Here is a 509,170-nt window from a genome sequence, read left to right on the forward strand (position 1 = left end):
GTGGGTTTGGCATTCGGCTGCCGAGTCCAAGCTCACGAGGTCGAATCCCGCGCCACGGCGGCCACATTGCAATTGAGGTAAAATGCAAAACGCACCTGCTGTCCGGTATTCCGGGAGTCAAAAAAAAAAACAGATCTACGCTACCTTACCTTAGAATACCTCAGTAATTTGCGATTCGCTGATACATTGCCTTGCTAAGTAACTCAGGGGAAAATTGCAAAGCATGATAAATTACTTAGACAGGCAGAGCAGAATGATAGGTCTAAAAATTAATATGCAGAAAGCTAAAGCAATGTTCAACAGGCCCGGAAGGAAACTTTAGCTTAACATCGGTAGCCAGGCGATGGAAGTGTTATATTACTGTAAGTACATCTACTTTGGGCAGTTGTGACCGCACATCCCGACCACGACAGTGAAATAACTAGAACTAGGAGGATTAGAATGGGGTGCAGCGAATTTTGCAGGCACTCTGAAATTATGAATGGAAGTTTACCAGTATACCTCAAGGGAAAATTATTTAACAGCTGTATCTTATCGGTACTCACCTAAGGGGCAGAAACGTGGAGCCTAACGAAAAGGGTTCAACTTTATAAATTGGGACAACGCAGCGAGCTATGGAAAGAAAAAAGAAAGGTGTAGCATTAAAGGACAGGAAGATAACAGAGTAGGTCCTGGAAAAAATGCAGGTAATGATATCCTAGTCGAAATCAAGAGGAAGAAATGGGTATGGACAGGGCATGTAATGCAAAGGCAAGATAACCGCTGGTCCTTAACGGTAACGGAGTGAATTCTACGAGGAGGCAAGCGTAGCAGAGGGCGGAAGAAGATTAGGTGGGCGGATGAGATTAAGAAGTTTGCAGGCATAGGGTGGGCGCAGCTCGCAAAAAGACAGGGTTAATTGGAGAGACATGGGAGAGGCATTTGTCCTGCAGTGGGCGAAGTCAGGCTGATGATGATGAGTACTGGCGGGAGAGGAGCAGGCGAGAATGCGTATTGCTTTGAGTAAACAGTATCGCTAGTTGTATGAACAGCCCTACGCCAGCGGGACGAAATTTCAGTTTCGTCGCGCGTATAGCCGCAAACAAGCAATGCCGTGGACAGGCGTAGATTCGTCTCGGTCGCGTAGCACGGGGTTGTCTCCCGATTGTTCACTCCGCGAACGGGGTGACTGTCGTATGCTCTGCAGTCAGCGCTGGATTAAGGGGGGTGGGGGGTAGGGGGGGAGGCTAAGGGGGCTGCAGCCCAGGGCCTCAGTTAGGACAGTAGGAGAAGGGGCCTATTTATTCTAACCTGCTTAGTATATGGAGCCATGGGCAACGGAACTTCGAGCGACATGTATGTAAGGAGAAAACCAGAACGAGCAGGCGACCCCCCCCCCCCCCCCCCCCCCCCCCGCCTAATGTAACAACATGCGTTTATCCTGATCATTTGGGGAGAGCTTGTCGAGCTGCAAAAACGGGAATCACACGCCACCCCGGCGGGGCCCTCTTTCTTACGAAGCGAGGTGTGTTTGCTTGGAAGAGTTTTCGTGGTATCCTGTCAGTCCGTCTGTCCAGTGCTGTCTGGAGAGGAGGGGCAAGGGGGAAACACCTAAAACATGTAATGTGGGATGAGGACCTAAATCTCCCTTGCCCCTCGTCACCACCAGGCCACCCTCCACCTCTCAAATAGTTCCGCCGCTGTCGTTCTCAAAGAAAGGATGTGTTGCAGTACCCAACAGTGCCTCCCATTAGCATTTTCTTTACCGTGATGGTAATTTGGGCGGAGGAGGATGAGTCCGATAGCAGACGATGAGTCTGATGGCAGAGTCTAGGCAGGAAAGGGAAGAAGACGTCACACGTGCTTTTCTCCGCGTGCCGTGGGGCCTGGAATGTTCACTGTTCGAGCTAGGGTTGTGGAAGAGTGAAGGAGAAGTTGGGGAGCTGGACACAAAGGCCTGTCTCCGGGGCCCATTCCTGCCTAGTGGCGACGCACCCTCGTGCGTGCTCGACTGAAAAAGTAGGTCAGACTGGCCGCCGAACTTTCCAGAAAGAAGTAGAAAAAGTTGACTCAGAGGCGATGGAGGGCGCGTATCTTCGCCCGCGCTAGGAGTCGCCCTCTCCCCTTCGTTCTCGCGCTCGGCGTCGACGGGGCGAAAGAAAAATCGAGAACCTCCCAGAACAGACGATTGCTCCTAGCCAATAGGAAGACGAGACCGGAACTGGAGAAGGAGTGAGCTTGTATGGAGAAGGAGGGAATCTGTACAAGGAACTCTATGCATATGTGAACGCCTGATTTGGCGCTAGTAACAGACAGACGCGGCGCGCGTCTATGAAAGCAAGTTGATCGCGGGCTGCGATTCAGCCCCGAGCCGCCGGTTAAGCTTGCATAAGCTCGCCCGTGAGGAGCTCCCGGGGGACGCACCACTCTCGGCCAACCACGGACCATCCAGGCAGCGTGCGCCAGTCATCGGGACGGCCACCGTTGGACACCTGCGGTCGCGTCGGACTGACGAAGTGCCCGGTGCGGTGAACAATTAGCATCCATTCATGCGAAAATGGTCGGTCGGAAGCATCAGTGGTGCGTCTAAACGAAAGGCGCAGTTAGATCTAAAGAGAAGAGCGTGAAAAGAAGCTGCTAAATATGACAAAGTACCTACTGTATGCAGCTTCCGCGAAGCAGTATGAGACCCGCCGCGGTGGCTCAGTGGTTAGGGTGCTCGGCTACTGATCCGGAGTTCCCGGATTCGAACTCGACCGCGGCGGCTCCATTTTTATGGAGGAAAAACGCTAAGGCGCCCGTGTGCTGTGCGATGTCAGTGCACGTTAAAGATCCCCAGGTGGTCGAAATTATTCCGGAGCCCTCCACTACGGCACCTAATTCTTCCTTTCTTCTTTCACTCCCTCTCTTATCCCTTCCCTTACGGCGCGGTTTAGGTGTCCAACGATATATGAGACAGATACTGCGCCATTTCCTTTCCCCCAAAAATCAATTATAAGCAGTATGATCGCTCTACCCAGAGTCAGTGTCAAACTCCCAATAGTGCCGACTGTGCTTCTGTGGAGGACTTGCCAACTCCATCACCACGGTTTCCTGGCAAGAAACAAGCTTTGACTCATCTTGGTTGTCTGGATCCTGTACGTGAAAACGGTTCCAACCTCGGTCGTCCATATTTCTGAGCAACCGACTCTAACCGAGCCCTGTCCTGTTCCCGAGTCAGCAACGTCTATGCTACTCGGCCGGGCCCCTGCCACAGATCTCCAGGTGTCCAGTCCGCCACGTCCGATTTCTACTATTGCTGATCAACAGGTGCGAAACCTCCCCGATGAGCCTCCTTCTACTGACGAGCGCCAGGAAACAACACGTCCAGGAACCAACTCACTTGTTTCCTGTTAGTTTGGCTTCAAATAATCATGTTCCCACCCACAAAGTCTGCCTCGAGAGGACGAATGAGACGGCTTCTCGTTGCGGCAACAGAGAAGTACAGACACCCCAGCAGCAAGAGGTACGTTGCGAGATTCTCCGAAGTGACCCTGCTAAGTGGCCGGACGTTATTACTGACAGCTTTCGGAGTGTGTGCCTTGAGAAAGGGCCATTATATTTTCAAAATCGGGCCGAAAATTTTCCGTCTTCCGAAAGGCAATACAAGACCCAGAAACGCTATATGTCACCTCATCTTTTCGTGCGAAAGGCTGTAAATGGGGAGGCGCACGAGCGACACTGGTTAATGTACTCGGAGTACAAAGCTTCCGTTTACTGTTTCATGTCCAAACTATTTTCGATTTCAAGCAACCCCAGTGCCTTCACCACGCACGGCTTTTCTGATTGGAAAAGAGCAGAAGAAAAGGTTTGCGCACATGAAAATAGCGTCGAGCACCGGAACTGCGTGGCAGCATGGCTCGCCCGCTCTAACTCGAGCAGCCCAATTGACAAGGAGCTGGTTAAGCATCTTGTCACTGAGAACGCTTACTGGACAGAGGTGTTGAAGCACGTAGTCATTGTGGTTAAGCTTCTAGCTGAGCGCAACCTAGCATTTAGGGGCAGTGAGATTTTTGGTTCACCGAGAAATGGCAATTATATGGGAGTGCTTGAGGCCATTGCCAAGTTTGATCCCCTTCTAGAGGAGCACATCAAACGCTGCGGGAACAAAAGAAAAGGTCACCCATCATATCTGTCAAAAACCATTCGTGAATTTATCGAGTATATGGCAAAGGCTGTCAAGGGACGTCTCGTTGACAAAGTGATATGTGCAAAATACTTCTTTAATTGTTGATTCGACTCCAGACCTTACTCACGTTGATCAGCTGTCAGTTGTTTTACGATACTATTTAAATGGGAAAGTGTACGAACGCTTTCTTGGATTTGTTCCAATCGAATCGCATACCGGCTTGTATCTTTTCGATACCGTGATGTCCCTCTTGACGACCAATGGCATCTCAATTGATGATTGTAGAGGCCAAGCTTAAGATAATGCAAATAATATGTCAGGAAAATACAAAGAACTGCAAGCTCAATTCAAACACCTGAACGAATTGGCAGTCTACGTCTCGTGTGCTGGTCATTCACTGAACTTGGTGAGCGTAGCCATGAGGCAGTCAAATTTTTCACTGTAATTCAGAGACTGTATGTGTTCTTTGCTGCCTCACCTAAGCTATGGAGGTATCTTTTGGACAGCACGGGCGGAACTGGCCAGCAGCTTGTTTTGAAAAGTCTCTCAGAGACCAGGTGGTCAAGACACCCTGAATCATGCAAGGCCATTCTGAAAAATTTCAATGCGCTCTTGTGTTGCCTTGAAGCTATATCAAAAAACGAGGAAGAAAATAGTGACACTAGGAATGAAGCGCTCTCTCTCTTTAAGAAAATGACAAAACTAGAGACTGCATTCATGGCAATTTTCTGGAGTGAAATCTTGGAGCGCTTTGACAAAATGAGCGTAGCAGTTCAGAAACCAGGCCTAGACATTTCAACTGCTGTAGTACTGCTGAGCTCTGTAGAAGGCTTTGTTAATTCTTTGCGACCTCTCTTTGATACCTTCGAAGAGAGAGCACACATGCTAAGTACCAATCAATGTTGTCAGGATGAGGGCAAACGCATCGTTTTGAGTAAGCAGCCGGACGGAAAAAGCGATAGTGCGCTACAAGGTAGAAAAGTTTATCCTAGATACCTACAATGTTGTACTTGACAGTCTAGGCTCTGCTTTGCGAGTGCTAAAGGCTGCCTTTACTGAACTCTGCGAAAAGTTAGGATTCTTAAAATTGCTGACAAAAGTTGGGAGTGAGGCCTCTCTAGCACAGCAGGCTAAGCTGGTGAAAACCTATAAAAATGATTTGGAGCCAGCATTTTCCGCTGAAGTCGTTCAGTTTGCAAACTTTCTGCACAACTCTGTGTGCCAGGACACTAGTCCCCTCGGAATAATGAAGTTGCTGCACGAAAGCTATCATGTCCATTGAAAGTGACCTCCTCCGCGATCTATCCTTCGAACAGACTATATCTGATTTTGCCAAAGCGAAGGCGCGAAAGATGCCATTTTATAAGAGGTCTGTTTGCGCTATACATGAATAGTTCCAATAAATTCGTTGTTGCCTCCCAGCCTCCACGTTGCCAATGAAACGCTGAGCAGTGTAATTCAAGATATGCAAATCTTCGTTGTTCGTCTCGTTTGTTCTTGTGATATTTAGCGTGGTTATAAAGAACTGTATTTTTGTTGTTCTTGATAGTGCCACGTTTATTTGGTGTCGTCCTTGCTTGCCTTACCTTTAACAAAAATATTTTCAAATAATGTTTTGTAATTACAGTTCATAATTTTCATCTGTATTCTAGTGCATTTTTATGGTGTTTGTATTGCCTTAAGGATTGTGTATATCTGTTGCATATTTATAGAGTAACGTGTGTATGAATTACTGCAGTCTGATGCTTGAATTTTAATAAAGAATGTTTTTGATACAACCATGCGTCTCCTCACGGGATTAAACTTAGTGATGCAAACAAAGCCTAGCTTCAGAAGGATCGACATCTGAGCTGTGTTGTCTTTTCTACATTCTTGTTCGTCTTGAGTGCACTAAACTTTTCCTTAAAGCCTAGCTTTTGCTGAAAACGGAATGCAGATTAATCACAAAGCGAACATACGTGTTGGTGTTTACAACAGCATGCGTTTCAAGCAAGCTTTGTTGTTTTGCTTACAATAATAATAATCCCGTTGATTGCACATCGCTTTTAATTTGTACGCGGAATTAAAATGAAACATGGCATATTTCCAGTAGTGCAGCAGGCGACAGGGGGGGAAGTCAGTATAGGGAAAGGGGGCCTGCATGCGCAATAGCCCAGGGCCGCCATTTTTCTTATAAGATCCGGCCTTGTCTGCAGTCTAGCTACGTTGTCACACACGGCATGGCCAAGCAGGCACCGACAGCGTTCATGAGAAACCGTGCTCCTCGCAGGTATAGATATTCCATCACTATCCCAGATTTTAAGTTTGAACACATTTTGATTTCGTATTTCCGTCATGCAACACCGTGCCGCCATAGGCCCCACTAACCCTAATTCTAATTATGGCAATGAGGTTTACTGAGTTACTTAGCACAGACAAGAACTTTAACGGAGTAAGGTGCGATCTCACTTCTGTACCCGTCAAAGACTGGCTGGGAGTCTTTTTAGTGTCATATCGTAGGTGGACCAGATGACTGATCATTGCTTAGTGTGGTGCGTGATGCAGTTTTTTTGACATACAATTTGAATGACAACTTTATCCCAAAAGGAAAGCGGGCAGCGGGGGAGGGAGAAAGGCTCTAGCTGAGTGGGTAGGCCTCTGCTACCACCTGGACCCAATCTAGGATCTTGTCCTGGAGAACAGGTGCTGGGCTGCGCAGGGCAGCCTCCCACTGCACCTTTGAATATTGACGGATTTTGGCGGGGAATGATGAACACAGCCTCACATGATGTGGTCGAGGTTGGCTCGGGCCGGGCAGAAATTACAAGCTGAGGAGGGATGGACAGCTGGGTGGATGAGGTGGCGGAAGGTACGAGTGGGAAAAGCGACGCCACAGAATCTCGCGATACCGAGAGGTTTTGCAGTGGGCACAGGGGTATACAAGGCGACTGAGGCGGCAATGGTGGAAAATGTCATGAAAGAGGCGGCGGTCCCGCGCAGCAAGCGGGACCACGTGACTGAACGCGGACTCCATGGCCGACGACCGGAGAGTGAAACTTCGGGCGCAGGCGTGAGCCACCTCATTGCCAGCTAGGCCCACGTGTGCGGAGGTCCAAAGGGCGATAGAGTGGGTTGGAGGGTGTTTTAAGAGGAGGGACAAGGCTGGACTGGATATCCGACCTGCGCCGAAATTGTGGATGGCTGGTTTAGAATCGCTGACAATGGTGATAATATCGGGAGCGGTCAGAGCAAGAGCGAGGGCCGCCTACTCTGGAGAGGAGGCGTGTACAGAGGCAGCCATTTTAAGGAGGCCGCTGGAATCAATGGCGGAAAGGGCATAGGACAGGCCGGAGGGATATTTAGCCGCATCGACATGCACACCCCTGGCAGTGGAAAAGCATTTTTGAAGGGCTTCCGCCCGTTTTTGGCCTACAATAAAAATAAAATAGGTTTTCACGTAGTTAAACAAAGTAGATGTGCTAAAACATGTGTTTGGACTCATTGGCTCATAGTTTTGCTCTTAAGGGTCGTTGCTGGTTTGCACATCTGGCGACGATATTGGCTCACGTTAAGCTCTTACCGAGGTTGAGCGGATCTCATCTGTTCGCCCTGAAGATGGAAGTTGATGAAGACGACGATGTGCAATGCACAGCACGTGTGTGCTGCAGCTCATAGTGTAGTTGAACGCAAGGCGTGTTCTGCTGCGGCGATAGTGTAGTGCTCTCGTGCAGTGGCCAGCGAAGCTGATAATCAGTTCGTGCCGCCGCGAGGTCGAATCCTAGTCGCGGCAATATTTCATTTATTCAAGGTCAAGGCTTCAGCGATGGCCCAGCTTTTGCAACTTCGGTCGTAAAGCAGAGCTCTCGCTCTCACAAGTGCGCCGCCGCCGAGGCCGTACAACCAGCATTGTTGAAACTGCCAGTCTCTCGCGCTGCTTTGGATGTCGTCTCATCCAAGTCTGTCTAAACCCACGAGCACAAGGCCACCTGCACGAGCAGGCCCAAATTCGAACGCATGGCCGCTTTGGACGGCACACATCGCTACCGCATTTAATTAGCATGTTCATTTTAACAGCGAGAGTTGTTACTGCTGAGACTACCGAAATCGCGTCGTTGTCAGGCATCCGCAGAGAGTCGGGCGAGGCTAGGGAAGGCGGGCCGAAGTGAATGGGAGCAAGCGGCGTGGAGAGGAAAGACGCGCCCAGTGCAAGGGCTAGGGTAAGTGTCCAAGAGTGCTGAAGCGAGCATAAAAACAGTGAACCTGCTCGTGCTCACCTTGTACCTGTCCTCTTTAGTGACAGCACATGGCACAGGTGCGACGGGGAAGCGTGAGATACAATATCCTGCTGCTGTGCAAGCGTTTGAGTAGCTCAAGGCCAAGAAAGCGGCAGCGCCGCAGAATGCAAGGCTAATAAGCGTGAAGACATGACAGTGTTTAACAAAGTTGTCTTCTGGGCTTGTACTAGGACTGTGCAGGCGGGCTGTTCACTGAAAACATTTCTCAATAAACATAGTTGCAAGTAGCACTTGTCCTGTCCACTGTTGTAGTCCTTTGCCTTTACTTCCGTTCCCAAAATTCAACATAGCAATGAGTGTCACTGAAGCTGAGATAAAGCAGCTTCACTGTCAAGATCCCAGCTGAACCAAAGCATCTCAGAGAAGCCATAGCTGAAGGAGCTCTGTGGGTCTGCACTGACATTGCAGCATTTCCATCACCTTGCAATTTTACGCTACAAGATTTGTATCAGACTGCAGACTTCGCTATGTTCCAGCTGTGCACCAACAGACACTGAATTTCATGGTACACTGCCAGAACCGTGGTGCCAATTTTTTTTGTCCCTATTTACCGGAGCTTCCCCTGGCACGTGATCGCAGGCTGGTGTAGAACCCCTAACTTGCATGCTTCTCCCAATTTTTTTACATGACTACTTGTATTGGGATAGAATATGCCATTAATAACTTAACTGCACAAACAGCTGGTGTCCTCACAAAAGAAGAGGGGGTCAGAGCACACGTGAGCATGTCGTCAAGCACGGTAGAATGGACTAGGCCCTATAAGGAAAGTACTCGTTTCGATGGCCTTCCGGACTGCACTGCAGCTGCCTAAAATGTCAAGTTTGAGTTTTTTGGAATCGTATAATAGGCAATGAGAACTGATCGAGCTTTTTCTTACTTCTTGCTGCTGCTCCATTGGTGCTTTCCATGCATTTTTTTTTGTTATTCGTTGCTGCATTCATGCTTCTTTTGCCTATGCTTTCTGGTAGTGTGTTGTCAGTGCCTGACATTCTTTTTTTGGCAATTCCTTTCCTGTAATAGACCATAAGTGAAGGGTACAGTATATATATATATAAAAAAAGATATATCCAGGTCCTGAAAAATACCACAGCCATTTCTAACATTAACACAAAAGTTACAGCTCAAGACAAAGCATGCTTAGGGCCGCTAAAGCACTGAAGCACTTCAAGGACTAGTAGTACAAGCAAAAACAAATACAGTAAAAGCTCGTTAATTCAAACTCGAAGGGGACTGGAAAGTTGTTCGAATTATCGAATGGGTGCTAGAATAAGCGGTCATTGCGCCCAACCGCACGATAGAATCCGAAGCAGTCACATCTAGACTCATCATCGCGAGCTAAGCGCTACTACGCGCTTGTGGCGGGCGATTACGAGATTTAAATTCATGCGGTCCTAATGGCAAATGAAATAAATTGATTGGACAGTTATGCGCCAGAAACAAGCACAGGAATGCATTCGCATGCGCAGCGAGCATCAGTGCTGCAATATAGAATGCTATTTATGCTCCAAAACATGTTTATTTACGGGGAAGGGTTGTGAAATTAAAAGTAATCAGCAATGAGCATTTGCTTGCGTTTCTTCTGTAGAGACTCCATCAGAATCACCTGCAGCTTGCCTAAGAGGTCCAGCGCAATGTCCGAGTTCTCATTGCAGCGGCAGAGAAGTAGTGCGCTGCAACAGCGAGCACGACGCCACTTCATATGCACTTGGCGGTGGCATAGGCTCGTCGCCGCATTCGGACTCATCTCTGTTGGCTGTGTTCACCGCTCGCGAGCCCTGTGGCATCTGCTGACAGCATGCTGCCTCAATTATATCGGCGTCACTCGATGGCGCCAACTTCTCCACACTGCTGCCCAAGTAACTCGCAGCAACAAGAAGCATGACGCCAGCGCCCGAACCGCCATATTGCATTGTGTACATCACGTGATCGCGACCCAGCAACCGCGGCAGAATGAAAATCTGGAATGGCTTGTGCCGAAGCATCGGCGGCGCGGGCGAGTGCTCTGGCAGTGAAAACGTGCTTCGGCATGCACCGGAGCGCGGCTCCGCCAGCATCATGGCTCGTCTTTTTTTCTCTTCCATTGTTTTACATCTCTAGTAAACTTGCAGAGCATTGTACTCGCTATGGGTCAGCTTCTATCTACGAGGAGCGGTGTCAGCCAGGTGCTCCTAGTTCGAATGAACCATAGCGGATGCCGACCTGTTCAAATTAACCGCAAGTTCGAATTAACAAGCTTTTACTGTATACGACTATTAACAGACAGGCTAAGATTTTTCAGCACAGAAATGACTTCGCATCCAACCAAGATATGCAATGCACATTTGCCGGCTTCAGTTGCTCAGCACTTTCTAAGTATTTTTAAGCCTACCCAAGGCAATGAGTTCTGCTGCACTTCAGACTGATTAGGCGCGTCAGATGATACACTTTTTGTCTCCTGGACCTATTAACCAAATTGAAGGTCCACCAGGAAGCACAACTGCACACTTGAAGAACATATTGGTGCACATTTTCATGTACGTGTTTATTCACTTCGTCAAGCAGCTTTCTTTTGCTGCACTCAGATACGGAACACAAACAAGTGTCTCATCTCAAGTGACTTTACCAACAGAACTTTGTCTTACGGTGTATAAACAGGGGTTCGGTAAAAACGGTTCACGACGTCCGCACCTCCCCCTTCGTCGAGGCATCACCGTGGTTTATGTACAAGTCCTTACGAGTCATTAAATACAAGTTCAAGGCAGGGAGAGGGGTAGAAAGAACATGGAGACGCTGGGGTGGGCGGGTTGCTCGGTGAGTTGACAACGGGCACGACAAGTGGACAACAGAACATTTGACGCGCACTTCTTGCTCTTTCGTTTACTTGCACCAGGGTCCCATGACACAGTCTCGAAGAAACAAAAGAACAGTGGCACTGAGTCCTCCTTTCTGGGAACTTCTCCCAATTAACACACGGAAGCTCGCCCAGAACAAAGCAGGCAGGGTGCTGACTTAGTGGCAGTGTTGGCAGAGATCATGGCATCTAGCCAGAAGACTCGCAACACTGGGTTCGGCGAGTGCTCGAACAGCTGCAACATGTTCCGCAATGCAAACATCGGCAAACGCACAAGTGGGATGCAGCGGATTCCATGGGGGCGGAAGGTGTGAAGGAGAGGGTGTGATGCAGAAAAGAATCAGGCAACCTTAAAGTGATAGGAATGTGATGCAGATCGGGTGGTGGTTGAACGGGAGTGCCCCCCTAGAGGCAGGGCGCTGAACCTACTCTCAGCCTTCTCGCAGCCTGATTAAACCACTGCCGCATTTCACTAACAAGACACGGTACAGTTGTGTGGACCTGCAATATCTGTGCTAATTCCATGCACAAATTGCGCCCCAGTTCCATCACCCCCTACCCCCGTCTTGGCAGAGTGACAAGTGGCATTCCCAAAGCCATGGCTACAGTTCACCACTAGTGGAAGGAACAAGAACATGGAACTGCATCCTTATGCATGAGAGGCGAAGAGGCAAATGCCAGAATAACGGGAGCGCCCTGCTCCAGTGGTGTAATGTCGGAAAACAACTTTGGTTTAACTACGTGCTCAAGCAACAACAGGAAACGCTCTCAATGAAAGTACAAAATTAAAACAGCCCACCCAGTGCCCCTAAATCAACAGGGGCCACACACCACTAAAAAAAAAAAATGCCCACAGCAACACACACACACATGCACACTTGGTTGTGATTTTTTTACCAGAATAGGGTGCACTGCAGGAGAACTTGCACCTGCTCACCGAGAACAGCATTAACTCTAGCACTACATACAATGCGAAAACAAACAAAATTAAAACTAGCAACACAAACAATACAACTGTTTAGAAAATCTGTGTCCACTGAGTTCCATTACTTTGATACTGGGCAAAAAATAAAAGTTCAGCAGGGCCAGGTTTACTGCCCCGACCTTGCCCCGTCTGTTGGACTAACACAAAACAGACAGCCGACCAGCGTAAAACACCACGCTCAGGATCCAACTCGTGTGATCAAAAAACTAATTTGCATAGGTTGACAGGACACTCACTCCTAAGAGTCACTCGAACAGGCAATCCCTTCTCTCCACACCATGCAGGTGGTGCACAGTGTTTGATGTGACAGGAGGTATTGCAAGAAACAAAAGATAAACGTTGTGCAAATCGGGGATGCCTAACCATAAGCACTTGTTTCCGCTGTTACTCGATGCTGACCACTATTGGCTGCTCGTGCTAAGGCAGACGCACGTGTTAGCTGGTAAAAGAATGAGAGAGGAAAATATAACATTTGCTTCAAATGAAAAAATGCACAGTGAAAGAGAGTAAATAAAACAAACTGAGAAGAAACGCTCGCAACTTAGGCAAAAAAAAAGAGGATTGGAGAACATCGAAGTGCATGCAGAGGGCGCACAAAGTTTTAAGCTTCCCCGGACTGCCAATCTGCACACACACCAGGGAAAGCAAGGCTTATCCAACAATGCCACAGTGAGGAGGACAACTCTGAAAGCTTGGTCTGGTCATGACACCAAACCTTCTCGCATCCGCCGAAGAGGACCACTTGGCCAGTCAAGAGAAGCTGGTCGGTCGGCAAGACACACCCCTGCACTGCAAAGTGGCGGCCCCCAATTCACTTCTTGCCCCACGGTAGGCACAAACGCACACACAGACCCGTCAAGCACTGCACAGTGTGCAACGCCACCTCCACAGATACGCACTCCACTTGCAGGCACAACAACGGCGACAACCTTGCTGCAGGCAGAACTTTGCAGACACTGACAGCATGGCGACACGTGCGAGGACTGCCGAGAGGCAAGGATGCTCTACTGCCTCCACCGACGCAGCACCATTGTCCCTTGGGTGGCGTGGAGAGATTCTGAGCTCGCCTTCCAGTGCAGAAATTGAAGTTGCCGGCTGAACATACCCGAGCCCTTGTACCCTCACTAAAGCATGCGCACCACCTGCCAGAAATGCAGCACCCACAGCCAGGGTTTCCTGCTTGGCCACACAGTGGGGTCCTGGTAGCACCTCCAGCACACCTACACTCTGAAGAAGTGAGGGTTCACCTCAGCTTCGAGGAATTTGGGAGTTCTGTTGGTGCAAAGTGCGACACACTGCACAGGCCCAGAAGCAAACCTGCAGGGGTTGTGTATTTTTGACTAAAGCTGTAATTTTTGGAGGCAGCTACCTGGAAGAACCTGCTGGCACTTTTTCAATACATAAGTAAACTAAATGCTGCTGCTGCTATTCCTGCAGGATAGTGCTACCTGCCCAAGTCAGTGCTGTGAAAAAGGCAACTCACAAAAAATCCCGCCAAAACTGTGCCCAAGTATTAAACACCCTGTTCTAGTTTTTAGGATACCCTGCGTTAACCTCAACTTTTGATTCAGGCAGGGTAACCTGGCTTGGTGAAAAGAAAAAAAAGGAGATAAAGTTAACATTAACCTCCATTGCCATGCTGTCAGGGCAGATGCTGAAGAGAGCACTGTGGAAGAGTTTGATCTAATTTTTTCGCCAGCCTCTTGCTGTGGCTAGTCCCAAAAAGGCTTTCTCAGTCATCTTATAAGCCACTAGCACAGCAACAATCTCCACACTGAAGGCGAGGGCATCCTCCGCACGCAGGCCACCCATGTTAAGCTGCAGCGGCTGTAGGTTCAAAGTGTCAAGCCAGGAACAACCGAAGAAGCAAATGCCATAGGCCACTCGAGGCAATGAGCAAGGCTGTCTTTCTTGTCACTTAGTCACTCAGTGCGACGGTGGTGCACCCTGAGAAGCCGTCCAAAGATGCGGTGCTTGGAAAGCAAAGGTCCAACGTGCGGGGCATGTCGTAAACTGCGGAGAAGACGGACATCTCCTGCCAGGAGTGCCTGATCGTGGTGACTCCCTCTAGTGGCGACCTTCACAAACTCAGCTGGGTTGAATGCTGCCGCTGACGCCACTGTTCCCGGGGGGACAGACAAGGATGACTGATGTTGGTGCAGTCACGAGCACAGTGGTGGGCACTGGCGGCTCTTCCACGCGGAGTGCTGCTGCCTCCTCTTCCTTTTCTTCCTCCTACAGCAGCCACAACAAAGCAAGGAAAGAAACTGTTTAGCCACCTTGAAAACACTGGGCTGGACATTGTAATGTTCTCTTGTTGCCGCACATGCCAGCATTTGTGCCTTGCATGCCCATTTGCTGGCTGGCCATTTGGCAAGTGCCCTAGTTAATGCCTCAAGGCAATGGCATCTGCTGAGCATGACTGAGTCTACAACACTGCTTGCAAGGGCTATGAGACCTGATAGCTGAGAGGGAGGAGGGATAGATGTATGAAACCAGAAAACATCAAGAACAAAAGGCAGAGGAGCTCTGAACGATGCACCACTCTCAAGAAATTGTTACTATACCAAACCTTGTTCGATGGGCAAACACTGCAGGCGCCCACTCAACAATTCAGCAGCACCACCCAAGCCTTTCTGTTTGCTACAAAGAAAAGCCACTATTTAGAATATTTTAAAAGAGCTTAAGGCAATAAAAAATTCCAAGACTGTGAGACTGTGGCTTTGAAGTAAAAGAAAAAGAATTGGGTGAAACAAAACAGATCTTCATGGGGAACACTATGCTGCACTCTTACGCTGCACGTATTCGTTCGCGGCATGATCTGCCTCAGCGTCACACTGTCTGGTATCGTGACACGAGGTGGTGTGGGCATGATGAAAGCATGACTGGTCCAGGGACAGTCTAGTACTATCGCTTGCAAGCGGAACGTGAGGAGTGGTGAAATTCGTGATTTTTTAAAGCCGGTTTTTCGCTGAAAGATTATTTTTTAAAGTTCATGGGTCTTGCAGAGTCAGAAAAATCGTTTGGTGACTACAATTGCAAAAAAAACTTTCAGCATAAAACACTGCACCACATCACTGAAAAAGAAGGAAAAACATGGCTTCACTGGATATCCTTTTCAGCAGTTTACAAGTGTGCTCAGTAGTAAAGTTCACAATGACGTTATCGTTTACTTAAGTCGTTATCTTCAAGAAAAGAGCTTAGAAATACAATGAAGCCTCATTAATTCAAACCTTGTTATATCAGAAATCCCAATAATTCAGACTGGCGACACGGTCTCGACCAATGCCCATGCAAGTCAGTGGTGCCATGCGCTCATTTTTACTTATGGGGCTTAACGTACCGAAACGGCTAAAGCTGTGAGGGACGCCGTAATGGAGGGCTCCAGAAATTTGACCACCTGGTGTTCCTTAACATGCACTGACATCACAGAGTACATGAGCCTCTAGCATTTTGCCCTGATCGAAATGCGACTGCCGAGGCCGGGTTCGAACCCACGTCCTTCGGGTCAGCAGCTGAGCACCGTAATCACTGAGCCACTATGGTGGCTGCCATGCGCTCTCAACTGGAGGTTGTGTCACAGTAAGAACAGCACAGCAAGCGATCATCCAAACACCCTGTTTCAGATGAAATATGACGTCAAAGAGGTGCACGGAACGGCAGGTGTGATGCGTTTGTTGGGCCATTGGCAAAAAATTGTGCAGCTGCATAGTTTCGGTTCCCCTTTCCCAAGTTTCACCGCAGACCGCGGCGATAGCAGTTGGCCATGCATCAGCCAGCCAGCTGCATACATTCTGCCTAGTTTTTGGCGGAAGGCAACTCTCGAGTCAACACACTTCCCCTGTTCCCGTCCCTGCATGGTTGTTTAGTTCTTCCCATGCACTGGAACTGCGCGCTTGTCACGCACTGCCTGCACAAGGTCATGAGACATAATACAGTCGAGCCCACACATAACGAACATGACCGTCACGCGGCATCCGTTCGTTATATCCCAAAGTTCGTAGTAAGTGGACCACAGCTTTAAAGACAGTTCCTTGTCAAAACACAAAATGTTTTCTTTGCAAAAAAGTCCGTGATGGACGTGTTATTGCAGCGCAGTCCCGATGAGGGAGGTTTCCAGTTTATTTAAAGCAGAAGCATGCTATCACCGAGGCCCTTGGCAGACAGGTTGCCTGAGGCTCTCTATGTAGCTCATTGCTACAGGTGCGCTTATGGGTGCTGGCTCTGAAGTTTCATCCTCATCTGATTCCTCCACGTCACTCTCGTCCTGCACTTCAGAAACGACGCCCTCGTCCGTGCACGGTTCCGCGGTGTCGGCGTAATCATCGACGGAAATAAAATCATTCCAACCAATGTCATGACCCCCCATGACGGAGTCGACGACACGCTGCCACAAATTGCTGCTGGGCTGGTCATCTTCCGAAGCATCAGGCTCGGCATCAGACACTGTGTCGACGAAGCCGGCCTTGCGGAAGCAGTTCCACTCACCAGCACCGCCCAGGCCGCTTTCATCATCTCTGCCGCTGAATACAATGGAAATGGGCACGGTGTTCCTGTCCGCCATCCCGAATCACAATAAGGGCCCGAGATTTGAACGAAGCCAATTAAACGACCGCACCGCAACAAGAGTGACAAAAGTACGCGATGGGGTAGACATGCAGCGTGCACAGGTGGCAATCTAGCCAATCAAGCTAAAGGTACATGCGCACAGCGCCAGCAAAGAGACCAATGAGGGGCGTCCGTGAGCGTCAGTGCAGCCACCTCTTGGCTCCCACGGAAGGCCTGCTTCACGAAACGAGGCCTCTGCAATCAGCACTGGCGGCAGCACGGTTGATCGCGGAGGCCACGCGCGGATTTGCAAGAGAGTGAGGAGATCGGAGCGGAGTTGTGAGGAGGGGCGGGAGGGCGATCTTGGAAGGTGCATCGGCTGGGAAAGGGTAGCTCGCTTGAGAGCGGCACGAAACAGGCCGTTCAGTTCGCCTGCGATGAGGCTTGGGAAAACATACCGCGCGCCGGGCGCACGAAGGGGTCGGAGGCAGGTTATCTCGCATCGCGGCGTCGGGTTTGCGCCGTCCGTTCGCTGTAACTGATCACCAGGGCTTAATGACGTTCGTTATATGTGTGATTTTGTGCCATTGAAACAATATATATTTTGATGGTTGCACAGGTCTCGTTCATTATAAGCGAAAGCTCGTCTTAAGTGGGGCCGTTATATGTGGGCTCGAATGTATTGTCATATCCTTGATGTCTTTTTTTTCATTCTGCCAGTGACACTAGCAATGGTAGCAGCAACCAGCAATGTGTTGTGGGCCTACGGATGAGCTTGACTATAAATCTGAAAAACCTGGTTGATGATCACATCTGTAGCTAGCACGCAATCACTGAAGGATGGCGAAACAAACCAAACATAAAATCACTCATATATAAATCATTTAGACCCAAATCAGAATATGCATCTGCCAAATGGAAACTGCATTAAGCATATTTAATCAGTGCTTTGGAAGCTGTTCAAAACCGTGCCACTCGATTCATTTGCTTTTCATACTCGTAAAACATAAGCATTTCATTTCTCAAAAGCAAAATCCAACTGCAGCCCCTTTCGTCACTGCACTGCGAGCCTCTCCCTTTGTCATGAATTCTTTCATTCTTCACTCAATCGGGCACTGTATATCACAGCCGCAGCCCGCATATTTCACAGCACTTGTCATCCGCTTCAAGTTGACCGCCCACCATCGCACACAACCACATTTTCTGCTTCATTCTCTTCTCGAGCAGCTACAGACTAGAATGGCCTAAATCACCATCGCTTCAACATATGCTTTTAGAGGATGTGTAAGCGATTGTTTTTAATTCTCAATAATCATTATTTGTTTGCATGTTTGTTTGTTTATTCAAATGTTATCCCACACCTCATGTAACACACCCATGAAATAGGCAGCCTTAAATGTAAATAAAATTAAACAGGCACCTGCTTGGGAATGCAGTGACCATTCCAGCAGCACAAGTGCCAAAATTACAAAAATTCGAGGCAAGTTTTTTTCTGCAAACTATATTTCTGAGAATACACACTGTGTTACGTTCGGAACCAAGGTACGAATATAATGAGATTTTTTTTTTTCCGCTGCTCATCAAGGTAGCTCTACAGCCAGGCTTGCGAGCCGCGGGGAGCAGCCTACTTTTCAACGACCTTGAGGCCATGGAGGCATCACTCCTGGCATGCAAGGGCAAGGTAGTGTGTGGCTACAAAAGCGGAAAGGAGAGAGTAAGAGCGACACAGGTTTTCAAGAGAATGGAGCGCGTGGTGTAAAGAGAAGACAGTGAAATGGTTGTGGGGAGTAAGAATGAGAAAAAACAACGACGAACCAACGTGCACTGTACATGTTGAGTGGCATATGAACCAAGGCACTCACACGTGGGAACCAAGGCACTCACAGAGAAAATGTTACTTATTTCGCACAAAACGCGACCACAGAATGGAAAAAGCCATTTCAGCAGCGAGAAGAGGTAATCAATGCGGTGTGGGTGCGAAAAATGAGATCGATGCAAGGGGACAGAATGCCGAAAAAAACTCCGGTCCATAACCAGGCACGGCATTCTTTCCGGCTTTCCGCAGTAGCGCCTCGCGGAAAGCCAACGACACGCGACCGCATGTTCCCTTCAACAGTGGACCATACTGTACACATGATATGGTGACTTGGGCATTGGTGGCGAGTCCAAACAAGGTCCGGAAAATCGAGCAGTCAGCTGCGGTGCGTCCCAAATTTCAGCTGCTCTTATACATTGACTGTATGGGCCATGTCGCAGTGCCGCGAAAAAGTCAGAATAAATCACGCATGCCGGAAAAATCAGGGGCCTGAATTTTCGGTTGTCGACTAGTTGCGCAAATTAATCCACCTATTTTAGCATAATAATCGCATGCCAAGCATTTCGGTAAAAATTTTCCTTTATTGTAGCAAGGTTCTATTGTAATTATCCATCAATGTAGCTCTTCCCCAACACCAGAGCTGTCACTCACACTGCACAACAAGCCGAGGTTTCCTGTCCTCTGTATTCGAGCTCTGTGGATGGTCAAGCCTCGACACAGAGAGCCAGAGGCATGCAAGCAGTGCTTATTGTGCAGCAAATGTGCAGCCAGTGCGCAAACCAAGAGACAGAGAGAGAGACAGATGGAGGGGGCACGCACCTTGCGCCAGCGTTGGGGGAAGTCACTTCCAGGGTTCTGCTGCATGTGCAGGTTGAGGATGAGGTCACGGATGGCTGCCCTCTTCTGCGCCACCTGCCCCTCCGGAAACCAGTTGCCCAGCTCTAGCCTCACCGGTTCCCCAGGGCTTGGCGGCTTCTGCATTTGCATATACATGCACAAGTCACAACGGAGGGAGAAGGAAATGAACGGGAGAGGGGGGCGACAAAACGGACAGGTAGGTCAGAAAACGATTCTGCTTGGCTACACCGCACCCAGGAAACAAACAGAAGGGAGGGACATAGGAGGAATAGAGGGCAGAGAAAAAATACCAGCTCTGGACATACGAAAGCATGCAGCACTATCACAACCTGTCACAAAAGTGTGACACCTGCAGGAGATGAAACACAGCAACTCTACAGCAGAAATGACGATCCCCAAGGCCACTGTCAGGTCATGGGGGTACAGTCAAACCCCGCTACAACGAAATTTTAGCCACAACAAAGTTCAATAATCCTTTGTTATAATGAAATCGCTTTATTCAAAATTTGTTCCAGTCCCGACCGAAACACATGCATTTTAAGCCGCTTTACTCGAAGCGTACGAACAGCCTGACCCGCTTAGAGCAAAGTGCAGTGTCAAATGCATGCATTGTCAAATTAATACCGCTGACGAATTAGTCTCATGCAGGCACAGAACAGGCCACAAAAGTACCAAACCTACGACCGATGACCTGCCTAGTAATGGGTACCAAGCCGGTCCCGAGTGCCCCCTGCTGTTTACAGCAGAGTGAACGAAGCTGTCAAATTTTATGGTGCAGTGCACCTAAACTGGTCACAATCGCATCGCTGGTGTCCCCCATGATAGAATCCACACAAAAATAATGTTTTCGCTGTGCTTTGCGGTGCCAGAAAACTATGCTCTCTTGGATGCCGAAAAGTGGCCAAAAGACTGTGGGCGGACTTGCGCCGTAGCATTCCCTGGGGTGCACTCGATAAGCAAGTTTCCCGCTCTATAGAGCACTTCTGGCGCTGAAACGTGCCAAAAAGCGCAAAAGTGTCCCTCCAATTATGAGGCCATTCACACTTGCGAGTAGCAAGCAAGCCGAGCTTTCGGCAACGACGCCGACCGCAGAAGCGCCGGGAAGCGAACTGAGCTGCTCCCTGGCTGCCGTAGTCGTTAAGCCTAACCGTTTCACATCGGCCAAAGGAGACAAAGCTCTCGAAACCGCACAAACGTTATTCCCGAGAGTTTTTACTTGCAAGCATGAACAATGGTGTTGTTGAGCTGCTACCTCGTCGCATGCCCTTTGCAGTGTTCGACGCGAGGAGCTACGTTAATTAACAAATCGGGAAGACGACTTTGGGGAAGCTGGTCTAGAAATTTGCTCACCACTCGCCATAATCGTCCTGCATCGCAATAAAACACCGCCCCTAGCTTCGTTGCACTTTCGGCGGTGCAAATTGACCGATAACTTGCCAAAAACATGAAAAATCCGAGCATCGCCAGCGGCGAGTCAGGCTGTCAGCATGGCAGGTCAATGCAACCACTGTGTTTCTGCAGCGATTTTCTTGAGCCAGTCACACTCGATTCGCATCATCTGGCTAGACAAATGGTCTAAACGCGTCAAATGGTCTAAATCGAATTTTGCTCCTAGACATTTGTCAAATGCACAGACGTGACGCTGCACGAACACCAACACTCGAACCGCAGAATTGGCACAGTGTCGTCGACAACGATGTGCCGAAAAACTCTCGCCGAAAATACGCATTTTGCAAACTTTACAGCTGCACAACTCGGGAAAAAATTGCCCAGTAATCATGCAAAGCCCCTACTGCAAAACCGTTCAGTTTTCACTACCGTGCTATGTACCCACAATGAGTGGCTAATCATTTTTTGAGCACAACAAACACAACCGCAGACTCGAGCCACAGCATCTGCGGCACTTTCCAGCACAATACTCTTGTAGTCTTGTGACTCCCCCCCCCCCAAAAAGGGGCCACTGCCTTCGAAATACCCCGAACTGCCCCCATAAAAGCAGCCGCTGCCCTCGCGATTCGAAACACCACGAAGGTTGAATGCATGAGTGGCGACTGCGGCCTCGTGCAATAGTTGGCCAGTTTAGAGCAGGGGATGCATGCGCCCGGTAAGAACTTGAAACAACCAAAGCTCACTGCCTTTTTTGCACCTCAATAAAGTTTTGCTTCACTGAAATACATGGTATTTTGACTTCCCCGCAGTTGCGGCGCAATTAAAGCTTGACTACTATAGATTTTCTCGGGTGGTCGCTTATATCGAATTACCGCCTATAATGAATTCTTTCGCCGTCCCACTGACTTAGTTATAAGGAGGGATTACTGTACGCCCGATTCCCCATCAGCAAGCCATACAAGGTGATGCAATCATTTCCCCCCAAAACAAACTATTTTCGGAGCGTGGATCCGCTGCAACTAAACTTTTACAAGTAAGCAGCCGATCTTCTTTTTTTTTGCGCGCCAAAATATGCTTTGCCGAAGACAGTTTGCACTTGGAGTAGCACTGCTCACATTCCTTGCGGAATCAGATATAATGAGCAGACACATGAGCATGAAGATGCGATCTGGTGCCTGCGATTGTTTTGCCAACAGCTCGGAGTCTCCGACCGCACACTTGCTATCCGCAACCATTGGTGAGAGGTGGCTTGCAGCTTTTCCGCTTGCTTTGTTGAATAAGGCGTAAAGGAAATCAACAGTGTGCATTTCAATGTAAAGTTGATGTGTGGACGATGACAGACGTTTTAAGATAAGCGGTGGCTAGTTCTAAGCACTTCACTGTGGCTTCAGTGGGGAGCACATTAGGCTTAGCAACACAGAGCAAGCGGGGCACAACAATCCGCTGTTGCCCAACGAAAGCTTGCCATCTCACTTCTGCGTTGCAGGCAAGCATTGTGCTAATGTTTTTTTTTTTTGTCAGTACTGGTTCGCTTGCAAAAGATAGATCGTAATCTCGTGAGCAACTTCCAGGCAACAGGCAAAACTTCCTGCAAACCCAGAACCTGAGCAACAGTGGTTCGGCAACCCTCAGCTAGTCGCATAGTGTGTCATCATGTATTATCGCCGTGTGCAATTAATGCTTAATGGAGCAGTACAGCTTGGACACCAGGTCTTTGTACAGTCGATCCCGGGTATATCGAACCCAGATGTATCTAATTATTGCCTGTATCGAACAGTTGAAAAATCCCCTTGGGAATCCCATGCAAAAGTATGGCGCTATTGTTCGCGTATATAGAACTCCCGTGCACCGGCGTATCGATGTATCGAACTCCGTGCTGAGCTGCGGCCCTGCAAGTGCACTTCTCCCACCATACCCCACCCCCGCAAGAGCGCTTCTCCCATCGCATCCCACTCCCGCAAGTGCGCTTCACCTCACGAAGTTCTCAAGATGTTCCCGCGAACTCACGCGCGCTGCCCCGCACTCTGAGAAAGGGGCGTGTGGGTAAAAGGCACGTGACAAGGAGCACTTGGAGTGCGATTGCGTGTGAAAGGAAGGCGAGAGGAAGAAACCACGCTGACCGCAGGCACCCGTTTCCTGTGTTTTGGTTGGCTGACACCACTGGCGCAGCGAGACGAACAAGGGCAGTGCCGCTTGGGCTTGTGGTAGTGCAGAGACGCAGAGCGGTGCGTCTTTCGATTCGCTTTGTTCCTTTTATTCATGTGGCCAACGCGAAGGCTTGAGACTCGTGTGGTGCAGTGCGTTTTTCTTTCCGCTTTTGGCACGTGTTCCGGAGCCATGGCCGCGAAAAAAACGCAAGAATTTGGATTTTTCAACAAAGGCAGACATCATTCAATGGGTGGAGGCTGACGAGAAAAAGTCGTCGGTCGCCGCGGCGTTCGGAATTCCTCGCAACACCCTGAGTACGATCCTCAAGAACAAAGCCGATGTTAAGCTGAAGGCAGTGCAGTCCAGTCGCCCTGGAGCGTGTTGTGTGCGCGTCCCAACCTTTGACAAGGTCAAGAAGACATTGTACGCCTGGTATTTGGAGACACGTGCCAAGAACATACCTGTTGATGGCCCAATGCTCATGGAGAAGGCCAAATGGTTTGCTGTGGCCTTCAGAGAAGAGAGCTTCACTGGTAGCACTGGTTGGCAGCAGCATTTAAGGGGGGACACGGGTCTTTCGGGCCGAAAAATCTCGAAAAAATCAGTTTTTAGAAAATGTTATTTTCGAAATCAGCAGCCATTTATCTACCTCTCTGTTAAATTTCTCGCCTCTAAGGTCAGTATTTTACTCACAATACCAATTTATATAATCCATGTCGCCCGAATTTGAGCTGAAATCGGCGCCGAAACAGCAGTATTTCGCAAAGCGTAGCTCCCGTTTTATGCGCGGCACCGCAGCCATCTTGGTCTCATTTGAAAAAGCCGCCTTTCGCCTTCAATTTCCCGCCACTACGGCTTCCGTTCGCCCATTGGTTGCCGAGAAAATAGCAAAAAAGAAAAGGTAGTATTCAAAATCCTATTGGCTGCCGCGGATCACGTGACAGCAGGTCGTCATCCGATTGGTGGAGCTGGCTGGCAGCGTCTGCTTGATGCGCCCGAGCCGCGGGGAGACGCGACTCTTTGTGCCGGACCGTGCAGTGCAAGAAACGCGCAGCGATGCCTGGTTCAGCGCGCAAGGTGCACTCAAGGCATAAATTCGGCAAGAAAAGGAGGAAGTCGCTGGTCGATAACCTCAAGAGACGCCCTGCTGTGCGCCCCGACAATGATGAAACTCCTGCGCTGAACGATCGTGTCGGCGAGGCCGCGCAGGTAGGCCTAACGCGCTCCACAGCACGGGAAGCTGTAAGCGGCAGTGCCCACATCCGCCGTGATACAGTGATGCTGGAGCCCTCAGATGTGCTCCAAAATAAGACGAAGACTGAACAAAAACTGCGAGAACTCGCCTCAACTCCATCAACGGAGCGGAAGTCTCGTTGTTTACGTGATGGCAGCGCGTCGGACTGTCTGCTCGACGAAGCAAGCTTCACGATCGTTTGTTTGGAATCGCTCAACAGTTTGTTGAAACTTGTGAAGTGTAAAACGTGTGGCGGCAATGACTTGAGCTTCGTTAAAGATGAGCGAGAATACGGCCTTGCCGTTAAACTTTCTCTTCAATGTGCGAGCTGTGGAGACGCATCGTCTGCATGGAGTTCGCCGCGGGTACGTGGCGATCAGAAGATCAACCCTTTTGTGGTGAATGTGCTCGCTGCTTGTGCAATGCAGAGCACTGGCAACCAGCAGACAGCTCTAAATGACATTTTTTCATCGCTGAACGTTTCGCACCGCGGTCTCCACAATAAAACGTGGCAAGACTATGTGAAAAAAAAGTTGACACCTGCAGCAGCTCGTGCAGCCGAAGAAGTTACACAAGAGTGTGCGCGGTCGGTTCGAGAACTTTATAATGAATTGGACCTTGGGAACCCCGGCAATATTGCAGTATCATACGACGGCACTTGGATGACACGCGGCCACACATCCCACATTGGTGTGGGAACCGTCATCGAACTGTTTACCGGGCTTGTGCTGGACTATGTTGTATTGTGCAACTTCTGTGCCGGCTGCGAGCGAGGCCCAAAAGAAGGTGACCCATCATACCAGTCCTGGAGGGCTGGGCACCTATGCCAAAAAAACTCAGAAAAAAAGGCTGGAGAGATGGAAGTTGAGGCAGCCCTTATTCTTTTTGAAAGGTCGTTGAAGAAGTGTGGCCTTCGCTATACCACAATGCTTTCGGGCGGTGATAGTCGGGCTTTTCTAGCTGTGCAAGAGGCAGATGTGTATGGATACATCAAAGTAAAAAAAAGAAGACTGCATAAACCACGTGCAGAAACGTATGGGAACAGCGTTGCGGACTTTGTTGTCCAAACACAAAGGTGCCGAAAACCTTGGAGGAAAAGGCAAACTGACAGGCAGCCTCATAACAAAGTTAAGCTCCTATTATGCCTGGGCTTTAAAATCCCATAATGGGGATGTAGAGGCTACGCAGAAGGCTGTGATAGCCACCTACCACCACATTACCTCTACTGATGAGGCATCAAACCATAGCTTCTGCCCATCGGGACTGGACTCTTGGTGCCAGCAAAATGCGGCAGCAGCCCGAGGCGAATCTGCTCCAAAGCATCGGTACAACATTCCACCCCATGTTGCTAAAGCATTGCTCCCTGTCTATGAGCGACTGTCGGATAGGAAGCTCTTAAAGCGGTGCCATAGGGGTAAAACCCTAAACAGTAATGAAAGCCTACACTCTTTGATATGGGCCTTGGCACCCAAAGAGCGCACGCATCATTGTTTACTGTTGAGGCTGCCGTGGCTGAGGCAGTAATGCGGTTCAACGCAGGCAGCAAAAGAATTTCTGCAGCAATATTACAGGAACTGGGCCTCAATACGAATGCTATGAGCGCAAAAAGAATGCGAGAGAAGGATGAGCGCCGAGAGCAAAAGTGCGCTCGAAAGCATTCCATTGCGGAAAATATTCAAGGAGTGCTCAAGAAGCGGCACCTGGATACTACTGGCAATCAAAAGGACTACATTCCTGGTGGCTACTAGCCATTTCCTATTGTAAATATATTACTGCACTTGTAAATATTTATTAAACTGTCCCCTGCTTGTTTTTGGGGCTTTTCTCAAAATGCATATGGTTGACTGCTAGCAGTCTTGAGGCCTTGATATCTCAGCAACCAAGTCACATAGAGCTGAAATTACGGTTGCAATGGAAAGCCTAATGTATGCTGTGTGAAATGTTGGGAGCAGATTTTTTCATTTTACCTTAAAAAAATAATTATTTTCGTTAATTTACCATTACTTGGTACACACATTTTTTACACTGAAATTCAGAAGGTTGTAAAATGAGTAATAATTGACATATCAAAAATTTGCTCTCAACATTTCATAATTCACTATTCTGGCTATCTAACCATGCCTTAAAATTAATTTTAGATGAAATCATTATTTTGCTATTTGGGCCTCAAACAATGGGCATTAATTGTTAATTATCTTGAAAACTATTTGGCCTACACTTAAAATAAATGCATATTTGAAATCAGCATAAAAATTTGAATAAGTCTATGCATTTTTATTAAGATTGGTCAAAAAACAACAAAAACAGCTTTAAGACCAGTGTCCCCCCTTAAGAGTCGCTACAGCATCGTCGGAAAGACCCTTTCGGTCGAAAGCGAGGCGACTAGCACAAGTCACATAGAGAAGTGGTTGTCCGAAGAGTGGCCAAATATTTCCGATAGCTTTTCACCGTCGCAAATATTCAATGCAGATGAAATGGCACTGTTTTGGCAAATGGTGCCAAACAAGACTCTGCCTCTAAGGGGCACTGCATGCCATGGTGGAAAGAACAGCAAAGAGTGCGTATCGATTTTGATTGCTGCAAATATGGATGGGTCATGCAAACTACGGCCGTTTGTTATCGAAAAAAGTAGGTCGCCACGCTGCTTTAAGGGGGGACGAGGGTCTTAAAACTAATTTTTTTATTTATGGCAAGAATCTTATGAAATTTTGCACACAGATGCGTTTTTCTCTTCCGATTCCAAAAATGTAATCATAATTGAGCTAGTGGTCTTAGCTCAAAAGTTACCGTACAAAGTCTACAGCGTAATTAGGTAATTTCTTACGGAGTATTAATGAACTTTCCCATTGAGTTTTGTTGCTTTTAATTACATGAATTAATAACCAGAGAGTTCCCATACCCGATGACATTCTTCGTTTTTCCCTGAAGGCATGTCATCCTGATATATTATGTCAAGAGTAAAAGGTCGCAGTATTTGACACTGCAACTTGTTAAAATAGTCGTAAACTGCCATTTATGCGTGGTCTAAACAAAAAAAGTAAGAATGTCATCGGGTACCTTATTTCTCTCCGAAGAAAATGGTACCGAAGTTATTCTTGTGAGACAAAATGAAGTTATCAAAATCCTGCGTAAGGCTGAAAAGATTGACCAAAAATATGAAACTGAGAAAAATGCATTTGAAGTTTGACCATATGTTATAAGATGAATGGTCGGTAGCTTCACTGTGATATTTCCCACCAAAAATGACACGTTCTTCAAATTTCCAAATCTGTCTTCGGATTCTAAATATGTCAACTAAGACCGAAGATATCACAGACAAACTGATGTCTGGATAGCATATGCTAGTAGGAATTCAGCAAAATTTGTGGACTTGAAATATAACCAAGACAGTGGCAATACTTTATTACTGTCTTGCCAGTTATAGCATGAGGGCTGCAAAAGCTTGGTAACTGAACAATTCTCGTCCATGATGACGGTGATTTGCACCTGTTCCGAGCTGTATTCTGGAGTGTTTCTTGTTGGTAGTCTACATCTGTCCGGGGCTATAGTTTGGAGACCTGTTTCCTTTGTGCTTCCTAGAGAGCCTTTTTTTTGTCTGCATTATTGCTTAAAAAAGCTGTCGTTGACTTGTTCAGCCTTCCTTGGTCCTTTTCAAGGCTGCGCCGAAGGAGGTTGCAGCCTGGAGTGTAGCCGAGGCCCAAAGACACGCTCTCATTGGTTTTCCTCCTGCCTTGATTAAATACTGCAACAGCTTCAGCAACTGCTCTAGTCACGCTGAGTAAAGATGCATGATTATTTTTGGATGCTTGTGTCCAGATCACAGAGTGCAGGCACTCGCTCGAATTTTGTGTCTTGCCATCGGCACACCTCTCCAGCAAGGCATCATCGCTAAGTCGAACAAACACTGGCTCCAGTGCTGTGCGAACAGAGTCTGGCAAAGCGTCTTTGTGAGCAGGAGCCTCTTCACCATTAGCAATAGCACGATTGTATTTGCACCATGAGCTTCGGCCATCTGGACACAAGCTATGGTCGGGGGCACTGTCGAAGCGTGGCTTGGACTGCCTTCTTCATTTCTGGCACATCATGCGTATGGCTACGAAGGGCGTACCCATAGTAGTTCGTGATTTTTAAAATTTTTTCTTGGGTCAGCTTCCCTCTGCCCCCGAGTGCTTCGCCCTGTGCCTTTTTCCTGTCAACTAAGCTTCGTAGTGCAGTGCCCATGCGCTTGTGCACATGGTTAAGGCAGTCCTTTTTTTCAATGGGGACAAACCCATACACGTTTTCTTCCTTCAAGGCATGGAATGTGCGGCTGTCTCCGTCACAAAGCACTGTTGTGTAGCACAGCCCATGTTTGGAGAGTGAGCGCTTAAACATCATAAGGGCTGCCTCCACTTCCATTCGCCCTGCATTGCAGTCAATGTTCTTTTGGCACTCGTGCTCCGAGACCCAGTCTTCATATCCTTCATCGGAAGGTTTGGGACCGATGGCGCAACAGAGACAGAAGTTAGATAGAACGACGTGGTCAATCACCAAACCAGTGTACATTTCAATGATGCAGCCCACTCCAATATGTGATGACCGCCCTCTGGTTATCCACGTGCCATCAAAGATAACGTCAATGTTTCTTGGCTCCAGCGAAAGGTCTTTGTAAACATCCTTGATAATACTCACACTAGCAGCTTCAGAGGCTGCTGCAGTGCCCTCACAGACCTCGACCACTTTTCTTAGATGAGTTTGAAACGTTTTGTGGCGGAGACCTCTGTGTGAAAGGTTCATTCCAGCACAAAAATCTGAGAGGGCCGTGACTCCTTTTCCGATGCTCTGGATGCTTTTCAAGGCCCTGATATTCACCTCAAAAGGTGTCATCTTAGCAGGTCCTTCAGTTCTCGGTGATGAAAAACGCGCCACACGATAGTCGCACACCGAGCACGTCACCTCCAGTTTCACTGCTAGTCCGAACTGCTTGTCGGACTTGTTCAAATCGCGCGTAGCCAGCCCGCACTTGCCACACTTCACCGCCGCAAAAAGGTCCTTCAGCACTGCCATGTCCACCACGATAAAGTTGGTGCCCGATTCTGCTTCCGAGTGCACCAGGTCCACTTCAAGAAGATCGAATTTCCACTGCGTTGCCGACTTTGCATCCATGCCGCGCTTTATCATATCTGCGTGTTCCGTACGCGCGGCGATCTCCTCCGCCGTGTAATGCTTCGTGTCGTGTCGACAAGAACTGCTGGGTCCTGGATCAGATTCTGGAGCAAGTTGACCAAGCGTTGGGGAGGGCGACGCTAGCTGAGGCTCCGAACAATCCTCACTTGGCATGATCGAACGTCGGACAGGCGATGAGGCAGGCGACGCTCGTTGTGGCAGTGAACAATCCTCATTCGGCACAGTCAAACGTCAAGCAGGCGATGAGGCAGGCGACGCTCGCTGTGGCTGCGAACTCTCGTCCGGCACGGTCGAACGTCCCGACGTCGACCCGCGCTTCGTGTTGGGCGGGCGACGCTTTACCCTCCCGTACGCAGTACACGTCTTCAAACGTGCGTCTCCCGGCATCAGTTACTTTGTACTGACAAAGTAGGCAACGTAAGAAAGAAGAAACCGCAAAAAAGGCCACGAGAAACTTTGCTAAGCGAGCACTGCGCAAAAAGAGACGCGGACAGACGCTCAAAGCGAAAACCACGACGCGCAAAAAAAAAAGAGAAAAAAAATGGCGCGCCGGTCGCGTCAGCCAATGGTAGGCCTCGGACGGGAGGCTCGCCTCACCCGCGCACCCTCCAGCCAATTAGCGGCCCAGAAAGGGCCTTCACAAAACCGGCTAGGGCGGTCGTTCTCCTTGACCGACGCCATTTTGAGATGCCGCAAAATGCGCACAAAGAAACAAGCTTCAAAACGAGCCCAAGATGGCGCCCATCGGCCGGATGGCTCGACCGCGGCACGCGCGGGAAGTTCGAACAAATTTTGCCCGTTTCGGGGCACTTCGTGGCTCCCGTTATGTTTTGAAAGTCGATTTTACCGTATTTCCCGATCGAATTCAGCGTTAATATTTTCAGGGCAGGTGCTTGAAGGTACAAACATTTCGAAAATGCATTTTTCTCAAAACCGACTTTTTGGCCAATTTTGGTCATTCTAAGACCCGCGTCCCCCCTTAAGAACACAAAAGGCCTCCCGGTTCGATACGCGTCCAATAAGAAAGCTTGGATGACACGCGATTTTTCGTTGAGTGGCTACAGGCGTGGGATGCCGAACTGGAGAAGTCTGGCCACAAAGTTTGTCTTCTTGACAATTGTTCGGCCCATCATGCCATCTGCCCATTAAAGCAGATCACCGTCAAGTTTCTCCCGCCAAGCACAACGGCAAAACTTCAGCCTCTCGGCCAAGGCATCGTGAAAGCGTTAAAAGGTTGGGTACAAACGACGACTGGTGCAGAGGCTCCTAATCAACCTTCGATTAGGAATCGAACTCAAGGTGGACCTCCTCAGAGCCAATCAAATGCTGGCTGGTGCTTGGAATGACGTGAAGAAAAGCACAATTGTGAACTGCAGACGACAGATGTCTTGACAGTGAAGACGATGACGCTGGATGCCTGGACAGCGAATTTCGCGAGCTCTCGGCATTCCCGGGCACCATCCTAGGCAGCGTTACAGCACGCGATTTCGTCAGCGCTGACGACAGCGTGCAAGCTGTAGCGGATCGCGCCGATGCGGAGATTGTGGCTGACATCATGGGTGACAAGGACGCAGACTCGAGCAGAGGCGAAGGTTCTGACGAAGAGGACCAACCACCATGCACTGCAGCTGAACTTGCATCAGCTTTCAATGTCATTCGCCGCTGTTGTGGCACAATGGAAGGAGCTGGCCTTTTTCATTTGGACACTGTCAACAAGCTTGAGGACAGCTTAATGAACTTGAGGGTGCAGAAGAAAAAGCAAGCAAAAGTCAAAATTTTTTTCTTCCGAAATAAAGTGCTCTGGTCATCGTGCTGTTTTTTTTTTACGCGCCTTGAAGGCACAGATCGGTAAGTTCCCGTTAGTCACGACATCGGGAAACTGCCTTGAGATGCGTGGAGTTGTTAGAGAAGCTTTTGACATGCATAATTTATATTTCGAATTATCAATATATCGAACTATTTCGCGATCCCCTTCGAGTTCGATATATCCGGGTTCGACTGTATTCACAAAGCAGTCTCTGGCAAAGTGTCATGTGCAACTGAATGCAGAGTTGATGCCGGTTCACGAAGCCCTGAGTCTACCCATCACTTGCTCTGAACTCCGCAGGTGGTATAGCCATGCAGTGTGCAACAGCATGGGCCTTGACCTGGAGTGTTTACCTTGACACATCATCACTGTCCTTCTTTGATGGTACAATGTACTCCAGCAGTTTATCCTCGAATTTTCAATACTGGCAATGCTTTTTGTGGAATGTCTTCACAGTTTTGTTTGCTGCGAGAGGTCACTTTTCAGGTCGCACAACTGGCACCCACACTTGTCGTTGATGACCAAGTTGGGGTTGATTCATTTCTTTCCACGGAATTCTGCAAATGCTGAATTCATGCATATGCAAGCCATGCGGTAAGTTTCCAAGCAACGTGAAACTGGGTCCCTCTTTGGTAACATTGTTATTTCCCAGTTGCTGGCTGCCAAGTTCGATGGTGTAGTCCTAACAGGAATATGTACGGCTGCTACAGGATTTTTCGTCTGAAAGCTGAAACGTGCTCTTGGAGCTTTAAATCTGACCCTGCTTGTTCAGAGGTGCAAAGACAACCAATTCGGCCACTATGGTGGGGGGGTTCAAACGCTCTCACCTCAAGGAAACTCTCAACGTACTGCAGCAGGTAGACGCCACAGTCACTGAAGTTGCCCTGCTGGGGCGTACGTGGTGTGTAGCCGTGCATGTTGGCAGCGCAGAAGGTCAGCTCAGTGCGCTTCTTGGCCCTCCACTCCTCCGTCAGGTACCTGCAGAAGTGGCATCATTCGCATTCCTACCTCACCAAAAGCAACCTTCGACAGTTTCATTCAGTTCAACACCATTTGACATAGTCAGACAGCACATGTGCACAACTGATCCTGGATACAGTAGAATCTCAATGATACGAATGTCACTGGGTTGCAATGATATTCGTATGATCTGAAAGGAACAAAACTGTAGCCCTGCGCTTTTCGGTGGTTTTTTTGAAGAAAATTACCATTAGCTTTGAAGGAAAAGAAAAAAACTATTCGCACATGCCTATAAAATGGTGCTGGCATACTGCGTATTTCTTGAACAGCGGGCGATCAAAGTTCAGTGCGACTTGACCTCAATGTAAAGGACTGCACGTGCTGATTCACACCTTTGGAACAATATAACGTATGAATTAGGTGGTGTTTTTCAAGGAGAATTCATAGATAGCTGCGAAAAAACTTCAGGATTGCGCAACAAAAAACAAACTGATTTTTTTGACCCATCTTTAGCCACAAAGAGCCGTGTACACCCTTAATTAAACAGCATTACAGTATGCTACCTATCAATATGGTCATGGCAAATGCGCAACATGAAATCCATCGATTAAATGACACATGACTGACAACTAAGAATAACATGATGGGTAATGAAATCTAATCGATCCGGACTTCAATGGACTAAAAGAATGCCAGAATTATCCGAAGATCGAGGATCACTGTGTTTCGCTTTGCCTCAAAAGATTGACACAAACACAGCCACATTATTTCAGTCTCATTGAAACACTGCTTTAGCTCATTTCTGCACAGTGGTCGCTTGTGAGACACAGGGATGACTGCAGCACGGTGCCCATGCTGTGCACGATGATCTTTGAACGTGACTCTGATTGGCTAATGATGTGATGTGCTCCACCGCGCTTTTTCGAAATCCTTCACTTATCTCTGCTGGTGAAATAAAAATTATGCTCTTCTTGCAACAATCAGTTAATATGGGCTTCTGTACCGCACAGCATAACAACTGACAGGGATAGAGAAATTAAGTTCTGTCCTGTCCCTTTCCATCCCTGTGCCCTTTTGCGGTGTGTGGCTGGAGAATCGTGGCCTAATATATACACAGCAAAAGTTCATGGGGTGTTGGCATGCGGAAACTTTTTTTTCGGTGTCATCATGTGAGCCGATCTTCTCAAATGCCTGAAGTCAGGAGAGGATGGGCACGCTCCATCCACTGGCAATATCACGAGGCCATCCGATCGTGAGGCAGGAGCACAACAATTTTTTTCCCCCCCAAGACCATGCACCTAATAAACCTTTTGCTGCTAAGAGCACATGTATAAAGTGCCAGCCAGAAAGAGGAAAAGAGGAAATGGCAAAAAAGGGGTCACACTCACTCTCGAAGCGTTGCAATGATGCGGCCCTTGCCACAGAGGCCCCCCCGCAGAGAGTCCAGGATCAGAATGTAGGCCGTGCTGAAAGAAGAGAACATGGCCACCATTCGACAAAGCTTGATTCCTGGAAAGCATGGCAACAATGCCTCACTATTTCGGGACACCGCAACCACGGCAACAGCTTTTGACCGACTCTCATAGGGCGACTCCAGCGATTTTCGACCTCCATGCATTTTACTGAAACTCAAGGCAGGTTTTACGAAGTGTTCTGATCCTTTGTGTGAAATTTCGCAACTGGGCGGTGTTTCGTTTCAACTTAAAACAACTGTAATTTCTTCCGTTTTGCGGCCTCAATCGAGGCGATTTCTTTGGGCAACCTTGCATGTTTGATGTCACATGCTGCATGTCATAGACGTTCACTCCACATATGCTGAGGGAAAAAATTTCAAGCTTGTTTTTGGCCACTTCAGACAAATAATGATCAAACCCTCTCTTTCTGGGATAATCAACATGCACAAGAGGGGTTTCTGTGAAAGTATTCATGGCACCATATTTTGCTCTGTCGGGATGTCAAACTTTGGTTGAAAGCCCAGTTTCAGTTATCAGGTTTTTGACGTTTTTAATCATTTTCCTCATTATTTTTAAAAACTATTCATCAAAACTGAGACAGGAACATCCAAGAAATATAATGTGACAGTAAACTCAAAAGACACCTTTGCCATACCACGTACAGTTGAACCTCTTAAAGGGACTATGCAATAAATTAATTGAGATTACGTAAAGCAGACGAGAGATAGGCATTTCATCACTTGTCACACCAACGCAAGAATTCTTAAGCTAGCATCAATAACAACGAAGATATAGAAGATTAAAAGTTACGCTCCTCCTCTCACCCTCAACTCGTACATGTGGGGCATCAGACAAAAATAAAGAAAACAGCTCTGGGACTGGGCCCCGCCTTTGAATACGTCATCAGATGGCGTTCGCTTTGCAACTTCCGGTTGTCGCTCCTAGCACCCCAGCAGCAGCGTCGGCGGCGTGGCGGCATCTCTCCAGTCTCTCTTCGCCTTCCTGGATTGCGGCGCACGTCGGGTTGCTTTGCTTGTCGTCTGTCGTAGTTAGCAGTAATAAACCCAGACCTCGAGGCGCGACTGCTCGCTCTTACGGCCAAGATGGGCATCGAGCCCTATGCGTGCCCACGAAGAGCCGTGCGAGTGGCTCCGGAACTCCCGACAGAAGGAGGTGGCAGAGGGAAATTGAAGCCATATGCGTGAAGGCAATGCCCTGGCCCGCGCTTGCCCGCGAGGGTCGCGCGGCGGCACGAGCAGACGATTTTCACGGCTACCGGAAGTGTGCCCGTGACGTCGTGGCTCCATCGAATGGGAGCGTGTGGTGGCCTGGCGACGTCATGGGTAGTGTGACGTCTTTCTTCCACGATTTTAGTTCCAAAATCGGTCACTACGAGCACACCAATTGGCCCACGAATTTTAAAAAACATGTTTTTTTCATTTATAATAAATTGTCGGCTCAGTTCCAAAGACTTGGTGTGAATGCTCATTAGCATCATTTATAAACATATAAAACATTTACAAGCGACTTTGAATTCTTTGCATAGTCCCTTTAATAATGAAATGGTTTACAACTCGAACCTCGTTACAACGAAACGGTTTATAACTAGGGGTGTGCGAATATTCGAAATTTCGAATACGAATCGAATAGTTCCGCTATTCAGTTTGTACTCGATTCGAGAAATCAATATTCGGAGTTTTCCGCATACATCAAGATTGTGCGAATATTCGAACATTACCGAATATTCAAAAGTCTTCCGTCGGTCGGCCGCAATAGAATACAGCAGACTCCCTCAACGCAGTTCTGAAGAGATCACGATACCCGGACGAATCATCCGAAGATCGAGTAGAAATGCCAAGAAAACTATCAAAAGAAGACAGCAAGCAGAATCAGGCCAACAGCCGGATTGCCATGGGCGACAGCAGTTCCGAAACTGCGACTGCGTTGGCTATCGAATCCAAATCCAAATCCACAACGCAAGTGACTGAAATCGTCTTTGTTCAGGCGTTCAGGTGCCCTTGATTGAGCAGTTCATTTGCCCAGTTCGCGTAGTGGTACCGTTCTATCGCAGTTCGTGCACTGCTGCCCACCTGATTTGCACATGCACACATGTACAGTGAGGATGTGGGCTACCAGCGATAAGCCACCAAGCGAACCGGGGAAGAAATGCGGAAAGTCTCTCCTGTGAGACTATTACTCGAGGCTGTCGCCGTCATCAGTGCGATGTAACTCGTGCGAACGTGTTCTTCAAACACCGACCGGAACGACTACGATGCTTCAAAACTATCTTAAGCAGCATCCATAATTAATGCAAGACTACAAGACAAATGCCGCGAAAGCGATTTTGAAGAGTCAGCCAACGCTGCGTGATTTAGTTCGCACGCAGCATCCCCGACTGAAAGGAAAACAAATGCGCTTCATCTAAAAGTCACAGAGGTGATTGCTTTGGATATTTCAGCCATACAGTATTGTCGAAGACCGCGGCTTCAGAGTGCTTAGGAAAGAAGCGGTGCCGGGCTATACTCTGCCATTTCGCTACACCCCAGACTGTATTGAGGGATCGGTGGGCAGATATGGATACAGGGATGTCACCCAAGGACACAGTGTTGGAAAGTTTTGAGTGTTGGATGCTATCTCGGAGTTTCAGTAAGAGGTCTCCACTGGCTATTTTTGTAACCTTGTAGCCAAAGCCCAAGGCACTTGTCAAACTTTTTTCTACAATGAATGGGGAGATTATTCTAGCAGATTTGTCACTTTGCTCACTATGAATCACATGAAACTTGGGAAAACTGTTTCTTTTTTTTCATGAAATTTTTAGTTACCTCGGTCCACCCTCTCTTGTGAGGGCGATCAGTTGCTGAGAGAAGGTTAGCCATAGGATAAATGTGTTTTTCGGCTATGGTGCCAGCCACCCACCATGGAGCCCAACTTGGAGACGGGACAGGAACTTGCAAACAAGTCTTACCCACGCCAGCTGTACACCCCAACTCTAACCCAATACGACGCAACTCAGGGTGGTTGGCCACACAAGGTTAACCCTCGCCGCCAGGAAAAAAGGAAGAAACTAGAAGTGAGTAGGAGACAGGAGAGTTGTGAGAAAGGGGTAGGAAAGTGAAAGATAGAGGGGAGGATAGGAAAATGCGACTGCCGATGGTCTGGCCGGAGGTGCCGTCTACAGGAAGCTGGGGCCAAAGTGGTATGTTGCATCCGCCGAGGGGCCTTAAAGGTCCAAACGCTCGGCTCAACCACCAGGATCCCCTTTTCCCCGAACACGGCGTTGCCACGCACGGCGAGCTGCGGGTGCTCGGGTTCGTGGTGATGCACGGTTCACCATCATCCCCCTGCGGGGATGTCCCTGCGGATGCTCGGAAACCCGCGGTGTTGCCACTCACCGACGCCTGTAAGCTGCAGACGCCCCCATGCGGGGAGAAGTGCTTCATGTTGTTCAGGACGTGGAAACAAGGTGGAATAGTCAGTACCTCATGCTTTCAACGTTGCTTGAGCTCAAAGAAGCCAACACACTCGAGCTTGCTTCGTCCGACACTGCTGTTGATAGTTCGGACTCTTCAGAGTGGAGAAATGCAACCGAGTTTGTGGAGGCCCTAAAGCCATTACATGAGGCAACTGTAATTGCAAGTACTGAAAAGTATTCTTCACTTTCCTGCCAGATTCCAGTTATCTTTGGCATACTGCATGGCCTTGAATCTACTGATGGCAACCATAGCTTTGCCAAAAACCTTGCGAAGTCTGTCAAGGTTCGCTTTGCCGAGTATCTCTTTGATGAAGCTGCCAGTATGGCTATGTTCTTGGATCCATGACTCAAGGCAACAGTTCACGATGCATCTGGCCATTTGATGTGGCTGAAGGATCTTGTGGCAAGGGAAGGTCAGACAGTTGAAGTGATACCCAATGAAGACTCAGTCAAGGCGCCATCAACGTCATGCCCTTTGGTGGCATCCTGTGTGTGGAGTGCTTTCGATTCTGTGGTTATGAACAAGGAACAAATGCAGGCAGAAGCTGACCCTAACAAAGAAGTAGCAGCTTATGCAGAGGAGGTTCTACTGGAAAGGGGCAAAGAGCCTTGTGGATGATGTCAGTCTACTGGCCGCTTCAAGCACCCCATTTGAGCAAACTGTGCATGCGGTACCTGGCCGTACCTGCTACTTCTGTGCCAAGCGAAAGGGCGTTTTCAGCTGCAGGGGGAGTTGTGTCTGCATGTAGGAAACGTTTACTTGCCGAACATGTTGAGCTGCTGATCTTTCTGCATGACAATTTGCATTACTAGTTTTATTGCCCAAAAGTGTCATGTTGGGTTAAACAAATTTTGCCTGATCTGTTTAACCTTGCTGCCAGATGGGCAGAGTTGTTGTGCACATCATTTATTTGGTTGTCCTGCAGCAGTCCTGTGTCAACTTGGTTCATTTTTTGAGTGCAACTGTAATTTAGGCAGGACGAGATCACATGCTTGCTAATCAAAGGGTATACATGTCAGTGCAAGTCTAGTTCAATTCTGTTTGCAAATGCCATGTGCAATTCTGAAATAAACAAGAAGAACAATGCTTTTTTCCATTTTTTTTCTCACTAAGCAAGTATTCGATATTCGATTCAATATTCGAAGGCATTTTTTCTGCATATTCGTATTCGATTCATATTCGAGAAATTCAGTATTCGCACACCGCTATTTATAATGAAATAATGGCTATAACGAAAGGATGAGGATTCCCCTAGGAAGCTTGGTCAACACGAGCTATAACTATAACGAAGTAATCGCCAGGCGCCTTCAACTTCGTTATAACGAGGTTCAACCTTACTGTGTTACCATTACCAGTGTACCGGGGACATGGCAGAGCATGTGCGACTGTTACCGGAGGCAGCCATAGTACCAGAACGCACTTTTTCGTGATACTGTAATGCGCACCAGCTTACGCCCTCATTCAAGTAGAAATTCGCACTTACTGTCCATTCGGTCGCTTGACTGGCAACGAAACCTCGTACTTCCAATAACTGGACTGGCTGATTATCGAATTGAAGCTACTTCATCTCTGTGTGATGTCATATATGTGATGTGAAAAAAGGCACCGATGCCAAGCATAGTGCTGTGGCTTGACAGTGAGTAACCCCATGGTTTCACAGCAAGTAACCCCACGATTCACACTTCAACGAAGATTTGCAGACCCGCATGGCCAGCTAACATACAACTTGGACCGTGTCTTATTTACTTACTACACACTCAGGCGCTTTAGTTATCGCCATGTGTACTCGTTCGAATAACTTCAGAATGAGCAAATGCGCTCAGACAGCCAGCACTGGCACGGCCAGATGGCAGCACTTGTATGGCGAAAGTTGCCTTTGCAAGTGAACTAGCGTGCTTTACAAAAGGCTGAGAAGGAAGCATGGCACGAGAAGTACGTCATGATGATTAACTCCTGCAAAGATTGAAACGAAGCAAAATCCCCACAGTGAAAGGATATAACCTGCCATGACAACAATAAACTAAAATATGCAAGAAATCCTACCATGAAATTCTAGTCGACAGGTACAGTCTTCGTCTCCAGCTCAAAGATCTGTGCTCGAATCCCCTTTTCACGTGTTCTTTTTACTTTATATGCTGCCTTATTTTTTATTTTCCGCACTGCTATTCACTTTGCAACGCTAAAAAATGCCCATCCGATCTCTTTTTTCCTTCTTGTTGTGTAATTAGTGCTAGGTTAATCATATACAAACAGTACCAATGCTGTGGCAGCATATTTGCAGCAGTTCACCAAACAGCAGTGGCCGTGTTGCTAATAGGACTCCTGATACTGCGGTACCAGACTAAGGTGTGTTAAATGTCTTTTTGGGCGCGCTTTTACGGTATGTGGCGGCGCATGTGCAGTTGCGCTCCTGGTACACTGGTAACGGTAACATGGTACATGGCATGATAAACGTGTCTAATGTCCAAAAGAGCGAAAAGGAAGGAGGGCACACTCTGCTGATGAACAGATCTGCTAAACACTGCTAACCATAATCAATGCCCCTGCCTTACTAATCTCTTGCTATGGTGAAGACCATCCCAGAACCATGTTCCAAGCACAGCACCTTCAGCTGTGAGAAAAAAAGAAAAAGGCTTGCCAAGCTTCAATGTAATGTGCATGTGATGTGCAATATGACTGGTTTGTGAAATGCATCACTTCAATGTGTGTTCTGTGTGCACCGACCGGTGCGTGATGGTATTTCCGTGATGTGCATGACTTCTACGCGGCAAGTTCCTGATGTGCACGACAGATGTGTGGCAAGCACGACATCTACGTACCAGGTGAGTGATGTGTGCAATGACATGAGAACGACGTGATTAATGAGACGTTATCTCTTCAATGTGCCAGGAGAGCGATGCATGCAATGACAGGGCGTGCGTCACATTTGACTTCCATGTGCCAGGAGTGTGATGACAGGTGCATGTCGTGACGTGCGCAGCCATTCTTTGTAACGCCACATCCGCATGTAGATAAAAGAAAGGCGGCAAGGTTGTGAGAGTGGGTTATGGCCAAAGGGCTATTTCCTGTAGTGCCACCCCCCCATCCCCTGCAGAAGGAAAAGACAATGCTGTCATCAAGCAAAATTGGCATGAGTCAAATGCTGCTCACTCTGACTGGATCTCGGCCGAACCCTTGGACTGTTGTGGACTGCCAGTCTCCTCCAGATCCGTACCGTCATCCGGGTCTGACTCCAGCACGTTTTCTCCATCCTCGAGGTTGCCCTCTGCGCGACACAGCCAGCACAGAGAAGAGCTCAAGGCAAAAGTGGTGGCCGATGGCATTGTGAGGAAGGTGGCAGCAGAAATCACACTCATTAGCCCCCCTCCTCGCATCCTTTTTGTCACAGCATGCTAAGTGCACACCCAACTTAAGAAATGCCAACTTAATATGCTACAGTGCAAGCACAATATGTAGAAAAGAGCATGAAGAAGGAGCGCCTTGTTAAAGGCAAGCTAACACAAAGCATCACAGCTTTTACGACCATGATGCTACACAACAGGGTTATAGGAACTCGAATGAGCAGAAAGAATAAGTTTAAAAGCAAAGTTTTGCACAGAGTTATATCCGGGAACCAGAACAATTTCCCTTGCGAAAACAAACCCCACAGAACATGCAGGCAAGAGCAGCATTCAATTCACTTCCATTTCAAGCAGTGATGGGCACTGCAAAAAAAAGGTCTCCCAATATGACAAGCATGGGTGTAGGAGTGGGTAAAGGTGAGCAAAAATACAAATTCTTCAATATTTTGCGAATAGTTCCTGCTATGAGAAGAAGCGCGGCACCCATGGCAATGGTACCTGTGGCAACCACTTTCAACCTAGGCAATTTTCATCCATCACAACCAAGCAACTGCAAACATGAAGCACAGGAGATGAGAAAAAGGCGAACAACAGAAACCAATTCCCCAGAGACAGCCTCTGCAACTCCACCTCATATACTGCAGCCCAAGTGTGGCTTCACCTTTTGGCACAGTTTCATTTTGGTGGGGAGACTGCACTGTGACGAAACTAGTGCGTGAGGGCTATGTAGGTCACGTCTTTTTCAGAATGCGGAGTATAAGGCGGCACTTTGTTTCGAGGCGATGAAAGAAGTGCTGAAGGGATGGCCGACACTCGTAGCCCATGCTGTTACTTTTTACCTGTTTTGCAAGCTATCTTGTAGCATTCTGCCAGCAATGCGATGTGCTGTGCCGCTCTCACAGCAACTCTTATGTCAGTCCACATGTACTGGCCACACCATACAATGCCTCATGACAGCACTCAATACTGGGTCTGGCATATTTGGTGGGAGGAATTTCCTCTGTGCAACCTACTATCTTATTTGTGTTCAAATATTGTGCACAAAATAACATATCATGGTCTCTGTCACTTGAGAAATAATGTAACAATGGTAACTCTACTGCACGGGATGATGGAGAAAATATTGTTCTCTTTGGCCTTCATTTTGAGGAAAATGAGCTGCGACATGCCTAGCAAGATGAGTGGTTGATGCCGGCCAGAAATGCTGCTTGCCATACTCACCACTTGGCCCGTTTACCACTATAGTTGGCCCATTTTTCCAGAAGCAGAAGCCACAGAGGACAGCAGTAGGTATATACTCGCGTAATGAACTGAACTTACCTAACGAACCCGCCCCCCCCCACTTTTGTCAGCCAGAATTTACTTTTTTTTTTCGGCCTTCAGCTTTTTGTAGTGGGTTGCTAAGTTTTCGCAGACCTTGGCAGTGCGCCAAGATGTTGCCCACCACTGATAACATCGCCACTGGTTTGTTTATCTTTTTAGGAGAGCTCCTGCCAGAAAGGGGGGAGGGGGGAGGGGGGGCAGAGCAGACCTTGGCAGCGAGTCAAGATGCTGCCCACCCGGTAGCACCACCACTTGTTTATCTTTTGAGGAGAGCTCTTGCCAGAGTGGTGAGGGGAGGAGGGGGGAGAGCACAGCGTGCTTGGCGGACTTGGGAACTTGTCAAAGTGCCAAGACTTTGTGTGCTGTAAGCTTAACTTGGCAGAGCACGAAGTCTTTGTGTGCTGTAAGCTAAGGCATAGTCATTCGCATTACGCAGCACAGTGCTTTTTTAACCTTGTATTAAAAAACGTGCGCCTGACCTTCAGGGACGATGTTCAGCATGTTCGTGTTATCTCGATGGGATTGGCCAGCTCGCAGCAGCTACCACAAACTTGTCCAATCCTGGCAAAGTCAACGACACTAAACACCGGTGGCAGGAACGCGTCCGACTGTTTGTTGATGACGGAAGGAGTGAGGGAGCTACGATATGAAATATCAACCCTTGCAAAAAAATCTGTTGAAACTTTTTTTTCCCCGCTAAATGAACCCTCCCCCAAACTGATGTCAACTTGTCTGGAAAAAAAGTGAGTTCATTATGCGAGTATATACGGTTATTTCTGTCTTTCCCAGTGAAACACTACCGTAAAAACCCGCGTATTATACGAACCCGAATATAATAAGAGGTGAAATTTTAGAAGCGTGAAATTAAAAAAAAATTTATCTGCGTATAATACGAGTGAGGTAAGCCAGGTAAGCACGAAGACATTTATTGAAATCGGACACCGCACTTCAATCACTCTCATCTTCAACAGCGCTTTCTTCGGAGATTTCTTTGTCGGACAAATCATCCCACAGGCACTCATCTTCTGTGCCATCAAGGGCGTTCGATATGCCACACTTTTTGAAAGACCGACGCACAAGGTCCGCAGGAATGCTAGCCCACGCGTCCACAATCCACTTGCACAGCGTGGCTGGCGATGCCCGCTTCAGCCACCCAGTCGACGTCACTGCAGGCTCACCTGAGCGCATCCACTCTGCGTAGCACCGCTTGACCGCATCCTTGAAAGGTTTGTTTACGCAAACGTCAAGTGGCTGCAGCTGGGAAGTCATTCCGCCTGGGATGACTACAAGTACAGTGCCGCAATCGCATAACACTCTCTTGACCGAGTCGGCCAAATGGCAGCGCAACGCGTCCAGGACGAGGATCGACGGGAAGAACAATAGTGCACCGGGCCGCCTACACCACACAGACTTCACCCAGTCAAGGACAAGACCCTCATTCATCCAACCTTTCTCGTGGCATCTCACGATGACATTCATTGGCAGCTCCTCACCTTTCAGCATTGTTTTGTGTTTGAACACGACATAGGGCGGGAGCTTGTGGCCGTCTGCTGTGCACGATAGCATGACCATAACCCGCGTCTTCTCATTGCCGGTAGATCGGACGCAAATTTGTTTGGAACCCTTCTCGTGCACGGTGAGGGGTGATGGCATGTCCAGATAAACTGGCCTTTGGTCAGCGTTGCCTATTTACCCTAGCTGAAAGTTCTTGGACTTCTGCAACGAAATAATGTGGCGCTGAAAAGCCACCAGCAGCTTTTCAAATGATTCAGGCAGTTTTTGGGAAATCGACGTTCGTCGCCGTAACAAAAACCCAGCACGGCACATGTAGCGAGCAGTATATCGTGCTTGCTCGCTTTGAAGGCGGTGCTTGGAACACCTTTTTCTCTAGCAAGCTCCCTAGCTTTTACCTGCATGAGCTCCATCCACGCTCACAGCTAGATGTGCGGCTCGCTGTTCTCTTATGAACTCCGCTAGGGCCAGTTCAATTTCTGGGTATGACCCATCCTCCGGGCCACGAAAGCTTCTTCGCGTTCTGCTGCATGCGAAAAGTGCTTCCTTCTGTCGTCGCCATCCGCGGATGCTTCCCTCGGTGACGCCGAACTGCCTCCCGGCCGCACTGTTGCCGATGTTCTCGGCAACTAAAATAGTCTTTCTCTTGAAAGCAGCCGAATACTGTTTTCGTGGCCCTGACATCGTGCTTCTCCACGGCAGAAAAAAAAAAAAACCTTCCCTTCGCGAAGCGTGCGTACGCTGTCAGGAAGGCGACGCTAGCCCTAGCCATGCTGTCACGGGTAACGAAGCCAAGCCGTAGCCGCACATCAATAACAAAGCCAAGTCGTAGCCAAGCAGCAATAACAAAACCAAAACTTCGAGCAAAATTGAAATTTTTGTTCGGATCCGCAAATAATACGAGGCGGAAATTTGAGGCGCTAATAATAGGAAAAAAACCTCGTACTATACACGGGTTTTTACGGTAGTTACAGCTGAAGCTCCCAGTTTTCGGCAGTGAAAAATTTTGAATTCCGTGAACTGAGTACAAAGAACGTGCAATATTCTGCCAGAAGCCTCTCGTACATTAACGTATGGGGACTTCTGCGCTGCGGTGGCCACCATGCCGAGGCTTCTTGCCTCACTGCTTTGTATTTCGTACAGCACAGTTCTGTGTCAGTTAAATATTTTTTGTCTTGATGTTGACAAGTTGGCTTTTTCTCACAGCTTACGAATCTGGTGGGTGAGCTCACTGTGGGTATCTCTAAAAACAAAAAGAACAAAAATACTGTGCTGTATTTGTAGTTAGGTTGGAAATGTAACGTCAGGTGCTTTCTGAAGCAAATGATTTGGTTTACGGTTTATGGGGTTTAACGTCCCAAAGTGACTCACGTTATGAGGACGCCATAGTGAAGGGCTCCGGATATTTTCGACCACCTGGGGTTCTCTAAGGGGGGACCCTGGTCTTAGACCTATTTTCCTTATTTTTAGTCTAACCCTAATGAAACTGTATCAACTTGCTCAGTTTTTTTTACTGATTTCAAACACGAAATTGCTTTTTAATTGCTTTTTAAATTAGTTTGCTGGTTCATAAGATAATTAATTTTAACTAGTAATTTATTAGTACCTCGGTACGGAAAAAATGGCTCAATAAAATATAATTTTTAAGCCATGGCTACATAGTATGGTAAGTAAAGAGTGCAATAATCACAGCAGCTTTTTCATTTTACCCTCATTTATAATTTTACAGCACTAAGAATAGCAGCATTCAAAGTGTGAATATCATGCATACATAAACTTTGCAAAATTATAAATTCTAGAAGCGTGATTGAACAGCTGTGCTTCAGTTATTGCATACATTGTGCCTTCAGCTTCCCTTAGCAAACAGTACGATGTCTATCTGTCCTGGACGTTCAGATATTGACGTACTAAGACAGCCACATGTCCAAAATTTTCATGGTGTTAAATCGCCTGCTCCTGCACAAATTGAGCCCACACAGTGATCTCAATTTAATATTATGGTCAAAATACAAATTTCCTGGAGGAGAAAACTGGTAGAGTTGAAGAATAATAGCTATAGGCTCCAAAAATGTCATTTTTTTTAAATTAATTTTTGGATCATTTTTTGGTCCCAGAGACCAGTGTCCCCCCTTAAGGGGGGACACTGGTCTTAAAGCTATTTTCATTATTTCTATGCCAATAATAATGAAATTTAACTATATTGCCCAGTTTTTTGTGCTGATTTCAGATATGCCTTTCTTTCTTTTCTAAGCTAGTCATTACCCAAGTTACATCACATTAATTAGTCATTAATTAGAACCTCACTACAATGAAAATGGCTTGGCAAAAATTAATTTCTTAAACATGGCTACATAGCCTAATGAATAGAGAATGCAATGTTCAAGCCAGTTTTTCCATTTTATCCATGTGTGTAATTTAATGAAACTTTGAACATCAACGTTCAAAATGTGCTTGTCAAGCATTCAAAAGTTTGCAAAATCATTAATTTTTGAAGCCTGATAGGGGAATTCTGTCTTGAACATTGCAACCCCTGCACCTTAAGCTTCCTTTAGCAAAAAAAATTACATCTCTATCTGCTCTAGATGCAGAGATATCATTGTCCCAAAACAGCCGGGTGGCAAGAATTTGCAAATTGAGAAAAATGAGAAAAACCCAAATGGGCCACAATTTATTGAATATTCATGATGATATCTGCATATTTATATTTCCTGGGGGCTAATAAGCACCAGGCATGTAGTCTGACTGCTGCTTGTGGGTAGAGTGCCGCTTTTGCAGTGCCCGTTGCACACTTGCAGAAGAGGCCCGTTTGCGCATAGACTCGGTTGTTCGTCGCCTATCCTTCTCAGCCATCCTCTTCCGGTTACTTAGGCCAAGGTTAATGTCCAGCTCGCTGAGTATTTGGGAAGACGCTTGAAGACTGCCTGCATTGAAACGGACAACAGCCTCTGCAACAGCGGCTTGAACCGCAAATAATGATGCATGGCGCTCCTTTGGTGCCAGTGACCATATTAGCGAGTGCAAACTCTCGTTGCTGTTTTGAGTTTTTCCTCGCTGGCAACGCTCCAGCAGCTTTCGGTCTGCCAAGCGCCGATATATTGGCAATAGTGCCTTGCACACATGCAATGGCAAGCTATATCTGTGCTTCGGAGTGGGCTCTCCCTTTGCTGCGGCAGCATTTTGGCGGCACCATGAGCTTGGGCCTATTGGGCACAGGCTGTGATTTGACACATTATCATTTGATGTAACGTGGTGATACGTGGCCATCACTGCCTGCTGCATTGCTTCGACATCTCCGGTGTGAGACTTCAGAGCCCAGCTGTAGTATGCAGTCAACTTGTTCACAAGGTCGCCCGTGAGCTTGCCTTTGCCACTGAGGCTCTCTGTTCCCTCGCCTTTGTGCTTAGCAATCACATTGCGCAGGGCCGTGCCCATGCGCTTTTGCACATGGTTTGTGCAGTCCTCTTTCTGCACTTTTATAAAACCATACACATCAGCCTCCTGCAGTGCCAGAAATGTGCGGCTATCTCCATCACACAAAACTGTCGTGTATCGAAGGCCATGTTTCTCTAATGACCTTTGAAACATGACAAGTGCAGCCTGCACTTCCATCTCGCCAGATTTTTTTTCCGTGTTTTTCTGACACCTGTGGCTGCTCTTCCATGCCTCATACGATGGGTCACTTTCCGTAGGCCCGCGCTTGCACCCCGCAGAGAAGTTGCTGAACACAACATAGTCTAGTACAAGTCCAGTGAACAGCTCAATCACTGCGGCCACACCGATGTGCGATGAATGACCCCGGGTCATCCACGAACCGTCGAACGAGACAGCGATATTTCCAAGGTTGTCCAAGTGCAACTCTGTGTAGAGCTCGCGAACGGAACGGGCGCTGTCCATCATCACTTTTTCGGCTGCGCGTGTTGTCGCGGGCGTCAGCTTGTTTTTCATGTAACCTTGCCAGGTTTTACTGTGAAGCCCTCTATGGGAGATATTCATTATTGCAAAGACATCGTTCAGTGCGGTTTGCCGATTTCCCGTACTTTGCATTGCCCGTGCAGCAAGAATATTAACAGTAAATGGACTTATTTTTTGGCTTCCTTGAGCGCGCGGCGAACTCCACGCAGATGAAATCTCGCCGCAGTTCACGCACAAGAGAGCGAGCCTCACGGCTAAACCGTATTCACGATCACCTTTAGAAACGTCCACGTTTCCACCACACACCTTGCACTTGACGGCACTCAGCAGTTCGGTGAAAGATTCCAGATTCACAACAGTGAACGCAGTATCGTGTACACTGCCGTTGGCGTCTCGAAGCGGGCGATCGTCGCAGTTGCCGATGAAATCCTGTTTCCTCTGCGTTGCTGAAGTCGAATCGAGAGCTTGTAGCTTTTCTTTAGCTTTCGCTTCAATTTCGAGCAATTCCGAACGCTGTAGCATCCTGGTGTCGCAGCGTATGCGGCCGCTGTGCGTAGCTGTCGCCGAGCTCGTTAGGCTTACTTCGTCGTCCGCTAACGCCGCTTCACCGGCCGCTGGCTCTTGCGCATTTTCGGTGCTTTCCGATGATGCAGGACGTGAAGGAAGGTTATTGACTCGCTTATTTCTTTTCCTCTGACCGAACTTGTGCCGCAAGTGGAATTTAATCGGCGACATCGTTGTGCGTCAGTCTCGCTTCTTTCAACAAAATGGCGCCGGGGACGCGTCTGCCAGCGACCAGCAGCAAGCCTAGCAGACGAAGCATGCGAGAATCCGCCAATGGGAGAGCTCGTTTCAGTCACGTGCTCATATCAGCGAATCGGACCTCGCGCTTTTTTTGTTGTTTGTGCTTCTTTTTCTCCGCGGCCATTCAGGGCATGCAAGCACAAGCGGCGGGAAATTGAAGCGCAGAGAGTCTTCTTTCAAACGAGACCAAGATGGCTGCGATCGGCGCGCTGAGACGAGCGTTCCGCGGAGTAGAAAATGCACCGTTTTTATCGTCTGCTCATGCACAAAATCGGGTGACGCGGTGATTTACATTTCGTAATACGGCAGAAATATTGATTTCTGGGAGACAAAAATTTGTGAAACTGGAGATTAATAGTTGTAGATTCCGAAAATGCCAATTTCGAAAATTCGACTTTTTGGTCATTTTTTGGTCCCAAAGACCCGTGTCCCCCCTTAACACTGACATCGTACAGTACACGGGCCTCTAGAAATTCGCCTCCATTGAAATTTGACCTCCGTGGCCGGGATCGAGCCCGCATCTTTCGGATCGGCAGTCGAGCCCCATAACCACTGAGCCACCAAGGCGGATAATTTCTGAAGCCTATGATTTCAGGAAAAAGCTGTTTTGAAGCGAAAAGCTTCACTACGGTAGTCAACACTGCGCTTCGCACGAGCCGGCGTATGTCGGAGCACGAGTGACGTTTCGCATGGCGCAGGTGGCGGCTGGTGAGTTATGCGCATGCGCGAAAACGAGTGACGTCACGCACCACGCAGGTGGTCGCTCCTCGCCGCTGCCGCAGCCGTCGCCTGACCTTTCGGCGCAGCCGCGCGCTACTGCACATGTGCGTCATGTGCATGCGCAAGGAGGCTATATAATGCGCTTGCCAGAGAATAGGCGTGCGCACTCGACATCGAAGGGAAGGAGAGTGCGGCTGCTGCTAGACTACGCAGAAAAGCTGAGAAGCTAAATTCGTCCGATCCAGAAGTACTCGCTTGGGAGTTGGCTGCACAACAGCGAAGCCATAGAGACAGCCGCTTGTAATACTGTCACTTCTGTGTCTAACTCGTATGAGTAACCAAATCTACGCATATAGATAAACAATGTATACAATACCACGAGCATTACCATGACGTCAAACCAAGCATAATTGAAGATTTTCGCTTGTATATCCAGCCTTTACCAGAGCTAAGCCACTGCCTAACTTTATATTCGTGCCAATGTGGTAATACTGTTTCAACATGTGCGAGTATTGTGACTGATCCCATAAAATTATCAGAGCACTGCTGCCAGACCCAAAGAGCTTCATGTGCTAGGTTGCTTGAGTGGACTGAGGGAGTAAACAAGTCAAGACATCAGCAGAACTTCATTCATTAGCAGATTCTATGTTTCCAGATAATTCAAATGATTAAAAACCATGTTCATATCGTTCTATCTACCTACCGATCTCTACAAACACAATATCAAAAAAAAAAAAAGACTGTGGCCGCTATCACCAGCGAAGAGTGCTAAAATCTGAGTGTTTTTTTTGCTGATTTGTGGGGTCACATAAAACCAGCGGCCTTAGTTATAGTACTAGCTAGAATTCCTGATGAAAGAGCAATGGCCACGTGCTTCAAAATTTTAAGGGGGGATGAGGGTCTTGAAAACTTTTTTTTTATTTCTTAACATATCTTCCTGAAAATTGGCATGCAGATATATCTTTGAATGCTAATCCCAAATATATATTCAGATTTTATATATCTCATCTAGAAATGAAGATATGGCAAAATAATTTATGCCACTTAGGTCTTTTCTTACGGGCCATTATGGTGGTTTCTTAATTAAAAAAACTAGTTTTAAAGTAATGCTGTCATTCTTAAGGGCCCATTGCACATCCTAAAGCTAAAGAAATTTTTAAAAAGTCATCACATAGGTCATGAATGAATAACAAAGTAGGAAAGAAAAAAACAATGTGGGAGTAATTAGTTTAGATCTGACCTAATTGCTAGTCTATTGGGTTTAATGAAAATTGGAAAGCTTTAGGATGTAGCTGAGGTGTTGCTGAAAAAAATGATACCTACTTCAATAAAATCAGTCGATACAAACATTATGAAAAGTTCCGTAAGGCAAAGGCATTTGATTGAAAAAGCAAAGCTGAGAAAATTGCATTCAAAGTTTTGCTTACTCTGCCATTTTTGTTTACTGATCATATGGAAAAATTTAATGCTTTAGCATGCCGCCCAGTCATTGCTGAACACAATAACACCAAATTTACAGAAATCTGTTCATGTAAAGATTATGAAAACCTCTGTATTGCATTGGCACTTGACAAAAAAAAAGCTCCGAAAATCACTTGCTATTTTCTTTGAATCTGCCACACATTCACAAAAGTCCTGGGCTGTAGTCCTGGGTGCTGTCAGGCTTGTGCTTCTTGGCCATCCTCTTCTTCACATTTTCAGCATTGGTGTGACCCTTATCAGACCTGCACAGCCTCTGTTAATCTTTTTCAAGGCTCCTACCAATGAGGCAGCTCCCAGGCCTGTAACCAAGCTGTGCTGCAACAGCTCTGCTGGTTGTTGCCATTCCTTGGTTGAAGCGAGAAACTGCTTCTTGCGAGGTTAAAAACAGGACAGTGAGGAGTGTCTAATGCGAATGTTCAAATGTTCAAGCTTCAGCTTAGAGCGCACAACGTCTTGGCGCTCTGCCAAGTTCGCCGAGCGCCCCCCCCCCCCCCCCCCCCCCCAGCTCTCCTCAAAATATATATATATTAAAAACAAAAACAAATGACGTTATCAGCGGCGGCAGCGGCTTGGCGCGCTGCCAAGGTCCGCGCTGCGCGTGCTTGTCGAAGCGTTGAGCACGCGAGCTCGGTTCAGCCGCGTCCGTCGGCACGAAGCGGCGTGCGCAAACGCCGAAGTCGACGTTAGGCTTAGGTCAGCCGGCTCGGCCGCTTCCGACGACACGGAATTCGAAGCGGCTTGCAGCGTATCAAAAGTCGATATTTTCCACGGGCTTAGTCCAGGCACATCCACCGGCACTGCAGAGACTTGCGGTAACGCCGAAGTTGACGGCGATCGGCATTGTCCAGCCGCGTCCACCGGCGATGCTGGCGTTAACAGGGTTTGTTCAGCCGCGTCCACCGGCGAAGCTGTTGTTGGCGAGCTCAGTCCAGCCGCATCCACCGAGGGTACAGCAGCTTGCGGCATCACCGAAGCCGCAGTTCTCGACGATGCAGCGCTCTACTTATTCCATGCGCGTCTCTTTTTGCCGACTGTTTTTCGCGTGCTTGCTTTCAAGCGCGCGTCTCGGGCCATCGTGACACACGGAACAAAGACACCAGGCAGGCAAATACACGCAAAAGCACGAAATTCGGGGCTAAAAGAAGCGATTCAATAGCCAAAATGTCTACAATAACGATAAGGAAAACGGCAGAACGAAAAATACTAGGAAACAAAGAGGAGCGCGAAAAATGACAGGTGTGCAGGCGAAAGCAGACGACGGGAAGGAGCCGAACAACGCGGCCGCGGGGGGCAAAGCATGCGTCACGGCCAATCAGAGGGCTGCGCCTCGAGGAGCGCCCGTTTTACCCAATCGGCGGCCGTCTCGCGACGCTTTCCCCCTTGCGAACGGGTGCTGATAGCTCCGCTGTGCGAGGTTCTACAGCTTGCCGAGAGGCGCCAAATTGGAGAGCGGGAAACCAGCTTTCAAACGAGACCAAGATGGCGCCGATCGGTTCGCGTCGCGCGGAGCTACGGCAGCTTGAAAATGGGGCAAACCTTCGCGCTTGGCGTTCAATTTCGGCTCACCGACGTTTCTAAATTGCCGTTTTTTTCATACTTTGAGTTGGAATTCAGCTAAAATATTTTGTAGAGGCATAGTTGGGACATTAAAGACTTCAAAATCGCAATTTTTGAAAATTGCCATTTTTGACCATTTTTCGCGATTTCAAGACCCGCGTCCCCCCTTAAGTCCAGACCGACTTTGGCAGCCACTGTTGGTTCAAGCAAGTGACATTAAACTCTTCAGGCATGACTGGATGTGTGAATTCACATCCCTAAGTTTCATGTATATCCTGAAATAAATTTTAAGCAAGAACACAGCTGAAGTGGAATAAACCTCGCTCTGAAAAATGATTCACTGGCGGTGGCAGTGCAGATTTATCGCATTACATAGTTTGATCAGCTCAAAGAGAATTGGAATTGTGTAATAGCTTCCTTCGTATTGGCAGTTGTAGTTGTGGGATTCAGCTATATTATAAGGAAAACACTACTGCTGGCAATGTTTGCAAATAAACTCACAAGCATGCAAACAATAGGTGCCTGTTCGAACTATGTGCAGTTGTGTGCAAGCTCAACCGCAATCCTCAGTGTCTAGGTCACAGTGCCAACTCCTAACTGCACAGAAAAATAAAAGCCCACCAACAAGACAGAACAGCAGAGACGTGTGCACACAGGCCCCAAGAGGATGAAGTTCGTGGCTGTGGCCAGACGCATACCGGGGGTCTTGGGGCTGGCTGCAGGACTCTGGCTGTCGGCCAGCAGCGTGTGGTCCTCAGCAGGCGGCGCCACTTCCTTGGGTGGGCAGACACGAGCCACCGTGCCCGGGAAGCACAGCACCGCCAGGAACCAGTGGGCGTTCTGGTTGATGGGCACCACGATGAAGTCCTTGTCGAAGATGTCCACGTGGCGCGTCCACGTCCGCACGTTGCGATGCCGCCGTGCCGGCAGCCTGTCAGGCGAGCGTGGTGTCATATAAGAGGCACTGCCACTCTTGGCTATTTCTGTGGGTGCGGTGCTTTAAGGTACGAAACATCAGTGGGCAGTATCTGCTGGTTTCACGGAAGAGATCTGCACAGTCTCACTACCTGTTGACAAGGGAATCCTGCAGGTTAACCCCATGCATGCCAGATTATGTTTTATGCCACACTGGCTACTTAGGCTGCCTTCTGCATAGTTAGGTGGTCAATTAAGATCAAGGTCTTTCATTAAACAGCCCACTCTCTTCATAGCACTATAGGCAGCGGCTAATCGAAGAATTTCAAAACAGAGAAGCACGCAATGCAGGGAAAGTGTTTTGTTAGCATGGGACCACATCTTTTTTTTTTTTAGATGTGCACACTACCAAATATAATACTCAGTGCTTCAGCACAATAGTTACAGGTTGTTGTGTCATCACTGGTTACAAAAAATCTGTCAATCAGGAGCAAGTGCTCCATTCAAAGGCTAGACATGATCACCTCATTGACTTACTAGCTTAAGTGACACACTTCCACTGGCCCGAGGTGCAGTTTGTTTTGAGTCCACTCCCTCTGTTGTTTACGGTTTATACACAAGCGTACGTGTTAGAGGAGCTTGCCAAGTGTTCCCTGTTGCTCTTGCCAAATACCGAAGAAGTGGCACAGATTTAATTCCAATCAAGGTGAACTATGGAGGGCTCCCGACTATGACAGTAGATCATTAAAAAAAAACCAGGTTAACACAAACCTGTAAAAAGGATGCAAAATTTCAGGGTAAACGGGGTTTCAAAAAAAAAAAAGCAATACTCCATTTTTTAGTGCATTGACTATGCATTCCAACTTAAACATTCTATGCAGCTTATTTCCCAACGCAAACAAAGCACTTCATTTCAAGAAATGAGGTCCCGTGTACCAGCACGACACTGCAAAAAATGTGGTAGGAGTTTAACGAAGTTATATGCGTGATAATGAAGTAGACATGACAGGCTTTGCAGAGAAGGAGCAGCAAGTCAAGCTTACATAGAATAGTCCTGTAAAACGGTGATTATACACAGAGCCTCTCCCAGCTATTTCCTTCCTCAATGCGGCCTTACACAGGCCACAAGGGGCAAAGGTCAACACTCACGAAAGGCCTGCCTGCCCTGGTGCCCGTGGATGAAGCCGCTGGGTCAGGCGTGGGTAGAAGAAAGAGCTGAAGATATGCGTCCGTTGCCTGACATCCTCACTGAGCCGCTCTAGCAGAAGGTACCTGGGACATGGTGTGGGGTAGGGAGGAGGGCAGCAGCAGTGAGCGCCCCATCTGGCAAAGGCACATTTACGAACACAACGGTGCGCGGTTGGGAGCAGAACCAACACTCACTTGAGGTAGAAGTCGATGATGACATCATTGAGGAACTGGCCCTGCCGCAGGCAGCGGAGGTCGGCACTGTGGACGGTAATGCCACCCGTCTTGGGTGGGGGAGGGTACACTAGCAGCCTGCAGAGAATGCAAGGGGCAATGCGCCACACCCCGTCAACTGAATGCAGATGGGCAAAAATTAGGACACCACAGTCAACAGAAAAAGTGGCACACACTGTTGAGTGTTGACAATGGAGTTCTGCAAAGCACAATATGCACACAAAAACAAAAAACAAGAAATGGACACCAGTGCTGTGGAAGAGAGAGCACCAGCCTCTTCTCATATGTTCACATCCTTCAACATTCATGTCATTTCGCTGACTTTGCAGGCATTACAACCAAAAAAAGTTGGGCTTTGTAGGCTGCACACTTGCCAATTATACACCTGCTTTTGTTCACTTGAGGTGGGAAGCTGGTCTTAGAAAAAAATTTTTGTTAATGAAGTCACAATAACGAAATCTTCACGAAGCATGTATTTTTGCGTGCTGATTCTAAATATGCGATTTAATTTATATGTAAAACAAGTCCTTGTGCATTTATAATAGTGTTATGCAACTTTTTGACGAGAGCTTTCAATAAATTTTGCTGCAGGAAACTTGCTCGAACACATGCAATGGGCTTGTCTTGTCATCAAGGTATGCAATAAGGTTAAAATTATTATCCTGCTATCATAGAAACCAAGTTACAGGTTTTTGAATTTCCCACTTCACAAACTGGAAGAAAAACTTGTGTTTGTGATTATTTCAAAATCCTGTAACTCGCCTTCTACAACAGGCAGGATAATAATTCTACCCTTATTGCATAGCCTGGCGTCAAGAGAAACCAATGGCACACAATCTAACACGTTCCCTGCAGCAGAATTTCTTTCAAACTCTCGGCAAAAAGTTATATAACATATTGCATAAGTGCACTTATATAACATATTGCGTAAGTGCACAAGGACTTGTTCAACATAAAACTAAATTACACATTTGGAATCAACATGCAAAAATACGTGTTACCTGAAGATTTCGTAATTGTGACTTCATTAATATAAATTTATTTCTAAGACCCTCCTCCCCCCTTAACCCCACATGAGGGTGCCAGAATTGGACACAATTCAAGAACGCAGCGGCGAATGCCTCTCAAAGCAGGACCTCCAGCAAATGGTGTCGACTAGTTCTCACAACCTAGCAGTTCATCCCCAGAGTATGAAGTTGCCAGTGGTTGGCAGGCGCCTCCGTAAAATGAGATTAACTGCAATGTAGTGACAATCAGCTGCCACCATTCTCTAACGGGCCTCCTTTAAGGAGTATTTGAAGCTGCATTTTTGAGTTGTATCTGATTATAGTCAACATGAATATGTACTACTTCAGATATGCACCTTTGTCTGGAAGCCATCAACGAAACAGAACAAGAAGGGAAAGCCACACAAGTGCACTCACTTTACATTTGGTCCCGAGGAGCGTTCCTCTTGTGGTGACCCCTGCACAGATGAAGGCAAATTTGCTTCTGCAGTCTTTACAAAAGCTCAATCACGTACACTCAACTGAGGCTTTCTCGTGTTGGTACACATGCTAGGCTCACTCTAAGAATGATTGCACATTATCAGTTCTGATCAGAAAGAGGTTCTTTGGAGTGCCTTTTCGGTTCCCCGAGCCCCTGAATACCTAAGCGCATGCTTCAACCCTGCCTGCTCCTCCCTTTACCCACTTTATTTTAGAACTAATCGTACTGTAATTGGTCATGGCAGACTGTTTCACTGCATAGTCAGTCATTACTAATAAAATTTAGGCGTTGTTTGAGGGGCTTTTTTTTTTTTTGCATGCACGCTAGGCGTGCACCTCTTGAAGGCCACTGGGGTACCCAAAGCAAAAAAATTGAGGACCCCTATGCTGGAACGAATTCTGCACAAAGGTATTCCACAAGTAAGCAGCTTGCCATCACTATTACCACTTTCGCCATCAACCAGCTTCATTCCACTGCTGCACTGTGGCCATCTTTCCGACCGGTACACCATACTACAGCCCATACTTTAAACTTGCAACCATCCACACATGGTAGTTAGTCTCAATGATTTGCGTCCTGTACTATCGTGCTCAATATGAGCTGCAATGCACTAGCTTTGGGAGGAGCTCAGTTCACGAAGCAGTGCGAGCCCAGTGGTGCTGATGAATTTAGCTGTCGATACTAAGAACGAAGTATACTGAATGGTTGTGCAAGGTGGGTGCTCTGTATGAAGGCGCACTAATATACTGTAAATCCAGAACTTCAGTTGGCTCACTTTGAATGAATTGCAAGTAATAATGAGCGTGACAATACACCTAGAATGCAGTCTTCCCTGTGTACCTTTGCCTTGCAAGTTCACTTACAGGCCGGTTACAGTTATGCATCATCATCACACGCAACTCCTTGTATTATGGCAATCTTGTTTGTGCACATTTTCTCAGAGTGAAGAAGGGCTGGCAACTGCTGAAAAACAAGTGGATCAGCATGGGCAATGGACTTGGGGCAACCGAGGGTGAGGCTGGCTGTGAAAGGCAATACCCCAATGACACAAGCACTTTGGGCCATGCAGTGCGTAACAGCACTTGACCATGCAATGACCATGCAGCAGCAAAGCGGGAAGAACCAAGGAAGCACCGGGGCCACAGCAAGAAAAAACCAAGGCAGACAGGAGGGCAACGACAGGACGATGTGCCCTGTGCCCCGCAGCCAGTTTCAAATCAGCAGCACCCTGAGAAGGCGATCAGCTGTAGCTTCCAGCAGCAACTTTTCAGCAAACCTTCTGGTCTCATGCACTATGATTTCAGTCTGGTACATGACCAGAATGGCCAAGACTTCGCATTTTCCACTGGCGATGCCTTCAGCATGCAAGGCATTGCTTGGAGTGGGCAAGAATTTTCATTGGTTTCAAAGCGAGCAGCTTCATACATCCACCAGTGCTGGAATACTAACTGCGCCTTGCAGTTCTTGGACAATGTCTTTCTGTAAATCCATGCGAAACATTGTATACATTGTTGCACGCTACAATCCTTTGGGTTATAGGCAGTCCTAAAAATCTGTGAGCTCAAGGCCGCTGGTGCAGGGCTAACATTGTGCACACCAGGCCACAAGTGTGGTCAGTCTGTCTTTCTTTGCAGAGGGCGTACGCAAGCCTATGAAGCAGCCACACCTGGCGAGGTGCACGCGAGTGCAGAAGGAGGGGTGCCCCACCTGATCGGAGGAAGATACCACTGAGGTGACACAGCCCGCAGATGCGGCAACTGAGGAGCGGGTGGTTCGCGTCATGATGGTGGACCCTGGTACGGTATGGATCACCACGTGCGTGACAGCGGATGAACCGGATTGCGTCACTGGGGGAGCCGCCGATGTAACTGCTGCCTCACTCGACCTCTGCAGATGCATGCATCGAGGATGGAAAAATGTGTGGTGCGGCACTTGGAGAGTCACCAGTGTCATTTCGTGTCCTTCAAACAGCCCCACACTGAAAAAGTTCAGTACTCATCTATTACTCCGTTCAGATGCAGCTCATACCCTATCCTCGTGCTCTTCATCCTTGCTGACGAAAACTTGCGCCATCAACCTGAACTCCACTGCACTGACCATTGCAGGTTCTTCCGAATACACTACACTGTGCTGGAACGTGACCGTCATTCCTATCAGGGGTCACGTGCGTGAACTGCAGTGTTTTCTCTACCGATGCTAGGATCGAGTTGCCTTTTTTACACGTCACGCAGTAATCTAAAGCAGTCTTCAATGCATGACTTCCCACATTCGCACACCACACTCAGGGTCGTTTTTCAGCAGGCCAGCCACGCTCACCAGCAAAATTTGGCAATACTGCGCTTAACAATCTTAGGTCAGTTTCAAGGACTAGAGCACACAGTAAAATCTTGTTAATTCGGGCTTGAAGGGACCAGAAAAAAACATTCAAATCGTCCGAAAGGTTCGAATTATCGAATGAGCCCTAAAAAGATGATGGTCGATTTGAGAAGTTTGACCAAATGCTAATTAGGTGCAATAGCAGCTGTTTTTCCTTCGGTGCTGGTGCTCAGATCCAGTGTTCCCGGATGGCAATTGTTTGGATTGAGTTAGTCATTCTCTCCATTCATAGATCCCTGGGAGTCTTCCTACCATTCCTGTCGCAGTGGTGCAGCGGTCATGTTACGATGCGCCACCGACCTCCTATGGCAGGTGCTGCCATCGGTGAGACTTGGGTTGCTTAGGTTAGGGTGCGACCAAGGTTGCGCTTCACGACCAGCCTCTTACAATTAAATGAGCTGCCGCCCGACACGGTGGGCAGGTTCGGTTTATGGGGGTTTGACTTCCCAAAGCGACTCAGGCTATGAGAGACGCCGTAGTGAAGGGCTCCAGAAATTTCGACCACCTGGGGTTCTTTAACGTGCACTGACATCGCACAGTACACGGGCCTCTAGAATTTTGCCTACATCGAAATTAGACTGTCGCGGACAGGTTTGAACCCGCATCTTTCAGCAGACGAGCGCCATAACCACTGAGCCACTGTGGTGGCACTAGGTATGCGCGCGCACAGCACACACAGAGAGAGAGAGAGACCAACAGACAGAAAGACAAACAAAAACAAACAAACACACAACAGCTAAATGCGGGGAATGGCCACAATAAGTGCTCGCGCACTAAAACTGATAACTGCTTGCATCGTGGTAAATTTGCCCCGTGAAAGACGAGACAATGGTTGCCTTCACACTGCGATGCTGCAGCAGTGGAGCTCAACTGCTACCGTGTCACACCTTGCACAAGACGCAGCTTCGCCTGTGAGACTTCAGTGCACAAACAGTGGCAGAGCGTGACGAGCGCACAGTTTTTTGGTGCACTGGAAGAACCACGCGGACAGAAGTGAAGAAAACTCCCAACGGTGTCAAAGCGGTGGGTACAATAGCGATACAAGCCAAGGTCTATTTGTCCTCGGAATCACCTTAATGCGTGTAAAGGTATTCCCTCTCCATAGATTAGCTACTGGCCCAACTGTACCACCAAAGGACGAAAAAATGCTGAAGGGCAATAACACCTGAAGTGTCTACTGGTAACGCCTACGCATGAGGGACGTAGCAGCTGTGGCATTAACAGAGGCATGCGAATACAGTGAAAGCTTGTTAATTCGGAGGAGACGTGGCAAGGGAAAAAATGGTGTGCTCCCGACCGGATGACGAAGGTAAACGTTGTGAACCTTGGGAGTGGCAGGGGGGGGGGTCTTCTCTCTTTTTCTCTCCGTGTCAGTGGCGGCACGGCGGCGGCAACTACCTGTGTGGCCTCAGAGATTTCAACCTGACCTTCCCGCAGTGCTGACCTTGAAGCCTGCAGTAGCTTGCCGTGTTAGTTTTTGTTGTTGAGTGACGGATGAGACGACAAATCCTGAGATGCAGCGAATCAAGCGCATCGCAGAACTGGCAGTGTTTTCAGCGCTCAGAAACCATGGTTGTGCACAAAACTGCGACGTGCGCAAAAAAAAAAAAAGAATTGGAGCTTGCGCTGATGTTTACTGTGCGTGACTGTCTTGGTGTTGCTGTACCCTCTGCGTCACGTTCCGTGCTAATGGTTACAGCAGTCGCCTCAACCTCAAATTAAGCTTTTTGTCTGCCTACCATAATTACCACACCAAAACGCTTCAAGAGAAGATTGCTAAATAATTTACAATTCAATTTCTTCTTGATGCTGCTCCGGTTTTGGTTCCATCAACTGAGTGATGGCTGTTACGTGCTGGGAGTGTTTAGGTTATGTGGTGGACGAAAAAAAACTAATATAATCGTTTATATATAGCTTTAATTCACTAAAATGCTTAGATCAGTCTGCTTCAAAAGAAGGAATGACAGGAAACGATGTACCTGCATTTACATTGCAATTTTTTTCATGCCTCATGTGACCTTAACACTCCCAACACATCGCAGTCCTTATTACCAAAAACCATGCACCAACTAGCCCAGCAACAAGTTATCACTGAGTGTTCATGAAGGCGGGACTTTGACTGCGCGCGCGCAGCAGTGCCATCCTGAAGGAGGTATGCTGACCCGAAACAACAAGAAGCAAGCGTTCCAGAAATGTTATTTGCCCGAGACGAATACTGTGATGAACATTGCTCTGCTTTGATCAAAACGTGTCATTGTACAGTAAAACCTCATTAATACGTACCCGCACACCAAGTAGTCGCGGTTAAAATGTAGTTGCGAGAGTTCCCCCACTCAACTACCACTGAAACCCATGTACTGGCTGACCACTTAAGGCGTAGTGGCTAATCAAATGCCTACCGCTTAATGAGCACTTGCCGTCGCAATTTGGCAGGCGCCGTACTGTGACGCAAAACATTTTCCGCCTTTCGGAAAAGCATTATCAATGTGCGGACCACCGGTGATACAACACTGCGGTCATTTCGGCCATGTGCGGCGATGTCTATATCAATAAGGAGTCCATAAAGCATCGGCTGCTTCTGTGTTCTTGCGTGCAAACGCATTGCCACCACCCCATTGCAGTAACTATCACCGTCACCCCACTCTGCTCATGTGACCTCGTCATCTTGCGTTAACCTCTGCTCATGCTTGCTGCACGCAGTTGCGTTGTGATGTGTTGTGGGTCAGCAAAGCACGTGTGGTGGCATCCTTTGTTCCGAGCTGATGTTGTGCGAAGCGAGCGCAAAGCGGTTGTTGTTTTGTTTGTTTGTGTGTGTGTGTGAGCGCACGCATGTGTGTGTGTGTGTGTGTGTGTGTGTGCGTGCGTGCGTGTTAACGGCGGCGCTATGCCGAAGTCTACTCGACCGAAGTATCGCGTACTGACAATGAAAGAGAAGTTGGACGTCATTCATTCCAATGGAACAATGAAGAGTGCACTGTCACATGCGTGGGACTTGCCCTTAACAACAGGCTGCGGCATCTGGAATGCTCGGGAGAAGCTGAAGAGCGGGGCTGCATCGAATATAAAGATGTGTTGCTTGAGGGGATCTGCTTTTTCCGAAGTGGAAAAAGATTTGGTGCTATGGCTTAAAAAAGCTAGATCAGAAAACCTGCCGGTCAGCCGGCCCCTTCTAGCCGAAAAAGCGGGAGAATTTTCCTCCCAGCTGAACAGCAAAGATTTTTCTTGCAGTAACAGTTGGTTGCCTAGGTTCAAAACACACTACAATATAAGTTCAAGGGTGGTATGCGGACAGGCAGCACACGCAGACAAGGACGGTGCCGAAGAATGGCAAAATGGGCTACTGCAACAACAGTTAGCCAACTACGACGCGGAAGATGTCTTCAACTTAAATAGGGTCGGTACTTTTCTACCGACTTCTGCTCAACAGAACACTGGCATTCAAGGGGGAAAACTGCACCGGTGGCAAGCTTGCAAAAGAAAGAATACTGGTTGCTTTCACGGTCAACATGACAGGAAGCCAGAAGTTGCCAATTCTCGCGACTGGAAGGTACGCCAAACCAAGGAGCTTTAAAGGGGGTCAATTGCCCTCGGGAGTTATTTACAGGAGCAACCAAAAAGCATGGACGATTGGCAAGCTTTTTGAAGAATTCGTCCAGCTATTGGATCGGCATTTCATGGCAGAAAAAAGAAAAATCCTGCTAGTGCTTGACAATGCATCCTCTCATTTTGAGTTAGAAAACTTGGGTGCAATCAAGCTCCTCTTCTTGTCACCCAACACCACGGCACTTACGCAGCCTCTCGACCAAGGCATGGAAAGTGATGGAAAGCGGGAAGATGTACCTTATCGATCTCCTGGATGTGGTGCACCTCCTAGCGTTCTCGTGACAGCAGGTTGACCCGGTTACGGTACAGAATTGCTTTGCGCAGGCGAAATTCATAGTGCGCGCAAGCGATCTCGAAGTCAGCCATCCTGCCGATGACTGTGATGCCCTTTTAATGGAGGTGTTGGAATGACATGGCGGTGCGAAGACTGTCAACTTCAAAATGTTCTGCGAGGTTGGCAGCGAGGTTTCAACGTCTCCGAGCTGGTCAGACAGCGAGATTGTTGCCGCTGTTGCGTGCCACCCCAATGCGATGAGGGCATTTCTCGAGAACGAGGACAGCGGCGACGCCTTGGCAACAGAAGATTTCAGTCCTAATGTGGCGGAAGCTGCTCAAGCATTGACGGTTATGGGGATGCTCGCCGAGAAAATGGGCCTCACGGAAAAGCTTGCCCCCAGTCTCACCGATTTTGAGACCGCTGTTGTTGCCACGGCGGCAACTGAAAATGACGGGCTTGTGGTTGGCAGCAAACAAATAAAGCGCACGTACATATGTGTACCTGTGGGAAATTTACTGTGCCTGAATTTTTCTTCTTTCGGAATGTGAATAATGGCAAATTTGTACCAGTCGGTTAAGGTGTAATACCAGATAATGCGTACTTTTCCCGCGTCCCCGCCAACTACGTATTGACAGGGTTTTACGGTACCCCCTTCTGCCACATTGATCCAAGCAGTGCTAGCGCCACTAGGTACTATCAGGGACAGAAGTAACTGACTTCCCCTCACCCTCTTTAAATTCCGAGCTATGAAGCACTGCATGGCTCAGAACTTGAGAGTGGGATAGGGGGGGGGTCAGCTATTTTTCTTGCCGATAGTACTTTGCCCTAGCTCTGTTTAGTGCAGTCCTGGCACAATTTTCCACCAAAATACAATATTTCAGAGCAAGACGCTACAACCGGCACAGTGCATCCTTCAGTGGTGGCTGTGCAAGTGCCACAGTGCAGCTCAAGGTGGCCAAAGTAAGGCCATGGAAGGTACAGTGCCTACAGGAAACGAAAACACATTCCTTCGAGTTAACAAGTTCTGAGCCCAATGGACATCCAAGATTGATGGTGGCAGAGAGCCAGTCCACCATTTGCGAGGTACCATGCCCTCACAACCAGAGCTGAACTAACACTACAAGATTTTTTAGAAGATTTTTCTGACAAAATTGGGCTCACAAAATCTGCGGCTACACCAAGTCTGTGAATTAGCTTTCATTTTTAAGAAGCTTACCTCGAAATTTTAATGCAAGACAGGCAATGCTACATATCTGCTTCATTCCCTGCAATGAAATAGGCAGTGTACAGAGGCACCGGAAAAGCTTCGTACCTGCAAGGCAGGCGAGCAGTATCCCGCTGGCTGCATCAGCATCTGAAACAGAAAAGTACAGTGCAACACATAGAGCCAGAACTCAACATTCTCCAGGTCTGAAACTGGCTTCCGTGGAACCCATCAGGTTGGAATGCTTGTTAGGGTCCCCTGAGCACCTAACCCTGTGCATGCCTCAACCCCCACCTTTCCCTTACCCACTTTATTGCAGGACTAACCGCACTGTAATTGTTCACTGCAGGCTGTTTCGCTGCACAACCAATCATTAGTAATTCAATCTTGGCATTTCTTGAGATGCAGTGCGTGTGCATGCTTCTTTTTGCATGTGTGTCAGGCTGGAAGGATTGAAAGCCAAGGCATACGGGGCTCCTCAGCATTTTTCGAAAATCGGTGGGTTCCCCAAGGAGGGGTGTGCGAATATTCAAAATTTCCAACAAAAATCGAATGTGTTTGATATTCGATTCGAGAAATTAATACTCTAGACTATCCAAATATACGGCAGCAATCGAGTACAGCAATGACTCACATCAATACAACAGTTGCAAAACCACAGAACCTGGGCAAATTATCTGCAGATTGAATTTAAAAAAACGCAAAGACCTCCTCTCCGCTTCCCAATTTCTGATTTATTGCATGAAACAATATCATTCAGGCGCTGCTAGACTTAAATCTCGTGTGAAATGCCGCAAGTGGGGTTTCCCACATATCACATGTGATAAAACATAATACAACATTTTGGGCGAGTTGTTGTGTCCCCTTCTTGTTCTGTGCCGTCTTTGCGCTGTAATAATCAATGTGATAAAACAAGATGGCGGACCACCCACTTTGAAAAACCACAACACCAAAGAAGAATGTGGCTTTTTATTTGACCCTGGTTTTAAAGAGCGACCACAGTTGACATTTTGTGCCATGGTCCAGCGCCGTCGGCACTTCTATGTTGCAAGCGCAGCAGTCTATGCAGTTTTCACTTTGTAACATTGCAACACAAGGCACTACAACAGTTCATGCTCAAAAGCAGCGTAGAATAATAGGATACAGGAGAGAAGACATGGGACGAGTAGTGCACATCCATCGCCGCCACTTAGTTGTGCTCATGAACGCGGTACCAACAGCTGCTGAGAGAGACGAGAGCACCGGCGATGCGAGGTGACAAGTCCGTTTCCTACGGCGGTCATCACGCAACCATGCTAGCTATCCTGCAGCCTGGCCGCAGTGCCTCTGACTGGGACACTACATTTTTCGTTGTTTTTATCGTCCCACAATATTTTTGAGCCCCCCCCCCCCCCCCCCCCCCCCCCCCCACACACACACACACAGGCAGAGACACTTTATTTTTCGTTCTTTTTATAGTCCCACAATAACTTTTGTCCCATCACCCCCCCCCCCCCCCCCCCTCTCCACACCCCATGGCGGAGGTGGTGGTGGCTGCTGCCGCAGTCGAGCATCCACCGCAATCGCAAATTATTTCTCAGTGTTTTTGTAACTTGGAGTAATGCGGGTTTACTGCAAACATAACCAAGGTTACTTCATCTGCATTTATTTTATTTTTGTATCCGCTCTACTTGTCCTTTCAAGTTTTATGTGAGAACTGCATTTAAGGGGGGATGAGGGTCTTGAAAACTTTTTTTTTATTTCTTAACATATCTTTCTGAAAATTGGCATGCAGATATATCTTTGAATGCCAATCCCAAATATATATTCAGATTTTATATACCTCATTTAGAAATGAAGATATGGCAAAATAATTTATGCCACTTAAGTCTTTTCTTACGGGCCATTATGGTGATTTCTTAATTAAAAAAACTAGTTTTAAAGTAATGCTGTCATTTTTAAGGGCCCATTGCACATCCTAAAGCTAAAGAAATTTTTAAGAAGTTGTCACATAGGTCATGAATGAATAACAAATTAGAAAAAAAAAATGTGGGGGTAATTAGCTTACATCTGAGCTAATTGCTAGTCTATTGGGATTAATGAAAATTGGAAAGCTTTAGGATGTAGCTGAGGTGTTGCTGAAAAAAATGATACCTACTTCAATAAAATCAGTCGATGCAAACATTATGAAAAGTTCCATAAGGCAAAGGCATTTGATCGCATTTGTGCACCTCTTCCTCGTCCGTCGTCTATGTTCCCGCTGTATTTTTTCTTTTAAAATGTACGTAACCCAACTAGCCCAACTTTCCATCCTATTACGAAAAAGCAAAGCTGAGAAAATTGCATTCGAAGTTTTGCTTACTCTGCCATTTTTGTTTACTGATCATATGGAAAAATTTAATGCTTTAGCATGCAGCCCAGTCATTGCTGAACACAATAACACCAAATTTACAGAAATCTGTTCATGTAAAGATTGTGAAAACCTCTGTATTGCATTGGCACCTGACAAAAAAAAAAAGCTCAGAAAATCACTTGTTTTCTTTGAATCTGCCACACATTCACAAAAGTCCTGGGCAGTAGTCCTGGGTGCTGTCAGGCTTGTGCTTCTTGGCCATCCTCTTCACCTTTTCAGCATTGGTGTGACCCTTATCAGACCTGCGCAGCCTCTGTTTATCTTTTTCAAGGCTCCTACCAATGAGGCAGCTCCCAGGCCTGTAACCAAGCTGTGCTGCAACAGCTCTGCTGGTTGCTGCCATTCCTTGGTTGAAGCGAGAAACTGCTTCTTGCCAGGTTAAAAACAGGACAGTGAGGAGTGTCTAATGCGAATGTTCAAGCCTCAGCTTAGAGCGCACAACGTCTTGGCGCTCTGCCAAGTTCGCCGAGCACCCTCCCACACACACACAAACAAAATTGGTGAAAATCGTGTGAAACGAAGCCGGGAAAACCTGGTCGGCAGTGTCTAGGGCGGCGCAGAAAATGAAATTGAGAAAAATGCAAAAATGAAATGAAACATGTTGAAGCTATGTAAGCACATTACAGTTCTTTATTTTCTGAAACAAACAGCTTAGAAGGCCCCTGGTGAGTAGTCTGAATCACATTTTTGCCACTGCCGCCGCTTAGCAAGCTGCAAAAATGAGGTCTAGGGTGTACACTGTACTCCGAAGCAGTCTGTCTATCGCCACCAAATCTATGATCTTGTTGGTAACTCTGCAGGCACTGGCAGGCCGGTGCCTACATGCTCAGTCACTAGTGTCCGCATCATGCACTAGGTTGCAGAAATAGTTGCCAAACTGGCGATTTTATCATCGGCATGCTTCGCAATTCCTCGTGATCAGCACTGGGCAGAAATGTGTCTACTATGACCCGCTGCTGCCGATCTTGCCCAAGCCCGCGATTTGCTCCGTGCTGAAGGCAGACACCGGAGCTGGTAAAGAAGCGCTTATCACGATCGCCCAACAGCACTCCTGTGCCTCATTGTCGCCTCTTCCGCTCACTGCTCGTGAAGCAAAACCATCCTCCGGCTCTCCGCCATCCACTGCAGCCGCGATGTGCACCACCGTGCTCAGGACGAATGCCAGGGCGGCTGTCAAGGTCGCGTCGTCCAGCTGTTCACGCTCGTGCACTCCCGCTGCTGCTGGTTGACATCGCTAATGACGAATCTGTCTTCCGCTTGCTTCCTACAGTCCTTTTTTACGTTTATGCCCAAACTTATGCGCGCTGCGAACTTCCGATATGGTTTCACGCCGCGGTGGTCTTTATCAAAATGGCGTCGCAGAACGAGCATGGAGCGTCCAAAGAAATGCTGTCGGCCAACGAGGCGCTCAAATTTCGCCATGTGACGTCCAACAGACAATAGCATCGCCGCATTTTATATCTTGCTTTCTGTCTTTTTCTTGGCTACAAATTGCAGTGGACCTTTGGCACTGGCAGGAAAGAAAGCTGAGGAGCCGCTCTTTCAAACGAGACTAAAGTTTCCTCGCTGCGCCAGCTACTTATGACGCGACTAGCGACGCAAAACAGGCATTTTCAAACAGATTTTCGTGAGCTCTCTTATCAAGGTTTAATCTATGCGTGTCGATTTCTCGTAAACTACACGGCATTCAGCCATGAAATTTAGCAATAAGATGGAAAATGATGAGACATGTCCATCTATGACAAAATTGAAAATTCAAATTTTTCACTACTTTTTGGTCCCAAAGACCCGCGTTCCCTTTAACGGTGCACTAAAGAATCTGAACTTGTCTGTTTACCGCGGAAACTCTATCTACACGTTCAGGGCATTCTTAGAAACTTCTAATTATTGTCCTGTGCGGTCGATTTCTCTAATTAAATCGGATTAAACGTCCCGGCTGCCGCGTTTTCTTTTTTGAACTAAACGCGGTAGGTAGGAGGAGTCAACCAACATATCAGCCACTCCCGTGGCAGCTTGCCGCTCTGCCATCGGCGAAGTGATACGGGAATCAAAGAGTCCACGTGTAGTTTTCTTTCTGTGGGCCTAATTTGCAGCTATATTGTCTGTGACTGAAACTGTTCATTTACAGATACCTAAAAAACAAAATAAAACTGAAAGCGAAGCCAGCACTAGACTGGCTGAAATGCACTCCTTGCGTTGGTTGACGCCGCCTACCTACCGCGTTGAGTTAAAAAAAAGGCAGGAGCCGGGACGTTTAATCCGATTTAATTAGGGCAATCAGCCGCACAGGACAATAATTCGAAGTTTCTAAGAATGCCCGGAACGTGTAGATAGAGCTCCCACGGTAAAAAGAGGAGTTCAGATTCCTCTTTGGTGCACTTTTAACGAAAACTTGCACGTTAAGAAAAATTGCGCGCTTTTCTCCATTTGATTACACCCAGGTTTAACTGTACACAGACTCCATTATGGCAACAAATAAACCCAGTGTGTGATGTGACCTTGCGAGTGATGCAACCTAATCAGTGATGCCACCCTGTGAGTGATATGACCACGCTTGCAATGTGGCCCTTCTAGTTGAACCTGCGAGCGATGCGACCTTGCGAGTCATACAACCCTACGAATGACGCAAACCAATGATTGACGACACCTTGCCAGTGACGTGACCCTGTGAATAATGCGGCCCTGCAACTGGCACAACCCCGCAGGCGATGCACAACATGCAAGAAGGGAGTAGTGTACAAGTGTGATGCCCACCGCGGGTGACGGGGAAGACTTGATGAGGATCTCGTTTGCCTGCGTTTGTTTGATCTCCTGCAGCAAAGGGCCTGGAAACACTTGCCGCAGGAAAACCTTCTGATCCTCCGAGAATGGTGGCTCAGGCAGGAAGGTAATCCGCTTCTGGTTCTCCTCTGCATGTACATGAAAAAAAAAAGAAGCCGCTCTGAATGCAGCACTCAATCTACAGACCTCTTTTACCACACAGAAATGACCGCATGCTGCGATGCCATGAAAAGCAGAACGACAGAGGGAATCCTAGTGACCTGTATGAGATGTACTCGAGAAGTTGTGCCCAATTTGTTTAGCAGAACCCCTAAAGGTGGTGATGTTCTTTCTTACCTCTCGCGCGTATGATAATCTTAGTCCTGCTGATAAGTGGAGTGCAATCTTTGTCGCCATGCTTGCAGGTCTTACAATGCTTAGGCAGGGGCTGCCCTTTAGAAGCAGCTAAGGAATTGGCATGCTCTAATAATCTAATGTTGATGCAACGGCCAGTCTTGCAACGTACACCTTACCACAACTCAGTGGAATATGATAGATTACATTCGATCTACAGTGCACAAACTTGTTCCTGTGGTTAGTGCTGCACTCAATCTTCTTTTGCCTATCTGGTCTAACTAAATTGCACAAATGCGACAGCTTGCAAGGTGCCGAAAAAAGGACCTCTACGCCGAATTCCTTAATTGATTCTAGAGGGCAGCATCTGCCTAAGCATTGTAAGACCTGCAAGCATGGTGACAAAGATTGCACTTCTCTTTTCGGCAGGACTAAGATTATCGGACGCACGACGGATAAGAAAGAACATGAAGTTATCGAAGCCTTGGAAATCGCGAGATTAGGGCCTGACAAATGTGTTAGCGAGGCTTCCATACACCTGTACTGCAAGGAGTTGGAGTTTCTTGGATTGACGAGATGATTATGGCTTTTGTCTTTGTGGTTGGTGCGCGTGCGCTTTGTTGTCGAAGGAAGGAGGCGTTGGTGCAATAAACCAGTTGTTAGTCTGCGCTTGTCTGATGTGTTTCTTCTCCTTTGTCCGTCCTTTTTGCGCAGTTATTCATTGTTCCCATAATCTCTTGAATGATGCAGTGAATGAGTGCTGAATGCTTTTCGGACCTGAAGAGCTAATGATGAAGGATGCGCCAGAGGTTAAGTCAAATGCGCCAACACCAAGCAGTGCTAAAGAACGAGTTATTAATGTCGGCTCTTCCACTAACGATCGACACTCCCCAGAAGTGCCATCACAGCCTCCGTGATTGGAACAGCCACCCCTCCATTAACTATTGACACTCCCATGAGTGTGGTGTGCACAGTAAAAGTAAAAAATTAAAAATTCTTCCTAAGAATCGCATGAAATAACTGGATGCAACGCTTAAGGCCATAAAGCAAACAAACTTGTAACCTTGCCGTAGCGTCCCTGATAAATCGTTTGTCTTGCTTTTATTGGCAATGCCATGCTTTGGATTCGATTGTAAACCAAGCCCTCCCCCCAACTTCGAATTTTCAAATTAAAAAAAAAAAGAAAACAGGTGGACTTACATTCATGTAAACAAATTTCACATGAATAATGCAAAGTCAGCTTCGAGTATTCGGTATAAAAGCATAATTTGCTCCACGTGGGTTCGTTACAACCAGGTTTGACTGTAACCCACCAAGTGCGAGCCGGGCAACGCAGCCTGAAGGGACTGGTTCCGCACTGACACTGTACGTACCAGGACCGGCGGGGTCGAAGTAGCCCGGCAGCTTGCGGTTCATGCCGAGCTTGGCACGCACCTCTACCGAGCACTCCCGGCTGGTGGACACAAAGAGCACGGGCATGAAGCGAGTCAGGTGGCCCAGCACTTGCACAACATCCGTGTTGGAGAGGTGCACAAGCACTTCTGGACCCTCTGCAAAGTAGGGGCAGGATAAAATACAGTAAAAGCTCGTTAATATGAACTCAAAGGGGACCGGAAAATTGTTCGAATTATCGAATGGGCGCTAGAATGAGCGGTTATAGCGCTCGACCGCGCGGGCAGAACCCAAAGCAGCCACATCTAAACCCCTTATTGCGAGCTAGGCACTACTACGCATTTGTGGCAAGCATATTCTGAGAATTAAATTCACCCAGTCCTAGTGGCAAATGAAATAAATTGATCGCCCAGTTATGCACCAGAAACAGATAGTGGAATGCATTCGCGTGAGCAGCAAGCTTTAGTGCTAAAATATATGACGCTATTTATGCTCCAAAACATGTTTATTCACGGGGAAGGGTTGTCAAAATTAAAAGTGATCGGCGAAGTGTATTTGCTTGTGTTTCTTCTGCCAAGACTCCATCAGCATCATCTGCAGCTTGCCCAGAGCTCCTGCTCAACGTCAGAGTTCTCAGTGACAGAGATGTTGGCATACTGCAACATCGAGCGCCGACGCTACTTCAGGTGCACTTGGCGGTGGCATAGTCTCGTCACCGCCGTCGGACTCGTCACTGTCGGCAGTTCTCACCGCACGTGAGCCCTATGTTGTCTGCTGACAGCATGTAGCCTCAATCATACAGTAAAACCTCGTTAATTCGAACTCGAGGGGGACCGGAAAATTGTTCGAATTAAGCGGAATTTGAATTAACGAGCGGGCGCTAAAAAAAGCGGCCATCACGCCCGGCAGCACGGGCTGAAGCTAAAACAGGCATATCTGAGATCGTTATCTCTTACTACGCGCTACTACACATTTGCGGCGGGCGATTGCGCGAGTTAAAATCATAGAGCCCGACTGTCGAAGGAAATAAAGTTAATTTGTTTATGCGGTTGTAGCTAACATCAAAATGCATTCGCGTAAGCAGCAAGCTTAATGACTAAATATGACACTATAAGTCCGTTCGATTCACCTACACTACCTACACGAGTTCTCTTCGTGCAGCACTTCGCCATTCGTTTCACGAGTGTAGCCTAGCGCCCTCTACACGACGCCGTTCTTTTCACACAAGTGTAGATGTCGTGTAGTCCTAGCTCAGAAAAATTCTGCACTCTCTCGACTGGCAGTGCCGATTGCGTGCAGCCAGTGCAGCAGCAGACGACAGCGGGAGGAATATGTCAGCTTCAAACGACGGCAGCGTGTTTGGCGTCATCAACGGCGTAAACACATTATTGACGCCTATCGTTGGAGAAGACGGCCAACAACTGGGCTCAGAGAACGGATATATGTACGCTACACCAGGTAAGGCTTCGCTCGGTCAACAAAAGAGAAACACGTGCATGCGTTTCTTCATGCGCCGACGCCGTGCTTGCATGGTACTTGTTCTTTTTAGGCTTATTTTACTCATCTAGTTTGTTTCTTGCTTTTTTTTTCTCGTTCCCCGTAAATGAGCTCGGTACTAACCAAGTTCGTTGTTAGTTAGCTTGGCATGATTGCTATCCAGCGTTTTTAAATACGTTGGCTTTATCCAGCCGTGTGTGCGTCGCCACTTCTCCTTCGACATTTGACAGGTTTTATTCAAAGCTATGACCCAGATTTCAACTATCCTGCTTTATTTAGTGGTGGCTCCCAAAACATCAATATTTATTCTCTCGCACAGATGGCACAATCGTGTCAACGGTGTTGAGCGACGACACCGGTCACCAGGGAAACCACCCAGGTGATCGCCGAACGTCCACGCCGCCGCAGAGCAACGCGCCCCGAAGCAGCTCTCCTGAGCCTGAACGATGGTGCAGGAGCAGAACACTTTTTCTTATCGAGCGCTACGAACAGATGAAAGCGCTCATGGGAAAGAAGGGCGGCTTCCAGTAAGTTTTATTTCATTCCTACTGGTTCGAACGAATGCATGCTACCACGCTGAAGTTACGTTTGCAAACGTCTTTTCTTTTTTGAAGTGAGGGTACCGTAGCAAGGTAGTGTACTGTACTTGCGTCCAGGGTATAATAATTCAGAACAGCTTCATCTGGTAACTGATACACTGCATAATGTGCTGTCTGTTACATCTCATTTCGTTACATCGTGCAGCACGAAAAAAATGCTTTGGCAAGCCTTGGCGGACGCCATCAACGAAGAGTTTGGCTCCGACATAAGTCCTCTCCAGGTCGAAAATAAATGGAAAACCCTGGAGAGGGCTTACAAAAGGACAAAGGAAAGGAATTCCTCGTCCGGCCACTCACGCGTGACGTTCGAATTTGAAGAGTAAGTGCACATCACTGCTGTAATGGTCATTTACAAAAATATCAATTGTTATTTTGCCCATTTCAGAGAACTCGCTGGTGTTTTGGAGAAGCAGCACCACATTACACCTACCATTTTATTAGCACCTGGTAGAGTGATAGAGCCGAGAAACTGCAGGTGAGGTCTCAGTAGTTGTGCAGCTCACACCTTCCAAAATAAGGGTCAAAATATTTCCATGTTCTCGCACACTCTCGGAAACAAGTACTGGCGAGCAGTCCACGAGCCATGATGTGGACCAAATAGCGTCACCTCACCAGGATCCGAGCCCACCGCACGTGACGGAGGAAGTCCCACCACAGCGAGGACAGTCTTTCCCGAAATCGGGAAAACGGACAAAAGAAAAAATTAACGTTGAAACGCTCATTCAGCTACTTGCAGAAGCAAAGAAGGACAGAGCTGAAAGGGCGGAAAAAAAACTGGCTCTTTTAGAACGCCTTGTTGCCGCCGTGGAGGGGCAGGCTCCCAAAAGCAGCGAATAAACTTAATTTCTTTCTCATAAATGTTTATTGTTTGCATTGTAGTCATAAGAAACCGCGCAGAGACCTAGCTGGCGAGAGGCACACACTAGCACTGAGTTTGAGCGATAGCATTTCACATGCTTTCGCAGTTTCCAGCACAGTCAAAGATGAGGTCACCGTCTTCGCCATTATCGATCTCTTCTTGCTGGGGTAGGTGCTCTAGGTCTTCGAAGAAGTCCCTCTCTTCGTTGCACATGTTGTGAAGCACACATGCCGCCATTACGATCAGGCAGCATTGCTTAATGCTTGCGGCGTCCACAAGATACAGCCTTCTAAAGCGTTGCTTAAGCAGTCCAAATGAATTTTCGATCGCGACTCTTTGTTGCGAGTGCACCTCATTGAACTTCTTCTTCCACGAAGGAAAACTTCGCCCATTGTCCCGGTACGGGGTCAAAAGCCAAGGTATGCCGAATCACCAAGCAAGTATCCATTACTGCAATTCTGAGAACAGTCTTCAAAAATAGGACTTTCCCGAAGTACCCTAGCGTCATGGGCCGACCCTGGAAACCCAATGAACACATTAATGAACCTATTGCGATAGTCGCACACGCCCTGCAGTATGATCGACGGCCACTTTTTACGGTTGTAATATGATTGCGGCGACTCTGCGGGCCTGTTCTCGACGTGGCTGCTGTCCACGCAGCCGATTGTGTTGCGTGGTCCCTTGCCACCGGTTTTCGCCACGAAGGAAGCCTTGATGCGCTCCTGCTGACGCTGGTCAGGCCAGGCGATCACGGATGCACTAATGCTGTTCAAAAAGTCCAGCACTCTATTAACACAAGCACTCACCGACGAGACTGACATATCAAATCGGTCAGCCAGCGAATACATGCCATTCTGGTGCCCCAGGTAGCCTAGAGCGATAAGACAAGTCTTTTCGGCACTCACTTGCGGACGACCTCCGCTAGGGTGTGGAAAAAACTGCGACGCTTCGAAAGAACTTACAACAGTTTCAAAGGTGCTACGAGACAGGCGAAACAAACGCCTGAACTCAAAGTCATAATATCGCCCTACGACTTCTTCGCAGTAACGAGGCATGCGGTTCCTCTTCAGCCTCGCCAGCTTTGTCACTGCCACTGCAATAAGTTCCTCAAGTTCTTCTTCGTCACTGCTGTCGGAGTCTACAAGCTCCATAGCTGTTTGTATAACCGTTGACAGCAGGCCGCGGTCCATTTTCTTTTCCTTCGTAGCTCGGAGAACACAGCGCAAACAATAACACACGAGACAAGCACGCGCGTCGCAAACGATGCAGAAGGCTTGCACGACTTCTGCACTTTAGCATTCGTTTCTATTTGGCGCTAGTGTCGCGCTACGCCTGCACGTCTGAACTGGCGCTGCATGACTGTAGCACTTGCATGGCACTTGCTGTGCACTGCACGAACTAGTGTAGATCGTGCAGGCTAAATCGAACGGACCTTATGCTTCAAAAACATGTTTATTAACAGCAGATTGGCAAAGCATATCAAAGACAAAAGTAATCGGTGATGCGCATTTGTTTTCGTTTTCTTTGCCGTGACTCGACAAGCATCGTCTGCAACTTGCCCAACAGCTCCAACGCAGCGTCCGAATTATCATCGGCGGAGAAGTAGCGCGCAGCCAGATCGAGTGCTGACGCTGTTTCACATGCACTCGGGGGTGGCAATGGATCGTCGCCTCCGTCGGACTCGTCGTCGCTGTCAGCTGTGCTCGCCGCGCCCGAGTTGTGCGGCATCTGGTCACCGCAGGCCGCTTCAATAATCTCGGCATCGCTTAACGGCCCCGATGTCTCCACGCCGCTGTCAACGTCTACGAAGCTCTGGAAGTCAACACCCTCCGATAAAGCAGTGTAGGCAGGGTGCAGCGCGACGGTGTCATCACACTGAGCATCCAGCTCTGCCGTGCTGCAGGCTTCAGGGCCTTCAATGAAGCCGCACTTTCGGTAACAGTTCGCGACTGTGTCCGCCTTGACAGCATTCCCGATGTTGCCAGCATGTGGCAGGCTCCGAGGAGATTGACGTCGTACGATTTGCCGCTGTCCATACACACAAGAATCCGCTCTAGGAGGTGGCGCCTGTACAGTGTTTTGAGGTTTTTAATAACCCCAAGGTCCATAGGCTGCAGCACAGCCGTAGTGTTTTTCGGCAGAAATGCCAGACGGATCGCCTTCAGTCCGCTGATGTCGCAATGGGCTGAACAGTTGTCGACGAACAACAGAACATTCCTGTTCTGTGCCGCGAACTTCCTGTCGAGTGTGCGCAGCCAATCCGTGAAAATTGCTCGCGTCATCCACGACTTTCTGTTGAAAGTATAATCAACAGGGAGAGTTTTTAGCCCTTTAAAGCAGCGAGGCTTCGCTGCTTTGCCTATAACCAGCAAGCGGCACCGTTCCGTGCCAGTCGCGTTTGCGCACACCAACACCGTCACTCTTTCCTTGCTTCTCTTCCCGACTGAACACGTGTCGCCTTTGTAACTGACAGTCTTGGTCGGCAGCAACTTAAAATAAAGCGTGGTTTCATCTACATTGAACACATCACTGAGCGAGTAATCGGCAAGGTAGTCCTTTAGTTGACCTGAGATCCAATTTTGACACGTTTCTTCATCGACTGCGGCTGCCTCTCCACAAAGGCTTTTAAACGTAAGTCCGTGACGGGCCTTGAAACGCGACAACCAGACTTCCGACGCGCTGAAGTCACTTATGCCCATCTGGCTGGCGAAGTCCACTGCCTTTGCGGCAATCATTGGTCCACTTAGCGGAATGTTCCTGCTGCGAACGTCCTTAATCCATGCCATTACAGCATCCTCCATCTCTGGATGAGCCGATGTTCTTAGTCGTTTCCGCGAGGGCTCCATCTCCTTTTGATACGCATTGAAGATCGAGTCCTTGTTCTTGAGGTATGTGGACAGCGTGCTTTTCTTGACTGCAAACTTCTCTGCGATCGCTGTCTTTGTTAGGAGACCACGTTCGACCTCCTGTAATATCTCCACCTTCGTCTTCAAATCCTTTGCGGAGTACTTTCCCCGGTTTGCCATGATTGCCACAGTCGATGAGACGTCACCAGCGAGATACCAAACAAACAAGGAATATCACGCAACACAAACTTCGCTAGACACCGCGGCAACAAAGACTAGGCGCAAGAGGGGCCGGGTGCTGCGTGCAGGATGAAGGAAAGGAAAGAGTCTTCGCTTCCCGAGCTGCACAATAAAAGGGTACCGGAAGTCACGCGTTCTCGCAAGGGCTACTGGGAGAGTTTAGCCTACGGCGCAGCCAATAGAACGCTGGGCGCAGCGGCGTCGTCTGCTGCATGGGCAGGCGCGCTGGGACGGCGCCCAAGTAGAGGGAAGCGGGGGAATGGGGAGGGGAGGCCCGCTTGATTGAAATGTTTACTTCCATCAGAAAAAAAGCGCGGCTTCAAAAAAATGTGACGTAACCACCTCTCCCGAGTACTTCTTTCCTCCATGGTCGCGTGCGTCTCCAATGGTCACGACCGCCTCGGCGCAGCGGAAACCTGCAACGGCTTGCGCCGGAGCCACCGTGGCCGGAGCATAGGCGGCGCCCGCGGTAGGGTGGCTACCCGCGTGACCGCGCGTCAGCCAAAAATAGACAAGCCAATGCTTCGACGCTCCGGCAGCGAAAACCTGCTACGGCATGCACCGGAGGGTTGGTTAGGGCAACGAAATTCACGTCTCACCTCGTGCGTGCTGGCTTATTTTTTTTCTCATCATTCTGCATTTTTTTTAATTTTCAGCGCATTGTATTTGCTACGAGGTGACTTCTATATGCGAGGAGCAATGCCAGCCATCGGCGCCTAGTTCGAATTAACCGACGTGGATACCGGCATATTCGAATTATCGGGAGTTTTGACCCATTGAAATACACAGGGCTTTGCCGGGACCCGGCCATCAGTTCGAATTAACCGAAAGTTCGAATTAAGCGATTTCGAATTAACGAGGTTTTACTGTATCGGCATCACTCAAGGGCTCCAACGTCTCCACACTGCTGTCCACGCAGCTCGCGCTCACGGCACCAACAAAAGTCATCATCGCCCGAACCACCACACTACGTTGTTTACACCAGGTGACCGCGAGCCAGCGACCACGGCACAACGAACACCTGGAACAGCTCGCGCCGAAGCATCAGCGGCGTGGGAGAGAGCTCCAGCAGCGAAAACCTGCTACGGCATGCACCGGAACGCGGACTCCGTGAGCCTCGTGCACTCTACTTTTCTTTTCTTTTTGTTTGTTTTACATCTGTGGTAAATTTGGAGCATGCTTTACTCCCTATGGGTCAACTTCTGTCTATGAGGAGCGGTGTCAGCCAGTGGCTCCTGATTCGAATTAACCGCAGCGGATGCCGACTTGTTCGAATTATTGGGAGTTTTCCCCCATTGAAATACACAGGGCTGCGCCGGGACCCTGCAGTCAGTTCAAATTAACTGTAAGTTTGAAAACCAATTTTGAATTAACGAGCTTTTACTGTACCAGTCATGGTAGACACGTTTTGATGGAGTCAAAACGCTAAGGAAGACCATGTGCTCTGCGATGTCAGCGCATGTTAAAGAGACACCGAGCACAAATTGAAGCTGACCTGTATCGATAAGGAAATGTGTTCCAATAAAAAAGAGACCACTCTCACCAAAAACAATTTTCATAAGGCAGAAAAAGACTACAAGACAAAATACAGGCGCTACCATCACTGTCCAATTTTGCAAGTAAAATGTGTCAATGCACGCACCAACATTCTTGCATGGTTCTCCGAGGCTGCGCTACACTACCATTCACTTGAAACTGCTGGCAACCAGTCCTTTTAGGTGTAGACATCCCGAGTTTCAATCAAATGGCAGCAAAATCTTTACATTCAAATTACTCAGCCATAAATGCTGCTGGACAAACGTCAACACACTCAGAAACAACAAAAGTGTAATTTCCAACTGAGAACAACAAACAGATGGAGTTCTCCACAGGCTCTATTTAAGAGGGGACATGCGTCTTAAAACCATTTTCCTTTCTTTCAAACCAAAATTTAAAAAACTTCGCATGCTTATGCAGTCAGATTTTTTGAGCAGATTCCAAAAACGCGGTTATTTTTGTGTAGACGAGTAAAGGAATAAAAAAGCACCTGGCTGATGGACTACCTTCGGAAACAATGCCAGTGTTTTTTCTCTCGACAAAATCGTTACTGTGTTGCTGAGAAAACCGCAAAATGAATAAACACAACAGACGATGCCACCAACCATTTACCACTCCGATGTGATGAAGCAGTGTGCGTAATGTAGTACAATGCAATCAAAATATAAATAAAGTAGGAGGCAAAAAATAATTGGCAATTTTTTAGCTGTGCTGTGTAATGTGCTAAGCTCAGCGATAGCTGTCGTGTTTGATTCAGTGGTGCTCATTCTGCTTTGTGCTGTTACACCTGTGGCATGTCTCCCCCTCCCCCGTGACTTGCTCTCTGCTCCGCCGGTAGCGGCAGCAGTGCCCCAAGTGTGCCACTTGCCCCCACCCCAACAGTTTCCGTGGTAATTCTCCTCACCCCCACCTCACCTCCTTGCCAACCTTAGCTGGTATTACTCTTCTCGCCACTTGTACATAGCACTGTCTCAGCTGCTCTTCCCACATCTGTGGCACAAGCTGCGAATTATGAACATCAGTGCTTGCACAAGACAATCATCGAGAAGATGGCTGCCGCCACTGCTGCTGTAAAACTCACTCCGCTGGGCGACAGTAGTACAGCAACGGCTCATCAACGGTGGCGGCTGCAACTCCCAGCTTGTGGGAGGTCAAGAGCAATGATCAAATCTGGTACCCACCTCGGGGTGGTGGAATGGAGAATTCGAAGCCCCGGCTCGAGACAGTGACCCAGTGCTCGCTGGACGCCACCTTGTAGGAGCCCACACGGATGCTGCGGCAGCTGAAGCGCATTGTAGTGCTGGCCAGCGGTGCGCTTGGGCTGCAGCTGGCCCCAGTGCCAGAGCCCCGCAAGGCCTCGGACGACGTGGGCAACGTGAGCACCATCACTCCTCCGCGGCCAGAGCGCGGACTCTGAGGTGGGGTCTCCTGCACCTGCTGGCACATGCACACACCAACACACGAGTCAGGGTAGGAAGCGAAAAAAAAACATGCACAGGACGATTATCACTGTCTAATGCAAGACTCAGAGCCCCTGTTTGCGGTGGTGATGAATGTAATATAGCTTAGACATTATTATTTGTAGGCTTGTGCAAATATTCTAGAATTTCACGCAGGCACAGCCACTGTTTCCAGTTCGGTCAAGGCTACGAGAGACGTTGCAGTGGACGGCTCCAGAAATTTTGACCAACCAGGGTTCTTTAACATGCACTGACATCGCACATTACACGGGCCTCTAGAATTTTGCCTCCATCGAAACTCGACTGCTGCGGCCGGGACCAAACCCACATCTTTTGGGTCAGCAGCCGAGCACCATAACCACTAATTCACCGCGGCGACTCCACTGTTTCCATATTATGTGAAAGACCACACTATACATGTATAAAGCACCGCTTTAACCAGGCTGTAAGAACGTGCCTGTGTTGCCTGCGGGTAGTGTGTCCAACTCGCAACGTAAGAAGAGTCAGGGGTTCGATTCTCGACTAATTAGTCCAAACTTCTATTCAGCCTAATTCATTTACTTTATATACTTACATGTCCTAATGACATCTGTCATGTAGTAAACTTCTGATCACCAGTTTTCTCATGTTTTAAATCACTTTTTAAATCTGCCGCTTAATGTGTAACTAGGCCTGTGCGAATATTCGATAATTTCGAAAATTTGGCCGAATAGTAACATATTCTATTTGATTCGAAAGTATTCGAAATCTCGCAAGTGTTCATCTTAAGCGAATAACATTTCTAGAACTCTTGCTTCATGGGGTTTCTGTTCAGTGTACGTCCTCTGGAATGGCACCGCAGCGCGCATGCAACCAAAGCCCCGACTCTGTGCACCATGCCTGTGCTCCCGCGCGTATGCCGAAGCCAGTCTGCACATGAGCGTGGCAGCACATGTGAGCAGGTGCGAGTGCGGCTTCAAGCTAGCACAAGGTACATGCAGATAGGTGCCCCTTTCCGATGTCTGATGCAGGGTGGTGCCAGGAGTGCAGAGCCGGCGCGGACACCTCACAGGTACCCATGGTGCTTAAAAGCAGCAGCTCCACAATGGCACAATCGTAGATACCGTCAGGGGCGTAGCCAGGAGGGGGGGGGCTTATGGGGCTTCAGTTGCCCCCTGAAATTGTTTCCAACTGTCACGCACCGCTGAAGAAAACAACCACCAGCGCCGGAAGTAATTCTGGATTTTGTCACCTACAGTGTCTTTTTCAGACTAGAAAAGATACTTTGGCGCGAACATTGCTAACTCGGGTTGGATTTCGTGACACCGCCCATGCACCTGGAGTCATGTAACGCAAGGGGCCCCATCCTAGCACAAAGTTTCAAAGGCCTATCAGTGGCTCGCTGTTGCGACTAAAATTTCGGTGCAATTACTCGCAATACATGACGGTAAACAGCTGCTGCTGTGCAGCACACTGGAACGAAGGACAGCGTCACAGATTTTTACCTGGCTTTTGCATATGTACAAAAATGTAAAGGTTCTTGAACTACAAACATTCATTAAAATATTTGTCCTCTACTTGATAATATCATAACCTTTACGTTTTTCATATCAGTGTCATGCACTGCTTCGTGACATATTTTCTTTACTTATTAAATACGCAAAAACATGGAAGCATTGGTATCAGTTATGTCTGCCACGAGTAAACCATAAGGGGATACTTGGTATGACATGATTACGACACACAAAACCGAGCAGGGACAAGACACAGAATAGAAGCAAACAGGACAAGCTCGTCCTGTTTCCTTCTCTTCTGTGTCATGTCCCCTGCTCAGTTTTATGTTTTGTAATCATGTCTGCCACGATTTTTAAGACATACGAATACATTCTTTTATTTAAAAAAATACATATTTCACTTGTTTAGACAGTACACAGCGTAATCTAATACACAATGGCGTTGTCAATGGCAGTGGCAATGCAATTATTATTGTTGCGTTTGATCCTTCCACAAATTCTATGAGGAGGCCGCACTGCAACATGAGCCCCCCTCTGAACAAAATTTCTGGCCACGCCACTGCATACCATATAAATGCGTGCAAGGGTGATACTTTTTTTTCCTCCAGATTTGAGGGCCAACTTTCAGTGTGCAACCCATACCAGCGATGTGCGAAGATAAGTTTTTTGCTTTAAGTAGAAACACACCAATTAGGGAACAAGTGGCATTTATTCAATGTTCAATCGTCACTTGCGGAGCGTTCAGGCGGGATCCCTAGCTGGTGCTGCGCTCTGGTGCATGCTCATCCCACAAGAAGTCGCGCAGCATGTTCGCTGTCAACGCGCAGCCGTTGTTCCGCACTTCCATCACTTGGGAGAGCAGTTTTTCTTCCAGTTCGAGAAACTTTCGGGAACTAACACGATACCACAACTCCCGTGACTTTGATAGCCACAAAAAGCTGGAGCTGGTGATAATGATGGCAATATGGATAGCGAGAGCTTGCGGCAGAGGAAAAAGTTGACGACGATGATGATGATCCGCGGCCTCAGGCGCCATCTGTGGGTGGCACCTGAAAGCTCCTGTGCATGTGCATGGCCTCCACGATCAAGCGCACTGGTGCTCGCAGCCGGAGCTGATCGCAGAGGCCACGGCACGTGCATTTTGAAGGCTATTCCTGCGTGGAAAGTTTGAGTGAGGCCCTTGCATGGATATTTTTTTTAAATATTTCCTTGGGGAAAACAGGGTACGGCACATACACAAGTGTGGCCTTTACACACGTTTATATGGTAAGACAGGACAAATAGGCCCCACACTCCCCCATATTCATTGACCATGCTGTAGGTTGACTACCCCCCCTTTTGGCAGCCAATTTTGCAGAAAGTTGACACAGCTTCAATGAATATGTGACAAAGTTTCAATGCACTCCTTTCTTTTTTTCAGGTAACGGCCTTGTGTGTTAGAAAAATAAGATTTTGAGAATGTCTGCTGCGCCTTTCAACCTTTCAGTATTTGCAATATTCACTTAGAAATTATTTGAAAACAATAACGATTTGCTTCAAATTCACTTCGAACCAAAATACCACCATTCAAACGGGCTTACATGTAACGCAACTACCTGTTCGACCAATCCGTATTTTTCGTTCACAACAACAACGGACACCGCCAGATTTTCTGCAGAACAGGGCCCTTATATCTATTGCTTTAAAACAGCACAGCTACCATGTGTTCCGGATGACTAAGTGGTAAATCCAATAGCCAACTGTCCTACAGTTTCGGATCCTGGCATGACAAATGCTCCACATGCTAGCAGAAGAACCAATAATTTACATTCACACTCATTTGTAAAAGCAACTGCTAGTGTGAAAAGGCTGGGTACACGACATGCAGCTCGGATTTTCATTAACAGCGCAGATTTCTATGAAAATTGAAAAATTTTTTTGACACATGGGGCTCCACAAGCCACAGTAGGAACGAGCACTGGCCCAAGAAGCATAATACCAGCGGCTCAGCTGAGTGAGTGAGTGAATAAACTTTATTGCTCTAATAAACGAGTCTTGCTGCTCGTCCGAAGATTGCCGATGTCTTCCAGGCTGAGCGTGGTTGGCGCCCCTAGACCAAGGCACCACTGTCCCTGGCCATCCGGCATGCGTGGCTGACTAGGTCTCTTTGGACCTTGAGCTGGCTGCTGGTTAGCCGGTCCTCCCACTGCTCCGCATTTGGCTCTTTGTTACCTCGGAAAGCTACATTGTGTATGCATTCCCATGTGATATGATACAGCGTGGAGGTTGCCCCGCACCACGGACATGTATCCCTATACTGCTCCGGATACATCTTATGTAGAATGTCAAGGCTGTGGAATGTTCCTGTTTGGAGTCTTCTCCAACATGTCGCTTCATATTGTGTTAGCAGAGGATGTGGCTGGGGATATTTGCATCTTCTGCCTTTGATGAGGTTGAGGATAGCTGCGTACGTGAGCTCTACCGTTATCACCGGACCATCCGAGGCGTTTGACGCACCAACTCGGATAGTAAGCTCGCGAGCTAGCTTGTCCGCCTTCAGATTGCCTTCGACTCCGGCGTGTCCCGGTACCCAGTAGATCCTATGTTGTATCTTTTCGTTGGTTTGCTGCGTTTTCAAGAGAATCCTTAGTGCTTTCTTGTTGATTCTTCCTACCATGTAGCGTCTGCATGCTTCTTGGGAATCTGTTATGATTGTGAGAGATTTGTTGGTGCGATGACCTTCAGCTGCCGCTAGAGCTATGGCGATCTCCTCTGCCTCAGTTATCGTCCCATCTCTTGTGGATGCACCGCTGATGAGGCCATCCTTCTTTGTTGTGACAACCGATACCGCTGAATCTACCTCACACCCTCCTATTAGCTGAAATCGGTAGGTAGAGGCCCTTAATTTTGAATGGCCATGTTTGCAAAATGTCGATGTAGCTTCAATGAGTTCAGTATAACTTGAATGCACACTTTTTTTTTTCATGTACCGGCCTTGTGTGCCCAATTATTCGAAGAAATTTGACACTAACCTCAGACCAAAACCTGCTACTTGCAAATGCCTAATTATGTGACATCACCTCGTTAGTGTGATATGCCAACAATGATGCCACAGAACCAGGAAAAAGAGAGCTCAAAAGCTGTAAAAGAGCAAACCTCAGCCTGGTCAAGCAGTGAACTTAGCCATGGCAAAGTTTTTTTCCCTGGTTAAAACCACGACCGAAAACGTACTACCAGGCTTATTTCAAACGCAAACATGCATATGCTTTATTCGGTTGATGAATGTATGTTGTAAGCATGTAACCATTACCAACAGTAAAACACCACACTAGTTTGTGCCTTCTCAGAGCTGAAAGCAGAAGAGCAAACGACTGTACTTTGCTCACGGGCAGTTTATGTGATTCTAGCCTGGTGATATTTTCTGGTGCTCCCATGCTTCTACAGCTTGGAGGCTACTCTAGAAACCTCCACTTTTAATTCAATTAAAACCCCGAGTGGGGACCCCTTCTAAAATTATAGTCTGATACTGCAGTGCACAATGAGCTGTGCCACGTCACGCAGTCAAGACAAGAAAGGAAACACCATTGAGTAAGAATCGAAAATTCTTATATTGCACTGATACTTTCTATGCTAGCTTAGGGCGCAGACACCGCAACAGAAGCAGAAATCGATGGTCATTTGGAATTTTCGCACATTTTTCATGGCAATCAGTGGATAAGGAGAGAAACAAGTGTCCATGACACAATTCAGGCTTGAAGAGGGGATTACATGAATGGTCATTTACCGTGTTGGCTGTGTCGGGACCCTGTTCGAGTTAACTGGTTGGACTACAGAGGTGGCTCAATTTTCAGCTGACACGGTGCTGCAAACCTGATGTATCCAAACTTGACCACTGCTCTTTTGCACAACGGGAGTGTTGGAGTAATGCAAAAAGTTTGAATCAAGCGGCTTTAAAATGCATTCAAAATACAAATAGTGAATGAAAATTAAAAAATTTGTTTGAACTAAACAAAAGTGCAAATTACCCGAGTCTCAATTATCGGGAGCCCACTGTAGCCCATTATTGTTTCAGTATTATCAGCGTCAACGTCCAGCAATCCTTGGGCTTGAGGCTTACAGAAATCGCAAGCACTGACTGCGCAAACCAGTTTGCCTCAGTTTAGAAAGGGGAACTTGATCTTCGATAACAGCGTGCCTGAGATGACCATGCTACCACACTGTACAGCTCATAAATAGTCCATTTCTGCAACCCCACCCCGAGATTCCGTGACTGTCCAAAGCACTATGTTTGACAGCTTGAGAACCTGGAGTCCTTTCCAAAAGTGCTCCCTGGGTTCTGCCATACTGCTCGCTGGTCTATTGGGTTCACTTGACACAAGCACAGTGGAAGCAGTAGCACAAGATCCCTGCACCTGATCGGAACAGCTCGAAGAGCAGGTGTTCTGACATCTTCATTTAGTGCCTGATGGAGACATCTTTAAACCGCCACCGATGAAACTCGACTTTGTTCTCTTCCCGTATGCAGAATCTGCACTTCCGTCTTGAAATCTACCGCTGCACAAATGTACGTGTTACATAAATGAAACTGCTATTGAAATTCTTTTGCCTCTGCTCTTGCGTTGACAGCCCAACCTCCCACTCTACAGCAGTGAGCCCAATGTTGTCCCATCCTCCTTTTTTGCATCCAATGCCTGTTGTGGCACTCACCGTTAGGCACTGCACCTCAGCCGCTGCCGGCCGCAAGGCACCGTGGTTCTCCTTGGTCGACGTCTCGCATGACGCCGAGCGCTGAGGAGGGCACTCCTCAAGACTCCCCTCACCATCCGCCTCCTCATCAGACGAGATGGAGATGGTCAGGCACTCTGCACAGATGATCCGGTTGCCATCTCAATGACCCTGGACTGTGTCGCGTGCTCTGTCTACCCAATAGCCCCCCCCCCCCCCCTTCTAGACTTCCTTTCGCCGTCTTCCTGAGACTGCCTCAGTGAATTTCCGCACTAAAGCCAGCCTCAGTCACTTTCTACTATTTACTAGACATTTCAGTTTTGAAAAGCACTTTTCTAACTTTTCCTGGCTCCTGTAAGCCAACAGCAAAACTATACTAAACAGAAAGGAAAGCAAAAAAGGGTGTCCAAAGAAACTCAAAAGCAACCATTGGAATGCAGCAGAACACCACTGTCCTATCCCAAGTAGTCCACGATGTGGGGCCCCTGTGTGTTGTTCCACTTGGGCAAGCAGGCAAGCCCAAACTGGGCTTACCCCTGTTGGTGCCAAGTGTCCCATATCAGGTATGCAAGGGCTAACTGAGCCGAAATTTCTACATCCAGGCCACGTGGGTGCCTTGTGGTATTCTTCAGGGGCAGATGCCACAGAAGTGTGGGCTTTACGCAGGAAGAACGTGGGCTTGCCCAAATGGGGCTGCCCACTCAAAACCACTGCAGCTCCCACATGGGCCTTGGCAGCACTGAAAACCGGGTGTGCCCATATGATGCCCACATTAGTCGCTTGTTGGGTACTTGACAGGCCTGTGCAACAGAAATGCGGGTTCTGTGTGGAAAAAATCATGGCCAGCCCAAATGGGGTTGCTGATGCAATGCTGCAGTGGGCCCTGAATAAACAGCAGCAGAGCTGAACACATCGGTATGCTTCCACCCTATCGTGTACACTGTACATTCAATTATCTAATTTTTAATATATGTCCCCATAAGATTCTCTTAAAGGTTATTCACATATTAAATCTGAGCACATACGTTTATTTAATTACTGAAGATTACATGTTTATGAATTTCAAAATTCCGTAAATTGTGCAGCCAATGACAAGCCAATATACAGCAATTCCTGCACCACCTTACTAGGATGTGATGGACTACATGCGACACACAACACTCAAGCCAAAATACACAACTAGCCTGTTTGCAGCGCAACTTTTTTTTCATCTGACATTATGGGGGCAAAACTCAACATCGGCTTGGTGCGAGCAGCCCATATTTGTCAAGTCCTACAAAAAAATTTCAAGTGAGATGTTCAGATGGGGGTAACAGGCAAGCCTTATATTGGCAGTCTGGGTCTGGGTAGGTAGGCCCAGTAATACCCATTTCTGCTTCATGCAGGTAATATGTGGGCCAGCCCAAATTGGGCAGACCCATATCAGTCCGATTCAGCAATGCAGGTAGGCCCAAGAAAACACACTTCAGCTCTCTCTGGATAATAGGATTCTGCAGCTCCCCTGCAGGACCCACATCGGTCCCATTTGGCTCAGTAGGCAGGCCCAGTAATACCCATTCATGCTCCCTGCAGGGAATATGTGGGCCAGCCCAAATTGGGCTGCCCCTGCAGGACCCAGATCAGTCCGATTCAGCAATGCAGGTAGGCCCAAGCGTACACATACTCCAGCTCCCTGTAGGGAATATGTGGGGCTGCCCCCTACAGGACTTGCATCGGTCCCATTCGATAATGCTGTTAGGCCCAATATAACCCATTCTGGCTCCCTGCAGGAAATTTGTGGCCCAGCTTTGGGCTGCCCCTGCAGGACCCACACTGGTCCCGTTCTGCAATGCAGACAGTCCCAAAAATACACACTTCAGCTCCCTGCAGGGAATATGTGGGCAGCCACCTTCGGCTGGCCCCTACAGAACTGGCATCAGGCACATTTGGCAATCTGGGCCAAACAAGGGCAGCCGCAAGTAGGCTTCCCCTATGGGTCCAGAATGGGACCCACCAGGGTGGTTTGCAGGCAGCCCACAGAGGGCTCGCTCATCTGGGTACCAGTTTCAGAATCCACAAGGACCCCTCCTCATAGCCCATTTTATGCTACATGGGATCAAAAAATATCAGCATTCATGTTTCACAAACAAAATTGTATGAAAGCAACATTTAATGACAGCTTCTGTAACTCAATTCACCGTGTGACAAGTATTCACTCAAGTCACATTCTGCGATGATGAGACAATTAGCTCAAAATGGTTTGGTTTGGTTTATGGAGGTTTAACGTCCCAAAGCGACTCAGGCTATGAGAGACGCCGCAGTGAAGGGCTCCAGAAATTTCGACCACCAGGGGTTCTTTAACTTGCACTGACATCGCACAGTACACAATTAGCTCAAAATTAATATTCCACTCAGCAATAGGCAGTAGGGGATATGCGAGAGAAAGAAGCCACCTACAACAGGTAAAAAATCAAGGCTTCTTGAGGTACTGCACAGAGCCACAAGACTGATGAGTCCATCGCCACTGGCAACATTAGACCTCAGCCTCAATGTCACAGAAGAACAGGAGATGCTCGCCAGCATGATGCACCTCTGAACGCATTTGGTAAACCCTTTGACAGATGGAACCACCTAGTGAAGGGGTCCTGGTCCTTGCTTTTAAGACGTAAAATGTGGCATAAAAGTACCCTTGCCTGCAGAAATGCACTGACACCAAGAAAAGAAATAGGAACAAGAACAATGCTCGCTGGTAGTCACAGCAGTTGCACAAATTGAAACGACGCTTTTCTGACTTGATGGGGTTGCTGCTTTGAAATCGTCACCACAAGCTGTTTTTATGAAAATCATTGTGCATATCCACTTGTATGCCTTGTTTTCTATGTTGCCCCGAAGTTTCAGTGCTGAAACCCACCAGGAAGTACAGCAAAAAAGAATTGTACAATGCACCATGGTGGCACTGCATATCAGGGAAACGACTGAAAAGTCGTCTTTCTCAGTTTCAGTTTTCTGACTAAATGCATGTCTTGTGCAGCAGATTTCTTTGCAACTGTTTTCTCTGTTTAAACCACGTTTGCTTTGTTGCATTCAAAGAAACTTGCTCCTTGAAATGACATTCTTGGTTTTTCATTTTTGACGAATTGTAGCTTTTAAGTGTGACATCTTGTTTACAGTTTAGACATGTCTATGCCAACTGCTTTGTAAAAAATGAAAAAAAAAAAAAAATTGTGACAAGGGAAAAAAATCTAAGAATGTCATCATGCATAGCATGCATTCAGAAATGCAGTGAATGCTGACTCTGTCTTCTACCACATTTTTTCTAGTCTGCAGGTGTTTCACAAGGTGTAGAAGAGAAAAAAATCTGTATAAAAAAGTGTTCTCTAGACAACACATGAAATTTTGTGCACATACATTTAAAAGCATTACTAACATGCGAAAAAGTTTGATCAAAATGTATCAAAAGAAAAGAAAGTTAGTGTTAAAAGCCATGTTACCTTTAATGCTTCGCTTATTTGTGATAAAAGTGATTCACAAAACACTGCATGAGCCAAAAAGGCTAAAATAATCCATTCAACCCGTGAACATGCAAGTAGATCTTGGTCTCTGCCTTCATCACCAAGTCACTGCATTAAGTCCGCTGCCTATGCAAGCTCACTCATTGCACTTATGAAGCAGGCATGACAAATTTGCATTCTTCTAGCTTGAATGCTCAACCGAAAGGCCAGTGTGCACATATGTGCATACGCAAGACATACTTTGTTGCAAAATAGGCACGGGAAAAGTGTAGAGAATTCTTTTTTGACCTGACCATGCAGAGATGCTCTGTGAGTTCACTTGAGCGCAACCAAGACCCGTTAAGTGAACAATATGCGGCAATGAACACTGTGTGCAGAGGAAAAGTTTTCCTATTTGCCCAAAAAATGGCGAAAAGAAAATCAGTGGTGGCAAGATGGGAGATGAACAATGTGCTTATAAATCTTCCGAGGCCTTTCACTTATCTGCCAGTGCAAAAAAGCACTAGCAATACCATTCCCCCCTCTCAGCGACAACTGTAACAAACACTACCGACATCAGCCACTGTTGTGCTAGCTAGCTGCTGCATCAGTGTCATCAACTAAGCTAGGAAGACATTTGGAAGCGAAGGCGGCTTTTTACCAAGAGAAAAAGATTTAACCCTCTCAGGCACCATTTTCGGCTTGATCAAAAACAAACACTGGTACGTGCCTCATGGTGCATGCAAACCTTAAAAAGAAAGACAATTCATTAGTTTTTCAGTGCAGATTATCAACACATAATTTTTACATGGATGTGAAAATTTTTGTACAACTTGTCACAGCAGCTAGAAATAGTAAACATCGAAATGCCCGGATTTTCCAGGTAAACACCTGGGGAATTGCGGAACAATTTTCTCTTTTGAAGCAACACACAGATTCAAAATTAAGAAAAGTACCGTACTACCCAGCTCACTGTTTTATGATACATTACTTATTACATTTGCTATATGACACAAAAAACTAACCTTTTTGCGATATGAATGATGCTAAATTCACCAGAAACAAAGAAATCACTGCTATGTACAGAACTGTGTACAAAGCACCCTGAGCGGTCGGGTGAAAAACTTTCCCGAAAAGAAGAAAAAGAACCTTTGCACCTGCTTTGCATTGCACCTCAACTGTCTGCGTACTCTTGCGATCGAAGTAAAACCACTGGTTCAGAACAACAGTATTTAGCTCAACATACTAGGGAACAGCAATAAACACACACATCCATACACTGTTGGTTGAGAAAAGAAGGACCCACCAGGCTCTTTCCTGCCTCTCCGGTTGGCTGTCGCCACGGTGCACATAGGCTTGCTTGCCAGCTGCGTGGCGGCCACGGACAGCAGTGGCCGTGCCTGGCCATTGGTTGTTACGGCTTGCCGCACTGTCAGAAGCATGCTGTTGCTGCTGGTGATTGTAGGCGGCGGTTGCACCAGCTGCAGGGTGTTATTCCCGACCACGGTGGCAGCCATGGTGTGGGACCCGTAGAAGGTATGTTTGCTTATCTTGGCTTCAGTTGGCTGCAGCTGGCTACCAGTGCTGCCAGAGCCACCAGAGCCACCGCCCGATGTGCTGTCCAAGACGATACGCCGCTTGGCCCCATACGTCCTGTATGACATAGTCCCAAGGTGCTCTATAATGTTCCGTGCACCAGAGCAGGTGTTCTGAAACTGAGTTCCCTGGAGTGCCTTTTGGATTCCCCCAAGCAGCTAAATCGACGTGCGACTACAACTTCTGTACCTGTCCATTGCCCCCTCTTTTAAGAGCGTTAGCTCTTACTCATCACGTTTAGAGATTTCATGGGGTCTGCTACCACCCTTGATCACAGTGCCATCTGTGGTTTCCTACCACCCTGAGATCAAAGCAACATCTGTGGCTGCAACTAGAAAACAGCGCATCTCGCATTGAGACTTGTCGTGCCATCTACAATAGCATTGTAGAAACAACCACTTGGCGCGTGCCAATGATGACGGCACAGTCCAATACAGTGAAACTATGTGAGTATGACGTCAGGGGAACAAATGGCGGCATAGTTTCGGTTTCTCGAATCCAAGATGGGGGCCATTAAAATTAGTTGTGCCTTCTCATCCCCCCCCCCAAAATACCCTAAAACGGTTGGGAAAACTATCCCGTTACGGGACCGCTATACATGTATACATTCATTCGGCTATATATACTCCGACAACAGGCACCCATCCGGGAAAAGTTGTATACTGAATTTGGTAGGCAGATGAAACACTATGGGTAGTAGTATAGAAATAAAACCACAATTAAATAATAGGCAAACATTGTATACATGCAATTACTAACTGAACTGTTACCATATCGCACCGCAAGCCGAACTCTAGGCCCACCTTGACCCCCCAAATGAAGCAATTCCATATGGGACGTATCTTGAGGGGATGCAACTCGACAATGGGTAGACGTGCATCGTAATTTCTCTGATAGATGGCGCTAGGCGGCGATTGTTCCGCAAGGCGGTGTGCATGCACGCGTAGCCGAGCATGGTGGCAATTCACCCTGTTCCAAAGGGTATTGTGTTCCGCTTCTCAAAACGAGTGGCACGTTTTTCTTCGCTTTCTTCATCTAGTAAACCAAACAGCTAACGCTTGTTACTTCAATGTCTTCCAGACGGTGGTGGCCTTTTTTCACGGAGCCACGCAGCAAAAACACAACCACGCTGTAGCATCCCTGATATCTCGTTTGTCTCGCCCTTGGTTATAGTGCAATGTTTTTTGTTTCGATTGTAAGTCAACCCCCCCCCCCACTTCGGATTTTCAAATTTAAAAAACAGCTCGACTTACAATCAAGTAAATACGGTATTTGTGCACTTGCATTCAAAGGTGCATATCCTGGACCCCCCCCACAGACAAAAAATTATATGAAGGCCCGAAGGCACAAAAAAGCCCCAGTGAGGTTTTCTTTAAGCGAGCAAGCTGTGGGGGCTGCTTGGCCAGTTTTCAGCAGATGCTTTTCACACCTCAACCACCATTCTAGCCACCCTCGCTAAGCTACACTGCCATTAATTTCAAATGGCGGCAACCAGTCCTTCTCGGTGCGGACACCCCATTTGAATTTAGTGGGGGAAAATTTTTAAATTCAGTTTTCAGCCATGAATAAGCCTTTTGATGCCGCATAAACATCAGCACAGCCAAAGAGCCGGAGAATTAATTGTTACTGAGAGCAATAATTGGATGGAGTCATCCTACTCAGTGTCCCTTTAATTGAAATTTGGCATTTTCTGAGGGACTGCTCTTTTTGTGCATCCATGTTAAGGAAGAAGAGATACAAACCAAAACACATGGGGTTCGTCCGCGCCTTTTGCAAAAGCATTAGGGCTCCACAAGGCCAAAAAGGTTGAGAACCCCTGCCATAGAATTTTTGTACCGAGAATAATGGAGAGAAATCCGACACTGCTGCTTGTGGGAGCCAAATTTGTTGCAGCACTCATACAGTGAAAATGAGGTCTTCCATCACTAGCTGGATGATTCTGAAAAAATTCCTCCATGCAAACTACTTGCCAGTTCACCCACAAATATTGTGTGCAAAGTAGAATAACATGGTTTACTTTGCATGAAAAGTGACTTAACGCCAGCTGTTGCCTGGGTTGTCTCACAACCACCAAGAAATTGCTGCCAACTGCAACTCTTATTTACGGAGCAATCAACCATGCATAAAAGCCCATAACTTTCCATGGCAGAAAATTTCAAATTCAGAGAGCTAACAATAAAAGATCTGCAATATTCCGCACGGGATAACAAAGGCTTATGTTTTATGGGGGTTTAACGTCCAAAAGCAACTCAGGCTATGAGGAACACCGTAGTTTAGGGCTCCAGATAACATCGACCACCTGGGGTTCTATGACAGGCACTAACATCGCACAGCACACTGGCCTCTAGAATTTCGCCTCCATCGAAATTCGACCGCCGCGGCCGGGATCGAACCCCCGGTTTTCGGGTCAGCAGCCAAGTGCCATAGCCACTGAGCCACTACAGCAGCTTGAGGGATAACAAAGGATAGTTCAAAATGCGCCTCGAACTGTATTCAAAACCATGATATGCATATAGGGAGTCCCCCCCCCTCCCCCAAGTTCTTCATAGTAGCTAAAGAAAAGGTAGCTTCGCCACCAGACTTGAGAGCTGCTAAGAGACACCAGCTTTTCAATGACCTTGGGGTAAAGCATACAGCAGTTAAGGGGGGAGGGAGCCTGGTCTAGAGCAAAAAATGCTTACTTTTAGAGCTACCAACCTGACACTTTCCAGAATAATGTAGTTTTGCATGCCAATTTTAAATATGGAGTCAGATTTACTGTCTGGTGTATAGCTCACAATTTAAGCTAATTACCGTATTTGCTCACGTAAAACCTTCCCCAAAATTTGAAGAAAAAAAATGCATTTCAAAAGTGGCGGTGCGGGTTATCTGCGAATTTTTTCTTTGGGGAGGGGTCAGCTTCACGGCAATGTACAGCGGCCTCCCCCCGTGTAGTTCACCATTCCCACTGTCATCGACGCTTGTCAAGCCGATGAGGGGCCAATGAAAGGCATAGCCAAATCCACGTTCATAGTCTGCTTATTCTTCCCCACAACACTGGCCATGTTTTCTTCAGCCAGCATTGTTGAGCCTAGTGCCTTGCTGGCACGCCGGTCAATGCTCGTACTGAACTCCTTCCAAGGTCACTGCACTGATGCGGTGAAGGCGTGCCTCGCCGAGACCGGCACTGACCTCATTATACAGTCACCGACCGTTTTTTCGGACCCAAAGGGACCCGTAAAACAGTCCGAAAAACCTGTTAAGTACAGAAAAAGCCACTTTATTGAGATGAAATCAGCATAAAAATTTCACTGATTTTACCTCGCGACAAATTTCGCGACGATCTGCGCCTGTATTTGCACCAAAGTTATGCTTTCATTGTACACGCTAGACAGCAAGGTCACCGCATTTAGTTGGAATACAGTAGAACCCCGCTGTTACGTTCCTCACTGCTGCGTTTTCCCGGCTGTTACGTCGTTTTCGTCCGGTCCCGGCATAGCTCCCATAGGATCCAATGTATTGGGTACCCCGCTGATACGTTGTAGCTGTGATACGTCGCAACCTGGCACCCCGAACTCGGCCGGGCAACGCGCGCCAACCGCCATTTTGACGAGTCTTGGCCAGGCTTGGCTACGGAATTGGCTAAAAGACCATGGCCTCCGAGATCCCCCCTTGCACGCGCGTGGGTAATCTCGGAGGCCATAAAAAGCCGCACGCGAGTTGGAGAGATTGCCAATAGATGGCCACTGCCTCGTCAGCCGAAGCGAGTAAAACCTGCGGGCCCGCAGCAATCCAGTCTTTCTTGTTTGTGCGGTTCAACCCATCCGAGTCGTCCGTGTCCTTCCGTCAACAGCTAGGCTGACTACGCCTCGTCAGGCCTCGCTAATCCAGTCTTTCTTGTTTGTGCGGTTCAACCCATCCGAGTCGTCCGTGTCCTCCCGTCAACACCTACACTGCCTACGCCTCGTCGGGCCTCGCTAACACCGCGAGTTTGTCGTCCTTTGATGGCGTCGCGCAAGCGCAAGGCACTTTCCCTCGAAGAAAAGCTGGATGTTCTCAATGCAGTCGACAGGCAGCCAGCGCGGAGAAGAGTCGACATCGCCAAGGATCTTGGTCTGCCACCCTCGACGCTTAACAGCATCGTCTCGAAGCGTGCCGAGATACAAGGGAATGTCGCGCTCTTTGGCCCGAAAGCTAAGCAGGCTCGTGGCGCCAAGTATGGAAACCTCGACGAGTCACTTCTTAGTTGGTTTAAACAAGCTCGCGCTGCCGGTGTTAACTTCGACGGCAGCATTTCGCGCGAGAAAGCGATGGAAATAGCCGACCGACTGGGCATTAGTGACTTTGCGGCGTCAAATGGCTAGATCGACCGTTTCCGGAAGAGGCACGGCATCGCGTACAAGACGGTATCCGGGGAAGCAGCAAGTGTAAACTTGGAAACAGTCGACGATTGGAAGGCCACACTATCTGCCATAATTGAGGGGTATGAGCCTCGTGACATTTACAATGCCGACGAAACGGGTCTTTTCTTTTGGGTGCAGCCATCCAAGTCGTTAAGCCTGAAGGGCAAAGCATGCCACGGAGGCAAATGCAGCAAAGAACGATTGACGGTGCTCCTTTGCTGCAACATGGATGGCTCGGACAAGCTGAAGCCATGGGTAATCGGAAAATACCGAAACCCACGGTGCTTAAAGAACATTCGCCTGCTGCCACGTCACTATAGAAGCAACAGTCGTGCATGGATGACGGGTTCTTTGTTTGAAGAATTTCTTCGTTACTTCGACAACAAGATGGGCTCCCAGTGCAGGAGTGTTGTCCTTTTTCTGGACAATTGTGCTGTCCACCCGAGAGACCCGTCGTTTCTTCGGAACGTTAAGCTTGTTTTTTTTTTCCTGCAAACACTACAAGCCACTTGCAGCCGTTGGATGGCAGCGTCATAAAGAACTTAAAGCACTCATACAGGAAGTCCGTCGTAAAGCGCTGTCTGGCGCGTATTGATTGCGGACAGCAGCCTACGATCGTTTCAATACTGGACGCTATGCACTACGTCGCTTCAGCGTGGACTGCAGTGAGCGCGTCAACTGCACAGCCCGCTTCGCGCGGTGTGGCTTTCGCATGGACGGCGGAGAGGAAACTGCCACGGAAGCTGAAGAGACGGAAGCAGCCTCTCATGATCAAGAGCTGAGTGAAGCTTTGAATGCGCTGGGTGCCACGGGAGTCACGTATGACGACTACGTCGCCGTGGATGCTGCTGTCGTGACGTCCGAGTGTCAGAGTATCGCCGCGATCGTTGCAGACTCAGTCGCGAGTGAAGCCTCAGACTGTGATGACGACGTGGAGCACGAGCCGCATGATTCCGGGGAGTTGGCGGACCCGAGCTTTGGAGAAGCCGTCGCGGCTCTGGACCTCCTCCGCAGGTACGTCGCACCTCAAAGCGACGCTGAGAGCAATGCAGCTTTCCAGGCCATCGAGAAACGCGTGGTGTTTTCCAGCGAGCGGAAAAAACGGCAATCGACCATTCTCGATTTTTTAAAGACCTAAGCTCACTTGATGTCGAAATAGTTTCAAGGCAAAGCTGCACTGTTTTCATTAATTTTCGGACCTTTCCTCACTGTTGCGTTTTCCCGGCTGTTACGTTTTTTTTTTCGCGGTCCGGTGAAAAACGTATGAACGGGGTTCCACTGTACGTCCCATGCTTCTTTGACGGACCCGGCGGGGCCATGTTGTCCACAACCCAAGTGTGCACCATACCGCTCGTCAAACACACGCAAAGATAAGGCACTTTTCCTTCAAAGTGGCAGAACCGTCGGACGCAATCACAAACCGGTGAGCGGATGTAACTTCGTGAAGACTGAACGCCACTCGGTCGACGTGGTCAGAGGAACCCAAGTATCAGACCCGTCGCGGTGGCTCGGTGGTTAGGGCGCTCGACTACTGATCCGGAGTACCCGGGTCGGATCCCAACTGCGGTGGCCGTGGCCGCGTTTCGATGGAGGCAAAACGCTAAGGCGCCCGCCCGTGTGCTGTGCGATGTTAAAGATCCCAAGGAGGTTGAAATTATTCCAGAGCCCTCCATTACGGCACCTCTTCCTTCCTCCTCTGTCCCTCCTTTATTCCTTCCGGCCGAGATGTGAGATAGCTCCTGCACAATTTCCTTCCCCCAACAACCAATTTTCAATGTATGGGACAAGCAATAACTGCCCGCAACAATGCCGGCGACAAAAACAAGTTGACGGTGATGACAATCTGGCTGCCACCTCGAAGTGTCAGAGATCGTAGGGGCCTCTACTGGCAACAATGAGGTATCGAAAGTATGTCAAGCCAATCCAACCGCAGCGTAAATCCACCTCAATCCAAGATGGCACCTTTTGCGCCGGCGAAAAGCCGATAAGATGGCCAATTTTGGCCCGCAGGCGACTGAAGTTAGTCCGAAAAATCGAACTTTTGGACTTTTGATGTCCGAAATATCCGTTGCGAATATGTATGTGCTTCTATGGAGTGACTGACGGCGCCTCATCATCGATGTCCGAAATATCCTTCAAGTCCGAATTATTGGAGTCCGAATTCCTCGTCGGATACTGTAATACCTCGCAGCATGATGTCCATGTTACAGCCACTCGACCATGTGCCTGAACAAGCCATTCAAGGAACACGTGACGCGGCTGTATGCCCAGTGGATGGCCGATGGCCTTTACGCCCTCTCACCGACGGGACATGTGTGAAGGCCTGATATTCCATTCCTGTACCAGTGGATCGTGGATGCGTGGAAAGCGATACCGGCCGACTTGGTGCATAAAAGCTTTAAAAAATTTGCCACCAGTAACAGCTTGGAGGGTTCCGAGGACGACTATGTCTTTTAGAGTGGAGATGAAGCCTCGGATGGCAGCAGTGAGAGCAGCGATGATTGAGAATCGGATAAACAGTGACGTGGTGGCAGTCATTTGAATAAATGTTCTGAAAACGAAATGATCATTGAAGGCACATTCACACTTGGACATTCGGCGCCGAGAGCAAGCGAAATCCGCGGATGCCAAATGCCTCGTTCACGCTTCCCGGCCATCACATTGCCGCTCGTCCTCTGCTCACGGCGTACACAGACATGGCAAGGGTTAATCGATGCTGCCTACGTACCATAACCGTATGCACGCTTACGTATACTAAATTCTGTTATTTTGCCGGATGTTACGCTATTTCCAACATTCTCACTTTTAAAACGACGAGTTTAGCATAGTGGCGCCATCTAACATTTAGGAGGGGAACCATTGTTGTCAACAAACCAAAGCTCCTCTTAAGCCTAATAAAAGGAGCAGAATCATTGCTCTAAATAAAAAAATTAAGCAAATTTATCACTCATACGTTTTCTTGTGGGCAAGATGAGACGAAGCGAAATACCAGTGGCCAATTATGGCCAGTGAACGCACTGAAAAAGGCACTAACAACGATGAATCCAGTCCAAAGCGAAGCATCCTGCATCAAAGGGTGCCGCCATGTTTTTCGCCGCGGGAACTCAGCTGCGTACTCGCATTCCTATTGGCCGATGAGAATCGGCAGAATTTCTTCTGGCGGCAAAATTTCGTGCTGGACCAATCGAGCTTTTCGCTGGGTATTTCGGCGGAATCTCTGCCGCGGCAGCGGATTCCGCTTGCTCTCGCCACCAAATGTCCAAAGGTAAATGCGCCTTGAGTGTGAAGTTGTATCTTTCTAGCACTCATTTTTTTTTTTTTTTTCAGGTAAATGTGCGGGTTATACATGAGGTATTTTTTTTCATGGAGTTAAAGGTTAGGGGTGCGGGTTATACGCAAGTCAATACAGTACTGTCTTGATTGTTATGAAAACAATAGAAAAAGTACTGCTTCACAGAAATAGTTAAAACTTATATAGGCATGTCCCTGGAAGCCCCACAGCATCGCTCTTCTGCGTAATGGGCATGCATACACAGACTCTGAAAAACCACCGTGTCAGCAACTGACCTCTGCTTCACCCTGTCAGTGGCTGCTATCGGCCGGGAGCAGAAGTCGCACTTGCTAAGGTCGTGGCTGATCTGGCCACACCGGCTGCAGACAATGTACAGGCTGGCAGAGTTGCTCGTCTGGTTCTGTACCCCCAGCACCGCAACCTTTACAAAAAATGAGGAAGAAATGTGAGGCACAGCAAGGTTCACTACAACTATTTTTTATCACCTAGCTTGCATGTGAGAATCCTGCCAAGACACGAAGGGTGCTCACGAGGTACACACAAAACATGCACCGTCAGGGAAAGGCCAAGGACCAACGGAGAGATATCCTGATGTGCTACTGATGTTCGGGCCGCATCCTCGTATTCCAGTTTTGTCTGTCATGCTAATTTCACAGATCGGCAAAGCCCGGAAAGGAGAAAAGCAGCCAAATTATACACTTACTGCTTGTTCCTGAGAGGGTGTCAGTTTGCCAGGGGTACCGGAGCTTGCACCCCGAGCTGGTGACCTGCATTGCAAGTAATGTTTAAGAGCCACCATTCGATTATTATGACTGAAGCACTCAAGGAAAGGTGAGAATAGCAACTTCATCATGATCACCACAAAGCCCAAGGGTCAGAATCTAGCAGATGGCTCGTTTTTCATACAAGGCTCACCCCAAAACCAATGCCTTCCATTTGACGGTGCCCCTCGTGATAGCAGATGCTGGCAGTAATGCAGAGCTTGAACCTTCTCGCCATTATTCAGTAAGCCCTGCTGTCATACCATGGATGACAACACAGGACTGGTCGAATAGAATGGCATTCGACACTGCAAAGGCCAAGTTGCACAGTGGAATAATCAAACTCCTACATGCAAGAAATACAACTTCCAACCTATTTTTCAGACCTCTAGACGATCGCGCAAACATTTGAAAGAGGTCAACTTGTTTCAGCTTGTAGCAGCCAAGTCACTGAACTAAGTGGTTAACAGTTTGCTGCACATTTTGATGCTTTCGTGCAATTTATGTCACTTTGAATCTATCGTCCAACTTCTATAAAGCCCTTCTTGCACTGGCGGTAAAACTTCCCAAAGTGGCGCTGCGTTACTGGCTCTGTAGCCTCATAGCTCCGCAAAATGCCATCCACACTAAGCGTGTTTCCCCGTTGTGCTAGTCATGTGACACCAGCAACACGCTCCTGCTTAATCACTGTCGGTGAGCATAGACAACATTATGCACGATCTCTCTGCGACGTCTTCTTGCTGTTCTGCCATCGTTGCGGCCGGCAGCAGGTCAGTGACCTAATGTCACGGTCACCTCCTACTGGCTGTTCTCTTCTGCGGAAAGTGAGAAAAAGCTTCTGGACCAATCGTTCTGCGGGAGAAAAACCGGTCTGTGTGGGAAATGGCACATGGAAAACGTCCTTCCTGCGTTCCGCATTTTCCCGCCAATGTGACCTAGTGTGAGAATTCCAATTCCCCCATTTCTAGGAAACTATCTTGAGCAAAGCACCTTCTGGCCACACCTGCACAACTAAAAACACACAAAACAAAAGCAAACACACACACACAGACCTGTCAAGAATGATGACTGCTGCTGCAGGACTGGGGTGGCGGTGGTGGTGGTGGTGCTGCTGCTGCCTCGGGGAGGAGCAGCCAGTGTCCATAGCCCCTGGCTGGGCACGCCAGGCACCATGAGGCGCCGCAGCTGCCGACGCCCGCGAGCGACGCGCTTCTCTCACTGCGAAACCCAAGAAGGAGCAATCATGGCCACACAAAGAACCATCGAAAGGAAAACGCAAGCAGAAAGACACGCCGTTACAATTACAAAGCCTCTAGAGTCCTAAAACAAGGTGCTGGAAAAAGCACATGGGGGAAGAAGACAGATTCAACGAACTAGGCTCCCCAATGGACCCGAGCGGTGGCTGAACTAGAAATGGTCACACTGCCATTGTCTGTCACCTCGTAGCATACACTTCTTGCACTCGTATTTCAACCTGCAAGCCATCCAATGTGTTGACATGAATGCTAAGAGACTCAGACATGCCCTGACGCCGCATGGTGCTTTGCAAGCATAGCAAAGAAAGAGGTGCAAAACATATTGTGTGCAGCAAATGACATACACCCCAGTGCACCTATACAGCTACAAAGCAAACCTAGATAGCGTTCACAAAGCACTGCTGCTCAAGAAAGTTTTTCCTGGTTCGGATACTGAGCTCAAGCCCAATGCTACACGTGGGCAGTTTTCTCTACAATCTACGTCAACAAGCCTGCCTAGCACATGGCGCGGTGAGGCCAAAGTGACCAACTGACCAAAGTGACAAAATGTCCAAGTGCAGGAATATTGTTGGACCGACTCAGTATTTAGAGGAACCCCTTTGCTCGGGCAGCTCTGTTATGAAAGTTGAAAGGGTTCTGAAATGCAAGAGACCCGTTGCCATCCCATATTACCACCAGATCTCGCATCGCTTGAAAAAAAGTGGCTCAGAAAGGTGACGTGCCGGTGGTCTTCACCGCACCCCAAAAACTGGCCAGCCTATGCAATAAGGTGCAGGGAAGGCACAAGGAAGAATGTATTATCAAGCACGCAGACAGGTTTGTCCCGTGCAAAAGTGGGGTCGTTTACCGAATACCCCTGTCCTGTGGCAAAAGCTACATTGGACGAACTGGACGTTGTATAAACGTCAGACTTAAGAAGCACCATGCAGGAGTAGGCGCATTGGCGGGGGGAGGGCATGTGGCCGACCATTGTCACCACTGTCGTGGCACGCCTTGGTTCCGCGAGACCACAATCTCGAAAAAATTCACGTCTAAACTAAGTAGAGAAGTGTACGAGGACTACTGTATTAAGAAGGAATCTGGATCGTGTCCCAGCAAAACCTTGGTAAACTAGTCTGATAAAGAGTTTTCATATGTGGCTAGCATAATGTCCCATACACGCCTGCGCACCAGTGTTACGTGATATCATTTGTCAGGTTACAGGGTGACTGCGATGATTGTATAAATGTGATGCACCGTTGTAATAAACCAGCTGAAGTTCTGTGCTCTGTGCTGTTGGTTTCTTCCTTGTCCCTTGTCTTTTTGCACGGTTTCAAGATGCATTCTACTACTAGTCACCAACTAGCCTGCCTCTCTCTATTATACTTGTCAAAAGGTGTGTCAGATATTGATGTCGTAAAAAGCAGCGTCACCACCTATTCGTGCCCAATAGCAACTCCAAGCTTATGCACCTGAGGTGGATTACTGCCTTTAGCGCAAATCACTGGCAGCACTGCAGACACTGAAGGAGTTTTCCGATAACAGAATGAAATGAAGGCCTTTATGCCTCACGTATTCTACTGAGTTTCCTTGGGAAGACGAGTTAAATTCACACTTGGTACACAAATGCGTTGTCTCTTGGCGACTAGTTTCCGCCTATTCAGCTGCTGCTCCTTTTTGATACATCGTGATTAAATATTTCTGGCTCGCAGCTTCCCTCGGTCGACCAAAGGGGCACTCTATGTGTGTTTTTTTTTCCAAATTTCTAGGCCCCCCTTCATGACTCATCAACCAATATGCCAGTAAATGCTCAACAGTGTGCTTTTGCCTCTGTATAATATTCAATTACACATAAGGCTTAAGTTTTCACATCTAAAAAAACGTTACATTCCATCCCATCTATGCTTCCTTGCGATGCCCGAGGGCAGAGCACCGGCTGCGGAATGCTGCCTCAAACATGTACTGTTCTTGATGAGGCATAAACTGCACAGCCCTCGCATATTGGCTTCATCACACTACAAGAAGCACAACGAACCAAAATGCTGTTGCAAACCAAAGGCGCGAAAACAAAACTATGCTATACGAGTAGCAGTTCCACATGCTGACTCCGAGGCTTTCATTTGTTATTCGCTTCTTTCTTGTCCCCTCTGGCTTTAATACAAAGTTTCCAGATGAAAACTGCATGGGATGGAGGCAGTTACTGCGAACTAACGGCAGGATCGAGTGCAGCATGCGTGCTGCAGTTTTGCCTGTTCCGCTATTATACCAAGCCCCTTTTCGTGTGTGCCGCCTTATGGCTGCAATCAAGAGTGATACAAGCACAAGTGCTCGTTCGCCTTTTTCACCGACGCGTTCACTGTCACCTGTCGACTACGTCACGACCCAATGCTATGACTTGCCACATGAAGCTGGACCTCATTTTCTGACCTGCGAGTGCACACGGCCCTGCCAGTCGTACAGACTATCGACAACCGTTAAGCACTGGTTTTACACAACGCCTAATTTACTGCACATGGGCTTTTGCCGTGTGCTTGCAATCGACTGTATGAAGAAAACAGCAAGTATTTTCAAGAAATTTTTTCTGTAATTTTTTCTGGATTGCTTTTGCTAGCAAAAAAAAAAAAAGTGTTAACAAATCAGGTATTCAGGTTAATCAGAAGTGGATCAGGTGTCAGCAAAAAACAAGCGTCCTATATACACTATCTATAAATTTAACAATTTCAGTGCTATCTATGCCTTATGGCATCCTTGATAAACTTCCACCGGAGTTGCCCCAAAACCGGTGTGGTGCACAGGGGTCCACAGTAACGAAGCCCTGTGCACTTAGATGCAATCCATCAACGATAAACTGCACTAGTTTCATTTATCGAAGATACTACTAGAGTTTCAGCAAGCCTAACAGCTCACCTAAGGATTTCGCACACGATGACGATGCAGGAAGCCAAGCACAGATTTCCTTTCTAGGGACTCAAACTTGTTCTGAAGAACCATGCCGCCCCTCTACCTGCAAGAAAAATCAAAAATAAGGTCAGTGCAACATCAGTGAAACAAAGGCAGGGCAATTTTTAGGGCACACAGAACCCCGGTCCAGTTTTCACCCGAGATGAGACCTACTAGTCACATGGCTTTCCTTTTCCTTTGAGGAAGGCAAGCAATACACCAGACTCTTGGTAGCAGCCAGGGTGTCAGTTTGAAGCACTTTTCGTGACAAGTTTTCATTACGAGAAATTCAGTTCCAGTTAAAAGTGATGGTTAAGTAAAATGTTAAACAGGCTCATATGTGTATAGCTACACAGACAATTGTGCTAGCTGTAGATTCAATACATTTGCAGGTAACCATATTGGAAGGAGAGCCCAAAGGGTACAGTACTTCTAGGAGCGCATCCTCACGTGCAGAGTACAGTGCGTCAATGCCTCAAAACAGTAGTATGTCATCCAGTCTACCTAAGACATGTATAAAACGATTTCTGTTCATAGAAGACTCAGTCTACAACGATCACGTGGCAGGCATGTCAGGAATGGTCCCATGATAGTTTGCAGCTTTGAGGACTTCTGTTCGCTTTGGTTGCTGGCAGTTACTAGTGTTCTTCACCACTGGCCACTGACCAATGTCACCTAGCACTGTGGATCGTGGACACAAAAACCCAGAGAGTTGGCCCGTCTCTTCTTTTCCATACAAGTTACGTCATTCACTTGATCAGCAAGGCCTTCTGCATCCGGTCTTACAAAAAGATGATGTCCAATTGCCTACTTTGCCCCAAGCTGCACCTGACTTTAAGTAATACTTGGGACTAAATAAACTCTGCAAAAAAGCATGCTCAAACCTCTATGATGCTAACTTGTGACCCTACGCCAAAAATTGGTTTGGTTTTTGGGGAAAGGAAATGGCGCAGTATCTGTCTCACATAGACTCTGATGATTTTGAGGACAGGAAGGGTGCATATGAATGCATGGGGCAGTGGATGCCTTAGTCCCCCTTTGAGGTACATGGCAGTGGTGAGAGAAGTGGGCTGCATGCATTAGCGCTGACTAAGGGAAGGGATAAAGGAGGGAGTGAAACAAGAAAGGAAGAAAGAGGTGCTGTAGTGGAGGGCTCCAGGAATAATTTTCACAACCGGAAGAAATGAAACATTTAGCTTCCTGGGTGGACACATTGCACATGGCAATGTGTTGTGTTGGACAAACATTACTAATCACAGAGATGCATTAATAAAATGTAGAGTCAAGCCACCCCTACACAGGTACCCTTCATGTAGTCCTCTCCAATGTTTTTGCATTTTTCATCTTTATTTAGTGTGTTCACTTTTTTTTCTCAATTCTTCCAAAGTGACCTCATGCATTCTTTAGCTACAGAGTGTATATTTACATTTTATTTTTCAACAGAAACGACAGACTCAAAGTTGCCTGTGCATCTACACCCCCATCCTCCTACAGGGTTCATAGCCGCCGTGAAGATAAATTCAAGGGTTTTTAAGGACTTTCAAGGCCCTAACAAAGAATTCTCAAGGACTTGAAACAAGACTTTTTGAGATCATAGAAAAATACCACAACATGCTTTTAGCAAGGAAGCACATCTTTTACTGCACAAAAGCAAAAGTAGGCACATTTTCCACAATCAATAGCTAACTAGCTTCTTTTCTCAGACGTATTGCACACACCCACAAAAAGAGGCCCATTCTCAAACAGTGGACTCGTGACTAAGTCCCTGAAGCTTTCCCTTCAACTTGTCATGAATTTTTGCAAGCTCCAGTCTTTTCTTTAGCCATTTTTCTCAAACTGTAGGACTTCACAATGAAGGTGATGTCGCTTGTAGCTTCTGCCCGCTCACTGTAGTTGTCAGCACAAGCTGTTAAATCAGTAATTTTTGCCTCCAGCCTCCTCTGCTTCATCTTCATGCCGTGTTTTTCTTTTCAATGTGGCTTCTCTTTGATGCCCTTGACTGCTCGATCGCTTCTTATTTTTTATCCTCCAAGTAGGCTCGATAGCGGTTGTATGCGGCCAAGACAGATCTACGCAACTTCTTTGTTATTACAATGTTCAGGATGCCACCAGCCTTGCCTACTGCATCGTACGGTTCCCACTGAAGCCTCTTTCAACAGTTGCCTGCCCGCCTCTCAAGACTAGAAGAAGTCGTACAACTTTCCACAAGTGCTTACAGGATGAGTCAACCTTCAAGAGCTCAAGGTAGAACTCGTCTAGGCTAAAAGAGTGTTTGTCACACTGCCGCAGGTTGTGTTTCTTCTCTTGCAGAAGTTCTGTGTATTCGCCCAGGACCGAATCGCGCTCATGCTCACCCAATTGTCAAACTGCAATGAGCACGTCTAATACTCTCCTGAAGCCTGTGAGGCACTCATCTGGGCTGATAAGGAACTGTTTGCATTCCATCCTGAAGGCAAATACGTCCTTGGCACTCACCTTTGCGGCTTTGACCATTTCTTCAGCCGCATGCCCAATGTCAACTTTCTCTGCAGATACAGTTATTGGGGTTTACGAGATCCATTTTGAGCAAGCCAACAATTCCTGTGGAAGCTGACAGCACTGAGCACTTCATGAATCTCATGTGAAGTTTCCTCAAGAGACACTCCACATCTCTTTTTAAAAAAGAACATTAGTGGTTTGTCAATTTGGTATTCCGTGAGGAATGGTTTCAGAATCATCGTGATGCCGAGAGCAAAGTTCAGTTTGGCCAGCAGCAGTGGGTCCTGGCAAAATTCACAGAGCTGTGTGAATGACGCACACTTTGGCAAGTTCACCTCTTTCTTTTTTGCATATTCCACGTACCTTTTCACATCACCCCACAGCGCAATGGCACATTCGATCACAACAACATTTTCTACCCAACGATGAGCAAAAAAATTGAGAGGAAATGTCATTTGGCCTGTCACAGTAGAGAAGTCTTCCCTTCGCACTGGCGCATCATGAAAAATGGCACCGAGGCTAGAAAGAAGATTCTCTATGCCCCACTTGCTGGCAACAACACCCGCCCTGTAAGCGTTATGTATTGTATGCAGTACGCAAGTGCCTAGGTCCAAGCACTGAACTTGATGGTTCTGTTGCAAATATTCCTTGAAACACTTTTTTTTTTTTTTGAAAAACACTTTAGGTTCACATCGGGGCCATCCATAGACAGCTGGACAGCTTTCGCCAGCGGCAAATCTGCCAAGGCAACCGGAAGCTTCTCCTAAAGGTCTACAGCAGTCGAATGCCCCATAAACACTGACATATAATATCTCGTGGTTACACGCTCGGGCATAGTACTCCAGTACCACAAATGGATGTCCATCTGTTTTTTCTGTAGGCAGTCGCTCAAAGACTCATCAAAAAGAACGGTGTAGCCATCAGATTGCTTTAATTCGTGTTGCAGGCACGAGAGAAAAAATGGTTTCAGACCATGACGCACTATGTATGCAGATTTCCTTTCACCGCAGGAAAATGATGCAGCGATTTCTCTATCTGGGAACATTTTCTTGGACAATTCCCCTGTGTGTGATGACGAGTTGTAGGAAGTGTAATGTTACCATTTTCAGGGTCCATAGTATCTCCGCGTAGGTCACACACTCGTGCGCTTTGCACAGGCTGTTCACATCCGACGATGTTGATGGAGCCGGCTCGATGTGTTGCTCATAAGCAATTGCTGTTGCTGTCAAGTAGTCCTGCATGGTACTATGCGCTGTAGTCGCTTTCGTGTTCGCAATGTGTTGTTTTGCACTCTTCATATGACCTTTGAGGGCTGACCCACCCATTGCTGGTACATCGAAGGTTTTCCTGCATGTCTTGTACTTTGCCCGGTGGGAGTATGACGTATCCGGAGAAATTCACTACCTATAAGCAGCACTGTTTAACCAAGACTGCTAAAAATTGCGCTTTCCCAGCATATTGCAGCTACAAAAGATGCAACAGAGATTATTCGTGCGCCATGCTTTCCCACAACGAAGGTAGGCTGAGCTGCGGTCGTTGCCGACATTGTAACCAACTGTAACCACGCGACTGCGTTGTGGCTACAGAAACAGATTGGATGCTTTGGTTGGCTCGAGTACGTAGTTGCCAGGCGTTCAAGAGGCACCCGCTAAAAACCGGCTGAACAAAAGCCTATTAAAGAAATTCAAGTATATTTAAGGACTACAAAATAATTGAGGGTTTTCAAGGCCTTGAAAATGCTATTTTTAAATTCAAGGGTTTTCAAGGGTTTCAAGGACCACTATGAACCCTGTCGTAATTCCTAAACAGCGGCTGAGAGCCATCCCTTCACCATAATAAAAGGTTTTATTCGTTCATTTTATTCGTGCATCCTGTCTATGCTTTGCAACAACCAAGTTTAGTTATCTCAGTGCAGTGCATTCTAAGCACATGAGAAATATGAAAGGCTTGGGCTGTGGAACAATGGCTTCAATGTGAAATACTGTGGCCTTTTGCAGAAAAATACATGGATCGTTGAAAAGTTAGGTCATTTTGCCAGTGCATTCAGCAATGCACACAGTACTGCTGCTGTTTTCTGTTTAGTTTAAGAATTCCATGATTCCACAGAAAATCTAGGATTTAAGCATTTTTCACGGAATTTGGTCTGGCAGCCAAATTCTCTTTTTTTAATAAAATTGCAGGAACCACAGAACGATAGGAAATTGACAAATTTACCTTATCTGTAAGACTACAATGTGAGGGGAGTTTAAGACCATGAATATTTTCTTTAAAATATCATTAAGACTAACAAAATTCCAAACTATTCAGGCCAACCACAGCTGAAGGAGGTCGCGCTGCAGGTCAGCTTTATACCAGAGAAAAGGCTGGAGTTTGCAAGCGTGCCTGAACTTAGTCAAGATTTGCCAGTCCTAGCTGCTGAGTGGCAAGTCTACCCAAAACTGAAATCCAGTGACAGAAATCTTGCACGATTTCTTTTTAATCAAGACAAACAGGGTGAAGATTTCGATGTCTTGTCTGTCTGGTCTAGAATGGAAGTGACCCCCCAACACTCTCTTCCACTGCAGTTATTATGGAGACCTCGTATCAAACAAGCGCTATTCTTTGAGTGAAGACAGCATGAAACGTTACTTGACGCCAAGTTACAACAGCCACCTTCCATATTAGAAGATGGATCTGTGCAGTATGCAAGGCGTGTACCCAAAAAATAAATTTGCATATTTCTTTTAAGCATTTCATGCTTCCTGCGGAATTTCGCAGATTCTTAACTGCACAATCGCGGAATTTAGAATTTTCTACCGCAGAAAGTTGAGGGCCTTAATTTCCTGCCACTGAACACTAATTTAAATACAAGTAGCGATATAAGTGAGGGAGCTCCTTCAATTTTTCATTACTAACTTCGTTTTCATATGATTTGATGATGTGGCCCAACTATACAGAACGAATAAGCCGGCTTACGATGCTTGGCAACGTTACTCTGCTCGGGCCCAGAAATGGCGCACATACCACATGGTGACACAGCAGTAAAAACAGTCCTCGTGCAAGCATTATTAATGACACTATGGTGCTCCATTACAAAGGCCATCATTGGAACACAAGCCAGGCTACGCAGCACATGCACAACGCAGATTGGATGCACCCTGTCCAGAGAACAGACTTTTTTTCCTCTTTCCTCCACGTTTTACAACTGCAAGTGCAAAGTCGCAGCCTCGAATGCTAAAAAAAAAGACTGCACGCCTTCCCTTTTTTCCTGTTCAGGCACAATGCCCAACTTCCTCGGCTCAGGAACAGCGGCCGAGAAAAATCTATTGAAAGCTCCGGCTGTTTGGACACCTAGTTCTCAAAGCTCCTTCAAAGTTTTGCATACTTGCAAAGCTCAGTTGAGTCAAAATAAATTGGTCACCAGGGAAACAGTACTCAATGACACTCACATGTCCACAGGTACAACATTCGGAGCAGTACAGAAGCTCCTCATCAATCTCCCTGCTTCACCTTGTTCAAAAAAATTCCAGTAATGGTGACTCCACAATCTGAAGAATCAGCGGCATCATTCACAGAATCATTTTAAGTGCACCTGTTGTTATTGGCATTAATATAAATACTGTTGCCGCGCCAGCATTCACATCCTTTGCTTACAATGTGTTCGTAGTGAAAATAGTAGTGCACAAACAAAAAGATGTCAAAAGTAAGTAGCAGGAAATATTTGAAGTTTGTTATACTTAGCAACAAATTTTTCTGGCAATGGTGCGCTAGCTACAGAGCCAAAATGTGCCCTCTCTTCCTACACAGTGGAATATAGTTCCCACACGTAGCTATTAGTGGTCTCTGAAAACATAGTAAATTCTCAATATGCATTATTTATGGCATATTTCTAACACTGCAAACTTTCAATGTTGAAAGTCAAGAAAAAATGTTTTTTGATTACAACGAATTTGCTTGTCATGTCTAGTAACAAGAAGATTCCCTAGATGGCATCAGCTGCCTCAGCAATGATATGCAGTTCTGAGGTGAAAATATTGCCTACTGCTAGTAATGTCAGCTTCTAATAATGCGCTGCCATCACTGCTGGAATAGCCAGTGTCACTCAGAATGTAAAATTTGATTTCTCTATCAGTCATTAAATCAAATGATACAACCTTTTTGAAAATTGTGTGCAGAAAAAAACTTAAGAAATAAAAGCAAAAGAACAAACACAGCATTAATGTGCTTTGTTTGTTCCTCTTCTCACTCTTGTTATTTCCTACCTGTAATTTTTCAAGAAGTACACTAAAAAAAATGGATCATGCGAGGTTTGCTGTTGCATTCCTTTCCCAGCCTGAAGATGCAAACCACATATAAAAAATTTTAATAACTTCAAATAGTAGTGCACAAACAAAAAGATGTCAAAAGTAAGTAGCAGGAAATATTTGAAGTTTGTTATACTTAGCAACAAATTTTTCTGGCAATGGTGCGCTAGCTACAGAGCCAAAATGTGCCCTCTCTTCCTACACAGTGGAATATAGTTCCCACACGTAGCTATTAGTTGTCTCTGAAAACATTGTGAATTCTCAATATGCATTATTTATAGCGTATTTCAAACACTGCTAACTTTCAATGTTGAAAGTCAAGAAAAAATGTTTTTTGATTACAACGAATTTGCTTGTCATGTCTAGTAACAAGAAGATTCCCTAGATGGCACCAGCTGCCTCAGCAATGGTATGAAGGCACCACAGAGGCAGCAATGTGCCAGGCAGCACGCACATCACACTGGGCCACCGCAGTAGTTCAGTGGTTAAGGAGCACAGCTGCTGGTCTGAAAGACACGGGTTCGATTCTGGCCGTGGTGGTCGAATTTTGATGGAGGAGAAATTTTAGAGGCCCGTGTACTGTGTGATGTCAGTGCACGTTTCAAAGAACCCCAGGTGGTCAAAATTTCCGGAGTCCTTCACTACAGTGTCCCTCATAGCCTGGGTCGCTTTGGGACATTAAACCCCCAGAAACCTAAACCAAACACCCCACTGGCACTATCTGACGGAATTACAAATCCGGTATGAACACACTACCTTGTAGGTTTTACTTCATTGCAAAGAAAACTTGTAGCAGAGTATATAATTCCTCAAATATATAACGGTGACAGAGGATGTGCGGATTAATATCCTGAATAAAAGTCCTGACATCTTGCACATGCCATAAACGAATGCACCACATTTAGCCTGATCACAAAAAAGATTTTCTTGTTCCTGAAGAAGTACCGACTACCAATTACCATTTTCCATTGCTTTGATAAATAACAAAAAAAAATTCCCTGTAAAAATGTGAGTCTTACACTTTTTATTCAAGTCTGCTAATGGCTTTTAAGATTTCTCAGAAAAAGTGTTGAAAACAACTATTTGCCAAGAATGACCTTATTGTCTTGCCTGCAGCACTAATGGTACTGCAGTTTCCAATTTGTGCTCTATTTTATATAGGCTATGCAAATACTCTAGGCCATTCGCTTTAACCTGTCCCCCATTGCGCTACACGTCTCTGAATTACTTGTACTAAAGATAATGATTACAGGTGGGGTCTCTCTTTTTCAACCTCACACTACTGCCTGCCTGCACACCCGCCCGCTGAAGAGACCCTGCGATTACTTCGTTACAGCTGTAGCTTCGTTATAGCCAGTGTTGACAAAACTTCCAAGGTGAATCGTCATTCCTTTGTTATATCCATTATTTCATTATAATCAGGTTCGACTAATTTCCTTAGCAAGACTTTATGATTTATCTGTTCCCCTGTAACGCTGACATTTCACAGGCATGATTTTAGTTATGGATGCTTTTCTCGGCGTTGACAACCAGTAAATCCGAGCAATTTTAAACAATTACAATCGTAACACACCACCCTGGTACTGAAATAGACCATAAGTAAACATCTGAAAAACTGCATTTCTCACTCAGGTTTTAAACAGCAGCAGACAAGGGTAGGGGACTGAGGGGCTCGTTATGACATACATATGAACGAAGCCAACAGTCACCAAAACCAAGGAAAGCATAAGAGATGATTGCATTTTTTGGTAAACTTGTGTTCTGAGCGATGGAAAATTAAAAGTGTAATTACTTTTGGTTAAAAGATAACTTATTATAAAGTAGAAAAAAAAACACCCATATGCATAAAGAATCTGAAAGGGCCTTTAATTCAATACTTGTCATTCCTACTTAGATGCTCGCTAGTGGCAAAACAAGCATATCTGCATCTTAAAAGTACCTGAAACGCACCGTCAAACTTGTACTAATGATGAAACAAAATCGTAAATTGTTGTGTTAAGCATCCTGAAGCAACTCATGGGCTACAAGGGAACGCTGTAGAGGGGGGTTCCGATGATCAAACACTTGGTCAACAATGGCACAAGAATGGAAGCAATAACTCGCATTATAACTCGCAATGATCTTCTATGGTTACGTTCTTTAAACTTCACTGTTCCTGAGCCAACTAAAACACTGCTACTATTCCACGCCAAAGCTGTTCACTCAACTTTCCTTCCAAAACTACCATCTGCCCACTTCACCTAACATCACATTGACGGCCCTCTATTTTTACTGAGTATTAGGCTAGAATATGCGTAGCCTCAGCTAGAATAGCTCACCATCTCCCATCAAGGAAGCTGTCCAACCATGATTTATTTTGCAATGAGCCCCTGTCATACGCACACTTTCATCCAAGGCAGATAAATGCTACAAAAGAAACGAAATATTAAATTTTCAAGTGTCTCACTTCAGAACTTGCTCGCTGCCATGACTGAATCTTCTTATGGCACACATTCATTTTATTGCATTTAAAAAATTTGCTTACTAAAAAAATTATTTGTGTGTAATTTTTGCCGTGTTTACATACTGCATCCCTCGTGCTAGCATGCTTTCCTTTGCCAGACTGCAACATATGTTACGGGTTGTTCAATCTTTCCTTTTTCTTTTGCTGAAGCACACTTGCCATATTTCATAATACCTTCATTCATTTAAAGTGCAACTCAAAAATTTAAAGCATGCACAATACACCAACTGCCGCCTGTCAAAGAAATGCGAGGAGCATTGCTATAAAAGACACCAATGGATGCAGATTCCTGGTATGTATGCAACAGAATGTCACATTTTATGTGATATTCCGACACCTAAAATGACATTTTGTCAGATAAAACGAATTACATACCAACTAGACCCCCAAATGAACAAATGCTGCCACAAACACCTTAGCACATTCTGATGATATCAGTCGGCTACCCATCAGCTTGAAACTTCCTTTCAGCAAGTATTGGAACTGTGACAAACAAAAATGTACATTGGAAGTTCCGTTACATGCGTGGACAGGCTGTGTCAATTGGTTCCACCTATTTGTGTCATTGGGAGGGTGAAATAGGAAATCATACGCTTCGCAAATAAAGTTAAGAGCAATTTTTCGTTTGCTGTAATGTGAAATCTGTTTGTTAAATATCTCCTGCTCACGTGGAACCAATTCCTGTAGATATATTTTGTTCATTTGCATCGATACATATTCAAAAATTCAACCTCAGGCATAACTGGTACCATAACAAAATGTGCAGCAAGAACTTCTCAAAATGGGCAGAAATGGTTAAAAAAATAAACATAAAAACATAGTTCCATATGATGGACATATCAGGCACAGCATAACCGAATAAATGACTAACTCCAATTTTAATTTTGTGGGCAAAATTAGGTGGGACAATATTGTGCAGTGACACCCTGGTACTATTGATGGTAGAGATACCGATATATGCAATCTAGCTGCATACTACTTTCATGTTTTCTTCAAAAGGCCTCGATTTAAAATTTTATGAGTACTGATATGTACTCACCAATGTGCCTTCTGAGGAGAAAATCTCCAAAGGAATAGTGGAACAGCGCCAACCATTACATCATGCTGGTGTGCTTCCCTGTGTAAATATATATTACACACACCACTTTATGCCATTTCCTTTGTCACAAGGCTCATGCTTCACACTTTGAATAAATCACTCAACCGACTGTTCCTTCACAAGTAGTGGAGGTCCCTCCACAAACTGCCAGCACACTCCATGTGCAGCCACAACTTTAAATGTTTGTTGAGCATAGACTTATACCCCCCCCCATTGTCCCATTACACGAGGCAGTCATTGGATACTAACAACAGCTGTCAGGTATCTCATTTGCTTGGATAAGAAAGCTCCCCTACCAACTGCCTCCATGTAGGGAGTCAGACCCTTTTTTTTTTTTCTGTAAGCAATCCCATTACATCTTGTCACCCTCGAGGTCTTTGTGAGTGACCGCGGAAGATCGTCTGGTTGTTATGCTGGTTACTTTAAAGGGGCTCTAATAAAGTTGCAGTGTGGCTGGGAAGTTAAAGCACGCCTCTTGACGAATACTGTCCAGCAAGAAATTTTCTAACGCACTTTTTAGAGGCTGAGGAGCGCAGACGCTGGAAGGTCAGCGCTCCGCCGCCGGCCCCACCTGTGGAGGCGAAGCTTCGGGACCCGCTGGAGCTACCCGGCTAATTGACCGCGGCCTTGGTAGCTGCCTGACATCTGAAAGAATCTAACCAGTAGCCACCTCTCAACATGTATACGTAGATGCGAGTGATGGAGGAGGGTGCAAGCATGAAAATGTCGCCGGGAAGGACTCGTCAACTTTCGTGCATGATTGTGGGTCCTCTGCTGCATGTGGAAGTGTATTATTTGGCTCAGGTTTTCATAACAACAAAGTGGAGTGATTAAGCAAGTTGATGTGCTTTCCCCAGAAGGTGTTTCAGAGCCCCTTTAAGCACTGGTGCTAAGTGAGATGAAATGCATCTTAATTTGCCCCCCCCCCCCCCCCCCCCACCCCCCCGCCTCCACTCCTACCCCATTTCTCGTAAAGTCCCTAGAAAGGTGTAAGCGGAAAGAAATGAGTTTCATTTCATGTTCCAAGCTTATCGACACGAGAAGTCAGTGTTAAGAAAACAAGCTACTCTCACTTCTCGTTCCATGGCTCTGCTTTATCTGTCCAGATGCATGTTCTTTCAGCTGTGCACAGTAAACTAATCTTTGATAAAATGAGGGCCCATGGTATGAAGCAAAACTGTGAAGATAATGCAGCTATCAAGTCTTTACCTGATAGCTGTAAGAGTAAGAGGCCCTTTTCCAGAAGCCCTTGAGCATACCACTCACTGCTATCTGCACAAAGTAAGCTAAAGTTGTAGACACAAAATACAGCGCTTTTAGGAGGTGACAGTCACTCAGAACCTGATGCTCAGCACTGGAAGCGTCCAAAAGCAGGTTCCTATGTGTCAAACCTTTGATACATGATAGCTTGTGAGAAGAGACTGCTTCAAGGTGCCAGGTTTGATTTTGATACAGCAAGCATGGTCTACTGTCTCCATGCTGTTCTCTATTTTTTTTACCTCATTCTGAGCAAACAACTAACTTGCAAGGTAGCTAGTTGTATCAACCAACAATGAATCAGTAAGAAATATGGCCATTAAAAACTATGCATACTAAAACTTGCACGAAGGTTACATACACACACCATGGGCCCATTCCTTCAGTGTCATTCGAGACCTGCTTTTTTTCACCTCAGATAAAGTCCTGATCCAGACACTGAAGCCACCGACATACCACACCCCTTTCTTCCTCACTGGTTTCTTTCGGTGTCAGATTGTGCCCCGTCTGGGAGATTATCTGTGTAAGGCTCGCAAACTGCGTTTGTAGGGCAAACAGGATTCCATTACGTAAACAACATGCCAAATAGCATACTCCATTCTCACACATTATCTCATCACTGAGTACATCCTGACAGCACAAATTCTGAAGATGCCAATACATGCAAGCATAAAATGGGTCCTGAAACACCTGTAGCTTCAATGAGACTATAAAGCGTAAACTGTTCTTACACTGGCAGCCAGAATGGCAAAGGGCCAGGCATGACGCAGCACACCCATGCTGTGCCAATCATGCACTGGCATACTAGGCTTCACTTGTTTGCAAGCTCTTCATCAAAAACAAAGGTAAAGGCCTTTTTCGATGATCAGCTCACAATGTTCTTTCACAAAGACAGTGCCTAAAGCTGGTATTTTACTTCCAGTGGGACACCAAATGCCACAATGATGCAACAGAAGACATAAAAGATGATAGAGAGATGGAAAACACAGGAAATGGTTGGAAGGACAAATGTTGCACGAAGCCTTCATAACTATGCGCGAGAAAAATCACCAAAAAAATCACCAAAAGGTTATAAATGTCAAAAAAAGAGAAAGCAATTCTGGTACTGGCACGGCTACCCAATCTGCTGTTCCTCTCACACGTTTTTTATTCCTTTAAATTTAAGTTCATAGACTTGGTCTTTCAAGAATTTTTTTAGAGTGCCAACTATTCTTAGCTCTTTCCCCAGTTTCACACAGTGGTCAGGTCCCTAGCACATATTGAAAGGAAGACGAAGATGAAGTGTCAGATGTGCTTCATCATCACTGACTGCCTGGCACGAGTCTTGTTGGTGGCTTCTGCTCAATCTGCCTTAGCTGCTCCATGTGGTTGTGGTCTCTTCCCTATCAGTAAATCATCTCTTGGAATAGAACATTTTCAGTGCCTTAGCTCTTGTTAGCTCATTCCTCAGCTGCAGTGCTATCAGCAGCACAGATCTTGGCATTGTGCCAAGATGCTGGGCGCCAGCAGCCACACAGCCTGTTTATGCATTCAGTGAAGCTTCACTGAAGCACCAGCAGTGGTGGCTCATTCAGTAAGCTAGGCACTGTGCCAGGACACTGCTGTGGATGGCGCAACAGAGTGTGCATGATAAGAAGGCCTCCTAGACAGAGTGGAAGGGGCATGGTACACAAGGCACAAGGCGTCAGACACGTGTTGCAGTACATGTGCTCGAGCATTGCAGGAGAGCCTAGTAGTTCAAGCCAGAACACTAGAAAAATTCTTTGCTCTCACACCACAGCCAACACACTCAAGCTGTTGGTCCTATGAGTATTTGCTCTGTTTTTTTTCTCAACATACATGCAAAGACCTTCCACTTGAGTGCATCCTCATCCTTTACATGGCCAAGCATTAAGTTGTCAGTGTCTTGCCTTTCTACCTTATACAATGCTATTTAACATTTAACAGTGATAACTTTCTTCATAGATAACAGTTGGTATACTCCACTTAGTCACCTTCCTTATCTCTTTCCCTGATAAGAAAATGTGGACATCATCGACAAATGAAGACGTTTATTCTGTCCTTAAACAATGTGGAGAGAAAAATTTTCAAGGCTCACAGCCATACCATGAAGATAAGCCAGACAGCCAGCACAGCCTAACACCATTCCCCCACTCATTCCATGCTGAATGTTCCCTGGTAATAAATAAAGCAGTGAGCAAAGGCCCATTTGTTTCCTCCGTTTCATGCACAGCAGACTTCCAGAGCGCCTTTTTTTTCCTTTTTCTATTCCCATACATGTTAGACGTTAATACACACGCACCAGTCTACACTGGTGAAACCTAAGGCAAATCTAAATGCCAACGTACCCAGCTGGCCCTCTCCATGCAATTTACCATGAGGGGAGCAGAGATTACCTAGTATACATATGCCAGAATTTTCAAATGGTACCAGTAGTGCTGATTAACAACTTGGGGCCTGGTTAACTTTAGTAATTTCCTTTTCTTTTTATTTTGAAAGTTTGCCCAAGGGTCAGGATGAACCGCTTAACTCTCGGCAGTCCTTTATATGAAGAACTTGTGTTCAGGAGTTCATAATCACTGAGCAGAGGCGGATTTTGCGGGAACCCCTAAGGATGTGATGCCACCACTTCGAGGCTAGCCAAGTATGTCATATTTAGTGCAGTTTGAAAAATCGCTAGGTAACCCTGGGGGTTTGTTAACAATACTGCTTGCAGGGTGTCACCAGACCAAGTAGCTAAACTCACTCCAATCAATTTAGATACTGGCTAAAGTAGCTCAGAGCAAAACAGCAGTAATGATGATGAAACCAAAATACACTACAAGGTGTTTATTAAAGGAATGTTTCCTGACTTGTCTCACAAATGGCCGAAAATCGCTGGCTGCATCAACGACAGAGAACATAAATATTCGTGTGAAAAGGTAGGAATACATGTGCGTATGTGCATTCATCACCAGTGTTGGGTCTATCGGTAGTGGATTCAGTCACTGGCACAGATTCGACACCTTCCTTGGATCCAGCAGAGCAATTCTCCACAACACATCTATTTTTATATACAAAAAAAAAATGGGCGGAAGTGCTCTTTTACGGCTTTTTTTTCATCATCACCAATTTGTAACGACTCAAATGGACTTCCGCAAGAAAAACTGTCAAATGCACGACAAAGACCTGTCCCATATTCCTCCAATTAACCCTGCCGTGTGCCAGCTGTGGCTACCTTATCGCTGCAGACCTCTTAATCTCATCCAGCCAACTGGCTCTCTTACACCCCTGCTATGCTTTCCTTTTCTTGGAATCCATTCCATTACCCGGAGGGACCATTGGTAATCTTGCATTACATGCCTTATCCATGCCCATTTTTTCTCCTTGAATTCAGCTCAGATAACATGAACTCTCCTTTTTTTCGTAACCCACTGCTGCTCTCTCATCATCTCTTAACATTACACTTATCATAAAAAAAAAACTCCCTTCAATACACTTGAAATACCAGGGCTTTCAAGGACTTACAGAAATTCCAGGACTCTCAAGGCTTTCGAAAACGACTTTTTCATAGTCAAGGGTTCTCAAGGACTTGCGCAAACGATGAGCATCCTTCACCTCACAATGCACTGAGGCCTAATCAGCCACCACAAATCAAATTGTAGTCCAGTGCATGAAAGATAACGGTCTAGCCTAATCACTTTCCGGATTACTTCCAGTGCAAGATAAAAGCTTTCGCCAATGTTCTCCAAGTGGTGACTGTGGCTGCTCGTGCACCAGGCACAGTTACCCATCCTTGCAAATTTCGTAATCTTCATGTAACTTTAGGCTGGCCTCAGCTACATTTTCCCTCCTTTGGAACCCATTCTGTTACCCAAATAAACACATCCCCGCACAGGTTCATAACTTCCTTCTAATTTTTGGTAAAAATGTTTTAAACCCACCTTGTTCTGTAATCCTCATTGCTTTCTTTGTTTGATGACAAAGTTAAGTTGGCCTGTATCAACAGATTCCCTTTATAATGAAAGAGGCACTACTTCCCAGTGAAAATGGAGCTCTTATAAGCACAGTTAAAAAATGATACACAGGTGTCACCAACATCAGCAGCCTTTTGCAAGCAAACTGCGTTGTACTGAGACAGTTTCTTGTGTGAGGATCCCTGAGGCTAGCTTTCACTGCTATTCACTTCCAAATGGTGGTCATGGAGTTCTTCTCGGTCTTGACGGGAAAATCTTCAAACCCAATTATTGCAGAAATAAATGTCTTTTGCTCTCGGACAAACATGACATTGACAGAATGAACTACCGGATTGATTTCCACTAAGGGCAAAAAATTAAATGAAGCTGTTCTCAGTGTCAATCTTAAGATAACCATTATCATTTTCCTCTCCACAGTACACTGTGCTGTCCAAAGTTTAATTTCAAGACTTTTCTTCAGCCTGCACGTTTAAGTCCCATAAATGAGCACTGGTAAGTTACAATTGCCACACACTATTCTTCTGAGACACATCAGTAAGCTGCTGTTCACAGCTTAGGCGTGCATGCCAAATGGACTCCATCCCACGAAGGTATTACTCAAATGAAAATTCTCTAATATTTTTACTTTTCAATAAAGCCACTGAGCTCATCGTTTGAGATGGGTGACAAAATCAAAAGCGAATACAGGCTCTTGTTCATGAACGACCAAGTATATAAAGTGGGCCACATCTATTAAATTGCTCTCACGTCTCTAAAACAATTGCTTAACAGCCCAGTCTCACCGGAAGAGCCCGATGAATGGGTGAACTGTCATGGGTGAAGTAATTCTTGGACTGTTCTCTTTTGTATAGGCTTAAAAGTAGCACCATTTATGGACACAGGTAACTGTGCACACTATCCTTTGTTGCTATTCCACTGTTCTACCTTGGCCTCCTCACTCAGTTACTTTCAGTGTTGTTAAAAAGGAATATGCTATATAAAAGAGCCACTGCCCAATCCAATAATGGTAAGCCTGGATAATGGGTGTACACCCCCGGTAATATGACATTTTCTTTGAAGTAAGTGCGGGCTTATCTTACACCCATGTCCTTTCCTTGTCTACGTCAATTATGCGCACACTTATTTCAAAGCTCAGGCACAGACCAGCCAGTTAGAAAGTCTTACTTCAGAATTTGACATTGTTCTTGGAAAGTCTTACTTCAGCATAGGACATTGTTCTAAGGTCCGGCTGACACTTTATTCCAAAAGCTAAGGTGCAGTGCCTGAATCCACTGAAAAGGCACAGAACAGAACAAATGTGACATACCCTGTACCACAAAACCTACCTTAGTGTTAAAACAGCTTGTAACACAGCTATTTATAAAAGGGTCGAGGCAAGAGGTGGATGCCGAATAAGCTATAAGACAGTGACCTTTCAAGCAAAAAAATAAATAAATAAAAAATAAAGAAAGCCGCATCTCTACAGAATAAACTGACATTACAAATATTTATCCAATAGCTGAATGTTAGTGCAGGAGCAAGTGCACACTCTTTTGCGACACAAGAAAAAAATATCTGAAATCATCTTTCGGTGCTCTCTAACACTGGCAAGCTTACTTCATCACAAACCTAGAAATTTAACTCTTCTTTAAAGTCCTTCAATACAACACAAACGTCATGAAGGCCACTAGAAGGACAACGAAGTAGGAGAGCCAACACTCATTGCCAATTATGCTTGGTAGAATCCAGTATGCAAGAGTGTAATGAAATCCTTGGCTACCTTGAAACAAAGTGCACTGCAAAGTGAAAACAGGAAAAGCAAAAAAGCATCCATGCACAAATTCTGGTTTATACTAACACGTTGCACTGCTCCAGATATTTTTTTTCCTCTCGTTTAGCCACATACCAAGGTACTTCACATCGTCAATCACGGTGCCTTGTATTTCTAGTGGGTCTCCCCTCTCATCATTATAACCATTATCCCAGGTTACCCTCTACTGAAATGAAATGGTTCTAGCGTAATGGAGCCTCGCCTCATTTTTCTTCATCAGCTAGGGAATTCTAACTTATTGCCCTCCTCACTAAAGGTCTTAACTAGTTCCTGCAACCTATCTCACTTGTCTGCTAGCAGTACAATGTCATCCGCATACATCAGTCTGACCAGCAGTTGATTTGCCTTCCTGCATATAACTCACGTCAACTCCTCCTTTACTCTCTTTCGACCTTTTCCATTTGACTCATGTATATCAAGAAAAGCAAAAGTGATAGTGGACAGCCCTGTCTTAGCCCAGTTTTAATTTTAGCTGGTTTTATAGTTTCTCCACCACCTCACTGTCTTAATATGCATGTTGTAGAAACTCAACCAGATTTCCATCTGGACCACATCCCTTCAGCTGTCCACCAAGCTTTTCCTGATTCATATTTTCATATGCCCCCTTGAAGTCCAAAAATGCTATCCATAGAGGACTCCAACTTGCCTCAGCTATCTCTATACACTGAGCTATAATGAATAGATTGTTCTACAACCGGCTGTTCTTTCGGAACCCATTCTGCAGCTCTCCCAAGATCTCCTCACATTCTGCCCATTCTCATTTTCACCATCTGCAATGCTAGCCTGCTGAATTACACTGGACCCATAATGGCCAGCAATGCTAACAAAGAACATACAGTGGCACAGCCAGAGCAAGGTGACTCATTGGAACACCCAGCACAATCAAGCAAAGATGACCTAGCGATATGTCAGAACATTCTCACGATACACAATTATCTGCCTAAGTGCTCTATGTCCTCGCCCGAGGATGCAACACAACACTTCGTACTGCTGCCCCAAGATCGGGGAAGACATGAACTATGGTTGAACATGCGCCGCAGCTCAACAGAACAGGCGTTGGTGTCCGACACGCGTGAGAAATGAACTCGCCGGGAGAAACGACCGGCAGTCGTGCACATCGCCATCTTTGCGAGATGAATGCACTACATATCCAATGGTCTGAAATATGCAGAAATACGGAATTTTGTTGCATTTTTTTCAGCTCCAAGCTTTTCACGCAGCTCAGCTCAATGGAACCCATGCGAGCGCACGCGAGTGGCAGATTGCGCTGATCGGGTGAGCTCAAAGCATGAAGAAAAACGCAGCTGCAATTCAGCTTTCTCCGAGCGAGACCCTGGGCGCCGCCGTGGCTGAATGCAGTGTTTTAGGACCTCGTAAGCGCAATTTACAATCCCGTAATGCAATTAGGAAGTTGTGACGGCGGAATGCCGAGTACACACAGAACAAGCGTCCAGTCCGTAACTGGCTGCCGCAAATTCTTTTTTTCTTTCTACGAGTTCTTCCGACCATGCTTTAGAAAAGTTCGCTTTCTCCCGTAAAACGGTTGCTTTTCGCGGCTACACATAGCAAGCACAAGTGCAGCCGGCACCGTCTTGCTGCCCGTTGTGGTTCCCGCAACGTGGGGTGTTCACAGAGGCGACATCCAAAGTGCACAAATATAGCTTGCCAGCATCATCGAATTTCACCTCGTACCGCGCGGAATGCGGGCGCCGCGTACAACAAGGAAGGCCTGTAACGTACCGTGACTACGGAGAGCGCAGCGGGCCCTTATTGTGCAGATGGCAGACAGAGTTTCGATGCTGGCTGCTGTGACCGCAGCGACGATTTCGCCTGAACGTTAGAAGGGAGCCCAGGAATTAAGCCTAACAACAACCGCATTGTTTGCGTGCCGCAAAAATACGACAGGCACCGAGGACGGATCCAGCCTGCCTCGTCATTTCGGCCGACCGTCGGGCGACACACGCAGCTCGAACCGCGGTCCAAGATGGGTCTCCTCCGTGAACGCGGTCGTGGCGGAGCATGGCTTTCGAGCATCCACTACTGACAAATCCACTTCCGCGAGAGAAAAACCACTTACGACGGGCCTGCTCCGCTCAACTCCGGGTCCCAGCGACGTTTCGCAGCGTTGAGGCCGATTGCACGCCCGTAGAAAAGCTGTTACCGCGTCCCGGTGCACGCAAACATCCGCGGACGACACTTTTTTTTTTCGTCCCACTTCCACGATCTCACGGCGGAACAGTCATGATAACCCACTGGTGCCAAAATACAACAAACAGATGCCGGGGTTGTCCAGCAATCAGGTGGTTATGCAAATATAGGGCTAGCTGCGACTCTGGTCTTTTCAGCACTTGATGAGGGCTACCCGCAGCTTTGGGCCTCTCCGACTCTCCGAACACAACCGCGAAAAGAAGCACAATACGCCAGAAACGGAGCGAAGTGCGGACCTGCGGAGACGAGAAAGGCTCGTATCAAAGGTGTCGCCATCTATGCGCAATTTAAATTTTTGCTTGCGCTCGGTAGCGCGCCCCTCCGGGGTAGTTTTGAAAAGGAGGGAAACATGAAAACGTGCTCGTGAGCGGTGGGCGCGAGGATTTGAGCTTCGTTGGTGAGTGTCCGGCTGCTGTAGTGCCGAACTTGTTACGTAAGGGACGCTTGCTGTGGGCAACGATTTTGCTGCCCCCTCGACAAATGCTAGTTAATCGGCTTTGCCTGCCCTAGTGCCTCCTTCTAGCGGTCGACCGATTGAAATACTGGATATTGTTTTGTTGCGCTTTGCTTGAATTTGTTACTGCTAGTAAGTACACTATTTTCGCCTAGAGGAAGTCAAATGCCATCAGCCAGGATTTGATTGCAGCGCAGTCTTTGCTGTTTCTGCTTGGCTTGAGTTGGAAGCTGATCTCCAATTGGTTGCACTCCCAATTGGTTTCCTGGGTACCATTTGGAAGGTCCAGGTGGTTCCAATTAAGCGATCCATTAGGAAAGTAAGTGGAAACCAGTGATGTCCTTCACTGAGAGCTGCATATATATAGCTGTCTCTAAAACAGGACACTGATCGAACTAATTAGGTTCTTGTAAAACAGCTATTACTTAATCTCTTGAATTGTTTTCTTCATTTCCACCATCATCGCGTGCAAATAAGACAACTTCAAACGGTGCTGGCTTGTGTTCTGTGGATATATGTTGAGAACTTATGTTAGTATAGTGTCGGACTGTAGTGGTGGTGGTGGTGGAAACATTTATTGCCAAGCGATACAGAGGGGGGCAAACCCCCTAACATTGCACGAGTCAACCCTTAAGGGGCTGCCCTTGTACTGCAGTGTTCTACGTGTGTGATGCATGCTGGTTAGTCGCGCTTGATATTCATATAATTTCCATATAATTGTAATTTCAAGTCCCTTGTAGAAATGTTGGCAGAGGTCTCTCAGCATTCATGGAAGAAAAGCACCTATTGGTTCCAAATGGAATTCTAATTTTTTTTTTGGCTGGCCAGTTCATTCCATTTGGGTCGAATAAGTATGCCATCTGAGTTCAATTGGTGGACCATTTGGTCTGGTTGGGTGACAAATTTTTTCTGAATGCAAGCACCAGTTGGGCTCAATTGGTTGAGCCCAATGGGTGGCAAAAACACAATTTGTTTTCAACCATTTGATTTCAATTGGAAATTTTCCACTTGGACCCATTAATACTTTTTTTGACTAGGTACTTAATAAGTGTTTGGCATATTTGTCCCAAAGGCATGGGACACCTCGAAGCAAGATATGCCTCCACCCACATCCCCTCTCTCTTGCCCCGCCAGTCTGAGCGGTAAATCCAAGGCGGCGTAAATATGAGTGCAATAAAGGAATCAATCAATAATGTTTGACATCTGAGAGGTGCTTTCTCAGAAAAGGTCTCAGCTGACTGAATGAACAGCTGCTTCTCTTCTTCAAAATAGCTCCCTTGACGGAATGCAGACACACTTATAAAAAGAATTGCCATGTGGTGCAATGAGTGGGCATAGGAGCTGCCTAGGAAGAGGACCCAAGGGCAGAGGCAAGGGGCTTCTCGCATATGGCAAGGAAAACATTTAAACTCTTGAAAATTGCTCAACCCATCGTGTGAGTGCCTGAGGGCTGAGCATCTCATGAGGTCAGTGCTGTTTGGAATGCCAGTCACATTGGCCCCACATAAGCAATTTTATCATGTAAATGTTGGAGCAACATGGAAAGGCTGTGATGCAACCAGTTATGGAGCAGTCAGCACTATTGATTTGTGCTGAATCATTTCTCATTGACATGCTGTCACCTTGAGATACACTTATTTCTCGTGAAACATTCACTGGTGCAGGAAAAAACAAAAATGGAGGAAAGGAGTGCATATAACTGCTGCAGTTCCACCTTTTGCTACGTGAGGAAAGGACTGTGTGCTGCCCTATGTGTGTATAATCTGCAAAAAGTGATGTAAACTTCAGTTGCTTGTTTGTCCTTCTTCTCTTCTTCTGTGTGTGTTCTGCCTTGTGCACAGTTTTAAGTCATGGATGCATACCTACTTGCCCACCCTGCAACTCTGCTTAGTGTGTTTTGTTAAGCACTTTAGCAAAAATTGAACTCACAGAGAAACTGGCCTCTCATGAAAATAACTGCTGTGACTAATATGTTTAATTGGGCAGGATTGAAAGTGTTGTTCACTGCTGCCTGTGCCTCATGCAGAACCAACAGATGCCAATGTGGCCATTCTGTTTGACTGGGGCACTGGTGCACGCCCTCAGGCTGTGAGCTGCCAAATTCCTGCAGAGGCACCTTACATCCGGATATGTGGCCAGCCGGTGAGCCGAAGCCGCTTCTCGCGCAACCAGCTAAGCCGGCTGTTTTGGACCTCACAGTAATGTTTCTGTTTGTTGCTGGTGTTGGTGGTGGTGGGGCCGGTAGTGCTTTGTGCAGGCAGAGTGGTTGCCCTGCCTCATTGGAGTCCTCTTGCTCTACGTAGCTCATGATGCAATGCTGCTGATGATGTTTTGACGTGCCTTTTGTATTGTGCTGTCAGTTAGTGTTGTCTTGGATCAGGCTTAAAAAAAGACAAATAAAAACAGCAAGCTTTTGTGTATATAGCAGTTGAGAAATGCACTTACTAAGACGGTGTAAAGGCATCATTGACACTTTCAAAAGCTCGGATTCTGTCACATGCTGGCAGCAGATGGTAACGATAGGGACAGCCTTTCCTGCAAACATCTGCCTTTTACGCTGAAAGTTTTTGCTGCAAGGCATATATTTAAACACATTTTAAGCAACCATATTCAGGCAACATGTACTTAAAGTTCATAAAGCTGTTCAGTACTGTTATAAGTTCTAACAAACATGTCTGACTAGCATTGTTAAGCAAGTTCAGGAACTTTAGCCATTTAGCACCGAAGTTATGAAATAATCAAATGCGAGGTATTGCATGCATATGTAAAACCTAGGTTCATTAATTCTTTAACACAACTGTATTTTAAGAAATTATGATGTCTTGAATCTGTAGTGCAGGGCACTTGGCTCATTTATCTTTTATTCACTTCAATTCGCAAGTACATGCTCCAGCCCGCGTAAGCATTATCGCTTGTGTGCGTGGATGGGCAGCCGGGGTGTGAAGTACATGACTCAGCAGTGAATAAAATAGAAAAACAAAAAAGAGCTCGAACAGGACAGACTCAGAAATTGCTTCCACGATGCAATAAAATATAAACACAAAAACACAAAAGAGCTCGAACCAGACAGACTCAGAAATTGCTTCCGCGATGCGAGGCGAACACATGTACAGAAAACGTGAAGTACAAGGAAGCATTCCACCGTTGTCACTTTAATGCACGAAATGGCAACGCTGAGAACATGGAAAAATAGATTAAAAATTTGTCACTCAATTTGGCACGTCTCTGCTTATTTCATAAGTTCATCGCATTTCCCGCCATAACCACCTGAACACTGTTTACCCTGAACGTGCACATACCACCACATTCCAGCAATCATTTTTCTTAAAAACTGCCCGTGACTGGAATAACCTCTCCGCCGAAGTGGCCACCATCATGAATCATCGACTGTTCAAGACCACTATCGAGGAAGCCTATTCATCAACATAATTTTTGTCCATTTTTTATTAATGTATAATATTTTTTGCCGTGTTATCCCCACCCCTCATGTAATGTCCCGAAAGGGACCTTTGAGGGAAAAATAAATAAATAAATAAATTACTCTTCAACCACGATCGAAGAAACTTGTTAAGTTGTTTTAATCCATTAATGCTCGGGGCGGTTTGCATCTTATTAAAGTAATAAGGAACATAATGACTGCGGGTTTTTTTTCCATAATTATTGTAAATCTGTGGTATGACGTATTTTTTCGTACTTTAATGTTATCGATTTTCAACTAGTGCAAGTTATAACTGCTAGCTCATGTTCTACAGTTATGTTCCTCACTTTTCTTTTGCTCAGGTCAAAGAGTGTTGCGCTTCAGAAAGAGCCAAGTGTCCACAGGGGCTCACATGGTAAGTTTTTTTGTCCCTTTTGTACCAGAGTTGCTTGACGTAAGCTGTCAGTGGGTGTGCTCAAGGGAGGAATTTTAGTGCATGGTTAGACACTTATGCATACAAAATACAATAGTACGCTTAAAATTTAATTTCATGAAAACAAAAGTGATGTTCAGCATTCTAGGAAGGGAACAATGGTTTGCACTATAGATAGTGAGGTAGTGGAAGTTGTAAAGCAATACATACTGCAGTAGAATCTCAATGTTACGGTCACGGCTGATGTGAATTTTGGCATGATACAAATTTTTAAAATTGCCTGGCCAAAGTGCATTATGTACAATGGCCAGAATTTCAGATGTTCTAAATACCCTCCGGTGCTACTACGGATGATACAAATGCAGGAGGTGCAACCGCTTCCGGGAGCACTAAGTGCTGCCCTCACATCACCGAAGTCGTGATTGCTAGTCACGCGGTGCGCACTGTGAGCGCAGTGCGGTACATGACCTGTACAGTTAGCGTCTATTTGAATGTGGCCGCTTTCATGCCGTTCGATGAAAAGAAATAAATTTTTACTGATAAGACGATCCCTCATTCTCCCTGAAATGTGGTAGTGAATGATAATACAAAGACGAAAGAGGCATCCAATCTCGTGCATTTTTTTCATGCAATCTCGCTACTCGAAGCCTTCTGAACTTTTTCCCTGCGGAATACGGCGGACGTCAAGCACACCGACTGTAGGAGTTGGTGTTGCTGAGTGAAATACAGCACATATATATCAGAACAGCAAAGAATAATCCAATTATTTACAATATACCTAATATGCAATGTACACAATCCACTCTTTGTTCTAAAACAAAAGGCAACTTGTATTCACTAAAGGCCTGCGCCTGCTACAGTTTCACTTCCATAGGATCAATCAAGAAATTCAGGTGTGTTCAGCCATCGTGCGAAAATACGAATCCTTAGGGACACAAAACGGTCAACAAGTTTCTGGAAAATTTCTGAGTGCTGTGTGCACGAAACTTGTAGGAGGGCCACACTACTGATAAACATTCGTTTAGTGTCTTTATTGGTTTTTTGACACGACTAATATCCCTTGCTTCAGAAAAAAATTTATATGTCCTTTCGCACTGCTCAACAATTTTCAGAACTTATCAGCTTGCATAAGTTAAATTTTTACCACCTTGAACAAACTCTTTCAGCTGAATGAGTTTGTGTTGTTCTCCGGGCTCTTCCATGGTCAGCAGCTGCATGCAGACCAAACATTGTTCCACAGTAGACAGAATTGGCCAAACTAAGAATCCTGCTAAATGAGAAAGTATGTCGCCCTCGATAGAAGGCACTGGGTGCAGATCGACATCAATGACTTCCTTATTTTCGTCACACTAGCACTGCCTCACATGCTGAATTTCTGGTGAGAGAAGATCAACTAGATAGTCACTGTCGTCAATTTCACAGCCATATATATTTGGAACTTTGAGAAACTGGCTCACTGACACAATTTTAAGGGCATTTTTTAGATCATATACGAACTGGGCACAGGCGCCCGCATTCGGATTACGGAAAACAAATTCTTCAAGCAGTCTTGGACAAGCCTGCCAGTCAGGACAAATTTGTACCCACAGTCTTTCAGGAGGTAAAGGTGTAGCTTCAGCACATCTGTCGACATGATTACACCTGACTGGCAGGGCTTCCAGATTTTTCGCACACCAGTGCTGAGTTCTGAGACAACTTCTGACACAAGGTTCAAAACTGAACCTGCCCGCTCATACTTTTCTTTGTCAGTCATGCTTAAGGTGACCAACGGATAGTGAGCTGTCATTATCGTGTACACCTTGAATAAAAGTTCAAAAAACCAAGCAGTGGTTTCAGTTTTCGATGGTAACACTCCTTGATCTACAAGGTACCTAATTCCTGCAGGGGCTTCTCTGAATAGCTGCACAGCGATTCCGACCTTAATTTTTGTGAAGTGACCATCTGAAAAATGAATTTCTCCGAGGTTTGAAGCAACCTTGAGCTGGTCGTCGTGCTGATATTCAATCAAATTCTCAACATGCCCTATCAAAATTTCAGTGCTCGGAAAATTAAATCTTCACACAATCTTTTCACTAAGATGCATTACATTCTTCCTCACAAGATGTCCTTTAATATTCTGAAGTACATGAGCAGGGTTGGGCATAAATTAAAGCTCTCTTGCATAACAAGGGTGGGGAACACTGCACACAGTCACCGAGTTACGTGAGCTCGACAGACTTAAAGACCTCCACATGGCTCGGTTGGAGGCACCCATGTCACAGGTCACACAGAACATGCGAAGAGAGATCTCTGAGCAGAGTAGTACGAGATGAAACACAAAATCTCTCAACAGGTCACCGGAAACGTAAGCACCTGTAAAATGATAAGCTATCACTTGCTTCCAACGGCTGTTCATGCCCCCAGCCATGAACACAAGTGCATGATTAGCTGGTTGATCAGACTCTGGCAGAGTCATTGTTCTAAGAAAAATATCAGAACTGCGATCTAGCTCTAGCCCTTTTCTGATCTCCATTTCGTCCAGGAACAATATGCAGTCTTACTCAATATTGGCCATCATGGATATCTTGGTCTTCATTATTTCAAATCCTTCAGTGAGCAGGCCTGGTTGGAATGGAAGGTGCTGGAGCCTTCTGCAGTGTGTTCTCCTTGACGGCAGTGGATTGTCTTGCTCAAACAGAGCATCGCATCCTGTAGAGCCACAAGCAAACTTCAGCTGCAAAGCCTTCTTTACTGTCGGTGGAGTCCATGAACAGCCCTTTCTTTTGTGGTTCTGCAGAGCGACTTTCTGATCTTCGTTCAGGAAGCTGAGATTCGAGGTCAAGGTAGACATTTCTTTCTGAAGTCTGTTTGTAGTTCTAATTTCTCTTTCCAGCTTTTTCTTAGTCATGGAGCATTGTTCCCTCAAAATAGAGTTCTTATTTTGAAGGTCCTGTACTTGTTTCACGAGCTTAGTTGCGGACATAGAAAACACATCTGCTGTTCGTGCTGCACTGTCCCTTGCATCATCAGCATAAGTAGAGGTTAATGACTCGACGTTTCCGAGTCGAAATGTTTACTTTTGAGAAAGTATATATTTCCTTACACCTGAAGTCAAAAATCGCCAGCACAGCTGTGGATCTAAGCAGGCGCCGTCCATCCTGCCGATTGGTTTCATATTGTTCTTGGTCAAAATGAAGCTGAAATAAAGGAATGCATGGTAATACGAGGAACCAGAGCCTTTCATCAGTCAGATGTAAGGCTGGTGGCGTTACCAGCTTGACAAAAGGCAGTGAAACCCAGCAGCAGTTGTGATAAATATAAATAATCTTAGGGTATCATGACAAAACACATGCAATAGTAAATTCACAAACAGTATGTTCACTATTAACGTAGATATATGCACCACCTTGACACGCTCACAAAAAAAAAATATGAGGACTCCATCCCCTGTTTTGCTTCGTTCTCCAAGAAATTATATCCGACAAGTTGTCTTTGACGATTGCTAATTACAGTAATTACGAAGGTGCAACTTTTCAGTGTGCATCATGCCTCCGCCCCAACAAATATTGTTCTGAAATGGAAGCGTTTCGCATGCCTTACCTCGCATACCTTGGAGTTGTCTGTTGGCTTCCAGCCGTCTCGTTTGATCTGTGTTTCCCACTTTTTTCTGCACGCACTGTCTCGAGGAAAGCGAAGTAGCCACTGTCCTTTTTTTAGTGTGAGCGTGTTACATGGCAAGTACGCGCATTGCGCGTGCCGTGCTTCCGTGGAACACAGACGGACGCTCGGGATAGAAAAGCCTTTATTTGTACCGATCAGCGAGGTTATATAGACTGACGATTCGAGGATGAGGGGAGGAAGGAACGAGGGAAAGTGTAAGAGACATGCGCTTGGCATTCGCCACGGTGATAAGGCAGAGCGTTTACAACATTTTTCTTCCCTTAGTGATAAAGTCGCTGTATTGGCTTCTTTTGGCGCGTGGAACGTCGCAGTGACTGCAGCGTGCATGGTGGCTGCGCCGATGCAGTTTCTTCCTGCTGCTGCGGCGGCGGATGGCCTTTTTCATCTTGCGCTGCTGATGAATTCGCCGGTGATGTAGCCTCTGGAGGTGGCGTATCTGCTCGAGGGATCGCACGCTCCACTCCTTTGTCGTGCGAGACCGGCGATGGCATCTCTGCTTGCACAGCGTTGTCTTCCACAGGGTCATGATCCAGCGCATGTGGGGGAGTTGTGTGTCGAACACGCACCTGGTCGACGTGACGCCTGACCGGTCCGGCTGGTGTCTGTATGGTGACCATTCGTGACCCTCCAGTAGACGTGACTGTTCCAGGGAGCCATTTTTCTCCTGCGCCAAAGTTACGTGCATCCACTGCAGCTCCAGGTAGAGGTAGTGACCATTCATCTGGCTCCGAGACAGAATCGGGAGGGAAGCATGTGTCCAGACGAGACCGGAGACGAAACCAAGAAGCGCCCCTGAAGGAGACTTGCCCGAGCTGTTAGGCGTCCTTCTGTAATTAAAATGCAGTCTGGAAATGTGGGTATCTAATCTTTCGGTCCCCATCTTCTTGAGGCCATCGTTTATCGTTCTGACTGCTCTTTCAGCCATCCCATTAGACTGTGGGCGAAACACAGCCGTTCAAAGATGAGTTATATTATTATTTTTCATGAAGGTAGCGAATTCATGACTGGTGAACTGAGTTCCGTTGTCAGAGACCACAGTCCTTGGAATGCCAAACCTGCTGAATATCTCGCGCAAGCAATCCACTGTAGCAGTAGCTTGCTTCATAGGGACTGCCTTGATTCACTTGCTGTGCGCATCCACTGCAACGAGAATCTTGCTTTCCGCAAATGGCCCTGCGAAATCAACATGTATCCTGGACCACGGTTCTCGAGCAGTTGGCCAGCTCTCTGGTGGTGCTGCGGCTGGCATGGGCAAGTTTTGGGCGCAGTTCTGACATGTTCCTGCTATTCGTTCTATGTCGTGGTCCAATCCTGGCCACCAAAATGATGATCTGGCAACTGCTTTAATAGACCCCTGGTGTGTTTCGTGCAGTAGCTGCAAAACACGATGTCATGCTTCCTTCGGCACTATTATGTGGTGCCCCCGCTACACGAGCCCATGGGCCAAAGACAGGCCTTGTCTTTTATCGAAAAATGGAATAATACTCTCATCATCTATACATCTTGTGGTCGACGGCCAGCCATCCTTTGCCCACTGCGCAACCCATTTTAGTTGCAGGTCATTAGCAGTTAATTGCTTCAGTTCATCAACTGACACTGTTCTGTCTTCGAATCCTGCTAGCGCAAGAATGTAATCAGGGGGATCGTCTGATTTCAACTCTGTCATAGGTTGTGGCAGTCGACTCGGGGCGTCGGCATGCAGAAGTTGCTTACCCGGCGAGTACTGGAGCTTGTAACGGAAACCTCCAAGGAACAGAGACCAACGTTGTATGCGAGTGGCTGCCAGCGATGGGGTCGGTCGATCTGCCCTCAGCAATCCCAGGAGGGGCTGGTGGTAGGTAACAAGGGTGAACTCCCGACCTACGAGGAAATCCTGGAACTTTGTTATGCCAAATACAAGGGCAAGGGCTTCACGTTCGAGTTGAGAGTAATTCCTTTCAGCCTTTGTTAAGGTTCGCGAACGAAAGCCGATGGGCTTGTTCACTTTGCCATATGTGTGGAATAGCACGGCGCCAATCCCATGTTGCGACGCGTCACACTCCAGCTTGAGGTCTGCAGCCGGAGGAATGGGCAAGTACCCCTGCCCGACGAAGGCCTTCTTTAGCTTGCATAAATGCTGCCTTCTGCTCAGTTTCCCAAATCCATCATGTGTTCTTCTTTAGCAGCTTGTACAAAGGTGCAAGGATGGATGATAAATTCGGCATCAACTTTGCGTAAAATGTAATCATGCCCAAAAATGCACGCAGCTCCTGCACATTTTGCGGATAAGGAGCTTGCATGATTGCTTCCATATGCTGCTCTGTCAGATGTAAACCCTCACAGTCAATTCGGTGACCCAAGTAGGAAACCGACGCCTGGCGAAATTTACGTTTGTCCAGTCTGAGCCTAATGTCATCAATAACTCCATGCTCATCAATAACCCCGTGCTCCTGGAGACGCTGGAGCACAAGCCTTAATGTATCGGTGCCGCCATGTTTTTCCGATATCAGTAAATCATCGAGGTAAGCCTGGACACTCCTGATATGCCTTGCAATACAGTGTCGATTTTCCATTGAAAAATTGCAGGCGCAGAAGCTATACCAAAAGGCAAGCGGTTGTAGCAGAACAACCCCCGGTGCGTGTTGATAACGCACAGTTTCTTGGACTGGTCATCGAGAGGGATCTGATTATAGGCGTCACGCAGGTCGAGCGTGCTGAATTGCTTGCTGCCATTCAAAGACGCAAATATGTCACCAATAACAGGTAGCGGGCATTGCTCCAGCTCTCATGCAGGGTTTAGGGTTACTTTGAGATCTGTGCAGATTCGAACGGTGTCATCCTTTTTCAGTACCGGCACAATTGGTGTAGCCCACTCTGCGTGTGCTACAGGGGACAACACTCCGATGGTTTCAAGCATTTCAATTTCTTTGGATACCTTGTCGCGCCAAACAAATGGAAGAGAACGGGCCTTACAGAATTTTGGTGTGGCTCCTTCTTTAAGTTGCAGATGCACTGGTGGTCCGTCTATAATAGCAGTGGTCGCATCGAGCTTCCATACAGCTACACGCGTTTCCATTGTGTTCTGTGCTTCCGCACCATCCACACTCTAATACCGGCTCGTCGCAGGTCCGTCGCTGCGAGCTTATCTTCATTACGGCTGTCAAGTCCGAAGAAATCGCATTGGCGTCCTTTTCTGCTGCCTCAGAGCTAAGCGCTATTGCTTCGGCTTCCTTCAGGGTGAGGTCCGTTTTCGCCAGCAGCTACTTTTGCAGGGCACTTGACCTGATGCCGCATACTATCTTGTCGCAAAGCATTCTATCGAGCATGCTTCCGAAGTTGCAGCCACCCGCTATTTGGAGAATTTCAACAATGAATGTATGAACAGACTCACCTTCAAACTGGCGCCGGTTGAAAAAGCGGAAGCTCTCAGTTATATCATGGCGTTTTGGGTCAAAATACGCACTTAGGACTTCAATTACTTCTTTGTACTTCAGCGCATTAGGCTTCTTTGGTGCAACTTTCCCTGAAAGTACTTGTACTGTGCGTGTGCTCAGTGCAGAAATGAGCAACGCCCTCTTCATTGAAGCTTGGATTCCAGTTGCTTCAAAGGAGGCTTCAACTTTCGTAATATACGCCCTCCAATTGTCCCTGCGGTCGTCATACTCGGAAAGCTGCTGATGTGCCATGGCCGAAATGGTTGTGTCCAATGGCTCTGTCTTGACCGTCGTTTCAGGTTGGCTCTCGTCGTGGGTTCGCATTGAGCTCATCGCCACTGTTACATAGCAAGTACGTGCATTGCACGTGCCGTGCTTCCGTGGAACACAGACGGACGCTCGGGATAGAAAAGCTTTTATTTGTACCGATCAGCGAGGTTATATAGGCTGACCAGTCGAGGGTGAGGGGAGGAAGGAACGAGGGAAAGCGTGAGAGATATGCGCTTGGCGTTCGCCACAGTGATAAGGCAGAGCGCTTACAACAGGGCAGAGCACCCGGGAACACAACAGTTCGTCATAGCTTGATATGCGACTGCTTCATCACACGCACAACACGAGGTCACTTCAAGCAGCCGGATTGGTGGTGCCACGAACAGAGCAAGACCCCATCCGCTGAATCTTAAACAGACTTCTCCCCATTGTAAACAGCGTGGTGCCAAAGGGGTGCTGCCTGATGTTCGAAACTTTTCACTACCACCTTGGCTTCGCATGTTTCCAGCATTCCTCGCCGCCTTTCTCCTCCGGATTAGAGATGCCTCAGTACAAATCTACCCCACTTTGTCAGAAGTCACAAGTCGCATGTTCTTTCCACCACACCAGTAACACATGTGCCTATGAAGTCGCCAGGAAACCTGGAATTGCCCCGCAACTGTACAAATACCGGAGGGGGGGCTTTTGGTATATGGTCGCGCCCTCAGCTGAAATGCTCGCGCCAAGGGGAGGCGAGGGTTAAACCCTACAAGGTAACATGCCGAACGTTTTCTTCAGAACCTGACGAAAATATGTTTCCTAGTGCAACAGCTGTACTATTTAGGCACTCCAGCTGCTAAGCGAGTGTGTGAAGCTTTCGTCGCTACATATGTTGTTTCTTTTATCTTGATGCCATGAAGGCATTCCTAACCCCCCTCGCCCCTCCCCCCTCTCGCCCCATCTACTTCTTGGTGCCAGTTCACCCCGAATATCCCGGCGCCGTACCTACCTTAAGCGCTTCAATAAGCAAGAGAGCATGCGTGACGAATTACACTGTCGTCAAGAAGAGGCGCCTTATTTTGGTATCGCTTTTCAGTAAGTCTCTACTGGGGAAAATATGCTACTTTGGTTAGCGTTACGTGGCCACGAGATAAATAAAATTCGTCACGCATGCTTCTGGGTAGGCATGTCCTAGAGCCTACTTTTTTTCGTTCTCTCTCCTGATGAAAACAGCGGGGATGAGAGCTTGTCTGCCGTGTGTCTTTCTGCTCCATTTATATCAAACTTGGTTTTCCAACTAGCTCGGACCCATACCTAATGAGAGGTCTAGTGCCTTGGCCACCGACTGTGGAGTAAGGCGGCAAGCCAGCGTTTTTTGGCAACTGGAGCAGACAATTCCGTTGAAGCGAGAAAGGCGGCCTATGTTGCTCCGACTCCTCTTAGTTGAGTTTGCTGAGAATAGTGGCATTGAAATGAAGTCGCTATTTAGAGTTGATTTTGTCAGGTTTCTTTGTGAATCGGTCGCTTTTATTGTCTTTCCTTCATGCTTTGAACTGAAGGAAAAACTAACGTTTTTGTATACTTGGCAACTGAAATTTGTTGTTGCTATGTTGCCTTATCCAATTACAAATTTCACTCAACCGTTTATTTTTAATTCTTTTCAAGAAAAAACAACAAAAACGACAGATGTCTTGCTGAATAATCAGCAAGGTGTCGCATCGTACTATCAATCAACGTCTATTCAACACTATTCAGAGGGAAACTGACCATGTGCATAACGAACAAGCCTTTAGCAAACGAGAAAATATGAACGTATTGTTTCAGACATGTCCTCAGTTGTCCGCCCCAGAAGCGTGTGGCGACGGATCGTTTGGAAAAGAAATTTCTTATTACTGCTTGGAATCCTTTACATATGGTGGAGTAATAAGACAAAGTCATCCCAGTTAATGTTGGACAAGCGGGTGTTAACCATGCAAAAAATAGTTATGTTTGGCAGATCATCCTCCGCGTTGCTGGCTTACCTGAGAAACTTGGGATCTAGTAAACAGTTTTTACGTTTGAACAGCAAATGTAGCATAACCCAACAGCATTCGGCGACCCTGATACTGTAAATTATGACTACGAAGGAGGCGCCAATAACCGCAGGCTTTTTTTCAGTGTAGCCAGTGAGTGGGGAACGCAGCGGCCAGTCATAACTTTTCTATCGGCGTGCATTTGCAGCGACTGCATCATGTAAAATACATTCAAGACTGCCAGAACATTCCTGCCACGAGCGAAACAACCATGTAGCATCAGTTTGCATTTTATTCGCATCACTGCAGTCGCTAAGCAACTGCACAAAAACGACGCCACATGCATAGCGCGCAGTATACACGACCGGCGCGTGGGACCCAACATGCCGTTGCGAGGGGAAAACAGTGGCACGGGGTGCTACAAAGGGTGTCCTCACCCTGAAAGCGGAGGCGTGGCGAGCGGGCATCGAAGCATCCTAATATGCGGTCAAAAGTGCTACTTTTTCGAAGTGTGGATGTTCACGCCATGTGCTTTTTGAACTCATCGTAGGTGCTTCAAAACGCCCGGTAAGATTTAATTTTTGTTCCCCGTGTTCCTGTGTCTGTGTACTGTTTGTCGTTGGTTGGGTTTGTTTTTTTATGCAGCGTAACGTGATTTGTTCATGAAAATCTGATATTGCACATGGTTTTGTTAGCCTAGCATTGACACTATACAACCGGTACTTGTTTCAAAAAATGCAATGTATTCTTTTTTCTTTTTAGCAAATCGAAACCTTACTGCCAAAGAAGCTTTAGATTTATTCTTCAGCCTCCTAGACGGCTACATTAGTGATTGTTTCACAGATTCTTCGAGCGATGATTTCAATGTGCCCTCCTCGTCAGCCCTTGTTCCCGTAAAGACAGCAGAAAGCGATGAGATTGATGAGCCAGCACCCAAAATTCATAACAATATTTGAAAAAGGAAAAGACAAGGCAAGAAAATGCATGCTAAGGCAATTCAGAATGATGATGGATTGGATGAAATTGACGAAGGGGAGCCCCAGTCAACGGGCTGGATTGCAGGACTGCCGACCGACATTCCCGACGCCATTGCAGCGAAGCCATCCACATTTTCATCAAATCTTAGTCCACAAAGCAGCAGGTGTGATGCATTCACCGACATCGACAGCTCATCTAGCGGCAAAGCTTTTGTGCTGGAAGAAAGTCACGAGGAGAATTCAGCCAGCTAAAAATGGACGCAAAAGTGGCACCTTGGTGACTAGTGTCCCAGCTGAGATCAGAGTTCAAGGAAAAGACCACTTCCCGAGAACATCTGGAACGAGCAGGAGGTGCTGCTGGTGCTCCACAAAGCACTCCGAAGTCCGCACGAAGTTCCTGTGTGCAGCTTGATATGCGCCGTTAAGTATCGAGTTTTTCTCGCCATAGGTAGATAGTCAGTTTTTGTAAAAACCCGTCATCTTGTGATAGTGTCTCATGCTCAGAGGGACATGTGTTGTCCCACTTTGTTTTCTACCCTTTCACGTGCACTGGGACATATGCTGTCCCTCCTTTTGAAGTTTCTTAGAATCATGTCGAATATTGCCAGTTGCTTTAAACTCATCATTTTGAGTCGAATAAATTGTTTTTTCATTAAAAATATTATTGCTGTGCTTATCTTCTTGCGCCCTATAAAAGCCAGACGATAAAGGTGAACTTGCCCCGTTAATATGGACGACCTGAGCTGTGGACAGTTTTTCTGGGGACAAAATTTTATGAATATGTTTTTAATATGGAAATTCACTGTCCGGACGGTGGAGAGGGTGGGAATGCACAGAGTCTTTGGGGTCTGTGTATTTTTTTCCGGTTATATGAACAGTGGCTGAAAAAAAAGAAACAGAGCAGCCTGAGTGCAAGTTAAAGAATGGTGTGCTGCCCGTGGAACTGCATAGCACCTGATTCAGCTGGAGGCCTGAATGAGGCCTGCTTGGTTAGAAAGAACCAAAGCAGGTATGCCGTATTTATTGCACGCAGAAGAAATATGCAATCACGCGGCAGCTGAGGGTTAGCGTGAAAGGAGATCTGGCAGGCTTCTAGGTGGAGTGGGAGTGCTGAAATGAGGGGCTGCACTACAGAACAGCTGTTACATGTGGTCGTGATAAATTTTGGTGGGCACAGAAAAAGAACAGTGCTAAAAACCGTGGGGAAAACTTAAGTTATGTTTCTTCAACCTACAAGCGCCATACAATGTGTATTCCATGAAGCCGTTAAAACTTTTTGGTCAGAGTTACAACACACACTCACAAAGCGCAGCGAGAACAGAAAAAAGACGGGCACACAATTGGGACCGCACATACTGCTCTGGACGCGATTCCCACTTCAGTGTGCATCTTTTGTGCCACCCCCCCCCCCCCCTGTCGGGCGCGCGGCCTTATCACATTCGAACGTAGCCGGAAGAAACGGCCGCCGCGGTTTATGTGCGTGTACGCGCGGGCGGTTCGGCGCGCCCAACAAACAGCCGGCCAGCCGGCGCTTTGTGTTGCTATGTGTGTGCTTGCGGCTCAGCAGCAATGGAACCCCCCCCCCCCCCAAACAGCAGTTACGGGGGGCACCATCCGATAAGACCAAGGTCGGCGTGCCGCCTCCGTAACGATGGGAACCAGCTCAAGATGCCTTCCCAGAGAGCTGACCGAAGGGAGCAGCGGGGAAGCAAGGACGAGGGAGGGCAAGCTGGAAAGGAGGACCGGGAAGAGAGGAGAGACGACCAAAAAGGACGAGACAGACGGGTCGTGGATGCCGAGACGAGAAGTCGCATCCCAACGGCTGAGTGGTGTCACCGCAATTGTGAATAGAAGTCAATAAATTCGGCACATTATAATCTGAAGTCTTCATGTGGTCTGGCTGAATGGGGAGAAGAAGAGAAAGGAGTGAAGGGAGGAGAGGAACCTGCCTGGCTGGCGCAGGCGACAGGATCTCCCGACGGGAAGCGGACCGGCCATTGGACTCATCGATACGGCAACAAAGGGCCCAGCACTGAGCGACCATCTCGGGCATGGACCAGCAGGCCAAGCCATCTCCTACAGTGAATCAGGTTGGTGTCTTGTAGGTCCTCTGCTGGGCACTGTGACTGTTGTGTGAGCGGGGAGGACGGGAACAGACGGGTAGGAGGTAGGCAGATGGAGCTGGTTGCGAACGCCGAGGTAGCACGCGTCAGCGGAGGGACAGTGTTGTCTTTGGCAGATGAGATGGCGTTGTTGAAATTAAAATTGAAAATTTCAGAAGTAGAATTGGCGACTGAAATATTGCGGTACGAGAGAGAGGTCGGGGAGGCGGTGGACGGTGTAATACAAAAGGGGGTGCGTCCGGAGAATGAGGCGGGCGTCACGGAGCATTTCGAGGTAGGCCAGAGAGCGGTAAAGGCAGACCGCAGACTGGAAAGTTGGAGTGCTGACACTGAGGTTGCAGCTGTCGGACAGGAGGTAGGCCAGAGAGCGGAAACGGCAGACCACAGACTGGAAAGTTGGAGTGCTGACACAGCGACCGCGATCGAGAAACAGGAGGCAAGTGTCAACGGGTCAGAGGAGCGCTCTGACAATTTGAAGGAAGCTGAAGAAGACAAGTTTAGCAGTGGGAGTCTCTGCGCTGTGGCGAGCAGGCTAGCATCAGGGAAAGATTCGGTCATCGAGGATGTCAGACCTCCGGAGCGGTTGGAAGGGGCAACCGCAGTGTCAGTAGTGGTGACTGCACTGAATGAGGATAGCGGCAACAAAAAGGAGCGCGCAGATCAGACCGGTAGCGCTGGCGCTGAAATGGGGTACCGCAGGCATACAAATGCTCCAGAGCGCGAAGAGCCCAGGCGCGAGCAAACTGGCGGCGCTACGTCGAGGGAGACTGGCGAACGCGCGAGAGTGCGCGCTCATGATGCGATAGCAGGTGAAGCTTTGCTTGACAGTGTAGGCGAGATCGCGGGCCGACCGTGTCGGGAGTCGCAACAAGTGAAAACTACACAACTGGCAAATGAGCCTGAGTGGGCAAACCACCAGGGCGGCGGAAAGACTAAGCTATGCTTCACAGAAAGGTCCATGGGAAGAACGTGTGGTCGAAATTGTAACAAGTGTCAGATGGCGCCCTGTCAGAGGCCGTACGACAGGGGACGGCCAGTTGTACTAATCGTCAGGAGGTACGCGCCGTGGCAGATGATCAGTAAGGGCGATTGCATAGAACCGACTGACCGCCCTCCGCCGCAGGGGTTTAGAGCACACCGTGGTGTTCGAGATGGGAATTGTGCGCAGGAAATAGCGACGCCAACGCTGACAAGCTGCCGAGGCTTATAGCACCAGCTCCATTCATAAGGGGAGCGGGGTGAAAGGGGTAACGCTGTTCCCTAGTCCTTTGTTTCGTAGTGCCCGGGGGAGGATCGCGGGACACCAGCCGCGCGCGGTTGTGGTGTGAAGTGTGATGCGTTCCGTGGAGGCACGCATCAACGTAGTGTTCTATGCACATGCTCCTTTGCCATGGCAGGTTGAAACCTGCATGCCTGTTTTCTTTGGTTTCTCTGAAATTACAGGGTTCTCCAAGCAATGCTCACATTTCTCACGTTCAGCTTGCTTAATCTTTTGATATAACAGACATTACACGAGAACAGCCCAAAAAACTGAGAATGAAAGGGCGAAAGATGCAACTTTTTGCATTGAAATACACAGCAGACACCGATCTTCTGGGACATGCCGTTCAGCTTCTGGTGGCTTCACTAGTGCCCACTTTGGAAAGTGGGAATGCGGCATCCAGCCACCTAGCGGAGATCAGTGTGCGAGAGCATCTCTCACATAACTTGGCTGGCACGAAAATTCCGCTTTATCAGAAAACCATGGCAGAAAAAAATTTGGCACGCAAATGACGTCGTTACCCCTCCTATAAGTGTCACCGCTGCTGCCCAGGCAAGAGAGGGAAACGCTGCTCCTCGCACTGTGGAATGCGACTCTTCCCATCTGAGAAGGACAATTCGACTTCCATGATGAATGGAAGCAGGCAAAACAGGTTTGGGGGCGCACCCCTCCTTTTCCCTGGGGTGGCTGTACAATACCCCTCAGTCGGATAGCAGACCATGCTCAAGATGGGAGCGGGTGGCCCCCTCCACCTAAAGCCCCTCTATCTTCGCTTTACCTCCGCTGCATCTGTCCCACCTGACTTGCCACTGACTTGCCGCGGGCCACTGTTCCACCTGACTTGATGTGGTACATGTAAACAGTGGGGTGTTGCCTCTGCGAGATACACTAGAAAATACAATGCACTACTGTTGTATTCATGTAAGTGCTGCTAGAAATTACACAAAAGGGAAAGTCGCTGCCGCCAACGTCAGCTGGCCTTCAGCTTTCGGAGAGTAAGGTTCCGGTGCTATGAAGTCTTCATTGTCTGAAGTTGAATCGCTCACATCTACATCATCAGGCGAGACGGCAAAGCGTGGTCGGAGATAGCAGTTCACTGCCGACGAAGTATGAGACCAGCGTTCTTGTACAGAAATCTGCCTTCGGGTCTACGCTGCGCCACATCCATGCTCATCATAGGAGACATCATTCAGGACGCACGTTCAATAGCAACATTCATTGGCACGAATGTGTGCCAATCTCAGCTTTTCGCCTCTTAAATAGATGCGGTCACCATTTCTTGAGGCACCGCGGCAATTGACCTGGCATTTGAGAACATACCATACGTACACATGCAGTGCACGAAGTAAGGTACGTATCAACATACTACTCCAATCACAAGGCCATGGTACTGTTGATCAACTTGGACCTGCAGACCCCGTCGTCAGAGCCCATGGATGACTAGACATCCCCTGAGAGTATGGTGGAGTTCTGCTGTGAACCTTATAAAGAACTGTAATGTCAACACCATGGTGCTGCTCGGAAAACTCAGTGTCATCGTGCTGAAAAGTAGTGTCACCGAGAAAGAACACACAACTCAACGTGGGTGAAATACTGCTTTACGGAGAACTCTGCAAATAAAGCTCAGCTCAGAGATCGCAATATGGCCGCAGCTTGTCATCTTGTGTTGTCGCGACCTTATAAGTAGCAACGTTACACTCGGAAACATAACGCAGCAGCACTAAACTCAGCAACATTTCAGCGCAACACTAAACTCATCAACACAACAGCTACGCATACTCATTTTTTTCTTCACTTTCAACATTGAAAGTTGGTAGTTGTGTAAGAAATGTGCCTTAAATAACAAATACTGACAATGTACTGTGTTTTAGAACAAAGCTAATAAATGTAACTGGAGAGCATATTCTGCTGCATAGGAAGATAGGTCATGTTTCAGCTTTAGCTCACCCCCGCAAGGTAGGTTCTCCGCACCTTCATGTGAATGAGTGAGGAAGCGTCCTTGTGGGTGCAGGTAGGGAAGGCTCACGTGGCGCAGTGATCTGCATGGCCAGACCACGGTGCCGTGCACGCGTCTCATGTTGTGCGTTGCCTTCGGCGGATGGAAACAAGAACTGCACTGCAGAAGGAGTGGAATGGGGGAGAGAGACAGATGGTCATTACGTTCAGAGGCTGTGCTGCACGACTGGATAGCTGGGCGCCTTCAGTGGACTTGAAGCCGTTGGGGAAAAAAAAGATAGAAAAGCAAAAATAATGGGCACTGCGGAATGGTGAAAACAGGGACGGTGAGAAAAAGAAACTGGACCATTGATATAGTCAAGTAGGATAATGTGAGGTTTTTAATACCGTTACTTTTCAGCTCATTTCATATTGTAACGTGCTTCCACAGAACCTCGACGGAAGAAGCAGAAGATGAAGGACTGACCCGCGGAGAAAGAGGAAGAAAAAGAGAGAGCTGAAAGACGCTGCTAGGCTTCCTGCTTCCATCCTGCTTCGACCGGTCCCCTCTTTGAATAAACCCCGTGCGTGCAAAGTACGTAACAGGTTGGTGGAGGTGCTGGGTATCGACCACGGAGCATTCCATCTACCGAAGGAGCCGTAGACTCGCAGGCTTCCCACCACTGCCATCGGACATGCCTGGAGACGACAATGCTGAGCAACCCGGGCCATCCACAGCGAACAACTGGCCACATTATCGAGAGCCCCGCACATTTTTTGGAAAACCTGAAGAGGACGTTGACGAGTGGCTGAAACACTACGAGCGGGTGAGCAAATACAATCGATGGAACGCTGCTACTAAACTGGCTAACGTTGTGTTTTTCCTTGCCGCCACTGCCCTTGACTGGTTCGACAATCATGAGGATACACTGAGTTCATGGGCTACCTTTACGACGAGATAAAGAAAAATTTTGGGGATGAATCGGCAAAGAAGAAGCGTGCGGAACAGACATTGCTTCACCGCGCGCAAGTACCCGGAGAAACTTGCACGGCATACATCGAAGCCATCTTAAAGTTATGCAAGCTAGTTAACTCCAGAATGCTTGAAGAAGACAAAGTCGGCCACCTTCTAAAAGGAATTGCGGAAGATGTTTATAATTTCCTGATTAGCAAAGAGAGCCTGAGCACCACCGCTGACGTTATAGAACATTGCAGAACATTTGAAGCTCTTAAGCTGCGTCGAATCACCCCTAAATTCGGAAGATTGGCCAATGTCACCTCTATAGCCAGTGTTGAAGCCAGTCCTCCAAATTCTATGGCTGATATGATTCGAGAGATTGTGCGCGAGGAATTGTCCAGATCCCGGGATACCTTCTGCCACACACAATATCTGCGGCACAGTTCTGCACCGGAGGAAGATGTTGCCGCCCTGTCGACTCCGTGGGCTCCACCCAACGGCACTTTGCCCATGGACGATCGGAACATTGCCCAACGTTATCGCCACCAGCCGACAGAAAGGAGGCCCACCTACCCAGCACCTCCACCAGTGAGCAGCACGTGAAAAGAGATATGGAGACCCAAGTTAAGGCTATGATTAATCAGGCTCTTTCCCCAACCGAGCGTCGCACTCTAGTGGAACTCCTTCTGAAACACGTGTTCGTGTTCGACTTTGCCAAAGACGATTCAACACCACCGCCTACCAGTCGTATTCATCACACGATCAACACCGGCTCCGCACCTCCTATACGCCAGAAGCCCTATCGAGTCTCAGCCACTGAACGTAAGTTAATAGATGACCAAGTTCAAGAGATGCTAAAGCGAGGCATAATTCGAGAATCCTCCAGTCCTTGGGCGGCTCCAGTTATCCTTGTTAAGAAAAAAGATGGCACATGGAGGTTCTGTGTTGACTACCGTCGCTTAAATACGGCCACGAAGAAGGACGTCTACCCGCTTCCACGTATAGATGACGCAATTGATTGTCTGCACTCCGCTTCATACTTTTCTTCTATTGATTTGAGATCCGGCTACTGGCAAATCCCCGTGCACGCTGCAGATAGGGAAAAAACGGCATTCATTACACCAGACGGACTTTACGAGTTCAACGTTATGCCTTTCGGATTATGTAATGCACCTGCAACATTCGAGCGGTTCATGGATACAATCCTGCGTGGCCTCAAGTGGCAAATTTGTTTATGTTATCTGGACGACGTTGTAATTATTGGCAAAACATTTAGTGAGCACAACCGCCGTCTGGATATTGTGCTTGATTGCATGGAACGAGCTGGCCTTATCCTCAATTCCAAGAAATGTCATTTTGGGAACCGTGAAACAATTGTTCTTGGTCATTTAGTTGATAAAGAAGGTGTTCGACCAGATCCAAAGAAAATTGAAGCTGTCAAAAGTTTTACGGTGCCTCAATCAGTGAAAGAGCTGCAGAGTTTTTTAGGGCTCTGCTCGTACTTTCGACGCTTTATAGCTAGGTTTGCGGACATCGCTTACCCACTCACGTGTTTGCTGCATAAAGATGCACCGTTCAATTGGACCAGCGAATGTGACGCAGCTTTCCGGCATCTGAAATTTCTTTTGACCTCGGGCCCCATCCTACGCCACTTCTGCCCATCTGCACCAATTGAAGTGCACACTGATGCAAGTGGTATCGGTATCGGCGCTGTACTTATACAACGCCATGGTCACGATCAGCACGTGGTAGCATATGCCAGCCGTTCGTTGAGTAAGAGCGAAAGAAATTACACGGTTACTGAGCAAGAATGTCTCGCCGTTGTTTTCGCTGTACAGCGCTTCCGCTCCTATCTGTACGGGAATGCTTTCACCGTCGTGACCGACCACCACTCGCTTTGCTGGTTAGTGAGTCTTCGTGACCCCTGTGGCCGGCTTGCTCGATGGGCTTTGCGCCTACAAGAATTTAATTTCACTGTTGTGCATAAAAGCGGCCGTAAACACTCAGATGCCGATTGTCTTTCCCGTTTGCCGCTTCTAACGACTGAGGACGACGCAGACAACTTTGATGAATACTTGTCGTCACTTTCACAAGCCTTCCCCGATCTTCAAGTTTTTCGAACTGAGCAACGCAAGGACCAAACATTAACCTCTTTGTTTGATGCCGCTCAAGATTCTGTAAAGAATACTTTTTGCATTCGCGACGGTTTGCTTTATAAGAAGAATTTCGCTTCTGGAGGAGCACGCATGCTTCTTGTCGTACCCGAAAGCCTACGCATCACAGTTCTTGAAATGATGCACGACGACGCCACGTCTGGGCACTTGGGAGTGACACGCACACTCCACCGCACACAACAACGATTTTACTGGCCTAACATGCGTTCAACCATCCAGCACTATGTAGCCAGCTGTGTGCAATGCCAGCGCTTTAAGCTGCCGACTTCAAGTCCACCGGGCAAATTGCGGCCAATCACACCTCCAACAGCCCCGTTTGAGCAAGTTGGCATTGACCTCCTTGGACCTTTCCCACGATCCTCTAAAGGAAATCGATGGATTCTTGTGTGCGTAGACCACTTAACCCGTTATTGTGAGACAGCCGCGATACCAGTTGCTACTGCGTCTGAAGTATCTAACTTCTTACTTCGATTCGTCATTCTTCGGCACGGCCCTCCTGCAGTTCTCATTAGCGACCGTGGACGTCAATTTACAGCGGACGTTGTTGAAGAACTTCTCCGCCTCAGCAGCTGCAGTTTTCGCCACTCCACGCCATATCATCCCCAAACGAACGGTGTGGTAGAACGCACTAATCGTACGCTCACCACCATGCTTGCCATGTACGTCGCTGCAGATCATAAGGACTGGGATGGCGTACTCCCGTTCATCACTCATGCGTACAACACCGCGCAACATGAGACAACTGGCTACAGCCCCTTTTACCTGCTCTATGCTCGCTCGCCTCGCTGCGGCCTTGACACCATGCTACCATTTTTCATCCACGATGAACCTTCTCTTGCGACCACACTCTGCAGAGCTGAAGAAGCTCGCCAGCTTGCCCGCGTTCGAATTTTATCTTCGCAAGAGCGTTCCAAGAACCGCTACGACGTCCAACACCAAGAAGTTTCTTATGTTCCTGGTGACATTGTGTGGTTGTGGACCCCTCTACGCAAGCGTGGTCTGTGTCAGAAACTGCTATCCCACTACACTGGACCATTTGTTGTGTTGGAGTGCATAAGTGACGTTAATTACGTTATAGCACGACTAACTGCTAGTGGTCGACGGTCACGCCAATCTCAGGTGGTGCATGTAGCCCGCCTCAAGCGATTCCATCCCAGACGGTCTGTTTAACTCGCCCGACGGGCATCGTCTGCGAGGAGGGAAATTTAACGTGCTTCCACAGAACCTCGACGGAAGAAGCAGAAGATGAAGGACTGACCCGCGGAGAAAGAGGAAGAAAAAGAGAGAGCTGAAAGACGCTGCTAGGCTTCCTGCTTCCATCCTGCTTCGACCGGTCCCCTCTTTGAATAAACCCCGTGCGTGCAAAGTACGTAACAATATATAACGCTCTCTTTGCCATTATGTCATCACTGCAAGGCAATTTTATTCATTCTTCTTATGTAACAGACATTTTGGCACAACTAGCCGGCTCATATATCGTTTCTGGAGGACACTTCTGATAAGATGGACAAATTTTTATGGTCCCCTCAAGCTCATCTTAAAGGGAGACTGCTGTGTAATTGAATTTCTTTTCTGATGCTATTTTGGTTTCAGCTACCAAATGGTGGGTACGACGTCAAAGGTGTATTTAGGTCACGTGAGGCATGAAAAATACTCAATATAATCGCATCTACGTCATTTTAATTCATAGCAGAACTTGAACCAGCCTGCCTTGAGAACCGAAATGACAATAAACGATGTATCAGCAATAATATTGCAGCTTTTTTTCATTTTCATACCTTGCGTGACCTAAACCCCCCTTTGACGTCACATCCATTGTTTACGTGTTTAAACTTACCAAAACAGCTATTATTATTAATAGGGACTAATGTCTTAATGGACACTAATGTAAAATAGAAATTAATGTCTTGTACATCATTACAGAGATGAAAGCATGCAACTGATTAGGTGTCTATACTCTGTTAATTGATACTATTAAAACACAGTCATATATAGCCAAACATCAAAAGTCTGATTTCCTGTACTCTTGTGATCGGTCAGTGGAGTAATACAAGACCCCATGGACCATGGCCTATTGTTGCCAACTGCTGTTTCTTTATTTAGTAGTATCCTACTGTAAAAGTTTCGCAGTGTTGGGTAGAAATCAGGTTTAGCCTGATATTTAAGAAATCTGTTCGTGATGCAGGAACCAAGGAAAATTGGGTTTTACCTGATATATATGAAGGGCCTTATGCATAATCAATGCACAGTCTGTATCTTTCCAAATGAGTCCTGTGAACAAAGCCTTTTCTTCTCATGCCCTTTTTTTTTTCTTTGTGCAACACTGCCACTTCAGTGACAACCAACGGTTCCACATTGCGTTTAAGACATGGTGGACTGCCTTTCGGGCGGCTGACTTCATCACCTCGTCCCACTTGCTCAGAGATTAGCAGCAATTTTGCTCTTGCCCTGTGCACATTCTTTTTTCTTTTTGTCTTGGGAATTGCCATGTAACTTGAATGAAGCTAAAAAATTAAAAAGACGTAATGTTGCATGTAGCTGAAGCCAGCTACATGTTTTAGGCAGCTTTGCTGAGAATGTCAGAGTATTCTGTTTATTGTGCCATTTGAGTAACGAAGGTTAATAGTGCAACTTTTTAGTGCCTCATTTCAAACCATTGCAATTCTGAGTCGTATGATGAAGCCCTAGGATATCTCAGTAAGTTTAAGGAACCTGCAGAAAGTATGCGTGCAAGGTCTCCATTGCCACCTGTTGGCTCGAGGATCTTTTCGCCAGTGGCTCACTCTTGGGTCACACTGCATACAAGAAAATTTAAGGATGGCCCACCAAGGGAGCCACAAGAATTGCTGCTGCAATTAGTTAATTAGTCAGTGGAGGTGAGATATGATAAATACTGACTTGAGCGAAGTAGCTGTCTGTGACATGCAGTGTTTTTGTCAAGTGCACAGCATTCCACTCTTCATGTTATGCACACTGGATCTCAAGCACAAAGGAATAATAGTGCAACACGCAGCATGACATACTAGTTTTAGTGTTTAGCTTTGATGCTCAACATTCTACATTAACCCTGTTCACAAGCACGGTACAGTTACAAATGCATCACATCTTGTATACCTGTCTTCGGACACTGCTTCCAGGACCGAGATACAAACTCACTGCAAGCAGTCAAACACATACACAAAGCGAGGTGATGTTAGCGAGTGTCTTCACTACCATGAGGTGTGGCACTGGATGTAGCATTTCATGAAAGTGAGAAGTTTAGTTTATAGGATCCTTCATGAACACAATCCCTGCTGGTTTGACCTGTTCCCAAAAGGCAAAGCAAACAGAAGAGTCAGAGTTGAATCTGGAGTCACTGGCATAGTAATCGGAGTATGTTTGATGCATGGCATGCAGGTTTGGAGGTCTCATTCTGCAATCTGGGTGTTTTGGCCAGAACAGCCTGCGTGCTTTCTCTGTTGGACCTCTGCTGTTTCTCGTGCCAGTTTTTCCAGGTGAGCTTTTCTTGTTATTTACCAATCTGTGATTCTTCATTTTGTGTAGTTAGTATTGCTTTAGTTTCTGTAGCTTGAGCAAGTTCGCTGCCCAGGAATTAGTGCGCATGCTTGTTAGGGGCAGCATTTACTGAGTTGTGCCTTAATGTGGGCTAGTTGGTGCATTATTCCAAAAGTGTGATGTGGTACAAAAGAAGGACACATACACTGTGAGACACACATACAACACACAGAGTGCACTGGTCGCTTTGTGTGTTGTTTGTATACAGGGCACTATGTGTGTCATATGTATGTCTCTTACGGTGTCTGTGTTTTTTTTTCACCGCATCAAAGCTGTAGCTGGTTTTTCAGGCATGATGTGCTTTTCAGTGCCATAGTGAGGAGCTTTAAAGAGAAGAGCACTTCAGCGGTGCTAGCTGTATACCCCTACTACATACTGCTACTATGTCAGTTACAGCAGAACGTTTTAAGGCGTACTTTAAGCAGTAGTTTCGCTTAAGAGGTGGTCACATGAAATCCTGACTCAGCTTCCATTCAACCTCATGCATTTGGTGCCTGCTTTCAACGTAATGGCTTATCGTGAATGTCTTGGTTAGTGCGTACGTGTCATCATGTACAAGGCTGAAGGGGTCTCAAAGTAGCCATGAACTTCACCACGCACTGCAAGAAGGCTTCACCAGTGCTGCTAACGCACACACCACCGATACGGTGGCAAAACAGTGTAGCACGTGAAGAGCGCACTTGCAGCTGCTGTCAAGCCCAGAGAGAGAGCACTCTCCCATCCCATCGCTGAGCAGAGCTTTAGATCATTGTCTTGCTTCATTGAATCTCTGCATGTGTTGAAGTTGCTTCTTTTTGGCGGGGATATGAACTAAACCCCAGGCCCCCCAGAGATGATCTTAGCAAGAATCATAACGACGTTGTCGCTTTACTGAGAGAACTGAATAGTAAAATGGACAAAAATCACTCAGAAGTCCTGTCCAAGATTAGGGAAATAAAGGAAATGCAAATAAATCTCAAACAGCAGATGAGAAGTTTTGATTACCGGCTAACAGCTGTGGAAGCTAACATTGCTGCTTCACATTCCTACTCTGAAAATGATATTGCCCGTGCAGTATCGGACACTATTTAAACCAAAACGACCGCCCTTAGTAGACATTTAGATTAACTGGAATACAGATCAAGGCATGAAAAACTGCTGCTCTACAATTTTTCTGATCAACAGTCGGAATCATGGGTGGAATCGGAAAAAAAGTTTGCAAGCTATTTTATCATTAACCATGCAGCTAGGTGATGAAGCCCAGGCCCAAGCGCATAGGTTGGGCAAGTTTGTTCCAAACAAGTGTCATCCCGTCATAGCCAAGTTCTCGAGATTCAAAATCAAAGAAGCCATTTTTTCCAATAGGTCAAATCTAAAATCGTAAGGCGTCAGTGTTTGTGAAGACTGCTGTCCAGCTACTCGCACATCATGACAAAAACTGTATGACTTTGGTAAAGCCAGTGGTCAGCAGTTCTCAATTCGATACAACGAGTTGTTCATCAACAAAAAATGCTTTATCTACCTCCCCTCGACGGGCATTGTCTGTGAATGTGAATGTGATAATCCTAACGATATGTCTGTGCATGTCAACACTGCTGAACCTGCATCTCCTGAAAATTATTCACCTTTATCTTAGCAGTCAAACTGTGCCTGCGATTCTGCAAGTGAAATTTCTTTTCTTTTTTCAAATATTCGAAGTCTAGTGAACAAACGTAATGACCTGTGCTCCCTCATTGAGACTTAGCTCAACACAAAGATTTCTAACAACGAACTTTTCAACTGCGAAAAGTCTTTTAACATATATCGATGTATCGTGCTCTTAGATCTAGCGGAGGTGTCCTAATTGCGATTGCAGACCATATTCATATTGTATCCTCCTTAGAAATGGCTTGCACATGTATGCGCATTAACCACTGTGACATGGTTTTTCTGCACATGCTACCGCCCCCGTACTGCCCCTTCCTCATTTTGCATCGGTCTTCATGATGTATTAAATAATATCGTCGTCATATTCCCAAATTCACCTTTATTCCTGTTGGGTGATTTTAATTACCCTAAAATAAGTTGGTCCGTCCCCGTTTCGTTTGCCTCAGACCAGTCATCTGAAACCGCAGTATTTCTAAACATGCGCACTGATTTGAACTTCTCGCAAATCATAACGCAACCAACACGAACCACGCCAACTAGTTCCAATATTTTAGACCTGATTCTGACTACTTCCCCGATGTTGTTCATTCACTTACTTTTCTACCGTGTCTGGGTAACCACAGTATTATTCTATTCTCGTTTGCAGGAACCGCGAGTCGCTCCGCGCCAGCGTCAAGTTTATAAGAAATTACAAGACAGACTTTGCTTCGATAAAGAGAGAACTGTGAACATTTTTAAATGAATACCTACCAGATTTTTTTGCACATAAGTTTTGAAGAGAACTGGTCTTTGTTTAAAAAAGAAAAGTCAATTTGCTAACAGATAAATACATACCCCAACGTGTCATATCAGGCAGGCAGTGATCCCCGTGGTTCAGCATTTCCTTAAAACGGCTACTAAATAAAAAGGAAAGATTGTTTTGGAAGGCAAAATTTAGCAGTAGGCACAATGACTGGGTTGCCTATCAGATAGCTAACTCTCTATACAAAAGTGCAATGAAGAGCACTAAACAAGAATTCTTTCAAAAGACCGTGCCTTCTTTGCAGATTACAGATTCTAAAGACTTCTGGAACATTATTAGCAGCTCAAGATCCAACATGATGTCTTTATCCGATGAAAATGTCGTTGTTATTCCTAGTGAAAAATGTTGTGATGCACTTAATGAAGTATTTTCAAATATCTTTTCGCGGCTGCAGTCTGTTTTTCTGCCTGTTATCGATGACATGAATTTTCCTCCAATGGACACTGTACTTATTGACTCGGTCGTGTGCCGAACTTACTAAGAACTTAAAACTGTCTTCGTCCTCGGGCATAGACGGTATCAATTCAACGTTTTTTAAGAGTGCCGATGTGTACTCATCCATAATCCTCTTTAAACTGTTTACTCAACCTTTGAATTCTTCAGTGTTACCAAACGAATGAAAGGTGGCCAAGGTGGACCGTTATTCAAGTCCAGTGACGCATTTTCACCCACTGACTTTAGACCAATTTCCTTAACTAGCGTTCCATGCAAATCTTTGAACATACAATCTATTCCAACCTGGTTAATTTTCTTCAAAATAATTCATTCTTTACGCCACATCAGTATTGGGTTTCGCAAATCTTCTTCATGTGAGATATAGCTTATACCTTTCACTGATGACCCTCTTGTTGCCATAGACTCTGGATCCTACATTGACTGCATATATTTCTAGATTTCTCCAAAGCGTTTGAGCTTGTTAAACATCAATTACTTTGTTGAAGCTTAGCGGCTTAACATTGATCCCAACCTTTTAGCATGGATTGAAAATTTTCTTCTCAACAGAACACAGTTTGTATATCCTGATAACTCCGATTCTTCTCCTTCTCCAGTTTACTCCGGTGTACCCAGGGTTCTGTGCTGGGACCGTTACTTTTCCTTACCTACATTAATGATTTGCCTGACCCATTAACCCTTCTATTCGATTGTTCGCCGATGACTGCATATCGGCACATAATTTACAGAACGATTTCTTCTATCTTTGACTCTGCCTAACTTCAGTCTGACATCAACAATATATCCGACTGGTGTAACACCTGGAACATGCACCTTAACCCTAATAAGTGCAAAGCAATGTGAATGTTCAGGAACCCGTCTCCTGTTTCCACTGACCTCTTTGACTACCAGATCGATGGCCTTTCCCTAGAACACGTAACACTTTACAAATACCTAGGTGTTTACATAACCAATAATCTCTCCTGGCAAACACATAGTATAAAATTCATATGCAGCAATGCCAATCGCATGCTTGGATATTCAAGGTCAAATTTCACTATGGTACCGTCCTCCTTAAAACATTTATTCTATAAATCATTCGTACGCCCAAAACTTGAATATGCGTACTTGGTGTGGGGATCCTGGTCTCGAATGTCACACTCAAGCGTTGCAGTCAGTGCAAAATCGCTCTGCAAGATTCATACTTCGGTACTACTCTCGTTTATCCAGTGTATCGAATGTGAAAGCTACTTTGAACCTTCCACTTCTTTCCTTACGAAGAAAAGTGTCTCGCTTATCTCTCTTTCACAAAATTTATCATCACAATCGCCATCTTAAAGAGGCACTCCTCTCTGAACCTGAATGCATTTCATCCCGTAGAGACCACCCTCATAAAGTAGGCATCCCCTTTTGCCGCATAAACACATATTTTCTCTCATTTATTCGCAAGACAAGCAATGAATGGAACCACCTGCCCACCTCAATTGCCACAATGTACTGACTCTGCTTTCTTCAAATCTTCTCTCGGAGATTATGTTTATTCCCAGTAATCTGCATTTTACCGCATTATTGTAGTTGATTCCTATTTTTTCCCTCTATTTTTCTGTATTGCTACAATTCCTGCGTTATAATTATATATATATTTTTTTTTTCATGCATTCCACTCCCTTCTGTAATGATTGCAGAGGCCTTGAAGGTATTGAAATAAATTAATAATTCAATACCAGTTGCAAAACTTCACTTTAAAAAGTGGCACTAGAGTCAGCAAATTCCATGCGCTGACTACGACGCAAGCTACATCGGCGAAACCAAAAATTTCAAAGAAAGAATTCTGCAACATAAAAACGACGTTCGCAAATTTGCAAGAGAGCACAATCCAGTAGCCGAACATTCCGAGGACTCCGACCATAGAATCAACTTTGAAGAAACCCGCATCCTCGGAACCGAAACAAATTACCACAAGAGGCTCCTTCTGGAATCCTGGCATATCCAAACCACCCCGAACAATATCAACCGCACAAAAGGAAACCTGCCCCCAGTATATGCCCCCCTCCCCTCCCCTCCCCCCGCGCCTTTCACGACACAGCTGTCGTTCTTTTCACCCCCCCCCCCCCCCCTCCTCCCCTCCATAATTGAAAGACGCTAGCTACTGCCCTCAGTCACCCCTGATGGAGCCAAGTCGGCTTCGAACGTTGGGTTGAAGTTAAAATTTTGGTTGGAGATGTGCAGTTTATTATAAGTCTTCAAACCCAACCAGACAGGTAAATCTGTCAAAATGTTTAGTTGTCAATAGAGTCAGCTGCCACATTCCGGGTGCTTAAGGATGGTGGCACCATCTGGAAGTGCCAAATCAAAGCTGTTGCCATATGTCGCCACTGTCTTTCGAAAAGCCATTTTCTTTGCTTCTTTTATCTCTTAATTTATTCATTGGACTGCTATATCTATGGGTTATTCTCAGTGCATCTGTTTCACTGATTCTTTTGGCAGCCAGTTGTATGTTTATGAAAAATCTCGAAGTTTGCGTTTTGAACACAGCTTACATTATTCACGGCAAGCGGCACAGCAATCCGTAAACACCCAATTTCGATCACCTCAAACTGCCGTTTTATTGCGAAAGCGCTCCCACATTCACCAATCTTGTCACCGTATGTAAATACATATATACAATCTTGCGTCGTTGTTTAGCAACCCAGTTATTACCCGAGAAGAGCATCGCATCAGCTACGCGAGAGGTTGCTTGGGAAGAGCAATGTGGGTTGCTCAGTCCCAACCAGTTGATGAGATAGAAACAGCCACCCGCCAGTGCAGTAGCAACCGCTGCCCCACTGCGCTGCTAGTGGTGTGAATACTTGCCTCCATCTGTGAATGTTAAGTAGAGAATGAGCAGTTCTACATATATGGGCATTAACCACTAAATATATAACATCATACCCTTAAGGCAGAGCTTATTAAGTGCCCCCTCTAATTAAAGAATGAACACCTGCTTCGCATGCCTACTCGGTTTAACTACAGTAAACCCCTACCAATTTTTTTATGCATGGGCCCCGTGGGATGTTTTGCAGCTGGTAGTATCAAGGAGCACTGATCGCCAGGGGTGCCAGCATACCCTCCCCATGCCCAATGCCCTTCCACACAAACGCCGCTGTTCGAGCAGTCATGTTCTGAGATACACGGATGTGCATGGTGGCTTCACAGTTTAAGCTGGCCAGAGCAAGCTTTCATTTTGCTCCATGTGCCACAGCCACCATGGCTGCATTGCAGGCTGACTGGCGTCCTGCGTTGGGGCCCAGCACACCTTGTGTCGAGGCGAGGCGCCGAGTGTTGACCATCACCGGTGACACCTGTGAAGGATTCTTCGCAGAAGCCTTGCATCAGGAGGACAATGTGGGAACCTTCATCTTCTGCACTTTCTATATAGACAGTGCAGTAGTGACTTCTCCAGCATGGTCCGATAGTGACATTGTTGTCTGTGTCACTGGCATGGAGGAAAGAAGAATCAGTCGCTGGTGAAGTGATCCAGTGCAAGCGACATCATTGACGAAGCTGAAGGCAGCCCAGACCAGCTCCTCCTCTGTGTTTTCTGTGCCTGGGAGAATGCGCTCCTCGGGCCTCTGGGCACCCGCTTCGCTGCCACTCACAGTAGCCGCGTGAGGGCGCTGCATAAAGTGGTATCCGCTCAATCAGGCGCTTGGTCTCTGCTGGCCTGAACTGAATGAAGACACAGACAACACAACCTGCGGACAAATCTCTGTAACAAACAGACAGCTAGCACAGTGGAAGATAGTAGTGTGTAAGTGCTAGTGTGCTAATAGTGTACTAGATTGCCAATGTATGCATAAGTTTGTGCGGTTGTATGTGTGAATCAACGACACTGGAACGAAGTCGCATGCTCACATAGTGCACCTGTGTGTTCTTTTTCTGTTGTGTTCTTGGTTTTTTAGGTGTTATTATTAGTGTGTATGTGTGTGTGTATTGCCTGTTTGTTGGATGTTTGTTTTTATTTTTTCTTCACAAGGTTTGGACATTGTACATTGCATGGTACGCACCTGATACAAAGGGTGTGGCCATAAAATTGAATCCAGTCCGGGCAGCTGGTGCCAGACTGTCTGCGCAGTATGAAGCTTGCAATTCCCAGCTTGCATTCGTGTTTGATTACATTTGTGCTTTTCCCATGCTTTTGCAAGCCCGTGCTCCGCATGCAGTCTCTCCAGCTGCGCTGTCAGTGTGAAACTTGCATTCATGTTTGACTGCATTTGTTTTTCTCGGGCTTGCAAGCATGTATTTTGCATGCCTCAGTATGGCTTACTGTTGTGTACCATTGTGCAAATCGAATGAGAAAGACTTTTGGGTTGTTGTTCCACTAAATACCTGCAGCCTCCAGTGTACGAGAGAGATGGCTTGCCATAATTAGACAGGACAGTTGGTCGCCTAATGCAACTTCAAACTTTGCTAAAATATGCAGCCGCCACTTCAGAACTCAAGATTTATAGAGTGAAAGAGGTGGCAACTCAAAAAAGATGCAGTACCATCAGTCTTTGAAGACTACCCTTCACATTTGTAGCCCAACGTAACAGCTGAATAAAGTACAGCAAGCATCACTAAACTTAACTGTGCTGGGAATGCTTGCGCCAGTTGCAACGCTGCCTCGTGACTGCCACCGAGTGCAATGTTGACACCATCAGATCTCGAAGCTGAAGAATCGGAGCCCGTGGGCACTACAAGCGTCGCCTGCAAAATAACAGACCATCGTGCTGTAGATTTACAGTGCCAGAATGTATGTGTGCTCAAGGCTGACTAGACTGCATGCAATAAAAGTGTCCAGGTCGACAGCAAACCGATGTCTACTTTGCTCTCTAGAGAAAAAGCCAAATGGAAGAGGAAAGGCACCTGAGGACCTGCTGAAACTGAGATTACAGCACACCGTTGACAAGTGCAAGATGTAGCTGAAGAAATTGCGAGAGGATTTTTTGGAAGGAGCAGCAGAAAGAGAGGCTTCAGCTTTGTTCCTCATTAATCAAATTACCAATTTCAAGAAAAAAAGACCTACCTGGTCAGAAGAAACAACTCGATGCTCTGTGGTACTGAGGCATTTATCAACAAAAGCTTATAACATATTCGAGGGGAGACGCTTTTGAAGCTACCAGACTGAAAAACTAACCAGCTATGTTGGAACTACAAGTGGCGAGACTGGCTTCAGCAAACTGGTGGAACTGTGGCTGATATCTAAAGCCAAGAACTTGGACAAACCACATTCAAAGGTCTGTTCACTCATCGTGAACAAAATGAAAGTAAAGGAGAAGTTGCAATGCAACAAGCAATGCGACTGCTTTGTTAAGCGAGTGGATATTAGGATGGAAAATCAAAATGGTGACCTTGTCTTGGCCAGTTTGCTCCTGTGCTTTGTCATCAGTGGATTGATAACAACGTTTAAAATTCCAATAGCATACTATTTTACTATATGGCTAACACGGCCCCAACTCCAAAAGTTGCCGATTTTTGCCACACAAAAAGTGGAAACCTGTGGATTTAGAATTGCTCGCCTAGTAACATAAAGTGAACATAAATCGCATGAAACTACTTGGAAATGGCCTGCTGACCTACCGAATCGAACACCCCTGTGACGGCAACAAACTTCTCTTCATTAGCTTCAACCTGTGCCACGTGCTGAAGAACGCGAGGTCATAGTTCTTACCGCACTACCTTGGCCGGAAAGGTCAGATTTCTGCTGCACACGTAAAAGACCTCCACGAGCTACACAAGGGACATTCTCTAAAACCTGTTCGGTATCCGAGCAGAAAGCATGTCTATCCGAATGACATAAAAAAAAAAATATATGGTAAGATCCGCCCAGCTCAAGTCGATGTCACCACTGGCTTGAAACACCTCAGGGATCAGGCTGTGCACACTTGTGCCAAGTCATTTCCAGCCGCAGGTTCAACAATTACAATCATGAAGAACATTTATTGCTGGTTTATGCTTCATGATTTATGTAATTCAACACAGCACATACACCAGAATTTTTCAGATGCTCGTCAGTTCGACAATAGTGCTGATCCACGGCTGGAGTGGCTTGAGGTCACTTTTCCTATGTATTTAGAAAGGTAAAAAAAAGGTGTGGACGTGCCTGTGAATTCCTCACAAATGAAACATATGAAGCAATTCTCATAACTACCTATTCCACAGTGGCATGCGTGAAATATTTATTGACAGAAGAGAATTTTTTTTTTGCTCAGCCAAAAGTTCAACACGATCCAAATGAATCCCTGTTTTGAAACTTGCACATGTTATCTGGGTGCAGCAACATTTTGGGCGTTCAGGCTGCACTGTCAGGTCTCAAAAAGCTGCTAAAGCCCGGGGCAGCTGGGTCTAACACAGCGTCCAATATTGCCCACAAAGAAAGTGCTGCTATGTCAGGACCCACGCTCGCTGATACTGTTCTATCTGCCCAGCCAGCCTTTACTTCAACTTCAAAACATTCCACGATATCAGCTGTGCAAGCAGTGCAGAAGCTGTAAAGAGCAAAATTGGTATTGCAGACTGACTACGGCAGTTCTGCCACAGCACCTGCCATCTCTTCAGATCTCGGCCACCACCTATGTGGGTGACTACATCGCACAAGTTCTCGGTGAGCATATCGATGCGAGAACTGCATTTGTTAATGCGAAAGCATTTCTTGCCACACGAGTGGCGTGGACAGGATGTGTCGCCACGGGCTGTGGACTGGAAGTGTGGACAGAGCGTGTCCTCATGAACCGTCGATCATCCAGTAAGAGTGTAATTATGATTTGTAATGATTGAATTGAAATCTTAAATGACTGAATTGCTAAATAAATAAATTGCTTAATTAATAAGGCAAATAATTTTGCTAATTACACTGGGTAATTTGCATACTTAAAGAATTACTTGTAATCCCTCCAGTATTAAACTAAAAATATAGAAACTAATTGGCTAATAATCAACAAAACTAATTAACTAAGCAGTGAATTAATCTTATTGGTCAATTGACAAATTACATTACTAAGTAACAGAGGAGGCAACGGAACTCGAAATGCTTTTGCATTTCTGCACGTAAGGAGACTTAACTGTACCCTTAATTTTTTATGTATGAAGCCAATTAGCAACCAGACGCTCCTGCCTTTCACTAACAACCAACATCGAGGGGGGGTTGCTGCACCTGTCTGATCAACTTCTCTTCATTCTGGATTCTTTAAGAGCTTTGGTGACTGTGCCCTGCAAGAGGACCAGGCCTTGCAGAAGCCATTGACTATATTACTGGAATATGACGTCCCAGCTCTTTGTGCTTCAAAGTTGCTAAAGTGCAAGAACAATGACGGCTATGAGCACAGGCTTAAGCTAATGACCCTTATATCGGTTTGTTTCCTGAGGCCGCCCATCTGCAACTGGGTGCTTCATTTCACGTAAATACGCCAGGTAATGAAATTGTGAAACAAACGTGAGAAAGCAGGCAATTGTACTAAAGCAGGTTTAAGTTTATATCTGATTACCATACTCTATTTACTTGTGCAAGAGCCCGTTCACATAATGAGCCCACTCACCACTTTTGTAGCTGACAACTTATTTTTTTTTTAAGTGTTAGCTTTCCTTGGCATGTTCCTGTTTGACGCTGTCTACAGCGCAGACCTTGGCAGCGTGTCAAGACATTGCGCACCGATAGTATCATGGCGTGTTCACCTTTGGACAAGAGCTCCTGCGGGGACAGCGCACCTGGTGAACTTGGCACAGCGCCAAGACACGGTGCTTCTTTGACAGGAACACCGGCGGCGGTGCCTTGCTCGACGCGCTGCTGCGAGCCTGGTTGTGTCTGTATGCTTAGAAAGCCGATGACCACTCAAGCATCGGAGAGGAGCATAGCAGTTTAAACCATAATACTATAAAAACATCCTCTACACTGAAATGCTATAGATGAAGCAGGACCTTCAGACCCCCAAGCAACCCGACGAGCTCGATATTGGAACCGAAAAGGCCTAACCTCCTTCAAGCCGCAGCTAATGATTAAACATTCACATTACGCACTCATAACTGTCCTGTGAGCTTTTTAACCTCGCGTAAAAAGCGTGCATGTCACCTTCAGACCTGGTGTTCAGCAGGTTCGCTTTATCTTGCTACGACTGGCTGGCACAGTTGATTATCACAAAATGGTCGGTCACGCCATGATACAATAAAACATTGTTTGAAGCGTACGATCCTAAACACTGGCGACACGAACGTGGCTGACTGTGTATGTTTTTTGGTAATGGAGCTGATTGGCGGGCGAGCGAACATAAGATGTGAAATCTCAATTCTCGCAAAAAAATCATTGTAAACTTTTTGCTGCCAAGTAATGCACACTCCCCCCAAATTGGTATCAACTTTTCTGAGAAAAAAAGTGGATTCATTGCAACTGTACATACAGTGTTTAAATTTTTTGTCAGTTCAGCTGCTTTGAAGGAAAAAATTTCCATTTTTGTTGCCAGTGATTAGTGCCAATTTGAATTTCTGAATGTTCAGCGGCAGTCAAATATCGCGCCGACTTTCGATTAGCCCCAACACCTGGACCAATTATCTACAGATACAGTTTAAAGAGTACAAAGGTGCCCTCTATGCTTTCTTCTTTTATCAAGTGGACCAGTCTCATTTGGACGCTGCTAGGCTTTGAAAACAAGATGGCCGATTACCCACTGCAAACAGTCTGAATGTGAAAGCACACATATTTGTTTGATCATGGTTTCAAAGAGCAGCCACAGTTGACGCAACGTGCCATGCTCCAGCACCGCCAATGTCTCTACATGGTAAACGCAGCAGTCCCTGCAGTTTTCATTTTTGTAACGTGATACCACGTCACACAACAATAGTTCACGCTCAGAAATACTATAGCAAAAAATAACAGGACGCAGTGAAGAAGTCATGGGATGAATAGTGCACTCCCATTGCCACCACTTGGTTGCTGGTGTGAATCCGGTGCCGATAGCTGCAGGGAGAGCGATCAGCGAAGAGCACTGGTGATGCGAGGTGAAAAGTCTTTTTCCTAAGCCAACGGTGGCCGGGCAGCGTATTGCCAAACCATAACCTGTAGGTGCACTCAAGTAGACAATGCTCAGGATGCAATCACAGGATATGGTGTCACGCCAGCCCGCTTTAGCGCTGCCAAAAATTTGTGAAATGACACTGGAAAGGTTTCGCTTTCACATGGAACTCGATTTGGGCATCTCATTTGACTTTTCTTCGTGATCTGTGCCAGTGTCATGTCTACATAGGCGCGGCATTTTTCTGGGTGCTATGGCATACTAAGGCACACGCTGCTCTTTCATCCTGCCCGATCTCTAATAGGCGTAACCAAAATGGATAGAAGGTAGGGAGGTGACAAAAAGATAGGAAGAACAGTGGCAGAGTGTTATCTCTAAGTATAAAACAATCAAAAGCACACCACACATGCGTAGAAAACGATACAATAAAAAATAACGGCTCCCGTGCATGTGTGCTGTTAAATTTTTGCAAGAGCAAGAAGGAATATGAAAAAAAACAGCAAAATGTCAGCCAACCACAGGCCTTGCTTGCTTGCCCAAAAAATGGCACTTAGAAACACAGAAAAAGACTTTATTAGAAGTCAACTGACAGCCTGATACATTCTTTTTTGTTGTGCGGGGAAGAGCCATCCGGTTGCGGTGCACCGCCAAGGTCAGCCATGCCAGCCAGTGGGGAGGAGAGGGTTTGGGGCCCTGGTGTGGAGAGCGGATCACCATCTCCTTTTCGCTTGCGCGGCTGGACAAAAGAAATGAGGCGACAAAATTAACACAGGGCGCGATCAATTGAATGTTTCTTCTGCATGCAGCAAAATTTACAGAACCAACTAAGAGAGGAGCTCTTTAAATTGTAAAATAAATTTTGGACCCGAGTTCGTCATGTAAGATATCATGAAAGCAGCTCACTATAGGAAGCAGCATTTTTTTTTGTCTTCAATGCACTATCCCATGTAAGCATAATAAAAAATGCTGTGAACTTCAAAATCCAAAGCTGTGCTTGAGAGTGAGCTCTACAACCTCCAGTTTAATGGAGCATAGACATCAAAGTTTTGCTTTTATGTTTTCTTCTTTAAATTGAAACGTTAGACTTTAGTAAACGCGGCTCCCTCATGGTGTCTGCCATCGGCCACTACATAATTTATAATTGAATTTCTTCTTGACGCTGTTACAGTTCCGGTTTCATCAGCCCAACGATGGCTGTGATGTGTAGTTGGTGTTTAGGTCATGTGAACCATGAAGAAAAGAATGACAATATAATTCCTGATACATTGTTTTTTTCTCATTCCAAATTTTGAGGCAGGCAGGCTTAAGTGTTGTGGTGAATTAAAATCATGTATCGGCGATTATATGTTTTTTAATGAGTTACACGACCTTAACATCAACTACGTCACAGCCAGCGTTCAGCTGATGAAACCAAAACCGAAATAGCATGAGAGAAGAAATTCAATCATAAATTATTTAGTGGTCGTTGGCGAATACCACGTGATCAACCATGTATTCTAACAAGTAATGCATCACTCGAAAGAAGAAAACATGCAACTAAATTTAGGTGTCTATGGTCCTTTAAAGCTAGCCGTGTAGCTTTTAAGGTGTTTGCCCATCGTGCTAATATTCCAACACTTCGCAGTAGTCCATTAAAAGAAAAGGACAGCAAACAGCAGATGAAGGCCACAATACAAGTGCAGTTGACAGCCACAAAAAGCTACAGCTGGTGATACTGTTGCCGATATGGACAGCGGGAGTTCGTGGAGGAGGAAAAAAGTTGCTGATAATGATGAGCCGTGACCTCGTGTGCCGTCCGTGGGTGTCACCTGGAAGCTCCTGTGCGCATGCGTTTCGAAGACTATTTCCGCTTGGGTCGAAGAAAGGTTGGGTGTGGCCCTCACACGCGTTTATATGGTATTGCCCTCTACTTTTGGAATTAACAGTTCGGCAGAAAAAGGTCTTTGCTATAATGAAGATGCGAACCCATTATGAATTTCAGCGTGGTTGCCATCAACTACGGGTCCACGTGCAAAACGAGAGGATGTTTTCATACTAAAAGCTGCCTTACCATGACTTCAGAAAACTGGCTACAATAAGTGCACTTTCATTGGACCAGCCTTCTCAACACAAGTTTGATACACGTTTCGAGCACACAGTTTGTGAGCTCTAGTGAGTGTCGCATCACTTAAGAGAAAATAGGAAAAATTTCTCTCGGTTTAATTGCTCATTTGTTCAGGCTGAAATTTGAGCACTTGGTGGTCAGTTTTGTTTTATACTACATTGAGTGTAATCGCTCGCTTGTTCAGCCTTAAATTTCGCACAGAGGTGGCATTTAATAGTTTGTTTTATACTATGTTTCGTTGGTGTACTTATCCGATTCAGTCAACATGATTCGTTAAATCCCCATCGTCTGCAGCGACGACAAACCAAAACGATGAGCTTTAACAGCAATGGTACAGGTAGTGCCATCTTGTGCGTATGGTAGGAACGAGCACTCTATTGCTGGAGCCTTCAAAGTAGTGAGATGGTGCTACCACTACCGTTGCTGCGAAAGTTCCGTTCTTTTGGTTCACTGTTGCCGCAGACGAGGAACATTTCATGACTAATGCTGACCGAATCGGGAAAGTACTGCACTCAAGCCTAGTACAAATTTGAGCCCGAAAAAGAGAGTGGTTAAACTGACAATTTTTTTTTTATTTTCTCAGAGCAATGCAAGATGCAACTCTTAGGGACAAAATGAGCACATCGCTGTTTTTCGACATTGCGTCGCAATTAAAGTGCGCAGGTGAAACCTCCATCACAAGGCTGTGATCAGGCAAATATTAGACAATTACACTACATGAGCCGAGTAGCGAGCCCAGTGAGCTGCGAGCACATTAGTGACAGATGACACACTTTCAGCTTCAAGCCAAACATATCCACCCAATGGCTAAGCTTGCATATACAGTCAAACGTCAATATATCGAACAGTGCAGTGATCGCAAAATAAGGGAATCCCCTAAAATATTTGACCAACACTGCTCCCACTTCGAGTTATTGACCAATTCGCTCTCGCCTTACCATAAGCTTGCCGTCCCGGTTAGCTCAGTTGGTAGAGCGATTGATGCGGTGGTCCCAAGTTCGAACCCCGGACCAGGACAAATTTTTCTTTAACTGCAAAGTTTCTGAGAAAGCTGTATAGTTTTCCTTTGTAGCCATATGTGGCAGCGTTCGGGTGGATGTGAATGAGTAATTACTCCCTTATTAGAAATCTACTCCACCTTGGGGGATTCCCCTAAAATATTTGACCAACAATTGCAGTTTTCGCTTGAAGACTAAAGACAGTACATAACAGAAAACACGTTATGAAATAAAAGTAGCTGAAAAATACTTGAAAACATTTACAGTAAACCACCATAACTCGAAGTCATAAATGCAGAGAAACATTTCATGATCGAGTGCGGCAGCAGCCATGGAATGCCACTACGAGTGGGGTGCGGAGAGTGGGACAGGCGAGGGTGTAGGGGAAGTCGGTGGCACCAGAAGAGAGCACGTGTGGTTGTGTCACCGCTGCCTCTAGACCAGCCGCGAAGGCATCTGCTTCTTCATGACTGTATGTTCCTGCGCTTGGTCTGCCCACGTGGTTTGCCCCGGAAACTGACTCTTCGGCTGTCACCGGCGCTTTCCGTAGTCGCAGCTCCCGACGCGCGACTGATCGGCGCCGTAATCAGATGAGCAACCGCGTGGTGGCGATGGGCGTGCACTGCTCATCCCATGTCTCTTTTACTATGTCCTATTATTTTTTTTCTACTTTTGAGCATGAACTATTATAGCACCATGTAGATGCACTGACGGCGGTGGAGAACTGCATGCTGCATCAACTGCAATTGCTCGTAGTGAACGTAGACGCTCCTCTTATGTCGGTCAGTTCATGTGTGCCAATTTTTAAGTAATTCAGCACTAGCTAACAGATACAGTAATACCTCAGTTGTACGAACGTCAGTTTAAGGAATATTTCAGAATAACGAACTTTTCAAAAATCCCCGACGGTTTTCCTATGCATTCTATGCAAAAATGCTTCATTTGAACGAACTCAACCGGAGGACCCAGGCTTATTTTTGCTATCAGTTCAACGAAGTTTAATAATCTGCAGCACTGATGTAACCGATGGCATCCCCCCCACAAACCACCCCTCCGGCAGCACTGTAACTTCGCTGGTACTTACAGCACTGCCAAAGCAAAGCAGCTGCGCGGGAGACGAAAACATCACTGGTGCTTACAGCGCTTCAGAGGCAAAGCAGTGAAGCGGGAGCTGATGAGCAATGTGCCTTTTTCTTTCTCATCAGTTCCATTCAGCCATCTTAGTTTTGAGTAGCAACAGCAGTTTGTGTGCCCACATGCATAATGAGTGTGATGCAACGTAAGCGGTTGCCTATATCAGATAAGCCACCAGAACCCTTCAGCAGCCGGAAAAAGGTCAAAAGCAAGTGGACGTTGTGAAGGACTACAGTACTGCACCATCGACATTGTGAATGATAGTCAAGCAAAGACCGAAGATGGAAGGTGAAACTTTGTTGAGCCCCACAAGGAAACGACTGCATGGGATATTTCAAGGCAGTGCACGATACCGTTGCAGTATGGCTTCGCAACTTGCGATCTCAAAATAATTCTGTGTCTGGCCTGATGATACAGGGCAACACAAATAAGGCATCTGCTCAGCTTCTAGACGTTCGCGGCTTTAAAGCAAGCAGCGCCTGGCTTACCCGATTTCGGGACAGACATGCAATCGCTTGGAAGATGATTTGCGGTGGAAGTAAGGATGCTGACCACGAAGCGGCAAGAATGTGGAGAGAACAAAAACTATGGGATATCATAAGTGGATATATGCCTGACGACGTTTACAACGCTGAGACTGGTATGTTTTATCAGACTCTTCCCAAAAAGACAATGGCAAACAAAAATGATAGCTGCAAAGGGGAGAACATATAAAAGCTAAGAGTAACTGTGCTCTTTTGCTGCAACGCCAGTGGCAGACACAAGGTCAAGCCGCTAGTGGGAGGCAAATACGCGAAACTTCCTTGCTTTAAATGTGTCCCTTCCCTGCTATGCGCCTATAAAAATACTGTATGCGCCTATAAAAATACTGTATTTACACGATTGTAAGTCGACCTATCTTTATAGATTTCAAAATCCGAAGTGGGGAATGCGCCTATAGAAATACTGTATTTACACGATTGTAAGTCGACCTATTTTTCAAAATTTCAAAATCCGAAGTGGGGGGGGGGGGGGGGGGGGGTCGACTTACAATCGTAACAAAAACATGCCACTATAAGTAAAGGTGAGACAAACGAGATATCGGGCATGCTACAGAGTGTTTGCATTTTTGCTGTGCGGCTCCGTCGCATCGCTCTTGGTGCTGGCCTTGAGCAGCTGCTATGTCAACGCGCAGAACTGGCACCCCTGCCGCCGTGGACGGCGCCCAATGGCAGCTATCGATAAGCAGCAAACCGGCACCCCACACTCCCCACACGTAGCTGCAGACTGTGGCTGCTGATAAGCAGCGGTAGCCCGATAACGCAATCGCGTTCTACGGGAAGCTCAAGCGTCCAACACGTTTTCATTTTACTTTCTAATGCGCGCTCGGCGCTCAAGGAAGGGCTGCTGTTCCAATCGAGGCGGCACCCCCACTCGGAACGGCAACGGCACCGGGGAGTGTCAGTAGCCGACAGAAAAGCCAACGCTATTCACGCGTAGTTTCTCTTTGGCTTTGACGCACTTGAGTACTGCCGGCAGCATTTCACAAGTCTAATGTAGTGCTTCACCAGTCGTCATTTGTGCTCCGTGTCCAGGAAGCAACCAGCGCTCGTTCACAGCTACATTCAAGATGGCCGTCATCATTTACACCAAAGAAACGAACAACTGCGCGCCGGATCACAAGTTCGACATTCGCAACAGGTGATACAGGTGTGGCAGCGGCAGCAAGGAAAATTTTCAGCTGTTCCATGCGATGTCGTGATGTGGCTGTTTGCGACGTGCGGGATTTTGATGCACGCCGACGTTAGAACGACCTGGTGTGGGACCGCAGCAGCAATCATGACGACAGCACTAGTGCGGACGATGGCGCAATTGTGGACAAGTAGTCCAGTGACTAACACATTTTCGTTTCGGAAGGTGCCCACGTTCACGGCCGCGCACAGCAGCCGATATGGGCTGGCAATAAACGGCGGCCGCTGGATAATGCTATCGCGTTCAACTATTCAAGGCCAAGCTTAAACAACCTTGAAGTTTTGTTTTTTTTTCGAAAGTGTGATTGGGGTGGGGGGGGTCGGCTTACAATCGTGTAAATACGGCAACAAAAAAGCATAGATGACCAAGAATATTTTCAGTGAATAGCTCCTGAGTGTGATTGTAGAAATGAGGAAGGCAAAAAGAAGCATTCTTTTGATTAGTGACAATTGCTTGGCACACCTTGTCAATGTCCATTTTAAGCAATGTGTGTGCTGAGTACCTCCCGCCAAACTGCGTTGCTGTGCTTCAACCGCTCAATCTGGGCATCATTCGGAACTTGGAAAACAAGTACCGACGCCGTCGTGTTCAGCGTATTTTAATTAACACAAAGGTTTGAAACAATGTCTCCATCAATGTCAGGCAGGTGGATGAGATGGTGACGATCTTCTAGTGGGAAGTAACACTAGCTACTATTAGAAACCGCTGGCACAAATCTGACCTTTCCCCCCGTGCACTGAAAGCGAGCACAAGGAACAGCGTGACGAGGCGACCCCGGGATGTGGATGGAGATTTGTCACCAGCTGGATGTTGACAACACTTATATGTGTGAAGACTATGTGCAGTGTGATAGTGGGCTTATAATCTGTGCTGAGCTAACAGATCTGGAAATTCTTTCCAGTGTTCATCCCGAAGAAGAAGATTGTGATGAAGAAGAGACAATGGCAGAGGTAGATTCAAACCCTGCAACTCTAGCCAAGGCCTAGGACACCTTGGAAAGTTGAGAGACTCTGCATCTCATCACCAAGCTGTGTCAGTGGACATGCACCAAAACATACTCTCTGGACAGTTTTGTTACTTTTTGTGGTCTAAGAGTACCAGTTCAAATGAAAATAGATTTTTTTTCAAAGTCAGAAAAGCTGTATTGTAACTGTTATGCACTTTGTATATATCAATGTACAGAACTTCATAAATTGTATTTCACAATTTTGAGGGTATGCTGTTCTTTATGCCGTTGCATATTCTAGTGACTATTCAGTTTAGTCAACTTTCAGTGAAGTGAACTATTTTCTGTGGGTCCCATGAAATTCACTCAAGTGAGAGTTTACTGTAGTCGGCATAGCGAGTTTGGTATATCAATGTCAACTGTCGCAAAATCTTTATTGCATGAAGTTCTCAAATACACGTGCTTCAATGAGGGCGGCATTGGGGAATTGAGAAACTTCATAATATTGGCGAATTTGCTACATATAGGTTTCTCACACCCAGGTTTAACTGTACACAGAACTCCATTGCGGCAACAATGAGACCCAGTGTATGATGCGACCCAGTGAGAGATATGACCATGTGTCTACGTAGTGTGACCTTGCAAGTGGCCCACCCTCTTGGTGGTGCCACCTTGCGAGTGGTTCCACCCTAAATGTGCCATGACCATGCAAGTGACGTGACATTGTAAGTGATGCCGCCCTGTAAGCAATGTGGCCCTGCGAGTGACGCTACTCTAGGAGTGATGCAACCCCAGAAGTGAAATGATCCTGTGACTGATGAAACCTTGTCAATGATGAAACCCAGCAACTATCACTTCATGCACAACACGCAAGAAGCGAGTAGCGTACAAGGGTGGCAGCCACCAAGGGTGATGGGGAAGACATGATGAGGATCTCGTTGGCCTGCGTCTCGCTGATCTCCTCCAGCAGAGGGCCAGGAAACACTCGCCGCAGGAAAGCTTTCTGCTCTGCCGAGAATGGTGGTCCAGGCAGGAACGTAATCCGCTTCTGGGTCTCCTCTGTGTGTGCATGAAAAAAGAACGCACTCACAGTGCGGCATTCACTCTACAACCCCCCCTTGCATACGGAAATATTCCCTCATGCCACAATGCTATGCATAGTAGAGGCACAAATGCATTTGGTGGAACCCCCCAAGATGGTTTACAATTACAGTAAAAGGAGTAATTCTTCTTTTGGGTAGATGCTAAGCAGTAATTAATGCCTTATTCATACAGTTGTTCCACCAGGTTGAAGCTTCAACCTATCACTGAACTTTAATCGGAGTTTAGTGGCTTTACACGGTAGTGTGAACAGCTGCTGAACTCTTAATGGCAGTGAGCTTCAATAAATGCCAGTGACACCGACCAGTAAACATCACACAATGATAAAGCAGTCCCCAACTCAACCACATTGACTGACAAGGCGATTTTTTTTTCCAGCGTACGTGCTTTTCGTCTTTGATTGCTTTCCTTATTAAGAAATCTGAATGTTGCATTCATAACTACAGTTGAACCAGATTATATTGGATGTACTCAGACATTTTGAATTACTGCCTGTATAAAAAAAAACTAAAAAGGAATCCGTACAGAAGTACAGCAGTAAATATGACAGTACTGAACTGCTACGCACTGGAAAATGTGCCATGCAACTACTGTGGCAGAGAAGTAACACGTTACTGACTGGAATGCATGTCGATGGAGTGCCAATCTGCTCATTCTGCTCCTGGCTAAATGTTAGTCATGACCACCCGCCACAAAAGCTACAGGTTTGCGATGCAGATAGAAAAATAGAAGGATAGAAATGATATCCGACAGATCTGATTAAGAAGCGCCAAAACATGAAGGCATCTAACACTACCGATAAAATAGAACTAACGGAGCTATCAAAGTTAATAAATAAGCGCAAGGTAGCCGACATAAGGAAGTTTAATATGGAGAGAATCGAGCATGCTATAAAGAACGGAGGTAGCCTAAAAATAGTGAAGAGGAAACTAGGCATAGGTAAAAACCAGATGTATGCATTAAGAGACAAGCAGGGCAATGTCATTAGCAATATGGATAAGATAGTTAACGTAGCCGAAGAGTTCTACACAGACCTGTACAGTAGGCAATGTAATCAGAGCACTAATGAGAAAGACAGCAGTGCACAGCAATGTGTCATCCCGCCAGTAACGAAAGATGAAGTAAAGAAAGCCTTAGAAGCAATGAAAAGGGGAAAAGCAGCTGGGGAGGATCAGGTAACAGCAGATCTGTTGAAGGATGGAGGGGACATCGTGCTAGAAAAACTAGCCACCCTGTATACGCAATGCCTTATGACCTCAACTGTACCAGAAGCTTGGAAGAATGCAAACATTATCTTAATTCATAAGAAGGGAGACGCCAAGGACTTGAAAAATTACAGGCCGATCAGCTTACTATCCGTTGCCTACAAAGTATTTACTAAGGTAATCGCTAATAGAGTCAGGGCAACGTTAGACTTTAATCAACCAAATGATCAGGCAGGCTTTCGTAAAGGATATTCCACAATAGATCATATTCACACTATCAATCAGGTGATAGAGAAATGCGCAGAATATAACCAACCTCTATATATAGCTTTCATTGATTACGAGAAAGCATTCGACTCAGTGGAAACCTCAGCAGTCATACAGGCATTGCGTAATCAGGGGGTAGAAGAGCCTTATGTCAAAATACTGGAAGATATATATAGCAACTGCACAGCTACTATAGTCCTCCATAAAGTCAGCAATAAAATTCCAATAAGGAAGGGCGTCAGGCAAGGAGACACGATCTCGCCAATGCTGTTCACCGCATGTTTGCAGGAGGTATTTCGAAGCCTGAATTGGGAACAGTTGGGAATAAGAATAAATGGAGAATACCTAAATAATCTGCGATTTGCTGATGACATTGCCTTGCTGAGTCACTCAGGAGGTGAACTGCAAATCATGATCAACGAGTTAGACAGGCAGAGCAGATCGATGGGTCTAAAAATTAACATGCAGAAAACCAAGGTAATGTTCAACAGCCTAGCAAGGGAACAACAGTTCACAATTGGCAGCGAGAGCCTAGAAATTGTGCCGGAATACGTCTACTTAGGGCAGGTAGTGACAGCTGATCCAGATCATGAGAGGGAGATAACTAGAAGGATAAGAATGGGGCGGAGCGCATACGGCAAACTCTCGCAGATCATGAGTGGCAGTTTACCAATTTCCCTCAAGAGGAAAGTGTACGACAGCATAATCTTACCGGTACTCACCTACGGGGCAGAAACGTGGAGGCTAACGAAAAGAGTTCAGCTTAAGTTAAGGACAATGCAGCGAGCCATGGAAAGAAAAATGATAGGTGTAACGTTAAGAGATCGGAAGCGGGCAGAGTGGGTGAGGGAACAAACACGGGTTAATGACATCCTAGTCGAAATCAAGAGAAAGAAATGGGCTTGGGCAGGGCATGTAATGCGAAGGCAAGATAACCGCTGGTCCTTAAGGGTAACGGAGTGGGTTCCAAGAGAAAGTAAGCGTAGCAGGGGGCGGCAGAAGGTTAGGTGGGCGGATGAGATTAAGAAGTTTGCAGGCAAAGGGTGGATGCAGCTGGCAAAGGATAGGGTTAATTGGAGAGACATGGGAGAGGCCTTTGCCCTGCAGTGGGTGTAGTAAGGCTGATGATGATGATGATGATGATGAGATCCTGCTCATGCGCGCAATTCACATTGTTCATTTTCATGAGCAGTGCACTGCACTTCTTTGCACTGCACTGCACCCTGGCTGACCTACAAGTCTTACTGCATACACGGAGCAGCAACAAGGTTAAACTATGCACCTATTCGATCGTGCACCATGAGAGCAAAAGCTCTCCAAAAAGAATAGGCTCCTAGTTGCTTCAAAATAATATTAACGCTCACATTTGTGCAATTCATTGTTTACTTGGAACTCTGACCTACAGCGCCTCCTCTCAGGACTAGCCCTCACAAGTGAAACACAATTGCTGGCAGTTGGTGTCAGAAAAGTGATCAGTAAACAAAAAGTTCATGCAATCAAAACAGACAAGTAGTAAGCGAAAAAAGAAAGTATGCCTGCATCAATGACTATGCTGTACTTGGACAGCTGACACTGTCGTGTTAGAGCATTCCACATAGCATGGGAATGACATGAAACCTGAACAAAGATCGCATAGCTAATTCGCCAAGTGCAAGGCGAAAAACAGTCTAAAGAGACTATTCCTGTACTGGAGCTGTTCTTACCAGGCCCGCTGGGGTCGAAGTATTCGGGCTGCTGGCGATTCAAGCCGAGCTTGGTGCAGACCTCTACCGAGCACTCCTGGCTGGTGGACACGAAGAGCACAGGCATGGAGCACGACAGGTAACCCTGCACTTTCACGATGTCCGAACTGGGGAGGTCCACGCGCACGTCTGGACCCTCTGCAAAGTAGGGGCAACCTGGCAGGTCATTCTAGACCTGAACGCATGTTGCATTTATAATCAGGAGCGCACTTTGGTGGCTTGATGGCTGCAGCATTCAGCTGCCGAGCCCAAGGATGCAGGACCAAATACCAGCACTGGTAGCCACATTACAACGCTGCCAAAACACAAAGGAAGACCACGTGCTTTGCGGTGTCAGTGCATGTTAAAGAGACAGCAAAGTCAAACTGAAGCTTACCTGCATCGATAAGGAACCGTGTTCCAATAAAAACGGACCACTCTCACCAAAAACAGTTTTTATAATTCAGAATACAAACACACACAAACAAAAAAAAACAATATACAGGGTGCCACCATCACTGGCCAATTTCACAAGTAAAATGCGTGCGTTACTGTGAAACTACTGTGAAACCTTATTGATGCATTCCCAGTTCATGCTCCCAAATTCGCAGGCAATAAAAATTGCCCATAGAGGTATGCCATTGTTCTTCCGGTTAATATGTAGGCTCATAACCAGAGCTGAGCAAATGCCTTCATTTTTGCTTTTTCTTCCTCACCCTCACTTTTGAATCCATGTCCCTCTCTCACCCTCAGCCTCATTTTGAAAAGTTATCTGGCCCTCCCTCACCCTCACTAACAGTCGTTTTAAAATTCGAGTTATATTTTCTAGTAGGCAACTTCTGGCGATATTACTGAGTAATAAACATACAAGACAAGCTCTGAAGGCACTATTGGACGAGAGGCTATATGCTTATACTATTGTGTGTGTGCGTGTACGTATGTGTGAGCTGTTTGAGCTAATACGTGAGAAAAAACCGAGAGAGTTACGAGTTGAGCCTTAAAATATCACTTCTGGCACGCATTGCATGTATTCATGTGCCCTGCACTTATAACATCTCCTTGTTATCTATATTTATTTTGCTTATACTGCAATCCCTACTGGAGATTTGAGCAGGGTGGAATACAGATAAGTACAGATACAGATAACAATACTTAAAGGGGCCCCGAAACACATAACCAGTGCATTGTTATGCCTCTTGCTTGCATAGAATGAATTATAGTGATGCTATTAGCATCAGCCGTACCGTGTATACTCTGGTTTTTAATATTTTAATTAGCTTGCAAAAACAAATTCAGGGGGCTGACGGTGTCACCATACAGTGGCGGTTTTTAGCAGTGGATATGACATCACATGGTGGGAGCTTTATGATTGAACAAACAGTAAATATATTTCAAATTGGGTTAATAACTAGAGATACGTTTTGTCAAGTTGTTGTGTTTTATATCACATCAACAAAACCAACTTGTTTGCCTTAGATAAAAGTGCTGTAAAGCAAGTAAAACAAAAATACACCACCAGAGGCTCTGGCTACTTTTTGCATCGAAGAGCTTTGCGCTTCTTTGTAAACATCCTACGACCTAGCACACAACACTTATGGCTACTCTCAATGTATCTGAGAAGGGCTTTGCGGAATCGATCTGATCGAGCCATTGCACAACGTTCGTTTCGGTCCCGAGGAAGGATGCAAAGAAAAAAGCCGTTCGTTTCACATTTAGCAGTGCGCATCGTCAGCTTGTGGAGGATCACTGGGCGGCGGCGCCAGATGGCACGCTCCTTGCTCGCCGTAACCAACCAGCGCTCTAGAAGCGACGGGCAATGGTAGGCGGTAAGCAGTAGCGGTACGCGCTATGCTAAGTGTGTCTGACATCTTGTGCAGGCTGTCACACCGTCGCAGTATCTCGAGTTCGAGTTTAGATCCAGATAGGATCGCGTTCGGGACTATAAGTCAGGGAACGTCACTTATCAGTGTTCCCTTCTGCGCCACTGGTGTGATGATGAAGCATCGCTGGGTCAGCTAAGCATTCACATGGTTGTTGTAACCGTGCGAATGGCGCTGCCTGCCTTGGCAAGAACGAGTTACAGAGAACAGGCAACCATGGAGTGCAAACTTCCGGCACGTGCTCAGATAGGTTGTTTTGATTGGTCGCACTAAGTGTTGTCATTGGGAGAGTGAAATGGGAATGGGAAGCTGCGTGAAAATCGAGTTAAGGGCAGCATTTTGTTTGCTTGTATTCTGAAATTTCTTCATTGAATATTTTCCGTTTCTATGCATCGATTCTTGTAATTCTTTTTGATTCAGCATCTGTGTGACAAAGAATCCATCTGAAGTGTAACCGGCATCCGTTCAAGCAGTGTTTCGCAGCCCCTTTAAAACGGTTATTACGCATGGTAAATGGCGTTACTGTGCAGCTATGTCTTTGCCTAGTGGCGTAACGAGATGGAAAAGAAATTAATCTCATGAGATCTGTCTAATAGTGGCCTTTAATGAGTTTAGAAAGAAATTTTAGTCGTGACACGCAGTTTTTTTGCTTTAATGGTGTCAAGTCTGCTTTAGTTAAGAGTTCTGTCACTGACGTACATCCAAATATATTATAAATGAAGTGAGCTCCTTTTCGTTGCATTACTTCTATCTTGTTTAAGTTTTAGTGAGAGGGTCAGAAATAGTGCATGGGTCTAGCATCGGCAGAATTACGGTCTTGTATGCGAGTATTATCGGACAGAACAAGTAGAAAGTCTCAAGGCTCTCCTCAGAAAGAACAACTTGTGATTAACTTTGGCCATTACGTAGTCAATGTGCTCAGTCCAAGTGAGGTCATTAGTGATCAAGAATCCCAGATACTTATAATATATCTAGAAAACGTCGAGAAAAGTTTCGATAGGATGAATATATATGTTGCTTATCTAAAGCGGCGTCTGCAGCAATGTACAGCGTTGTGGTACGATATTTCATCTACTATCTGGCAATTTGTTTTGGCAGTAATTGATCCGCTAACAAAAGGAGGTCAAGCATTGATTGAAAATTGCTTTAAAATATGGTATTTTCTTCTACAATTTGCAATAAGTCGAAGACAAAAATAATGGCAAACGTAGCTTCACCTCGGGGGTCATGCTTTTTAACGGAAAAATTTGACCAGTCTACTTCAGGCAAATTAACATATCCTGACAGTATAATACCATTGTTGTGTTTAACATTCATGCACAAATACTCTTTGAGTTCGTCTAATACGGCAACGGTAGAGTTGGGGGGCCTGTACACTGCTCCAATAATTTATCCAACGTTTCCATAGTGTGTTGTGCAAGAAATGCACTCTACATTGGGTACATCAGGCATTGGTAAGATTCGCAGGGTTGATTTGAACCGAATGCTGACACCTCCACCTCTACCATCACGATCCTTTCGGTACAAACTGTACCCAGTGGTAACGAACTCACTGTCAAACACTGTATTGCTAAGCCAAATTTCTGTTAAAACCGATATTTCAGGGTCCTGCAAAAGCCGAAGGGCCTCCAACTCAGTTGTCTTGTTTATGACACTTCTGCAATAAACATTTAGTATCTTCAAGGTCTCAAGTGTCTTAGTCCGGAGTCAGTTTGTTTCTTTCTAAGCCTAAAGCGAGGAGCTGTTGTTTCATCCCAACCATACAGTATGCAATTAGCACTTAGCTTATCATAGATTAGCTTTAAAGCTTGGTGCTCTCTTTCCCCTCTTCTTCACAGCTTTCCCACTGCTGTTTCTGTGTTTCCCTAGCCCATTTATAAAAGTCCTAAGCTACTGATTTTGAGCGTTTTGGTGTTTTTATTTTGAGTTGATTTTGGTGATTTTGAGTTAATGGCATGATCATAATATTGACATTTTTTCACGGAAGTCGAGAAGTTTCAAAATGACTGGTCGTGCCTTGTTTATTTCCTTTTTACCCACACTGTGGCATCTTTGGACACCATTCACTGTTAGACCTAGTTGTTCCAGAAAAACACATCAATTACTTCCTTTTCCAGTTCCTCGCTAGTCTCCTTGCTAAGCTGTTTGATTCCATGAATGATTAGGTTATTTCTGCTGCTTCCGTTGTCTAAGTCATCTATCTGGTTCCCGCCCAGTTATCCGCCGATTGGTGAGTTTCAACGAGTGGAACGACGAGCGCAAGCTGCGCAACGTCTACTTTGCGCTGCAGGACTCGGCCAAGACGTGGTTTGAGAACCACGAAGCTTTTTTTACCACCTGGGAGGCTTTTCGTCGAGAGCTGCCAGCGACATTTACCAGCAGCAAAAGAAAAGAGAAAGCTGAAATCGCCCTGCGCTCGAGATCACAGCAGCCGAACAAGAGCGTCGTGATGTTCATAGAGGACCTGACACGACTGTTCAATCGCGCCGACCCTGCTATGCCCGAAGCCAAGAAGGTACGCCACTTAATGCATGGCGTAAAAGAGCAGCTGTTTGCTGGACTGGTCCATGACCAGCCAAGAACAGTGTCCGACTTCACCAAGGAGGCAACGGGTATCGAGCGCTCTCCGCAGGAATGGGGTGCGCACTACAGATGTCAGGCTACTGTAGCAGCCGCTGCACAGTACACGTCTACGTCGCTGCCCGCCGAGGAGCTCCGGGAGCCTGTAAGAAGCCTAGTGCGCGAGGAACTGGCAAAACTTCACTTTAAAGCTCCACAGGTCAGCGTCGCTGCCGTAACGGACGTGGTCTGCAAGAAATCCGGCAAGTTGTGCAGCCACTCCCAGCTCCACACCCATCGCCTTCCGTTATGACGTACAGCGAGGCGCTACGAAGTCCTGGGCCAGCGATGAAAGCCTTTTCCCCCATCGCTCCTGTGCCATATCTGCAGGAGTGAATCGCAACAGTACCCTCCGTGCCGCAGGAGTTCAGGCCCCCCTTGAGCAAAGCGCATGCTTTGCGTACGCCAAACAATCGGCTGCTCTGTTACCACTGCGGGGAGCCCGGCCACATCCTCCGCCACTGCCCTTACCGCAGAACTGGTTTAAGGGGTTTTCACCTGACACACCTCGACCACGCTACGGTGAAAGACCACGAGATATCGAACAGTACTTGGCTGATAACGTGCAATCTTCGACCTCGCAGCGACGCCAGTCCCTATCGCCATCCCCAAGGCGGTTCTTTTCGCCCGGCCGCCCGTCGTCCTCTGGCCAGTTCAGAGGTACGTCCCCACGTCGGGAAAACTGAAGACGGCGTCCTCCGGGGGTAGGGCTGCCGCTACTGGACCGAGTCAAGAGCCTCCACTCGATGATTCGCCGCGACGCTCCGACCGACGATGACGACCTGACCCAATGACCTCCACAACGCGCTGCGACCGACTGGTTTCCGCCAAAATTCCGGTATCCGTCGACAACCACAACGTTACCACAATCGTGGATACCGGCGCCGATTTTTCTGTAATGAGCAGACGGTTAGCTACGGCCTTGAGGAAGGTTCTGACCCCTTGGTCTGGGCCACAGATCCGGACAGCTGGTGGCCACATGGTAACTTCGATCGGTGTCTGCACTTTGCGAATCCAGATCCGCGGTGTTACTTTCCCTGGTTGCTTTGCTGTGTTACCCGAGTGCTCCAAAGACCTCATACTCGGTTTGGATTTCCTTCAGGAGTACGGTGCCGTTATTAACCTTCAAGAGCTAATCGTGTCGTTTTCCACCCAACTCCCTGTCGACGACGATACCGAGCCACGCCGGGTTAAGTTATACGTCTGTGAAGACCATGTGAAGACATAAGACGCAGCGATGGCGTAGAGGTAGAACATCCGCCTCGCGTGCATGAGGACGGGGTTCAAATCCTGGTGCCGCGCAATTCTCCACCGGGTTTAAAATAAAAAAAAAATCCGCGTGTCGATGGAATTGCATAACCAGGCCTGGAGTGCGGCCTGATCTCGGTAACCAGAACCGACAACGCACTCTCTCACCAAAGCAGGATTTGGCCACCCTGGTGTAGTACTTGGCCACAACCTTCTATGATCAAACCAATTAACCCTAGGCCCTCAGTCCCCAGCGGCTGCAGAGCAACTGACCACGGCGGCGGTCAGACCTGTGACGCAGCGGAGGGTGCTAAGAATCTCTGGCTCCGGACAGGCCGCCATTGGAATCTGAACCTGGCAACGTTTAACGCTAGAACTTTAGCTAGTGAGGCTAACCTAGCAGTGCTGTTTGAGGAACTAGCGGGAATTAAATGGGATGTGATAGGGCTTAGCGAAGTTAGGAGGACAGGTGAGGTGTATACAGTACTAAAGGACGGACACATGCTGTGCTATCGCGGGTTAGAGGATAGACGAGAACTAGGTGTGGGATTCCTCATTAATAAGGATATAGCTGGCAACGTAGAGGAGCTCTACAGTATTAACGAGAGGATAGCAGCTATAGTAATTAGGCTGAATAGGAGGTACAAGCTGAAAAGTGGTGCAGGCCTACGCACCCACATCCAGCCATGATGACCATACCGTTGAAAGTTTCTATGAGGACGTAAAATCGGCAATGAATAAAGTAAAATTGCAGTACACTGTACTGATGGGCGACTTCAATGCGAAGGTGGGCAAGAAGCAGGCTGACGACCACGCGGTAGGTGACTATGGGATAGGCTCTAGAAATAGCAGAGGAGAGTTATTAGTCGAATTCGCGGATAGAAATAATTTACGGATCATGAATACCTTCTTCCGCAAACGAGAAAACAGAAAGTGGACCTGGAAGAGCCCCAATGGTGAGATTAAAAATGAAATCGACTTCATACTATGCGCTAAACCTGGCATCATTCAGGATGTGGCCGTCCTCGGAAAGGTGCATTGTAGCAACCACAGAATGGTAAGGTCTAGAATTAGCTTAGACTTGAAGAAGGAACGGAAGGAGCTAGTGAAGACCATTAACGAGTTAGTCGTAAGAGGGGAAGCACAGGAGTTTAGGATAGTGCTGCAAAACAGATATTCGGCTTTAACTGAGGAAGAAGATCTTGATGTTCATTCAATGCACGATAATCTGACCTCAACGATGTTCATTCAATGCACGGTAATCTGACCTCAATAATTACGGAGTGCGCAGTAGAAGTAGGCGGTAGGACAGCTCGAAAGGATACCGGGAAGCTATCTCAGGTAACGAAAGATCTGATTAAGAAGCGCAAAAACATGAGGGCATCTAACCCTACCGATAGAATAGAACTAACGGAGCTATCAGAGTTAATAAATAAGCGCAAGGTAGCCGACATAAGAAAGTTTAATATGGAGAGAATCGAGCATGCTATAAAGAATGGAGGTAGCCTAAAAACAGTGAAGAGGAAACCAGGCATAGGTAAAAACCAGATGTATGCATTAAGAGACAAGCAGGGCAATGTCATTAGCAATATGGATAAGATAGTTAACGTAGCCGAAGAGTTCTACACTGACCTGTACAGTAGCCAATGTAATCAGAGCGTTAATGAGAAAGACAGCAGTGCACAGCAATGCATCATCCCGCCAGTAACGAAAGATGAAGTAAAGAAAGCCTTAGAAGCAATGAAAATGGGAAAAGCAGCTGGGGAGGATCAGGTAACAGCAGATCTGTTGAAGGATGGAGGAGACATCGTGCTAGAAAAACTAGCCACCCTGTATACGCAATGCCTTATGACCTCAACTGTACCAGAAGCTTGGAAGAATGCAAATATTACCTTAATTCATAAGAAGGGAGACGCCAAGGACTTGAAAAATTACAGGCCGATCAGCTTACTATCCGTTGCCTACAAAGTATTTACTAAGGTAATCGCTAATAGAGTCAGGGCAACGTTAGACTTTAATCAACCAAATGATCAGGCAGGCTTTCGTAAAGGATATTCTAAAATAGATCATATTCACACTATCAATCAGGTGATAGAGAAATGCGCAGAATATAACCAAACTCTATATATAGCTTTCATTGATTACGAGAAAGCATTCGACTCAGTGGAAACCTCAGCAGTCATACAGGCATTGCATAATCAGGGGGTAGAAGAGCCTTATGTCAAAATACTGGAAGATATATATAGCAACTGCACAGCTACTATAGCCCTCCATAAAGTCAGCAATAAAATTCCAATAAGGAAGGGCGTCCGGCAAGGAGACACGATCTCGCCAATGCTGTTCACCGCATGTTTACAGGAGGTATTTCGAGGCCTGAAATGGGAACAGTTGGGAATAAGAATAAATGGAGAATACCTAAATAATCTGCGATTTGCTGATGCCATTGCCTTGCTGAGTCACTCAGGAGGTGAACTGCAAATCATGATCAATGAGTTAGACAGGCAGAGCAGATCGATGGGTCTAAAAATTAACATGCAGAAAACCAAGGTAATGCTCAACAGCCTAGCAAGGGAACAACAGTTCACAACTGGCAGCGAGAGCCTAGAAATTGTGACGGAATACGTCTACTTAGGGCAGGTAGTGACAGCTGATCCGGATCATGAGAGGGAGATAACTAGAAGGATAAGAATGGGGTGGTGCGCATATGGCAAACTCTCGCAGATCATGAGTGGCAGTTTACCAATTTCCCTCAAGAGGAAAGTGTACAACAGCATAATCTTACCGGTACTCACCTACGGGGCAGAAACGTGGAGGCTAACGAAAAGAGTTCAGCTTAAGTTAAGGACAACGCAGCGAGCCATGTAAAGAAAAATGATAGGTGTAACGTTAAGAGATTGGAAGCGGGCAGAGTGGGTGAGGGAACAAACACGGGTTAATGACATCCTAGTCGAAATCAAGAGAAAGAAATGGGGTTGGGCAGGGCATGTAATGCAAAGGCAAGATAACTGCTGGTCCTTAAGGGTAACGGAGTGGATTCCAAGAGAAAGTAAGCGGAGCAGGGGGCGGCAGAAGGTTAGGTGGGCGGATGAGATTAAGAAGTTTGCAGGCAAAGGGTGGATGCAGCTGGCAAAGGATAGGGTTAATTGGAGAGACATGGGAGAGGCCTTTGCCCTGCAGTGGGTGTAGTAAGGCTGATGATGAAGACCATGTATTGATCCCGTCAAGAGCCAGCATGTTTGTTACCGTAAAGTGTGATAACAGCCCCAGCACTCGTGGCATCGCTGAAACCAACATCTCACTGCTCCTGGGTTGGCAAGTCTGTGTAGCTCACAGAATTATTGAATTGAAAAGTGGGCGAACCGAACTTTTGGTGACCAATTTTGGTTGTGAACCATGGGACAGCACGCGCTGTCCGAAATCCCGGCATCAGTTAAGGCACCGACTACTTCCATAAAAACCGACAATGAACCCGAACCTCCCATCTAATCAAAAAGGCTGCCTCAAATCTTTCCGCGACTGTTTTTCTTCAACCTCCAAGGTTAGGAAGACTTCACTCACAAAGCACCGCATTATAGTTGACGCAAACCAGCGACCGTTATGCTAGCCACCTTATCGGGTCTCTTCAAAGCAACGGGATGCCATTTGCCGACAAGTTCAAGAAATGCTCCAAGACGACGTGATACAGCTGTCGATGAGCCTGTGGGCATCACCTGTTGTTCTAGTGGCGAAGAAAGATGGAAACCTATGGTTCTGTGTTGATTACAGACATCTAAACAAAGTGACCAAGAAAGACGTTTGTCCTCTGCCACGCATTGATGACTCCCAGGACCAGCTACGCCACGCCACGTACTTCTCATCACTAGATTTAAGCAGTGGCTATTGGCAAATCGAGGTGGACGAATGTGACAGGGAAAAGACCGCCTTTATTACATCGGATGGTCAGTACGAATTCCGGGTGCTCCCTTTCAGCCTGTGCTCGGCTCCTGCCACCTTCAAGTGGATGATGGACACCGTGCTTGCCGATCTAAAATGGCAGTCCTGCCTCGTGTACCTGGATGACGTAGTCATCTTCTCCGCCACGTTCGAAGAGCACCTAAGGCGGCTTCGCGTTGTGTTTACAGCAATTCGTTCCGCCGGTCTTTCCCTCAAGCCCGAAAAGTGTCACTTCGCTTTCCAGGAGTTGAAGATTCTCGGCCACATCGTGAGCACTAAGGGGGTCAGGCCTGGCCCAAATAAGACAGCTGCCGTCGCTGCTTTTCCCATGCCAACCGATAAGCACAGTGTGCGCCACTTTCTGGGTCTCTGCGCCATTTATCGGCGTTTTGTGCCGAACTTCTCCCAGATCGCTGAGCCCCTCACCCGCCTCATGAAAGATGCCGAACTGTTCCTCTGGGGTCAGGACCAACAACAGGCCTTCGAAGACCTCCGCACTCGTCTCCAAAGTCTCCTTGGTCACTTCGATGAGTCAGCCGACACTGAACTGCATACCGACGCCAGCAACATCGGCCTTGGTGCGGTCCTTGTGCAGTGGCAGGATGGTATCGAACCCGCCATCGCATACGCAAGCCGCACCGTGTCACGCTCAGAGGCAAACTATTCCACTACTGAAAAAGAATGCCTGGTAATTCTGTGGGCAGTGACCAAATTTCGCCGGTATTTATACGGCCACCCTTTTACTGTCGTCAGTGATCACCATTCGCTTTGTTGGCTGGCAAACCTCAAAGATCCCTCGGGGTGGCTTGCACGCTGGAGCCTTAGCCTTTAAGAGTTTGATGTCACGATCGTTTATAAGTCCAGTAGGAAGCCAGTGATGCCGACTGCCTGTCAGGACAACCGAGCTGGTCCCAACGACGATTCTTTTTTTCTCGGCGCCATCTCCATGTCCATCCTCACTCAACACCAAAGGGACGACAGTGAACTACGGCCTCTCATTGAGTATCTTGAAGGAAGCGCAGCGTCGCCCCTGCGAATCTTCTCACGTGGACTGTTATCATTCTGTTTGCATGATGGCGTTCTGTACAAGAAAAAATGCAACCCGACGGAAGCTGCCTATCTGCTCGTCGTACCTGCAGGTGCGCCATGATCACCTATCTTCTGGTCACCTGGGTTTTTCCCGCACTTTGGCATGGATACGCCAAAAGTACTACTGGCCCAGGTTTGCTACAATTGTCCAGCGTTTCGTCAGAACTTGCCGCGAGTGCCAACGTCGCAAGACGCCGCCAACTAAGCCAGCCGGGCTACTGCACCCCATTGATCTGCCACAAGTCCCCTTCCACCAAGTCGGCATGGACTCACTCGGTCCATTTCCAGAGTCCTCGCCGGCTAACCGCTACATTGTGGTCACGACCGACTACCTCAGCCGGTACTGTGAAACTAAAGCTCTCCCTCGTGGTACCGCTGATAAAATTGCGAACTTTTTCGTTCAAAATATTGTGCTTCGTCACTGTGCACCCATCATCGTTGTAACTGACAGGGGAACGGCGTTCACCTCGGCCCTTACGCAGGAGGTTATTTTCAATGTATTAAATACCATGCTTAAAAAAAAGCTGTGGCAACGGTGTTGTGGCCTCAAGCAGCGGCCACCGGAATTGATTTTTTAGCACCGCCGCGGGTTCGTATCTCACTCCCCCAGCTTTAAAATTTATTTATTTCTTTAATGTCTTCCCCTGGTGCGATGCCGGCTTTCCGCTGCAGTGAGGCTATTAAGCTGTAGCTTAAAATATAACATCATTGAGGCCACTTGAAAATCTAATGGCTAGCTAAAATTCAGCATTTGGGCTGAATAATAGTAATCACTAACTCCCTGAGTCTCAGTGAGCGATTCGTGTAGTTGCCATTTTAGTGCTCTAGTGCTTCCAATCCGCTGAAAAGTTCTTGTCTGCCTGTCCGAAACCTGCTTCTAGCACGTGGACCACCTTGGTCACGTGACGTTGTGACGTCATCACAAGCTGCCTATCAGATTGTGAGCAAACTGCCCACCATGGCAGTTCAATTTTATGATTAGTTGCGAGTAGGCTTGTGCAAATATTCGAGTTTCAAATAGCTGAATGAATAATGCGCTATTCGATATTCACTTCGATTTGAACTTTGTGATTCGGTCATTTCCAAGTATTCGGCTCGAACGAATAGCCACACGCAGCGGGGAGAAGGTATTTTTGGACGTTTCGGTTTTGAATTCAGTAATACTGTCACGGGTCGTTCAGACGACAGGGGTCGAAGGCACGATGCGAAACCAGGACTACAGTAGCATGCACCAGAGACAGGCCAAGCGGTCGCGGCCGGGCTCACGAGCGAGTTCTGCTGAGCTTCTACCTCTTCACCGTCGATCGGCACACCACTGGTTGAAGATGACGCTAAGTGCAAAATGAGGGAATAATAATAACACACACGGCACTGCTCCCTTCCCGAAAGGCGCATCGTCCCGATGTGCAGAGAGGTAAAAATTAAGGCTGAAAAACGTGTACAGCGCGAAGAGTTAGGCCACGTGCTCCGAGCGGTCACAGTACGCTTTCAGGCGAGCTACGTGAACAACCTCGGAGGCAGGCGGGTGGCGGGACACCCGCGTTACGATCGGCAACACTTCATAATTTAACTTGCCTATACGGCGAATCACTTCGTACGGGCCAAAGTATCGTTTCAGCAGCTTCTCGCTAAGACCACGGCATCGAATTGGAGTCCACACCTACACTCAATTACCAGGATTGAACTGAACATCACGGTGGCCTTGGTTGTATCGGCGAGCATCGACTTACTGGTGGGCTTGGATGCGAAGGCTGGCCAACTGCCGGGCGTCTTCCGCAAGTTGAGCGACGAGTTGAGCATCGGCATGAGCGTAGACATCTGGCTGGTGGGGCAGCATAGCGTCGAGCATGGTAACGACTTCCCGGCCATGCACCAGGCGAAATGGTGAAAATCCGGTGGTTTCTTGAACTGCAGTGTTGTACGCAAAAGTTATGTACGGTAACACTTCGTCCCAGGTTCGGTGCTCGATGACGACATACATTGAGAGCATGTCAGCCAAGGTCTCGTTAAGGCGCTCGGTCAGCTCGTTTGTCTGCGGGTGGTATGCGGTAGTTTTGCGGTGGGCGGTGTGGCTTAAACTCAGTATCTGTGAGATAAGTTGTGACATAAATGTGGCACCACGATCAGTGATAAGGACCTCAGGGGCACCTTGTCGAAGAACGATGAACTCGACGAAAAACTTTGCCACATCCCAAGCCGTTGAAGAGGGCAGAGCGCGTGATTCGGCATGCCGTGTGAGGTAGTCCATCTCAACAATGATCCATCGGTTGCTCGATTGTTACTTTGGAAAAGGTACGAGTAGGTCCACACCGATCTGCTGGAACGTACTGAGCGGGGGAATGATGGGGTGAAGGTGTACCGCAGGCTTCACGGGTGGACACTCGCGGCAGGTCCTGGTGTAATGGCGGACGGTCTTGTGAAGTTGCGGCCAATAGTACTCGGAACGTATTCGCGCGAGCGTTCGACTGAACCCCAAGTGTCCCAAGGAGGGGTCATCATGAGACGCCTCTATAATTTCATCACGTAGATCAGTGGGCACAACTAAAAGCCATGATCTTGGGCCCAGGGCAAAGTTCTTCTTATAAAATACGTTGTCTCGAAAGCATAAATTACGTACTGCGCGTACAAAAGGACGAGGAACTACGCCTACTTGACCCTCCATATGTGAGATCATGTCGCGAAGGTCGGGGTCGAGTTGCTGCCGCGCCGCCATATCGTCGGTGCTTAGAGCTTCTAAGTAGATGTCAAAGTCGTCGTCCATATCACCAGGCGCGGATTCAACGGGAGCACGGGAAAGGCAGTCAGCATCAGTGTGTCTGCGACCAGACTTATAGACGATTGTAGCGTCGAATTCTTGCAGTCGAAGGGCCCACCACGCAAGTCGGCCTGCAGGGTCCCTTAGATTGGTCAGCCAGCACAGAGAGTGGTGGCCTGTTACCACCTGGAATGGGCGTCCATACATATAGGGCCTGAACTCAAATTACTGCGCCCAAATTACTGCGAGGCATTCTTTTTCGGTGGTCGAGTAATTGGTTTCTGCCTTCGACAAAACACGACTGGCGTATGCGATGACACGTTCGATGCCGTTCTGGTGCTGGATCAAGATGGCCCCGAGGCCCGTGCTACTAGCGTCAGTGTGTACCTCTGTCGTGGCGTCCTGATCAAAATGGCCTAGGACAGGCGAAGCCTGCAGGTGTCGTTTTAGATGGTCAAATGCAAGCTGCTTTTCACTAGACCACTGGAATGGGACGGACTACTTCGTGAGGCTGGTAAGCAGCGCGGCGATATCCGAAAAGTTAGGAACAAAGCGTCTGTAGTAAACGCAGAGGCCCAAGAACCTCCGCTCGACATTCTTGTCCAATGGTGTCAGGAAGGAAGTGACGGCAACTGTTTTATTGGGATCAGGACGGATGCCCTCATGACTGACGACATGACCCAGAAATTTCAGTTCGTCATAGGCAAACTGGCACTTCGTAGGCTTGAGGGTGAGGCCGGCATTTCTGATAGCCTGCAGGACTGCTCCTAAGCGAACAAGATGTTCTTGAAACATGCTGGAAAAAATGACCACATCATCAAGGTAGACAATGCATGTTTGCCATTTGAGGCCGGTGAGCACGGTGTCCATAACGCGCTGGAAGGTTGCTGGAGCAGTACAGAGTCCGAAGGGCATCACCTTGAACTCATACAGTCCATCCAGGGTGATGAAAGCCGTCTTTTCTCTGTCGCGCTCAACGACTTCTATCTGCCAATACCCACTTTTAAGGTCGATGGATGAAAAGTAATGGGCATAGCACAGGCGGTCAAGCGCGTCATCGATGCGCGGAAGTGGATATACGTCCTTCGTGACTCTGTTGAGGCGCCGGTAGTCAACACAAAAGCGAAGGGTGCCGTCTTTTTTCTTCACCAGCACCACCGCAGCAGCCCAAGGGCTGTGAGATGGTTGGGTAATGTCATCGGCCAACATTTCGCGCACTCGATGTTGTATGGTTTCATGTTTTTTTAAGGAAACCCGATAAGGTGACTGACGAACAGGATGGACATCGTCCTTGGTAATTATTCTGTGTTTTGCTATTGCCGTCTGGCGAACCCCGGCTGATGTAGAAAAGCATTCATGGAACTCACCGAGCAGAGCGAGGAGCTCCTCTATCTCCTGAGCAGAGAGTTGCGGGGCAATGCTCACACCTAAAGGAGGCACCGAGGATTGGGGAGGAGGCGGACAAGAAGGAGCCGTAGAGAGGGTCTCAGCATCGACAGGGGCGCTGAGGCTCTCGATGAGGCTGATTACTGTGCCCTTGGTGAGGTGCTGCGGAACGCCGCAAAAATTGGTGACGAGGACTTGGGTGCAGCCAGAGTGAAGCCGTGTGACACCTCTAGCAACACCAACACCCCTGTCAAGAAGTATCTGCACACTGTCTTCAAGAAGAACTTCGCCAGAGGCAACCGGTGCGGACTCGACCAGCAGAAACATACTCGAGTCAGGCGGCAAAGTGACGTGGTCCACTAAGATGCGCGGCTCGGAGCTCGGCGGGTTAAGGGAACGTCGACGAAGGGTGAGGCGGCAGTCGGCAAAGTCAATAACAGCGCCGAACTCGCTCAGAAAATCCATACCGAGAATAATATCTCTCGAGCAGCGCTGCAAGACGACAAAGGTAACGAGGCACGTGAGAACGTTAATCTCTACACGAGAAGTGCAGCGGCCGACTGGGGTGACGAGGTGGCCTGCGGCGGTTCGGATCTGTGGGCCATCCCACTGCGTGAGTACCTTGTGACGGCGGTGGGACAGCTCCCCACTCACAACGAAGTAGTCGGCGCCGGTGTCAGTGAGGGCCGTCGTGGCGTGGCCGTCGATAAGTACGCGAAGATTATTGTACACTGGGCAAGCAGAAGCGGTGAAAGCATCGGTGGATACGCCGTCATCGGTAGGTGAGGGGGAGCGGGACGTCGTACGTGGAGGCTCTTTTACAGATTCGTGGTCGGCAATGCTACCTCCAGGCGTCGCCGGGCTTAGTTTTCCCGACGACGAGAAAGGCTTCCGCGGCGGTCGCGAAGAGGGGAATCCAGCCATCGCAGCGGTGGCGAGCGAAATGCACGACGAGAAGGCTGCTCAGGTGGTGGGGAATGGCGCAAAAATTCCTCAATTTTACGAGGCTGCTCGCCGTACTTTGGGCGGGGCGCATCTCGCAAGAATCCGCAAAGACCGAGCTCCCGATAAGGGCAGCGGCAATAGAAATGACCAGCCTCCCCGCAGTGGAAACATAGCGGATGGTCATTGGCAGTACTCCACGCGTCGGCTTTGCTTGGTCCACGCTGTTGGAAACGAGGGGTGTCGGCAGACGCAGGAGACGATAGTGACTGTGGAGCAGGGGACAGGCGGCCGACCATTGGCGGCGGCGAGCGATGGACGACGGAGGCGTACGTCACGGCAGGCTGTTCAGGAGGAGGGTTGACAGGACAGCGAGGATAAAGAGAACGTTGCACTTCTTCTTGGATGACCTCTGTGAGGGGGGACGAAGATGTGCAATTGGTGGGTGGAGGATACTTCCGAAGTTCCTCCCTGACAACTTCGTGGACGACCTCATGTAGGTGCATGGCATCGATAGGGTAAGCCACCAGGTGGTCAACGAAAAGGATGGAAGTATTGGGAACTCCGGCAAGCTGACGATTATGATCGGCTCTGGCTGCCAGGGCATGCTCGATGTTAGTCGCGCTTCGGAGGTAAACTCGGCCACAGTTGTGAGAGGATCTCGAACGAGGCCGCCGAAAATGTCGGACTTGACGCCTTGCATAAGAAAGCGCACCTTCTTTTCCTCGGTGGCTTGGGGGTCTGCTCAGGCACTAATCCGCAACACATCTTCCACGAAACTGGTTTCATCGGAGCCTTGGAACCTGGTTTGCGGGAGGTCCTCTGCGAATTGCCGGCGATGCTGGTTTGCGAAAGTGTTTCGCAGCTGAGTCTTGCAGGTATCCCACGATGTAAGGGTGTGCTCATGGTTCTTGTACGAGTGACGGGCAGTGCCCTCAAGATAGAAATATAAGCTCTGCAGGCAATGTTCCGCAGTCCAGCCATTGTGGCGGGCCACGCGCTTATAGTGTTGAAGCCAATCGTCGATGTCTTCAGAGGCTTCGCCACGGAATGGGACAGCGGAACGAGGAGCGACGGGGAGGTAAACCACAGCAGGTTTGGGCGAAGAATCGGTCTGCTGGCCTTGGCTCACGGTGGATCGAGCCATGTGCAGTGCTGGCACGGACCTTGTGGTAATATGCGGCAAGAGGCCGAATTCGGGGCTGAGTCTTTGAAGTCGCCGGCTGGCACGGATCTCGTCCTCCTCAGCAGAGGGGCGGCGGCCCAGGCTGGAAATGGGACTCTGCGAAGCGGGAGGTAGGGGATGACGTCGCGTAAGATGGCACCTCCACCAGAATGTCACGGGTCATTCAGACGACGCGGGTCGAAGGCACGATGGGGAACCGGGACCACAGTAGCAGGCACTAGAGACAGGCCAAGCAGTCGCAGCCAGGCTCACGAGCGAGTTCTGCCGAGCTTCTACCTCTTCACTGTCGATCGGCACCCTGCTGGTTGAAGATGACATTAAGTGCAAATTGAGGGAATAATAATAACACACACGACAATATTTTCCCATCCAATCCAATCCAATTCAAACCAAGTCAGGAAAGCTCAGAACAAAGGCGTACAAAAACGCATCTCGGTGGCAGCGCGGTCGATTGCATTTAGTGGGCGACTCTATCTCTGGTGCGGCGGCATTTGATTAGACCGAGCCGCCTTGGACCACTCCAGAGAGCACCATGGAGGACATGTATGAAGCCAGCAATCCGATTTGTATGGAACTTTTTTATAAAGATTCCACCAGGAACCATAGCTCGATGTTTTAAATGCAAGGCAGTCCTGAAGACATCAACAGGTACGACAACAACCCTATCAAAGCATTTAAAGAGACACCTGGACTTGCACAAGGACTACCAAGAGAAGCGGGATGCACGTGAAAGGCCATCCAAGCTCAACGGGGCAAGCAAAGCAGGTGCTTAACAGCCATCCATAGCCGACAGTTTCAAGCTGAAAATGAAGGCGCCGGCCAGAAAAGCCAAACAGATAACAAAAATGATACCTCACTTCGTAGCTCATGGTATGCACCCATACAACATTGTCGAAGAACTGTGTTTCCTCGACATGATGAAGTTCGCTATGCCGGATTAAGCCATGCCGTCTCAGACAACATTCTGAAGAGCCATTATTCTTGACCTCTATGCATCAAGCAAAGAGAAGGTGAAAGAGAAGCTTGGGGACATTTTTGCAAGTGGAGTGGAGTCGCTCTCAACCACAACTGATGGTTGGGCATCGCGGGCAAATGACAGCTACGTTTGTGTAACTTGTCATGTCATGCACAGGGAGTTCGTGCAACACGTGCATGCATTGACTTGCACAGAGATGACAAACTCTCACACTGGAGAAAACCTGGAGCTATTTATCGTAGGTGTCATTGAGGAGTGGGAACTTCCAGCCCACAGTACTGTGCCGATCTTTGTCATTACAAATAATGGAAGGAACTTTACTTCAGCAGTTGCGCGGTTGTCCTGGAGTGGTGCGCAGTGTTTTGGACACACTCTTCAGTTGTGTGTCAGTGATGCCAACAGAGAAGTGTCAGGGTTTTTCTATGCTAAGGCCAGAGTGATTGTGGCTAGATACAAACGAAGTGCCAAGGCCCGAGGACGGCTTCAGCATTCAGAGAAACACGCAGCTGGACACTCTCGAGGTTATACAAGATGTCCCGATGCGATGGAACAGTGATCATGGCATGATGGCCAGGCTCGTGAAGCTCCGTACGGTCATCACAGTAGAACTTTCAGAATCTGACGCAGTTCCAAACTTGAACGCAATTGAGTGCAAGCTTATGAATGCAGCATTGCAAGTCTTGAAGCCACTTACTTGGTCATGGCACAACTGAACTGTCTGGGGACAGCTATCCCACGCTGTCTCAAGACATTCCCCTGTTGCAGTGCACCGAGGTGGTTCTAGCTGAACATGTTTCCGAAGGTGATGAGACAGCATTGCTTGCCTCAAGCATTTTGCGTAGCATCAAGACTCTGGAATGCGAAGCAAGAACACTGCGACAATAAGCCGCGCACCGGCTTCTCTGCAGTGCAACCGTACAAGGGGGCGAAGCCTTCGTAAACGAAGAAAAGAGTTAATTTTGTATGTGTTGCTAAGTTTCTTCCCTGTCAAGAACAATAGAAATGTGGACTAAATTCTGTGAGCATCAGGTCTTGTGCCCAGGAATGCTAATCAAGATTAATTACATTTTTCAAAATTGGGTGGTTGAGATCATACCTGCATGTTCTCGGATATGTTTTTTCCGCATCTTCTCTTAATAACATCTCACCAAGGTTTAATATGGTTCTGGGCACTCAAAACTTGTTTGCCTCTGCGACTACTGTTGGATGCTGTAGCTACTGTTAAAGCAGCAGAGGCGCTCTCACGAAAACAGAGTGGTAGTAGGATCAAAATGGCTTTTTTCACATGTCAAGTTGCTGTCATTCTTGCTCTGATAGAAAGCTGTCATTCCAAAGTGAATCAGCAAACGAATCGAAAAGCTACTAGACTGATGGATTACCTTCAGGAATGCTGCCTGCGAGTTTTATTCTCCAGAAAACAATCACCAAGTCACTGAAAAAAAATCACCAAATGGATGAACACATAATGACGGTTTACGGTTTATGGGGGTTTAACGTCCCAAAACGACTCCGGCTATGAGATTCGCCGTAGTGGAGGGCTCCGGAAATTTCGACCACCTGGGGTTCTTTAACGTGCACTGACGTCGCACAGCACACGGGCCTCTAAAATTTCGCCTCCATAGAAATTCGACCACCGCGGCCGGGATCGAACCCGCGTCTTTCGGGTCAGCAGCCGAGCGCCATAACCACTGAGCCACCGTGGCAGCTGAAGACATAATGACACCCTGCTGATTAGACGTCCCATTGTTGCACTGTTTGCGAAAAGATCTTGCCACCAACTGTTCACCACTCTGATGCGATGAAACAGTGAGTGAAACATATAGAAAAACTTTGCTGATATGTCTCCGGTTCATATGCGATGTCCCGGTTCGTACACTCAAAATCGCGGACACTAAAAATGTGCCGCTGAGTTACACTATAGTTGTTTCGGTTAATAGTCTAGAGGTATGAGAATATTCGAAAATTCGAATACGAACCAATTATGTTTGATATTCAATGCATATTCATCTTTGAGAAATTGATATTCGAGAATTTCTGAATATTTGAAAATTCCCGAATACTCACCATGGCGATCGTATACTACGCAGACTTTCATAAATTCGACCATGGCAAGACCACAATATCTGGGCAAATTAGCCGATGATCGAGTTAACAGTTCCAGGAAAACAATGCAGAGGCACTATTCCCTTCCTTATCAGTCATTTATCAAGCGAACCGATCGCATTCCTAGGCTTGACCTCGTGAGAAATTCCACAAGGGCTTTTCCATATATCACACATGCTGCGAACAAGATGGCCGACGGCCTGCTTCGAACAGTCGCAACGTGAAATCGCGCTTTTTTTTATCCTTCCGTAATGCGTTACATAATTAGTGCCCACATCCGAAGAATGCGTCCTGTCGCCTTCATAACTCTCCGAGCGTGACCTCCGCCATCCTCTTTTGTAAGCTAGGCTATGCGGGAAAGCCTACTTGTGGAATGTTGCGGGAGCCTCCTGAAGGGGTGCGAGAGTTGTCACAATAGGGCAAGCAATCCTGTAAAAATCTCACTTATTGCACGGTACATTGTAACCCGTGCACCTCTTTAGTGGGCTAAACGGCAGGCGTGACAACGATCGGAAGGCCCGTCGCTACGTCAAAAAGATAGCTTGGCTCTGTACTTTTGGTTTCTGAGCTTCGCCGCTATTCCGCGGCAACTGCACGTGTCTAGCCGCACATTCCCAGCACCGCGTGGCTTTCGGACGCTAATTGGCGCGTCGCAGGTTACTTCTTTTTGCCTTTCCTTTCCTTTCCTCGCCGTTCCGATGCCAGTGTGTGCTCCCCAGCCCCTCGCTTCCATTTGTGTTGTTCTTCCAGTACTCCAAAACAAGCGGCTCGTCGCGGGCTTACAGATGTTAGCGCGATGGAGCCGCCTCATAAGACCCTACTGCACCTATGCATTTACGGCAGGCTTTTTTTTTTTTCGAAGGGGGGGCACGTGTAATTTTATAAACCGAGGCCTTCGGATGAAACGGGCATTTCTTCCAGTCCCTTCAACTCCAAATGAATGAGGTTTTACTAGTCATCATGTAATTTTTTGTTGCCAGTCTTGTCATTTTATGGATGTTGTTTTTCATGTCCTCATTACAGTTTTGATACTGTTGTGCTGTCTAATCAAGTAGTATACATTTCTGTGCATGTCATGCTTTTTATACAGTACTGAGGCAGCCTAGTTTTGTTTATTTTAGTTGCAAAGACAATACACTATTTTGAAAAAAAAATATAAGGGCAACAGCAAATGTTTATTATTTTCTGAAATTTTTTTTGTACTCAACAGATATTTGATTCAATATTCGAAGGCATTTTTTCTTCGTATTGGTATTCGAAAATTTCAATATTCCCAATCGGCATTGAAACTTTGTTGGACGACCTGTGGATGTTTAGGACGTCCAAGGGATGTCCAAGAGAGTTCCAGTGCCCATTGGGTTCGCACACCCCTACTTAGTACATTCACAGATAACACGATTTCCCAGTTAATACATTTAAAATTTCGACAAACTGTGGTCATAAAATATGTTTACTGACCAACTGCACATGTGCAAACATAAGAGGGCTGAGCGTGGGGGCACGTGACATGAAAAGCTGGAATGCAGCAGCAGTTACCTGCTCAGATAGATTCTCTGCAGTGTTCATGTGCAAAGAGGCGAAGCATCACCACCACCATTAACAACAACAAAAAAAGTTGGGCTGAGGCTTAGCTAAAGTGTTAAGCCTGGATATCTCGAAACGAAAAGCATTTAACAAGGCGTGCCTCTCATGATTCTGGCGTTTCAGCCGCTTGTCTAGCCTTGCACTTTCCATATCTTCGCTGCTTTTGAGCCAACTCCCACGCAACCACTTCTGGGTCTTCTCCTCCTTCCATGGCGAAAGGTCAGACGACGGAGGCAGCACGCGGTGGCGACCATGGTTGCGGCAGCAGCGGCCACCTGCGCTCCACGTGACATTACTCGGTTTCACGCATGCGCAGCTGTGGCAAATCTGTAGTGTGGCTCACGCGAAGCACGGTGTTGACGAGCCTAGTGAAGCTATTCGCTTCAAAAAGAAACTGCACACTAGCATTCGAGACGGCTGTTTCTGCAGGGTGCGACATAAATAAAAGAAAAGCTGAGGTTCTTCGCGGTGCATAAGGGCAAGCGGGCGATGCACTTATATTACGAGTGGGCTGGGTCTAAGGAATGCAGTTTAAAGCAGTTAGACGCCATGGTGGCTTTTCCGCATCACTTCGGTGCAAAGGAAAGAAGCATTCGAAAATTACGAGGAAGGGATTTTGGTTACTTTTGTCATTACCGTCGACAGACCCGATGCGCTGCAAAGTCATCCGTGCTTAAAACAGTGCAAACGGGGACTGAATTCTGTGAGCACTAGAAAGGATCTGTTCAGAACTTGTGCCAAGAAACGTTAATCGACATTTTTATGAAGTGAAATCATCAATAAATGTCTTTGTACCTCATTCAACAGATATATTTTTCAAAATTAGGCTGTTTGGATCGTACTTTCTCCCGGATAAGTTTTTTACACAACTTTCTTAAAAACATATCAGTGAAGAGTTAATGTATTGCAAAGGGAGCATAGAAAAGATACAAAGCAAAAATAATTGTCAATGTTTAGCGCTGCTGCGTAATGTGCTAAGCTCAGAGATATCTGTTGCATTTGCTGACGTGGTGCTCATTCTGCTTCGTGCTGTTACACCTGCGGCATGCGTCTTCCCACCACCCGTATCTTCCTCAGTGCTGTTACCTACCCCACTGCCTGACGAGTAGCAGCAGTGACATGGCAAGTGCACCACTTGCCCTCTCCCTAATATTTGCTTTCATGGTGCTTCTCCTCACCCGTTCCCTCCCCTCGCTCGCTAACCTTAGTTGGTGTTACTCTCCCTCTTACTCATGTATACCATCGGTGGTGCTCCAGCAGCAAACTGTAAACATTGGAGCTAGAACGAAACTATCAACAAGGAGATGGCTGCCGCCACTTCTGCTGCAAGAATCACTCTGCTGTGTGACAGTTACAGCAATGGCTCATCATCGATAGTGACTTTAACTCCCAGCTTATGAGAGGGCCACAATCAAGAGCAATGATTGAATCTGGCACCCACCTTGGGCCGGTGGGATGGAGAACTCGAAGCCCTGGCTTGAGGCAGTGACCCAGTGGTTGTCGGACGCCACAGTGTAGGAGCCCACGCGGATTCTGCGGCAGCTGAAGTGTATCATAGTATTGTCCAGTGGTGTGCCCGGGCTGCAGCTGGCCTCAGTGCCAGGGCCCCGCGACGCCTTGGACAACGTGGGCAACGAGCATGCCGTGACTCCTCTCCGGTGAGGGCGGGGTCTCTGAGGTGCACATACCAATGCACGAGTCAGGGCAGAAAAAAAAAAAAAATCACGGGACGATTTCCACTGTGTAATGTGAGATCCGCTACTGCTGTTAGCAGCGGTGGTGAACATATTATTTATTCATTCTTATTTTCAGGCTTCTGCGAATATATGAGTATTTCAAATATCTGGTCGAATAGTAAAGTATTGATTATTCGATTCGATCTGAATGTTTGATGTTAAAAATCTCAAAGTATTTGTCCAAAGTGTATTATGTTTCTGGTACGCTAGCCTCGTGTAGTTTCAGTTCAATGAGCATCCCGCGAGATGGCAGGGACAGCAAAAGCAACAGCCACGTAATGACACAAGAACAACGAAGACCAGAAGTTACATTAGGTGCTGATTAAAGCAGATGAAATGGTGCAGATTCCATGCCTTCCATTCGCGAATTTCCTAATGACTATGCGACAAATCCAACTCTCAATAGTCCCATAGTTTCAGATCCTGGCATGACGCATGATCTGAAGGTTACTAGAACTGAAAGTTTGCTTTCGTTTTCCCTACCGGTCATCTGGAAAAGGGAACACCAGTGCAAGCGGGCTGGATATATGGCATGCAGATAGAATTTTCGTTAGCTACACAGGTTTGTGTGCAAATTGACAAATGCTTTGAAACATGAAGCTCCACATATAATAGCCGAAACAGGCACTGGCACGAGATGCATAACACCTGCATTTCAGCTGAACCTACCTCAGAACCCGCAAATAGGTTAGCTCCATGTTTAGGTTGAGTCTCTTGTTTTTGGATGGCCATTTTTGCAAAACATCTACGCAGCTTCAATGTGTTCGACACAGCTTCGATGCACTCTTTTTTCATGTACCAGCCTTGTGTGCCAAAAGTTCTGAATATTCGCTTCGAAATTATTCTACTAGTCACTTTAAATTAAAAAGGTGCTATTATTATTGCCTAATTATTGTCTTCTCTGGCAGATGCACATGATGTCACTTTGTTGGGACTGCTTACCGTAGCGCGTTGCCATGTTGTGCTACATTGACATCATGTATGACATGAATGTGCGAGCGAGATATGCTGACACTGATGCCACAGAACCAGGAAAAGTGCCCTTAACTGCTGCCACTGCAAAAAGCGAACCTAAACCTGGTCAAGCAATGAACTGGGTCAAGGCCAAGCTTTTTCCCTGGTTTAAACTACAGCAGAAGAGGTACTACTGGGCTTATTTCAAACACGAATAAACACACGCATTATTCGTTTCATAAATATATGTTGTAAGCATGTAACCATTACTAGTTCCACGGGGTTGAATGGCACGCAGGCAGCTAAGGCAATCGCCCACCACCATAAAACATGAATTACACTGGTTAGTGCTTCCTCAGAGATGGAAAAAGAAAAGCAAAAGACTACACAGTGGAATCTTGACGATACAGATCTCATGGAATCGTGAAAAAATTCGTATCATCCGAAATTTCATTTCATCCAAAACGAACTAAATCTGCATGCGGAAGCATGGGAACTGCATTCTGGCAGATTGTTTACACCTGACAGGATTATATATGGCCAAGCAACCACTGCTGACTACTCGTGGTGCGTATAACGTGACTGGCGATCACGACATTGGCGACATCTGTGCCGCACACCGCCGCTCGCTGCTTCCTGTGCATATGACGCGACTAGTGATTTCACAGTCTTCGATGTGCGGGCCACTGCTCACTGCCTGTGGTGTGTACCGCATGACTAGCGATTGTAGCGGTGGCAATGTGCAGGAGGCGTTTGTGCCAGAGGGTGCAGTCATGGCTCATATGCATTCGTAACATCTTCACATTGCACACAATGCACTCAGCCCAGAGAATTTTACAAATTCGTATCATCAAGATTCTACTGTGTAATGTTCACAGGCAGTTATTGTGTTTGATTCCAGCCTGGTGGTAGTCTTTCCTGTATTCTTCATAGGTTTCTACAGCATATGGGCTGCTCTAAAAACTTCCACTTTTACTTCAACTTGATCAGTAAACTATGTCAAAGGAGTACAACTTCAATTAGGGACTCACTCTGAAATTACAGTCTGCATCTGCAGTGTAGAATGGGCGGTACCATGCCTTGCATTCATAACAAATTATAGAACACAGTTCAATGTGCATCTAAAATTCATAGTTCACCTTTTTAAAGCCCAACACTTCAAAGGAAGCAGAAATCAATGGTCAAGAAAATTTTGGCACATTTTAAACAATAATCAATGGGTAAGGAGAAGGCAGGCTTGATAGAGGATACCTCGGCCGCCACTCGTTTACATGCCGAAACCGTTGCAGTGAGACAAAAAGTTTGAATTAAGCAAAGCTGCAGTACAAATTAAGTGCCCCTAAAATGCTTTCAAAGCACAGTAAAACCTTGTTAATACGTTCCAGTTTATACACTCAGAATCGTGGGCGATTCACAGGCAATCAGTGTGACTGGTATGGAGGGAAATGCGTTAGCATGTGCACTTCAATTTTGTGAGCACTTTGCGATGATGAACTGAGTTCATTGACGTCAATAATGATTTAACTCCTTTGTTATCCTGTACAGCAGTTCAAACCTCCCACCAATCTGTGTGGCTTGCTCCATGCTCGTCAGGTGGCACATCCTTGTTCATTCAAATTTTGTTGACAAGCATGGCCTGAGCCCGAAGGTAGGAAATGAGGGGGGTAGGACGCCAGACTCCGAAATTAAGTCCAGCAAGGCACTGACTGAGCTTGGCGCTTTCTTGCTGCCATTCCATGCGACTTGCTCCATGCTCGTCAGAGTGCGCTGCCTTGTGCTTCCTTTCGTAGGGTGGTGACACCTTCACCGTTTTGAAGCGCACTCTCAATTAGCCACACGAAATGTAAGCGTTCATTACTGGTTCCACATATTCAAGTCTTACTTCAGAATAAATTTAAGCACCTTTCTCTGGATTGAAGGGAACAGCGCCACCTCTGTGATTCAAATTGGCATCTCTAGATAAGAAAAGGGGTGTCTGCACCCTACCAAAGGAAGCTGTAACAAGGCACCCTACCTGGAAGTGATCGCACAAAACAAGCCATGCGTTCAAAAGTGGGCTTGCAAGTGCAGGTGGCCACGCGCTCCTGCATTTGGACAGACTACAGCATGAATGAAAGTTTATGAAGATGAAAGTATTCAAGGCATAGTGCAAGAGGCTGGCAGTTCAACACGCAAGAACGAAGGCTGCGACGATGGCCAAGTGGTCTAAAGCAGCCGCTGGCGCAGGTTTGAAACCCGTCCAATGCCATAAGTATTACCATTTATTTTTTGCTTAATCGGAGGCTGGTCACCGACAGAAGGCGACCGCTGGGTTTTCATTCATCTAAGCATTCTAATGCTAACCCTGTAACCAAAAATGTCATAGAGTTATGTTATTTTCCTTCCAGATATAACGTTGCCAGATGACACTATTTCCTAGCTATTACGTTTAAAATTTCAAAAAATTCTGGTCATATAATACTTTTAGCGACCAACTGCGCATGTGTAAACACTCGAAAAAGGCCAAATATGGCAGCACGTGGAAGAAATCTGGAATGCAGGAGCAGTCACCCGCGTGATGGCTTCCCTGCAGTGGCTTGGTTCAAAGGGGCAAAGCATAAAAAAAAAACTGGCAGGGTACATGACGAAAGCCAACAGTCACTGAAACCAACGAGAATAGGGTAATTTTTTTAAATTGTGGTGTTAAGCAATGGAAGACACATGGGGTAATTATTTTAAAGATAACTGATTAGAAAGCAGAAGAAAAAAACTACATGTTGCCGGTGGAATCCGAGCCCACGACCTCCGAATTTCGTGTCCGGTGCTGTACCAGCTGAGCTATGGCAATAGCTGTCCAATCTTCTGCTTTCAGGAGTGGTTATGTGTAGTGTAACCAAAGCTTGAGAGAATTCACCAATGCCACCATCGTCCATAGCAGTGGACGTAGTACTTCCAATAATGAACTCTAACACATCTCCAACCAAAACGTTTAACTTGAAACCCAATGTTTCGGAGCCGGCTCGACTCCTTCAACCTCCTCCCCCATGTCTTTCGCATCACAGCTTTCGTTCTTTTGACTCCTGTTCCCTCCATGCATGCTTGAAGACACCAGATACTGCCCCCAGTCACCCCTGAAGGAGCCAAGCCAGCTCCGAAGCATTGGACTTCAAATTAAAGGTTTTGGTTGGAGATATGTTAAGAGTTTACTATAAGACTTCCAACCTAACCAGACTTGCTTGTCAGTCAGAATGTTTAGTTTTCAGTAGTACGTCCTGTATTACTATGAGTGCCACGTAGGAATGTGATTGAGCGGCGAGAGCAGAAGCCGAGCGAGAACCCTCTTACACTGCCTATGGCATCAAGACTGCCAGAGTTGGCACAGCACCAGACACGAAATTCGAAGGTCATGGGTCCGGATTCCACCGGGGGCATGTGGTTGTTTTTTTTGCTTTCTAATCAATTAACATTAAAATAATTACCCTATTAGTCTCTCAATGATGAATTCCACGATTAAAAAAAATCCCCTACGTTCCTGGTTTTTGGTAATTGTTGGCTTCCGTCATGTTAGTCACAACGAGCCCCTCTTTTCCCTTCCCTCGTCTGCTCAAAAGTGGTAGGGGTTTAACATAGTTAAACCAAGTAGACGTGCGAAAGCATGTGTTCATTCTTCAATTGAAGGGAACACTTAAACCACCATAAGGGCATGACACGATAGCTTGAGCGGGTGGCTGTTTCTATCACAGTCACTGGTAAGGATTGTGCGACTCATGTTGCTCTTTCTGAGCAACCTCTCAAGACCAATCGTTAATTTAACTGCCACCTACCACGATGGTCAGTTTGCTCACAATCTGGTGGGCAGGTTGTGATGACACCACAAGGTTACGTGACAAAACAAGACAAGGCTCGGGTTGGTACGTCTGGAGTAGTACTTTCGCACTAAAAATTGCAATTAAAGACAAGCGGGCTGTTCCCATGAGGATGCGACATGAATGGGAAGAACACACTAGCTCCCTCAGTGTGCTCACAGCAAGGGGGCAAATCATCTGTGAACTACAAGGGTCCCCTTATATACGAGTAGGCTGAGTCTGGTGAACACAACACAAAAACACCCGCCTCTTTCCATGTGCTCATCACTGGTAAAAAAAAAAAAGGAAAGGTTCCCCTCCTGCCGCACATCTCCTATGAATCATGCAAACAAACTAGTGGCAACGATTGGCATGAACTGCTTGTCCCGCGAAATATTTGCTATGTACTGGTTTATTGTGCTGCTTTTGGACATTGCTCCTGTAGTGCCACTTGGTGTGACGTTGCAAAAGTGAAAGCTGCGAAGACTGCTGTGTTTGTCGTGCAGAGGCACTGATCACACAGAGGCGAGGCGCGTTGCGCCATTTTACTTCGCTCATTGCGATAGTAGACTCTCCTCTCATGGTGATTCGCGCTTATCGTATTAAAATTTGTTGTAATTCCATAAAATTTCAAATAACACAGCACTAGTTCATGGATTGTTGGCATGGCGACTTCGTTATACCAAGATATATAGACCACCGCAACAACATTTTTACACGGAATTTTCAAACACACATGTTTCAACAGTGGCGGTGTTGGGAAACGGCGCAACTCCGTAATAATGAGAAATTCACTACTTGGCGGTTCATTACATCCAGGCTTAAGTAGAACTCAATTATGGCAATAATGAGACCTGGTGTATTTGCAGCCCTGCGAGTTATGTGACCTTGTCAGTAATGCAACCCTGTGCATGATGCCACCCTGCGAGCAATGTGACCACGCAACTATGTAGTGTGACCCTGCAAGTGGTCAGCCCTGTTGGAGATGTTGCCTTTATCAAAAACGCTGCTGCCATGCAAGTGAGGTCCTACGAGTGACGCTACCCTGCAAGACGTTTCTCTGCGAGTGCAGCTATCCTGCAGACTACCCTGAAAGTGACGCTACAAGTGAAGTGAAACTGTGATTGATGACGCCTCTAAGTGATGGGACCCTACTACTATCACAACTCTGCATATGATGCACAACACACAAGAAGGGAGTAGTGTACAAGGGTGATGCCTACCGAGGGTGACGGGGAAGACTTGACGAGGATCTTGTTTGCCTCCGTTTGTTTGATCTCCTGCAGCAGAGGACCTGGAAACACATCCCGCAGAAAAACCTTCTGATCCTGCGAGAATGGTTCCTCAGGCAGGAAGGTAATCCACTTCTGGCTCTCCTCTGCGTGTACAATTAAAAAGAAGAAGCTCTCAATGCAGCACTCACTCTACAGACGTCTCTTACAACACAGAATTGCCGCCATGTTGCACTGCCATGTAAGGTAGAGCGACACAGGGAATACTAGTGACCTGTATTGGATGCACTTGTGGAGTTGTGTCTAAATTTGTTTAGCAGAAACCCCCAGGGTGGTGTACAATTATGTAAAAAAGTAATTTTAATAGCGTTAGCTCTTATTCATCACGTTTCTCTATTTCTTGGTGTCTGCTACCATCTCCCTTCTGCGCGAAATTTTCAAGTCCGACGAGTTCAGGATGGCGGCCCCCATAGTAAATCGATATAGCAACCCAATTAGTGATTGATTGGTGATGTCATTAGTATATCAAATTAGTGACTGATTGGTGACTCCGAGGAATTCAAGATGGCGGCCCCCATAGTAAACAGGTATTGCAACCCAATTGTTGATTGATTGCTGATGTCAATGTATATCGAACTGGTGACTGGTTGGTGAGGTCACTGAATTTGTGACGTCATAATTAACTAGTCACATGACTGTGTTTAATTGCTAACAACTCAGTAATTAATGAGGTCATCATAAAACGAATTAGATATTTGGAATCATCTAGATGAGTAGGACACGCTAGACACCAATATTATCTAATGAAGTAATATTTAGTTATGGTTAGGCTTAAAGTAATTGCTTATAATTAAATAACCGATGACGTCATGATCTAACTAATAGCATATTCGTTACGGGCTCGATGAGTAGAACATGTTAGACACCAATACTGCCTGATTAGGCTAATATTTAGTTGTGGTTGGTATTAACAAGGTGGCCGTGACGTCAGCACTCGGCAGCTCACAATTTCATACCTCATGGCGACCGGGCACCTACCGCCTTGAGGTAAGGAAAAATGGCCCTCCAAAGAGCTGCAAAACTTTTTCAGCCTAAATTGGTAGAAAATATCTGACCTCAAGGCGGTAGGGACCCGCTCACCATGAGGTAAGGAAAAGTAGCCTAATCACGTGGTAATACATCGCATGGACAATAGATTGCTCTACCAAACAGCGAACACTAGTTACTTCAACGTCTTCCAGACAGTGGCGGCATATTTCTTTCATTTGGGTAGATGCTAATGAGTAATTACTCCCTTTGTCATACAGTTATTGTTCCAGAGAAAGCTTCAGCTACTATTCAGCCCACGGCATTGAACATTAATCTCAGTTTTGTGGTGCTACACAGCGCTGTCAACACCTGGTGAACTCTTAATACTATCACAGAGCTTCAACAGATACCAGCAACACTGTCCAAACACCATCAGAGAATGACATATGAGCTGCCACATCAGCTGACAAGACAATTTTTTTCCAGCTTATTTCCTCTTTGATTACTTTTCTTCTCAGCCCTTTCCTCACCATGCCCACTGAGCATCGTTAAGCTGCTAACGATGACTCCACACACCGATTTCGAAATATTCCACATTGCTTACAGGCGCGCTGCACGTCTGGCTTGTATTCAAAGAACCGAAGTTTGATTTGCGATGTAGTTTTCTTTCTTCTTTCAAGCGGCATCTTTTTAACGCGCTGCTCATTGCCTACTAACTAAGCCTTCGCCACTCGACTTTAGAGCCTTCTGCGTTGCTTACAGGCACGCTGCATCATCTGGCTTGTAATTAGATAAAAAAAATATTGTTTTCAAAGTAGTTTTTTCTTTACCACAAGGCGGCATTTTATATTTAAATGTGCACTAAGACGCTGTAGCATCAAAGTAGCTTGGCAGCCTCCATATGCGTGACGCGCACTTTAAACTGTTGCAGCCTCAGTGCTCTGCCTTCTCTGTGATTAATTTTATCTACAACTCGAGCAGCAGTGAGCCTGAAGATGCTGTAAAAGCTCATTAATTCAAGCCCGCTTATTTTGAACTGACACTCAGGTCCCGGCACAGCCCTGTGTATTTCAATGGGGGGAAACTCCCGATAATTCAAACAAGTCGGCATCCGCTACGGTTAATTCGAACTAGGTGCCTCTGGCTGACACCGCAAGGTGACCCATAGCGAATACAACGCGCTACAAATTTACTAGAGATGTAAAACAATGGAAAAAAGAAAAAAGCCAAGCCCACGACGCTGCTGGAGCTCGCGCTCCAGTGCACGCCGAAGGAGATTTTCATTGCCCGAGCAGTCGCCCGCACTGCCAATGCTTTGGCACAAGCTGTTCAAGGTTTTCGTTGTGCCACGGTCTCTGGGACATGATCACACAGTGTGCACAGCGTAGTATGCCAGTTTCGACGATGACGGCTTTTTGTAGGTGCCGCGACCTACGTGGACAGGAGTGTGGAGACGTTGGAACCCTTGAGTGGCGTCGATATAATTGAGGCTGCATGCTATCAGCAGATGCCACACGGCTCACGTGCGGTAAGCACCGCCGACAGTGATGAGTCTGACTGCGGCGATGAGCCTAGGCCACTGCCAAGTACATGTATTGCATATGAAGTAACGTCAGCACTCGATGTTGTAGCACGCTACTTCTCTGGCAATGAGAACTCATAGACGTTGCCCTGGAGCTCTTGGGCAAGCTGGAAATGATGCTGATGGAGTCTCGCCAGAAGACATGCAAGCAAATGCACATCACTAAATACTTTTTGATTCTGACGACCCTTCCCCGTAAATAATCATGTTTTTGATCACAAATAGCGTCCTATATTCCAGCACTAAAGCTCGATGCTCATGCGAATGCATTCTAGTACTTGTTTCTGGCACATAACTGGCCAATAAATTTATTTAATTTGCCATTAGGACCACATGAATTTAATTCTCAGAATCGCACGCCACAAACGTGCAGCTGTGCCTAGCTCATGATAATGAGTCTATATGCGACCGCTTCGGATTCAGTCCGCATGGTGGGGTGCAATGACTGCTCATTCTAGCTCCCATTCAGTAATTCGAACTTTGCATAATTCGAAAAATTTTCAGGTCCCCTTCAGGTTCGAATTAGGAGCTTTTACTGCACTGCCTTTTCGTTGGGATTCAGTTGTTACATCGGCGACGATGGAAACCAGCCTCGCACAGAGGCGACCGCGTACCTGTGCCCAAATATATGGTTTCTAGTTTTTGTTTCGTAGCAAAAATACCATTCAAAATAGAAGTTTTTTTTTTTTTCACTGATAATGGCCAATAAAATAACGAACATTTTGGATATTTCAGACGATTTTGAACATGTTTTTATTTTTAGATACAAGTGTGTCTTTCCCAGTTTTGTTCATTTTTTTCCATAAAATCTTGCTTTTGCAAATAAAATTTTTTCTTCCAATGTGCAATTCATCATTCAAACTTGTATGCTTAAAAAGCACTTTTATTTAGCTCTGTTTTCGTGTATTGCATCAAATTTTAAATGTAATAATTTTGTTCAGAAAAAAAAAACTACTGAAACGGTCATTTTCCCCCTGTGAGGAAAGAGTTAAGAAAACTGAAAGCTGCAAACGTAACAACAGTTGAACCAGATTATAAAGGTCATACTCAGATATTCTGAATTAATGCTTGTATGATAAAACATAAAAAAAGTCCGTACAAAATACAGGAGTGAAGTATTCCAGTACTGAATTGTTGCATGCTGGAAAGCGTGTCACGCAATTACTGTGGCAGAGAAGTAATACATTGCTGATTTGAATGCATGAGGATGGAGTGTCATTCTGCTTATTGTGCTCCTGCCTAAATGTTAGTCATGACCACCCGTCACCAAAGGTACAGGTTTGAGAAGCAAAAAGTAGGAATTCAGAAAGAAAAATAGAAAGATAGAAACGATATCCGACAGATCTGCTCAAGTGTGCGATTCACAATGTTCGTTTTCATGAGCACTGCACTGCACTTCTTTACACTGCACTGCACCCTGGCTGACCTACAAGTCTTACCACATACGCGGAGCAGGAGCAAGGTAAAACTATGCACCTATTCAATCATGCACCATGAGAGCAAAAGCTGTCCAGAAAGAGTGGGCTCCTAGTTGCTTAAAAATAAGTTTAACACATGCATCTGTTCACTTCTTTGTTTACTTAGAACTCAGACCTACAATGCCTTTTCACAGGACTAACCCTCCCAAGCGAAACACAGTTGCTTGCAGGAAGTGCCAGAAAAGCAATCAGTAAATAAAAAAACTTTATGAAATGACAACAGGCGAGTACTGAACCAAGAAAAATAAAAAAGTATGCCTACATCAATGACTATGCTGTACTTGAACAGCTCGCACTGTCATGCTAGAGCATTCCACAAAGCATAGGAATGAAACGAAACCTGAACAGAGATAGCATAGCTAATTCACCATGTGCCAGGCGAATAACACAGTCTAAAGGGACCAGTCTTATACTGATGCTGTTCTTACCAGGCCCTCTGGGGTCGAAGTATTCGGGCTGCTGGCGATTCCAGCCGAGCTTGGTGCAGACCTCTACCGAGCACTCCTGGCTTGTGGACACGAAGAGCACGGGGAAGAAGCCCGACAGCTGGCCGAGCACTTTCACAATTTTTGAGTTGGGGAGGTGCACAAGCACATCTGGGCCCTCTGCAAAGTAGGGGCAACCTGACAGGTCACACCAGACCTGCCCACTTTGGTAGCTTAGTGGCTACAGCATTCAGCTGCCGAGCCCAAGGAGGGCAGGACCAAATACCAGCAGCGGTAGCCACATTTCGATGCAGCCAAAACACAAAGGAACACTACGTGCTATGCGAGGTCAGTGCATGTTAAAGAGACACCGTGGTCAAACTGAAGTTGACCTGTATCGTTAGGGTACCGTGTTCCAATCAAAAAGAAGACAGTTTTTATAAGCCAGAATACAAATGCACACAAGACAACAAAATACAGCCATCACCATCACTGGCCAATTTCTTAAGTAAAATGCGTGCGTTGACCCCATATTATTGCATGGATTACAGAGGCTGCACCACACTGCCATTCACATCAAACTGCTGGCAACCAGTCCTTTTAGGTGCAGATATCTTGAGTTTCAATCGAATGGCTATTGTCAAGAACGAGTTGTGCAGACATAAAGGACGAACACAAGAAAGACGATGTAGACGAAAAGAGCGCAGCACTCGTTCTTGAGAATAGCCATGCACCAACTCACCCACCAAGAATTTCTTCAACTGAATGGAAAGAAAATTTTTTACATTCAGTTTTCTGAGCCATAAATGCTGCTTTTGGACCGGACAAATGTCAATATACCCAGAAACAGCAATAGAACAATTTTTAATTGAGAACAACAAATAAATGCAGCTCTTTTCTGTCTGCCATTAAAGAACCTACAGGTGGTAAAAATTGATCTGGGGCCCTCTGCTATGCAGCTGTCTCTCATAGCCCATGTGCAGCTTTGGCATGTTATGTTTGTTATAGGTGGCAATAGAAGCATGCGAATATCTAAATTTAAATCAAACAACAATCTGTCAATTCGAAGAGTAGATATCCGAGTCTAGTGCTCAGATTCACGAACAAGTCACTTCGAAGATGGACACTTGCCGGGTTTTTAACAAGAGAGACCATGATGCTGCATTGATGTAACTGCACCAGGTAGTGCCACTGACATTATGCCATCTGCTTACGCCATCTGCCCTGTCTGCCTGCATAACTGGTCCCACTCATGTATCATCATTATCAGCTTGACTGTGCCCACAGCAGGGCAAAGGCCTGTCCCATGTCTCTTCAATTAAACCTGTCCTTTGCCAGCTGCGGCCTAGTATCCTCGCAAACTTCTTAATCTCATCCGCCCACCTAACTTTCTGCCGCCCTCTTCTACAATTGCCTTCTCTTGGAATTCACCCCGTTACTCTTAAGGACCAGCGATTATCTTGCCTTCATATTACATGCCCAGCTCAAACCCGTTTCTTCCTACTGATTTCGACTAGGTCGTCATTAACACGCATTTGATCCCTCACCCACTCTGCCCGCTTCCGGTCTCTTAACGTTGCTCTATATCACATTTCTTTCCACAGCTTGCTGCGTTTTCCTTAACATAAGCTGGACCTTTTTCATTAGCCACCACGGTTCTGCTTTATAGGTGAGTACTGGTAAAATACAGCTGTTGTATACTTTTCTCTTCAGGGATATAGGTAAACTGCCATTCATGATCTTAGAGAACCTGCCATATGCACTCCACCCCATTCTTATTCTCATAGTTATTTCCCTCTCATGATCCGGATCAATGGCCACTACCTACCCTAAGTAGGCATGGTCTCTTACCACTTCCAGCACCAACTGTGAACTGCTGTTCCATTGTGAAACTGTTGAAGATTAATTTGGTTTTCTTCATGTTAATTTTAAGACCTACCTTTCTGCTCTTCCTGTTTAACTCATTGGTCACGCCTTGCAGCTCATCTTCTGAATGACTTAGCAAGGCAATGTCGTCAACGAATCACAAATTACTTAGGTATTCTCCATTTACTTTTATCCCCAACTGTTCCCAATCCAGGCCTCAGAACACCTCCTGTAAACAGGCGGTGCGTAGCATTGGCAATATTGTGTCTCCCTACCTGACACCTTCCTTGCTAACTTTATGAAGAACTATGGTAGCTGTGCAGTTGTTATAGATATCTTCCAGTATTTTCACATAATACTCCTCTAAACCCTGATTCTGCAATGCCTGCATGACTGCTAAGGTTTCCACTGAGTCAAATGCTTTCTCGTAACCAATGAAAGCTATATATATAGGGGTTGGTTATATTCTGCACATTTCTCTGTCGCCTGATTGATAGTGCAAATATGATCTATTTTCAAGTATCCTTTACGAAAGTAAAGTCTCTGACCCCCTCCAAGTTCCAAACCATGCCTTGCTGCCATGACAATGGAAGAGCAGGAATGCAGCAGTAGACATCGGCAATAATAGCTTCTCTGCTGTGCCTCGATGCAAAGGGACGAAGTGCTAAGAAAGACGTGCATTCAGATACGAGCGGGCCCTTCCTGCGAGGACAATATGAAGAGGAGAAACATAGCTGCTTCATCGGAGTGTCTTGGAACAAGGAGGTCAAGCATCTGAGAACTACACAGGTGCGCTTACATACAAGCGGGACAACTCTAGAAAACACGGAGCAAGAACACTGCGACAATAAGCCATGCAGCAGCTTCTCCACAGTGTAGTTTTGCAAAGGGGCGAAGCATTTGTAAACAGAAAGAGACCGCTATCTTGTCATAGCCGCAAATGGACTGGATGTGCTGCGAGGTTTCTTCCCTGCCAAGAACAACACAAATGTGGACCGAATCCCGTGAGCACCAGAAAAGTAGCTGCACAGGCCATGTGCCCAGAAATGGTAAACGAGATTTTTATGAAGTGAACATTTCAATAAATGCCTTTTACTTCACTTTCAAGACCCTCATTAGAGGGTATACTACATAAGGGGCGGGGCACACAGAAATGAAAAACAGAATAAGTTTGTTTCTCATCCAACACTTACATTTTTCAAAATTGGCCTGTTGGCATCATAAGTTTTCTCAGATAATTACATTTTTCCTCCATTCTTCTAAAAATATATCAACAGCAGTTCTGTAGTTCTGGGCACCCAAGCCTTGTTTTCCTCTGCAACTTAGAGATAGGGCCCATTGTTGCACTCTTAGTCAACATATGATGCCACCTTTAGCACTCTGATGCGATGAAACAGTGAGTACAATGGAGCACAAAGGAAAGGGAGCATAGACAAGATACAAGGCAAAAATTATTGGCAATGTTCAGCTGTGCTGTGTAATGCTGTAAGCTCAGTGATAGCTGTCCCATTTGCTGATGTAGTGCTCATTCTGATTCGTGCTGTTACACCTGTGGCATGCGTCTCTCTCCAACCCATAACTTCACCAGTGCCGCTACCTATCACACTGCCTTGCCGGTAGAGGCAGTGGCACCCCAAGTACAACACTTGCCCCCTCCCTAATATTAGCTTTCATAGCGCTTCTCCTTGCCCCCTTCCCTCCCCTCCCTCGCTAACCTTAGTTGGTGTTACTCTCCCTCTTACTTGCAAATACCATTGGCAGTGCTCTTCCTCACCCACCTTCGGCACAAGCTGCGAACTGTAAACATTGGAGCTAGAACGAAAGTAATCAATGAGAAGATGGCTGTCGCCACTGCTGCTCCAAGAAGCACTCTGCTGTGTGACAGTTGCAGCAATGGCTCATCACCGATGGTGGTTGCAACTCCCAGCTTGTGAGAGGGCCACAATCAAGAGCAATGCTCAAATCTGGCACCCACCTTGAGGTGGAGGGATGGAGAACTCGAAGCCCTGGCTCGAGGCAGTGACCGAGCACTTGATGATCGCCTTGTAGGAGCCCACACGGATGCTTCGGCAGCTGAAATGCATTGTAGTGTTGGCCGGCAGTCTGCCCGGGCTGCAGCTGGCCCCAGTGCCCGAGCCTTCCGAGGCCTCAGACGACGTGGGTGACGAGAGCATCATTGCTCCTCTGCAGTCAAAGCCGGGACTCTGAGATGCGGTTTCCTGCACCTTGCTGGCGCACGCACATTCCAACACAGAAGTCAGTGCAGGAAAAAAACACAAACAACAAAAAAACAGCCACAGTTCGACTACCACTGCCTAATGCAAGATCAGCGAATGCTGTTAACAACGGTGGTGAATACATTATTGTTTATTCATTTTTATCTATAGGCTTATACGAATAGTCAAGAATTTTAAATATTTGGTCAAATAGTAAAGTATTCTGCAATATTCAATTTGATCTGAATGTTTGGTGTTTGAAAGCTCAAAGTATTTGTCTAAAGCGAATAATGTTTCTCGGACGTTAGCTCTGGGTAGTTTCAGTTCAAAGTGCATCCTGCGAGATGGCATCAAAGCGTGTGCACAGCTAAAAGCAGCAGCCACGTAACAACACAATAGCAATCAAGACCACAAGTTCGATTAAGTACCGATCAAAACAGAAAAAATGGTGGCAGCTTCCATGCATTCCATTCTCATGCGGCCTGATTGACTAGGCGGAAAATCCAACTGCCAATGATACTGAAGTTCCAGTTCCTGGCATGATGTGACATACCGCTACCTACGTACCGCTTGCCTATTGCTAATCTGGAAAATTGACCGTCACTTCAAGCAAGCTGAGTATACGGCACGCAGTTTGAATTTACATTAAATGCAAAGATTTGTATGCAAATTGAGAAATTGTTCTGACACGTCGAGGTCCACATATCATAGCCCGAATGGGCATTGGCACGAGATGCATAATACCTGTGGTTTAGCTGAACATACCTCGGACCCAGTGTTCGTACACAACATTTGGTTGAAAGTTCAAGGACATTTCAAGGATGCAAAAAGGCAGAAGTCAAGCAGTGTTAGTGTAATTTTATTTCCTCACAAAACTTAGGTAAGGAGCCCCATTTTCACACTTATTTCTCTTTCAAGAGCTATTATCTCCAGTTCTTTTTCTTTGGCTGTTCGACGGAAATTGTTAGCCTTGACAAGACAAGTTAGGTCATTTTTTGCTTTGGTGTCTTCCGAAAAGCGATCCACTGACTCCTGCAAGCACTTCAGAGTTTTTTCAAGCCTTGTCTTCTTCTTTTGCATGCTCTGTAGCTCTAGCTCGAGTTCTTTTCTCTTCAAGGTTACCTGCTGCACCACAGCTTGCTTCTTCTGTACGTCCATGTATAACGCATACCTATGCCTGGCTTGGCGCACTGATGACTTCAGTTCTTTCTACAATGCGACGTTCAGCAGCCCACCATGGGTTTTCACGGCCTCACAGATGACTCGTGAGATATACGAGAGCTCTGCCACATTTTCGACCGCGATGTGCTTGTTTGCACTGAAACCTTTTTCTACTGAAGCCTGCCCATGGCTAAGCAAGAGAAGGACCTTCAGTATTTCCCATAGCATCGAGAACGCTGGGTCATGCTTCAAAAGGCACACGAAGAGAATGTCAAGGAATTCATGGTCTCTTTCATAGTTTTGGAGTTCATGCCTTTTTTCCACCTTCTCAAGTGACGTGTAATTGGCAGCATCATGAACATCAATTCGCAGCAGTTTCGTGATGCTCGTGGCTTGTCAATACCGAGCACTTCACGAACCTTGCAAAGAGGCTCCTCAAGACAGTTTCAGGTTCTTTCGCTAAAAGAAATGTCTTTGGAGAACAGTCAAGAAAGGCTGCACAACCATTGCAATGTTAAGGGAAAAGTTGAGTTTCGCAAGTGCAAGCTGGTCCTTTAGAAAAGCACTGACGTTCTCATGCCAGCACGTCGCATACATTCCTGCTTTGTAAGCGTTATGCACTGTGTGCAAGCCACATGAACCAGTATCCAAGCACTTAACTTGAAAGTCATTCTTCATGTGCTGCTTCAACTTGTTGAAAAGACTCCAGCTGACATTTGGGCTGTTCATCGAGAGCTGCACAATCCTGCTCAGGGGAAAGGACGCGAGTGTTTCCGTCAAATTCTGTATAAGGTCGTCTGCTGTGCTGTGACCCATGAATGTCGAAGTCAGATATCTGGTTGTAACCTCACAGTTGTTCCACAATTTGACGTGAACACCAAGTTGTTTTCTTTGCAGGTATTCATTCAAGGTTTCATCAAAAAGCACAACAAAATTATTAGACATCTCCATCATTTGTTGTGCTTGCGAAGCGAAAAATGGGCGCAGACTGTGGCACGCAACGTATGAGCATTTTTCTCAGAGCAAGTGAAGCTTCTCGCGACCTCGCTATCCGGAAACATCTTTTGGAATAGCTGGGAAATGGATCCACTGGAGTTGTAGGAGTAGTGTCACGACACAACTTTCATCGTCCACAAAATCTCGGCTTTGATCATGGAATCATGCTTTCTGCAGTGTTCATCAAGTGTCGCAACCCGAGAGGAAGTTGCCATGCTTTCACGCTGACAAGCAGCCTCGGATGTTAGATTTGTAGCTTGCATGAAACTTGTGACGCATCAGCAACCCTCACTTGCTGCAGCTTTGGATCGGTATTTCGCGCCTTTCTGATGGCTCTTCAAGGCAGATTCCCCCATCGTTGCAATGTCGACCGTCTTCTGACATTCTGCGCACTTTACTCGACAAGGATCGCTTGGTTCCGGTCTCACCCAGTGACGACAGTCCGTATGTTGCAGCCACGCAGGCTGAAACTTGCACTTCCCGCCTGGCATCTTGTCCAAGCAGACAGACAACGCAAACGTGAACTTCACTGAAATGGCACACATGAGACTGACAGACGACCCGACTATAGTGCCTAAAAGAGCACTTTGTAATGTGGTGAGCGCGGGTGTCACGGTACCACCGAGAGTGATGCCTGCCACCGCCGGCCGCTTGGTGCGCTGCACTACGAGACTGTGCCGGACCATGCTGAGAGATGGGTGGACTTCAGGCGAGACACGACGCGAGTCTCCCCATTTGCCCGGCGATCTGCCTCTTTTATGTTCTTGTCCCAATCTGCGTTACGTTCGAGGTCTGCGGACGCGCTTGGTTTCTTTGAACTTTCTTTAGACTGACGAGTGCACACATTGACGAAAAACACCCACTCACAAGAAGAAAAGACTGCAACGAAAGCGGCAGCAAGGCACGAAATGAACTGCGCATTGCAATCGATGCATAGCAATCAACGCATTGCAAACGAGCGCGAGTCGAACGCCGCACGGTTTAGCATGGTGCCGACAGGCATCGCCGTCTGGTGGCCCGTGGCAGCAGGCATCACTGCCTATGCCACCGTCCTGCGTTGGAGATGCTCGGTGGACGGCACACTAGAGTATATTCTAGGCACTATACGGCAATCGACCGAGCGATATGCCTCGTATTGGATTGGATTCGGTTTCAATGCATATTAGTTGCTAGACGACGCAGGGGCTGCAGGATTTAATACCGAAACTTCCTGACGTTGCCCTTTAGTCAACAAAGTTTGTTTTCATGAACACGCGTAAGCGAAAGAGACTTTAAAATCAGTGTGACTTGCGGAGGTACGTCGTTAATTTTCTCTAGTGGAACAAATCCTATGGGATTTTCAAGGATTACAAGGAGCGCACAGGTATTCAAGTAGTTTCAAGGGCCCTTGAGCTTATATTGTCAATATCAGGCGGGGATATTCAACGATTTCAAGGGGCTGTGCGAACCCTGCTCGGACCCCAGATAAAGGTTGGCTCCACGTGTTGGTCGAGTCCCTGAATTTCGGATGGCCGTTTCTGTGGCACTTCGACACAGCTTCAGTGAGTTTAACACAGCTTCAATGCACTTTTTCTTTTTCATGTAATAGCCTCATGTGCCAGATCTATCTAAATATTCACTTCGAAATTATTTGAAGAAATTTACCATTCACTTTGAACCAAAAAACTGCTATTTTCTGAAGCCTAATCATTGTCTCCTCTGGCAGCCTGATAAGCCAACAATGGTACCACAGAACCAGGAAAAGAGCCCTTGCCACTGCAAAAACCAAACCTCAGTCTGATCAAAGAATGATCTGAGCCATGGCCAAGCTTTTTCCCTAGTTTAAACTGCAACAGAAGAGGTATTACCGAGCCGATTTCTAACCTCAACACACATGTGCTTTATTCGGTTAATTAATGTACATTGAAGCATATAACCATTACCAACAATTAAACATCAGTTATGTTCAGTTTAATGGCACACAGGCAGCTAAGGCCATCATGCACCATCATAAAACATGAATAATAGTGAATTTGCACAAGCCATAGAAACCAAACTAAAACAAACTACTCATTAGCATTAGGATTCTCCAATGGTTCATGGATTACCTAAGATCCCCAAATAAGGCGTTCAGACGCTCCAAATCTTCGACTTCGCCTGCTCAACTCTACACAAGTTGTCAAACTATCTGCATCTCATTATCTCCCCATTGGTCGGAAAAAGTGCAACGTACATACAGAATTCATACGATTCCACTGAAAAACTTAATGCCAATGTTCTCGAAGATGACGAAGTTTTGATGTACTTAGACATGAAGTTGCTTTTCACGATGCTCTCAAAACAGATCCAACTTTACCGGAAAGAACACCAATCCACATTCTGGACCTCAGCAGACTTCTGTCTGGCCAATACCTATTTCACGTTCCAGCGGAACATCTTTAAACAGGTCCATAGAACGGCTAAGCGGAGCTTCTATATCTATCATGGCAGCGAACTTGACGATGGAGTTTAGAGTCTCGCACTGTCTCCAGCTTCACACCATGCCCAAGGATCTTCCTTCGGTACATGGATGAATGCTTCTGCATCATCAAGAAAATGGCTTTGAGCGCATTTCTTTTATACCTGAGCAGTACAGAACTGGCCATGACGGTTCATGACGGAGGAAGAAGTCGACGGTCATCTGCCATCCTAGGCACCCTTGGTAAATGTGACGGTGACACAATTTCATCCAGTGTATTCAGGAAGGACATGCACACTAGCATGTACTTTAACTTCAGTTCTGTGCACCCAACCTGTCACAAGCAGTTCGTGGTTATGTCACTTGTAAGCCATGCAGAAAAACCCTGCTCAGCTCTGGAAAACTGAGTGGCTGATTTGGCTATTACACGCAGTTACCTTTTGTCTTCAGGCTATCCCAGTTCGTTTACCCAGACTGTCAAAAATAGCCTAGCTCATCCAGCACCACAAGAACCGCAACGACAGGTAAAAAGGATTCCTATACCATATGCCCCCGACATAAGCGAAACCAGACTGCATGCAATAAAAGTGTTCAGGTCGGCAGTAAATCGATGTCTACTTTGTTCACTAGAGAAAAAGCGGAATAAAAGATGAAAGGCACCTGAGGACCTGCTGATACTGAGATTACAGCACACCATTGACAAGTACAAGATGTAGCTGAAGAAATTGCGAGAGGATTCTTTGACTGCACACATTTCCTACACCAGAGAAGGAGCAGCAGAAAGAGAGGCTTCAGCTTTGTTCCTCATTAATCAAATTACCAATTTCAAGAAAAAAAGACCTACCTGGTCAGAAGAAACAACTCGATGCTGTGTGGTACTGAGGCATTTATCAACAAAAACTTGTAACATATTCGAGGAGAGACGCTTTTAAAGCTACCAGACTGAAAAACTAACCAGCTATATTGGAACTACAAGTGGCGAGACTGGCTTCAGCAAACTGGTGGAACTGTGGCTGATATCTAAAGCCAAGAACTTGGACAAACCACATTCAAAGGTCTGTTCACTCATCGTGAACGAAATGAAAGTAAAGGAGAAGTTGCAATGCAACAAGCAATGTGACTGCTTTGTTAAGCGAGTGGATATTAGGATGGAAAATCAAAATGGTGACCTTGTCTTGGCCAGTTTGCTCCTGTGCTTTGTCATCAGTGGATTGATAACAACGTTTAAAATTCCAATAGCATACTATTTTACTATATGGCTAATACGGCCCCAACTCCAAAAGTTGCCGATTTTTGCCACACAAAAAGTGGAAACCTGTGGATTTAGAATTGCTCGCCTAGTAACATACAGTGAACATGAATCGCATGAAACTACTTGGAAATGGCTTGCTGACCTACCGAATCGAACACCCCTGTGACGGCAACAAACTTCTCTTCATTAGCTTCAACCTGTGCCACGTGCTGAAGAATGCGAGGTCATAGTTCTTACCGCACAACCTTGGCCGGAAAGGTCAGATTTCTACTGCACACGTAAAAGACCTCCACGAGCTACACAAGGGACAGTCTCTAAAACCTGTTCGGTATCCGAGCAGAAAGCATGTCTATCCGAATGACATAAAAAAAAAATATATGGTAAGATCCGCCCAGCTCAAGTCGATGTCACCACTGGCTTGAAACACCTCAGGGATCAGGCTGTGCACACTTGTGCCAAGTCATTTCCAGCTGCACGTTCAACACTTACAATCGTGAAGAACATTTATTGCTGGTTTATTGCTTATAACTGTCCTGCGAGCTTTTTAACCTCGCGTAAAAAGCGTGCATCTGACCTTCAGACCTGCTGTTCAGCAGGTTCGCTTTATCTTGCTACGACTGGCTGGCACAGTTGATTATCACAAAATGGTCGGTCACGCCATGATACAATAAAACATTGTTTGAAGCGTACGATCCTAAACACTGGCGACACGAACGTGGCTGACTGTGTATGTTTTCTGGTAATGGAGCTGATTGGCGGACAAGCGAACATAAGATGTGAAATCTCAATTCTCGCAAAAAAATCATTGTAAACTTTTTGCTGCCAAGTAATGCACACTCCCCCCAAATTGGTATCAACTTTTCTGAGAAAAAAAGTGGATTCATTGCAACTGTACATACAGTGTTTAAATTTTTTGTCAGTTCAGCTGCTTTGAAGGAAAAAATTTCCATTTTTGTTGCCAGTGATTAGTGCCAATTTGAATTTCTGAATGTTCAGCGGCAGTCAAATATCGCGCCGACTTTCGATTAGCCCCAACACCTGGACCAATTATCTACAGATACAGTTTAAAGAGTACAAAGGTGCCCTCTATGCTTTCTTCTTTTATCAAGTGGACCAGTCTCATTTGGACGCTGCTAGGCTTTGAAAACAAGATGGCCGATTACCCACTGCAAACAGTCTGAATGTGAAAGCACACATATTTGTTTGATCATGGTTTCAAAGAGCAGCCACAGTTGACGCAACGTGCCATGCTCCAGCACCGCCAATGTCTCTACATGGTAAACGCAGCAGTCCCTGCAGTTTTCATTTTTGTAACGTGATACCACGTCACACAACAATAGTTCACGCTCAGAAATACTATAGCAAAAAATAACAGGACGCAGTGAAGAAGTCATGGGATGAATAGTGCACTCCCATTGCCACCACTTGGTTGCTGGTGTGAATCCGGTGCCGATAGCTGCAGGGAGAGCGATCAGCGAAGAGCACTGGTGATGCGAGGTGAAAAGTCCTTTTCCTAAGCCAACGGTGGCCGGGCAGCGTATTGCCAAACCATAACCTGTAGGTGCACTCAAGTAGACAACGCTCAGGATGCAATCACAGGATATGGTGTCACGCCAGCCCGCTTTAGCGCTGCCTAAAATTTGTGAAATGACACGGGAAAGGTTTCGCTTTCACATGGAACTCGATTTGGGCATCTCATTTGACTTTTCTTCGTGATCTGTGCCAGTGTCATGTCTACATAGGCGCGGCATTTTTCTGGGTGCTATGGCATACTAAGGCACACGCTGCTCTTTCATCCTGCCCGATCTCTAATAGGCGTAACCAAAATGGATAGAAGGTAGGGAGGTGACAAAAAGATAGGAAGAACAGTGGCAGAGTGTTATCTCTAAGTATAAAACAATCAAAAGCACACCACACATGCGTAGAAAACGATACAATAAAAAATAACGGCTCCCGTGCATGTGTGCTGTTAAATTTTTGCAAGAGCAAGAAGGAATATGAAAAAAAAACAGCAAAATGTCAGCCAACCACAGGCCTTGCTTGCTTGCCCAAAAAATGGCACTTAGAAACAAAGAAAAAGACTTTATTAGAAGTCAACTCACAGCCTGATACATTCTTTTTTGTTGTGCGGGGAAGAGCCATCCGGTTGCGGTGCACCGCCAAGGTCAGCCATGCCAGCCAGTGGGGAGGAGAGGGTTTGGGGCCCTGGTGTGGAGAGCGGATCACCATCTCCTTTTCGCTTGCGCGGCTGGACAAAAGAAATGAGGCGACAAAATTAACACAGGGCGCGATCAATTGAATGTTTCTTCTGCATGCAGCAAAATTTACAGAACCAACTAAGAGAGGAGCTCTTTAAATTGTAAAATAAATTTTGGACCCGAGTTCGTCATGTAAGATATCATGAAAGCAGCTCACTATAGGAAGCAGCATTTTTTTTTGTCTTCAATGCACTATCCCATGTAAGCATAATAAAAAATGCTGTGAACTTCAAAATCCAAAGCTGTGCTTGAGAGTGAGCTCTACAACCTCCAGTTTAATGGAGCATAGACATCAAAGTTTTGCTTTTATGTTTTCTTCTTTAAATTGAAACGTTAGACTTTAGTAAACGCGGCTCCCTCATGGTGTCTGCCATCGGCCACTACATAATTTGTAATTGAATTTCTTCTTGACGCTGTTACGGTTCCGGTTTCATCAGCCCAATGATGGCTGTGATGTGTAGTTGGTGTTTAGGTCATGTGAACCATGAAGAAAAGAATGACAATATAATTCCTGATACATTGTTTTTTTGTCATTCCAAATCTTGAGGCAGGCAGGCTTAAGTGTTGTGGTGAATTAAAAATATGTATCAGCGATTACATTTGTTTTTTAATGAGTTACATGACTTTAACATCAACTACATGTCACAGCCAGTGTTCAGCTGATGAAACCACAACCAAAATAGCATGAGAGAAGAAATTCAATCATAAATTATTTAGTGGTCGTAGGCGAATACCATGTGATCAACCATGTATTCTAACAAGTAATGCATCACTCGGAAGAAGAAAACATGCAACTAATTTTAGTTGTCTATGGTCCTTTAAAGCTAGCCATGTAGCTTTTAAGGTGTTTGCCCATCGTGCTAATATTCCAACACTTCGCAGTAGTCCATTAAAAAAAAGGACAGCAAACAGCACATGAAAGCCACAACACAAGTGCAGTTGACAGCCACAAAAAGCTAAAGCTGGTGATACTGTTGCCGATATGGATAGCAGGAGTTCGCGGAGGAGTAAAAAAGTTGCTGATTATGATGAGCCGTGCCCTTGTGCGTCATCCGTGGGTGTCACCTGGAAGCTTCTGTGCGCATGCATTTCGAAGACTATTCCCGCGTGGGTCAAAGAAAGGTTGGGTGTGGCCCTTACACGCTTTTATACGGTATTGCTTCCTATTTTTGAAATTAACAGTCTGGCAGAAAAAGGCCTTTGCTATAATGAACATGCGAACCTATTATGAACTTCAGTGTGGTTGCCATCGACTACGGGTCCACGTGCGAAACGGGAGGATGTTTTCATACTAAAAGCTGCCTTACCATGACTTCAGAAAACTGGCTACAATAAGTGCACTTTCATTGGACCAGCCTTCTCAACACAAGTTTGATACACGTTTCGAGCACACAGTTTGTGAGCTCTATTGAATGTCGTGTCACTTAAGAGAAAATAGGAAAAATTTCTCTCGGTTTAGTCGCTCATTTGTTCAGGCTGAAATTTGAGCACTTGGTGGTCAGTTTTGTTTTATACTACATTTGAGTGTAATCGCTCGCTTGTTCAGCCTTAAATTTCACACAGAGGTGGCATTTAATAGTTTGTTTTATACTATGTTTCGTTGGTGTACTTATCCGATTCAGTCAACATGATTCGTTAAATCCCCATCGTCTGCAGCGACGACAAACCAAAACGATGAGCTTTCACAGCAATGGTACAGGTAGCGCCATCTTGAGCGTATGGTAGGAACGAGCACTCTATTGCTGGAGCCTTCAAAGTAGTGAGATGGTGCTACCACTACCGTTGCTGCGAAAGTTCCGTTCTTTTGGTTCACTGTTGCCGCAGATGAGGAACATTTCATGACTAATGCTGACCGAATCGGGAAAGTACTGCACTCAAGCCTAGTACAAATTTGAGCCCGAAAAAGAGAGTGGTTAAGCTGACAATTTTTTTTTATTTTTTCAGAGCAATGCAAGATGCAACTCTTGGGGACAAAATGAGCACATCGCTGTTTTTCGACATTGCGTCGCAATTAAAGTGCGCAGGTGAAACCTCCATCACAAGGCTGTGATCAGGCAAATATTAGACAATTACACTACATGAGCCGAGTAGCGAGCCCAGTGAGCTGCGAGCACATTAGTGACAGATGACACACTTTCAGCTTCAAGCCAAACATATCCACCCAATGGCTAAGCTTGCATATACAGTCAAACGTCAATATATCGAACAGTGCAGTGATCGCAAAATAGGGGAATCCCCTAAAATATTTGACCAACACTGCTCCCACTTCGAGTTATTGACCAATTCGCTCTCGCCTTACCATAAGCTTGCCGTCCCGGTTAGCTCAGTTGGTAGAGCGATTGATGCGGTGGTCCCAAGTTCGAACCCCGGACCAGGACAAATTTTTCTTTAACTGCAAAGTTTCTTAGAAAGCTGTATAGTTTTCCTTTGTAGCCGTATGTGGCAGCGTTCGGGTGGATGTGAATGAGTAATTACTCCCTTATTAGAAATCTACTCCACCTTGGGGGATTCCCCTAAAATATTTGACCAACAATTGCAGTTTTCGCTTGAAGACTAAAGACAGTACATAACAGAAAACACGTTATGAAATAAAAGTAGCTGAAAAATACTTGAAAACATTTACAGTAAACCACCATAACTCGAAGTCATAAATGCAGAGAAACATTTCATGATCGAGTGCGGCAGCAGCCATGGAATGCCACTACGAGTGGGGTGCGGAGAGTGGGACAGGCGAGGGTGTAGGGGAAGTCGGTGGCACCAGAAGAGAGCACGTGTGGTTGTGTCACCGCTGCCTCTAGACCAGCCGCGAAGGCATCTGCTTCTTCATGACTGTATGTTCCTGCGCTTGGTCTGCCCACGTGGTTTCCCCCGAAAACTGACTCTTCGGCTGTCGCCGGCGCTTTCCGTAGTCGCAGCTCCCGACGCGCGACTGATCGGCGCCGTAATCAGATGAGCAACCGCGTGGTGGCGATGGGCGTGCACTGCTCATCCCATGTCTCTTTTACTATGTCCTATTATTTTTTTTCTACTTTTGAGCATGAACTATTATAGCACCATGTAGATGCACTGACGGCGGTGGAGAACTGCATGCTGCATCAACTGCAATTGCTCGTAGTGAACGTAGACGCTCCTCTTATGTCGGTCAGTTCATGTGTGCCAATTTTTAAGTAATTCAGCATTAGCTAACAGATACAGTAATACCTCAGTTGTACGAACGTCAGTTTAAGGAATATTTCAGAATAACGAACTTTTCAAAAATCCCCGACGGTTTTCCTATGCATTCTATGCAAAAATGCTTCATTTGAACGAACTCAACCGGAGGACCCAGGCTTATTTTTGCTATCAGTTCAACGAAGTTTAATAATCTGCAGCACTGATGTAACCGATGGCATCCCCCCCACAAACCACCCCTCCGGCAGCACTGTAACTTCGCTGGTACTTACAGCACTGCCAAAGCAAAGCAGCTGCGCGGGAGACGAAAACATCACTGGTGCTTACAGCGCTTCAGAGGCAAAGCAGTGAAGCGGGAGCTGATGAGCAATGTGCCTTTTTCTTTCTCATCAGTTCCATTCAGCCATCTTAGTTTTGAGTAGCAACAGCAGTTTGTGTGCCCACATGCATAATGAGTGTGATGCAACGTAAGCGGTTGCCTATATCAGATAAGCCACCAGAACCCTTCAGCAGCCGGAAAAAGGTCAAAAGCAAGTGGACGTTGTGAAGGACTACGGTACTGCACCATCGACATTGTGAATGATAGTCAAGCAAAGACCGAAGATGGAAGGTGAAACATTGTTGAGCCCCACAAGGAAACGACTGCATGGGATATTTCAAGGCAGTGCACGATACCATTGCAGTATGGCTTCGCAACTTGCGATCTCAAAATAATTCTGTGTCTGGCCTGATGATACAGGGCAACACAAATAAGGCATCTGCTCAGCTTCTAGACGTTCGCGGCTTTAAAGCAAGCAGCGCCTGGCTTACCCGATTTCGGGACAGACATGCAATCGCTTGGAAGATGATTTGCGGTGGAGGTAAGGATGCTGACCACGAAGCGGCAAGAATGTGGAGAGAACAAAAACTATGGGATATCATAAGTGGATATATGCCTGACGACGTTTACAACGCTGAGACTGGTATGTTTTATCAGACTCTTCCCAAAAAGACAATGGCAAACAAAAATGATAGCTGCAAAGGGGAGAACATATAAAAGCTAAGAGTAACTGTGCTCTTTTGCTGCAACGCCAGTGGCAGACACAAGGTCAAGCCGCTAGTGGGAGGCAAATACGCGAAACTTCCTTGCTTTAAATGTGTCCCTTGCCTGCTATGCGCCTATAAAAATACTGTATGTGCCTATAAAAATACTGTATTTACACGATTGTAAGTCGACCTATCTTTTTAGATTTCAAAATCCGAAGTGGGGAATGCGCCTATAGAAATACTGTATTTACACGATTGTAAGTCGACCTATTTTTCAAAATTTCAAAATCCGAAGTGGGGGGGGGGGGGGGGGGGGGGGAGGTCGACTTACAATCGTAACAAAAACATGCCACTATAAGTAAAGGTGAGACAAACGAGATATCGGGCATGCTACAGAGTGTTTGCATTTTTGCTGTGCGGCTCCGTCGCATCGCTCTTGGTGCTGGCCTTGAGCAGCTGCTATGTCAACGCGCAGAACTGGCACCCCTGCCGCCGTGGACAGCGCCCAATGGCAGCTATCGATAAGCAGCAAACCGGCACCCCACACTCCCCACACGTAGCTGCAGACTGTGGCTGCTGATAAGCAGCGGTAGCCCGATAACGCAATCGCGTTCTACGGGAAGCTCAAGCGTCCAACACGTTTTCATTTTACTTTCTAATGCGTGCTCGGCGCTCAAGGAAGGGCTGCTGTTCCAATCGAGGCGGCACCCCCACTCGGAATGGCAACGGCACCGGGGAGTGTCAGTAGCCGACAGAAAAGCCAACGCTATTCACGCGTAGTTTCTCTTTGGCTTTGACGCACTTGAGTACTGCCGGCAGCATTTCACAAGTCTAATGTAGTGCTTCACCAGTCGTCATTTGTGCTCCGTGTCCAGGAAGCAACCAGCGCTCGTTCACAGCTACATTCAAGATGGCCGTCATCATTTACACCAAAGAAACGAACAACGGCGCGCCGGATCACAAGTTCGACATTCGCAACAGGTGATACAGGTGTGGCAGCGGCAGCAAGGAAAATTTTCAGCTGTTCCATGCGATGTCGTGATGTGGCTGTTTGCGACGTGCGGGATTTTGATGCACGCCGACGTTAGAACGACATGGTGTGGGACCGCAGCAGCAATCATGACGACAGCACTAGTGCGGACGATGGCGCAATTGTGGACAAGTAGTCCAGTGACTAACACATTTTCGTTTCGGAAGGTGCCCACGTTCACGGCCGCGCACAGCAGCCGATATGGGCTGGCAATAAACGGCGGCCGCTGGATAATGCTATCGCGTTCAACTATTCAAGGCCAAGCTTAAACAACCTTGAAGTTTTTTTTTTTTTTTTTTCGAAAGTGTGATTGGGGTGGGGGGGGTCGGCTTACAATCGTGTAAATACGGCAACAAAAAAGCATAGATGACCAAGAATATTTTCAGTGAATAGCTCCTGAGTGTGATTGTAGAAATGAGGAAGGCAAAAAGAAGCATTCTTTTGATTAGTGACAATTGCTTGGCACACCTTGTCAATGTCCATTTTAAGCAATGTGTGTGCTGAGTACCTCCCGCCAAACTGCGTTGCTGTGCTTCAACCGCTCAATCTGGGCATCATTCGGAACTTGGAAAACAAGTACCGACGCCGTCGTGTTCAGCGTATTTTAATTAACACAAAGGTTTGAAACAATGTCTCCATCAATGTCAGGCAGGTGGATGAGATGGTGACGATCTTCTAGTGGGAAGTAACACTAGCTACTATTAGAAACCGCTGGCACAAATCTGACCTTTCCCCCCGTGCACTGAAAGCGAGCACAAGGAACAGCGTGACGAGGTGACCCCGGGATGTGGATGGAGATTTGTCACCAGCTGGATGTTGACAACACTTATATGTGTGAAGACTATGTGCAGTGTGATAGTGGGCTTATAATCTGTGCTGAGCTAACAGATCTGGAAATTCTTTCCAATGTTCATCCCGAAGAAGAAGATTGTGATGAAGAAGAGACAATGGCAGAGGTAGATTCAAACCCTGCAACTCTAGCCAAGGCCTAGGACACCTTGGAAAGTTGAGAGACTCTGCGTCTCATCACCAAGCTGTGTCAGTGGACATGCACCAAAACATACTCTCTGGACAGTTTTGTTACTTTTTGTGGTCTAAGAGTACCAGTTCAAATGAAAATAGATTTTTTTTCAAAGTCAGAAAAGCTGTATTGTAACTGTTATGCACTTTGTATATATCAATGTACAGAACTTCATAAATTGTATTTCACAATTTTGAGGGTATGCTGTTCTTTATGCCGTTGCATATTCTAGTGACTATTCAGTTTAGTCAACTTTCAGTGAAGTGAACTATTTTCTGTGGGTCCCATGAAATTCACTCAAGTGAGAGTTTACTGTAGTCGGCATAGCGAGTTTGGTATATCAATGTCAACTGTCGCAAAATCTTTATTGCATGAAGTTCTCAAATACACGTGCTTCAATGAGGGCGGCATTGGGGAATTGAGAAACTTCATAATATTGGCGAATTTGCTACATATAGGTTTCTCACACCCAGGTTTAACTGTACACAGAACTCCATTGCGGCAACAATGAGACCCATTGTATGATGCGACCCAGTGAGAGATATGACCATGTGTCTACGTAGTGTGACCTTGCAAGTGGCCCACCCTCTTGGTGGTGCCACCTTGCGAGTGGTTCCACCCTAAATGTGCCATGACCATGCAAGTGACGTGACATTGTAAGTGATGCCGCCCTGTAAGCAATGTGGCCCTGCGAGTGACGCTACTCTAGGAGTGATGCAACCCCAGAAGTGAAATGATCCTGTGACTGATGAAACCTTGTCAATGATGAAACCCAGCAACTATCACTTCATGCACAACACGCAAGAAGCGAGTAGCGTACAAGGGTGGCAGCCACCAAGGGTGATGGGGAAGACATGATGAGGATCTCGTTGGCCTGCGTCTCGCTGATCTCCTCCAGCAGAGGGCCAGGAAACACTCGCCGCAGGAAAGCTTTCTGCTCCGCCGAGAATGGTGGTCCAGGCAGGAACGTAATCCGCTTCTGGGTCTCCTCTGTGTGTGCATGAAAAAAGAACGCACTCACAGTGCGGCATTCACTCTACAACCCCCCCTTGCATACGGAAATATTCCCTCATGCCACAATGCTATGCATAGTAGAGGCACAAATGCATTTGGTGGAACCCCCCAAGATGGTTTACAATTCAGTAAAAGGAGTAATTGTTCTTTTGGGTAGATGCTAAGCAGTAATTAATGCCTTATTCATACAGTTGTTCCACCAGGTTGAAGCTTCAACCTATAACTGAACTTTAATCGGAGTTTAGTGGCTTTACACGGTAGTGTGAACAGCTGCTGAACTCTTAATGGCAGTGAGCTTCAATAAATGCCAGTGACACTGACCAGTAAACATCACACAATGATAAAGCAGTCCCCAACTCAACCACATTGACTGACAAGGCGATTTTTTTTTCCAGCGTACGTGCTTTTCGTCTTTGATTGCTTTCCTTATTAAGAAATCTGAATGTTGCATTCATAACTACAGTTGAACCAGATTATATTGGATGTACTCAGACATTTTGAATTACTGCCTGTATAAAAAAAAACTAAAAAGGAATCCGTACAGAAGTACAGCAGTAAATATGACAGTACTGAACTGCTACGCACTGGAAAATGTGCCATGCAACTACTGTGGCAGAGAAGTAACACGTTACTGACTGGAATGCATGTCGATGGAGTGCCAATCTGCTCATTCTGCTCCTGGCTAAATGTTAGTCATGACCACCCGCCACAAAAGCTACAGGTTTGCGATGCAGATAGAAAAATAGAAGGATAGAAATGATATCCGACAGATCTGATTAAGAAGCGCCAAAACATGAAGGCATCTAACACTACCGATAGAATAGAACTAACGGAGCTATCAAAGTTAATAAATAAGCGCAAGGTAGCCGACATAAGAAAGTTTAATATGGAGAGAATCGAGCATGCTATAAAGAATGGAGGTAGCCTAAAAATAGTGAAGAGGAAACTAGGCATAGGTAAAAACCAGATGTATGCATTAAGAGACAAGCAGGGCAATGTCATTAGCAATATGGATAAGATAGTTAACGTAGCCGAAGAGTTCTACACTGACCTGTACAGTAGCCAATGTAATCAGAGCGTTAATGAGAAAGGCAGCAGTGCACAGCAATGCGTCATCCCACCAGTAACGAAAGATGAAGTACAGAAAGCCTTAGAAGCAATGAAAAGGGGAAAAGCAGCTGGGGAGGATCAGGTAACAGCAGATCTGTTGAAGGATGGAGGGGACATCGTGCTAGAAAAACTAGCCACCCTGTATACGCAATGCCTTATGACCTCAACTGTACCAGAAGCTTGGAAGAATGCAAACATTATCTTAATTCATAAGAAGGGAGACGCCAAGGACTTGAAAAATTACAGGCCGATCAGCTTACTATCCGTTGCCTACAAAGTATTTACTAAGGTAATCGCTAATAGAGTCAGGGCAACGTTAGACTTTAATCAACCAAATGATCAGGCAGGCTTTCGTAAAGGATATTCCACAATAGATCATATTCACACTATCAATCAGGTGATAGAGAAATGCGCAGAATATAACCAACCTCTATATATAGCTTTCATTGATTACGAGAAAGCATTCGACTCAGTGGAAACCTCAGCAGTCATACAGGCATTGCGTAATCAGGGGGTAGAAGAGCCTTATGTCAAAATACTGGAAGATATATATAGCAACTGCACAGCTACTATAGTCCTCCATAAAGTCAGCAATAAAATTCCAATAAGGAAGGGCGTCAGGCAAGGAGACACGATCTCGCCAATGCTGTTCACCGCATGTTTGCAGGAGGTATTTCGAAGCCTGAATTGGGAACAGTTGGGAATAAGAATAAATGGAGAATACCTAAATAATCTGCGATTTGCTGATGACATTGCCTTGCTGAGTCACTCAGGAGGTGAACTGCAAATCATGATCAACGAGTTAGACAGGCAGAGCAGATCGATGGGTCTAAAAATTAACATGCAGAAAACCAAGGTAATGTTCAACAGCCTAGCAAGGGAACAACAGTTCACAATTGGCAGCGAGAGCCTAGAAATTGTGCCGGAATACGTCTACTTAGGGCAGGTAGTGACAGCTGATCCAGATCATGAGAGGGAGATAACTAGAAGGATAAGAATGGGCTGGAGCGCATATGGCAAATTCTCGCAGATCATGAGTGGCAGTTTACCAATTTCCCTCAAGAGGAAAGTGTACAACAGCATAATCTTACCGGTACTCACCTACGGGGCAGAAACGTGGAGGCTAACGAAAAGAGTTCAGCTTAAGTTAAGGACAACGCAGCGAGCCATGGAAAGAAAAATGATAGGTGTAACGTTAAGAGATCGGAAGCGGGCAGAGTGGGTGAGGGAACAAACACGGGTTAATGACATCCTAGTCGAAATCAAGAGAAAGAAATGGGCTTGGGCAGGGCATGTAATGCGAAGGCAAGATAACCGCTGGTCCTTAAGGGTAACGGAGTGGGTTCCAAGAGAAAGTAAGCGTAGCAGGGGGCGGCAGAAGGTTAGGTGGGCGGATGAGATTAAGAAGTTTGCAGGCAAAGGGTGGATGCAGCTGGCAAAGGATAGGGTTAATTGGAGAGACATGGGAGAGGCCTTTGCCCTGCAGTGGGTGTAGTAAGGCTGATGATGATGATGATGATGATGATGAGATCCTGCTCATGTGCGCAATTCACATTGTTCATTTTCATGAGCAGTGCACTGCACTTCTTTGCACTGCACTGCACCCTGGCTGACCTACAAGTCTTACTGCATACACGGAGCAGCAACAAGGTTAAACTATGCACCTATTCGATCGTGCACCATGAGAGCAAAAGCTCTCCAAAAAGAATAGGCTCCTAGTTGCTTCAAAATAATATTAACGCTCACATTTGTGCAATTCATTGTTTACTTGGAACTCTGACCTACAGCGCCTCCTCTCAGGACTAGCCCTCACAAGTGAAACACAATTGCTGGCAGTTGGTGTCAGAAAAGTGATCAGTAAACAAAAAGTTCATGCAATCAAAACAGACAAGTAGTAAGCGAAAAAAGAAAGTATGCCTGCATCAATGACTATGCTGTACTTGGACAGCTCACACTGTCGTGTTAGAGCATTCCACATAGCATGGGAATGACATGAAACCTGAACAAAGATCGCATAGCTAATTCGCCAAGTGCAAGGCGAAAAACAGTCTAAAGAGACTATTCCTGTACTGGAGCTGTTCTTACCAGGCCCGCTGGGGTCGAAGTATTCGGGCTGCTGGCGATTCAAGCCGAGCTTGGTGCAGACCTCTACCGAGCACTCCTGGCTGGTGGACACGAAGAGCACAGGCATGGAGCACGACAGGTAACCCTGCACTTTCACGATGTCCGAACTGGGGAGGTCCACGCGTACATCTGGACCCTCTGCAAAGTAGGGGCAACCTGGCAGGTCATTCTAGACCTGAACGCATGTTGCATTTATAATCAGGAGCGCACTTTGGTGGCTTGGTGGCTGCAGCATTCAGCTGCCGAGCCCAAGGATGCAGGACCAAATACCAGCACTGGTAGCCACATTACAACGCTGCCAAAACACAAAGGAAGACCACGTGCTTTGCGGTGTCAGTGCATGTTAAAGAGACAGCAAAGTCAAACTGAAGCTTACCTGCATCGATAAGGAACCGTGTTCCAATAAAAACGGACCACTCTCACCAAAAACAGTTTTTATAATTCAGAATACAAACACACAAACAAAAAAAAAACAATATACAGGGTGCCACCATCACTGGCCAATTTGACAAGTAAAATGCGTGCGTTACTGTGAAACTACTGTGAAACCTTATTGATGCATTCCCAGTTCATGCTCCCAAATTCGCAGGCAATAAAAATTGCCCATAGAGGTATGCCATTGTTCTTCCGGTTAATATGTAGGCTCATAACCAGAGCTGAGCAAATGCCTTCATTTTTGCTTTTCCTTCCTCACCCTCACTTTTATCCATGTCCCTCTCTCACCCTCAGCCTCATTTTGAAAAGTTATCTGGCCCTCCCTCACCCTCACTTCGAAAAATTTGCGGGTCCACCTTCGCCCTCGCCCTCACAATGTCGGCCCTCCCTCACCCTCACTAACAGTCGTTTTAAAATTCGAATTATATTTTCTAGTAGGCAACTTCTGGCGATATTACTGAGTAATAAACATACAAGACAAGCTCTGAAGGCACTATTGGACGAGAGGCTATATGCTTATACTATTGTGTGTGTGCGTGTACGTATGTGTGAGCTGTTTGAGCTAATACGTGAGAAAAAACCGAGAGAGTTACGAGTTGAGCCTTAAAATATCACTTCTGGCACGCATTGCATGTATTCATGTGCCCTGCACTTATAACATCTCCTTGTTATCTATATTTATTTTGCTTATACTGCAATCCCTACTGGAGATTTGAGCAGGGTGGAATACAGATAAGTACAGATACAGATAACAATACTTAAAGGGGCCCCGAAACACATAACCAGTGCATTGTTATGCCTCTTGCTTGCATAGAATGAATTATAGTGATGCTATTAGCATCAGCCATACCGTGTATACTCTGGTTTTTAATATTTTAATTAGCTTGCAAAAACAAATTCAGGGGGCTGACGGTGTCACCATACAGTGGCGGTTTTTAGCAGTGGATATGACATCACATGGTGGGAGCTTTATGATTGAACAAACAGTAAATATATTTCAAATTGGGTTAATAACTAGAGATACGTTTTGTCAAGTTGTTGTGTTTTATATTACATCAACAAAACCAACTTGTTTGCCTTAGATAAAAGTGCTGTAAAGCAAGTAAAACAAAAATACACCACCAGAGGGTCTGGCTACTTTTTGCATCGAAGAGCTTTGCGCTTCTTTGTAAACATCCTACGACCTAGCACACAACACTTATGGCTACTCTCTATGTATCTGAGAAGGGCTTTGCGGAATCGATCTGATCGAGCCATTGCACAACGTTCGTTTCGGTCCCGAGGAAGAATGCAAAGAAAAAAGCCGTTCGTTTCACATTTAGCAGTGCGCATCGTCAGCTTGTGGAGGATCACCGGGCGGCGGCGCCAGATGGCACGCTCCTTGCTCGCCGTAACCAACCAGCGCTCCAGAAGCGACGGGCAATGGTAGGCGGTAAGCAGTAGCGGTACGCGCTATGCTAAGTGTGTCTGACATCTTGTGCAGGCTGTCACACCGTCGCAGTATCTCGAGTTCGAGTTTAGATCCAGATAGGATCGCGTTCGGGGCTATAAGTCAGGGAACGTCACTTATCAGTGTTCCCTTCTGCGCCATTGGTGTGATGATGAAGCATCGCTGGGTCAGCTAAGCATTCACATGGTTGTTGTAACCGTGCGAATGGCGCTGGCTGCCTTGGCAAGAACGAGTTACAGAGAACAGGCAACCATGGAGTGCAAACTTCCGGCACGTGCTCAGATAGGTTGTTTTGATTGGTCGCACTAAGTGTTGTCATTGGGAGAGTGAAATGGGAATGGGAAGCTGCGTCAAAATCGAGTTAAGGGCAGCATTTTGTTTGCTTGCATTCTGAAATTTCTTCATTGAATATTTTCCGTTTCTATGCATCGATTCTTGTAATTCTTTTTGATTCAGTATCTGTGTGACAAAGAATCCATCTGAAGTGTAACCGGCATCCGTTCAAGCAGTGTTTCGCAGCCCCTTTAAAACGGTTATTACGCATGGTAAATGGCGTTACTGTGCGGCTATGTCTTTGCCTAGTGGCGTAACGAGATGGAAAAGAAATTAATCTCATGACATCTGTCTAATAGTGGCCGTTAATAAGTTGAGAAAAATTTTAGTCATGACACATGGTTTTTTGCGTTAATGGTGTCAAATCTGCTTTAGTTAAGAGTTCTGTCACTGACGTACATCCAAATATATTATAAATGAAGTGAGCTCCTTTTCGTTGCATTGTTTCTATCTTGTGTAAGTTTTAGTGAAAGGGTCCGAAATAATGCATGGGTATTCTAGTATCGGCAGAATTACGGTCTTGTATGCGAGTATTATCGGACAGAACAAGTAGAAAGTCTCAAGGCTCTCCTCAGAAAGAACAACTTGTGATTAACTTTGGCCATTACGTAGTCAATGTGCTCAGTCCAAGTGAGGTCATTAGTGATCAAGAATCCCAGATACTTATAATATATCTAAAAAACCTCGAGAAAAGTTTCGATAGGATGAATATTTACGTTTCTTATCTAAAGCGGCGTCTGCAGCAATGTACAGCGTTGTGGTCCGATATTTCATCTACTATCTGGCAATTTGTTTTGGCAGTAATTGATCTGCTAACAAAAGGAGGTCAAGCATTGATTGAAAATTGCTTTAAAATATGGTATTTTCTTCTACAATTTGCAATAAGTCGAGGACAGAAGTAATGGCAAACATAGCTTCACCTTGGGGGTCATGCTTTTTAACTGAATAATTTGACCAATCTACTTCAAGCAAATTAAAATATCCTGACAGTATAATACAATTGTTGGATTTAACATTCGTGCACAAATACTCTTTGAGTTCGTCTGATACGGCAACGGTAGAGTTGGGGGGCCTGTGCACTGCTCCAATAATTTATCCAACGTTTCCATAGTGTGTTGTGCAAAAAATGCACTCTACATTGGGTACATCACGCATTGGTAAGATTCGAAGGGATGATTTGAACCGAATGCTGACACCTCCACCTCTACCATCACGATCCTTTCGGTACAAACTGTACCCAGTGGTAACGAACTCACTGTCAAACACTGTATTGTTGAGCCAAATTTCTGTTAAAACCGATATTTCAGGGTCCTGCAAAAGCAGAAGGGCCTCCAACTCAGTTGTCTTGTTTATGACACTTCTGCAATAAACATTTAGTATCTTCAAGGTCTCAAGTGTCTTAGTCCGGAGTCAGTTTGTTTCTTTCTAAGCCTAAAGCGAGGAGCTCTTGTTTCATCCCAACCATACAGTACGCAATTAACACTTAGCTTATCATAGATTAGCTTTAAAGCTTGGTGCTCTCTTTCCCCTCTTCTTCACAGCTTTCCCACTGCTGTTTCTGTGTTTCCCTAGCCTGTTTAGAAAAGAACTAAGCTACTGATTTTGAGCATTTTGGCGTTTTTATTTTGAGTTGATTTTGGTGATTTTGAGTTAATGGCATGATCATAATATTGACATTTTTTCACAGAAGTCGAGAAGTTTCAAAATGACTGGTCGTGCCTTGTTTATTTCCTTTTTACCCACACTGTGGCATCTTTGGACACCATTCACTGTTAGACCAAGTTGTTCCAGAAAAACACCATCAATTACTTCCAGTTCCTCGCTAGTCTCCTCGCTGAGCTCTTTGATTCCATAAATGATTACGTTATTTCTCCTGCCTCCGTTGTCTAAGTCATCTATCTGGTTCCCGCCCAGTTATCCGCCGATTGGTGAGTTTCAACGAGTGGGACGGCGAGCGCAAGCTGCGCAACGTCTACTTTGCGCTGCAGGACTCGGCCAAAACGTGGTTTGAGAACCACGAAGCTTTTTTTACCACCTGGGAGGCTTTTCGATGTGAGCTGCCAGCGACATTTACCAGCAGCAAAAGAAAAGAGAAAGCTGAAATCGCCCTGCGCTTGAGATCACAGCAGCCGAACAAGAGCGTCGTGATGTTCATAGAGGACCTGACGCGACTGTTCAATCGGGCCGACCCTGCTATGCCCGAAGCCAAGAAGGTACGCCACTTAATGCATGGCGTAAAAGAGCAGCTGTTTGCTGGACTGGTCCATGACCAGCCAAGAACAGTGTCCGACTTCACCAAGGAGGCAACGGCTATCGAGCGCTCTCTGCAGGAACGGGGCGCGCACTACGGACGTCAGGCTACTGTAGCAGCTCCTTCCCAGTACATGCCTACGTCGCTGCCCGCCGAGGAGCTCCGGGAGCCTGTAAGAAGCCTAGTGCGCGAGGAACTAGCAAAACTTCACTTTGAAGCTCCACAGGTCAGCGTCGCTGCCGTAACGGATGTGGTCCGCAAGAAATCCGGCAAGTTGTGCAGCCACTCCCAGCTCCACACCCATCGCCTTCCGTTATGACGTACAGCGAGGCGCTATGAAGTCCTGGGCCAGCGATGCAAGCCTTTTCCCCCATTGCTCCTGTGCCTTATCTGCAGGAGTGAATCGCAACAGTACCCTCCGTGCCGCAGGAGTTCAGGCCCCCCGTGAGCAAAGCGCATGCTTTGCGTACGCCAAACAATCGGCTGCTCTGTTACCACTGCGGGGAGCCCGGCCACATCCTCCGCAACTGCCCTTACCGCAGAACTGGTTTAAGGGGGTTTTCACCTGACACACCTCGACCACGCTACGGTGAAAGACCACGAGATATCGAACAGTACGTGGCTGATAACGTGCAATCTTCGACCTCGCAGCGACGCCAGTGCCGATCGCCATCCCCAAGGCAATTCTCTTCGCCCGGCCCCCCGTCGTCCTCTGGCCAGTTCAGAGGTACGTCCCCACGTCGGGAAAACTGAAGACGGTCTCCAGCAGGGGTAGGGCTGCCGCTACTGGACCGAGTCAAGAGCCTCCACTCGATGATTCGCCGCGACGCTCCGACCGACGATGACGACCTGACCCAACGACCTCCACAACGCGCTGCGACTGACCGGTTTCCACCAAAATTCCGGTATCCGTCGACAACCACAACGTTACCACAATCGTGGATACCGGCGCCGATTTTTCTGTAATGAGCAGACGGTTAGCCACGGCCTTGAGGAAGGTTCTGACCCCTTGGTCTGGGCCACAGATCCGGACAGCTGGTGGCCACATGGTAACTTCAATCGGTGTCTGCACTTTGCGAATCCAGATCCGCGGTGTTACTTTCCCTGGTTGCTTTGCTGTGTTACCCGAGTGCTCCAAAGACCTCATACTCGGTTTGGATTTCCTTCAGGAGTACGGTGCCGTTATCAACCTTCAGGAGCTAATCGTGTCGTTTTCCACCCAAGGCCCTGTCGACGACGATACCGAGCCACACCGGGCTAAGTTATACGTCTGTGAAGACCATGTGAAGACATAAGACGCAGCGATGGCATAGAGGTAGAACATCTGCCTCGCGTGCATGAGGACCGGGGTTCAAATCCTGGTGCCGCGCAATTCTCCACCGGGTTTAAAATAAAAAAAAAATCCGCGTGTCGATGGAATTGCATAACCAGGCCTGGAGTGCGGCCTGATCTCGGTAACCAGAACTGACAACGCACTCTCTCACCAGAGCAGGATTTGGCCACCCTGGTGTAGTACTTGGCCACAACCTTCTATGATCAAACCAATTAACCCTCGGCCCTCAGTCCCCAGCGGCTGCAGAGCAACTGACCACGTCGGCGGTCAGACCTGTGACGCAGCGGAGGGTGCTAAGAATCTCTGGCTCCGGACAGGCCGCGATTGGAATCTGAACCTGGCAACGTTTAACGCTAGAACTTTAGCTAGTGAGGCTAACCCAGCAGTGCTGTTTAAGGAACTAGCGGGAATTAAATGGGATGTGATAGGGCTTAGCGAAGTTAGGAGGACAGGTGAGGCGTATACAGTACTAAAGGACGGACACATGCTGTGCTATCGCGGGTTAGAGGATAGACGAGAACTAGGTGTGGGATTCCTCATTAATAAGGATATAGCTGGCAATGTAGAGGAGCTCTACACTATTAACGAGAGGGTAGCAGCTATAGTAATGAGGCTGAATAGGAGGTACAAGCTGAAAAGTGGTGCAGGCCTACGCACCCACATCCAGCCATGATGACCATACCGTTGAAAGTTTCTATGAGGACGTAGAATCGGCAATGAATAAAGTAAAATTGCAGTACACTGTACTGATGAGCGACTTCAATGCGAAGGTGGGCAAGAAGCAGGCTGACGACCACGCGGTAGGTGACTATGGGATAGGCTCTAGAAATAGCAGGGGAGAGTTATTAGTCGAATTCGCGGATAGAAATAATTTACGGATCATGAATACCTTCTTCCGCAAACGAGAAAACAGAAAGTGGACCTGGAAGAGCCCCAATGGTGAGATTAAAAATGAAATTGACTTCATAATATGCGCTAAACCTGGCATCATTCAGGATGTGGCCGTCCTCGGAAAGGTGCATTGTAGCGAGCACAGAATGGTAAGGTTTAGAGTTACCTTAGACTTGAAGAGGGAACGGAAGAAGCTATTGAAGAAGAAGACCATTAACGAGCTAGCCGTAAGAGGGGAAGCACAGGAGTTTAGGATAGCTCTGCAAAACAGATATTCGGCTTTAACTGAGGAAGATGATCTTGATGTTCATTCAATGCACGATAATCTGACCTCAATAATTACGGAGTGCGCAGTAGAAGTAGGCGGTAGGACAGTTCGAAAGGATACCGGGAAGCTATCTCAGGTAACGAAAGATCTGATTAAGAAGCGCCAAAACATGAGGGTATCTAACCCTACCGATAGAATAGAACTAACGGAGCTATCAAAGTTAATAAATAAGCGCAAGGTAGCCGACATAAGAAAGTTTAATATGGAGAGAATCGAGCATGCTATAAAGAATGGAGGTAGCCTAAAAAGAGTGAAGAGGAAACTAGGCATAGGTAAAAACCAGATGTATGCATTAAGAGACAAGCAGGGCAATGTCATTAGCAATATGGATAAGATAGTTAACGTAGCCGAAGAGTTCTACACTGACCTGTACAGTAGCCAATGTAATCACAGCATTAATGAGAAAGGCAGCAGTGCACAGCAATGCATCATCCCGCCAGTAACAAAAGATGAAGTAAAGAAAGCCTTAGAAGCAATGAAAAGGGGAAAAACCGCTGGGGAGGATCAGGTAACAGCAGATCTGTTGAAGGATGGAGGAGACATCGTGCTAGAAAAACTAGCCACCCTGTATACGCAATGCCTTATGACCTCGACTGTACCAGAAGCTTGGAAGAATGCAAATATTACCTTAATTCATAAGAAGAGAGACGCCAAGGACTTGAAAAATTACAGGCCGATCAGCTTATTATCCGTTGCCTACAAAGTATTTACTAAGGTAATCGCTAATAGAATCAGGGAAACGTTAGACTTTAATCAACCAAGTGATCAGGCAGGCTTTCGTAAAGGATATTCCACATTAGATCATATTCACACTATCAATCAGGTGATAGAGAAATGTGCAGACTATAACTAACCTCTATATATAGCTTTCGTTGATTACGAGAAAGCATTCGACTCAGTGGAAACCTCAGCAGTCATACAGGCATTGCATAATCAGGGGGTAGAAGAGCCTTATGTCAAAATACTGGAAGATATATATAGCAGCTGCACAGCTACTATAGTCCTCCATAAAGTCAGCAATAAAATTCCAATAAGGAAGGGCGTCAGGCAAGGAGACACGATCTCGCCAATGCTGTTCACCGCATGTTTACAGGAGGTATTTCGAGGCCTGAATTGGGAACAGTTGGGAATAAGAATAAATGGAGAATACCTAAATAATCTGCGATTTGCTGATGACATTGCCTTGCTGAGTCACTCAGGAGGTGAACTGCAAATCATGGTCAATGAGTTAGACAGGCAGAGCAGATCGATGGGCCTAAAAATTAACATGCAGAAAACCAAAGTAATGTTCAACAGCCTAGCAAGGGAACAACAGTTCACAATTGGCAGCGAGAGCCTAGAAATTGTGACGGAATACGTCTACTTAGGGCAGGTAGTGACAGCTGATCCGGATCATGAGAGGGAGATAACTAGAAGGATAAGAATGGGGCGGAGCGCATACGGCAAACTCTCGCAGATCATGAGTGGCAGTTTACCAATTTCCCTCAAGAGGAAAGTGTACGACAGCATAATCTTACCGGTACTCACCTACGGGGCAGAAACGTGGAGGCTAACGAAAAGAGTTCAGCTTAAGTTAAGGACAATGCAGCGAGCCATGGAAAGAAAAATGATAGGTGTAACGTTAAGAGATCGGAAGCGGGCAGAGTGGGTGAGGGAACAAACACGAGTTAATGACATCCTCGTCGAAATCAAGAGAAAGAAATGGACTTGGGCAGGGCATGTAAAGCGAAGGCAAGATAACCGCTGGTCCTTAAGGGTAACGGAGTGGATTCCAAGAGAAAGTAAGCGGAGCAGGGGGCGGCAGAAGGTTAGGTGGGCGGATGAGATTAAGAAGTTTGCAGGCAAAGGGTGGATGCAGCTGGCAAAGGATAGGGTTAATTGGAGAGACATGGGAGAGGCCTTTGCCCTGCAGTGGGTGTAGTAAGGCTGATGATGAAGACCATGCATTGATCCCGTCAAGAGCCAGCATGTTTGTTACCGTAAAGTGTGATAACAGCCCCAGCACTCGTGGCATCGCTGAAACCAACATCTCACTGCTCCTGGGTTGGCAAGTCTGTGTAGCTCGCAGAATTATTGAATTGAAAAGTGGACGAACCAAACTTTTGGTGACCAATTTTGGTTGTGAACCGTGGGACAGCACGCGCTGTCCGAAATCCCGGCATCAGTTAAGGCACCGACTATACTTCCATAAAAACTGACATGAACGCGAACCTCCCATCTAATCAAAAACGCTGCCTTGAGAGCATTATCGAATCTTTCTGCGACTGTTTTTCCTCCTCCAAGGTTAGGCAGACTTCACTCACAAAGCACCGCATTATAGTTGACGCAAACCAGCGACTGTTATGCTAGCTACCTTATCGGGTCTCTTCGAAGCAACGGGATGCCATTTGCCGACAAGTTCAAGAAATGCTCCAAGACGACGTGATACAGCTGTCGACGAGCCTGTGGGCATCACCTGTTGTTCTAGTGGCGAAGAAAGATGGAAACCTATGGTTCTGTGTTGATTACAGACATCTAAACAAAGTGACAAGAAAGACGTTTGTCCTCTGCCACGCATTGATGACTCCCAGGACCAGCTATGCCACGCCACGTACTTCTCGTCACTAGATTTAAGCAGTGGCTATTGGCAAATCGAGGTGGACGAATTTGACAGGGAAAAGACCGCCTTTATTACATCGGATGGTCAGTACGAATTCCGGGTGCTTCCTTTCAGCCTGTGCTCGGCTCCTGTCACCTTCCAGTGGATGATGGACACCGTGCTTGCCGATCTAAAATGGCAGTCCTGCCTCGTGTACCTGGATGACGTAGTCATCTTCTCCGCCACGTTCGAAGAGCACCTAAGGCGGCTTCGCGTTGTGTTTACAGCAATTCGTTCGGCCGGTCTTTCCCTCAAGCCCGAAAAGTGTCACTTCGCTTTCCAGGAGTTGAAGTTTCTCGGCCTCATCGTGAGCACTAAGGGAGTCAGGCCTGGCCCAAATAAGACAGCTGCCGTCGCTGCTTTTCCCATGCCAACCAATAAGCGCAGTGTGCGCCGCTTTCTGGGCCTCTGCGCCATTTATCGGCGTTTTGTGCCGAAGTTCTCCCAGATCGCTGAGCCCCTCACCCGCCTCATGAAAGATGCCGAACCGTTCCTCTGGGGTCAGGAGCAACAACAGGCCTTCGAAGACCTCCGCACTCGTCTCCAAAGTCTCCTTGGTCACTTCGATGAGTCAGCCGACACTGAACTGCATACCGACGCCAGCAACATCGGCCTTGGTGCGGTCCTTGTGCAGTGGCAGGATGGTATCGAACCCGCCATCGCATACGCAAGCCTCACCGTGTCACGCTCAGAGGCAAACTGTTCCACTACTGAAAAAGAATGCCTGGTAATTCTGTGGGCAGTGACCAAATTTCGCCGGTATTTATACGGCCACCCTTTTACTGTCGTCAGTGATCACCATTCGCTTTGTTGGCTGGCAAACCTCAAAGATCCCTCGGGGTGGCTTGCACGCTGGAGCCTTCGCCTTTAAGAGTTTGATGTCACGATCGTTTATAAGTCCAGTAGGAAGCCAATGATGCCGACTGCCTGTCAGGACAACCGAGCTGGTCCCGACGACGATTCTGTTTTTCTCGGTGCCATCTCCACGTCCGTCCTCACTCAACACCAAAGGGACGACAGTGAACTACGGCCTCTCATTGAGTATCTTGAAGGAAGCGCAGCGTCGCCCCTGCGAATCTTCTCACGTGGACTGTTATCATTCTGTTTTCATGATGGCGTTCTGTACAAGAAAAAATACAACCCGACGGAAGCTGCCTATCTGCTCGTCGTACCTGCAGGTGCGGCATGATCACCTATCTTCTGGTCACCTGGGTTTTTCCCGCACTTTGGCATGGATACGCCAAAAGTACTACTGGCCCAAGTTTGCTACAATTGTCCAGCGTTACTTCAGAACTTGCCGCGAGTGCCAACGTCGCAAGACGCCACCAACTAAGCCAGCCGGACTACTGCAGCCCATTGATCTGCCACAAGTCCCCTTCCGCCAAGTCAGCATGGACTCACTCGGTCCATTTCCGGAGTCCTCGCCGGGTAACCGCCACATTGTGGTCGCCACCGACTACCTCAGCCAGTACTGTGAAACTAAAGCTCTCCCTCGTGGTACCGCTGATGAAAGTACGAACTTTTTCGTTCAAAATATTGTGCTTCGTCACGGTGCACCCATCATCGTTGTAACTGACAGGGGAACGGCGTTCACCTCGGCCCTTACGCAGGAGGTTATTTTCAATGTATTAAATACCATGCTTTAAAAAAAGCTGTGGCAACGGTGTTGTGGCCTCAAGCAGCGGCCAGCCGAATTGATTTTTTAGTGCCGCCGCGGGTTCGTATCTCGCTCCCCCAGCTGTAAATATTTATTTCTTTAATGTCTTCCCCTGGTGCGATGCCGGCTTTCCGCTGCAGTGAGGCTATTAAGCTGTAGCTTAAAATATAACATTATTGAGGCCACTTGAAAATCTAATGGCTAGCTAAAATTCAGCATTTGGGCTGAATAATAGTAATCACTAACTCCCTGAGTCTCAGTGAGCGATTCGTGTAGTTGCCATTTTAGTGCTCTAGTGCTTCCAATCCGCTGAAAAGTTCTTGTCTGCCTGTCCGAAACCTGCTTCTAGCACGTGGACCACCTTGGTCACGTGACGTTGTGACGTCATCACAAGCTGCCTATCAGATTGTGAGCAAACTGCCCACCATGGCAGTTCAATTTTATGATTAGTTGCGAGTAGGCTTGTGCAAATATTCGAGTTTCAAATAGCTGAATGAATAATGCGCTATTCGATATTCACTTCGATTTGAACTTTGTGATTCAGTCATTTCCAAGTATTCGGCTCAAACGAATAGCCACACGCAGCGGGGAGAAGGTATTTTTGGACGTTTCGGTTTTGAATTCAGTAATACTGTCACGGGTCGTTCAGACGACACGGGTCGAAGGCACGATGCAGAACCAGGACCACAGTAGCATGCACCAGAGACAGGCCAAGCGGTCGCGGCCGGGCTCACGAGCGAGTTCTGCTGAGCTTCTACCTCTTCACCATCGATCGGCACACCACTGGTTGAAGATGACGCTAAGTGCAAAATGAGGGAATAATAATAACACACACGGCACTGCTCCCTTCCTGAAAGGCGCATCATCCCGATGTGCAGAGAGGCAAAATTAAGGCTGAAAAACGTGTAGAGCGCGAAGAGTTAGGCCACGTGCTCCGAGCGGTCACAGTACGCTTTCAGGTGAGCTACGTGAACAACTTCGGAGGCAGGCGGGCGGCGGGACACCCGCATTACGATCGGCAACACTTCATAATTTAACTCGCCTATATGGCGAATCACTTCATACGGGCCAAAGTATCGTTTCAGCAGCTTCTCGCTAAGACCACGGCATCGAATTGGAGTCCACACCTACACTCAATTACCAGGATTGAACTGAACATCACGGTGGCCTTGGTTGTATGGGCGAGCATCGACTTGCTGGTGGGCTTGGATGCGAAGGCTGGCCAACTGTCGGGCTTCTTCCGCAAGTTCAGCGACGAGTTGAGCATCGGCGTGAGCGTAGACATCTGGCTGGTGGGGCAGCATAGCGCCGAGCATGGTAATGACTTCCCGGCCATGCACCAGGCGAAATGGCGAAAATCCGGTCGTTTCTTGAACTGCAGTGTTGTACGCAAAAGTTATGTACGGTAACACTTCGTCCCAGGTTCGGTGCTCGATGACGACATACATTGAGAGCATGTCAGCCAAGGTCTCGTTAAGACGCTCGGTCAGCTCGTTTGTCTGCGGGTGGTATGCGGTAGTTTTGCGGTGGGCGGTGTGGCTTAAACTCAGTATCTGTGAGATAAGTTGTGACATAAATGTGGCACCACGATCAGTGATAAGGACCTCAGGGGCACCTTGTCGAAGAACGATGAACTCGACGAAAAACTTTGCCACATCCCAAGCCGTTGAAGAGGGCAGAGCGCGTGATTCGGCATGCCGTGTGAGGTAGTCCGTCTCAACAATGATCCATCGGTTGCTCGATTGTTACTTTGGAAAAGGTACGAGTAGGTCCACACCGATCTGCTGGAACGTACTGAGCGGGGGAATGATGGGGTGAAGGTGTACCGCAGGCTTCACGGGTGGACACTCGCGGCAGGTCCTGGTGTAATGGCGGACGCTCTTGTGAAGTTGCGGCCAATAGTACTCGGAACGTACTCGCGCGAGCGTTCGACTGAACCCCAAGTGTCCCAAGGAGGGGTCATCATGAGACGCCTCTATAATTTCATCACGTAGATCAGTGGGCACAACTAAAAGCCATGACCTTGGGCCCAGGGCAAAGTTCTTCTTATAAAGTACGTTGTCTCGAAAGCATAAATTACGTACTGCGCGTACAAAAGGACGAGGAACTACGCCTACTTGACCCTCCATATGTGAGATCATGTCGCGAAGGTCGGGGTCGAGTTGCTGCCGCGCCGCCATATCGTCGGTGCTTAGAGCTTCTAAGTAGATGTCAAAGTCGTCGTCCATATCAGCAGGCGCGGATTCAACGGGAGCACGGGAAAGGCAGTCAGCATCAGTGTGTCTGCGACCAGACTTATAGACGATTGTAGCGTCGAATTCTTGCAGTCGAAGGGCCCACCACGCAAGTCGGCCTGCAGGGTCCCTTAGATTGGTCAGCCAGCACAGAGAGTGGTGGCCTGTTACCACCTGGAATGGGAGTCCATACATATAGGGCCTGAACTCAAATTACTGCGCCCAAATTACTGCGAGGCATTCTTTTTCGGTGGTCGAGTAATTGGTTTCTGCCTTTGACAAAACACGACTGGCGTATGCGATGACACGTTCGATGCCATTCTGGTGCTGGATCAAGATGGCCCCGAGGCCCGTGCTAGTAGCGTCAGTGTGTACCTCTGTCGCGGCGTCCTGATAAAAATGGCCTAGGACAGGCGAAGCCTGCAGGCGTCGTTTTAGATGGTCAAATGCAAGCTGCTATTCACTAGACCACTGGAATGGGACGGACTACTTCGTGAGGCGGGTAAGCAGCGCGGCGATATCCGAAAAGTTAGGAACAAAGCGTCTGTAGTAAGCGCAGAGGCCCAAGAACCTCCGCTCGGCATTCTTGTCCAATGGTGTCAGGAAGGAAGTGACGGCAACTGTTTTATTGGGATCAGGACGGATGCCCTCATGACTGACGACATGACCCAGAAATTTCAGTTCGTCATAGGCAAACTGGCACTTCGTAGGCTTGAGGGTGAGGCTGGCATTTCTGATAGCCTGCAGGACTGCTTTTAAGCGAACAAGATGTTCTTGAAACATGCTGGAAAAAATGACCACATCATCAAGGTAGACAATGCATGTTTGCCATTTGAGGCCGGTGAGCACGGTGTCCATAACGCGCTGGAAGGTTGCTGGAGCAGTACAGAGTCCGAAGGGCATCACCTTGAACTCATACAGTCCATCCAGGGTGATGAAAGCCGTCTTTTCTCTGTCGCGCTCATCGACTTCTATCTGCCAATACCCACTTTTAAGGTCGATGGATGAAAAGTAATGGGCATAGCGCAGGCGGTCAAGCGCGTCATCGATGCGCGGAAGTGGATATACGTCCTTCGTGACTCTGTTGAGGCGCCGGTAGTCAACACAAAAGCGAAGGGTGCCGTCTTTTTTCTTCACCAGCACCACCGCAGCAGCCCAAGGGCTGTGAGATGGTTGGATAATGTCATCGGCCAACATTTCGCGCACTCGATGTTGCATCGTTTCATGTTTTTTTAACGAAACCCGATAAGGTGACTGACGAACAGGATGGACATCGTCGTTGGTAATTATTCTGTGTTTTGCTATTGCCGTCTGGCGAACCCCGGCTGATGAAGAAAAGCAGTCATGGAACTCACCGAGCAGAGCGAGGAGCTCCTCTATCTCCTGAGCAGAGAGTTGCGGGGCAATGCTCACACCTAAAGCAGGCACCGAGGATTGGGGAGGAGGCGGACAAGAAGGAGCCGTAGAGAGGGTCTCAGCATCGACAGGGGCGCTGAGGCTCTCAATGAGGCTGATTACTGTGCCCTTGGCGAGGTGCTGCGGAACGCCGCAAAAATTGGTGACGAGGACTTGGGTACAGCCAGAGTGAAGCCGTGTGACACCTCTAGCAACACCAACACCCCTGTCAAGAAGTAGCTGCACACTGTCTTCAAGAAGAACTTCGCCAGAAGCAACCGGTGCGGACTCGACCAGCAGAAACATACTCGAGTCAGGCGGCAAAGTGACGTGGTCCACTAAGATGCGCGGCTCGGAGCTCGGCGGGTTAAGGGAACGTCGACGAAGGGTGAGGCGGCAGTCGGCAAAGTCAATAACAGCGCCGAACTCGCTCAGAAAATCCATACCGAGAATAATATCTCTCGAGCAGCGCTGCAAGACGATGAAGGTAACGAGGCACGTGAGACCATTAATCTCTACACGAGAAGTGCAGCGGCCGACTGGGGTGATGAGGTGGCCTCCGGCGGTTCGGATTTGTGGGCCATCCCACTGCGTGAGTACCTTGTGAAGGCGGTGGGACAGCTCCCCACTCACAACGATGTAGTCGGCGCCGGTGTCGACGAGGTCCGTCGTGGCGTGGCCGTCGATAAGTACGCGAAGATTATTGTACACTGGACAAGCAGAAGCGGTGAAAGCATCGGTGGATACACCGTCATCGGTAGGTGAGGGGGAGCGGGACGTCGTACGTGGAGGCTCTTTTACAGATTCGTGGTCGGCAATGCCACCTCCAGGCGTTGCCGGGCTTAGTTTTCCCGACGACGAGAAAGGCTTCCGCGGCGGTCGCGAAGAGGGGAATCCAGCCATCGCAGCGGCGCCGAGCGAAACGCACGACGAGAAGGCTGCTCAGGTGGTGGGGAATGGCGCAAAAATTTCTCAATTTTACGAGGCTGATCACCATACTTGGGGCGGGGCGCATCTCGCAAGAATCCGCAAAGACCGAGCTCCCGATAAGGGCAGCGGCAATAGATATGACCAGCCTCCCCGCAGTGGAAACATAGCGGATGGTCATTGGCAGTACTCCACGCGTCGGCTTTGCTTGGCCCACGCTGTTGGAAACGACGGGTGTCGGCAGACGCAGGAGACGGTAGTGACTGTGGAGCAGGGGACAGGCGGCCGACCATTGGCGGCGGCGAGCGATGGATGACGGAGGCGTACGTCACGGTAGGCTGTTCAGGAAAAGGGTTGACGGGACAGCGAGGATAAAGAGAACGTTGCACTTCTTCTTGGATGACCTCTGTGAGGAAGGACAAAGATGTGCAATTGGTGGGTGGAGGATACTTTCGAAGTTCCTCCCTGACAACTTCGCGGACGACCTCATGTAGGTGCATGGCATCGACAGGGTAAGCCACCAGGTGGTCAACGAAAAGAATGGAAGTATTGGGAACTCCGGCAAGCTGACGATTATGATAGGCTCTGGCTGCCAGGGCATGCTCGATGTTAGTCACGCTTCGGAGGTAAACTCGGCCACAGTTGTGGGAGGATCCCGAACGAGGCCGCCGAAAATGTCGGACTTGACGCCTTGCATAAGAAAGCGCACCTTCTTTTCCTCGGTGGCTTGGGGGTCGGCTCAGGCACTAATCCGCAATACATCTTCCACGAAACTGGTTTCATCGGAGCCTTGGAACCTGGTTTGCAGGAGGTCCTCTGCGAATTGCCGGCGATGCTGGTTTGCGAAAGTGTTTCGCAGCTGAGTCTTGCAGGTATCTCACGATGTAAGGGTGTGCTCATGGTTCTCGTACCAGTGACGGGCAGTGCCCTCAAGACAGAAATATAAGCTCTGCAGGGGCAATGTTCCGCAGTTCAGCCGTTGTGGCGGGCCACGCGTTTATAGTGTTGAAGCCAATCGTCGATGTCTTCGGACGCTTCGCCACGGAACGGGACAGCGGAACGAGGAGCGACGGGGAGGTAAACCACAGCAGGTGTGGGCGAAGAATCGGTCTGCTGGCCTTGGCTCACGGTGGATCTAGCCATGTGCAGTGCTGGCACGGACCTTGTGGTAATATGCGGCAAGAGGCCGAATTCGGGGCTGTGTCTTTGAAGTCGCCGGCTGGCACGGATCTCGTCCTCCTCAGCAGAGGGGCGGCGGCCCAGGCTGGAAATAGGACTCTGCGAAGCGGGAGGTAGGGGATGACGTCGCGTAAGATGGCACCTCTACCAGAATGTCACGGGTCATTCAGACGACGCGGGTCGAAGGCACGATGGGGAACCGGGACCACAGTAGCAGGCACTAGAGACAGGCCAAGCGGTCGCAGCCAGGCTCACGAGCGAGTTCTGCCGAGCTTCTACCTCTTCACTGTCGATCGGCACACCGCTGGTTGAAGATGACATTAAGTGCAAATTGAGGGAATGATAATAACACACACGACAATATTTTCCCATCCAATCCAATCCAATTCAAACCAAGCCAGGAAAGCTGAGAACAAAGGCGTACAAAAACGCATCTCGGTGGCGGCGCGGTCGATTGCATTTAGTGGGCGACTCTATCTCTGGTGCGGCGGCATTTGATCAGTCCCAGCCGCCTTGGACCACTCCAGAGAGCACCATGGAGGACATGTATGAAACTAGCAATCCGATTTGTATGGAACTTTTTTATAAAGATTCCACCAGGAACCATAGCTCGATGTTTTAAATGCAAGGCAGTCCTGAAGACATCAACAGGTACGACAACAACCCTATCAAAGCATTTAAAGAGACACCTGGACTTGCACAAGGACTGCCAAGAGAAGCGGGATGCACGTGAAAGGCCGTCCAAGCTCAACGGGGCAAGCAAAGCAGGTGCTTAACAGCCATCCATAGCCGACAGTTTCAAGCTGAAAATGAAGGCGCCGGCCAGAAAAGCCAAACAGATAACAAAAATGATACCTCACTTCGTAGCTCATGGTATGCACCCATACAACATTGTCGAAGAACTGTGTTTCCTCGACATGATGAAGTTCGCTATGCCGGATTAAGCCATGCCGTCTCAGACAACATTCTGAAGAGCCATTATTCTTGACCTCTATGCATCAAGCAAAGAGAAGGTGAAAAAGAAGCTTGGGGACATTTTTGCAAGTGGAGTGGAGTCACTCTCAATCACAACTGATGGTTGGGCATCACGGGCAAACGACAGCTACGTTTGTGTAACTTGTCATGTCATGCACAGGGAGTTCGTGCAACACGTGCATGCATTGACTTGCACAGAGATGACAAACTCTCACACTGGAGAAAACCTGGAGCTATTTATCGTAGGTGTCATTGAGGAGTGGGAACTTCCAGCCCACAGTACTGTGCCGATCTTTGTCATTACAAATAATGGAAGGAACTTAACTTCAGCAGTTGCGCGGTTGTCCTGGAGTGGTGCGCAATGTTTTGGACACACTCTTCAGTTGTGTGTCAGTGATGCCAACAGAGAAGTGTCAGGGTTTTTCTATGCTAAGGCCAGAGTGATTGTGGCTAGATACAAACGAAGTGCCAAGGCCCGAGGGCGGCTTCAGCATTCAGAGAAACACGCAGCTGGACACTCTCGAGGTTATACAAGATGTCCCGATGCGATGGAACAGTGATCATGGCATGATGGCCAGTCTCGTGAAGCTCCGTACGGTCATCACAGTAGAACTTTTAGAATCTGATGCAGTTCCAAACTTGAACGCAATTGACTGGAAGCTTATGAATGCAGCATTGCAAGTCTTGAAGCCACTTGATCATGGCACAACTGAACTGTCTGGGGACAGCTATCCCACGCTGTCTCAAGACATTCCCCTGTTGCAGTGCACCGAGGTGGTTCTAGCTGAACATGTTTCCGAAGGTGATGAGACAGCATTGCTTGCCTGAAGCATTTTGCTTAGCATCAAGACTCTGGAATGCGAAGCAAGAACACTGCGACAATAAGCCGCGCGCCGGCTTCTCTGCAGTGCAACCATACAAGGGGGCGAAGCATTCGTAAATGAAGAAAAGATAGTTAATTTTGTCATTACTGTAAATGGAATGCATGTGTTGCTAAGTTTGTTCCCTGTCAAGAACAATAGAAATGTGTACTAAATTCTGTCAGCATCAGGTCTTGTGCCCGGGAATGCTAATCAAGATTAATTACATTTTTCAAAATTGGGTGGTTGGGATCATACCTGCATGTTTTCGGATATGTTTTTTCCGCATCTTCTCTTAAGAACATCTCACCAAGGTTTAATATGGTTCTGGGCACTCAAAACTTGTTTGCCTCTGCGACTACTGTTGGATGCTGTAGCTACTGTTCAAGCAGCAGAGGCGCTGTCATGAAAACAGAGTGGTAGTAGGATCAAAATGGCTTTTTTCACATGTCAAGTTGCTGTCATTCTTGCTCTGATAGAAAGCTGTCATTCCAAAGTGAATCAGCAAACGAATCGAAAAGCTACTAGACTGATGGATTGCCTTCAGGAATGCTGCCTGCGAGTTTTATTCTCCAAAAAACAATCACCAAATCACTGAAAAAAAATCACCAAATGGATGAACACATAATAACGGTTTACGGTTTATGGGGGTTTAACGTCCCAAAGCGACTCCGGCTATGAGAAACGCCGTAGTGGAGGGCTCCGGAAATTTCGACCACCTGGGGTTCTTTAACGTGCACTGACGTCGCACAGCACACGGGCCTCTAGAATTTCGCCTCCAATGAAATTCGACCACCGCGGCCGGGATCGAACCCGCGTCTTTCGGGTCAGCAGCCGAGCGCCATAACGACTGAGCCACCGCGGCAGCTGAACACATAATGACACCCTGCCGATTAGACGTCCCATTGTTGCACTGTTTGCGAAAAGATGTTGCCACCAACTATTCACCACTCTGATGCGATGAAACAGTCAGTGAAACATATAGTAAAACTTTGCTGATATGTCTCCGGTTCATATGCGATGTCCCGGTTCGTACACTCAAAATCGCGGACACTAAAAATGTGCCACTGAGTTACACTATAGTTTTTTCGATTAATAGTCTAGGGGTGTGAGAATATTCGAAAATTCGAATACGAACCAATTATGTTTGATATTCAATGCATATTCATCTTCGAGAAATTGATATTCGAGAATTTCTGAATATTTGAAAATTCCCAAATACTCACCATGGCGATCGTGTACTGCGCAGACTTTCATAAATTCAACCATGGCAAGACCACAATATCTGGGCAAATTAGCCGATGATCGAGTTAACAGTTCCAGGAAAACAATGCAGAGGTACTATTCCCTTCCTTATCAGTCATTTATCACGCGAACCGATCGCATTCCTAGGCTTGACCTCGTGAGAAATTCCACAAGGGCTTTTCCATATATCACACATGCTGCGAACAAGATGGCCGACGGCCTGCTTCGAACAATCGCAACGTGAAATCGCGCTTTTTTTTATCCTTCCGTAATGCGTTACATAATTAGTGCCCACATCCGAAGAATGCATCCTCTCGCCTTCATAACTCTCCGAGCGTGACCTCCGCCATCCTCTTTTGTAAGCTAAGCTATGCGGGAAAGCCTACTTGCGGAATGTTGCGGGAGTCTTCTGAAGGGGCGCGAGAGTTGTCACAATAGGGCAAGCAATCCTGTAAAAATCTCACTTATTGCATGGTACATTCTAACCCGTGCACCTCTTTAGTGGGCTAAACGGCAGGCGTGACAACGATCGGAAGGCCCGTCGCTACGTCAAAAAGATAGCTTGGCTCTGTACTTTTGGTTTCTGAGCTTCGCCGCTATTCCGCGGCAACTGCACGTGTCTAGCCGCACATTCCCAGCACCGCGTGGCTTTCGGACGCTAATTGGCGCGTCGCAGGTTACTTCTTTTTTCCTTTTTAGAAACCGTCTCGCCGTTCCGATGCCAGTGTGTGCTCCCCAGCCCCTCGCTTCCATTTGTGTTGTTCTTCCAGTACTCCAAAACAAGCGGCTCGTCGCGGGCTTACAGATGTTAGCGCGATGGAGCCGCCTCATAAGAGCTTACTGCACCTATGCATTTATGGCAGGCTTTTTTTTTTTTCGAAGAAGGGGCACGTGTAATTTTATAAACCGAGGCCTTCGGATGAAACGGGCATTTCTTCCAGTCCCTTCAACTCCAAATGAATGAGGTTTTACTAGTCATCATGTAATTTTTTGTTGCCAGTCTTGTCATTTTATGGATGTTGTTTTTCATGTCCTCATTACAATTTTGATACTGTTGTGCTGTCTAATCAAGTAGTATACATTTCTGTGCATGTCATGCTTTTTATACAGTACTGAGGCAGCCTAGTTTTGTTTATTTTAGTTGCAAAGACAATACACTATTTTGAAAAAAAAGTATAAGGGCAACAGCAAATGTTTATTATTTTCTGAAATTTTTTTTGTACTCAACAGATATTTGATTCAATATTCGAAGGCATTTTTTCTCCATATTGGTATTCGAAAATTTCAATATTCTCAATCGGCATTGAAACTTTGTTGGACGACCTGTGGATGTTTAGGACGTCCATGGGATGTCCAAGAGAGTTCCAGTGCCCATTGGGTTCGCACACCCCTACTTAGTACATTCACAGATAACACGATTTCCCAGTTAATACATTTAAAATTTCGACAAACTGTGGTCATAAATTATGTTTACTGACCAACTGCACATGTGCAAACATAAGAGGGCTGAGCGTGAGGGCACGTGACATGAAAAGCTGGAATGCAGCAGCAGTTACCTGCTCAGATAGATTCTCTGCAGTGTTCATTTGCAAAGAGGCGAAGCATCACCACCACCATTAACAACAACCAAAAAAGTTGGGCTGAGGCTTAGCTAAAGTGTTAAGCCTGGATATCTCGAAGCGAAAAGCATTTAACAAGGCGTGCCTCTCATGATTCTGGCGTTTCAGCCGCTTGTCTAGCCTTGCACTTTCCATATCTTCGCTGCTTTTGAGCCAACTCCCATGCAACCACTTCTGGGTCTTCTCCTCCTTCCATGGCGAAAGGTCAGACGATGGAGGCAGCACGCGGTGGCGACGACGGTTGCGGCAGCAGCGGCCACCTGCGCTCCACGTGACATTACTCGGTGTCGCGCATGCGCAGCTGTGGCAAATCTGTAGAGTGGCTCACGCGAAGCACGGTGTTGACGAGCCTAGTGAAGCTTTTCGCTTCAAAAAGAAACTGCACACTAGCATTCGAGACGGCTGTTTCTGCAGGGTGCGACATAAATAAAAGAAAAGCTGAGGTTCTTCGCGGTGCATAAGGGCAAGCGTGCGATGCACTTATATTACGAGTGGGCTGGGTCTAAGAAATGCAGTTTAAAGCAGTCAGACGCCATGGTGGCTTCCCCGCAGCACTTCGATGCAAAGGAAAGAAGCATTCGAAAATTACGAGGAAGGGATTTTGGTTACTTTTGCCATTACCGTCGACAGACCCAATGCGCTGCAAAGTCATCCGTGCTTAAAACAGTGCAAACGGGGACTGAATTCTGCAAGCACTAGAAAGGATCTGTTCAGAACTTGTGCCAAGAAACGTTAATCGACATTTTTATGAATTGAAATCATCAATAAATGTCTTTGTACCTCATTCAACAGATATATTTTTCAAAATTAGGCTGTTTGGATCGTACTTTCTCCCGGATAAATTTTTTACACAACTTTCTTAAAAACATATCAGTGAAGAGTTACTGTATTGCAAAGGGAGCATAGACAAGATACAAAGCAAAAATAATTGGCAATGTTTAGTGCTGCTGCGTAATGTGCTAAGCTCAGAGATAGCTGTTGCATTTGCTGATGTGGTGCTCATTCTGCTTCGTGCTGTTACACCTGCGGCATGCGTCTTCCCACCACCCGTAACTTCCTCAGTGCTGTTACCTACCCCACTGCCTGACGAGTAGCAGCAGTGACGTGGCAAGTGCACTACTTGCCCTCTCCCTAATATTTGCTTTCATGGTGCTTCTCCTCACCCGTTCCCTCCCCTCGCTCGCTAACCTTAGTTGGTGTTACTCTCCCTCTTACTCATGTATACCATCGGTGGTGCTCCTGCACACCCACCTGCGCCACAAGCAGCAAACTGTAAACATTGGAGCTAGAATGAAACAATCAACAAGGAGATGGCTGCCGCCACTTCTGCTGCAAGAATCACTCTGCTGTGTGACAGTTACAGCAATGGCTCATCATCGATAGTGACTTTAACTCCCAGCTTATGAGAGGGCCACAATCAAGAGCAATGATCGAATCTGGCACCCACCTTGGGCCGGTGGGATGGAGAACCTGAAGCCCTGGCTAGAGGCAGTGACCCAGTGGTTGTCGGACGCCACAGTGTAGGAGCCCACGCGGATTCTGCGGCAGCTGAAGTGTATCATAGTATTGGCCAGTGGTGTGCCCGGGCTGCAGCTGGCCTCAGTGCCAGGGCCCCGCGACGCCTTGGACAACGTGGGCAACGAGCATGCCGTGACTCCTCTCCGGTGAGGGCGGAGTCTCTGAGGTGCACATACCAATGCACGAGTCAGGGCAGAAAAAAAAAAAAACAATCACGGGACGATTTCCACTGTGTAATGTGAGATCCGCTACTGCTGTTAGCAGCGGTGGTGAACATATTATTTATTCATTCTTATTTGTAGGCTTCTGCGAATATATGAGTATTTCAAATATATGGTCGAATAGTAAAGTATTGATTATTCGATTCGATCTGAATGTTTGGTGCTAAAAATCTCAAAGTATTTGCGCAAAGTGTATTATGTTTCTGGTACACTAGCCTTGTGCAGTTTCAGTTCAATGAGCATCCTGTGAGATGGCAGGGAAAGCAACAGCCACGTAACGACACAAGAACAACAAAGACCAGAAGTTGCATTAGGTGCTGATTAAAGCAGATGAAATGGTGCAGATTCCATGCCTTCCATTCGCGAATTTCCTAATGACTATGCGGCAAATCCAACTCTCAATAGTCCCACAGTTTCAGATCCTGGCATGACGCATGATCTGAAGGTTACTAGAACTGAAAGTTTGCTTTCGTTTTCCCTACCGGTCATCTGGAAAAGGGAACACCAGTGCAAGCGGGCTGGATATATGGCATGCAGATAGAATTTTCGTTAGCTACACAGGTTTGTGTGCAAATTGAGAAATGCTTTGAAACATGAAGCTCCACATATAATAGCCGAGACAGGCACTGGCACGAGATGCATAACACCTGCATTTCAGCTGAACCTACCTCAGAACCCGCAAATAGGTTAGCTCCATGTTTAGGTTGAGTCTCTTGTTTTTGGATGGCCATTTTTGCAAAACATCTACGCAGCTTCAATGTGTTCGACACAGCTTCGATGCACTCTTTTTTCATGTACCAGCCTTGTGTGCCAAAAGTTCTGAATATTCGCTTCGAAATTATTCTACTAGTCACTTTAAATTAAAAAGGTGCTATTATTATTGCCTAATTATTGTCTTCTCTGGCAGATGCACATGATGTCACTTTGTTGGGACCGCTTACCGTAGTGCGTTGCCATGTTGTGCTACAGTGACATCATGTATGACATGAATGTGCGAGAGAGATATGCTGACACTGATGCCACAGAACCAGGAAAAGTGCCCTTAACTGCTGCCACTGCAAAAAGCGAACCTAAACCTGGTCAAGCAATGAACTGGGTCAAGGCCAAGCTTTTTCCCTGGTTTAAACTACAGCAGAAGAGGTACTACTGGGCTTATTTCAAACACGAATAAACACACGCTTTATTCGTTTAATAAATATATGTTGTAAGCATGTAACCATTACTAGTTCCACGGGGTTGAATGGCACGCAGGCAGCTAAGGCAATCACCCACCATCATAAAACATGAATTACGCTGGTCCTCAGAGATGGAAAAAGAAAAGCAAAAGACTACACAGTGGAATCTTGACGATACAGATCTCATGGAATCGTGAAAAAATTCGTATCATCCAAAATTTCATTTAATCCAAAACGAACTAAATCTGCATGCGGAAGCATGGAAACTGCATTCTCGCAGATTGTTTACACCTGAGAGGATTATATATGGCCAAGCAACCACTGCTGACTACCCGTGGTGCGTATAGCATGACTGGAGATCACGATATTGGCAGCATCTGTGCCGCACACCGCCGCTCACTGCTTCCTGTGCATACGACGCGACTAGTGATTGCACAGTCTTCGATGTGCGGGCCACTGCTCACTGCCTGTGGTGTGTACTGCATGACTAGCGATTGTAGCGGTGGCAATGTGCAGGAGGCGTTTGTGCCAGAGGGTGCAGTCATGGCTCATATGCATTCGTAACATCTTCACATTGCACACAATGCACTCAGGCCAGAGAATTTTACAAATTCGTATCATCAAGATTCTACTGTGTAATGTTCACAGGCAGTTATTGTGTTTGATTCCAGCCTGGTGGTAGTCTTTCCTGTATTCTTCATAGGTTTCTACAGCATATGGGCTGCTCTAAAAACTTCCACTTTTACTTCAACTTGATCAGTAAACTATGTCAAAGGAGTACAACTTCAATTAGGGACTCACTCTGAAATTACAGTCTGCATCTGCAGTGTAGAATGGGCGGTACCATGCCTTGCATTCATAACAAATTATAGAACACAGTTCAATGTGCATCTAAAATTCATAGTTCACCTTTTTAAAGCCCAACACTTCAAAGGAAGCAGAAATCAATGGTCAAGAAAATTTTGGCACATTTTAAACAATAATCAATGGGTAAGGAGAAGGCAGGCTTGATAGAGGATACCTTGGCCGCCACTCGTTTACATGCCGAAACCGTTGCAGTGAGACAAAAAGTTTGAATTAAGCAAAGCTGCAGTACAAATTAAGTGCCCCTAAAATGCTTTCAAAGCACAGTAAAACCTTGTTGATACGTTCCCAGTTTATACACTCAGAATCGTGGGCGATTCACAGGCAATCAGTGTGACTGGTATGGAGGGAAATGCGTTAGCATGTGCACTTCAATTTTGTGAGCACTTTGCGATGATGAACTGAGTTCATTGACGTCAATAATGATTTAACTCCTTTTTTATCCTGCTACAGCAGTTCAAACCTCCCACCAATCTGTGTGGCTTGCTCCATGCTCGTCAGGTGGCACATCCTCGTTCATTCAAATTTTGTTGACAAGCATGGCCTGAGCGCGAAGTTAGGAAATGAGGGGGGTAGGACGCCAGACTCCGAAATTGAGTCCAGCAAGGCACTGACTGAGCTTGGCGCCTTCCTGCTACCATTCCATGCGACTTGCTCCATGCTCGTCAGAGTGCGCTACCTTGTGCTTCCTTTCGTAGGGTGGTGACACCTTCACCGTTTTGAAGCGCACTCTCAATTAGCCACATGAAATGTGAGCGTTCATTACTGGTTCCACATATTCGTCTTACTTCAGAATAAATTTAAGCACCTTTCTCTGTATTGAAGGGAACAGCGCCACCTCTGTGATTCAAAATGGCATCTCTAGATCTGAAAAGGGGTGTCTTCACCCTAGCAAAGGAAGCTGTAACAAGGCACCCTACCTGGAAGTGATCGCACAAAACCAGCCATGTGTTCAAAAGTGGGCTTGCAAGTGCAGGTGGCCACGCGCTCTTGCATTTGGACAGACTACAGCATGAATGAAAGTTTATGAAGATGAAAGTATCCAAGGCATAGTGCAAGAGGCTGGCAGTTCAACACGCAAGAACGAAGGCTGCGACGATGGCCAAGTGGTCTAAAGCAGTCGCTGGCGCAGGTTTGAAACCCGTCCAAGGCCATAAGTATTACCATTTATTTTTTGCTTAATCGGAGGCTGGTCACCGACAGAAGGCCACCGCTGGGTTTTCATTCATCTAAGCATTCTAATGCTAACGCTGTAACCAAAAATGTCATACAGTTATGCTATTTTCCTTCCGGATGTAACATTGCCAGATGATACTATTTCCTAGCTATTACGTTTAAAATTTCAAAAAATTCTGGTCATATAATACTTTTAGCAACCAACTGCGCATGTGTAAACACACGAAAAAGGCCTAATATGGCAGCACGTGGAAGAGATCTGGAATGCAGCAGCAGTCACCCGCGGGATGGCTTCCCTGCAGTGGCATGGTTCAAAGGGGCAAAGCATAAAAAAAAACTTGCAGGTCACATGACGAAAGCCAATAGTCACTGAAACCGACGAGAATAGGGAATTTTTTTTAATTGTGGTGTTAATCAATAGAAGACACCTGGGGCAATTATTTTAAAGATAACTGATTAGAAAGCAGAAGAAAAAAACTACATGCCGCCGGTGGAATCCGAGCCCAAGACCTCAGAATTTCGTGTCCGGTGCTGTACCAGCTGAGCTATGGCGACAGCTGTCCAATTTTCTGCTTTCAGGAGTGTTTATGTGTAGTGTAACCGAAGCTTGAGAGAATTCACCAATGCCACCATCGTCCATAGCAGTGGACGTAGTACTTCCAATAATGAACTCTAACACATCTCCAACCAAAACCTTTAACTTGAAACCCAATGTTTCGGAGCCGGCTCGACTCCTTCAACCTCCTCCCCCATGTCTTTCGCATCACAACTTTCGTTCTTTTGACTCCTGCTCCCCTCCACGCATGCTTGAAGACACCAGATACTGCCCCCAGTCACCACTGAAGGAGCCAAGCCAGCTCCGAAACATTGGACTTCAAACTAAAGGTTTTGGTTGGAGATATGTTAAGAGTTTACTATAAGTCTTCCAACCTAACCAGACTTGCTTGTCAGTCAGAATGTCTAGTTTTCAGTAGTACGTCCTGTATTACTATGAGTGCCACGTAGGAACGTGATGGAGCGGCGAGAGCAGAAGCCGAGCGAGAACCCTCTTACACTGCCTATGGCATCAAGACTGCCAGAGTTGGCACAGCACCAGACACGAAATTCGAAGGTCATGGGTCCGGATCCCACCGGGGGCATGTGGTTGTTTTTTTTGCTTTCTAATCAATTAACATTAAAATAATTACCCTATTAGTCTCTCAATGATGAATTCCACGATTAAAAAAAATCCCCTACGTTCCTGGTTTTTGGTAATTGTTGGCTTCCGTCATGTTAGTCACAACGAGCCCCTCTTTTCCCTTCCCTTGTCTGCTCAAAAGTGGTAGGGGTTTAACGTAGTTAAACCAAGTAGACGTGCGAAAGCATGTGTTCATTCTTCAATTGAAGGGAACACTTAAACCACCATAAGGGCATGACACGATATCTTGAGCTGTTTCTATCACAGTCACTGGTAAGGATTGTGCGACTCATGTTGCTCTTTCTGAGCAACCTCTCAAGACCAATTGTTAATTTAACTGCCACCTACCACGATGGTCAATTTGCTCACAATCTGGTGGGCAGGTTGTGATGACACCACAAGGTTACGTGGCAAAACAAGACAAGGCTCGGGTTGGTACGTCTGGAGTAGTACTTTCGCACTAAAAATTGCATTTGAACACAAGCGGGCTGTTCCCATGAGGATGCGACATGAATGGGAAGAACACACTAGCTCCCTCAGTGTGCTCACAGCAAGGGGGCAAATCATCTGTGAACTACAAGGGTCCCCTTATATACGAGTAGGCTGAGTCTGGTGAACACAACACAAAAACACCCGCCTCTTTCCATGTGCTCATCACTGGTAAAAAAAAAAAGGAAAGGTTCCCCTCCTGCCGCACATCTCCTATGAATCATGCAAACAAACTAGTGGCAACGATTGGCATGAACTGCTTGTCCCGCGAAATATTTGCTATGTACTGGTTTATTGTGCTGCTTTTGGACATTGCTCCTGTAGTGCCACTTGGTGTGACGTTACAAAAGTGAAAGCTGCGAAGACTGCTGTGTTTGTCGTCCAGAGGCACTGATCACACAGAGGCGAGGCGCGTTACGCCAACTTACTTCGCTCATTGCGATAGTAGACTCTCCTCTCATGGCGATTTGTGCTTTATCGTGTTAAAATTTGTTGTAATTCCATAAAATTACAAATAACACAGCACTAGTTCATGGATTGTTGGCATGGCGACTTCGTTATACCAAGATATATAGACCACCGCAACAACATTTTTACACGGAATTTTCAAACACACATGTTTCAACAGTGGCGGTGTTGGGAAATGGCGCAACTCTGTAATAGTGAGAAATTCGCTACTTGGCGGTTCATTACATCCAGGCTTAAGTAGAACTCAATTATGGCAATAATGAGACCTGGTGTATTTGCAGCCCTGCAAGTTATGTGACCTTGTCAGTAATGCAACCCTGTGCATGATGCCACCCTGCGAGCAATGTGATCATGCAACTATGTAGTGTGACCCTGCAAGTGGTCAGCCCTGTTGGAGATGTTGCCTTTATCAAAAACGCTGCTGCCATGCAAGTGAGGTCCTACGAGTGACGCTACCCTGCAAGACGTTTCTCTGCGAGTGCAGCTATCCTGCAGACTACCCTGAAAGTGACGCTACAAGTGAAGTGAACCTGTGATTGATGACGCCTGTAAGTGATGGGACCCTACTACTATCACAACTCTGCATATGATGCACAACACACAAGAAGGGAGTAGTGTACAAGGGTGATACCTACCGAGGGTGACGGGGAAGACTTGACGAGGATCTTGTTTGCCTCCGTTTGTTTGATCTCCTGCAGCAGAGGACCTGGAAACACATCCCGCAGAAAAACCTTCTGATCCTGCGAGAATGGTGCCTCAGGCAGGAAGGTAATCCACTTCTGGCTCTCCTCTGCGTGTACATTAAAAAAGAAGGAGCTCTCAATGCAGCACTCACTCTACAGACCTCTCTTACCACACAGAATTGCCGCCATGTTGCACTGCCATGCAAGGTAGAGCGACACAGGGAATACTAGTGACCTGTATTGGATGCACTCGTGGAGTTGTGTCTAAATTTGTTTAGCAGAAACCCCCAGGGAGGTGCAAAATTAAGTAAAAAAGTAATTTTAATAGCCTTAGCCCTTATTCATCACGTTTCTCGATTTCTCGGGGTCTGCTACCATCTCCCTTCTGCGCGAAATTTTCAAGTCCGACGAGTTCAGGATGGCGGCCCCCATAGTAAATCGATATAGCAACCCAATTGGTGATTGATTGGTGATGTCATTAGTATATCAAATTAGTGACTGATTGGTGAGCCCGAGGAATTCAAGATGGCGGCCCCCATAGTAAATTGGTATAGCAACCCAATTGTTGATTGATTGGTGATGTCAATGTATATAGAACTGGTGACTTATTGGTGAGGTCACTGATTTTGTGACGTCATAATTAACTAGTCACATAACTGTGTTAAATTGCTTACAACTCAGTAATTAATGAGGTCATCATAAAACGAATTAGATATTTGGAATCATCTAGATGAGTAGGACACGTTAAACACCAATATTATCTAATGAAGTAATATTTAGTTATGGTTAGGCTTAAAGTAATTGCTTATAATTAAATAACTGATGACGTCATTATCTAATAGCATATTCGTTATGGGCTCAATGAGTAGAACATGTTAGACACCAATATTGCCTGATTAGACTAATATTTAGTTGTGGTTGGTATTAACAAGGCGGCCGTGACGTCAGCACACGGCAGCTCTCAATTTCATACCTCATGGCGACCGGGCACCTACCGCCTTGAGGTAAGGAAAAATGGCCCTCCAAAGAGCTGCAAAACTTTTTCGGCCTAAATTGGTAGAAAATATCTGACCTCAAGGCGGTAGGGACCCGCTCACCATTAGGTAAGGAAAAGTAGCCTAATCACGTGGTAATACATCGCATGGACAATAGATTGCTCTACCAAACATCTAACACTAGTTACTTCAACGTCTTCCAGACAGTGGTGGCATATTTCTTTCATTTGGGTAGATGCTAATGAGTAATTACTCCCTTTGTTATACAGTTATTGTTCCAGAGAAAGCTTCAGCTACTATTCAGCCCACGGCACTGAACATTAATCTCAGTTTTGTGGTGCTACACAGCGCTGTCAACACCTGGTGAACTCTTAATACTGTCACAGAGCTTCAACAGATACCAGCAACACTGTCCAAACACCATCAGAGAATGACATATGAGCTGCCACATCAGCTGACAAGACAATTTTTTTCCAGCATATTCCCTCTTTGATTACTTTTCTTCTCAGCCCTTTCCTCACCATGCCCACTGAGCATCGTTAAGCCGCTAACGATGACTCCACACACCGATTTCGAAATATTCCACATTGCTTACAGGCGTGCTGCACATCTGGCTTGTATTCAAAGAACCGAAGTTTGATTTGCGATGTAGTTTTCTTTCTTTTTTTAAGCGGCATCTTTTTAATGCGCTGCTCATTGCCCACTAACTAAGCCTTCGCCACTCGACTTTAGAGCCTTCTGCGTTGCTTACAGGCACGCTGCATCATCTGGCTTGTAATTAGATAAATAAAATATTGTTTTCGAAGTAGTTTTTTCTTTACCACAAGGCGGCATTTTATATTTAAATGTGCACTAAGACGCGGTAGCATCAAAGTAGCTTGGCAGCCTCCATATGCGCGACGCGCACTTTAAACTGTTGCAGCCTCAGTGCTCTGCCTTCTCTGTGATTAATTTTATCTACAACTCGACCAGCAGTGAGCCTGAAGATGCTGTAAAAGCTCATTAATTCAAGCCCGCTTATTTTGAACTGACACTCAGGTCCCGGCACAGCCCTGTGTATTTCAATGGGGGGAAACTCCCGATAATTCAAACAAGTCGGCATCCGCTACGGTTAATTCGAACTAGGTCCCTCTGGCTGACACCGCAAGGTGACCCATAGCGAATACAACGCGCTACAAATTTACTAGAGATGTAAAACAATGGAAAAAATAAAAAAGCCAAGCGCACGACGCTGCCGAAGCTCGTGCTCCAGTGCACGCCGAAGGAGATTTTCATTGCCCGAACAGTCGCCCGCACTGCCGATGCTTTGGCACAAGCTGTTCAAGGTTTTCGTTGTGCCACGGTCCCTGGGACGTGATCACACATTGTGCACAGCGTAGTATGCCGGTTTCGGCGATGACGGCTTTTTGTAGGTGCCGCGACCTACGTGGACAGGAGTGTGGAGACGTTGGAGCCCTTGAGTGGCGTCGATATAATTGAGGCTGCATGCTATCAGCAGATGCCACACGGCTCACGTGAGGTAAGCACCGCCGACAGTGATGAGTATGACTGCGGCGATGAGCCTAGGCCACTGCCAAGTACATGTATTGCATATGAAGTAACGTCAGCACTCGATGTTGTAGCACGCTACTTCTCTGGCAATGAGAACTCATAGACGTTGCGCTGGAGCTCTTGGGCAAGCTGGAAATGATGCTGATGGAGTCTCGCCAGAAGACATGCAAGCAAATGCACATCACTAATTACTTTTTGATTCTGACAACCCTTCCCCGTAAATAATCATGTTTTTGATCACAAATAGCGTCCTATATTCCAGCACTAAACCTCGATGCTCATGCGAATGCATTCTAGTACTTGTTTCTGGCACATAACTGGCCAATAAATTTATTTAATTTGCCATTAGGACCACATGAATTTAATTCTCAGAATCGCACGCCACAAACGTGCAGCTGTGCCAGCTCATGATAATGAGTCTAGATGCGACCGCTTCGGATTCAGTCCGCACGTTGGGGTGCAATGACTGCTTATTCTAGCGCCCATTCAGTAATTCGAACTTTGCATAATTCGAAAAATTTTCCGGTCCCCTTCAGGTTCGAATTAGGAGCTTTTACTGCACTGCCTTTTCGTTGGGATTCAGTTGTTACATCGGCGACGATGGAAACCAGCCTCGCACAGAGGCGACTGCGTTCCTGTGCCCAACTATATGGTTTCTAGTATAGCTATATGGTTTCTAGAATAACAAACATTTTGCATATTTCAGAAGATTCTGAACATGTTTTTCTTTTATATACAAGTGTGTCTTTCCCAGTTTTGTTCATTTTTTTCCCTAAAATCTTGCTTTTGCAAATAAATATTTTTCTTCCAATGTGCAATTCATCATTCAAACTTGTATGCTTAAAAAGCACTTTTATTTAGCTCTGTTTTCGTGTATTGCATCAAATTTTAAATTTAATAATTTTGTTCAGAAAAAAAAAAACTACTGAAACGGTCATTTTTCCTCTGTGAGGAAAGAGTTAAGAAAACTGAAAGCTGCAAACGTAACAACAGTTGAACCAGATTATAAAGGTCATACTCAGATATTCTGAATTAATGCTTGTATGATAAAACATAAAAAGAAGTCTGTACAGAATACAGGAGTGAAGTATTCCAGTACTGAATTGTTGCATTCTGGAAAGCGTGTCACGCAATTACTGTGGCAGATAAGTAATACATTACTGATTGGAGTGCATGAGGATGGAGCGTCACTCTGCTTATTGTGCTCCTGCCTAAATGTTAGTCATGACCACACGTCACCAAAGGTACAGGTTTGAGAAGCAAAAAGTAGGAATTCAGAAAGAAAAATAGAAAGATAGAAACGATATCCGACAGATCTGCTCAAGTGTGCGATTCACAATGTTCGTTTTCATGAGCACTGCACTGCACTTCTTTACACTGCACTGCACCCTGGCTGACCTACAAGTCTTACCACATACGCGGAGCAGGAGCAAGGTAAAACTATGCACCTATTCAATCATGCACCATGAGAGCAAAAGCTGTCCAGAAAGAGTGGGCTCCTAGTTGCTTAAAAATAAGTTTAACACACGCATCTGTTCACTTCTTTGTTTACTTAGAACTCAGACCTACAATGCCTTTTCACAGGACTAACCCTCCCAAGCGAAACACAGTTGCTTGCAGGAAGTGCCAGAAAAGCAATCAGTAAATAAAAAAACTTTATGAAATGACAACAGGCGAGTACTGAACCAAGAAAAATAAAAAAGTATGCCTGCATCAATGACTATGCTGTACTTGAACAGCTCGCACTGCCATGCTAGAGCATTCCACAAAGCATAGAAATGAAACGAAACCTGAACAGAGATAGCATAGCTAATTCACCATGTGCCAGGCGAATAACACAGTCTAAAGGGACCAGTCCTATACTGATGCTGCTCTTACCAGGCCCTCTGGGGTCGAAGTATTCGGGCTGCTGCCGATTCCAGCCGAGCTTGGTGCAGACCTCTACCGAGCACTCCTGGCTTGTGGACACGAAGAGCACGGGGAAGAAGCCCGACAGCTGGCCGAGCACTTTCACAATTTTTGAGTTGGGGAGGTGCACAAGCACATCTGGGCCCTCTGCAAAGTAGGGGCAACCTGACAGGTCACACCAGACCTGCCCACTTTGGTAGCTTAGTGGCTACAGCATTCAGCTGCCGAGCCCAAGGAGGGCAGGACCAAATACCAGCAGCGGTAGCCACATTTTGATGCAGCCAAAACACAAAGGAACACTACGTGCTATGTGAGGTCAGTGCATGTTAAAGAGACACCGTGGTCAAACTGAAGTTGACCTGTATCGTTAGGGTACCGTGTTCCAATCAAAAAGAAGACAGCTTTTATAAGCCAGAATACAAATGCACACAAGACAACAAAATACAGCCATCACCATCACTGGCCAATTTCTTAAGTAAAAGGCGTGCGTTGACCCCATATTTTTCCATGGATTACAGAGGCTGCACCACACTGCCATTCACATCAAACTGCTGGCAACCAGTCCTTTTAGGTGCAGATATCTTGAGTTTCAATCGAATGGCTATTGTCAAGAACGAGTTGTGCAGACATAAAGGACGAACACAAGAAAGACGATGTAGACGAAAAGAGCGCAGCACTCGTTCTTGAGAATAGCCATGCACCAACTCACCCACCAAGAATTTCTTCAACTGAATGGAAAGAAAATTTTTTACATTCAGTTTTCTGAGCCATAAATGCTGCTTTTGGACCGGACAAATGTCAACATACCCAGAAACAGCAATAGAACAATTTTTAATTGAGAACAACAAATAGATGCAGCTCTTTTCTGTCTGCCGTTAAAGAACCTACAGGTGGTAAAAATTAATCTGGGGCCCTCTGCTATGCAGCTGTCTCTCATAGCCCATGTGCAGCTTTGGCATGTTATGTTTGTTATAGGTGGCAATAGAAGCGTGCAAATATCTAAATTCAAATCAAACAACAATCTGTCAATTCGAAGAGTAGATATCCGAGTCTAATACTCAGATTCACGAACAAGTGACTTCGAAGATGGACACTTGCCGGGTTTTTAACAAGAGAGACCATGACGCTGCATTGATGTAACTGCACCAGGTAGTGCCACTGACATTATGCCGTCTGCTTACGCCATCTGCCCTGTCTGCCTGCATAGCCTGTCCCGCTCATGCATGATCATTATCACCTTGACTGTGCCCACAGCAGGGCAAAGGCCTCTCGCATGTGTTGACAATTAAACCTGTCCTTTGCCATCTGCGGCCTAGTATCCCCGCAAACTTCTTAATCTCATCCGCCCGCCTAACTTTCTGCCGCCCTCTTCTACACTTGCCTTCTCTTGGAATTCACCCCGTTACCCTTAAGGACCAGCGATTATCTTGCCTTCGCATTACATGCCCTGCTCAAGCCCGTTTCTTCCTACTGATTTCGACTAGGTTGTCATTAACACGCATTTCTTCCCTCACCCACTCTGCCCGCTTCCGGTCTCTTAACGTTACCCTATATCACATTTCTTTCCACAGCTTGCTGCATTTTCCTTAACTTAAGCTGGACCTTTTTCATTAGCCACCACGGTTCTGCTTTATAGGTGAGTACTGGTAAAATACAGCTGTTGTATACTTTTCTCTTCAGGGATATAGGTAAACTGCCATTCATGATCTTAGAGAACCTGCCATATGCACTCCACCCCATTCTTATTCTCATAGTTATTTCCCTCTCATGATCTGGATCAATGGCCACTACCTGCCCTAAGTAGGCATGGTCTCTTACCACTTCCAGCACCAACTGTGAACTGCTGTTCCATTGTGAAACTGTTGAAGATTACTTTGGTTTTCTTCATGTTAATTTTAAGACCTACCTTTCTGCTCTTCCTGTTTAACTCATTGGTCACGCCTTGCAGCTCATCTTCTGAATGACTTAGCAAGGCAATGTCGTCAACGAATCACAAATTACTTAGGTATTCTACATTTACTTTTATCCCCAACTGTTCCCAATCCAGGCCTCAGAACACCTCCTGTAAACAGGCGGTGCGTAGCATTGGCAATATTGTGTCTCCCTACCTGACACCTTCCTTGCTAACTTTATGAAGAACTATGGTAGCTGTGCAGTTGTTATAGATATCTTCCAGTATTTTCACATAATACTCCTCTAAACTCTGATTCTGCAATGCCTGCATGACTGCTAAGGTTTCCACTGAGTCAAATGCTTTCTCGTAACCAATGAAAGCTATATATATAGGGGTTGGTTATATTCTGCACATTTCTCTGTCGCCTGATTGATAGTGCAAATATGATCTATTTTCAAGTATCCTTTACGAAAGTAAAGTCTCTGACCCCCTCCAAGTTCCAAACCATGCCTTGCTGCCATGACAATGGAAGAGCAGGAATGCAGCAGTAGACATCGGCAATAATAGCTTCTCTGCTGTGCCTCGATGCAAAGGGACGAAGTGCTAAGAAAGACGTGCATTCAGATACGAGCGGGCCCTTCCCGTGAGGACAATATGAAGAGGAGAAACATAGCTGCTTCATCGGAGTGTCTTGGAACAAGGAGGTCAAGCATCTGAGAACTACACAGATGCGCTTACATACAAGCGGAACAACTCTAGAAAGCACGGAGCAAGAACACTGCGACAATAAGCCATGCAGCAGCTTCTCCACAGTGTAGTTTTGCAAAGGGGCGAAGCATTTGTAAACAGAAAGAGACCGCTATCTTGTCATAGCCGCAAATGGACTGGATGTGCTGCGAGGTTTCTTCCCTGCCAAGAACAACACAAATGTGGGCCGAATCCCGTGAGCACCAGAAAAGTAGCTGCACAGGCCATGTGCCCAGAAATGGTAAACGAGATTTTTATGAAGTGAACATTTCAATAAATACCTTTTACTTCACTTTCAAGACCCTCATTAGAGGGTATACTACATAAGGGGCGGGGCACACAGAAATGAAAAACAGAATAAGTTTGTTTCTCATCCAACACTTACATTTTTCAAAATTGGCCTGTTGGCATCATAAGTTTTCTCAGATAATTACATTTTTCCTCCATTCTTCTAAAAATGTATCAACAGCAGTTCTGTAGTTCTGGGCACCCAAGCCTTGTTTTCCTCTGCAACTTAGAGATAGGGCCCATTGTTGCACTCTTAGTCAACATATGATGCCACCTTTAGCACTCTGATGCGATGAAACAGTGAGTACAATGGAGCACAAAGGAAAGGGAGCATAGACAAGATACAAGGCAAAAATTATTGGCAATGTTCAGCTGTGCTGTGTAATGCTGTAAGCTCAGTGATAGCTGTCCCATTTGCTGATGTAGTGCTCATTCTGATTCGTGCTGTTACACCTGTGGCATGCGTCTCTCTCCAACCCATAACTTCACCAGTGCCGCTATCTATCACACTGCCTTGCCGGTAGAGGCAGTGGCACCCCAAGTACAACACTTGCCCCCTCCCTAATATTAGCTTTCATAGCGCTTCTCCTTGCCCCCTTCCCTCCCCTCCCTCGCTAACCTCAGCAGATGTTACTCTCCCTCTTACTTGCAAATACCATTGGCAGTGCTCCTCCTCACCCACCTTCGGCACAAGCTGCGAACTGTAAACATTGGAGCTAGAACGAAAGAAATCAATGAGAATATGGCTGTCGCCACTGCTGCTCCAAGAAGCACTCTGCTGTGTGACAGTTGCAGCAATGGCTCATCACCGATGGTGGCTGCAACTCCCAGCTTGTGAGAGGGCCACAATCAAGAGCAATGCTCAAATCTGGCACCCACCTTGAGGTGGAGGGATGGAGAACTCGAAGCCCTGGCTCGAGGCAGTGACCGAGCACTTGATGATCGCCTTGTAGGAACCCACACGGATGCTTCGGCAGCTGAAATGCATTTTAGTGTTGGCCGGCAGTCTGCCCGGGCTGCAGCTGGCCCCAGTGCCCGAGCCTTCCGAGGCCTCAGACGACGTGGGTGACGACAGCATCATTGCTCCTCTGCAGTCAGAGCCGGGACTCTGAGATGCGGTTTTCTGCACCTTGCTGGTGCACGCACATTCCAAAAAGTCAGTGCAGGAAAAAAACACAAACAACAAAAAAACAGCCACAGTTCGATTACCACTGCCTAATGCAAGATCAGCGAATGCTGTTAGCAACGGTGGTGAATACATTATTGTTTATTCATTTTTATCTATAGGCTTATACGAATAGTCAAGAATTTTAAATATTTGGTCAAATAGTAAAGTATTCTGCAATATTCAATACGATCTGAATGTTTGGTGTTTGAAAGCTCAAAGTTTTTGTCTAAAGCGAATAATGTTTCTCGGACGTTAGCTCTGGGTAGTTTCAGTTCAATGTGCATCCTGCGAAATGGCATCAAAGGGTGTGCACAACTAAAAGCAGCAGCCACGTAACAACACAACGGCAATCAAGACCACAAGTTCGTTTAAGTACCGATCAAAACAGAAAAAATGGTGGCAGCTTCCATTCTCATGCGGCCTGATTGACTAAGCGGAAAATCCAACTGCCAATGATACTGAAGTTCCAGTTCCTGGCATGATGCGACATACCGCTACCTACGTACCACTTGCCTATTGCTAATCTGGAAAATTGACCGTCAGTGCAAGCAAGCTGGGTATACGGCACGCAGTTCGAATTTTCATTAAATCCAAAGATTTGTATGCAAATTGAGAAATTGTTCTGACACGTCGAGGTCCACATATCATAGCCCGAATGGGCATTGGCACGAGATGCATAATACCTGTGGTTTAGCTGAACATACCTCGGACCCAGTGTTCGTACACAACATTTGGTTGAAAGTTCAAAGACATTTCAAGGATGCAAAAAGGCAGAATTCAAGCAGTGTTAGTGTAATTTTATTTCCTCACAAAACTTAGGTAAGGTGCCCCATTTTCACACTTATTTCTCTTTCAAGAGCTATTATCTCCAGTTCTTTTTCTTTGGCTGTTCGACGGAAATTGTTATCCTTGACAAGACAAGTCAGGTCATTTTTTGCTTTGGTGTCTTCCGAAAAGCGATCCACTGACTCCTGCAAGCACTTCAGAGTTTTTTCGAGCCTTGTCTTCTTCTTTTGCATGCTCTGTAGCTCTAGCTCGAGTTCTTTTCTCTTCAAGGTTACCTGCTGCGCCACAGCTTGCTTCTTCTGTACGTCCATGTATAACGCATACCTATGCCTGGCTTGGCGCACTGATGACTTCAGTTCTTTCTACAATGGAACGTTCAGCAGCCCACTGTGGGTTTTCACGGCCTCACAGATGACTCGTGAGATATACGAGAGCTCTGCCACATTTTCGACCGCGATGTGCTTGTTTGCACTGAAACCTTTTTCTACTGAAGCCTGCCCATGGCTAAGCAAGAGAAGGACCTTCAGTATTTCCCATAGCATCGAGAACGCTGGGTCATGCTTCAAAAGGCACACGAAGAGAATGTCAAGGCATTCATGGTCTCTTTCATAGTTTTGGAGTTCATGCCTTTTTTCCACCTTCTCAAGTGACGTGTAATTGGCAGCATCATGAACATCAATTCGCAGCAGTTTCGTGATGCTCGTGGCTTGTCAATACCGAGCACTTCACGAACCTTGCAAAGAGGCTCCTCAAGACATTTTCACATTCTTTCGCTAAAAGAAATGTCTTTGGAGAACAGTCAAGAAAGGCTGCACAACCATTGCAACGTTAAGGGAAAAGTTGAGTTTCGCAAGTGCAAGCTGGTCCTTTAGAAAAGCACTGACGTTCTCATGCCAGCACGTCGCATACATTCCTGCTTTGTAAGCGTTATGCACTGTGTGCAAGCCACATGAACCAGTATCCAAGCACTTAACTTGAAAGTCATTCTTCATGTGCTGCTGCAACTTGTTGAAAAGACTCCAGTTGACATTTGGGCCGTTCGAGAGCTGCACAATCCTGCTCAGGGGAAAGGATGCGAGTGTTTCCGTCAAATTCTGCATAAGGTCGTCTGCTGTGCTGTGACCCATGAATGTCGAAGTCAGATATCTGGTTGTAACCTTACTGTTGTTCCACAATTTGACGTGAACACCAAGTTGTTTTCTTTGCAGGTATTCATTCAAGGTTTCATCAAAAAGCACAACAAAATTATTAGACATCTCCATCATTTGTTGTGCTTGCGAAGTGAAAAATGGGCGCAGACTGTGGCACGCAACGTATGAGCATTTTTCTCAGAGCAAGTGAAGCTTCTCGCGACCTCGCTATCCGGAAACATCTTTTGGAATAGCTGGGAAATGGATCCACTGGAGTTGTAGGAGTAGTGTCACGACACAACTTTCATCGTCCACAAAATCTCGGCTTTGATCATGGAATCATGCTTTCTGCAGTGTTCATCAAGTATCGCAACCCGAGAGGAAGTTGCCATGCTTTCACGCTGACAAGCAGCCTCGGATGTTAGATTTGTAGCTTGCATGAAACTTGTGACGCATCAGCAACCCTCACTTGCTGCAGCTTTGGATCGGTATTTCGCGCCTTTCTGATGGCTCTTCAAGGCAGATTCCCCCATCGTTGCAATGTCGACCGTCTTCTGACATTCTGCGCACTTTACTCGACAAGGATCGCTTGGTTCCGGTCTCACCCAGTTACGACAGTCCGTATGTTGCAGCCACGCAGGCTGAAACTTGCACTTCCCGCCTGGCATCTTGTCCAAGCAGACAGACAACGCAAACGTGAACTTCACTGAAATGGCACACATGAGACTGACAGACGACCCGACTATAGTGCCTAAAAGAGCACTTTGTAATGTGGTGAGCGCGGGTGTCACGGTACCACCGAGAGTGATGCCTGCCACCGCCGGCCGCTTGGTGCGCTGCACTACGAGACTGTGCCGGACCATGCTGAGAGATGGGTGGACTTCAGGCGAGACACGACGCGAGTCTCCCCATTTGCCCGGCGATCTGCCTCTTTTATGTTCTTGTCCCAATCTGCGTTACGTTCGAGGTCTGCGGACGCGCTTGGTTTCTTTGAACTTTCTTTAGACTGACGAGTGCACACATTGACGAAAAACACCCACTCACAAGAAGAAAAGACTGCAACGAAAGCGGCAGCAAGGCACGAAATGAACTGCGCATTGCAATCGATGCGTAGCAATCAACGCATCGCAAACGAGCGCGAGTCGAACGCCGCACGGTTTAGCATGGTGCCGACAGGCATCACCGTCTGGTGGCCCGTGGCAGCAGGCATCACTGCCTATGCCACCGTCCTGCGTTGGAGATGCTCGGTGGACGGCACACTAGAGTATATTCTAGGCACTATACGGCAACCGACCAAGCGATATGCCTCGTATTGGATTGGATTCGGTTTCAATGCATATTAGTTGCTAGACGACGTAGGGGCTGCGGGATTTAAAACCGAAACTTCCTGATGTTGCCCTTTAGTCAACAAAGTTTGTTCTCATGAACACGCGTAAGCGAAAGAGACTTTAAAATCAGCGTGACTTGCGGAGGTACGTCGTTAATTTTCTCTAGCAGAACAAATCCTATGGGATTTTCAAGGATTACAAGGAGCGCACAGGTATTCAAGTAGTTTCAAGGGCCCTTGAGCTTATATTGTCAATATCAGGCAGGGATATTCAACGATTTTAAGGGGCTGTGCGAACCCTGCTCGGACCCCAGATAAAGGTTGGCTCCACGTGTTGGTCGAGTCCCTGAATTTCGGATGGCCGTTTCTGTGGCACTTCGACACAGCTTCAGTGAGTTTAACACAGCTTCAATGCACTTTTTCTTTTTCATGAAATAGCCTCATGTGCCAGATCTATCTAAATATTCACTTCGAAATTATTTGAAGAAATTTACCATTCACTTTGAACCAAAAAACTGCTAATTGCTCAAGCCTCTCCTCTGGCAGCCTGATAAGCCAACAATGGTACCACAGAACCAGGAAAGGAGCCCTTGCCACTGCAAAAACCAAACCTCAGTCTGGTCAAAGAATAAACTGAGCCATGGCCAAGCTTTTTCCCTAGTTTAAACTGCAACAGAAGAGGTATTACCGAGCCGATTTCTAACCTCAACACATATGTGCTTTATTCGGTTAATTAATGTACATTGAAGCATATAACCATTACCAACAATTAAACATCAGTTATGTTGAGTTTAATGGCACACAGGCAGCTAAGGCCATCATGCGCCATCATAAAAGATGAATAATAGTGAATTTGCACAAGCTATAGAAACCAAACTAAAACAAACTACTCATTAGCATTAGGATTCTCCTATGGTTCATGGATTATTTAAGATCCACAAATAAGGCGTTCAGACGCTCCAAATCTTCGACTTCGCCTGCTCAACTCTACACAAGTTGTCAAACTACCTGCATCTCATTATCTCCCCATTTGTCGGAAAAAGTGCAACGTACATACAGAACTCATACGATTCCACTGAAAAAGTTCATGCCATTGTTCTCGAAGATGACGAAGTCTTGATGTACTTAGAGATGAAGTTGCTTTTCACGAATGTGCCAATTGACCTCGCTGTCAAGGTTTGCACAGATGCTCTCAAAACAGATCCAACTTTACCGGAAAGAACACCAATCCACATTCTGGACCTCAGCAGACTTCTGTCTGGCCAATACCTATTTCACGTTCCTGAAGAACATCTTTAAACAGGTCTATGGAACGGCTAAGCGGAGCTTCTATATCTGTCATGGCAGCGAACTTGACGATGGAGTTTAGAGTCTCGCACTCTCTCCAGCTTCACACCATGCGCAAGGATCTTCCTTCGGTACATGAATGAATGCTTCTGCATCATCAAGAAAATGGCTTTGAGCGCATTTCTTTTATACCTGAGCAGTACAGAACTGGCCATACGGTTCATGACGGAGGAAGAAGTCGACGGTCATCTGCCATCCTAGACACCCTTGGTAAATGTGATGGTGACAAAATTTCATCCAGTGTATTCAGGAAGGACATGCACACTAGCATGTACCTTAACTTCAGTTCTGTGCACCCAACCTGTCACAAGCAGTTCGTGGTTATGTCACTTGTAAGCCATGCAGAAAAACCCTGCTCAGCACTGGAAAACTGAGTGGCTGATTTGGCTATTACACGCAGTTACCTTTTGTCTTCAGGCTATCCCAGTTCGTTTACCCAGACTGTCAAAAATAGCCTAGCTCATCCAGCACCACAAGAACCGCAACGACAGGTAAAAAGGATTCCTATACCATATGCCCCCGACATAAGCGAAACCAGACTGCATGCAATAAAAGTGTTCAGGTCGACAGTAAATCGATGTCTACTTTGTTCACTAGAGAAAAAGCGGAATAAAAGATGAAAGGCACCTGAGGACCTGCTGATACTGAGATTACAGCGCACCATTGCCAAGTACAAGATGTAGCTGAAGAAATTGCGAGAGGATTCTTTGACTGCACACATTTCCTACACCAGAGAAGGAGCAGCAGAAAGAGAGGATTCAGCTTTGTTCCTCATTAATCAAATTACCAATTTCAAGAAAAAAAGACCTACCTGGTCAGAAGAAACAACTCGATGCTGTGTGGTACTGAGGCATTTATCAACAAAAACTTGTAACATATTCGAGGAGAGACGCTTTTAAAGCTACCAGACTGAAAAACTAACCAGCTATATTGGAACTACAAGTGGCGAGACTGGCTTCAGCAAACTGGTGGAACTGTGGCTGATATCTAAAGCCAAGAACTTGGACAAACCACATTCAAAGGTCTGTTCACTCATCGTGAACAAAATGAAAGTAAAGGAGAAGTTGCAATGCAACAAGCAATGTGACTGCTTTGTTAAGCGAGTGGATATTAGGATGGAAAATCAAAATGGTGACCTTGTCTTGGCCAGTTTGCTCCTGTGCTTTGTCATCAGTGGATTGATAACAACGTTTAAAATTCCAATAGCATTCTATTTTACTATATGGCTAACACGGCCCCAACTCCAAAAGTTGCCGATTTTTGCCACACAAAAAGTGGAAACCTGTGGATTTAGAATTGCTCGCCTAGTAACATAAAGTGAACATGAATCGCATGAAACTACTTGGAAATGGCCTGCTGACCTACCGAATCGAACACCCCTGTGACGGCAACAAACTTCTCTTCATTAGCTTCAACCTGTGCCACGTTCTGAAGAACGCGAGGTCATAGTTCTTACCGCACAACCTTGGCCGGAAAGGTCAGATTTCTACTGCACACGTAAAAAACCTCCAAGAGCTACACAAGGGACAGTCTCTAAAACCTGTTCGGTATCCGAGCAGAAAGCATGTCTATCCGAATGACATAAAAAAAAAATATATGGTAAGATCCGCCCAGCTCAAGTCGATGTCACCACTGGCTTGAAACACCTCAGGGATCAGGCTGTGCACACTTGTGCCAAGTCATTTCCAGCCGCACGTTCAACACTTACAATCGTGAAGAACATTTATTGCTGGTTTATTGGTTATAACTGTCCTGCGAGCTTTTTAACCTCGCGTAAAAAGCGTGCATCTGACCTTCAGACCTGGTGTTCAGCAGGTTCGCTTTATCTTGCTACGACTGGCTGGCACAGTTGATTATCACAAAATGGTCGGTCACGCCATGATACAATAAAACATTGTTTGAAGCGTACGATCCTAAACACTGGCGACACGAACGTGGCTGAGTGTGTATGTTTTTTGGTAATGGAGCTGATTGGCAGGCGAGCGAACATAAGATGTGAAATCTCAATTCTCGCAAAAAAATCATTATAAACTTCTTTCTGCCAAGTAATGCACATTCCCCCCAAATTGGTATCAACTTTTCTGAGAAAAAAAGTGGATTCATTGCAACTGTACATACAGTGTTAAATTTTTTGTCAGTTCAGCTGCTTTGAAGGAAAAAATTTCCATTTTTGTTGCCAGTGATTAGTGCCAATTTGAATTTCTGAATGTTCAGCGGCAGTCAAATATCGCGCCGACTTTCGATTAGCCCCAACACCTGGACCAATTATCTACAGATACAGTTTAAAGAGTACAAAGGTGCCCTCTATGCTTTCTTCTTCTATCAAGTGGACCAGTCTCATTTGGACGCTGCTAGGCTTTGAAAACAAGATGGCCGATTACCCACTGCAAACAGTCTGAATGTGAAAGCACACATTTTTGTTTGATCATGGTTTCAAAGAGCAGCCACAGTTGACGCAACGTGCCATGCTCCAGCACCGCCAATGTCTCTACATGATAAACGCAGCAGTCCCTGCAGTTTTCATTTTTGTAACGTGATACCACGTCACACAACAATAGTTCACGCTCAGAAATACTATAGCAAAAAATAACAGGACGCAGTGAAGAAGACATGGGATGAATAGTGCACTCCCATTGCCACCACTTGGTTGCTGGTGTGAATCCGGTGCCGATAGATGCAGGGAGAGCGATCAGCGAAGAGCACTGGTGATGCCAGGTGAAAAGTCCTTTTCCTAAGCCAACGGTGGCCGGGCAGCGTATTGCCAAACCATAACCTGTAGGTGCACTCAAGTAGACAACGCTCAGGATGCAATCACAGGATATGGTGTCACGCCAGCCCGCTTTAGCGCTGCCTAAAATTTGTGAAATGACACTGGAAAGGTTTCGCTTTCACATGGAACTTGATTTAGGCATCTCATTTGACTTTTCCTCGTGATCTGTGCCAGTGTCATGTCTACATAGGCGCGGCATTTTTCTGGGTGCTATGGCATACTAAGGCACACGCTGCTCTTTCATCCTGCCCGGTCTCTGGCAGGCATAACCAAAATGGATAGAAGGTAGGGAGGTGACAAAAAGATAGGAAGAACAGTGGCAGAGTGTTATCTCTAAGTATAAAACAATCAAAAGCACACCACACATGCGTAGAAAATGATACAATAAAAAATAACGGCTCCTGTGCATGTGTGCTGTCAAATTTTTGCAAAAGCAAGAAGGAATATGAAAAAAAAAACAGCAAAATGTCAGCCAACCACAAGCCTTGCTCGCTTGCCCAAAAAATGGCACTTAGAAACACAGAAAGACATTATTAGAAGTCAACTCACAGCCTGATACATTCTTTTTTGTTGTGCGGGGAAGAGCCATCCGGTTGCGGTGCACCGCCAAGGTCAGCCATGCCAGCCAGTGGGGAGGAGAGGGTTTGGGGCCCTGGTGTGGAGAGCGGATCACCATCTCCTTTTTGCTTGCGCGGCTGGACAAAAGAAAGGAGGTGACAAAATTATACAGGGTGCGAAGAATTGAATGTTTCTTCTGCATGCAGCAAAATTTACAGAACCAACTAAGAGAGGAGCTCTTGAAATTGTAAAATAAATTTTGGACCCGAGTTCGTCATGTAAGTTATCATGAAACAGCTCACTATAGGAAGCAGCATTTTTTTTTTGTTCAGTCTTCAATGTACTATCCCATGTAAGCATAATAAAAAATGCTTTGAACTTCAAAGTCCAAAGCTGTGTTTGAGAGCGAGCTTTACATCTTCCAGTTTAATGGAGCATAGACATCAAAGTTTTGCTTTTATGTTTTCTTCTTTAAATTGAAGCGTTAGACTTTAGTAAACGTGGCTCCCTCATGGTGTCTGCCATCGGCCACTACATAATTTATAATTGAATTTCTTCTTGACGCTGTTACGGTTCCGGTTTCATCAGCCGAACAATGGCTGTGATGTGTAGTTGGTGCTCAGGTCATGTCAGCAATGGAGAAAAAAATGACAATATAATTCCTGATACATTGTTTTTTTGTCATTACAAATCTTGAGGCAGGCAGGCTTAAGTGTTGTGGTGAATTAAAAATATGTATCAGCGATTACATTTGTTTTTTAATGAGTTACATGACTTTAACATCAACTACATGTCACAGCCAGTGTTCAGCTGATGAAACCAAAACCAAAATAGCATGAGAGAAGAAATTCAATCATAAATTATTTAGTGGTCGTAGGCGAATACCACGTGATCAACCATGTATTCTAACAAGTAATGTATCACTCGGAAGAAGAAAACATGCAACTAATTTTAGTTGTCTATGGTCCTTTAAAGCTAGCCATGTAGCTTTTAAGGTGTTGGCCCATCGTGCTAATATTCCAACACTTCGCAGTAGTCCATTAAAAAAAAGAAGGACAGCAAACAGCACATGAAAGCCACAACACAAGTGCAGTTGACAGCCACAAAAAGCTAAAGCTGGTGATACTGTTGCCGATATGGATAGCAGGAGTTCGCGGAGGAATAAAAAAGTTGCTGATTATGATGAGCCATGCCCTTGTGCGCCATCCGTGGGTGTCACCTGGAAGCTTCTGTGCGCATGCATTTCGAAGACTATTCCCGCGTGGGTCAAAGAAAGGTTGGGTGTGGCCCTTACACGCTTTTATACGGTATTGCTTCCTATTTTTGAAATTAACAGTTTGGCAGAAAAAGGCCTTTGCTATAATGAACATGCGAACCTATTATGAACTTCAGTGTGGTTGCCATTGACTACGGGTCCACGTGCGAAACGGGAGGATGTTTTCATACTAAAAGCTGCCTTACCATGACTTCAGAAAACTGGCTACAATAAGTGCACTTTCATTGGACCAACGTTCTGAACACAAGTCTGATACACGTTTCGAGCACACAGTGTGTGAGCTCTATTGAATGTCGTGTCACTTAAGAGAAAATAGGAAAAATTTCTCTCGGTTTAGTCGCTCATTTGTTCAGGCTGAAATTTGAGCACTTGGTGGTCAGTTTTTTTTTATACTACATTTGAGTGTAATCGCTCGCTTGTTCAGCCTTAAATTTCACACAGAGGTGGCATTTAATAGTTTGTTTTATACTATGTTTCGTTGGTGTACTTAAATGATTCAGACATCATTCGTTAAATCCCCATCGTCTGCAGCGACGACAAACCAAAACGATGAGCTTTCACAGCAATGGTACAGGTAGCGCCATCTTGAGCGTATGGTAGGAACGAGCACTCTATTGCTGGAGCCTTCAAAGTAGTGAGATGGTGCTACCACTACCGTTGCTGCGAAAGTTCCGTTCTTTTGGTTCACTGTTGCCGCAGATGAGGAACATTTCATGACTAATGCTGACCGAATCGGGAAAGTACTGCACTCAAGCCTAGTACAAATTTGAGCCCGAAAAAGAGAGTGGTTAAGCTGACAATTTTTTTTTATTTTCTCAGAGCAATGCAAGATGCAACTCTTGGGGACAAAATGAGCACATCGCTGTTTTTCGACATTGCGTCGCAATTAAAGTGCGCAGGTGAAACCTTCATCACAAGGCTGTGATCAGGCAAATATTAGACAATTACACTACATGAGCCGAGTAGCGAGCCCAGTGAGCTGCGAGCACATTAGTGACAGACGACACACTTTCAGCTTCAAGCCAAACATATCCACCCAATGGCTAAGCTTGCATATACAGTCGAACCTCAATATATCGAACATTGCGGTGATTGCAAAATAGGGGAATCCCCTAAAATATTTGACCAACACTGCTCCCACTTCGAGTTATTGACCAATTCACTCTCGCCTTACCATAAGCTTGCCGTCCCGGTTAGCTCAGTTGGTAGAGCGATTGATGCGGTGGTCCCAAGTTCGAACCCCGGACCAGGACAAATTTTTCTTTAACTGCAAAGTTTCTGAGAAAGCTGTATAGTTTTCCTTTGTAGCCGCATGGCAACGTTCGGGTAAATGTGAATGAGTAATTACTCCATTATTAGAAATCTACTCCACCTTGGGGGATTCCCCTAAAATATTTGACCAACAATTGCAGTTTTGGCTTGAAGACTAAGGACAGCACATAACAGAAAACACGTTATGTAATAAAAGTAGCTGAAAAATACTTGAAAACATTTACTGTAAACCACCATAACTCGAAGTCATAAATGCAGAGAAACATTTCATGATCGAGTGTGGCAGCAGCCATGGTATGCCACTACGAGTGGGGTGCGGACAGTGGGACAGGCGAGGGTGTAGGGGAAGTCGGTGGCACCAGAAGAGAGCACGTGTGGTTGTGCCACCGCTGCCTCTAGACCAGCCGCGAAGGCATCTGCTTCTTCATGACTGTATGTTCCTCCGCTTGGTCTACCCACGCGCTTTGCCCCGGAAACTGACACTTCGCCTGTCGCCGGCGCTTTCCGCAGTCCCAGCTCCTGACGCGCGACTTATCGGCGCTGTAATCAGATGAGCAACCGCTTGGCGGCGATGGGCGTGCACTGCTCATCCCATGTCTCTTTTACTATGTCCTATTATTTTTTTTCTACTTTTCAGCATGAACTGTTATAGCACCATGTAGATGCACTGACGGCGGTGGACGGCATGCACTGACGGCATGCTGCATCAACTCCAATTGCTCGTAGTGAACGTAGACACTCCTCTTATGTCGGTCAGTTCATGTGTGCCAGTTTTTAAGTAATTCAGCACTAGCTAACACATACAGTAATACCTCAGTTGTACGAACGTCAGTTTAAGGAATATTTCAGAATAACGAACTTTTCAAAAATTCCCGAAGGTTTTCCTATGCATTCTATGCAAAAATGCTTCAGTTGAACGAACTCAACCGGAGGACCCAGGCTTATTTTTGCTATCAGTTCAACAAAGTTTAACGATTTGCAGCACTGATGTAACCGATGGCATCCCCCCCACAAACCACCCCTCTGGCAGCACTGTAACTTCGCTGGTACTTACAGCACTGCCAAAGCAAAGCAGCTACGCAGAAGACGAAAACATCACTGGTGCACTGGTGCTTACAGCGCTTCAGAGGCAAAGCAGTGAAGCGGGAGCTGACGAGCAATGTGCCTTTTTCTTTCTCATCAGTTCCATTCAGCCATCTTAGTTTTGAGTAGCAACAGCAGTTTGTGTGCCCACATGCATAATGAGTGTGATGCAACGTAAGCGGTTGCCTATATCAGATAAGCCACCAGAATCCTTCAGCAGCCGGAAAAAGGTCAAAAGCAAGTGGACGTTGTGAAGGACTACAGTACTGCACCATCGACATTGTGAATGATAGTCAAGCAAAGACCGAAGATGGAAGGTGAAACTTTGTTGAGCCCCACAAGGAAACGACTGCATGGAATATTTCAAGGCAGTGCACGATGCCGTTGCAGTATGGCTTCGCAACTTGCGATCTCAAAATAATTCTGTGTCTGCCCTGATGATACAGGGCAACACAAATAAGGCATCTGCTCAGCTTCTGGAAGTTCGCGGCTTTAAAGCAAGCAGCGCCTGGCTTACCCGATTTCGGGACAGACATGCAATCGCTTGGAAGATGATTTGCGGTGGAAGTAAGGATGCTGACCACGAAGCGGCAAGAATGTGGAGAGAACAAAAACTATGAGATATCATAAGTGGATATATGCCTGGCGACGTTTACAACGCTGAGACTGGTATGTTTTATCAGACTCTTCCCAAAAAGACAATGGCAAACAAAAATGATAGCTGCAAAGGGGAGAACATATAAAAGCTAAGAGTAACTGTGCTCTTTTGCTGCAACGCCAGTGGCAGACACAAGGTCAAGCCGCTAGTGGGAGGCAAATACGCGAAACTTCCTTGCTTTAAATGTGTCCCTTCCCTGCTATGCACCTATAAAAATACTATATTTACACGATTGTAAGTCGACCTATTTTTCAAAATTTCAAAATCCGAAGTGGGGGAATCAATTTACAATCGTAACGAAAACATGCCACTATAAGTAAAGGTGAGACAAACGAGATATCGGGCATGCTACAGCGTGGTTGCATTTTTGCTGCGGGGCTCCGTCGCATCGCTCTTGGTGCTGGCCTTGAGCAGCTGCTATGTCAACGCGCAGAACTGGCACCCCTGCCGCCGTGGGCGGCGCCCAATGGCAGCTATCGATAAGCAGCAAACCGGCACCCCACACTCCCCACACGTAGGTGCAGACTGTGGCTGCTGATAAGCAGCGGTAGCCCGATAACGCAATCGCGTTCTACGGGAAGCTCAAGCGTCCAACACGTTTTCATTTTACTTTCTAATGCGCGCTCGGCGCTCAAGGAAGGGCTGTTGTTACAATCGAGGTGGCACCCCCACTCGGAACAGCAACGGCACCGGGGAGTGTCAGTAGCCGACGGAAAAGCCAACGCTATTCACGCGTAGTTTCTCTTTGGCTTTGACGCAATTGAGTACTGCCGGCAGCATTTCACAAGTCTAATGTAGTGCTTCACCAGTCGTCATTTGTGCTCCGTGTCCAGGAAGCAACCAGCGCTCGTTCACAGCTACATTCAAGATGGCCGTCATCATTTACACCAAAGAAACGAACAACTGCGCGCCGGATCACAGGTTCGACGTTCGCAACAGGTGATACAGGTGTGGCAGCGGCAGCAAGGAAAATTTTCAGCTATTCCATGCGATGTCGTGATGTGGCTGTTTGCTAAGTGCGGGATTTTGATGCACGCCGACGTTAGAATGACATGGTGTGGGACCACAGCAGCAATCAAGACGACAGCACTAGTGCGGACGATGGCGCAAGTGTGGACGAGTAGTCCAGTGACTTACACATTTTCGTTTTGGAATGTGCCCACAGGCACGGCAGCGCGCGGCAGCCAACAGCTACTGGCGATAAACGGCGGTCGCTGCATAATGCTATCGCGTTCAACTATTCAAGGCCAAGCTTAAACAACCTTGAAATTGTTTTTTTTTTTCGAAAGTGTGATTGGGGTGGGGGGGGTCGGCTTACAATCGTGTAAATATGGCAACAAAAAAGCATAGATGACCAAGAATATTTTCAGTGAATAGCTCCTGAGTGTGATTGTAGAAATGAGGAAGGCAAAAAGAAGCATTCTTTTGATTAGTGACAATTGCTTGGCACACCTTGTCAATGTCCATTTTAAGCAATGTGTGTGCTGAGTACCTCCCGCCAAACTGCGTTGCTGTGCTTCAACCGCTCAATCTGGGCATCATTCGGAACTTGGAAAACAAGTACCGACGCCGGCGTGTTCAGCGTATTTTAATTAACACAAAGGTTTGACACAATGTCCCCATCAATGTCAGGCAGGTGGATGAGATGGTGACAAGCTTCTGGTGGGAAGTAACACTAGCTACTATTAGAAACCGCTGGCACAAATCCAACCTTTCCCCCGTGCACTGAAAGCGAGCACGAGGAACAGCGCAACGAGACGACCTGGGATGTGGACAGAGATTTGTCACCAGCTGGATGTTGACAACACTTCTATGTGTGAAGACTATGTGCAATGTGATAGTGGGCTCATAACCTGTGCTGAGCTAACAGATCTGGAAATTGTTTCCAGTGTTCATCCCGAAGAAGAAGATTGTGATGAAGAAGAGACAATGGCAGAGGTAGATTCAAACCCTGCAACTCTAGCCAAGGCCGTAGGACACCTTGGAAAGTTGAGAGACTCTGCGTCTCATCAGCAAGCTGTGTCAGAGGACATGCACCAAAACATACTCTCTGGACAGCTTTGTTACTTTTTGCACTTTAAGAATACCAGGTCAAATGAAAATAGATTTTTTTCAAAATCAGAAAAGCTGTATTGTAACTGTTATGCACTTTGTATATATCAATGTACAGAACTGCATAAATTGTAGTTCACAATTTTGACTCTGCGAATGCTGCTCTTTATGCCGTTGCATATTCTAGTGACTATTCAGTTTAGTCAACTTTCAGTGAAGTGAACTATTTTCTGTGGGTCCCATGAAGTTCACTCAAGTGAGAGTTTACTGTAGTCGGCATAGCGAGTTCGGTATATCAATGTCAACTGTCGCAAAATCTTTATTGCATGAAGTTCTCAAATACACGTGCTTCAATGAGGGCGGCATTGGGGAATTGAGAAACTTCATAATATTGGCGAATTTGCTACATATAGGTTTCTCACACCCAGGCTTAACTGTACACAGAACTCCACTGCGGCAACAATGAGACCCAGTGATGTGCAAGTGATGTGACATTTTAAGTGATGCCGCCCTGTAAGCAATCCAGCCCTGCGAGTGAAACTACCCTGCAAGTGACGCTACCCTACGAGTGATGCAACCCCAGAAGTGAAATGATACTGTGATTGATGAAACCTTGTCACTGATGCAACCCTGCAACTATCACATGATGCACAACATGCAAGAAGGGAGTAGTGTACAAGGGTGGCAGCCACCAAGGGTGATGGGGAAGACATGATGAGGATCTCGTTGGCCTGCGTTTGGCTGATCTCCTCCAGCAGAGGGCCAGGAAACACTCGCCGCAGGAAAGCTTTCTGCTCCACCGAGAATGGTGGTTCAGGCAGAAACGTAATCCGCTTCTGGGTCTCCTCTGCGAATGCATGAAAAAAGAACGCACTCTCAGTGCGGCATTCACTCTACAGCCCCTCTTGCATACGAAAATATTCAATCATGCCACAATGCTATGCATAGTAGAGGCACAAATGCATTTGGTGGAACCCCCCAAGATGGTGTACAATTACAGTAAAAGGAGTAATTGTTCTTTTGGGTAGATGCTAAGCAGTAATTAATGCCTTATTCATACAGTCGTTCCACCAGGTTGAAGCTTCAACCTATCACTGAACTTTAATCGGAGTTTAGTGGCTTTACACGGCAGTGTGAACAGCTGCTGAACTCTTAATGGCAGTGAGCTCCAATAAATGCCAGTGACAGTGACCAATAAACATCACACAATGATAAAGCAGTCCCCAATTCAACCACATCAACTGACGAGGCGATTTTTTTTCCAGTGTACGAGTATTTCCTCTTTGATTGCTTTTCTTATTAAGAAATCTGAATGTTGCATTCATAACTACAGTTGAACCAGATTATATTGGATGTACTCAGACATTCTGAATTACTGCCTGTATAAAAAAAAAACTAAAAAGGAATCCGTACAGAAGTACAGGAGTAAATATGCCAGTACTGAACTGCTACGCACTGGAAAGCGTGCCATGCAACTACTATGGCAGAGAAGTAACGCGTTACTGACTGGAATGCATGTCGATGGAGTGCCAATCTGCTCATTCTGCTCCTGGCTAAATGTTAGTCATGACCACCCGCCACCAAAGCTATAGGTTTGCGATGCAGATAGAAAAATAGAAGGATAGAAATGATATCCGACAGAATCTGCTCATGTGTGCAATTCACATTGTTCGTTTTCATGAGCAGTGCACTGCACTTCTTTGCACACTGCACTGCACAATGGCCGACCTACAAGTCTTACCGCATACACAGAGCAGCAACAAGGTTAAACTATGCACCTATTCGATCGTGCACCATGAGAGCAAAAGCTCTCCAAAAAGAATAGGCTCCTAGTTGCTTCAAAATAATATTAACGCTCACATTTGTGCAATTCATTGTTTACTTGGAACTCTGACCTACAGTGCCTCCTCTCAGGACTAGCCCTCACAAATGAAACACAATTGCTGGCAGTTGGTGTCAGAAAAGTGATCAGTAAACAAAAAGTTCATGCAATCAAAACAGACAAGTAGTAAGCGAAAAAAGAAAGTATGCCTGCATCAATGACTATGCTGTACTTGGACAGCTCACACTGTCGTGTTAGAGCATTCCACATAGCATGGGAATGACATGAAACCTGAACAAAGATCGCATAGCTAATTCGCCAAGTGCAAGGCGAAAAACAGTCTAAAGAGACTATTCCTGTACTGGAGCTGTTCTTACCAGGCCCGCTGGGGTCGAAGTATTCGGGCTGCTGGCGATTCAAGCCGAGCTTGGTGCAGACCTCTACCGAGCACTCCTGGCTGGTGGACACGAAGAGCACAGGCATGTAGCATGACAGGTAACCCTGCACTTTCACGATGTCCGAATTGGGGAGGTCCACGCGCATGTCTGGACCCTCTGCAAAGTAGGGGCAACCTGGCAGGTCATTCTAGACCTGAATGCATGTTGCATTTATAATCAGGAGCGCACTTTGGTGGCTTGGTGGCTGCAGCATTCAGCTGCCGAGCCCAAGGATGCAGGACCAAATACCAGCACTGGTAGCCACATTACAACGCTGCCAAAACACAAAGGAAGACCACGTGCTTTGCGGTGTCAGTGCATGTTAAAGAGACAGCAAAGTCAAACTGAAGCTTACCTGCATCGATAAGAAACCGTGTTCCAATAAAAACGGACCACTCTCACCAAAAACAGTTTTTATAATTCAGAATACAAACACACAAACAAAAAAAAACAATATACAGGGTGCCACCATCACTGGCCAATTTCACAAGTAAAATGCGTGCGTTACTGTGAAACTACTGTGAAACCTTATTGATGCATTCCCAGTTCATGCTCCCAAATTCGCAGGCAATAAAAATTGCCCTCACCCTCACTAACAGTCGTTTTAAAATTCGATTTATATTTTCTAGTAGGCAACTTCTGGCGATATTACTGAGTAATAAACGTACAAGACAAGCTCTGAAGGCACTATTGGACGAGAGGCTATATGCTTATACTATTGTGTGTGTGCGTGTACGTTTGTGTGAGCTTGAGCTAATACATGAGACAAAACCGAGAGAGTTACGAGTTGAGCCTTAAAATATCACTTCTGGCATGCATTGCATATATTCATGTGCCCTGCACTTATAACATCTCCTTGTTATCTATATTTATTTTGCTTATACTGCAATTCCTACTGGAGATTTGAGCAGGGTGGAATACAGATAAGTACAGATACAGATAAGAATACTTAAAGGGCCCCGAAACACATAACCAGTGCATTGTTCTGCCTCTTGGTTGCATAGAATGAATTATAGTGATGCTATAAGCATCAGCCGTACCGTGTATACTCTGGTTTTTAATATTTTAATTAGCTTGCAAAAACAAATTCAGGGGGCTGATGGTGTCACCATACAGTGGCGGTTTTTAGCACTGGATATGACATCACTTGGTGGGAGCTTTATGATTGAACAAACAGTAAATATATTTCAAATTGGGTTAATAACTAGAGATATGTTTTGTCAAGTTGTTGTGTTTTATATTACATCAACAAAACCAACTTGTTTGCCTTAGATAAAAGTGCTGTAAAGCAAGTAAAATAAAAATACACCACCAGAGGCTCTGGCTACTTTTTGCATCGAAGAGCTTTGCGCTTCATTGTAAACATCCTACGACCTAGCACACAACACTCATGGCTACTCTCTATGTATCTGAGAAGGGCTTTGCGGAATCGATCTGATCGAGCCATTGCACAACGTTCGTTTCGGTCTCGAGGAAGGATGCAAAGAAAAAAGCCGTTCGTTTCACATTTAGCAGTGCGCATCGTCAGCTTGTGGAGGATCACCGGGCGGTGGCACCAGATGGCGCCAGATGGCGCGCCCCTTGCTCGCCGTGACCAACCAGCGCTCTAGAAGCGACGGGCAATGGTAAGTGGTAAGCAGTAGCGGTACGCGCTATGCTAAGTGTGTCTGACATCTTGTGCAGGCTGTCACACCGTCGCAGTATCTTGCGCTCAAGTTTAGATCGAGATCGGATCGCATTCAGGTCTATAAGTCAGGGAACGTCACTTATCAGTGTTCCCTTCTGCGCCATTGGTGTGATGATGAAGCATCGCTGGGTTAGCTAAGCATTCACATGGTTGTTGTAACCGTGCGAATGGCGCTGGCTGCCTTGGCAAGAACGAGTTACAGAGAACAGGCAACCATGGAGTGCAAACTTCCGGCACGTGCTCAGATAGGTTGTTTTGATTGGTCGCACTAAGTGTTGTCATTGGGAGAGTGAAATGGGAATGGGAAGCTGCGTCAAAATCGAGTTAAGGGCAGCATTTTGTTTGCTTGTATTCTGAAATTTCTTCATTGAATATTTTCCGTTTCTATGCATCGATTCTTGTAATTCTTTTTGATTCAGCATCTGTGTGACAAAGAATCCATCTGAAGTGTAACCGGCATCCGTTCAAGCAGTGTTTCGCAGCCCCTTTAAAATGGTTATTATGCATGGTAAATGGCGTTACTGTGCGGCTATGTCTTTGCCTTGTGGTGTAACGAGATGAAAAAGAAATTAATCTCATGACATCTGTCTAATAGTGGCCGTTAATAAGTTGAGAAAAATTTTAGTCGTGACACATGGTTTTTTGCGTTAATGGTGTCAAGTCTGCTTTAGTTAAGAGTTCTGTCACTGACGTACATCCAAATATATTATAAATGAAGTGAGCTCCTTTTCGTTGCATTGTTTCTATCTTGTGTAAGTTTTAGTGAAAGGGTCCGAAATAATGCATGGGTATTCTAGTATCGGCAGAATTACGGTCTTGTATGCGAGTAATATCGGACAGAACAAGTAGAAAGTCTCAAGGCTCTCCTCAGAAAGAACAACTTGTGATTAACTTTGGCCATTACGTAGTCAATGTGCTCAGTCCAAGTGAGGTCATTAGTGATCAAGAATCCCAGATACTTATAATATATCTAAAAAACCTCGAGAAAAGTTTCGATAGGATGAATATTTACGTTTCTTATCTAAAGCGGCGTCTGCAGCAATGTACAGCGTTGTGGTCCGATATTTCATCTACTATCTGGCAGTTTGTTTTGGCAGTAATTGATCTGCTAACAAAAGGAGGTCAAGCATTGATTGAAAATTGCTTTAAAATATGGTATTTTCTTCTACAATTTGCAATAAGTCGAGGACAGAAGTAATGGCAAACATAGCTTCACCTTGGGGGTCATGCTTTTTAACTGAATAATTTGACCAGTCTACTTCAGGCAAATTAAAATATCCTGACAGTATAATACAATTGTTGGGTTTAACATTCGTGCACAAATACTCTTTGAGTTCGTCTGATACGGCAACGATAGAGTTGGGGGGCCTGTGCACTGCTCCAATAATTTATCCAACGTTTCCATAGTGTGTTGTGCAAAAAATGCACTCTACATTGGGTACATCACGCATTGGTAAGATTTGCAGGGATGATTTGAACCGAATGCTGACACCTCCAACTCTACCATCACGATCCTTTCGGTACAAACTGTACCCAGTGGTAACGAACTCACTGTCAAACACTGTATTGTTGAGCCAAATTTCTGTTAAAACCGATATTTCAGGGTCCTGCAAAAGCAGAAGGGCCTCCAACTCAGTTGTCTTGTTTATGACACTTCTGCAATAAACATTTAGTATCTTCAAGGTCTCAAGTGTCTTAGTCGGGAGTCAGTTTGTTTCTTTCTAAGCCTAAAGCGAGGAGCTCTTGTTTCATCCCAACCATACAGTACGCAATTAACGCTTAGCTTATCATAGATTAGCTTGAAAGCTTGATGCTCTCTTTCCCCTCTTCTTCACAGCTTTCCCACTGCTGTTTCTGTATTTCCCTAGCCCATTTAGAAAAGTCCTAAGCTACTGATTTTGAGCGTTTTGGTGTTTTTATTTTGAGTTGATTTTGGTGATTTTGAGTTAATGGCATGATCATAATATTGACATTTTTTCACGGAAGTCGAGAAGTTTCAAAATGACTGGTCGTGCCTTGTTTATTTCCTTTTTACCCACACTGCGGCATCTTTCGACACCATTCACTGTTAGACCTAGTTGTTCCAGTAAAACACCATCAATTACTTCCTTTTCCAGTTCCTCGCTAGTCTCCTTGCTAAGCTCTTTGATTCCATAAATGATTACGTTATTTCTCCTGCCTCCGTTGTCTAAGTCATCTATCTGGCTCCCGCCCAGTTATCCGCCGATTCGTGAGTTTCAACGAGTGGGACGGCGAGCGCAAGCTGCGCAACGTCTACTTTGCGCTGCAGGACTCGGCCAAAACGTGGTTTGAGAACCACGAAGCTTTTTTTACCACCTGGGAGGCTTTTCGTCGAGAGCTGCCAGCGACATTTACCAGCAGAAAAAGAAAAGAGAAAGCTGAAATCGCCCTGCGCTCGAGATCACAGCAGCCGAACAAGAGCGTCGTGATGTTCATAGAGGACCTGACGCGACTGTTCAATCGGGCCGACCCTGCTATGCCCGAAGCCAAGAAGGTACGCCACTTAGTGCATGGCGTAAAAGAGCAGCTGTTTGCTGGACCGGTCCATGACCAGCCAAGAACGGTGTCCGACTTCACCAAGGAGGCAACGGCTATCGAGCGCTCTCTGCAGGAACGGGGCGTGCACTACGGACGTCAGGCTACTGTAGCAGCTCCTTCCCAGTACATGCCTACGTCGCTGCCCGCCGAGGAGCTCCGGGAGCCTGTAAGAAGCCTAGTGCGCGAGGAACTGGCAAAATTTCACTTTGAAGCTCCACAGGTCAGCGTCGCTGCCGTAACGGATGTGGTCCGCAAGAAATCCGGCAAGTTGTGCAGCCACTCCCAGCTCCACACCCATCGCCTTCCGTTATGACGTACAGCGAGGCGCTACGAAGTCCTGGGCCAGCGATGCAAGCCTTTTCCCCCATTGCTCCTGTGCCATATCTGCAGGAGTGAATCGCAACAGTACCCTCCGTGCCGCAGGAGTTCAGGCCCCCCCGTGAGCAAAGCGCATGCTTTGCGTACGCCAAACAATCGGCTGCTCTGTTACCACTGCGCGGAGCCCGGCCACATCCTCCGCCACTGCCCTTATCGCAGAACTGGTTTAAGGGGGTTTTCACCTGACACACCTCGACCACGCTACAGTGAAAGACCACGAGATATCGAACAGTACTTGGCTGATAACGCGCAATCTTCGACCTCGCAGCGACGCCAGTGCCGATCGCCATCCCCAAGGCGGTTCTCTTCGCCCGGCCGCCCGTCATCCTGTGGCCAGTTCAGAGTTACGTCCACACGTCGGGAAAACTGAAGACGGTCTCCAGCAGGGGTAGGGCTGCCGTTACTGGTTCGAGTAAAAAGCCTCCACCCGACGATTCGCCGCGACGCTTCGACCGACGACGACGACCTGATCCGACGACCTCGACGACGCGCTGCGACTGACTGGTTTCCGCCGAAATTCCGGTATCCGTCGACAACCACGACGTTACCGCACTCGTGGATACCGGCGCCGATTTTTCTGTAATGAGCAGACGTTTAGCTACGGCCTTGAGGAAGGTTCTGACCCATTGGTCTGGGCCGCAGATCCGGACAGCTGGTGGCCACGTGGTAACTGCGATCGGTGTCTGCACTTCGCAAATCCAGATCCGCGGTGTTACTTTCCCTCGTTGCTTTGCTGTGTTACCCGAGTGCTCCAAAGACCTCATACTCGGTTTGGATTTCCTTCAGGAGTATGGTGCCGTTATCAACCTTCAGGAGCTAATCATGTCGTTTTCCACCCAAGGCCCTGTCGACGACGATACCGAGCCACGCAGGGCTAAGTTATACATCTGTGAAGACCATGTATTGATCCCGTCAAGAGCCAGCATGTTTGTTACCGTAAAGTGTGATAACAGCCCCAGCACTCGTGGCATCGCTGAAGCCAACATCTCACTGCTCCTGGGTTGGCAAGTCTGTGTGGCTCACAGAATTATTGAATTGAACAGTGGGCGAACCGAACTTTTGGTGATCAATTTTGGTTGTGAACCCCAGTGTTTGCCTGGCAAAACAACTATAGCATATTTCGAAGAAATTAGTGAATTCGCGGGACAGCACACACTGTCTGAAATCCCAGCATCAGTGGAGGCACCAACCACTCCCATAAAAACCGACATGAACTTGAACCTCCCGTCTAACCAAAAACGCTGCCTCGAGAGCGTTATCGAATCTTTCCGCGACTGTTTTGCCTCGACCTCCAAGGTTAGGCAGACTTCACTCACAAACCAGCGACCGTTATGCCAGCCGCCTTATCAGATCTCTTCGAAGGAACGGGATGCCATTTGCCGACAAAATCAAGAAATGCTCCAAGACGACGTGATACAACCGTCGACGAGCCTGTGGGCATCGCCTGTTGTTCTAGTGGCGAAGAAAGATGGAACCCTACGGTTCTGTGTTGATTACGGACGTATAAACAAAGTCACCAAAAAAAGACGTTTATCCTCTACCACGCATCGATGACTACCTGGACCGGCTACGCCACGCCACGTACTTCTCATCACTAGATTTACGCGGTGGCTATTGGCAAATCGAGGTGGATGAATGCGACCGGGAAAAGACTGCTTTTATTATGCCGGATGGTCAGTACGAATTCCGGGTGCTTCCTTTCAGCCTGTGCTCGGCTCCTGCCACCTTCCAGTGGATGATGGACACCGTGCTTGCCGATCTAAAATGGCAGTCCTGCCTCGTGTACCTGGATGATGTAGTCATCTTCTCCGCCACGTTCGAAGAGCACCTAAGGCGGCTTTGCGTTGTGTTTACAGCAATTCGTTCAGCCGGTCTTTCCCTCAAGCCCGAAAAGTGTCACTTCGCTTTCCAGGAGTTGAAGATTCTCGGCCACATCGTGAGCACTAAGGGAGTCAGGCCAGGCCCAAATAAGACAGCTGCCGTCGCTGCTTTTCCCATGCCAACCAATAAGCGCAGTGTGCGCCGCTTTCTGGGCCTCTGCGCCATTTATCGGCGTTTTGTGCCGAAGTTCTCCCAAATCGCTGAGCTCGTCACCCGCCTCACGAAAGATGCCGAACCGTTCCTCTGGGGTCAGGAGCAACAACAGGCCTTCGAAGACCTCCGCACTCGTCTCCAAAGTCTCCTTGGCCACTTCGATGTATCAGATGACACTGAACTGCACACCGACGCCAGCAACATCGGCCTCAGTGCGGTCCTTGTGCAGTGGCAGGATGGTATCGAACATGTCATCGCATACGCAAGCCGCACCTTGTCACGCTCAGAGGCGAACTATTCCACTACTGAAAAAGAATGCCTGGCAATTCTGTGGGCAGTGACCAAATTTCGCCCATAATTATACGGCCGCCCTTTTAGAGTCGTCAGTGATCACCATTCGCTTTGTTGGCTGGCGAACCTCAAAGATCCCTCGGGGTGGCTTGCACGCTAGAGCCTTCGCCTTTAAGAGTTTGATGTCACGATCGTTTATAAGTCCAGTAGGAAGCCAGTGATGCCGAATGCCTGTCTCGTGCTCCTATCGAGGACAACCGAGCTGGTCCCGACGACGATTCTGTTTTTCTCGGTGCCATCTCCACGTCCGTCCTCACTCAACACCAAAGCGACGACAGTGAACTACGGCCTCTCATTGAGTATCTTGAAAGAAGCGCAGCGTCGCCCCTGCGAATCTTCTCACGTGGACTTGCATCATTCTGTTTGCATGATGGCGTTCTGTACAAGAAAAACAACCCGACAGAAGCTGCCTATCTGCTCGTCGTACCTGCGGCCTTGCGCGACGAAGTCCTGCAGGCGTGCCATGATGACCCATCTTCTGGTCACCTGGGTTTTTCCCGCACTTTGGCATGGATACGCCAAAAGTACTACTGGCCCAGGTTTGCTACAATTGTCCAGCATTTCGCCAGAACTTGCCGCGAGTGCCAACGTCGCAAGACGCCGCCAACTAAGCCAGCCGGACTACTGCAGCCCATTGATCTGCCACAAGTCCCCTTCCACCAAGTCGGCATGGACTCACTCGGTCCATTTCCAGAGTCCTCGCCGGCTAACCGCTACATTGTGGTCACGACCGACTACCTCAGCCGGTACTGTGAAACTAAAGCTCTCCCTCGTGGTAGGTACCGCTGATAAAATTGCGAACTTTTTCGTTCAAAATATTGTGCTTCGTCACTGTGCACCCATCATCGTTGTAACTGACAGGAGAACGGCGTTCACCTCGGCCCTTATGCAGGAGGTTATTTTCAATGTATTAAATACCATGCTTAAAAAAAAGCTGTGGCAACTGCGTTGTGGCCTCAAGCAGCGGCCACCGGAATTGATTTTTTAGCGCCACCGCGGGTTCGTATCTCACTCCCCCAGCTTTAAAATTTATTTATTTCTTTAATGTCTTCCGCTGGTGCGATGCCAGCTTTCTGCTGCAGTGAGGCTATTAAGCTGTAGCTTAAAATATAACGTTATTGAGGCCACTTGAAAATCAAATGGCTAGCTAAAATTCATCATGTGGGCTGAATAATAGTAATCACTAACTCCCTGAGTCTGCAGAGAACGATTCCTGTGGTTGCCATTATAGTGCTCTAGCGCTTCCAATCCGCTGAAAAGTGCTTGACTGCCTGTCCGAAACCTGCTTCTAGCACGTGGACCACCTTGGTCACGTGACGTGACGTCATCACAAGCTGCCCATCGGATTGTGAGCAAACTGCCCACCATGGCAGTTCAATTTCATAATTAGTTGCGAGTAGGCTTGTGCAAATATTCGAGTTTCAAATAGCTGAATGAATAATGTGCTATTCGATATTCACTTCGATTCGAACTTTGTGATTCAGTCATTTCCAAGTATTCGGCTCGAACGAATAGCCACGCGTGGCAGGGAGAAGGTATTTTTGGATGTTTCAGTTTTGGATTCAGTAATACTGTCACGGGTCGTTCGGACGACACGGGTCGAAGGCACGATGGAAAACCAGGACCACAGTAGCAGGCGCCAGAGACAGGCCAAGCAGTCGCGGCCGGGCTCACGAGCGAGTTCTGCCGAGCTTCTACCTCTTCACCGTCGATCGGCACCCCACTGGTTGAAGATGACGTTAAGTGCAAAATGAGGGAATAATAACACACATGACACTGCTCCCCTCCCAAAAGGCGCATCGTCCCGATGTGCAGAGAGGCAAAATTAAGGCTGAAAAAAATGTGTAGAGCGCGAAGAGTTAGGCCACGTGCTCTGAGCGGTCACAGTACGCTTGCAGGCGAGCTACATGAACTTCGGAGGCAGGCGAGTGGAGAGACGCCCGCGTTACGATCAGCAACACTTCATAATTTAACCTGCCTATACGTCGAATCGCTTCACTTCGTACGGGCAAAAGTATCGTTTCAGCAGCTTCTCGCTAAGACCACGGCATCGAATTGGAGTCCACACCTACACTCCATTACCAGGATTGAACTGAACATCACGGTGGCCTTGGTTGTATCGGCGAGCATCGACTTGCTGGTGGGCTTGGATGCGAAGGCTGGCCAACTGTCGGGCTTCTTCCGCAAGTTGAGCGACGAGTTGAGCATCGGCCTGAGCGTAGACATCTGGCTGATGGGGCAGCATAGCGCCGAGCATGGTAATGACTTCCCGGCCATGCACCAGGCGAAATGGCGAAAATCCGGTCGTTTCTTGAACTGCAGTGTTGTACGCAAAAGTTATGTACAGTAACACTTCGTCCCACGTTCGGTGCTCTATGACGACATACATTGAGAGCATGTCAGCGAAGGTCTTGTTAAGGCGCTCGGTCAGCCTGTTTGTCTGCAGGTGGTATGCGGTAGTTTTGCGGTGGGCGATGTGGCTTAAAGGGACACTGAGAACCCTATCAAAATTTTTTTGTTAGCAATATCTGATAGTTCGGCATTTCATGGCTTTGTTGACGCTTGTCCGGGAGCAAAAGATGCATTTATTTCAAAGAAATTTGGATTCGAAGTTGAAAAATTTTTTCCCGCCGCTCCGATTCAAACTCGAGAACTCTTATGACGACACGGAGAACTCTTATGACGACACAGAACGGAGTGACGTGAAACATGACGTAAACGGAGACTCCGTGACTTCTGGCGGCTAGCGGTGCGGCCTAGCAGCTGCCAAAATGAAAGCTACCGCCACCGCACGTTGAAGGCATCTATCGGGGGTCGCCACCGTCGCTTCGTTTACGTTTGCACTGGCGTCTTGCCAGCGTTACGATGGATCCTGTTCCCGAACCCGACGATGTAGTTCTCGCAAAAACTCTGGCCTGCATTACAGTGACCTCAGCCCCAAAAAGCGTGTGATGCTTTTGAGGGAGCACGGTTAGGTTAGGCGCCGGCGAGTCGTTTCCCACTTCCTCAGTGAGCAGCCGTTGCAAACTAAATATCAAAACCCCAGTGCAGGGAGTCGCAAGGGGCCAGGACAAGGTCGGCGCCTTGCGCCCATTGGAGGCTGGCCGTGGCTTTGGGGCCAACGGATTGTGATTCCTTGAACGGCGCGGTTGCACGGCGCAGCAGGCGGCGTCGAAGTCTCCCACGGTTGCAAGGGCCAAGTTATTTATTTGTTTTCTGCCACAAAAAACAAATGGGTGCTCGAGGGCGGTCGCGTTTAAAGTCGGCGGCTTGAAACCAAAGCCGGCGCACAACGCTTCAACGGCTTCCGCTAGATCCAACGGGTCCACTAGATCTGGCTCTCTCGTCAACTTGCATGTACCTTCAGATATGTACTGTGAATGGATTAAAATAGCCGAGCTCGAAAAGAACAGCTCCGCCCAACTGCCGCAGCTATCAAATATAACGCGCACCTCGCCGCGGAGCCAAATCAGTCTGGCCGGGCCGGCGGCGGATGGCGCACTCGGCGCGAAATAGCTACATGCTCCAATCTCCCCGCCAGTGCGGTCAGAGTGCGCCGAAGCCGCCGAACGCGTCGGAGGTCAAGCGCAGTTGGAGTATAGAGGGTCTCGCTTTGACCGACGTGACTTCGCCGTGCAGCGCGCGCGCGCGCCTGATCTAGCCTGCGCTCAACCGCTAACCAACGTACTCAGCGGCGGCATCCATGGGAGCCACTGAAACCCCCCGCCCACTCGCTGAATAAAAGAAAACAAGTCAAGTGCCGAGGTTCGGAATCGAACCAGGGCCTTCGGCGTTAGAGGCGGAAACGCTACCGCTCCGCCACGACAGCTCAGGTTACAGCCGACAATAAAGGCGCATCTAGTGAATGCACTCTTCTGATGCAGAAATCTCCGCGCTTTCGCTAGGTATATCCTGGCCTAACAGAGCTAGGCCATCAGCAATTTTTCCGAACTGCCTTGTACCTTGTCTCTCGTCCCTAATAAACGATTTCCGTTAAGTAGTTTGAAGTTGACTGGCACAGCCGGGAATGTTTCGCCGGGCGAGCGTGCGAATACACAAGTGCTGCCTTGTACGATCACCGACCATCGTGCCATCATAGCTTTTCATCGACCATGGCGATCATCTGACAAGCCTTAACAGGCTCCTTCAAAGGTTAACTAGCACTTGAAGCGGCACTTGGAGTTCCTCTGCTGTTCGGCGCTTGTAAATCGAAGCGCATCAAAAATGAAACCACGGGGCACGCAAAGCTCATAGACACGAAGCGCGATAACAAATCGAAACTCTCCTGGCCGCCTGTGGCACCGCCAAGCATCCGTTTTCTTTGCTTCCAACATTCAGGTTGTCTCTTGCCTGCCTTCCTTGTGTGATAAAAGTGCACTATTGGTTTTAAAAGAAAACTTACTTCAATATTGATCTGCTCAACCTACCTTTGTCAGCCTCAGATATTCGCGAAACCAAGTAGGATGGAAAATTCCTCCAAGGTGGCGTCTCTTGTCCTATGGCATCACCACGCTTGTACTTGCGAGATTGGCCTGTGGTGGCGATACCTGTATTTTGGTTCTTGCTATTTTGTGCCTTACAAGAGCTTTGTTTTCAGTAAGAGCGGCGTTTTTGTGATCAGGAGCTGGTATTCTATCGATACAAGCCAACTTCAATTTCCCCTCAGTATCCCTTTAAACTCAGTATCTGTGAGATAAGTTGTGACATAAATGCGACACCATGATCAGTGATAAGGACCTCGGGGGCACCGATTCGAAGAACGACGGACTCGACGAAAAACTGCCACATCCCAAGCCGTTGACGAGGGCAGAGCGCGTGATTTGGCATGCCGCATGAGGTAGTCCGTCGCAACAACGATACATCGGTTGCCCGATTGCGACTTTGGAAAAGGCACGAGTAGGTCCATACCGATCTGCTGGAACAGACTGAGCGGGAGAATGATGGGGTGAAGATGTACCGCAGGCTTCACGGGTGAAGTGAAGTTTTGCGCCGTTTGTAATGGCGGACGGTCTTGTCAAGTTTTGGCCAATAGTACTTGGAACGTACTCGCACGAGCGTTCGACTGAACCCCAAGTGTCCCGAGGAGGGGTCACCATGAGACGCCTCTATAATTTCATCGCGTAGATCAGTGGACACAACTAAAAGCCATGACCTTGGGCTCAGGGAAAAGTTCTTATAAAGTACGTTGTCTCGAAGGCATAAATTACGTACTACGCGTACAAAAGGACGAGGAACTACGCCTCCTTGACCCTACATATGTGAGATCACGTCGCGAAGGTCGGGGTCGAGTCGCTGCCGCGCCGCTATATTATTGGTACTTAGAGCTCCTAAGAAGATGTCAAAGTCGTTGTCCCTACCAGCAGACGCGAATTCAACGGGAGCGCAGGAAAGGCAGCACCAGTGTGTCTGCAACCAGACTTATAGACGATTGTAGCGTCAAATTCTTGCAGTCAAAAGGCCCACCGCCAAGTCGGCCTGCAGGGTCCCTTAGATTGGTCAGCCAGCACAGAGAGTGGTGGCCTGTTACCACCTGGAATGGGCGTCCATACAGATAGGGCCTGAACTTTGTGATCGCCCAAATTACTGCGAGGCATTCTTTTTCGGTGGTCGAGTAATTGGTTTCTGCCTTCGACAAAACATGACTGGCGTATGCGATGACACGTTCGATGCCGTTCTGGTGCTGGATCAAGATGGCCCCGAGGCCCGTGTTACTAGCGTCAGTATGTACCTCTGTCGCGGCGTCCTGATCAAAATGGCCTAGGACAGGCGAAGCCTGCAGGCATCGTTTTAGATGGTCAAATGCAAGCTGCTCTTCACTAGACCACTGGAATGGGACGGACTACTTCATGAGGCAGGTAGGCGGCGTGGCGATATCCGAAAAGTTAGGAACAAAGCGTCTGTAGTAAGCGCAGAGGCCCAGGAACCTCCACACGGCGTTCTTGTCCAATGGTGTCAGGAAGGAAGTGACGGCGACTGTTTTATCGGGATCAGGACGGACGCCCTCATGACTGACGACGTGACCCAGAAATTTCAGTTCGTCATAGGCAAACTGGCACTTTGTAGGCTTGAGGGTGAGGCCGGCGTTTCTGATAGCCTGCAGGACTGCTTTTAAGCGAACAAGATGTTCTTGAAACGTGCTGGAAAAAATGACCACATCATCAAGGTAGACAAGGAATGTTTGCCATTTGAGGCCGGTGAGCACGGTGTCCATAACGCGCCAGAAGGTCGCTGGAGCAGTACAGAGTTCGAAGGGCATCACCTTGAACTCATACAGTCCATCCGGGGTGATGAAAGCCGTCTTTTCTCTGTTGCGCTCATCGACTTCTATCTGCCAATACCCACTTTTAAGGTCTATGGATGAAAAGTAACGGGCATGGCGCAGGCGGTCAAGCGCGTCATCGATGCGCGGAAGTGGATATATTTCCTTCTTCGTGACTCTGTTGAGGTGCCGGTAGTCAACACAAAAGCGAAGGGTGCCGTCTTTTTTTTTCACCAGCACCACCGGAGCAGCCCAAGGACTGTGAGATGGTTGGATAATGTCATCAGCCAACATTTCGCGCACTCGATGTTGTATCGTTTCATGTTTTTTTAACGAAACCCGATAAGGTGACTGACGAACAGGATGGACATCGTCGTTGGTAATTATTCTGTGTTTTGCTATTGCCATCTGGCGAAGACCGGCTGATGTAGAAAAACAGTCATGGAACTCACCGAGCAGAGCGAGGAGCTCCTCTATCTCCTGAGCAGAGAGTTGCGGGGCAATGCTCACACCTAAAGGAGGCACCGAGGATTGGGGAGGAGGCGGACAAGAAGGAGCCGTAGAGAGGGTCTCAGCATCGACAGGGGCGCTGAGGCTCTCGATGAGGCTGATTACTGTGCCCTTGGTGAGGTGCTGCGGAACGCCGCAAAAATTGGTGACGAGGACTTGGGTACAGCCAGAGTGAAGCCGTGTGACACCTCTAGCAACACCAACACCCCTGTCAAGAAGTAGCTGCACACTGTCTTCAAGAAAAACTTCGCCAGAGGCAACCGGTGCGGACTCGACCAGCAGAAGCATACTCGAGTCAGGCGGCAAAGTGACGTGGTCTGCTAAGATGCGCGCCTCAGAGAACGTCGGCTCGGAGGGTCAAGGGAAGGTCGATGAAGGGTGAGGCGGCAGGCGGCGAAGTCGATAACAGCGCCGAACTCACTCAGAAAATCCATACCGAGAATAATCTCTCTCGAGCAGCGCTGCAAGACGATGAAGGTAACGGGGCACGTGAGACCGTTAATCTCTACACGAGAAGTGCAGCGGCCGACTGGGGTGATGAGGTGGCCTCCGGCGGTTGGGATTTGTGGGCCATCCCACTGCGTGAGTACCTTGCGAAGGCGGCGGGACAGCTCCCCACACACAACGGAGTAGTCAGCGCCGGTGTCAACGAGGGCCGTTGTGGCCTGGCCGTCGATAAGTACGCGAAGATTATTGTGCACTGGGCGAGCAGAAGCGGCGAAAGCATCGGCGGATAGGCCGTCTTCGGTAGGTGAGGGGGAGCGGGACGTCGTACGTGGAGGCTCTTTTTTACAGATACGTGGTCGGCAACGCCACTTCCAGGCGTCGCCGGGCTTAGTTTTCCCGATGAGGAGAAAGGCTTCCGCGGCGGTCGCGAAGAGGTGAATCCAGCCATCGTAGCGGCGGTGAGCGAAACGCACGACGAGAAGGCCACTCAAGTGGTGGGGAATGGCTCAAAAATTCCTCAATTTCACGAGGCTGCTCGCCGTACTTGGGGCGGGGCGCATCTCGCCAGAATCCGCAAGGACCGAGCTCCCGATAAGGGCAGCGGCGATACATATGATCAGCCTCCCCGCAGTGGAAACATAGCGGACGGTCATTGGCAGTACTCCACGCATCGGCTTTGCTTGGTCCACGCTGTTGTAAACGAGGGGTGTCGGCAGGCGCAGGAGATGGAAGTGACTGTGGAGCAAGGAACGGGCGGCCGACCATTGGCGGCGACGGACGCGTACGTCACGGTAGGCTCTTCAGGAGGAGGGGTGACAGGGCAGCGAGGATAAAGAGCACATTGCACTTCTTCTCGGACGACCTCTGTGAGGGAGGACGAAGATGTGCAATCGGTGGGTGGAGGATACTCCGAAGTTCCTCCCTGACAACTTCGCGGACGACCTCGCGTAGGTGCATGGCATCGACAGGGTAAGCCGCCGGGTCGTCAGCGAAAAGGCTGGAAGTATTGGAAACTCCGGCAAGCCGACGATAATGATCGGCTCTGGCTGCCAGGGCACGCTCGATGTTAGCTGCGCTTCGGAGATAAACTCGGCCACGGTTGTGGGAGGATCCCGAACGAGGCCGCCGAAAATGTCGGACTTGATGCCTCGCATAAGAAAGCGCACCTTCTTTTCCTCGGTGTCTTGGGGGTCGGCTCGGGCACTAAGCCGCAACACGTATTCCACGAAACTGGTTTCATCGGAGCCTTGGAACCTGGTTTGCAGGACGTCCTCTGCACGTTGGCGGCGATGCTGGTTTGCGAAAGTGTTTCGCAGCTGAGTCTTGCAGGTATCCCACGACGTAAGGGTGTGCTCATGGTTCTCGTACCAGTGACGGGCAGTGCCCTCAAGACAGAAATATATGTTCTGCAGGCAATGTTCCGCAGTCCAGCCGTTGTGGCGGGCCACGCGTTCATAGTGTTGAAGCCAATCGTCGATGTCTTCAGAGGCTTCGCCACGGAACGGGACAGCGGAACGAGGAGCGACGGGGAGGTAAACCACAGCAGGTGCGGGCAAAGAATTGGTCCGCTGGCCTTGGCTCACGGTGGATCGAGCCATGTGCAGTGCTGGAACAGACCTTGTGGTAATATGCGGCAAGAGGCCGAATTCGGGGCTGAGTCTTTGAAGTCGCCGACTGGCACGGATCTCGTCCTCCTCAGCAGAGGGGCAGCGGCCCGGGCTGGGAATGGGACTCTGCGAAGCGGGAGGTAGGGGATGACGTCGCATAATATGGCACCTCCACCAGAATGTCACAGGTCGTTCAGACGTCGCGGGTCGAAGGCACAATAGGGGACCAGGACCACAGTAGCGGGCGCCAGAGACAGGCCAAGCGGTCGCGACCGTTCTCACGAGCACGTTCTGCTAAGCTTCTACCTCTTCACCGTCGATCGGCACCCCGCTGGTTGAAGATGACATTAAGTGCAAAATGAGAGAATGATAATAACACACACGACAATACTTTTCCCATCCAATCCAACCTAATTACAACCAAGCCAGGAAAGCTCAGAACAAAGGCGCAAATACGAACATGATCTATCACGAAGGCAGTGGCATGCGTGGTGCGAGCAGTTTTCTGTGAAGTCGTCGAATTTATCTCTCTGGCGAACTTTCCATGCAATGAAACACGGTCACTGTCGCCCCGACGCAGCTAGCACCGCATGCTTCGCAGCTGACTTGTCTCCTGATGATTTCGCCAGAGAAGCGGCACGGAAATTCTTTCCAAAATATGATGTGTTGCCCCCCTCAGCTAACCAGTCTAACTTGGCAGGGATTCCAGCTCACGTAGATACACTGCCATCAGCACCAGATGCCGAGGCTGTTGCTTCTCCTTTTACCATGCCTGAGCTGCTTGCAGCAATAGATGAGGCTAAACGAAAGACATCGCCCGGTCGGGATGCCATTCCATATGAGGTGTACAAGAACATGAGTTGTGCTGTCCTCCCTCAACTTCTCGACACCATTAACACAGTATGGCTAAACGGCTCTGTGCCTGAGACCTGGAAATTGGCCACTGTGATCCCAATTCTAAAAGCCAGGAAGCCACCGACAGATCTTGGCAACTTCAGGCCTATTTCTCTAACATCAACACTGTGCAAGCTGACAGAGAAAATGTTAGCCACAAGACTGTCGTGGTGGCTGGAGCACCACGGTTTCTACCACCCCGCCCAAATTGGCTTCCGTCCATTCATCGGCACTGAAGATGGTTTGGCTGTCTTGGCGTCGCAAGTTCTGTCATCAACTCGCAGCCACAGTGTACGCACTGTCCTCGCCATAGATATCGAAAAGGCTTACTATAATATAAGTCATGCTGCCATTTTGCATTCTATTGACATGCTGCATTTCCCTCTTCGAGTATGCAATTTTATAAAATCCTTCCTTGAAGGCAGACGATTTGCCATACGCCTCAGTGGTGACTCCATAGCATCATTTCAATCTGTTCGCGGTGTACCCCAAGGCTCGGTGCTGTCACCAACACTGTTCAATATTGCCTTCATTCCTCTTGCATGGTGCTTACATGATGTCCCTGACATTAAGTTCTTACTGTACGCTGATGATTTCACAGTATGGAGCACTCACCATGACCTGCTAACTCAAGCGGCGGCCTACAGTCAGCCTTAAATATTACCGCCAATTACGCTATGTCTGTCGGCCTACAGCTTTCAGTGCGCAAAACTACATTCATGTCAGTGGCCAACCGCTGGGGACGCCGTAAACTTGCTGCCATGCCAATCCGTCTCCAACTATCTGGAACCCCAGTTCAAGAATCTTCGACATTGAAAATTCTGGGTTTGTCGATACATCAGTCCGGAACGGGTACTGCCTGGCTTTTTCAGGCTAAAAAGCAGGCGTTGCAGACTTTGGGCCTAATCAGACGTATTGCTCCCAAAACCGGCGGCGCTCGCTCCCATGTCGCACGACATTTGGTGAAAGTGGTTTTGCAACCGCGCCTCATTTACCAAGCACAGTTCCAACACTTAACCAGAGCTCAGTGGGACCGTCTGGAAGCCGTCAATCGAGAGGCAATGAGAGTTATTACTTGCCTTCCACGCATCACGCCGATCGTGGCACTTCGAGAAAATGCTCAGTTAAATACCCTTTACGAGCTTGTGCAGCAGTGCCGTGATGTTCGTAGCCTTAAGGCCACCCTTTTGCCTTCACCGCGAGCACTCCGGACCTTTGCTTCATCACACACCATACTGCCACCGCCACTGTCAGTTCTTCCTCCATGGGACTTTGTGCAGTTGAGCGACAACAAACCTACCGATCTACGTCGCCCAACCTCACCTTATGCGGCATCGTCCCTTCGCGAGCGAATCGCGGAACAAGACAGCCATCTACCCCACAGCTCAATTATTATATATGTTGATGCCAGTATCCAGGGCTGTGTAACGACGACTGTGCTTCACTGTCCCTGCCAGCCTGCACTTAACAAGACGGCCAGGTTTCGATTCGAGGAACCTCCTACTTCCTTCTGTGCTGAGCTGCTTGCTATACAAGATGCACTTCGCTCTGTAGTCGCAGTTACTTTGCTCCCTACAGCCCACATTATCATCTGTACTGACGCCCTTCAAGTAATTCGTCTACTTCGACGCGTCAGCCGCAGCCCAGAAATGTGCCAGAATATACATCGCCTGGCGGCTCGCATCCCACAAGCCATTCGAATTGAGTGGGTCCCACATGACCTACTCAATTCATAAAGATCTGCAGATTCTGCAACCCGCTTGCCAACACTGCCCACGTCAATGCCTCAATTCCTCACTATGGATGATGCTACCCTCCTACTCACAAGAAAGGAACACCTCCGGCGCCGCACACGTGCTCTCGTCCCTCCGTGTGCGATAACCCTCCCCCGCGGTCTTACCCGTGCAGAGAAGGTTGTGCTTCGGAGGATCCGGGTCGGAGTTGCCCTCACTCCTGCCGTTACTCGGACACTGCCTCAATTTCGCCACTTGTATACTTGCCCAGGATGTCCAGTCTGCAACTCACAAGACACTGAGGCTGACATTCACCACTTGTTGTGGGATTGCCCGGCATTGAAACCAACAAGAATTCGCCACCTGGCAGCAGCGGGTCTCCACCCAGACAACCCGTCCTCATACACTGATTGGACGCAGGGGCCACATCACCGCTCCCTCCTCGCCTTCATTAAATTGGCACATCTTTCCTGCTTTATTTAACACCCACCCACTCTTTTCTTTACTTTCTTTTCTCTTTTCTTCCTAACCCCATTTATGCCCAAAGGCAATAAACAACGCTATCAAAAAAAAACGCATCTCGGCGGCGGCGCGGTCGATTGCGTTTAGTGGGCGACTCTATCTCTGGTGCGGCGGCATCTGATCAGTCCCAGCCGCCTTGGACCACTCCAGAGAGGGCACCATGGAGGACGTGTATGAAACCAGCAATCCGATTTGGAACTTTTTTATAAAGATTCCGCCAGGAACCATAGCTCGATGTTTTAAATGCAAGGCAGTCCTGAAGACATCAACAGGTACGACAACAACCCTATCAAAGCATTTAAAGAGACACCTGGACTTGCACAAGGACTACCAAGAGAAGCAGGACGCACGCGAAAGACCATCCAAGCTCAATGGGGCAAGCAAAGCAAGTGCTCAACAGCCATCCATAGCCGACAGTTTCAAGCCGAAAATGAAGGCGCCGGCCCGAAAGGCCCAACAGATAACAAAATTGATAGCTCACTTCGCAGCTCATGGTATGCACCCATACAACCTTCTCGAAGAACTGTGTTTCCTCGATGTGATGAAGTTCGCTATGCCGGATTAAGCCATGCCGTCTCAGACAACATTCTGAAGAGCCATTATTCTTGACCTCTATGCATCAAGCAAAGAGAAGGTGAAAAAGAAGCTTGGGGACATTTTTGCAAGTGGAGTGGAGTCGCTCTCAATCACAACTGATGGTTGGGCATCACGGACAAATGACAGCTACGTTTGTGTAACTTGTCATGTCATGCACAGGGAGTTCGTGCAACACGTGCATGCATTGACTTGCACAGAGATGACAAACTCTCACACTGGAGAAAACCTGGAGCTATTTATCGTAGGTGTCATTGAGGAGTGGGAACTTCCAGCCCACAGTACTGTGCCGATCTTTGTCATTACAAATAATGGAAGGAACTTTACTTCAGTAGTTGCGCGGTTGTCCTGGAGTGGTGCGCAGTGTTTTGGACACACTCTTCAGTTGTGTGTCAGTGATGCCAACAGAGAAGTGTCAGGGTTTTTCTATGCTAAGGCCAGAGTGATTGTGGCTAGATACAAACGAAGTGCCAAGGCCCGAGGACGGCTTCAGGATTCAGCGAAACATGCAGCTAGACACTCTCGAGGTTATACAAGATGTCCCAATGCGATGGAACAGTGATCATGGCATGATGGCCAGGCTCGTGAAGCTTCGTACGGTCATCACTGTAGAACTTTCAGAATCTGATGCAGTTCCAAACTTGAACGCAATTGACTGGAAGCTTATGAATGCAGCATTGCAAGTCTTGAAGCCACTTGATCATGGCACAACTGAACTGTCTGGGGACAGCTATCCCACGCTGTCTCAAGACATTCCCCTGTTGCAGTGCACCGAGGTGGTTCTAGCTGAACATGTTTCCAAAGGTGATGAGACAGCATTGCTTGCCTGAAGCATTTTGCTTAGCATCAAGACTCTGGAATGCGAAGCAAGAACACTGCGACAATAAGCTGCGCGCCGGCTTCTCTGCAGTGCAACCATACAAGGGGGCGAAGCATTTGTAAATGAAGAAAAGATAGTTAATTTTGTCATTACTGTAAATGGAATGCATGTGTTGCTAAGTTTGTTCCCTGTCAAGAACAATAGAAATGTGGACTAAATTCTGTCAGCATCAGGTCTTGTGCCCGGGAATGCTAATCAAGATTAATTACATTTTTCAAAATTGGATGGTTGGGATCATACCTGCATGTTCTCGGATATGTTTTTTCCGCATCTTCTCTTAAGAACATCTCAACAAGGTTTACTATGGTTCTGGGCACTCAAAACTTGTTTGCCTCTGTGACTACTGTTGGATGCTGTAGCTACTGTTCAAGCAGCAGAGGCGCTCTCACGAAAACAGAGTGGTAGTAGGATAATAATTATGATAATTGGTTTTGGGGGAAAGGAAATGGCGCAGTATCTGTCTCATATATCATTGGACACCTGCACCGTAAGGGAAGGGTAAAGGAGGGAGTGAAAGAAGAAAGGAAGAGAGAGGTGCGTAGTGGAGGGCTCCGGAATAATTTCGACCACTTCAGGACACAGCACACGGGCGTCTTAGCGTTTTTCCTCCATAAAAACGCAGCCGCCGCGGGTTCGAACCCGGGAGCTCCGGATCAGTAGTCGAGCGCCCCAACCACTGAGCCATCGCGGCAGCTAGAAGAGCTCTCGAGGCAGAAGAACAGATAAAAAGAAGGATACAACGGGAGAAGGAGTTTCTTTTGTGGAAACAGGCACACGTCGCGGGAGGCTATGAGGAGATCACGGACAATAATCAGCGTTCCTTGGCGGGTACAGAATATCCTAGACCGGCCAGAGTTTGCCCAAGAGAGCTGATGGCTTCTTGCTCTGAAAGAAAGCTGTCATTCCAAAGTGAATCAGCAAACGAATCAAAAAGCTACTAGACTGATGGATTACCTTCAGGAATGCTGCCTGCGATTTTTATTCTCCAGAAAACAATCACCAAGTCACTGAAAAAAAATCACCAAATAGATGAACACATAATGACACCCTGCCGATTAGACATCCCATTGTTGCACTGTTTGCGAAAAGATGTTGCCACCAACTATTCACCACTCTGATGCGACGAAGCAGTGAGTGAAACATATAGTAAAACTTTGCTGATATGTCTCCGGTTCATATGCGATGTCCCGGTTCGTACACTCAAAATCGCGGACACTAAAAATGTGCCACTGAGTTACACTATAGTTTTTTCGGTTAATAGTCTAGGGGTATGAGAATATTCGAAATTTTCGAATACGAACCGATTATGTTTGATATTCAATGCGTATTCATATTCGAGAAATTGGTATTCGAGAATTTCCGAATATTCGAAAATTCCCGGATACTCACCATGGCGATCGTATACTGCGCAGACTTTCATAAGTTCGACCATGGCAAGACCACAATATCTGGGCAAATTAGCCGATGATCGAGTTAAAAGTTCCAGGAAAACAATGCAGAGGTACTATTCCCTTCCTTATCAGTCATTTATCACGCGGACCGATCGCATTCCTAGGCTTGACCTCGTGAGACATTCCACAAGGGCTTTTCCATATATCACACATGGTGCGAACAAGATGGCCGACGGCCTGCTTCGAACAATCAGAACGTGAAATCGCGCTTTTTTTTAATCTTTCCGTAATGCATAACATAATTAGTGCCCACATCCGAAGAATGCGTCCTGTCGCCTTCATAACTCTCCGAGCGTGACCTCCGCCATCCTGTTTTGTAAGCTAAGCTATGCGGCAAAGCCTACTGAAGGGGCACGAGAGTTGTCACAATAGGGCAAGCGATCCTGTAAAAATCTCACTTATTGCATGGTGCATTGTAACCCGCGCACCTCTTTAGTGGGCGTAACGGCAGGCGTGACAACGATCGGAAAGCCCGTCGCTACATCAAAAAGATAGCCTGGGTCCGTAGTTTTGGTTTCTGAGCTTCGCCGCTACTCCGCGGCAAATGCACCTGCCGGGCCGCGCATTCCCAGCACCGCGTGGCTTTCGGACGCCAATTGGCGCGTCGCAGGTTACTTCTTTTTTCCTTTCCTTTCCTTTCCTCGCCGTTCCGATGCCAGTGTGTGCTCCCCAGCCCCTCGCTTCCATTTGTGTTGTTTTTCCAGTACTCCAAAACGGGCAGCTCATCACGGGCTTACAGATGTTAGTGCGATGGAACCGCCTAATAAGACCTTACCGCTCCTACACGTTTAAGGCAGGCTTTTTTTTTTTTCGAAGGGGGGGGGCACATGCAATTTTATAAACCGAGGCCTTCGGATGAAGCGGGCATTTCTTCCAGTCCCTTCAACTCCGAATGAATGAGGTTTTACTAGTCATCATGTAATTTTTTGTTGCCAGTCTTGTCATTTTATGGATGTTGTTTTTCATGTCCTCATTACAATTTGGATACTGTTGTGCTGTCTAATCAAGTAGTATACATTTCTGTGCACGTCATGTTTTTTATACGGTACTGAGGCAGCCTAATTTCGTTTATTTTAGTTGCAAAGACCATACGCTATATTGAAAAAAAAAATATAAGGGCAACAGCAAATGTTTATTTTCTGAAAATTTTTTTTGTACTCAACAGATATTTGATACGATATTCGAAGGCATTTTTTCTCCATATTCGTATTCGAAAATTTCAATATTCCCAATCGGCATTAAAACTTCGTTGGACAACCTGTGGATGTTTCGGACGTCCATGGGATGTCCAAGAGAGTTCCAGTGCCCATTGGGTTCGCACACACCTACTTAGTAAATTCACAGATAACACGATTTCCCAGTTAATACATTTAAAATTTCAACAAACTGTGGTCATAAAAAACGTTTACTGACCAACTGCACATGTGCAAACATAAAAGAGGGCTGAACGTGAGGGCATGTGACATGGAAAGCTGGAATGCAGCAGCAGTTACCTGCTCAGATAGATTCTCTGCAGTGTTCATGTGCAAAGAGGCGAAGCATCACCACCATCATTAACAACAACAAAAAAAGTTGGGCTGACGCTTAATTAAAGTGGCCTGGATATCTCGAAGCGAAAAGCATTTAGCAAGGCGTGCCTCTCATGATTCTGGCGTTTCAGCTGCTTGTCTAGCCTTGCACTTTTTATAACTTCGCTGCTTTTGAGCCAACTCCCACGCTACTACTTCTGGGTCTTCTTCTCCTCCTTCCATGGCGAAAGGTCAGACGGGAGGCAGCGCGCGGTGGCTACGACGGCTGCGGCAGCAGCGACCACCTGCGCTCCGCGTGACATCACTCGGTCTCGCCCATCCACAGCTGTGGCAAATCTGTAGTGTGGCTCACGCAAAGCCCGGTATTGACGAGCCTAGTGAAGCTCTTCGCTTCAAAAAGAAACTGCACGCTAGAATTCGAGACGGCCGTTTTTGCGGGGTGCGACATAAAGAAGAGAAGAGCTGAGGTTCTTCACGGTGCATAAGGGCAAGCGGGCAATGCATCTATGAATTACAGCGATGCACTTACATTACAAGCGGGCTGGGTCTGAGAAATGCAGTTTAAGGCAGTCAGACGCCAAGGTGGCTTCTCCTCAGCACTTCGATGCAAAAGAAAGAAGCATTCAAAAATTACGAGGAAGGGATTTTGGTTACTTTTGCCATTACCGTCCACGAACCCAATGCGCTGCAAAGTCATCCGTGCTTAAAACAGCACAAACGCGGACTTAATTCTCCAAGCACTTTCTTAGAAAGGGTCTGTTCAGAACTTGTGCCAAGATATGTTAATCGATATTTTTATGCAGTGAAATTGTCAATAAATGTTTTTGTACCTCATTCTACGGATATATTTTTCAAAATTAGGCTGTTTTGGATTGTACTTTCTGCCGGATAAGTTTTTTTCACAACTTTCTTAAAAACGTATCAGCGAGGTTTTAATGTATTGCAAAGGGAGCACAGACAAGATATAAGGTAAAAATAATTGGCAATGTTTAGCACTGCTGCGTAATGTGCTAAGCTCAGCGATAGCTGTTGCATTTGCTGATGTGGTGCTCATTCTGCTTCATGCTGTTACACCTGTGGCATGCGTCTTCCCACCACCCGTGATTTCCTCAGTGCTGTTACCTACCACACTGCCTGACGAGTAGCAGCAGTGACATGGCAAGTGCATCACTTGCCCTCTCCCTAATATTTGCTTTCATGGTGCTTCTCCTCGCCCCTTCCCTCCCCTCCCTCCCCTCCCTCGCTAACCTTAGTTGGTGTTACTCTCCCTCTTACTCATGTATACCATCGGTGGTGCTCCTGCACACCCACCTGCGCCACAAGCAGCAAACTGTAAACATTAGAGCTAGAACGAAACAATCAACAAGGAGATGGCTGCCGCCACTTCTGCTGCAAGAATCACTCTGCTGTGTGACAGTTACAGCAATGGCTCATCATCGATAGTGACTTTAACTCCCAGCTTATGAGAGGGCCACAATCAAGAGCAATGATCGAATCTGGCACCCACCTTCTGCTGGTGGGATGGAGAACTCGAAGCCCTGGCTTGAGGCAGTGACCCAGTGGTTGTCGGACGCCACAGTGTAGGAGCCCACGCGGATTCTGCGGCAGCTGAAGTGTATCATAGTATTGGCCAGTGGTGTGCCCAGGCTGCAGCTGGCCTCAGTGCCAGGGCCCCGCGACGCCTTGGACAACGTGGGCAACGAGCGTGCCGTGACTCCTCTCCGGTGAGGGCGGGGTCTCTGAGGTGCACATACCAATGCACGAGTCAGGGCAGCAAAAAAAAAAAAACAATCACGGAACGATTTCCACTGTGTAATGTGAGATCCGCTACTACTGTTAGCAGCGGTGGTGAACATATTATTTATTCATTCTTATTTGTAGGCTTCTGCGAATATATGAGTATTTCAAATATATGGTCGAATAGTAAAGTATTGATTATTCGATTCGATCTCAATGTTTGGTGCTAAAAATCTCAAAGTATTTGTGCAAAGTGTATTATGTTTCTGGTACGCTAGCCTTGTGCAGTTTCAGTTCGATGAGCATCCTGCGAGATGGCAGGGAAAGCAACAGCCACGTAACGACACAATAACAACGAAGACCAGAAGTTGGATTAAGTGCTGATTAAAGCAGATGAAATGGTGCAGATTCCATGCCTTCCATTCGCGAAACAGGCACTGGCACGAGATGCATAACACCAGCATTTCAGCTGAACCTACCTCAGAACCCGCAAATAGGTTAGCTCCATGTTTAGGTTGAGTCTCTTGTTTTTGGATGGCCATTTTTGCAAAACATCTACACAGCTTCAATGTGTTCGACACAGCTTCGATGCACTCTTTTTTCATGTAGCAGCCTTGTGTGCCAAAAGTTCTGAATATTCGCTTCGAAATTATTCTACTAGTCACTTTAAACTAAAAAGGTGCATTATTATTGCCTAATTATTGTCTTCTCTGGCAGATGCATATGATGTCACTTTGTTGGGACCACTTAACGTAGCGCGTTGCCATGTTGTGCTACAGTGGCGTCATGTATGACATCACTGTGCAAGTGAGATATGCTGACACTGATGCCACAGAACCAGGAAAAGTGCCCTTAACTGCTGCCACTGCAAAAAGCGAACCTAAACCTGGTCAAGCAATGAACTGGGTCAAGGCCAAGCTTTTTCCCTGGTTTAAACTACAGCAGAAGAGGTACTACTGGGCTTATTTCAAACACGAATAAACACACGCTTTATTCGTTTAATAAATATATGTTGTAAGCATGTAACCATTACTAGTTCCACGGGGTTGAATGGCACGCAGGCAGCTAAGGCAATCACCCACCATCATAAAACATGAATTACGCTGGTCCTCAGAGATGGAAAAAGAAAAGCAAAAGACTACACAGTGGAATCTTGACGATACAGATCTCATGGAATCGTGAAAAAATTCGTATCATCCGAAATTTCATTTCATCCAAAACGAACTAAATCTGCATGCAGAAGCATGGGAACTGCATTCTCGCAGATTGTTTACACCTGACAGGATTATATATGGCCAAGCAGCCACTGCTGACTACTCGTGGTGCGTATAACGTGACTGGCGATCACGAAGTTGGCGACATCTGTGCCGCACACCGCCGCTCGCTGCTTCCTGTGCATACGACTCGACTAGTGATTGCACAGTCTTCGATGTGCGGGCCACTGCTCACTGCCTGTGGTGTGTACCGCATGACTAGCGATTGTAGCGGTGGCAATGTGCAGGAGGCGTTTGTGCCAGAGGGTGCAGTCATGGCTCATATGCATTCGTAACATCTTCACATTGCACACAATGCACTCAGGCCAGAGAATTTTACAAATTCGTATCATCAAGATTCTACTGTGTAATGTTCACAGGCAGTTATTGTGTTTGATTCCAGCCTGGTGGTAGTCTTTCCTGTATTCTTCATAGGTTTCTACAGCATATGGGCTGCTCTAAAAACTTCCACTTTTACTTCAACTTGATCAGTAAACTATGTCAAAGGAGTACAACTTCAATTAGGGACTCACTCTGAAATTACAGTCTGCATCAGCAGTGTAGAATGGGCGGTACCATGCCTTGCATTCATAACAAATTATAGAACACAGTTCAATGTGCATCTAAAATTCATAGTTCACCTTTTTAAAGCCCAACACTTCAAAGGAAGCAGAAATCAATGGTCAAGAAAATTTTGGCACATTTTAAACAATAATCAATGGGTAAGGAGAAGGCAGGCTTGATAGAGGATACCTTGGCCGCCACTCGTTTACATGCCGAAACCGTTGCAGTGAGACAAAAAGTTTGAATTAAGCAAAGCTGCAGTACAAATTAAGTGCCCCTAAAATGCTTTCAAAGCACAGTAAAACCTTGTTGATACGTTCCCAGTTTATACACTCAGAATCGTGGGCGATTCACAGGCAATCAGTGTGACTGGTATGGAGGGAAATGCGTTAGCATGTGCACTTCAATTTTGAGAGCACTTTGCGATGATGAACTGAGTTCATTGACGTCAATAATGATTTAACTCCTTTGTTATCCTGTACAGCAGTTCAAACCTCCCACCAATCTGTGTGGCTTGCTCCATGCTCGTCAGGTGGCACATCCTCGTTCATTCAAATTTTGTTGACAAGCATGGCCTGAGCGCGAAGGTAGGAAATGAGGGGGGTAGGACGCCAGACTCCGAAATTGAGTCCAGCAAGGCACTGACTGAGCTTGGCGCCTTCCTGCTACCATTCCATGCGACTTGCTCCATGCTCGTCAGAGTGCGCTACCTTGTGCTTCCTTTCGTAGGGTGGTGACACCTTCACTGTTTTGAAGCGCACTCTCAATTAGCCACATGAAATGTGAGCGTTCATTACTGGTTCCACATATTCGTCTTACTTCAGAATAAATTTAAGCACCTTTCTCTGTATTGAAGGGAACAGCACCACCTCTGTGATTCAAAATGGCATCTCTAGATCTGAAAAGGGGTGTCTTCACCCTAGCAAAGGAAGCTGTAACAAGGCACCCTACCTGGAAGTGATCGCACAAAACCAGCCATGCGTTCAAAAGTGGGCTTGCAAGTGCAGGTGGCCGCACGCTCTTGCATTTGGACAGACTACAGCATGAATGAAAGTTTATGAAGATGAAAGTATCCAAGGCATAGTGCAAGAGGCTGGCAGTTCAACACGCGAGAACGAAGGCTGCGACGATGGCCAAGTGGTCTAAAGCAGCCGCTGGCGCAGGTTTGAAACCCGTGCAAGGCCATAAGTATTACCATTTATTTTTTGCTTAATCGGAGGCTGGTCACCGACAGAAGGCCACCGCTGGGTTTACATTTATCTAAGCATTCTAATGCTAACGCTGTAACCAAAAATGTCATACAGTTATGCTATTTTCCTTCCGGATGTAACATTGCCAGATGATACTATTTCCTAGCTATTACGTTTAAAATTTCAAAAAATTCTGGTCATATAATACTTTTAGCAACCAACTGCGCATGTGTAAACACACGAAAAAGGCCTAATATGGCAGCACGTGGAAGAGATCTGGAATGCAGCAGCAGTCACCCGCGTGATGGCTTCCCTGCAGTGGCATGGTTCAAAGGGGCAAAGCATAAAAAAAATCTTCCAGGTCACATGACGAAAGCCAATAGTCACTGAAACCGACGAGGATAGGGAATTATTTTTTAATTGTGGTGTTAATCAATAGAAAACACCTGGGGCAATTATTTTAAAGATAACTGATTAGAAAGCAGAAGAAAAAAACTACATGCCGCCGGTGGAATCCGAGCCCACGACCTCCGAATTTCGTGTCCGGTGCTGTACCAGCTGAGCTATGGCGACAGCTGTCCAATCTTCTGCTTTCAGGAGTGTTTATGTGTAGTGTAACCAAAGCTTGAGAGAATTCACCAATGCCACCATCGTCCATAGCAGTGGACGTAGTACTTCCAATAATGAACTCTAACACATCTCCAACCAAAACCTTTAACTTGAAACCCAATGTTTCGGAGCCGGCTCGACTCCTTCAACCTCCTCCCCCATGTCTTTCACATCACAACTTTCGTTCTTTTGACTCCTGCTCCCCTCCACGCATGCTTGAAGACACCAAATACTGCCCCCAGTCACCACTGAAGGAGCCAAGCCAGCTCCGAAACATTGGACTTCAAATTAAAGGTTTTGGTTGGAGATATTTTAAGAGTTTACTATAAGTCTTCCAACCTAACCAGACTTGCTTGTCAGTCAGAATGTTTAGTTTTCAGTAGTACGTCCTGTATTACTATGAGTGCCACGTAGGAACGTGATGGAGCGGCGAGAGCAGAAGCCGAGCGAGAACCCTCTTACACTGCCTATGGCATCAAGACTGCCAGAGTTGGCAGAGCACCAGACACGAAATTCGAAGATCATGGGTCCGGATCCCACCGGGGATATGTGGTTTTTTTCTTTGCTTTCTAATCAATTAACATTAAAATAATTACCCTATTAGTCTCCCACTGATGAATTCCACGATTAAAAAAAAATCCCCTACGTTCCTGGTTTTTGGTAATTGTTGGCTTCCGTCATGTTAGTCACAACGAGCCCCTCTTTTCCCTTCCCTTGTCTGCTCAAAAGTGGTAGGGGTTTAACGTAGTTAAACCAAGTAGACGTGCGAAAGCACGTGTTCATTCTTCAATTGAAGGGAACACTTAAACCACCATAAGGGCATGACACGATATCTTGAGCGGGTTGCTGTTTCTATCACAGTCACTGGTAAGGATTGTGCGACTCATGTTGCTCTTTCTGAGCAACCTCTCAAGACCAATCGTTAATTTAACTGCCACCTACCACGATGGTCAGTTTGCTCACAATCTGGTGGGCAGGTTGTGATGACACCACAAGGTTACGTGACAAAACAAGACAAGGCTCGGGTTGGTACGTCTGGAGTAGTTCTTTCGCACTAAAAATTGCAATTAAAGACAAGCGGGCTGTTCCCATGAGGATGCGACATGAATGGGAAGAACACACTAGCTCCCTCAGTGTGCTCACAGCAAGGGGGCAAATCATCTGTGAACTACAAGGGTCCCCTTATATACGAGTAGGCTGAGTCTGGTGAACACAACACAAAAACACCCGCCTCTTTCCATGTGCTCATCACTGGTAAAAAAAAAAAGGAAAGGTTCCCCTCCTGCCGCACATCTCCTATGAATCATGCAAACAAACTAGTGGCAACGATTGGCATGAACTGCTTGTCCCGCAAAATATTTGCTATGTACTGGTTTATTGTGCTGCTTTTGGACATTGCTCCTGTAGTGCCACTTGGTGTGACGTTACAAAAGTGAAAGCTGCGAAGACTGCTGTGTTTGTCGCGCAGAGGCACTGATCGCACAGAGGCGCGGCGTGTTACGCTAACTTACTTCGCTCATTGCGATAGTAGACACTCCTCTCATGGTGATTCGTGCTTATCGTATTAAAATTTATTGTAATTCCATAAAATTTCAAATAACACAGCACTAGTTCATGCTTTGTCGGCATGGCGGCTTCGTTATATCAAGTATATAGACCACCGCAATAACATTTTTACATGGAATTTTCAAACACACATGTTTCAACAGTGGTGGTGTTGGGAAATGGCGCAACTCCGTAATAATGAGAAATTCGCTACTTGGCGGTTCATTACATCCAGGCTTAAGTAGAACTCAATTATGGCAATAATGAGACCTGGTGTATTTCCAGCCCTGCAAGTTATGTGACCTTGTCAGTAATGCAACCCTGTGCATGATGCCACCCTGCGAGCAATGTGATCATGCAACTATGTAGTGTGACCCTGCAAGCGGTCAGCCCTGTTGGAGATGTTGCCTTTATCAAAAACGCTGCTGCCATGCAAGTGAGGTCCTACGAGTGACGCTACCCTGCAAGACGTTTCTCTGCGAGTGCAGCTATCCTGCAGACTACCCTGAAAGTGACGCTACAAGTGAAGTGAACCTGTGATTGATGACGCCTGTAAGTGATGGGACCCTACTACTATCACAACTCTGCATATGATGCACAACACACAAGAAGGGAGTAGTGTACAAGGGTGATGCCTACCGAGGGTGACGGGGAAGACTTGACGAGGATCTTGTTTGCCTCCGTTTGTTTGATCTCCTGCAGCAGAGGACCTGGAAACACATGCCGCAGAAAAACCTTCTGATCCTGCGAGAATGGTGCCTCAGGCAGGAAGGTAATCCACTTCTGGCTCTCCTCTGCGTGTCAATTAAAAAAGAAGGAGCTCTCAATGCAGCACTCACTCTACAGACCTCTCTTACCACACAGAATTGCCGGCATGCTACACTGCCATGCAAGGTATAGCGACACAGGGAATACTAGTGACCTGTATTGGATGCACTCGTGGAGTTGTGTCTAAATTTGTTTAGCAGAAACCCCCAGGGAGGTGCAAAATTAAGTAAAAAAGTAATTTTAATAGCCTTAGCTCTTATTCATCACGTTTCTAGATTTCTCGGGGTCTGCTACCATCTCCGTTCTGCGCGAAATTTTCAAGTCCGACGAGTTCAGGATGGCAGCCCCCATAGTAAATCGATATAGCAACCCAATTGGTGATTGATTGGTGACGTCATTAGTATATCAAATTAGTTACTGAATAATGAGTCCGAGGAATTCTAGATGGCTGCCCCCATAGTAAATTGGTATAGCAACCCAATTGTTGATTGATTGCTGATGTCAATATATATCGAACTGGTGACTGGTTGGTGAGGTCACTGAATTTGTGACGTCATAATTAACTAGTCACATGAATGTGTTTAATTGCTTACAACTCAGTAATTAATGAGGTCATCATAAAACGAATTAGATATTTGGAATCATCTAGATGAGTAGGACACGTTAGACACCAATATTATCTAATGAAGTAATATTTAGTTATGGTTAGGCTTAAAGTAATTGCTTATAATTAAATAACCGATGACGTTATGATCTAACTAATAGCATATTCGTTACGGGCTCGATGAGTAGAACATGTTAGACACCAATATTGCCTGATTAGGCTAATATTTAGTTGTGGTTGTGTTAGCGGACCTTCCGATGCGCGGCGAGCGCGCGCAGCGGAAAAAGCGCAGTTGTCCGGCAACCCTGGGCGAGCAGGCGGCTAGCAACCCCGGGGAGGAAGACGGGAGACGCAAGATGGACGCTGGACCGTACGCACCAGTGTAATCGCTCTAAACGTAACCTTGTTAATAAACAGTTTGAAAAAGTAATAAGGCATCCTGCCGTTAATTCGCGCCCCAACACAAAAATAGCCTACAAATCAGAAGTGGGATTACCGCCTCAGAAAGCCTGGAGCGGATTACCGCCTCCGAAAGCCTGGAGCAACGGGAAAAAGGCAACCGCAACGACGCCGACAGCGTGAAGACGGCACCGGTGAGCCTCCTTCCAATACTCTGATTCCTCGAACTGAAGCGGTCAGCTAGCAGCAACCCCTACAGCATCGCCATGTCCCAAGACAGGGAAATAATCAAGTCGCTGACGACGCTCACCGAACAACTAGCCCACGTACAGCTGTTGGCAGCCCAAAACCAAGGCAACGCGCAAGTTACAGCAATGCCGGACTTGTCGGCATCCATTCCCGCCTTCTCGGGAACCGCCATTGCGGGGACCGGAGCGAGAGAGAGCGCAAGGGAGTGGATATCGAATGTCAAGATGGTGGCGGGGCAGGCCGGCTGGAGGGACGGTGTCGTTTTCGCTGTTGCAGCGTCGAAGCTCAGCGGCACTGCCTTGAAGTGGCACAGAGCAAGGGGGAAGCAGCTGGAGACCTTGGAGAAATGGGCGGAGGAGCTGCAGAAGGTCTTTCCCGACGACGAGAGCAACCCACTTGCCCTCTACGAAAGAATGCTCCGCCGTACGCAAGGTCCACGCGAGTCCGTTGTCGACTATTTTTTCGACAAGAGTTACCTCTGCACAAAGTGCGATGTCAAGGAGGACACTTCGCAATGGAAGAATTTGATCATTGCGGGCCTGCAGAATGCAAACCACGCTGCGATACTGCGGCTTAAAGCAGCAAGCTTCACTACATCCTTGGAGCTGCTTGAGGCGGCAAAAAGCCTCGAAGCAGGGGAGGAAGCCTACCTCAGCTCCCATGGAAGCCACCGGCCACCCAGCCAGGGCGGAAGCAAGCTTGTGTCGACCACACCAGAAGGCGTGGAAACGAAGCCGAAGCAGATCGCGCACGGTAGCGCTGAAAGGGCCGCAGAACCGAAATGTTACAGATGCCGGAAATACGGTCACGTTGTTAAAGACTGTCCGATGCCTGTTCACCGCACCAACAATGAAACCACAAAGCCGGGGGCTGGACAGCCATCACAATACGTTTCTGCGTCATCGAGTAGCGAGCTACCCAACATTAAGTACGTGAAGACTGCGGTGGTCAACCAGAAGAGCTATGATGCGCTCGTCGACACCGGAAGTTCAGTCTGCACGATCAAGGCATCCGACGCCATGGGTTGTTGCTCTTGCTTCGAAGAAGACAACCTGGAGTTGTATGGATTTGGCCAAAGCCCTGTCAAATGCCTTTCAAGATTCAGAACAACAATAGAGATAGATGGCGTAAAAGGCGAAAACGTCATGCTTCATGTCGTGCCGGACACAGCACAGCACTTCTCTGTAATCATTGGTCGCACGTGGACGGAGTTGCCTAACATCGCTTATGTCAAGGTAGACGACACCTTCAAGATCATGGACAAGAGAGACGATACATTCGGACATCTCGAACCCTTCACCCAAAACCAAGCCTTAAAAATCACTACAAAGAACGACGTAGCCCTCGAGCCACGTTCAGTGAATTTCATCATGGCAAGTGTAGACCTTGAAGGCGAGACTGACGTCCTGTACCAGCGAAAGGGTACGATGACTGGAAGCGTGTTTCATGTTGCCAGCAAGCAGCTCAGTGTACCTGTGGCAAACACTTCCAACTTCGAGAAGGTTCGGAAGAAAGGGATGAGCCTTGGTCGAGTAGAAGAAGTAAATATAGACACGGCTAAGCTCAGTACAACAAGCGAAACAACGGAAGTGAAAACGGCAACTGCGGATCCCATTCACGAGAAGGATGTTGCAACAGGCAACGACGTGACGACGAAGGAACGACAAGACCTACTCAAACTCCTCAACCAACACCGCGAGTGCTTCGCAACGAATATTGAGGAGCTAGGCTGCACCAACCTCATTGAAATGGACATTGTCCTGAAGGAAGGAAGTATGCCGGTTTCTTCTAGACCCTACCGAACAAGCAAAGAAGAGCGTGAAACTATACAGAAAATTGTCAGCGAGTGGAAGGACGCAGGAATTGTGACGGAGTCACGGTCACCTTACGCAAGCCCTGTACTTCTCGTGCGCAAGAAAAACGGCGAACCGAGACTTGTAGTCGATTATCGGAAGCTGAATGCCACAAAGACGCTCAAGCCACAGATAGCCAGATGGTTTGACATGCTTCAAGAGTATACCTTCGACATACGCCATCGACCAGGTTCGAAGATGGAGCACGTTGACGCAATGAGTCGCGCTGCAGTTGAAGACCCAAGCGATCCGTGGGATAACGTCATCGCCGACAAACTGGACATGTGGATGGCGATCAGTTTGCACGACCAAGCTTTGATAATTCAAAGGTCAGACGAAGAAATTCGTCTGATAGCTACAATTCTAGAGAAAAAGTCATGCGATCGAACTGCAGAAGAACGCGCCTTGGCACAGAACTTCGTGCTGAAGGAGGGACGACTGTTTCGCGAAACAGAGGCAAACGGCAAGAAAAAGTTGCTATACGTTATGCCTAATTCCATGCGAAAAAGCCTTCGTGTTAAATTTCACGACTTGGAAGGTCACTTCGGGCTTGATCGCACAATCGCAAAGATCAGCGAAACATACTGGTTCCCAGGGATGCGCAGGTACGTCCGTGAGCACATCAGACGGTGCTTTGAGTGCCTGATCTGCAAGGTGCCAAGTGGCAAGGAAAAGGGACTCCTGCACCCCATCCCTCCTGGGCGGCGACCGTTCGAGACCATTCATGCAGATCACCTGGGCCCATTTGTGAGAAGCAAAAAGGGAAACAAGTACATCCTTGTCGTCATCGACAACCTGACAAAGTACGTGAGGCTCTTCCCTTCACGAGACACATCGGCAAAAAGTGTGATCAAGTCTTGTGAGGACTTCACCTTTAGTCACGGTCTGCCGGAAAGGATAATAACTGACCGAGGAACGTGCTTCACATCAAAGGCATTTGAGGAATTCTGCAAAGCCAGGGGTATCCAGCACGTGCTGAACTCAACGAGACACCCTCGCGCGAACAGTCAAGTTGAGAGGGTCAACCGAACCCTTGTTCCGACCATCATGACCACCATGGACGGAAACGACCAGCGAGAATGGGACATTGGATTAAAGGGTGTCGAAGCTTTCCTCAACACGTCCTACAACAAGAGTACCGGAAGGACTCCGTTCGAGGTGCTTTATGGCTACAACCCGAAATTTCATGACGGAGCGTTGCGTGAGATTGCAGAGACAGAAGATAATGTCGCCTGGACGAATCCAGAACAACTTCAAGCTGAAGTGCGAACGCGTATACTGGATTCTCAGGCAAAGTACAAGAAAAGGTTCGACATGCGTCACTCCAGTGGAGACACGCTCAAGGCTGGCGACGTAGTCGTCATGCGATGTGCGCCCGAGCACACCGGCGAGCCGACAAAGACGCAGCCTCGCTACAAAGGGCCGCTGGTTGTCACCGAAGTTAAACCAAACGACACGTATGGAGTCGCAGCACTGAAGGGGACACGAAGCAGGCACTACGCAACAACGGCTCACATCAGTTCGCTAAAAACATGGTCCACGTCGAACAAAGACGTTGAAGACTTTGAGGAGCCTTCGGACGAAAGCGAGGGCGCTTCTGATGCCAGAATGGCCGAATGTTAGCGGACCTTCCGATGCGCGGCGAGCGCGCGCAGCGGAAAAAGCGCAGTTGTCCGGCAACCCTGGGCGAGCAGGCGGCTAGCAACCCCGGGGAGGAAGACGGGAGACGCAAGATGGACGCTGGACCGTACACACCAGTGTAATCGCTCTAAACGTAACCTTGTTAATAAACAGTTTGAAAAAGTAATAAGGCATCCTGCCGTTAATTCGCGCCCCAACACAAAAATAGCCTACAGTTGGTATTAACAAGGTGGCCGTGACGTCAGCACTCGGCAGCTCACAATTTCATACCTCATGGCGACCGGGCACCTACCGCCTTGAGGTAAGGAAAAATGGCCCTCCAAAGAGCTGCAAAACTTTTTCGGCCCTAATTGATAGAAAATATCTGACCTCAAAGCGGTAGGAACCCGCTCACCATGAGGTAAGGAAAAGTAGCCTAATCATGTGGTAATACATCGCATGGACAATAGATTGCTCTACCAAACAGCGAACACTAGTTACTTCAACGTCTTCCAGACAGTGGCGGCATATTTCTTTCATTTGGGTAGATGCTAATGAGTAATTACTCCCTTTGTCATACAGTTATTGTTCCAGAGAAAGCTTCAGCTACTATTCAGCCCACGGCACTGAACATTAATCTCAGTTTTGTGGTGCTACACAGCGCTGTCAACACCTGGTGAACTCTTAATACTATCACAGAGCTTCAACAGATACCAGCAACACTGTCCAAACACCATCAGAGAATGACATATGAGCTGCCACATCAGCTGACAAGACAATTTTTTTCCAGCATATTTCCTCTTTGATTACTTTTCTTCTCAGCCCTTTCCTCACCATGCCCACTGAGCATCGTTAAGCCGCTAACGATGACTCCACACACCGATTTCGAAATATTCCACATTGCTTACAGGCGCGCTGCACGTCTGGCTTGTATTCAAAGAACCGAAGTTTGATTTGCAATGTAGTTTTCTTTCTTCTTTCAAGCGGCATCTTTTTAACGTGCTGCTCATTGCCCACTAACTAAGCCTTCGCCACTCGACTTTAGAGCCTTCTGCGTTGCTTACAGGCACGCTGCATCATCTGGCTTGTAATTAGATAAATAAAATATTGTTTTCGAAGTAGTTTTTTCTTTACCACAAGGCGGCATTTTATATTTAAATGTGCACTAAGACGCGGTACCATCAAAATAGCTTGGCAGCCTCCATATGCGCGACGCGCACTTTAAACTGTTGCAGCCTCAGTGCTCTCCCTTCTCTGTGATTAATTTTATCTACAACTCGAGCAGCAGTGAGCCTGAAGATGCTGTAAAAGCTCATTAATTCAAGCCCGCTTATTTTGAACTGACACTCAGGTCCCGGCACAGCCCTGTGTATTTCAATGGGGGGAAACTCCCGATAATTCAAACAAGTCGGCATCCGCTACTGTTAATTCGAACTAGGTGCCCCTGGCGGACACCGCAAGGTGACCCATAGCGAATACAACGCACTACAAATTTACTAGAAATGTAAAACAAAGGAAAAGAGAAAAAAACCGAGCGCACGACACTACCGGAGCACACGCTGCAGCGCATGCTGAAGGAGGTTTTCGTTGCCCGAGCAGTCGCTCGCGCTGCCGATGCTTCGGCACAAGCTGTTCAAGTTTTTCGTTGTGCCACGGTCTCTGGGACGTGATCACACGGTGTGCACAGCGTAGTATGCCGGTTTCGGCGATGACGGCTTTTTGTAGGTGCCGCGACCTACGTGGACAGGAGTGTGGAGACGTTGGAGCCCTTGAGTGGCGTCGATATAATTGAGGCTGCATGCTATCAGCAGATGCCACACGGCTCACGTGCGGTAAGCACCGCCGACAGTGATGAGTCTGAGTGCGGTAATGAGCCTAAGCCACTGCCAAATACATGTATTGCATATGAAGTAACGTCAGCGCTCGATGTTGCAGCACGCTACTTCTCTGCCAATGAGAACTCATATACGTTGCGCTGGAGCTCTTGGGCAAGCTGCTAATGATGCTGATCGAATCTCGCCAGAAGACATGCAAGCAAATGCACATCACTAATTACTTTCAATTTTGACAATAATTGAGGCTGCATGCTATCAGCAGATGCCACACGGCTCACGTGCGGTAAGCACCGCCGACAGTGATGAGTCTGAGTGCGGTAATGAGCCTAAGCCACTGCCAAATACATGTATTGCATATGAAGTAACGTCAGCGCTCGATGTTGCAGCACGCTACTTCTCTGCCAATGAGAACTCATATACGTTGCGCTGGAGCTCTTGGGCAAGCTGCTAATGATGCTGATCGAATCTCGCCAGAAGACATGCAAGCAAATGCACATCACTAATTACTTTCAATTTTGACAACCCTTCCCCATAAATAAACTTATTTTGGATCATAAATAGCGTCCTATATTCCAGCACTAAAGTTTGCTGCTCATGCGAATGCATTCTAGTACTTGTTTCTGGCACATAACTGGCCAATCAATTTATTTAATTTGCCATTAGGACTACATGAATTTAATTCTCAGAATCACCCGCCACAAACATGCATTTAGTGCCTAGCTCATGATAATGAGTCTAGATGTGACCGCTTCGGATTCAGTCCGCATGGTGGGATGTAATGACCGCTCATTCTAGTGCCCATTCGGTAATTCGAACTTTGCGTAATTAGAACAATTTTCTGGTCCCCTTCAGGTTCGAATTATGAGCTTTTACTGTACTGCCTTTTCGTTGGGATTCAGTTACATCGGCGACGATGGAAACCAGCTTTGCACAGAGCCGACCGCGTTCCTGTGCCCAGCTATATGGTTTCTAGTTATTGTTTCGTAGCAAAAATACCATTCAAAATAGAAGTTCTTTTTTTCACAGATAGTGCCAATAGAATAACAAACATTTTGCATATTTCAGAAGATTCTGAACATGTTTTTATATTTAGATAGAAAGATAGAAACGATATCTGACAGATCTCCTCAAGTGTGCGATTCACAATGTTCATTTTCATGAGCACTGCACTGCACCCTGGCTGACCTACAAGTCTTACCACATATGCGGAGCAGCAGCAAGGTTAGACAATGCACATATTCAATCATGCACCATGAGAGCAAAAGCTGTCCAGAAAGAGTGGGCTCCTAGTTGCTTAAAAATAAGTTTAATGCACTCATCTGTTCACTTAAGTGACCTTGTTTACTTGCAACTCAGACCTACAATGCCTCCTCACAGGACTAGCCCTCCCAAGCAAAACACAGTTGCTCGCAGGAAGTGCCAGAAATGTAATCAGTAAGTAAAGAACTTTATGAAATGACAAAAGGCGAATATTGAACCAAAAAAGATAAAAAAGTATGCCTGCATCAACGACTATGCTGTACTTGAACAGCTCGCACTGTCATGCTAGAACATTCCACACAGCATGGGAATGAAAGGAAACCTGAACAAATATAGCATAGCTAATTCACCATGTGCCAGGCCAATAACACAGTCTAAAGGGACCAGTCCTATACTGATGCTGTTCTTACCAGGCCCTCTGGGGTCGAAGTATTCGGGCTGCTGCCGATTCCAGCCGAGCTTGGTGCAGACCTCTACCGAGCACTCCTGGCTTGTGGACACGAAGAGCACGGGGAAGAAGCCCGACAGCTGGCCGAGCACTTTCACAATTTTTGAGTTGGGGAGGTGCACAAGCACATCTGGGCCCTCTGCAAAGTAGGGGCAACCTGACAGGTCACACCAGACCTGCCCACTTTGGTAGCTTAGTGGCTACAGCATTCAGCTGCCGAGCCCAAGGAGGGCAGGACCAAATACCAGCAGCGGTAGCCACATTTCGATGCAGCCAAAACACAAAGGAACACTACGTGCTATGCGAGGTCAGTGCATGTTAAAGAGACACCGTGGTCAAACTGAAGTTGACCTGTATCGTTAGGGTACCGTGTTCCAATCAAAAAGAAGACAGCTTTTATAAGCCAGAATACGAACGCACACAAGACAACAAAATACAGCCATCACCATCACTGGCCAATTTCTTAAGTAAAAAGCGTGCGTTGACCCCATATTTTTCCATGGATTACAGAGGCTGCACCACACTGCCATTCACATCAAACTGCTGGCAACCAGTCCTTTTAGGTGCAGATATCTTGAGTTTCAGTCGAATGGCTATTGCCAAGAACGAGTTGTGCAGACATAAAGGATGAACACAAGAAAGACGATGTAGACGAAAAGAGCGCAGCACTCATTCTTGAGAATAGCCATGCACCAACTCACCCACCAAGAATTTCTTCAATTGAATGGAAAGAAAATTCTTTACATTCAGTTTTCTGAGCCATAAATGCTGCTTTTGGACCGGACAAATGTCAACATACCCAGAAACAGCAATAGAACAATTTTTAATTGAGAACAACAAATAGATGCAGCTCTTTTCTGTCTGCCGTTAAAGAACCTACAGGTGGTAAAAATTAATCTGGGGCCCTCTGCTATGCAGCTGTCTCTCATAGCCCATGTGCAGCTTTGGCATGTTATGTTTGTTACAGGTGGCAATAGAAGCGTGCGAATATCTAAATTCAAATCAAACAACAACCTGTCAATTCGAAGAGTAGATATCCAAGTCTAGTGCTCAGATTCACGAACAAGTCACTTCGAAGATGGACACTTGCCGGGTTTTTAACAAGAGAGACCATGATGCTGCATTGATGTAACTGCACCAGGTAGTGCCACTGACATTATGCCATCTGCTTACGCCATCTGCCCTGTCTGCCTGCATAACCGGTCCCACTCATGCATGATCATTATCACCTTGACTGTGCCCACAGCAGGGCAAAGGCCTCTCGCATGTGTTGACAATTAAACCTGTCCTTTGCCATCTGCGGCCTAGTATCCCCGCAAACTTCTTAATCTCATCCGCCCGCCTAACTTTCTGCCGCCCTCTTCTACACTTGCCTTCTCTTGGAATTCACCCCGTTACCCTTAAGGACCAGCGATTATCTTGCCTTCGCATTACATGCCCAGCTCAAACCCGTTTCTTCCTACTGATTTCGGCTAGGTTGTCATTAACACGCATTTCTTCCCTCACCCACTCTGCCCGCTTCCGGTCTCTTAACGTTACCCTATATCACATTTCTTTCCACAGCTTGCTGCATTTTCCTTAACTTAAGCTGGACCTTTTTCATTAGCCGCCACGGTTCTGCTTTATAGGTGAGTACTGGTGAAATACAGCTGTTGTATACTTTTCTCTTCAGGGATATAGGTAAACTGCCATTCTTGATCTTAGAGAACCTGCCATATGCACTCCACCCCATTCTTATTCTTATAGTTATTTCCCTCTCGTGGTCTGCATCAACGGCCACTACCTGCCCTAAGTACGCGTGGTCTTTTACCACTTCCAGCACCAACTGTGAACTGCTGTTCTGTTGTGAAACTGTTGAAGATTAGTTTGGTTTTCTGCATGTTAACTTTAAGGGCCTACCTTTCTCCTCTGCCTGTTTAACTCATTGATCACTCTTTGCAGCTCATCTTCTGAATGACTTAGCAAGGCAATGTTGTCAACGAATCAAAAATTACTTAGGTATTCTACATTAACTTTTATCCCCAACTGTTCCGAATCCAGGCCTCAGAACACCTCCTGTAAACAGGCGGTGCGTAGCATTGACATTATTGTGTCTCCTACCTGACACCTTCCTTGCTAACTTTATGAAGAACTATGGTAGCTGCACAGTCCTTATAGATATCTTCCAGTATTTTCACATAATACTCCTCTAAACCATGATTCTGCAATGCCTGCATGACTGCTGAGGTTTCCACTCAGTCAAATGCTTTCTCATAACCAATGAAAGCTATATATAGGGGTTGGTTAAATTCTGCGCATTTCTCTGTCACCTGATTGATAGTGTGAATATGATCTATTGTCAAGTATCCTTTACGAAAGTAAAGTCTCTAACCCCCTCCAAGTTCCAAACCATGCCTTGCTGCCATGACAATGGAAGAGCAGGAATGCAGCAGTAGACATCGGCAATAATAGCTTCTCTGCTGTGCCTCGATGCAAAGGGACGAAGTGCTAAGAAAGACGTGCATTCAGATACGAGCGGGCCCTTCCCGTGAGGACAATATGAAGAGGAGAAACATAGCTGCTTCATCGGAGTGTCTTGGAACAAGGAGGTCAAGCATCTGAGAACTACACAGATGCGCTTACATACAAGCGGAACAACTCTAGAAAGCACGGAGCAAGAACACTGCGACAATAAGCCATGCAGCAGCTTCTCCACAGTGTAGTTTTGCAGAGGGGCGAAGCATTTGTAAACAGAAAGAGACCGCTATCTTGTCATAGCCGCAAATGGACTGGATGTGCTGCGAGGTTTCTTCCCTGCCAAGAACAACACAAATGTGGGCCGAATCCCGTGAGCACCAGAAAAGTAGCTGCACAGGCCATGTGCCCAGAAATGGTAAACGAGATTTTTATGAAGTGAACATTTCAATAAATGCCTTTTACTTCACTTTCAAGACCCTCATTAGAGGGTATACTACATAAGGGGCGGGGCACACAGAAATGAAAAACAGAATAAGTTTGTTTCTCATCCAACACTTACATTTTTCAAAATTGGCCTGTTGGCATCATAAGTTTTCTCAGATAATTACATTTTTCCTCCATTCTTCTAAAAATGTATCAACAGCAGTTCTGTAGTTCTGGGCACCCAAGCCTTGTTTTCCTCTGCAACTTAGAGATAGGGCCCATTGTTGCACTCTTAGTCAACATATGATGCCACCTTTAGCACTCTGATGCGATGAAACAGTGAGTACAATGGAGCACAAAGGAAAGGGAGCATAGACAAGATACAAGGCAAAAATTATTGGCAATGTTCAGCTGTGCTGTGTAATGCTGTAAGCTCAGTGATAGCTGTCCCATTTGCTGATGTAGTGCTCATTCTGATTCGTGCTGTTACACCTGTGGCATGCGTCTCTCTCCAACCCATAACTTCACCAGTGCCGCTACCTATCACACTGCCTTGCCGGTAGAGGCAGTGGCACCCCAAGTACAACACTTGCCCCCTCCCTAATATTAGCTTTCATAGCGCTTCTCCTTGCCCCCTTCCCTCCCCTCCCTCGCTAACCTCAGCAGATGTTACTCTCCCTCTTACTTGCAAATACCATTGGCAGTGCTCCTCCTCACCCACCTTCGGCACAAGCTGCGAACTGTAAACATTGGAGCTAGAACGAAAGAAATCAATGAGAATATGGCTGTCGCCACTGCTGCTCCAAGAAGCACTCTGCTGTGTGACAGTTGCAGCAATGGCTCATCACCGATGGTGGCTGCAACTCCCAGCTTGTGAGAGGGCCACAATCAAGAGCAATGCTCAAATCTGGCACCCACCTTGAGGTGGAGGGATGGAGAACTCGAAGCCCTGGCTCGAGGCAGTGACCGAGCACTTGATGATCACCTTGTAGGAACCCACACGGATGCTTCGGCAGCTGAAATGCATTTTAGTGTTGGCCGGCAGTCTGCCCGGGCTGCAGCTGGCCCCAGTGCCCGAGCCTTCCGAGGCCTCAGACGACGTGGGTGACGAGAGCATCATTGCTCCTCTGCAGTCAAAGCCGGGACTCTGAGATGCGGTTTCCTGCACCTTGCTGGCGCACGCACATTCCAACACAGAAGTCAGTGCAGGAAAAAAACACAAACAACAAAAAAACAGCCACAGTTCGACTACCACTGCCTAATGCAAGATCAGCGAATGCTGTTAACAACGGTGGTGAATACATTATTGTTTATTCATTTTTATCTATAGGCTTATACGAATAGTCAAGAATTTTAAATATTTGGTCAAATAGTAAAGTATTCTGCAATATTCAATACGATCTGAATGTTTGGTGTTTGAAAGCTCAAAGTATTTGTCTAAAGCAAATAATGTTTCTGGGACGTTAGCTCTGGGTAGTTTCAGTTCAATGTGCATCCTTCGAGATGGCATCAAAGCGTGTGCACAGCTAAAAGCAGCAGCCACGTAACAACACAACGGCAATCAAGACCACAAGTTCGATTAAGTACCGATCAAAACAGAAAAAATGGTGGCAGCTTCCATGCATTCCATTCTCATGCGGCCTGATTGACTAAGCGGAAAATCCAACTGCCAATGATACTGAAGTTCCAGTTCCTGGCATGATGCGACATACCGCTACCTACGTACCGCTTGCCTATTGCTAATCTGGAAAATTGACCGTCAGCAAGTGCAAGCAAGCTGGGTACACGGCATGCAGTTCGAATTTTATTAAATGCAAAGATTTGTACGCAAATTGAGAAATTGTTCTGACACGTCGAGCTCCACATATCATAGCCGGAATGGGCATTGGCACGAGATGCATAATACCTATGGTTTAGCTGAACATACCTCGGACCCAGTGTTCGTACACAACATTTGGTTGAAAGTTCAAGGACATTTCAAGGATGCAAAAAGGCAGAATTCAAGCAGTGTTAGTGTAATTTTATTTCCTCACAAAACTTAGGTAAGGAGCCCCATTTTCACACTTATTTCTCTTTCAAGAGCTATTATCTCCAGTTCTTTTTCTTTGGCTGTTTGTCGGAAACTGTTAGCCTTGACAAGACAAGTCAGGTCATTTTTTGCTTCGGCGTCTTCCGAAAAGCGATCCGCTGACTCCTGCAAGCACTTCAGAGTTTTTTCGAGCCTTGTCTTCTTCTTTTGCATGCTCTGTAGCTCTAGCTTGAGTTCTTTTCTCTTCAAGGTTACCTGCTGCGCCACAGCTTGCTTCTTCTGTACGTCCATGTACATCGCATACCTATGCCTGGCTTGGCGCACTGATGACTTCAGTTCTTTCTACAATGGAACGTTCAGCAGCCCACTGTGGGTTTTCACGGCCTTATAGATGACTCCTGAGATATAAGAGAGCTCTTCCATATTTTCTACCGCGATGTGCTTGTTTGCACTGACACGTCTTTCTATACTGAAGCCTGCCCATGGCTAAGCAAGAGAAGGACCTTCAGTATTTCCCATAACATTGAGAACGCTGGGTCATGCTTCAAAAGGCGCACGAAGAGATTATCAAGGCGTTCATGGTCTCTTTCATAGTTTTGGAGTTCATGCCGTTTTTCTTGGCAGAACTGAATGTACTGTGCACACACAATATCTCTCTTGTGCTCAGAAAGAAGCTTGCTGTCAATGAAACAGTTAAGAACAACTTTCAGCTTCCCAAGGCACATTTCTGTCTTCGACATCTCTCTGGGGTCGAAACACAACAACCCTCGAATTAGAGGGTACCTAAGAGGACTTCTCTCCATGATTTTTAGGATCATGTTCACAATGAACTTCCGACACTTGCCCCTAAATTCAAAAACACACTTGGTACTCACTTTTCCGCTCTTTAAGATCTTCTCAGCCACATGTCCAACGTCCACCTTCTCAAGTGACATGTAATTGGCAGTATCATGAACATCAATTCGCAGCAGTTTCGCGATGCCCGTGGCTTCAGTCAATACCGAGTGCTTCATGAACCTTGCAAAGAGGCTCCTCAAGACAGTTTCAAGCTCTTTCACTAAAAAAAATGTCTTTCGGGAATCACTCTGAAAAACAGTTAAAGGCTGCACAACCATTGCAACGTTTAGGGAAAAGTTCAGTTTTGCAAGTGCAAGCTGGTCCTTTAGAAAAGCACTGACGTTCTCATACGCTCTACATTTCGGCAAGGGTAGCCTATGGTCGCTCACTGCTTCGGTGTAGTGCCTCAAATGCTCCCACATAGCCAGGGCTCTCTCCAGTACTCGCACATTCTCGGCCCAACGGTGGGGTACGAAAGGAAGTGGAAACAGCTTGATCCGTGTTTCTTCAACAAAATCTTTACGGCGGGCCGGTGCATCATAGAAAAGTGAGAATAAGCTCGACAGAAAATCAATTGGCCAGCTCGTCGCATGCATTCCTGCTTGGCAAGCATTATGCACTGTGTACAAGCCACCTGAATCAATATCCAAGCACTGAACTTGAAAGTCATTCTTCATGTGCTGCTGCAACTTGTTGAAAAGTCTCCAGTTGACATTTGGGCCATCCATCGAGAGCTGCACAATCCTGCTCAGGAGAAAGGACGCGAGTGTTTCCGTCAAATTCTGCATAAAGTCGTCCACTGTGCTATGACCCATGAATGTCAAAGCCAGATATCTGCTTGTCACCTCACAGTTGTTCCACAATCTGACGTGAACATCAAGTTGTTTTCTTTGCAGGTATTCATTCAAGGTTTCATTGAAAAGCACAACAAAATTGTCAGACTTCTCCATCATTTGTTGTACTTGCGAAGTGAAAAATGGGCGCTGACCGTGGCACGCAACATATGCGCATTTTTTCTCAGAGCAAGTGAAGCTTATCGCGACCTCGCTATCCGGAAACGTCTTTTAGAATAGCTGGGAAATGGATCCACTGGTGTTATAGGAGTAGTGTCACGACACAACTTTCATTGTCCACAAAATCTCGGCTTCGATCACGGAACCATGCTTTCTGCAGTGTTCGTCAAGTGTCGCAGCCCGAGAGGAAGTTGCCATGATTTCACGCTGACAAGCAGCCTCGGATGTCAGATTTGTAGCTTGCATGAAACTTGCGACGCATCAGCAACCCTCACTTGCTGCAGCTTTGGATTGGTATTTCGCGCCTTTCTGGTGGCTCTTCAAGGCAGATTCCCCCATCGTTACAATGTCGACTGTCTTCTGACATTCTGCACACTTTACTCGACAAGGATCGCTTGGTTCCGGTCTCACCCAGTGACGATAGTCCGTATGTTGCAGCCACGCAGGCTGAAACTTGCACTTCCCGCCTGGCATCTTGTCCAAGTAGACAGACAACGCAAACGTGAACTTCACTGAAATGGCACACATGAGACTGACAGACGACCTGACTATAGTGCCTAAAAGAGCACTTTGTAATGTGGTGAGCGCGGGTGTCACGGTACCACCGAGAGTGATGCCTGCCACCGCCGGCCGCTTGGTGCGCTGCACTACGAGACTGTGCCGGACCATGCTGAGAGATGGGTGGACTTCAGGCGAGACACGACGCGAGTCTCCCCATTTGCCCGGCGATCTGCCTCTTTTATGTTCTTGTCCCAATCTGCGTTACGTTCGAGGTCTGCGGACGCGCTTGGTTTCTTTGAACTTTCTTTAGACTGACGAGTGCACACATTGACGAAAAACACCCACTCACAAGAAGAAAAGACTGCAACGAAAGCGGCAGCAAGGCACGAAATGAACTGCGCATTGCAATCGACACGTAGCAATCAACGCATCGCAAATGAACGCGAGTCAAACGCTGCACGGTTTAGCATGGTGCCGACAGGCATCGCCGTCTGGTGGCCCATGGCAGCAGGGATCACTGCCTATGCCACCGTCCCGCGTTGAAGACGCTCGGTGGACGGCACACTAGAGTACATTCTAGGCACAATACGCCAACCGACCGAGCGACATGCCTCGCATTGGATTGGATTCCATTTCCAATGCATATTAGTTGCTAGACGCCGTAGTGGCTGCGGGATTTAAAACCGAAACTTCCTGATGTTGCCCTTTAGTCAACAAAGCTTGTTTTCATGAACATGCGTAAGCAAAAGAGACTAAAATCAGCGTGACTTGCAGAAGTACGTCGTTAATTTGCTCTAGCAAAACAAATCCCGCGGGATTTTCAAGGATTACAAGGAGCGCACAGGCATTCAAGTAGTTTCAAGGGCCCTTGAGCTTATATTGTCAATATCAGGGGTATTCAACGATTTCAAGGGGCTGTGCGAACCCTGCTCGGACCCCAGATAAAGGTTGGCTCCACGTGTTGGTCGAGTCCCTGAATTTCGGACGGCCGTTTCTGTGGTACTTCGACACAGCTTCAATGAGTTCAACACAGCTTCAATGCACTTTTTCTTTTTCATGTAACAGCCTCGTGTGCCAGATCTATCTCAATATTCACTTCGAAATTATTTGAAGAAATTTACCATTCACTTTGAATCAAAAGACTGCTATTTGCTCAAGCCTAATTCTTGTCACCTCTGGCAGCCTGATAAGCCGACAACGGTGCCACAGAACCAGGAAAAGAGCCCTTGCCACTGCAAAAACCAAACCTCAGTCTGGTCAAAGAATGAACTGAGCCATGGCCAAGCTTTTTCCCTAGTTTAAACTACAAGAGAAGAGGTATTACCGAGCCGATTTCTAACCTCAACACACATGTGCTTTATACGGTTAATTAATGTACATTGAAGCATATAACCATTACCAACAATTAAACATGAGTTATGTTGAGTTTAATGGCACACAGGCAGCTAAGGCCATCATGCGTCATCTAAAACATGAATAATAGTGAATTTGCACAAGCTATAGAAACCAAACTAAAACAAACTACTCATTAGCATTAGCATTCTCCAATGGTTCATGGATTACCTAAGATCCACAAATCAGGCATTCAGACGCTTCCAATCTTCGACTTCACCCGCTCACCTCTACACAAGTTGTCAATCTACCTGCATCGCATTATCTCCTCATTGGTCGGAAAAAGTGCAACGCACGTATAGAACTCATACGATTCGAATGAAAAAGTTCATGCCATGGTTCTCGAAGACGACGAAGTCTTGGTGTACTTAGACGTGAAGTTGCTTTTCACGAGTTTTCCAAATGACCTCGCCGTCAAGGTTTGCAGAGATGCGCACAAAAAAGACCCAACTTTACCGGAAAGAACACCAATCAACGTTCTTGACCTCAGCAGAGTCTGTCTGGCCAATACCTATTTCACGTTCCTGAAGAACATCTTTAAACAGGTCTATGGAACGGCTAAGCGGAGCTTCTATATCTGTCATGGCAGCGAACTTGACGATGGAGTTTAGAGTCTCGCACTCTCTCCAGCTTCACACCATGCGCAAGGATCTTCCTTCGGTACATGAATGAATGCTTCTGCATCATCAAGAAAATGGCTTTGAGCGCATTTCTTTTATACCTGAGCAGTACAGAACTGGCCATACGGTTCATGACTGAGGAAGAAATCGACGGTCATCTGCCATTCCTAGACAACATTGTTAAATGTGACGGTGACATAAGTTCATTCAGTGTATTCAGGAAGGACATGCACACCAGCATGTACCTTAACTTCAGTTCTGTGCACCCAACCTGTCACAAGCAGACCGTGGTTACGTCACTTGTACGCCATGGAGAAAAACCCTGCTCAACTCTGGAAAAACAAGTGGCTGATTTGGCTATTACACGCAGTTACCTTTTGTCTTCAGGCTATCCCAGTTCATTTATCCAGACTGTCAAAAATCGCCTAGCTCATCCAGAACCACAAGAACCGCAACAACAGGTAAAAAGGATTCCTATACCATATGTCCCCGGCATAAGCGAAACCTTGTCACGCATTTTTTGGTCATACGAAGTCGACGTCGCACATGTCTCTACGCACAAGCTTAGACACGCAATGGTGATGGTGAATGACAAGCTAGCGAAGGAGAAGTTCCCGCGTATCATGTACAGGATTCCTTGCGCTGATTGTGAACATATGTACATTGCTGACAATTTCAAGAAAAATTGCAACAGCACAACAATGATGTCAGCAAGAAGCGCATGGCAACAAGCATGCTGGCTGAACATGCAGTCTCTTCAGGCCAATGGTGCAAAGATTATCGGAAAAGAAACAAAACGACATGGCTTTACTTGGAATCCCTTTATATTTAGACGATAGCACAAGCACTCAATCACAACGAAGGCAATCTACCCGAGATACACACCCGCTGCTTATGCCACATAATGAAGCCTATATGATCAACCCTCACTTCATCCCTTCTTTATGAACAAGGCCCCCACAGCGGGTTGAAATGCCTTATTTTAACAAGACTGGTCGGTGCTCGATACTTTCCCGCCACACATGTTCTTCAAACTTAACTGTTTCTGAACCATCTCAAACACCCTTACTATTACAGCACCAAAGCTGTTCACCAAGTTCCCTTCCAAAACTACCATCTGCCCACTTCAGCTAACAATAACCGATAGCCTTCGATTTTTAATCAGTATTAAGCTAGACTATGTGTACCTGCAACTAGAATATCTCACCACCTCGTTCATGACAACAGTGCAACCAAGGTTTGTTTTGTAAGGAGCTCTTGCCACATGCACACTTTCATTCAAGGCAGATAATGCCATTCCATTAAAAAAAATTGCCGACTACTCAAAAATTATTTGTGCATAATTTTTATCATGTTTACATACTGCATCCCTACTGCTAGAATGCTTTCCTTTGCCAGATTGCAACATCTGTTATGGTTGTGCAATTTTTTCTTTTTCTTTTGCCGCAGTAAACCTGCCACATTTCATATCTTCATTCATTTAAAGTGCAACTCAGATACTCTTAAAATTTAAAGCATGCACAATACACCAGCTGTAGCCTGTCAAAGAAATATTACGAACACTGCTATAGAAGACACCAAGAGCTGCAGATTTCTGATGTGACAGAATGTCACATTTTATGAACTATTCTGGCACCTAAAATGACATTCTATCAGAAAAATGAATTACATACTGCCTAGCCCCCGAAATGAACAAATACTGCCATAAACACCTTAACACATTCAGATGATACCAATCAGCTATTCATCAGCTTGTGAATTTACTTGAGCAAGTATTGGTTTCAGGTTTTAAAGGGGTTTAACGCCTCAAAGCGACTCAGGCTATGAGAGACGCCATAGTGAAGGACTCCAGAAATTTCAACCACGTGGGGTTCTTTAACGTGCACTGACATCACACAGTACACAGGCCTCTAGAATTTCGCCTCCATCGAAATTCGACCACCGCGGCCGGGATCGAAACCGTGCCCTTCGGGCCAGCAGCTGAGCGCCATAAACACTCAGCCACCGCAGCGGCTGAGCAAGTATAGGGAATCTGACATATAAGTTCTGCTACATGCACGGATAGGTTATGTCAACTGGTCCCACCAATTTGTGTCATCGGGAGAGTGAAACAAACTACAAACACTTTGAAACAAACTTGAGAGGAATGTTCTGTTTGCTGTATTTTGAATTTTCTTGATTAAATATCTCTCGTTCATGTGAACTAATTCCTTTTGTGTCGTTTTAATCTGCATCCATGCACAATCAAGAATTCACATCAGGCATAACTGGTACCACAACAAAAAGTGTTGCAAGGCCTTCTGAAGTGGGCAAAAAAGGGTAAAATAAAAATAAAAAGAGCTTGCATTATAAAAGTCAAATCAGGCACAGTACTGAACAAATAACAAACAATTTTAATTTCTCATAGATAGGTGTGTGGAACTAGACAAGGCAGTACTGTGCAGCGAAGCCCTTGTGCTATTAATGCAGCCTGCTACATGACCACATACTGATATCTGCAACCAAGCTACATGCATAGCATTTTTCCTTTGAGATGTCTTCATTTAAAATTTTGTCAGTACGCATATATTCTCTTCAATGTGTCTTCTGAGGTGAAAATGTTTGCAAAGAAATGCATTGCAACAGCGCCAGACATTATACCATGGTGGAGCACACATCACACATCTATATGCATGCACTGTTCCTTCACAAGTAGTAGAGGCGTACCTCAGTCCCTCTGCAGCCTAGCTGCCACCACATTACATAAGCAGCCACAACTTGAACTGTTTGTTCAGCACTGAGCTATGTGGCCCCATCCTACCATTATGCGATGCAATCGTATGATTTAAAACCTCGTAAGGCAACGACTTTAGCCCTCCATCTGCTCAACCAGCTCAATTTGACTAGATTGGAAAATGAGATCCGCAAATGTGAACAAAATTTCTTGCGTGTTTTTTTCACGGCAAAGACTCACAAGCTCGGAAATCCTTTTAGAGCCATCGTGACTGAAGAAGGCTCTTGGCAGAAGATGGTGTCATTGTTTTTGCAACGCGCCTTCGGAGGACTTGTTCCGACTGATCCTTTTGCAGTTCGGAGCTCGACATCCTTGGCGGAGAGCCTCAGCGACAGTTTTCCCAGTGCCAATGTTGCTTTCTCGATTTACATAGAGGACTTGTTTTATTCAATACTGCAGGACGAGCTTCTACAAGCAGTGCGCGATTTGACTGAGACCAATGGGATTGTTGCATTCCAGAACAAATTCGGAATAGCACTCAACTCCTTCCTGGAACTGCTGAGTAGTACCTAAGGTGCACTATCATACAGCACGGTGACAACTATATTGTACAGAGTCGATCAAACTTGTCTAGAGTGCTCGGGCGGTGCCGCCCAGCAGAAATAAAGAGAAATTCTTAAGTAGGTGTTGACTTTCACTAATAATACTTGCGCTGGAGAGCAGCCTAATACACCTGCGTACCGCACAGGCACCAGCAGCTTACCCCCAGGAAAGCAGCTGCAATAAGATTTAACTGAATTTACTCCGCAGCACAGCGCTCCAGCGCTCTAGACAAGTGTGACCGACTCTGTACAGAGGCAAGGCATCTGCATAGGATCGAGTGTAGCGCCTGTGCTGTGTAACGTGTTTTTAGCCAAGTTTGATTCGTCGCTGCAGAAACCACTTCACGACAAGCGTATTGTAAAAATCTTTAGATATATGGACAACCTTTTAATCATTTTAAACTTGCCATCAACTGACCAGCTAACCCCGGTGGCGGACCAGATTTTAAATGTTTTTAGTGCCTGTTCAAAGAACATGGTCTTCACCAAAGATTTACCCTCTGACAACACCATTAGGTTTCTAGATTTAGAACTCAAGTTTTTAGCTGATGAACACATTTGCTGGGAGTATGCTCCTCAGTCTAAAAAGGTGCTTTTGCCTTATGCTTCCGCTCACTCGAAGCTGGTAGAACGTGGCATTGCCAACCTGTGTTTCTCAAATGCACTGAGAAGTTGCCCGCATGCTATGCAACAGAGTCTTGCCGAGCAGGCGGTCCAACTAGAGGCCTCTGGGTTTCCTTCCTCTTTGCAGTTGGCGGTTGCTGAAACCTTTGGGAAGAAAATGAAGAAGCCTGCTGCCAATACCGAGCACCCAGCAGAGAGGACAATGAACTCTGAGGTGATTCCCTACTACCATGGGATTTCGCATGGGCTGAAAGAAGTTTCCCAAAAATTTGGAGTGAATGTAAAGTTTTCAGCCCCCCGAAAGCTTTCCAGTCTTTGCGCCCGCAACTCTGGCCCCAAGCGAGAACCTGCCTGCAAAACAAAGCACCAAATGAGGTTCACGAAGTGTGCTGTGGGGGTAGTGTATTCTATCCCAGTGCTTGAACGAGCAACTCAGGGAACACGGCAGAACGCTGCGTTTTGGTACAGGGAGTAACCTAGCCATACATGTGAAGGAGTGCCAAAACTGCTCTGCTTTGCTTAACAGCACTATCATTATCGGCCGCAGAAAGTCTAGCTTAGGCACGAGTGCGAACTGCTAGACGCATTTCTAGTCAAAAAGAACGAGCGTGTTTGTATCAGCGACCCGTCTGTTAATCTTAATGACAAAGAGTGGCATTTTTTATCTGGCTTGTAATGACGTCCGGACTTTGATGAATGTGGCAGTATGTGCGCTTCCGCAAGTGTGGCTTTAAATACGTGGTGGAACGAATAATAAATCAGCTGAAAGTCCAACGACAGTCTGTGTGTGTCTTCTCCTGGTCCTGCGTCCTTTTTCGCTGGTTTGTTTCTCTTGATACCAACAACTGTTGGCAACCTCACTTGCTACGATGAGAAAGCTCCTTTACCATCTCACTACATGTAGGGAGTTACGTCTTTTTTTTTGAGGCAATCCCATTACACCATGGAGTGACTAGGCCGTGGCTGAGTGGTTATGGCGCTCGGCTGCTGGCCCGAAAGACGCGGGTTCGATCCCGGCCGCGGCGGTCGAATTTCGATGGAGGCGAAATTCTAGAGGCCCGTGTACTGTGCGATGTCAGTGCACGTTAAAGAACCCCAGGAGGTCGAAATTTCCGGAGCCCTTCACTACGGCGTCCCTCATAGCCTGAGTCGCTTTGGGACGTTAAACCCTCATAAACCAAACCAAACCAAGGAGTGACTATGCAGGCTAGTCTGGTTGATATGCAGATTACTTTGAGCACTGGCATGAAAGATGAAAAACAGTGTAATTTGCCCTCTCCCTTAAAGTTTTGAGTGAGGTGCAGGCTGCTAATGAATGAGTGTCAAAGTTCCATGCTTAGTGACACATTAAGTTATTGCTAAGAAAGCAAACTACTCAGCCTTGACCATTATTTCGTTATCTTTTTGTTTCATCTGTTAAGATGCATGTTGTTTCAGCTGTGCACAGTAACCTGATCTTCGATAAATTGGCAGCCCATGGGTTGAAGTGGGAGCACAAAGATAATGCAGCTATCAGGTAAAGAAGAATAAAAGGCACTTTCCAGGAAGCCATTATGGATGCCACTCATAGCTATCTGCACAAAATGAGCTAAAGAGAGAGACAAAAAAAAAGAAAAAATCACAGGAGATGACAGTCAAACTAAGAACCTCAGATGCTATTGGAAGGATCAAAAAGTAGGTTCCAATGCGTCTCCAACTTTTGTGACCTGTAGTGCACACACACTGATCTAAACGAAAGCTTGCGAAAAGAGACTGCTGCAAGAGTTTTGATTTTGATGCAGTGAACATGGTCTACAGTTTGCGGCCTGTTTCCAGCAAAGCGTATGTCAGCAAGGGCGAGTGTATGCAAATGCCTGTAGGCAGTTGTGTGACATGACACTGGTGTGTCGGTGATCTGGCAACATCAGTAGATCATGTGATCGCAGGTAATATAGAACAAGATCAAGTGGAGTTGCTGACAGTACCTATTAATGCTATCGCATCATACCCTGTAGACATGCACCTTATTTTACTGAGTGTTTTCTTCTTTCAAATGATGCGTTAGACATTATAACACATGGATTACCGCGCGGTATTCGCCTATGACCACTAAATACTTTATAATTGAATTTCTTCTCTCGTGCTGTTTCAGTTTCGTCAACCGAACAATGGCTGTGACATGTAGTTGATGTTTAGGTCACGTGATTCACAAGAAAAACGCTAATATAATCACTGATATGTAGTTTTAATTCACTACAACACTTAAGCCAGCCTCTTTCAAGACCTGGAAGGACAAAAAATGACCTACCAGCAATTATACAGCAGATCTTTCATTCCTCACGTGACCTAAGCATCATCCATGCGCCAGATTCGGGCAGGAGCGGCTCTGACTCCTGTGCATCATCAGTGGCGTGACAAAAGTTTTCATGTGACTGACAAGTGTCCCCATTGTGGTGCTATGCCTGAACTGTGTGACGCAAAACACTTGTGGACTTGCCCGGCTGCAGCCTCCGTGAGATGACGCTTCTTAATAAGGAAGGTAGGCCTGCGATGGGACGTTGAGGGTGACCATCACAAGTGAACACTGGATATCACTTTATCGAGAACTTTTGCCACTTTTTAAGCGAGGCTTGTCTACAGTCCTTCTTCTTTCTTCCATATCCCCTCTCCCTTTCTCATTATGCCTAATGGCAAACATCTCAAAAAAAGAAAAAAACACATCACAGCCATCGTTCAGCAGTTGAAACTGAAATAGCGTCAAGAATAAATTGAATTATAAATTATTTAGCGGTTGCAGACGAATACCACTGGGTGCCCGATGTATATCAATGTCTAATGCATCGTTTGAAAGAAGAAAGCACACAAGCAAAATATGGTGTCTATAGTCCTTTAAAGACGGAGCTTAAGTGTCCCCCAAATTGTTTTCTCCGACTTTTCAGCACAGTTTTTTTTATGTAAAATTTGTCACTTGGGGTGTGCGACCACCCCTAAATCCACTCCCCTAGTTTCCTCTGTGAATGCGGTTGTGGCAGAGCAAGGCTTAAAGGGGCGCTGAAACACCTTCCGAGGAGAGCACATCAACTCGCTCAAATCACTGCACTGTGTTTTCATGAAAATCTGAGACAAATAATACATTTATACATGCAGGAGAACAAAAGTTGGCAAGCACTTCCCAGCGACTTTTTCATGCTCACACCCTCCTCTGTTGCTCGCACTTGCGTATACAAGTCGAAAGGTAGCTATTGGTTACATTCTTTCAGAGAACAGGGAGCTACCATGGCCGCGGCCAATAAGCCTCGTAGCTCCGGCAGGCCAGGAAGCTTCGCCCCTGGAGGTGGGGCCAGCGGAATAGCACCTACCTCCCATGCAGCGTGCAGAAAATGACGAAAGGAGAGGGAAAAGCGTAATGATGCTGAAATTCAAATTTTGACTACAGATAACTTAGCTTCTACAAAGAGCATTAAAAAAATTCTTGCTGGACAGTATTTGTTAAGCGGAGGGCTTTAACATCCCAGGCATACTGCAACTTTATTACAGCCCATTTCAGAGCCCCTTTAAAGGACTAGAGACATCAAATTTTTGGTTGCATGTTTTTTTCTTTCAAACAATGTGTTGAACATTTGTATACATGGAGCATGCACCCTGTGGTATTCGTGTACGACCGCTAAATAAGTTATAATTTAATTTCTTCTTGACGCTGTTTCGGTTAAGGTTTCATCAACCGAACAACTGTGACGTCAAGTTGATGTTTTGGTCACGTGATCCACTAGAAAAACTGCAATATAATCGCTGAGGGGTCATTTTTTATCATTCCAGGTGTTGGAAGAGGCTGGATTAAATGTCTTACTGAATTAAATATACATATCAACGATAATATTACAGTTCTTCTAATGGATCACAAGACCAAAACATCAACTTGACGTCACAGTTGTCGTTCGGTCGATGGAACCGAAACTGAAATAGCATGACAGAAGAAATTCAATTATAAATTGTTTAGCAGTTGTAGGCAAATACCACCCGGTAATCCATGTATTCTAATGTCTAATGCATTGTTTGACATAAAACGTGCGCAATAAAATGGGGTGTCTATACTCTATTAAGTCAGGGGGGCCTCGGCATGTCTCAGTCCCCTCACCAGAACGTACAAGGGATCTGAGACCCCCTGTGCTAGAATGTAGACTGCATGAATCCAAAGCAGGCAACCCCAGCTGAAAAAGTCCACTGGCTCCAACTGGAATTTTTCCAACTGTGACCAGTGAGGTTTTCGGACACCAATTGGATGCGCTTCCAATGGGTTTCAGTGGTGTCAAAAATCAATTGGTTTCAACTCAGACATGAAAAATTGGTCATTCTCTACTTAACATTTCTCTACTTAACATTTATAGATCACGGTGAGTCACCGGCAAGGATTGTGCGACTCATGTTGCTCTTTCTTCCAATGGGTTTCAGTGGTGTCAAAAATCAATTGGTTTCAACTGGAACCAATTAGACTTCCTCCCAGGACCACGGGGGAACATTCTGCCTTGTGCCAACATTTTACAAGGAAATTGAAATTATGAGAATTGCACACTGTTTGGGAAGTGAAGCCAAACAAACCATCACAAAAGCATCACACACCAGGAACATAAGCTCAATACATATACACAGAACACACTTTTGCTCCCACTTATATACTCCATTAATGGGACACTTATTTGTTGAGCGAAATTATTTCATTTGCTCATGCCCGTGATGGTGGTCGAAATGACAACAATTCAGCACGTAAAGCTGCTAATAAGGAAAACCTCTTTAGTTCACTGTTGTATATGTCAATAATGAGCAATATGCAGCTGTGAATTTGGACCCATTAGAATGTCCAATAGGACTCTCAAGAACCAATTGGATTTATCCAGTTGAAAGCTGCAGCCAATTGGAACCCAGTGACTCCAACTGGTTCCAGGTAGCATCAGTTGGCAAAACCAACAAGACAAGCTGAGCCTACCAATTAGAACCCAGTAACTCCAATTGGTTCCAGTTGATACCACTTGGCAAGGCCAGTTGGACAAGCTGCTGCCAATTGAAACCCAATAACTCCAACTGGTTCCAGTTAACATCAGCTGATAAAACTAGCAGGAAAAGCTGCTGCCAGTTAGAACCCAGTAACTCCAATTGGTTCCAGTTAATACCACTTGGGCAAGCTGCTGCCAATTGGAACCCAATAACTCCAACTGGTTCCAGTTAACATCAGCTGGTAAAACTAGCAGGACAAGCTGCTTCCAATTAATTAGAACCCAGTAGCTCCAATTGGTTCCAGTTAATACCACTTGGCAAGGCCAGTTGGACAAGCTACTGCCAATTAAAACCCAATAACTCCAACTGGTTCAACATCAGCTGGTAAAACTAGCAGGACAAGCAGCTGCCAGTAACTCCAATTGGTTCCAGTTAATACAACTTGGGCAAGCTGCTGCCAATTGGAACCCAGTAACTCCAGCTGGTTTCGCTTAATACTTGGGACTCCACTTGGAACCAATAGACTTTTTCAGCTGAGTGTTGCGGTTTTTTCGAGCAAAGAAAGTGATCTGTGCACATATTTAGAGTCACGGCGTCGATCACGATCGCTTCCCGATATATTTGTCTGAAAATATTTCCTTCGTGAAATCAACATGTTCAGCCGTCAAAACACGAACTAATCGTGCTTCGCGCGCTTATGTCCTGCTGTATTATACACGCGGTCTAGCGGTTTTTTCGTGCAAAGAACGCGCGATCGTGCACGTACGTATTTCTGGTCATCGAGTTCACGTATTTCTACCACGTCGCGCAAAAAAAAAAAAATGCTAGACCGCGTGTAAAACAGCGCAGGACGCAACGGAGCACGATCGACAACAGCAACAGGACAGCAACGGAGGACGCCGTAACTCTAAATACGTGCACAGTCGCTTTCTTTGCACGAAAAAAACCGCAAGACAGCGTTTATATGTTGAAGGAAACTTGCGAGGGCAGGACACGCGCCCGATTAAAACTTTTGCACGCGTTATTCAAGCCGTCTAAAGGAGAAAAGGGCGGGAATAGCGTGTCACATGACAAAAAGGCGGAAACGGAAAGTGTGTCACGTGTCGAAAAAGGCGGGAAAAGTGTGCCACATGACCCCGCGTGGCCGGAGGGCCAACGAGGAAAAATTCTTTCATACGATGCGAAGACAGCTCATTTACGTCGTCGTAACACCTAGGCACCATCGGGAGATATAATACATGAAACGAGCCGCACTGCGCGATGGTCAGTGCGCGGTACAGGTGTTCTGCAGCGAGCCGCGGACGCCATATGCAGCATATCGCGTGATCTTTAGCTGCGCATGCATACGGTTCCTTCGCTGTGCGAACATGTGCACAGTTGCAATTACAGTTACAGTCCATAACTCTAAATATGGGCTCCACAAAAGAAAAAAACATAGGCATATTTCTGTTGGCTCACTTGAACAATTAAACCAGACGCATATTCTCAGTCCAGGAACATCTCAAAACAAGCTGCCGGGCATGCAGCGTTCATTCCGTCCGTCCCGAGCTCCGTACGCACAGCCCGAAATGGCGCCGGTCCTGGCTTTTGGGCTTACCTCAATCGGAGCGAAACCAGTAATGGTGGTGGCCACCAGACATCGAAACTAAAATGATGTCTTAAACAGGACGCAAGCCACTCTATTTTTCTATCCACCTGCGTTCGAACACTGGCTCGAATCAATATAGACCTCCCTTCGATGACGCGCCGCGGTGGCGCTCGGCTACTGAGCCGGAACACCCGGGTTCGAACCCGACGCGGCGGCCGCGCGTTTCGATGGAGGCGAAACGCAACAACTAGGCGTCCGTGAGCTCACGTGCGATGTTAGCGCATGCTAAACATCCTCAGCTTGTCGAAATCATCCCGGAGCCCTCCACTATACGGCACCTGTCTTTCCTTTCTCTTTTACTTCCACCTTCCTCCATTTCCTCACGGCGCGGTTGAAGTGTCCACCATGAACTGAAACAATTACCGCGCTTTCCATTTCCTGATAACCAAACGTTTCGATGAAGCCTTGCTTTCGAGCATCCACTACTGAAAAATCCACTTCCGCGAGAGAAAAGCCACTTACCACGGACTTGCTCCGCTCAACTCCGGGTCCCTGAGACGCTCAGTACCGTTGACGCCGGAATTGTCCAGCAATCAGGTGGTTATGCAAACATCGGGCCAAGCTGGCGACTCTGGTCTTTTCAGCACCTTGAACGCTACCCGCAGCTTTGGGCCTCTCCGGCTCTCCGAACACAAGCGCGAAAAGAAGCACAAAACTCCAGACACGGAGCGGAACGCGCAACCTTTGGAGACGTTGAGTCACTACGAACCTACGGACGGGTACCTACGGAGACCAGCAAGACTCGTATGAAAGGTGTCGCCATCTATGCGCCGTTTGAATCTTTGTTCGCGCTCGCAAGCGCGCCGCTCAGGTGTTTTTGAAAACATGGAGGGAAATGGAGGGAAACGTGCTCATGGACCACGGGCGCGAGCGTTTGAGACTTGTTGACGAGTGTCTAGCAGGTGTTGTTCTGAACTTGTTACGTAGGTGATACTTACTGTGGACAACATACTGCATCCGTTTGGAGAACCAGCGACAAATGCTAGTTAATCGACTTTGTTTGCCACTGTCCAGCGATCGACCGATTGAAGCACTACTGCTTCACCTTATGACTATTTTTTTTGTTGCGCTTTGTTTGGATTTGTTACTGTGAGTACACTGTACTTTTATAGACAGCCTAGAGAAAATCAAGCGCCATCAGCCAGGATTACAAGCGATTGCAATGAAATCTGCTGTTTCTACCCGACCTGAGACATTGAAAACTTCTCTGCAGGTTCGGAAGCATAGCGTAGCTGTATGGTGTCTAGCTGCTTCATTGGTGGCAAGATGACAGCTACAGCATTCCCATGCCACATCGAAAAGCCTTTTGGCGGTGAAATCTTTGGTACGTGATAGTATTTCTGACGCTATTTATTATTTTTTTTGCGAATAGTAGCGAACAATTTTAGAATTTTGTCACTGACAGGTAAAATCATCGAGTTGTAGCTAATGTGATTTTAGTGAACCGTTGCAACGCTAAACGCGCACTATGCGAAAGCTGCTCGTTATGAGGGGTCGCCAATTCCGTAGACGACGCAATTTATAATTCTTATCAAATCAGGAACGTACATCATCCAAACATGGTATTGAAAAAACGAGACTGTCGTATGCCATCTCTGCTTCAAATTCCAGCCGGAATAAGTGAGTGGTTTAATCGAGGGAATATTTTACGATGCGCATTTAGCGTGGCAACCACTGACTACTGCCGTGGTTGCAATGGTCTATATATTGAACTACTTTGCAAAAAAAAATTAACTACCGGAAAAAAAGGGGGAGGGGGGCAGTGTTGCCGAATCAATTTAGCGCGCTGTACTTTTGCCTTAATGACAACACAGGCGAAGAAATAAATGGATCAGTTCTTATAAATATCAACGACGGATCATTCTAGCTGTATGCATGCATCTGTTTATTCAACATCTTAATTGAAACGCAACTACATGACCTGTGGGCTAAATTAAAATGAAGCAATAGATTGTTGTTTCACTTTTGTCAAAATTTGTTTTTGTGACGTGGCAGTTCTCTCCCTTCACTCTACCCATGGGAAACGAATTCATATTTGACGTATTTGTCCCGAAGGCATAAGACACCTCCAAGCAAGATATATGCCTCCACCCACATCCACCCTTTCACTTCCTCAGCCCAGTCTGAGGGGTAAATCTAAGAGAACATAAATATGGGCTCAATAAAAGAATCAATCAATAATATTTGTCATTTGAGAGGCGCTTTCTCAGCTGACTAAACGAACAGCTGCTTCTCTTCTTAAAAATAGCTCCCTTGAAGGAATGCAGACACACTGTAAATAAGTATAAAAAGAATTGTCATGTGGTGCAATGAGTGGGCATAGTAGCTGCCTAGGAAGAGGACCCAAGGGCGGAGGCAAGGGGCTTCTCGCATATGGCAAGGAAAGCATGTAAACTCTTGAAAATTGCTCAACCCATCGTGTGAGTGCCTGAGGGCTGAGCATCTCATGAGGTCAGTGCTGTTTGGAATGCCAGTCACATTGGCCCCACATAAGCAATTTTATCATGTAAATGTTGGAGCAACATGGAAAGGCTGTGATGCAACCAGTTATAGAGCAGTCAGCACTATTGATTTGTGCTGAATCATTTCTCATTGACATGCTGTCACCTTAAGATACACTGGTTTCTCGTGAAACATTCACTGGTGCAGGAAAAAACAAAAATGGAGGAAAGGTGTTCATATAACTGCTGCAGTTCCACCTTTTGCTACATGAGGAAAGGACTGTGTGCTGCCCTATGTGTGTATAATCTGCAAAAAGTGATGTAAACTTCAGTTGCTTGTTTGTCCTACTCTTCTTCTGTGTGTGTTCTGCCTTGTACACAGTTTTAAGTCATGGATGCATACCTACTTGCCCACCCTGCAACTCTGCTTAGTGTGTTTTGTTAAGCACTTTAGTAAAACTGAACTCACAGAGAAACTGGCCTCTCATGAAAATAACTGCTGTGACTAATATGTTTGATTGGGCAGGATTGAAAGTGTCTCCCAGTGTGGCAGTGTTGTTCACTACTGCCTGTGCCTCATGCAGAACCGACAGATGCCAATGTGGCCATTCTGTTTGACTGTGGCACTGGTGTACGCCCTCAGGCTGTGAGCTGCCATATTCCTTCAGAGGCACCTTACATCCGGATATTCGGCCGGCCGGTGTGCCAAAACCGATTCTCGCGCAACCAGCTGAGCCGGCTGTTTTGGACGGCACGGTAATGTTCCTGCTTGTTGCTAGTTTTGGTGGTGGTGGTGATGGGGCTGGCAGTGCATTCTGCAGGCAGAGTGGTTGCCCTGCATCATTTGAAGCCTCTTGCTCTGTGAAGCTCAGAGCACAGTGCTGATGATGACATAGGGGCCTAATCAGTGAGTGTTATCTTGGATCAGGCTTTTAAAAAAAGGTAAATAAAAGCAGCAAACTCTTGAGCACAGAAATTGAGAAATTGTCTAGCGCTGTTTGAATTTTCTTGTCAACACGGAACACCAGCTCGCCCAATCTGCCTGTCCTTCTTCAGCTAAGACGATGTCAAGGCATCACTGACGCTTTCAAAAGCTCAGATTCTGTCAGACACTGGCAGTATATGGTAGCCATAAGGATAGCCTTTTCTCCATGAACACTTGTGTTTTATGCCTAAAGTTATTGATGCAAGGCAAAAACATTTTAAACAGATATTCAGGCAATATGTACTATTGGGGACAGAAATCCCCAGGACACACGACTGGAAACTAATGCATATAGGTTTATCATCAGCTGGTGGATGCAGACCACACTTGCGGTGGTGAAAACTGCTCTTGGGCTCCTTAACGTGTGCTATTGAAATCAGTGGAACATTGATTGGCACACTTTGCATCAATGCACCACCAAGATTGGCAGTTGTGGTTCCTGGAGACTTTTGTCCCTGCTAGTAATTGAGGTTCATAAAGCTTTTCAGTATTGTTTACAGGCAATTTGAATGATACTTTCGACATGTCTGCCTAACATTGTTTAGCAAGTTCAGGCACTTTACCCATTTAACACCCGAATTATGGAAGAATCAAACACGAGCCAATTCATGCATGTGTAAAATCTAGGTTCATAAACATTTTAGTTCAACTGTAATTTAAGAAATTAGTATGTTCTGAACCTGACCTGCAGTACAGGGCACTCAGTTCATTTAGAGCAATTAGTGCAAGTTGCAACTGCCAGCTTATGTTCTGCCTTATATTCTTCAATTTTGTTCCTCACTTTGCTTTTGCTCAGGTCGAAGATTGTTGCCCTCCAGAACGAACCAAATGTCCACAGGGGCTCACATGGTAAGTTTTTTTTTTTTCCTTTTTGCTAGTCCTTTGTGTCTTGTGGGCTGGCTGGCACTGCACAGCATGGGTTGTGCGTTTGCACACATTCATGAAAATGGAAGAAGCAACAGTTATCACAGTAACTTGTTGGTGGAGCACTGTGTGCAATATGCTGAAGCTATGGGTTTGATCCACACTGGTTCGACATTAGGGCCACTTTTCTTCTGTTTCCTGGCTATTTTTCTCTATTTCAAAAAATGAATGGCCATCATTTTTGTACAAGAAAGTAAATAAAGTAGGTCTGTGTGTGTTTTATTTTCCCCAGGATTATTGGCTTCTTGGTACGTTCTTGTCAGACCTGGTAAAGCATTTAGGCTCCAGGAGTGATATGTATTTTAGAAATATTGCCAAAGCAACTACGAACACTATGATGTACTTACCAAAGTAATTGCCTTGTTCTCATCTAGTTACTGGTAGCAAAAAAAGATTACTGGCAGCAAAGACTGCAGCAAAAAAGGCACTGGTCAGCATTTTAAGTTAGCAAGTTGCATAGTCTAAATTGGCTTTTTAACCAACAATGCTCTTATACGTTGCAAAGTTCTTATGCTGGGCCTAGGGATCATTTGCAATTTTGGTTTGGAACTACATTCCTCTTTATATGCATTTGAGTGCACATGGGCTAGAAATTGTCACTACTAATTTTTAAAGACAAAAAGAGCTGTAGTATAGAGTATGGAAAAAAAATACAGAAAAAAAGCCCCGACATATATCTCCGTGTTCTTCTGCTAGCATTCACAGCAACCCTCCAGACTGGCCAAAAAATTCTGTTTTGATTTACACTGAAAGTAAATACTTTCGCTGAGTTCTTGCAGGGATTTTCTCATTTGCTGTACGAGCTTCTCGTTTCTCCTGTATTTCTTTCTTGCTCAGAGGTCAGTGCTGTTCAGAATCCTGCCACCATGCTCCAGTTGCTTTAACCATTATTTTAGTACAGGCATAAAACGGGGACCGTTATTTGCCTTTGGCCCTTCATTTTGCTTGGAGCTCGTGTATTGAGCTGTTTAAACTTGTTTTGGCTTGTGTAGGACTGATATGTATTGCTGCTTTGTGGTTTCTATTTTCTCATGATAATAAGCACAAGTACCACATCTGTCTGGATACTACCGAAAACATGGCTGATATTTGTGCATCCAGTGTTGAGCACAGCCTCCATGTGGGATGTGGCACCCTTTTGTGAAAAAAAGCTGCATGCCAATTATGGATCACAAATGCTGCAATGAAAGGCTTTCCTAATTTCTCAACAGCGCGCTTGAGGCTTATCGTGGCATCACTGCACGCACTGATGGTAGAACTGATGTGGAACTTCACGGGTGCTAAGCAGGGCTTTATTCCGGCCATTTGGGATTTTCTCATAGTGTCCAGTTGTGTGCTGCTGAGCTGTTACAGCAGTTGGAAGATGTGAAGACATGACTGTCAGGCATCCTGTCTTCCTTTCTTTCGAGTTCTGTATCATCTCTGCATTGCAATTTGTCCAAGGCCTCTCAGCCATTTTACGAAGTTACCTCTCTTATGCTTATATGTTCAGTTTATCGTGCACACTTATGGTGTTACCTCTACATCTACCCAGATTTTGAGTGCTCTGATTTAAGTGATATTAAATGTGTCTGCTATTTCTGAAGTGCTCTGGGTTTATGGGATTAGAAGTTGCTTACACAGCCTCTGCATTTGATGCTTTGCAATGAATGTTTTGTACATATTTTTGTGTTTTGTCCTTGTGTTTTTAGCTAAAATGATGCTAGTGCCATCAGTCTCTGCAGGGATTCAGAAATTGCTACATTTTGACATCTCCTTCAGTTGCTTCTTATAGTTGTGGAGAACAAGATAACATATGTGCACACATGTGCATGATATTCTTGAACACAGGCTGCTTGGATTATTTTAAACTTTGCCACAGACCTGGTTTGGAACCTATATTCAGTGTTTTCTTGTGTGGCATTTCTTTATTGCAGCTTTTTTATGTGTTTTTTTTAAACTTCCCTTGGTTTAAACTTCTGACACTGAAAGGAAGTTGCAAACTTTGTGAAGTTAAATTTTTTCATGCTCTCTAGCCTGTGGGGCTCATTGAAAAAAAAAAAAAAGCTTTTGCTTTTTGTTACCTTTTGTTATGAAGAAAAAAGATTTTCCATCACCAACATTTATTGTTTGTTACTTTTTGCAGGTTCAAGCAGTGCATCACAGCTTCACTACGAGGTGTCCTCATTCTTGAGCTTCATCAGGCATGAAGTAGAAAGGTATTGCTCAGAAGTATTGATGTAGTTGTTGCAAGAGTTGAGACCTGCTGCTTATGATAAGTGTAGAAAGTAGCTGTATCACAGGCCTCTGGCCCATGCAGACTCCTGCTTAACATACACACTCACACAGGGTGTCAGGAGCATTTTTAAAGAAAAGTAAAATAATACCCCTGTCACACGGACACTGTAAAGGTAGTTGAACTAATGCTCCATTACTCTAAGGACGAACGCGCGCTGCCACACTGACGCGCCAAAGGACACCTAGCTCAAAGGAGCTTCGAAACAAGGCAGCTCGAGTTCGTCCTTTGAGGCTTCAAGGGAGTACTCTCTCTCCCAGCGAGTTAACAGCATAAATAAATTGAGATAAGAAACGTTCAATTTTCCTTTTATAAATTCACTTCATAAGATTAGTGGTGTTTTAAAATATAAGATCATTTGTTTTGTAGCAGTCTCACCACGCCATACTCTCGTTCCAGATATACAGAGAGTTGGGCTCAGTGTGGCCAGCACTGTGATGTTATGCTCTGTACTTGGAAAATCATGTCATTATTTCAATTAAAATTGCGTTGCTTTAACATAATACGGTTATAAACTAATTTACTAAAAAAATGTGACATTTCTGTATTTACATGTGCAGTGAGGTTTGCAATTTTAATAACGCTTTTCGCCGATGAGGGCGCTAAAAACTTCTTGCGAAGGTTGTTCCGCGACCGTGTAGCACGGACGGACTCCCTTGAAGTAGTGCTCCTTTGGGAGCGTAAAGGAGCATTAGTTCAAAGTGCCTGTAGAGTGCCCGTGTGACAGGGGTATAACTTTAGTACAGTTAGCAGGGTAAACGGCTAGTCATCTTGATTTTTCATGCAATAGAGTTTGAATGCTGGGTTTCTGTTTGATCTGCTTTCGCATTCAGAGCATGCAGGCATTTTTGTGAAAACAATGACAGAAAATTGGGGGCTTTCAGTTAGAAGGTCACGAGTTGGCAAACTGTGGTGTCGCAATCATAACATTGTGCTGTATGTGAAGAAGGTGCTCGTTGGAGTATTCAGCACATAGGAGCATTCCCCTGTATTCGAAACTTGAGCTTATTGGTGCAAGATTCAATTTCCTGTGTAGTGGTCTAAGGCAGTTTTCAGTAACCGTTGTAAATAATTTGTTTATGTGAGCAATGCTATTCATCTCTTGTCTGCCATGACCTGTGACCTGAATGGGATTTGAACATGCAGCGTTCTGACCTGCAGCCTTCACAATCTCTATTCTGGCAGATATGAACTGAGTGATTAAAAAGAAGGACGTTTAGTTGCATCAGTGTGTCAGGAATATGCACCTGGCATAAAGTGTTCATCAGTCGGCTAGAGCTGGCCTTTTGTAAAAATTGCCTTTGCAGTGGTAAAGCAGCTGCAGCTGATGTAGATGCTTGTACAGTCGAACCTCAACATATCGAACAACGCGGTGATCGCAAAATAGTTCGATATAGCCAGAATTCAATATATAAAATCACGTAGAAAACGTGTAAAAAACTAGCATAAATAAATCAATGAACAAATCATGGTGCAATAGATACTCACTTGAAGCTTCAAACAAAGTATTTATTTCGTGGGCTGAAAGTACTGTAGCAGTGTAGCCTGCTTCATATTGGCAACTGCGTGCTTGACCACGGCGTCCTCAACATAGTCCAAACGGTCCACAAGAGATAGTCCCGTGCCTTCTATTGCGCCGCAGTAGCGGCGTACAAGGGCCAAGGCAGCTACAGCCTCAGTTGCAGTCGGGAGCGGGGCAACATCAGCGTTTGCGGGATCAACCTCGGCAGCGTCTTCGTTTGGCCGCTCAGCAGTAACTTCTGCCGCGATCTCCACGTCTGTTAACTCTGCCACTGTTCCGGTGCTGTCATCACCGTCAACGAAGTCGTCAATGCACGTGCTGTGCGGCTCAGCACCGACAAAGCGCTCCAACTGGCTCCAGGTTTCTTCGAGCTGGCATTCTTCCTCTGTGCCGTCCAACGCCAAATCTTCGGTTGCAAGCTTCTTCAATGCGGCTCACGAAACCCGCATGCCGAAAGCAGTGAACTATTGTCGACTGCTTGACGCTGTCCCACGAGGCTTTCAGCATTTGAATGGCACCCAAAAGGTCAATCTTTAGCTCTTGGCCCATCCGCAGCTTTATCAGCAAAATGTCGATGAGCCGACGCTTATAAATGGACTTGAAAGTGTGAATAATGCCCTGGTCCAATGGCTGCAGCTTCGACATCGTGTTTGGCGGCAAAAAAATAATTTCAATATTGCTCAGCTGGACATCGGTGTGGTGTGCTGTGCAATTGTCAACGATGAGGCAAACCGTCCGCCCTTGACACGCCAGCTCAGAGTCCCATGCCTTCAACCATTTTTGGAATATATCCCTAGTCATCCACGATTTCTTGTTCCAGGCATATGTAACCGGAACGCTGGGGCAGTTGTGCATGTACCTCAGGGTTTGGAATTTGCCTACGACAAGTGACTGCAGCTTCGTGCTTCCGTCCATATTGGCATCCAACAGAATTGTGATACGAGCCTTGCCTTGCTAACTGCTGTAGCACTTTTCTCCGCGGGTGTCAAGCGTTTGTCGTGGAAGCATTTGCCAGCACAGCCCCGTTTCGTCAGCATTAAATATCTGATTGGGCTCATACTTGGTGAGAACCTGATGCCACTCTTGTTCAAGCCACTTCTTTATCTCGCCTTCATTGACATCCTCATTTTCCCCCAAGACTCTTACCAACAATGTTAAAGCGGGCGTTAAAACGTTCCAGCCAACCGCTGCTGGCATTGAAGTTCTCGGCGCCGAGAATGAACGCAAAGTTCTTGGCCTTCTATTGTAGCATTGGCCCCGATAAAGGAATATTCCGGGCCCTTATGTCGATAAACCATTTGTAAAGCGCCTTCTCGACGTCTTCAAAGGCAGCTTTGCGCACCCGCCGCGCGCCTGAGTGCTGGTTTTTTTCTGCCTTGGCCTTTATATCACTCTTGTTTTTAAGCAGAGTGCTCAAAGTGCTCCTTGGAATGTTGAAAGCTTCGGCGATGCTTGACTTTTTTTCGCCATTTTCAACGCGCTGTATTGCTTCCAATTTCGCAGCAAATGTCAGGGACATCCACTTCTTCGCGTTTGCAGCCATCACACCAACCACGCCACAACAGGCCTAAGCCACACACGATAACAACGACTGGCGTAGCACAAGCGGCGGCACCGAGACGCATGTGTCGTTGACGTCAAACTAGCCAAGCCACTCCAAGCTGGCCAAGCCACGCGAAGCCGCTGCGTGCGTACGCCGCTACGTTCAAATGGTGCCTTCGGCGCAATCGATGTGGGCAGCTATCGTATGCAGCAGTCGGGAACGCCCATCGCGCTGCCGCTATCTTCTAGGGTTTTGCGGGAAAGCTCGCCTCCTGTCAACACAGCGCACTTGGTCTGGGGCGGCGGAGTTCGATATATCCAATTTTACATCCGGCCCCGTTCGAAATAAAAAAATTAAAAATGCATGCGATTTTCCACGTCATATAGAAAGTGTTCAATATACGCAATAATTCGATATATCGAGGTTTGACTGTATCAAGCTCTTTGTTTAAAATATGTGTGTTAGGAAAGACAGCTTTCAGTTTTGTGAAATGCTGTTCAGCTAGAAAGAAATAAAGTAGGGGTGTGCGAATATTCAATAACTTCGAATATTCAGTTGAATAGTAGAGTATTCAATATTCAATTCACACCTAATGTTTGGTATTCGACACCTCAAAGTGTTCATCTTGAGTGAATCACGTTTCTGGAATGCATGTTTCGTTTAGTTTCGGTTCAGCCTACCTCCTCCAGGATGACACCGTGGCACGCACGTAACCGAAGCCCCGACTCCACGGACACCTGCTATGTATGCACCGCGTGCCTAAGTGTGCATATGCGTGTGGCAGCGAGCAGGCACAAGTGCAGTGCCTTCTCTGTACCTGCCAGGTGTCTGCACCTGTGCTACTCGCGGTGCGCAAACGCCAAAACCTGCACAGTGACGTGCGTCCGTGCGGCTCCCTTGACTTCCGCAGGACAAGTCTGAGCTAGCTGCAGCTGCCACAGCCACACTTCTCCATGTGAAATTCACTAATCAAGAGCAATGGTGCGAGCATGAATGGGAGCTAGCATGAGACACATGGAAATGGATGTTCCTACGCGGCAAAGCTTCAGTGCACTCTCTCTTTTTTTCATATATAATGGCCTTGTGTGTTGGGAAAATATATGATTTTGAAAATGTGAATTGTGCAGTTGAACCATTTTTGTGTGCCAGAAGTTTTCGACATATTTGCTTCGAAATTATTCGAAGAAAATTACTATTATCTTCGAATTGGCTTTGAACCAAAAAACCACTGTTCGCACACCCCTAAAATAGAGCCTTCAGTTTCCTGCAATTTATTTGATTAAGAGCTAATCATGTGGCATGCGTTTTGAAAAAACAGTTCTCTGCATTTTACTGCATAAATTTCATGGCACCGAAGTCAGCAGTAAAAATATTGAGCTTCTTTTCTGCGACTGTGGGTTTCGTTGTGCTTGCTGTTTGCTGCTTTCTTTCACTCTTTCACTGAAAACTTGAATTGAAAAAAAAAAAATGGCTTGGCCGTACCTTACACAGTTCAAGATTTTAGGTACGTCGAGTTGTTCCATGTCAAGCACCACAGATGAGTGTTTCTCAAGCAACAGATGGGCTGCCAAAACATATGCAGGGGCTCTCTTTATTGCTCACGCATAAAACTTCACCCCAGACGTCATCGATCATTGCAACTGCCACAGCATGATATGGTAAGCCAGTTGCTGCACTGCACTTCCACCTGGGTGACTGCAGAGTACAACTGCAGCAAGGCAGCAGCAATGAAAAACATGCAGAATTTAGCTGTTAGCTTGAACACAAAGCATCATAGTATCTTGTGTCTGTTTGGCATCACATACCACTTATACATACATGAGCTTTTCAAACATTGTAAATCACTGCTTTACGTTACCTTGTTTTATTTCAGCTGTTTTTGTTATCACTTGAAGGTATTTTCTACATTTAAAAGTTGCCAGACAATTCTTTCATGTAGCCCATGCAAGTGCTCTGTTGGGTTGTGTTTGAGCGGCGTGTGCATCTTGCCTGGCTGCAGGGTTGTGAGCATTGCCTCTTCCTCACTGACCGACTGGACACCCTGTCGAGATGCAGACCGGCTCGGACCTCGTGAGTTGTGCCACTGCATCGCGGAGGAACTGCGGCTGACACTGCGCCTTGTGGGCCGCTTGTCAGACCTGCCAGCCGAAAGGAGTGTGAGCAACAACACCACTGTTCTCTTTCGCTGGCTGTATTTTTGCTCATTTCTGTAATCATACTAGTTGTGAAGCTCTCTTTGGAAATTCGGGCGAGTACTCTAGCTACATTTCGGAAATTATGCGACAGGTGCTTTTGACATCAGTGGTAAATATGATCAAGGGGGGAATTTTTGGGCATGGTTGTTGACCTAGACATACAAAATACAGTGGTTGGTCAAATATTTAGGAAATCCCCCAAGGTGGAGTAGATTTGAAATAAGAGAGTAATTACTCCCCCTATTAGAAATATACTCCACCTTGGGGGATTCCCCCAAACATTTGATTAATACTGTTCCCACTTCGAGTTATTTGTTATTTATCAATTCACTCTCGCCCTACCATAAGCTTGCCGTCCCGGTTAGCTCAGTTGGTTAGCTTCACCGCAGTTGAAGCGGTGGTCCCGGGTTCGAACCCTGGACCAGGACGAATTTTTCTTTAACTGCGAAGTTTATGAGAAAGCTGTATAGCTTTCCTTTGCAGCCGTTTGGCTGCGCTTGGGTGGATGCCAATGGGTAGTTACTCCCTTATTACAAATACAGTGGTACGCATAGAACTTAATTTTAAAAAAGTGACGTTAAAAAAAATGATGCTCCAAAACTTTTGAAATTTATGGACACCACACTTTTCCGTGCTTACTGAATTGTAGCAAACAATTTTCCCAAAATAATTAGTCTTTTTCATCCAAACCTGTTTCCGCTAAGAAAACTCAGCTGCAGTGTCCTTTAGTAAAACATTCTACCGCATGAGCGAAGATAGAAGTTGCAGCACCAGAAAGGTCCTCCTTGGCGGGCCATAAAACTTCTCAACGTCCATCTTTATTTCTTGTTTTTCAAAAACAAGCCATATTGCTGCAAGAAATGGCCCTACCATTCTGTCCAGCAGGGATTTCAACTGCAGCTGGCATCACTGACTTCGTGAAAACACCTCTAAACATTTTGAATGAAGTTTGAAAACGCTGTGCCACAGCGGTTTAAGACGAACTTAAACAGCGTCTATGACCCACAGTGTCTCCCCCGAACCCCAGCTTGCAATCCCCTGCTTGTATATAACATGCACAATTCAGTCTCATTGTAGAAAGCCCTAAGTTTACCATTGCTTAGTTTTTTTCTGTTCTATGTCCTCTGGAGCTGTACAGAATGTGACCTCGTTGTCACTGGCACTTCACTTGTCGCGTGTTGCCTTCGGCAGACAGAAATGTGTGTAGGTGTAGGGTACGCCTGCTAAACGACTTGGCACTTGCACAATTAGATGGAAGCCAAATTTTAAGAGCGGCGTTGCAGCATGGGTTTTTCACAACGCAGATATCTCACATGGCTAGCCAGTTTGGCACCTTTGGTGTGCTTGAAGCCATTGGGAAAATAAAAAACACAAATATTGGTCACTGCGGAAGAGAGAGAATAACAAGCAGCGAAAAAAAAGAAACAGGACCAGTGCTTTTGTCAAGTATGATGACATGAGCTTTTTTATACCGTCACTATTCAGCTCATTTCATATATTACGCTCACTTTTTTGCATTATCTCATCACTCAAGGTAACTTTATTTATTCTTGTTATGTAACAGACATTTCGACACACCTTGCATGCTCATTTATCCTTCCTGGGGACACATCATATCAGACGAACAAATTTTCATGGTCCCTTCAAGTTCATGATCGCTCATATGTCATTTTAATTGACTACAACACTTAAGCTATTTTGCCTCAAGATCTGGAATGACAACAAACGATGTATCAGTGATGATATTGTGCCAAAGAAGACGACGAACTGTGCAGTGGCTCGGGCAGAAGCGCTCGCGCTAGGCCAGCAGCCATTAAAACATCTCATTGCCATCGATCATCGCGTCTCTTTCTTTGGCTGTCTGCCACGTAACAATATTGCACTTTGTTTTGTGCCTCACATGACCTAAGCTGACCTTTGATGCCACAGCCATCATTCGGTTGTTGAAACTGAAACCAAAACAGCATTAGAGAAGAAATTCAGCTATAAATTATTTATCGGCCATAGGCGAATACAGTAAAATCTCATTGATACATTCCTGGTTCACATGCTCAGAACCGCAAGCAGTAGAAATGTCCCATAGAGTTGCTTTATATTTCTTCCAGTTAATGCATTCCCAAGTAACACGATTTCCTGGACACTACGTACGCTCAAAATTTTTTTTAAATTCTAGCCCTATAATACCTTTAAAGGAGTATAGACAATTAACTTTTGGGTGCATGTTTTTTTGTTTGTAACGATTCCTAAGGCATTATTATACATGGATTACCACCTGGTATTCTCTACGACCGCTAAATAATTTATGATCGCATTTCTTTCTCGTGCTGTTTCGGTTTTGGCTTCAACAGACGAATGAGGACTGTGACATCATTGTGTACCTACAGGTCACGTGAGGCACGAAAAAACTGCAATATAATCGTTGCTTCCACATTCGTTGTCATTCCGGCTCTTGAGGAAGGCTGGCTTCAGCACTGCAGTAACTTATAATGATGAAGCGGCAATTATATGGACGTTTTTCCATGCCTCATGTGACACAAAAGTACTCTTTGACGTCATATCCATCGTTCTGCTGTTGAAACCGAAATCGGAATAGCATTACAGAAAAAATTCTATTATAAATTATTTAGTGGCCATAGGCGAATATCGCATGGCGATTCATGCGTAGTAGAGTTTTCCGCATCATTGTGAAGAAGAAAACATGCCACCAAAATTAGGTGTCTATACTCGTTTAACGATCAACCATGGATGTGCAAATATATGAGTAGGCTGAACCTTGGGGCATGCGACATGGAGCCGGAGTGTAGCGGCATTCAAAAGCTATGATGGTTTCTCTACAGTTCCTGGTTGCGAAGGGGCGAAGCATAAAATATAAGAGAGAGATGGTGTGCTGACATGCGAGAAGGCTGTTCCACAGGAAAGCAATATCAAGAGGAGAAATTCAGTGGGCTCCGCAGGGCCTAGGGGCAAGGGGGTGAAACATCTAAGAACTACAACGATGCGCTTAGGGGCATATGTACGAGCGGGCTGGGTCTGGTGAACGCAGCATGAAGAGCATAAACACTGCAGAAGCATAATAAAAACGAGAAAACAGTGCTGAAGAGATTCCTGTTCGCCATTTCTGTTGACCGGCCGGATGTATTGCGAAGTTTGTTCTTTGATAAGGACAACACAAATGTGGACTGAATTCTGCGAGCACTAAAAAAAGGAGCTGTCGCCAAGAAATGCTAATCGACATTTTTTATGAAGTGAAATGTCAGTAGTTGCCCTTGTACCTCATTCAACATTCTCCAAAATTGGACAGTTTGGATTGTGTGTTTTTTTTAAGTAATATGTTTTTTCCCGCATTTTTTTTTTAACCTATGAACGAGGTGTTACTGTACCGCCTGGTGATCCATGTAAACTAATGTCTTATTTGCATTATTAGAGAGAAGAAAACATGCAACTAAAATCAGGTGTTATTAAGTGCTGCCTTTAACGGCATTGTCATTGACGTAGTCTAAAAAGCCGATTTCGTGTACTGTTGTGATTGGTCAGCAGAATAATACAGGACACCATGGACCAGAGCCGTTGTGACCAACTGCCGTTTTTCTTTTTTAAAGTTGTATCCTACCGCAGATGTTGTGCAGTTTTGGGTAGAAATTGGGTTTAGCCCAATTTTTAGGAAATTTGTTCAGGTTTCAGCAACCAGGTAAAAAGTCAAGTTTTGCTCAAAAATGAAAGGCCCTGTGTGTAATTAATGCACACAATCTGTATCTTGCAAAATGAGCACTGTGACCAAATCCTTTTTTTCTGCTGCTGTTTTTCTTCGTTACACAGCACTGCCGTTTCAGTGATAACCGGCGATTCCACATTGCACTCGAGACATGGTGGACTGCATTTCATGTGGCTGACATTGTGACCTCATCCCACTTGCTCAGAGGTCAGCGGCACTTTTGCGCATGCCTTGTGTGCGTTTTCTTTTTTGTTTTGTCTTGGGGAGTGCCACATGACTTAGCTGAAAGAAAAAAAGACGTCATGTTAGATGTAGCTAAAGCCAGCTACGTGTTTTAGGCTGCTTTGCTGCGAATGTCGTAGCATTCCATCTACTCTGCCAATCGAGTAGCCAAGATTAATTGTGTAAATTTTTAGTTACTCATTTCAAAGCACGGTGGTGATGATTTGACAAATTGCAAACCACATTCACAAACACCCCACCTAGTGGTCTACGGCAAGGACGTGCGACGTAGTGCTTTTTTTTCCTGGAGAATTATTGACATGGCAGTTGCACATTTGGCTTGCATTGCTATTGCGTGTGTCTTAGATAAAAGCAGCTCAGATATTGACTGTGAACAAGTGACAAGCCTCATATTTCAATGGGTCTAGACAGAAGAAATAACAAGAGGCATGGTTCTTATTTGTAGCATACTTTATATGAGGTTCTGTTGAGCGCACTTTGCATGTAGCTTTGGCAAAGCAATGAGCATGCCTGGACATATGCAGTGGTGGGCTGAAGTGGCCGTGCATGATTCTGGAAACTAAGCTGCTCATAGTCTGCTGTGCTGACCATACAGCAGCCAACGTGTGAGCTTCTTTTGTGGAATTCATGCATATGACCACTACAATCCAGATGCAAAACTGCATAATCACATGGTTTTCTTTCTTAATAGTTTGTGGGCGTAGGAAATCGGGTGTTTCTCAAGGTGCTCCATAACATTTAAAGTCTTTATAGTGCTCTGGAATGAGTAATAAATTGTATAATTAACATGTTCGCTTTGTCCTGGGTCACTAGGCCATGTTGCGTGTCTAAGCTGTGTGGCCTGGATTGCCGAGTCACGCGATGAAGCCATAGGGTATCTCAAGTAAATTCAAAGGGCCTGCTTGGGTCACACCACATTCAAGAAAATTAAAAAATGGCTGATGAGTGGAGAGCCACAAAAATAATTGGTGCAGGGAATGTAGGTGAGATATGAGCAAAGAGGCTGTCAATGACGGACAGATTTATTGACGACTGCATGGCACTCCACCCTTCATTAAAGCCTGGCTCAAGGTACAGAGACTTGGGGGTGCACATTATGCGTACTGCATCTGGAGCACTGAGGGTTAAGTACAGCACACAGCATGATTGGCAACGGAAAAAAGTTTTATAGGCCCTGTGTTTTCTGCTGTCTTTCGTTTTTGATGCTCAAAATTTTGTATTAGCCCTGCTCACAATTGTGTCCAGGACCACTATACAAACTCACTGCTGGCAGGCGAATGCATAATGAAGTGGGATGACGTTAGCAAGGGTCTTCACTATCGTGAGTTGTGACGGTGGATGTAGTTATCTCGTGAAAGTGAAAAGTTTAGGCTAAAGCAGTCTTCCAAGAACACAGTCCCTGCTGGTTTGACCTGTTCCCAAAAGGCAAAGCAAACAGAAGAGTCAGAGTTGAATCTGGTGTCAGTGGCATAGTAATTGTGGCGTGTTTGATGCATGGCATGCAGGCTTGGAGGTCTCATTCTGCGATCTGGGTGGCTTTGGCCAGAATGTCCTGCTAGCCCAGGTGGCAGTGCTTTTTCTGTCGGACCTCTGCTGCCTCTCGTCCCGGTTTTTTCAGGTGCGCTTTCTTTTGTTTTTTACGAGTCGGTGATTCTTGATTTTGCCCCGTTAGTTTCACTTTAATTTCTATAACTTGTGCAAATTGGCTGTTCAGGAGGAAGTGTGCATGTTTCACCTATGCATTGCACCAATACCCTGGTAACAGCTTGTACTGTGCATGCTTGTTAGGGGCAGCACGAACTGCCAGCTGGTTCTTCAGGCATGATGTGCTTTTCAGTGCCATAATGATGGTTTAAGGAGGTCTAATGTCCCAGAGCGACACAGGCTATGAGGGACGCCGTAGTGAAGAGCTGTGGAAATTTCGACCAACCAGAGTTCTTTAATGTGCACTGACATCGTGCAGTACATGGGCCTCTAGCATTTCTTCTTCATCGAAATACGACCACCATGGCCGGGATTGAGCCCGTGTCTTTCGGGTCAGCAGCCGAGCGCCGTAACCACTGATCCACCGCGGCAGTTCGTGTGCTATAGTGAGTAGCTTCAAAGAGAAGTGCTTTTAGCACAGTGCTACTGTATACTACTACCACATACCGTTACCATGTGCAGCTACAGTAAAGCCTCCTTAAGGTGCACTTGCTTAAGCAGTAGTTCCGCCTATGATGTGGCCTCTGAAATCCCACACTTGGCTTCCATTAAACCTCATGCATTCGCTGCCTGCTTTCATCGTTGTGGCTTATTGTGAATGCCTTGGTTAGCATGTACCTATCATTGTGTACAAGGCTGAGGGGGTCTCTTGTAAAGCAGCCATGGACGGCGCTGCGCTTTGCTAGGAAACTTCATTGATGGTCCCAATGCACAGATTGCGGTGACATGGCAAGAGAGACACACCGGTGACATGGCACAACATGCGGTGAGCGTGCTTGTAGCTATGACACACCCGGAAGGGAAAGAAAGTGCTCGCTTATCCCGTTGCTATCCCCCTGATGCCTGATACCTCTCCACCACACCATTTTGCAGCTTTCCCTTATAGTTATCAGGGGACCAGGCTTCTTCATTACACGGTGGCTCTGCGGTTTAGGCTGGCGGGATCTAGCCTTCGTTTTCCTCTGTGCGCCACAGCCGCCATTGCCAAATTGCAGGCTAACCGGTATCACTACACGGCTGTGATTTGGTCCCATCTCATTGCGTTGTTGCAAGTGATATCACTGCACAGCGCATCCCGTGTCAGGGTGGAGCACATTACGTGTCAGGGTGTAGCGCATCTCGCAGCGCAAGGTAGAGCTCCGAGTGGTGACCACTGCTAGCAACACCTGTGAAGGACCCTTTGCAGAAGTTTTGCAATGGGAAAATGCTACGGAAACTATCACCTTCTGCGTGATCTAGGTACATAGACAATATAGTTGAGGCTTCTCCACCATGGTCCGATAACGACATTGTTGCTTCTGTCACTGGTAACACTTCATCCAATGCAAGCAATGCCAATGATTAAGCTGAAGGCAACAGGCCCCACAATTGGAGAAACTGTATGCACACTAGACATGGCCTTCGCCTGCTTGCCCAAATGTGGGCCATAACAGAGCAGCTGGGACACAGTTTAAGTACCTTTAAGGCTGCACGAGTAGCTGTAGGCTGCCTCAGCGGCGGACATGAATAACAGTTATCTGTGGTCTTATTTGCATAAAAGCTTTTCTACATTTGCCTTTATTTATTGAATCACTCAGGTATTATCCTTTACCAAGCCGGTGGATACCGTATTTACTCGCGTAATGAACCCACTTGCATAATGAACTCGCCCCCCACTTTTGTCGGTCAGAAGTTACTTCTTTTTTTTTTTCAGCCTTTAGGTTTTTGTAGCTGGTTCCTCAGTTTTCACACCGTCCACAGCGCAGACCATGGCAGCACGCCAAGATGCTGCCGGCCGCCTATAACAGCGCTTATTTGTTTATCTTTTGAGGAGAGCTCCTGCCAGAAGGAAGGGGGCAGCGCAGCACACTTCTTGGCAGCGCGTCGTCGAGATGCTGCCTGCCGCTGATAACACCACCACTTGTTTATCTTTTGAGGAGAGCTCTTTCCAGAGGAGCAGGGGGAGAAGGGGAGAGCGCAGCGCGCTCCGCGAACTTGGCAGAGCGCCAAGACATTGTATGCAGTATGCTAAGACATAGTCATTTGCATTACGCACTGGTCACCGTCCTGTCTGTTTTTTTAACCTTGCTTAAAAAACGTGCGCCTGGCCTTCAGGGCTGGTGTTCAGCATGTTCGCGTTATCTCGATGCGTGCGGCACAGCACGAATGCATCCGTCCGCGTGCGTTTGTTGATGACAGAAGGAAGTTGGTAGTATGTATGATATGAAATATCGACCCTTCCAAAAAAGTCTGTTGAAACTTTTTTTTCCTGCCCCAAAATTGATGTCAGCTTTTCTGGAAAAGAAGTGCTTCCATTTCGCGAGTAAATACGGTATATTTTATTTGGCTGTTATCGGTTGGGGCGTACTGCCACTTTCCACATAATTTTTTTCCATGGTTTCACAAGGTACACCATAACGAAGTTTCATAGTACGAACATATTGGCCGCTAGTGTGCGTGTGCCAGTGGACATGAAGGGCCAGGTGTGCTGCCACCTGGCTTGATGTGTTGCAGCTGTGGAAGAGAAAAGACAGGAAAGAAAGGCAACCAAGTAGTATCTTCTTTACACTGACTTAACCACCCAACCCATACTTTTTAGTCACGGAAAGCCTTGAACTTGGGGTGGGTGCTTAGAATTGAATTGCATCTAGATTGTACTGGGCATTTTTTTTTTTCTTAAATATGGCCATCTGAAAGCAGGCGGTGCTAAAAATGACTGGGAGCATCATTTCATGTGAATACACCAGGTAATAAAATTGTGAAAGAAATATGGAACATTAGACATTGTAGTAAAGCGTGTTTAAGTTTATTTGAGATTGTTGAAATTCTTTTGTCAGTGCAGCTGCTTTGATGGAAGAAGTTTCCATTTATGTTTGCCAGTGATTTGTGCTGGTTATCTGCCCTTTGTCCCCCTTGCCTTGTTTTGTGTCCTGCACCAGTGGTGGGCACCTTCGGCAGTTGGACTTGGGCGAGAATGAATTGATAATCCCTGCCTCGCTCGCTCTTTCTGAACAGGGCCGAAGTGGCGCACCTCAGGAGAGCAGTGGAGCATTCCCCTGCAGCTGCGTGCCTGATGCCTGGGCCATGGTGGCCGACATCATTGGCCGGAGGCACGACCATTACGCTGAAGAGGTTTCTCCATCTTTTCTTATTTTCGTAACTTGTGTAGCCCCCATGGTGATGGATCTATGCTTTGTTTCCTGCTCTTGAGGCTGCATTGTCACTTGCCAGTTTTTGAGCAGTGGTTGCACCTTGATGGAGGTTGGATGCACGGATGGCAATGTGCAGGAGTACATTGAGGGCAGTGATGCCAGTGTTTAAGCTTTCGAGGGCAGTAGGGGTCAAGTCTATGCACACCTTTTGCTGGCAGTTCATAAGGAAGGTGGAGCACTTTGCTTGCGGTCCGACTGTTTGCACAATGGCATTTATTGTGGGCAGTTACTTGTGTATTACTTTCACCCCTTATCGTCCTCTCGCTCTTTCATGAAACCTTGGCAAGAATGGACCCCAGACCTGTACTTGTCAGGTGTCCATGGCCGCACTACCCACGGTGTGCACTTGCCGCAACCGTGCTCAGTGGCATGCATCAGTAGAGAGATTTAACGGTACGCTTCCGTGCGCCGCCACTGCAGATGCGCTGATTGGTCCCTAGGGAGCAGGGGTGCGAGCAGCTGGCTGGCGCCTTGTGACATCCTCAGGGCGACCTGCGCAAGCGTAGTGGCTGCCCGCGGAATCGGATCGCCATAGCAGCCGCAGATCACGCTCTAATCGAAGGGCGCACGGTTCTCTTAATCTCCGTGGAATGTTTGAGTAGACTGCAGGTGCCACAGCCGCTCTTCTCCGCGTGAAATTCCTGAATCAAGTGCGACGACGTGAGCACGAGAGGAAGCTAGCACAAGGCACATTTTGGCAGGTGCCCTTTTCCGATACCTGACATGGGCACGCAGTGCGTACGCTTAGCAGGCATAGGCGTGCGCATGGTGGAGGGGAGGGGGGGGGGGGTGGGGGGGGGGGGGGCAACGCTTTCACTTCAGTCATCTAATGCAGCTGCCAAGTTTCCCCCATGCATTAACTCTTTTTGACCGGTCCCGTCGTTTTAAAGTGCAGGGTTATGGCCATGCAGATTTTCTGACGATACTAATAAAGACTGCTGCTCAATAATATTTTGTACATGCTGCAGTATCATCACATTGAAATAAATGTTTTGTAACCATGTGTCATCTTTGCACTGCGTTTTCACCATAGGGGCCTGGGTGGGATAGGGTTGGAAAGGTGGGTGGGAGCGCTGCAGTGAAACTTGGCTACCCCTAATGGAGAACCCTGCATACTTGCTAGCTGGTGTTCATGGAGTCGTCGCTCAAAAGCTTTAGTTGCGCAGCGATACAATCACAGTTAAGACCAGCACTGAGGGGTCTCACAATAGGCCTCACACCCTCCCAAATGTGTTGGCTCTGCATGCAGGCCAACTCCCCAATTTTCGATGGCCCCCTTTGCAGGACGTCGACACGCTTCAATGAGTGCGATGAAGCTTAATGGATTCTCTTTTTTTTTTTTTTTTCTGGTAATGGCCTTGTGTGTTCGAAAAATACATGATTTTTAAAATGCCTATTGTGCCATTCAATTTATTTTGTGTGCTAAAATTATTCGAAATATTCGCTTCGAAATTATTCGAAGAAAATTTCTATTCGATTCGAATTTGCTTTGAACCAAAAAAAACACTATTCGCATATGCCTACATGTAACCAGTCACCTCCAGGGTTAAATAATATCATGGTTTGTTTTTTTCACTCGGGTGAAATCCCACTCCTCGTGCAACATTCCCTGAAAAAATTGCAAAACAGTCGAACATCTGATGCTCAGTTCTGGGAAAGCAGTTTGATGTACCCTCAGGGAATACTTTTATGCTTTTACTTTAAGCCTAGGCTTTGCACAGGCGAGAAAATTTTTGTGGAGTGCGAAGGTTGGTGGAGGTCGGTAGAGGGTGGCAGTGGGGAGGCGGTCGTTGGGTGGTACTTCTGGAAGGTGGAGGATCCTCGCTTGGACTGGGGACTTCACTTCAACAGACATCAGATTCAAGGCAGGGGTGCAGTAGAACTGCTTTTGCAGAAAAAGAGGTCCTTTTAAGGAATTAAGACGTAATTGAATTGAATTTAGCGCAGACCTTTGTTGTCATGATTATGTTTCGAATCCGCAGATGTAGGGGCCTCCAAGCAAACAGAACTCCGGAATAACGAAAATATGGATATTGTTCATGTGCATATGAAATTTGTAAAGATAAGAGTAGAGTGCTCAGTGCAGAGGAGTGCGCGTGAATAATCCTTGGAAGGTGTAGAATGCACGTGTTTTTTGTGTTTTGCTGTGCTTGTCATTCTATGCATGACGGGCCACATTACGAAAAGCTTTTGCCACCCACAAGCTTCCTTTCTGCAAACTTGACTTTCACTATAGGGAAATGGCAAGCTCAGAAATTTTTAGTCATTCTCGATGCTTTTGTTACTATGCGTGTCTTGCAAATGAACACTTGCGCAGTATCTTTGGCTGTTCATCGAAGTGGACCCAGTGGTGCTTTAATAATCTTTTTTCACTGCCTTTTCTTCTCCCAGACATTCTGGAGCTATGTGAACTTTGTTCTCGAAGTGGTGTGCCCAAAGGCCGACAGAAACTTGGAGCTGGATCTTGGTAGGTGTGGCTGGCTTGAGCTGCGATAAACTGTGTGCTACCAGTTGTACCTTTATTCTACCGTATTTACACGATTGTAAGTCGACTCGAATGTAAGTCAACACCCCTAAATCACATTTCAGAAAAAAAAAAATAATAACTTCGAGGTTGTTTAAGCTTGGCCTTGAATAGTTACGCGATAGCATTATCCAGTGGCCGCTGTTTATCGCCAGCTGCTATCGGCTGCTGCGCAGGGGTATGCCCGTGGGCGCATTCCAAGCGAAAATGTATTATAGTCACTGGACTACTCGTCCACACTTGCGCCATCACCCTCACTAGCGCTGCCATCGGAATCACTGCTGTGGTCCCACAGCACGTCGTTCTAACGTCGTCGTCCAGCGAAATCTCGCACTTTGCTAACAGCCACATCGTGACATCACATGGAATAGCTGAAAATTTTCCACGCTGCAGCTGCCACACCTGTATCACCCGTTGCGAATGTCGAACTTGTGGCCCGGCGCGCAGCTGTTCGTTTCTTCGGCTTAAAAAAGGCAGCCATCTTCAATGTAGCCATGAACGAGCGCTGGTCGCTTGCCTGACCTGGAGCAAAAATGATGACTGACGAAGCACTACATTAAAAACTTGTGAAACATGGCCGCCAGTAGTCAAATGCATCAGAGCCAGAGAGAAACTACACGTGAATTGCATCGGCTCTTCCGTCGGCTACCGACACTCCCCGGCACCGCTGCCGTTCCGAGTGGGGCTGCGGCTCGATTGGAACAGCGGCCCTTCCATATCAACTATCAACGCTCCCTTGAGTGCTGAGCATGCATTTGAAAGTAAAAAGAAAACTTGGACGCTTGAGCTTCCCGTAGAATGCGATTGCGTTATTGGGCCGCCGCCGCTTATCAGCAACCGCAGTCAGCAGCCACGTGTGGGGTGCCAGTTTTGCGCATTGACATAGGAGCTGCTCAAGGCTAGCACCAAGAGCGATGCGACGGAGCCACGCAGAAAAAATGTAACCACGCTGTAGCATGCCCGATATCTCGTTTGTCTCGCCTTTACTTATAGTGCAATGCTTTCGTTTCGATTGTAAGCCGACCCCCCCCCCCCCCCCCCCCCCCCCCCCACTTCAGATTTTCAAATTTCGAAAAATAGGTCGACTTACAATCATGTAAATACGATATAATGCCTTCAAAGAAGAAAAAAAAAGTGGGAAAAAGGGGGGTGAAGTTTGATGCACAAGTGTTTATCTCATGAGTGATGTTACAGTGCATATTTACAATAGTCTGTGTTTCATTAACTGTAGAATTATATATTAAATCTTCCAGTTTATTCCTATTGGCACCCCATTCCCATCCACATCAAAAAGCCGCCGCGGTGGCTGAGTGGTTACGGCACTCGGCTGCCGGCCCGAAAGATGCGGGTTCGATCCCGGCCGTGGCGATCGAATTTCGATGGAGGCGAAATTCTGGAGGCCCGTGTACTGTGCGATGTCAGTGCACGTTAAAGAACTCCAGGTGGGCGAAATTTCCGGAGCCCTTCACTACGGCGTCTCATAGCCTGAGTCGCTTTGGGACGTTAAACCCCCATAAACCAAACCATCCACATCAAATGTTTCAGAGGCTCCCCTTAGTTCAATCACTGCAAATCGCTGCAACAAAATTTTGGTCCTCTTTGAGTTAGAATAATTGGTTTTTTGGGGAAAGGAAATGGCGCAGTATCTGTCTCATATATCTTTGGACACCTGAACCGCCCCATAAGGGAAGGGATAAAGGAGGGAGTGAAAGAAGAAAGGAAGAATAGGTGCCGTAGTGGAGGGCTCCGGAATAATTTCGACCACCTGGGGATCTTTAACGTGCACTGACATCGCACAGCACAGGAACTCCAGATCAGTAGTCGAACGCCCTAACCACTGAGCCACCGCGGCGGGGCCTTTGAGTTAGAATGATTAAGAGTTGACCGTATTAGCGTATCGCATGAATTAAACTGCCGTAGTTTGTTGCCTAGAATTTTGAACTGCTTGCTTTTTTGCAGGTGGCTTCTGCCTTTCCTCCTTTTCAGCAAATGTGGAAGGCACTGGCCAGGCTGCGTTCTGCCTCTGGATGTTGAGTGCCATTGCTGAGGCTACAAGGGACACCACTTGGGGCGTCAAGGTGGGACAAAGAGAAGCATTATCGTCGTCATCATCATCGCCATCAGTACGGTGAAACTTGTTAAGGCACACCTCACGGGACTGCATAAAAAATATGCGCAAAGTGCAGGCCCCAGCCGAAAATGCATGGGACCTCAAGAATCTGTTATCTATGTCTCCTGCCGAGGTGACCTCGCAGCTTCAAGTGCAGTTTCAAAGCCGCTTAAAGTGGGTCTCAACTGCTCTATTGGGCCCAAGATTTGGGTATTTGGGTGAGCAGGCAAAGCACGTTTAGCGCGCACAGTTTTTTCAATGCTATGGCTGTCTCCATCTTCCTCGTCAGAGTCTCTTCCATTGGACGACATTTTGTCAGTGATAGCGGCAACGCTTCTACTATTGGGCCACTCTGGAGAAGTCTAGGCTACACTTTCCGTGTCTCTTAGCACTGAAAAGGCGGCAGTGATCACTGCATCTTCCCGCTCAAAAACTTCTGCAAGAGCTCTCACGGGCATCGTCGCCGGCATTGGTCAACACTAGGAGCTTTGCCCTGGCGTGAGATGCTCTGTGGAGTGATGTCGCTCTCTGGACATGGGAAGCACGAGACTCATGGCAACGCCAATAATGATACAACACAATGAGATGGGGTCGAATCAGCCACGCAGTGATGCCAGTAATTCACCGGTGCAATGGCGGCTGCTGCACTGGAGCAAAAATGACAGTGCTGCGGCCAGCCTTAACTGCGGAGAAACTGAGTCACATGACAACGCTAAGTGATAGCTAAGGTGATGACAAATCTGCTCAGCTTAGGCTGTGACTGCTCAGACAGTGGTGCTGCACCTGCAAACGGGTAATCGAGGCTGTGGTCTGGTATGGCATGGGTGCCTTTGACAATGGCAGGGGAAAACGCACTATCTCCGGGCATGCCAGCAGCTCTAAGCGTGCTCGTTCCATGCTGCATCATATCAGTATCGATGTGTTGCCGTGGTGGAGTTTCCTTGTATGGAGCGGCATACTAATCCGTGGCTGCTGAATGAGAGACCTCTCAGCCTCACATGCTCGATAGGTACACATTAACTGAGATACGTTATAAACTGCTATGCGGATATGTCCTAAACAAACGGTAACTGCCGCTTAAGTGAGTACGCCTTAATGAGGTTTTAACTGTAGACGGTTACTGGCTTGATTGCAAAGGAGCTGTAATACGCAAACACGCCATATAATACACATTAGTTATGTTTGTTTAATTTTGGTAAAAAACGTGAGCGTTCCTTTAGGCTATGTCTTTTGATGCTGGACAAACATGATTGTAGCCAGAGAGAGCCATAGAAAGGATACTTATTAAGAAAACAAATTGGATGGTGTTGTTCTCAGTGTCCAAAAGGTTAAATGAGCGGTGAACTTCTTCACATTCATGAAAACTAGGCAAACTTCGTATACACTGGTGTACCTGTGTCTGTAGTGTTTCCATGTGTGTTTGGTTGCAGGGCAAGAGCAACTACAGTACAGCCCAGAGATTCGTGATGGCAGTGACAGCTGAGCCGGTGAGTGGCAGGTTAGGCCATCTCTCCTTGCTTTCATTTTTTAGGGGATAGCATAGAAGCCTTGTTGGAGCGAGAACCCAGCAACTGCCGTCTTCACACCTGCCTGCCTGTCCACCTGCCAGCAGTCTTCCTCTCCCCTCTCCTTCCACCCTCTCCCTATCCACGTTTAGGGGACAGGAGTGAGACAACAAACTAAGAATGACTCGGCTAACATGAAAATGACTATAAGACTGATGGAGCAAAAATGAATAAAAGAAGTAATCAGAATAGGATCAGAATTGGAATAGAACCAAGAGTGGAATAGAATTGGAATTGCAATGTAATCAGAGTTGGAATTCATTGGTGAGTGAAAGAAAAGTGCTACTGCTTTTCTCCACATCCAGTTTATAGCACTGAAACTTTTGTGCTTCATATCTGGTTGTAAATTGGGTGACATTTTTGCCTTGTTTGTTAATTGCAACCCTTCTTTTTGTGCTTTCTGTTCTCATGTAAGGTTCTTTGCTAAAGCTATGTGAAATTGTTAAGTGCCTGACCAAACTTTGGCGATCGCTACTTTCAACTTAGTTCCTGCCTGCCCCTCACCCGCTTTCTCTTACAGCTGCTTCTATTAACGATGAAAAACTACAAAAGTTTTCCTTGAATATGGCAAATGTGAGCTTAGAATAGAACTGGTTCCGTTGATTGGCATACAAATCAATAATTGACCGCTAATGTCTTTATTGGAGAGTGGTGCTCATAGCTGGCACTGTGGTTTCAGTGATTCTGTTTTTTATCTCCATTTTCATTTTTACTTGTCAGTAGGGCCCTAGTGCTTTTCTCTATACAAATTACAGACTTGTTTTTGTTCAAAAGCTCTATTATTGCACCTTCCAGCTGTCTGTTTAGCTATCAGGCGGCCAAAATAAGACCTGTTGGCTCTGTACAAGCTTTTTTTTGCGAGAGTGTTACGAGGGTTTCCTCTTTCCTTTGCTACTATTTTATTATCAAATGGGACTTTCTTTCCATACAAAAGGTGTCATTTGACACTCGTGTGTAATAGTTTTGGTGCTTTGGTAAAGAAATATGGCTCTACCTCTGTTTTTTCTCTTTCATTATGTACATCCTTTGCCAAAGTTTAGAGCCCAAGAGATTTGCTTCTAAGCAATGTAGGGGGGCTCTTGTAGCATTTCTGGGAGTCATAAGTTTGGGTTGGGGGGCTGCAGCAAGAGTTGCTCTGACCTTCAGGAGATTTGGATAGCCAGCAATGCATAATGACCCACACAGCATGGTCTGCAAAGCAACCCCCTGTGCTCTTTACTTTTAACAAAGTGTGTGCATGTGCTGCCCACACAGTTATGCATTCATCGTCACCAACATTATCGCCAGCCTGACTATGTCCACTGCTGGATAAAAGCCTCTCCCATATCTCTTGCAATTAAGCCTGTCTTGTGCCAGCCGTGGCCACCCTATCCCCGCAGAATTCCTCATCTCATCCGCCCGCCTGACTCTGTGCCGTTCCCTGCTACACTTGCCTTTTCTCGGAATCCAAGCTGTGCATTAGGGCGCTGTGGTTGCACAGAACCTGAATTTCAGTGATTTAACTTTTATTTGCTGAACACTCGCTCGTGTCTTTATTTGCTTGCCTATGTAGCACACAGGCTTAATCAGAGAAAGAGAAAAGGAAGGACAGAAGGGCAGAGAGGTTAACTAGGCGATGCCCAGTAGGCTACCCTACATGTATTGGAGGGAATAAAGGGGAAAAAGACGAAAGAAAGAGCGGCAACGAAATGGGTTTTCCGCACGTCCATTGACCACTATGACAAACGGACAAAGGGCGCGCACTTAAAATTTATAGTCGGGAACTCAGCCCCGAGTAGCAGTGTCCGAATAGTGGTTTTTTGGTTTGAAGCAAATAATTATTTTCTTCGAATAATTTCAAAATGATTATTTCGAATACTTCGGGCACACAAAAAGGCTAAATGGCACAATAAGCGTTTTCAGATACCTGCGGTGCCAATGTACCTGTGGGGTGTGAGCCCTCTGTGTGGGGCCTGTAACTGCTGCTTTTAACTGGGACGGCATCATTGTGCAGCTGTTGCTTTTAAGTGGCGACTCCATGACATTTGCTAGGCATATGCACCACGTGCCCAATGCATTGGAAAAGGCCACCCATCTCCTTGTGTCTCATGGTAGCTCCCCTTCATGCTCACGCCATCATGCTTGATTAACGAATTTCATTTAGAGAAGAGTGGCTGCAGCCACTGCAGTCAGCTCAGAGTCGTCCTGCGTAAGCACGGCTGCACACATCGACAGGTACAGATCTGGGCACTGCGCTTGCGCCTGCTTACATCTGCTGCTGCGCGCGTGCACAGGCCTACTCTAGCAAACGCACGGGCATGCAGTCATGCGGTGCTTAAGTCTAGGAAGCGTCCATGGAGTCTGGACCTTGGCTGCGCATGCCATGGTATGCTGAACTGAAACTACACTAAGCAGGTGTTCCAGAAAGGTTATTCACTCGAGATGATTACTTCGATATTTCATGACCAAACATTCAGATCAAATTGAATATAGAATACTTTACTATTTGAAAAAATATCACAATTTTTGATTATTCGTGCACCCCTAGTGAAAAAGAGATTGGCTGCAGTTCTGTGTTGTCATAGGGCTGCAATTGAAAACATTGAGAAGTCTGACAAAGCAAAGTTGCAAGTGATGCTTCATTTGGATGGGATGTATGTTTATACCGTAAAATCTTGTCTTATAAGCGCACCAGTTTATAGGCTGCGTGCCGTTTTTGACTAGATAATTGGGAAAAAAATACGATTATGCATGTTTTTGGTTGCGTGTATGTGCCGTAGGTGCAAAATTCACACCTGAATTTTCAAAAAGAAAGCGGCCCTTACACGGGCTTATACAGTATACATATATACACTCAAAATTAGGATGTATCGACTGAAAAGTGATGTGGTGCACAGCAACACTATGCTTGCCTGTGACACTCTTCCCAGTCAAACTTTCTTCTCCTTCTGGAGCACCAGTGATGCAGCACTAGTTGTCCACAGGTGCTCCAGTTGCGGACACACTTTCATGCTAATTGTAATACTGTTCAATAAAAAAATGCGTTGATGCTCTTAGTCTTGAGAGCTGCATATCACCCAGACAGATGGCTCTTTCATCATTGTGACAGTGTCATTCTTTATTTTTTCTTTCTATTTATTTTGTTTTCATTTTCCTTTTTTATTAATTTCTTTTTGTCTTTGTCTATGGGAAGTCCTTGGCATGACTTGTGAGCGCATGGTTGAGTTACAGTGCACGCACACAGGGGCAACACCTGCCAGCCTGTGCACTCAGTGACACTGTCCCTGCAGAAGGAGGCGCTGATGCGGGCGGTGGTTCGCTCCTGCATGAGCCTGCACAGGGTGTGGGAAGCCAGCCTGGACCTGCTGCAGCCGCTGCTTGACTTCTTCCTCAAGAACCTGGTAGGCGGGTGTCTTTTGTTTGTTTTTCAACAGTGTGAGGAGTTGTGGGCTGAAAATCAAGGCTGTCTTTTTATTTTTACTCATGGCCATAACAACATCCTTGGAAGTGTTCCCTGGCCAAAGCTTCACAGTCCCAAGCAGTGTTACAGTCAAAGACTCCTGGAAAGTATTTCTAGAAATAAAACCTACTGTAGGGTCTGAACTGCACAAAAACAAAGTTGGGGTTTCATGATCACAAGCAGGACTGTAACTGCCATTTGCGATGTTGTATTTTTGTATATGGTTCCGAATACTCTAGAGCAGAAGTGCACTGGTAAGAATGCTGTGTGAATTGCACTAACCAGTGCCATATGCATTAAACCTGCTTCGTGCTGCTACAAATTGGTGAGTTTTTTACCACATTGCACCAAGGCTGTGCCAAAATACTATTCCAGCAATCAAGAGGCACGGCGAAATCAAAGAAGCTGAGGCTACTGCCTACTGCATGTAGAATTGTATTATTTGGCTCAGGTGTTCATGACAACATAGTGTGGTGATTGAGCAAGTTTATGTACTCTCCTCAGACAGCGTCTCAGAGCCCCTTTAATGAAGAGCGGCGTCTTACTTTGATGGATAAGGCCAGGAGATCCCAGATGCCCGGTGTTTGAAGTTTGCATGCGAGGTGATGCGCCACCTCACCGCCTCATACAACTGAGGAATTCACAGGCGTCAATCGAGAGAAAATACTTTGCGGACCTCACGATATTGCCTTCAAGGTACCAAAAGAGTTGGTGGACCTCCATTCTAGGACCAGGGCTGTGCAGAATAGCAAATACACTCCCTCCTTGTGTTTGAGGCTATGTGAACATTAGTGTAGAACTCCAATCTGAATTTGGCTATGTGAACATTAGTGTAGAACTCCAATCTGAATTTAATTTAGCACAGTCAGTTGTGGCGAATGAAAAAGGAGATGGCATCGCAGATGTTCCGTGTAAGAAGCATGAACAGTTTGGAAAATGCTCTAATAGGGCTTGAAATTATGCTAGCTTTGAGCATGTTATTTGAGAAAGACACGTCTATCTCTGATGCAGTGTTTGTCTTTTCCCTTGCAGAACGAAAGCTTCCTCACTGGTTCGTGTGGAGTCCAGGCATTCCAGGTTATGTGGTGAGAGCAGAATTTAAAACCCAGAATTGGAGGGTCCCGGATCGTGTGCTCAATTTCTTTGTTTTTGAGGCTTTCTTCCTTTCTCTGACCGCTTGATATTACCACGGGTTAGAAGGTACACGGGATTACCCAATGTGATGAGCCCAGCTGTGCCACTGTGGCATGCACGACTTGCCCTTGAGGTTGGACCAGTTAGACGGCAGAATGCTGCACCTTCTATGGAGCCCACTGTTCAGAGTGCATTTTTTACGCACTCTTGTATACATTCTGTCATCCTCTCCAATAAGGAGGCTAGCCATTGGGCACACATTATTTCTGCGATCCTTCACGACGGAAAACGGGCACATGGAAACAAAACGTTTGAGGGTATTGAGACCTCTAGCATTGGACAGAGGCTTTACAACATCTTGTGATCATCTATTGTGTTACGACCACACCACTTGTAGAATGGAGGTAGCCGATCTACTTAGGCAAGATTTGCTTTATAAGAAGAACTGAAAATGTGCTTTGTGTTCTGCATAGAAAGTTGCTGAGGGGCATTAGGGATTCATATTCATATGCAGTTTGGGCACACAGGAAGAATGGAAGAAGCACAGGGGGGGGAAACAGGGGAAACATAGTGAGGCGCTTTCTGAAAAGAAAAAGAAAAGACTAGCAGTGCACTAATCCGCATCCATACGGTGCACAGCTGTGCTCTGCTGGCTGGCTGATGCACGGCCAATAGCTACTGCCTCTATGGGCCGGTGCGAAGCTTCGAAAAGTGAAACTGAAACTATGTCCTTTTTTTCAGCAGTGATGCCCTTTTCAGCAATGATGCCCTCGTATTGTTGTCACTTGAGCTTGCCATTGCGTGCACTTCAGAGTTTCATCGGCAGTTCTGCACCATGCAATTCAGGCTTGATTGGAGCCATTTGGATGAATGCTTCTTTTAGTCACACTTTGACATGATTCTCTAATGAGCATCTGATGCCATAGACATGCATGGGTATTTGCCGGGTTCACGCTGGTAGTCCGAATTAATAGCCGTCTCTAATTAGCAAGGTTTCACTGTAATATACCTGTGGTGCAGACAATTTTAATTCAGTGTGAGCTGAAATTTCGCCTTTCACATGTCTCTGTTTTTACGTTGTATTTAGATAAGATATACAAAGAGGGTGGTAACAATCTTGCTTTTCCAGTCACCTTCACTAGAAACTACGCAGCAGGGGTGCTGAATGTGGCAGTGCAGTTTTCTGTGTTTCAAAAGGGATATTTCATGTAGAAAAGGAATGAACACAGAGTTGAGAGCTCTCTTTATTGTGCTATTATTACAAGCCCCACTTTTACGGGACTGTTTAAATGGCAGCCTCCAGGTAGTTTTCTATTCCAAATATGGCTACCCTGTGATCTGACCAGAAGCAGAATAAAAGTGTCTGCACGTTTAGGCACAGTCCATATTAAGGAACATATGTCTATATGTCTTAGACACCACTCTGTCCTGCAAGAGTCTAAAGAATTATTTTTTGAGAGCAAAATTGGGAACCGTGGTGCAGCTTATCTAGATGCTTTCGATCCACAATTTGAGAATCCAGAATTGTATTGTTTGTGATTAAAAATCTAATTCTTGGAGAATTGTTTTCTTTATGTAGATCAGTTTGCATGAATTAAGGAGCCAAAAAATACAGCTGCTCTTTTGTTTTGAGGTCAGCAGTACCATCTGCTGCCTCCTTGCCGGGACGTACTAGTGAACACTGTTCGCCAAATGCTTGTGTGCTTACAGTCAGACAAGCCAGCAGATGCAGGTTCGGGCGAGGGCACTGGCCAGTCTGGATGACCCTGTACCCAGGTAGGTTTAATCTAACAGCAGAAACATCAAGCATAATTGACTGATCAAAAGCAATGCCTGTATATAGTGCTAAGTGCAGATGATGTGTGTTTGTAGACAGGGCAGCCCAATTTTCTGCCTCTGCCTCAGAGGCTGAACTGCTATGTCCTGGTAGCTTACTACAACAGCATCTAGCTAATGAATGATATGGAAGGGAGCCGGAAGGAAAGCTGCCCCAGGCAGAACCCGGGCAACATTAGGGCAGGGATGTCTTGGTCTTTGCCCTGCTGATAGCTGCTCACCCTTCCATATCTTTTCAGGGGTGCGGAGAATAGCTACGAGCTTTTCCTCATGCTACTGGCTCAGAGTCTGCGCAGGCACGCCCTAGAGGGCACTGCAAGCGCCTGGAAGTCACTGCGAGGACGGTAAGGGCTACCCTCCGAGTTCCTCGCCGCAGGATATTGTTGCTTGTTTACGTGCATGGAAATTGCATGCAGTGGCAGCTATTGTCACAAACTACATGCAGAAATAAAAATTGTGCAACAGAAATGGAATCTGCACTAGGAGGCAGACAGAGTGCTATAATGGGCACTTTAATAAGTGAATTTTCAAAGCTGTTCTGCAAAGTTTCACACTTGCTTGCTTGCTTACATACACAGTGGCTGCTTTCAAGCAAAATAATAGCAGGATTGGGAAAGGGGAAGGAAGTGGGAATTAATTTGCAGGACAAGACTGCAATTCCCCCATTGTAGTTATAGCAGCTGTATTTGACTAGGTGCTCAATAACCAGGGGGGTTTCACTCAAGAGATAGTACCTTGTGTAACACCAGAAATGTTCTTTATGCTGGCGTATGGTTTCTAGATATCTAGAGGGAAGCCATTGCAGGACAGTAAAGGCTTGAAATGATGGCTTTTTTAGGCCTAAGATGTGATGGGCAGTGCATCAAGAAGTTATATATTTCGGTTAAGCATCGAGGCAAGATGCTTGTTGAGGTGCTTTCCTGTCGTGCTTCGGACTCTGTTGTTCCTTCTGATCCCTCTGTACATTCTGGAGAAAAGAAGCAAAGATAACACAAAGCTGTCAACAGTGTTTTCAATGGGTGGCTGGGGAGGAGCTTTACTGAAATGGGACTCAAAGCACTTGGAGAGCTCATATTTATTTCAACTCTCCTCTATTCATGACTGCACCACCCCAACTCCCTCCCAGGCAATGAAAGCGGGAGAGTCTAACCCAAACCACGCTAGCCATGTGCTCACTGGTGTAGTCCGGTGGCTTGGTGGTGCTGGCAGAGTGGCAGTATGTCCACCTCTTTTCCAAGAGCTGGTACACAGGGCAAGGCATGAGACTTGCATAGCTGGTGCTTGCACTCACACTGGAGTTGCCATGGCAACAGGATCTGCAGCCGCTTCCATGCTAAGCGGGTGGAGGAGTTGACGGAACTGGGCCTGCAGAACTGCTCGCTGCTTTTCTTGGTGCTGGCACTGTCCGTCGACCTCGAGGAGCCGGTGAGTGGTGCATCATGAGGTAGCCTCCGGAAGGAGCCTGATGTAGTCAAGAGCACTTATCAGGTGTCATGCCTGACAGAACTCTTAATGGCTTTCTCTGACAGGCTAGTTGTGCCATTGTTTGATGTTAGGTGTTCAGTATGAATGTGCGAATACCAACTTTTTGGTTTCAAAGTGAATAAAAATATTAAAAGTTGATTGAAAAACAAATTGAATACCTTTTAATAGTTTTGAAAATTATTGATACAGGTAGTTCTAACTAATAAGCAAAAGCTTTCCACTAAACACAGCTACGAAAAAGAAACAGTAATATTGCAGACCAGTTTTGTTTTCACCCATCTTTATCATAATTTACTATCTTGGTAAGGACTAGAAGGCATTGAAGGCCAGGAGGAATCGTGCTGTAATAGTACAATATGGTTTATTTTGTCGCAATTGCTTGAATAACATAACTGTGTTTAGTGAAGTAATATGGCAGCTTGATTGAATGCTCACATAACAAAGAAGCATACTGAATGCTATCATGAATGGTTGTAAGGTGGCCAGATACCTTATTACTGGAGGAGTAACATCAGCAGTTGATTATGAGGGTGCGAGGCACAGGGTGCTGCAGGGAAAACACAGCAAACAGGCTCACGAAATGGACACAAGAGCAGCAGCCTGAACTGCAACATGAGTGTGACCATCCCTTTCATAAATCAACCCCAAACTCTCATCCTTCAATGTCCAGAAAAAAACAACTCCAAATGTAAGACGCATACCCCCACCCGCCTCGACCCATGTTATTTAGTTCTTCACCGGATGGCATGACGGTGCACGTGCAGCTCAAAGCAATAAATGCGCTGCGATACACTCGCAATGCCAGCAGTCACAGGCAAATGAAGTAAACAGGCGATATAACAGCGCCCTCACATGCGGCCCAGCTGACTAGTGGCAAACCGAACAGCAAACGGTTTAATAGTTTCAATAGTCCAGCGCACACTGGCGGTTACCGGAAATTTGCTCTCACAACTGTTCGTTCGGGAAAGTGGCTGCCAGTGTAAACAGTCTAGTTAAACCGCACATTTGTCCCCTCGCCACTCACACTTTTCATTGCTGCACACTAAAACACAGTGACGCTGATCTTTCCAAGCTTGCCTTGCATGCACCTGTGTGCACGTTGGGTCTCACACAGCAGAGACATGAGCACAAAATGTGCTAGTAAAATTAAACAAAAAAAACAGGTAATCAATTAGGGGTGTGCAAATTATTTGAGGGTGTAAATTATGAGAGTAAATACCGTAGTATTTTTGTTCTCTTCCCTACCACCACCATGCATACACACACACACTCATTCGGATTGCGTTGGGTCAATGCCCTGATCGATCGAAATTGTGAATGTAGGATTAAAGGTCTCAATTAGCGTAAAGAAGAAAAAAGCATTAGTGTGAAAAGGAAATTTGCCCTACACTTAATTAATTGTGGCCATGTGTTTGCAACATGAGCCGCCTTGGTTCCTCATTAGCAGACTTCATAGAACAATGGAGCTGGTTTTTGTTGTGGCCGTGTGAAAACACTCAAATTGCACGCAGTTTTTTAAATACTTTTTATGAAGCTGCTTTCATCTGATTATGTAGAGTTTGTGTCCCTGTAAAAAAAAAATTATGCTCTCTCCAGAGCGACTCATAATTGCTGCGATGAGTACATTCACTGAATTCAATGCTTTGGCAAGAATTTCAATCAAAATTTCCCTGGTTTACTAAGCAATGCTGCTTCAAGATATTAATGCATACTGTTGGACAAGTTGGCTCAACATTTCTGTACAAAAGGATGTCAAAAGATTAACTTCTCAAAAGGAAGAGACTCGGGAAGCAAATGCGCCGAAGTGTGTGCCATGTGTCTCTTCAACAGTGTGTAATTTACATTTTGACACCCTTCGGTGAAAATATCAGGAGATTGTTCTCGTGTCCTGAGGGTGCCCCCCCCTAATGGTGCGCAGGTGGACCGGCTGCTCTCAGTGCTGTCACTGGTGCCTGTGGAGAGCCCGGTGGAGAAGCTCCGCGTGGCACTGCGGAGCCTCTTTGCCGTGCTCCTGCTGCTGCAGGGCAGTGCCGCCGACCTGGCCAAGGCAGCACAGAGGACAGCCAGCTGGTTCTTCGAGCGCTGCGTGTGAGCAGCTGAACTGCTTCTCTTCTTCGTGTTGCTCATCTCTCCTGGCTAGAGGATATGATAAGAGCATATGGATAGATGATATGACAAGAGCATATGAAGAGATGAGGTATGGTGATAAACACATATGAATAGATATGATGAGAGTATGTGAAGAGATGAGAAATGATAAGCACACATGAAGAGATGAGATATGGTGATAAGGACATATGAAGAGGTAAGATATGAGAAGAGCATATGAAGAGACAGATGGAACTTGGACTTAGTAGCTGCTTTGATGATAGTTTTTTTCATTCCTGCTTACTCGTACACTTGTTATTAAAATCTATCACAATGACAAGTAACTCAATTATATGTAGTTTCTTACTGGGCATGGCTCTGGCATAGGTGGACTGTTCCGTGCACTGATGATGCTTGTCTGCCAGGGGCCTGGGCTCCCAGTGTGGAAACGCCACCTGCCAATCACTGCGGTCCACTCTGCTGCCCGTTTACACTGAGGGGATTCGGGAAGTCATGGACAGCAGCTCCCAGCTGGGCCACTCGGAGCATGCACTTTTGGGTGAGTTTGTAGCCTGGCTTATGGATCGTCTTCAATTTTGGTCCTGTCCTTTCATTTGTGCAATTAATATGAACCGTCTAACTTTTTTTCTGAACTGCCGGGCCTTGACTTGCATTTACTGAAAGGGATGCACGATGGTTAGACGGGTTTCCTCATTGTAAACTGACAGCTAGTCTTCTAAAGCCAAAACTGTATTCCTTTGTCATTTGGGAAGGTGGGCAGGTACCTAAGCCATTGTGCATCCTTTCGAAGCATCATTCAGCTCATATGGCTGTGATTGAGTGTACTGTAGCCGACGGGTAATTCGGACTTGTAGGACATTTCGGACCTCGATGAGGCACCGTCAGTCGCCCCATAGAAGCGCATACATATTCGCGGCGGATATTTTGGACTTCAAAAGTCTGAAAGTTCAATTTTTCGGACTAATTTCAGTCGCCTGCGGGCAAAAATCTGCCATTTTATCGGCTTTTCGCCAGTGCAAAAGGTGCCATCTTGGATTGAGGTGGATTTACTGTGCAGTTGGGTTGGCTTGACATACTTTCTGTACCTCATTTTTGCCAGTACAGGTCCCTGCGATCTTTGAGACTTCTAAGTGGCAGTTGGATTGTCATCGCCGTCAATTTGCTTTTGTCGCCAATGATGTGGCGCTTGTCTCATAAATTGAAAATTGGTTGTTGGGGAAAGGAAATGGCGCAGTATCTGTCTCACATCTCGGCGGACACCTGAATGGGGCATTGACAGAAGGGATAAAGGGGGGACCGAGAGAAGAAAGGAAGAAAGAGGTTCCGTAGTGGAGGGCTCCCGAATAATTTCGATCACCTGGGGATCTTTAACATGCACTGACATCGCATAGCACACGGGTGCCTTTGCGTTTCGCCTCCATCGATACGTGGCCACCGAGGTTGGGTTCGAACCCGGGTACTCCGAATCAGTAGCTGACTGTGCTAACCACTAAGCCGCCGCGGCGGGTCTCATACGTTCGCCATTCACCGTTTCATCACTTGGGTTGTGGGGTTGAATTGGGCGATAAGTACGTTCTCCCCACTCAATCGCGGCTGACACAGTTTAAAGCCGCCCGAACCCCACCCCGTGATCGCGTGCGCTACCGAGCGCTCGCCGACCACGGCGGGCCTTGCTCTGAGGGAACAAAGGAACGTCACATTGGCAGACACAAACAGGCATTTATTGCTACAGAAACAATAACGCCAGCTAGCAACAAGGTAGCCGCGAGCGACGCGTCCGCTCGCGCCGATGATCCCAGCCCAAGACCCCCTGCCCCCTCTCCCGCGCGCGGGCTTTGGCAGTCTCCGCGCAGCGATGCTGGCGCCCTCTCTTGCCAGTTAAGGTAACTCACAGGGGAATGCGCTCAGCCTCGAGGTGAGACCGCCGCTGCACGGTGCCTCGCGGGAAAGCAAACTCAGGGGGCTGCAGGGCAGGTCCCCGCAGGGTTTATCCGACCGCGTCGACCGAGTGGCACTCAGTTTGACGAAGTTACGCCCGTTCGCTGTTTTGTGATTGCATCCGGCGGTTCCTTGTCTTTGCATGTGTTTGATGAGCGGTGTGGTGCACACTATGGTTGTCCAACAACATGGTGCCGCTGGGTCTGTCAAAGAAGCGTGGGAAGTATTCAACTAAACGCCGTGACCTTGCTGTCTAGCACGTACAGTGAAAGTACAACTTTAGCGCAAATACAGGCGCAAATCGCCGTCAGCAAGAGAAAAATAAGTGACATTTTTAAGCCGATTTCATCTCAATAAAGTGATTATTTTTGTACTGCACGGATTTTTCGGACTAGTCGATTATTCGGACCATTTTTTTGGGTTCCTTTGGGTCCGAAAAATCGGTCGGCGACTGTACTTTTTTTAAATGTTCTTCCACAGCATTCATATTGCTTGACATTCTTCCTCAATGAGGTGGCTGTTCCAGCTAGATGGGACATGCCAAAATATTTAAAAGTTGAAAATAACCTAACAAAGGTGGTGGTTGGGCTGTCGTTGCGTTAAACATTTCGGGAACTGTAAAAAAATAAAGCGAACTAAAAAAAGGATGTATACACGGTGCCGATTATCAGCTAAATTCCACAAAGAAAGATACACTTGTTTTGGAAGGATGTCTGCACATGTGAATTTATTCAGTTGTGTTCTTGCAGGACTGCAGAAGGTTACAACAAGCAGTGTGCAATATAAAGTTAAAGGTTTCATATCAACTTGATTTTTTTTTTTTCTACCAGTGGGAAACAAAACAACAGTCACCAAACTGCTCAGCCTATCAAGAAATCTGGCTCAAGTGATTTTGGCTTGGACGAAGCCCACTGTACCCATCAAAATCTAGTGCACATGGGTTGTTTTATTATGAATAGCATGCGGATTAAATATGTTAAATAGTTAAATAATATAATGAATGTATTTTAATAATAAATGTAAATGTTTAGAATACGAATGCATACATGGTTTTATTTCACTTGTCTCAGTGTGCGTAGTTAATCCTTTCTGAAGGTGGTGTAGTGCTGCTGTCTCTTTTTCTGCTGCTGCACTTGCAGCCCCGAAGAATGCCCTCTCGGGAGGCATGCAAGTCCTGTTTAGTTTCTCTTTGTGAGCACTGAATGAATTGGATTTTCAGCCTTTTTTGTTTGCTTTTTCGCAAGCAAGCAAGGCAGACTCATTCCGTTTTTCTGCCCATCTCCTCCAGTGCCTGAGACGGCCCTGCTGTTAGACCAGTGCACCCCGTCTCAGCAGGAGGACATGCTCGGCACCATCCACGAAGCAGTTGAGAAGCTCAGGTATAGGGCCGAGGATAACTTCCTGGCGCACGAGGGAATGCTTTCTCTGGACATTTTGACTGTGCAGTGCGAAACCAGCAGGAACACAACACATAAACAACATGGTGGGCCAAGACTAACGTTCGTGTGTCATGTCCTTGTTTGTTTTATAATGCACTGTGAATGTGCCCGTTGACCAACTAGCCCAAGCCAGACTGCTGTCTCTGATTTCTTTTGCCACGTTAGCACTGTGTGGACTCTGTCTAGGTTGGTACAGCAATGTGTCATAACTGAGTTCTCCCCCAACACCTGCTTCCCATAGATAATGTTGGCAAGGTGGACCTAATCCTCATGGGGATACTGAAGACTGATAGAAGGTTTTCTGTGTTGGTAGATTCCTGTCCTCAAGCGACAATGATGCTAGGTAAAAAAAAAATGAAGTACAGGTATCACCATCAATGGTCGATTTCACAAGTAAAATGCGGTGCATCAACACAGCGTTTTGGGCACAGATCCTGGAGGCTAGGCTTCGTCGTCGCTCTCTTTAAAACAGGAATCACAGAGTTCTTTTTTTTATTATGTAGGTGTCACGGGTATAAAATTGAATGGTGGGAAAACTTTAAATGCAAATTTCTCAGCAATAAATGTCTTTTTTTTTTTTGCTGGCAAACAAACATCAGCATAGCCAGAATGAGCCACAGGATTAATTTTCACTGAGAGCAGTAAACGGGAGAGCAGTTTAATTGACACGTGCAACAGGAACTGCGCACTCTTGAGAATGCACTACTGAAACTGCACCACCTGACAGAAGGTTCACCAAGCAGCTCTCTGTGCATTCGTGTCTAGTCCAGCGAGTCCTGCCATATTCTCTAAAGTTTCTATTTCAGTAACACACCGATTTTTCTTTGTGACTAACGTATGTGACACAAACATGGTGTCGCTTGCAAGGCAAAGCAGCTGTGATGCGACATTCAGGTTGCATGCCACTGAATATGCACTGGAAAATGAGCACCACACTCAGGGAGACAGTTCGATGGGAATGAAAAATATATTTTGAACTGGCACAAAGTCGCACAGGAGGTCTGGTCGATGAAGCCAGTATAAGAGGCAGACCTTGGGAAGGAAGCACGCTGGCCATAGCTCGAGAATTGTCTGCACAGGGCAGCTGCCACAAGCGTGGATTTTCTTCGCACTGTCTTAAAGAGATCCTCAGCATGTTTTTCTGGAGCTTACCAAATTACCCCTCCAATCCCAATCTGTGCTGACCATGGGACATTTTACCAATGTTGCCAACCACGAGTGACACTCGTCCGGCCCAAGGTCGCGCTGCTCCCACTGCCAAAGACAAGTTACAAATGACACTTGTGTTAGACGCTATTTTCAACACGGCAGGGCAGTAGTTGTCCATGAAAAGGAGTGCATTTTTCACCTCTAATGCATATTTTAAGCCTGCGAACTGTCATTTTTGCCAATAATTGCCAAAAAATTTGTAGATATTGATCTGTTTTTTGGAAATTTATTTGACTATTAAATAGAAGAGTTATCATATGCATCTATACATTGGTGCAACTTGTGTGCGATTTGCAAAAGGGTGTGACTTATAGACGGGAAAATATGGTAAGTCTGCTTACTCCATTTTTAATGCTTTATATCTGCTCATGCAGGAGTGTTCACAAGCGGACTCTTTCACTAGGTCTCGAAAGGACTGAGAACGACAGGAAGGTTCTTGTACAACACAAGGGTGAGTGTCGATTTATTCTTGGCTGCATTTTAGTCACATAATACATTTGTTGAGTTGTAAACACAAAGTGAACAAGTGAGAGAGAAGCCTCAGGGTGCTTGCCAATGTTTTGGCAAGAGGACTTGTCTTCTAGATATGGGCGAAGACAATACAAGTCGTCTTGTCGAAACATTGGTGAAGACAGGTGTTCTTGTTGAAACACTGGAAAGCTCCCTGAGGCTTTCCCTTCCCTTATTCACTTTGTGTTTGCAAAAAACCTGTCTAGCTGCCCTCTCTCTACCATTTGTTGAGCTGTGTTAGATCTGCTGACCACAGTATCGGATGCACAATCTTGTAAATGTATTTCACAACATTTTACTATACAGTAAAAGCTCGATAATTCAAACTGCATGGGACCAAAAAAAATGTTCAAATTATCCAAAAGTTCGAATTGTCCAATGACTCCAAAGAAACAAACAATAACCGCTTGAATCACAGTAAATTCATTCGATGAAAAACTGGGCATTGGTTGCTTGCTTTTGAAATGTGAATGGTGCGACAGTGACTATTTTTAAGATCCACCGCTACTGCATTGCATACCTCACAAATGGCAGCACCAGGTGAGAGAAGGCTTCACCACACAAACTGCGAATGGCACGTGGTCAGCGGCGCCGAAGCGGCTAGAAGAAAAAAAATGGGGATAGAAAAGACTAGCACTAAGCGCCAATCAGCGCCCAAATGGTGTGTTGCTGGGCTGGGCTCAGTTGGCTGGTTGATGCGGCCTGGCGCGAAGCTCAGAAAAACGAAACCGAAACTATGTGGCATGACTATTCTTAGGGACAGGGCTGTCTGTTGTCATGCCTGCCACTGTTGGCACGTCAGATGTGCATGCGAGACTCTGTAGCATGGAAGTCTGGTTTTGAGTAGGTTTAATGACTATCTCTTGCTGCGCTGGTCATACCTGTACACAACCTCCCTCCAGGAGCCTGTTCGAATTAACTTGTCTGAGGCCCATAACATCTAAATTAGCAAGCATGTGACGCCATAGGCTTACATGGGTGTTGGCCGGTACCTCACTGGCAGTTCAAATTATCCAGATTACGAAATTAACGGGATTTTACTGCATTATATTGTTACGTTGCAACCAGCCGAAAAATGAGGCGAGATGAACGATGGAAGTGAGATGATTTGATGGCGACTGGCCTAGCTCAAGCACTCCGTCCCGTGCTACTGCCACCGTCGTCGTCTTCATGACGCTACCCGGGGCTACTGAGCGATCATCCCGATCGTGAATCGAAGAAGACATCGACGAAGAGATGCGCTCGATGGTGATAGGTTCAGAGGAAGGTACAACATAAATGTCATGGTGGTGAAGTGCTGCCCGCCACGATGAAAGAGATGGGCGAATGAATCCTGGTCCACAAAGCTTCCGGGCCACAGGTCGCCAGGAGCCGACGGCCGAAGCCCTTGTACGCACCGAACGGCAGGGGCAGGGGGGCTGTGTCCTCATGTGTGGGCAGCGTCTCGGGTCGGTCGGGTCATGGGGTCAGGTCGCAGCAGCGTCGTCATGTCATCGTGTCTTGTGATCAAGGCGGGGCACGGGGCTGGGGTGAGCGGCGAGGCCGGTTCGGGCTTGGCAGGCTGGGGCACAGCCACGCGGCGGGGTTCAGGAACTCACGGCCGACGACCACGGCTGACGGAGGACACTGAAGCTCCAGAACCAGGATGGGGATGATACCCCGCACCTCACACTGAATGTTACGCGGCGACCAGCCGAAGAATGAGGCGATATGTACGATGGCAGTGAGATGGTTTTTTAATGGCTGCTGGCCTAGTGCGAGCACTACGTCCCACAATATCAGCAACAGCTCAACATATCCTGATTTCTTTTTGTTTCTTTTTTTTGTGCCTTTTCTTCTTTATTTTTGGGTACATATGCAATGAAAAGACTCTTGACTACGTGTAGCATATTCATCCATGTTGCAAAGCAAACTGACACTATTTTGTGCTGGCAGCGTGTAGGCATGGAGTTTCTCGAAATTATCTTGAGGGAAAAGTGGCACCACTATCTATACAAGTTTCTCAAAGAGGGCCTCGTCTGTGCAAATGCTGGGAAGTGCTCAAAAAATATATTTGGCTTGGCTTGGCTAATCTTTGACTGAAAATTTGGATTCTGCTGCGGAATCATAGCTACGTCATGATGCTGTTCACTGTGGCAAATTGCCAAAATTCTTTTTTAGGTACATTTTTCTCTTCTTTAATAAATCGAATGAATTTCAGTGTTTTCTATTAGGCTGTTGTGGAAATCAGCAAAACATTTCATGGAGGTTTGCCTTAAGAGAAGATGTGTTGTTGCAAGTGGATTCATTTCCATTTATGAACACACAGGCACTTAGTTATGTCGAGCAGTGTTTCTGTTCCGCGATGCAAAGTAGAGATAATTTCTTGCAGTCCAGTAGTATTGTGCGTACGATCAGTATCAAGATTCTAACAAAACAAAATTGCCACACTTATAAGTATGGTCAGTGTGACTGGTTATTTCTTTGTTCATTGCAGCTTTGTATGAGGATGCTAATGTCATGATGTGGTAGCACGCAGTTTTGTGAAAGCTAGTAAATCTCGCAGACTTCATTTCAAGTTAAATTTACTTCAATGAAAACAACTGAGGTGGCTATTTTGCTCTATAAGTTTTATGTTTACAATTTTTTGGTCACGTTAACAATTACTAGGTAGCTAATTTTTGTTTGATAATTAAAAAATTCGGCATATTATTAAAAAATTTGGACCTGTCCAAGCCTACTATCTACTACCAGCTCCTACGATGCACTAGTTGAATTTTTGCTTGGTGCTTTCTTTTTTTTTTGGAGGGGCTTGATCTTACACTGTTGGAACACACTGCGCTTGATCATTTCCATAAAGTTGCTTGCATGATGCTTATTATTTTTCTGAAAAGTTGTTTCCGGTTTTTCTTTTTATTGTCATTGTGTTATGTGCATCTCTGTGTTTGTTTTGTTTTTTATGTCACAGTGCACTGGCATAGTTCCTCAGGGTCTATTACGCTGTTCTTTTGGTAGTGGCAAGCCATTAAAGAAAGTATTTCAATTTCTGAAGTACTTGGTAAATGAAATGGAACTGAAGTACCTGCCAAATGAAAATATTTTTACAATGCAATTGTGTGAAGGCATGCTTGCCATTTTATTTGCTCACCTATCTTAGACAGTCATGGTAGTGCCGTCTATCAAGATTACTGTAGATGTTGTACAGACAAGACTGAGTTTTAAAAACATTACATCAAATACTATACATATTTAACTGTACTCGGTATAAATATTTGGCAAGCATCACAAATAAATAGTTCAGAAGATCTCTGTTGACAAAGGCTATGCAAAGGGCAAATTTTTTCGAAGTGAATTAAATGTGATCAGCTGATCGTGACATGCAATAGTGTGCAATTAAGTATGAGACATGTTCCTTCAGTGCACATAGCATCACCTAGTATGGAAGTGTATAAAGAAATGTAACAATGAAATTGAAGTGGAATGGATTGGACTGGAATAAATAGAAACAAATGAAAGCACGCTGAAAGGCGAGGCATTGTTATCATGCAATAGTTGCATCGTAACAAAGAGATTGCAGGGGCTGAAATGTGAACAGGAAGTTTGATTCCTTCTCTGCTCATGTTGCTGTGAAAATGACTGTCCATGCTTCTAAAGAGCACTAGCTACAAGCTATAACAGCACTCTTTGCATTGGTGTTGCAAATATGACTAACACCAGTGAGACAGGAAAACTTAGGCTGTAATAATCATATTTGTTTGAACGTCTGAGTGTGGAAAAATGTGATATAGTGTTAGAACGTACATATACACGCTGAAATGCGAGGAAATGACCAATGCATACTCAAAGGCTGAAGGATTTGTATGCCCCTACAGCTGACCAACTCGCAGTGCACTACAGATGGCAGCATCATCCATTGATTTGTTTACAGTGCAGCCTTTCAGCTGCTCCATTTGCCATGTGCCACCATTTAGCTGAGTTACAGTGTGCTACTTTGTGATGCTGCCAGGCCCGTGAAAGTGGGAATTCGTGATCACGAGTGCTGGGGTGGTATGGTGGCAGTGAAAGCGTTTTTCTGGTTCACCGTTGGCAGCTGAGACCTATGCAGCACTTGCCCCGTTCATTCTCTCGTAACGCTCCAATCTCAATAATGCGCGTTGATGCTGCGGAGGGCTCCATCTGATAAAGGAGCTCTCCGATCGGTATCCTGGCGGTGATGTCCAATAGCAGCTGCCATTCTTGTCCTCTGCAGCATCCTCCTGCCAGCCAGCCTAAGTGCTGAGTTTGCACTGGGCATTGTCTCCTTACTTTTTTTGCTACCAGCAAGGACAAGCCACCCAGTGCGTACTCAGTGCTCCGACACAGCAGGTAGAAAGAGGCAGGAGAACCACTACTGCACATAATCATCAGGATTCCGATCAATAGGTTCCATTATGGGTTGGTTGGGGCAGGTGTGTTGTCTGTGCAAGCCCCCATCACCACTGGCAGCACACTCATGCTGGAAGCTTAATTCCTGTGCAGGATTTAGCGAGGCCATCTTCAAGAGCACTCTGCAGTTCCTGCACAAGGCGCTGGCCCTGCCTGTCCAGTCTGCCCCGCCACCCACCTGCTTCACGGACCTGGCAGCAAACATCACGCTATTGTCGCTTGACCTGTGAGTCACTCTTCAGGTGTAGTGAAATGAAAATGGGGGTGCTGATTTGTCTCAAGCAAGCACTGGAACTTTTCCTGGCTCAAATAGTTAATCCTTGAGTGGCAGGTGGTCGAACGCTTGGTATCAGTCCCTTTTTACTGCGTAAGCAGTAGCACCAGTGACAATTTGAAAATAGAGACATTTAAAATAGCGTATGAGCACTTACGTGTGTTATACGCATTTAGTGGGAGGTTACAGTGGAAATCGCATAAGCACATTTAGTTTATCTTATGCTAACCTGAACGCAAGGCCAGCGCAGGCCGCAGTGGCACCATCTGGTGTTAAAATGTGAAAATGTTTTGTGACATGTTTTGTAGATAGCCAGTTCCATGGCCAATTAAGTCGAGCCAGGGCGCAATTTCTTTTTGGTAACTGAACCAAGCAAGGCTCTTGATAACGTCATGCTGAGTTCTTTCGGGTCCTTTTGCCTACTGCCGAAACGACTACATTTGGCAAGGCTACCTTGGTGTAAAAATCCAAATCAATGCAATCCACAGTCGGCAGTGTCTTGTTAGGGTTAAGGACTCCGGAATCGTTACACAAAATCGAAAATTGGGCAAGTTTATCCCTCATTCGTGTTTCTGTTGGCGAGGGGAGGCAAAGCGAATATTACGTGTGCCATTTAAAGCAATGAATATGCCTAGGGGTGTGCGAATGCTCGAATTCAAATTGAATTGCAAATTTTCGAATTATTTGATTCGCAAGTCGAATACCTATTATTCGGGTAACCGAATATTCGACATTTGGATGCGAGATCTGCCATTCCTCCTCCTCCTCCCAATCCTCCAGTGCAGTCGTCGGTTTTCTGATCGTGCGACGCATATTTTTAATCTACAGCCGCCGCACAGCAGGTGGAAATCAATTCTCAATAGCACAAATCTAATAGCACTCGTGGTACATCCGAATCATGAACAGCCGAAAAAAAATCCACCACTTCACGCTGCTAGCGGCACAAGTCACGAGCGAAGCAACCACAGCACAACACAAGCCACGATAGGTGTGCACTTTTAAAGACTTTATCCTGTTGTCGACACGCGTGGAACGGATTTTCCTGTGAAATTTTGTAGTGAACGCCGGTACGCCGGCCTGCGAGGTCACGAAAAAAGCAGCGTCTACTCCTATTCACCATTTAGGTCACGGGCCATCCTACTCCAATAAAGAATCAGTCATTCATAAGGCACGCAATTATGTTGAAATGTTTAGTTTTCAGAAGAGACAAGCATGCCTCAACTAGAAAACAACATCACTGAACTGAATAAAATGAATGATGGTGATTATGAATGCACGCAGCGCCACCTGTCGAGTGCAAGACGTTTCCCACTCCTGGTTTTACGCGCGCCCATGCCGCCGCGCTCTCAGCGCTTCACAGTTCCATGTCTCTATAGTTCTGTTTTCCACGTCTCCGCGCTGTTTCGTTCAGGTCTGCGAAACAAAGGCGCGAAAGGATTGTATCGGTTTGTGTGCTGTGCCTGTCTCAGTAGCATGGCTGATCGCACGAAAAGTGCGATCTGGAAACAATTCGTCAAGGATAATCCGCAGGAAGCAACATGCAAGACTTTCAACGCCAAACTTCGGACACCGTCGGGCACGACACCGCTTTCAAATCGCCGAAGGCACAAACATTATGCTTTGCAAAGCACGTTTTTGGTGGAAAGCGGGAAGCAAACAAGTGTCAGCAGCGCATCGCAGCGTTTTATCAAGTGTAAGTTTGCCATGGCCAAGGAGTTGTCGCAGCACCAAAGGCAAGAATTCACGATGCGGATTGCGTGGATGCTGGCACTCGATTTGCAACCATAGGACTTTGTTCAAAGCCGAGGGTTCAAGGAGTTAATGCATGTCGTGGAGCCACTGTACAAGGTCCCCTCTCGGACAAATTTTTCAAGAGCAATCATCCCGACCTGTACTGGGACACTAAGCGCTGTCAAGCGCGAAATTCACGCCGACCTGCAGGAAGGCATACAATTCGTGATGTTCACCAGTGACGTGGATGTTGAGGTCAAACCAGAGCTACATTAGTCTCACGTGCCATTACTTGACCTCGAACTTCGAAATCCGGGCGTTCACTTTGGGCAACCAGCATGTGATTGACAGTCATACTGCATGCAACATCTTAGCACACCTGGAAGCAATGACGAGTGAATGGGATCTGCCACTGCAAAAGGTGCCTATTTTTGTTGTGACTGACAATGCTCGAAATTTCCGCGCAGCTCTCCGGAACTTTCAGTGTACCCCCATGCAGTGTTTGGGCCATACATTGCAATTGGCCACCAAGGATGCCAAGGAAGAAACTGCAGGAGTGCCCACCATTCTTAAGAAATGCCGTGCAATAGTGGGCCATTACAAGCACAGTGCCCAAGCAGCAGCAAGACTAAAGGACTGCCAGCGGCGGATGGAGCTACCCCTCCTGGAGGTCGTCCAGAATGTAGACGCCAGGTGGAGTAGCAAGCATGACATGCTGTCACGTCTTCTTCAGCTTAAAGGGGCAGTTTGCCTTGAACTCGCTACGTCTTAGACAGGGGTATCCAACCTGACACCACAGGAATGGAAAACATTGGCTGGACTGGTCAAGACCCTTGAGCCAATTGCATCAGCAACAAAAGACCTGAGTGGGCAGAAGTAGGCAACCTTGTCTTCGGTGATACCATTTCTTTATGGAACGCACATGGTGCTGAAGGACTGTGGTGCAGCGGATGATGGCATGTCACTGTTGGCAAAAAGTTTACAAAAAAGTGTGAAGGTAAGATTTCCTAACCACAATGAGCAAAAAGAGTACATCATGGCAACGGCATGTGACCTATGATTCAAAAACATCCTCTGTACTGAAGCTTTACAAGAAACAAGGCTTCTGGAACTTGCATGGAGTCAGCTGCAGAGCTCATCAGCCCCACCACCCAGTAACTGTGCTGAGCCCTCAACATCTACAGCACAAAAGCAGCGTAGTGCCAGCATATGGGACAATATCAACAAGCTTGCAATGTCATCTGGGAAGAGACACAACTGTGAACCAGGTAACACTGATGAATTTCAGCTGTACCTTCGAGAGCCAGTTTGCAGCAGGGATGAAGACCCTTTTGCGTACTGGAGGAAAACAGACAAGCAGAACTTTCCCGGTCTGTACAGAATGGCCATGAAATACCTGGCTATACCTGAAATGCAAGTTCCAAGTGAAAAACTATTTTCTACAGCTGGCAACATTGTCACGTCCAGGCGAGAAAAGCTGTTGGCGTGTCACGTGCAGCAGCTTTTTTTTTTGCATGAAAACTTATAAATTATAAGCACTTCAGCACATGTTTGAATAAATTTGTTAAGATTCGATATTCGGGTTTTTTTCCTGATTCGATTCGAATCGAGAGGCACTATTCGGTATTTGCACAGCCTTACTAAAAACCCAATGACATTGATGAATTCTCTCCGAAGCGGGTGACGTGTTCGCCGCCATCTTGACAGCGCTATTTTCCCTAGCGTAAGCAAGAGTACGCACGCTAAATTGAAAAAACAGCGTACGTAACACACACGTATGTTAAACCTCAATTTGGAAAAGCATTTGGCACATGCGCAGTACAAAGGACGCTATTTTATAACGTTCACTATGCCTTTGCATATGTCTCCGTAGGCTATACTAAATGTTTCTAATGGCTGCTTCTATTTGTCTGAGGCCTCTGAGAGTGAAGCCTTCACTCTACAGAGGCACCCCCCCCAAGCCACCTCCCCACCTCACCCCCCCACCCACTGCCACCCTCGACCCTCCTCCCCAACCCTCCGGAAGCCACCCACCACCCTCAAGCCGCTTCCACCCACCTTTGCCATTCATATAAGTTTTGTCGCCTGTGGGAAGCCTCAGCTTAGAGTTGGAGCTTCGAGGGTTAATCCAGGTGCTTCTGCAGAATTGTCACATCAGATGTCTGATTGGCGCCTAATTTCTTTTGTCCACAACATCCTGTGGTACCAAAACCCAGGAGTGCTGTATCTAGCAGTGCACATAGAATGCTTAACAATACTGCAATGGGAAGGTTGGAATGTGTTCATAATGCTGCAGTGCGCACAAGGAGACAGACAAGAAGAGGTTGTAACAAGGCTTGCATTGTTTTACTGCCTCAGGGTTTATCGCCCAGACTGCTTTTAACACGTTTAAATTTTCTTGCTCAAGTAAATTTTATGTGCCTGACTTGTGATCTTTTGTCTCTTCCTTCCATGCTGGCTAACCATTGAAATTCACACATAATTTTGATGTACCGTATTTACACGATTGTAAGTCGACCCCCCGACATCACATTTCTGGAAAAAAAACAAAAAAACTTGGAGGTTGTTTATGCTTGGCGTTTAATAATAGAACGCGATAGCACTATCCTGCGGCCTCCGCTTATCGCCAGCCACTGTTGGCTGCCGCGCGCAGGCGTGCCCGCGGGCACATTCCAGACTGAAAATGTGTTAGTCACTGGACCACCCGTCCACACTTGTGCCATCGTCCTCACTCGTGCTGCCATCGTGATCACTGCTGCGGTCCCACAGCTCATCACTCTATCGTTGTGCCGCGAAACCCTGCACTTCGCAAACAGCCACATCACAACCTCGCGTGGAGCAGCTGAAAATTTTGCCTTGCTGCAGCTGCCATACCTCTATCACTCATTGCGAACCCATTCTCAGAGCCAAAGAGAAACTACGCATGAGCAGTGTCTGCTCTTCCATCGGCTACCGACACTCCCTGGTGCCGCTGCGGTTCCGATTGGGGGTGCTGCCGCAATTGGAACAGCGGCCCTTATATCAACTATTGACACTCCTTTGGGCGCCTAATGCGTGGTTGTAAGTAGACAAAAAAAAAACTTGAACGACGCCTATTAAGAGTAGAACGCGAATGCGTTATCGGGCCGTCGCCGCTTATCAGCAATCGCAATCTGCAGCCACGTGGGGAGTGAGCTGGTGCTAGTTAGCTGCTTATCGACAGCCACCATCGGCCGCCTCGTGCTGGGTGGGGATGACGGTTCTGCGCATTGCCTTAGCAGCTGCTGAAGGCCAGCACGAAGAGTGATGCGACGGAGCCACGCAGCAAAAATCCAACCACGCTGTAGCATGCCTGATATCTCGTTTATCTCGTTTTTATTGATGGTGGTATGCTCTGGTTTCGATTTTAAGTTGACCCCCCGCTTCGGATTTTCAAAATTTGAAAAATAGGTTAACCTACAATCGTGTAAATACAGTATGTAGCCATATAGCCGGAGAAGTTAGCCTGATTTGAAACCTTCATGCAACACCGCAAGCAAGGCACATGTGAAAATGACAGAATTAAAGAGGTATTGAATAAGCGAGTGAACCGTAAGGACTTTAACTTCATGGGGGAGAAAAAAAGAGAGGGAAAATACATTTATTTTCTCATCCTGGTCGGGGTCGCCGTCTCAATTCGAACGGAGTCTGTGAGGACTGCTGCCTTGCTGAATGCCTAGGTGGTAATATGAAATGGCTTTCGTCATAAAATTAAACTTGCAGTGTTCAAGTCCGAGCATTAAATGGCAAAAGAGACCCGGAGGTGTTTTTTTTTATTTTTACTGTTGGATGAGCGCATTAAGTTTGGCTAACCAAGTGCACCAAACAAATCCTGAGGTCAACAGCAAGCATTATGGCGGCAGTGCTCCTCCAGGCAAATGCAGACTGCCAACTAGCCTAGCTTGCCATCCTCATTCTTATTTGTGGAGTCCTGCACCAAAAAATTCACTGCACTGAAATACAGCTGCCAAGTGCCTTTAGACGAGCCAGCTTACTTTGAACGCAAATTAACAATTATTAGCTAAATGGTGTAACAAATGGGAAATGATCATGAACTTTGACAAAACAGTTTCTCTCTGCATCAGTAGAAAGACTACGCCACTTAATTTCACATACAACATAAATAATAATGCCATCAGAGATGTACAAGAATATAAGTATCTAGGTGTCACAATAACGTCACGGCTCAAATGGACGAAACACATCGATAATATGTGTTCCTCCGCCCGCAAAAAGTTAGGACTTCTTAAGTTTCGAATGGGCGGTTGCCCTAGTGCCCTAAGACTGAAGGCATATAAATCCATTGTAAGGCCAACTCTTGAATGTGCCTATATTGTGGGGGATCCCTACACTACAGATGACACCCAAAAACTAGAAAAAATACGTCTTGCGGCTCGCTTTATTTTCAACCGTTACCGGCGCCTAGACTCTCCTTCCGCCATGCTGAAGCTTGCAGACTTAGAACCACTTGCAGATAGAAGAAAGCCCGTCTCAATTTCCTTCATTCATTATACTTTTCTCGACTTGGTATTCGACCCGAAAATCACATCGCTAGTGATTCTAGACGAGCCTCGCGCCACAAGCATACCCTTAGCCTGGAACCTATTTTTGCACGCACAAATACGTAGGTACAAGTTTTCTTTTTTTCCAAGAACAGTTTCTGAATGGAATGCCCTACCGCAGAACTCTCCGTTGCTTTCTAATCATTCTTGATATCTTCAGTGCTGCATTCGTAGCTGCAGTGTAACTGCATTTTTATGTGTGTTTTTGCATTGTCTATTTTGTGGCATCTATATTGTTTGGTACTTGCTTTGCTTTTCCCCTGTATGTATTTCCCTCTCCTGCTTGGACATACAGCATGTCCGCAGTATTCAATAAATAAATAAAATAAATAGAGGTCCAAGCTTAAAGTCAAGCTTCACTACATCTCTCACGCCTTGGACGGGTAGCTTGCAAACAATCGTTTGCACATTGCAATGAGCGAACGCTTCTTGTCGTTGCAGGCCCTCGGCACAGGCAGTCCCAGTGAAGGCCAGCTTTGCAAGCCTCTTTGAGCACTTCGGGTGCTCGCCACACATGCACCCCAGGTGAGTTCGGTCGCTGCTTACACCAGTCTCTGGCCACCAACTACCAGGCTTGCCAAGCACTTCCACTTTATGGAGGCAGAGCACAGAGAACTACTTCATTGATATGCTTGTAAACATATCAGTACAGTCGAACCTCGTTATAACGAAGTAGCATAGGGACCGTAAATTAGTTCGTTATATCCGATATTCGTTGTAACAGTATACATAAATATCGGCTCTGACAAATCCGCAGTTTGTCTCGCGCGAATATTCTAAATACTAAAATGCATTATTCTGGGCTTCGAACCCACTATAAACGAGGTAATCCTTACCTGTCTCCTCGTGGTTTGTGGAATATAAAACAAGGAGCGTAGTATGGGAAAGTCAAATTACAAAACAACGAAGCTCGACAAAACAGGTCTGCGTTCGTTTATTTGAAGAAAGATGTGATCTTCGTCTGGTGGCTTTTCACAGCACTGAGCAGAATAAAGTTTTCCACTGTGTCCATGCACAAGAGGGCCTTTTCTACTTGAGCAGTTTTGGTCGTCGGCAGTTTTTCCAAATAGCCTTTCAACCTCCTGGCCATGTCCGCGGCGTCCGCACTGCGTATTGGTGCTTCATCTTGTTCGCTGCCACCTTCGCTATCGCTGCTGCTGTTATCCTCGGGTACCACGACGCGATCCACAATTTCTTGATCCGTCAGCTCAGGCGCCACGGCCAAGTTATCATCGGCCGAAACGAAATCGTCAAATGCGATGCCTGGGATTGCCAGTCGATCCCAAGTTTTGTCCAGCTCTACCAGGTTTTCATCAGGCTGAACTTCGTCTTCGGCGGCAGGCAAAACAAAACCGGCATCTGCGAAACAGTTCCTTATTGTTGACTGCCTCACCTCATTCCATGATCCATACAACATTTCAAGCGTCGTCTTGATGTTGATAGTTGTTGATCTGCGTCGATCGATATCGAAGACCAGTTGCATCACCAAACGCTTCCGGTAATTGCACTTGAGCGAACGGATAATGCCCTTGTCCAACGGTTGCAAAGCAGAAGTTGCGTTTGGTGGCAGAAACGTCAAACGAACTGCCTTCAGCACGATCGAGACTTTGTGCGCCGAACAGTTGTCCAAGAGCAACAGGACCTTCCTGTGCTGCCTCTCCATGTCCTCGTCGAAATCTTTGAGCCAGTCTTCGAAAAGCTTGGACGTCATCCAGGCTTTTTTGTTAGACAAGTATGCAACCTGCAAATTACGGACGCCTTTCAGGCACCTCGGACGTGCAGACTTGCCGATGACAGTGAGTCGTCTTTTGTCTGAGCCATCCATGTTCACGGCAACGACAACCGTCACCCGGTCTTTGTTCTTTTTTCCTCCATGGCAGGTATCGTTCTTTACGGCCAGTGACCGCTCTGGCAACAACTTGAAAAACACGCCGGTTTCGTCAACGTTGTACACGTTGCGCTCGTCGTATTCCTGGAGCAGAGGCCGAAAGTTCTCTAGCCACTTTTCACATGTCTCCACGTCGACAGCAGCCCCTTCGCCAGACAACGTGTGGCACGCGATCTCGTGTCTGTCTTTAAAACGTTGCAGCCAACCGCTGCTTGCATGGAAATCGTCATGCCCTAGTGCGCAGGCCAGGCTGACGGCCTTCGTTTGAAGAAGTGCTCCCGATACTGGCACGTTTCGTGCCCTCACGTCTTTAAACCAGGAAAGCAAAGCCGCTTCCACGTCCGGGTGATGGCAAGGCCTAACTCGTTTACGGTCAGCTTTTATAGCGTCCTCGGTGTTGCCCTCAATCTTCTTTCTTGCGGCCAAAATGGTAGATAAGGTACTTGGGGGAATACTGAACTCCGCAGCAACATCCTTTTTCTTGCGGCCACTGTCCACAGCTCTCAATATTTGCAGTTTTGTCTCGAGTGAGACCACCTTCCGCTTCGTTGCCATTTCGACCCGGCGCTGCACTGCGACGATACCTCAAGGCAAGCTCTCTACGCAATGCCGGCTCGCTGCTCGCCACCACCGCCTGGCAATTGCCAGTGTTGCTGCGCTTGCCTTCACCGCTTGACAAGTGGCGCCGCCCTTCGGCCCTTTGTCGTCATAACTTTCAGAGTTAGTTTTTGCGCTCTGTTCATAGGTGGCGTGACCAGTCAAACGCACAATTTATGTGCCAGGCCGCCAAACTTTCTGCAACCTTTTCAAACGATAAAAGAAAAAGTGTGCCTGTGAATTGGCTCCCAATATTTATTTTCCTTTTTTATGCTACCTTTAGCGTTTTGAGCCTCGCGTAAACCTAATATTTCTTCGTTACAGCCGATATTGCGGTGCATCTCGCGTTTTCGGTTTCGTTATAAAAGAATAAATGTCGTAAAAATGAAGCATGACCAACCAAAGTTCGAATTTAGTTCGCTATAACCGATAATTCGCTATATCAGTGTTCGTTATAACGAGGTTCAACTGTAGCACATTATTTGTGTGCTTAGTGCGAGTGTTTTTTCCTTTTAGACAGCTCTGATGGCCATGTTGTGTTCAAATTAGCAAGAGGACATTTCCTTGCAGGCACACCTTGGCTCTGTTGTGACTTTATTTGTTTGGCTCTTAATGTTTAGGGGGGCTTTAGAAGGGCATGGAACTGATTTGAGTTGGCTTGTACTGATAGATGACAGCATTCTAATGACAAAGACTACTTTAACTGAAGCTGGAGCTTTTATAAGGCAGAAAAGGCCAAAAAATAAAGTGTAGGTGTTGCAATTAGTGGCCAGTTTCACGGGTAAGCTGTGCACGTCAACACAGTCTATGCCACCATTCATGTCCCCACAGTGATCACAGAATCCGTTTTAGTGTAGACCTCACCAATTTGAATTGAGTGCAGCAGAATTTTTAAATGCAATTTTCTTGCCAATAAATGATTGTTTTGCTGCCAGACAAATGTTGACGTACATGTAAAGAGTCATAGAATTGATTTTGCTGAGAACAGTAGTTTGGTGGGGTTGTTCTTGACGTCCTTTTATAGAGGGTGTGACTATAAAGGTGGCAGGAACATGAAACCGACCGAAGTGAGCTATGGTGGGAGCGTCAAATCAGTGCTATTTAAGCATTATGAGGTACTGCTGAGTAATAAGTAGGAGTGCATGAACACAGAACTTTTTTCGTCGAGTTAAATATTTTGTGAAGCTGGCTTTGTAATGACAAAGGTAATAAGAAATATTTTCTGCTTCTTAAAGTTGCAGGAAAGAATTACAATGTAGCAGTGTGCTCAAGGTTTTGTGACTTCTTTTGAAGCATGTATATTACCATATCTGCACATGCAAACATGCAAACTGTGTGAGTAAGGCACAAGTTGAAGATCGCTCGCATTTTTATCATGTAGCAAATAACACAGCAAAACACTGCACTGTGTTTAATGGAGCAGGAACTGTGCTTGATGAAGCACTAATGTGGCATCAGAAATAACATAAGTAACTTATAGAGAGGCCAATTGTGCTTTCACACTAAAAAAAAACGTTTTGGCAATGGCTATGTTGTGAGAGCGCGAGAAGTCATTGAAAAAAATTCACTGCGGAGGCATGCGGTGTGTGTTATTTGTGGGGTTTTTTAGGGGGTTTTTGTGGGTTGGTCTCGGTACACAAATTGATACTCATGCTACCTTAGTTTATTTAACATACATAGTAAAATTCCGGAAACGAATTGGCATGGAACCTTCTTTCGTATAGACATTTTTTTTTTCCTTTTCAAAGCAAAGTGATGAAATAGCTTGTGTTACTCTATAAATCTGAAATAGCAGCTTGCTGCTACATGTATTTTAAGACATGTATTTATTCTCATGCCCATATATACTCAACTTGACATGCTGCAAATCAAAGGCTTAAAAATCTCGACAGGTATGTACTGGTAACAGCTGCAAAATGTATCCAGAGTGATATGCGCACCGGGGGCCACAAAGAATAGAAATGCCACATACATAGCCCTCAGGCTATTGTTTTAGGTCTAAGCCATCTTTAAGCCCGGTGTTACTTTGACCCTACTTAACTGATTAAAGCGGTTGATCCAACAGGTCTAACAGATGCATTGCTATGGAGCAATGAATGCTTATCTTCAGCAGTGCAAGTTGCTCTCTTCAGTTGGTTTCCAAGTGCTCCTAGTGCTTTTTTAAATTCAAATTTGAGCTTATAGGTCACCATTTGACACTCACTGATTTAGAATGAATTCAGTAAAATTTCACTCGCCATGCTCTAACAGTTCTGACTGAGCTGAAGGCATGCTCGTCACTCTTGATTCGACGCTGCAGCGCATCTGGCCGCTTCCTGTGCTTGGTGCTGGAAGACGGCCAGGCGTCATCAGAGCTGGAGGCCCGGGTCACAAACAGTGAAGTGAGGCTTGTCCAGGCTTGGCTGCGGTGCTGCATCGGGGTGGAGCCACCGTGCTCCGAGATGACGAGACTCTCACGGTGAGTGCCAGCTAACACCACACGCAGAGTCGTGCTTGCTTCCTTTTGAATTGATGTCATCTGGCCTAAATAACGACAGTTGTGGAATGCATTACTGGTGATGATGATGATGAGCGTCTTTTATTTCTCCCTGCTCTTCTTTCTCACTCTTTTATTCGTCCCGCACTAGGGTGTATATGTTGGCAAGGTGGCAGGTGTTGGCCTTGAGGGCGGATTTAAATTTGGTTCATCGTGGAACTGCCGAGTTTTTGGGTTGTGGTGATATTAGAACAGAACAAGGGTGTTCATGCCTGTGTAGCAGGTGTAGCAGAAAATAAAAGATAATCAGAAGTACCACATTAAATTCACCTTGGATGTGGTTTTGTGTTTTGTGAATAAATTCATTTGTAGATCAGGGAACACAGAGGACAAATCTCTGGTAGCTAATTGAAGAGTCTAAGGGAGTGCAGACTCATTTTATTTGCCAGCAGCATTATCAGCAACTACCAGTAATTTCTGAAATGTGTGTGGCTCTTGTTAATTAAACGTTCTGGGAACTGCAGATTTTTGTTTGTTATCTTAAGATGAATATAAACAGTGTGCTTCTAAACACCCACGTTATAGCTTAAAACTACTTGTGATGGATTTATTATTACAGTCGCTACATTGCTTCAATGTATTGAAGCTTTCCATGCTCAAATTCTGAGCCTCAGCATGTTGTGATAACGTAGCATTTGATGACCGTCAATGTTAAGCTGTGTTTGGTAATAGAAGGTGTGTTTTTTAAATGTACTTAGCACAAGAAAGCAAAATGCTTGAGTTATACCAGGACTCATGCCTAAAAGGAAGCACTTTGTGTCGGCTTGGAAAACTTGGAAATCAAGCAAATATTTCTGCACCTGTTTAAATTAACCAAAGATACAACTTAGTCAAATTTTAATTATTGCTTTATTGCTGGGTTGACAGAAGTGAGGCAGAGAGCTAATAGAAGATCAGAGAAGAACGATGTTTATTGAATAGTATCATTGTAATGAAAGCGGAAAGGGATAACCTCGCCGAAAGCTTGTGGCAGTACCATAAAAACCCGCGTATGATATGAACCCGAATATAATACGAGGTGAAGTTTTGAGATGCGAAATGGGAAAAAAAGTTTTACCTGCGTATAATCGAGTCACGAAATAACTAACGGGGCACTGAAAACTCATAAGCAGCTCTTCAAATGCTTCAGGCAACTTCTGTGGAATCGAGGTCCGCCGCCATAGTGGAAAGCTAGCACAGCACATGTAGCGATGGATCCAGTGCTTGCTCGCTTTGAAGGTAGAGCGCAGTATCTGTTTTTCTTTTGCAAGCTTTCTAGCTTTTGCCTGCACAAGCTCCATGCTCACAGCTAGATGCGCGGCTCGCTGTTGCCATGCGAACTCCGTCAGGCCAAGTTCAATTTCTGGAAATGCCGATACTGCGCCATTTCCTTTCCCCAAAAAAACAATTATTATTATTAATGCGCCATTCTTTGGGCGGAAAAAGCTTTGTCGCATTCTGCTGCACGCAAAAAGGGCTTCTTTCTGTCGTTGCCATCCACGAATGCTTCCCTCGGTGACACCAAACTGCCTCTCGGCCGCACTGCTGCCGATGTTCTCTGCAGCTAAAATCACTTTTCGCTTGACAGCAGCTGAGTACTGTTTTCGAGACCCTGACATCTTGCTCCCAAAAAACATCCACTTCACGAAGCGTGGCTTACATGTGAGCGCGTGCATTGTCAACAGGCACACGGCACGCCACAACCCCCGGCACACCCAACACATCAACAACAAAGAAACGACATCGTGACGTTATTTGTCGAGAGTAATGAAGCCAAGCCGTAGCCACGCACCAATAGCAAATCCAAACCGTAGCCAGACCGCAATAACGAAACCAAAACTTCGAGCAACTTAGAAAATTTTTGTTCGGATCCGCAAATAGTACAAGGCGGAAATTTAGGACGCTAATTATGGGGAAAAAACCTCGTATATTATATACGGCTTTTTACGATATTTAATATTCATGCAACTGTCACCACACAACGGTACAATACAGTTTCATGCGATAGCCGCGTTTCAGTGGAGGTGGTACGCAAAAAGGGGCCCTGTGCTGTGTGATATCAGTGCATGTTAAAGATACCCAGGTGGCAAAAATTACTCCCATGACATCCAATGCACCTCTTTCTTCCTTTCTTCGTTTACTCCCTCCTTTATCCCTTCTCTTAACAGGGGGGAGGGTTGGTTCCAGTATGCACCAAGATATGGGAGACAATTACTGCTGTAATTTCCTTCCCTCAAAAACCAATTTTCATTTTCATTATCTAGAAGCTTACTGGGTGCATCGCTCTCAGCTTTAGCCCTTATCTGCCGTAGTGTGGTGAGCCTCCTGGCCTGTCTCAAACATTGGCAGCTTTCTGATTTCAGGATTATTCTTGGTCGGAAGGAGTGTGCCCGCTACAGTGACTTGGTGGCAGCAGCTCCACCATCCGACGAGGTCGCGGCACACGATGACCTCGCTGTCTACTTCCTGGACTGCCTGGCACAGTACGCTGACATTGTCACTGCAATGAACGGCGTCTCATCTCTGGCTCAGCTGAAACAGAGCGTTGCCCTTTACTTGCGGGACTTTGTCGCCGTAGCAACGGCCCAGCTGCGGAACACTGCCGCGGCTGCTGCAACACGCAGCAGCTTGGGCAACGTATACCACCTGTGCGGCCAGCTGTTCCGACTGTGTGCTGACCTCATCTATACCAGGGTAGGTGAAAGGACATGGATTTGTCCTGTCACCATGGTAACACATGAGAAAATGGAAAAAGAAAAATGGGCAGGAAAATGGGCCCAGCCCAAGCACATGCGCAAAAGTTCCACAGTTCTACGAAAACTGTTAGAGTCAGACCTTGATCCACCCGTGCTCACTTTGTCAAATTTTTTTTATTTAACAAAAAATTGGGCTTCTGATGCAGATGCGGGATAAAACCAAGTAGTTTCTCGTCTTGATGAAATTATTCTTTTAGTGGAAGGATTTCTGGGATTTTTCAAAAAATAAATACACTGAAGAAGTATGGACAACTGGGCAAGGTGGTAAAATAGTTCATTGTGGATGGTACAGAGCGAAACAGGGGAAGACAAAAGGGGAAGACGACACAGACGAGGAAAAAAAAACTTAATCAACGTTTTTGTATTTTTTTCGCACACTTAACTGAATCACAAGGTAGCATTCAGGTTGAACTGGGTTAGGTGTTGACTACAGCAGTTCAAGCTTTTGTGTTGGAATAATTGGCAGCACTTGTAAATTCATTGCATTTCCTTTTTAGGCCGAGGGCTTTGAAAGTAATGCAGAATAAAGTAAGTGAAAGTAAGAAACTGAAGGTGAGTGGTGTAGCTGTTAAGTTTCAAATGGTATGCACAAACGCTTTGCAAGATGTGATGATTTATGTCATATCGGTATTTTTTGGTAATGTAGCCACAGTGACACCATCAGGTGTTCAAAACACAAACCAACCATTTTCTGTCAGTGAACAACATTCCCTCTCAGGCTTAGAAACTGCTGCATCCACCCATCTGTAGTCTTGTTTGCATGTTTCTTATCTCTTCTTGTCAATTTCTGCCAGCTTCACTTGCAGCCAACTTTAAGCCTCTGGCTGTTGTCGCACAGCTTTTGCTTCAGTTGTCCTCTTGCCGATACCATGCTGCAGGGGATGGCAGACTGTGTGCTTCCCAGGCTGCTGGACTCTCTGATCCTGCCCAGCGTGCTGTACATGGGGAAGCCGATTCCCCAGCTGCAGCTGGCTGCCATCAAGCAGCACCTGCCACTGGTGAGTGCCACGCTGCAGCTGAAGCGCTTTGAGAAGTCGATTGGCTAGCACGCCTGACCAGTGCCAGGAAGTCAACGTGGTGCAGGTCATTGGTTGCAAATAACAGGGAAAACCCGTGATTCTGTTCTTCCTCCTTTCTTAGTTAAAAAAAAAAAACTGTTGGAATAGGCCACAACAGGATTAGAACCAATCGGACACTAATTGGAAGAAATTAGATTTCTGTTGGTTCCAGTCGAGAGCTTCAGACTGTTCCTGTTGTCTTTTTTTAGCTGGGCTTGAACAGTATTTGGGTCACACCTGTCAGCAAAAGCCATTTGAGGTTCGTGTGGCACATTTGTAAGAAGTTGGCTGTCTGTTTGAAAACATTTGCATTTTCAGTGGGTTACACTTGTATTTTCAAGACTTCTAATGATGTTATCTTTTTTTCTACTTATATTTAACCTTTTTCATTCCCAGCAGACGGTTGAACTTCTGCTCAAACTCCAAGCATAGCCTACAAAAAAGGCATAGCAACTCAACATCACACAAAGCTCTTACATTGGTGTCTTTTACAATTTGTGTTGCGCAGACCTTGTTTATTTGACCGCACAGTTTTAAAAAAAAACATGGCTGGATTGTCCACATGCTGCATCAAACCTACTGCAGGGTGCTCGCAGGTGTGGCTGGTGGCAGTTGGTGTAGAGTACTACCATGACATTTGGTGCAGGACTTTGAGCCACAGGAATTATGGGGTGTGGGCTTCAGGTGGGAGTCATTGCCACAGCCCTTGCAGAATGTGTGATCTGTTCGGTTGCCAATCTACAGTAGGAGCTTTCTTTCCATGAGATGTAACCGCTGATGAGTGTTGCATGTGACTTGTTACAGTATACAGTAAAATCTTGATGATATGAATATCACAAGGCCGCAAAACAATGCTTTCACTATCCGTAATTTGTATAATCCAAAACGAACAATTTCAGTGTTCAGACGCACGGGTATCGCATTCACGTAGATCTGTTTACGGCTGACAGGATTTATTTACGGCCGCGCACCACCGCTCACTCACAACATCGGCAATGTGCAGGCCGCGTGTCACCACTCACTGTTTGCGGTGCTTACCGCACAATTGGTGATCGCAGCGTCAACATGGTGTGGCTAGCGCTTTCGGTGTCATCAGTAGTGGCTCAGGAACATGTTCGGATCATCCAAAATTGTGCACTCCTGCCAGGGAATGTATACCTCCTGAAAGTCGTATTGGCCATAATCGTATCATCGAGATTCTACTGTAGTTACACAAAATTGTATGTCAAAACAATGAGGACACAATCAGTCGGGGTTCTCAGCGGTTTTTTCTTGCACTTGACGACATTTAAAAATGCAAAACATGCATAATATTCTAATGCTCCACACAGTAAATTGCAACATGACCGTCAATTCCTTGCTGTCTCTGCATGCAGTTCCTCGGTGGACTCCTGTTGCTCAGCCCACAGACCGATGCCTACATTGAGAGGAAGTTGAAGGACGTCGTTGTCCACTACCTGCCGCTCTTTCCATCGGTATGTTGTCTGTGGACTTAGTGCGGCAGCTCTTCTGATCTGACCATATCTGCTTCTCTTGCATAATGATTCTTGCAAAAATAGTTGGAAAGTGTTTTCAAAATGTTGACCGTTTCTTGGCTCCTTTCTGCAGCAGACACAAAGCTCCATTCACAGCACTGGAGAACATCCACTCCTGGTGAGCGCATCTTCTCGTGTGCAGGATTAGAATCTTTTAGTGGTGTAGCCTGTTGCTTTATGTTTAAAGAAGCATTCAGCACTTTGTGTGCAGTATGTTGAAGCCTGGACAACTTAGCACCATTTTTTCTTGTAATCCTTAGCAGTCTCAATGTAATTGTAGGTATTGATGGGTTATATACTCCAAATAGTACTGCATTTCGAATAGGATTTGTTTTATGGATGTTTGTTTATGAGGTGCCCATGTCAAAGCATTTGTATATTGCACGAAAATTTACTCTGATATCTGTGCCTATTAGTTCAGAAGAGGCAGCCAAATGCTGCAGCAATCATGCAAATAGGTTTCAAAGCACATATATGCATAATATGCAGTATCTTAAATCATGAAATTTGTTGTGTGCATCTGAAAATTGATTTGCATGAAATACTAGTTGCTTGTAACAGGCTTGTTTTCTTGAGGCCTCTCAAGTCTGTGGCTGTTAGATGCAGTTGCATACATGCAGGTCACGTTGGAGAAATGCGGCGGAGCGTGCCATGCCGCTACACAGAGAAGGGCAGCTTATGTCGGCTTCCTGCTGGACTTCACCCAGAAGCACTTTGTGGCCAAGAAGAGTGCGCCGGGCACCCACCTCAACCAGGTGCAGCTGTCTTTACCACAACACCAACTTGGTCGAGAAATGGGAAGACGCAGGAAGCTTTTATGAGGCTTTTGGGTTCACGTCTTTATTTTCAATTTCAATTTCAATTCCATTTATTTTCCAGAAAATTCTGGCGGCTGCCTGGACTAAAAGCTGTAGGTATACAGCTTGACGAGGCCCAGGCAGCCGTTACAAGGCATAGAAGCAGACTTTGTTGAGAACATTTACATACACACACACAAAAAAAATGAACACATAGTCAGGTTACAGTTTTCACAAAAAACAGGACAGCCAGAAAGCACAAAATCATCAATAAATTACAATAGGGAAATACAGAAAACATATTTACATAAGATACAAGGGAGCAGCTGTACTTGGGCGCAAATTATACGTCAGGAATTATTTTTGAAGAAATAATTCATGCAATGCTTTCTTAGTAGGGTTATTTATGTCTTTATATCTATTTAAAATTACTCGAAGATTGTGCTGTAGTGCTTGGAACTTATAGTCAGTGCGAAAATGGGGAACTAACCAAGTGTCTGTGTTGCGAGTATTAACTGTGTGATCGTTCTGTTTCAGTAGCGCAGTGCCTTCTATCATAGACCTAAAGGATGACGACAGATGAAATGAAAGCAATATTCGGAATTCATACATACTTTGAATTTTTAACACACTGAATGTTTCAAAAGCTTGCCGTGTGTGGCTTAGGTAGTCAAGATTGGCAATGTGACGTATAGCTTTCTTTTGCAGAAGGTAAATTTTTTCTAGAACAGATACCCCTGGGCTCTCGCATTATGCAGGATAGCGTGAACATGTCAGTTCTTTGTTTTTTCTAGATGTTGCTGGTGTTGTCTGACAATTTGCAAAGAATGAAGAAAGGAGTAGGCTATAAAATTATTATTTCAAGCAGCGTTGATGTCAGCAAGTGTGGCCTGTTACCTTGCACAGCTGCGTAAACTTGACAGGGCTTTGTAGCCATGGTGGAATCTGCACGTGTGTGCATTTTTTCTTTCATAATGTAGTGGATTTCACATTTCATGACCTTTTCAGACAATTTTGTAGCATCTGGTCGTGTGGTTAACTCTTTCATTACCACGCCACTAGGCATCGATCAGCGGTGATCGAAAAATTCAAACTGCTACTGCAGCGCGACCATGGCTGTTACGGACTTGCTGAGTCATCTGGTTTGTTATGCAAACACTGAGTTTTCATTTCCTGTGTGACTTGTATTTTTGCCGCAAGTTGGTAATTTTTGAAATGCACTTGAAGTTGAGGGTAGGGCGTCAAACGCTCTGAGCAAGGCGTCAAAGTCGGGAATGGCGTGCGCTCGAAACAACTCCACTGCATGCAATTTTGCTGCGTCTGCACCATTTATTTTTGATGCATCGAGTAACAGAGACTCTGATGATGATGTTGTATCGTCAGATTTTCTTTCTGGAGCTTAGACTGCGCAACCAGATCCCAGAACGTTGACCTGTTTGTTTATTTTCTTGTTCCCGGTCCATTTGCGCAAACCAGACCGCTCTTATGGAGCCGCTACGGGGATGTTGCGTCATATAGTTGTTCTTCAGAAACGAGTTTCATTTTCTGTGTAGACTGCAATTCTCTCGTGAGGCGCGAATTTTTTCAATGCCCTTGAAGCGGAGGCTACGGCTTAGGGCACTCCCAACGTGGAGACGGTACGCGCTCGCAAAAACCCCGCTGCACGCAATTCTACTGCATCGGTAGCGTGTATTTTCGATTCATCGAGTAGCAGGGTCTCTGACGATGATATCGCACCGTCGGATTTTGGTTCAGGCTCTCAAAACTATGGAAACAGAGCTCAGAACATTGGCCTGTAAGTTTCACTTTCGGTTTCCGGTACGCTTGTGCAAGCCGAGCGCTGCTGTGAAGCATATGTCGTGAATTCGTAACGCGTCCCCAACTGCCAAAGGGGGACGCTATCACATGCAAGTTACAAGACAACAAACGGATCAGACAAAAAAAACGAAGCCGTATTTATAATTTAATAGAAAAAAGCCAATAAGAAACACAAAAACACCCAGAAAAACACACACTCGACACGCTTACAACACTACAGATTAAAGGAAAGAGCGTCCCAGGTGAAGGGGCGATGCCTTGCAGACAGGACAGATGTGGGTTGATGAACTGCGACAGACACATCGCTGGCGTTGCAATGAAGGAAGCGGTGGAGGAGAGCCAAGTGGTAGTAGGAGCAAAGAGGACCACAGGAAGATGCAGGTGGACTCCTGTCAGCCGCCCCAGGAACTTGGCAGCGGCAGAGGTGCGGCCAGAAGTGAAGAAGTGCAGTCGACGGTGTCCCGAAATTCCGTAGGCTTATGCAGGCCATCCAAGGATGCCTCTCGGCAGCATGGACCCTCAGCCCATCAGCTGCCACCTCCAAACTTGAAAGGGGTGCAGGAAGTTTGCGTTGGTGACCCAAGGGAGGTCCTCGGCAGAACAAACCCAACTGCTGCCACCTCCACGCTTGAATAGGACGCAGGATCGAGGCTTGTGTCGGTAATCCAAGGAAGGTCCCCGGCAGCACGAACCCAACGTCCGACGGCTGCCACCTCCATACTTGAATGACCTGAGCTCCACTGAGCTGTCTCCGTTCACACCTTGGTTTTCTGACACGTCAGCTCTCCGATCCTCGTGCTCGCCGTGCTCTTCGTCGCCATCGCCTCGCACACACCGTTCACATGGGCACATGTGCAACGCTGGGCTGGCACGCGCAGCGCTCCACTGTCCGACGCACCACTGTCGACGCACCGTGTTGAAAAATCCCCCGACGATTTCGTGTGCACATGACATATGCTGCCACTTCGGAAAAGTTTTTCACATAGAAAAAACTGCCGTTGGTGCACACGACACTTATGTCCATGTGGTAAATGGACAAATTAGACGCCGCCGAAGTCACCGAAGGCACTTTACACAGTGACACATGGAGGCACATGGAAACGCACACAGCGGGAACATGGGGTCAAACATTATACATCTGGCAAAGGGGAAAATAAAAACCGTACAAAACATCAGGCACAAACCTTAAACACGCCTGTACCATAAAGGTGAATATGTACAGCATATGAAGTCTCTGCGATGATGCGGTGTCATCTGGTTTATTTTTCAGAAACTGATTTCATTTTTCTGTGTAGATTGCAATTTCCCCACGGAGCGCGAATTTTTGCAATGCCCTTGAAGCGGAGGCTACGACATAGGGCGCTCCAAGCATGGCGTCGAGCGCGGGTACGGTGCGCACTCTCAAAAACCCTGCTGCATGTGGCTCTGCTGCATCGGCAGCAGATATTTTCGATGCATCTAGTATCAGGGCCTCTGACGATGGGATTTTGGTTCGGACGCTGAAAACGCGCAAATGGAGCAAGTTGGCCTGTTAGTTGTAATTTCTCTTGGTTTTTCATGAAATGATATTAGTTACAATTTGTATTTTTAAAAAGCACGCTTATCAAGCTTTATTTTAGCACGTAAACTAATACTTCCAATTGTTTTCTTGTCAGACTGAAAATCTTGTCAAGGACACAGTGAAATCAGCCTTTTCAAAGAGCGTAAAGAAAAGATTTAGAGCGCAGAAACTATTTGAGTTTAACTTTTACATTTTAGTGCCAAGAATTTGAATCATTTTGTAATCGCTAGAAATTTTTTAATAAATTATTTTGGAGAGTTATTGTCATGTAAATACAAATTATTGTTCCTCTGCAATTTTTGTTATGTTATTCAATATTTTTTACAATATTTAGAACAAGTACTTGTGTTTAAATAAATTGGATTAGAAAGTGCATTCTACTGCAATCATTGTTATGCATTTTGTGCACTTTTACCTATCATACTTTTTCTAGAAAAAATGTTTGTTTAAGAATTACGAAAAGCAGTCCTTTTTCTGTGGTAACGAAAGAGCTAAAGTTGATGATTATAATGTTAAGAATAACTTTATTAAAATGCCAGCCATACAGGAAAGCAAGAATTGCAGTGCTCTTTGCTCTTGAGGAGATAGCTCTGCATTGCAGTGGCTCATTTTTTTATGGCTTTTATGGCTCATGTGATCATGTGCAGTTTGTTGGTATAGGCAACAGATATTGTTTTGCTGCCTTTTTACCATAGCTGTGTCAAGTACCTTCTCACCTTTAATTTTTTTTTTCCAATTAAGGCTCTTCGTTTTCTCCTGGAGCTGTCAAAGCGGTTGGCGCCCCTGCGAAACGAGTGTGCAGAGTGAGTTTTTTGCTTGCTTAGTTTGGCTTGCCAACAGTTTAGATTTATCTCAACTCGGCCATATGCCGAGATACTGGAGACATGCAAAAATATGTTACCGTATTTTTGAAAGAAAAACTTCATTGATACGTTTTTTAAAAAGTGCGGGGCAAAAACGCATTATCCGGGGAAACGTATTTTGAAAAAATGTTACTGTTGAAGGAGGTACACTTTTGAGATGTCACTTCACCTTTGTAAAAACGCCGATTGACATTTCTTTGTGCAAGGTCAGAGCAGCCCCATTCCTGGCGCTCACAGAGTTCAGTTCGCATTTTCGTTGTCTCTAGCGCGGAAAAACTTAGCAGCAAATCCAATACACCGATGGCAATGGAGGAAGTAGCTGAAACCTCGTCCGCATTGTTTTTTGATGCTTCGCCTCCTTGCACTTGTGCAATGCGAGGGAAGGCACCATGACGCCTGATTGTCACAGCGTTCTTATTCTTTATGCTGTGATCCCAAGACCTGGCGCACTCGTATATATACGCACTGTTGTAGTTCTCAGATGCTTCGCCTTCTTGCCCTTATGATTTACTTAGACACAGCTGCGTTTCTCCTCTTCATGTCGCGACCCTACAGGAATGACCCGCCCTTAGGTTAGTGCAGTTTTTCAGTTTTGAGTCTGTATACCCAATCTCCCAATTACACTGGTGAATTGCAGTGAAGCAACCTTACCAGGAGACGTTTGGGTTATGTCCATCTTGCAGGCGTAGCTGGGAAATCGTGTTATCTGGGAGCATATTAACTGGAGAATAGTGCAACTCTAGGGACATTTTTATTGCCCGCGATTTTGATCGTATGAGTCGGGAACGTATCAGCGAACTGTACTTGGTTCAGGGCTTCAATTGAAGGGGTAATGTTTTGAATGAATTGAGTTGTATTTGATGTGATGAGTCACAAAAAAATTTCTTGGTGTTCAGTGAACTGCCCAAGTACAGTCTGTTGGAGACAGTAGAATGCCAGTCAAAGTTCATGTGAGGGTATCACACCAGTTACCAACTGTAGTACATGAGTACTAACTGTTTGCTTTTTTTTTTCCCTTTACATAGTCTGTGCTGTACATATTCTTTAACGTAAGTTTGTTTTTACCACCTGTGATTCTTTTCACTTCCAAGAAATGTCCTCGGCACTGAAGTGTCCTTACGCCTGAGCAATCGAGCAGACAAGAAGCCTGTATTTATCAGTACCATGTGAAGCATCATACTTCCAAATAACTGTCTGAGTGAGCATGCCTCTACTCTCTGCTTCCACTGCAGCATCCTGCAGTCTGCAGTGCCAAGCCTGCTGAAGAGCCTGAGTGCGCTTAACAGTGATGCCAGAACAAATCGCGAGCTGATATCCCAGGCCACACGTGCCCTCACTGCACTCTGTGCTGGTAAGCACTCAGACCTATGGACTTGTGCATCTGAATTATTGCTAAGTGCCATTCATATAAGGGATTGAACAAAATGATGTGTAAATTTAAAATGCTGCTCTTGCTGCTTGTTGTGGCTGTTACTGTTTTTTCTTAGTAAAGAAGAGAGCAGGGCGCTCACCTTCTCATTCCTGTTTCTTTTTGTGCCTGCATGGTTTTAGTGCCAGCGACTGTTTTGCTGGCTGATGTGGTGAATTTTTTCAAAGTAGGAGCAATAACAACATAGAAATTACACTGTCAGTTATTGATGACAGATTCAAGCTCAGTATTTGTCTAGCTGGGCACATTGGCTCTTCGGACAATTTCATGCTGAAGTAGAAAATTCGGCCTTACATTTTTGTGCCCAAGCTCTCTTGATACTATTACTGCGCACTGACGGAGCAGTTAACTCTTGCAAAATTTCATATGAACATATAGGACGCTACTTAGCATGTGAACTCCATGGCCATGACATGTTATTTTTGTTTCTGTTTTTAAAATAGTATTTCACTCTACAGTACCCGTGTGGCTCCTAAGGAAGAGTTCAGAAAATATTTCATGCATTGTCATAAAAACAAAACTGTTGGGTGGTTGTTGAATCATTCAAATTAACAGCATGTTGAACAGGGCTGCAAGGACAGCAGCTGATGTTTATATTAGCATTTTGCAAACATCCATCTTTCTGTTCACTGCCTTGTGGCTGCTGTTTTGAGGTTGCTGCATCATACCTGCTCCTCCTAGCTTTGAGCTCCCGTTTCCCACTGTTCCACTGGTTTGCAGGAGCAGCACGACCAGTGTAACTTATGGCTTGGCGATCACTGCCAAGGTCTTGACAGAAAACAACGGCAGACTGTTGACACTGTGAGTAGCTTGGAAAAGAAGTTTATTCAATTACACCTCGTTTTGCCGTCACACTTTATTCCAAAAGGAATTTCACCTATTTGGTTCTGTTCTAGTGACGGAGCAGTGGTTTCTATAACAAGTCAAGAATTTAAGAAATCCCCACCTCTAACCTAGCCACAGTCCCTAAGTCTATTTATGCTCGAAGAAACAGTTCCTTATAAAGAACTTCTTGCCTTTGTTCCACCTTTTGAACATTGCATATTCAAGGGGTCTCTCGTGCAAGTGCACTTCACTGTCAGTCTTTAATAGGTTAAAATAACTCATGCAACAAATCAGCTTATTTCGGAAAAAACAAATATATTGTTATTTGTTATCAGAAAAGAATTCATTTCTAATACACTTGATCCAGGATATATCGAGCTCGATATTTGAAACATGCAAATCAAGCTCTGAGGTGATCCTCATTAGATTGTTTGAATGCTTTAGCAGCCGAACGTTCATTATATCTGAGGTTTACACACTAAAGTCTGTTATATCCAACATGGCATACTTAGGTTTGTTATTCATAGTTTATTCAGAAATAATTACAAATTTTATGTTGAAAACATGGTTACAAAAAAAGATCCCAAAGTTTAGCACTGTAGTGGGACCTCTATGTAGAGACGCAAAAGAGAACAAATGGCAACATGAAGCAGCATTGCATATCAATACAAACTTCTTTAGCCATATTTCAAGAATACAACATTGTGAAGTATAAACAACGAATGCACTAAATAGTGGAGTTTCGATGAGAGAGCAAACCAGATAAATATAGTGTGGATTAAAACAGCTTCCCAATCAAGAGTAAAGAATGAACGAGCGGAGTTTCATTCTTTACTCTTGATTGGGAAGCTGTTTTAAATGACGATACAGATGACACTGTTTTAATACTATCCGAAGTGAACACACAAAAGTGTGTTATATTCGAGGTGGCATACTTGGGTTTGGTATATTCGAGGTTAAAACCCTAAAGTTCATTGTATTGAAAGTGGCATATTATAGTTCGTTATATCCGAGGTTAACACATGAAAGCGCATTATATCCGAAGTGGCATATTAAGGTTCCTTATATCCGCATTAGTATACTAAGTTCGAACAGGTATTACACTAAGATCGGCCATAGCCCAGTGGTCAGGTTGCCAGTTCTACTTGCACCCACTACTCTAACGCTAACGCATTAAAGAGCCTGTATGTAATGTAGACATAAGAATACTGTGCATCCATACTAGCTGCATGCTTCCCGAAGTGAGGTACCGCCCACCAGCATTACGGCAGGGTGCAGCTCACTGGATGTCACTAGCGCTAACCTATTTCGCATCGAACCCACAGCGGACAGCGGACACTGCCTATTGTAAGGGGTCAGCCGTTACCAGTACACTACGATTACAATAATCGATCATTTAAATTATTGCACAGTAGGTTTCTTTGATGCCTCCGGCACTGAAGCTGCTCAGTGGTGCATGACAAGCAGTGTTCTGGACTCCAGTTTCTCCGCTTGACAGCTGTGTCACGTAGAAAATGGGTATGCCAGACCGAAGGCTATGTTCGAGGCTGTGCAATCGACGCAGCTGCACTTCCCTTTCTCTGAAGGCGCTCAGCGACCAGCGCTAGCGACATGGTTCTGTGCACGTAGCGTTATCGCGGGAGAGCAGTTAGGAGGAGCATTACTTGCAAGGGCGCGGAGCGCTGTTTGATATATTGAATGTTAAACTGGACAGTTGTTCGATAAACACTACTGCTACTGCTGAACCTTTTCACGAGATTTTCAAGGGCATGTTATTAATATTCAATATAAACAAAATTCCGTATATGCAGGTTCGCCATATCCATGATCGACGGTATACATAATGGGAAAAGGCTTTCCGTGGTGTTATTCGTGCTCTCATGACTCCTTTAAGCTGCATGCTGTGCAGATATGGGCTTGTCTTGAGCCAGATCATGCCTTGACATGTGTTGGTTTTTTTTTTTCCAGGTCTGCTTCTGGAATGATCATCTCTGGAAGATCGAAGAGGCATAATATGGTTTTCAGAGTTGGCTTTATAGTCCAGTTTCTTTAGGTGCAAAGACAGTGGAGTCCGATATCTTTTTAAGGTTTTTAAGTGCTAAAGCAGCCATTCGCTTGTGCAGCATCTGATGAAAAACATTGTGCGGTTTTGCTGCCTGCTGTTACATATGTATATAGTACTTGAGTATTTTTAAGGAACACTGGCGAGTGCATGTACAAAGGCTTTCCCATACCGTGACATTTCAATGAGGGGGAAAAGCCTGTGAGGGACTCATGTCTTTTTCTAATTTTATGGGGAGAAATAAATAAAAATGAATTGAAACTCAATATTGTTGACTAAGTGATTTCAGCAGTGATATTGAAATGCACTGTATTGATATTGAAAAGGCCATTGTGATCATCCAACTGCATTTGGACTGCTGTGCCTTAGACCAAGATATCTCAGTGACACTATCATGGTTGGAACAATTTTTGGCATGTCACAAATTCACAAGATCTCCTGGCTGCAAATGCTGTGTACAGTGTGCAAAATTTTGGGTGTTCCGAGCACTCCCGCACTATTACAGCACTTTCCGCAAATCATTGATGCTGAAATTGCCATTCACTAGTGTGCATCTGCAAGTATTGGGTGGTGGAAACATTCTCCTGTTGCACCAGACAGGATATATAGACACTCATAGATCACAGCTTTGCAAGGCTTGGGAACGTTCAAGAATTGACATGAGCCCACTATAACAGCTTCCAGAATATACTGCAGCCATGAAAAAATAGCATCATTGCATTTCCCATGCTTCAGCATCAGGATTTCTCTTATTTTTGAAGGATCATAATTTCAGTTCATACGAATATTTTTGAGGCACTGTGAAATACGTATCAGCTAGATTTTACAGTAATTTGTAAATACTTGTCATCAGGATGATGCCTTGCAATGTGGTTTCGCCAATGCCTGTTTGCCTCAGAACATAATAAGGTGACTTAATCAATTTGCAACGGACCATTGTTGACTTCTTTTCTAATGTTATATGTCTGAAGATAACATTCCATATTTACTCGCATAATTTATGCACCCCCAACTTTTTACTCGAATTTCTGTAACAAAACATTTACTCGCATAATTTGCGCTCTCTGCTGTGCAAGACCCAGCATGTACGGGGGTGTGCACAAGGCAGACTTGGGAATATTGGCGTGGCCGCGTCACTGTGTGCAGTTGCGAAAGGTGCGAGTGGCGAGGGCACTAATTATGCACAGTTTATTGAGCTCGCTTGCACTGATGGTTGCTTTCCAAGGCGAACAGTTCCAGGTGGCCGAACCTGAAACTACCGAACCGTTTGCTGTTTGGTTTGCTGCTAGTCAGTTGGGCTGTATGTGAAGTTGCCGTTTTATCGCGCCCATTATCTTTTTTGCCTCCCACTGCTGGCTGCGCCATTGTATTGTGGTGCGTTTTGCTTTGAGTTGCGCAAGCATCATCATGCCATCCTGCCGAGAACTACGTAATGTAGGGCGTGGTCGGAGGTGGTATGCGTGTTATATTTGAAGTCAACTTTTAAAGCGAGAGCGTTAAGGAGCTTGTGAGGCGGAAAAGCCAACGTTGTCGATGTCGCCATAGTGCGGCTCCGTTGCATCGCTCTTTGTGCTGACCTTGAGCAGCTGCTCAGGCTGCTCTGTCTAAATGGCGAGCATTGGTACTAGTAGATTGTTCGTGGGGGTTCAGCGCACTTAACTTTTTACAGAACGAGAAGACACAACAACAACAACACAGAGCGCGAACTTACAACTGGTTTTAATGAAGGAAACAGGTGATCTTTTATACACAAGACGTGAGCGTCATCAATGACAAACAAAGAAACGAGAGAACATATTGATATGAGCAATCATAAGCAGATCCACACAACACACTCATCATGATAGCCTAAGCAGGTCAACTTCTTTCTCAGACAACAACAAAGACACATTGCTGATATACATCTTTCGGCACCGGCAGATTGGTTTTCAAAAGCTTCTGCGATCTCTCTATTTGTTATTGGAATGCGAAATGATCGTGGTTCCTTCGAACAAAGGCTTGCATTTTTTTGCAGCGATGACAATGCATCACCAGCTTTCCTGAATGCGTGATGGAGTTACAGTTGTTAGCGTGCTCTCTTAGCCCTCTGTTTATGCAATGGCCCGTTTGGCCAACATACTTCATACCCCAGAAGAGCAGAATGCAATAAACAACACCTGTGTCGCATCCAATGTGTTTTTTCTCGTGGTCGATGGTGCAATGTAATTTGGAGATTTTTGCGCATAAACCTGATAGTATATTGGGGGGTGCGATAGTTTCGCACAGTCTCAAAAAATATTGCGGGCAAGCACGATGTCCCAGTTCACTGCATTCACTGCAAAGTGCCCGTTCACTGCATAAACCTGTCCAAGCCCGACCCAGGCCCGTCAGTATACAGACCCATACCCGGCACAGGCCTTGAACCCAAAACCCGGGCCCGGCCCAGGCTTGGCAAAGAATTGCTGCACCCGGCCCGGCCCGGGCTTTCAGGTAAGCCGGCCAGAGCCCATGTGCAGTACTCTACTCCGTCGATTTCATCGTGGGATCACTCTCCGCATGGGCTGATATAGTCAACACTTCTCGAAAACTCCACACACAAATGAGACCTGATTTGTGCAAAGTAATGGAATTAAAATCACAAGTAGAAGCCCTCACCTAGTGTTTCCTCCTTTTAGCAAATGCTCTTCTTGGCTGTGGTGACATGCTACTCTTGGGTGAAAAAAAAATCGAAGGAACCACATCATTGTTCAGCCGTGCCACTTTGACAGAAAACCCTAGAGTTCGCATTAGGGACAAGTTCTGCACGTAGTTGCTGTCACGGAGTGCTTCGAGCAGAGTACGCTTGCTTTGGTCGGCTTGAAATTTCTCACAGATACAAACCACAGTGCTGCGAGCTTTTGATCTTGTGGGAAATTGTGGAACAACATCGTCGCGGCCGTAGGTGCTCGTGCACCCGAACGCAGAGCATTACCTCATGTCTTTTGGGAATGTACCACACTAAACGAGTTGTACCCCACTAACTCTCCAAGAGAGGCAGAAGCTTTACGCATACTCTTTGCACTAAACACAAGAATGCAGGGTGAGGATTCACATACATTCGCAGATCAGCAACAGGCCTGTAGAATCATGGCCAAGCGGAGGATAATTTAGGATACCAGACATTAGGCAGCTTCATGACCATACCATCACTAGGACCCCAAGACACATGGGTGTGGGGTCCAAACCAAATCTCAAGTTCATTCGACAGGGCTGAGCAGAAGAGTTGACACTAAAGCAGAAAAAAAGAGTAGGTTATGGAAAAAACGGTGCCAGGTTCGGTCTGAATACTGTGTATCTGTCATGCAAGCATGCTCACAAATATGAAAGAAGGAAAACTCGGGAGAGGCCAGTTCTTTCCTTCCTCTATGCTCGCAAAGATTCAAAGAGGAAACATGCTAGCGCACCTAAGTGGCTTTTAACTTAACAAAGTAAATTGGGAGCCAGTTTTCTTTTTTTTATGAGCTTGAAAATTCCAGTTGCACCCAAATGTTGCTAGCGGTCGTTCCTCAGCTTTCCTCTTGCGAAGCTGCCTGAGCTGTTCATTGAGATTTGAGTGGTCATTCCCTCTGTTCGGCAGTCTCTGCTGCACGTTCCTCCGTCGACTTATAACCACACCCACAAGAGTCGGCACAAGGGTTACCAGAGGCACCACCCGGTCCTTACATGGGCAAGTCCACATCTCTTGGTCAAGTCTCGCGCGGAGTCTTAGCAGATCACCTCGGCAGTGACCACTTTATCATTAACACTTCCCTTGCATATGGAACCAAAATTGTTCCCTGCGTGCAATTCCTCACAGACCGGGACAAACTTCGCTGTTATGTTGTGGCAAACCCAGCAACCCTTCCCCTAACCCCCCCCCCCCCCCCCCCCCGCACACACACACAATAGCTAACTGGAGCAGCAGGATCGAGCAAGCTATACACATCACCAGCAAACAAGTCAAGAACGCACCCATTGCATCACGCATAGACCCACATATCTTACATGTCTATGAAGCCCGCCAAGGCTTCCTAAGGCGTACGCTGGCGTCGACAATGCCTCAGCCGCAATCTCCGCCTCCGCATCTCCGTGCTCACACTGGCCGCGGAAGCTTATGCAACCACCCTCGCTCGAAACAGCTGGGCATCCTTTTTCAGTAGCCTCAAGGACACATTGGGCACCGCCACGGTGGCTCAGTGGTTATGGCGCTCGGCTGCTGACTCAAAAGACGTGGGTCGGATTTCTATGGAGTCGAAATTCTAGACAGTGCAGTGCGATGTCGGTGCATGTGAAAGAACCCCAGGTGGTCGAAATTTCCAGAGCCCTTATAGCGTGAGTTGCTTTGGGACGTTAAGCCCCCTAAAAACGCGCCTGTACCATTCTCCGAGCCGTCCTAGACCCCACCATTGCCAAAACCCAAATTCATAACACCCAATGTCTCATTTAACTTGAGCTGCAAAAGGGCGCCGACATCACCCAAACTCTATGATATATGCATTCCGAAAACCATTCCATCGACAGGAACGAAGCCATTTATCCACCTCCGCCTAACTCTCACCTTGACAAGGACGTCGCCCTTGGTGAGGTGAAACGATCAGATTCCCAAACGCCGCTCTATAGCACCTGGACCTGATCACATCACACACAAGGTCCTCCGCAACACCGACGACGCCTCACTTCAGCAACTGATGTACTTCAATGAACACTGGCACACCGGGACGCTGCCCTCCGTCTGGAAACATGCGCACATCACTTTTATTCAGAAACCCAGCAAGGCACTCCTCCAAAACCTTTGCCTTACCTCCCTCACCAGTTGCGTGGGAAAACTATTTTAATGTGTTGTCCTCAGCAGACTGCAACGCTTTCTAAAAGCATCGGGATCCCTATCCAAAAACAAATTTGGCTTTCGTCCCAGTCCATTGGCACAAAAAGATACACTCCCATCTTTGAAGGAAACCATATTCCACACCAAGAAGCACATGGCCAGCACGCGTGCTATTCTCGCTCTGGGTGTTCAAAAAGCATTCGGCGATTTTAGCCACAACCATATTTTTCGCACTATGGCCACCACGGGCTGTGGGTTGCACATATGGCGCTACATCCAAGCCCTCTTAACGAATGGGCCAGATCCAACTCTGCAATATATCGTCACCTTCATTCTCCCTCCCCAACCAGGCCACTTCACAAGGTAGCGTTCTCTCTCCCCTTCTATTTAATATATACCTATAGTAGAATATAACTTAAAGAAACAGCAGTTGCTAACACTGAGCCACAGTCCGTGGCGTCCAGTATTACTTTGCTAGCCAAATACAACAGCTAAGCAAATTGTCTTTTTAATGTTTGACTTTATTAAACGAGCCAGGTATCAAAATTCTAGTGCCTATAATTTTTTTTCTGGTGATCAGTTTCTTGTTTAGGTAAAGAAAAAAAATTAACTATGGACTACTTTTTTTTCTTGGAAGAATTCTGTGCGGTGGTCCTGAATGTGGGCAGAGCGTCACATGCAGACTTAAGTTGTATCCGACTGCTGGCCAAACAGCTCACAGACATACCCGACCTCCACGCGGCACTGTACGCCGATGATATTACTTTATGGACGATCGCAGGCTACATAGGAGAGGCCCAAGACACCTCACATTTGGAAATTGATATCACCTCGAACTTGCCCTAAGTGCTCCCCACTCATATCGGAATTCTTCATGATCAGAGCTCTTCACAGTTGCCCACGCTTATATACGCCTCCGAATAAACGACAATCACGTCAATAGACTCAGGGCCCTTAACCTGTATATACAGTACACTGAGTGCAACCTTCACTATACAACTCCTAGGCAAGCAAACCAAACAAATCGCCTACCTTCTCTGCAGAGGCCACAAGCAACCACGGCCTGTCGGAGAGCGAAACCCTTAATACGATAGACGCCCTCATCACCAGCCACTTGACTTATCACCGTCCCTATCACTTGGTCACCGAAACGCAACAAGACAAAGCTAATGTGCTTATTAAAAAGATGATAACCTCATGCAGCACTCCAATATTGCAGCAATCAGATAGTAGAATTCACTCATTCGTAATGGACACCTACAATTTACTATCTCAGAACTACTCGAATCCCAACGAAGCAACCAGATATACTTCAACTAACTTCGACTTCGGCGTATGAGCGCCGTCGCCTTGGCGCTCATATCCGCTACACCAAATCCCATCACCATGGAAACCTGCACCGACTCCCAAGCTGCCTACTGTCAACACGAGAAAAACATCACACCAACCACCCGATGCATTCTGGCATCAGGACACGTATGCTTATCCAAAAGATAACCCTCATGTGGGTTCCTGGGCATATGCCTCGATCCCCGGTAATCAGCACGTTCATGCGCTGGTCCGAGAACTATACCTACGGGCTCCAGAAGATCGGGCACCCAGACCCACGCAGGAAACTTCATGGGCTCTGCTCACATATGCGACCACATCATTCACTTCACCATGTACCCACCTCACCATGTACTAGACTAAAAATACAGTGTGGTATGGCGGTAACTGCAAACTACTGCATCTCACGTACCCCACCTCCTTCCTCGCTACCAGCCTACCTTGACCCTCCCACTGTGATCAGCATATGTGGGGTGGCCAAGGCCACCCTCATACATTATTTGTGGGAATGACCCCAACCCATGGCAGAATCCCCATACCCAACCCATCGTTTATAGATCCTTTTACCCAACCCATCCCCCTCCTCATGGGGGGCCACCCTGCAAGTTGGCAGGAGTGAGGGAAACCCCGACCCTGATCCTCCGAAGGACAACCTCCATTGCACGGGTAAGGCTGTGGGAGGGTTACCTCACACGCAGGTACAAGAGCACGTGTGCAGCGCTCTAGAGGTGCTCCTTTCTTGTTAAAATGAGGACGGGATCAGCCAGGCGGGCCACAAAATTTAAATTCCTTTGGGAACTGAGGAGGTTCACTTTGGACCCGGTCAATATGGGTTGGCCGCGGCATCTAGGAGGTAGTCAAAAATATACTTTCTGACTACTACTGTCATTAACACTGTCACTGTACTACTAAATTAATTGCTAGTGTATTCAGTGAATATATCATTATAAATTTATACTCACTGAATACACTAACAATTTAGTATATTACTACTAACAATTTACACTAAAAATTTAGTATAAAGCTATAGCTTTCAAAGTCAGCACCGCCGTGCAAAATTTCGAGATGTGTTAGGATTTTGTGTTTAGAACGACTCGAAACTAGCCCTTGCTTCATCGTACAAGTTTTTGCAGTGCAGAGAAAGCTTTCTAAATGCGACGCAACGAGCTGGTTAGCACGAATCATCTACGCACTTCTCAAAACCAACAGCTTGTGCCGGCTTGCAGAAATGTCAATGTGCAGCAAGCATTTGTAAGAAGATGCGCTCAAACTGTCAGCGGTAATATCACGTCGAACACCGCACCCCTGCAAGGGTCTCCGCCGATGCGCAACCAATAATCCGGAACAATCACGAATTTCTGCTGAATTTGACGAACGATTGCATTTTTACTGCGCTGCAGTGAATCACTGTCCGACCACACCCCTAATCCAGGCCTAACCCGCCAACATGCAAGAGTCCAATATGGATGGTATACCACTAAACGACAGCAGTGAATATATGTTCAGATTCTCATCTGGAAGGCGAGAGAATACAACCTTGATACATCGTTATAAAACTGGTTGGTTTGACTGTCAGGGAGACGAAATAGATCACAACTACCGCTGAATGGATGGATGGAAGGTAGGAGCATCTCATTTGAAACGGGGTGATGGCAGTTGCCACCGTGCTCAGCTTTTTTCCCCTTTACTTTTGCTTAACTGTGATGTAAGTTGTTATTAAAACTCGCCATTTTCTTTACATACGTTTTCCTACGCTTCTAACCTTACGTCACCTGCCTGCTTTTGAGCCACAAATCACATTTAGCTAATTTCCACCGCAGATTCATTTACATGACCATTGTTGTCTCTAAAGCCCAGGGCCTCAGGAAGAGTGACTCCGCCTGCATCGACAGCGGGATGGATACCACATCATATATGAGTCTGAGGCGTTCTATTGTTTCTACAGATTTACCACACATACAGCACATGTGTCACCTGTTTCGTTAAATTTATTTTTGTAGCTGCGCGTTCTAGGACACCCTGACCTAGCTTTAAAGAGTAGGGTGCACATGCCTCTTGAGTTATCATAAAACGTTTTCTTCCTGATCTGCCTGTTGGAGCATCGATATTGTTCTAGACTATGGTTCTTTTAAAATTACATTTATCCAATTTTCCATGCAGACATGCACCGCCACGGCAATGTTCTGCCGTGGCATAGTGTCCACATAGTGGTCATAAAAAAAAAAAAGATTCGGTGGTGAGAGCGCGCATTATCCGCCCCGCTGCGGAGATTCCTCCGAAAACCCCACGTGAAACCACGATCGGTTCCGGACAAACTGCTAGCGCCGATTCTAAGAAGTTGCATTCGCGCGACGACAAACATGGCGGCACCCTCCGATGCAGGACGCCTCTCTTCGGACAGGATTTGTCGTTACTGCCCATTTCAGCGCGTTTGCTGGTGACAAATGGGGCACCGGTGTCTCGCTTCGTCTCGTCTCACCTATGAAAAAACTTACGAGTGATTAATTCGCTCTACTTTTTTTTTAGAGTAATGATTCTGGCCCTTTTAGGCTTAACCGAAGCATCGGTTTTTGTTGACAACAGTAGATCCCCCATTAATAATTAGATGGCGCCGCTAGGCTGAACTGATCTAAATCCCCTCCATGACGTTTTTTTCCGACCAGTTTAAAAAAGCGGTAGCGTCATGGAGGGGCTTTAAACTGATCGACGCGACTTCAGCATATCGGAGACGTGCTAGCTGACACGTAAAGACTGTTTACAACGCGAAGTTCTTCCGTTCGAGACCAGATGGCGCCACTGGCTTGCTCGGAACACGGCGCCATTGAGGGCGTAGTAAGTCGCTGGCGTGTACGCGTTGACGCAGCAGTGTGAATATCGCGGGTTTCTTCCGAACGTGTTCTCTCTACGGAGATGTAGAAAGGTAGAGGAAATACGTGCTGTGTTGTGGATTGCAGGAATTGCGACAGTTAACGGTGCGGGATGCAATCGTTTGCGAGCTTCACGGAACCTAACCACACAAGGACGTAATGCCCCTGTTCGCGCTCGTTCGCTATGCACTCTTTCGGAAAGGGCGAAATCAACAAACACATTCGCCAGGGTCAGATAGCCAATATAGAAAGAAAGTTTTTTTATCTTGGAAACTCTGCGAGGGTTAAGTAAACAATACAGCCGCATGATCAAGTTGTTCCGCCACTGAAACCGTCACTTCGTGCTTTCACTTGCTCTGCAGTTGCGTCTGCGTGTGTAGCGATACCGCACTGCTCGTCAGTGAAGGCGTGCGGCCGTTGGTAGCAGGAGCGCCCGAGGGCGAATTAGGAATGGAAAAGAAGGACGTCTTGTGCTCCTACATGCGGCTACTGTAGAGATTGCAGTGCACAGCCGTGCGAACGGAAAACGCTTACCGTCAGTCCGTGTATCACATGCCGTCGTGGTGCTATTGCGAACATCGCTCCAAGCAGAGCGGTTTTCGTGGACCATATTCGGAATAAAGCCTTTGAGTTACTGCTGCTGTGCTGGGTGGTTGTCACTTAATTCCTCGCGGTCCATGCGAGACAGTCACTAAAAGTGATTCCACAGGCCAGCGCTCAGAGTGAAGCTGTAAGGCCTCGAGCATTTTCATGTCCGGGTATCGAGCGACATGTGAGACTGACATAATCGTAAACTTCGTATAATATGAACGCATTGCCATGCACGCGTTATAACAATTATGACGCGGAATCCTTCGAAACGATTGCACACCAGTTCGTGAAGGCTGCTTGATGCATTGTACTGCTACCATGATAGTAAATTAACACTTGTGTGTCTATTTTTGCCGCCTTTCTGTGTTTAACAATCCAGCAAAAAATCTTTTAGATTTCCTAAGCACCGTTAACAGGTTGTAAACAAATGCGTACGATGGGCATGTGAGCGTTTCAGAGCTGTGTCTGCATGAATGCACACACTGCGACAACGACCTGCGCTGCCGCAGAAGCACTGATAATAACAACCAAAGACATTCAGCAAAATCTTCAGCGGATGCGAATACAAACATTCAGGCGATAATTCGTTGGCTCGAACAGGCTCGAGAGCTGAGCAGCTCTCCGGGACATGAAGCCCGTTCGTGTTTTCGCGCTTCAATGCCGCTTTAAACGCCCCATCCATTGCTAGTTTAAGAAATCCGAGTTTTGTTTTCTTGCCGAAACTGAAAAAGTTTCATGCCACAAAATTTCGAACATAATAAAACTTGGCATAACGTAGGTAATTATACACAGGATAAGTGTAAGCGTAAAGCGTAATTTTTCTTCTCACGAATGGTTGCTTTCCTTTGTCTAAATTGGTGCCATATAATTTTTCGCAGCCATATGTATAAATAGGCAGAAATAAAAAAAAAGCGCGAAGCAGGAAAAGCATGAAGGCATTTATTAGATCTCGCAGAATCAGGTGACAGTGGTCGAGGACATACCTCGCGCCTCCTATATATACACTGCTGTCGCGCTTTCTTGTTTATTCAGCTTTGTTATTCTTTGGTGTTCAGCCTCACCAAGGAGTACACCGTTGCGTCGAGTTCATCGCAGTATTGAATATGGTGCTGAAGGATTTCATTTTAGACATCGACACGTTGACCCTGAAGAACACACGAAGAATAGATTTCTTGCAAGGTGTACATTTACGACGTAAATGTATTGCGTTATCTGCAGTTATGGTTTGGTTTGGTTTATGGGGGTTTAACGTCCCAAAGCGCCTCAGGCTATGAGAGACGCCGTAGTGAAGGGCTCCGGGAATTTCGACCACCTGGGGTTCTTTAACGTGCACTGACATCGCACAGCACACGGGCCTCTAGAATTTCGCCTCCATCGAAATTCGACCGCCGCGGCCGGGATCGAACCCGTGTCTTTCGGGCCAGCAGCCGAGCGCCATAACCACTCAGCCACCACGGTGGCCTATTATCTGCAGTTATTAGAACTGTTTATGTTTGTACATTCTCGCTTAATAAGCATTTCTGTCGGTCCCTCATCTGTATGACCTTGGACTCGCTCTGTATTCCTTACGTCACTGCACTGAATTTTCAAAGATGATTAATTAACCCTTCGTGATTTAAGTCACTTTGCAACTGTTTAAAATTTTCTAAGCCACCACTATTAAGAAGCTGCCACAAACTAAACATTACACCTTTCAGTACCCGTACTGACTTGTTTAAATGCAGTTTTTTTTTTCCACGCGCTATACAACAAGAACAAGAGAAGAAGAGGTGTGAACAAACAAAGAAGAAGAATACGGTCTAGCTGGTAACTTGAGGAGAAGAAGAAGAAGCTGGTGCTGGTACATGGTGAAAAACCACACTGCTCGGAGGGCACAATGGCTGTGTTCCAATACTTTAGACGTCTAGTGTGACGTCTAGAAAGCCGTCTACATGTCCATGTATTGGAACTTGTCTACTGCTCACGCCGCCTCGCGGCATAATAATGTAATTAAGTAAAGCTTATGAACAGTTTTACTATAATTTTTTTCAAACTGAGCAATAACGATCATTAAAAACGTGTTTTCAGCAAGTTTTCACATTTTTTCTCCAATGACTGAGCTTACACCGGACTGGTGGATGTGCCTATCGGTCAGTCTACCTGTAGCAGACGGGGCCGCTCTCCGAAGACGACGCTAGAGAGATATGCGATTACTCTTTTATTATTAATGCTAAACTGTACATGCTCCTCGAATGTGCTCGTCCAGACGGTCCTGTAAACATGAGAAAGAATACGAAAGGCTGTAATCAATATGCGCGAAATGCGATACAGCTAATATACACGGCAACAGGAAAACACATGCGTGCCATTAAACCTGCTGTCTGCCGTACGTGGTACTCGGAGACGGCGAGAAACCTAAAGACAGCAGTGAGCTTTAACCCTGCCAAGACTAAAATCAATTCGCAACATACCGGTGTGTTTGTTCTGAGTATGTAGAGATAAAGAATGTACGCGAAAGAGTTGATGCAACTAATACAAGAACAGAAGAACCCATTTGTTAACCACCACGCCAGCCGTCTTACCGCCCGTCGACGAACCCAACGACAGCGACGAGTATTAATCTCTAAAATCAAGGTGCTAATTAAGATCCGGCATCGTCAGATGCCGGATCACGTAAACAGACCTACAGCGTCCGCTGCTGTAGCAAAGCTCTCAACTGCACGATTTTCTCCTGCGTGATTCACTGCTAGGAATCGCACGTCCACGAAGATTAATTAGCCACTAGTTTGTGTACCAAATAATATAATGGATATGACTCACATTTTTCCTTTCCTATACTCCGTGTACAGTCCGACGCCCGCAAGAGCACGTCTCGCTCATCTGCGTAAATCAGCTCCGCCATCTTTAGACAGCAAGTTAGCCTGCATCGATGTGGACTTCGGCGAAGCAGTCTTAATAGACTGTTTCGTGAGAAATGGAACGCGTCCCAAGATGGCGACTGCCCGGCTAGACGTCTAAGTAGCCGTCTACTTGGGAGTATTGGAACGCACCCAATGTACACGCACTGAGGTTTGGACGAACGACAGACACGAGGCACGCTTCGCCTTCTAACGTGTTGTTTCTCATGCCGTCCAAGCACTTCAGTTTTTCACTCCGTTCTTTTCGTCGGTTACAGCACTTAACACCAATCGTGTGTAATGACCGAACTGCATGAGTGCACTAGCATCGAGTGATCGTACAGTGCATTATCATGCTCCATGCTGATTTCATGAACGCCAGGCTCCTCAAAGGTAGGAGGTACCAGTGCTCTTCGACTTCCTTGGTCCGTAACTTTTGAGAGTGCTGCCTGCAGCGCCAGGACCTTGCTCTTATTTCTATCACATGGCATTCGCCTGTGATGAACAGTTTCCGACTTCACCCACCTGTTCATCAAGATTTCTCTTTGCATCCCCGCAGATCCACAGATGAAATTTATGTGCACACATATAAAAGCAGGTAGATAGCCGGACGGTGATATATATATATATATATATATATATATATATATATATATATATATATATATATATATATATATATATATTAGTAGACAAGGCAAATGGAATGAGGGGCTCGTTTTGACAAACATATAGTGAACGAAGTACAGGCGCTCTCCGAACAGAACTCTGAGCAGGTTGCTGCTATTAAAAGCAGACTTGATGATTCGGACGACAGGTCGCGCAGATCAAACCTGGTTTTTTTTGGCCATAAAGATGACGAACGGGAAACGTGGGCGCAGTCAGAGGCCCTTATTATCCAACACTGCAGCGAGCAGTTAGACACCACTCTTGCTCCCCTAGATATCGAGAGAGCTCACAGGCTGGGAAAGTTTGGGGCGGACCGAAACCGACCAATAATTGTTAAATTTGCGCATTTTAAGGTTAAAGAAAAGGTTCTTTCATGTGCCAAAAAACTGAAAGGCACAAGTTACAGTATTTCTGAGGACTACTGCCCAAGTACTCTTGCCGCCAGAAAGCGCCTTGTGGAATTCGCGAAGGCACATGAATAAACTAAATTCAAACTCAGACATGACAAACTAACCATCGGAAAGAAAACTTACACTTTCGACCGCAGTAACCAGATGGTTGTCCCCCACCCTTTACACACGTAGGAAACACTTGTCTGAAACCTAGCCGTTCTTACTTATCCTTTATATATACTAATATCAGAAGCCTTTTGCCTAAACTTGATCCTCTCAGCAATATAATTCACACAACAGAGTCTAACCTTGTTGTTCTTACCGAGACGTGGCTCACATCATCAATCACCGACTCTGAAATTCTCTCGCTTTCTTCCGACTTAAATATCTTCCGGCGGGATCGAACCGACAAGCGTGGGGGTGGCGTACTGATAGCAGCCCACCGAAATCTCCAATGCATCGAATTAAAAATATCATCGCCCCTAGAAATTATATTTGTTATTTCCAATGCCTCTTACCCGCCTATAATAATCGGCGCCTGTTATCGCCCCCCCGACGCCAACGCTTCTTTTGTCGCCGAATTCCACGCAGTTCTTCAATGCGTAACTGCAACGCACCGTCAGTCACCTATTCTGCTGTTCGGAGACTTTAACTTTCCTGCTATTACCTGGTCTAATCTCGCCAAAACACTATCAAAGAATAACATTGAAAGTGACTTCGTAAACACGTGTCTAACCTTTGGACTAACGCAAGTAGTCGCCCGACCAACACGTCATAGCAGCAATTCGTCTAATGCACTCGATCTGAACCTTACCTCTGACTCCGATAAGCTCTCTTCGCTCACATCTTTACCAGGTCTTAGTGACCATTCCATCATGCACGGTTCGTTTCATTGCCATCTACCGGGTACAACAACAATAATGAAAACAATAACATTATATGACAAAGGAAACTATTCCGTAATCATTATTGCACTTGAGGAATTTTCCGTCTGGCTTCTTGAGGACCTTTCTAAACGTTCCGCTGAGACTAACTGGTTACTTTTCAAGGATAAAATGCATGAGCTGATAAAGACGTACATACCCACTATCACTGTAACCGATAAACAATCATCGCCATGGTTCAACCGCACGCTGAAACGTCTCAACAACATAAAGAAAAGACTCTTTCGCACTGCTAAACGAATTAACAACGAATGCTCATGGAAAAAGTATTACACTGCGGAAAAGGAGTTTGAGTCACTTGCTAATAAAACAAAGCGTATTTTCTATTCATCAGTTTTGCCAACCATGTTAAAAAATGACCCTAAAAAATTTTGGAGCACTATAAACCCTAAACGCTCGCAACCATTACAATTACACGATCACTGCAATCGCCCGATTCCTGCAAGTCAAACAGCCGAAGAACTAAACCGTGCATTCACTTCTGTTTTCACACAAGAACCTGCTAACAATTTACCAGATTTTCCCGATTACGATCACACTGTTATGCCTGAGATCACTTTTAATCCTCCCGGTATTGTGAAAATCATTGACTCATTAAGGCTTTCATCTTCTGCAGGTGTCGATGGCATTAACACCAAGGTACTAAAACATACGAAAAACACTGTCAGTGTGATCTTATGCCATATTTTCCAGCAATCATTGTCATCAGGAGTGGTGCCGGAAGATTGGAGAGTAGGCAAGGTTGTTCCAGTCCCGAAAAAAGGTCCTCCATCTTTATGTTCTAGTTATCGTCCCATTTCACTAACTAGCGTTTGTTCAAAACTAATGGAGCATGTGCTTTACTCTCACATAGTAAAATTCCTGATATCTGTCACTTTTTTTCATACTAATCAGCATGGGTTTCGCAAAGGGCTATCATGTGATACTCAACTCGCTTTATTCATTAACGACATAAGCTCTAATCTCGATTTAAACATTCCGGTGGACGCTCTCTTTTTGGATTTTAAAAAGGCATTCGACAAGGTTCCCCATCAAAGACTTCTACTTAAACTTTCAAGCTTACACATGAACCCCCTTGTATTAGATTGGATACGCAATTGTCTCACTAACCGGAAACAATTTGTGTATGCTAATAAACTTTCGTCATCGTGCTCCCCGGTCCTTTCCGGTGTCCCCCAAGGCACTGTGCTTGGGCCTTTGCTTTTTCTAATCTATATTAACGACCTGCCTAATAATATCACTTCTCATATCCGCCTATTTGCAGACGACTGTGTAATCTACCGCCCCATCCATAACACCTCGGACTCTCGCTTACTTCAAGACGACCTTAAACGTGTTGAAGCCTGGTGCAACACTTGGTTAATGTCCTTAAACACTAACAAAACGTCATTGCTTTCTTTCCATCGGCGTTAAAACTATCAACCCTTCAAGTACGAAATTAGTGCATCTGAAATAGCATCTGTTCAATCGTATAAATATCTCGGCATCACATTTTCTAACACACTTAATTGGTCAGCGCACATAACAAACATAACAAACGAAGCCAATCGCACTCTTGGCTTCCTCCGTAGGAACTTGCGACTCGCTTCTGCTTCTATTAAAACGTTAACATACCTCACATTTGTCCGGCCGAAGTTAGAGTACGCATGCTCAGTCTGGGACCCTCATCAATCTAACCTTTCAAACACCCTCGAATCAGTTCAGAATCGCGCAGCTAGATTTATTTTTTCGGACTACTCGTATCACACCAGCGTCACTGCACTTAAATCTGAGGCTAATCTTACTAATCTCGAGTCCAGACGTTGCATCTTTCGGCTCTGCCTCTTTCATAAATTTTATCACAGCCAACTTGATGTTTCAGCTATCCTGCCAGCTCAACGCTTATCAAGCCGCACCAACCATCCCAAAACAGTCTACCCTCCCCCAGCACAGACTACAGCTCATCTTCGCTCATTCTTCGTGCAAACTGCTCGAGACTGGAACGGCCTGCCATTCGACTCCGTGCACCACTCCGATCCACTGCACTTCAAGGCTGCCATCTAATCTCCCATTAGTGACACACTCAGCCCATCCCTCATGTAATACCCCATTCCTGGGGCATTTGAGGTATTGATAATAAATAAATAAAAAAATAAATAAATATGAAGGAAGCCAACAGTCACCGATACCAAGGTGCATAGGGAATGTGTCTATTTTTTAATTTGTAGTGCTGATGATTAGAAGAATAATACTTAGATTAATCTGTCGCTTAAAGGCCTTATACAGCAGCAGAAAAAACAACCATGCCACCGGTGGAATCCGAACCCACGACCTCCGAATATCGCGTCCGGTGGCACCTTCCCTATTGTCGAAGAGCTGTCTTTATGTCTTCGGATTGTCATCAAGTTCATGAAGCTTGCACACTATCCGGTAGGTGAGCAATGCCATATTTGTTCAGTTCTTGAATCGATTATTTTGTACACAGAATGCATTTATGTTCTCTAAACCAGCAATCAATAAGTTTGATAATGTTTGTTCTAGTGACACGACTTCACCAGCGTGGCTTTCAATATAACTCCTGATCAAGTCTGAAAAAATAAAAAGTAAGATATCGGTCCACCAATGACAGAAGGATACCAAGTTACTATGATAGAAGGGTCAGAAGAGAAGTTCACTTGCACTGGCCAAAGCGACGACGTTTAATTTCAGTCTCGAAAGTATTCTGCTACTCGGTAGCCAGCCCTTGCAATGCTTCTCACCTCTCTAGTCTTGTTTACCCGTAGGCAGGCAACTAGCTGTTCTCAAATTAAATGGATAAGAAAATGAATCATATAGAATGAGTGCCAATGCTCTTTGACATTATTTTCACCATTCATCATTATCAGTCCTCTTCTGTGGCGATTACTTTCTGTTCTTCTGATGAACGTGCTGTGCCAAGACTTGATTTACTTCGGGCACTGGATGCCAGCGAGAAATCACATGTTCGTTGGACCTGTATGCTTTGGAAATGCTTAATCTCTGCTGCAGTCATGCGTAAAATAAACAGAAAAAAAAACACGAGCAATTTTCAGCATTGCAAGTGCAGTTTTGATGCTATACCTCAGAACGAAACGCTAGACCAGGAAGCCGCACTGAATAGATATCGAAAAGCCACTTGATGGGTATACTTCGGGCCATGAGTGAGTGCTGGTTCCTTCTAAGCTCGATCAGCATGCCGCGTTTCCATTTCTACCTCAGCATCTTCCAAGTGACTGTATGCTATATACGGCAATGTATGTGTCTGAATTCAGCCGCAGCTGGTGAGGAACTGAACTATGGCCAGTGGACTCGGCAAACAGAAAACCTCCACTGCAGTGCGGTAATCCGGTCATGGTGCCGTTCGGTTGTTGCGGAATCACAGGCGATCGCACACAGAGTAACATCAGCTGCCCATTGGCTGCCCTGAAATTGCTTGCGAACGACCTTATTTCACTTGCTTCCGACGCCGCCCTCCGCTTGTGCGACACTCACTGGACATGGGTATTGTTGTTGAAGCCGCCGCTACACTGGCATGCACTGCAGTGTCTCTACATTTCCTCTACCTACGGGTAGCGCCGACAACGAAGGACACGCGTGGAGGGGCTCCAGCTGTCAGCCGCTGTCCCATCGAACACCGCAGCCCTGCAAGGGTCACCACCGATGCGCGGTAAGTAATCCGGACAAATCTGTCACAAATTTGTGCCGAATTCGTCCAACGACTGCATTTTTACTGCACTACTGAAACACCATATCAGACCACATCGCTGAGCTAGGCCTAACCCCCCCACCCACGTACGCCATACTCCTACCATGCGTAGGCGCTCATTGAACCCGTGCACGGCGCACGCGATGATTGACTCCAACATACAAGAGTCCAGTATATATGATATACCGCTAAACGACAACAATGAATGCCCAGATTCTCATTCAACGCATCCGGAAGGCGAGAGAATACGCCCCTGATACATAATTATAAAATTGGTTGGTTTGACTGTCAAGGAGACGAAATAGATCACAACTACCGCTGCATGGATGGATGGAAGGTAGGAGCGTCCCATTTGAAACGGAGTGATGGCAGTTGCCACCGTGCTCAGCTTTTTTCCCCTCTATTTTTGCTTAACTGTGGTTTAAGTTGTTATTACAACTTGACATTTTCTTTATATACGTTTGCCTACACTTCTAACCTTATGTCACCTGCCTGCTTTTGAGCCGCGTACGACAGACTGCGGTCCAAATAGACGAAATGGATCCCGCCTACCGCAGACATGCACCACCACGGCACCGTTCCGCCGCTCCCTCGGGGCGATTACAACATCGTCATTAGACCGAGAGGCGGTCTGGTCGCAGATGAACGCTCCGCCATCGACCTTCAAGTAGCCATCTAAGTTAGACTGCCGTCAATCGTGCGCTAGCAGCTACATCAGGCGATCATTCGAGTGAAGACGGAAGAAAATGGAGCGGTTATCAGTATTAGGGACTAAACACATGTGCTGCAGCTCTCTGCAACCCGCCAACGGTCACCATCAAAGGTGATACGAAGAAAAAAGCACCCCACATCGCTCAACAATAACACAGGGAGGGTGTTGCGGGAACGAAATTTCGGTAAGTGAAGTCGGTATGCTCGAACACAAGGCCATCGCTTCGGGGGGCCACAAATGGGCACCGGTCTGTCGCTTCGTCCCATCTCGCCTATAAAAGAACGCAGGAGTGATAAACTTGCCTTTTTTTTGTTTAGGGTGGCGATTCTTCCCCTTTTAGACTGAAGAAAACGTCATTTTTGTTGACAGCAGTGGTTCTCCTCATAACAACCAGATGGCGCCACTAAGCTGAACTTATTGGCGTACTTGCGGAAAAGCTTGCCTGATCCACACGCGGGGTATACTCCTTCCTGGCCACGCATTCGCCACTGCGCATGCGCAGCTTCCCTACGTAAAACCGGAATACATCTCCGCTAGTACGTCTCCAGTATGGTAAATTTCTAGAAATGTCGTAACATCCGGTAAAATTTCTGCATTTGGCGTAACTGGGCAATAGCAGATAGTGTCGATTAACCTCTTGCCATATCTGTGCGCGCCATGTGACGGCGACCACGTCGCCGTCACATGTGAACGAGGCAGCATTTCTGCGGCCGCGAATTTCGCTCGCTCTCGCCGCCGAATGCCGAAGTGTAAACGTGCCTTTAGGGTTGTTTGACGGCGGAACGGATCACTGGTCCATCAACCGAACTTTTTGATCCACGACCCTTTTCTCAAGCGTTTCGTCCAAAATGGTCCAGCCGAGCACCAGGCCAGGAGAAGCCTTGAACCCACTAGAAAACCGGTGGGTATACCCGGCGGCAGCGGGGATCGAGCCCAGCCCCTCCCTAATGCGAAGCGGATACTCTGATACAAGGCCATATGCTTCTGGGGCACCGTCGGTTTTCAGCTGTGTACATGACGGCTCGCGCGCTCGATCGATCGAATCCCTGCCCACGGAGATCCCTGAGGGCAGCGTAAACCCTTTTCTAAATTCTAGAAGATAGCCTTTCGTGCATAAAGAAAAGAAGCTTTGCAAACCTAGCTTTCTTTGCCTTATGATCCCGACTGGCATGCGTGGCTTAATCCCTGCCGGAATGTGCAGGAAATAATACATAATTCAGACTCCAGAAGGCTCTAGCGCTGCAGCCGTAATTTCCTCCTCTAAAACAGGCGCGGTCGCCACGGTAAACGAGTTCTTTCTTGAGCACACCTTCATTTCGAGCCCCGAATCATTGTAAACCACGATAATGGTGCGACTTGAGGACATAACCAGATTTGCCTCTGCGCCTGTGTTACGACGGTTCCCCTCATAAATCCTCATGAGATGCAAGGATTTTCTCTTTAGAACGACTCGTAACTAGTCCATGCTCCGTCACACAAGTTCTTGCAGCGGAGAGGATGCTTTTCTAATGCGACGCAACCCGCGGGTAAGCACGAATCATCTACGCACTCCTCAAAACCGGCAGCTTGTGCCGGCTTGCAGGAATGTGCAATGTGCAGGCATTTGTGAGGACAAGCAAGGATGCGCTCCAACTATCAACCGTAATGTCCCGCCGAACACCGCAGCCAGGGACCCCGGAACAGGGAGGGCAAGGTGGGCGGTCGCCCCCCCCCCCCCCATATTTTTTCCAGAGCCCCCCCCTCCCCCCCCTGTCTCCAATTGCTTGCACTTGGATCAGATTTCTGACAATTGAAACACTTCAGTCCTAATACTGTTTTAATGCAAAGCATAGTGGTGCTGAGCTACTTGGCTTCGTAGCCAGTTATAAATCATTTCGTCTTTGAGTAACCTAAGCCAGTAACGTACCAACAGAAGTGGACTCTCTGACCCGTGTGCATGATCATGTGATTAGCAGAATTTAAACAAACTATACACGAACTTTTTTAATGCAATTGATCACTCCTCGTGAGTAAAGCTGCCCATTTCAATTCGTTTTATATTGCTGCGAATCTTTCAACCGTTTGTTCGTTCGCACTCAAAACCCCCTGCACACGGCTTTATCACATTGTTTTGTAATACCAGATGTGACCAAACTTATCTCCATTGATCACGGCCACGTGCAAATGCTTCCACATTTTCCCAGATTGTTGTAGTTGCTTTTGCTTCTTTATGTCGAAGGTTCCTTGCCAGTTTTAAATTGGGGGGGGGGGGGGGGGGCAAGAACTACATGCATTCGGATCGACGACCGCCGAGCGCGCTTGTGGCTATGGCCACCGCCGAGTCATTCAGTTCATAGAAGGCGGGAGTCAGTCCCTTAAACTTCTGTTGGAAGCCTTTTTGTTGTATTCCTGACTACTGGAGTGTCCTCACCACAACGTGACAGTTTGCGTCAACCTTTGAACATTGAAAAATAACAAATAATAAAATATAAAATTTTTATGTAAATGAGAAATAAATAACAAAATAAGCTCCAAGTCTTGCCGCCCACTCAAAAAAAAAAAAAGTTCCGGAGTCCCTGACCGCAGCCCTGGGTCACCACCGATGCGCAATAAGTAATCCGGAAAGATCGGTCACGAATTTCTACCGAATTCGACGAACGATTGCATTTTTACTGCTCTACAGTGAAGCACTCTCAAACCGCACCGCTAATCTATAGGCCTAACTCCGCAGCGCCGTACTCAAACCAAGCGTAAGCGGCGCAAGTTATGATTGACGCCAACATGAAAGAGTCCAATATGAATGATATACCGCTAAACGACAAAAATAAATGTTCAGGTTTTCATCCGGAAGGCGAGAGATTAAGACCCTGGTACATGATTATCGAATTGGTTGGTTTAGTTGTCAAGGAGACGAAATGGATCACACCTACCACTAGATGAATGGATGGAAGGTAGGAGCGTCCCCTTTGAAATTGGGTGAGGGCAGTTGCCACCGTGCTCACCTTTTTCCTGCTTTATTTTTGTTTAACCGGTATGTAAGTTTTTATCAAAACTCTCCATATTCATTAAGTATATCTTCCTACACGTCTAACCTAATGTCACCTCTCTGCATGCTTTTGAGCCACCAATCTTCCCATCGCTTTTTGCTAATTTCCACCGCAGATTTATTCACTCGACCATTGTTATCTCTAAAGCCTAGAGCCCCAGGAAGAGTGAATGTGCCTGTATCGACAACGGATGGGCACCATATCACATTTGAATGTTAGGTGTTCTATTGTTTCTACAGAATTACCACACACAGCACATGTGCTACCTTCTTCGTAAAATTTCTTTTTGTAGCAGCGCGTTCCAAGCCACCCTGACCTAGCTTCAAAAAGCAAAACACTGCCTCTTGAGTTATCATAAAACGCTTTCTTCCTGATCTGCTTTTTTCAGTATCGATATTGTTCTAGACTATGCTTGTTTTCCATTAAATTTACCCAATTTTCTATGCAGACATGCACCGCCACGGCACCGTTCCGCCGCTCCCTCGGGGCGATTACAACATCGTCATTAGACCGAGAGGCGGTCTGGCCGCAGATGAACACTCCGCCATCGACCTCCAAGGAGCCATCCAGACTAGACTGCCGTCAATCGTGCGTTGCCTACATCAGGCGATCATACGAGTGAATACCGAGGAAAATGTAGCAGTTATCTTGTATTAGGGACTAAACACATGTGCAACCCGCCAACGGTCGCCATCGAAGGTGGAACGAAGAAGAAAGCACCACACGTACATCGCTCAACAATAACGCAGGGCGGATGGTGCGGGAACGAAATTCCCGAAAGTGAAGTGAGATATGCTCTACCACAAGGCCTTCGCTTCGGTGCGCTACATCGTAAAAAAAAAAAAAAAACACAGTTCTCATGACTCACTATACAAAAATAAAAAAGGGCTGCAAGCGGGTTTTGAAACCGCACAAAGGTGGAGATATAGTTGTTACACGGCGGAACGAATCGCTGGCCCGTCAACACCCTGATTTCGTCCACCGCCCTTTTCCCAAGTATTTCGCCAATTCAGTCATCCGAGCACCAAGCCAGGAGAAACCTTGTACCCATTAGAAAACCGGTGGGTGCCCGGCGGCGCTGGGGATCGAACCCAGCACCTCCCGAATGCGAGGCGGGTACTCTACCACAAGGCCACGGCTTCGGTGTGCAACTTCCTTGATGAGTGTCCACATAGTGGTCATAAAAAAAAAAGATGCCGTGGTGAGAGCGCGCATTATCCGCCCCGCTGCGGAGATTCCTTCGAAAAAACCACATGAAACCACGATCGGTTCCGCACAAACTGCTAGCGCCGATTCTAATAAGTTGCATTCCCGCGACGACAAACATGGCGGCACCCTTCGATGCAGGACGCCTCTCTTCGGACAAGATTCGCCGTTGTTACTGCCCATTTCGGCGCGTTAATTGGTGACAAATGGGGCACCGGTGTCTCGCTTCGTCTCGTCTCACCTATGAAAAAAAACTTACGAGTGATTAATTCGCTCTACTTTTTTTTTAGAGTAATGATTCTGGCCCTTTTAGGCTTAAGCGAAGCGTCGGTTTTTGTTGACAACAGTAGATCCCCCATTAATAATTAGATGGCGCCGCAAGGCTGAACTGTTCGACGCGTCTTCAGCATATCGGAGACGTGCTAGCTGACACGTAAAGACTGTTTACAACGCGAAGTTCTTCCGTTCGATACCAGATGGCGCCACTGGCTTGCTCGGAACACAGCGGCATTGAGGGCATAGTAAGTCGCTGGCGTGTACGCGTTGACGCAGCAGTGAAAATATCGCGGGTTTCTTCCGAACGTGTTCTCTCTACGGAGATGTAGAAAGGTAGAGGAAATACGTGCCCTGTTGTGGATTGCAGGAATTGCGACAGTTAACGGTGCGGGATGCAATCGTTTGCGAGCTTCACGGAACCTAACCACACAAGGACGTACTGCCCCTGTTCGCGCCCGTTCGCTATGCACTCTTTCGGAAAGGGCGAAAGCAACAAACACATTCGCCAGGGTCAGATAGCCAATATCGGAAGTTTTTTTTATCTTGGAAACTCTGCGAGGGTTAAGTGCGCAATACAGCCGCATGATCAAGTTGTTCCGCCACTGAAACCGTCACTTCGTGCTTTCACTTGCTGTGCAGTTGCGTCGGCGTGTGTAGCGATACCGCACTGCTCGTCAGTGAAGGCGTGCGGCCGTTGATAGCAGGAGTGCCCGAGGGCGAATTAGGAATGGAAAAGAAGGACGTCTTGTGCTCCTACATGCGGCTACTGTAGAGATTGCAGTGCACAGCCGTGCGAACGGAAAACGCTTACCGTCAGTCCGTGTATCACATGCCGTCGTGGTGCTATTGCGAACATCGCTCCAAGCAGAGCGGTTTTCGTGGACCATATTCGGAATAAAGCCTTTGAGTTACTGCTGCTGTGCTGGGTGGTTGTCACTTAATTCCTCGCGGTCCATGCGAGACAGTCAATAAAAGTGATTCCACAGGCCAGCGCTCAGAGTGAAGCTGTGAGGCCTCGAGCATTTTCATGTCCGGGTATCGAGCGACATTTGAGACTGACATAATTGTAAACTTCGTATAATATGAACGCATTGCCATGCACGCGTTATAACATTTATGACGCGGAATCCTTCGAAACGATTGCACACCAGTTCGTGAACGCTGCTTGATGCATTGTACTGCTACCATGATAGTAAACACTTGTGTGTCTATTTTTGCCGCCTTTCTGTGTTTAACAATCCAGCAAGAAATCTTTTAGGTTTCCTAAGCACCGTTAACAGGTTGTAAACAAATGCGTACGATGGGCATGTGAGCGTTTCAGAGTGTCATGAATGCACACACTACGACAACGACCTGCGCTGCCGCAGAAGCACTGATAATAACAACAAAAGACATTCAGCAAAATCTTCAGCGGATGCGAAGACAAACATTCAGGCGATAATTCGTTGGCTCGAACAGGCTCGAGAGCTGAGCAGCTCTCCGGAACATGAAGCCCGTTCGTGTTTTCGCGCTTCAATGCCGCTTTAAACGCCCCATCCATTGCTAGTTTAAGAAATCCGAGTTTTGTTTTCTTAGCTGAATCTGAAAAAGTTTCATGTCACAAAATTTCGAACATAATAAAACTTGGTTTAACGTAGGTAATTATACACAGGATAAGTGTGAGCGTAAAGCGTAATTTTTCTTCTCACGAATGGTTGCTTTCCTTTGTCTAAATTGGTGCCATATAATTTTTCGCAGCCATATGTATAAATAGGCAGAAATAAAAAAAGTGCCAAGCAGGAAAGGCATGAAGGCATTTATTAGATCTCGCAGAATCAGGTGACAGTGGTCGAGGACATACCTCGCGCCTCCTATATATACACTGCTGTCGCGCTTTCTTGTTTATTCAGCTTTGTTATTCTTTGGTGTTCAGCCTCACCAAGGAGTACACCGTTGCGTCGAGTTCATCGCAGTATTGAATATGGTGCTGAATGATTTCATTTTAGACATCGACACGTTGACCCTGAAGAACACGCGAAGAATAGATTTCTTGCAAGGTGTACGTTTACGACGTAAATGTATTGCGTTTTCTGAAGTTATGGTTTGGTTTGGTTTATGGGGGTTTAACGTCCCAAAGCGACTCAGGCTATGAGAGACGCCGTAGTGAAGGGCTCCGGGAATTTCGACCACCTGGGGTTCTTTAACGTGCACTGACATCGCACAGCACACGGGCCTCTAGAATTTCGCCTCCATCGAAATTCGACCGGGATCGACCCCGTGTCTTTCGGGCCAGCAGCCGAGCGCCATAACCACTCAGCCACCACGGTGGCCTATTATCTGCAGTTATTAGAACTGTTTATGTTTGTACATTCTCGCTTAATAAGCATTTCTGTCGGCCCCTCATCTGTATGACCTTCGACTCGCTCTGTATTCCTTACGTCACTGCACTGAATTTTCAAAGATGATTAATTAACCCTTCGTGATTTAAGTCACTTTGCAACTGTTTAAAATTTTCTAAGCCAACACTATTAAGAAGCTGCCACAAACTAAACATTACACCTTTCAGTACCCGTACTGACTTGTTCAAATGCAGTTTTTTTTCCGCGCGCTATACAACAAGAACAAGAGAAGAAGAGGTGTGAACAAACAAAGAAGAAGAATACGGTCTAGCTGGTGCTGGTACATGGTGAAAAACCACGCTGCTCGGAGGGCACAATGGCTGTGTTCCAATACTCTAGACGTCACACCCGTCTACATGTCCATGTATTGGAACTTGTCTACTGCTCACGCCGCCTCGCGGCATAATAATGTAATTAAGTAAAGCTTATGAACAGTTTTGCTATAATTTTTTTTCAAACTGAGCAATAACGATCATTAAAAACGTGTTTTCAGCAAGTTTTCACATTTTTTCTCCAATGACTTTGAGCTTACACCGGACAGGTGGATGTGCCTATCGGTCAGTCTACCTGTAGCAGACGGGGCCGCTCTCCGAAGACGACGCTAGAGAGATATGCGATTACTCTTTTATTATTAATGCTAAACTGTACATGCTCCTCGAATGTGCTCGTCCAGGCGGTCCTGTAAACATGAGAAAGAATACGAAAGACTGTAATCAATATGCGCGAAATGCGATACAGCTAATATACACGGCAACAGGAAAACACATGCGTGCAATTAAACCTGCTGTCTGCCGTACGTGGTACTCGGAGACGGCGAGAAACCTAAAGACAGCAGCGAGCTTTAACCCTGCAAAGACTAAAATCAATTCGCAACATACCGGTGTGTTTGTTCTGAGTGTGTAGAGATAAAGAAGAATGTACGCGAAAGAGTTGATGCAACTAATACAAGAACCGAAGAACCCATTTGTCAACCGCCACGCCAGCCGTCTTACCGCCCGTCGACGAACCCAACGACAGCGACGAGTATTAATCTCTAAAATCAAGGTGCTAATTAAGATCCGGCATCGTCAGATGCCGGATCACGTAAACAGACCTACAGCGTCCGCTGCTGTAGCAAAGCTCTCAACTGCACGATTTTCTCCTGCGTGATTCACTGCTAGGAATCGCACGTCCACGAAGATTAATTAGCCACTAGTTTGTGTACCAAATAATATAATGGATATGACTCACATTTTTCCTTTACTATACTCTGTGTACAGTCCGACGCCCGCAAGAGCACGTCTCGCTCATCTGCGTAAATCAGCTCCGCCATCTTTAGACAGCAAGTTAGCCTGCATCGATGTGGACTTCGGCGAAGCAGTCTTAATAGACTGTTTCGTGAGAAATGGAACGCGTCCCAAGATGGCGACTGCCCGGCTAGACGTCTAAGTAGCCGTCTACTTGGGAGTATTGGAACGCACCCAATGTACACGCACTGAGGTTTGGACGAACGACAGACACGAGGCACGCTTCGCCTTCTAACGTGTTGTTTCTCATGCCGTCCAAGCACTGCAGTTTTTCACTCCGTTCTTTTCGTCGGTTACAGCACTTAACACCAATCGTGTGTAATGACCGAACTGCACGAGTGCACTAGCATCGAGTGATCGAACAGTGCATTATCATGCTCCATGCCGATTACATGAACGCCAGGCTCTTCAAAGGTAGGAGGTACCAGTGCTCTTCGACTTCCTTGGTCCGTAACTTTTGAGAGTGCTGCCTGCAGTGCCAGAACCTTGCTCTTATTTCTATCACATGGCATTCGCCTGTGATGAACAGTTTCCGACTTCACCCACCTGTTCATCAAGATTTCTCTTTGCATCCCCGCAGATCCACAGATGAAATTTATGTACACACATATAAAAGCAGGTAGATAGCCGGATGGTGATATATATATATATATATATATATATATATATATATATATATATATATATATATATATATATATATATATATATATATATAGTAGACAAGGCAAATGGAATGAGGGGCTCGTTTTGACAAACATATGAAGGAAGCCAACAGTCACCGATACCAAGGTGCATAGGGAATGTGTCTATTTTTTAATTTGTAGTGCTGATGATTAGAAGAATAATACTTAGATTAATCTGTCGCTTAAAGGCCTTATAAAGCAGCAGAAGAAACAACCATGCCACCGGTGGATTCCGAACCCACGACCTCCGATAATCGCGTCCGGTTGCACCTTCCCTATTGTCTATGAGCTGTCTTTATGTCTTCGGATTGTCATCAAGTTCATGAAGCTTGTACCCTATCCGGTAGGTGAGCAATGCCATATTTGTTCAGTTCTTGAATCGATTATTTTGTACACAGAATGCATTTATTTTCTCTAAACCAGCAATCAATAAGTTTGATAATGTTTGTTCTAGTGACACGACTTCACCAGCGTGGCTTTCAAGATAACTCCTGATCAAGTCTGAAAAAATAAAAAGTAAGTTATCGGCCCACCAATGACAGAAGGATAGCAAGTTACTATGATAGAAGGGTCAGAAGAGAAGTTAATTTGCACTGGTCAAAGCGATGACATTTAATATCAATCTCGAAATTATTCTGCTACTCGGTAGCCAGACCTTGCAATGCTTCTCACCTCTCTAGTCTTGTTTACCCGTAGGCAGGCAACTAGCTGTTCTCAAATTAAATGGATAAGAAAATGAATCATATAGAATGAGTGCCAATGCTCTTTGACATTATTTTCACCATTCATCATTATCAGTCCTCTTCTGTGGCGATTACTTTCTGTTCTTCTGATGAACGTGCTGTGCCAAGACTTGATTTACTTCGGGCACTGGATGCCAGCGAGAAATCACATGTTCGTTGGACCTGTATGCTTTGGAAATGCTTAATCTCTGCTGCAGTCATGCGTAAAATAAACAGAAAAAAAACACGAGCAATTTTCAGCATTGCAAGTGCAGTTTTGATGCTATACCTCAGAACGAAACGCTAGACCAGGAAGCCGCACTGAATAGATATCGAAAAGCCACTTGATGGGTATACTTCGGGCCATGAGTGAGTGCTGGTTCCTTCTAAGCTCGATCAGCATGCCGCGTTTCCATTTCTACCTCAGCATCTTCCAAGTGACTGTATGCTATATACGGCAATGTATGTGTCTGAATTCAGCCGCAGCTGGTGAGGAACTGAACTATGGCCAGTGGACTCGGCAAACAGAAAACCTCCACTGCAGTGCGGTAATCCGGTCATGGTGCCGTTCGGTTGTTGCGGAATCACAGGCGATCGCACACAGAGTAACATCAGCTGCCCATTGGCTGCCCTGAAATTGCTTGCGAACGACCTTATTTCACTTGCTTCCGACGCCGCCCTCCGCTTGTGCGACACTCACTGGACATGGGTATTGTTGTTGAAGCCGCCGCTACACTGGCATGCACTGCAGTGTCTCTACATTTCCTCTACCTACGGGTAGCGCCGACAACGAAGGACACGCGTGGAGGGGCTCCAGCTGTCAGCCGCTGTCCCATCGAACACCGCAGCCCTGCAAGGGTCACCACCGATGCGCGGTAAGTAATCCGGACAAATCTGTCACAAATTTGTGCCGAATTCGTCCAACGACTGCATTTTTACTGCACTACTGAAACACCATATCAGACCACATCGCTGAGCTAGGCCTAACCCCCCCACCCACGTACGCCATACTCCTACCATGCGTAGGCGCTCATTGAACCCGTGCACGGCGCACGCGATGATTGACTCCAACATACAAGAGTCCAGTATATATGATATACCGCTAAACGACAACAATGAATGCCCAGATTCTCATTCAACGCATCCGGAAGGCGAGAGAATACGCCCCTGATACATAATTATAAAATTGGTTGGTTTGACTGTCAAGGAGACGAAATAGATCACAACTACCGCTGCATGGATGGATGGAAGGTAGGAGCGTCCCATTTGAAACGGAGTGATGGCAGTTGCCACCGTGCTCAGCTTTTTTCCCCTCTATTTTTGCTTAACTGTGGTTTAAGTTGTTATTACAACTTGCCATTTTCTTTATATACGTTTTCCTACACTTCTAACCTTATGTCACCTGCCTGCTTTTGAGCCACGTACGACAGACTGCGGTCCAAATAGACGAAATGGATCCCGCCTACCGCAGACATGCACCACCACGGCACCGTTCCGCCGCTCCCTCGGGGCGATTACAACATCGTCATTAGACCGAGAGGCGGTCTGGTCGCAGATGAACGCTCCGCCATCGACCTTCAAGTAGCCATCTAAGTTAGACTGCCGTCAATCGTGCGCTAGCAGCTACATCAGGCGATCATTCGAGTGAAGACAGAAGAAAATGGAGCGGTTATCAGTATTAGGGACTAAACACATGTGCTGCAGCTCTCTGCAACCCGCCAGCGTATTAAAGGTGATACGAAGAAAACAGCACCCCACATCGCTCAACAATAACACAGGGAGGTTTTTGCGGGAACGAAATTTCGGGAAGTGAAGTCGGTATGCTCGAACACAAGGCCATCGCTTCGGGGGGCCACATCGTAAAAAAAAAACACAGTTCTCATGACCCATCATACAAAAATAAAGGGCCACAAGCGGGTTTTGAAGCCGCACAACCTGGATATGTGGTTGTCAGACGGCGGAACGAATCGCTGGCCCGTCAGCCCGCTGGCACCAATTCACGGCCCGTTTCCCAAGCATTTCGCCCATAGATGCATCCGAGCACCAGGGCAAGAGAAATATCTTGTGCTCATTAGAAAACCGGTGGGTAACCGGCGGCACTGGGGATCAAGCCCAGCACCTCCAGAATGCGAGGCGGGTGCTCTACCACAAGGCCACCGCGTCGGTCTGCAACACTCTTAAAGAGTGTGCACATAGTTGTCATGAAAGAAAAAAAAAGATTCGGCAGTTAGAGCGAGCAGAATCCTCCGACAATGCGGAGATTCCGCCGAAAACCCCACATGAAAGAGCGATCGGTTCCGCACAAACTGCTGACGCCGATTCTAAGAAGTTGCATTCCAGCGACCGCAAACACTCGTCGCCCTTCGATGCAGGACGCCTAGCTCTCTTCGGACAGAATTCGTTGTTGTTACTGCCATGGAGGAAAAAAAAAACTCCACGGTTAATGCCCATTTCGGCGCGTTAACCGGTGACAAATGGGCACCGGTCTGTCGCTTCGTCCCATCTCACCTATAAAAAAACGTAGGAGTGATAAACTTGCCTTTTTTTGTTTAGAGTGACGATTCTTCTCCTTTTAGATTGATGAAAACGTCGTTTTTGTTGACAGCAGTGGTTCTCCTCATAACAACCAGATGGCGCCACTAAGCTGAACTTATTGGCGTACTTGCGGAAAAGCTTGCCTGATCCACACGCGGGGTATACCAACACCCTCTAAATACTTTCTTCAGGCCTCTCCAGGCCCTCCTTTCCACACGCGCTACGTCACGCCAAGTGTCCGGTCAGGCTGCTCACCAAGCGCGGCTCCGCTCCGCTCGGTTGTCTCCCTCGATGTGCTCGCGCTTGCCCGGGCAAGCACAGACACGAACGCAGTCTTGCAGTGAGCGTCTAGCTGCTGCTTGAGTCTTTCAGCCTGGCGTTGGGTGCATTTCCGTTCGCTCCTCGCACGGCTGTGTCTGTTTCGTGTGGCCGTTTCTTGTGTGGCGTGCGTACCTGTGCTAGCGCACGAATGGGAAACTGATTGCCTGCCGTGTAGCGAGTGCAACTTCGTGAAACATGGGCCGGTGCTGTGTTCCCGGGTGCCGCGGGAACTACCAGAATGGTCCCAAAGTACGTGTTTATTGCTTCCCAAGAGACGAAGTACGAAGAAAAGCCTGGTTGCGAGCCATTCCACGGAAGGATTTCACACCTACAGAGCATTCGAGGGTAAGACTCTGAAATATTGCTTAATAGGCGCTGGTAATTATCTTAGTTGTGAGCTGTCGCTCCCGGAAAGGCATGCTGTCTTTGTAGGCAATGATATCACTTCTTACACTTATGTATGAATTGTCCAGGAAGCATTTAGTTCTGTGGATGTGCATAAGGCTTGTGTAAAAGCTGTGTAAATATGTAAAAGCTGTTCACTATTCAGACTCTTTTTACTTAGTGTTTTAGGCAATGGAAAGTCATGGCGAATGGCCTTGCTTCATTTTCTCGTGCAGGTGTGTGAACTGCACTTCCACGCAGGCGACTTCATTACGACGTTGTCACACCAAGATGAACTGACAGGGAAAATAATAGAGGTGAAGCGTGACAGGCTACAGTTGAAGATTGATGCTGCGCCTTCTGTTTTTCCAAACTGCCCAAAATACTTGTCCTCAACGCCTGGACGGAGTGAATCGCCAGAGACGAAAAAAGCAAGAAGGGAAAACGCTGCTTTGCAGGAGGCTATGAGGAAGTCACTTCAGTCTAATGAGCTTGAACAGAAAAGAAACAAAGTTTCATCTTACGAGGAGTTCAAATCTAAGTTGCCTGGAATCTGCAACACGAAATTCTGGACCGTTTCTGTCGATGAGCAGTGCGTTAGGTTCCTTCTCATCGAGAATGATCCTTCACCTAATGTGAAATGCGCCTTGGTAGTTCTCCCTGATCTGTCACTTTCTGTTTTCTTGAATGGAGTGAAGCTTCTGTCGCTTCCTTCAGGCAGGATTCTGCCAGCTCAAGTATGCGACACCTCCAGCCTGTCCTTGCTGCTAGAAGAACTCGAGATAGGCTTGCATAATATACCTGAGGTGACGAAAGAGTCGAAACATACTAAAGTATTGCAGTTTGTCGGTTCACTGCTTGCAGACCTCATTGAGGACAGTGATACGACGAAAGAACAGTCTTCTTTGCTGAAATTTCTGGTTGAGCAGATAGAGCTTCTCCTCGCGAAACAGCATGTGTATAGCGCAGAGCTGCTGGTATTCGCCAGTATTTTGAATTCAATTTCTCCTCACGCATATCACTTCACAAGAGCTGCATCAAGAATCATTCTGCCCCATCCTTCCACACTGCGCCGTGTTTGCTCAAATTACAAAGCTGACCCTCTTGTGGAGCAAAATCAACCGCACTGTCTCTCCTACATCCGAGAACGAGTCAAATCAATGAAAGACCACGAGAAGACAGTGACCCTGATGATCGATGAGATCCACATAAAACCATACTTCGACTACAAAGGGGGCACAATAGTAGGATCGTCGGTTCATTCAACGGAACCAGCAACAACAGCCCATGTGTTCATGGTACAATCACTCCTTTCTGCAAACAAGGACGTCATTCACATATTACCTGTGAGCAAACTGAGCGCAGAAATTTTGCACGAGCATGCTAAGAACATAATCATTAATGTTGAGAAAATGGGGCTCAAAATTATCGCTGTGATAACGGACAACAATGCTCTGAACCGCAAGATGATGTCGTTATTTGCTACAAGTCCTCAGGTGAGCATTGTCTATCCCCATCCAGCCGATAACGCTCGCCCTCTTTTCTACGTGGTCGATCCTGTGCATCTCTTGAAGTGCATTAGGAACAATTGGATTAACCAGAAAAACCCTGGAACATGCCTCTATTTCCCTGAAATGGACTTGAGTGGAGCAATGCCCGAAGGGCCTCCTCGTATGAAAGCTGCTTCTTTCGCAGCTGTGCGGCAGCTTTATTCTTCAGAGAAGACGTCGCTTGTGAAGGCTGCTTACAGACTGAACGCAAAAGCCGTGAATCCAACCTCAATGGAGCGGCAAAATGTAAAGCTCGCTCTCGACGTCATTAATCAGTTTGTTTCAAATGCCCTCAGGACACATGGTTCCGCGTTCAAGATTCCTCAAGCTGAGTCGACTGCTCTTTTCATTGACGTTATCCTCACATGGTGGCAAATAGTCAATGTTAAGACCCCTTGCAAAGGCCAGAGGCTAAGGGACAGCATGCAAGACCCTGTAAGGTCTGTTGATGACACACAGTTAGCTTTCCTGAGCGGCGTTGTGGACTGGTTGGACGCTTGGGCAAGAATAAACATCACCAGTGGCTCGCTGACGAAAGAGACTCACAGTGCTTTGCGACTGACATGCTATTCTCTGGTAGAACTCTCGCGCTACTGCTTAGAAGAACTTCACTTCAAGTACGTACTGCTGGGCAAATTTCAGACGGATGCGCTAGAAGACCGGTTCGGCCGTTACCGCCAGCTGGCAGGATCACAGTACCACATTTCCGTGCGTCAGCTCTACGAATGTGAGAAGAAGCTTCGTCTTCAAAAACTTTTGACATTTCCACGCGAGGAAACAGAGTTTGAAGACGTAAGTGAGGATCTTGTCCCATGCAACTTTTCTGTGGCTGTCAGCGACGACGATATTACACACGCCCACTCTGACATGGATGCTATTGTCTACATTGCAGGATACGCTGCTCATGCTGCTTTAAAGAAGCTTTCATGTTCTGCTTGCTTCAGCACATTGGTGATTGAAAATCGAGAGATCGAAGCGGAAAATACTGCCATGATAGCTAACCTGTCGAGAGGAGGGCTGAAGTTTCCCCAGCCATGCACAGTTCACATGGTACTGATGACTAAACTAGTTGCAGAGAAGTTGTCTTTTGGAGCAACCGCGGAAGATTTTCTCTCCTGTAGAAATCAACGTGGTGTCGTGATTTCACAGACGATTTCCCTCCTGGACGAACACGACATTGAGACATGTGAAAATGGCCACACTGCACAAACTCTCCTGCGCTTGGTAGTACGCGTTGCAACCAACGTTGTTCTAAACAACTTTTGCAAACTAAGAAATGATGCCATACAAGACAATGCGCAGCAGAAGGCCGCAGCCCGGAAAGCAGCAACGCTTAAGAAGAAGTAAGTTTTATTCCCAAGCAATAAAAATGCTTTGCGCACACTTCATTGCTGGTGTCTCGTCGTTTTTTATTGTAAGGGTCAGATTAGCTGTACAAATACTCAACAGCGCAACATTATTGTGAGTGTCATTATTGCTGTGTGTGAAAGCTTTAAGCAAAACACAATACAGAATAAAACTAACACAATGCGCAGTAGACGGTGTTTTTTTTTTTTCAATGTTCACGAACTTCTACTTTAACAACTAGATATACGCATGTGCGGTCTGTGCGGATGGATTTTACCGCACGGCAGACATCATGTACGTGATAGAACCTAATAATTAGATGATTAATTGAAATTAACTAATCAATTTTTTATTATAATGACCAATAATGCGAAATTGGCGGCCGTATGCTAAATTGTTTATTATAAAAAACTGTATTAGCAGCTCGAACTTTCTTGACAATAAGGTGTTCTGCAATAAAAAAAATATATAAAGCAGATAAAATGATAGCCTAAGGCGCGCACAAACTAGCGAATTTCTTTTCTGCAGCAACGACAAAAATGAAAATGAAGGAATCACTTATAAGGCAGCTACGTACGGCAGTACCCGAATAGTGCAGACGGGCGCGGCGCGCTGAAATCGCGGAGCGCGGGGCCTGCACGGTCCCTTGGCGTGACGTCACGCGGCCGGTGGAGAGGCCTTAGCATTGAGAGGGTGTTGGGTATACTCCTTCCTGGCCACGCATTCGCCACTGCGCATGCGCAGCTTCCCTACGTAAAACCGGAATACATCTCCGCTAGTACGTCTCCAGTATGGTAAATTTCTAGAAATGTCGTAACATCCGGTAAAATTTCTGCATTTGGCGTAACTGGGCAATGGCAGTGTCGATTAACCTCTTTTCTTGCCATATCTGTGCGCGCCATGTGACGGCGACCACGTCGCCGTCACATGTGAACGAGGCAGCATTTCTGCGGCCGCGAATTTCGCTCGCTCTCGCCGCCGAATGCCGAAGTGTAAACGTGCCTTTAGGGTTGTTTGACGGCGGAACGGATCACTGGTCCATCAACCGAACTTTTTGATCCACGACCCTTTTCTCAAGCGTTTCGTCCAAAATGGTCCAGCCGAGCACCAGGCCAGGAGAAGCCTTGAACCCACTAGAAAACCGGTGGGTATACCCGGCGGCAGCGGGGATCGAACCCAACCCCTCCCTAATGCGAAGCGGATACTCTGATACAAGGCCATATGCTTCTGGGGCACCGTCGGTTTTCAGCTGTGTACATGACGGCTCGCGCGCTCGATCGATCGAATCCCTGCCCACGGGGATCCCTGAGGGCAGCGTAAACCCTTTTCTAAATTCTAGAAGATAGCCTTTCGTGCATAAAGAAAAGAAGCTTTGCAAACCTAGCTTTCTTTGCCTTATGATCCCGACTGGCATGCGTGGCTTAATCCCTGCCGGAATGTGCAGGAAATAATACATAATTAAGACTCCAGAAGGCTCTTGCGCTGCAGCCGTAATTTCCTCCTCCAAAACAGGCGCGGTCGCCACGGTAAACGAGTTCTTTCTTGAGCACACCTTCATTTCGAGCCCCGAATCATTGTAAACCACGATAATGGTGCGACTTGAGGACATAACCAGATTTGCCTCTGCGCCTGTGTTACGACGGTTCCCCTCATAAATCCTCATGAGATGCAAGGATTTTCTCTTTAGAACGACTCGTAACTAGTCCATGCTCCGTCACACAAGTTCTTGCAGCGGAGAGGATGCTTTTCTAATGCGACGCAACCCGCGGGTAAGCACGAATCATCTACGCACTCCTCAAAGCCGGCAGCTTGTGCCGGCTTGCAGGAATGTGCAATGTGCAGGCATTTGTGAGGACAAGCAAGGATGCGCTCCAACTATCAACCGTAATGTCCCGCCGAACACCGCAGCCAGGGACCCCGGAACAGGGAGGGCAAGGTGGGCGGTCGCCCCCCCCCCCCATATTTTTTCCAGAGCCCCCCCCCCCCCCCCCCCTGTCTCCAATTGCTTGCACTTGGATCAGATTTCTGACAATTGAAACTTTTCAGTCCTAATACTGTTTTAATGCAAAGCATAGTGGTGCTGAGCTACTTGGCTTCGTAGCCAGTTGTAAATCATTTCGTCTTTGAGTGACCTAAACCAGTAACGTACCAACAGAAGTGGACTCTCAGACCCGTGTGCATGATCATATGATTAGCAGAATTTAAACAAACTATACACGAACTTTTTTAATGCAATTGATCACTCCTCGTGAGTAAAGCTGCCCATTTCAATTCGTTTTATATTGCTGCGAATCTTTGCACCGTTTGTTCGTTCGCACTCAAAACCGCCTGCACATGGCTTTATCACTTTGTTTTGTAATGCCAGATGTGACCAGACTTATCTCCATTGATCACGGCCACGTGCAAATGCTTCCACATTTTCCCTGATTGTTGTAGTTGCTTTTGCTTCTTTATGTCGAAGGTTCCTTGCCAGTTTTAAACGGGGGAGGTTGCAAGAACTACAGGCATTCGGATCGACGACCGCCGAGCGCGCTTGTGGCTATCGCCGCCGCCGAGTCATTCAGTTCATAGAAGGCGGGAGTCAGTCCCTTAAACTTCTGTTGGAAGCCTTTTCGTTGTATTCCTGACTACTAGAGTGTCCTCACCACAACGTGACAGTTTGCGTCAACCTTTGAACATTGAAAAATAAAAAAATAATAAAATATAGAATTTTTATGTAAATGAGAATTAAATAAATAACAAAATAAGCTCCAAGTCTTGCCGCCCACTCAAAAAAAAAAGTTCCGGAGTCCCTGACCGCAGCCCTGGGTCACCACCGATGCGCAATAAGTAATCCGGAAAGATCGGTCACGAATTTCTACCGAATTCGACGAACGATTGCATTTTTACTGCTCTACAGTGAAGCACTCTCAAACCGCACCGCTAATCTATAGGCCTAACTCCGCAGCGCCCGTACTCAAACCAAGCGTAAGCGGCGCAAGTTATGATTGACGCCAACATGCAAGAGTCCAATATGAATGATATATCGCTAAACGACAAAAATAAAGGTTCAGGTTTTCATCCGGAAGGCGAGAGATTAAGACCCTGGTACATGATTATCGAATTGGTTGGTTTAGTTGTCAAGGAGACGAAATGGATCACACCTACCACTAGATGAATGGATGGAAGGTAGGAGCGTCCCCTTTGAAATGGGGTGAGGGCAGTTGCCACCGTGCTCACTTTTTTCCTGCTTTATTTTTGTTTAACCGGTATGTAAGTTTTTATCAAAACTCGCCATATTCATTAAGTACATCTTCCTACACGTCTAACCTAATGTCACCTCTCTGCATGCTTTTGAGCCACCAATCTTCCCATCGCTTTTTGCTAATTTCCACCGCAGATTTATTCACTCGACCATTGTTATCTCTAAAGCCTAGAGCCTCAGGAAGAGTTAATGTGCCTGTATCGACAACGGATGGGCACCATATCACATTTGAATGTTAGGTGTTCTATTGTTTCTACAGAATTACCACACACAGCACATGTGCTACCTTCTTCGTAAAATTTCTTTTTGTAGCAGCGCGTTCCAAGCCACCCTGACCTAGCTTCAAAAAGTAGGGCACTGCCTCTTGAGTTATCATAAAACGCTTTCTTCTTGATCTGCTTTTTTCAGTATCGATATTGTTCTAGACTATGCTTGTTTTCCATTAAATTTACCCAATTTTCTATGCAGACATGCACCGCCACGGCACCGTTCCGCCGCTCCCTCGGGGCGATTACAACATCGTCATTAGACCGAGAGGCGGTCTGGCCGCAGATGAACACTCCGCCATCGACCTCCAAGGAGCCATCCAGACTAGACTGCCGTCAATCGTGCGTTGCCTACATCAGGCGATCATACGAGTGAAGACCGAGGAAAATGTAGCAGTTATCATGTATTAGGGACTAAACACATGTGCAACCCGCCAACGGTCGCCATCGAAGGTGGAACGAAGAAGAAAGCACCACACGTACATCGCTCAACAATAACGCAGGGCGGATGGTGCGGGAACGAAATTCCCGAAAGTGAAGTGAGATATGCTCTACCACAAGGCCGTCGCTTCGGTGCACTACATCGTAAAAAAAAAAAAAGCACAGTTCTCATGACTGACCATACAAAAATAAAAAAGGGCTGCAAACGGGTTTTGCAACCGCACAAAGGTGGAGATATGGTTGTTAGACGGCGGAACGAATCGCTGGCACGTCAACACCCTGATTTCGTCCACGGCCCTTTTCCCAAGTATTTCGCCAATTCAATCATCCGAGCACCAAGCCAGGAGAAACCTTGTACCCATTAGAAAACCGGTGGGTGCCCGGCGGCGCTGGGGATCGAACCCAGCACCTCCCGAATGCGAGGCGGGTACTCTACCACAAGGCCACGGCTTCGGTGTGCAACTTCCTTGATGAGTGTCCACATAGTGGTCATAAAAAAAAAGATTCGGTGGTGAGATCGCGCATTATCCGCCCCGCTGCGGAGATTCCTCCGAAAACCCCACATGAAACCACGATCCGTTCCGGATAAACTGCTAGCGCCGATTCTAATAAGTTGCATTCCCGCGACGACAAACATGGCGGCACCCTTCGATGCAGGACGCCTCTCTTCGGACAGGATTCGTCGTTGTTACTGCCCATATCGGCGCGTTAATTGGTGACAAATGGGGCACCGGTCTTTCATTTCGTCTCGTCTCCCCTATTAAAAAACGTATGAGTGATAAGCATGCTTTATTTTTTTTTGTTTAGAGGGACGATTCTGCCCCTTTTAGGCTAAAGAGAAGCGTCGTTTTTGTTGACAACAGTGGTTCTCCGCATAACAACCAGATGGCTCCACTAGGCTGAATTTTTCGACGTACTAGGGAAAAGCTTGCCTGATCCTCACGCGCGGTATATTCCTTCCCGGCCACGCATTCGCCATTGCGCATGCGCAGCTTCCCTACGTAAAACCGGAATACATCTCCCAAGTAGACGGCTACTTAGACGTCTAGCCGGACAGCCGCCATCTTGGGACGCGTTCCATTTCTCGGCGAAGCAGTCTCATAAGACTGCTTCGCCGAAGTCCACATCGATGCAGGCTAACTTGCTGTCTAAAGATGGCGGAGCTGATGTACGCGGATGAGCGAGTCGGGCTCTTGCGGGCGTCGGACTGTACACGGAGTATAGGAAAGGAAAAACGTGAGTCATTACATTATGTTATTTGGTACGCAAACTAGTGGCTAATTAATCTTCGTAGACGTGCGATTCCTAGCAGTGAATCACGCAGGAGAAAATCGTGCAGTTGAGAGTTTTGCTACAGCAGCAGACGCTGTAGGCCTGTTTACGTGATCCGGCATCTGACGCATCTGACGATGCCGGATCTTAATTAGCACCTTGATTTTAGAGAATACTCGTCGCTGTCGTTGGTTTTCTCGACGGGCGTTAAGACGGCTGGCGTGACGGTTAACAAATGTGTTCTCCTGTTGCTGTATTAGTTGCATCAACTCCTTCGCGTGCATTCTTTTTTATCTTTACACTCTCAGAACAAATACACCGGCATGTTGCGAATTGATTTTAGTCTTTGCAGGATTAAAGATCGCTGCTGTATTTAGGTCTCTCGCTGTCTCCTTGTGCCACGTACGACAGACAGCAGGTTTAATGTCACGTATGTGTTTTTCTGTTGCAGTGTATATTAGCCGTATCGCATTTCGCGCATATTGATTACAGTCTTTCGTATTCTTTCTTATGTTTACAGGACCGTCTGGACGAGCACGTTCGAGGAGCATGTACAGTTGAGCATCAATAATAAAAGAATAATCGCATATCTCTTTAGCGTCGTCTTCGGAGAGCGGCCCCGTCTGCTACAAGTAGACTGACCGATAGGCACATCCACCAGTCCGGTTTACGCGCGATGTCATTGCAGAAGAAATGTGTAAACTTGTTGAAAACACGTTTTTAATTATCGTTATTGCTCAGTTTGTGAAAAATAGTAGTACAACTGTTCATAAGCTTTAGTTACAGTTAGACGTCTAGAGTATTGGAACGCAGCCTATGTCTCCAGTATGCTAAATTTCTAGAATTGTCGTAACGTCCGGCAAAATTTCTGCATTTAACGTAGTAACCGGTTAACGGTAGGCAGCGTCTACCGTTAAGAGGGCTCACCAGCTACGAGGCAACTCTGATTCATCTTTTTCTCTGGATAGATGGCGGCATTTAAGTACCACAAAAAAGGAGGAACTTCTATTACCCCTCCAGGTATGTAAATTCTACCGCGACAGCTCCTTGACCGCGCCACGAAAGTATTAGTTCTTCTGCGAACAAAAAGTATGGCCGAGAACTTTCTGTGTATATCCTGCCAAAGCTGGGAGACGGAAGCACAAAAGAATAACCGGTCTCACGGGGTGGTGGTCATAGAATGGACCTTTTTTCCAGTAACCCACCACTCAGCTGCCACAACGAAAAGTACGTTTTCCGGTTTGGGCCCCCCCCTAAGCTCCCTGGCATATTTTCTGCGAAAATACATTTACAATGGTAGGGTGGGGTATACAGCCTGTAGAAACAGTGCTGGTTTCGCCTAGCCAAAACAGATAAGTGTGAGTCATCTTCTGACACACCTTCCCAAGCAGCAGAATTTTATTGGCCCAAGCAAGGCAAATCATCAGTGGCCAATGCTTCCATGATTGGCAAAATGTTGGACACTAATCAAAGTTCGTGCTTGGATGTGGTGACAAGCCAACCATTGGCCATTCTAAGGAAGGCCAAGGATGGAAAATCATTGGAAATGCCTTGGATCATGATAAAACCTGCACTCTAACACCATGCTAAATCTAAGCGCTTTTTTTTTTGCTCTAGGCCAATCATGCTGGCCAATTAATATTTTAGCTTTTTTCTAGCACCTTTTTTTTTCAGTAACTGCTTTTGCTTCTAGCTCCCTGGACCATTATGAGATTTGTTAACTGTACAGAAGCAGTTTGCGGCCACCACTTGCCAAATATCTCAAATATATACAATCCCTTTTAGGAGATGACGGTCTCAAAAAACAGCGATACCACCACTAAAAAGCATGGTGCGAAATTCACTATAGCAGCTGGCAGTTTTGCTGCAAAATGACTTTTGGAAAGAAAGTGGCGAAGTACTATTTGGGCCAGGCATCCAAAGAATTGCACATTTTTGTAAATCTATCAAACACTTTTTTGCTTCGCATTTACATTGCTATTCAAATGTGCTGAGGCAGCATGAATTCAAGAGCGGCTAGAACACTTTGTTTGCAAATGCATTTTTTTCATGCTGGAATATTACGTCGCAGTTGCATTTTGTATTCTTACAGCTGCACTGAATGCCAGCAATCTGCAGCGACAGACAGTGCATGAGATGTCTTGTATCTCGTTGAGGGATGTCTTTCACATAAACTAGGGAAAAATATTACTGCAAATGCTGTAATCAAACTTTGTGCCATATAAAATTAACAAACCTTGGGTACAAAAAGGCAAAAGGGACTGAAAGCAGCCATCACAAGAAAAAAGCCCTTGTGCATTCAACAGCCCTGCATACAGGCAGTCACAGACATTGAGGTTCCGGAAGCGAGCAGACTTGCTGCAATTCTGCATGAACGAGTGAGGCATAACCACCTAGTTATAGATTTGCAATTCATTAGCTTGTATACCTGCAATTGTAATGTTCTCATAATTTATGTTCTTGCACATATGAATATCTGCATGTCCGTCAGGAATATTGTTTTGTACTGTAGACATAGCAGATGAGCACTACAAAATACACAGCCACATTCAGGTAAAACATTCCCTTTATGCATTTATTTTTCTATAAATAAGTCATTTTGCACGCTGTATGCAGCCAGTCTGGCTGTGCGACGCCTTGCAGTCCGGCCCCCTTTCTGATCTCCCGCGAACATAAGCCACCTTTTGGTGGCATCTGCGACGCAGGCTTCTGTCGTGTCAAAGAGACTGCGTGTAGCAGCTGCAAAACAGAGCACATGCGCACCAATGCCATGAAATGAAAAAATACAGACATCAAAACCAATCGGCAATAAATAACCCTTCAGAAGAAACAGATACACTGCAAACTGTACAAAATGCTTCACTAAAGATAAAAGCTAAAAACACAAACTGTGGCTGCAGGACACAAACTGAACTGTTATTCATGTAAAGCACTGAAAGAAAAATCAAGTGTGTCAGTGTTAGACCTTTACATAAAATTTAGTTGTGCTACTGTATAAACTCATGTAAGGGTGGCACTTTTCTTTTAAAAATTGGGTGCGAGTTTTGAAGGTCCGGTCCATACTTGAATCGCAAAAAAAGTATAACTATGTTTTTCTCAATTATCTAGTTCAAAACAAGGGGCACTCCATTTATGGCTGTGGCCCTTACACGAGATCATACGGTAATCAGAATGCCATACACCGTGCCTAGACCATCACGCTAAGCATTGTAGCCACTATCACAAGGGCAGAGGATTTTGTGCTATATATTCTGAAAATTTTTTTCAATGCACGCTCTAAATATCAGCAAAACCATGCACGTGGAAATTTTGGTAAATCTAGGAGGCGCTGCATACACGATGCTTGATCCTTTACAAATTAATGGCACTAAACCAGTAAGCAGGTACTACAACATGGAGATACACTTGATGCAACAACACTCAAACTAACATCTGAGGTAGTTAGCCAGCACGTTACAGAAATAGAAATTAAGCAAGAGGCCAAAAAGCCCGAAGACATAAGTGCCACATCTTTGGAGGTTTTTTCCACTTCCTTGTTCTGTTCTTTCACATTACATCAAAGTACAACACATTTATGCACCTTTCATGAATATTAGCAATGAAAGAAGTATTCATTGCACCCCATTTGCAAATTTTTTGCGAGAAATTTGATTAGAGTATGCATTAAATTCATATTATTTTCAGACCTACCTGTTGGGTCAAAAATTATAAAGCTTCTTCCTAAAAAAAACTCTAAAGACCGTAATCACCTTCAATGCAAACTTTAGCGACAGCTTCAGCAGCATGCAGTGTTGAATGAGACCGTGTCGTTTTGTCTCTATATTGGAAACACATACAGTTCTATCAAGATATATGGCGATCTTGTTCAAAGCGCATTCATCCTCCATACCCCCACCGCGCAGTAGCGGGCTCTGGCCTCACGTGCATGTGCGTAATGTGCAGCGTCCCAAGCACTACACTTCCTCTCTGCTGCATGCATTGCTGCCTGCAAGTGTTATTTCCACTCGCTTCCAGTCTCCGAGTGCGGAGTTTAAATGCAAGGGCCAGAAATTAAACCAACGTGCAGGCTTAGCTTTCAATTTGCCCACTGGCACATACGCTAATATTAATAGTTCCTTAATTACCTCGTGAGCGCGGTGATAATCCGAAAAAAATTTCACATTGCGACTCAGCACACGTAACTTTTTTCTTGGGCTATTTGTTTTTTTCATATAAATAATGCATGACAACATTACCCTTAAATTACTGTACGACCACAGACCTGCAAGCGCTAGACCTATAGTGATGGTGCCGCAACCACTTTTTTTCTTCAAAAGCTCTTGTAACTTCGCAACAACAACTTCGAATGGATTAATCCATCCCCGCCAACTGCACAGTGGCGACTGCAAACTCCGCCAGCCCAGAAGAATGGAAAGTAAGCTGGTTGCACCTTCCAACTGACTGTCCCCAAGCTTAAAATAAGTATAGCATTGGCACATGGTGTGCTTACACGAAGCAAAATTTTAGGCTTACCTTTCTCAGTCACAGATGAGTTGGTGACCCGGCCAACAAATCCGCCGCGAAAGACGTCGTCGGAGGCACGTCGATCGTGAGCAGTTGAAGTATTGCAAGCGCGCAGAAGTGTCCCAAAACGTTGAATTTTGCAGATTATCGCAGGGACGACCGCAATTCAATGCAGCTACTAAAGACTGCAGCACTGCAATCGCTGCAACATACCGCAGTGACAGAACCAACACGTGCGGCGCACTCAACGGATGGATAAAAAATCATGGTGACAACAAACTTTTTTAGGCCAACTTTACACGCACAAATCACACTTGTCCATGGGAAATATGTCGATGCGGTCGGCAGCGACGCCGGGTATAGGCAAAACGGAGCACGCATACACTGCGCCAAGCGACGCTGCCTTCAAAACCAACTGGTGTATGCGATAATTTCAAAGCTTGCGCGTCGCGTCGCTTGTGTTTAGAAACATTTCTGTTGATGTTCGCAGAGTAGTTCTGCACCTTTTCGCCAGACTGAATTGGTAGGCGGAGTGCTGCATCGGGTGCTTCTCCGCTCGTAGTTGGCGACAAGTAGCGCTGCGCGCTACGTACGGCGGGTGAAAACGCGAGGTAGGGAGGAACAAATCGTCCACACTTCTCAACTTATGGGTCGATAAAGCATATCCAATTGCTAGTGCAAGATAGGACGACGTGATGCACGACGCGAATCAGCTTTCTCACACGACGAACCTTGTAATGTGCTTCCTATTTTCACCGGGCCGCTTATCTACGGAGACCTTGGAAATTAATGAACAATATAGCTGCTTTGAATAAGGCAAATGCGACCCGAGAGCTCCACGAGAGCATGCATAGACGTTTTCCTCGAGCTCCAAACGAAATTTGCCCTCACTCAGCTAAACTATAAAATTTTGCTTCTTATTTTAGAATTTATTGATGTGTGCATATTCTGCTTGATCGGAGTGGCTTTTGGCGTGGAATTTGCTGTGTTCGCCAGGTTCTGGTCAACCTGCCATGTGAAAATTTGAGAAATAACACTACGCGACTTTGTCGAGATCCTAGAGTCGTCGGACCGGTGTTGAAACGACACACTTGTTGAAATTGGGAAAATGAAAACAGAAAAAAACCGTCGTGCGTGCTACTGCCCGAGTCCGGTCTTCAAGCGCGGCACGGTGCGTACGCTGAAGGCAACTGGCGGCAGCTTTTTGTCTATTTTTTGTGGAAAGTGATGCTCGGGACGTTGTCCAGGTGATAAGCATCTGAAAATGGCCCCCTGCGTTCAACTTACGATCCCAAGCACGCGGAATATCGCGCCTAAACTTATGCTGAGAGCACCACAGAATGAGAACGAGTTGCAGGCATTACTTCATTTTTACACAGTTCACCACGCGACCCAACAGCAACGATGCGAAGTCAGAGACAGGAACCAACTTATTTGAACGCAGCAACGCAATGTAACACCCCAAGTGACGAAACGAGCTCGGCGGTAATAATTAGCCGCGAAGCCGATCCATCGCCGAACTTGCCTTGCTCCTTGGCCTCTGCCCGTAGCCTTCGCGGCTATCTGACTGCAAAAAACTTGTAGAAACTATGCCGCTTCCCTTTCTTCTGCACTGCGGTTAAACCAACCGCGCCACAATTTGTCGGAACGCCATGAATTGTGCCAAAAAGCACGCAAGCGTGGCGCACCCAATGCGGAAGGTCCCATTTTCTTGCCTACACAACGAAAGTCACTGCTCATTCCAGCGCCGCCGCATCTCTTTGACGTCACGTCCCGACGCTTTTCTATAGACACCCAATTTTTCCCTGCGTGTTTTCTTCTTTGTAATAGCGCGTAACACATTACTATACACGGATAACCACGTAGTATTCGCTTACGACCGCAAAATGATTTATAATCAAATTTCTTCTCCCATTTGTTTTGATTTTTATTTCGATGCCGAGCGGTGGCTATGACGTCAAAGGTTAGGTGACCTGAGGCATGACGAAAACTTCGATATTATCACTGCTTGTTCACTCGTGTTCCGGCTCTTGGGTCACGCTAGTTTCAGACTGTACTGCAGTTTTCTTCATGCCTAACGTGACCTGTAGAGACCTTTGACGTCACAGCCATCGCTCGGCTGTTGAAACCGAAACCGGCAGAGGTGAGAGTAGAACTTCAATTTTAAATTATTCGACCATCGCGCGCGAATACCACGCGGCCATCCATATATAGCAATGTCTTACGCAGCCCTACAAAGATGTAAACATGCAACCGAAATTTTGTGTCTATATACCTTTAATAAATCAGGTAGGCCTATAAACATATGAGTGGGTGAAGGATAAGAAGAGAAGGAAGTTTGTTTTCCTTCAGGCGCATTTACTGCTGCTAGGTATGTTTAGCTGTTTCACGGGCCTTTGTTGCTTACTTGAAGATTTGTGAACTTTCAAGGCTTCTAAAGTGAGCGCTGTATATGACAGTGCATGTTGCGTTAATCTTCTTACGCTGTATACTCCGTTTTTTTCCTTATTAGGTCCGCCTAGTCTTTACCAACGGTTCGCCCCCTCGGCTGTGAACTCACCAGCTTGGGCGAATAAAGATGAATCTGTCATCATCACCCGTAAGTGGACCACATCTACTTCGTTTCTGCTGAACCACGGCTTAGCGACAGTGGTGAATTTGATTTGTTGACGCTTAGTTTGCGCAATCGCATTAGGTAGATACTAGAAAGGCAGGGATCCCGGAACAGGGGGGCAGGGGCGCGAAGGGGGCGGTCGCCCCCCCCCCCCCCCCCCTTTACATTTTTCCAAAGGGGACAGCGCCCCCCTTCCCCTCAGTCTCCAATTGGTGTAACTTGGATCAGATTGGCGACAATTGAAGCCCTTCACTTCTAGGACTCTTTGAATGCAAAGCACAGTGGGGGTGAGCTACTTGGCTTCGTAGCCAGTTGTAAAGCATTTCGTATATATGAGTAACCTAAACCTGCAGTCATGTCAGACCCGTATACATGGCCATGATTAGCAGAGTTTAAACAAACTATTAGAAGAGCGTGTTGTCGGGCAAGTGGGCTTTGCATATTATATAAAAGAATTTGGTGCAAAACTTGGACAAGGACCGAGAAGAACCAAGAGCTTGTCTGATGTCGTTTGCGTTTCTTCTGGGTCCTTAATTATCCATTTTTGCGCCCATTTCTTTTATATAAACAAACTATGCACAAACTTTTTTATTGCAATTGATTGATCACTCCTCGTGCCTAAAACTTCCCATCTATAAAGCCTCCCATTTCAATTCGCTTTATATTGCCGTGAATCTTTGCACCTTTTGTTCGTTCGAACTCAAAACCGCCGGCACGCGGCTTTATCATTTTGTTTTGTAATGCGAGATGCGACCAGACTTATCTCTATTCATCGTGGCCACGTGCAGAAGCTTCCACATTTTTCCACATTGTTGTAGTTGCTGTTGGTTCATTATCTCGAAGGTTCCTTGCCAGCTTTAAATTGAGGGCGGCCAACAACTGCAGGCATTCACTCTGATGACCGCCGAGCGCAGCGCTTGTGGCTATCGCTGCCGCCGAGTCATTCCGTTATTTGTTGGCGCGAGTCAGACCATTAAACAGTTCCTTTGGAAGCCTCATCGTTGTCTTCCTGACTGCTAGAGTGTCGTCACCACAGCGTGACAGTTTGCATCGACTTTTGAACATTGAAAAATAAAAAAATAATAAAGATATAAAGTTTATTGTGTAAATGGGCATTAAATAAATAAATAACAAAATAAGCTCGAAGTATGCCCCCCCCCCCCCTCCACTAAAAAAAAAGTTCCCGGCGTCCCTGCAGAAAGGGCTTTCGCACGTGGAAGCTTACTGTGGGCGTTATGCTGCGCAGTGTTCGTCATCATCATCACCAGCCGCAGCTGCGTGACTGCACCCACTGCAGGGCAAAGGCCTCTCCCTTGTCTCTCCAATGAACCCTGTCCTTTGCCAGCTGCTATCTTGTTAATCTCAACCGCCCACCTAAGTTTCTGCCGCCCCCTGCTACGCTTTCCTAATCTTGGAACCCACTCGAAAATTCCCTCAGATAGACCAGTAGATCTCAATTTCTGGTCCTCTTTTCTGTAGCAGCGCGAAAACTCTCAGGATGAAAAACTGCTTCAGCATGGAAAAAAAGTGAGCTGAATTCGGTTATTGCACTTTCGTAAAATTCAGAAAAAAATATTTTCGCCAAATGTTATCCCTGAAATTTTCTCTATAAGGAAAATTCCCCCAATTTTGAACGTCACAGGTGCACATACTGCATCTAGCACAAGGGATGCTTAGTGAACGTTTATCTTTAACACTATCTCAGTTCCCTTGCCCTGAAGCGGATTCCGGCAGCCCATTGGCCTGCGCCGCAGCGTGGGCCCTGCGAACCGGTCCTCGCTGCTGGTCGGGGTTCTCGCTGTACAGAATGGCCCCACACTGCTCCAAATTGTAATTAAGAAGTCTGTCAGTAGAGGGATTGAAAAGACGATATGCGAAATGAGCAGCGCCATCTCTTGGCGCTCCTAGAACTTATGCCTACCATGTTGGTTCGGTAGAGAAAACGAAACCGCTGCCCCGCCGTGGTGGCTCAGTGGTTAGGGCGCTCGACTACTGATCCGGAGTTCCCGGGTTCGAACCCGACCGCGGCGGCTGCGTTTTTATGGAGGAAAAACGCTAAGGCGCCCGTGTGCTGTGCGATGTCAGTGCACGTTAAAGATACCCAGGTGGTCGAAATTATTCCGGAGCCCTCCACTACGGCACCTCTTCTTCCTTTCTTCTTTCACTCCCTCCTTTATCCCTTCCCTTACGGCGCGGTTCAGGTGTCCAACGATATATGAGACAGATACTGCGCCATTTCCTTTCCCCCCATAACCAATTATTATTATTATTATTATTATTATTATTATTATTATTGCCCAGCGTTGGGTTGAAACGGCGGCGCGCTCCGTTTAAAATGTGAAATGGTCATGCACTGTTGCGCTACGTTGTGCGGAGATAGAAGTTCCTCGTCTGAATACCACTTTGGGACGTTTTTGATTATGCAAATATGCTGCTGGCACGCAGAGGGAATTCGGGCGCGTACCTTGATACCACAAATGTGTCGGCACTGAAGAAGGGAGTTGACATAATCCTCCCATCTTACATCGACCAAGAGGCACCCTGGGCGGTAAATGGGGTGCGATTAGGTGCAACCTTAAGAGTACTTTCAATGGCAGAAGAGACCTCTATCGGATTCATATGTCGCAATTCTCTCTTGGCGTCACATGGTTCGACAAGCAGCAGTATGCCCACCCAGCGACTTTTGCGATGCCTCACCAGTTTGAAGCCTTCGTATTCGACTTCGTCCATGTCGGCGATGGCTTCAGCGCCGCCAAAAACCATCGAGACATCGTCAGATGACGTGTCGTTGTCCTGTTGCTTCTCCGCTGCGGCTGACCGCTTGGCAGGCTCCTCACTGAGCAGGTAACTGTCCCCAGTTCTTTTCAGCTGCAGTGTTACCATGGTGGTCTGAGGCACCATTAGTGCCCAGCTGCTGGCCACATTTTGACAATGAGGGCAAAGGGGTGCCCATTGACGTCCTATAGAGAATATAGCGATGGCTTGCGGACGACGTGCCTCCAGAGAAATGTGGAACACGCGCAAAATGAAGAAAAACGCAGGAGCAGAAGAAACTCTAAGCTGATCAAGAATTGGAGGCCGCCTCTAGAGGACGGGTTGTGGCTGGGATCTGTGCCCTATGCTGACTTATTTTGATCAGGTGTCTTTGCTATAATGGGTGTCAATATGGTGACCCCAGGGGAACTCTGGTGGCCAGGTCGCCTAAGGAGAAACGAACCGGCTCGGGATAGACTGACCACGTGAAAACGCTAGTTGACGTGGTCAGACACGTTAATTATCGTGTTGACAAGCTCGGTAACCGAAGATATTTGTTTGCTTTATTTGTTCCTTAAACAGAAGGCACACGTCAGCACGCGCACCCCTCGTCTGTACTGTTTCTGCAAACCGGTTTAAGCATGGTACCGCGCGCTGTGTGCCCTTACTGAATCTGCAGCTTTATGTGTACAAATCGCTAATCGCGCTCGTTGGCATAGCCTGTTAGTAAAAATTGCCTCCGAGATATCTGATAGTCTAGGAGAGATCACGGTTACCAGAGGGCAGAAAGAGAGACGACACTCTGCGACTGTAGAAGAACTGAGGATTGGGCGAGTTGGTTGTGATCCATTGCATTAAGAACCAGCGCTAAAAACACACACAGAGGACGAGACGAGACACACGAGACGAGACACACGTGTGTCTCGTCTCGTCCTCTGTGTGTGTTTTTAGCGCTGGTTCTTAATGCAATGGACTCTGCGACTGTTTCACACGTTCGGCTGAGGTACAAAGGGACGTGCAAGTCGTGTCGTGTTTGACGTCACTTCCTGCGCACCGGGGCGGATGCATTTGCGTCTCAGCCGAAGACAGCTAGAGTTATGGCAGAAGCTGTACAAGCTGCTCGCTCTCTCGTCTGTGACACGAGGACAAAAGTGGACGCCGGGAAGCATAAAGTGGTCTATAACTGTCAGCAGGCGTCCTCTCACAGTGCTGTTAGTTCATGCTATTGGCGAGCCGCCTAAACTCCACAACTACGCTGCCGAAGGGTTCCGAGTGCTGCTGTTCTTACGTAGTTTCCGGCGCTTGGGAATGACCGCCGTGTTTCGAGTTTCTTTGCCAGCCAATCCTTACTTTCGCGACATTAGGACACTACTTTCCGCCAACTGAAGGTAGATTCCTTCATCATCCCTGCCTTCATCGTTTTCGTGGCTGCGATGGCACACTTCAGGGTCTCCGCAGTGGTCGCCCTACGCACTGGCATGCTGTCAGTCCTCTACCTGACCACTCTCCCTAACTACAAGGGAGGCGTATGGCTAACCGTTTTCACGGTAGATGGCTGGCTCTGTCTGATTGATCGCTGGTCTGCGACGCAGCCGCCTATCTATAAAAACCCTGGAATAAGAGGTCCACCTCGAGCCTGTCCTCTTCGTTTAACAAATTTAGTTCTGTGCCTGTCCACGCAGTCCTGCAAGGCGGTGCTGTCTCCGGACTCCCCACACCCTCCGTGCAGCCCCCGTCTTAGGCTAGGCGAAGGGGAGCAGCGCGGCCTCGGAATCTTGGATGTGGAGCGGGGCTTCGTGGCGACGGACGGGCTAGGCCTTCCGCCGTGCGGCCGTCACGATCATCGCCCGAAGCCTCCAGAGCAGCCTCTCGACCTCAATAAGTCGCCCGGAGCGCGCCCTGACGTTGTGCAAGCGCAGGTAAGTGATTCCTAAAATCGGCCGCACACATGGAACCGCGCAATTTGTTGTTGCACCAGCTAATCGACTAAGTATTCGCAGTCCTTTGCATATGCCAAAGTCGTTAAAAGCTTTGTAAATTGCTAAAGGACGACAGATTGCAGGGCTCTGGGTTAATTTCGATCGGCTGGGATTGCTCAGTACGCGCGTACGCCTCCTTCAAAGTGCGGCCGTCATGGCTGCATCCAGCCTCCGAACTCGTGCTCTCCAGTCCGGCATTATAGCCTATATGAGCCATCGCCTCTGATAATAGTCGAGTGGCCGGTGCTTGTGAGATAAACATTCATAACTACCAAACCGTGAAATAGCCAAGGCTGCAGTAGTGGCGGGCTGTTTGTAATGCTGCTTCTTGTTAACTCCGGCTCCGTATAGTTGTATTCTGCTCGGGAAGAAATGCGAGTTGACTGTAGTCTGATACAATTCAAGAAAAAAGCGGCTTTTCCTCTTCAACGCTCTGTATCAAAGGACCGCCTTCCAGCCAGTGGCGTCTGCTGATTGTCATGAACCTACTAGCATGACAATGGAGGGAGTGGCAGATGAAAGGGCATCCCTCCGTGCATTATCGCGCTGCTCACGTTAGCAGGTTCACGAGAATCAGCCGACATCACTGTCTGGAAGGGGGTCTACTGACAAGGAAAAGCCGTTTTTTTCTTGACTTCTATCCGGCTATAAAAAACTGCCACATACGAGAGTTGAAAGCGCCGAAATGACACGTGACGGTTTAAGATCTCCTGAGCCTCTATATTCATATACAACTCGAGAGCGAATTGGCAAATGCGCCTCAAAGGAGACCCTCCAGCCAATGGCGTCGACCCATTCTCATGACGCCGTGGTTAATCCCCTTTGATCTGCTGGCGTGAAATCGCACAAGGTGGCTGATGAAGGGCGATCAATCAAGGTTTAATCGAATTAACCACGACGTCATGAAAAGCGGTCGACGTCATTGGTTGGGAAGCCTCCTTTGAGTGGCATCTGCCGTTTCGATCTTGAGTTGCATCCGACTATAGTCTGTGGGCGAAAACAAGCTAATGTCACATGCTCGCGGAATGTACCTCCATCTTAACCCTTTAACCGCCAACCCCGAGCTGTACTCGTCATGGGAGATCGTACCAAAGTCGCCAATGACGAGTCACACTCGTCCGACCCGACATTGCAGTGCTGCCACCACTAAAGACGAGTTACGGTCGTCAGTTGCATTGGTTGCGATTTTGAGCAATAGATGGCGGCAGTCGAACATAAAAAAATGCATTTTGCGCCTTTGGCGTGTAATTGATGAAGGCTCAAACGAGTCATTTCCCAATGGCGTCATCCATGAGGAATGCCGGTGGTGGCAGTGTCCCAAGAAAAAGAGCTGCTTCTTGAAGCAGTTGTGACAGCAGCACTTCTGACAATGTAGAATTTGTTTCTGAAAGTGACTCGGACTTTGTGTACGTGCTGGAGTCGACTTCAGATGACGGCGAAAGCGGCAACGACGACGAGGGTGAATCGCTGCATAATGTACGTGTGTGGCATGCGTGTGAGCACGAAAAACCCGCCGCCCGCGTCTCCACGGTTCCATTTTTCTTCAGTGCCTGGGATCTTGCGGCAGCCCACTGACAAGCACGACATTCTCGGCTGGTTTCAGGTATTTTTTGACTGGGACATCATTGACGTAATTGTCACAGAGATGAATCGCCACACGGTAGAGTACTTTGCTGCTCGGCTTTCTGCATGGAAACCGGCAGACCGCGATGAGATCATTGTCTTCTTTGCACTGATGATATTGCAGGTTATTGTTGGTAAACCTCAAGTGGACATGTACTGGTCTAAAAATGAAGTTTTGGAGACGCCAGTGTTCAGGAAGGCCATGAGCAGGAACAGCTTCAATGCGTTGAAGCGCTGCCTCCATTTCACTGACATGAAAACCGTGGATGAAGTGACCTACCCGCACCCCAGGCTTTGGAAGCTGTGGCCCGTGATCTCAAGGCTGAACGAGGCCTTCCTTGCATCCTACGTGCCAGGACAGGATGTGTCAGTTGATGAGAGCCTCTTGCTGTACAAGGGAAGATTAGCATGGAAACAATATCTTCCGCTAAAGCGTGCAAGGTTTGGCTTGAAAATGTTTTTACTGTGCGAATCCTCCAGCGGCTACATCCGCAATTTGATAGTGTACACTGGCAAGGGGACGGTAGATACGGACGGCAAGGAAGCGATGGGTGCCAAAGTAGTGCTGGACCTTATGGAGCCATTTATTGAGAAGGGGTACGCCTTGACGGTCGATAACTACTATAATTGCCCGGAACTCGATAAACTATGCACTTTCTTGTGTGTCGCATCGCACCGTATAATATGAAATAAATACGCCGTATTTCCGTGAGTTCTACCCATTACTACGGCATGCACTGTGGGAGAGCCATGCTCGTAAGCAGTTTTTTTTTAACTTTTTGTGTTAATTTTAACCAGAAACCATCGAAGTATTATATTTTCAGAAACAGTATTACATGGAGAACATTATGGTGACTTAAAAAAGTTGGCGATTTTGGTACGTTTTTCAGAAAATAAATTGGCGGTTAAAGGGTTAAATGAGAAAACACTGCGGTAAGACCTGCACAGACCAGTGTTACATTTTCGTAGTTACGTTTTGGTTTCAATTCGTCACGACTCGCAAATACGTTTTGCAGCAGAACGTTAAAAAGACTACGAAATAGCATTGGAGATTGCCGGTAAATGTGTTCAGTGCATAGAAGGGATTCTTTTGAGGATTCACACTATGAGCAGGTGGCGACGCCTGATGTAATAAGCTCCGCTTTAAGGGTATGACGTGATAGCGTCAATGGGTCTCTTCCTCGGCCTGTTGTCCTCTTTGCATATGACTTCGCAGATACGGACAGTGTTCGTTATTTTGTTTTATTTATATCTCTTTATTGTTCGTTTTATCGCAATTAATGCACAGAAGGCCTCCCTTTAACCAAGTCGGACGAATTAACATTCCTCAGTGGTTGAGGTGTAGCGCGCCCAGCTCACGACCCAAGGGGCAGCGGTTCAAGTCCCGCCTCGACCATTTTTCTTTTAAGCGCAGTTGCTTTTCTTTCTCCAGGGGCAGTGCGTTATGTTGATGGAATGTTCACCCGACCCTGCAGGCCATTGAGGAATTATGTGCAGTGACGTCATCAGTGTTGTACTGCGCGATCGTTGTGGAGTGTTTTAATTACCCGCGGTTGATCATGTGGTTGCGACGCCACGACCCTCTCGACCAGTCCGGATGTTCCTAACACGCCGGCGCCGGATTTTCGTCTGAACGGGACCCCTATTCTGTCGCGTCAATAGATGCTCCACCACGGCAGTGGAGTGGATTCCAAGGGAAGGCAAACGCAGCAGACGACGATTGAGTTAGGCGGGCGGATGAGGTTTAGAAATACGCGAGAGTAGCGCGGCCGCGAGAGAGGCCTTTGTTCTGAAGGGGGCGTGACTGGGATGACGACGATGATGTTGCTTCAGACTTTAGTACACCAGGTACAGGTCGGAGAATCCAGATGGCCGAAAAATTATTTTGAAACCTTCGCCTCTTAGTCGCTACCTCGGCTTTGGTACGTAAAAACTTACATTATTTTAATTTATATTACGATTATTGTCGCTTGGTGGCCCAAATCTTATTGCTGTAGATGAAAACACAGATTGCAGCCGCTTAATGTTTGTCGCAATCTTGTTTGCAGTTCGCGGGATTGTGCCTGTGCGTCTCCGTGTTCTGGTTGGGCGCCATCATGGTGCCCGTGTACACCTTCTGGTACTACACCTACGTGAACGAAGTTAGAAACGGGGTCCCCTACCCAGATACGGAAGACCGCGACGTGGTTGACCTGTCCCTCTTCACCAGGGTGATGAACGGCACGCCTTTGTCTCGACGGGGGCTTTCTCCGCTTCCGGCGGATTCGGCGACCGCAGCGACGCACAGCGTCAACGCCAAGAGTAGAACGAGGACTGACCAGCGAGACAGGCTCACTGAGCGGCGGCACGCCCAGCCTCGAACGTCTTTCGAAGAGGACTACTTCGTGACGGACACCACAGCTGACCTCTTGACGACGCAGCTTCCTTTGTTCGACGTCGACTTCGCGTCGAAGGCTGTTAGTACCCGCGCGGCTGCCACAGTGCACCCAACTCCGAGCGCGCACGGCGAATGGCACGAGACAACACGAAGAACCGCTGGCCGGAAAGCCGCTACAAATCATACGTCACTCTCGGTAACGAATCTGCAGTGTCGCAGCCTGAGAGTTCCGAGGACAGTTCGTTCGCGACCAGTATCTCCAAAGTCGGCGTCAGGCTGGAGTCCTCGTCCACTGTGGCCTTCTATGATACTGCGCAGACCAGTTTGTCTGGCGCAGACAGGAATGATTCTTCAGATGTCAGCACCGTTGTTACTGACGAAGGCGAGCGCAATTTTTCAACTACCATTTTCATTGCAGCTGACGCTAACAAGATCAATCTTTCAACAACCAGCTCTACGTTAACGGACGCAGACGAGAGCAGTTTTTCGGACACCGGCGCTGTATTCAATAACGCGGACAGAAATAATTTTTCGCACACCACCGTAGCTGCAACAGACGCCATTAAGAATAATTTTTCAGATACCTCCACATCTGCAACGGACGCAACTAATAATTTTTCAGATACCACCATATCTGCAACGGACGCAGCTAAGAATAATTTTTCAGATACCACCACAGCTGCAACGGGCGTTTTGAAGCACAATATTTCAGAGACCACCGCCACTGAAACGGACGTAGTTAAAAATAATGTTTTAGACGCCACCGGAGCTGCAACTGACGCACTCGAGAATAATTTTTCAAATGCCACCACCACTTTAACTGAAGAATTTAGTTACAAGTTAGCCAGTGAGCACAATATGGAGCTCCTCAGTACAAGGGCGGTTAGTTTAGGCCTGCCCGGCTACAGTGAACCTTTTGCGGAAGACACCAGCTCCAGCGCTGCTCATTCAGATGATAGAGGAATTGGCAGCGGTGCGGTGGATCACAGTTCTAGTTCAGTCACGGAAGTACCGTACATATCATTCGACAGGCGCCGAAAGAAGTCCTCAAAGCGCGGACGATCTGCAGGCAAGGGTTCGTCCAAAGGGTACCGACACGAACACACTGTGAAGCACGTAACGTTGCCGCCTTTAACTGTTTACAAAACGCCTAGTCCTCGCGGCACGGACCGTTTTATGGATTATTTGACAAGGATAATACATCGCGACGATGATGCTGATGAGCTAGCGTAAGAATATAAACGTTTGTAAACGCTTTCTGTAGCTTTTTTCTTGTACTGAGGCTGAAACGTAACTGAGATGCACTGCTGTGAAGGGTTACACTGGTGTCCGTTTAGCGTTGCACATCTGTGCCACTTCGTCGCTGGCATATTAATCGCTATGGGAGTATTATTCTATTTTGTTCCTAATAAACGTTCTGGGAAGTGACACTCGTGTACAGGGCATGTTTTTTTTTTTAGTTTCGTGTTTAATAACTGGTTGTCATTGCAATGCACTAAAAAATTCGTGCCTTTATAAATTCTTGCGGCGTTGAAAAAAAGAGATGCATATAGCCTTCTGTAATGTACGTTTGACCAATAGATTATTGTCTTTTGTTGACATTGGTAAACCCATCTTTTAATAGGGGAGTTCGTAACTGACACTGCTTTCCAGCTATTAGCTTATAGCGACTGTCGCAGTCTTAAGGTAATTGTAGAGGGGGCAAAATAATTAAGAGCATCGGCATGGAATCGTTATAAAAGTTAAATTTCCGGCAAGCGCCCACTTGCAGCGCATTGGCCTGACCGCTGGCTTAGACGCCGGATGCCGTTGGTGTTTAGACGTTTATGACGTATAAGCTTTGTTCCTGTATTTTTCGTGCCAAACATAGGAAAAGGGTGCAGGTTTTGCCTTATGAGATGACGAATATGGAGTTGAAAATCCGCTAGCAGACACCTTTAGGTGCGAGTACCTTGCTTAAGCGAAATTACGCAAGGATCGAGCAGCACGGATAACAGTTTTGTATCTGTTGGAGAGTTCCACAATGGTAGGTAGTCAACCAAGAGGGCGTGCGTACGCTGCAGGCTTCAGTGTCATCAGAATACATACCTCTGATTAGTATTGTACTCGAATATATTAAAAAAGTGCATTATTAAGTGTGTTTCCAAATAACAGGCTTAGATTCTGTTATGCGGTCGAACCTCGTTGTAACGAAGCGCTTTATAACAAAGTAGTGTACATAACGAAGGGATGACGGTTCCCCTTAGAAGTTCGGTCAACACGGGCTATAACAAAGCTACGGCTATAACGAAGTAATCGCCGGGCTCTTGTAACTTCGTTGTAACGAGGTTCAACTGCACCTATAAAATCGCGGGTTCCCTCTTCGGACAGCGTGAAATCATCTTCACGCTCAAGGTGCGACAGTATGAAGATTTGAAAGCTTCGCATCCGGGCGGCTACCATCACAATGCATCAGGTGAAGTTCCCGTCTTGACTCGAGTGGTAGCAGGCGGTCAGTAAAGCCTCTTGTTGCAGCTGGCTCCATTATCTAAAACAGGCATTTTTTTCTTTCTTTTGGGGGCAGCCACGAAGCTTCTTCGTTCTTTACGTATAAAGCAGAAAACAAACGGCAGGAAACGGTGACAAGAACACGGGACGTCCATGTGCATGCGCACACTGGCTCAAAATTAAGTAAACACGTACGTGCATCCAATTGACTGTGCCAGTCAAGCAATCTGTCCTAAGCAGCGAATCCTGCGTGGCCCACGTGAGCAAATTTCTTGAGAGAACAGAAATGAAAAAAACCTTTTTTTTTGGACCACATGATTGCAGCTTGCATCTCGTTATACTTAAATATCAAGCGGCTCCGTTGGCATATTATTCAGGGCTCCTACACGGCAGATGTCAAATCGCACACAACGTGACTGTCGGAGCCTTCCGTAATGTGTGTTTGGATGACATCCGAAAGGAATAAGGCGCATCTGAAATCTGTGAAACTGCGGCCGATTGCATCAAGACGCGAACGCAGACGTTAGTTTTATTCACCCTGGCATAATTGTAACCTTGTTCTCACCGAATGTATCACTCAGGGCTGTTTAAAGCCCATGAAGAAGGAACGTGTTGTGGGCATGCCCACCTAATTAGACTTCAATGAAGAAATCTGAGGAAATAGCACGCCGCGGTGCTATCGAGGTTTTTGTATCCGCCAGCGCAGCAGAAATTGCCGTGCAGGAAACAGCAACAACAGCTTAGAAAGCTAAACCACTCGAAAACGAAAAAAATGCGTCTCAGGTGAAAACTCGTACGTCATTTAAGGGGAGGGACACTAGTGAGCGTAGTTATGACTACGATGTTTTGATAGGACCATACTAAGAAGTGGTTGGCACATTCCATAGAGCTATAATGCGGCCGCGATCATTTCGAAACGAGCGCAGCGCCTTATTTCTCTACCTGTATTATTTTCGCTGTGAGTACTTGCCTTGTATTCGGTCATGGAGTCGCGTTGTTTTTCAAACACCAGCTCTGACAAGCCGATAGATCACCCGTCGCCCGAGCGTTGCACGCGCAGAGAGTGATTAGCGTCGAGTTTTCGTTCACTGAATTAAAAAAAAAAGCAATTTTCTACGGGTGGGCAGTACAGGAAATCGCTTCTTGCGCCTTGCCCTGTCCCTTCTTTCCTGCGTTCCTGTTTCTTTGCTCGGTTCAAATGGGCATCCGGGTCGCCAGCTAGGCCGCCTGTCTGTGTCAATGTTTCCTCGTCTGCTGTAAAAGCAAGGTGAACACACGAGAGCATTATTCTTACAGGAAACATTGCAGAGGACACTTAAGCTCCCCCTTAAAGATATAACTGGATGGCGCAATGGGCTAATGCCCATATATGCAGATTAGGTCATTCTCTACTTTACATTCATATGTCGTTGAGAGTCCTCATACCATTGCTGGCGCATTGGTGCAGCGGTTAAGTGACGCGCCACTTCCCTAGGATGGCAGGTGCGGCCACCGGTGGTACTTGTGGGAGCCAGGCTGCTCTCCCCGAACAACATCTCGCGACCAATCATTAATTTAACTTCCACCTGCCACGGTGAACAGTTTGCTCACAATCCGGTGGGCAGGTTGCGATGACGCCACAAGGTTACGTGAAGGGGCGCACCTGCCCCCTAAGTTGCTTCGCAGGGGATTTTTCGTGCATTTTTCGATCCCGGTCAACGACGACACCGACGCCGGATTTTCTGCGCCATGAGCTCCTTAACGCTGTCGAGTTAAAAAGGAAGGCGTTAACCTTGTTAGTGCGATCGTGCATGTTATTGTTTTCTTAATTTGCTTCCTTTTCCTTCTTGCGGAGACTGATGCCCCACTTCTGTTTTTCCTTTACGGAGACGCAAACAAAATTTCAATCCCTACACTACATGCTAGGCTTCGTAGTTTGGATCCGGAGTTCCCGGGTTCGAACCCGACCGCGGCGGCTGCGGTTTTATGGAGGAAAAACGCTAAAGCGCCCGTGTGCTGTTCGGTGTCAGTGCACGTTAAAGATCCCCAGGTGGTCGAAACTATTCCGGAGCCCTCCACTACGGCACCTCTTTCGTCCTTTCTTCTTTAACTCCCTCCTTTATCCCTTCCCTTACGGCGCGGTTCCGGTGTCCAACGATGAGACAGATACTGCGCCATTTAATTTCCCCAAAAACCAATTATTATTTTTATTATTACTTCGTAGTACTTGTTAGCCTTGATCTTGGCCGCGCCGCGGCCTCACTTGGTTAGGGACGCGAGAAGCGCCTTCAAGTGTCAAGTTGGAACCAACTTCTTATGGCATTTTGGAAATCGTAATGTTCGACGCGTTTTCTGTGTAAGAAAAAGCTGGCTTCGCGACATTACTGGCAATTGACCTCAGTAACTGCAGGCGATAAGAGGTTTAACTGGGTTCAAATGTTCCGGAAGCCAACCATGCGGGCGGCTTTCAAACATACTTTTTGTTTTTTGCTGACCACCAATATAGCCAGTGGCACCAGATATGCGGTGCAGGGCTCACCTTTCGGGAAAGGATGTTCTGCGTCAATGTTATAGCAGCAAAGTTAACAACGTCAGCATTTTGTGCACTCCAGAGTTTCGAACGCGCTTAATGGTTTTGCTCGAGCGTGATTTACTCAGAAGGCAGCCAGTGCATAAGTGACTTTTCAGTTTCATTGCATACGGTCGAGAAGAAATTTTTTTAGCGTGCTTTTTCGGGTCGTTCTTGATCTGTAGGTGACTTGTCTGCGCATGTGACGATAGGACTTATCGCACACAGATGCGGACGTAAGCAAATAGAGCACGTTATTCCGTCCTAATTGTAATCACGCCTTCCCTATGGGACGTTAAGAAACGTTATTTGTCCATGAGAAAGCACACTCGTGCACGCTACCACCCTTCACGTGCCACAGCTGCCAATTTCAATAAGGCAACACATGGAAAATGTTGGAAGGCAGCAGCATACTCCGTTTACTTTTGTCCGCTCCTTTTCGTGTCGCAGGTGCAATAAACCTGTTGGAAGTGGCGCTTCGTCCTGTCGTCTCCCTTTCCCCAACTTTTTCAAACCTTCCAAGGTTCCACGAAATCCATGCCACCCGATACCGAAGCACCTGCCATTGGTGCAGCGCTAGTCCGACACTGGGGCATATATCATGGGGGTTCCAGGCTTCAGCGCAATATTCAGACACCGGACACGTCACTCGAGCAGTGGGAGCGATGCAGCTGATTAGCATCAACTTGTAGAGCCGACGAGCGCTTATCCAAATGGAGCGCTCGTCGACCAGTGCCACTGGGGTCCTGGACTTACGACTCCAAGCACCAGCTCAGACAATACCTTTTTAACGCTCAATAAACGTTTTTCCTCCTCGCCCTCCCCACTGGTGTTCCGGCTTGTTTTTCTAACGTCCTTAAATAATCAATGAACGAAAACCAACAAGCCCAAGAGCAAGTTCTGTTATGACTAAGAGAACTCGGAAAGAATGGAGGAAAAAAAATGCATCGTTTTTATTGACAGAAGCAACTCGGCCTACAGAAAATTTAGGTGTTGAAACATCACAAGTGTTGTAGCTTCTTTTGGACACGCTTGCCATAAACGTCTCGTTCCTTCAACTTCCTTTGCTAGGTATTTAAAAGTAAACCTCTTTGATAAGCGATCTGAGATTAAACTAAAATTTGAAACAGTTGTAACAGCTGATAACAGATCTGCAGCACTTTTATTAGTTCGTTTATGATAACGATCTAAAACAGAGAAGGAGAGAACAAAAGAGCACGTGAAGGCAAAACTACGATTGCTCTAAAAATGCTGTCTTTTGTCTTGCTGTGGATTTCACTGCGTCTAGCCTCTTCTGCGATCCTGTCACTGGAACAGCCACAGCTTGTGCACACTTTTCTTGAGTAGCTGCAGGTGCTCAGAGTACAGATCATTACAGAGCGAGCGAGATGAGGTGCTCCTTATCAGGTCGCGGTACTTCTCCCGTCGGCATTTGATGGTCTGTGTGACTGCGCATGAACCGCGGCGCTTGTCGGGTACCAAGCGCCGTGTAACGAAACCCGGGATCGACGAGGGGATCGGCAGAAGTGTGGTGCTAGGCGTGCCCCTGTTACCACACAGTGCCTTTAGCAGACGTCTGTAACCAAGTGTTCGAGACGAGTTCAGTCGAGGTAGCAGTCAGCGAGCTGCTCAGAGTGACGAAGAATTCGTGTCTTCTCCGTCTGACTGAGGCAGCACTTCGATGATGTAGGACAGGGTCTTGCCGTGGACCCAGCTGTAGGAATTGTCGAACTCCAGGATGTCTGCGTAACGCATGAGCAACGCATCACTCTATGATCGCTTTGGTGTACGATTAAAATCAAGAAGAGAAACATAACGTTTGGCAAATTCCGGATCGGAGCTCGGCCATCTCACTACAAACCAAATGGCAGTTTACAGAACAATGCCTTGTCTAGCGGTATGCCAGTCGAGCGCCAAGCACGCCCTTTGTCAAGCAACCTATACATGCACCGGCCGACCTGGACGGAGGGTGAGGCACCTGAATGTGTATTGTGCAAGCAATTCGTACCATTGCTTTCTTGCAGTCTTTGTTGCGACATATGTAACTTAGGCGTCATAAAGATCACGAACAATCGGCGAGTAACGTGCAAGCAGAGATCGAACACGCATCTTCTGCTGCTGCTGCTGCTGTTGCTGATAGGAAGAAAGAAAAGTGCACGGGCCTGCCTACTGGCTCAAGCCGAGCAACGCTCGCTGCCGCGTGCTGAAAGTATACGAGGGGTAAAGGGTATGAGAGCAAAGGTAGAAAGAAAAGGCGCGCGCTAATATGCCCTGGACCGATCTCGGAGGCAGTGAAATACCTGGTCGACCCGTGCCGGAGTGCTTCAAGCTAAGCACTCCACCATATTCCGAAAATAAGTTGAATATCTTGGGTCCAAGGACCCGCAGCAGATATTAAATCAGGTATAAGATATCGGGTATCAGGCATGTCACGCGTCTTTCGGGTCAACAGCCGAGTGCTATAACCACTGAGACACCGCGGCGGCTGGAGAACTGTAAAGTACTGTTATGGAAATATTGAAGGTAAGGGTTCATTTTTCCGATGTGTAGCAAAATCTTAGTTTTTCCATCGCTCGCGTTGCGCAGTTAACACCTCCATCATGGGGAACGCTTTTGACGGTAACAAAAACGTTTATAGCAAAAAAAAAAAATGCGAGCCTGCCGACGAGAAATCTGACGGATATATTGAATGCTATAGTGAAATGCTACATATATGTGAAGGAAACTGTGTTCATAAACTCTTTCCCAATGACATCCACCCAAGCGCAGCCATACGGAGCAGTGACTGCTCCGGTGAAGCGGTGGTCCCGGGTTGGAACGCCCCCGAGCAGGACGAATTTTTCTTTAACTACAGAGTTTCTGAGAAAGCTGTTAGCTGTCCTTTGTAGCCGTAAGGCTGCGCTTGGGTGGATGTCATTGAGTAATTATTGCCTTATTACAAATCTACTCCATCTTGGGGGTTTTCCCTAAACATTTGATCATAAACTCTCCCGTTCAAAAACGCTTTTGACCAGAATTGTTGGGTATGCGGCGCTGGAGTGGCCGAGGTCACTCACATGTTCCAGGCTTGTGGCAGACCAGGCGCCCCCTCTCGGGCAGCAGGCTGCAGGAGGACACTCTGTGCGTCTCGATCAGGTACTCCCTGACGGCGTTTCCACCACTGCATGGCGGCTCGTAGCGCACGCCGAAGGCCAGGTCCCCGGTGGCCGTCTGGAAGCTCCAGCTGAGCTGCTCTCCGCTGTTCTCCACCCGCACGGGAAGCTCCCAGCGGCCGCGGCGGTCGATGCTTCTGACCGTCGCGCCGACCTCACGAGACAGCCTCCGTTTGGCCAGCTCCTCCCGATACGAGGGCGGCACCTCCCCGCCGGGGCAGATCTGCGGAAGAGGCCGGCACCACGCGACGCCAGAGAAGCCGTCATCTTACCACCACGACACGCGCGGAAACGTCTAAACGCCCACAAATACAAGTTAATATACCGGCCCGTTTCAGGGGAGAGGAAAGTGTTAGCAGGCGGAGACGTACTATAGTAGGGTACAGCATAAAAAAAGTAGTTGTCAGCAAGAACCTACGGCACGCAGGGTGTTATATTACTCCGCTAACTAATCACAGCTGTAAACGGAATCGGAATTTTACTGTTCTTTGTCATTAACGCAGGCTAGACATCCTAGTCGAAATTAAGAAGAAAAAATGGGCTTGGGCAGAGTATGGGATGCGAAGACAAGATAATCGATGGTTGTTAAGGATAACGGAGTGGATTCCAATAGAAGGCAAGCGCAGCAGGGGACGGCAGAAAGTTATGTGGACGGAAGAGATTGAGAAACTTGCAGGGATAAGGTAGCCGGAGCTGGCACAGGACAAGGTTATTTGGGGAGATATGGGAGAGGCCTTTGCCCTGCATTGGGCGCAGTCAGCCTGATGATGATGATGATGATGATGATGACTGTAATGAATCAGCCAGAGGGTTAAACAATTGGAGGGGACACTCAAGCTCCGCCTTTAGGGTATGACGCGATAGCGTAATGGGTTATGGATTCCCTACCTAAACCAACTTGCTACTCTTTTTTATTTATTAATACTCAGTCCGGGATTTTTCACTCACGGCCAATGCCTTCGACGCCGCGTGAACCTTATGCTGCTGATGTTACGTACGGTAAATAGGACGCGCGGTGGGGCAGGCCATCGAGTTGGCGTGGCGGAGTGGTTAGCGTGCTCGTCTCGCACTCCGGAGGCCCTACATTCGATTCTCCAACTCGACCAATTTCGTACTCGGTTTTATTTATTATTACTTCTGGGATTTTTCCCTCACGGCCAACGCCGCCGACGACGACACCGGCTTTTCTTCGACACGGGGCCCTTAACGCTGACGCGTTAAAATTTAAGACGATTTTACTGTTATCTTGTAATTAGCTCCTCGTTTACGCAACATGACAAGCCTTAACAACTGACTGTTTCCTGCAGCGCCGGAATAGTGTGTGGAGATCAGGTTTGGAGACAGAGCTTCACTGCAGACGCAAGTTGTATCCAACAGTCGCATCTCGGACCAGCTGGATTCCAGTGCGCGTGCGCAGTGCCGGTTGCACGCCCCACTTAGCTGCAGCACATGCGTACCAGGTACTCGGCTGGTGCGAGAAGCGTCTATGGTACTACCTCTCTTATATTTTGCATCTAATGACTCAAGTGGAGTATTATATTTACACGTCCCTTCTGTTCAAGGACACAGGAATGTCATTAGCTGAAAGTTATGGCCCTAAATTATACGGGAACTCTAGATGTTATGAAACATCGACGTGGGCAACACGTAAGTGCCCATCAAGACACTTCTGATGGTGCAAGTTTCGAAGTTGTTCCCGCAAATATCTAGCTATTTTAGGCCCTCGAAATGTCCTCGCGCTTTATCCGGGCCTGTGGCTCTCCTTCTTTTCTAGGCTGTACACTACATCAACTAGAGCACGGCTGCCTTGATCACGCGTTCGATCCAAGCGGCCTTGACAAGTGGTGGAGGTTTTGTGAACCGGCATTGTTTTCTGCACAAGCGGTGTGTCTCGTTCTGAGTGCTCGAAGTCTCTTGAAGGTGAAAGAAACTTTCGCGTTCACTTTCGCGCTGAGAGCCTCGCTACACGGCTACATGCCTTTGACAAAGGCCGTACAATCCACCCACTTGAACCAGTGGCCCGAACCGGGGACAGACAAAAGTTTCCATGTGGAGCCGTCGTGTGCACCCGCGTTATATCTTGAAAACGGCTGCTTCGAACGAAGCGATATCTGTCACGCGTCTTCCTGTGCGATAAAGTGGGTGCCTGCGACAGCTCCTCCGCGGCTCGCACCGCATGGAAGCGTTCGTGATAAGAACCAGAGGCAGAAGACCAAACAGCAGCAAGGACAAATGGAACATATGACAGCACAGGGCGCGTACCCGAGAGCGCCTCCACTATGGCCCATAGGATAACGTTTTCGTTAGTGAGCTCGTAAATGCGGTAATTTTTTTTTGGCTACCGAATAAAATGCTGATGCCATTTAACCAATTCCCATAAACAACTATCGCTGTGAGATGCCCTTCACAACAGCCCCCCCCCCCCCCCCCTTTCCGTCCCCACCTCTCTTACAGCGAGAACTGTTGTACGCAACCCAGCCGTATACGTCGTCGCGTATTCACTTGGCGCACTAACCAACTACCCTCCCCCTCCTCCTCCTTCCCTACTTTAAGCTTCAAAATCTATCTCTCTTATATATAGCTCACAGAATCTAGGCAAAATTAACCAGATGGCAGCGCAGCTGTCAAGAGCACATCGACACAGATGGGCGACAGTGGGACGGAACCACTGCCTATTGTAGGAACCCAGGTTGCCGCATATGCCGAGGAACGTTGCTTTCGCAGTAGGGCGTAAACACCTTGGCAGTTTTTGCATCATGAAAGCCGTATAGCCCGCCTATGAATTGGCCCTAAGAGTTGACATGAGCGTACCAGGTGCGAGCAGCGCGGGTCTCCGTCGGGCCCGACCATGTTTCCTCCCCAGTGCTGGGGCACGCCGTCGGGGTTCAACCGTTCGAAGATGTTCTTCCTCCATCCGTCTGCGTGAGCAAAGATGCCGCGATGAATAGAGGATGAAACGAAGACATCACTCAAGCTGGTAGGTAATACGCGTGCGGCTATTGGGAAAAATGCTATACAATCCGAAAACGTCCAGTAATTTTCTTTGCAAGAGTACAGTTATGCTGCAAGAAAAAGAACACTTGAGACATCTAAAGAATTTTGGTTGGAGTTGGTTGCCTTTGGAGGCACGTTTCGTGCACCTCGTAGCGGAAGCGAGACATAAGTTCGAGCTGGCTGCTCGTTACCTGACCGACCTGAAGAGATGCGAGCTGCCCCAGTAAAACAAGGACTAAAAAGAATAAACAGGATGATCGCCAACTGCCTACTCAGTTTGTTTTTCATCAATAACCGCTACAAAAATACAAAAAACCCAAAGAAACCAAGGTTGACTCAAGGAAGGATAAGGTAAACTTGCGAACACAGAAAACGGTGAAAGAGATTAAAACGCGGCATCGACTGAGGTAATCGAGAAAAGGGGCTCGACAACTTGCGTGGTCCGTATCACTCATTGATGAGGAGATTGCTTTTTCTGAGCGGGCCGATACCCGGTGTTTAGCCACTTCTCTTTTCTGCATTTGCAACTGTATTTATATGCTTCGTGGACAGACAGACAGAAAAACTTTATTCAGCAAGTGAGTTTTAGACCCAGCTGGTTCCCTGGGCCACTGCGCGGTCCCGCACTGCATCAAGTAGGTCATGCCGGGACATGACGTCGGCAGCCCGAGTCACCGCAGCAAGCTGCGATGTCGGGTCTGCAGACATAAGCAGGACCTCCCAGTCCTCCCAGCTCGAGATGGCGTGCTGTCCCCGCGGGGGAGGGTCAGCAGGGCAGCCGAAAAGGATATGGGACAGTGTGGCGTGGGGGTCACCTTCGTGGAATGCACATTGGTTTCTTTTCACTTGTTTGTACTTTTGCGGTGCTTATAGGCTGTTCTTTCGGAAAATAAACGTGCCACTTTGCACTCTTCCGGTCTCTTGAGTTTCGTCCTTGTTTTCTTGAGAGCGAAATCTGAAAGTTGCATACACGGCCCCGTTCTGATACCTTTTCTGTTCTTCGTTCGGCATTGAAAGCGTTCCACAGGCTCACGAAATCGTTTTCTTTTGGCAGTATGTATTTTCCCGTCCAGGTTTCACAACTCTGAGTGGCGACAGCATCGGGTTTATAGTTCGGGGAATACCCGAGGGAGTAGGCGCACATGTACCTTGAAACGAAGCGGTTGATAGAGAAATGGAACGCAGACGCCATCGGCGGGCCGACACGACGGTTTGAAGGAAGTTTTAGGCTTATGCACGCAAACCTTATTCTTGGCGCGAATCGTTCAAATGAGGGCAAAGATGGAGTACGCTATAGCATTTCGAATGACATTTCACAGGGTTCCATCACGTCAGTACAGAAAACTTGTTGCTCATATGAGATCGAGGGAGCATCACATAGGAAGCGCTCACATAGATTCAATGCAGGCAACGTTTACATGCATGTATTTGCCGCCAGAAAAATTGCAAGAGGAACTTGAAGTGGTCTTATTTCGAGAAGGGAAGGGGCATGAATGTGGTGCAGCTATAACTTCTTTACTGAAACAGCTGCACGAGGAATTTGAAGAACAGGGTCTTTCCTATCTTGTCTTTTTTGTGAACGTCTAGTGTGCACCAACCCATCTTCCCATATTCAATTTCTAACTCTCTTACCCCTGAAGAAACAAACACAAAAGGCCGGTGTTCTATTTAAGGTTCCGTGTGCTCAGGATCATATAATGCGTACTTAGTCAAATCCCTGGAAAGACTATTCAGGACGTTCGGGCCTGAAATCGCTTCGCAAGCAGCAGGGGCCTCGACTAGCGGCAGTCATCGAACCCTTATAAGTGGTGGCACATTCATAAATATTCATAGCGCTAATCTACCTCCATCTTCACGCGTCGAAACGCATTTACTTTTCTGGTTTTCCTTCTCGCAGCGTAAAATAGCTGGCCGGAAGAGCATAGACAAGTCCCAATCTCGTCGTTTCTTTCTCAAACATCTGCGTCAGACGTGCCCCTCTTCAAGAATTTTCTTATGCGACCACGTGTGTTGTCTTCGTCTCGAACGTACACAACACAGCCTGTGTCCAGGTCATCACATCGACTTCACCCTACAGCCTTTCAGGTGTTCTAGGGAGCGTAGTTAGTAGAGGCTTGGTGGTCATTTTGCAAATAGCAATCAGTATATAGTGAACGGCGGCAGTGGCATCAACCGGCAGAGGCCCCGTACATCATCGCTACTGATGCCGACACATCGGAGCCGTGCTACAGTGGCTAAGCGTTTAGCTTTGGACGTGAAGAATGCCAGTTTGAATACTGGATAATACTCCTGACAGTTTCGCCTTGACTCATAGATTCTTTTTTATTGTTTAGCTGCAGTTAAGTATATGACACTTACGTTCTCCCATGGGTGTGCGCTACCCGTCACAGGCGCTGATATGCTAATAAGCGCTAGTAGCAAACAGTGAGGAAATCTGGTTGTGCAGACTCCAGTTGGCGAATAGGTTCCCCTGTTCAACGGTGCTTCCAAGTTCTAAACACGTCATGAACAGTACACGAACGCTACCCTAAACTCAACTATGTTCTTAGCTGCGAAAGCATTGAAGAAAGTAACAAAGCTTCACTGTTGTCAGCGTAGAGCTTGCCTCCAAGTATGCGTATGCCATAAACGCCGCGTCACTAACACTAATGGAGTTCGCACAGGGCTTTTCCATTCTAGTCGCTCCTAGTCAGCTCACCCATGCCGTATATGGCCACCTTGTCCGCCGTGCGTTGTGTCAGGAACGGGCGCAGCACCTTCCACAGGATGGGGAAGAAGCGGGGAGCTGTGAAGGGAAGAAAGCGAACCTTTAATAAAAACATCACAGTTCAGCGCTCAGAACAAGAAACCCTTGCGAAAAGGCATGGTGAGCATTGGCCTGATACTTCACCGTGATGGAAAAGGGATTGTATAGGGTGAAGAGGTATACGGAAGAGATTGAAGGTGGGAGATGATGGTGAGCCTTACGCGCACAGCGTTCATTGTATGAAGGCAGAAATAGTGGGGAGGAAGTGGTACTTCATGCAGTCGTCATGCGCAAGCTAAGTTCTTGTGAAGCCGTTATTTTTGCTTTCTTTGTCTGCTCGCAGAAGTCGGTCCTAGGCAATAAAATGCGCCGCGGATGCTAACGGGAAGGGCTGACTATCCGCTTTTTATTTTTACAGCAATAGCTACTATAAAGCCCCGTCTTCTGAGTACGGCGTCGGCGTTGCAGTATAGTAGAAATAGTAATAGAGTAACCCATGGTTACCACCTTTCGCGTAGTTACCGATAAAGGAGGAGGAGAAGGGTAGCAATGACATCACTCATTACGTCACTGAAAGATTCCAGAGCAACGCACTGCGCTGGGTGGTCGGAACCCAATGACGTCACGTGTAACTGCGTAGTTCCTCCCCCTCGAATCTTCTCCCACTGCTTTGACAACCCCTCGAAACACATGCATAAACCTCGTCTTTCAAAATAAGGCATGGTCCAACGCCTCGAACACATATCGGACCATTATTCGACCACAAGGCTTCCTTAATCACTATCAAGGAATCGCAGAGAAGAGCTACTTCAAGAGAGAGTGTGCCCGATCGCTCACCTCGATATTCACGAAATGGAATTCCTCAGTAGCTCTCGCTGAATCTCGCGTTACACAGTGGTAACAGTCTTGTGAGATTCTCATGAGTAGCCTTCAAAACAGACACGTGACTCTCTTTCTAGCCTTCCTTCTTCGAATGTTCAGCTTTACAACGGCAGCTGCATGATAACTTCCTCATGTTCGAGCGTGAGCGTGTCCTCCTGGCTGCAACGTTCGCCGCTTAGATGCTCGTCCCCTTACAGAAGGCAACATTTTGGGTCCTTGGACCAAACGCTCATTGCAGAGGACAGCTGTGAAGGCTCTTTTAGAATTTCTGAAAGACTCAGGATTGAGTTCATGGCTATAAACTTTCAGAGTGCGCCCAGTGTACCCTGTTAGTTGAGGACTACCGACACGTGAAAAAGACATCTACCTTCCTCTCTCCACTTTCTATCTCTCCCTTCATCCCCTTCCGACCTGTAGGGTAGCTTACTCAACGCCACCTAGTTGGCCTTCCTGTCTTTCCGGTCATCATTCTCTCTCTCTCTCTCCTTAGGAAATATGCCACGTCATGGTATCATTTCGCTGCACAATGTGCCAGGCATTATGTTGCCAACGGCTGTTCTTCGAAGCATGGAACTCAAGAGCAGCAGAGCTTAGCCCGAGAGTCCAGAGCAGAGTTTGCAAGGCCACGTTATTCTTTTAAGTACTTGCTTGAGTACTCGCAAAACGCAAACTGCGACTTGTTGAATGCACTCTGTGAGTGGTGATCTGGGTTGATATTTTTTTTAGAAATGCTATAGCTGCAGCATCCGCAGTCTCCTCATGCCTTTCGCTTAATTTTGGTATTTTTGGTTGTTGCATAATGTACTATATACGAGTGTCGCACGTTAAATGCAGGGGTCATGTTATGTGCGGTCTGCACCAGTAGTACTTTTCGGCTTTTCCCTTAGGCAGATTATTGGCCGTCGAAAAATCTTACGCAGTTTTCTTTTTCCTTAATTACATTCAGGGTTCTTTATTCGCGGCGAAGGGAACAGAAGATCGCAGTGATGTTTACAGCAGAGTCGCGTAAGGTAATAATACCCACTGTTGATGATGTAGGCCTTCTCGAGGATCTCGGGGTAGTTGTCCTCGTAAAGCTTCAGGAAGTCTGTCAGGAGTGTGATGACTGCAAAAACAGAAAGGCCCGTGCACACTTACGTCACTCTCTTGTTTGGGCAAGTTGGTTCACTGTGAACGATACAACAAAGACAGCGCCACCAACAGACACAAAGAAGACACAAAGCACCGGACCAGCACCAGCTTTCAACTGAATTAAATTTGCAATAAGCCTGCCCTTTGTAAGGCAGCCGATCGATGTGAGAAATGCGTCTAACCGGCGTCATCGTCAGCGCTGGTTGCAATAAGAGTTGGTGATAGTTTGTTGCTTGTGTTTTAGATGCATTTGTGAGACGACTCGGTTTTCTTACAAAGAGCATCTACATCTCATTGTTAAAGCACTAAAACGGTCCCCGCTGTTTTGGCAGGAAGTTCGAAAAGGAAGAATCTGAATTGAAACAAATTTGGGGTACGCTTAAGCTCCGCTTTTAAGGGTATGACGCGATCGCGTTAACAGCGGCTCATGTACCCATGCAGAATCAGACAGTTTCCATATTACGTGCAAGACCTCACGACATACATTTAAAGCCCCGCTTTAACCAAGCCGTGCACACGAGCCTATGTGGCCCAGGGGTAGCGTGTCTAGCTCGCAACCAAATTTTCTTCAGAGCACAATTCAGTCACTTTATATTCTTACATGCTCTAGTGACGTTTAATTCATGTTGCGACATTCTAAATACCGGTGTTCAAATGTTTCAATCACTTTTCACTCCACAGCTCCATGAGTGACGTCACGTATCTCTCAAACAATCTGTCTTTTCCGCGCACACCGGTGGTGACGACAACAACGCAGGGCTGAGGTCCTTAACGCTATCACTTTAAACTATCAGGACTGCGAGCGCAGGTATAGGGTGCAAAATGCGTACCCTATACAAAAGTTTACATCCCTGCGGCGCGAGTAGCAGGGAGTAACTTACAACCAGTGTTTAGTAAAAGGGGCAAACAACAGGAAGACAGTAAAAACAGCACGCTCCACGTTACTCCAAGCCAAGAGGTCGGGGAGGGCTTTGTGTGGTAAGTCAACGCACCTTGCCACGAGTACAGCTGGCGCAGCGAAAAGTGCTCGAAGTCTACGATGAAGAAGACGGTCTCGATCACCTTGTTATTCTGCGAAGGCACAACACAAGAGATCCGTCAAAAGAAGGATGGTGGTATACAATGCTCTTGGAATGTTTCCCGCTGACGTTTAAACTGGGTACTGTTTCATTGGTTACTCGTGCGGTCACTGTCAAATATGTTTAAGAACACCGAGCGTAAAGGGCATTTAGACCTCATGGTGCAGCTTAACACCCTTAACTTGACTATCTTTTAGACCCGGTCTGAGGGAGGAAGGATTAAACGAACATAAGTCGACCTCCACACACGTTGTCCAGAAGGGAGGGCCACAGAAGCTCTCAGGCGTTGAAAACTTCTCCGCATGGACAAGCTACTTTATAGAGGTGTCTTCTATGCCATCCAGATGATCGGAGACAGTGTGCTTTTGTTTTGAAGCAAAACAATTTTATTTTATCATGTTTTTTTGTGAGTGCGAGTCTTTTACAAAAATTGTGTAACTACGCTTTGGATTAACAGTCCCTCACATTTCATTTATGTTTTCGATGTGAACATTTGTGCAAAGGAGGTGAAGTTAAAATAAACTGAATTACCGCAGAGGTAGGCTGCCAAACGCCTTGCGCACACTCTTAACACGAATACGCCTATGTAGGAGTAAAAAGGGAGTAAGTGGTCCTCTAGAGCAGACCCATTCACTCTTTTATCTTTAGAGTGCAGGGTCTCTCCATGTTCCTTTAATACTCATTGCGCTTGTTCGGTTCGTGCCGCTACCCCTCGAGGCCTAGGACGAAGCAGTCGACTCGACATTGGTGATTTACCTGTTTCGAGTTGCGTCTCAGATTATCCATCAAGGTCTCGAACAGTAGCAGGAAGCGCCTCTTGACTTGCTCGACCGAGACCACTTCTAGAAACCCTGCGTAGCACAGTGTAACGAAAAACTTGACGCCTTTTTAACCGCATTCCTGAGGCAAAAAATGCGACACCGTATAGGTTGCCTGCTGTGACGTATGCAATGAGTGCTTAAATAATGTTCATGCGATCTTCCCTCCAAAACTCCGATTGGAACCGGTTCGATAGCTCTCATGGGGTACGCACGAGTCATCGCCTTCTTTAATGTTCCAGCACTTTCCCCTTTGCTACTTTGAACGCGTTTTCAAGCATTGGTGTCTCACTGTCGTTGAACTACGCGCAATCAACCTGACGTCACGCAAAGCGCAAATAAGTGCAAAGCGAACGTGGTATGACAAGGCAGCAGTCCAACGTTACCCTTGATGTCGACGCTCCCGATGGGCATCAGATAACAGACGTGTCCCTCTGGCGAGCAGTCCAGGAAGCCGCCGGGGAAGTGCTTCTGGAGGACCTGCGCACACCAAATCCCACGCATGTCTCAGTATGCCTGAGGCTGAATCAAGTTTGCTGGTCCCTATCACTTTCACTTTGTTACACACTCTATACAGAAAGGAGTAAAAAGGGGAGTAACCTGTACTCTAACGCACTCCATTTTACGAAAGGATGTGCGCTAGAGGACAACTTACCTCCGTCAGCTGTTAAAGGCTTGATGTGTGGGGATCGCGTCGTTCATTCGGAGAGACTTAATGATCACATAATTTGGTCACCTAAAACTATATACGGGACCAAATATCATGATGAGCTCATCACGTACTTAAATAGGCCTCATGACCGGTTAAACACTACATACAATTATTAATTGTCACCTATTGGAGAAATATAGAAGAGGCCTTTGTCCTGCAGTGGGCGTAGTCAGGGTGATAATGAATGAATGAATGAATGAATGAATGAATGATAGTCAGGGTGATAATAAATGAATGAATGAATGAATGAATGAATGAATGAATGAATGAATGAATGAATGAATGAATGAATGAATGAACTGTAACGTAGTGCTGACGGCACTCCAACAGTCAGGAAGACATTGAAAAGTGAAATAAACTTTTGACGGGGTTGACTTGCGCCTACAAAGAACTGAACAACTCGGCGGCTGCGATAGCAACAAACGTGCTTGGCGGTGGTCAGAGTACAAAATCGTCCCTCGCCGCTTTCGGCTGCGCTCGATTTAAAGCTGACAAAGAACTTTCGTGGGCTGCAACCGCGAACCACGTAGATTCAGCTGCGCATGGCTGCGGTCATTCGAAATGGACCTGGTTCAATCTCGCGTCACAAAGTGACAAAAATGCGTGCTATGGATTATGAACACCAACCAACAAGCATTACAAACATTCGCGACATTACTCCCCTCTTCAAGAAGCATTGGTACAGTGCTTTACAAGGAAAAGAAAGGCTCAAAAAATAAACTCATGAGAATGCAAGAAAAAGTGTACGTTACCAAGCATAATAATACTTTAGGTGCACTCCAAGTATAACTTCTGAGCGTGCGTGGCGCCCCTGGGATGCTGCGGCTCCGTCGGAAATGACTGCGTGGTGAAGTTCTCCGATTCGCCTAATGAACTTGTACGGATCGAAGTAGCAGCCCAAAAGCTTTTCGCTTAGTCTGCGGCGGCAAATGGGTTGCCATGATGAAAAACGGTCACCCGGCTTGTATTTCGTGTGGCTGTTTTGGCTTGGTTTACGGGGGTTTGACGTCCCAAAGTGACTCAGGCTATGAGGGACGCCGTAGTGACGGGCTCCAGAGATTTCGACCACCTGGGGTTCTTTAACGTGCACTGACATCGCACAGTACACGGGCCTCTAGCATTTCGCCTCCATCGAAATTCGACCGCCGCGGCAGGGATCGAACCCGCGTCTTTCGGGTCAGCAGCCGAGCGCCATAACCACTGAGCCACAGCGGCGGCATATTTTCGCGTGGCGTAAGCACACTCTAAACACAAATACACCTATAGGGGAGTAAAAATGTATTAACCTGTCCTCTAGCGCACACCCTTTTATAAAAGGGTGTTCGCTAGAGGACAGTTTTACTCCCTTTTTACTCCTTTTGTTTAGAGTGTAGTAGCGTCGGGCGTCGGTGCGCTGTACGTTTCTAGTCCGTTTGCGGGAATGTTGTAGGGCTTCTTTTGCGCGCTGAAGGTATACGCGGTGACATCGAGGCTGTCTTTGTCAGTGACATTTGGCAGCATGGCATCGACCGTGGTCGTAGCCTCCCTAACGTGGAGAGCCTAAGCGGCGTCATCCGGGTAGTCTCCTGCACAGCGTTGTTGTGCGCGAAGCCTACGTAGGGGAGTGTTGCATCCCGGGTCTTGTGTTTAGCTTCGACATATATGGCGAACATGTCAGCGATCGTTTTGTTCAAGCGTTTCGTTAACCCGTTAGCTTGTCCGTAGTACGCAGTCCCTCTTCTGGAAAGTAAGCAGTCGTCTTTCGGTGGCTCGTTTTGCTATATTGCAGGACTGCTTGTGTAAGCGTTACAGCAAACGCCGTTACCATTGTCTATGAGCCGAAGCTATGAAGTACTGTGGCGAAGGAGGACGTTTTCAACAAAAAATTTGGCAACTTCTGCTGCGCTGCCGCGGGGCAGGGCTTTCATTTCGCCACAGCGGGTTAAGTAGTCGGTCGCTACTATTATCCTCTTATCGGATGCCGACGTTGGAAAGGGGCCAGGCAGGCCCATAAAGATCTCGATGGCTGTTAAATTAGCTGCAGATATTCAGCCGGTCTCGTAGGGGGCGTTTTCAAACGTTGAGATTCACGGCAACTCACGGCAGATTCACGGAAGGGGCCGGTAAAACTTTTCTTGAATTCGGTGGAGGATTCTAGTAAAGTCGAGATGGCCAGGTGTTGAATCATCGCGCGAAGCTTGTAGATTTTCTCCACGCAGAGACGACGAGAAGGCATGTGGTCTTATTAGGTGCAAGGTCTTTCTTCTTGAGGATCCCATTCTGAACACAAAGAGAAGACACGTCATGCTTGAATGCTTCGAGGGATGAAGTCCTGCCTTCAAAGTACTCGATAAAACGCACTAGCTCAGAGAGAGAGAGAGAGACAGTTGGTGTTACGCGAAACAGCTGGTGCTTACCGGTTCCAAAAAGGTGTCCACATCGCCTTCTTAAACAGCTTGTCGCATCGGGGTGCTTGCGTCCAGACTTGTAAACGACGATGATGTCGAAATCATGCAGGCCAAAGACTCCATCGAGCGAGGCGGGTCTGTCGAATTGGCAAGTCAACACATTGCGTAATGATCGCCGACAACCTTGAATGGTCTTCCGCGCAGGTAGGGGCGGAATTTTGATGGAGCCAAATTGATGGCGAGGCACTACTCGATAGGCGAATAGGTAGTCTCGGACATCGACAGAGAATAGCTGGAGCACGCGATCACTTTCTCACCCGCGCCGCGTTTCTGAAAGAGGATGGCGCATAAGCCCACGCTGTTTGCGTCGATACGAATTTCAATCCCGGCGTTAATGTCGAAGTGTCCAAGAGCCAGAGGGAACTGTAAACGACGCCCAGCGAAAACTTGTCCTTTTGACGCCGCGTATCAGGAATTTGACCTTCTTCGGCCATAACGCCGTCGGCTCCTCGGAAAAGGCGTTTCATCTCTGCAACGTAAGCAGCGACCGTCTCATCTGACGTTGGACACGCCTAGAGTAGCAGCTCACTCTTTCCTCTCGCACAAGGCTTCAAAACGGCTGCAGGCGATGTTTCTTGAATTTATTCCACATTGCCAGAGAGTCTTCGTGGTTTCGAAACATGTCCCGGTGGCGCCATCTAATGCGAAAAAGACGGTCCTAAGCTTTGCGTCGTGGACCCAAGTGTGCGGCGCAGCTGCATGGTCAAACACAGGCAGTCATTCGTCTGCGTCTTCATATCGTTGCCCTTTGAAGGTCAGCGGCTCACGTGGCTGGCGAAGCACAGGGGATCGTTGCTTGCGCACTAGGGTCCATCTTGGGGGGCATAGCAGGGCCCCAGGTCAGCATCTCCACCAGATGTTACTTAGTGGTGCTGGCAGTTCATCAGTCAGGAGGAAAACAGTGAAAAGGCTTCCAAAAGAAATTAATGAGCTGACTTGAGTCGAAAAAGAACTGAACAACTGGGCGGCGGCGACAGCAACAAGCGTGCTCGGTGGTCATCGAAGGACAGAATCGTCACCGCTCTCGGTCGCACTCGTTTTAAAGCTAAGGAACCTTCGCGGTACGGCCCACAACAGCACAACGTAGAATCAGCTGCGCGTGGCTACAGTATTGATAAAGACGCATGCCTGCGGCTTTGCGCGTCAACAAACAAGCATTGCAAACATTCGCGGCAGTATTTTAGTTTAGCAGATAACTTATTTAGATAGAACAATTTTCGGTCACTTCAGTACTCATTTAAATTGGTCATTTTAATGGTCTGTGGACAAATGACGGATCAATATTGATCGTGAAGTATGACGTATTTAAATAAATAATTTATCGTCTGGCCGCCTCGGTGACTCAGTGGTTATGGTGCTCGGCTGCTGACCCGAAAGAGGCGTGTCCGATTCCGGCCACGGCGGTCGCAATTCGATGGAGGCAAAATGCTTGCGGCGTGTGTAGTGTTCGATGTCAGTGCGCACTAAAAATACCTCAGGCGGTAGAAAGTATACAGAGCCCTCCACTACGACTTCCTTCATAGCCTGAGTCAATTTGGGACTTTAAAACCGATAAACCATAAACCAATCAGTAGTTGAGGGACTGGAAATTACAGAGTTCAAGTAAATTGTAAAAGTACCCAGTTCCGGCGTTTAAGCAGATCATGACCCCTATGAATGCGTTGGAACGTATGAATAAAAAATGTTCGATCGACACTGATCCAGCCTTGTGCTGACAGTCAGTACGGTAAGGGTGATATGCAGCCACTCGGACGACGCGGTTACATGTTAAATGATGGCGACAACTTTAATGAAGCAAGCAAAGACCGAAGAAACATTTTCTCGAAAGGATAATCGAGGTAAAGATCGATTCGTCATTGAAGTTACATTTATCAGGTGATTGTTATAAGGAACAAAAAGAATATAAAGCTGTTAATCTGGAATAGGTGAAGAGCATCATTGATCTTTGAATTGCTTCTCTTCATTACTGCCGAAAAATCTTTTCCTCTCGCAAACAGTCTGTTCAGGCTTAATTAAGCCAACCAACTTGCGTTTAACACGCAATGTGCAGCGCTCGCTCTCTAAGGGTATGCCCACAATATACCTCTCCCAGCCTACGTCATCAGCGCACGTGTTTTTGGTTCGATGGGCAAAACATGTGTCGTACCGATCGAAGGCTCTCACCGGGAGAAGAAAGGCTGCGAGGCGTCTTGAATTGTGGAGCAAAGGCGGCGGAGGAGCGCTCGACATCAGAAAAACCGGTTCAGAACCGAAAGTGGACGATTTTGCCCATCGGGCCACATCTTTTTGACGTCACACTGTTTGCACCAGGGGGAGGTCTATTCCGTACAAAACACCACTATGGACGCAAAACTGTAACAACCCTGTCGCCGATGAAAGACCCCGAAGCAATTGCTCTAAGTTGTAAAGTAAGGCCCGGGCTACTCTGCTTTGTGTTTAGCGCACTACAGAAACTACCAATTTTACACCGCTTTTTTTCTCGATTTGTCACTAAAAACCTAAGCGGTCGTAGTTTGCATAAAATTACAGTTCCATAGAAACACGGGTGCCTTTTTTTTTCAGAAGACATGAACACTCGGAGGTCGGGAAGAGGGTCCCTGTTCCAAATCTTTCATAGCTGGCGCAGCCAGCAAATGAGGCTTTCTTTCTTTCGACATGTTCATTGTCGATCGCCATCGAAAACATGCTTTGCGTGCGGCTCGATACGGTACTAGCGTCTCTGATATCCTGGCTTTGAAGCTAAGACACGGCTAAGGAAGAGCGCTGAAATTGAGTTATCGGCCAGGACGTGCTGTCACACTGCAGTATGCTGTAAATATTTCCACTGAATCTTCTTTCAGACAGAAAATGTCAGAGATCTTTTTTTTTTAAAAAACAGTTCGCTGTTGTTTTCCGAACGAGTCTCAAACAGCTTTTGGGTGCACTCTTTTATCGCTTCAATGTCATGAATCAACGAGTGAGGAAGCACGAAAAGGTTTTCAGATAGAATTCAGCGATACCATTTTTGTTCCCGCTACTCCCGGTGGTGAACAAATGTTTCCCCTATTAACCTGAGATTAATCCTGTCCTTCGCCATGCATCTGCCGCACCTAATCTCCACAAACTTCCTAATCTCATCTCCTCATATGACTTTCTGACAGCCTCAGCTGCTATGTTACTTTCTCTTCAAATCCACGCCGAAACCACGGTGGCATTTTGATGGGCTAGTTGATGCATGATGTTAAGTGAGGGAACCATGAGAGCCTGTGGGTTACCTGTTCTTCATTTTACACGGCCAGTTTTGACCATTTCCTTTTTGTCCCATTTTCATTTTCACAGACCCTGTAGCACGAATAGGTACACTCTAGACAGAAAGGATGTCTTTCGAGAGTATGCTGTCTCTACGAGCGAATGTCGCTTCGTGATAAGGATGGGTTTTTATGCTTATTAATGGTAATACATTGGTGCCCCGTTAATACGATCCCCGTTATTACGGAATATTTGAATTATGGACAATTTTCCTGGGGTTCAAGCTTTTCGAATGGATTTTTGCGCCTCAGCTCCTCGTTAATATGGAAACTCGCTGTCCGGAAAATGGACGAAGCGAAAATGTACAGAGCCGATCGGGACACATTTATTTTTGTCCCGTTAATATGGACAGCGATAAGAGCAAAATCACCGTGTGCCTCTGCCAGATGTTCCGAATTTTCTATTTTGAGTCCAGAGTATTAGCGAAAGGCCGAGCGAAAGCGCAAACGCCTTAGGAATGACCTTTTTGTATGTTGCCCATGCTGTACAGTGGCAAGATACCCAGGTCAACGCGCCTTGAACTTTCCCTCATTGCATGAATGGCTTCGAAAAGCATTCTTTGTTCACTACGTTCAAAGTCAAATACAGCAGCTGTCACCCCAGTGACTACAGAGATTTTTGGATGTGAACAGTCGTAGTAGAAGTATGCTTCATCACGTAAACAGGCGTCATCACATGTCTCATGGACAGCCTCAAACGTGCTTTTAATGATAATGGCGAACCGAATATTGCATCTGGAGCTTGCAACATTGTCAATTTTCACTTCACTGCTCACCGCTATGCGCAGAAACAGTCCGTAATCATAAAGCGTGTTTTTTTAGATTTTTTCTTCATGATTCGTTATCACGAATGACTCGCTTTATGGATACTTTTCCTCGGGACCCAAAGTACCCATATTAACGAGGCATGACTTAGCTGTTTATAATTTCAACTCTGCCACTTCATGAAATAAACACCGATGACCGATATTCTTATTGAAACGGCAGATTCGATCTGGATAGCGAAACTCACCTCGGGAGGCGTGTAGTCCTGAAGGACAGTATCGGCGCCCACCTTTTGTCTCCAGGCCAGGCTCTGCAAAAAGTGGGGTCACTTCGGCTTCATTGTCGCCAAAATATGAGTTGTTGCACAGGCACTTTGCATTCTACTGTGATTGCTTCGGGTACCGTTAGACGCCAGCTACAGTGAAAGTTTAGAAAACATTTTAGAGGCAAAGTTTAAACAATACCACTGGCGCAGCATGCCATCAGCTAACCCCGTATTAGAGAGCTACGGGTTCGCTCCCCAGTGGTGCCGTCTACTAACCGGTGATACAACGGGTACACACTTTTCCTTGATCCGGTGTTCGGCTTCTATGGGGTGAAATGCTTAGAAAATGGGTCTTTGACCCCATCTTGAGAAGACGAGAACACCTTGTGCCATGGCGCTCTTTGGCCACAGATGCCCTCGCGCCATTAAAGAGCATCATGATCAGCATGTGAGTAGCTAGGGAGAGATTGGAAAAAATCCTGCGTGTGTGCCTGCTGTATGGACCCGTTATTTAAACACTATTGGTCTTAGTGCTGTTGTGTTAAATTGGAGGGATAAGTGAGAGGCCTTTGTCCTGCAGTGGACGTAGTTGGACTCGCGTGGTGATGATGAGGACGATGGGCTTGGCGTTGCTTGCTGCGAGCTAGACGTGCATTCCTTCTTATTTAAGATCCAATATCTTGTCGTATTTCATCCTGGAGATGCAAGTTAACAAGCAGAGGAGAGGATTCGAGCGGAAGAAACGGCAAAAGTTAAATACTGCACATATAATTTCTTCGCTATTGTTACTTAACTAGAAGAAAATTCTTATGCACTCTGCATTTTCCGAGAGCTCTCTCGTGACAGTCAAAGGACTATTGCTAGGCTCTGTTCACATTTCGTGAATCCGCCTTTGTCACAAGGCCGCTTTGCGCATGCTCGCCTCTTCTCCTCCAGCTCCACTGGTTAAAAATGAAACCGCCTGGTCACACTACGCATGCGCGGTTCATATTAGTGACAGGAGCATGCGACAGATGGCGGCAGCTGTCGAGGCCACACACACTTGCCACTTCGCAAGCCCAGCTGGCTCCTCGTGGAACCAGATCACGCCTACGTCTCCCACCTGCGTTTGTTTTAAAACGAGTAGATGACAAATTTTCTCTACTTACCAGAGGGCGCCACATATTGTGAAAAAGGAGGATTCGCTGGCGTATGCAGGACATAGCTCTGCTAGTTCTAGTCGGCCTGTAGGGTTTGACGCCTTCATGCTTTAGCGTTTCTTAATAAGATCTTTCGTATCCTGAAATAGCTTGCCGGTATCCTGTCGAACCATCCTACCGCCTACTACTACGGCGCACTCTGCGTATTGATAGCTGCGAGATTTTCGTTCATTGTTTGAACATTAAGATCGTTTTCCTCAGCTATAGCCGAATATCTGTTGTGTAGCGAAATCCAGAATTCCTCTACTTTCCCTCTTACCGCGTACGCGTTAATGGGATTCTGCTTCTCTAGATTCTTCCATTCGCTCTTAAAATCTATGCTAATTCGATACCTTACCATTCTGTGGTCGCTACAGCGCAGTTTTCCGTCGACCTCCACATCCTGCACAATGCGAGGGTGAGCGCATAGTCTGAAGTCTATTTCATTTATTGTCTCATCATTGGGGCTCTTCCAGCTCCGCTTCCTGTTCTCTCATTTGCGGAAGACGGTATTCGTGATCCGTAAATTATTTCTGTCTGTGAACTCTACGAATAACTCTCCCCTGCTATTCCTAGAACCTGTCCCATAGTCGCCTACCGCCTGGTCGCCAGCCTGCTTCTTTCCCACCATCGCTTTGAAGTTGCCCATTAGTACAGAGTACTGTGATTTTATTTTGTCCATTGCCGATTCCACGTCTTCATAGAAGCTTTCAACGGCCTGGCCATCATGGCTGCATGTGGGTGCGTAGGCCTGCACCACTTTCAGCTTGTACCTCCTATTCAGCCTAATTACGATAGCTGCTACGTTCTCGTTAAAACTATAGAACTCTACGTTGCCAGCTATATCCTGAATGATGAGGAATCCCGCACCTAGTTCTCGTCTATCCGCTTATCCGCGATAGCACAGTATGTGCCCGGCCTTTAGTACTGCATGCGCCTCACCTGTCCTAACTTCGCTAAGCCCTATCACATCCCATTTAATTCCCGCTAGTTCCTCAAACAGCACTGCTAGGCTAGCCTCACTAGCTAAAGTTCTAGCGTTAAACGTTGCCAGGTTCAGATTCCAATGGCGGCCTGTCCGGAGCCAGAGATTCTTAGCACCCTCCGCTGCGTCACAGGTCTGACCGCCGCCATGGTCAGTTGCTCTGCAGCCGCTGGGGACTGAGGGCCCAGGGTTAATTGGTTTGATCATAGAAGGTTGTGGCCAAGTACTACACCAGGGTGGCCAAATCCTGCTCTGGTGAGTGAGTGCGTTGTCGGTTCTGGTCACCGTGATCAGGCCGCACTCCAGGCCTGGTTATGCAATTCCATCGACACGGGGAGTTCTTTTTTTTTTCGAACCCGGTGGAGAATTACGCAGCGCCTGGATCTGAACCCCGGTCCTCTTGCACGTGAGGCGGATGCTCTACCTCTACGCCATCGCTGCCTCCTCGTGTAACGTTAAGTGATCGGAAGCGAGCAGAGTGGGTGAGGCAACAAGCGCGGGTTAATGACATCCTAGTCTCAATCAAGAGGAGGAAATGGACTTGGGCAGGACGTGTAGTGCGAAGACAAGATAAACGCTGGTTCTTATGGGTAACGGAGTTGGTCCCAATAGAAGGCAAGCGTAGCAGGAGGCGGCAGAAGGTTAGGTGGGCGGATGAGATTAAGAAGTTTGCAGGCATAGGGTGGGCGCAGCTGGCAAAGGACAGGGTTAATTGGAGATACATGGGAGAGGCCTTTGCCCTGAAGTGGGCGTAGTCAGGCTGATGATGATGATGATGTAGGACATAGAAAAGTTTGATGCTAACATGAATCTGTACTAAGTTGTCTGAATTAGAAATGTTGTCAACCTTAACGTTTACTATTCTCTTTACACTATGCTGTGGTAGAGAATATGAAAGCCACCTCACAACTGTGTAGTTCTCAGGCGCTCGTTTTAGTTTCCCGCATATAGTCGTTTTTCGACTAGCTCTCTTCTCCACGTACGCTACTCTAGAAGCGCAGCGCTGCCGATTGTCTTCTCCCTGTGTTGCGCGTTTCGCAGCAGCTGCCGCTGATAGACTGTGCTACATTCCTCTGCTCTCCCTCCTACCCTCCCTCCTCCTTCCATGGTAACCACCGGTTACGCCGAAAACTACGCCATACTACTACTATAGTACGACGCTAAATCGTGGAACGGGCGCTTAACAGTTATCGCTGTAAAAATTAACTTTGAGCATCGCACATTCGCAGGCCAACCAACGCGCGTATCCTCATTCACACTTAGATGTACGTGCAAAGCACTCAGGAAAATGTGGGTCTGACTAATCAATGTACATGAAATTAGTAGGCGTATAGTTAGTGCATGTCCAACATTCTTGTTTGAAAAATTTTGAATATTATAAAATTGTAAGGTACCGTTATTGAAATATTTAAGGTAATGGTGCATTCCTCCGATGTGCAGGAAAATCTTCATTTTAAAGTTTTTCCATCGCCCGCATCGAGCAGTTAGGACTGCCTTAGGAAACCAATGGGGAGCGCTTTTGACGATAGCAAAAACGTTATTAGCAAAAAAAAAATGCATGCATGCCGACGGTAGTTCTGCGCATATATAGATTGTTATGGTGAAATCGTCCAATGTATAAAAAATGGCGTTTATAAACTCTTCGCCATTCAAAAACGCTTTTATCCAGAATTGTTCGGTACGAAGTTACCATGCAATGGCAGTCGTTACCGTCGTGAATCAGCTGTTGTGCTGTTCGCTCTAAGGCAGGCTTTGATATTACGGCTCTGTCTCTAGAGTAATCGACTGCACCATCACAAGGGGACTAACGGGGCACTTACGAAACAGAAGAGAAAGCACTGCAGTGTTTTGCGGTCCTGTTAAACTTCCGCGTGACCTGGCCCAGTGCGCCCAAGACTACTTTACTTCCTTCGTCTGCTGCTCATTGATTGGCGCAGCGCTGGTGCTGCTGTTACCAGTCATTCTTGTGTACGTTTCAGCATGCAGTGTGCGAGTCTGTCTCACCTGCCGCAACATGTGTTCCGCCTTGACTTCATCGAACTCTCTTGCTGAAAAGAAAAAAAAAGAACTCAAATTAGAGGCGAATAGCTTCTATAAAGATGAAAGATAGGATTTCATTGTGCCGCTGAAGCGTATAGAGGACTAGAGGCGCGCGATTACAGGACCATATCACTAGTCTTCTTGTGTGAGAGCACCATACTGCCGCGAATATTTGCAGTGTGTTCGTTTTTCAAATCTGCCGCCACAACACTTTATCGCTTTTGTTTGCTATGCAAGACGTGACTACATTTATCTCGATTGATCGCAGCCAGGCAGAGCTGTTTCTACGTTGTTCCGGAATGTTCTAATAACTTTGCGCTCTTTATCTAGAAAGTTCGCTATCAGCTTTAAATTGAGCACGGCCTACAGCGGCCGGCATTCTGTTCGACGACCGCCGAGCACGCTTGTCGCTTCGCCGCCGCTGAGTGATTCAGTCCATTTTGGGTGCAAGTCAGCCCAATAAACAATTCTTTTAGAAGACCCTTTCGTCCGTCTTCATCGCTGCTTCGACTGCCGTCACCACTACGTGACATCTGGTGGAGGTGCGGGGTAGCCTTCCATGTTCCGGACGCCCCCTTCAAGTCGTGAAGTTAGCACTCAGCGCTTTGCACCCGAGGACCAGCCAGCAGCTCAGCGAGCCAGCCGACGTCTCCAGGGAGAAGAGCCTGAGTTCGGGAAACTGCCTGACCGCAGCAGACAGCGAAAAGACGCTGCTCCGAGCACCGTAATCTCGCCGAAGATGTCGACTCCGATCATACTACAGCAGTCGCGGGTGCCGCCAACTTTCAATGGATCTCTAGGCGAAGACCCTGAAGAATGGTTGGATCAATTTGAGCGCGTGGCGTCATTCAACAAGTGGGATGATGCGGCAAAAATTGGACACGTGTTCTTCTCATTGGATGGCTCCGTACGCACGTGGTACGAAAACTACGAGTCGTCCCTTACGACATGGGAGCTATTCAAGAGAGAACTATTGAAGGTATTCACCAGTGTCGTGAGGAAAGAAAGAGCCGAACGACTCCTCGAGTCCAGGATCCGGCTTCCGAATGAGCCCGTCCGCGGTTACGTCGAGGAGATGAAGCGCCTATTTCGCCGCGCCGACCCTGGGATGACCGAGGAAAAGAAAGTTCAGTTTTTAATGCGCGGCGTAAAAGAACAACTCTTTGCAAGCCTCGTCCGCCAGCCGCCAAAAACAGTCGAGGAATTCATGCAAGAAGCCTGCACGATTGAGAAGACCCTCGACGTCCGAGCTCGGCAGTACAATCGTCCTTCCTCTGCCTGTGCAATCCGTTCGGCCACGCCGGCCACCACCAGCGACAGCTTGCGGGAAGTTATCCGCGAAATCGTCCGAGAGTAGCTACGCCGATTACTGCCATCCTCCCCACAGCCACAAGCAGCGACTCTGATGGACGTGGTACAGGAAGAAGTGCAACAGGCACTTGGCACCCCGACGGCCACAGAACCCCAGGCCATGACCTACGCCGCTGCAGTAAAGACTGCCCAGCCCCAACAACACCCACGTCCTCCCCGAGATGAGCCACTTGTTCCAAAACGCCGCCTCCCAGCCCCCGCCCGCCCAACCTATGACCGACGCTCAAGCCCCAGGAAATGCGACGCCTGGAGGACTTCCGACAACCGGCCGTTGTGCTTCCATTGCGGTGAGGCCGGCCATATTCTTCGTCACTGCCCGTACCGACGTATCGGTCTTCGAGGATTTGCGATTAACGCCCCACGACCACGCTTCGGGCAACGTCCGCAGGAAATCGACGAGTACCTGCGTCGAGAAGAGTACACGCCGAACCGCTTTTCGCGCTCACCATCGCCGTCAACCTCGCGCTTTGCGTCGCCACGCCGCAGCTACGCAGCCGCGGTACGAGGAAGGTCTCCCAGCCCCCGTAGGGGAAACTGTAGGCAGCAACCTCACCTCCAGAGGTTGCTCATGAGCGAAACGCCGAAGATCCTCCACCGACCACGCCCCATGAAGACGCTGCACCCGCGATGCCGCATGAAGAACCGGCACTCGCTGCACCGACGCCGCACACAATGAGAACCCCGACCATGACGCAGGCTGCCTTGAAAACGACGCCGCCACCCAGAAGAGCTTCGACCACACGCCCCACCCGCGACTCGCATACGCGACGAAGCCGTGACCCGACGCCAAGAGCGACGTGCAGTGCAAGAGCCAGGACCTCTGACTTAAAAGTGACTAACGACGGCCGGAAAGTTACCGCTCAGTCGACACAGGAGCCGATTACTCGGTGATGAATGGAACATTCGCTGCGCAGCTCAGAAAAGTCACAACGGCTTGGGACGGCCCACAAATTCGCACCGCAGGGGGCCACCTCATTACGCCATCAGGACGATGCTCAGCGCGAGTGACTGTCAAAGGACATACCTATCCTGCGACCTTTGTTGTGCTACCGCAATGCTCCCGCGAAGTGATCTTGGGCATGGATTTCCTTAATGAGCATCAGGCGATCATCGACCTGCGATCCAAGCTGATCACGCTTTTGACGGACGAAGCCATCGCTTCGATGAAAACTCGGGAAAGTCACGTTGCCCTGAGTGTCCTGGAGGAAGAAGTGAGCGTCCCACCCCGATCAAGCGTTATCCTGACCGTAGGCGCCACGAAAGCCATTAACGGTTAAGCCATCATCGAGGGCAACATGCAATTGCTCCTAGACCGAGGAATCAGCATCGCAAGAGGCATCGCACATTTGCGCAATGGCCAGGCCGAAGTACTGCTAACTTCAGCGAAGAATACCGGCACATTAACAGAGGAACGACGATTGCTTTCTTCGACGAAATATCTGACGTACGAGACTCCTTCGCCCTCTCCGACCCCTCCGCAGAAGATTCGCCTGACCAAGATAACTCGCCCACTTTCCACATCAACCCAGCCCTGCACCGGAACAGACAAGACCAGATCCGCAATCTGCTTCAAAGCTACAGTGAGTGTTTTTCGACATCGCCGAAGGTGCGACAGACGCCAATTGCCAAGCATCGCATTATAACGGACCAACACGTCCGAGCTCTCCGTCAAAGCCCTTACCGTGTGTCACCGCGAGAACGACAAGCCATCCGGGACCAAGTCGAAGTTAACAATGACGAATGCGGAATTTGATTTTTTTTTAAATCTTCATGCGTAGATTTCTTTTTGGTGTGGCTTTGGCGCGTCCGTGGTTGAATTATTTGGCAGCCTGTCTTCAATCAAAATTATTAGCTGTCAGTTCAGGCTGCGATTCGGGCATGTTGGTACAGATTCGTTGTTAAGCAGCGCGGAAAGATCATAGGACAGACGAAAGAAAGGACACGCAACACAAGCGCTGTCATAGAGGAGAGCCCACGGTACTAGAAATTACTCTAATTAAGGCTGTTACTTGGACAAGTTGCTAACTGAAGTCAGGGCATACGAAAGCTCAATCAGCGCTTGTGTTGCGGGTTCTTTCGTCTGTCCTGTGTTCCCGCGCTTTTTAACAATGAATTAGCCGTCAGTCCAGCCATAGCCCTGTGGTCTTCCGTGTCTTGCCTATTTTGCGCAGCATCCCTTTCTGACCGGGTTTCGTCCTCCAGAAGAATACACAGTATTATACAACGATAAAAAAGGAACGCCATCATGCTCATCCTACTGCTTATATTAAACTCGTGCGGAAGATAACTAGGTCATCGAAGACAGGCACCCAGTCTGGTGGCTCAGTTCGTGCCTAGAATACACCTCTTGAGTAGGTTGGAAACGATGATCTCACTGATATTTCAGAGGCTGTCGAGACTTAGCAGCATGAATATTTCGTTTAGGATTCCTTCGACAGTGTCGATCGGGAGATAACGGATCTCATAATGGTCGAGTGGAAGCTCCGTTTTTTTTTTAATCAGCGTGCTGCAGTATGTACCAAGAGAAAACGGCGTCCCAGCAGTTAATAAAAGCATGGTGCGCAGCCTCTGACTTTTAACTCAATGAGAAATTTGACCACGGGACAAAGGAGACATTTTGATGTAATTACTAGTTTACTCGTAAAGTCACACTGCGTAACTTTGAGGTACGTTGAGGAAACTTCAAGCTAAATTGTGTGAAATACCAAAAATCGATTCTGTGGCTTTTTCTGGCTGAGTCGATGCTCAGTTGGGCGGTATAGACGAGTTTACTGCTGAGAACAAGGGATTTAAAAAAGAAACCTTTTTTTCCCTGACACTTGATTCAAACTCGCGACGTCAATAATGAGGAGGACTCTGTGATCATCGTTTGCAAATGAGTGACGTTGTAGCGTGGCCTCACTGATCCGCGAAGGCACGCACACACAAAATGCAGTGACGTCGTTGAAATTTGCATATGAAAACGTTCACGGTGGCGACACCTGTATTTCTTTTCGACCTTTTCTGTATTCTCAGAGCTCCGCTTTCCATGAAAGTACTATAACCTCTTTGCCTTTAAAACGCGGTACTTTATCTATAGAGGCCAACTTTAATTCATCCCCAGTGTCTCTTTTAGAGAAGAAAGGTTGGAGACCAGGTTAAAACATTTGCTATACAAATGGCATGGCGTCGATCGGTTCACTCGACTTTGACCTTCGTAGCAGAGCGTAGCCGTGCCGCTGCCTCTGGCGGCTCTGCAGCATGGCGCTGTACGCCCCAGCGTTTCTGAGCAGGCGTCCTTGGACAACATGAAGAGGATCAGCAGTTCGCGTAGAAGCTTGCGTTGCTGTCGCTGGCCATTTTAGAGCTCCGATGGATGTTTCTTCTCATTCATCGCAAGTTGACTAGCAGTGACCAAAATCCGCGTCACAACGACACACGTTTTGCTAATAACGGTAACTTTTTACTCCCTAAACCTAACACTAATTATGGAAAGCAAACAGTTCGTTTTACTGCCACTACATTATGGAACTCATTACCAGTTAGCATTAAGCAATCATCTAATATTTGTGCCTTTAAATCCGCTCTTCGTCAATTTTTACAATCCCCCTAATAGTATTTTACTTGGTATATGGTACTAGTTTTGTCATTTATATCATTCAATGATTTGTGTTTTGTATTGGTCTGTATGCTATTAGGTGTGTAATAATTTTTCATTCAAATAAGAGTTTGCATTATTTCTCGTATTTCACTCACTGCTCTTTTGTGATGCCAACAACTTAAATTTTTTTTGCATCTGCTGTCTAATTCTTTTTTCCAATTGTTCTTACAGGAGGTCCCGTCCACAGTCTCTGACTTTGGGACCTCCTTCTGTATTCCAGTGTTTTTATAACCTTGTACCATAAACATGTAATAAACGAACCTCGAACTGCGCATCTCTGCTGGCGTTATGAAGGCACGACTGATGCGCCAGCGAGTGACACGTTGTTGTTGTCGATGTGCGCGGTTTCTTTTATGCCGCCATAGTGAGTAGGTCATGGAGAAATCATGTGCGTTAACAGTAGCGTCCTCAGCAACCATCGCTGCCGCTGACGTGGATTAGTTCCCATTTCACGTTCAACGCTTACTCCTCACATCTCCGTGCGCTCAGGGGCTCTCACATACACGGAGCATCGCGGAGAACCTGTCTGGCTTCATTCATTACGCCGGGGGCCCTCCGTGGCAGCAATTCCTCGCGAAAACGAGGGCGTGTTTGAAATGGCAAAGCGCCGATAAAGGTCTCGACAATATGCTGCTCGGCGCTAAGAATTACTAAAGTTCTTGGCCGAATATTTCGAACCAATACATCCTTAATTTACTGCCTGCATCTTATTTATTTGTTCGGAAATACTGTCAGTCCCCAGGAGGATTTTTAAAGGCACGGCACATAACACATACAAAATGTCAGACAATATATGAAAGGATGTTCAGCAGCAAGAACAGTAATTTGTAAACGAAAGAAAAATGCTGTAAGAGATAAACGAAGAAAGAAAATGTTCAATTAAATTAATAACCATAACGAATCGTTGTTAGATAAGAAGATACAACATCAATAATGACTCAAAGAAACTGCTGATACCTATCAATAAAATGTTATAGTGAATAGATATCTGACTAAATACCTAAATTGTGCAAAATAGTTAAAGAACGTAGTACAATTTTCAAGTCATTACTGTATACTTATGTGGAACCTGCGAGCATAACATTCAAGAATTTATGTGAAAAAATCCTCCACTAAGTTAACAAATTCATTGATTGTTGAACTGTGTGAAATTGATGGTTTCAAGCTTTTCCACTCCCCAACTGCAAAAAGCTTCTCAGTGCAAAAAAACCTAGGCAAGTTCTTATGGATAGTGACACGGCTGCGATTTTTCAGTCCGAGTGCGTTCGGAATACCTCTCACTAACTCATCAAAGTGATATCCAGCTTTGCATAGTGAGAAATTTATAACGATTGCATTAAATTTTCAGTCTGTAATTACTGTTTACGGCTACAGTACTTAATGACGCATTCAAGCGATCTCATTTCTTCGATGTTTGAACGCGCCGGAAAAAGCAGCAGAAGACTGCTTCCTGAGCTCGTTTCGGGCGCAATACTATGAAGAGCGCTTCGAAGGGTGACAGCAATTTACATTCTTTAATAGGCGGGGGGAGGGGGGGGGGTTAAAAAGAAATAGTATAGCGATACACGTACGAGGCCCGAATTACGGACAGAACCGCGCGTTTTTTTTTTTTTTGGGGGGGGGGGGGGGAGGTCCCTGCTTCATGTCGCGTTCAACTGTGGGTGTGTTAGTTCTGCGCCTCGGCCACGCAGTCCGCCGCTGACAGATGCTCACCTCGCAACCACCTGAGAAGGTAGTGGTCAGTGTTCTCCGGCTTGGTGACGTCAGACAGTCTCTTGCGAAACTGCGAAAGGAAAAAAAAACATTGAAGAGAAAACGCTGGTGACAGCTTATACTGACGCCACATCCCAATGTGCCACCTTACACAGTTTCAGGCAGCTTTCATTCGGAAAACATTTTCACAGACTATTCTTGAAATTCAGCCGTGGAAAGTAGATTGTTCAACCTCACTGCGGCGCCGTCCTGGTACCAGAGTCCTTGTATTCAATGACTCTGGTTGTGTACTGGCAAGATAATGAGCGGAAAAAAAGAGACGTGAAATTGAAGTCTCATTGCTACAAAACGCATCGAAATTCGCTTTAAGGGAGAATTTTCTGCACTTCATGGCACATCTACCCTAAAAACGTCGCAGGAACGATGTCTGCAAGCACCATTTTCATGACAGTAATAGCCACCGGTTGGCACCGCTTGTAACTGCGCGCAGTGAAACTATTGTTGTTGAAAGATTAGCATACACTCTGTATTTCCAATTTTCATGGTAACGGCTCGCTGTCAAGGGGTGTTACTTGTTTCTATAGTGACGGTGCCATGGTTAGCCAGAATGTGGAGAAAATGTGCATATATGAGAGGGGAAGCTGCCGGGTTCGCTCTAGACTCTGTGTATAGCAACTGTGTCGCGCAAGACGTGTCTCGAGCAAGGTCTCTCTGCGGCAGAGTTATACTGAATCAAGGGGAATGCGGCACCCCCAGTTTAGGCGGAACAAAAAAATAATGGACGGTACATGACACAACTCCTAACAACATTCACTCGATTTGAATTGGAAAGAACGCTTTGCGTCTTTTAAAACATTGATCCATTTTAGCTGGAACGCCCTGTATATGTGGGGTGTACAATAAGGACGGCGTTGAGGTCCCATAAACAATTTTTCTTTTCAAATATTTTTATATGCGATGGGAAAATGTGTCGTCCCAAAGGAATGGGCCTTAGTTTAGCAAAGAAGTGTGTAGTTTTTTTGAAAAAAAAGACAAGAAACATTGTATGCGTTTCATTTTTCGATTTGCGAACGCAAGTTTGGATCCTCGCAGAACCACAAAAAATCTTTCGTGGAATCTGAACCTTTTCTTCGGTAGTTAATTGAAACTTGCCTGTGCGATGCATAGCATAAGGCCATTTTAGTTCATTGAATTTCGTAGAAAAAAAGAAATCCTAACATTGCTCAAAAAGTTGAACGACCAAGGAAGGCCAGTTTCAGGACAATAATGGGGAAAAAAGTTTTAGGGAGCTTATTTAGAAATTTTTTTTCAGTATTTATCGCTCCATTCTACTACCGCCAGGAAAAAATCTTACTTGTTTTTGGCTGTGTGCTGAATTCTGCGGGAATTACAAAATTTAGAAAAATGACCCAATTCGACTCGACTTTAAAAAAAAAAATCATGGCCGATTTTTTAAATTTTTCTAAAAGACCTTCAGTACCTGATAATTCTGGAGCAACAGTAAAGTATTGCAATATATTCTTGAAGACTATAAAATTGAATGCTTAATGCAGGATATATTGCATTTTCTTACAGTAACCGCACGACATTGTCCGTTTAAAGGTTGTAAAGGTCGCTAATTCAACATAGAACTGAGCGCGTATGGTTGCATTTTAGTCTGCATAGTTGCAGAATGCCAGAAACGGCTTTGAAAGCATGTTTTGTTTGACCAGGCGACCTTTGGAGGCGAGGCCGCCAGACGCCGTATCGTCGACAAGCTGCCACCGACGCTCCCATCGAATCATATCGAAACGAGGTCGGCGACGGGAGGCCTTGGTCACGGCCACCTTGATCGGCGCGGGGTTAGGTAATGTCTCGGTGGACATAACTGTTCTTATCGCCACTCAAGAGGTTAGAACTTTATTAGATATAAGGGCGGATTACTCTCTTAGCGGCAAGCCG

The 509,170-nt window shown here is 46.6% G+C and overlaps 5 protein-coding genes and 6 pseudogenes across 25 annotated transcripts in view; 2 read left to right on the forward strand and 9 right to left on the reverse strand.

Moving 5' to 3' along the window:
* Positions 1–10,905: 10,905 nt before the first annotated feature.
* LOC144099462 (uncharacterized) lies at positions 10,906–122,813 on the reverse strand. Of its 6 annotated transcripts, none has more exons than XM_077632776.1 (21): positions 122,297–122,813; positions 102,801–102,897; positions 99,711–99,876; positions 98,601–98,664; positions 98,173–98,318; positions 89,934–90,280; positions 85,140–85,294; positions 78,682–78,934; positions 69,905–70,081; positions 68,172–68,326; positions 63,134–63,175; positions 57,273–57,452; positions 55,502–55,542; positions 54,039–54,155; positions 53,805–53,927; positions 52,439–52,671; positions 40,240–40,354; positions 33,551–33,628; positions 32,030–32,180; positions 19,420–19,575; positions 10,906–14,471 (listed from the first exon to the last, which is right to left on the reverse strand). In XM_077632776.1, the coding sequence occupies exons 3-21, from the start codon at positions 99,800–99,802 to the stop codon at positions 14,325–14,327; spliced, it is 2,772 nt and encodes a 923-aa protein (XP_077488902.1). In that variant the 5' UTR covers positions 99,803–99,876; positions 102,801–102,897; positions 122,297–122,813; the 3' UTR covers positions 10,906–14,324. The 6 variants fall into 6 exon arrangements, with proteins under 6 accessions (XP_077488902.1, XP_077488901.1, XP_077488900.1 ...); XM_077632775.1 differs by having other exon boundaries at positions 78,682–78,937; positions 121,960–122,689; XM_077632774.1 differs by having other exon boundaries at positions 78,682–78,937; positions 122,297–122,665.
* On the reverse strand, positions 104,572–106,141 carry LOC144097992 (uncharacterized; annotated as a pseudogene).
* On the forward strand, positions 122,708–168,077 carry LOC144099464 (uncharacterized). Of its 10 annotated transcripts, none has more exons than XM_077632784.1 (5): positions 122,708–122,824; positions 124,908–125,079; positions 126,662–126,714; positions 148,891–148,988; positions 167,801–167,993. In XM_077632784.1, exons 2-5 carry the CDS (start codon positions 125,011–125,013, stop codon positions 167,851–167,853), a joined length of 273 nt encoding a protein of 90 aa, XP_077488910.1. In that variant the 5' UTR covers positions 122,708–122,824; positions 124,908–125,010; the 3' UTR covers positions 167,854–167,993. The 10 variants fall into 10 exon arrangements, with proteins under 10 accessions (XP_077488910.1, XP_077488907.1, XP_077488915.1 ...); XM_077632781.1 differs by lacking the exon at positions 167,801–167,993 and adding an exon at positions 155,151–155,569; XM_077632789.1 differs by lacking the exon at positions 167,801–167,993 and adding an exon at positions 155,171–155,301.
* LOC144099460 (uncharacterized) lies at positions 161,488–343,271 on the reverse strand. Of its 4 annotated transcripts, XM_077632770.1 has the most exons (22): positions 343,031–343,271; positions 326,540–326,793; positions 322,704–322,880; positions 314,345–314,499; positions 308,315–308,546; positions 283,313–283,489; positions 281,791–281,960; positions 274,764–274,909; positions 266,566–266,774; positions 262,728–262,904; positions 258,256–258,410; positions 251,980–252,211; positions 228,744–228,920; positions 225,355–225,524; positions 218,131–218,276; positions 209,942–210,195; positions 206,104–206,280; positions 201,578–201,732; positions 195,282–195,513; positions 172,122–172,298; positions 168,735–168,904; positions 161,488–161,668 (listed from the first exon to the last, which is right to left on the reverse strand). In XM_077632770.1, exons 2-22 carry the CDS (start codon positions 326,739–326,741, stop codon positions 161,507–161,509), a joined length of 3,852 nt encoding a protein of 1,283 aa, XP_077488896.1. In that variant the 5' UTR covers positions 326,742–326,793; positions 343,031–343,271; the 3' UTR covers positions 161,488–161,506. The 4 variants fall into 4 exon arrangements, with proteins under 4 accessions (XP_077488896.1, XP_077488899.1, XP_077488898.1 ...); XM_077632773.1 differs by lacking the exon at positions 343,031–343,271 and having other exon boundaries at positions 266,566–266,819; positions 326,540–326,857; XM_077632772.1 differs by lacking the exon at positions 343,031–343,271 and having other exon boundaries at positions 258,256–258,326; positions 266,566–266,819; positions 326,540–326,814.
* LOC144096833 (uncharacterized) lies at positions 211,026–211,739 on the reverse strand (annotated as a pseudogene).
* LOC144097378 (uncharacterized) lies at positions 211,026–213,257 on the reverse strand (annotated as a pseudogene).
* On the reverse strand, positions 267,670–268,350 carry LOC144096834 (uncharacterized; annotated as a pseudogene).
* Positions 268,337–269,897, reverse strand: LOC144097379 (uncharacterized; annotated as a pseudogene).
* On the reverse strand, positions 327,572–330,267 carry LOC144099463 (uncharacterized; annotated as a pseudogene).
* A 91-nt stretch (positions 343,272–343,362) lies between the features above and the next one.
* LOC144099466 (protein MMS22-like) lies at positions 343,363–415,642 on the forward strand. 3 transcript variants are annotated; one of them, XM_077632791.1, is made up of 33 exons: positions 343,363–343,491; positions 343,782–343,892; positions 345,594–345,765; positions 346,791–346,843; positions 349,044–349,116; positions 354,258–354,414; positions 358,270–358,372; positions 359,914–360,026; positions 363,107–363,223; positions 365,695–365,770; positions 367,787–367,905; positions 369,368–369,424; positions 372,772–372,882; positions 373,974–374,026; positions 375,786–375,851; positions 376,151–376,255; positions 377,225–377,336; positions 379,315–379,484; positions 379,910–380,043; positions 382,732–382,822; positions 384,466–384,542; positions 389,099–389,231; positions 396,032–396,115; positions 400,375–400,533; positions 402,954–403,284; positions 404,225–404,344; positions 405,781–405,879; positions 406,013–406,057; positions 406,560–406,694; positions 410,857–410,918; positions 412,211–412,329; positions 413,128–413,208; positions 415,201–415,642. In XM_077632791.1, exons 2-32 carry the CDS (start codon positions 343,805–343,807, stop codon positions 413,145–413,147), a joined length of 3,354 nt encoding a protein of 1,117 aa, XP_077488917.1. In that variant the 5' UTR covers positions 343,363–343,491; positions 343,782–343,804; the 3' UTR covers positions 413,148–413,208; positions 415,201–415,642. The 3 variants fall into 3 exon arrangements, with proteins under 3 accessions (XP_077488917.1, XP_077488919.1, XP_077488920.1); XM_077632793.1 differs by having other exon boundaries at positions 343,382–343,657; positions 415,201–415,558; XM_077632794.1 differs by having other exon boundaries at positions 343,410–343,470; positions 415,201–415,558.
* A 61,313-nt stretch (positions 415,643–476,955) lies between these two features.
* The window catches only part of LOC144099467 (SEC14-like protein 4), a 53,209-nt gene continuing 20,994 nt past the window's right edge, over positions 476,956–509,170 (reverse strand). Inside the window, exons 2-12 of one of the 2 annotated variants that reach the window (XM_077632795.1) lie at positions 507,230–507,299; positions 500,470–500,513; positions 496,285–496,347; positions 489,213–489,306; positions 488,765–488,859; positions 487,922–488,000; positions 486,823–486,903; positions 484,869–484,955; positions 481,988–482,094; positions 479,081–479,399; positions 476,956–477,766 (exon numbers count right to left, since the gene is read on the reverse strand). In XM_077632795.1, coding sequence (XP_077488921.1) covers positions 477,654–477,766; positions 479,081–479,399; positions 481,988–482,094; positions 484,869–484,955; positions 486,823–486,903; positions 487,922–488,000; positions 488,765–488,859; positions 489,213–489,306; positions 496,285–496,347; positions 500,470–500,513; positions 507,230–507,299 — 1,152 coding nt within the window. In that variant the 3' untranslated portion in view covers positions 476,956–477,653. The remainder of the gene's footprint in view (positions 477,767–479,080; positions 479,400–481,987; positions 482,095–484,868; positions 484,956–486,822; positions 486,904–487,921; positions 488,001–488,764; positions 488,860–489,212; positions 489,307–496,284; positions 496,348–500,469; positions 500,514–507,229; positions 507,300–509,170) is intronic. The other variant, XM_077632796.1, reaches the window with a different exon arrangement.

The sequence above is a fragment of the Amblyomma americanum genome, chromosome 7 (genome assembly GCF_052857255.1).
Source record: "Amblyomma americanum isolate KBUSLIRL-KWMA chromosome 7, ASM5285725v1, whole genome shotgun sequence".
In the NCBI taxonomy this organism is placed as follows: domain Eukaryota; kingdom Metazoa; phylum Arthropoda; class Arachnida; order Ixodida; family Ixodidae; genus Amblyomma; species Amblyomma americanum.

Coding starts and splice junctions, on each gene's coding strand:
- LOC144099462 (XM_077632775.1), bottom strand. CDS start 99,802: ATGGACACTGGCTGCTCCTCCCCGAGGCAGCAGCAGCACCACCACCAC. Junction 52,672..53,804: donor CCAGGGCAGGCAGGCCTTTC/GTGAGTGTTGAC, acceptor CTCGCCTGACAG/GCTGCCGGCACGGCGGCATC. Junction 32,181..33,550: donor ATCATTGCAACGCTTCGAGA/GTGAGTGTGACC, acceptor CCACTTCTGCAG/GTACCTGACGGAGGAGTGGA.
- LOC144099464 (XM_077632781.1), top strand. CDS start 125,011: ATGTGGCCAGCCGGTGAGCCGAAGCCGCTTCTCGCGCAACCAGCTAAG. Junction 125,080..126,661: donor CGGCTGTTTTGGACCTCACA/GTAATGTTTCTG, acceptor TCTTTTGCTCAG/GTCAAAGAGTGTTGCGCTTC. Junction 148,989..155,150: donor TCTCGTGCCAGTTTTTCCAG/GTGAGCTTTTCT, acceptor CATGTGCCACAG/CCACCATGGCTGCATTGCAG.
- LOC144099460 (XM_077632773.1), bottom strand. CDS start 326,741: ATGATGCTCTCGTCACCCACGTCGTCTGAGGCCTCGGAAGGCTCGGGC. Junction 168,905..172,121: donor CTTCGACCCCAGCGGGCCTG/GTAAGAACAGCT, acceptor ATGCACACACAG/AGGAGACCCAGAAGCGGATT. Junction 161,669..168,734: donor CCTTGGTGGCTGCCACCCTT/GTACGCTACTCG, acceptor TCTTTTGTCCAG/CCGCGCAAGCGAAAAGGAGA.
- LOC144099466 (XM_077632791.1), top strand. CDS start 343,805: ATGGTGTCTAGCTGCTTCATTGGTGGCAAGATGACAGCTACAGCATTC. Junction 369,425..372,771: donor TGGCAGTGACAGCTGAGCCG/GTGAGTGGCAGG, acceptor CTGTCCCTGCAG/AAGGAGGCGCTGATGCGGGC. Junction 377,337..379,314: donor CCGTCGACCTCGAGGAGCCG/GTGAGTGGTGCA, acceptor AATGGTGCGCAG/GTGGACCGGCTGCTCTCAGT.